A 473,863-nucleotide genomic window follows, 5' to 3' on the forward strand; every position below is an offset into this window, starting at 1 on the left:
CACCTTAGGGCAGTCACCGCTGGAGCCCCGATACCCTGGGTGCTCAGTACTGACGGAACTGCATCTTTGGCAGGCTCCCTACAAGCCGTCACAGGCTGATGTGCCCGACTACTGGATCAATCCTACCTACTTTATTGTTAGTTTCTAGCTGTGATACCACTACTGTGATTAGGTAAACCGGCAATCTTTAGTCCCATTTTTAGTAATCAGAGTTGAGTATTAAAGGCTCAGAGTTAAGTGTTCAACAGCTGTGAACTTTGCAGGAAAAAGCCACATCCCGGTGCTAAGGAGTGGAGCCTTTTGGTTCTCCACCACGGGCTGGAGTTACGCCCTGTGGGACCAGTACTGCTGAGCTGTATTTGAGCTGCTGGGTCTAGTTCCGAAGAAGAAAGTTCCAGATGCATTTAAACAAAGTACGCAAGTCACTGAATGCACTGATATGGGGATAAAAAGTAGATGAACTGACATGAAGACACTCCTAGGAATGGCTCACACCTTCCTCTCTTCAATCATCTCTGAACTAAGCTTTCTGAATTGCCTGGATATTTAAAAGACAAAACATAATTAAGGTGGTTATTGCACTGTTGAATGTTTAAATCTTGTTCTCTGGTTCTAGCGAAATGAGAGATCAGTAATTTCTTACTCTTACTGCAATCACGCAGTAGCAATGCGGTTATACTCTTCCAAGGTCCCGACAGTTCTGCAGAACTATTGCATAAACACAGCGGAACAGTGCAGGCTCTTGTTCTGCAAACGACTGAAGTACTCTGTGTCTTCAGTAGCTCAAACACTCTGCTCATGAAGAGACATTACACAACTAATATTCAAAAACTTTTCCTGAAAACCAGCAGATCTAGCTCTGTTGTTCAGTAGCCTCCTGGCACTCCACAGAACTGTTTTCATAAATAATTAAGGATGATCCACAGCCATCTCCCTAAGAGAAGTTAATGCTGACCTGTTTTGACTGCTTACAAATTCCTGCCAGGAAAATTCTTACACTTCTTGCTGCTTTTGTCTTAAGACGTATAAACCTTCCTTTAACTTCTTCAATGCTGTTAAGCAACAAGTCTAGAGAGATAAAGGGAGGAGAAGCAGGGCAAGCAAATCTTAAATGCTTTTCATTGCTGCACGTTTGACATCTGGAGAAGGCAAGAATTCAGGATGCAAATGAGCCTGAGAGCACATTCCCAAACTGAGTATTTCCACCGCAACAAACACTACTAAGGCATTTGCTCAAACTTCACACATCATCTCCAGAACTTTTTTTTCTTAGCGCTGGGTTGTTGAGATAACCCACCGCTACCCTGGCCCTCCAAAGCACCCTGAGGATGAAGATCAAAGATTCCTCCATTTTCCTCCTATATATACAGGAAGACAACATTCCGTCACGAAGCAGCAAAGACAAGTGTCCTTTTACCTCCTAATCTCATGTGCTGGCATGCAGGAAAGTCTCTCACTTCTCTTCAAACAGACTGGAATTCATACTGGGAAAAGAGTTCTGGAAAAGCAAATCTAGTTTTGAACAGTTTTGTGCAACACCTGTAATCTATACAATATAAAGCTCTATCGGTATCACATTGGTACAGGCTTATATAAAGCATTTCTGATTTTACATTCTGATCCAGCAAATGAAACCATAGGATACCTCAGTACAAGGAAGCAAGAGTCGTGTTTACTGCAGAAACTAGAACTGCAGCAGCCAAGTCTTGGCTGCATTCCCCATGTACTCCTGTGGCACAGGTACTGTCTTCTCTCCCCTGCTTTTATCTATCCTTTATTTGGTGCTTTAACCTCTCTTCAGCTCAGTGAGCAACAGGAAGCTTCTCCACTGTTATCTCTGAAGTTATGCCTATGTAAGAATTTTAAAACTGCCTTAAACTGAGCACAAAAATGCCTTGTCATTATGAAACTTGCACAAAACCAAGATTTCTTCCCTTAAAACAAAGAAAGGATAAGGTATTCAAGCATTTCTGAGTTCTGCGCATCTCAAAGATGCATTTACATCTATTTTTCATAATAAACTAATCAGATCTCTAGTCCAGAGAAAGGCACATGAAATGGATTAAACCAGGGGCACCGTAAGTATCCATTCTTCTAAATGTCAAATGCAATATACTGTGTATTTTAACATGAGAACTAGGAAAGCATCACCAAAAAAATCCTCCACCTGCAATACTCAAACGTACCAAAGTCCTGATTTTAGACAAAAACTGCTGCAGGAGCCTGTGAAAAAACAGACAGGTACTTGAAGTTTTAATTTCTGAATTACACTGACAATAGGTGATTAAGATAACTTTACATGACTTTATTTAACAAAACCATATATTTACAGTTGAAAAAAGTTCCAGTTGGATACACATATCTAAACAAAACAAACTTGGTAACTACATAAAACCAATTTAAACAATGTACAAGGGATGTAGCAAGTTCTCTACATGTCATTCTAGTTTTTAAAACATTAAAAAATAAGCTGTTACAATGTACCTTTTTATTTCAAAATGAAATTCTTAACTAAATGAAATAACATAAATGATAGATTGCTGATTGAAGTTGCAAAACGGCTTTATTATAAAGTGCAGGTCGTACAGAATTCCAAACCTGGTTAAGTTTTCTGGTTTCTCTAATCTGCCGCGTGTACAGTGGTAGTTGCAGGCTTCTGATGTATTGCAGCATTTTTATTTTTCCTTAAATCCATGAAGAAAAAACAAAGTTTGCTTAATGGGGACACGTGACCAATGAAAGAAAATCTCATGCATCTTGTTACAGATACTCTCGAGCACCTGAACAGTAAAATTGTCAAGATTTTTAATGCAATCCCTGAATTTGTTACAGAAATCTTCCTTAATAGCTAATTAAAAGATTTGGTATGCTGCAAGAAACTTAAAAAGCTCAGTGGCAAGTAATGCTATGCCCTTGCTACTCACCTCTGTTTTTATCAAAATTCAAGCGTTACCGTCAAATCAAGTTACTGAGAAGTTGAGACAATTGCATCTTTAGGCAGGTGATATTTTTTTTTTTCCAAATGTATCTTGTTTGAAAACGAACTGTGCAAAGCTCCTTATTGCATTGCTTTTCTTCATTAAAGAACACACCTTATATACACAAAGAAATTATTTAGAAAATATATACATCTTCTAAGAACAGAAAGATCAAATCACAGAACAAAATAGTTACATTTGCAAGTAACAAACAGTGCACAAGTCTTGCAGCAGGCCTTTTTCCCCACAACTATGCCCGTTTTCACTGTTACATTCAACATCTTACTGAGATGAGAAAAAGGAGGGCAGGCTGTCAATGGCTGCAGAAGTACCTAGCAGCTAAAGAACGCATTTTAACCAGACGGATGAGCCACACTCGTAGACTTGCTTTGAAAGGAAATACAAATCTAGTTGCAATGAAGACTTAAATCAAAGCCAGTTACAGTACCACCTAAAAATGTATACTGAGGAAAAAGTTGTCTCTGTGTTTAATAAACCCTTTAAAAGCATAGTGCAAATGTTTCAGATGGTAGGCCTCTCATATTCTTCATGGAAAGGCATATTTGTTGTAGTAATAGAAAAAGCAATATTAAAAAACACTTACTGACCTTCCAGCTTTCTATTGCACTTCAAAGCAATGTAGCATACAAGTACCGATCACTGAAGGACCAAAGCTGTACAAATTCTGGGAGAATTAACATGCGTTTCATATCAACATCTTGATGTCTATTCTCAGTAAGTGATGACCTAGAAGGAGTCTTACGGAGGAATTAAGATGGCCAACAAAGACCCACATCCATTACGCCAGGTACACAACGTGGACAGGAAAAGAGGCCAATAAGGTATCAGACTTGTGAGCTGCGTTTGCATTACACGCCTTCCAAAGTGATTACGAGTCCTCACTTACCAGAGAATCCTCCTCTCGCTCTTTTTAATATTACAATCAAACTATCCCTTGCAGAAACAATGCTTGTATGATAAAGGACAGTATTTTGATTATGTCCCAGTCCTTTACATTATATGTTGAGCAGTGTGCAACTATTATTCTCATTTTTTTATTCAGACAATGCCAGCATAAGACAGACTGAACAGCATTGGGAAACCACTGCCCATACAGCTAGAGGATTTAGTAATGCCTGTTTACAGTTAACACAAATATTGTTTCAGTTAGTTTCCCTTTTCAGTGATCGTCATTATTTATAAAATAGATTTGATACTACGCACTACGCAATAAACACTCTTGTAAATCAGAGGCACTCATGATTTACAGCTCAACATTCATCTGAATGCAAAGAGCATCTAAGCTGTGTAACAGAATTATGCACGCGCAGTTTGCTATCGCTGTAACTTGCTCCCATGTATTAGAGGCTGGATATAATGCTAGGAAATGACAGCTTGTACTTACCCTGACAGTATTCGTCTGGCACATTCCCCAGTAAACTTCTTTCACTTGTCACTATATACAGACCAGCTTTCCCACTGCAGCAGCAGCAGCTTCAGGAGATCCCACAGAAACTCCTCTTTTCAGCAGCAACACTGGCTTAATGTAACTTGTCCCCTAGACCCTTCCTCCTCACTTTTGCCAGTGAGCAGAGCTGGGTTTGAAGTAACTATAAAAATTGCTTTTAACCACTTCTCAATTTATCTGCTCAGCCCACAGTTTCATCAGTGTGACTGGAGGGGCAGCACAGGAGTAAGTAGCTGGTAGGCAGAACACCCCAGAAGGGCACTGCCCCACAAGAGGGAGACGTGCAAACACACACTGAGTAGTACGTGACCCTGTGGTGAAACAGAGGAAAGGGAGTATGACTGGGAAATGATGCCAGCTGAATACTAGAAACCTCCTGGGTGAGTCTGGAATCTAGTCTGATTAATGGAACTTCTTCCATCTGCATTCAGATGCGAAACATATTTCCAAGGCATCTTGAAGAATAACTGGGTTCGCGCTGCTAGCATGACTTCTCATCCAAGTTTACTTTCTACTTAACCTTTTCTTATTAAAGAACGGAATGTAGTTCTATGTCTACATGATTTCTTTGGTAAATGGGACCCACAGCCTACACAACAAGAAGCATTTCTAAAGAAATGGTCCTTACATCTTTTAACTATAAATTCCAGCACCAGTTATTTAAAATCCAGATCCAATTACTGTTACGGGTATGGAAAATACACCCCGCCTCAGAATGAAACTGGGGAATAGCTTTCAAAGCAACTGACATTGCTGAATGCCCAGTCTTTTAAAACATCAAAGGGAAAAAAAAATTCTTAAAAAAAAACCTTAATATTGTTTAGTTTCACTGCCCTCATCAGAAGCACAGAATGTGTAACGCTGTCCACAGCAAATGCTCGTTCCACTATAAGTGTAAGGCGAAGCCTAGGTTTCATTTATAAGGGTCTTAACCCCTATTTCCTTCCTTCCTTTTTTCCCGCCTCCCTCCTCTTTTTTCCTCTCCCCCTTTAAGACTATCCTACTACGAAACAAAACTTTGAAGTAACACTTTCATTTGCAGGTTCATACATGTCAAACAGCCCCAAATACTTTTGCCGCTTTAGCTCTTTCCCCATGAGTCACTGTAGGCAACCATCACTTTAACGTTTGAGTGAAGGACTTCCTTTTTCCATTTCCCGGTTATCCTTCTGCAGAGCAGCCAGTATCTAGACATTTCAAGGAATGAGAGAGAAAAAAGTATTAGATTAACAGTAACTCAATAAATCACTGTCTGAAGAGTTTCCAATTTAATTGTCTCTGAGTAATACTATTTTAACTATTAAATGTAATTAAATTTAGAGAACCTCTCCACTGATAGAGACCTCTCCCGTATGTTCGTTCTTGTACCGGGGTAGATACAAATGGATTTTAACAAAGGTTTAAACTCAGTCTCCTCCCAACACACACCTTCAAAGCCCGGACATAAGATTCTTATCCAGATTACACAAGTCTAGCACTATTAAAGGAGACTGCTAGAGGGGTAGTTATAATTCTCAAGATAAATCGACTGTCTCAAAACACAGCAAGTGAGCAGCCAGAGGAGTATGACATTATTTAGGAGTTCAGGCCAGAGTTACCTTGGTGCTGACTGGTGCTCGTTCAGAGCACGTCACTGTCTCCGGGTCTGCTTACATCTGTTTCTGAAGCAAGAAGTCCGCATTTGCATTCACACTGAAAATTTGTATTTCCTAATATCCGATACATAACTCTGGTTTGTTAGCCCTCGTGCAGGGGGCACAGTAACAGCCAGTTTCTCATGCTGCACAGCATGCTCCATGCCCTATAGTTACTCTCTGCTGAAGAAGTCCAGCAGCACCCCTAAGAATCACTGTGGAACTGAATGTACCGAGGGACACCTAACCTCAAAGCATTGCAGTCGCGAGTACGCGACCTTCTCTTCTCTCCCTGGCTGGCTTCAGACATACCCCTGCAGCATCAGAATTAACAGGAGGTGGGGCTCAACCACTCACAGGGCAATCACTCAACACCACCTATGCTTCAGTGCAAAAGCACCCATAGCTGCTGTGACAAAGGAGTTCAGCACGGGTCTGAACAGGGCCACAGCTGGCTGGCTGTTCAGCACTTTCTAGAACTGGAAAGATTTCAGTGAGGTCCTCTTCACAGAGAGTCAGGGTAAATCAACAGCTACTCAGTCAAACGGGCTTATGAGCATTTTAAGTGCCATAGTAACAATGTCCTTGGTGGAGAAAAATTAACCTTTTTAAGGAACCAGAGAATGACACCAAAATACTGACCCAGAAAAGCACAGACATTAAGCCAACTAACACAGCTCAGATTCTTTAGTTATTTGGAAAACTTTGTGGAGCTACGATTTGAAACGTACACATCACAGATAGGCTAAGCCAACAGTGTAGCCTGTTCTACCATCGCCATTTCTTCGCTGTTGATGAGGAAGCACTGGGTGTAATGACAGCCACTCACATTTCAGGCTACGGCTGTACTGGCACAGGGCTCTGGAGTTCTCTGTAGGTAATTCCAGAAGAAAAACAGAGCTCGCAGGTTTCCTACTGATCACCAGAGTCCTTGTTACCAGAAGTGCCGTGCCTGTGATTTACCAGGACTCCTTTCAGTCTTTAGTTTCCTGATCACATGGTCAGTGATCGAAGGAAAATGGAGCGAGATACAAAACACACACCAACACGTCTGATGAGGGAACCAGGACCATGGGATCCGGATTCATAAGCTGTCCATAAGATTTTAGATGAGATCCTACATACATCACTGCACCAGAAAGTGACCCACAGGATACCAGGACCATAACTACCATGGTACAAGCAAGATGAAAGGTTCCGTAAGTGGGTGTTTTTTCTGAGTGCCAAATACACCTCCTGCTGAGATATGCAGCTGAATTTGACCAAACATACTCCTACAAAGTAGTAGTACCTCAAGCTCCACTGCTTGCTTATGCAGTGCAGTTATTGTAACCAAACGAGATGATACTAGAGATGGGAACACAAAACCCACTTTTCTAAGCATCTTTTCTCTCCACATCTTCTGGGAACTAGCGCCCCTGGTCAGCCAGTCCACCTAGAGTTTATCTTAAAGGTAGCACATCCACCACAGCGGACATTCATTTTGCTATGTTGAAAAGGTATTTCCCTACAGCAAACCATCTAACTCCTACAAAAACAACAGTCAGAAATAATTACCCAGCTAGGGAGCATCCCGACTGCAGCCAGACTTCTCAAGCTGCCACAGCCCCAGCACTGCTGAGTCCACCTGTGCAACCAAGTCACACACTACCAAAAGCCTGTCTGCCCTAGAACTGCAAAGTTCAGGTTTCTGAGTCCAAACTCATCCTGGTGAACTTTAAAAACCTGAACAGAGGTAAGAGCTCATCACAGCTAGCATCTTAGTAACAGAAAACATAATCCCACACAATTTTTGTTGCTAATGTTTCTAGGCTGGTTGCAACAGTGGTACCACAGCAACTGAGGAGTACATGATGTGAGCAAACTCGTAGCCCCTACTCACTTCTGGCTTGGAAAAGGATGGCATGCTAGAGAGCGAAGAGGCTTTCCTGATGGAAACTTACTCAGCAATGGAATTACCTGGTGAAGAAAGTCAGTTGGTGCAGAAGTCAAGACAGGTAAGAGGTCAGCCAACACCAACCCTGCAGTGTGCTGTGTTTTGTCTGCACCACAGTTCAACAGCATTTTTTTCTTCAGTTTGCCACAAGTGAAAACAATTGGAAGTTCCAGCATGGTCAGAATGAAGCTGATGAAGAGACCGAGGAAGACTGCTTGGGCTAGGTTACTTTGAAGTCTTCCTCCTGTTGCAATAACCATCACTAAACCTTCATAGGTGTCAAAGACTGAAAACCACTGGCTAAGCAAGCCTCTTACTTGGGTTGCTTGGCAGAACAGGACCACTATCTCCTCTTCTCTGCAAAGGAAGCAGCAGTAGGCTGAGAACTGGTTTGGTACTTGATCCTCATCCACACAAGACATGTTCATAGAAAGTGAACCATCTGAACAAGGAACAAGACTGGGAGACTACTTGTAGAGACATCGTTGGCTGAAAAATGTTCGTAAGGGTAGAAACAAAGCTGGATCTGTACTAGCAACTCATGACCAAGACCAGAAGGTAAATGCAAAATAAGCAGCGATGCAAGCCGCGTCAGGGAGGAAATGCTGGCAGCGTGCTGCTCCCAGCCAGGCAGCACAGGTTGTGTTCCCCCCTATGCACAAGATCAGGCTCAGAAGGCTACAATCTAATCCTACTGCGCAGGTTAGAAATTCTCATCTCAAACAGCAAGCTGGCAGTGTCCCCCATCTACAGACCGACTGTTACTCCAGGAAAGAACCATAAACTCCCATAACCACTATGTTTAACTACATCTTTCAGTTTCACTGAAAAAAAGAATGGCTAAACAGGGCAGAGCTCTAATACGGCATATTTCATGAAGCAAGCTGTATTACTGCTTTGAAGGAAACAAAAAAATGGAGCTTACACTCCAAGTGCTATGGAGTACATTTGACCTAACTCTCCAGCATGATGGCTGTTACAGCCACTTAATTTCCACATTCAGATGACACTTCCATCTTTTTTCCTTAAGCTGGAATTTAGTTGGAATCAGTGATGAGACTACAATTTTTTAAGTAAAGGCTTCAGTGCTAAATTCCAATGAAGATGTCAAGAGATGTAGTCACTTCTTTACAGCCCCAAATTAGGCAAGCTAGGTCCTCAAGGATACTAAGATAATGACTGTATGATTCTGTGTCCTGACAAATTGTCTTCTCCTGAAGAGTGAACCTCTGCTTTTAAATATCAAGTTGGAATGCCACTAGCAGCCTTCGTAATTAATAAGTTTAAAAAGTCATATGATACTTTACTTCATCAACTCCACCCAACATTTCAATTTTGAATGTTGGCTGAGCTTGCCCATCCCAAAGGAGAAAAAGCTCAGGGAATGCACTCACCTCAATGTAAATCAGAAGCATGGAGTGAGCTACGTAGCCCTACCTACCTGTAAATCAAACACTAGTTCTGCTAAAACATTCTTCCAGACCTTGCCAAACCCCATTTTCATGAGTACAGTACAATCATCTGTTATGAAAGATCAACATCCTCTTTTACCTGAGCCCACTTTTTGTTTCTACTTTGCATCTGAATGGCAGCAATAGATGTGAAGAATTCTTCTGAAGGCAAGTCCTCTGGTAGCTTTGTTAAAAACTGGGCTATATGAATGAAGTCCATTTTGGTCAAAATATCTTCAAAAAGTTTTAATATTCCCAGGGCTGTACGGAATAAGAACTCTTCTCCATCACGGCAGAACACATCCCAGACACGACATGCCAAGTCTAGTGGCAAAGATTTGCTGTACAATGTGAATATCCTGAAAAACAGAATAAAATATTCAGAGTTACTGCACAAGAAAAATGTCATGGATACTTACAGAAGTATACAGACTGAATATTAAAGTTTGAGCTTCTCAAATATTTGCATCTGAATACGTTTTTATTTCGAAAGTACTTCTATTAGTTGCTGCACAGCAATATATGAAACAACATAAAACTGTACAACAGTTAAGGGATCTTGCTATCAGGCTGGGTCTCCAAGTTCTATTTTCTCAGATCACACCAAAAGAAACAATATACATGGTTTTATGATGGACATGCACTGGCCACAGGTACAATCACAGGCGTATTTAATCATTACTTCAGAGTTGAGGATTGATGCTGTTTTCGCTGTGAGAACACAAAAAGCTGAACCTTAAGACATACTGCAAAGGGAATTTTGTGGATCAGATGAAGGAGATGTGTAAAATTAACTCTGTGTTCCAGGCTTGATGGACTGGTACAGTAATAACAGCATGAGTTTTGGAGGGAAGATCAGTTTAAACTCTAGTGAGTTGAGAGAAACACACAAGATGTCCAAAAAGAATGCACAGATAGCTGTGATAAGATGGTGGCTCGGCATGCTTGAATGGATGTGATCCCCAAAGAGTAACAGCAACAGCAGAAGCAAGAACCTCTTCCCAGTTACTAAAACTGCATCTTTATTAACTGCCAAGAGAACATTTTTTCCTTCACCAAAATGCTGGCAGCCAGGAATGAGAAGATGCTCCCTACTCCCTCCTCTACCCAACACTTCGCTACAAAGCAGAGCAGTTCTCATTGCCACTAACAAGGTCATAACAGCAAGTGAAGAGAATTAAATTTCCTTGAATCACATTATAGTGTGTAAGCAAAGAGAGTTACAGCGATTTTTTCCTTCAGAATTTAGAGAGAGAACATTTCTCCACAGATGCACTGCATAAAACATTTCTGTAAAACTGCAAATAATTCTTTCTCCGGCAGAGGTCAGCAGAGCCTCAAATTTAAATAAAACCTGTCCACATCTTTTAACACAGTTTCTTTTCAAGTATGCTGAATCGAACAGTCATTCTCTTGTGTTTTAAGACTCCTCCCTATCCTCTCCACTTTTTTATCTAGGAAATTACGGTTTACATTAAAAATACAATGCAGCAGATACATATACACACATTTATATAGGTATAGAATATGAATGAATCTATTTTCACAGCATATTCTAATAATCAAAGGTTTTCTGCAGTATCTACTTTTTGCTATGCAAGATTATTTGAATGCTGTGTCATCAAGTATCCTGCTTCTCTATGAATCAGTGCACTTTAGGAAAATGGGAAGGTATATTCATTTTACAAGCATCAAGATGAGACTAAACCATTTGCACAAATTCAAGTGACAAGTAAACTGCAGGTTTAGGATCCTTAGGATTTCACTGTTCTTCTATTTTTACATCTCATTGTGATGGTTTCGTAACAAGTAGAGTTCATTTAAATTCTGTTCTCCAAAAAGCGAATTAGAAATATAAAAATAAGCATGTAAGAGGCACAGTCTAGGGTGACAAAACCCCACTACTGTTCATATATGTATTTACATACATACGTGAATGTGTACGCATAGCATGACACAAGCCCCCTCTCTGGGTTACTGGCTGATCATGCGTTGCGGATTTTTATGCTCTTTCAACATTCTTGTACAGTCACATGCCATATAACAATGTCTTGCTACAGAATACTTACACAGAAGAATTATGGCTTTTTGTCCATACACACATGCACAGGAAACAGTAACAGCTTTTCCATTTAAAAAGAGCGGTGTAATAGGAAGCAATTCAGCTGAGTCCTTTCCTGGTCACCAGCAGGCAAACACTCAGCCAGAAACTAGTCCTGGTTAAAGAGAAGTAACTGTCTATTCTTGTCATCTGTTTTTATTCACAAAAGCTGTTATTCTGTCATGATTCAGACTTAACCTGCATAACCCATGTGTATGAAATCTGCAACTATGAAGAAAATTAACTGTCAGAAGAAACAGTCAGAACTATTTATTATAATACTACTTCTTGCAGGAAAAGATTTACTTGCATCAAAAAAGCTGTCACATCAAATAAGGTATTTGACATTGATCTCTTCAGAATTTGTAAGAAAGAGCAATTTGCAGGAAATTTGCAAGGCAATTAACTTTCATTAATACTAGCATGGAATTAAAATGCTCCAAGAACAGAGACTGGGCCCTCTAGAATAAGCAATGAAACAACAGTAGGAATCATTACTGCTAAGAATGCAGACAGCATTTGCTCCCTTCAAACAGTTCCTACTGAAAGACATTTTTTATTAGACACCTGAGCTACTGGTCTGAAGCCAGCTGAAATTTATTATAGTAATAAAGCAGCTGCTACACTAAAGGGATTACAGCAGCAGCTCTCGGCAGCACTAGCACACTGCTTGCCCATGATCTGCTCTCGCTGTACCAGAGGACAATTGCTGCCTGCAGCTCTTCCAACTCACTGGAAGTCCCAGGTGCAGGCAACACAGCTGACTAGCACAGAGGTGGCCAGCATCAGAGTACCGTGAAAGCAGGCTGCCGGCTGCTATCTGTTTGGAAGCAGGACGAACTGAAGTACCAGATGCATCTTCTCCTCCCAGCCCCGCTTACGACAAAACCGTACTTCGAGGCAGACACATGAAATCCTGGCTGGTTTGCTACTCACAGGGAAAGCACACGACCATAACGTTATCAAGAAAGCAATGTAGTATTACCATGATAATCATAGGCTCTGTGTTTTCTTTCTTTCCTTCTTTTTTTTTTCCTCTTTTCTTTATTTTTTAATTACAAAGTCTTCATAAATATCATTAGCAACAGCACTGAAGACAGGTATGCCACATTTTGGATTGACAACTCATGCACAACAACACTGATGCAAATCAGATCTTCCATATTCTTGCACTACACGTTCTTTTCCCATGTCTAACAGCACAAAAACATTTCTGCAACTTCTGAGTTCAGCTGCAGAAACCCATGACCTAATTCAGCTTTTAAATTTGTTCTTGGATTCTCCCTCCTTCATCCTGGTACTAATGTTTAGTTGTTACATTTTGAATCAATTTCAACTACATGCGCTTTGAGACAAAGATTGCATCTTTCTAAGTGTTCATGCATTACTCTGTTGCACAGTGGTATCTCTGTTCTCATTAGCACCTTCAGAGTTATTGCAATAAGCTTGTTGGTAACAGTTTATTTAGTACAATTTACAAATCATGACATTTAAAAAAAAATTAGAAGCTTCTACTTAGTTTCTTATAAGGGAAAGAAAAAGTATTATGTATTACACAATACTGACTGCAAGCAAGCAACTTCTGATCACTCAGCAAATCTGACTGCATTCTGACGCGTACCAACGTAACACAAACACCATGCGAGTTCCTGAGCGATTTCCAACCAGTCAGAAGCACCCAAAAAGCCCTGCGCTCTCGCCTAGGAGTACAACAAGGCAATGCAGTGTTTCACCTGATTCCACCGTAACTTGCAGTGACATAAGGATGACCACACTGTAAATTGGGCTGAAGACTGTGATCTTATTGAGTCCAGTAACAACCCCAATTCAAAAAATCAGGATGTCACAAGAAACCTCTGGACAGAATTACAGCCTGTTTTTTCTTTGAAAAGGAAGCATGCATTTAAAGCGTGATCTTGAGCTTCATGTTTTAGGGCAGTGGAGAGTTACTGGCATGATATGGACTATGTTTTTCTTAATGTAATGGATAGCAAGCTTATAAATACTTGACTGGAAGTGCCCACTACAAACGTCCACACAAAGTAGCTTGGACCTTTATCATAACAGGCAAATGGCGTCAATATAAAGTCAGTGTTCAGAGAACAATCACCGTCAATGCACCACAGAACCACTGATCCACCCATCCGTACAAACAAAGCCCCTGGCTGTAATTATTGCCAAAATCATTTTTCCGAGTAGGGATACAGAGGTGTTTGTACAGCAGCAGCAGCCATAAACAGACGGCGTGTGTCCTTTGCAAATCCACATTCTGCTCTGCTCACAAGAGCCTGTGGTACATCAGCTGACAGCCGAGAGGCCAAAACTGGGCTATTCAGGCACACGATCTCCCACCTATTCTCTGTGAATTTGACTGTACGTTGCTCTTCACACCCCTCTCGCACTCGATTCCCTTTGTATTCCTCAAAAACAGTAAAAACCTGTCTAGCTTTTGAATTCTTACCATGAGATTTATCAGTTGAAGTTTGGGCTTGAAGCACATGGGTCCTTTTAAAAAGACATGCCTTACTTCTGGCAGATATCCACTCATAATCATGCCACCATACCTTTTAATTAAACTTTTAAGTCCTTGGCGCTTTGCCATCAGAGAAGGCAGTGGTGGAACTGAACTGTCAAGGGGGTTCCCCTCCCTAAATCCTCTACCAGCCCCAAGAAAACCCCAGGCGGCATCACACCACCTCCGTAGCAGGGCACATCTATATGCACAGCGTTTCTTTTTCTTGGAAGGTATCCCTTCAACAAATGATTTCAGCACACCGATTCTACTGCTGTTCCCTGCGGCACTGGTTACAGGAAGCAGCACAAAGGAGACTGGTTGATTCCACCGTAACTGTGGCAGGAGCAGGAGGGTTTCCCAGCAACTGGTCCACGCAGCGCTGGCTACTGAGCCGAGAGTTACGGCACAAATGCCTGCGCAGTCACCATGCCAGCCACCGGAACAGCAGCAGGCATCCCTCTGGAGCACAGAACAAACAAACATTTAAATAAAAGTAATGTTGTTAGAACAAGGCTGTTTCATAGAGATTTCTACCTACAGCCAAAAGGTCTGTCTATTCAGAGCCACGCCGTACCATATTCTTCCCTGACTTTAAACACACTGAAACCACATTCTTATCTTTCCGGAAACAGCTCTTTTTTAATGGAGCAGTTTTTGTACTACACCAAATGGACTGTCTGCCATCAGCCACAGGCAACTTTACAAATAACATTTTCCAAAGTCCTTAGTTAAATTGTTGCTCACTTGCGAGAACACAGGTCCGCCTGACTTTCCCTTACATCTTTTCTGTATTACTTCCAGGAAGTAATGGAAGGACAGCACATATAAAGTCCAATTTGCTAAGTTTCCAGTGGCCATTTAAAAAAACAAAACCAAAAAAGATTTTAAATCTGCTTCCTATCAAAGTATTTTAAAGTAGAAAGTATATATATATGTATGCACACACACATGTATACATATATTTATATACACATACACACACATTTAAGTATTATACCTAAATCTTACACAGTTAAATACCAGGTCCACTGTCTAAGAAAATTAAACACAGAGCGGGACAAGCTGTCTAGCTCAAGACAAGAGTGAAAGAAGTTTAATACAGGATTGGGCAGGATTGCCTCAACTAGTCCACATTCCTGTGCAAGATCATAGTGTTGTGGCTCTCTGCGGATGGGGAGGAACACAGTAAATCGCCCTTGGAATAAACTGCTTTAATATGGATGCAGGTAGCCAACAGGAAATACTAAGGGTTGTCAGTCCATTGTACAAAGGCCTTGAGAAGCACCAGCCATAAGCACTCCTGACAAAAGTTTCTTTCAAGTGCTCTTAACAATACCCACACAAGGAACAAAAGGGGTTTTCGATGTGCCCCACACACTCAGACTTCAACACTTCAGCTCTTTGCTCCTAAGTCAGTCATTTTTTTCTTTTTTTTATTTAACATATAAATGTGCTAAGAGAGAACAACTAATCACGTAAACGTTTACTCAAAAAAACACAATAAAGACTAGTCTATAAAAGCAAAATTGCTGAGGGGAATGTAAACCTTCAACCTTTTGTCAAAACCGTCTTTTTCTAAATCTCCAGTTTCTGGTGTTGTTCCTCAAGATTTCTCCTTTACAACGTAAAGCTCAAAGCTAGACAACAGAGTGATATTAACACACTTGTACCATGAAGACACTCGGTTTTAGTCTCTCCTACATAAAAAAAATCACCTTATTTATGACAGCATCATATTAAACTAGTAATACATTAAAAAGATGATAACCTGGTGATTTTAGTGTTGTCTATCCGTTTCTTCTCCAGCACATTTAGTCTTCCTATTCTGATTTTTTCCACAACATTGTCTGAGGCAATGTAATTTCAACACCTTTCCTCTTATCATTGAGCATACCAGTCCCTGCCCTCTTTCTTCCCTTCTATCCTATCCCACAATTTTTTCTCGCATCTTCCTGCTCTGTGCATAGATCTAGTTCAGCTTTAAATTCTCAGCCTTCAGACACAAAAATCCTTCCAAAGGTATTTCTCCCACCAAATGTTCGGAGAAATGAGCCTATCCATTACAGATCTCCTCATTCCTCTACTCCTGTTGCATTAAAATTTAATCCCAGTGTAAAAGCCAAGTCAAACAAAGCCCATGTTATGCTATCCTCTGTGCAAGAGGCATGTGAACATGAAGGAAACTCAAGCAAAGACAGCAGGAAGCCTGCATGGATGAACAAGAACCTCCTGACACAACTCCAATATAAAAAGGAAGCATACAAGAGGCTGAAGAAGGGGGAGATGGCCCTGGAGAAATAGAGAGACATTGTCTAAGTATGCAAGGGAGGGACTAGGAAAGTCAAAGCCCATCTGGAGCTGAATCTGGCAATGGATATTAAGTACAATGAGAAGGGCTTTCCACAGGCACATCAGCAGGAAGACAGACTCAAGAAAACACAAGCCTGTTGCTGAACAGGGCAGGGAACCTAGTGACAAAGTACATGCAGAATGCTGTAGTACTCACTACCTTCTTCATCTCGGCCTTTACTAAGAAGACCTGCCTTCAGGAATCCCAGATCCTCCAAACCAGCAGGAAAGCCTAATGCAAGGAAGCCCTACCCTAGGTGGAAGAAGATCACGCTAGGGAACACTTAAACAAATTGGGCATATACAAGTGTATGGGACCTGGTGAGATACACACGCGAGTGCTGAAAAAACTAACTGGTGTCTTTGTGACACCACTCTCAATTGTCTTTGAAAGGTCCCAGGGATCAGGGGAGGTTGCCGAGGGCTTGAAGAAAACAAATGTCACTCCTATCTTCAGGAAATAGGATCCAGGAACCACAGGCTGGTCAGCAGCCTCTATCCCTGGGAAAGTAAGGGAAGAAAAATTCCTAGAGATCATTTCAAAACATAGGATGGGCAAAAAGGTGATTGGGAGAAGTCAGAATGGATTTATGAAAGCAGAATCATGCCTGACCAACCTGATAGCCTTCCAACCTGACAGCCTTCCACGAGACGACTGGCTTGGTGGATGAGGGGAGAGCAATGGATGTTGTTTATCTTGATGTCAGCAAGGTTTTTTACACTGCAGCCCATCAAATCCTTGCTGATGAACTGATGAAGTATGGACTAGATAAATGGACAGCGAGGTGGACTGAAAACTGGGTGGAACTGTCAAGCTCAGAAGGTTGTCGTTACTGGCATGAAGCACACCTTCAAGGCAATCCACTGGCAAAGGAGTACTCCAGGGTTTGGAGTTTAAATCACACTTTTAAATGTCTTCATTAAGGACCTGGACGATGGGTCAAGACTGTACCATCAAGTCTGCAGGTGATACTGGGAGGAGTGGTCCATACACCACTCTGTAGGGACCTTGAGACGCTGGAGAAACGCACCGATATGAGTCTCATGAAGCGCAACAAAGGGAAATGCCAAGTCCTGCACCTGGTGAGGAAATAAGCCCAGGCACCAATACCTGTGGGAAGCCAACAGGCTGCAAAGCAGCTTTGCAGAAAAGGACACAGAGGTCCCGGTGAAGTTGAATGGAAGCCAGCAACATGCCTTTGCAGTGAAGAATGTCCACAAACTCCTGGGCTACATTAGGAACAGCACTGCCAGCAGGCCAAGGCAGGCCATCCCTCCTCTCTACTCGGCACTGCCAAGGCAGCTCTGGGCTTCCCAGTACAAGACAGACACAGATATACAGGAGCAAGTCCAGCTTGCCACAAATACAATTAAAAGCTTGGAGCATCTGATACACAGGGAGATGCTGAGCAAGCTGGAACTGCTTAGGCAGGAGAAGAGATGGCTCGGACCTACATGTGTAAAAATACTTGATAAAAGGGCACAAAGAAGACAGAGCCAGACTCTTCTCAGCTGTGTCCAGTGAAAGGACAAGACCCAATAGGCACAAATGGAAATACACGAAATTCCATTTAAACCTAAAGAAATAAAAAACTTTTTTGCTGTGCGTGTGGCTGAACACTGGAACACGTTGTCTGGAGAGGCTGTAGAGTCTCCATCCTCAGAGACATTCAAAACCTGATTGGACATGCTCCTGAGCAACCTGCTCTAGCTGACCCAGCTCTGAGCAGTGGGTTTTGACGAGATGATCTCCAGAGGTCCCTTCCAAAACCCCAGAGCAACTCTATGATCCCAAGAAAACTCAATACATTTTGAATACATTCAAACTTCTTGCATTAACAGTACAAATGTTCTCCAAAATAATAACTTCTTCACCTCAGAAAAAAATGCTCTTACAACTGGGAATTCCAACTTTCACTGAAGGTATCTAGTCAGATACCTGAGAACAGGAGTTGTTGTCAACAATTTGTGTGCAAATCAATTTTTCACAATAAAATATTTTGTATCATCTTGAAATGGACAAACAAAGTCTTGCTGAGAAGAGACATTTTAGCTGCCCGGAACCCAAGCATAACAGGCACAAATGCAAATACTCAGTCTGGAGTGTCTTATACCGCACTGACATTTGGCAGGAGTGCAAGTAAGATCCTCATCTTTTTCCGTCTCTAAGGAAAAAGGTTCTAATTACATTAGAACTAAAAAGGAAGGCAGTTTCCCCAAATAAAAAGACTGTAATTGCCTGTCTGCCAAGTAGAATAGCTGCAGTAATTAAAAACATGCTAATGCCCTTTAGCTATTCAATTGGACTGTGTCAAGATCAGTTTTTAAACAACCTGTCCTGGGATCCTCTGAACAGGACCTGGGACCACCTAACATATGAGTGACACACTGCCCCCGAGTCGTAATTCATCCTGCCAAAAGCCTAGGTGTTTGCTTTTCTGTAGCTTCTAGCTCCTTGTCATACGGACAGAAACACTACGTGTTAACTACTCTTCTCCTGTTCTGTGCAAGTGGAGAAACTATAATTTTCAAATGTAAGACTAGCAATACTGTTTGGATATGCACGCCGGTACACACCTACTCATAAAGTAAAAAAACTAACACATTTTCTCAGAAGATCAATCCAAATATGCACGAAGTCTGGATAAACACTACTACACAGCTGTATTTCAAAATAAGCTTCAAACTCAACAAAAGTACAATAATATGGGTTGGGAAAATGTTAAACATCACAGAGCTATGTGGGAGAGATTTGGACTGACAAACTCCAGTACTGAACAAAAGATAAAGTCTTTATCTTAACAGCATGTTAAACCAGGTAAGAGCACTCCAGCTTCTGTCACGAATACTGACATGGAGCTATACACTAGCATGCATATTAATTATACTTTCGATGTCTTACCAATCAATAAGATAGATGTCTGGAGTTAAGTTGTTTTTTTTGAAGTGAGCAAATAACTTCGGCAGATTTTCTTCAAAGAATACCTCAAACGCGGCAAAGTAAGTCAACATCTGGGAAAATACAATGGGGAGAAAAAAGCAGTTAGCTGTATTAATAGGCTTAAATGTATTATCTGTTGTTGGATTAATGCTCTTCAAAAACAGTATCATATGAATGCCATGGTACAATAAAGAGCTAAACATTTACGTAAAGGACAGCACCTGCAAGCACATATAGTTTAAGAACCATCCTATATACTGTTCTCATACTAAACAATCTAATTATTGTTTCAGGTCTTGGCCAGCTTCCTTTGGAAAGAAAAATACCAGCAGGAGAGAAGTTATTTGCTGATTTCTCAAAATAATTATGGTAACAGAATGGTGCTTTATGCTTGTGGCAGTAATTTAATATTACACTGCATAAAATCCAAGGCCCAACAGATTATAAAATGAAGTATGAAACAGAAATAATTCAATAGTCCACTGCAAGAGTGCAGTCCAGTTGGCTCCAATCATAAATCATATTCTAATACTAAAGCTTATTTTGTACCATACGTTTTAAAATTACATAATAGCATTTCTACTGCAAAGAGGAACAGACACACAGAAAAGCCAAAGATCAAGACAAGGCACCTATGCAAGAGAAACAGACTGTAACTCCCATGTGATACCGTAACTCCTGAACTGTACTCCTTTTAACACGAAGACTTTCATGTTATTTTACAATTTGAATATTCAGGTCAAATTTCATACCAGAGGGCATGGAAAAAGAAAATCTTCAGATCCACCCAAGAGTTAAAACCAAAAAGCTTTTCAGCTTCCCCTCTACCCCCTGCCCTATCCTCTTAATACTACAGGGAGAAAAGTTAAGCAAAGTCCTCGAATGTTTCAGTAATTTTAATATTCCCAAAAAAGCAATAAAGAACGACTGTGATTCCTTCAAAGTATGAGTTCTATCAGCATGCTTCTCCCCAAAACACCACGACAGTAAAGGGAAAAGAGAAGCCTTTTGGAGCCTTTTGTCTGAAATCCTTTTAAAGCATGACAGATTTGTTTCCCAGGTTTTTTTAATGTCCTTACAGAATTTTTTCCTGTTTCATGTGAATAAAGTGACAGATGGTGGACTGCCTTCATTAACAGTGGCAAATAAATAATTGAACCTGGTAGTCAATAAGAGTATAAGGCTTGAAAGCCAATCAGAGACGGGTGTACGCTACAGATATAGCCACATGAAGTCACATAAAAATCTCCGAACCATCGGTTACTGAGAAACAGTTTCATGGCAAACACGAAACCCCAAATCCAGAAATCCACTTTAGAGAACTGTACAACTGAAACAGCTGCCCCACGTGGATTTCTAAATGCATGAAATCCAAGCATCATGCAAGAGCTGTGAGTATAAAGAAGGAAGCAGGTAACGCAACACAGTTCTACTTCCAAAATGATCCATTTACGTGCTAGCACCTCAGTAACAGAGTTCTGCTGAAGCCTTTCAAAAGTACTGTAGAGGAGGGATCTTACACATAACTGCTACAATCACATCTACTGATAGCAATGCAGGCAGCTTTATTAGAAATGCAATAGCAGTTCAGATGTTTATCTTGATCAAACCAACACTCAAGACATTTACATAGCAGTACTTAATTCTAGTTTAATAAAACTGTAATGAACAAAAGAAGTCACGATAAATCAGTATAAATGACTATCGTTTCCACAACTAACTAAAGCTGTTTTTATTTTATTAATTTATTGCATGTTAAGACAAATCAGCATTTGGTTATTAAGCTGTAAAACTGACACAAAAATATGAGGTTACACAGCAGATCAGTATATTAACCACAGGAAGCCACAACTGTCTCACTTTATGTGTCACTATTCTGCTTGAAATATTAGGTACAAAGCTTTCCTTGTGGTGTTAATCATGGCTTTGTAATTTCACGGTATGTTAGTATTATTTCATGTATCACCATCTCTACTCTTGTGTAAGCATTCATTCATCACGTAGCCTCTATTTAGCAAGGCTAACAGAACTAAACTGCACTATCCAAGAGCATACCAAAAAACACTATTCCAGCTATAAAAAAAAAAAATCTTATTCTAGCAAATTTAATTCCAAATCATCTTCACAAGAACTGTATTTACAGCCTGAATGCATGAACACGTCCTCTTTTTCCGAGCAGAGTAATGCAGATGACCGATACTGCTTCCAGCAATGCTGTCTGCACTGTGGTGCATCTCCCCGTGGGCATTTAAAACTGAAGAGATTCAGGGGCCGCAGCAGGGAATTACATACTGCTTTTCCAGCAGGAAATACGGATAGGAACCCTGGTGTCCTGTTTAAGCAACTAAAGTGATTGTTGCTGATGTCATCCATATCCTTTACTTTATTTCTCCTGTTTGAACTCCTGAGAAACAGATCCTATTTTCATAGCGTTAAAATATAAATGAGAAAGAAAGAATACCATATGTTTTACAGAAAAAAAACCCCATCTTTTAAGTAAATTAAAAACACATTTCAGGAGATGTATCTTATTTTGCTATGGTACACAAGTAGCCCATTGTACATGCTAACAAGCAATTTTAGGGACTGCACAGAAAATCACGGAACCAGCTCCCACTGAGAACTGGAGGGGGTCTGCTCATCTGATCGCCCCAGGCTCCTTTTCAAACACAGCTGCTACAACAGGAGATGGGAGATCTGGTTCTCCCTGCAACAGTCTATTTTTAGCAACCTAATAGTCTGGGATACAAAGCACCTTCAAAACATTTCTTCTAATATTAAGGTGTTTGCAGCTTTCAACTACAGTGCTCAGTTTGAAAAACACCTACAGCAACATTCTCATAACTATTCTCTGAGCACCACAGAATAGCAGCCGAACAATTTCATTCACCTGCCTGTTCAAAAAGGTTAGTGGGGTGGGTTTCAGTTTAGTTTGGGTTTTTTTGAGGGGGGGAGTGTGTGTGTTGGGGTTTTTTTTGTTTATCAAGCGTGTTGCTTTAAAATAACTTCTGACTAATTTTCCAAACGTCTGAGCCCTTTTTTTTTTTAAAAAAAACCTTTCCCTACACATACCTACAACATGTTGATTACAGTTTTCTTGCATACTTACAAGGCCGTGGTCCACACGGAAAAATGCCATCTGACAGGGTTTATTTAAAAGGTTAGAAAAAGCAATGAAGGCATCTGCAGTATCCAAGTTCAAGATCAATACTGCTGCTATGAATGACATCCCCTGTACCTGAAGAAAGGAGAAGCGGTGAAGTTACCACTCAGCAATAACTGTATTCTTCCAAGAATACTGCCTCATTTTGTCCTCACAATCACTAGTGTTTGATGCACTTGCTGAGCTGCTGAACTTTGCAAAACGTTCAGGAAGGCATGATTTTTTAACCCACGTGACCCTTTGGTATTGAATGTTCAGAGCATTGAAGCTAATGACCCCCATGTTGCCTCCTTTCAAAGACTCTAAGTAAAACTCCTAAGACAGGCTAGGATGACAGTACTTTCAAATATGCAGAATACAGATTTTTTTGAAGAATAAGCTGCTTCTAAATAATCCCTCTTCTCCCAGGGATGGGTCATATATACCCTGATTTGTGGAAAGCTGGACTAGGACACTGGAGAGAAAGCCTGTTCTTTCCTTTTTCTATCAATTACCAGCAGTTACAGCCAACTGCAATGACTCAGTTGACAAGCAGTGAGTAGCATTCAGCTCTTAGCCGATTTACCATGAGCTCATGACTTGGTTGCACTATTCTACAAAGTATACTACGGAATCAATGCTGAACGTAGGCAAAGCTCGCTCCCTCAGAGGGTGTAACGCTACCATTGCGGAGTCACATGGACCAAGGTGTGACAGTCCCTCCCGCAAACCTGAGGAACAAGCTCCTTCCCAACACAACAACAGGTTCCATGCCAAATGAAGCACACCACCTCACCTGCCCCGTTTCTGGTTTCCCAGCAGCCATGTTCAGCAGTTTTTGCCACATATCACATGCTGCACAGAGAACAGGAACACTATCTTTTTACATTTGCCTTCTCTAAAACAACTGCTCCCGAATAAAGAATAAGCTCCTATATACATATATCACTGCTCTGGAAAAAAAGACTAAATCAAGTATCTGAAACCCACTGAGTCCTCTCATAATCACTACTACAGAAGAATCTCAGTAAGATTGCCATTAAGAACAGTATGTACTTCAAAGGACCAATTTAAGTACATCTTCTCTTTTGTCTCCAATTTTCAAGCACTACAAATAATTTACTTATGACTTTTCCAATTACTTCACCTCTTAAAAAGCTTAAATCCAGCAACAGAATCATTGCATACACTTCTCAAGCATGTATTAGAATAGAAGAAAGCACGCAGAAACCCCACAAGTATTCACAAAATCATTTAACAGTGGTCTGCGAGGGACTGATTAACACAATCCTCCCTCCTCACAGTTCTTCCTCCCCACCCCTGAAAAAAAGAAAAATTCTTCACTTACATAGCCTACATCAGGTCTGTAACAAGTATATGCTCCTAAAATACTGTGCAACGTGTCATGGTAAGGACCACCCTATAATTAAACAAAAACAAGACAATACACCTGAGTATATAACATGTTAAAAACCCTTCAGTGCTACAGACAGTATCGATTACTTCTGATGAAGAACAGATTATTTCCCTATGCAGCTTTGAACAGCCCCAAGTCTTTCAAAATAATTTTGTCTCTAAGAGCATGAAACAGCCCTCCACACCACATTTCTTACAAATGCATATCGTTCACCCAATACATCAACTACGAATTAAACACTTATACAAGAGGAACGTAAGCCTAAGCAATTCTTTACACCTTAGCAACACTTTGACAATAGTGCCAAGAAAGCAGAACACTAATGAGAAATACTTAATTGTCTACTAGACTAGAGGCAGAACTCAACCATGAAGAAAACAGCTAAAACAACAACAATACACCGTAACACACACAGAGCATATCCAGAATGACATGTATAGCTAAAACGGATTTTACATTGTTGACTAGTAACAGCTGCCATATCTTACACGAAGTACTGCAAATGGCTGAGAATTTCCAAAGGGAGAAGTTTTTCACCCCAAACCACTGATTTATCACAATATAAACTTTTTACAGGGCTGCTGATATTTGTGTACAGAAGGACAAAATACCTGATCAAAATGAGTCATTAAAGCACACCAAAAACATACCAGTTAAATTGGTCTTGCACGGAACCAAAAAAAAGGCCACCAAATCTTGCTTGCTTCAGCTGTGCTCACTCTCACTTACCGTGTATTTGCAACCCAGCAGTGCTGGTTCACTGACTTGGAAACACTCACCTGCATCACTTCATCAGACAAAAACCGGCATGAACTGGGCTAGATGAAACATGATAATTAGCCAACAGATTGTTTCTTTGCCTCTTCCAAATGCATAGTGCCTTGAGGTTACTCTTTTCCAGATTATTTATAGTTCTCAAAAATCTTTAGGAAGTTTTTCCTCTCAAGATGTCTACTCCTTCAGATTTGAACTCAATGGGCTGTTTCAACCAAGTGACAGGTGAGATTAAGTAAATTTAACTTCTCTCAGAAGTCAAGACAAAAGTTAACATTGCTTACTTGTTGGAATATACAGAGATTAGGAAACGTTCTTGAGATATCCAGTTTTATTAATTCCAAGCTTGCTTCTCTGTCAGCTGCAGAAAATCCAGCATCTACAAAAGCCAAAATTGCTGCATTCATTACATGGATCAGTGTACATGCTTGGTTTTTTTTTTTCCAGTAAGGGTTAGCTTTTGCACAGTCCATTTATTTCAGTGTGAATGCTAGGGAATAAGGGTACAGACAGAACAATTCCCTGAACTCAGCACACAGGCTAAGAAGCAAGTATGTCCAGACTCAAAGCAACCCTACAGTGCACATTGACCCCCAATATGTTTTGAAGCGATGCGGAGAAAAGTGCAGGGCAAGGCAGGCCAGGCACTGGACTGGCATCTGCTGACAAATCATCAGACAGGCACAAGCCTGTGAACCTGTGACCCCTCAGCGAGGTTGCCCAGTGAGTGGCTCCTGAAGTAGCTGCCCCTGTGAAAGGTTATGGTGGGAGGGAGAAGCCCTAAAGCAGAAGCATTTGATGGATGCCACCTATCTCTACTGCTGTCAGCTCTCCTTCCAAAATCACGTTTATTTACTCTCTGTACATGTTGTTCAACACCATGGACACCACAATACACTCTCCATAATGGAAATGGATCTCATACAAAGTAAATTTTGAAAGTATTAGTTTTCTTTCTGATATCAAAAAGTTTTATTTGTATTTTGTCTTTCGTCTGTTCTGGTAAGTATTGTTGGGAATTACCTATGGCTGCTCATTAACCAATCAAAAAATTAAGAGTTGTCACTAGCCAACCCTTACACCAACCCCATGAGCATCTGCGCTCCAGAAAATAAAGTGCAACAGGAAGCTGGAAACATACTAGCTGTCATCTTATTCAAGATGTCGAAGACAATCTTAAGAGAACAAAGTAGGGGATTTCCAATCAAAAATCTTTTGCTGTTAATAAACGCCAGTACGCACATTCTCCTTTTTCTGCCCAGCATAATTACTTACCAAGGGCAATTTCAAGCATCTGCATATACTTTTATACTAGCTCAAAAACAGACAACTCTTCCAATCAATTAGTAATTCTCAAACCACTTCATATGCAAAATAAATTGCTGCTCTCTAAAACACACCCAAGATATGGGCTCAAAGCTGCAATAAGGGACTAAAATGCAATTGTCTGCTGTAATTTGAGTTTCGGTTCCAGAACTACAGACACAGCAAAGGATTTTAGTGATGCAATTCAAATTATAATCCCTAAACTTCCCTAGTTGTCCTACAAACCGGCATCAAGTAAGAACTGTACCTAGAGATGGTTTACAAAGAAAAATGAACAAGTGTGTTTTGTAAGAGACCATAGTTTCACTGAGAAGAAAGAATACAGCTATTCATTCCTTCCACAAAAAATTTTCTTTCTACCAGATGCAACTTCATAGATTTTTGTTTGCTTGTTTAAAATCTGTGGTTTCATTTTAAGGAACAATTTTACAAAATCTCTTATTCTGTAACATAGCATAAATCACTCGCAGAAAACATACCTTCACATTCTACTTCAGCCCCTCCTGTGCTAAGTGATCGCCACTTCTCTTTGGCACGAGCCAAGCAAATATCATACAGTTCTGGAAAAACAGAGAAAACCCAAGTCCACTGTTTGCATCTGCTCATGTCCACTGTCAAGTACTACCTACCTACCATACGAACAAGGCTGCCCCGTTGTTAAAAGTAACAGTAACTCTAACAGCAGTTGAACTTCAAAGTAGGTTATGGTTCTGAAAGACTTGTTTCACTGACCTATAACTTAAAAGAAAAGGCAACCCAGGCACAAGTTGTATAATATGATGTTTAACCATTTACTTTTCTTACAGAGCACTGATGTTCAAAATTATAGTCTGAATGGATAACTGGGATACATCTAGCAAATTCCATGTAAGAACTACACCCAAGGTAACTTTAGTCAAGCACAGAAAAGTAGCACAATACAGCAGGAATACAAGCAGTCTACTGCATTTCCATGTTGGAATTAATTACATATGTTAAGTCTTTCAGGGCTGGGTTTTTCTACACTCTGAAGTCGCACACTATTTCTATTTTCACAAGCACACACACATAAACAAAAGTACAAATTTTTCCAGGGGTCTTTCCATGTCTCACAAACCTAGTGTCTTGCTCTAAATCAAATGAAACACACTATATGCATACTCATAGGCATTACAAAATTAACAACAATTCTAACTTTCAAAAAGAAAAAAAAAAGCTTGAGTCATTCATTCTGACCATCTCCACCTAACATCAAAGCAAGACACGGTGACAGCAATAGTAAGAAACAATTCACAGCAGCAGTCCTAGAGCAGCTACAAGATTAAAAGACACTGTATTTTTGAACAAAACACGTCAAAGCACCACAAGAAAAGCATAACGAGATAACATCTCCTCACACCCACACCTCTGGTTCTGATACATCATAATAAATACAAGACTGTCCCCTTACTATTTCTCTTTGTAAGACCATGTAGACAAAACAACAGTCTCACCATGGGTGATGTTTAACTCATTGCCAATCGCCAAGCTCCAGACTTTGCCTCTCACACTGGGTGGAATGCCGTGCCACCATAGCTCTCGAACTTTCCGGGAACAACACCTGTTAAAGTAAAACAGATTATTCTAAGAAATATTTAATTGCCAGCTGAATTGCAAATATGTTCTCCTACCACTGCTGAAGGGACTCAAACCAAAACGAACATCAGCAGGCCAAAAAGTCAAACGCAATTTGCATATACTCACTCTTCAGTACTATTTTGCCTTGAACCATCAAGGAAAGCTTACTTCCTTCCAAGTTAATGGCTTATTTTGACAGAAGCACTGCAACCACAGTATATGTAATCTGCAACCACTCCTGACCAGCAAGAATTGTAGGTACAGAAACAAACAAATGAAAAGGAAATCCGTATCTATGCCACTGCCTACGCTAAAGACTGGACATCTCCACATAAGATGAAGTGCAGAAACAAGTTCTGGAAGTCTACCCTCTCCCCTCCGTCATCACCCTGCTGTGCGAAGGAGACATGCAGTTTCCCACTCATCTTTGCAGCTCTAACTCTCCAGAGAAATGCACGAAGATGTTACAAGCAATAACTTTTAGGGGGAGCATGACAGATATTTCAACAGAACACAAGCTTTGAAACAGCTGCAGCTGCAGTTCATCAGTCCGAGAGCCCAGGAGGAGGAACAGAACAGCACCTAAGCACCAATGAAAGTTTGTGGTAGTGACAAAACCACAACAATCCATTTACCTAAAGCAGATTCTGAACTGAAATGTAAAATAGCGAATACGTTGGGGAACTTCTGGATTTATAAACCAATACTTTTTTTTTACAGCATCCATAACAGATGCATCTTCAAATACTAAAAACAGATATGTAAATCTACAATTTGCTTGTAATTAATTTATTACTTCAGTTCTCCAGAAATGCATTTTCCAACAAATTCTGTCCATTTTTTTAACACATATTCTCAGGACGACTGAATTCCATGATTAAGCAAACTGCAGTTGTGAGTGCTGTGGAGGCTGGTTTATATTGTTGTGGTGGTGGTTATATTCACAGGGTGGAGGGGCTGTTGTGGGGTTTTTTTTTTTTCTTAAGATGACTAGCACCATCCATGAAAAACTAGACAGCGAAGTCAGCTTGCCAATTGCTTGCGCCATGTCTTTGCAGGAAATGTTTTAGCACTTCATATTTTTTTAAGTAACTTTTTCCCTACTTCTTTGCCATCACTTGATTATCCCAGCAGGTATACCACTCTGTAATTAAAGAGGCTTCATAATACCATACACGTACTTCAATCTACATCTGATATTATAACATCAGCAGCTCAGTTAGTCAACGAAAGCTCATTCCCGATAAATGCATGGTGCTCACGCATTAGGTTTTCTGCTTTCACATTCTCTACCACAGATCACTTCTCAGTGTTTCAGTTTCTGAACATCCTGAACCTTCACTGAAGACAAATAATTAGAACTGTATCACTTCCAGCCACCTTTTAGAAATAATGAAATCTAAGTTGCTCATTTTCTTTGTAGCTGTCCAAAAGTGACTTTCAAAAAAAAAGATTCCAAGACCATTTAAAATCATACTTGATAACTTTGTAACTTTTCTTCAGGACACAGACTTGGCAAGTTAATTAAAGTCAGTACAACATACTGTCTTACATAGTTTCCCAGTTGGGCAAGATTTCATTGTTCCAAGTTAAAACAGCATTGCCGATGCTGTCTTCCAGTTTACAGCGTTCCTCCAGTTGTTTCTTTCTCTTCTGAGCTTCTTTAAGCTCTGTGGAAAAGCAATTTCATTTTTAAGTTAATAAAACCAGAAACGAAATATTCAGAGTTAGCTAGTCATGGCTACACAGCCATGTAAAAGCACACTACATTCACCTAAATGTACAGTGGGCTGTTCAAATTCTAAAAATTTACCAGACATACAGTAAGCTAAGCTGTGATGCCAAATGCGAATAAAGAAGAAAGTGAAACTATGCATCAGGCTCATTTTCAACAGATGGGACACAAAGGAAGCTGGACAATATACGGCTCCTTTGATCCTTCAAATCCAACCACTTTAGTAACTTTGAATTAGCACTTCTGATAGCAACAGCCTCACCTAGTAGGCCAGGTCGGACTGTTTCCTAATAAAGCCCCACCCCTTTTTTCTGGCAGACTCAAAAATACAGGCTAAAATAATACAAATTTTGTATTTCGTTTTCACTCTTGTGTGTTGTCTTTATAAATTATGATTTAGCTATATTGTCAGGATATCACAAGGGCCACATTTTTGACACCACTTAGTGCACGGTTAATCTAAATGTCACACATAACAAATACGTATATCCTGGAAACCTTCAGTTCATTAAAAAGAAAGCATTTTTCATGTTCAGTTTAAACATATTTTACATTTTTCATTATCACTCCATATTTCTTCTTGCATCACCAACTACTATTTTTTCCACCAGCAAATTTGTTAGTCATGCAACTTAACAAATGCGGGCAGACACTTTACAGCAGCACAGTGGGAATACAGGACACACGCATGCACACACACCCCATCAACAACACGGGAAGGTACTGACCTGGCAAGGAGAAGGAACTGAAGAACACCAGTATCACGAACCAGGTCTTTGGAATGAACACATACAACCCGATGGGTCCACTTCAAAGCCCAACAGAAGCTGCGCCTGAGCAGAACCATACCAACTGCCTCACAATGTTCTCAGCTTTGATACGAGCTCTTTGTAAGCCTGCCTAAAGTCAGGCTTTGAATTTTTCTCTCAACAAAAAAAGGATGTTTACACTCTCTGATTTCCTGACCTATATGCAATTCATCACTCTGCAAAGTTGTTCATCTGGAATGGCTTTAGGGAAAATGGATTTGTGAGGGTATTCATCTAGACAGAATGACATACTCCAGTTCAGTGCAGACAGTACAAGGACCTGGCCCATTGTCTAACCTGAGCATCACCCCATTTCTCCCAAACCATCCACCCTATGTGCAAAGAAACTCCTTTGGACTACTACACGTTAAGTGGATACACTTAACACGAGAGTCACAAGAAGTTAAAACTTCACTGGTAGGTGTATAACGCTCAAAACCGTACGTAGATATTTTTATTAATATGTCAACTGCAAAAAGCAAACAAGTCCTTCCTGTGTGTTCATATCACCTCCCCACTGTTTCAGATGGCTCAGGGGTCTGTCCAGCTGGACAAAAAAATGTTTCCAGTAGCTCTCACTGGACACAAAACTTCTGTGAGTCCAAATTTCCTATTATTGCAATGCTTGTTTTTGATTAGAAAACCCATTAAAGGGTAGAAGGAAGGAAAACCACGACTGTCAGCTCTACCTGATGTGCACGGTACAGTGTTACCGAGACACTCCTGTGAACAACGTCACACAAGAAATTATGAGCAAAACCTTGGGAAAGCTGTAAATTTCAAGTGAGAGAGAGAGTATCAAATGAACATAACTACATACATTTTGCTATGTGCAAAATTATATATTTACGTACTACAGCCTGAACAGGTTGTTCCCAGTATGAAACTAACAAATATCCTGTAGTTATCTAAATAAGTCCAATCTTTGCTAATTTGCCTGGTAATCTACTTCAGTATATCAGTTAAGTTTTTAAACCCACAAACAGATGCCACTCAGTTACTGAAGAGTTACAAATTAAAAAAATATTTCCTGCTGGATTCTAGGATTGTTTTCTTTTTCAGCTTGCGGTAGGGCTTTTCAATAAAACTACCTTTGTTCCTCTCTCTTCTCTGGATTGATTCTTCTTTGAGGGGAGGTACAGATCCCTCACGCTACAGAGCAACAGACTGACACACGTGCATTTCAGTTTTAGAAATACCCCTTAAATTCACTTCTCTCCTCTGAAGACAAGAAATTCCATCACCTCTTTTTTTCGCTTGAACCACCATTTCTTCGTACTGTTGTCTGTGTTTCTGAGCTTCTTCTGCTGGTTTTGCAGGAAGGTTCCTTAAGTTTTCGAAAAACAATAATCAGTATTTAAAGTTGGCACGCCTGTCTAAAGAAAATTCTAGACACTTCTAAAAGAAAAGCATATACTGCTGCTTGTCAAAATATTTGACCAAAGAGCAGAGCAACAGATCCTTGGAAAGAATTTTTTTTTGCCAGAGTCAGCAGAAGGGAAGAACACTGACCAGCTACGACTACTTTTATACACAAAATATGCTGAGTAATTTCCTTGTGTTTGGTAATTTCAGCGTTTTTCTTATTAAACCAACTGAACCCACATGCTGATCTTCATAAATGAAGGGAATATACAGGTATATACCAAGCTGGTAGTTTTGCTTTAAAGTGATCTCTACAGATCAGATACAAAACCATACTCTCTCCTACGGTGCTCCTTGTTTAAGAGTTACATTCACGACTGTCTTGACCTATGCAGTAACAACTCCCTACACCAACTTCCTTTTCCTCCCTGAGACCCCATCTCTATTTTAAAGGCTTAACTCCTCCCCTTCGCTTCTCCAGCAACGAGTTCCTCCAGTTATCAATACCAACACAGCCATTTTAATGTGCGATTAAAGCCTGGACTGGCAACATCTCTGCCATACAAACACACATGCTCATATGTCAGACCACATTAACTTTAAGCTAATCATATTTGTAAGTAACGTAACCACTATGTATCTCACACAACTACAGGATCACCAAAACACCAGAACAGGATATGACTAAGTATTTTGTTCTTCTCTATTGTATTCCTAGGATAGTTTATATCTTTGGTTAATAAAAATTATATGCAAAAATTCACTTTCACATTCCTGTAAGGTGTCACACACAAGGCAGCTGCTAGCCATCAACACAGTCACTGTTAATAGCAGTATGCCTTACTATTTTACATAATCGTATTACATGTAAAGTATGCATAGCCATATGACACATGCCTATGAATATTTTTTAAAATCAAGATCATTACAAGAACAAGAAAAGAAGATTTTCACATTAGTGTCTTTGTTAACCACAGAGAACAATCTACTCTTTTCCCAGTTTCATTTACGGAAATTGACCAGCACTTTTTTTTTAAATCCAAGTCTTTAGAAATGGTGTAAGTTAGGGAAAGTTTGGACAAGAAAACTAGATGAAAGAATGCAAGTTCTTCTACCACTTAAATTATTTGTCCTATCTCTTAACAACATCACCATACACGTGAGATGATGTTTAGTGCCTACTAAGATTCAGCTAACACTTTTTCCAGTTAAAGCTAGAGGGACTACGGAATATTTATTGATTTTTCCTAGAAAGCTTTATCTAAACCCTACAAGTGAGTGCAAAATCAAGAGCAGCCATTTTGGAAAAAAACTTCACCGCGTTCTTCTTCCGAAAGTCTTAAACCTTTCTGTCATAGGAAATCAAAAAGAAATTACTTAAAGTCTAATAGTTAAAAAAAAGTATGCAAACGGTAAGCAAACAATTAAAAAAAGATTCCTTAGAAAGAGTCATCAGAGGACAGCACTGCTGTCCAGAGCAGTTTTCCCTGCTACACAAATGAAATGATGATTGAATTGTGTAGAAACCTAAAAATATCCCTTCTGTTAGAAGTCCCTCAGTCTATCAACAGCAGGAAAGAAAGCAAAATCTGAATGTTCTCCTGTGACGTATCACAAATTCAATCTATCTGAACACTGTACATCTCAGACTATCTCACATGAAGAATGACTTTTAACAGGCAGGTCTTAAACACAACAAATAAGCTAGTATGTAGTTTCCAGCTGTACACAATAAAACCTGCTGTAACAAATAATCACTCTTACATTGTTCTAGACGTCCCAAGAAGTCTTGTCACACAGTCTACCAGGCAAGCCAAAAAGTGTCTTAAATAACCCTAGAAGTAGACTACTTTGATATAAGCATTCTTCATACAGATGTGTTGACGAAAACACAGACCTTTGTTACGCCAATTCTTTACACCAATGCACAGCTATATTAAAAATGCAGATGCCATGCCTGTAAAGCCGGATACCATTCATAAAATGACTAAACATGACTGAATTTGTGTAATTCAGGAGCCAGGCATGGCAAAGCAGCTGCCAGTAAATCGTTATGCAGTTAGTCTGCATATGCAAGAATCTTCTTGCAGTAATAGAAGCATGAAACAACTTACCAAGTACTTGACAACCTTTAAAAGGCGATGCTGAACCCACTGCAGAACAATCATTATATTGTTTCATTATTCATGGCAGTGTGGTCTTTCTCTGTGTAAACAGGACACTGTATCCTTGCTTCTCAATTTCTTTAGCATATACCGGCTTCATTTTTATGCTTATGATCTCTCAGGGAAAATAAAAATCCTTTATTCATGTTTAGAAGGTAGAATTACTCAAAACTAGAGCTCTGCGCTGCTAATTACCTCCTTTCACACAAAGCCATTGCTTTTATCATAAAATAAGGTTACTTTTGTTTGAATAATTTCTCTCATAATCATCCCACTTTCATATTCACTAGCCTGAAAAAAAACAACCCTATTTTAAATTTTAAATCATCCATTTAAGTTAGAGTCAAATACACACAGTAAGAAGAGCTTAGCTAGCCTAATTTTAAAGAGACCCTCACTGCGGTACTTCCCAAAACTTACGCTGGTCTGTCCTCTAAAATAAGTGCTGTAGTGGAGAGTGGTTCAAAATCAAGATTCTTCCTCACATTCTGTTTAGGAGAGAGTGGCCTGTGAGCTCGTCCAGTCTTTTCTTCATATTCCTAGAAAAGGAAAAGACAAGGCAAGTTATAGGAGTGGAGCACACCAAGACGATGCATACGAGAATTTAAAAAAGGTCTACATAAGTCTTCAAGATGATGCTTTCACATCCGTGCCCAACTGCAGTCCCTTTAAAGCTTTTCAACTAAAGGAACCTCAGAATTAAAAATAACGTTGAGATTTATGTTCAGGAGTGAGTTTTGATATTTTTTTTCCATTCCTTCTATTTGTAGAAACGTCTTAATTTCCTCTCACAGCCTGCTTTTACAAAGTACTGCAAGAATGAGCTTATAAACACCAGATACTAGCTGAGGTATAAAATAAGACCTATTTAAAATATTTTTGTTTTTATTTACATGGTTTTGAAATTGAAGCCAAGAACAACCACAAGCTCCTTGTCTTGAAATCTCATCACAAGATTTCTCTTACCCAAGCTATTTTCAGATGCAGTAGTTCAATGATGGCAAAAAAAAAAAAGGTTATAATAACGGCTAGAAACCCCACACTTGTTCTGATGCCTTGAAGTATGAAAATCCTAAATCATAACAGAGCAAAATGTATTACCTTGTGTTTTTAATATAGACACTGACACAGTGGAGCAAGACTAGCAAGGAGGCACCAAGACGACTGGGGTCTGGAGCGAGTGACACACGAAGACAGGCTGAGAGAGCGAGGCTTGTTCAGCCTTCAGAGAAGGCGTTGTAGGGATCTTCGGTAGAGAGCAATATGAGGATGTTGAAGGCTGAGCACAAGGCTCTGAGGTGCCTGCATAAAGAACATGCAGCCAACAGGCACAAACTGCTACAAGTGGAATTCTGGTCTTTGGGGGTGGGGGGCAGTCAAGCACTGGGACAAGTTTCTCGAGACATAGTAGAACGTGCAACCTTGAGGGCTTTCAAAGCTCAGATGGATGAGCCCTGGGGACCTGGTCCAAGCAGACTCTGCTCTGAGAGGGGAATTAGCCCCCCAGAGGACGTTCCACCCTTAATTACCATACTGCTATGATCTACATTAGAGCAGCTGGCATTGCATGTACCATGCAATTTTTATTTTTCCTACAAACATTGCTTTGGAAGAAAATGTACCAAAACCATGACCTAATCGGATAAAACAACCTTTACACAACTGCCGTCTGCTCCAATGCTTGAAGTACTATAGCAAACATTAAGTATTCAAAGTACCAGTAACACACAAACAACAAACGTGGTCAACCAGTCCTACAGAAAAAACAAATCTGTATTACAGATACTTCTACATTCAACTGCATAATGAATTTTGCCACTGCCAAAATGCACCTGCTTTCATGCGTAGCTTGTTCATACTATTTCTATTAAAATACAAAAGAGGAAACTACACTGTGAAAACTAATCATTATAAATGAGCACTATGAATAGCGCCCATGGTCTTTTTCCCATTAGCACGAACAGCTCCTCAAATGGTACTAATTTCTTTCTCTTCACCTAACCTGCCCATTAGGTCAAAACTTCCTTGGGCAATAGATCCAACCTTTCTAACACAATCAGGACAGCCTGGATCATTCAGAAACTAAAATGGAATCCCTACCCCTTCCAGTAAGGCCTTCTCCTCCAACGCCACCTTAAAAAAAAGGATGGATGAAAACCACACATGAATGCAGAGCAACACAGCTGTGGTCTTCTGATCTATGTTATACAACTCATTTCTAGGTCAAGCGAGTTCTGTGGGACTCATGGGTGCAGGTCTGTGAAGTGCTCGGAACACAGAAAACCCCTCTTTTTCCTTGTTTGGTAACTGGGCACTGTCCCAGCAATCAATCCTATGATGCCTGCATTGCTGTGACGGGAAACATCATCATGAATTTGGAATGTCTGGCTCATTAATACCAGTTAATACTGCTATGCATGACATCAGTTTAAAAACAAGGAAAAGAACGAAGAAAAATGTATTTAAACTACTGAATAGTACTTGGCTTTGTTTAGTAAAGGGATAGTGCTCATGCTGACAAAGTTCTTCACTAAAAAAAGTACCTTCAGAGAGAAAATAAGCAATTAAAAAGGTACTGTGATTGAGAGTGTCTTCAGAAAGCGAAGACGCTATTCTTGCATTAGTAACCCTTTACAAGCAGCTGATAGTGACCAGTGTATGAGTGCACCGTCCTAACATGCTTCAGCTGCACCATCAGCTACAGTGTATGTCCACTGTGCTGACAGGAACGAATCAAATCACTGTAATCTTGCTCCCAGTTTCTATCAGGAGACTGATTTTTTTATTAGCTATTTTTAACAAATTAACATAGTCAAATATTAACCTCTATTACTGCTTCCACAGACAAGGTGAGCCATGTCCCTAAATCTAACATTTTTACTCGAGACACTACTAGTGAAAGAAAAACCATCTGGGATCCACAAGGAACTGCTAATATGCAGAAATCATCACGTATTGATCTCCCTGAAGCATCACAGAACTTGACATTAAAACACATGCACCCAATGCTTATTACAGAAGTTCCAGAAAAGCTGCTTAATTTTGGCTTACAAAAATTACTGTCAGGGTCTTCTTTCACTGAAAGCCAACTGCCAAGCAAAATTGCTTTTGGAAGGTAAGGAAAACTATGCACTGGGCTGTAACAGGGATTTTATTCTGTACAGCACAACTAAACTGGAAACCTCATCCAGCTAAGCACAAAGATTTCCAGACCAGCACTATGCGTATCATTCTTTCAAGAATTTCTTTGTTAAGGAATGTTTTATTTTGGAATATGGGTGGCTAGTTACAGTGCTGGCATATTAGTACAGGTATTCAAACTTCTTAAAGAGCAAAAGCCCACCCTGCACTCCAGCAAGCATTCACTGATGTGTTGAACTCAGCACTACCCTACAGTAAAGAAGCCAGACCAGCACAATAACGGGAGTGGCACATTTTATCAGGTTACAAGTATGAGCCCTTTCAACCTTTTCAGTGGTAGTCAGAAAACAATAAAAATGTCTGTTGGTGACAGTCATTATCTATAAGACTGTTTTGTTATTAGGGAATATTAAAAAAAAAGAAAAAAATCCCACACTATCCCCCTAAAAAACCCAACAAAACGAGAAAACAAACCACCCAAAATGCACAGAATATAAAAACTCACGAAAATGATCCTTTATTCCAGTAAAAAGAGAATGCAATTTCAAACAGAGCACAACGTATGATACAGAACTGAAACAGACTGAAGCCTTCACAAACACGTATTATCTGCTGACTGAGCGAGTGGAAGTATTTGCACATACAGGCACACTGCAATAGGCTGAACCACACAATAGCTCATTTTTAGCTTTTTCTTTTTTTTTTAAAACCAGACTCAAATCTCTCACAAGTAGAAATAATTCAGCATCCATTTAAATCCTATACTGTAATTAGGGGTTACTAACCTGCTTTGGTTGCAAGCTAATTTTAGGATCAATTTAGGATGAGCTAATCGTTTACTGTTGAGAATACATCCTTATCACTGAGATCACTGAGCCTTTCTTCCAGGTTTTGTCTTAATCCGTTCAACATTCAGCCACAACAGCTGAACTAGGGTTTGAAGACGTTCTAAAAGAGCGTGCTGTAGATCAAAGCACCGATTTAAAAAAACCCACAGAAACACACCCCTCCGAATCCAAGTTTAATTCTGGGTGGAACCTGGCAGCTTTGCCGTTGGGATTCAAGAAGCTTAAGTTGTGATGATCCTCGGCAATTCTTCAGGAACGAGCAGCTAACCTGCAAAGGGATCCTCAACCACCTCTACGGAGAAACACGAATGACCCACCACCACACCGGGCAGTGCCGAAAGACCAGCTGGGCTAAGCGGGAGGGGGCTGTGCCCCGGCCCCCAGGCACCGAGCCCCGCCGGGGAGCAGCAGCACGGCACAGCCGACCGCACAGGCACACCGGCTGCTCCATCAAGGTCACCTCGTTCGGGCCCTGTCTGAAGGCAGCGGCTCTCCGAGGGAGCCGAGTACGAAACCCTCGAGCCGGTGACACCGCGGCGGACAACAGGCTGCCGGCCCCCCGCCCCACGGCGGCCGCGGCTGGGAGGCGGCCGGCCGCGAGCACGCCCGCCGCTCCCCGGCCGGCAGCCGCCCCGCCGAACCGGCCCAGAACCGTGACCGCTGCTCCAGGACAGGGTGGGGGCGCCCCACCCCCCCGCGGGGTCTCGCCGCGCCTCGCACAAAGGGGATCCGCTCACCGGGGAGGCGGCTCCCGCCAGACCCAGCCAGGCGACTGAAAACCAGGCAAGGCTGGTTTTACCGACGCGCGGTAAAGTCCGCGCCCCCCCACCCCATCTCCCCCTGAGACGGGCGCCCGGCAGCCGCCCGCCCCGCTCTGCCCCGCCCGCCCCCGCTCACCATGAAAGCTGCGGCCCTTCACAGGCAGCGGCGCCGGAGCCCCATGCCTGCGCCGCACCACGGGCCTGGCTCCCCGCCGCGGCGCCGCCCGGGCCCGCACGGCCTCGCGGGCCGCCCGCCCGCCCCAGCCCGGGCCCTGCCCGCGCCGCGCCTCCGCCAGCCCCGCTAATCACCCGCGGAGCCGCCGCGCCCCATCGGTGCTCTCCGTCTCGCCCAGCGCTGCCTGAGCACGCACGGCGCGCCCGGCGGCGGGAGGCGGCCCCAGCCCCACCGCAGCAGCACGTTACCGCACGCGTCGAAGGACGCGTATGTAAACCGCAGCCATTAACAGCAGCAAACCCCGCTTCGGGACGCGAGGAAGGGCAGCCCCGGGCGGACAACAGCATCCCGGAGGAAACCTCCGCGGCTCCTCCGGGGGCTGCGAACCGAGGGCCCGCCCAGCTGTCTCGCCCGCAGGCCCCGGCCGGAGGGAGCGAGGCCTGGCCATACGCCTGGCCGGCAAGCAAGGAGCCGCCGTGCCCAGCCCGGAGCCCGCCGCCCGCTACAGCGGGCGGCAGCCGCTGCCTAAGAGGACCCGAGGACACTCCAGCAGGCCGCGCACACGCTTTCATTGCGTGGTGTTTGTTCCACGGGACTCCCCACCTCGGCCAGCACACGAGAGAGGAGCTGGACCAGGACTGCACAAGCAAACAAAAAATTGTTTTCTCCTGGCTTTTGAGTCTGATCGCTACCTAAATATTGCTTCAGTGGTTGCTTCACAGCTTTCTGCCGCACGTCCCTCTGCAGCCTCTTGCCTTTCATTTGTACAGTGCTTCACCAGGCAAATTAAGCGGGTACACGCCCAGTGCTCCCCAGCCCTTCCGGCCCCTCACACCATTTTTTTGTGCTGTGTGACTGTACAACCCACTAGATTGGGGAAATGATACTGCTACACTAACCTTCTGTTTTGTTGGATGAGGCTGGTTACTCTGGTAATGCCTGCCACGGGACAATGCAAATGTGGAAGGAAAAGGGAGCAAGCAGCAGGACTGTTTCTTTCAGAAGCTTAATTGAAACCAGCAGATGATGAAACCTCTGATGATCTTCGGGTCAGGAAACTAAAATCTGATTCTTGACATAGCACCAGGCCATAAAAAAGTAATTTTCATGGAGGCTCTCACGTATACAGTACAACTACAGTAATCAAAGAGAAGTTAAAGAGACTGACACGCCAGGAAAAGATCAGATTATGAGAATATCCTTCAAAACTCAACAAAAAGAGAATACAAACTGCTGCGCTCAGATATTAAACTTTCAAACAACTCCTGAAGGGATATGTATGAGGGCTTTCCGTGTAACTCCAAAGCCAGTACAGAACTGTTCTGAAATGCAATTAGTTTATCAGTTACTGATCTGACAACCTGAGAAATCCAAGTTGCACACTCAACCTGCACACTTTGCCGAAGTCATCTGGCAACTCTACAATTAATTAATGGCTCAAGAACCAAGCCCTACCTGCTTTACCCATCTCTCTCTATACATATTTTATCCTCTTACGTTACAGAAAGGATATCAGACCAGAAGATAGCAATGTGATGACAGAACTTGACTGAAATAACATTATGCGCATGAAGTTTTATCTTCCACCAGGATATCCTTCTTGTCTTTAGTACCACAGTATTCTCCTGTTCCACACTCAGCAAATTAGGAATGCTTAAACAATGTACAGGCAAGAGACTACGGCCAGTTCACATGAAGAAAACCTCATGAAACCTATTTTAAGGCATCCTTTCAAGTGCTCTGAAATTTCCCCATTTTCCCCTGAAAGTATCTACTTCTCTCTTCTGATTCAAGGTGATACAAAACTTGGGCTTGCAACTCTGGTCCCACACAATCACACTGAAGTTCAATGAATAAAATAATGCATACATCTTTCAAAAGGTCAGCAGTGAAGAGAGAACCAGAAGCCACATACTCTGCTTTGCAGCCCTGTGCTCCAGCCACCAGCTTATTTTAACAACTTTTACATGTATGTATTTTTATAGCATCATATCTGGAGCAATGGAAGCATCAAATCAAGGAACATTTAAAACCTATGCCTAGATAAAGCCAAGTTAGATCTTCGAAGAAAGAATAACAGTTTGCTGTTTTGGAGTCTGTCACCGCTAATCATGCAACATGCTATGTATCAGATGGTTCTCACCCTCAGGGTTCACATTTCATTTGTGCTGTATGTGAATAATTGAAGTGCTTTTTGGTTCATACAGAGTGACACAATTTAAAAAAAAAATAAGGGAGGAACCTGTAACAGTTCCCTAGTTCGCTATATCTGAAGTACTGAGAGACAAAGCATACCTGTGAACCATGTGGCTTAAAGAACAGCTCTTCATTGTCAAATGTGGGATCTGTAATCAGATTGTGCAGCATATTCCTACAAGTGCCTCCAATATGAGTCACAGTAACAAAAAAAAGCCCCTACTACTTAGAACACTGAAGAGGATGTAATTTAATCTGCATATGCAAACATGTGCACAGTTGCCCTATATACTGATACTATCTGATACACTATGGTATCAAACAAGTGGAAACATCTACAAGAAAGGTTTCCAGCAGGGCAAGCATCTGGTAAGTGCTTGAGCAAGAGAATACAAGCTAAATGATTATTTTACTTCTTTTTTAATGAACATCTGCCAGAATGAAATACTATGAACACCCGCTTTCAGCGTATCCCTTAAATGTCACTTCCAGGGACAGGGATTGCATTGGATATGGGCTTCATGTAAAAACATAATTTTGCATACACTATATCTCAACTCACTGATCTCCACCCCAATTTTCTGCATAGCCTCAGCACCATACCCTTCCAAAGAATCTCTCAGCAACTACTTCTGACATTTCACATTAGTGCTGATGTTGCCGAAGAAAACTTATCTTCAAATAGCAAATAACGTATCTCAAATAACATGCTCTTCAGTCTGGCTGAAGAGCATGTCAGAACCATCCCTCTCATTCTAAGCGAGACTCAGAAATAAAAGGACTCTCCATGCCACGTCAGCTTCATGCCGACGCCATTCTGAAATGGCCAAAGCACCAGGGTAACTCTGGGATATAGGAAAAGAGTCAGGAATATCACATTTTATCTTACAAGTTCTCAAACCAGCTGCAAATACGATGTGAAATACTTGCAATCTTCAAGACAGCGTAAAAGCCACCCAGGAATGCCGTCTACTTCGTAACGCACAACAACTCATTCTGCTGTTCAGATACCCACCACAGCACACAGTTACTATTTTTGCTCGCCAACAGCTGTCTACCCAGGTAAGGACTTGCAGGCTTGTATTTAGCTACATGACTTGAGCACATACACCAAGCTATTATGAGAAAAGGTACTCTACTCGATACTGTTAACCATATTCCACTTCCCCCCTCTTTTCAAATCCCTCCACCAATTTCTGTTCTGCTTCATCATCAAAATTTGTGTATTTCTAAGGATCTCACACACTTTCAGTTTTGATACTTGACAGCCCTTATAAATTATAGAAAAGCAAGGTTGTACGTCTATTGCACTAAAGCTTCTGAGTGGTTTTCCACATCAATGTTTGCTTCTCTGATCCCTGAAACTACCCTTGAAGCAGTTACTGGTGCCAATTTCTTACACGTCTAATAAAAGCTTCTTTTGTACTCATACTGATGCTGTGCTTCATTATTATGTCTCATCATCTGTTCGGACTGGCGGACTCTTGCACATTCTGTGTTTAATTTTACAAAAAAACTCTATCAACATGTAAATTCTCCTGAATATAATCTTCTTTACAACTTAAGGTTCAGTCTTGAGAAGAGATTGTAGCTTTTTAAAGCTGCACAGATATAAATAAAATACATAAGGAAGGCAACACACCTTCATTGTCTAGCTTAAAGCAATGACTATTTCCAGGCTTTAATATTCATGAAACTGTTTCTACTGAACTTTGTCATGCTAAAGAGAGAACATCTCAACAGACAAAAAGAAAATTTTTATGTGGAAATTACTACCAGGCACAAAAATGTGTACTAAAATCACGTTGAAAAATGAGATCAAGTATCCTCAGAGAGGGAAAATAAGAACATAAAATTTGCAGAAATATTTTCCCAGTTTTTCTTCAGAAAGACACTCAAGGAAAAAGTACCAGTCTGGGTTTTTTGAAATGCTTGCATCCGGATCCTCAGGGTTTCCAGTAACACACATACAGTAACTCCATTCATTTTGCAGAGCCAAAGAACATCAGCTTTGTTTGTTGTTGCCAGTGACCATGGCAAGAGCCTTTCAAAACCTTCACCTCCTCCCCATTCTTTAATTTTAGATGAAGTTTGAGATGTATAAACTGGAAGACAGACAGAAAACCTTTGGGTCAGGTTTCTTGTGAGCTTGCTTCTGTTTAACACAAAAGCAACACACTGAAGTCTAGGAAAGCTTTCTCAAATAATTTTATATTTCATCAACGCAAGTTCTAGCCTCCTATTAGGATAGACAGTTCCACCACAATATTTCGAGGCTAACACACCTGCCTCTAAGGATTTATCTCCAGCTTTGCTTCACAGCAGTGTTTTGCCAAGTGTCTGTGTGATGCAACATTCAAAAGTATGTGCTGCTGTTTCCAGGCTCGCTCTCCACAGACTTCTATTTTCATTCCAAAACCCATTGGTGGTGAGGGGGGGAGAAATAACAAAAGCCTCCTGTGTGATGCCTATCAGCATGCATGGTGGAAGGTTATCACACTGAAAAAACTTGCTAGCTACACAAAGATGTAGGTGTTTAAGTATCTATCTATAAGCACTATCATACACACAAGTGCCAGCTGCATGCTGGATTCTCATTTGACAGCAAATAAGAATGAACTTCCACCAATGTATCAGGTCTTCCAAAAAGTCATCTTCGCCGGCCTTCAAATTTTCAGGGTAGGAAGACCTGTGTACTTCATCCTCAAAAGTCAAGCATTTTTCCATTAATTTATGGCTTCCTGCATTTAAAAATAATCTTGTGCCATGTCAACTTACATTCCATCTAATGCTAAGCATCAACTTGGGAGATAAAGTGACTGTTTCAATTAAGACAGACAAACTCTACAATCTCACTGGACAACTTTAAATTTACTGCATTTCCCCTAAAATACACCACTGGCATTGAAACAGACCCTTCAGTAGAGACTAGCAGCTGACATTTTTACTGCAATAACAACTAACAAAGCTTATACTTCTATCTATTTAGTATCTTTATTCCAGAAAGGAGATACCTACCCTTAAACAGCACCTGTTACACCTATTTAGGATCCCTCCAGCTTTCAGGGCTTTGGACCAAGACAATGTATGAGGAGTTTTAGAGCGCGATAAAACTAAAATAAAAGCTTTAAAACTGGAAAAAGAGGGGAAAACCTCTCTCCTTTGAAAAAACACTTTGTAGCTTGTCATGTCAAAACTGATACTCAAAGCCTATTTTTTTCTATTAGCCTAATGTTCGTAACATACTCTGTGCTTTCACATGTTTGTAACGTAAGCAAAGAAGTTCCAAGAGCATCAAAAGCAGCACTTTGCCAGCTAGACTGTTTACTAGATTATGACACCTGGGTGGCTTATATTACATTCTTTTATTATTAAAATGCTCAGGAACAATTCTTCTGCTATAGTATTAAATTACCCTTTCATTTACTGTGGATGGGAAGCTATTACTCTTGCTTTATCTGTTTAAATATAATAGTAGATTTGTTTGAGGCAGGTAATTTTCAAGTCAGGACAAGAGCAACACACTCTTTGTAAAGTAATACAGCCCACTGGAATTGCTGAGTAATCTATTTAGTATGTTCTTGCTGGGAAAAGAAAAAAAAATATTTTAGGATTTCATCGGTGACAAAACAGGTTTATTATTTACTTTCACAAAAAATAGATGCTGTTTACACATGACTACAATAAAATCAAATTATGTTTAACTGGATCGGAAGGAAAGATATTAAATAGTAGGGTTTTAAGGCAACTTGCAAGTTTTAGGTTATAATTCTTAAGTGTGAAAGTCAGAGTTAAACCTTTATTTCTAGAGCTTGCAACAAGAATAAGCATAGGTTAGTTTTAGACCAACCATAGTAACTATGCCTTCTTGCACTGCAACTGCTCTTCTGTGTCTTTGTTCTTAAAAAAAGGAACTCAGAGGCACTATGACAGATCTAAATCCTGCCTTTTTGAAGGCTGACAAGTAGAAATGAACCCAGTGGAGGAGAACACAGGAAGTGACTCATTTACACCCTCGGACTTCTACCGCAGAACAGAAAAAAACCACACTAGACAGTTTAGCACCTAGAACGCTTTAAAGTGCGCATGAAGTCTACATGCAAACACCTGCCCTGCCACTAACAGCTACAGCCACTAGTCACAATGATTCATCCAATGGCGTACGCAAAGACAAAACTCGGTATGAGCAGAAGACAATGCTGTATCCAAAACTGTAGATCTAGCTCCTGCCAGAATCAGCAGCCAGCCTGAACCAATCACTTCCTCTCCAAAAGGCCCCAAATTGTCCATTTGAGTACAGCGTAAAGCATGGTTAAGACAAACGCTTAGAAAAGCTTAGTATTCTTAGACAACTGCCACCCATCAGCAGAAGGCGTGGGGAAGCGGAACATATGGCAGCAGCAGCTAGCCATGCCACAGCTTCCATCTGGAGTGCTCTTGCATGTGGACCTGCACGAGAACCTCCACGCATCAGTGGTTGGGGGACTCTTCTGTGTTTTGGGGTTTTTTTCCTGGATAAAACACACTGCTCTCAACAGGAGCTCTTACCACTGTCTGCCTAAAGCACGGGTTGTACTAATTTCTTTCAGTATTTCTTGCTGGGTGCTGTTGCTCTGCAACTCTTTGCCACCTAACAGGTGCAAGCTAAAAAACAGGCTTTGAGTGAAGTGGTTCTATTAATCAACTAGCATTATAGCTTAAACAAAAAAAAGGTAAAATCAAGTGAAGATTGACTTGAATGATAACTGACCCAAATCAACTCACAAAGTACTGTTATAAGCTTAACTATTCATCCCATGAAAAAGAATCACCTATGAGCCAAGCAATGTATTTAGCCGTTTCAAGAGCTCATTTCCATTTTATCATATGCTATGGAGTACGTCTTTTAAGTAGAATTGATTTTAGTTGACTGGAATGTTGATCCTACATATAGTCATGATCTAATTACAGAAAAACATAACTGGTAAATCATGCTGATTTATTTCCTGTTAGTATATCACTCCTAAAATGAAGTCTGTTGTGTCTCCAGCTGAAGATGGCCCAGTTGGGAAATTTTATCATTGGTACCAAAAAAAGAATGACACTTCCATCTCATCCCACTTGAAAGAAACAAATACAGAAATGATTGGAGGAAGAAAAAAAAAAAAAAAAAAATCAAAAGTTTGGTAGGAAGGGGTGGGAACACACTGCTGGCAGCTTGTATAATAGAAACAATATTGTATTCATGTGATCATCAAGGCTAAGCAATCTGACTCAAATGACTTTGTTGCAGTGGTAAGGGCAGAAGCAGCAAGGAGTACCGAAAAGCCTGGCTATAAGCTCTTACGCTGCCACTCCACCCATGGCACGCCTGCAATCTGCTCCTGGGGCCTCGCACAGACAAACTTGTCAGCCACAGCTGGACACAAACCCCTGTAGTTTTCCACTGCATCTGAGGTGGGTAGACTATTTTCATCATTGCTCGCTTCACAGCAGGAAGGCAACTCCCCAGCAATTTGTTTATTTGAATCCTTATCCTCATGGAGGACAAAAAGTAAAAAAAAAAAGGCCCCCCACCTCCCCATGAGAGTGCACTATGGCTTTCAGAAGAAAAATCCTTGTAAGTTTGGAAAGATGTCAATCCCCAGGTTAAAAATCATAGCTACTTTTTATTATTAAGGAACGTCCATTAGAAATTTTAAATATTCTGATATGAAATGTCAGCAAATGAGATCATAAAATATTTAGACCTGAATTTATGAGTAAAGACCGTTATTGAAAGGCCTCAAGTGTTATTATATGTGCTGAATTTTACTGGTATTAAAACTAAAAGAAACTGAAGACATTCCACTGAGCTCTTACTGGCATTCATATAGTTAAATTGAACAGTCTTCATAGGGTCACAGCACATTTGTAAGGGAAAAAAATTACGTACTGATTAAAAATGGATTTTCATATTACAGAAAAAAAAGAAGAGACACACTACAGAAAAAAGTAATTTCATTGAAGCTTTTCCTTTGGGGAAGACAGCTGTAACGTGTCTCTAGGACATAGCTAAAATCTGACTTTCCTCTACACATGTTAGTCTCGTAATACGCTAGATCTTGACTGCCCAGCTGCGAACAAGTTCTGTGAAGACTGATCATGAGACGAGACAACCAAATGATCTTCCGAGAACAACATTACCTCTTCTTGAATTTTTAAAGGAGTTTCTTTTTCAAGAGCATTTACTAGCAAAACCACTGGGGGGGGAAGAAGTTGCAAACATACAGTATTTACATCTGCTGTTCTTGCCAATCCTGAAAAGAGCTCCTGAAAGAAACAGTGGCCACAAAGCCTAGCTCAGCTCTACAGTCTATTGAGAAGGGAAGAGAATTTAACTTCTGTTATTATTCTCAGTGAAGTACTGTCGTCTGACTTTTAGGGCATTTTCACACATCAGTTACAAAAGCAACTGGCATAACCAGTTCTGCTCAAACAGGATTCCTGAAGATAATTGATACAAAAAAATTAATCATGCAAACCTCCACTGTAAATGCACTTCCAGCTTCTCAGACAAGATTACTTATTCTGACAGCTTTTAAGCTTTAAAACATCTACCTGCATAAAATCTTTATAAAGCCTCTTGGTGACAAATACAAAACAATCCAACCATAGCCTATGCCAATACTGAGTTCTTTATCACAAGAGAAATACTCATGTATAACGCCAGCAGTAAAAGTAAGCCAAACACGAACTTAGCTGGAGTGACTTTAATTCCCACGGCGTTAAAATAGACTATGATGCTATGTCTTACATATACTAGCTGAACAAGCTAGTGCTGGTAAAAGTTTTTATAGGACTGGAGAAAAGGCCTATGTGCTCAAAAACATTCTTTTGGTCACAGGGAAAAAAATGCTACTGCTCCTTACAAATTGTGTCTGGCCTCAGTTGTACACGTACAGCCATCTACAGCTGTGGTATAACAACGTTCAACTTGTGAATGGCAACTGAAGTTTGAGGGTCTGGAGTTTTCATCATTGACTTATTAAGTAGAAGGCCAGAAGGAAATAAGAACTGGTATTCCCAAGAACAATCTTTAACCACTCCACAGTTTAATTACTTTTTTCGTTCCTCTCTTTTATTCTTTACATAAACACACACCTTACAATTGCATTCTTTCTCGCTAATTTCTTTCAATCCCAGACAAGATCATCAGAACAATGTACAATATGAATGTGTTTGAAGACTGTTCCCTTCATACAGGTTTTTAAAAAATGTGTACACAAATACATGATTCTTATCTTTCAGAAGACTTAAGTTTGCAGTTAACTTTGCTCATCTCATTCTGAAAAATAAAATAAAGGTATTAAAAGATGGAACCATGAACATACCAATGAACTCACTATCGGAGTCTACAGTCAAATTACTGGGATAGTCATAGGCTTTAATTAGTGACCTGGCACAAAAGATTTCTTTGATGTCTGTCCAGAAGCAAAAAGAACATGATCTGAGAATGGATTACTTGACAGCTCAAGTCACCTTAGTTCCTGTGCACAAGGAGCTTCATACCAAGCAGGTACAATCAGATGGATTTTCCTAGGTATGTGAAGCTTGAGGACAGATACAAACAAAAATTGATTAACTGTAGCTCTTACTATAGTCAGGCTATTTTGCGGCATCTTAGATAATCCAAAGGACTTTTGATAGTCTAAACAGCTTACAAGCCACTTGATTATGGTTTCCCATCTTGGGAGAAAAAAATTTCAAGTAAAAATCACGATGAAGAATTTATCACCTTTCCTCTAAGTTGCCTTTCAGAATTAACTTAGACCAAGGTTTTGCCAATAGAAACACTACTGAAGAGTCCCTGTAATCAAGCAGATTGAGTCTCCTACAATCTATGGGCTGATGAGTATTTCATCACATAGACAGTAACATCACTGTGAACAGACAATCTGCAGGAAGATCTAGACTCCATGGTACAAATATGTTTGTTTGGTTTTTTTCCTTGAAACAAATCAGTAAGTCAAGCCTCAGCAGCCAGAGAATGGAAAGGCTCTCGCTCAATAAATAACTCCTGTTTCAAGTACCAGCACCAACAGAGGCAGAAACTCGAACAATAGCGACAGGGTCAAGCTCAAGAACGCGGCACGTACTACACCTCCACCCTTTCCCAAACTTGCAGCATCTCAAGAAACAGCCTCTCAGAAGGCTCTCAGTTTTCTGCCACCAGCAAGTAGGCATGAAACCCTTTAACAGGGCCCTGAGTATCTCTTCAGTACAAATCCAGATGAATACCCACAAGGCAGAGTGATGAAAAGTTAGTTATATGGCATGCTAAGGCACAATTCTTTTGTTCATCATGTCAGCAGCACAAAACATTAGAAATAAGTCTGTCAGAGCACTGAATCCTATGACTGAAGTCAGATAATCCTGAACATATGGAACACAGAAGGAATAAGGATTACTATGGGAAGGAAGCAATACCCATGAGAACTGTGGCCAACACCACATGAGCAATGTCTTAACTACTTCTCATCAAGTCTGCACAAGCCCGGTTGTGTAATACAATCAGAAATTCATGGCATGAAGTGACAGGTGACTCCTGCTACAAATCACTATGTTAGCTCAGGAGATCAACAGACAGCAGGGTTCAAAACCCTGGTGATTTCCCATGATGTCAGAAAAAAATGACTCTCCCCTTCCTCCCTCCAGTTCAGTTTTCTTGAAGTATATAGGAAATTACACACAACACTATGTTAAAAGATTTTTAATTAGTCCCTTCTGCTTAGACTGTATGCTCTACACACTTCACGCGATACGTAGAGCTGACAGCATTCAATTAACAATTACGCTATCGTCATCACTGTTCAGGGCCTCGCAGCTCCCCGCACAGTCCTTAAGACCCAGCTCCCACACTGACAAGTTCATGTAAGAGTTTTCCACAATGTTTTCCACCTCTCTTTGCATAAGACAGTGTGGTAGTGAAGTCATGAAACACCAGTGATCAAGATGTGGAGTCTCAAGCTCCAAAACAGCCACCAGCTTTGCATCCCCACACGATCGGCTTCTCAGGGCACCTAGCATTTACAGTGGATTTCGTGTAACATAAGGGTAACTCCCATTGCACTGAGCTTTAAGGGAGGCCCTAGAACTTCTGAGAAGAAAAATAAATTACAAAAAACCAGAAACCCTCAAGCCCAATTTCAAGTAAAGTATACATAAAGTGCAGACAATTACCAGCCACCTATAAATGAAATAGTTTAGGCACCTTGTTTCACATCCCACAAGAAAAAGTGAAGGCCCTGAAGTCATTTACTAGGACACCAACCATTTGCCTTGATCACAGCTATCTTCTTCCCCAACTCCCACATTTCACTGCATACTTCCAAATTCTTCAATACATGACACAAGGCTCTTCCAAGCACCTGCTCTTCTGGCCTTGGAAACAGAATACATACCCTAAGGTAGAAATAGAGCCAGAGCATTTTTTCTTCTGGTCTAGTACCCTTTCTGCCAGAATGGAGGAGGAACTGGTGTTGGCCAACAGGCGTTACCCCAATAGCCAACATGCTGTCACCTCCTCCACTTTTGCATACGCAAGCTCTTTAGGCACAAGTCAAATGGCTAAAAGCATGGCGCCAAGTGGGGAAAAAAAATCCCTTCTGCAACACAAGGGCTACTCTGCCATTGTCAAAGCAACCTGTGAGAGGTAACCTTAATTGGAATGTGCCTGTGGGTGCTGGTGAGGCTGGGTTAGTTATTTACAGCATTACCCATGTTTCAGTATGTCTACATGTCAAAAATAACTTCAGGAAAGCATCAAATAAATTAGGAAGGATTAGTTACCGTTATCCAAGAGACACTGGAGACAACTGTTTCAGACTTGCAATCTTGCCGGACACTTACTAATGGCTGCATGCTCTATCACGTAATTCTTTAATAGTTACATTTTTCTAACAAATTTAATACAACCATTCAAAGCTGTAATGTTCTAGGAACACTGAATATTCACGATGTAAGACAGTTTCAATCCAAAGGAAAGATATTCACAGTACCAGCAACAACCACAAAACGTTAATAAGTTATTTACCCACTTATCAGCAAACAGATGACTACAATAAAATACACTGATAAGTGTCGGAGTACTGCGATTATTAAGTTTCTTGAACAGTGTCATCAGAAATCTTTGGTGAACACTTTGGAACTGTTAATAGTATCAAGACAAGCTGCAGACACAATCTGAACGGTTGATCATTATGACAACTTCAAAAAGCTGCTTGAGCTTCACTTCTCTTAACAGCCTAGCTACAGCTAAGAACAGTCCTGTGACACACCTGGATTTCCAGAGCACTTTACCCTAAACCAAGCAGCACAGTCCTTCAAATCAGCATTCTCATTTCACACACAGCAGCTGGTTTTGAAATTCTAACTACATGGTCTCTCTCCAGCCAAACCTTCCCAGTCCCACAGTGGTTTGCACAAGGAAGAGAGAACTGAATGAAATACAACAAAAGCCTCAAACACATAAAATGCCTATATGCAATTCAAAAACCCCAGATCATGTGAGACAGATTGAAAGAGGAAGTTTTCTTCTCACAGAAAGAGCAGCGCATAAGCCACTGACCACATAGCTGCATTTTCACAAGATTTTTTTCTGCCTTGGGAAGGCAGGTTAATTGATTCACTAGCAATGTGCTTTGGTTTATCTGCAGTGGAAGCAGTCCTCCGAAATTACGTGTTTTCAACAATGTCATAATGCTACAGCTTGAGAAGGGATATGCAAAGAAGGAGAAAAGGGGTTTTCACTGTGGTTTTTATTCTTGTATGACACACTAAGGCAGGCCTAAAAAGATTTTTATATAACCTCTTCACCTCCCTCCCTTACCCCCAAAAACAGCTGCTAAAATCTGACAAAGCGTGGCTCTAACTACTGGCAAACACAAGCAACAGACACACAAAAAAACCGACGTCAAAACTAGTTAAGCAGCAATGAAGACATGGAGAAACCTGAATTCATTGGTGTTTCTGATGCTTTTAAAGCTTTTCTCTATTCAGGGAACGACCTCAATAAACAATTTCACCACATACCCCCTTTTGAACTGTACTGTACCGGGGGAAAAAAAAAAAAAAAAATCAACTTTATTCCATTCACTTATCCTGAACGGCATTATACTGTTTCAACACGTTAAATCAGTAACCCAAATTTCACCAAGGCACACACATGGAAAATTTCAACTCCAAAAAGCAAATACTTCAGAAAACAAGGAATGGGTGAAACCAGCATTCCAACACAAATTTCTGGCACTCTACCACATTCACTCTCTCTTGAATTTATGTATTTTTAATTACTATTTAAGCACAAATAAGCGAAGCCCCAGCAGAACACAATTTCCCTTCAAACAGCACGTTCTAGATGGGTCTATGACACAAAGGCCACAAACCAATGAAAGCTAGAACACGATAAAGAAAATGGAAATATTTTCAAAACGTGTACTAAAGCTTGATTATAAAAAACAAACCCGCATTCATATACTTTGAATCTTCACATGAAATGCTTTATATCAAAGTGGTATGTGTTTTCATAGAGTACTCAATGTAATGACCATGTAGTACACATTCTTTCGAATGGCACTGTTATAATGGAAGTAAAAAGAAAAATTTCAATGAAGAACCTTCTCTTAATACTGTCCAGGAAACTGTATGCAACTCATCAAACAAACAGGCTTCACAGTCATATACACAGACCATAAACTTAACTGGCTTCTACGTTCACCGCTATTCCTAACAAGGAATTAAACAAATACCTTTTGTATATTCTTTGCATCTTTCTGTGAGCTTTCTCTCAGAGGTACTTTTCCAAACAACTTCCAACCCACATCATTTTGTTTTTCAAATCTTGCACTTTGCCTTCTGGTAAACAAATTCCTAGGGGGAAAAAAAAAAAAAGTTTTATTAAGAAGAGTTGATTAATTATACTAAACCGAAGGACAGACCATTTGCTAAGTTTATGTAACCCAGTCACATATTCCAGCTCCTCTTGTGGTTATGCTGGCAGGCACCCTTTCCGATTCTCAGGAGGTACATTATGCAGCATGATCACCATACTAGGCAATGGACTTGGTTAAGTAAGAATTTTTAGTAGATTAAAAAAGTTCATTTGTGACTTTCTAGAAGTAGCTTTCATTTTCAGTCTCCCTCTACATCATTCAGCCTCACTCTTTTAAAGACTAAATCTCTTGCTGCATAAACATTCTCCACCCACCTTTTAGAACAACTACCAAAAATCACAAAAAAGTTGCAGACACAGTAACCTTTTACTGTATTTGATCTGCTTCCATAAAAGATTATTTTTCCTGAATAACCTTAAAAGCAGCTATCAAAACACATTAATTCTGAAGTCTCTCTCCTATGTCTCAAATTAACCAGCTTAAACACTGTAGCAACAAAGCTAAACATAAAGCCATTGAAAATTAAATTATTTTTATTGGTGTTGCTAGTTTTTAGTCATAAAGCGATATGCCAGACTTCTGTCTTCTCATCACAACTATGTTTTTCCAAAACTGGACACAGAGTATAGACCAGTCTTCATCTTTTGGTAGCACTCAGCTCCTCTAAGAGCACAACACATATTCTACACCCACGGCATGTCTGGATTATTAAAATAACAGATTTTCTTTTGTCCTACTGTCTCGTTCAGCAAATATTCAAATATGTCTAGGTTGGTTCAATTATTTACATGCTTTCTGGTAGGTTTTTCTGGGAACCTGACTATAGATTTTTGCTCCCTCATTTAAAAGAAAAGAAAAAACAATTCCATTGAGACAAAAGCATTTTTGCTACTTTAGTCAGTAGGCAGCTGTAATGCCTTCACACCATGAATGCATCCAGTCCGGCATTACTGCTTTTCCTTACTTACAGCTACTACCTTAATGCCTAGCTGGTTAACCCAGCAAGTTCAGACTGCTTCTTATTCATGAAGTATGGAAGTTTAAGAAATAAAACTATATTGAGCTTGATGTTCTAAAAGTGCTGAATACACACCTGCGATAGGAACGACCTGGACACTAAAATGTTGTTTTTTCCTGGCCACTTTGGATCAGCTAACATGAACATGTCAAATATACCAACAGAGATAATATTGCTTAGAATACAGGAGAAATATTTAATACGAGGAAAACAATCAAGGCAAGTGTACTATAAGGTCAACAGAGTGCACTGCCACCTTACATATGCATATATTTACACAAATGATCACATGCTTCTGTATCACAAGGGTACAGTTACCTTGAAACCCAAACCAGCAACAGATTATCATATTGAAAGATAAGAACAAGGTGTTTAGGTACACCACAGAAGTCAGTAACAACTGATGTCAAAGCTAAGCAGTAACTATATTTCACAAACCCCTTTCAGCTTTTCCCTACCCCACCTCACACAACACAAAAAATAGTATAAGGACATAGGGGAAACAACTGTAGGGGAAACACTAAAGAACAGCGTGGAAAACGTAGAAACATACTGCCATGTTTTCCCTCTTTCCACTTTTTTCAAAGCTTGAAATCGTAATTCTGCATGTAAACTACTGGATCAAAACCAAAGATTTGCGTTGCCTCTACCACTAGCATACTCCATTTCAGTGTTACGAAGCTCTCCTGCAGCTCATCATTCCAACTGTAATACTACTTAGAGATTTATAAGCTAACTAGAGCATTAATCAACAAGTTTGACTACACTGCTACCACTGTAACTGCCAGTGCTGGGAAATAAAGCCCATCATGAAAACACCTTTTTGGAAGTCATCTCCATTGAAATTGCTTTCTTTTCACCAGCAATTCCTTCACCTTGGCAGTATAAAGAATCCATTCTGTCTCAGCCTTTAGTACCCTGAAGGGTTTCTGCATGTAATTATCTTCTTAGCCCTGCCTGAGTTCACAACATGTATGTAAGACAGCCTGAGATGACGAATTTATAGGATCATTTGAGACAGCTACCAGGGAAATAAAATGTAAAGAGAAACAGACATGAGATTATTTTATATATACATACGTTTAGTTAGTTTATAATGGAGAAATATCAAGAAAGTTGTAAAACATATCTGAGAATAAAAGGGAAAACATGACAGGAAACATCACCAAAACCACTGTAGGTAAACAGGACACACAATGCAAGACAGGCTGGCTGTTCTTGCAAAAGGTTTTGTATCAGGTTGTTACCACTTCAGAAGCAAGAAAACTAAATTGCAGACTGCATACTGTCTTCAGAGAAGACAGGAACTTCTAGCACTAGGGAGACCTGAAAGAGCCCCTCAAAGAGGTATACCCATGTGACAATTCTGTGCAGATTCAAATTCTCTTTTGCAAGTAAAAGTCTTTCACCACAGTTCATCAGCACTGCAGTAACATGAAAATTGAAGGACTAACAGGCAATTTTCTCTCCCTATCTGTGCATATTAGAGGTTGCTAGCACCGGTATGTACAAGCAACAATCCTCCCCATCTTCTCTAAGGCATTTTAGGAGCAGCAGTAGGTCTTTATCGTCAGAGCCAAACAAAGACAAATTGGAATGATAATACCCTCTGCTGCAAGTGCCTGTGTAAAATGAACTAAAGCTGAACAGTCAATCTCACATACTCGCTTCAATTCAATTTTGCAATCCTAACTCTGCATTTTCCTTTTAAAGGGAGCATCGTAATAAGTAATCTGTTCTGCAGCCTACCTAGCAGATGGCACGGCACTTGCTCAGCTCACTCCTCTCTGCCTGCATGATTCCCACTGTATGTTCTAGGGCACCAGGCATCTCTTCCTCTCTTTGCACAATGTCAGGGATTTCCAGTTCACCCTTTTTTTCTTTTCTTAAATTTCAAACATATATATATATATATTCAACCTGGAGCACCAGGCATAGTCAATACACAATTCCCATTCTGTACAGAGCAACTTACTCTGCCTTTTCTTTCACCCATTTTCCCCACTCTTTGTCTATGCCTAAGCCCTGGTGTTTTGCTGGTGTCCACACTCTTCATGCACCCCAAAAAGTCTCAAAACTCCCAAAAGGTGTAACATTATCAGAAGCCACAAATTGTCACAATCAGCTGTAGAACCACAAACTACAACCTGTTGTTGCTTTGACTGAGGACAGACAATGTTGTTAAACTGGAACTTCCCAGACCGGAACAAACCAATGGTAAACCACATGACAGTTGGGCTGGCATGGGAGGGGCAGAAGAGATGATGCTCCCTTTGCACCTAATTTTAGAAGATGTAAGGGAAAGAAACCCTAGGGAATGTTCTCTGGTCCGATTTCTGCAGAGCTTTGCAGTAAATCAGGACAACACCACAGTGCCCTGATAAGCCACTACTTCAGACTTCTGGACAGAAAACAGACTCTTAAAATATGCAACTCCCTTAGAAAGAATTAATGAGTTCTGCCATATATGTATCGGAGCAAATAATTCACGGCAAAAGCTTTCATTTTTTTGCTACCATAGCACAAAGAGGAATTCCTTTCCTCCCATGCTTACACACCTCACTAGGATTTTCGAAAAAAGTACTATGCAGTCTCACTTCTGAGAAAACAGAACACACCAAAAAAAAAATCCACTCTAAAGTTAACTTACAGAGATCTTACCCAACAGAAAATACATATTAACAAGGAGCAAAAATTCTCTATTTGAAAAAAACAGATTTTCACTTCAAAGACAAGCTCAGAAATCCTACGGTAAAAGATCTCGAAGTTTTAATTACAAGTGTTTTAAGATATAAAAATTAATTTGAGATCTTGAATGTAAAAAGGGTTCACATGCCCGGAAAGAACAGATCACATGCAGATCATTATCTTAGTCTCATTGTCCTCTGCACAACCATCAGAGTACATCATGCTGATTTACAACAGGGATATTAACAGGAATATCTGATGTGATACATCGTGTCTGCAGTATCATTAGTGTGGAGATATTAAAATGCCACGGGTTACATTTGCATTCCTATTGAACATGTTAACTATTTTACACCAAGTGTCTGCAGCTGCTTGTTTTAGGAAAAGCAAGCACAGCAGTTAAATTGAGATCACATTCCGAAAAGAAAATTACCTTTGTACAGTCCCCTAAAAAACAATATTTGGTGCTGAAAAGCTGTTTAACCTTGATATTTTAATTGAGCTGTGGAGAGGAATTACCTGCCTCAAGAGAATTCAATTCTACTCCAGAGTTAATGTTTACATACATACAAATGGCATCCTGTATTACAGGAGAGAGACTGAACAATCTTTTTCTTGCACACACAAATACTGCACCATTACTGTATACTGATCTGCCCAACTGCCTTTTTTGAGGGAGGAGGAGAAGTTAATACTAATAGATAACTTCAGCAGTGTCAGGAAAACCTTATTTTTTAATAAAATTTAAGAACCACTTAATTCTGGTTAGCACTCCTCAGATACAACTTACTGAATAGTTGCTATATATGCATACTACATATTCATACATTGCCAGCATTTATGTAGCCCTGTGTGCTGTCATGGTCAGACTGAAGCCTGAATCAAAAAAAAAAGGGGGGGGGGGGGGGGGGGGGGGAAGAAAAAACATTAGAAGCACAAGTCATCAAGCCAAACCTATCCATGTAACACCTATTACAGCTTTTTCAAGCTTATGTTTTTGAAGTCCTGCATCACCACCGAAGCGGAAAGTTTATCTAGTTCAGTCCAATTCTCTTTCTCAAAAGACAGAAAGTCTGCAACACAGCTGCCAGCAACTACTGCCGCGTGACAAGTTCACAGCACTGCTCCACAAGCATTCAAGTATTTGCTTTTTCCACATTTCAGCTGTGGCTTGTCCCAGGCAAGGTTAGCCACTTAGTGAAGTCACCTCTCCAAAGGTCATCCCTCCCCACCTCTCCCCCCAGTTCTGTATACAAACCTATCTACCAAAAGGAGCAGAGACGGTGCTGCCATGGCTTCTGTTGCCAATTTAGTCCAGACCTTCGTGTCAGCTGTAAACCTCCTTCCTGAGAAGTCTCAAAGTCTCCTCCAGCCGGGCAGGTTCAATACTGTGCCCCTCGAGGTATCTCTGCAGTTTGGTGCCACCGCAGTCAAGGAACTGTTCCTCTGGCACATGTCACTCCGACAAAAGGAGAAAGGGACAGGCTCCACCACAGTAGCTGTCAGAGGGTGGAGCCGAACGAGGCGGACAGACATACACCCACTGACGCCTGCGGTGCACACACACAGCCCCTACACCTGGATTTCCAGGCAATGCGCAGTATTTTTCCCCCCCCGAACTCCCAAGATACACCAGTTGTCTGAAATAAAAGTGTGCATGAGCTTAGCACTTCAGAGTTTTCCTCATTAGAGTATTTAGGTTCTTCAGAAAAACTGAAATTGATGATTTTTAACTATTTTGATGTTCCTGTTTTGACATGGCTCCTTAGATGAAGTTCCAAAGACCGCAGTATCAATGGAATGATAGGTGTGAAAAAAACAAAAGTGAGATGACATATGCTGCTCTGTGGTAGAATACTTTAACACTGACCTAGCATAGGGACTATATTTGCAAATAAATGGGTTGCTTACTCTTAGAAAGACAGTTGCTGTAAAGAAACATGCTTGAGAATTAACTAGAAACTGACCCAACTCATGCGTAGACAGATGCAACTTTTTACCTGCACTGACCCAAAACTGATTTGCAATTGCAAATATATTTTTATGAGTATTAAAAACACACACATTTCCTGCTCTCAAAATGCATGATCACATTCAAATTTTAATTAATCTTTCAATTAAGCAGTTCTTTTCAGAAGACAAAACAATTGCAAGTCATGTGAACTAACAACTGAAAGGACATACCAGTCTCATGAGCAGAGCAGATGAAAAACAAGGACAGTGGAGAAAGTTCACAAGGTTCAGATTTCGTAAAACAAAATTATCTCAAAAAACAATTTCAAATGACTATCAGACTCGCATGTATTCTTAAGAAGCAAGAAAAACAGAGGCATGTCAAAGTTCATTACAGCTGCTTCTGGACGAAGATCCTGAAATGTCCTGATAACTAAACCACATGTGGAGAGCACTCAGGTCATGAGCCCCTCAGACTATGCAAAGGCAGTCACAGCAGGGTGTGCAATGGCCTTTTAGATAAAGAGTTTGACAGTAAACAGATGTTAATCGTAAGAACTAGGTAAACCCACGTCAAGCACATAAGCGCACTATACGAGATGTCTCCACAGACATTATTTCTCCAGGCATCCAGAAACAGGACATTTCAAGTAACATACAGCACCCATTAAGCAAGAATATATTAAGACAAATTTTATTAAATATTTTCTGCATTGTGAGCAAAAGTGTCCTGCCACCTTACCTGGCATGGTACAATTTCAATTAAGACTATCTAGGAAACATTCTCACACTGGCATGGAATTTAGGCAAAAGGTATAACGCCCTGTTTTCTTTTCATCCTTCAATGACCTTTCCTATTCTGTACTAACCATAATCTTCACAACTTACCCTCAATAAACAGAAGATTCTCACCTCTAGATGTTCCAATTTGGCACTTAAACAATTTTCAGAGGCACAGAAAACAAATACTGGAAAATCAGCAACCTATTCTATCACAGCAATTTTGGTTACCTGATTAGTGGAGAAATAAGACACACAAATCATGATGACTAGGGAACTGATGGACTTGAGAAGAAATTCTTATCAGAAGCCTTACCAAAATCTCCTGAAGAGCCCTAAATCTACATTCTCCACAGGTGAAAGCCAACAGCTGGCACCCATGACCAGATAACACTGGTTTCTAGAAATAATTAACTAGATGCAGTGATCATCAGTTCTTGCATTCTCCCCTCCCAACCCAGATCACCTCTCAGCCTACACTTCTATTAAGAAAAAAAAAAACCAACACACAACAAAACCAAAAAACAACAGAACAAAAGATCGTCAAAAAAGCCCAAGTATTTTGGCTATGGTGAAGAACCTTCATCAACAATAAGATTCCAAAATCACATACAAAAGCAGAGTTTGCAGCATTTTATCTCCAAGAGATTGTCAAGGGTCAAGGTAAAGGAAGAACAATGCCTGGTTTATGGATAAACTAATCCAACAGAAGTAGAGCCAGACAACCTAGAAGTTCACCTACCTGTGAAAGAGGTAACTAATGACAAATCATGTTTCATACATCCTTATCACATTTTATAAACAAACTTTTTCAACTACGGACATTCCCATATGTTCAGTAAGAACAAAGAATGACGACACTGTACAATGTAACAGGTACCTGCAGGTCGGAGAAGAGATTTCCGCAGTTGAGGGAGACAGTAACGCACTACAAGTTAGCAGTACAGGATATCTGAAAGCTTGCAATAGGGTAACTTCAAAATCTCTCTTTAGATCTCTGGGGAAAAAAGCAGGGTTTGACAAACTACTTACCAAGACTACAAAGTTCTATATTCACCTTTTTTCTTAGAGGGTAGCCCTCACTTCAGAGGACAACAACGCACAGCTGCCTGCAGTGAAGTGTCAAAGACATGAAAAGACAAATCAGACAGTAATCCTGCATGTTTAGCAGTTAGGACTGGTTGTAGCAAACCAAGAACTATTTTCCATGTGGATGATGCACAGTGCTAGCCTACCACACTAATGCTGCAGAATTCTCAGAAACAGGAGTTTCAGCAAGTTAGGACTGTCATACAAAAGCAGCATTTGGGTCCAAGTTCAAACTATTAGAGTCAACCAGCTATACTTAATGGTTCTTCGCTAGCTGGCAAAATTTTCAGTTATCCCAATGTTATCAAAATAACCTAAAATGCTATTCCCAGAGCCTGAAAGCAGATTTCTTCATTAATCTGAAGTACTATTACCACACAAACCAAAAATTGAATGAATACATGAAATGGAATAACAGGCTAGAGAGTTGGGCACAGAGGAACCTGATGAAGTTCAACAAGGGCAAGTGCAGGGTCCTGCACCTGGGGAGGAACAACCCCATGCACCAGTACAGGCTTGGGGTGGACCTGCTGGAGAGCAGCTCTGTGGAAAGGAACCTGGGAGTGCTGGTGGATGACAGGCTGACCATGAGCCAGCAGCGTGCCCTGGCTGCCAAGAAGGCCAGTGGGATCCTGGGATGCATTAGGAAGAGTGGGGCCAGCAGGTCGAGGGAGGTTCTCCTCCCCCTCCACTCTGCCCTGGTGAGGCCCCATCTGGAGTACTGGGCTCCCCAGTTCAAGAAAGATGAGGAGCTACTGGAGAGAGTCCAATGGAGGGCTACAAAGATGATGAGGGCACTGGAACATCTCTCCTACGAGGAGAGGCTGAGGGAGCTGGGCTTGTTCAGCCTGAAGAACAGAAGGCTGAGAGGGGACCTCATAAATGCCTACAAATATCTCAAGGGTGGGTGTCAGGAGGATGGGGCCAGACTCTTTTCAGTGGCGCTCAGCGACAGGACAAGGGGCAATGGGCACAAACTGAAGCACAGGAAGTTCCGTCTGAACATGAGGAAGAACTTCTTCCCTCTGAGGGTGATGGGGCACTGGAACAGGCTGCCCAGGGAGGTTGTGGAGTCTCCTTCTCTGGAGATACTCAAAACCCGCCTGGATGAGGTCCTGCTGTAGGTGACCCTGCTTTGGCAGGGGGGTGGGACTAGATGATCCCCAGAGGTCCCTTCCAACCCCTACCATTCTGTGATTCTGTGAAATGTCATTAGCAAGATCAAGAGAAAAAAAATGACTAAAAGCTCTACCTGGTACCCATGAGACTGTATCTCTATCCAGTTTAAGGCCCCTGGACTAAAATAAAGAGAGATCAAAAACTGGAGGAAGTGCAGTGGATGACCACTATGATGGCTGGGTGCTGAAGCCTATGACATACAAGCGAGGACACCGAAAGAGGTGGTCTCTTTTAGCCTAGATGTCCACTCTCAGCGATGCAAACAGAAAAAACAAAAGGCAAAGCAGCAAGCTGCTGCAAGATAAATTCCAACTGGACAAAAAAGGAAAAAAAAAAAAAAAAGAAATCACAGTGGTAGTGGCTAAATCCTGGACCATGTAAGCCTGGAAAGGTTGTGGTAACCCTGTTCTTGGATATACTGACAATTGACGGGACAAGGTCCTGAGGAACATAATCTAGTGCTGGTCAGCCCTGCACTGAGCAGGATGTTACACCAGATGGCTCCAGAAGTCCCTTCTGACCTAAACTGTTTTGTGATTCTGTACTTGCAAAAGGTTGCAGCTCACAAAAAGGAGTCCAAGGACCAAGTAAATACCTTGTCTTACCTCATGACTGTTACCAAGCTCTTATGTTTATTCTGTCAGCTGTCAATGTAAGGTGTGAATGACTCCTTATTTATTGTAGGGTTTTTTCCTTCATTATTCTCAGGTATGGCTCGAAAATTTTTGAAGCACTTAATGACTAGGAAGAGAGGCTTAATATGGATAGTTCCTTAAAACAGCAATGTAACCAATGCCCAAATTGAGTTTAACAGTTCATAACGAAGAATTCATAGATTTTTTTTTCCTGCCAGCAAACTCAACATTTATTTAACAGAACTCTGAATATCCAGAGCAAGGCATAAAAACACATATAGCTGCTCCAGAAAACCCATGGTCTCCAGATACTATTTCTGTTAAACAAGTATGCATCTATACATAGAATTTTATTAACAGATCATTTCTTGTTTGAGCCTTTATAAATACGTTTAGTAACAAAAGTTAATGTTGACTAACTTCCCCACAGATTATGTAACATTGGGAAAGGAAGGGAAACAGTATTAAAAAAGCAATAATCAAGGAGCAAGAATAGATATTTATTCCATCTAATTTCACCCTGCTCACTGCATTTTTCAGAATCTCTAAGCGTACATAACATTCTCTCACCTTGTCAACCCTGAATTAAGTACTCTTGACAGGGTAATTTTTTTATCATTTCTGTACTTGCAATAACAGTTGATATTGCTGATAAGGAAAGGAAGGAACAAGAAGTCAGTTGAACATTAAACGGTATTTTGGTTAGACAGATAGAAAGACAGAGTGTCACATGGCAGTGATTGTATGGATATTCTGCCTCTTCCCCACTGCCCATCCACTTCTTCTCATAGCTCCTTTTGACGCTGGGAAACATCAGGAAAGTTCTTGTGAATTAACCAAAGATATGAAGTCCATCTAACCCACTAATTCACTAAACCTTCATATAGACAACAAATCAGAATTAAAACAGACCTTAATTTCATCCATCTGAATTAGTTCCTGAAGTCTTGTATACATCTATCAAAATGTATGTAATCCTTACTCTTTCTATTCAAAAGCAAGTATGTAGAATGCGTAGAACTGAACAACTGCAAGCTTTCCAAAAGGCAGCCTCACACAGAAGATGAAGAAGGAACAGGGGGAAAACCATTATAGCTGAATGCTGCAAACAACATAGAACACCCATCTATGCTACAAATCTCATTCACTAGCCGGTGTCAGACTTTTGTAATGCTTCCCACCAGCCCCTAGAAAAGAAACATTCACATTTGACTTTATTTTAAATAATAACTGGATCACATTAAGTCCTCACTTACTGCACAGTTTTGTATCATTGCTAAAAAAACCCCAAACTCAAAGTACTGACGAGCAGATTTTCATTTATCTTACTGTCCTAGTTTCAGCTGGGGTAGAGTTAATTTCCTTTCTGGTATCTGGTGTAGCGCTGTGTTTTGGTTTGGGGATGAAAACACTGTTGGTAACATACTGATGTTTCTAGTTGTTGCAAGGCAGTCAAGGACTTTTCAGCTTCTCACGCTGCCCAGTGCACAAGACGCTGGGAAGGGACAGAGCTAGGACAACTGACCCCACGGACCAAAGGGGATATTCCATACCATATGACGTCATGCTCAGCATATGAGCTGGGGGAGCTGGCAGGGGGCAGTGATCGCTGGTCAGGGACGGGCTGGGTATTGTTCATCGGGTGGGGAGCAACTGAATTGCGCATCACTTGTTTTGTACATATTCTTATTACTATTATTGTTATGATTATAATCTCTTCCTTTGCTTTCCTATCAAACTGTCTATCTCAACCCACAAGTTTTACTTTTTTTTCCCCCATTCTCCCCAGCCCACAGCAGGTGGATGGGGGTGGTGAGCAAGCGCCTGCATGGTGCTTAGTTGCCAGCTGGGGTTAAACCATGATGAACAAATAACTTCCAACAAGCCTCTTATAGTTTTGCTGTTGAGTAACTGAAAACAGTTTCACACAAATAGGTGTTTAAATACAGCAGGTTTTATCTGCAAAAGCAACTTCCCTTTAGAATAAAGGGCTGCACATCAAGTAAGATTTAGTGCAAAATTTAAGGAAGATCTAATAGAACAATAATTCTAAACAAAAGTTAGATTTATTTCACCTATCAAGGGAAAATAGGAATTAAAATTAACACAAATAGTTTCAGTTCAACATCCAGTGAAAAACAGGCCACAGGACAAAGTTCAAAACTCGACACAGGGAACTAGAGCATAGCAATTCTGAAAGCTGTATCATTCCATTTTCAACCTTTATCAAAAGAAAAGGCCGTTGTCATTGTAGAACCCAAAGTTTGTACCTATGGAAGATCTGCTTTGAGAGAGAATGTTTATTTCACAAAAAATCTGTTACTTTTCTTTTGCTCTACGCAGAGACGTGACAGTAAGTGATAGCAAGGAGAGGACCACTAGTCTTTTGTTTCAAGCAGACAGAAAGCCGACTTTCAAATAAGTAGTATTCAAAACCACATCACAAAGACTAAAGCACTGATCATCAGATGAGCATGCCTGAATGCCTCATGGGCTGCTGAAGTATTGTTTCCAGCATCATCTGCTAATACAGATTCTCAGTGCTTCCCACACCACTAAAACATAAGCTTGTTTGCCTTCCTCTCTCCCCAGCCTTTGTAAATGCCCGTTATTGACAACAATTAGCTCAAAATGCACCCAGATAAAGTAGTGGGGAGGGATGAAACTGCCATTGAACTCCTCTTTTCCCTCCAGGAGAGTGAATGCCAGGGGGTCAGGCAACCGCAGCCCCAGGAAGCCCGCGCTGGGTGCCTGTGCGGGTTCCCTCTGTCAGAGGCTGGGTTTCGGGAGTCCTCCCTCCCAGCTTCTGAACGACTCCACCTGCAGCTCAGCTAGGGTTTGTTCATTTGCGGTTAGAAGCAGAGTACTCATATCCTCCCCCACAACACACCCAGCTCTTTCTGTCCCTCCTCCTACACACTTCAGTCCTGTTCTCAGCCTACCTCCTCCTGAATAGCCTATACTCTAACAGGCTTCATTTCACATAAAACATGCACAGAAGAGGAGACAACATTACATGTAAAGTTTAATATCACCAATTACCGAATCAAAATTATTTTAATCCTTTCTCTTCCCTTCTGTGATCACTGAATTCCCTTTTTGGGGAAATCAACAGTACAATGCTCCTTGTTCCACCTTCCTTTCAACACCAAAATTAGACAAACCCAATAAGCTGGCCTGTCATTAAAAGCAACAAATGGCATTATGAAAAGGTCCTATTCATTAACACACATGACTTATCTATGGTATCAATGGACCTCATTCCTTAAACTCAGAACTCCCAATTAAATGTGACCAGTCACCCCAAAACATGTATGTGTGTGTGTATGTGATATAAATGTAAGACCTGCATGATTTCAAATTTAATGCTGAAACCAGTAGTTACCACTGTGACACTTAAGCCCTTTTTCTTCTCAGACTACAAGGCCACAGTCTGGACTAGGTTTGTGCTTCTATGTATGGTATAGGATGCCAATCCTGCTTCAGCAGCTTTCTATCAGAAATACAGAGATTCTTTGGAAACAGTAAAACATATTCTTCTTAAAGCCCTTTATTTCACATGTAGTCCCTATTCTCTGTAGAGGTTTCCTGAGATCCTGCTACTTAGAACATTCAAATAAAAAAAAAAAAAAGAAAGATGAACCAGATTCCTGGAAAAATAGACAATATCCACAGCAGTGGACTAAATAAAGACTTTGGATTCTTGTAGTCCATTCAAAAAGAAGGGAACTGCATCACTTATTATTTCGCTGAACATAGTCCTAGTCCTTTTTACGATCCTTTTGTGCATAACCATAAAAAGCCTCATCCTCGCTCTCCAAAATGATAAATGAAAAATACAACTTCTACAGTAAGATCACAACAGTTCTGATTCAGCAAAGCTGTTTAAAAATCCTAGCATTTAAAAACTCTGTGTTTCAGCAGCACTGCAGAGAAGCAAAGTCCAAAGGTAAAACTCATTAACCCACACCACTCCGGGTCACTAGGGCAAAGGGACAGACAAGCCACCGATTCTTCAGTCTACCAGTCAATTATTTGCTCACACTATTTCTCAAGCCAAGTTCCTGCATGCATATATTCAAACGAAGGAAATTAATTCAAACTCATGCTTTATATGAAAGACTTCCAGCCTTTCAGAGCTGATACAAGTACACGCGACACTTGAAAACCACCAAGGTGTCAGGCTTCTTTGTTAGCAGTCAGCATTACAGCTGCTTTCAGAAGCAATAATCGATTTTCATGTGCTAACCTGGAGCCTAATGAGAGCACTGGTACTCCACCTAGCACTGTGCCTGTGATGCCTTAAGCTCTTTCAAGAGAAAAGCAATGCATACACAAGCAAGAAAGCAGTCTCTCTTTCCCACTTTGGATGTTCCTGCCACACCCAAAGAAGCATATAACAACCTGAGGGAACAACCACACCTTTCAGAGTCTCAAATGGCTGAAGAGAGCCACTGAGCCAGAGGTGCAGTCCAGGAAACTTTCTTCACCACAGTGCCCAAGAAGGCAGGGCAGGACCACTCCATTCCCAAGTGCCCTTGAAAGTGCACGGATGGACAGGCAAGTGGGGTTCTCCTTTCTTCGATCTCCTCTGTAACTCAATGTTCTACCACAGCCCTCAGCCAACACCAACACTTCACATCACAGTCATTATTACCACAAGTGACATGGAACACACAGCCTCATGCACAGTGCACGTGCACACATGCATATGGTCTCACAAGGAAAAATAAATCTACAGAGATCCAAGAAATAATTTAACATTCCAAAGCAGGTGCTTCTCTAAGCATGTTCTTGATACCATAGAAGATTTACCCTTAAATGATACATAGCCAGCTTAGGTGCATGTTACCAAGAACCAGAGGCATCTGATTTTTGTCAGTGTTATATTTGCAGGCAGCTGCAAATCTTAACTGACATATCCAGAGCAAACTTTGTCTTGACAAGTTCAGAGAAACCAACACATTCTCTGATGACAGACAGGGTTCAATACAAGCACAGCTCCCATTCCAAGAAACAAGGTTTCTGCTTTTACCAAATGTCAACAACTTGAGCAAAATCTAAGCTGATTCATCTCTGCTGTCAGTGGTTCAAACCTGTACCCCATTACCCAGAGGAGCCCTCAAAGAGCTAAACCTGCAGATGAAGGCTGAAAGCCCTTGCACTGCAGCCTCACACCACAAACATCGGTCTGCTGGGAAGTAGAAAGGCTGTGTACAAACCACTCAACTGCTTGTTCTTCCACATTTGTGCACAAGTGTGCCGGCCACTGACCAAAGCCAAAGCAATTTGGCTTTCTCCTGCCATAGTTCATCACTGGTTTTAAAAAGAGAAGGTTTACACACTTAACCTGCAAGACTGAATCTCAAGTGAAACTCCTTTCAGCACAGAGCGACGTGCTGAGAACATGCTCCTCTCTGGGGCTTTGTTTATACCTACCACCGCAGGACTTTTTACAAACCACTTTAAGAAGCTCCCTTCCCAGCAAGCTGGTCTTCAAAGACACTATTCCAAATGCCTCCTCCTCGTCTAACACAGTACACAAACCCTGGCACACAGTGCAGGGTGAGCTAGGTAGGAAGGCCCCAGAAGGCAGTTACTTTCACACAAAACACTGCAGGGCCCAAGTTCATTTACTGAAGTACTCGGTTAAGCCCTGGGAATCCAAGCACCGTAATAAAGGCCACAGAACTCCAGGGAACAGGGACTGTATGGGATCATTAGAGGAAACAATTACACCCCATGGACAGCAGATTGCAAATATCAACAAAAACTAGCAACAGCATGTTTTGATCCTTAACAACGTTGACAGCATAAATATAGACAGTACTCCCCATGGCATGGAAGGACCTCAGAAGCTCCCTGCTTGTGCAATACCTGTGAAACTCACGGCTAGGTCGTACAACATAAGAGAATGGATGCACAAAATACAGGTGTGTGCTGTGCAAGTACAGGCAAAAAGTGAGCAACTCTTGTTTTCAAAACAGAGCAGAAAGTGGATGTTTAAGGGAAGGATATGAAAGGCCATGTTACAGACAGAGCACCTGGAATTTCAAAGCCGATCACCTAGTTTGAACTTAATCCTCATATTCCATGATATGAGGTGGTGACCAGGATTAGTAAGGTCAGCCTTTGTTCTCTGGAATTCCATGTGCCTGAAAAGATTCCGGTTAAAAAGCTCAGTCTAATGACTACCACCGTTTCTGTAACACTGCCAAAACTACCAAAGACTACACTAGCACAGAATTTGGACAGATGGATTTATTTTGTTGGATGAGAAAATCCGAGAAGCGGTTAAACATCCTACTTTGAGCAGGGTCTAAATAAGCCTGTTCCACTGTGCTCCCTCCAAGCTGAAGGACAGCATTTGTTTGAGGTAGCAGTTGTGCTACCAGAATGGGTAACAAAAGTTCATGCTTTGAAGTGCCGAGAAGCCTCTTGCTTCAGAATTAAGTCTGGTTCCATAGCAACAAACAGACACAGGTCCACAAAAGCTTCAGCACCTCAAACACGACTGATGACTGAAGTTCTGCTGCACAATAGTCTAACTTTAACCGAAGAATAAAAATCAATGAAGGCTTCAGCTAGTTTAGTAGATCTAAAGAAAGTGCTTTTCTTAAGCTTTGCAAATAAGGCAGCCTTTCAAAGAATGATGTTTGCCAATTCTCTAAATATTCTATCAGCCTATCCATCTCATGCAAAAAAAAAACAGTTTACATGAGGAAAAAAACATTAGCTGAAGCAATCACATGTTCAAAAAAGGTTAGATACAGCCAACTCTGCTTGTTGTCTAAGGTTTATTTCTAGAACTGCTTCTTCAAGATTTACCATGCTTCAGACATTATATCCTAAAGAGACATTAAATAAATAAATAAAAACAAAAAAAACACCAACAATAACCCAAACTCCAAGAAGCACACTAGTTCTTTTCCTCATTCACCACTTCACTAGGTATCTGTATTTAGAATACCTTATTGTTCATACAAGGGCCACATATAGTAACTGCTTTAGTGGCGAATGATTTCAACAACTGAGTGACAAAATGTCAGATGTTCTCATTCATACAAAAATGAAGACAAAAGGTATTAACAAAACTATAACTGAGATTTGAAAAATCGTAGTAGCCATGCAAGTGTTCGGCAAGTATTTGTATTTTAAGGTTCATACACTTACACTGATCAATAAAAAACTCCATCACTGCTAGACCACTTCTGAATCCTTAGATGTCAAAGCTCTTCAATGTAGGTATGGATCCTTCCTATACTTACCTATTATGGGACATGAGATTAAGGACCTTGGCCAAAATCACAAAAGATCTCACTGGAGCAGCCATCAAAAAACCTTGTTCAGAACTCATTTTACTGCAGTGTAGAGGGAATCCTTTAAGAAGATCTAAGATGCTTCCATATACCATAAAGATATTACAGAGTAGGATTCAGAGCCTTAGTCCCTAGGAATATTTGCTGACTTACTCGGAACAGAAAAAAATATGTTGTTAACACCTATTGAAATTAAAATAGCAAGCTATTACCTCTTTCAAAGTAGAATATCACACAAGACCTTTCTCCTATGAACTTACTTATCCAACTGCTAAAATACAAATATATTTTACAGAAACATTACCTGGCAAAGAAGTTTGTAAAAGGTCCCAATATTTTTCGTTTACTGTCCACGTCTGCCTCTTGACAACACTCCTGTTGGCTCTGATCGTTGGTCTCTTTAGTGGAATTCAGGGTAACATCCGAGAAGTGCGCCTCATCAGTCTCAAGATTCACAATTGCACTTGAACTGCTCGTGACCACAAAGTCCAAAATGTCTTCATTGCTAACTGATAAAGTTGTTGACAGTTCTGTGCTAAGACTAGAAACACTACAGACAGAGATATCATCACTTCGATTCAGAGTTTTTGAAGTTGGACTATAAAGTTTGACAGTGTCATACCCAGTTCTTGGGAAGGTAGAGGATTTTCGCACGGCATGGTCATGTTCAGAAGTCAGAGACTGTGGAGGCACATAAGACGGCAGTGTGCATGCGCTCTGAAAAGCCCTGTCAGACACAATTTCAGGTTCTGACTGCTTTCTCTTCACATTTAACACACTGCAATGAACAGGCTCTGGATTTCCTATTTCCAGAGTTGGAATACCAGAATCCACTGATTTAAGGCTATGACAATCTTCTACAGCACTGGACAGCTGGCCAGGCCCATACTCCGGCAATGAGAGAGATCTCGGGGTCCCAGAGTTCACGTGTTGAAGGCCCTGGACACTGCTGCCCACTCTTGCGTCCAGAATTCCCATGAAGCTGAAACCATTTAAGGAGTTGGATAAACTTACATCAGTTGTCTTGGCCCAACTGGTAACTGGTTAAACAGAAAGAAAAGACAATTTTATGAGTTTGCAGGAAGGTTGTGGTTTGTTCTTTGTTGTTTGTTGCTTTTTTTAAATACACTCAGTCCTGACATAATTTAGGCTTTCAATTAAAAGTTAGTCGTTTTCTCTTGCACATGATTACTGTCCCTTCTCCCTGCTTGAACAAGCAGGGCAATGGCAACTTAAATTAGGCTTCTAGAAAACATCAAGCATGAAAAGCTTTTCATAAGCAGTTTGTGTGCCAGTGTTTGCTTCGTATATATCTCCTGAGAGTGAAACTACATACCATAAAAACTGCAGTACTTTAATGTTCCATGTCAGTATTAAGACAAATATTTAAAATGTATTTTTATGTAGTCATAAACACATATTTACTACAATTGGGGCTACAAAACTTGTTTCCATACACTTAGACCAAAATTCTGAAGTGCTCATTTAAACAGAATTCCTTAGAATTCTTCTGGAGACCATAAAACTGATAATAAATTTGTCACTGAAATGGAATGCATAATATATCAGTTTTGCATTAAGCAAAGAGATGCAAAATCTAGCTATAAAGCTATCCACATACTCAACGTTTTCATCATACACATGATGCACTTCATCAGTGCACGTACAGTAAAACAGACACTTGCAAATATATTGTATTTACTGCACTCAAGGATCGCTGTCCTTCATATTTGCAATGTACATTCACAGTGTCTTCCCAGGGGCTGCCAGCAGGACAGTTAACCCAGTCAGTGCCCCACTTCCAGCCTAAATCTGAGCAACCCTCAAAGACAAGGCAGTCAGGTATGAGCTGCAGGTCAGATGTACTTTCCTCGTGGGCAAATGCAGCCTTTCATAAACCTGGAACGCCATCAGGACTGCTGCCCTGGCTCCCAAAACTCCTACCAACCCTTTAAAACATAGGATTATTATTGCGACATTACATACATCTTCTCTTTCTATATGAACCGTTAAAGTATCTACAGCTCTGCTGAATTTCACAATGTAATTACTCTGCAGCAATTGGCAGAACAAATATGCACATACTGCTTCGGTTTCTTCACTCTGAGGTACTCTGCGCTAAGTGTGAAGGAGTGAAGAGTACTCCTCCCATGTTGCAAACAGCTTGCTTTCTAGATGGATTTTTCTGCAGTTCCTGATGCCTGATCTCCTGCTCCTCGTCTCCTATTCTCTCTCACGTGTAGTACAATTTCAGGTGCCAGTTGTTCTCTAGGAGGTCCTCAACATATTCTACTTTTAAAAAACAAACACTCCCCCAAAAAAACCCAAACCCAAAACAAAACCCAGGAATCTCATTTGGGAAAACGGGATCCTCCCAGCAGTTCCAAACCACTGGCTAATGGCACCTGAGCCCTGCCAAACACTGCCCGTTCTTAGATCCAAGCCCATCCATACGCTCTGGCTTTGTGCTACTGACAGGCAGTAAGTGACAGAAAACACATTTCAAACATATTCCACTGGTCCAAACTGTAAGGATTTTTACCACAAGCTCTCAGTCACATGAATAGTTCATGAATCCAAACGTACTTCGTATGCTGTACCAACTCTTTAGCTTACTACACAAATGCCATTCACTAGCTGATCCGCCACTCCAGTTCAATCCACTCGTAAGTGTAGGGAAGTCAAGTAGAAACAACCCTGGATATTTAATCTTTTAGACCTTTCAGAACCTTTTAACAGCGAACTATGTACTACCCATCCAAATCAATCATTACATCAATTGCCTAATCCTCTGGATACACAAGGTTTCAAATTAATTGTTTTGACTAAAAAGCTTGTGAAGCTGTACACTTTTCTTATAGAGTTGCTATAGCAACTTTTCTTTTTTCACATTACCATGGTTTGAAAAGTTTCCATCCCCTGCAATTTAAAGAATTGATGTCTCAAGGTAGCTAGCAAACCCAGTACATTATGAATCTCCCTGTTCACTAAATTAAAATTGCAAGGGCCAGCGAAAAAAGCAAACAGAAAACCCTGAACAACAATCCTTGAATACAGGCAACAAACTATTCTACTTCATTAAGTCAACTGTGATGGTCGAAGTGTGCAAGTATGACATAACATGGACCATTATATATAATTACTGTTGCATATCCCTAGCTCTCCTGCTCTCCGATCTTCTGTTTGGATTCACTTATTTTTCTAACATAAGTCTGACTGTTCTCTCATCGCCATGCGCAACCACCCCTTCATACACATTATATTACTCTTTAAACCAAGAGCCCACCCAGCCCCAAGGTTACTCTACAGCATGCATACACACACACACACACACACACACACTGTGGAACTGTATAAGCAAGGGTGCAGGTGTTTGCTTTATCACAATTCATACTTCTTAATGCATCCAGACAATGTAGTCCAGAAAACAAAGTTCAGAAATGTCATCAGCCAGGAACAACTTCGATGTTGTTTGGGTAAATAACGTAAGAATGTTGCCATAACAAAGTCCTTCAGTGACTGCCTTCACTTCTGGTCAATGATTTTCCCAAGTAGCAGCCAGTACTCAGTTTAATTGCATGGCTCTTCTCGACTAAGCTTATAAATGGTCAGCATTCAGGCAGCCTTGGAAGAGCCAGTAAATACAGTAGCTCTAGAGGCCAAACAATTCTGTAAACAAGAGAGTTCAAAGAGAAGTGAAAATACATTTCCACGCAGGGTACTGAAACTATTTTAACTTAGCTTGGTAATTTTTTAAGCAAGAAATTTAACAGGAAGAGATCCTTTAAACAGGCAACCAGTAAATGCAGAAGTATGTAACCGCTACAGCTTGCTGGAGCAAATTATGAAATAACAAGCTACAAAGGTTTTACACAGTTCAGCGAAACTGTGGGAAGCTTTGCAGTACACCCATCAAGGGTTTTAAATGAAAACTTGAGATGTAATCCGTTGTCAAAAACATACATGAGAACTCCTTGATTCATTTTGCATTTGGTTGTTGTAGGATTGTTTTAAGGATGTAGTGAAGTGATATTTATACTCCTTATTTTAGCAGCCTCACTGGTAAGTGCACAATCTGACAACTAATGTCAAATATTCCAAGTGTCATGTGTTCCAATACTAACTTCTTTCCATAATTTATTAACGTAATATTATTGTAATATTATCATCACAGCAAACATAGCATTATTAAAGTAGTAGAATAATAAACTATTGAGAAAGAAGAAGCAATTTTGTCTGCACAACATCAATAATCCCCATGGTTTACTTAAATATATTATCATCTAAATAAAATTGGTATTTGAAATTCTTAATATCCTGTGTCTTACAGGAATCATGATCTCCTAAGTATGAATATCCCAGAAGCAGGTAACAAGGGAAAGGCAGATAGGAAAATACAGCAGAGGTCACAAGAGGCAATGTGAGAGTAGGTACATATTATTTACACATTAACTCTTCCAACATAAGCGCTAAGGGGCACCAGATGAAAACAGATTTGTAGCCAGGTTCAGAATTAACATCAGGACATAGCTATTCACGCAAAGCGTAGCTGAACTGCATAACTCTTGCCACAGTACTCTGTGAATGCTAGAAGTTTACGTGTAAGCTCACGGAAGAAAAATACCACTGAGGATTTCTAAACAATGAGAAACTCAGGAAGTCCCTGAACTGCTAATGTCAGAACTTCAGGGAAATATCAGTGCACAGGAGTCCTGCTTTTAGGCCCCGTCCCAGGTAAATTCTTCCGTCTGACAGGCGGAGTTCTGGTCCATCCCGGTACAACTGTCCATGCAGCCTGACATTCCCCAGATTCTGATCATGGCATGCAAGAAGGCATGTTCTGACAATAACCACAGCCTTTAAAACAGATTTTGACTTTACGTATCACCCAACCACACAGAGGGAACAAGCTGCTTATAATTTCTAAGGTCTGGAATAAAATGGCGTTTTAACCCATTTTAATGAAGAATTTAAAGAAAGTTAACAGCAGTGCCAGACCGTGAAGAGTAGAACAAAGATCAGAAAGATGCCAACTCAAGCCACGTTCTTCCTAGTTTGCTGTGACTTGCAATGCAACTTAAGCAATGAACGCGCTAAGAAGGAAGGGTAAGACAACTATGTACAAAACAGGCTTTCCATCTTCCTGCCTTACAGGAATGAGAAGAATGGTTTATGTATAGTGCTCAGTTCTCTAAGAGTTAACATCTTAAATGTTACCATCTAGTCTCTTCAATGCATACCTGTGCCAGGAACTTGTTTAAAAAAAGTTTTTAAGAGCAAGGAATTGACTCAATTACAAAGTTGCAACTGTATTTTTCTCTTCCTGAAGGAAAAACATATTAAATAAAAAGTGAAGGTTTAAACTCTCCATGCATTTGACAGCATTTTTATTGAACGTATCAAGAAACCCATTGCTTGCTCTCAAGTGCAAGTCCAGGTGACCTGACTGCACAAGAGCACCAAACCCGGTTTTGTTTATTAAACATTTCTTGGTTCAGGTTGTTCACGTTCTAACAGCCACAGCACTGCCGACACTGAAAAATTCCCGAGCCTACAAAACAGCCTGGCTTTCGACAAAGGATGAGAATCAGACACAGCGATCAAGGCTACACATGTAAGCACTGCCAAAACTTTAATGGCGAAAAGAAATGGGATTTTTTTTTTTTTTTAATTAAGAAGTCTTTTACCTAACTCCCAGCCGGCGTCCTTCGCAGAGCGTGAGCTTTACAAACCTGACTCTCGAGCGGAGCACTTGGCGAGCGATCATAAGCGAACCATTCACCGCTTTTCCACCTTTTTGCCACATCAGCCAGGCCATACAAATGAGTCACAGCGTGCCCGTAAAGCCTCTGTTCCAGAAGTAGTTCACAGGGCCTTTTTTTCCTCCCCACACCAGTATTACCGAAAAATCTGAGGCCACGTTAAAATCAGCAGCGGCGTCACGAGAACTTCAGCTCGTGTTTGCTGTAGTTCTGTTTGGTCTTTGGCAATCGCCTAGGAGACTTTGGTTTGGGAGAGAGGCAGGGAGAGCTGGAAGCTGCTTCCTTTCCACGGGCTTTCAGGCTGACCCGACACCGCAAAGGCTTCCTGGCTAGCAGCCTTCGTTTAAAAAAACAAAACCCCAAAAAACAGAACACCCAACCAATGCCTTTCCTCAAAGCCTTGAGGAAGCAACGCTCGCCCTCCTCCGCGGTCTTCAAACCGCCCGGCGAAGACTCCGGCCGCGCCGAGCTGCTCCTCGGTAACTTTCTCAGGCAGCCCCTCAGCGCCGGGCTCTGCTCCCGCCCGGCCCCAGGCAGCCCCTCGCTGCCGGGCTCTGCTCCCGCCCGCCCCGGAGCCGTCCGCTCGCCCCCCGGGCTCTGCTCCAGCCCACCCCGGAGCCGCCCGCTCGCCCCCCGGGCTCTGCTCCCGCCCGCCCCGGAGCCGTCCGCTCCCCCCCTCCGGGGCCCTGCCCCTCACCCCGACCGGTGCCGCCGCGCTCCCCCCGGCCCCGGCGGGGCTGCGAGCCGCCGCCCGAGGAGGAAGAGCCACGCAGAAACTTTGACGCCTCACCGGGGTAGCGCTGCCCTCCCTCGCTCTCCTCATGCTGGGCCATGCCCAGCCCGCCCCACAGCTCCTGCTGCGGCGGGACTAGGAGGCGGCCGGGCGGTCCATGTCGCTCTCCGGCCCCCGCAGAGGAGCGGCGGGTTCAGCGGGGGTGAGGCGCCGCAGCCCCCGCCCGCCGGGCGCCCTCTCCGCGCGGCGCAGGGCCTCCCATGGCGGCCGCCCCGGCGGCGGGCAGGGTGCGGCGCGGCGCACACCTGGCGGCGGGCTTTGCGGGCGGGACAGGTGCCGGGCTCCTCCCAGGACGCTCCGGTCCCCGCGGCTCGGCCTCCGCCGCTCCCGCTCCCCAGCGCGGCGGTGACAAGCGCCGCCCGCCGGGCGAGAAAACGCCTGCGCGGCAGGCGGCGGGGAGGCGGCCGCCGGGCGCCGGGGCTGAGCGCCGGCCGCCATTTTGAATCGCCTCAGCGCGCCCGAGGTGGGGGAGCGCGGCGGGGGCGGGTGGTGCCTGCCCGGCTCAGCCGCGGCGGAGGCGGTGGGGTGGCCCCGGGGCGCAGAGGGCGTTGAAGAGCGGTGGGCTCGGACCAAGGGTGCTCGGGCAGAGGCGTTCCGCGCCCGGCGGTTGCCCCTGCCCTGCGTTACCGGCAGCGCGGGGGGCCGGGCTGTGCCGGGGCGGCGGGAGGCCCCCGGGGCGGCAGGAGGCCCTCACGGTCCTGGCTGCGGTTGGGAGGAAAGCACAATTTGGTGAGTTTTGCAAGTTTGGACTGGTGGAGGTCTGGGGCCCCAAGTGGAGGTGTATCCATAGCTCTGGAACTGACCTGTAATGCCGAAAGTGGAGGCTCTACGGTGGAGATTGCTCTTCCAGCAGGCTTGATTTACCTTCACCTTCCACCTCAAAGCGCTCTCTTTTGGCGTTTGCATAGTCAACCCAGCGTGCACACCCCTTCTTCTCTCCACCTCCAGGCTGAACTCAAAGGAGCAATCGGTACCTTGCAGGAGCAGAACTCTCACGTTGCCTTACCATCTTGGAAACTCCTCATTCTTTCAAAAGTCCTACGCGTTTTTCACCTAGACTCAGTGATCAAGTCTCTAGAAGGGCAGTAAGATAAAGCTGTCCCCCATCTTAACTGCGGGTGTAAGTAACCAGCCTCTCATCGCCTCACACCTCTTAGGTCTGCCCTGAAGCGGGAAGTGTGAGTGCAGCAAATGCAGGAATATCTGAACTTGTGTTAATGTAATTAGTTCACTATCCAGAAGAGCAAAGTGGTAATTGTTCAAGCATTGATGTGGGCAAGTTTCACCTAAAGAAACTGTGAGAAACTGAGGTAAACTTGTACGGAAGTATTTGCCACCATGACCCTGTCGACACTGGTTCCATGCTGTCAAGATGTGAATTAGGTCATTATCAAGATGAGAAGTAGGCTCTGAAAACCTACCACCAACCAAAACTTACACCTCTACAGATACTTTCTGTGACTGGGTCAGATAAATTTCAGTGCTTGTTCTGCTGGATTTCTAAGATGGGTATCAACATAATTAAGATTGGCACTAATTTCTCCGTATCTTTCTTTGACAATGACTGCTGCCTCTGCAAGACAGCTTGCATATTACTATTAAAAGAAGGTAAATAAAAGCAAAACAGCTTTGAAGCACTATAAACTTGTTTATATGCAAGAGACATACTGTTTTGGAGCATATGCTGTCACTAACTCTTTTTCCAGTATTAACGCTTTCCTTCTGTTTTTGAGACTGCGAATCAATGCTTCTGTTGGAGCAACCAGAAGACTGTAGTGTCATCATAGTATCATCAAACCTGAGTCAATGCTGTTAGGTTCCATGGGTAAATAACAGAATGGAAGTATGGAGTCATGAATTCTGCAAGTCTGCAGAGTGTCTCCAAAGGAAATAATGATACTCCCATCTTTGTAATATTATTTAGGCTGAAGAAACTATTAGAAAAATCTGCTGCAGGAAATCTTTCAGCAGCAGCAGAGTGTAGAGTACAGCTAAAAGTTTCAAATCACACAAGGAGGTGGGTGCTTAAACGCTTTTTAAGTCAGTGCTTACTTAAGGATAGAATTTTGCCTAACAGTCATAATACCTGTGAGATCCCATTGCAAGTGATTTAGTGGATATTCTCCATTTCCAACCCACAAATGACTCTTCGTAGTCAGCTGGTAGGTTTTTTTGATACCCACTCACAACAAAATATTTACTGTTCTTTGCACTGAAGAAACACAGATCCCAACGTGCTAGGCAGTGTAAAAATACCAGGGTCACCCTCCAAATGTTTGTAGAAAACCACAGCCTAGTCAATATAAAAAAAAAATACTCTTTATTGCATGTGAATGATTGTGTAACTCGTGGAAAAGGGTAAATAGCTTTTCTGGTTGGTGTGAGCTATTAGCAAAAGCTGATGGTTTGCATTAGCAGTCAGCATCAGTTGTGTTAAAGCCACCTCCGTCCGAGATAACGTAGTTCCTGTCTGCAAGTACGATGTATTGTTATTCCCTTGTATTGGTAAAAGCTGAAGGGCTGACATTATGTGACTAAATACAGCATCACACCATTAGCTCTCGTGGAAGTGTGGCATATCCTAATTATTAAAAGGAAACAGAACAGGTACTACCAGGTGTGGGAAGTGTAAATGCATAATTAAGTGCAAAGAGGAGCTTTAGCACCTTTGTTTTTCAGCTGTGCAAAATTTAGAGTTCATGCAGATGGTCATGCGGATAAATTAAGTCTTCCTGTTTTAATAGATGGGTTCTAAGTAAATCCTCAAAAACATGGCAAGAAGTTAGTTGTGTCGCTTACTCAGCATGGTTACCATCAGTGCTGTGCCACTGGTTCAGAGTTGGGTAAACCTGTAAAATACTTAATTTTGTAAAAAATCTTGGGACAAAATCCTGATGTTTTGTTCAAGAGTGTCTTGCTTGTGGCTGTTGTGTAGAAATGAAGCACTACACAGAGCAGCCTCAAATTGGCAACTAATGTTCACCTGGTGGGCAAAAAACATCTGAGTGGTCTAATAATAGATCAGTCTAGAGAATTTAATTTTTTTAAAACATTCCATTCCAAAGCCCTGTCACACAAACTCATATTCATGCCAGCAGAATTTGATACGCCAGTTTTATGGTTACTCTGCCAAAAAGCTTGAAGGGTTTGTACTTCGTTCTATCTCACTGATTTCTCCAAAATAGACTACATGTGAAAAAAGTATGCAAAGTAATAGTCCTTCCTTTGTTCCTTTAGAACAAGGCAGAGTTAAGGAACAGAAACACAAACTTCCCTCATGCTTCTTATGCCTGCAGATGTGGGAAGTCATTCTCCGCTTAGGCTTTCAGTTCTGTTTTGAAGCCTCCGTGATTTTGCAATTGAGAGAACTTTATATTTTTTAAAGAACTAGATGGGAACATCTAGATTGTATTATTATTCCTCAGAAGCCAAGTATGATGTAAGCGCATTTCGGAGACAGCCAAACTGAGCTTTATTTGAATCGGCTGTGCAGCTCCCTGTTCACCTTGAGGTCAGTAATTCTATGTCAAAAACTGGAAGACATTTCAATATATTGAAATTATTTTTTCTCTAATTAACCAGAGATCTGTATATTGTGAAGACACATCAGTTGCACATCACTGAATACTAGCTGACCAACAGTTCCTGCCTCCATTTCCTGTCACTGTCATTTAAGGTGGTATTAGCTCACACAAGCAAGAATGCAAGTGTACCACGTGTAGCAAGTGATGAGTAATCTCTGTTACCGCCCATCATGCTAGAGAGAGAAAAGTTCTCTCTTGAGCGTGTTAGAACAGAGATGAGACAGTGGTCTTTTTCCTCCTTGCTTTACAGAATTGTTTGGATGGACGGTAAAGTAACTAATGCATGTTTTATGGCACAGGAAAGGTGAACAATGAATAAATTCATGTTTCTGCTGACTCATAGCAATAAGCAGGATGATTTGATCAAAAATATAAATACCTCACAAGAAAATGGTAGATTTTTTGACAAATGGAGAATACTATGCTCTTCTACTTCAAATTCATCACAAATTTTGTTCTCAGAAAACTAGTATTTGCCTTTTGCACATCTGTGTTTGAGAGCAGTCCATTTCCAGCACGGCCACCATCTGCACGGGCATTCCTACTGGCAGGGGAACGTCAGTGCACCAAACCATTTTAACAGGTTTGGGATGAGTCGGGAGCAGCTGGAGAACGTGCCATTCCATACTCCCAAAAGGCTGCCTCCTCCGCTAGGAACTTAAACCTGATAAAGGACAAGGAAAATGAAGCCAGGTCTGTAACTACCATTACAGTTAACCTTCCTGTTACCACGGGGTAAGAACAGACGTACATGGTTTAAAGTTCCTCTCCATGAGACAGCAAGAAAATGAAGAGCAGGAAAGGTAGGGGAAGATAGTGCAGGACTTTCCAGCACATTTGAATTGGAATTACTGGAACATGACGCATATGACTGGAATGTATCACTCTTTACAAGCTGCTTAGGAAAGACAAAATGAGTAGTAAGGTGTGAAGGAGTAAGACTATCACAGAATCACAGAATGGTGGGGGTTGGAAGGGACCTCTGGGGATTGTCTAGTCCAACTCCCCTGCCAAAGCAGGGTCACCTACAGCAGGCTGCACAGGACCTTGGCCAGGTGGGTCTTGAGTATCTCCAGAGAGGAAGAATCCACTACCTCCCTGGGCAGCCAGTTCCAGTGCTCCGTCACCCTTGGAGTAAATAAGTTCTTCCTCAAGTTCAGCTGGAACTTCCTGTGCTTCAGTTTGTGCCCAGTGCCCCTTGTCCTGTCGCTGGGCACCACTATACAAACTAAAATACTGCTTCCTGTATTAGTATCTCAGAATTGCAGTGCCCATAGATAACACTAACAAAGCCCCCATGGTACTTCTGTTGTGGATCTTAACTCACCACTAAATCATACCAGAGATGGGAACAACGTTTTTATTATGCACAGCTGCATAATGAAAAGTTGGGATGCTAGAACAGATTTATTCTCTTCAGCAAGCGCAGTTTAAATTACATTTCCAAAAGAAACAGACTGATTCTGTAATACAAAGGGCACTGCACCCAACATGTGGTAACTTTCTATTGGAACTCGCTAGGAAAAAAAGTACTGGACTACAAATCAGCTGTTGTCTAGAACTCGTAATGATGAATGAAACCAAGTAACATTCAACAGATCCAATTAATTTGTCTTTATGGGTCTGCAGTGCTTCAAAGAATTTAATATTTCTATATTGAATAAAACTATAGGAAAAAAGGAGGAAAAATATTTTGAAAGCATGAATGACAATTGAGACTTCTTGAAGAAGACTTTGTTGTCAAACAGATAAAGGGTTCCAGAGTCAAAAGATTATGGGCTGAAACCCCATCTCAGAGTGAAGACAATTAAAAGCCAAACATCAAAAGTCATGAAATATATATTAAAAAAATCCTAGTGAAAGGTTATTAGGAACAAAAAGCATGCTAACTGTCTTTAACATGCATTATTGCATGAATAAAATAAAACTGCAAAAAGGAAACTTTCCATTCTGATTTCCGTCCTGTATTTGCAATGGATCAGGGTGGCCCACCACAGCAGGGGGGATTAACGAGGCCAATCATCCTTTGGACAGTGGGCTTACACCACACACACGTTGGGCTTTTTTCAAATGCAAGCTCTTGGGATCAATAAAGGACAAACTGCACCAGTTCTAATGTCCTACAGACAGTCTAATGGTTCTTTTTTCTCTGTAAACTATGAATCAGCTGAAGAGCCCTTCTGCATATGGCTGCTCCTATACGGAAAACAGGGTTGAGAGAGAAATCTGGAGATCACTTAGTTCCTGTTTTTCCCCAAGGCAGGATGTATGTATACATACCTACATAATTTCCGACACATTTGTCTGATCTGCCTAATCTTTTCCTAAAAACCTCTAATCTCACTTTTTTAGGCAGTCTATTCTAGTGCTTATGTATTTGCTTTCAGTACTGCTACTGTACTGTAGTGCCATTTGCTCTGGCATTTCTGTGGCTACAAACAAGAAAAGCACTGAAAACAAAATGAAAACATACTCATCTGTACTAACAAGCTTGATTGTTTAGACTGATTTTAGAAGAAATTCAAGAATTTGAGATGGCTCAGTTCTGTGATAGGAAGAGAGCGCTGCATCTCACTGTGACTCCAATTCCTTGTAGTGAGTAAAGTAACGTCTGTACAGAAATGATGGGGAGTTAAAGCTTCTTCAGTAACAATTTCTAAAATCTTTATGTGAAAGGCAATTGTAGCAATATTATATAGCTGTTACTGCGGTTAATAAAAGTGACCGTGCCTTGTAGTGACAGGGAGATCACAGAATCACAGAATCACAGAATAGTAGGGGTTGGAAGGGACCTCTGTGGGTCATCTAGTCCAACCCTCCTGCCAAAGCAGGGTCACCTACAGCAGGCCGCACAGGACCCCGTCCAGGCGGGTCTTGAATATCTCCAGAGAAGGAGACTCCACAACCTCCCTGGGCAGCCTGTTCCAGTGCTCCGTCACCCTCAGAGGGAAGAAGTTCTTCCTCATGTTCAGACGGAACTTCTTGTGCTTCAGTTTGTGCCCATTGCCCCTTGTCCCGTACCTGGGCACCACTGAAAAGAGCTTGTCCCCATCCTCCTGACACCCACCCTTCAGATATTTGTAGGCATTTATAAGGTCCCCTCGCAGCCTTCTCTTCTTCAGGCTGAACAAGCCCAGTTCCCTCAACCTCTCCTCGTAGGGGAGATGCTCCAGTCCCCTCACCATCCTTGTAGCCCTCCGCTGGACTCTCTCAAGTAGCTCTTCATCTTTCTTGAACTGGGGAGCCCAGAACTGGACACAGTACTCCAGATGAGGCCTCACCAGGGCAGTGTAGAGGGGAAGGAGAACCTCCCTCCTCCTGCTAGCCACACTCTTCTTGATGCACCCCAGGATCCCATTGGCTTTCTTGGCAGCCAGGGCACACTGCTGGCTCATGGTTAACCTGTCGTCCACCAGGACACCCAGGTCCCTCTCCGCAGAGCTGCTCTCCAGCAGGTCCACCCCAAGCCTGTACTGGTGCATGAGGTTGTTCCTCCCCAGGTGCAGGACCCTGCACTTGCCTTTGTTGAACCTCATCAGGTTCCTCTCTGCCCAGCTTTCCAGCCTATCCAGGTCATGCTGAATGGCAGCACAGCCTTCCGGTGTATCTACCACACCTCCCAGTTTGGTGTCATCAGCAAACTTGCTGAGGGTACATTCTAACTCTTCATCCAGGTCGTTGATGAAGAAGTTAAACAAGACTGGGCCCAGTACTGACCCCTGGGGGACACCACTTGTCACCAGCCTCCAACTAGACTCAGCGCCGCTGATGACAACCCTCTGAGTTCTGCCATTCAGCCAGTTCTCTATCCACTTCACCGACCACTCATCCAGCCCACACTTCCTCAGCTTCCCTAGGAGGATATCATGGGAGACTGTGTCGAAAGCCTTGCTGAAGTCAAGGTAGACAACATACACGGCTCTCCCTTCGTCTACCCAGCCAGTCATGTCATCGTAGAAAGCTATCAGATTGGTCAGGCATGATTTCCCCTTGGTGAATCCATGCTGACTACTCCTGATAACCTTCTTTTCTTCCACTTGCAAGATAGAGGCTGACTACTGTTTTTGCACCTCCTCATGTTCTTGGGAGTCACCGGGTTCTACAGTTGCGAACACCTTACAGTAACGGAGCTCTTCCAGAAGCACTTGCCCTACAGGAAGGCTGTCGGGTAGGAGAAGGCAGCATATGTGGAAACCTCTCATCTCTGTCTCTGTCCTGGCTGCATGCTCTGTAGGTGAAGCTGTACACACACCGGTGACGTAGGGCAGGGAAACTAACATTCTGTCACCCGGTCACTTTTTCTGGGCAGCACGCTGACCCACTGCCAGCTCCATCAGCTTTGGTTTTCCTTTTAATCCCATTACCATCATATTGCAGCACCAGAGTAGCGCATACAATTTATAAGCGCTTGTAGAAGCAACTTGAACATTGGAAAAAGGATCTTGCAGTGGAAAGCTAAAATGTGTAAGTGAAGTTTCATTTGAGTCAAACCTCTGGAGTCTTGTTGCTACTAGTTTTGCAGGTCATAAAATAAATAATGTGAGATGCTGAATGTGAAAGATGACAAATTCATGGGGGAAAATGCTTAAATACGCTGGTCCTGGCAGGGGAAGAATGAGTTGCTGTCAAGGAGTCCTGGGAAGACTGGCTGTCCGTGATTTCCACTGCGGACAGCATCTTCGCTCCCATGAAGTCACAGTTTGACTCGCATTTAAAGCCTGCCCTACCACTGACAGGTGCAGTTGCTGCCATGGAGCATGCAGTGGGTTTGGCACGACAGAAGCATTGTTTACATTGGAAAATAATTCTTTAGGATATGTGGAGTTAATAATTCAGAAACAACAACTGAAAGGCCTGGCTGATTAAATTTAATTCTTTTATCAAGCATCTTCCGTAAAGACAATGAAACTACACTCCTGCTGTATTTAAGAAATAATTAAAAATAATTTATGCCTTTGAAAGTTTATCTACCGAGTTTAAAGCCTGCTAGCTACTAACGAACAAAAGCATTCACCCAAGGATCTTACAGAGCAACTATTTTCCATTATTTCTGAAGTGTGCACTGATGTGCTGTTTTCATTGCGCTTCTAATCCAGGGGAGTGGCAATCGCTCTACACAGAAGCCCAAGTCACTACAGCTGTGAACTCACTACAACATAACGCACGTCTCCACCAAGCTGCATGTGAGCTGCTCCAAACTCGGTCTGCCTTTTTTCCTTTTATAAACAGAGCTCCGGCCGTGGAGTTAGGAGTGTACATTTTCTAGTCACACATGCAGTTTTTCTAAAAGTAGAAGTGAGATACTGACCATTTGATGGCTGAGCACAAGTTGAAAGCAGAAATAAAGTCTGCTGTTTTAGATCCTGTACTATATAAAAGTTCTTCGATATGTGAGAGAGGGTCTGGGTTTGCTTGGGTTTGATTTTTTTTGAAAGAGGTATCATGTTCTCTAAACATGAAGCTGTCATTACAAATTAATTTTTGAATGATATTATGACACTTTCTACAGATGTAATTGAAGTGGGGACTAAGCTTATTGTTTGCTTGTCTTTTTTTTAAAAAACAACATACAGAGTGTATTTAATTTTCCTGCATTGTATCAAAAAAGAATAAAAAAGATTTAAAAAATATAGCAATGACAAGGACTCCCAAATTAGATACTTCATGCTCTCCGTCCAGAATGTTTAGTGCTTAACTGCCATGTTGTACCTAAGTTATATATGTTAGCCAAAGAAAATGAACACACGCACACGCCATCCAATTGTCCTTTTATATTTTTATTCGGTGTTAAGTAACTCCACAAGAAAACAAAATCAGTTACTCTGGTGTACGTGAAATCAGAACAATACAACCACTTGAAGCAAAAAGTAGAAACAAATTTCAGCCCAGGAATGGAAAACTGATACTTCAGTGCTATGGATATGCAATGCGCTTCATACCACAGTGCGGTTCAGCGTATGCCAACCTTTAATGCTTCTGTTGTTGTTGGTTTTGTTGTTGTGTGTTTCTATCCATACAGAAAAACTAAAAACCACACTTCAACTCTCACTGAAAGCTTTAGAGCTTTAGCCATTAAACTATGAAAACAAGTAAAGACAATTTGTTATTGCCCAAGCTCAATATACGATTTTCTTTTCCCCAAAGGTGCTGGAATTATTACATGCCACAATGTAACTACAAGCAACACCTTTGTTATTTTTTTGAGCCCTTTCTTACCAAATAAGCAGCTCTAGCCAAAATTAACTGAGCTGAAGTTTGTGTTTGAAATATGTCCATTTGGTCATTTCTTGTTCTCAAAGGAAGTTCTATTCCATTCTTCACTGTAGTGATTTGAAGAATTTGTGTGTAAAGTTCTTTTTTACTTTCATGTTACAGTTAACTAGTTCTCAGTGCAGGTGCTAAACAACCTCTCGAGGAAGCTCCAGAAGAAAGTAAAATATATAAAAATCTATCCAAAGTCTGCAAATAAATTAAGAAAAGAAACTGTAAAGTGTCAAAAGATTTGTTGCATGAATACAAACCCTAAAATACAGTCTAAGAGGAGGACCAAAAGCAAGTCCCCTGGTAAGGACAAACCAAGCCAGTTTTAATGAAGGATCTCCACATAAGCGTTGCGCAAAGAACGGCATGGTTTTCCAGCCACGTATTTCAATTCTTACGTTATCAGTTGAATAAAGGCAACAAAACCCAGTTACTCAGAAAACCTTTCTAGCACAGAACATATTTCAAAGGCAGTTCAGCTCGCATTTCACACAGCTATAGTTCTCATGAGGGTTATTGCCTGTCAAAATTAATGGTGAAGCTTTTCAAGTCAGTATTGGACTTTCTGCACTTCCTGATGTTATAGACATGCTGCTATTGTATAGACTAGTTAGTTGTTGTTGTTTTTTAGACTATGAGTTGGTAAAAACTTAGAATGTTTAGTTTTGCAAATATTGCTCCTCCTGGCTTATACATTTTGCATAATGTGTTAAAAGCACAAGGAGTTGATAGTCTTGTACAGATGCAACTTGACAATGTATTGACTTTCTAAGTTAACGAAATAAAATTTAAAAGCGAGTCACATAAAGCAACAATCACTACTGCAATCACACATGTATGTCATAAGTCACTGCATTCCCTACCCCCACCCACCACACACATAACTTGCCCCACACATTCTCTCAGAAACACAAAATGAACTATGAGATTTACTAAATTACAGCCACAACAGCAGCTAACTGCAGCAGCCACAGGATTTCTTTCAAGTGAAGCACTGACCCTTTGCATTTAACACATTGAACACACTGAGCATTTTAGATTTTAGTTTCAGTCACTCAGGCTCAAGTTCAGTATAGGATGCTTTTGCAGGTTACACGAATGCCATCATCTGCAACAAGACAACATTCTCATTACTCGTTACAAAATTCACAACAATCCACACATCACCCCAGTGGTTTATTCTTTTTGGTGTTACTTTTTAAACTTCCACCCCACATCGGCAAGTTGCCAAAAAGGACAAAAAAAAAAGAAAAAAAAAAAAAGGAAAAAAAACCCCACATTGCCTCCATACCTACAAAAAATCCTTGGCTTCTCCAGTTAGCAAAAATACAAACCATGGTATCCTCAGTGTTGGTTTGCGGGAGGGGGGAATCAGGATAGAAAACACAGTTTCTGTAAGTCTCTAAAGCACAACCCTGTTGTTCCTACTTCAAAGTTATGAGATTTACTGAATGAAGACTGGACAAGTCATTCATGCTTCTCTCCTGCGTTCATAAAGGCACTGATAGATTACAGTGTTAAGTATTTATCTCCCAGTTCTTAAAGAACAAAGCCTAATGTGCAGAAAGCTGAAGTCTCTGAATAGCAGAAGTAGTTGCAGACACTGCGATGCTAAGAAGATAGTAATAGTGGTAGGGCTACAGTTACGAATGAAAATAACTGCAATTAAGATGCAAAAAAGCAGTGGTACTACTAAGACAAGCACATGCACATCCATTCTTGATTTGACAACACAATCTAGTCTAGTTCAAATAGCCAAGAATTTAACAGTTTTTTTGGGGAAAAAAAAAATCTTCAACAGGACAGCTGTGTCCTCATCTATAAAATAAGCAAGAAGAGAAAGATAAATACACATCTGAATCCATTAACTGAAGAGGAAACTCAAGTTGTTGTTTTAGAGCTACAGACCCTCAGGAAGGATAGTTTTCCATCTCATGTTACTTTCAAATCATCTGTTCTACTCTGCAGTTTTTATAGTTGAGTTCGAGAAAAAAGCTCCTCCTCACACGGATCAGCCCATTCGCTTCCACCTTCTGAAGCTGTGTCTTCAGAGCTGGAGCTATCACTGGAGTAGATCTTCTTCCTGAAGCCATTTGGTTTTGCCTCAGCATTTATATCATCTGCGCATCTTGCTTCATAAACAGAAGAAACCTAAGGATTTAAACTGACAGTGTTCATGGGGAACAATAACAAACACGCTTGCTTTGTTCTGAGCTGGGAAGTTACATAGATTTGTAGTTGTTCAAGAGAGATGCCACAGCTACAGGGCAAGTCCTCCTTTCCTGACTTAGCCCACTATGTAGGAAGGACTGCAGAACAGCAGGGAGAAGCGATGGGGCCTTAATTATTATTTTTTCCTATTCCTTCATTTTAGGATTTGCACAAAATAGCAAGAGAATCAAAAGTGAACTCAGTTAGAATACATCATTATCACAGGTCATGTTAGAAAATTACTGTAAAAGTTATCTCCAAAATTTGGTAGTATTAAATATCAAGAAAACACAGCACAAATCTGACTAAACTTCAAGCAAAACCAATATATTTTCAGCTGAATCAGTAAAGCTATAGCAAGCATGCTGCCGTGTAAACTTTCAGTGCTATCACCACTATAAAGTTCAAAAGCATATGAGTAAGTGCACATGTACACGAAGACTTCCCCTACGGCAAAAAATCAGGTTTTTGTTCATAAGCAGGACAGAATTCAGCATGCATTCATTATGTCTACGCCTTGAGTTACTGGTCCATTCTGCCTTCATAGTGCGCATCAGCCCACTCTACGCTTACTGAAATCAGAAGCTGAAGGAAAAAGGACTCATGTTTAACACACGCAACAAGCAAAAGCCAAGTGTTCCCAAACGAACCTGAGTCTGCTCAACTCCTGGAAGTACAGCTCTTTGTACAAAGGGCTGCACTCCCCACAGTACAACACTGAGGAGCTGTCAGAAGAACGCTCAAGACACAGAAGAGATTAAAACACACAGTAAGGAAAGAAAAGCTTTTCACAGGAATTTCACTTGAGGCCAGACTGAAAATTGGGATGCAAGGAAAGACGTGGCGGCACACCCTTATAAAATAAAGAAAAAACTTCTCCCTCAAACCAGTGACACACTTACCATATTAAAATCTAAGAGATGTTCATCATCATTGGATATCTCCTTTACATCCGCAAATTCTCCTACACCATTCTCTCCCTTGGCATTTGTGTAACACTCTTACATTGTGTTTGTGGGGATGTTTCAGAGGAAAAAGGAAGAAAAAATAGAATTGAGGAACACCGTTATTTACATTCAGCCAAAATGAAAGCCTATAGAGAAGTATTCTTCAAATTCACACTCGAAGCCATGTAAACTCTGTGCTGGTGGGGGATTTTATAGTTTGACTTCCTTAAAGACATAAGCATAATACCTTATATGGAAGCTTCATCAAATCTTACCTGGATAATCAGGTAATAAAAAGAAAAGAAGCTACTTAGTTAATGAAAATATTTAAAATAGTAAGGTAAAAAGAGGAAGAATTACTTTTTTACTATAAGTGGTTCAGTACATTCTTCAATTCTGGTACAGCACGGTGCTTTAGGTCGTTCCTGTTTATATACCCATACAAAACATACTGCAACAGCAGCCTGATCTTGACCAAAGCTCAAAAAAACAACGTTGACATGAATGGCTGTGGTTTCTACTTACCAAAGTAAACCTCCATATATAATATCAACATATATCGACACATATGGATCACGTGTATCATATCCATATATAAAAAATACCAATACAGAAAACTGGATACAGCTAAAGATTTGTGAAAGAATAACATTAGCTCTGAGGATAAAGCTTAGTTGTGTTAAACATGGTCTAAAAGAGGAAATCCTGGAACTATTCTACTTCACAGAAATTCTGCCACTGTATCAAGCAGGCTCTGGACTCCAGTGTTTGATACTGTATATTCTGTCTTCCTCTGCTGAAATATGGTGGTGAAACCCCCAGACACCTATGGGGGATCACCAGCAGGTGTCTGCAAAACGATGACACGATTCGCTCACAGGAATGCAAGGATTACTCTGTGTAAGATACGTACTGAAGGGTGTGAGACACCGCATTTGCTAGTACACCAATAATACTTCTGCAGTTACCACCATGAGGACAAAAAAAACCTTTACAAAAGGACAGTAAATATATCTATTTTGTAAATCACAGAATCACAGAATTATAGGGGTTGGAAGGGACCTCTGTGGGTCATCTAGTCCAACCCTCCTGCCGAAGCAGGGTCACCTACAGCAGGCTGCACAGGACCTTGTCCAGGCGGGTCTTGAATATCTCCAGAGAAGGAGACTCCACAACCTCCCTGGGCAGCCTGTTCCAGTGCTCCGTCACCCTCAGAGGGAAGAAATTCTTCCTCATGTTCAGACGGAACTTCCTGTGCTTCAGTTTGTGCCCATTGCCCCTTGTCCCGTACCTGGGCACCACTGAAAAGAGTCTGGCCCCATCCTCCTGACACCCACCCTTCAGATATTTGTAGGCATTTATAAGGTCTCCTCGCAGCCTTCTCTTCTTCAGGCTGAACAAGCCCAGCTCCCTCAACCTCTCCTCGTAGGAGAGATGTTCCAGTCCCCTCACCATTCTTGTAGCCCTCCGCTGGACACTCTCCAGTAGCTCTTCATCTTTCTTGAACTGGGGAGCCCAGAACTGGACAGAGTACTCCAGATGAGTTTTTTTCTAATATGGGAGGTTCTGTGACCAGTCCAGGAGGCAAATCTAAGCCCTGTTAGCATCAATCTGTTCTCTTTCACTGTGCAAACATGTTTCTATAGTTGGGCATGAAGTAGGTTAAGATGTTCCTGAAAGTAATCCAAACTGTCCTAAACACCAAAGTAAGGGCATTTAGGCACTGAGAACACTGTTTAGTTGGTTGCGCTTCAAGGTGCACTCCAAAAATAGTTCAGTAATAATTGCTGACTAATCTACCTCCAGTTTATTAAGAAACCAAGTTTCTGATCAAACATTTCTTGCACTGAGCCTCTACCAACAGAAGGCATCAGATAGCCTGTCAATCTGGTATACCAGATGTTCTTACTTAGCTTCCTGCCTTCTCCCCAGAAAAGGTAAACTGGTATGCAGGCAAAAAAACACTGCCTGGATTCTGCCTGTCCACTGAAAACCCGGGCATGGGCCAGCTGGCAGATTCTACCAATTCTTGGGAGGCAACAAAGTGCTGGAAGCACACCTGCATCCGCTCGCGAGCTGCCTGCCTCCCACGGCTGGACTTACTCTCTGTGGGGGACAGAAAAACTCCCAGACTGTCACTGTGAAAGGAGCGGCCAAGAGGCAAATCTCCTTTCCAGCTGGAGAGAAATTCCACACGTTCACTAACAACTGGCAGATTATTATGCGAACCTATAGAAGGTGATTATCATATCCTCACGTTCTTATAAAATTAGCTACCTAATAAGTATGATTCAGGGTGAAACATGTTAAAAAATGTAATACAGTATTTTCAGAGATTAATATTCTATTTACTTAATGCCAGGCTCTGGAATTAAATAAATTTGCATAAATGTTAAGACTATTTTAAAAGAACTTTCATGTAAAAACTATTTAGAAGCATGATAAGAGATCTATTACAAATTAACTCAAGCATCCCAGTTCTCCCCCGGATAAGAGAATTTATTGTGGAGGTTTTCTGGGGTTTTTTTTCTAAAAACACAGATGGTAGTTTCAATTCATCTGCAACAACTCAAATCCGTAAGAATGAGCATTGTTCAAACAGGCGTAGCTTCTTACCTTCACACTGTGATGCAGAAAAAAGGGGAGAATAGAGCGCCTTTTCCCACCAGCACTGCTTTTCCTGGCTGCCACTCATTCTCTGCAGATTAGTATTCAATATAAGAAAGTGTTTAGACAGTAATCACACTTCATTATGCCATAAATCATATACTTACATGTAAGGGAGGAAACTCGTATTACAACCAATTTGCTAGGTCTTATCGGTCACACTGTTCAATTTCTAATGCTAACGGGAAGGGACTGTCAAACTACAGTAGAACATCCATTATCTGAACTCTTCTACTCAATACGAATTCCACGCAGGCGCTCATACTTTGCGGATACAGAGTTGTACAAATCCAGAACAGAAACATAAATTCCAGCCCTACGCTGTGTAATCTAAGTGCAAAACAAGAGAGCACAGAGCTACCCAAGAGATGAAAATACAATGAAACAACATTAGTCAACATGACAAATAGTTCAGCGTAAAACAAAACAGAAAAGAAAGCCAACAAAAAGCAGTAACATTTAGTGCTTAAAGTCTGGAAGGGTGAATTAGCAGTACCATTACCATCAATGGGGTAACGTAAATTAAACTAGAGAATTAATGTGTCAACATGAGGAAAAACTTATGATGATTAATAATTTGTCTTTATGCTAAAAATAACTTCAATCTACTGACTAAAAATGCCTAAACACTTCCTCTCCCCCATATTTTAATGCTAATTTAAATTTACCAGAGCCCTTTCCTTTTAAAATTAATGGCCATGGCTAAAATACCACAGGCTTGTCACAACAGACACGTCCCTAGTTTTATGACTGTATCTGTGGTAACCCCATTAACCGTCAAAAGATGATACCAGCTTTTAACATCCCTTATAGATATTAATAGAATGATTCAAAAGCAAACTATAGCGCAGCTAGCTACAAAAACATTAACAAATGAGCGTCAACACTGACTGAGTTTCTATCCAGCTTCCTCCTCTGCAAACCTGAGAATGTTTAAGCATGGAAAAATCAACGTTTTGTTCCTCTTCTGTAGAACTACAAACCTATAGAACCTAAACTTACAAATGCTTATTACTTGACAGAGAAGTCCCTCTCAAACCAAATGAGCAGCTCAAGAGTGCTGTAATCTCACAAAATCCCACGAAATTCTGCCATAATGAGTACTGAAATTATCCATGCTGGTTTGCTCTCTTAACACCCAGGAACAGTTGTTTTGGAGTGACCCTCCAAAAGCTGAAACCCCAACTCCAGAAAAGGGAGTTCTTAGAAAGCTAAACCATAGTTTAAAAAAAAAAAAAAAAAAAAAAAAAAAAAAGAGGCAAGAAAAAAAAAAAAAAGCTCAATGGTATTTGAAGCAGGACTCCATGAGAAATATGTGCATTTACAAATTAATTCAATCCTGGAAGCCTCGCTCTGCTGCTAACTACAGACAGAGGCACCACCGCTCCACAGACGCAACGCTGCATTAACATCACAGCGTCCCACCCGCGCTCGTACCTGCGCACGCGATACGCTGGGTGAACGCAGCGGGTTACAGGAAAGCCCAGCGTGGGCCAGGCAGGGCATCACAAGCTCCAGCGGCCTTGCCCCCTGGGCTCCGTCCCCAGCGCAGCCCAGGCACCGCACTGACCCTCGGGGAGCGACGTGTGCCGTTTCTAAACCGGCATTAAGGTCACACATGTAAAGCAAAAGGACGGACGTGCACACCTGCTATCCACACTAAAGCCATTCCGGGGTGTTGTTTGGGAGGTGATGGGGGACACGAGCTGACGTCTGTTTTATACATTCACTGAAGACAACCATTCTCTCCTACAGCTGCGTGAGGTTTACTACAATTGTACAGTCTGTCAGCATGGAAATTTCTGAAAATTAAGTAAGTACCCTTAATTAGCAAATAAGAAATACAGCTCCAGAACAGTCCCATGACTCTACCTTCCTTTTCTTTCCCTTTTAAAACTGTATTTTCAATTTATGTGCCACCTCCTCCTCTCACACATACTCACATGCACTTCCAGTACTTTATGAAAGTTTTAATAAATTTCCCACCCATCTAACAGCTATTATTCTCTATTGTACTAGCATTAGAAATTGCAAGTGGAAGTCTTTCCTCTCTGAAACTATTCATATTTATTTTACTTGAAGTACACCTCAAGGACAATCAGGCAAAACCAACCACGATGCTGTTGCCCTCCCAGTCTTGCTGCAGGTCTGACAGCAGACCGATGGGTTTCCTTTCTTGTTTTACAGCTAAACATACGGTTACTCAGGCTTCTCTTAGAGCTTCTGCTTGAGGATATGTAAACTCAGTTGAGGACTTCCACTTTCACCAGCACAAACACCATGGTAATGTTGTAGTTATGAAAGATTCTTCTCCTCCCAAATCCTGGTGTATTTCAGTCACAATTGTCTACGAATTTTGAGCAGATTTGGGTCAGAATTGTGCAGTTACACGCAAAATACTAAAACTTCACTTCTGCTTCTGTCCCCCTCTCATCTCTCCCCTACTGAGCGTTAAGCCAACAGCAGAATAAAAATCATTTTAATGTTTGCTATTGTTTGTATAAAGAGTTTGAAAGAGTAAAATAGTTTCAAAACTTTAAATAGCATTTGTGTGTTTTTCATTAGCATCTAGCTTACACCTGTTCCTTCCAACATCATTTTACGTCTTTTCTCAAATGACCTTCCTAAGCACTTCATACAACAGCAGGCTGTACACTTTGGTCTTTTATCCAAAATCTCAACTAAGACCTCTGGTATACAAAAGAACAACCGTTGCTTGCAAACATCAGTACAAATACTTTCTAAAGGAATAAAAGCAAGTATCAGGTTTTTTCAACTAAAAATTGTAGTGCTGCTTCAAAGATCAAATTACAGTGAAACAACTCCGTAACCTAGCTGGAGGAAAGTAGCTAACATGCAGGAGAGATTTTGTGAGCTTAAGCAGATAACGACCATTTCAAACAGCACACTTCATCTCCAGCATCACGAAGGAATAGCAATTTGGTGTTACGGATACAACTGAAAAAAAGGGAAACAAGCAGAGACGTGAAAGATTGTTTCCCACACCCTGAATGCCATTTCCTACAGCTGATGAGATTTTTCCTCACCTCTTCCACTCACACGCATATCTGAAGTAAAGCAGCCAAGGAAGGTTACTGTTCTGCACAGTTTTACTGCATTGCTGCTTTTGTCACAAGACTGCTATGGACAGCAATACAGAATTCATTTGCTGATGCAGCTGCACTGCGAGAATGCAGCAGAACATCGTCTTGTATTGACCTGGGGAAAAGGAGCAGCTGCTTCGGTGAACACACTTCAGTCTGCGGAGCTGGGCCGAACACAACAAATGCCTGGGACGAGCATTTTACTCTTCTGCTTGTTTTGCTTGTGTAAACTGTTCCATACTCACTATAGCAAGTGGTATCCAACACCATGGTTTTCAGCTGTGACCCGTAGGCAGCCTGATAAACAGCACATTTGAGGGGCACTGCTGGTTTGCTGATGTAAGATAAAATTTAACTGTAGTTTCTGTATGACAGGATACTAAGCCAACCTTTAGGCATACCTTTGACAGGGGCATTGAGGCAGGTGAAGCAAAAGTGACTACCGAAGTTGGGAAAAACCAAGTATGGAATTATGAAGTATGGAATTACTGTCACATCTGCAATATGAGGTTTTATTGCGCAGATGGAAAAGCCAAAGAAGGCTTTGAAGAACAAGGGAAGTTCATGTTGATAAATTAAAAAAAAAAACACCAAAAAAACCCCACAAGCCCCAAAGCATTTATTTATATTTTGTTATATATATATATATAAAAAAAAATTTCTCCTCAGGTAAGAGCTTGATTGCTCATACAAGTAATTCATTAATAAATTACTTTCCTCTTGGCAGCAAACAAGAGTTTTATTTTGCAACCTCAAATAAATTTCCAGAGAGCGTTTATGAATAAGCAACACATTGTTTTTTCTCCACCAAGAACTGGTATAGGATGTGCTTAACAACTGAAATCTTATTTTATCAACAAGCTGCACAGGGGAAAATATTGGTATGATTTTTTTTTTTGCTGTTCCTTAACTAACAATTTTGTATGAGCTAGCAATCATTTTGGTTGGTTTCCTTGCTTCCATCACAAGTTTCTCCCTACAGTTACAGACTAAAGTCCACAGCAAGTTCAAGATTAGTCATTTGCTAGTTCGAAAAGTTACATTGGTCAAAACTTTTATTCTTCAAGCAAAATTTATGCAAAGCATCTTCTCAGAGCTGAGGTCTACAGTTTTAAGGACCATCTGCCTAAAGTCTTGGAAAAAAGGGCATATCCAGTATTTTATAAAAATTTTTCCAGCTACCCAGCTAAATAGTTATTACTTTTCATCTAAACTGATATGCCTTTCAGGATAGACTATTTGGGCTTTAACTGAAAACACCAGCATTGAATATTTCTACTCTTTCAGAACGCATGCTGACAAGGATCAAGGCAGTGACAAGAGTTTTGCAGAATCTGAACAGAATAAGCACTAAAGCCTCATCATTATCTGAAGTGTTATGGCTGACAGTTTCATAACTAGAGGAAAAGTGATATTAAGTCATATTAATCCGCAAGTACAAGTTTCCTTGAACCTGCTCTGCAACTCCTTACAATCAGAATACAAGAAACATGTAAATTATTTAGAAGTCAAAGCAGCAATGTACCCATTGAGTCCCATTCCAAAAGATCAGATCTTAATTTCAGTTCACCAGCTCCCCAGGGAAGATACATCTGGCTCAAGAAGCTAGTCACAAATGAACAAAGGGAGCAGAGTCTAGACTTTACATTCTTAAAAGCTACCTGGCAGTCACCTAATTCTCAAATTTCACTGCAAATATCTGTGTAAGGGACCCTATGAGATCATCCAGACTCTACTCTTGCACAAAGCCTGAATCAACTACAATGCACTATTCCTACATTCTAAATCTCTTCCAAGACAGAATTTCTGCTGCTTCCCTAAAAGTAATTGAGCCCTACAGCAAGCTCATCTTCTGGTGAGAATTCTTTTTCTTCAATTTTCCTTGCTGTGATTTAAGGCCACTTCCTTTGTGTTTACCAGAGCCTACAGGACAAGCATAGCTTTTTCCTTACCTCCTGCAACTGTGAACATGGCTTCTGCAAACTGCTGGGTTCTTCTTCAAGTTTCTCTTTTTTTGAGCTAAAACAACCCCAGTTCCTTCATTCTGTTTTCAAAAGCAGCGATTTTGTGTTGCTCTCCTTCTAGATACAAAGTAATGGGAGCTGAGCCTAGTACTCCAGCAGAAGGCTTTCCAGGTCCAGCTCCAGAGGAGCAACTACCTCCCCTCTTACAGAAGGGCTTTCCTATTTACGTATCACAACGCTGTCGTTTGCAGTGTGCCACTGCTGATTTATGCTCAGCTTACAACCTATTTTCACACCACTGCCTCGCCTGTCACTCGTCACACTGTGTTTGTGAAAAGGATTACTATCTTCTTTAGAAGTTTGTATTTCTCCCTGCTGGACTGCATTTTATTTTTCAGACCATCTCTCCAATTTAACAACCTTTTGATTCTAATCTTGTCTTCCAGTGTAACTGCAGACTTTCCCAGTTTGATATCACCAGGGATTTTCGTAAGCATGTATGTTACCGCCCAGACCAGACAAACGAATCATCTCCCTCGTCCTCCAGTAAGCCACCGACTGTTGTTTTGAGTGTGCAGTCTTTTTGCCAGACTAATACTTAAGAAACTTTCTCACTGTCTCGTGCATCCATGCCATTTCCTAAATAAACATTTTAGCCAGCAAATTTGAGAGTCATTGGTCATTACCAGGCTCCATTTTCCTCTTTAAAAAGATGGAAACGTGTTTGCCTTTTATGTATTTTCTATCTTCTATGTGTTCTCAAGCAAGTATTCTACTAGGTTTTTTTTCAAATTAGCTGCAGCTTCTCATGATATTTAGCTTAATATTCCTATAACTAGCTGAAACAGTGCAATTTATCTGTCCTACTCCTTTGCTTAATTGTCTTGTGACCGGCAATTCAAACAACAAAAGAAACGCACTAAACAGTACCTTTTTGACATTATCTTTTCATAGCTTTCCAAGCTTGTTAGTTCGCTCTCCTTCAGTCATTTTTTCCATTTCTGATTTACTTCTAGAACTTTCAGGTGTACTAAATCTTTATTTTATTGGCTTACTTTATACCTTGTTTTTTTCCCTCATGATTTTTATACTGTCATGGTGAACTCCATCTTTTTAAGGTCCCCCTCCATACAAGATACTTTCATCCTTCAAAATCTCAGCAAATTCATGTCTTATTAATTATAAAGTTAGAGTTCAGCGTCTTTGTAGGTGTTTTCATCACCTGCCAATATCAGCTACTACCTGGACCAACCCTTTCTCAGATAGCCCCAAAGTTACTCTTTTACAGTGAAGTCCTTTGCTTTCCATGTGGACACCACTAGGTGCTCTTGAATGTTTTTTCCACTCAATTCTCCTGAATTTCAGGCATAAAGCAGACCCCTCTGAATTCTGTCTCCCTCTTATCACTACCTAGGTTTATGGGAGGTTCTCTCCTACACTATTCACCTCAGAACCAAGGTATGCAAGGCACACCCGTTCCTCTCTTTACAGCCCTTCCTAAAGGAGTTACACACTTACATTGCATTACTCCAACTAAAGTACCTCACAAAATCTAACAGGCCAATTAAGTCAAGAAATCCATAAACACTGACAGGTTTTGCCAGTAAAATTTCCTCATCCCCAAATGCACTCTCCTAGGCATGTTCAGACCTCGAAAGTTTGGTACCGAACCCAATAAAAGCCCCAAGTTCCTTTATCTATGTCAAGGACTCAATAGTATAAGCGTTCTTGGGGCACACCTACTAGACCAGACCCATATAAAACCTGGTGATTATGAGATTCAGCGTTGTTACATTCAGAGACCATTAATTGGACCAGATTGTGTACTTACCTGTGACTCCACAGCTAAATGGGAAGAGCATTTACTTGGAAGAAAAAGGACTCTACTTCAGTGGGTATTTTTGGTGTTTTTCTTTTTGTTTGGGGGGGTGAAGGGGTTTGGTGGGGTGTTGTTTTTGCAGCGTTTTTTTTATTCTTACGGTTAGGTATATAATTGACTCTCTAAAAACTTCTACAGCAGCTACTAGCAAATTCCTTCTGCAAAACATGCTATAAGTCTACCAGAAATGCTCTAATACAGAAAGTACGAGGGAGGACAACCAGATTCTCCTAAGGTCTTATAAACAGGAGGTATTCAAAGATGTGTCCTTGCACAGCACATATATAATTCAAGTCTATGTGATGCAAACCAGAATGTTTTACTGTTACACTGTGGTCTATATTAGTATTTTCACATGCATTATTTATGCAAAAATATCAGAGGTACCTCAGAACACAACTCAAACTTTATGTCAGGTAACAGTGAGTTAAACAAGAACTCTAATTTTTATTTTAAGTCAGTAAAAGGAAGCACAGAAGTTTCATTTAAAGAAAAAAAAATCCTTTACAAATATTCATCTATACTAATCAGTCAATTCCATAGCCTCTGTTCAAGTTAAAACTCTTTTTCCCATGCATGTATGTGTGGGGTGTCCAGGAAGAATGCTTCTCCTAAACCATCCTAATTCTAGGTATTTTATGTTGATTATGTTTAATGATCATGAAAAGAAATAATATCACTCTTAAGAAGAAGAAAGTTCACACACAAGACACATTTGCACGACATTTGCACCCTCCCTGCATGCAATATAGTCATCGCCTTTACTGATTCAAGTTTACTTCATAACCAACATACTAAAATTGTTTTAATGCTTAAAAGAAACCCCTTCTTGTACAGACAGACTTAACTACATTAATGAATTTAGATGAATGTTCTCAAAACAAAAAGCCTGTTATCTTCAGCTGCACGCTAACGGCTGTTAGAAAAGCCCAGAGTGCGCACACATCCTCCTGAGCCATGCTAGATGCAGGAGGGCGAGTTAACCCAGTCTTTCTGAGCTCGGGTTGTAATCAGGCTCCTCAAGCCCCTAGGAACAGCTTAACAGCGAACCCAATTGGAGTCTACACTGCCAAGACAGTTGTTCATCCTTTGCATTTCTTAGTGGTTTAGAATTTTGAAGCTATGAAAATACCTACAAAATCATGCCACCTGAGCGTGGGAAGCACTAAGGAACTTACAGAAAATACACCACCAGAGCTTTCTGAGTGCTATTCAGTACCAATTTTTTTTTCACACCCCATAACTACCATAAATTGTGGAACCACTGTAAACTTGTCTCATACCAGACGCTTACTACCTTCTTCAATGGGTGTTTGAAGCAAAGATGAGAATAAACATCCTCATGGAGCACTAAACATCCAGAAAGGAGTTCTGAAAAGGGCTGGAAGGAACTTTAGACTCTTGCTGTCATGAATAATTGTATTATACCATTCACTCATTCATTACTTCCTACTGCATCATGAAGTTAGATTTGCTTATTCCTGGTAAAAGGTAATTCCAGAATCTGTTCTCACTTACAGTCTAAGTTCATTAATTTTTTTGGTGACTCTTTTTGCAAAGCCTGGCACAAACCCAGAAACTTCCCAGACTCCAGGAAAGATTTCTGAGCCACTTCATCGCCATTAACTTAACAGAGCAGCAGGAACCAAGATGTCTAGAAAGGGCCTGGGAAAATCTCACAAATTTGATTCTCTTGTGCAAGCAGCAGACATCAACTTATTGACACTGGGAAAAGAAGCTGCAATAGCAATTAATTTAGAAAAGGATGAAAGGAGAAACAAATGGATAAGAAGGAAAATAAGGAATTCTGATTTTGCTCAACAAAAAGGTTAGCTTTCCCATGAATTAATGTTTCAAACTTGTAATTGAGGAGTATACAATTGCACAACACAAGCTGGGTGCAACTCAAGCTGAAAATGAAAAAAATTCCCTCATAATGTAGATACTACAACTGCTGAGTATGTGGAAGAGGAGGCTGAAGAGGACAAGAAAACGTAAGATGCAATTTACAACTATCCAGACAACATCTCCAGGCTGGCCGCACAACTAAATTATTTCAGAATAGAATAGACTATTTCAGCTGGACGGGATCTGCAACAATCATCTAACCTGACCACTTCAGGGCTGACCAAAAGTTGAAGCATGTTGTTAAGGGCATTGTCCAAATGCCTCTTAAAAACACTGACAGGCCTGGGACATCGACCCCCTCTCTAGCAAGCCTGTCCCAGGGTTTGACCACCCTCTCAATACAGAAATGCTTCCTGGTGTCCAGTCTGAACCTCCCCTGGCACAGCTCTGAACCATTCCCACACGTCCTGTCGCTGGATCCCAGGGAGGAAAGCTCAGCACCTCCCTCTCCACATCCCCTCCTCAGAAGCTGCAGAGAGCAATGAGGTCACCCCTCAGCCTCCTTCTCTCCAAACCAGGCAAGCCCAGAGTCCTTGGTCGCTCCTCACAGGACATCCCTCCAGCCCTTTCCCCAGCTCTGTTGGCCGCCTCTGGGTGCGTTCAAGGACCTTCATTTTGCTTGTCAAATATTTCTTCTCAAGAGCAGAGGGAGCTCACAAAAAGAACTTGGATTTTTTGGCTGGAAGGGATTTTTGCTCTTGATCATTACTTAACCTATAGGTACAGTGACCTGAAAGGAAACTCTCAGCTTAAACCATAATTATAGTTAGGCCTCCTTACAGTACTGTGGTCCATCGCTAGATGGACATTTTACATTCATGATTTTTTTTTTTTTTTTGTGTCTACGTTGACAAGAGAGTATTTTAATTTCCAGACAATTAAGCCTTTCTACAAACCATTCTTTCCTGAGGTTTACATCCAATAATTCAACTCCAAATTCTTCTACATGGAAGTAACTGTAAGTCATATTGCAAAGACTGACTTCAGATATTCCTCTTCAAAATTTTAAAATAGGTTTGAATCAAAATCAGTAATATCTAATTACTCAAACTTTATGCACATTTAACATATTATATGTAAATCAGTTAAGTTAAAAACCTAAGGTAAACAGATTTTCAAGTCACAGGAGTGCACACATGCATATATTTCTAGAGGTATGCAAGATGACACTGTAATGCCTGAAGATGGTTAATTTTTCACAGAATCACAGAATGATTGAGATTCAACGGGAACTCTGGAGGTCATCATGTCCAACTCCCCCTGCTCATGCTGGGCCACCTAGAGCAGGTTCCCAGGACCACATCCCGATGTCTTTTGAGCATCTCCAAGGATGGAGACTCTACAGACTTCCTGGGCAACCTGTGCCAGTGCTAGTCACCCTTACAGTAAAAGAGTTTTTCCCTTATGTTCGGATGGAACCTCCAGTGTTTCTACAAAACTGTGTTCTTCTAGAGAACTACACAATTACAAACATTTAAAATGAACTGTCACATGACAAATTGCTGGTTATCAGCTGCCAGCTGCAAATCCCGTAATTTTATGTATCCACATACCTCTTCAAGCTCTCCTGAAGAAACAGGATTATCCTCGTACGTGGGGAAATGGCACCCTGCTTTACAACTGCAAAACCTGCTAGTCTCCTCACGTGGCTCCACTATTCTGCAGTTTACTTTAGAAGTCTCCATCGCCCTCCCATCTAGAGATTCTTTCATGCTGCACTCTAAACAGGGATCTTGGTTTCCTACTGGCAACATTCCAGCCGACTCTTCCTGGGAATCCAATGATGTCTGTGCACTCTTCTCCATTCCAGACTTTTTTAATCTGGGAAGGAATTTTCCAGATTCAAGCTCTGATTTTCCATAATAATGCCCTTCTTTTTCTGCATCTTCTTCCAGAGGTTTGAGATCTGCTTGTGGATCCTCAAATACATCTACTTGAGAAGGGACAGCAATACCTCCCTCATCTTTTTCTGACTCAAATTCTGACTCACTTCCACCACCTGGAGAAAGTTCAGATGCAGAAATTGGGCGAAAGTGAGTCCTTGGAGAAATCCGTATAGCCCTGTACTGCGTTCGATCAACACCACATATCCTGGGGTGTAAAACCTCACTGTCTGAATCAGAGCACAGAATTGACTTAGGTTTAAAACTAGGGCTGAAAGATGCAATTCCTTCTGGCTCAAACGAACACTCTACGTGAAGAACTTGTGAAAATGGATTGTTCAGGTCAAAGGAAGAGAATGAGTATTCAAGCCCTGGTTCTTCAACTTGAAAGTTACCACAAGCTCCCAGTAAGTCTTCATGGAAGATAAAAGAAAAACCCTTATTTAATCCATTATCTCCACTCTTTGATTGCTCACTCTGTTCAAATGATACAAATGGCCTCCATAATTGCCTATGACCAGGGGCAAAGCTATTACCTGGAGTCATAAAAACATCTGTACCAGCTATCGTCACTACATCAGAAGCTGCACATTGTAATAAGCTCCCTTTCGAGTGACTAGGTGGCACCACTGCCCATTCTCCATCACTGTTAAACGTTTTGAGCTCCCCATACACACCACCAAGTATAAATGAGTTTTCTTTATCCTGGTTAACATCCCAAGGTTTTGATGGTGTAGTATAGTCACCACCATCTACTTTTGATAAATCATTTGAGACAAAGGCTCTCTTCTCTAAATTCTCCTTCTGACCTTCCCAAAGATGATACTCTGATCTCTGCACTGCTTTATTGGGCTCCTGGAGGGTTTCAACTTTTGCTTCTGTATCCAAACAGCAGCAATAGTTATCTACATCAGTTGAAAACAATTCGTCTTCTATTCCTTCTATTTCTACCATCGCTGCAGAATTTCTGTCTGCCATATTTGTCCAAATATCTTTAATAACCCCTGAGCTGTAGCCATCTCCATGTGGACTGCTTTCACTACACCCTTGTGTAGTTTCATAGTCTTTACTTTCTGCTTTTTGTTCTAGCTGAATACCACAGACAGATTCTAGCTTAGATTTTTTTTTGAAGATCAAAGTGGGCATTTCTCCTAAAGTTCTAGCTTGTTGCTGGCAGGTTTCTTCTGGCAAAAAATCTAGTATTTCTTCATCTACATAACTTGAAGACACTCTAGGAACTACATAATTAATATCCTCTGCATTAAACTGCGTCGATTCTTCATATGGAATATTTAAAGTCTCATTGTCTGAACGTGTTTCTTCAGAGTGTGACCATGGACTACAAGTTCTTGTTGAAAGATTGGAACAGTGTTCATTTTCATCAAAGGCACTATTTTTGGTCCATATTAGCAATCTAGACTGTGTTTTCCCAAGAATATTAGCAGTGCTACTAGAATCTGCATTTTCATTTCCCAAGTTGAGTGTTTCAAAAGAAAATGGTAAAACAGAGTTACTGCATTGCACTTCAAACACTGAAAAACAAGAGTTTATACCAGACCCTTCATTAATATCTGAAAAGAGCTCTTGATTGCCAGCAAGCATGTGTGAATTCAGCATTGTGCTGTCTAAGATGGGGGAGAATCTGATTGGAGAATCTCCTCCAAAACTTTCCCCATCTGCATCACCAGAACTAGAAGATGAACAGCACTCCCAAAATTGAGCTAAATTACTAAGGTCTTGCAAGAACCACCCTTCAGCACCAACAGAGCTGGTAGAATCTGTCCATATTGCACTTTCCCCTTGCAACTCCATTCCGTCTAACACTATGCAACATTCTGCCTCAAAATCAGTTTTTTCTTTACTCTTTTGTCGAATCATATTTAAAATCCGACTCTCCCCTTGCATCGTATCTGAGGCACCAGGATCCAACATGGATTGATCAATATCCACTTCATAGAAGTGTGTTAGTTCTGACAGATGAACATCATCTAAGTATTTGTCGTCCTCTGGTTGAGAACATATTGAGGTCCCAGCGAGGTCAATATCCTCATTTAGAACTGCAGGCATTTCTACAAAGTGACCATCGATGAAAGTACCTGCTGCGAGGTATGTTTTATGAATATTATTGTTGCTAATACAAAGACCATGCACTGATTCAGACAACTCTTCTACAGCCTCTGATGTTACACCACATATATCTTCTCTGTTGCGGTATGTAGTCTCCAGCTTGCTTTTTCTGCTAAGAGGAACAAAGTACTCTGTAATCGGCTCAGTATACCACAAGGGTTCTTCTTTATACTCCTTTTCATTTCTGCTATCTAAATACAAATCTTTTCCATCGCTACCGCCAGCTTCTTTTCTTCCAATTTCTTTTAATGGCCTTTTACCTCTTTTGCACAGCTGTTTGATGGACCCGCTGCTGCTGCTGCTGCTTCCGCTGTGGACTTTTCTATCCGCCTTTTCACCAGATTTCACTGAAAGCCTGCTTTGCCCATTACGCCCTTTTTTATTTCGAACCTCTCTTGTTTTGTGTCGTACTTTAATACATTTCATTGATGCCTTGTATTCACCTTGATTACCACTAGAACTTGAGCCAGCCTCACTGGATCCCGATGACCAGGAGCGAGGACGCATCTTTCCCTCAGACTTGTGTCGGACTTGCTTTTTGTACAAAACAGGCTTCTCTTCAACAGTGTTGTTACTAAACTTATTTTCTTTCTCATTTTTACTTTTCTTCTGCTGGGTTCTTTCCTGTACAGTGGCAGATACTTTATTACTTCTGTCTTTAGTTACTTCACTTTCACTATTGCAGTCCTTTGGAGAAGATGTATCTGTGCTAGTTGGTGGAGCAGTGGATGAAGATGAGGAGCTAGAGTAAGAGCATACTTTGGATTTATTCCATACAGTCATGATTTCCTGCAGGCAAACTGGCTTTTCAGAAAGAGGAGGAAATGCTTCATAGTACCTGAAAGCAAAACAAAAAGTTGACATTCTGATCGTAGAATTTCAGACAGGCATTAAGATTAGAGAGTATTACTAAAAAAAAATATCAAGACACTACCAATCTAACTGCCAAAAAATCTAGTTTGTTCTACATACACACATGCCACTCACTGCACTTTTTATTTGACTCATAAACAAAGGGGAGATTAAGATAAGCTTTAAAAGTGCTTATATTAATATATGCTTAAAAAATATACTGCCAAATAAAACAATTCCATTTTTAGGGAGTACTAAACTTCACTGTAGACAGAAATTGTGGATGCTTAAAACAACGAAGGCCTGACTCCAGATTTATTATCTAATGTAGCCATTTACTACAGTCTTCTAAGCATGTTTGATTTAGAGTGTAAATGAGGAAGTCCTGAATTTTAGTCAGTTCAGTCCTGAATTTCATTTTTTTCAAACTCTCCGTTGTGAAACGAGACACTATCTGCTAAGTTCTTTATAGCTTGATCGCCCAGTTATTAAGAAAAAGTTGCTGCAAAAAAAGATTAGTTTTGAGTAGTTTAAGACGCTTAACAGCTTTGTGTGACAGGGACAAAATTAAAATACGGTTTCTGCAACATTTAAAGTAGTATGTGTTTGACAGGGAAGAGATTTATACTGAAAAACATATATTTCAATGCAAACCTATTAAAAATATTCAGAAGTCATATAAGTTAAATGCACATTAGCACAATCGGTTCCTTGAATAAGTAACATCCATTCAGCAACAGTTCTACTAGACTGTTGCTACCAATGGTTATTCTTAGGAGCTACAGAAGCAGTCATATCTCCAAGAGAAGTCAATGATAAAACTCCTGGGTACTTCACTAACACTGGACTCATATACTTTGTAACTAGTAGAGCACTTTGGTTATAAGGAGTTTAAAGGTTATAAAAGAGTTTCAGCTTCCCAGTTCTGCAACAGAAGACAAATAGTTCTGAACAAGACAGGATAAGGTGAGGGGAGATTTAGACAGGAGGTAAGGAAGAAATTTTTTCCAATGAGGGTGGTGAAACACTGGCACAGGTTGCCCGGAGAGGTGGCAGATGCCCCATTCCTTGAAACATGCAAGGTCAGGTTGGACGGGGCTCTGAGCAACCTGATCCAGTTGAAGATGTTCCTGCTCACTGCAGGGTGGCTGGACTAGACGACCTTTAAAGGTCCCTTCCAACCCAAAACCTTCTATGATTCTATGAATCCAGGAAACCGACTCTCTCCCTGCAAGTTTAACACGTCAATTAATGCTGTTCTAAAGGCTTTTGATTTGTCTAGTTGACTTGGTTTTAAAGAAACTAAAATACAGTATGGTTTGAGTTCTGCGTATCGTCAAAAGAAAGCAGTCAGGACCTTGCCAGAAACTAAACTAGCCCACAGTACCAAATGCTCATATTTAAATATATGAGATTAACACGAGAAGACGGCAGGGGGAAAAAAAAAATTATTTCTTAATATCCACAAAACTCCAGGTTCCTCACTAAGTTAACTTCACTGTGTTAAAATATGGGAGTAAAAGGAGAAAAAAGAAAAGCATCTCAGATAATAATAATAAAAAAATGCATACATTTCTACTTGATCCTTTGCTGTGGGAGATAAATCAGTCTCAGGAGACAAAGAGCCTTCTAACTTTTTGTGAATCTTCTCCTCTGTTTTGGAAGAAAATTCCAAATGCTTAACAGAAAATTCAAGAAGTCAGTGTATTTTATAACAGTATTTAACAAAAAGCATCAGGATGTATACCTGTAATAGTAGTAAATTTCCATAAAACACTGTAAATAACAGAATAATTTATAGTCTGGATATTGTACATACCACCCAAGATTTAAGTTTTCCACAGTTGTCTTCTTAAGCCCTGCAAATTTCACCAAACATCACTGGCTAGCAGCTGCATGCACCTTCATGGTTAGCAATGCCCCTACCAGGAGACATCTCTTTGAATTTTTAGTTATTTCACATCTAAATCCTTATCTCCTTCTTGCATTGCTACACATAAAAAAACGCTTTTTAAAAAATTGACAATTTAACTAAATATTCTTATGAATGGCTGCATCTAACGTCTCATGTATTTCACTGCAAGGAAGCACCCCTGCAGTAGCTGCTGTGCTTTGGATGGATGTAAAAGAGTATTTCCTGTGTGAGAGGTGATTCTAAAGATTTCCAATTCTTTATATTAAAATCTGTAAAATACAAAAAAAATGCTGTGAGATATCACTAATTTTACTTTTTTTCAAAATAAATGGTCAACATCACCTTAGCTCAGTAAGAAAGTGTCACAGCATAGCACTATAAAATACTAAGAGCTGACTAGTAATTCCTGTTTACAAACAGAAAAAAAGGAATGAAAACAGCTAAAATCATGCTTTAAGGAGGTAAATATTTATCCTTTATTTATTGCTATTTATATTACTTGATAAGCACATTAATTTTACAGTAAGTATCAAAGGCTACTGCTATGTGCCTGAATAAACATTTATGTGAAATGAACTTTCATCGGAGACACCACAACTTTGTATTATGCTCCCTGCCCTAAGCTTGACACCACGAAATCCCCATTATCATCCCTCTAAAGCCCAGAAATTTTAAGCATACTTCTCTGTGCCAGCTGCTTGGATGTTTTTCACAGGAATAGCTAGTATATAACAATGTTGAGACCAATCGACTCTTTGCAAGTATCAATAGAAAAGTAACAGAATCAAGCCTACTTTATTTTGATTTCTTGTGTGGGGAGGGAGGATGCTGAATGTGGAACATTTACTACAAAAGCAGGCATAGCTAGATAGGAAAAGTTATAGCTTTTCATGAGAAAAACTCCATTTGTGAATGGCTATTAAAAAAAGCATACTAGTACAGAATTGCTTAAACTATTTGAATGAAATTATTCAAATGTATTTTAAAATTGCATGGCCTGTATTAAAACTACTGAATTAACAGCCTGCTCCCCCACCCACACACCTCAGAATGTTACACAGTCGATAAATACAATATATGGCCTCAGAAGTTCAAAGATTTATTCCTCACCTTGCTTACTCTGAAGGTCTTTCAGTCTGGAGCAAAGCTCCTCCACTAATGTTTCAATCCCAGAGCTCTGCACAACAACAAAAACGGGGGGGGGGGAAGAAAAAAAATAAAGAAAACATAACTTACTAAAAAGAATATTCATTTTATAGAAAGACATCAATACAGTAAACATACCTTAGCAGACTTGTATTTTTCTTTTTGTATGGGAATTACACATTAAAAAGCAACAAAAGTTATCACTAGGTATAAATCCATTCCTATAAATACATTAATTAGAGGTCAAAATGATTCCAGGAAACATGCAAATACGTTCACTTGGAGGTTTCAAACTACAAGTCACATTGTTGCAAGGTTTTGCAAACCCTGCACTGTATCACTTAGGATTTAGCCAAGAGTCAGGATAAAAGTTGAAGAACCAACTGATCACTAAGACATTTTAAAACGCTAAGCCCGACCCTTTTGGTTGCAGAATTTATACCTCTGAGGAAGAGACTGTCAAAAGGATACAGAAAATCAGCACTGAAGGTGAAAAGGAGAACAGCATGAAGACACATACGTATAGGTGGCAGAGAGGGAGAGGAAACCCTTCCACAGTATCTTCATGCAAAACTTCTCCCATAGCTTTGGCAGTTTACAATGCCCATTTTTAGTTCTTTCTAAACATTGTGTTGTTTGCTCAGGAGAGCAGAGGGAAAAATAAACACCTTATTCATCTTCCCTATAAGCCTCTGTTTTCCTCCTTTATTCCTCCACATAAACCTTCCACACACTCAAGCTTCCTTTTAAATCCCATTTCAGTGTTATTCTCGCATGCTTCTGCTTTCACAATCTGCCTAGACTTGCAAGCAGTTCTACATAAACCAACAGCACCAGAACAGCAAAATACTGAAAAATCAGCACACACACACAAAATGGTACAATATATTACCAACTGTCCCACAGGAGAAAACCCCGTGCTATTCTTATGGAATAGAAGTTGAATTCCAGTCAGTGAAATGCTAAATACCAACCCACAGCCTGAAATGACCACTCCAGTTGGAAGGAAAATTAGATGAGGTGGGTACTGTGTAGATATCCCTGTTCTCAGCATTTTGACGTTCAGGGATCACCTTTGGAGGTAACACTTTGCACGTCCCATAACTGCAAACAGCAGGCTGCAATCACGGCAGAACGCAGCAACCCAAAGCGAGCGAGGAGGATGCCAGAAGTCCCCTGCACAGCTCCATGCAGCTGGGAAGGGGAGCGAGGGAGAACTGCGCGGCTCCTTGTATCCTGGGCACAGTTCCCTCAATAACAACTCCAGCATCTTGCCCCCATCACACTCGAAGATTCTGAGACTTATACAAACCTCCTACAAAATTATCTCACCTTCTGAATTTGACATGATCTTGTGTGAATATAGTTATGGAATACACATTCTCTCCAAAGGTAACGCAGAAGAAATATCAAGTTACAGAAATGCATAAAAAAGCATTTGATTTGCTGTGTCACCATGGTGGTACACAGATTTCATATTTCCAAGGTCTAAGAGTTCCTCCTCTCTCCTGATTATTGGCTAGAAATTGCTGAGAAATGTGAATATCTGTTGCTAAAGCACAAGAAAATATTATGGAAAAAGGAGTACTAATTTATACCGTGAAACTAGCTTGATTAATTCTCTGTCAGAAACGCACACTTGAAAAATCATATACTGAAGCAATGACTTATATGCTAACTTCTAAATTTTAATTATTTGCAGTCAAGTGAGAAAGCAATTTTCTATCCCTAACTGCATTGCTGCACTGAGGAGCTAAATATAAACCTTTATGCCACATACTTAACTGAGGATGACTTAGCAATATTAAACTTTAGAAGGCATCTTCTATATCAGTAAAATCACCAATATAAATGAAATTGTTTAGCAAGAACCAAGCAGCACAGTAATATGGGCAAACCTATGTAGTTGTAACAATAATCACTTTATGCCTATACAACTCCTGACTCCCTCCCTCTGCCCCCCAAAAGGGCAACAGAGGAGGAGCTGGCCTTGTTTTTGCTTAGCTCTCCAAACTGTCTAATCGAACGGACACCTGTAGCAAATACTCAAAATGAATACAGATTCACTTCCTTAATTACAACAGCACATCAAAAAAAAAAAAAAAAAGAATCCCCCAAACCAGCAATAATATGCTCACCATTACACTGAAGAAGTGAAAACTTTTGGAATCAAAGGCTTCATTTCCTCCTGTACCATGAAACTAATCCTGGAGTCAGCTGACAGGCTGCAGGCTGTCCTGCATAGCACGCTGATGGAGCTAGCGCTAGCTTTAAAAAAATAAAAGGCGGGGGGTAGGAAGCCACTGTGCAGAATACCAAGCCTCTAGCGATCCCTTGCTCAACCTCTCACTGCAGTTTTTAACAACAAGCCACAGACTTAATGTAACAAACACCTCAGCAATTATTTCGTATGAGTGTTGTGCTCTGAATGGGAGATTTAGTTACTGTATTTTTTCATTTTTTAAGTTCATGCATTGTAGCTGCAGCAACCCCACTGCCAGAAAGTAAGATATTCCAGGCACTGGCTTGGTTCAGTAGGACACCATCAGTCAACAGAATTAGGTGATCTGCTTGAAGGGCTTTGCTTATGTTCAAATTTAAAGACAGTCCCCAAACAGTACAAATACTAGAGCACCTTAAAAACATTTTTCAACATGGAAGTCTCAGTGCCTAATTATGACTGCTTTTGTAATTCCAACATGTAAGGCTTAAATCTCATGATTACGTGTAAGATTATTTAAACTACTGACCCAGATTTCTACTAACCCTTTTCTCTCACTCAAACTATAAATAGCAGCACATCATATTTTTAATTCATATCTTTCATTTTGCATAACAAAATTTCCTCCACACTAAACACATTTTATTCTGTTCTGCTGTTCCCAGCATATTTATACTTCCTTCCCCTGCTTTAATTGAGTTCCAGTTCCACCAAAAGTTGTTCTTTTTGGCTTTTAATCAGCTGGCTGAAGCAAGGGAAGGATTACATAAAGGATAGGTGTTATGTTACTGGCATAGAAGTGACCGTGCTAACAGATAAATTAAGCTTCTGAACTCACCCAGCATGAACAAGAACAGCCAATCTGACTGCTGGAGTTACAGGACTCCAATAGCCAGTGTCCTGCTTACCAACCAACACGACTCTACTCAGAGCCAATTTAGTTCTGCATATCGAGGAACAAAAGCAATCAAAAAACCAGCAAAGCTCACACACACATAAAAAATGTTTGTTGGTTTTTTTTTTTGGAATGGTTTTGGGGTTTTTTTTGGTAAGTAGTTTGTTTTTTTGGGGTTTGTTTTTTTACTCTGGAAGTAGAACAGTCAGAGATGACAAGTGGTAATTTGTTAGCTTAAAGCAACCCAGCTGCTTTTGTACATACGTTCACAACCCCATATAGCTGCAGAAAATGTTCCCAGAAGATATTAAATCTATAAATTTAGTTACTTCTGAAATATTTTTCTAAATTTAAAATATCAGTTTAGTTAATTGTGAACCATGGAAACAAAACAATATTACGTACACCAAAATCAAATCCACTAAAACCTGTTGCCCATGCGAACAGTGGGCGCTGACAGCTATGTTCCAAGAGTTCTTAGTAAGAATCTGTGAAACATTAGCTCCTCTCAGATTCTTGACGAATTACTTTAATTCTTGTTGACATTCATCTCTACTAGTAGGTTGCTTCTGAATGCTGCAAACAAGCACTACGCAGTCACCATCCAGGAGATTTAAGGAGTTTTTCCTGAATTTGATCACAAATGTTCATGCACCACTATTATTTCACAGTTATTCTATGGAACTGAGGATAGCATTGGTCAGCAAAATTTTTCATTTTTGCTGAGCTTTCACCCCTTCCCATCACCCAGTAACGATGTCTAGTTACGGCTCTCATACTTCCATCCAAAAAATGCCATGCAAATACATACTCTGTTATGTAGATCTGCACATATGCAATAGCTAAAAATTCTGGGAAAAAAAGGACAACAAAGTTGTGATGGCCAGTACTTAGAACGAGATTTCCACAGTTGACGTACCATAAATACTTCTACAAAAACTGAAAAATTCCATCAGATTTTACCACTCAAAGGGAAAAGGGTTTTTTGTGTTTGGTTTGTTGGAGTTGTTTTTTTTGGGGGGGGAGGGGAGTAGGTGTTTTAGTTTGGATTTTTGGGGGTTTCTTTTTTTGCTTCTAGCCTAACATATCTTCCTCCAGAAGCTTTGAAATGTGTACTGTAAATATTTACTAAGCATGGCCTGTTTCCTCATACCTTACAGGCCTGAAGTAAGTTCCTCTTTAAGCTTTTTTTTTTTTTTTTTTTTTTTTTTTTTAAAGATGAGCATTACACTTTCTTTTCCTTTAGCAACTACAATAATCACTCATTTGCTTTTATGTTTCTGAGAGCTGTCTAGCTTACACTTTTAAAGCAAATCATCACTTTCTCAGATGCACAGAACTGTTGAGGTTGGGAAGGACCTCTGGAGATGATCTGCTCCAAACCCCTGCCAAAGCAGGATCAGGCAGAGCAGAATACAGATGCCCCTTCCACAGAAACAAGTTCAAACATTAATCTAGAAACTAAAGCAAATCAACATATTCATAGTTTCAAATCATTCTTTTAACAGGTCACAGGACTCTCCAGAGAGAGATGGTGCTCTGACTGTAGTGTAACAGGGCTGTTTTCTTGGCGTGCAGCCTGTCACCAAGCGAAGGATTAGGGGGTTGTCCTATATGAATCAGCTGTTAAGCCATGTGAACTGAGTAAGGCACAAAATGTGATTCATTGCAACCACACATCTATTTCTATATTTTATAGGATGATGAGGGCTAGGTAAAAGTCTAGGTTTTCATTTTCCAACATTCTGATACAGTATAATTCATGTGATTACAAGTACTCTCGAAAGAGGTTCTCAAGAGATAGAAAGACTAAAAAAAAAAGAAAAAAATCACTAACCCCAAGACCACACTACGTAAATAAATTAATAAACAAATCAGTCCACCAAAGCACCAGCCTCTCTGGGGTGTTCAACCCAGGTAGAGTTCAAAGGAATAAAACAAGATTCCAGTTTGCATTATGAGATTTTCCTCCCGCATAAGGTGGATGACATTAAGAAATATTTAAGAGTATGTATCCGTACAACACCTTCCTGACCCTTCAGTAGTAAGAACACAACTAAATCTGTATCTTTTCACTTGAATACATAATGATTTACAACAAAGACACTGGACCGGTCAGAAAAACAAATTCTATTTATTAACTTCTCTTTTGGGGCTCATGAATACTTGATCCATGTCATCTTGAATAGATGTGTGACCTTAGAATACTGATTTCCAAGCACACAAACTGACAGTATCACAAAAATCCAAGTGTTCTCAAGCAATATGAGATCAATAGCTCTCAAACAAGGAGATAAAAATACTTTCTTGCAACTCTTAGTCCTGTCTTCTGTACTAAAACAGCATTAGGAAAGGTAAATCACGTATCTAGGATCACGCTTAGATTTCAGAGCTGTAATTCACCACTTCACACTGCACATTCCAAAAGAGATAACAGCACATGTTATTTACTAATTCCAGACAGAAGAGTCAATTACCAGCTCAAATTAACTTAAAATGAACATGCCATCCCTAAATGTAGGTTACTAGAGCAGCTAATCTGACTTCTGTTATTTAAAACTAAATTCTTGTAGCTCTCTCCTGTATCAGCCTATATCAAGATAAAAGTTATCCCTGCAAGAAAGGATAATTCCCCTCTGGAAACTATTCTTGTTTATTATTCATCATTTATAAAAAACATGCTGACTTCAAAGTCAGAAAATACTTACTATCCTTGTAAGCAATGCTGCTGTGAGATTTCACTTAATCGCAGTACTTCACCTTGCAGATGCTGAAATGTTCTTATCTATTTTATCAATGAAACAGGAGAAATTTTTTAAAGTATGCTCCCACCAATTCCGCAAAAGTTATTTTCTGCATCAAGTGAAACGCAGAAAGGACACTTCAAATTTCCTCAGTACGTACTCTGCCGTATTCATTGACGTCTAGTTGTGTGTATGATTAGGAACTCATAACGGACCCCAATTCAAACTTCTGGTGAAAATGATTGTTCTACATTAATCAAAATTATAATCTAATAACATTGTTCTGTGATGAAACACAAGGCATTATTCAGGAGAGCTCTGTAACCAACTTGTCTTGTATTTTCATGGCCATGGTTGTGTATCTGAAAGATTGTGCCGCCTTCTCCCTCCAAGTCGTGCACACACAAACTTTACTCGTGTCCCAGGCTTATCAGAGGAGCTGCTGGTGGAGAATTGCCTTGCCCCGGTTTGCTCCCATTATCATTAGGAATACACACAAGGTGCAATAACTTTCAGTCACACCGAACACCTACTTTCAGCCTCCAAGGCAAAATTATGTATACTATGGAAGATACTTAAACACAAGAAAAACAAGACAAGCACTTTTGCTTGCTTGATGTAAACTGAGAACCAAATGCCAAAAAACTGTTATGAAGCAACTTTTGTGCAGACTAAGCTCCCACAAAGAACTTCTCCAGTTTGATATATACTTTTGCTATATCAAGAAAACTCGTACAAAATTGGAATAATGAAAACTTTTGCCAGCTTCCATTAAAGTTACTATTATACTAAGGGTGGCAGCCTCAGTAACCTCACAAATCAGATATGTGGTACTACAAATAGCTATTTAAATGCCAAAGTCATAAGGAAAAAGGAATCGATTTATTGTAATTACTTTATTCTGTAATGGTTACCTTGGCAAGACACATTCACTTTAATTTTCTATATCGCATCTGAAGTTATAAAACAGAGGCTAATGTAGTTTGCCAAATTCAATACCACATAGCTTATTTAGTATATGAATGGAGAAAGAAGGAAAACTTTCCAAACCAATAGATTTGATAATACAGAGCCAATACAAATTCTCCTAACCCAATACAGATTAAATGATCAGAGAAAACCAATGACTGGTTGGAAATAATAAAACCCCTATGGTGCCTTCTCACAGAAGAAGCTGAGTGACATCAGTCCTAGTTTGATTTTATTTTTCAAAACATACACCTCATCTACAATTCTTCTTAGCTCCTAAAAAATTTTTAAATTATTTCCGAAATCATGCTGTGTGCTCTAGGTGCAGCTAAGTACATCCTTTTCCAGAAGGCCAACTGGATGCTACCCAGAACAAAGGTAATATTCACTGGTTTTGTGACATGTTTTGGCATTTCCTGGAAAACAAATCTGAACAACCATCCTCAGACACACAGAAAAGCTTACTACTGAGCTAGTCAGGATGTATGCTTCAGGAAGCACTGTGGTTATTTTGCAGCCTTAACTTCATTTTTTTGCTTTAATAAACTTGGACCTTTCAAGAACAACTTACGCATTTCATCTTTCCAATTTGTTAAGATGGCTTTTATACAACTTGCTTCACTCCTGTGCTGTCCTTTATCTTTACCTTAACAGTGTTCGTTGCAGCACTTCATCACTCTCCCTACGGGACTTCTGGACTAACATTTTTTACTTATTTTTAAAAAGAAGTTAAAAGAATATTGGGCGCTTTCTTTACACATCTCTTTTTCATGTCACTTTTCGTTACATGAAGATGCAGAAGTTAAATCGCTTAAACCACGTCATATTTATTAGCTGATTCCCTGGTAGTCCAGCGTAGAGGTCAGAGTGTATTACCTAATTAATAGTGGCTTACATCAGAAAAGAAGAGAACAGCAAAAATTAACCAGTGATTAAAATTAATTTTAAATAATCTAGTTAATCTGTCATCCTACATAAGAAGAAAAGAAACCTAGTCCCTGTGCCACAGGCTCTACAAATCCTTTTGCCTCAATTCTTGCACATCATTACTGCAGAGAGCAAGACAGATAATGCAATAGTGCCTTGGTCTAACTGGCATGCAGGTGCCATCATCTCTGGAGACTACAATAGTTGGCCAGAGTAACCCATCAACAAAAACATGCTCAGACACGGAAACATAACCAATTGATTCAGGACAAGGGGCAACGGGCACAAACTGAAGCATAGGAAGTTCCAGCTGAACTCGATGAAGAACTTCCTTTACTCCGAGAGTGACGGAGCACTGGCTGCCCAGGGAGGTTGTGGAGTCTCCTTCTCTGGAGATATTCAAAACCCGCCTGGACAAGGTCCTGTGCAGCCTGCTGTAGGTGACCCTGCTTCGGCAGGGGGGTTGGACTAGATTATCCCCAGAGGTCCCTTCCAGATCCCCACCATTCTGTGATTCTGTGATTAATTAGCCTGATTAGGAGCTTATTTCTTCAAATAACGTTTATGTGCAGAACGGTAGTACCTGCATGGTAAGTTTACAGTTCTGCACTTTGAGTAAGAAAGATGACAAATGCTAAGAAATTTTCAACAGAATCTTATTTTAGACACATCTCAAGTTTGTGCTGAAAGCAAGGTACACTTGAGCATAAGATTACCATTTCAAATTTTTAACAACACTGTTGACTAGAGCCACGTGTGTTCCTCTTTGTGTTCCCATATGGTAACACAGGTATCAGAAGGGTTGTATTCCCCCCCCTCACAATTCAAAGTAAGCAAAGTCAATGCTCCAAGTAATAGCATGCCCGCACCTGACTACACTTCAAAGAAATTCCTGTTATGAAGTTTCACTACTTATGTTCCAGTGTTACCCTCAAGCAGTATCTTCTTAGAACAGTGGGATGGAAGGCACCGGATGCTTTTGTCAAACATATTAGAGCAGTGCTCTTTCAAAATTCATTACGGAATCTATCAACCAAGACTAATTCTTACTCTACCATGTGGTACACTGTTTCACCTGGCAGTTAGCAGATTCTGAGAGCCTGGTTGGTTCAGAAATGGACCCCATGAGGACACACCTGGAGAGATCAGCAGCATTAGACACTAACTAGCACAAGGTCTCAGCATGTGCTGTGGAACAGCTCATGTGAAATGGCCACCTATGGGCAGAGAAGGAAAGACTCTGGGAGATCTGGCTTCGTCAGTGCAGAAAGTAAGATACACCCGAAGTAGTCTCCCTTATTCATTTTTAAATGTCCTTGTACAGTTCAGCAAAGATACAGCAACTGCTTTAACTGAAGCTCCAGCTCCATCTTGGGGTGGAATTTCACACGCAATACTACAAGGGTGCAGTGAATGAACGGCGTTATATCGCAACAGCCATAATGCAGCTGAGAACCTGCCTACTCTGTTGAGCAATGCAACTTTTAGCAGAACACTAGTCAGCTGAAAGGTAATTAAGCTTGGATTTATGACCAACAGACAGGCAACGTGAGTAATTTCAATATTATTACCAGGACATACACCTACTGAAAAAAGTCTGACATGTATCAGTCTCAACAAGTAACCTCTAATTCAGTCTTGCTCAGACACTATCCACTTTGCAAAAATACAACACAGGTGAATTTCTTAACTCTTTTGCTAAACTTTTGAGTCTCAAAAATATTGCTTTCTGTCTTGTTACTGACAAGTTTCATTATTCAAATCCAAAACAATTTCAGAATTAGGTTTAAAAATTAGGAAAAAAAAAAAAGGCAACTCAGAAATGACACATGAACAAACTGACCTCAGTTTTAGATGTAGCAGACAGGAATTAAAAACTCAGCAACAAAAAAAACCCCTAACCAGAAAAAGTAATTTAATGCTGACAGAAACTGCTTTTTTTTTTACTTAAAATTTGAGGCAGTAATTTCAGGCAAAATTTCTTATTCTCCCAATCCTAAAGTTTTGATTTTTTTTTTACCCAACATTTCATTAGAATGGATACCCCTACTTTGCCAGTTAATTGCAAAACAAGATTTTAAAATTTCTTCTACAGTTCAGCAGGGTAAGAATTAAGATAAAATCTCTACTCAAGGTCAGCATTAATAAGCTTTTTAAAATTCAAACAATTCCTTGGCATGCCTTTAAACTGCTGCTTATACTCTATTCCAGTGTTTTGGAGAACACAAAACTTTAGAACTGTAGTAAGATCGCTACATTCAAGTACTTGTCTTAAAAGTTCCTGTCACCATCATTCTGTCTGTATTTTCTGCCTAGTTGCAACGTACTTACATTGTCTCTTCTTCTGACTGCATCAAGCGCACCTGCAGCCAAAGATTCATACGAGTACAGACAACTTGAGACACCAAAATGCTTGTCACACAAAAAACACTGTCCTCAGAACACTCATACATTAACAATTTGCATTCTTACATATACCAGATAGCATCTGACAAAATCAGGCCTCCTCTCACACAAGCACTTCATCCCCAACATGCTCTGCCACTGCAAGACAGTGATGCAGGGCAGTCAGAAGACTGCAGCTTCTCTGACTTGTCATACCGCGTAACTTAGAAAATGGTTCAGAAATAAACATCAAGCTGTAGGCTTTTTGAAGTCAAATTTTTTTTTCTGCACCATAAAATTATAACTAGAATCTTGGGTTTCTGTCTCAGACTAGTGTTTACAGCATTGCACTTTTTATTAAAAGACAAAAAAATGAATTCAAACAAAACGAAGCTACCAAATACAGTACTCTCTAAGAATGAATACTATGTAAATGAAAATCCACAAGAGACAAGATTTCAAAACACTTATTTCTATCATTAAGTGAAAGAGTGACAAAACAGTGTTTACTGCTATCAAGTGAATTTTAATCTAATCTATTTCATGACTTCCTCTCCCCATCAAGCATCTTCTTGAAGTGTTCACTCCATTTTAGGGCTTTTGATTACTGGCAAGAGGGAAGAGGCAGACTGACTGCAATTTCTGAACACACTACTGGTTTAAGTAATTAAATATAAACATCAGAATTATGGTACCTGGATGTCTGTTACTTCTTGTGAGAATTAGAAAGGTTATTATCAACCCTCAATGTATTTTCATCCTCTGCACATTTTTCCCCCTAAAATAGATCAGGCGGCAGAATCCTAAAGTCTTCATTTAATTTTCTGCCTGTTTTGGGGTTTTGTTTGTGTACACACACACACACACACACGTGTGTATATATACTATCTCTACAGACACACACAGGGTAAACATTCTAATCAGTTCATTTAAATACAATTTTAGTTAAATATACTGAAGTTTAAATACACTAAGACTTCTTTCGATTACTCCCAGTGATGGAGCTACCTCAATTTTGCTTGCTTTGCAGTGCTAAGGTTGAAAGAAGAGGTCAGGCTGGAAGAGCAAGCGTTCCATATCCACGTGAGGATACTGGTATTTCCGTATCCACCTACTTTAAAAAAAGGATCACAGAAGAGCAGCAAAACTGTAAGCAAGCTCCAGAACTACCCATGTGGACTACTGCGAGACCTCTTGCAAGAAGAAAAACCTATGAGGAAAAAAGCTGCTAGCTGACATATTTACGAAGATCCTAAAGAACATATCCAACTTCTACATATTTGACAAAAAAAGAAAAAAATAAAATCTTTACAGGTAAACATTTTCAGATGATTCAGAAAATAATTTTAAAAAATTTAAGTGTCATTGGAAAAAAATATTGTCTTGGTTTCGGCTGCCGCCGGCAACAAAAGCGCCACGCGGCCGCCCCTCCCCCCGCCGGCGTGCGGAGGAGAATGAAAAGAAAGAGGCAGAAACTGGTGGGTCGGGATAAGGGCAGTTTAACAGAACAGCAAACAGAGGGAACAGGAACAACAACGGTACAAATAAGGAGAAAAACACAACAACGAACCGCACGACCCAGGCAGCCGCTCTCCCGAACAGGACCGGCGCCGAGCCCCCCCAAGCTGAGAGTGAGTGCCCGCCGCTCCGCCCCCCACCACCACCGGAACCCAGCGTGACATCACAGGGTATGGAATACCGGGCTCTGTTTGGTCAGGTGGGGTCAGCCCCCACCCCCCGGCCTTCCTGGAGTCCGGTGAAAATTAACCCTGTCCTGGCCAAATCCAGGACAAATATTTATTTGTATCTCAACAGTTTTTATAAACACTCATCACACACACCACTAATCATCAATTTTGGCTACAGCTAACAGAGTATTTTTACCTTTTTGTACAGATGAAATCATGAACATCGCATGGGGCAGCTTGAATGCCTCAGCAGGAATAGTATTGTCACATTATGTTTCACAGTCCAAAACCTACTGATTATTCCTATCAGATCAGCACACTGTCCTGGTTTCAGCTGGGGTAATTTCCTTTCTGGTATCTGGTGTAGCATTGTGTTTTGGACTGGGGATGAAAACACTGTTGGTAACATACTGATGTTTCTAGTTGTTGTGAGGCAGTCAAGGACTTTACAGATTCTGATGCTGGGAGGGGAAGCTGCGAGCGGACACAGCCAGGACAGCCGACCCCAACTGACCAAAGGGATACTCCATATCATACGATGTCATGCTCAGCACATAAAGCCAGTGGAAGCAAGAGGAAGGGGGGGGACTCTTGGAGTGATGGCATTTGTCTTCCCAAGTAACTGTTACGCATGATGGAGCCCTGCTTTCCTGGAGATGGCTGAACACCTGCCTGCCAAAGGGAAGTAGTGAACAAATTCCTGGTTTTGCTTTGCTCATGTGGCAAGGCTTTTGAAGTACTTATTAAACTGTCCTTATCTCAACCCACGAATTTTCTCACTTTACTCTTCTGATTCTCTCCCCCATTCCAACAGCAAATGTAAGCGGAGTGAGCGAGCGGCTGTCTGGTGCTTAGCTGCCAGCTGGGGTTAAACCACAACACACGCAAATATAAGTACAGAAACCAGCCAACATAGGAAATGTGTTTGAAAAGCAGAAGGAAAAGACACCCTACAAGTTACTTTAAAATATCATTAGCATCAAAGCAGGATCACCCTTCCCCTCAGTTCAGGGGGGGGGAACACAAGACCTGTGTTTCTCTCTTATGCAATAGAAGTGTTACAGAATAGCTTTAAGTAACAACTTTTTTAAAAAAAAATAGTTCCACCTTGTGTTTGAAAATACATTTTAAAAAATTTAGTTTACAATTTTGTTAAAGACAACAAATGTGCCAGCTGAATTGTCTAGGCATGCAAGAGAAGTCAAAATAGCCATGAAACACCACAAGTTTACAGGTTGTAGATTACAGGTTTATGTTGAACATTCTTTTTGTTCTTTCAAAACTCTAGTTGAAGGCTTTCTTCCCTTCTTTTTCTGTTTTAGATTATGCAAACTTTCCAGTGTGGGCAGACTAGGAATTATTAATAAATTTACCTCCTTCCTTTTTCTTTTCAGTTGGATTTCTCTATATAATATAAATTTACTTCTACGTGATGCTCCTTGATTTTCAGCTATGTGAAGATGCATCCAGAGAGTAATTTCTAAAGCTAAAATCGATCACCTGTATTCCTGTGGTCTGCGTATAAGACTACTACTTTTTGTTGTTCATAAAATGAGTATATAAAGATAGTAATATCCTCAAGAAAGACTTCTGGCAATTATTTCTTCACATTTAAATTAACTTTTATGGTAGTCAGAATGCTGACCTCAATATACTGTAACTATGAGAGCAGAGCAAATTACCAACAAAATTATATTTTGCATTGCTTTGTTAGGATACTAAGTAATGGGAAAATGGGCATTCAGAAAACTCCCAATTAATCAATTAGCACTTTAGTAACTGAACAAATAAATGCTCAAGCAGCTTCACAAACAATAAGCCAGCATGTGATGGCAATGCTGCTGAAGGTGGTGGTGGGAATAACCACACAATTCAGCCCCACTTCCTTCATTATTCTTGGCCACATACGTTCCCCAGTCTTGCTGGCACAAGTGTCTGTGCTACAAATCTTACCAGGAAACCTCTCCAGGTTCACATTTCCTCCACCTCAACCAGGTTAATCTCAGGAAACCGATTCACTTTCCCAGTCCAGTTCTCCACACAACCACACAAATACTTGCGAAAGCAACAACTGTGACTAGGAAGCTGTATGCAGCAATAACGCAACCAGGCTGCATAGGCAGGGTAGAGTTTCTTACAGTAGTGACAGATCAGAGTATTCATAGTTCTGTAAACTAAAAGATAGACTATCTGCTGCCTCTGGTATCTTCCTTCAACCTGCTGCCTTCACCTCTGCTCACCTTCTCCAGTCAGTGTACTTCAACTCCACTTCCACCCAATGATGTAATCTGGAAAGTGAACATTTGCTACTACACATTGCATTTTATTTAGCAATTCTGGATTACACATACAGCATGCACAACACAAAATGGCTTTCTGCCTAAACATTCCATTCCTTGCTGCTCACACACAACACAAAGTAAATGTTGAATTTTAAGAAATATCTTTATGCAAAGCTTTGTGGTAATTTCAACACAAACTGGTGCATTGCAACTGTCCCTGACAAGAACAGGTGAGGACTTGCAGAAAGGAAAGCACGACACTATATAAGTACAGAATCTTTTGTGAAATCCTGCTGTCATACACAGATTTCATAATTTCCTAAAGAAAAATAAAGAACTGTCAGAGAACTCATGGGCAACTTGCATTTTAAGAAGCCACAAATTAAAAGATAAGCATCACAAGCTAAATATATCTAACACAAAGAAGGGCATAAAGTCTTAAGAATCTATTAAATAGTCCAAACTTACTTCATCAGAAGCAGAGCGAAGACACTGGACAGCAGCCTGTTTTTTCATTTCCTCTAGTGTTAGATCTGAGCACTTTTTCTTACTCTTTCCCCATTTCTTGTAAGCTCCCTTTTCCCAGCCCAGGAAGATGTCATTCTCCTAAAATCAAAATAAAGAAATTACACTATTTAGAATACATTAATAGCTCAGTACTATAGCAGAACAGGACTACAAATAACATACTGTTCAGAATAACAACCACCTCAACCTATCTACTAAAAACTACTTTTTGACTAATTCAAGATTAGTTTATTAACAGAAAACTTGCACTTAATATTCAGAAAAGCACATATATTCTTCACAGGACATGGAGGCTACTCACACTTCACTGCAATATTTTCCAATTGCAAAGCATATCCATAAAGATCATTTTATGGCCAATTTATGGTTGAATGTATTACTGTAACTTACACAAAATGTGTTAGAGTGTCACTGATCTCTGAAATAATAAGGATGTTCAGAGTTAGGATCAAACTTAAGAGAAAGCTAAACAAGCCAAAAGCAGAAAATGCAATGTTAGATCCCAAAGTCTTCAACTCAGCCTCACAATGAACATTATGACTAGAGGTAGCAGTGCTTATCTTAAAATGAACCTGAACTAATTTCAGAAGAAAATTAGACACTGGGGGTGTGTGTTGGGTTCCCATACATATAAGAATATTTAATTAAGAACAATGACACCAAAGAATGCTATTATATTATACGTAATCATCTGAACATACATAGCATCCATTTTATACCACTTTTCAGAACATACAAAATTTATTATCAGACTTGCTTATTCTTTGCTGTCCATTCATATATATACCCATGATTTCCCATGTTCATCTCATCAAAGAAATATTTTGGCTACCAGGAAAATAATCTTTAATGTCTTTTAATACATGCTGGTCTCAACCCTCCTCTTCAGAGAGATCCAAAAACACCTGATGCTTTTCAGTGTACCCGTCTCAACCTTTTCAACTTGTCTGTTACTGCTCCTAATGAAACCCAGGCTGAGGCCTACCCTCATTTAAAACAACTCCCCTTTCTCCATGGCTTCAAAATGAAGGAAAGACAAGCTGTCAGTGAAACTAGTTGTCTCTGTGCAATCAAAGAATAAGACGGCGAAAAAAGAGGGTGGAGAAGGGCCAGTCACCTTCAAAAGCAGCCACTGAAACGGCTGCCGTTCGTGACTTTACATGACCAAGTCCTTCAAGAGTAGAACTTATTTCTTAAAGTCTTATTTGATCACCAAAACTGGAGAAATGGATTTTGTTCTGAAAGACCAAAAAGCTAACAGACACTCTGTTCTTCTTATACTGTGCAAGACGCCAGTGGTTCGTTTAAAACAAGAAATTTGAACAGGCTACAGTTCTGTTCTTAGAAGGACTAACAGAAAGAAATAATAGGAAAAAAAGGTAAGAAAAGAAGAAATCTCAGAAAATAGGTTCAACAGAGTGTGAACATGTACACTCCATTTTTTTAAATGAATTCATAATTCTTTTCCAAAATTGTAGTTTATATATTTCTTTACACACAATGAGGCTGTAGAGCACTCTAACTCTTCCCAATAATCACGTGAAAGTATACAAACTGATGAGACCCACCCACCCTCACACCAGCTTCCAATGGCTGTCCTGCTCATCCACATGGGCAAAGTTATGAATGAAAAATACATACCTACTTGCAACACATTACCCAAAATGAAAATCCAGGCACAGCAGCAAATGTGCACTGGGTTAACTTCATTTATTCTGCTCTTAGGTGAAAAGTTGATTAACGCAACATCTACACTAGGAAAACATTACCAAAATGCTACGTATTCAAGTACTTTGTTGTATCTGCACCAGCAAAGTTTTGCTTTGTACTGGCACATTGAAGCTAACCTCTGCCAGAGCAGCTTTACTCACCATGTATGCTAGCACTCTGTCAGCAGAGCTGTAAGAACCTTCTTGCTCATGGAAATGTATAAAGCATTTCATTCAATCCTCCACACATTTAATCTGAAAGATCTGACACTTGTCTACAAACTTTGCCACTTCAATTTTTAAAAATTTAATCCTTGCAGTAAATACCCAAATTTTTAAATGGGGGAAGGGAGGCTGAGCGGCGTTCTCGTCAGGCACCCGCCTCGGAGCGGTGTTTAGCAGGGTCCCATCCCTCCCTCCGGAGTCAGCACACCGGTCCGGCACTGCGGGCACCGCGCGGCTCCTCTCGCAGGATCCAGCGACAGAGGCCAGAGCTCTGGTAGGATCCTCTCCTCCTCTCTACCGCTTTAGACAATCCACTGAAAACTCCTTTCTGAACATAGGATTTTCAGTCACACCTGGCTGCCAGTGCTTCACGCTGCCATTTTAAGTTTTATAGGAAAAAAACCCAAACTGTTGAAAAGTTCACATTTTGCATTTTATTTGCTGGACAAAATCGCTAATTTTTTAGCCTCAGATTTTACAGGATTAGGAAACACCATGGATTACAGCTCTTCCACATAAAATTTTGAAGTTTAAAATCCTCATGCAAACCACAATATTTATCAGCATATTTATAGATGTATTTGACATAGCCTAAATTTGTTGAGGATCTTGCACTTCCTGCACACAAATGAAACACCACACCTCTAAAACCCTACAGAACAGTGAAGGAAAAAAATCCTTATGTATAATTCTTATGTCATAATTCATCAGAACCTCTCTGAATCAATTACCAAAAAAAAAGAAGAAAAAAAAAAAAGCATTACAGTGGAACAGCTAAGAAAGAAGAAAATGTCGAATTTCCTAGAAAGAGAGTTTGCAGAACTTTGTGACAAACAAACCAAGTAGAATTCTGCTTTTATGACGAGTAAATTGATTAATGAAAGACAATCCGGTAGTTTCAAATAGTTTAAATTAATCTCTTCCTTTTTTCCCTTGTTTTTTTTTTTTCTTTGTCTCCATGACAAACAGGCAAGAAAGCCGTTCAACAAAATGTTCTGTGTGCATGAAGGCAAGCAAACTAGTTACTTCACATGGAAAGAATCACTAAGGGCTTCTGTTCTCTTCAGCTGCTAGATGCCTTCATTTACCTTTTTTTTCCTAACAGAACTAGAGATCATATGGTAATGTTTGTTTTAATGCTAGAGCTCTATCATAACTTCAAATTTCCACAGTTCTGCTCAGTGGTCACTGAAGTTTTCATAAAAGCAATGCCACCCCAAACTTAGAGATTTTAAAAGTGTGCATACACAGAGAAGAAAAATTGAAATTTGGCTCACAAAATTTTAATATTTAGAACAAACTAACACTACTTAAGTGTTCAAGGGATGACCACCCAATATTAAATAAATACCAACAGGAAGCCGAGGCCATCTGGATATTGGAAAAATTTAAGTTTGAATATCTAAACTGCTATTTCAACATCTATTCTTCAGAGTCCTACTATACCTACCTACCTACTACATAACTAGATAATTTCATATTAGAGATTTTTAATTGTAAAGACACTGAAAGTGCAAAGTTCCGTGACAAGAATAACTGAAACCATAGATATGGCTAAAGAAATGTTGGTAAAGTATCTATATTCTTTATGCTAAAGTTGCCTCAAGAAATCCAGTATTTGGAGGGATTAATTCAATCCTGAATTAAAATACAGGTACAAATTTTAGAAAGAGATTTCTAAAATGTTTCTCCTGCTCAACTACGCAGAGCAGCAATTCTACCACTTCCTTCCACCCTACCAAGAAATTGGAGAAGCAAAAGAAAAGCAAGTTTGGTAGTCACCCTCCTTACTTTCATTTGTTATAAAGATAATAGAGAAATATCTACTACCAATAAGAGAACAAACATGACACCTTGCGATTTGACTCAAAGAAAATTGTTTTGAAGCTCCTAGTCTACATAAATGGAAAATCGGTGTTAAAATACACTTCAAGAACTTTGCAGGACCCGTATTTCATAGAAGCTAGAGTTAAGTTCCCTGATGCAGAAACACTAGGTGACTCAAGGTCCCAGTTCCTATTCAGGTAAGCAAACAGGGTTAAATTTTGCCTTCTCAGCAAAACACACAGGAAAGGAAGAGATTTAACAACCTGATCAACAAACTCCCCAAATAAGGAAATGAAATCAGCAGAAAAACATGTTTAACAAAAAATTAAAAATCACCTTTTTTTTTTCTCAAGTAAGTTCAGGGAAACTGATTCCCTAAGATTCTCCCTGTATAAATGCACTACAGATTGAATCAGAGACACACTAAGATGAACAAATATAATGTATATCAAGTTTTCAGATAATGTATTGAACAGCCATAATTATCTATGTGGTCAACATTTCTATTTCAGATTACACCCAAAAGACTTCAGGCCAAGAATTTCCATTATCTTAGAGAAGAAAATACTGAATTACAAAAAATTCTGAATGAAGAATTTTGAAGAATTCCTCTTTTTTAAGCATTTTAATTTCAGCACAAACCACTTGCTATTCAAGCATATTACCAGTCTGGCATTTCTTGCTCTCGTAAAAGTTACTGCTGGCCAGCCAAAACATGCTGCTTCAACAAGCAAGTTCTAGTAACAAGTTCATACAAAAAGTAAGTACTCAATGTGGTAATATCTCAAATACAAAATAATCACACACACACAGTCTCTCCCTTCAAGACCCCAACTCAAAGAATACTATCAAAACAAGTAACCCAAACATCCAGACAAGATCACCTAATGTGAAAAAGAACTCCCAAAATTGTTAAGGTATGCAAGCAGAGTCCTGCAAGATTAACATATGTGAACAATTTTTTTCAGTTAATACATCAAGAGATTTCTCCAAGGAAGGGGAAAAAAATTATGCACAGTTGTTTTCTTTTTTTTAAAAAAAAAAAAAAAGGCAAACATTTGCCAGGCTCAGCAGAGCAACTGATAGGTATTTTTGCCACGAGCAGTTTGGAGCTGTATGCCTACTGAATGGCGGGCCAGCTCCTGCCCACTGCAGTACATAAAAATTAAGTTTTGTCTGCTTGTTCCAAACCGGGGCATTAGCCTGCAGGCTCCTCTCGCAAGCTCTAGGAGAAACCTTTCTTACCCAACTTTTTTAAAGATGCTTAAATGCCATTAAAATAGATCATCAAATTCCTGGACAGGCCAAAGGGAAAAATAGAATAAATGCTCATATGGACAAAGTAAACAGAACACATATGCCGTGGTTCCTTAGCAAGAAGCTCAAAACCAGGAAAAGACACATCACCCAAAACAACTGCTACATCGAGGTCATGGATTGTACAAGACACCACAAACCCCAAAATGTTTTGACAGAACTACAGAATTTGCAGATCTTTACTCTGTCTACAAGACAGAACAGTCTAAACTTAATCCAGCAGCGTTCTCCAAAGGCATGCACATTCTCTCTCTCCACAAACACACCCAAAATAATTCCTGAACATCAACACACAGCCCACAAAATTTCCCTGCTAAAGTCTATCACTAGTATATTTTAAGAAAGTGACTGCTATCAAGGTTTGTGGTGAATAAATGGAAAAAAAGACTATATAATCTGACATAATGAAAACCCAGGTAGTCCAGCAGTCCTGGTCTCTTCCAGCCCCAACAGTTTTTACAGCATTGATTTTTAATTAAATTGAATGCTCAAGTAGACAGGTATGAACCATTGTGCACTGCAAGAAAGCTTTTCCAAAAACTTACTCAAAGAACTCCAATAATCAACTCTTGAGATGTTTGGATAGGCAGGGAATGGAAGAAAATAATCATAAATTATATCCAAAATGGAACAGGCGCTCACTACCTCTAGCAGGATCCCATAATGAAGAATTTGGGGAAAACTGCAACAGATTACATGTGTATTTCACCTTTAAGATTATTCAAGAAGCAGACTGTATAAGTACCTTCAGTGATCTTCCCTGAAAAAATACTTCCCCTAAACTGAGATTCAGGAAAAACTCTCATGGATTGATTAGAGCCACAGGGATATATACCTTTTCATAATTGCTTCTGTGGAAATTTTAAGAGACATTGCATCTCATTATAACTAATGAGAAAGGTCTAATGGGCCAGGACCGGCTCAGACATTCCTCAGGCTGCCTCAGACTGAGAGAAAAATAATGAGTTAATACATACACAAGACAATTCAGAAGAAAACACGAGAACAGTGGCACAAGCTCAGCTTATGTTCTCCAAAAGACATGCAACAAGAGGTTCAGCAGACAAAGAGCAGGCAAGTACACTTTCAGAAAGCAGCACAAGTTTTCTCCATGTCAAAAGCCACGCTAGCACAGAATGGAGAGGACTCAAAACGACTCAAAAACATTCTCTAATGTTAGATAATTATTCCAAGTCCAGGTAATACCAGGGAAATAATTAATCTTGGACTTCTTGTAAAAAGCCAATGAACTCTCTAGCCACTACAGTCACCTCTTTCCCAGTTGCTGTAACTGGAACATTACAATCCTACGCAGCTGGGACTGTAACAGAACAGCTGATAACATATCAGACCACATCACGCACTGCTACGACCCCAAGGTCCTCAAGGCATTCAGGACTGATGATTCCACTACTTGCAAGCAGGGAAGAACCTTACCTATCAAAACCAATCAATCTGAGTGTAAAATCCTGTAAACTGAGTTTCTGTCAGTTATAAACTCTTGCTTATAATCCTACTAACTTGAAAGTGCAGTCTATGTGTTGCTCACTAATTAGAAGTTACTCTAGGCTGAAACCAAGCAGAAGAAATTTGATCACACCCACTCCCAAGAGCGAGAGAACATGCAAATGCTGCATCTGTTGAAATCCTATGTGTTGAGCAGGCTGCCTTTAGAGTTCTCCCATTAAAGTAAAAGCAGAAAAGAATAACATCTAGCAAGGCTATAGCTACAGCTATAAAGCCAAGAGAAACCAAGAGCCACTACAGATTCCAGATATCTGAAAGGGATGTCTTATGACTGGAGAAGTTATTTCACAGCATTTAAGGTTGCTCTCTTGGACTTAGGAATAAAGTTGTGTGGCAAGCATCACAGACCACTGTAATCATCTGATTTCACAGAATATAGGCAGTGCACACTTATGCTTGGAGACACGTGGCGAATGTAGCATCATGCAACGTCCTGCTGTACAAAGCACACTAAGGAGGTTATCTCAGCTAGCTCCAGAACCCGAAACAGTAAAATATTATCAGCACAGAGATGGCTGCAAATAAATCCTGACTCTTAGGAGAACAAACCAGCTTGGCACTCAAGCTTTTATCTCTGATTTGCATTATGTAAGCCTTTGTGAGAATACATTAATAGTCATAAGTAAACAATTAAAAAGTGATTCTGTTACTCTTCTTGCATGACTGAGATACACCATAACTAAGCATTAGATGCTATTTAGAAACTCACTAAAAGGTAATACAGTACTGTTTTAAAAGATACCTCTGATTACTCAAGAGCAGAAGCTAGAGATAACATTTTAACTGTATTACATAGATGTGCCTACTTCAATAGGATAGTACATAAGATAGGCACCACGGAGCCCATGTAAGTTTGATGTCCCGAAATGGACACTTCACATATTGGAACAGACATGTCTGCAAAGGAATCAGCATTTCAACATGCTCACTCACACCGGTACAAAGGCAGAAGACAGCCTGAAAGAAAAATTTCTCAGATAACCATAGTCTCTGAGAACAAATGTTTTTCTTCTGTACTGGCATATCAGCTGAAGCTGACTACCTTGAAATCTGTACAGTCTGCACAAATATGATGACTCTGAGAGCCTGCTGCTGAGCTCCAATCCCTGCCACCACAATTCCTATCCCTAAAATGGAATAAAGAATACAAATGCATTGTCTATGATGTTTCGTATCTCCCCCACATCTGACAGTCAGCAAGACAGAAATACAGAACAGAGCAGTTGTCTCATAATTAACAAATCAAACGCCAACTAAAAATGAATAAATTTTAAAAACAGAAATGAAAGAGAAAAAAATAAAAGAGTAAGTCCCACAGAGACACCGCACCAATATGAACTTCAGTTGCATTGGTCAGAACTGTTGCATGAGCTTTGGCTGGAAGCTCTCGTACTGACAGCACTTGCCAAGGAACCCAACTGAAACGGCTTTGGCACCTGCAAAACAACTGCAGGTGCAGCTGCTCTTCACAAATCCAACTACAGGAGCTTTCCAGGACAAAGCCCATTGCACTGGGGGAAATCACAAGTCTGCCCTAAGACCGAAACCAAGAGGCCCTACCCTGCGGCACAGGCAGCAGCTCACAGAGGGTGTCTGGGAGTCTGCTGAGGCACTGCCTTTACAGTAAAGTCATCTTCCACTGCTTCACCGAAGAGGAATCCACATTCCCCCCAGTTTTTATCACCAACTTAATGTTGTATTAAAAAGATTTATTTCCCAAAGGTTAACTATGATAGTGTGAGCAAGTTATATAGTCCTCAGCTAGCCACTCCTGAAAGGGGGGGGGGGGGGGGGGGGGGGGGGGAGGCAAGCACAGCTAAGCTTTCCTCTATAAACTTTTTAAGTTTCCTGAGCTTTTACAAAAGCTAAACTATTTTCTATTAATAAATAAGCTTCATGTGCATATTAACTTGAGAATATAGTACTGTCTCCTAAATATGATAAATCCGCTCTCTCTTCAGTTTACATGTTTATGTATGAGATAAAGAGGGATTTTATTGCCAATCCTGCAAACGTATATATTTAAATACTCCAAGGACTTCAAATTAATCATGTAAAAAAGTACAGACAGAAGTCTTGGTCTTGCAGTTCCCTTTCCTACCTAACTATCCTTTTCTTCGTACACAAATTTCCACATCTTGAGTTTTACATACTTAGTTTGGGTAATGATTAAAAAAACTAAGGTCAGAAATGTTTAAAAATTGTTCTTACAGGAATGTTGCACAGCCTAGTAAGAAGTACACAAATACAAACTAAACTAAAAATGTTTCACATTCAAGAAATTTACTTCTACATGTTGCTGGTGAACTCTGAAATTTAGTGACACTTGTGTGCAGCAGTCACACAGCATTACCCTACTGTAACTGAACTGTACTCTGCATACTCTAATGCATTTAAAAAAACTGTGTTTGAATGACCCACAGTTATTTCTTAGGGATGATAAAAGAGCAGTTGCAATTATACTACAACCTGCACAGTCATCTTTTGTTAAACAGGCATACTAGCCAAATTAACATTTAATACAGGTTTAGCGTAGTACAGAGGACCAAATCCTAATTTCTTCTCCTATCTTTAGGTTATGGATGAGATTTTCACTTCAAAACACAACACAACAAAACACACTCTCTTCCTTCTAAAATATACATATGAAAAAAAAAATACCTAGACATCAGGTCCCTCTACTGGGTTAATATGGGATGGCAGGGAAAACAAACGCCCTACATTCGACTGGATCTCGGAAGCTAGCAGGTGCATCTCCAGCGCTGTCACCAAAAGGTGACCCATGTCATCAGCACATGCTACCCAAACGCAGAAGAGTTGGCAATGATACCCCCATCCCAGTTCAGAGTGACAGGTCAAAAGCATTTACAGAGATAAAACCACAGAGTAAAGACCTACAATTTACGGGCTGAGGTCTCTTTTCCACTGTTCTGTTCTTCCCTTAATACAAAAAAGAATACATTTTGGACTTCAAATATGTAAGTGCTAATGATGAAAAAGCAAGAATAAAAAATATGATTAGAGAGTCAGCAGAAGTGTAGCTATCGTTCTGAAGACTTTTTCTATCCCTCCATGTAAAAGATTACCTGAATGGAACTATTCAAATCAGTTCACAAATAATCAGAATGAAACACTCCTTCCTATAAATTGAAAAATCAAAAGGAAAAATCTCATGCTGGTCACAGAAAAATACAGTTTGCGGTAAAACAGCTACTCAATTCTAAGAGTTAGGAAGATACTCTCTTTTAAAAAAACTTTTTTAGGACTTTTACTTTTGAGGGTCAGGAAAAAAAGTCAACTTCCAAAAAGGAGTTGAAAGAAATAGATGAAAAGCAACAGAAGACACTTGATATGGAAAGTATGCATAACAAAAGCATTGAGACCTTCATGCTGCATGACCAAAGGCTTACAAACAAAGCCTTTATCTCGCAGAGTGTCTAACTGTTGGGTTTGTTTTTTGTTTGGGTTTGTTTTTTCTTAAATATAGGCTCCATCCCTTAAAAAGGAAGAACAGTCTGCAGGCAAAAAAACATGAACTTGTTATATTCAGAAACAGTTATGCTTACAAATAGTATATAAGAGATACAACAAATAACATTAATTTTAATACTGTATAAAAAAAGATCAATGTAATAACATTTCACACAAAATATATTTTCAGGCAATGCTTTCTGCTTCACACAGATTATAGTATCTTGATGCAATATTTATTGTATCATAAACTGGTTTGAGAACACGTATATCTACAAATAAATTTTTAATTAGTACTTAAATAACAATCAGAAATCTTAAAAGCATCTAGTTGGTTTAACACCAGGAAAGTAAAAGCAAAGCATTCTGATCAAAAAATCAATGTGGTCTGAAGTCAAAAGGTTGTCTCACAATGTTCACATCTTCCCCAACAGCAACTCTGTGGGACCCCAAAGTCAAAAGCTTTGCCAGTAATTTCATGGGGTTTTCTCAATTTATTCTTTCTTCCAAAATAACAAAAAGCAGTAATAAAATGCAAACAATGAAAGCATATATACTTAACAGAAACATTCTGCACTTCATTTACCATCACCGTCTTTAAATCCATACCAATTTTACGAGATTTTCCTTAACCAACTGAAAGCATCTAAAAGGTCATCTACCTCAGAACGAAATACCAGCGGTTTCCAAATGTTTTGAGCAGAGACCATTGATAAGCTTCAAATCTTAAAACAAAGCAAAGAAACAAATCCCCCCCAACACAACTAAATAATGAATATAATGTTATATAACATGGTTCAACATATTCCTTTAGGTGTCCAGATGGTCAAAATTACTAATGTATGTGTAAATCAATTTGAGAATCATGCTCTCTAGAAAGTTTGTAAGCAAGAAACATCTTTGTTTCTAGAAAATAGAAAAAGGCAAATCTACTACTGAAGCCCTTACTTGTCTTCTGATACGATAGACCTAAACTAACTAGCCACAAAAAAAACCCCAAAACTATTTCTATGAACATCCTGCTATGTCACAGCAACCAAGGAAAATGTGCAAATCCAATTCATATTGTGTTTGTATTCTCTCCTCTACCAGTCAATGGTGGGGAAAAATCCCAAAAAGCCTCCTCTCCTCAGCCCTCCTAAACCCTCCCACCAGCAATATCATTGCTGGGAAAAAAAAAAGGGGGGGAAGGGGGATTAAAAAAAAAAAAAAAAGAAAACAGTGTGCACACTAAGAATGAAGGAGTGCTTACTGCTTAAGAACTTTTACATCTTAAGCTTTTAGACTAATTTCCAAAAGAAGAAAGTATGGCTTGAATAAGAATTGTGCTGTAAATGCCAACGATAATTAAGTTAGCTTCAGCACTTCAGTATTTTTTAAAAAACATTTTAAATGTGTAAATTTAGGAGGTGTTACAGTAATTCCTGACAGGTATGTATAACGTATAACCATCTGGAAGATCTTGGTAGCACACTGCAATTCACCACACAAAAGATCTCTTTCTTGAAAGCTGTCTAATACTTTGAAACACAGCTGAACAAAACATACCTGCTTATCAGTTTTCCCAGTATTTTAATAGATATTTCAGCTCAAGCTAATGAGTCAGAATAAAAATGGCGCACATTCCAGTAAAATTTGGTTGCAGTGTATTAGGGTTTTACTTTCACTTTTTTTTTTTCTGTACTGTGCCTCCTTCCACGGCCCCACACACAAGTACTTGCAAAAAGCTCCTACCAGCTCTCTGAAAACTTGTGACTCACTGATCTATCACTTCACAATATTGAGCCTGTGTCCATACAATGACACCCAACAGAGACCCACTCTAATTGGGCAAGGCATGGAATTAACAGTAATAATAAAAACAAAACAAAAAAATGCAAACAAAAAAAGGCAAACAAAAAAGACTCCCCAAAATACAGAATCAAGCAGAAAAAAAACAAAAAAGAAAAATAAAAACAACGCCACACACCACACTCTTAAACACATTTTATCTTCTATCCACATAGCAAACTACCTCACCATACAGATACAGATAATACTGGAGGAAGAGAGGTCAAGTGACCAAAGCCACAGAAGTCTGCAGCAGAATCAAGACCAGAAACCACATATTATCTAATACACCAGAAGAGAATATCCCAGTATTTTAAATAGCTAGGTATGCCCAGTAAAGTTAGGGATGTTTTTTCATCCATTTTTTATTTGGAATGTTTCTGTACTTACTGACAGAATCTCAGTACAGGGCATCAGAGTTCCGTTTCCCTGCTACAGCTGATGACACCAGAATGCCATAAAGAAAGCACAGAAGGAGGCTCCCTGAAGCGACTACAACAGTGCTGATGATGCCATGAACACTCTGAGGTGGAAAGATCTGAATGACCAACTTCAGTTTGCAACATTTCTAATGAAGTTGATTTATACAGCATCCATAAGATTAAGACTTCCTTAATTTGTCCTCTTCACCACCCCCACCTCAAAAAAAAAAAAAATCACATTGCAATGGATTGTTCATATGTGTAATCCCATTCTGGGTGTCTAAAGACCACACTTTCCTTTTAACCCGTTCAAAACAGAAGTCACTGCTGTATTTTTGGGAAGAAGTGATGGCTAATCACTCCCCACAGAAAGAGAATTCTAGAAGCAAAGAATCATGGAAACACAGAACAGCACAGGTTGCAAGGGACCTCAAAAGATCATCTGGTCCACCCTTTCAAGGGGAAGGGAGCCTAGGTAAGATTATATAGCCCCCTGTCCTACTGCACCACAAAAACCTCCAGCGATAGGGACTCTGTCACCTTCCTGAGGAGGTTGTTCCACTGATTGTTCTCAATACAAAAAAAAACCCACAAAATTTCTTTCTCATACCGAAATGAAACTTCACCCAGTGCAACTTGTACCCATTGTCCCTGTCTTCTCTACGTGGCTCCTTCTGAAGAGAGAGCCTCCATCCTCTTTGTAACTGTCCTCTAAGTTGGGGAGAAGCCATTGCAATAAACCCACTATTGAGAACAGTTGTTTCCCTGGAAATTCTGTCATCTTTCTCAAGAATCAAAGGAATAGCACGGGCGAAAAAATTCCTGAGATGCTAAGAACCAACTCTTCCACGGGAATTAATTTGAATTAAAGGACCTCAGCCAACTCTCAGTTTTTTACTCCTAAATTATTTCTCATTTAGATGTTTAATTGCTGAACTCTTCCCTGATTTCTAATTGTAAACAACACTAGTGTTTGTTTACCCCTTTGTCTAAATGTTGTACCCATCACCAAAATTGGATTGAAACTGCTCATATGCAAACATGTGCTTTAGAGTACAGATTTTATTGTTACTGAATGACTTAACTAAACCAAAATTAATTTTAAAATGCCAGGTCATACAAATAACTAGTAGGCAATAAGTAAAATAAAAATAAATTCAAAATAAAATAAATAAAATAATAAGCACATGTGTTTTAAGATTTCCTCCTTTAAGATTCTCCATATAAGAAATCTGTATTTGCAGTCTTTAAAGATTAAGCTGAGAAAGGAATTAGGTAGGTTTCACAACATACGCATCCAATCATTATTATAGAATATCATCCCAAAACTAAATTGATATTAGGTCTCAAAACCTAGAAAACAGTCATTAGAAGTAGAGGGAACAAATTCAATAAAGTATGTTATCAGCATGATCAAATTGGAGAGGGTAGAAAACAAACTTCCAGCTTCTTCAAATGCCCATGTTGTTCAGCCGACATCCTGTACATTTGTACTACGGCACCCAGCCGGCAACACAGGTCTTGGCTACCCTGTCAGCATGTGGTATTCCTCCCTCTCTGGCTCATTAGGCTCAGCTAATCAACTTGGAAAAAGAACAGACACATTCCTTAAAGATCCGCTATAAACCACAAAGTACCCAGTTAAGGTATCGAAACAACAAATCAACTGAATGAGGTTTTCATAATATAGTTACCCTGCTTCTTGCAAAGCCCGATAAACAGAAAACTAATTTTGGCACTTCAGTCATTTCAAATTATCACAGTAGTGACTTCACAGTTAATCACTATGCTCTAAAATGGACTGAAAAGAAATCAGTCTTCATTTTTCCCCAAGGTCACAGGGCTATCTATAAAGCTCCTAAAATTCTGGTGTGATTTCGCTTGATTTCTTTTTCCTGTCCTCGTCCCACACCCACCTTTCAAACAGGTTTTGGAACTTTATTCTGTCCCCTTCTAAAATACAGTTACTCATGTCTGACCAAGACCTAAATAAGTTCACTGTTAAGATACATTCTAAAGAGTGCTTACGCTGCATTTTTTATTATTATTATTATTAATCATGAGGTTTTTCCTGGTGACTTCCACTGCTGCCAGATACACTTCTGAACAAAAATTACTTTTGCACATAAAGTTTTGCACAATGGAAGTATGAAGCCTTTTATGCATAGTAAAGGTTGCTAAGAGTTCAGAAACTGGCAGCATCTGACATTATTTTTTTTCTGCTTCAGCTACATTTACATCTATTCCACAATACCGTGTCCTGCTCGTGATGGATTTTTAAAAAGGTAAACTAGAAAACAATGAAAGTTGTGAAGCAGTTAGGTACCAATGTGTGCAGTATAACCCAAACCACAGCAACAAAGAAGAACTAATAATTGAGCCAGAGGTATTTGCTTTCCTTCCTTCCCACTGTAATCACAGTCACCTTGTAAGATGAAGTCTATAACCAACAGCATCCTCACCCCTTCTTGAAAACACCAGAACTTTCCCTAGTCCTATATCCAGAAAACTACACTATTAAAAGTATTTTGGTACAGGGTGTTGATGCAGAGAAATTGAAATAAAAAAAGATTAAAAAGAAAAAAGAGGTGAAATCAGGACTGAAAAGTATGTCCTAGGCACATACAAAATCCGTAGTAATAAAGGCACACGGAAGCAGTAACAGAGTTGTGCCTATCTGATACGCAGCTTCACTTTTCTTCCCCTGCCCCTTCTGAATCACAGCCACGTATAGCGACTCACTGTTCCACCACTCTTTTGCATGCCTTTTATCAGGATTCAGCACTAACATTCTTTTAGAAGAAATGAATAATGTATGTGAAATAACGTATTTTAAATACTTTAATACTAAAAGAAAGTGGGTTTTTTTCTGTTCCTTACTGAAAATAGCACAAGATGAAACCCATGAGGAGAAGTGATGGGGAGTCTACAAACTACTGTGAAGCAGGCCAATTTGACACACAGTTTACAAGAATTACATTAGTTGACTAATGTCCCAATATTAAGTTAACCTTACAATCACGAGTACTGAAGGTCTGCATTTATGATACAGAACACTCCAGTGTTAATAATTCTTATATCAATTTTAGCAATGTGAAAATTTTGTTTAATGTAACTGCTCATACAGCAAATTAGCTACATTAATCTTGCTTCACCCACCAAATCCGATTCCCGTGTGGTTTATATCCCCCTCCCACCCACACAATGAAAGACAACCACCCCCCCATTCAAGCCATACCCATGTATAATACACAAAACATAACTGATACAAAAACTCACTTTCACTGGACAACATCTAAAATATGTAAATACCTGTTCCTGCAGGTCGTAGTCATAGCTATCATGCAGCAGAAGACTGAGGACATACCGAGTATAAATCATGGCATCAATGCCACACTTCTCTAGCTCTTGTCCCAGCCAGGTCTGCACTGGACCCAAAGCATGTAGCAGAGACATTTCAGAAACAGATACAGGGCCTGGATAAGAGCTTGAGGAGCTTTCAGATGGCAAACCATCCACAACAACTGTACAGATAGGGCGCATGAATCTAGGTGGTTGGCATCCTTATAACGTGAAGCATTTTCTGTAGTTGATATTCCGTCGATATCTGGAGGTGATTTTCACTCCAGTAAATAGGAGAGAGGCTTGACTTCTAGGACAATCATTTATATTTCCTGGCAGTTAGCCGTCTAGAGACGAACATCACTCTTCAGGCATGACCAGTGAATAAACTAAATCCTAATAGCAAACACATATGTAGATGTGTTTTTCTACCTTAATGTCACATTGAGGCCAGATGCAAGTCCCCAGCAGGACCTATAAAGAGGAAAAAATGATAAGTTGTGATAATATGTAACCATACATGAATAATATTAAACAGTGAAAAAAAAAATACCCAATGTAGAAAGCTGTCATTTACATACTGCTTAATCCACCTATCTAGTACATCTATTCAGTGTCATACAGGAATTATTACAAGTTTAAAGGTGACATTTAGAAAAGCTACTTTTTAATGCAGGAAGAGAGACTCTTTCATCAAAGACTTCACAACTAATCAGTTGATTGAAATGTCTGTTTGACCTAGCTTTACGGGAAAGCTGAGATTTTATTACTCTCACTATCAGCTGGAAAGAAACCACTTTGATTAAAAAAAATCCCAAACCAATCTGTTAGTTTGCATAAAGACAAGCTATGTATTTTGCATCACCAGAAGACAATATAATCCCACCATTTTGCAGTCATTTCTGTTTTTGGAATAGAAAAAAGTGTCTTGTTTATAAAGCACTGAATATATTAAATCCATCCGGCCACAAGTTTCATAAATCCTACCACTAAATAGCTGCTCTCTTCAGGCTTGGGTTTGAGGCTTTTTTTTTCCAGTTTCAGTACTTGCCTTGCCTCAGGACTGCAAAGCATTTTATCATCCAAAATCTGTCCTCATAAAAATATAAATCTCTGGAATAACTTAAAAACCTTGAGCAGAAAATAATTTATCGGTGCCAGAATTAACATTTAACCCTCTTTACAGAAAGCATACACCAGTCTTACCTGAGAGCTTACACTCTAAAACATACCCTAAAATAGATCAACCATCCTAAGACTCACACCACCCACAATCCCAAATTAACCTCGATAAATAAGGGGCAGAAGGTGCAAGCACCACACACATAGGCGTTCTGACCTCTAATCCAGAAGAAGCCAGTCCAAAAAAGGCATTTTTGGACTGGTCTGCCAATCAACCACATGCCAGTCTGGCATTTGTGTAGGCCTTCTCTCTCCTCTCCAGCATCTCAGCAAGAGAAAACAAAGCTCAAATCCCAGCAGGAAATACCCCTCCACTGAAAGGAAACAAAGACTGAAGGATCCAAGCAAAATCTACTGTTGAGTTTCAGTCCCACGGCAAGATGACCAACAGACTCAGAACAGACATCACCTACTGTAACTATCTAAACTATGTACTGTGTGCAGCATCTCACGTGGGCAGCACGTGTTTTGTGGCCAAACAAAACTGAAAGGTGACCTTGCAGTCAATACCTATGTCCACACAACAAAACACCGCAGTTTTTAGGAGCTTTCTTTGCATCACCACCCAGGTACAACTCTATATCCCCGATCTTTACTGAGTCAATTGAGACATCACCAGAAAGAAACCTATTACAATCAGTTACTACAGAGTTGACAAAGCCCTACCTGACGGTAACGTTCATTTTGAGAAAGTAGGTCACACAAGAATATTCAATCTTTGCATGTAACATGTTTGTATTAGTCTGAATCTCATAAGTAAGCACAAATAACAGTAGATAGAAACATCCTGCACAGGGCCTGGAGGCTACTCCTTCATCACACCTTTAGAGAACACAAAAGTATGAGAAAAGTCTAATATTGTGACCACGATACCCCAAATCAAGAGCCACAAGTCCAAACTCTTATGCAGTTCATATTCTCTCAATTGTTGAAGAACAACATTCCACTCAAACATCTATTTCTTCTTTCTCCTGTTGGCACTCCACATCACAGCATGTGATGAACACTCTCCCTAAGTGAATGCCACAATCCCAGCCAGCTCCTCAAACCCCATGTTTCAAAGATGTGGGAAAACCGACACTCTTCATTAATCTTTTTTGAGACATGGAGCAGAACTACCTGAACATTCAGGAAATCAACAACTTTTTGACAGAGTTGACAGAAAGTTCCACTGGAAAAGGCAATTATGAAAGGGTAGACAGGAAGGAAAATCGGGAGGGAAAATGTGAGAAAACAACTGAACAAGAAATTCATTTATTCTAATTCAGCAGGTCTCCCATCTATCCATAATCTTTTATTTTACAAAGTGTACAGAGAATGGAGAGGGATAGCAAAATTCCAACTCAAACCAAAACGCAAAGCAAAGGGTTTCTGGATACTGAGTGACTGCAATCAAAACTTACTTAGACACATGGTTTAGATCCTTAGAACCTAGTAAGGACTGAACTTACGCTTCAGCTTTTCCCTGAATGAGGTGATAATGTGGCCTCTCTTTTCTATCTTAACACTTCTTTTCATGAGGCATTTGCGAAACTCCATTCTTGAGAACTAGGCTGACAAAATCCGATTTACTTTGGCTGACCAGTTAAAGCATGTCTGGCTTTTTTTAGATGAGGAGGAGAGGGGGGACAGTGCGAGAGAGACAGGTTACCACAGGAATTAAGAAATGAGACAACAAAAATTTCTATGATGTTCCTATATTACCACATTTTAACATTATTTTAAGTTTCAAATATGTACATGATATAAAAACTGGCAATCTGAACAAAATTCTGAAATAATATTTGAGAGTTCTCATTTTACAACTCTCAAGTACTTTGTTTTACTGAAAATCTTCACCATATTTCCATTATCTTTTCGAATTAATAAAATTTCATGCAAACTGAGTATTTTCCCATCCCAGTACTACAAAGAGGCTTTCCATGTCAAATTAACAGAAGTCACTCAAAGAGCGAACATTTCTGCTAATAGATGTGAAGCTCAATTTTAGAGATAACATTTTCTGACAAATAACTTATCATCCCTTTTCAATCTTTTTCACACTGTCTTGTTAAAAATAACTTTCTCCATCCTCACAACGACCATGGCTAATCTGAACAGGGAGGCTACAATACAGCCTAAGCAACTAGTGCAAGGCTAGTTGCTACTTTAACTACCAAGTTGAAAAGAATTCTCCATTTCCAACTATAAAATATGATGGAGGGATATGTCTTGTAATGAAAATTACCAAATAAAAATCTACACGTCTCTACCAATTATTTGTGAACACTACTGATTACTTGCAAATCCTAAAGTAAAAAACAATGAAATTCTTTCAAAATAATTTCTACTTACTCCACTTCCTAGTCTGATTTTTCCTTTTAAGTAACCTTCAATCTTTGTAATACTAATCAATGACCTTAACAACGTCACTGTTAGATAAGCTGTCAACAGCTTCACAACTATAAGCACAAGAGCCAATTTATGAAAGGTACGAGAATACCTGTAAAGGAATGAGAATACAATATTGTGTGAACACTCAGATTATCTTAGAATAGATACTCTTTCTCAAAATTCAACTCAGTGTGACAGTCACTAAACATTCTTTTGACCTAAAATAGACTGCAGAAGACATTAACCAAGTTTTAGTCTTCTGAAATCTAGTGATGGAAAAGCAACAACTTCAAATAATCTATAGCAAGAAACACGAAGGAGGACCAATTGTACAGAAACTGAAGCTGGAACACTCCAGGTCTGTTCCCTACAACACGTTTGTTCTTGCATGGTAAATCACCTTTTCTGAAGGCCAAATAGTCCTAGGCTTCCCTGTAAGTGAAATGGAATATGGGTATTGTCATAAGAAATACATTAAATCATTTTTTAAAAAAATTTAAAGCATCTCGGTACTACAATAATGAGACTCACACAAACACCTTCTTGTGACAGCTGTGTCTAAAGCAATGACAGTGTAAAATTACACTAACATTACAAAAGAGTGCAGTAAAAGAAAGTGTAATTAAATCACTCTTCAATGAAGCTTGATACAAGCCCACCAAGAAACTGCTAGCATAGGTAACTCTTCCTATCAGACTATCAACAGAAAGAGTAGATTGACTAAAAGCTCATGCCAGGCAAGATATTTCCATGTCTTCAACAGCTTTTGTTCTCCGTAACTCCCTTTCATACAAAAAAAGAAGTTCTTTTAAGGACCTTAAAAATAAGGCCTTTCTTCCCCAATCATTTCTAATCTTGGAAAACAGTGACCAAAACCAAACCACAAAACCCACTGAATTAATCTAAGGTAACCTCATCTGTATTTTATCAGCACCAAGAGGCCTCTGAAAGTTACATATTCACACAGCTAGGTTCTTAACAAATATTTTTTGTCAATGAAAAAAATAAGTAAATTTAATGCTTTAACAAGCTTTCAAGCTTTCTTAAAGACATACCTACTACCAACTCTTAAAGTACCAGAAAATATTGGAATAGGAGAGTAAAAAACACACCCCTTACTATTCTCCTTTCAGACAAACTAAAGGTCCGCAGACTATTTTTTGAACATCACAAATAGGTAACATAAAAAGGAAGCAAATTGTCTACAGATTAAATTCACTACACTTACTCAGTGGAAAAAAAATTACAGGATCTACATATTGAAGGAAATTGAAAACTAATATGTTATTTATTTGTATAACCTGCAAATAAAGTCTCTCAAGCCTCAAAGTTACTCTTATACATTTTGATAAATCTACTACAGAAGTCGATCTCTTAAAGCTACAGATGCTACCTTTTTCCTTCTTTCCATTCCCAAAAGGGATTACACCTGCGTTTCCAGTGCTCCATTCTGCCTACTGCTATATGTTAACAACTAGACCAAACACATTCTCATATAATAGTTAAGTCATAACTGCTATTTTATACAATTTCCTCCTTTATTGTGTGAAATATGCCAGTACATTACAGCTCTCATTTTCAAGTTTTTTTTGCCCACTATAGTCTTTGACAATGTATGACAATTTTTCAATACACAGAGGAAAAAAAACTTTTATAGAATTCTTTTGGGTTTTTTTAATATGGATATGAGCGTCCACATTTTTTAACCAGGACCAAGTTTTTTAGAAGTAGCATTTTTTTTCCCAGAATGGTTGTGTTAAAAGCAAACAATCCTTCCTCTCCTCTACAACTACCTGCAGCAAAAATATGCAAATCCTAATTACTATAAACTAAAGGGAGAATTTTACCAAGTTTGGTTAAAAACATACTAAAATCACATCTTCATTTCAGTCCCCTGTAGAAGACTGATAATCAAAAGCACGGTCACATCATATGATTGTAACAGAAATCCAAAATTGTTCTTCTATTTTATGGAGGAATTAGCAATTTTACGACCATTTACTTTGTTTCTTTCAGTGAAAAATACACACAAATCCCTAACACACAAACCAAACAGCCACACACTGGGGAGGGCACTGTTAAAGCCTAGAAACAAAGCCTATTTAAAAACTAGCAAACAATGGAATCCGTGTCCTTAATAAATTTCACATGGCATGTAAAAGACGTGAGAATTCAGAAGTAAGAGAAGTTTGTGTTTTTTTAATATCATTCCTCGATAATCTAAGAAATTTGGCTGTATAGTCTTCAGAGCAAGGACAACTTTTTCATGTGTTGGTGGCGATGTTTGATGTTATTGCACAATTAACAGCAGAGCAAAGACTTGATTCATGACCAAGGCACTGAAACACTACCGTAAACCAAAAAAAATTTATCATGCCTATGCTATAAGCAAACCTCTCCCTCCATCCCAGTTCAGACAATTTCTGCCACAAAGCTTCAGAAGCATTGCCATGCCATGAGAAATGCAGATTAAAACACCTGGCTGGAATCAAAGCAAGGAGCACTAGAAGTGGTCAGAAGCATACAAGCAGCTCTGTGAATTAACTTTTAAATACATATATAATTTCCTTTTTTAAGTACCATTCTCAGGAAGTGCAAGAGTGACACAATCTCAGTTGTAATGGATACATGTTTTATGGTTGGATGATGCCTAACAAGGATGGGCTTATGCTATGGTTCTAGCGTAACTCAGTTAAGTCAGAGAACCCACAGAGTGGACAGAAACCAGTCTGTGGGCATTACTGCAAGATTTTTTTTTTTCTTCTAATCGGCAAGCTTATATCATAACACTTAACCAAATGAAAATCTGAAGCTGCTAATCCTGTATAAAAGCTTAATGGAATTACTCAAAGGATTCAAGTGCTACCATGTAAGCCTCATTTACTTAGGTTAGCAAAGAAAACAACCAGAGATATAACCAAGATGACACCACGGGAGTCACCAGCACAGTTCTGCAGGATTCTGCACTGGGACCTGCATTGCTTGACAAACTCATAAGTGACCTAGAAGATGGGATGGGCAACACAGTTAAGAAGCTACCAAACAACAGCAAGCTATCAGGGATAGGGAAAACAAAATAACTGAAAAAATGCAGAAGTACCTTATGAAACTGGACAAAAGGCAAACAATATTCAGCTTAGATGAAATGAGACAGAAGAGGAATAATAACCTCATCCTATTAATAAATCAAACATGATTTGTGAGCTATTAATCCCAGCATCTGTTTCGTAAGTAGTATGTTCAGACATTTCATGAAACTGTAAGCTCAAACCCAACAGTAGTCAAAAGAGCAAATCACAGAACAAAACTAAACTCATCTTTGTGTCACTGAATTAATGTTTTGCACACATATCATGCATAACATGCAACCTTGGTCCTGTAATATCAAAGAAGATGTGCCTCTCTCCATGCACAGAGAGTGACTGTTCAATGTATTTGTTTAATAGAAAGTACCAACAAGTTAATAAGAGCTATGTACAAAACTTCACACAACAGGTATTAGGAATTCCTTGCTAGATGATACTCAGGACTCAAAAAACCAATCAGAAGGGCTACAAAGGAAACTGAACAAGAGAGGTCCCTTGAGAGTATCCAACTAGACAAACCACACCAGGCTCAGGAAATCCCCTAGACTGAAATGAGTTTGAGGCGGAGGGAGTATTCAGAAGAGGTATCACATATACTTTCTCTGTTCTTTTTCGTCCCTAACAACGTGCTCACAGATGCTGTTGCAGACAAGTACTGGATTTGACAAAGCCTTTGTCTGAACCAGTACAGCTGTTCTTATAAAACATTCATGTTCACCATAATACAAGAACAATACTTCAAAAAAAAGTAGCTGGAGGAGTTCAATTAGCTGATCCACTCACAGGGCTGCACATTAACAACATATATGAACTTTGGTACGAGATGTCAGAATACCCATCCTGTCAGAGAGCAAAAACTGAGCTATGGGAAACAACTGTTAATGGGCTGCAGAACTGGCAGGTGAGGCATCTGCACCAGGGGTTTAGCTGCATATCCAAGATCCTAAATTCTCAGTAATCTGAATATTCTCCACTTCCTCAAAACAAACATGTAATACAAGCTGGAAAACGTATGTTAGGGAAAAAGGAGAAAGAAAAAAAAAAAAAAAAAGCAAGATGGAAAGATACAAAAGCATGACCTAGCAGCAAAACCTACAAACACTGTGGAGAAAAGTCACAGTGTACTATGTCCACCACATACCAAAACTTCATCACTTCACAGATTTGTAAGAAGGTCTGAAAGTGGATTCATAAGCAGACTCTTTTAAAAAGGTTCCCATTACATATAGCAGACTTGTAAAGAAGCATCTGTACATAGTGGAGACCTAGGGAAGCAGTTGTTCACTACACGTAATATGACTTAAAATTTTAAGCAATAAGCCCTAACAGTTGGTAAGTTTTGTAGATCATGGTTCAATAGCTGTCTTGATAATTTAGGCAGCAAATTTTACCTTCAAGACCGAAGTATTGCTATTTCATTGCATCACTTGGGAAACTGCTTCAGGAGGTCAAGACTCAATATTAAAGAGGCACAAAAAAAATAAAATCTAAAGCAAGCACTTCATTATGCAGCACATAGCCACTGCTTCCATTTCAATAAGCATAGGGGAGTCCAGAGCATTTCTGACAAAATAAAACCTCACAAATAAAATAATTTCTGCTACCACAGTTTGTTGTGCAGTTGGACCACATCAGTGTAAGTACAGCACACCTGTAACCTGCACCCCTCAAACCCAAAGCTTTCTGCCTCAAAATTTTCAGTATTAATTTTAAGCAGGGCTTGGAACTGTTAAAAGCACCTTCAAACATTGATCAGATTTAACAGTCTATAGATCTCTCTCAGTTTATCTGAGAGAAATACTGCTTCACTAATTTTGAATGCCCAGCTGCCATTATCAATGTCAACATTATTTTAGTAACAATTTGTCCAAACAAGGTTAACCAGCTACCAATACAGTCCTAATAATTCCATTCTATTCTTAAAAAACAATGAACATAAACTGCCACGAGAAAATTTGTTTCGTTTGTTACTGTCCAGACTGAATTTTGAACTAAATTTCAAGCTTGCTTAAAACTAAATTTTACTCCTTTGTTTAAACGAGACTACATTTTTTTAAAATCCTATCTGAAAAAAGAAAAATGTACACATATCACTTAAAAATCTGATAATTTCTGTAAGTTTCAAAATACAAATCAGCATCTAATGACAAGGCATTTAAGTAAGTATTTCTCATATTAAAATGAACTTAAAACAATGCTGTCTATGACAAAATCTGAAGTAATTGCTACTATTGCCAGCACAAGTACCAGTTTGTAGAAACCAGAAGTGATGGTTTTTATACCAGCAGTAACTAACTTTCAAGAGAATGACACCAGCAGCAGCACCTTGACAGAGAAACCTGTGTGGCTGACTCAAAGGATAGTTAGTGTAGCAAAAACTGCACTGCAGCTGCATGCTACCACCAAGACAGGATATTCTACTGTTCCTCCCATCACCCCTTCCCGGTGTCCTCAGACTTCTGTCCTTGTACTTAACCCATCCACTGTGTGGTTACAGGGACGAACTGGATCAGTTTGTTCTAAATGGAAACAAATCACTTTTGATGGGCCAATCTTCAAAAAATACAAGTAAGCAATTCACTCACGCCACTGCCACAAAATCTCTACATCTGGTCTAAGAGAGGAAGTGGGGTTGTCCACTTCAGCTGTGGCCCACTGTTAGGTCCATCTAAGTATAACAAGAAAACATTAGGAAGGCAGAGTTCAGAAACTACATCGTAGCTAATTCAGATACAAGTCTTTCAGACCGCCATTACTCTCTGGAACATGAGGTGTGGTAGCCAATCCAGGTACCTCAACAGACATGATATGTACTTCCAACATTTTTACAGAAATTCCCTACTGACCCATGCAACTGTACCGTGTACTTACGGCACTCAGCAGATTCAGCCTCAAAACAGAATCCCACCACAACAGTAGCCTGGAGACAACAAAGCAGTTACTGGTTGCTCCAAGTTTGGTAAGGGAGATGCAGGTAACTAGCCTAGAATACCCTGGATCACCAAAGTGTGGAGAACCCAAGAGAAAGCACGAGTGCTAATGCAGAAGGTGGCACGGATACTCCTCAAGAATGCAGACGTTGCCTCAGCTATACTTTACAGTATTCCCCAACCATCAGGGTGATTTCAGTCTCCCTGACTTCAGCTTTCAGACTGTTCTGTTAAATCACAGAATCACAGAATCACAGAATAGTAGGGGTTGGAAGGGACCTCTGTGGGTCATCTAGTCCAACCCTCCTGCCAAAGCAGGGTCACCTACAGCAGGCTGCACAGGACCTTGTCCAGGCGGGTCTTGAATATCTCCAGAGAAGGAGACTCCACAACCTCCCTGGGCAGCCTGTTCCAGGGCTCCGTCACCCTCAGAGGGAAGAAGTTCTTCCTCATGTTCAGACGGAACTTCCTGTGCCTCAGTTTGTGCCCATTGCCCCTTGTCCTGTCACTGGGCACCACTGAAAAGAGCTTGGCCCCATCCTCCTGACACCCACCCTTGATCATACCAATGTCTTGAATGGTAAAAAATGTTAGTTGCTCAGTTTAAAACTGCAGATCGAACAGCATACCAGAGCAAAGCCAGTGACAAACATCTCGCTCTCTTCTATTTATCTCAAGTCTATTACACACAGGGATTGCCTGGACGGACTGCTACAGGGCCTGGGAGGCCCTGGGGAGAAACACCTGTCTAGCTGTAACTCCAAGGAGGAGACAGTCTTTTTTGTTCAGTACCATGAGAACATTCGCAGGGACACTATTTCTCAAAAGCTTAGTCTTTTACTATGCACACAAGCAACAGACCACACATCATTGATTACCATCATCATACTTCAATAACTCTCTCAGATTTAAGGAAACAAACAGAGTTATTAAAACCAAAAGCAAATATAACTAAGATCACAAAGGATGCACACATTTTAAGCTCTGAGACATTTATCTGTAGGATTTTGGGCATGTAAAATCCGTAAGCTTTCTACTACTTGTGTCTCACTATATTCACTGGCCTTTCTATCACCTATAATATATGCCGGGCTTAACAACGCAACAGAGGGTGCAGTCAAGTAACAGAAAGATCAGATATATGCCCTCAACTATTCTGATCATTCTGCTTCCTGCCTTCCTGATGTCTTCAACTTACTCAACTTTTAGAGCAGTTCAAACTACCTGCTACTAACAGCTATCGCCTGTGTTTGAACTCCTTTCCCTAGCGGGATGGCAATGGCTCGGAGGCCTGAGCACCAAGCTACGTGTGCACCCATTAAAGCAGGCTCTCCAGTTCCGTAACCTCTCAGTGCGCAGACACAGACACCAGCGCGCCCCAGGACGCACTGCCGACCTCCTCCCAGGCACCTGCAGCCACCAGAAGGAATCGCCCCCAGGCCACTGTGGTAAAATCTTCCAGCTGTGTATAAACATCTAACTAGTTAATGACCGCACTATACATTACACTTTGTTTTACTAACTTCTTTAATTTGATGAAGATCTTCTCTGAATGTTTACTACTGAAGTTTTCTATACTTTCTATATTGTGATTCAAGGAGTTAATTACCACCTTTTTGAAAAGCTTAAAGTAGCTTCATGAAGGTTTTAAAAACAAATATAATTATTGCCTTACTATACAGTCTTTATAACAGTGTTCTTGACATGAGATGTTATCATCCATTCAGTTTGAAGTCACATATAGACAATGTTTGCATTAATAACTGTGTAAAAATGTACAACGTGTCCGCCACAAGAGGCTCAGCAATCGCAAAGAGCTCTGACAAGCTGAATTTGCAAGCTCTACAACTTAACCAGTAGAGAAGATACTGACTCTGCAGCAAAGAAAATATGGCAGACCTACAAAGGAAATGGTTTCAAATGTTTTTCTCCCACACTTCTACTACCTCTAATTTTTAAACCCAAAATGTTAGTAAATTAAATTCTATATATTTATGAAATTGAGATCAGAAGTAGGAGACTCTGCAATTCTGAAGAGTAACAATTCACATGAAAGAATATATATTTTAGTATTTGAGTACATTTGCATAGGCATTGTTTGTTCAATTTATGCTGTAAGACTGTGAGGAAAATACCTTTTTCTTCTTCTTTCTCCATAAAAACAGTGGTGATATTTGTTGCCATATCATATCTCCACTTCTACACTTCAGTATGTTGCTTTAAAATGCTATTGCTTATCTTAAAAAAAATAGTTTACAAACTGAACAGGCAGGACAAGCTAATATTGCTCTTAAAAATTTGCTACTTCAAATGACAGCTGGAAATCTTATTTTACTAAAATGCAAAATATTTAACTCTCACCACCAGAAAACCTCTTACAAAAACAGCAGGTCAGCATTACGTTACTTCTCTTCAAGGAAGTTACTGTACTGTCAACCATGGCATTTCTTTCATAACTCAAGAACAAAGTTACTAAAAACTGGAACTCTGAGGTTTCTCTCAAGCTGATGAAGTATCCTGTTCAGAGAAGCTGGTGAAAACATTGTCTGTGTATAAATACAAAAATAAAACTAGTATCTGGACTTACAAAAACACTTTAAAACTCATGTCACCCCACACAATTCAATATGACTTCCAGCAAAGTAGCTATAAAAACTGCCATAAACCAAAAATTCCTATAGGTAATTCAGTTTCACTGTTAAGTGCAGCAGTCAAAAAAGCAGCGGAGTGAACTTCTACCCCAGAAGACAGCACGAGAAGAACAGAAAGTCACTCAACAGCAACCTTTAGCTAATTAATAACAGTCACTAGCTCAAAATCTTCAGCCAGTAGAATTAAAATATCATGAAACAGTAGAAGTTTTTCCTGAAGTTTCACACGTAAAGTTGTCAGTCAAAGAAATCACTGGACGCTGGCTCCATTTCTTCCAAGACAGTCCACTGTCCTAAATTTAATGCAGTGTTTTAATGTTGCACTCCCACTCAGCCACGGAGTCTTCAAAACTGTTTTGAGTTTGTAACAACAGAATTATTACAGTGTCACAAGGATTCAGTGAGAATTAATTACTCATCCAATGGCAGAAATATGCATTACTGATTTCTTCATTAGTGATGCTTCAAGCAGTCTTTTTTCTTTAGGCTAACAAAACACTTTATTTTCTTAAAAAGCATGTATGACACGTGTTAAATGACCAAAATAATTTCCTTAATCACTCTGTGTATGCTTTAGCACTTTTTCCCACTTTACAGCTGAAGAGTATCTCAGCCCAAGTACTGACCAAATTAACAGTACCTGGAATAACCTTGCAGAGTGTATCTTGCAACTCAACTGTGCTGTTCTGATGTTAAAACTATACCATCTTACAAAAACTCACTTCATTTTTTCTGGTATTCAGCTACCCCTAGTCTCTTACCCTCTTATCTTTCTCTGTCCTTTCTTCCACAGTCTATATACGCAAAACCTCTTTCGCAATGCAACTACGGCTCCCTTAAGAATTTTTCTATAACCAAGCTAGTTCATCTAACCAAACCATAAAAACAACAAAAAACCCACACTCGTACAATTTAATAACATATAAAAGGCACAACAGCTCCTCTTTTCCACACAGCTTCTTATACATAGGCACATTAACACGAAACAATTTGTTTGAATTCACTCAGTGGCAGAGCTGAGAGAAAACCGCAGGTCTCTTCAAGCCTAGTCCAGCATTCTATCCAGCAGACCTTGATCCTCATATAAATTTAATAGTAACTAGGGGAGGAGCTTCAAAAGTTACAAGAAATCACAAAAATATTCACATTTCATGCCAGTTACAATTTATCTTTATTTATTTACAAGTTTTTTTGCACATACATTTTTACATGCAATCCTTTCTACAATGAGGCCTAGAAAGTTACAGCAAAAAAGTAAAATTAGCATGGACCACATATTTGAAACTTCCTCTTCAATACAGTAAAGAAGGGAAATTTAAACATTCCCCAAATTGTATTAAAAATGAAACTTGGTATAGCAAGCCTGAGCACAGACTGTGCACAAGCTTAGCAGGATATAATTAATCTACTATATATAATATCACCACAGTGAAAAATGAATTTAAATCCTTTATCATTGAAATTTCCACACTACTAAATAAACCTCTGGGAAAGACAGATACCAAAGTGGATGTACATAAGATAAGTTATGAACAGAATCTAGATGACACAGAAATAATCAATGAATAGTTTTACGCAGGTAAATCCAAACACTCGCCTGGGAAATTATAAAGGAAACAGCAGATTAAAAACTAAAAATATTCAGTAGCTTCCAATAAAGCCAGAGAAATAACTTCTAGAAAGAAGTCTGTAAAAGAATAATGTTTGTACTGAACTACTCAACCTCTCCCCGCACTCGCCCAGCCACCACCATGGCCCAATAAAATACACGTTCAGTCCCTCAGCACCCATTACAAATGCACCCAACCAACTTCTCCCAAAAGTAGAACAAGGTGCTTTTTAGTAAAAATACTGTAACTAGCTCATCTAGATCTCTTTCCCTACTAAAAAAACTCCGACACTCCTGCAGTTACCTGGTATTTTTGCTTAGAAAAATCTGATAAATTATTTCCAAATCATGAAAAAACATACTTTTCCCTCCTACCAGCAAATTTTCTTTTTGTCTGTATATTCAAATGCAGCTGAGCATTCAAATATTCATTTGAACGTTTTAATTTTGCATCATGAAATTGACTTTACTCGGAAAAAATTTTTGGGGCGGGGCTGAGGGGAACGGACAAAACACAACAACTCATTTCTATAATTACATTTACAAATAACCTAACTCGCCTGTCACTGTTTTTGGACTAAAATGAAGGATTACAATCACCGTTCCACAATACAGAAGAAACTATCCCAATAAACAGAGCGTATTAAATAGCTTCTAGAGGATCATTTGTATTCCAAGCTCCACTAGCAGTGCAAATGACTAGAATAGTTCCTGGTACCTCTCTTAACCTACAGGAATTCCAAGCCTTGCTGTTTTCATTACATTCAGCTTTACCAGACATTGTTACTCATCTTATTATAGTAATAAGTTACTGGTTTTAGTTATTAGCTATCGGCTGTTACTACCATTGTACAATTTTAGGGGCTTCGCATTACCAGTCCATGAAGCAGGTATGAAACCTATGCTATAAATGCATGTCTTAAGAAATTAAAGAAGAAAAAAAAGCTGCAAAGGAGTAACAAGAAATAAGGGTCTTTTACTCTCACAAACTACAGTAAATCCAAGATTTTAAAAAAAGGAAAAATAAAGATCAAACTTCTTATTTTGAACACATTAACACTTAGATTGCTTTAAAAGAAATATTTAACACATAGTACTTTCAACATCCATCATTATGAATTCTGTATGCTTCTTTACACAAAGCTTAAAGAAGCAGCTAGGATTCGAGCTAAGCAGACATCAAGTCTAGCCTGCCTCTACAGCACTATGCCTAAAAACCAACAAAATTCTAGAGAAAATTCAGCTCTCCTAAGTATAAAACCAATCTCTTGGCTTTCTTCATTCACCCTATTCACCCAGGAACAAGATGCTCCAGAAGGACAAATAATGAAGTTATGAGCAGTATCTAGATCTTCCTGTGTCCCTATTCCTGCTGGAATGCACAGCAAACGAGCAAAGGAAAATGCTGACATCATTTTACCGCTAGAGAACTTCTTTTACTTGGAAGAATAATGAACAGCAATAACAACAAAAGCAATGGGCAATGCATGCTATGAAATCAGCATATTAAGATAACAAGAGAAGTTCAAGGCCTCCAATTTTTCCTCTTGGGTCACATTCAAATCTGTTTCCCCCTTCCTTTCCTTCCGATTCCCCTGCTGATGAGCAGAAAAGCTAGAGGGTCACGTATCCCATCCAAATTTGCAGAATCTGTGGTCTCAAAGAATCATTACCCCCATGGTGTACAAAACAAATGAACTGATAAAAGTTCCATGACTGTACAAGTGGGAATATCTGCTAAGCAGAACACGACGGGGATATAAACTGCTCATACTTTCAAGAGAGCATACAAATCAGGATTTCGCCTATAATTCTTAGTCTTTGAAAATGAAGAACCTTATATAGTGTGCTACGCATTTTATTCAAGTTACTTGTATCCCCTTACATCTCAATGATCAAAACAAAAGATTTTGACACTTACACTATCTGCTTTATTGATTGTGAGGGGTTATACACTACCATTTTAGCATATCCATATTGACAAGAAACAGCAGATGGAGGATTAGTACAAAATAAAATCTGTACAGTTACATGTCAAGTAACAATCAAGTTCCATGTCATTTACTTTTATAAGGCATATTTTTGTCTTAAACAATAAAGAAAAATGTCAATTTCAGACTCCCATGGACTGTGAGAAGCCAGCAATACTTGGGTTTTAAGCACTGCAGTGAAGTAGTTTGTTCTACACAATTACCTACTGAATCATCACAAGCTCACTTGTGACAGCTAAGAAACCAAATTTGATCTGCAATGCCCGCCTCACCCCAGGAACACAGAAGCCATATGCGGCGTGCAACAGAAGGGTGAAAACCTAAACATTGAAAAGGGTTTGCACGAGGAGAATCAACTACCCGCACCGCAGTCTCCTCAGATCCCAGGCCTATAAACTACAACCCAAATTACTCATCTACAGAAAACAATGGAATATAGGAATGTCTTTTCTTTGAAAGGACAGAGATATCGTACTATCTTTCACCCTTCAGATCAGTATCAGGTACTGCAATGAGTAATTAACACAAAGAGAAAACAGAAAAAAAAAGGACCGCACTTTCGCTTTTCTCCAACTCTGGTAACACGGCTCAATAAATGTATACTTTTAATCGAGACGACGCGAGGAGAAGATGGAAACGAGCTCGCTGGAACGAAGTATCAGTTCGTGTCACTTCTGCATTCAGCTGTAACCTTCGCCAAACCTTGTCGCTCCCCCCGCCCCGCCCTCTGCCTGCGATAGGCCGCGGCCCCGCCGGCCCCGCCCAGGGGGCGCGCAGCTCCGAGCGGCCATAGGACGCGGCTCCCGTCAGTCCCCTATCAGCCCAGCTCCGCCTCCTGAGGCAGCAGCAGCCCGAGCCTTTCTATCCGCCTTTTGCCTTCCATAGGCCCCGACAGGACAATGCTGGGGGGCGGCGGGGGTCCCACCCGGCCGGCCCCGTGTCACCCCGCAGCTCCCTCGGCCCCGAGCCCGGCGTTCGGCGCTGTCTCCCCTCTCCTGCCGCCCAGTCAGCAGCCGCTGCCGGCGCTTTGTACCATTACGCACGGGATGAAAGGTCACGGCGTGAGCCAGACCCGCATCGCGGCCAGGCCCGGCGCGGCACGCGAAGCCCTGTCGCTCCCGCCGCACCCTCAGGTCGGGCCGGGCTGAGCAGGGCGGGGAGGAGACGGGGCTGCCCGGCTCGGGCTCTCGCTACCCTGACCCGAGGCGCGGCATCCTCCGGTTTCCCCGTCCGCTGCGCCGGGTGACATCGGCGCAGGCCGGCACCCGGGACGGGGCGGGGGGCGGCCGGGTGCCGCCTTCCTCTCCCTCCTCCTCTCCGCCCGGGTGTGACCCGGGTCCCGCTCCAGGCCGGCGCCTCCCTCCCGACCCCCGGCGCTCACCTGTCGCCGGGACCCGGGGGGCCGGGATGGAGGAGCGAGGGGGGGGAGGGGGCCGGGGAGGGCTCCGCTCCCAGGCAGGCGGTCGGACCGGGGCACCCCGGCCGGGCCCCCGGCCCCGCCCCCGAGCCCTGCCTCGCCGCCGGCCTGCAGCCAGCCCCCCTCCCCGGCCTCCCTCCTCCCGTCGCCGCGCTTCCTCCCCTCTTCTTCCCGCGGCCCTGCCCCCGGCCTCCCCGGCACGTTCCCGCCGCGCTGCGGCAGGCGCAGCCGAGAAGCGGGAGGCGCCGTCCCGGGAAACCGTCCCCAGGCCCAGCCCCGCAACTCCTCCTCTTCCCGGGCTGTTAGCGGAGAGGGGAGGGGAGAGCGGGTCGGCGCGGGCCTCCTCGGCCGGGCCCCGAGCCGCCGGCCCGGCGCTCCCCGGGGGCCGAGCCCGCCCGTCCCTCAGCGCAGCGGCGGGAACGGGGGAGGGGGGAAGGGCTCCCGCCACCGCCTCCCGGCTCCGTCCTCCCGTTGCCACGGGGAGGGAGGCTGCTGCCCTCCCCGCAGGCCTGCCCCTCCCTCTGCTCCCCGGGCCCGCGGCGGGCATTTACCTGCCGTGGCGGCGCAGAGCGGGGCCCTGGGGCCTCTGGCAGCCGGCGGAGGCGGTGGACTCCGTCCCGCTGCTGCCGTCCCCGAGTGAGGCGGGCGGGACGGAGCCGGGACCTGCCCTGGGAGGCGTTACGTAAACCGGCGGCGGCGGCGGCTCCCAGCGCCACGGGGAGCGGGGGGGGGCCGGCCGCTCCGTCACCCGGCAACAGGACTCAGCGCCCCGGCGGACCGCGCCGCAGGCTCCTCCCCGTATCCTTCCGCCCAGAGGGCGGCCCGGATCCCGCCTCCCAGCAGCGCGGGCCCGGCCGTGCGGCCGCGACGTGGGGGCGGCGAGGGGCGCGCCGAGCCCTCCGCCGGGCCGGGTGCGGCGGGGCCGGGCCCCTCGGTCCCGGTGCCGTAGCGTCCGGACGGCGGCGAGCCGGCTGCATGGCGGGCCGCCGCGCAGGAAGGGCGGGAGGAGGGGAAGTGTCCCTTTGCCCTGGTTGTACAGCCTCCACCCGGCGGGAGAGCGCGGCGCGGCGCTGCCCGGCGGGCGCCTGAGGGGAAAGGGGGCGGGCGAGGCGTCGGAAAGTCACCGGGCGGGGGGAGCCGGCGGGCGGTGGCGCCCGGCCCGGCGGGGCCTCCCTTGGCGAGCGGCCGGCGGGAGCCACCCTCGCCCCCTCGGGAGGGCAGCGGCGGAAACACCCAGGGCCGGGGCAGGAACGCGAAGGAGGAAATGGGGGATAATGATGGAGTGTGGCCGGGTTGGTTTGTCGTGGGAGGCGCTTTTGAAACGCCGAGCGGCTCTGAGGGCAAGGTTAGCAAATATAGTTTATTTTTTTGCTAAATGAGAGCCCGTCTGGAAGGAAGGTCGTCTGTTAGGAGATTGATGCCATTGAAAATCGGTTTTAGTAGGTGAACTCCTCAGGAGCCAGGGAAATTTTATTCCAATTGATTAAATGCCAGCTTAATGAGAACTGTTTACACAACCGTGGAGTAATGAAAGAGCAACATTTTTAGCATAGTAGATGGGTGAAAATGGGCCACTGTAAGACAGAAAATATGACAAAGATGACACACCAAAGTACTAATTAAGCTGCTTAATTGGGAAAATAGTAATGCCCTTTTCGGGTGTGCACTAGCACCTGACATTCCTCCAGTCCGTGAGCACTCGCGGGTCTGAGGACAGGCGGTGCTGGGTGAGATGTCCGAGCCGGGCGGCCGCCGGTGCGCAGTGCTGAGGGGCTGCTCCGGCTGTTCCCGGCTGAATGCCTGGCTCCTGGCGTTCCACCGAGCGGGACCTCGCCTGCCGGGGTTAGCACGGTTCCTTCTGTGCAGACATGATCTTCGGTTGCTGGAACCACGCTCATCTTTGAAAAGGTGATCCCCACCCCAACGTCATCCCATTTAGGCCTTTCGACAAGTTAAGCCCGTGTGTAAAAATACATCTCATAAGTAACATGAATGCAAGCCAAGATAGTAACCACTGCCTCCCAGCCTGTATACTAGCTTCCTGATACTCTTGTTTTTATTTTAGCTAGGCTTCGCCTTTTTTGAACATCCTTAGCACCTAATTAGTCGTAAATTTGATTTTGCCTAGTCAAAAAGCCTAAGTTTTGGAAGTTAAATATACAGGATTGTCTAGCCACATGAGCTACGGGTGTGCTCTTCAACGCCACCGAGACAGTAATTGATGTCATATGAACGTGGAGTTAATCAGCTTGGCTTCCTCCAAACCTTGAAGGAGTGTTACAGGAAAGCTCTAAAGAGAAAGTAATGCTTTAAACCTCTTGATAGAAGGACAGCGCCCTTCTCTGAACCAATTCCTGTTTAAGTTATTTCTTGTTATGAAAAGCGGAAACTGAAAAGCTTTAGGGGAAAAATCCTGCTGACTGTTTTCTGCTGAGTCATTCCGCTGGTTTATCAGAAGCGTTTCACCAACGCTGTAATACGACTCGCGCCAATCGCAATCAAATCTCCTTTTGTTTATGAGCTTAGAATCTGAATTCCCTTTTCAAGGTAGAAATGAAATATAGCAAAATGCAGGACACCTGGGAATTGTCTGTAATAGCGATTGGCACCAATTTAAATCAATCTCCATTCAGTCTTCTGAACGTATTCCCAATGTATTCGTGATGTATATCACTAATACGAATCCACTTACCTTATTTCACCCTTTCTATCATTTTTTTTCTCCGAAAGCTCTGTAGAAGGGACAGATGCTCAGAACATTGTTGTTCTCCAAACGGAGCAAGTCAGAGCGTGCAAGCCAGTGGCGGATGATTCTGAATATTCACATAGTTGCTGTGTGACATTTCAAATTGACAGTTCTGGTTGTGTGGTCAGATCTCAGGAATCCTGACAATGGAATTTTTTGTTCGCTTGTTGGATTTTGTTGGGTTTTATGTTCCTAACAGCCAAACCGATTCTGGTCTCCGTTTGGCAAGCATTTCAGAAACAGCTGGTACATGACCATATGCCGCGCTGGCACTGTTGTGAGCTTATTTCCCACTTGTCCTCCTGGTCAATCAGAGCTGCTGCATGTGCTGAGGGACAGCTGGTCCCTTGGCATGCGAAGCAGCTAATGAACTTTTCCTTCAAAAAGCCATAGGGATAGAGCACACTAACTCCAATCAGAGGCTGTTCCTTTCTGAACTGCTATGAGAGATGGAGGACGTTCTCTATGCGAACCCTGTTTGTTGCCCCTGTGTGACAGCCTGCGCACAGCGAGAACAACTAGGTGGGTGTGCGTTGTAGGTGACAGCACTTGTTTGGAAAATCAAGGCTAAATGATCTGTGTTGAAAAGAATGCCAAACCACATCTGAGTCACTGATGGATTTGTGCTTCTGTCAGCCTCAGCAAGTACCACTGTTTCCCTTTTTCATTCTGACCCCTGCTGGAAAGGGTCTCCAATAAATTTCTAGAAAATTTATCAATTTCACCATATAATATTTTTTCCTACTAAGGAACATACTGAAGAAAGAATTGCACAGCAGTTCAGTATTACAGAGCTACGGCTTGTAAGCATTTTACTGTCAGCCATCCATCTTATTTCCTTAAAATTGGTCAGTCTATAATATTCCCTAAAATTTCCTGCTAGGTGCAATAAAAAAACCCTGATTTTCCCTGAGCAGAGGTTGTGTATCAGTTGGCTTTGAAAGTCATGATAACCAATGATTAGACAGTCCTCTATTGTTCACACTTCATAAACTGTTCATGTGAAATGCTTGATAAACAATCTGTCCATTCAGCATTTTAGAAATGGAGAAAAAGCAATGTTCATGAGGGAATAAGTGTAGTTTAAGAACAAAAAAGATCATGTAAGCATGCAGAATTTAAATATATACATAAATTCATAGATATTTTTAAAATCCAAAAGATGGGTGGACCTTAATGTAAGGTGAAACAAGGAACATCCAACAGATACATGATGCTTTTTATTGCATATCTTGATGTACAGCTTCAGAAGTATATAATTATCTCTCTGAAACTGCTTTGCTTAATTGCATGAAGACTTGCATAACTTTTTTACTACTTTTCACAGTCCATTTCAGGTTTTGAGCAAAGACTCATGCAAAACATTCACACCTCCCAGAAGTAATAGCTAGGTTCAAATGACACATTCAAAAGGCATTCCTCAGTGCTAGGTATCAGGTTTCAGATTCCTTTTTACTGATCCCTCTTTCCTAATAATATCCATGCACAGTGAAAAAGCAAGTTGTAGATACCCACGGCATCAGAGGGCCACTTTGTTGTCAGCATCAAGGACCTCATCTACCAGTGAATGGGAAGTGTCATTAAATTTTAGTAGAATCTGCATTAGGCCACAGATCGACCATTTTCCTTTCAGACTTCTGTTGAACAGGTTTCGCTATCTTGAGTAGGAATGCGCTAGCATAGTGAGTTTGGAATATCTGAGTCACTTCGAAATCAATTACATAATTCAAAATAAAATTATTTTCTATTTAATACGACTATATCACTGTAACCTCAAAATATATTTTTGCTGTCTTTGAAGACAAACTGCACTTCAGAAACTGTCACAGAAATTGCAGGTCAGGCAGTGCTGTTCTGTGATAAGAGTGCCTGGGTTTGGTATTGGTATTTCTTTGGGACTCCTTTCTTTTTTTTTAACTTACTGTGCTTCAGTGTACTCTTGCCTTTTTTCATCCTGCAGCACTAACAATTGAGAAACCCTAATGATACCTTGAGAAACCTTTGGGAAGTCCAAAATAAGAAATGAACGAGCCTGTCTCAACATGCTGCTGTGTGCATATAACAGACCACCTAAAGTCTACGGTAAGAAATACTCAGAGAAGATGTGAAAGAACCACAGTAATTGCCTACACCTCTTTGGACAAACAGCCAGGCAGTACAAAAGATAAAGAAAATGAAAGTTTTCTACTACATAATGAATATGAAAGTCCAGGTGCCTCGATACAGCATTTGAAACAAACCAAGGAACAGCCTTCACTAGTGGTGTCAAGAAAAGACTACAGAAACTACAGTGTTATAAAAGTAAAATAATTTCCACAAGTGATGAAATACAAAGCAAGTATTACAAGCGATTGCATTTTAAGGTCAGTTAGTCACCATAAAATATACCAATGTCTCCAAATCTGATCTTTTTTTGGTAATGCATATGTAGAAGAATTTGATGTCATAATGAAGTACTAATTTAATTGCATTATATTTGTTGCTACATCAGCTATTGTCAAGCCATTAAGTTAATTACATGTTAAGTTTTAAACTAAATGACACACATTATGACATCTGTTTTTTCCTCTTTACTACAGCATTCCAGAATTACCATGTTGGAAATGTCTGAGGTTTTGGCAGCTTGCTGTCTTACAAATAGTTCATGAATACAATTAACCATCCTTGAGTAGCCTGCAGCATCAGCATCCAATCCTTGCCTTACTCGTCAGAAATACAATTATTGTTCCACACTAATTCCACCAAACATTTTTTTCAGATGTTGGCCATATTCTCAGTCAGTGAAAATACTGAAAACAGAGCAGATCACATTATATTAGCTGACAATTCAGCCACAGATTTTGGAAGGAATATAGTAAAGGAGTCATTCCATCTATTAATGATCTGTATGAAATGAAAAGTGAAAGAAACACATGAAAGTGTATCGGGTTCTTAAAGTAATTACATCGAAGGTATTCTTTTCATCCAATGCATCAGCGTTTTCTTAACATGATATTTCTGCTGCAGACCCTAGTAAAAGAAAAGTCCTTTGTGTATTAATGGCTTATTGTCCTGGCACTTTGTCATTATGTTTTGGCTGATCAAAAAAGCTCTCTTATCTGATCCCATGATAAAAACTGCAAAGCAAAAAGAGTGCATGTTTTCAGATGCCAAAAAAAAAGAAATACATGTTTTGAAAGCTGTGGCATGTAAGTGAATCTGTATGCATGACTCATAGGCTGTAATAAACTCATATTTATTCTGTATATTTTTGTGTGTGTGAACTAACTTTTATCTGTGTCAGAGCAGAAGGAAAAATGGCCATTGCTGCTTTCTGATAGAATTGATAACCTGGGAAGTGCTGCCATTGAAAAGAACTAATTCTGTAGATATTGAAGAACCATTAAGAGTGGCTGATTAATACCAGCAGCCATTACAAAGAGTTCACACAGAACAGGGAAAAAAGTAAAGTTTTACAAAAGCAGCATTTGATAAAGGGTATTGAATCCCAGCAAAAAAAAAAATACTACCTTGATCTTAGAGAAAAGTTGTTTTGAAATACACACTGAGATCCAACACCTGCATTTCCAAACCTGTAACTGCACTAAGGAGAGATTTCTAGCTTGCGTGATTGACTACAGGGCTGTCAGCCTGAAAGAGGAAAAATTAAGCAGCACAAGAGAAGGAAAGGATATATTTCTGTCAAGAAGTAGCCAATATTTCACTACCTTGCAACTACACTGATACACTCTCTGAAATATCTTTCATGTTACTTTGGCTTGTAATTCTAAATGAATGATATTTAAGTGCTCGTATGAAGAGTTACTCTCTGGGACTTGTTACTAGGAACACAAGTATCTGACTTTCCAAGGCCAATTTATGTATATATATTATAAAGGTGTTTTCTATCAAGACAGCTATCTCTGTTAACAGAGACAAAAACTACTTGTTTTCTAGTTTCATCAGGATTTTGTGTTGAACTTGGTGTGTCCTTAGAGTTTGATGTTATTTCAATGTCAGCTCCCAAGAGACAAAAAAGGAGGCATAGCTTTGACTGTCTGAATGAAAATTGCTGTCTTCTTGTTAAAAACCCTACACATTTCAGCAGCTGAAGAGGTCATGAAATAAAGGAATGGTTAAATGTCAAGAACCAGCCAGCTTTTCCAGGTGTAGGGAAGACTGAGGTCATTTCCCCTAAGAAAGCAGTATTTTTTTTCCTCTGAGGCGGATTGTAGGCCCAGACAGAGCTAAATCATGAACCTACTGTGATCAGATAACACAAGGAGGAGGCACTAAGCACCAAACTAATGCAGTGGTGGTGTATCAGGGGAGAGTATTAGGTGCCAGGTTTGGGCCTCAACTGCATGGGAGTATAGTCCTGTGGGATGGATCACTTGGACTTTATTTGTTGAAGGTGTAAACTGAATGCAGTATCATTACGTAAGAGAACAGTTGATTTCTCAGAAGAAATATTTTCTTCCTAAATGTCAATGTGAATATTCACAGTGGTAAACAAGAATTGGGAGCCAAGAGCTTTCTGGCTTGTTGCAATATCTTGATTTTACAGGCTTTTATTCCTAGGAGCTTACTTTCATAGATGTATGTGCTTCTGTACATTGAACAGTACTTCACTGCAAAGTTTTTCAGGTAGGAAATTATATCCTTAAGAAACAAGCTGAAAACTCCATGCTTCACTGTTGTGCATAAAAGTGATTTCCATATCTGGAATTGAGGAATTGTTGTGCCAAAAAATATTATGGCAATATTTCTTCCACAGTCAAGAAAAAACTATAAGCTCCTGTAAAAAGGGATTTGGGACACCTGCATGAGGCACCAGCTTGTCTGCCCTGACTGCCTAGGGCTGCCAACTGATTCAGGGCTCCTGTATGCTGAAATGGAGAAGTACTTAGAGCTCATCAGTAGAAAATTCTGTTGAACGTCATCTTAAAAATCAGCAGATTTGCCTTTGTGGGCAATATCTCCAGCTACCAAGATGTTTTTACGAGTAAGTAGGAGCCATAAGGGCCCCCCGCTTCACATCCTCATGACTACATTCTCTCCTCTCATCGCTCCTGACAACCAGCATGGCTGCACCCAGGTTTCCTATCAGGGGTGGTTCTTGGCATGTGCTATCTTCAGAAGGTGCTAGGCAGTTGTTATTGGCCGAGTCTGCGAACGGTTACGTACTATGTAATCCTGTGTTCAAGTCCATACCTTGGTCTTGTGTTATATGAAGCCGTAGACATAACTTCGGAGTTCAATGTAATGTTTAGTGTCTTCAGAGCAAGGCAACTACCAATGGAGGACATAGCAGTGCCAGCCTGGTCAACGTAATCTATGGATTTATGCATTTGTCTTGGAAGATGGAGATGCGTCTTGTAGGACCTTTTCAGTCTTGACTAAGCTGAGCCAACTGATTCTGATTTTCCAAAGGAATGAGCAAATGCCAGAATGCCCTAGGACACAGGCCACTCTCCATCCCTTTTGTTGCAACAGTTATTGTTTGGCAAGGAAAGGCAGTACCAAGAAGAATATGAAAACAGACCCAAACTCCCTATATCTTGTTGCTGAAGGTACTCCTTTGAAATGAAAAGTTTAGAAGTCTTGGATTCAAATTCTATTTCCATTTATATGTATGCAGTTTACCCAACTCTGTAATGTAAATGTGAATACTGTCTCTATCTCATGAGTGAGTTACTGATTAAGAGGAGGGAGAATATGGACCTTATCCTTAAGCTATTCTCTAGACTGCTGGTTAGGGCAGTCTTCTGGAAGAGCTCACTCCTCAGGCAGGATAAGAGTGCTAATGTCAGCTGGGAGTACTGTAATGGATTTTGAGCTAAATTCAGTGGTAGTCATGGATGCTAGATGTGGGAATAGGCTCTCTGGGGATGAGTTTAGGCAATTCTTTCTCAATTACAGCATTAAAAGTTCAGTCTGGGATACTTTTAAGAATGTATGGGGGTTTGTGTAGAAAATTTTGTAGCCCGACTTGGAAACTCTACTAAATTTTAAGTTTTTCCATGGATAATAGGTGACCTGAATAGCTCTCTTGGATTTTGGGCACCATGCAGACCAGAGCTATTACAAAGCTGATAGGAAGGCCAATGAGCAGAGATAGGCTCTTATAACTGAAACGTGTTATTTGCTCTCTCATCTTCGAGACATGCACATCTGGAAAAGTAAAAAGGCAGCTTCCCTGCTTACAGCCACCCAACTTCTGAATGAGAGTGTAAACACCCATAGTTTGGATTGAGCTCCATAAGATATTTGATACATTTTCTGTGCATCTGTGCAGTATTTCTTCTGTGAATAAGGTTAACCATATATACAGTACTAGTCTTCGTGTTCCCTGTTTCGTAGATTTACCACCAACTGTCTGGTAATGTATTGTGCAATGAAAGTGAGGCATTCAGCTGTGGTTTCTTTACAGCAAACTCATTAACTGACTTTTCTAGACAGTCACTGCTTGTCATTATTTGTGACAAGGGAATTTTGAAAACTGTTACACGAGCTAGTGGTAGAGAGAAGTACTTCCAATGTACATTAAAAGTACTGCCCCATTTGTTTTACAAATAGACCTTTAACACTGTTGAAATTTAATATCTGTCTGGCTTCACTGCTGTTAGTGGTCTCATCCAAACTCAATGACAAGTGCTTACATTTTTCTGCTATTCATCTCAAATTTTGAGCGTGTGATTGTTTGCGTCAACTGTTCTGCGTTCTATAATTACATGAGATGAGAACAAGCTTGGTTAATTTTTTTTTTTACCCATAGATGCAGAGAACAATTTAACTGCATACCCTTTTCTGTCTCACCATCCCATTTCGGGGGTTCACCTGAGGCATGTCTCATAGGAGGCAGCCAGGTTTTCAGTTTATGCTTTGGCAGGTTCAGTCAGCATACTTCTTTGCTTGTGATGTTGATTTGGGGGGGATTTTCTTTTAATTCCATAATGATTAGGTTCTCCAGTGCACTTCTCTTATTTTCCATGGTGGTAGGTTTTGTAATGTCAGCTGATATTATATTCCTTTGGCACACCTATCATTTGCATGCACATAAGGCACTGAAGGTGATCATTATTTTCAGCTAAGAAGTAATCTTGATCCCACTTAATTTGAAATACGTTGTTCTCTGTATTCTAATTTTGTCTTTTACAGTTACTTGCCTCATTGCATTTGGATTACACTGCTCCGTGTTTTAATACATCATGTTTAAAACTCACAAGATAAAACATGGCAATAAATAGATACATAGATATAATTGCAAAGAAACATCATGGCAGCTAGGGAGGTTGACATGATTTATCACCTGTCAAGAGTACGTCATCGTAGGCATAGCGGACAGTGTGGTGCTGCTCTGTTGGGTAGAAGCTGAATAGAGAGGTTGTACCAACACATTTCTGCACTCACACACAACAGCAGCAGAATGCTCTACATACAGGCTCTTCTGATAATGTTGTTGCAGCAGCAACCCATCCTCAGAAGGAGCTGAGAAGGTTCACGCACCTGCATTCTCCACTTTTTTAACCCCGGAGCTGGTGTTTGCTTGCCAAGCAATGGCAAACTACTCCTTCATGTGGAAGCAGCAACTTCTGCTGAGATTCACGCACCTCTTGACTTAGTCATTTCCTTTCATCTCCACCCCAAGATTGTACAAGATGGTAGTGATGGTACGAGAAGAATTGTCCTGTGGGCTGTATTTGGCTTGCAGAATACCTGTGGTAGTGTATCTTATTTGGAGACAATATCAGTTACTGTTTGCAGTGGCTAAAAGTCTCGGTTAGAGATTAACATAATGCCAATGAAGGAAATAAGCTTCATAATTTATCTCTTTGGGAAAGTTTTACTGCATGCAACCATGAATACTCCTTTCATCTTGCCTAAGGGTTGTTTCTTTCACTTTTGGTCCCTTTTCCATGTGACATCAGAGGGTCAAAGACACAATTTATACACTACAGTATAAGGGAGTCCACAAGAACTCACAGCGGAATATTTGTATTTATATTGTATTGGAAAACCTGCTTCTGAAGATAAAGCACTAGGCAAAAAATATGGGTTACTTTTAGTTTTCCAGTAGGGAACATGCCCTGTAAGACCCAATGCCTGGAAGGGCTCTGGGGAAGGACCATATGAGCTCTGCCACACTTTGACAGGGTATAGCATATCTGTAAGGTTCTAATAATTTCCCACCTTCAGCATGCCGACATTTCAGTTGTGGACTTGTAGAAAGCACAGAATAACAATGATGCAGCCAATTTTTCAGTTTACCAAAATGTCAGCGAAGACGCTGTACAGAGATGAATCTATGTTTACCTGGTTAGTATACACAAATCCCTTACTCCCCTGGGAAAAAGAAAGTGGTAGTGTTGCACAGTTTGTTGCACTGGTCCAGAAAAGTAGAAGCAGCAATCCATAAATGTACATGTATATGCTAATATATATTCAGGTCTATAAATTACACTGTTTTTTCAGACAGGAGTGCTGAAAGGTACGTCTCTGCATTTCTCAGTGTAAGCATACATCATTTCCATGCATGTTTCAAGAGATGGACTGAATTCTTGAAGGTGAATGATAAGGGAGCATGGGTTGTGGAGCACTGAGATAATGCCAAGAGTCACCTGCAGGGTATGGAAAGGGTGGAGCTACCAAGCCTACTACGTCAGAGCTCACAAAAGTTGAATATTTAAGTTGTCTCAGTGTTGTTTAATGAATTTTTAACCATCTTATGATCACTTAGATCTCTTTTGGTGGATTGCCTGGAGTCCATGTCCCAGTCCCAGGGAAATACTGGTTTACCATGATAAGTATTCCTTCAGGAATGCATATTGTTAAGCTGCTCTTTTAAACACTGAAGTGCAGGCTAAGCCTTAAATTTGTGCTGATCTCTCCTTGATTTCACTAAGATTTAATCACAGGTTAAAGTGGTTTCCTAAATTAGGGCCAGAAAGATATACAATTTACAACTAATTGAACAGCACGAACCCAGCCTGTTAAGATCCTAGTCTGCTCCTGTGATCCATATATACATGTTTACAATATCATTTTCATAGAAGTATGGGCAAAATTAGAGCTTTTTAAAAAGAGTTCATAATTTGCATAGTTTTTTTCAGATAACAGCATGGGACAAGACTAAGGGATGCAGGCAGGAAATCTGTAAGAGAAGAAGAGCCTAGCTCTGAACTTCCTTGAACTGAGAATTCAGTGATTTTAGAAAATTAATACAAAGCCATCTCTATAACAAACATGGTTTGGAATGGCCAGAAGATGCTGGGATGATATCCAAAAGACAATTAATAAAACAAAAGCTATTAACGTATTTCATGACGTGCATCTTGGCAAACATCTCAGTAAGATTGATATTGATGAAGCCAGTGAGGCCTGGGTTGCTGGTATTCAAGACTATACCTTTAAAGATTTTGCCAGGACTTGTGGAACAAACTATTTTCATACCTAGAAAGCTTCTACTTTACAGAAAATAATGTATTATTATAATTCAAAGATTTGGTACCATAGAAGGAGAATTTCTTATGTATGCTAAGAATATAGAAAATACAAAAAAAAGTAGAGGAGTGGTCCATTATGAAATAAAATAGTTTGACAAATAATGTTATTGAAAATTCTGCTATAGTTTATTTTCTGTGCTGTATCAACAAAAATAGCATAATAAAAATATTTAAAATATAAAACATGCAATTAATGTGCATGTATTTACAGAATCACAGAATCACAGAATCACAGAATGGTAGGGGTTGGAAGGGACCTCTGTGGGTTATCTAGTCCAACCCTCCTGCCGAAGCAGGGTCTCCTACAGCAGGCTGCACAGGACCTTGGCCAGGTGGGTCTTGAGTATCTCCAGAGAGGAAGAATCCACTACCTCCCTGGGCAGCCAGTTCCAGTGCTCCGTCACCCTCAGAGGGAAGAAGTTCTTCCTCATGTTCAGACGGAACTTCCTGTGCTTCAGTTTGTGCCCATTGCCCCTTGTCCTGTCACTGGGCACCACTGAAAAGAGTCTGGCCCCATCCTCCTGACACCCACCCTTCAGATATTTATAAGCATTTATGAGATCCCCTCGCAGCCTTCTCTTCTTCAGGCTGAACAAGCCCAGCTCCCTCAGCCTCTCCTTGTAGGAGAGATGTTCCAGTCCCCTCACCATCCTCGTAGCCCTCCGCTGGACTCTCTCCAGTAGCTCCTCATCTTTCTTGAAGTGGGGAGCCCAGAACTGGACAGAGTACTCCAGATGAGGCCTCACTAGGGCAGTGTAGAGGGGAAGGAGAACCTCCCTCGACCTACTGGCCACGCTCCTCCTAATGCACCCCAGGATGCCATTGGCCTTCTTGGCAGCCAGGGCACACTGCTGGCTCATGGTTAACCTGTCATTCACTAGGATACTCAGGTCCCTGTCCACAGAGCTGCTCTCCAGCAGGTCCGCCCCAAGCCTGTACTGATGCATGGGGTTGTTCCTCCCCAGGTGCAGGACCCTGCATTTGCCTTTGTTGAACCTCATCAGGTTCCTCTCTGCCCAACTTTCCAGCCTGTCCAGGTCACGCTGAATGGCAGCACAGCCTTCTGGTGTATCTACCACACCTCCCAGTTTGGTGTCATCAGCAAACTTGCTGAGGGTACATTCTAACTCTTCATCCAGGTCGTTGATGAAGAAGTTAAACAAGGCTGGGCCCAGTACTGACCCCTGGGGGACACCACTAGTTACCAGCCTCCAACTAGACTCAGTGCCGCTGATGACAACCCTCTGAGTTCTGCCATTCAGCCAGTTCTCTAGCATGTACAAAATAGAGATAACTATAAAACAGAAATAGAGGTAATTTGAATGAAGCAAGAGTGGCGATTGTCCCACATGTAGCATACAAACCGCTGGGACTGGCTTCTGTTTCGTTTGTTCCAGTTAAACCCTACTGATATTTGATCCTTTAGAGAACTAAAGCAGTAAAACTGAGACCAAACAAGATCTTGCAGCAACACACTGCCTGGAACTTACGTATGGGTACATCTGACAATACCATTTCTGATACTGAAAATGTTTTCACATGTGAATAGTTTTATTTCTATATTCAAGACTTTGCATAAAAGATACGCCACACGTCAAGTAATTATGCAAATCAAGACTGTTATTCTTGTTTTTTGAGGCTTAATTGTAGTAAATTGTCCTGGTTTTGGCTGGGAGAGAGTTAATTTTCCCCCTAGTAGCTGCTGTGTTTTGGATTTAGCGTGAAAAGAATGTTGATAACACTGATGTTTTCAGTTGTTACTAAGAAAATCAAGGACTTTTCCCAGTCTCCCGTGTTCAGCTGATGAGCAGGTGTGCAGGAGCTGGGAGGGAGCAGAGCCAGGCAGCCAGCCCAAGCTGGCCAGTGGAAATATTCTATACCATAGACATCATGCTCAGTTTATGAATGGGGATTGGCCGGGGGCAGGAAACCTTTTTTCCAGGTGTTCAACTCTCTTTTTCTGTGAGTTCAAACTTTTTCCATGAGTTCGGTCTTTTTCTGTGAATTTGGTGAGTTCTGCAAAATTCGCGAGTTTGGCAAAATCTGCAAAATTCCTGAGCTCTGGGAAACCCGTGGGTTCCGCGATGGCTGCTCGGGGACTGGCCACGCAATTGGTCATTGTGTGATGAGAAAAATTGTGTTGTGTATCTCTTGTTTTGCAGATTTATTAGTAGTAGTAGTAGCAATTTTTCCTTTGTTGTCTTATTAAACTGTCTCTATCTCAGCCCACGAATTTTCCCTTTTGTCCATTTCTCCTCTCCACCCCACTGGGGGGAAGGGGAGGGGTGAGCGAGCGGCTGTCTGGTCCTGATTGCCGGCTGCTGGGTTAAACCACAACATAAATTTACTAGTAGGGAGCAGCAACGAATAATGGTCTCCAAATTCTGGCTCAGTTTTTTAGATCCCACATCTGTGTACTGTTTTCTCATTTCCTAACTTTCAATATATCCTTCTCAGCAGCCACTCAGTGCACGATGCATTCATTTCATGACTTCAGGTGGTACATCTGGTTATAGTGTCAGAAACAGGGTTACTCAGTGATTCGGCCTAATGATATTACTGGTAGCAACTGGTAATAGAATTACCTGTAGCAGTTTCTCTATAAATACTTAATGAGAGGAATCTTCCAAAAGATGTAGCATTGCCGAGCAGATCGATTGTGTCTATTTGGATATTTGAGATAAGAAATAGGAACAAAATGTGTTTTACCGAAGTATTCCATAAGAAAATTTGCATTTTCTGTAACATGGGTTTTTAAGAAATTAGTATCTCAAACTGAAAAAATTCCATTCAAGAATTTGGAGCTTTGAACTTCATTTGAAATCTGAATTCACGTTTGGATCAAAAATTAGTAACTGATTAAATAAGTAATCAAAGCTGAAATTTCTGCCTTTAATAGTAGCTATTATACAAGAAAAAAAAAAGGTATAGAAGCTAATAACATTCCATCCAACGAATATATAGCATTGTTTGTCATCGTTATTTCTCAAAGTGCTTTGCAGATTGACCTTCTCTTGTTTTGTAGAGGAGGAAACTGAAACACAGAGAGAGAAGGTGATTTGCCAGAGGTTTTACATCAGCCCAGGGGCAGGATCCCACACAGAAGCCTGGTGTCTGCCGCCTTCCTGCTGTCTGTCCACCAGTGCCGGGGATCAATGGAAAACAAAACCCTTCTTCAGAGAGTATTAACCCGCTTCCACCATAATACAGTGCGTTTCTTTTTCATATATATGCACGTTCCCTTACTTTCTCTGACTGGAAAAACAAGGAAAAATCCCTTCAAGATGAGAAACTGGATCCTTGGAGTAAAATTAATGCTGGCAGAAACATTTATCCCTCTGTGACCTTTTACTATTTTCTTAAATAAGCAGCTTCTCTCCCTCCAGCCGCACTGATTCCCTCGTTGTTCTTATTCAAAGAATCAGTTCAGACTGATTCAAGTACTTTTACAGGCAGCCGCCAAATGAGTACATTTCATTTCACTGAATTGCAAATGCTGGCTAGGTCACAGGATGCTCCGGCGTAAAAGGATCTGTCCTAAACACTGAGAATTTTCACTTCTCTTTCTCATCCTCCTTCTCGCTTGTAAGAGGGGTGAGAGTCACTGATTCACATCTATGTGTGAAATAAAGAGTCTGGTCTTTTCATATGTCACGTGCCAATTTAACTATGTTATCTGAGCTGTATGAATTTTTACAACACATTTAATTGTACTATTTAAATTGATGCGCGCTTATACTGGTACAAAGGTGTTTTACACTGTCACTGGTTTTCCTTCTGCTAAGGAAAAACAAGCTATTCTGATACAAGTCCTCCTAAATGGGAGATGTACAGCTTTAACTGTAGTAATATAGCTAGGTCAGCACAATTTCCTATTGTAAACAAGGCCCGGCTATAGGCTAGATTACTCGGTTTTTCAGAAGGTCTGCCTACAGAATATGTGCAACCAGTGTAACTAGTTGTGGCTTAATAAATACTAATAATGTGTGTCTAATTACAACAGTTCGTCTCGGCATTTCCTGTGTGCAGCTCACGGAATGACTAAGCGCTTCTCATCTCACCACCGAGCCAATTACTAACTACAGGCTGTTATTAGGGGCAGTCCTGTATAATTTTCACAGTTACAATATATGTAATTTCATAGTTGTGGACTGTCGACGAGTGAGCACTGTCCATCTAGAAGAAAAATACTGCCTGCAATTGCTTTCAAGGGCTGAGAGAGACAAGTGTTTACTCACAGGCACAGCTTTTCTGACTGAACAGTCCCCCTGATTTCAAAGGGATTAAGCCTGGTAGTAAGTATTTGCGGAATCAATGCCTTAATCAGCATGCTGAAATGCTAAATTTTGCTCTCTCCAAACGTGTTTGCAGGATGCTAAGTAAGCTCATGCAGGTTAGTTCCTCTTTTGGAATTGCATTTCAATTTTAAAAAAGCTCAGGCAAGCAAAACCCACTGTTACGCTTACTCCAAGGCGTGCTTTATGATGGATGTAGCGATCAAGAACGTCACACAGACATTCAGTAGAAATGTGCAAATAATCAGATAGAAATGTGCAAATAATCAAATGACAAAGTTCCAAAATCTTGTTAAATAGTGGGATCTAGAAACTGTGGGTTAGATTTATTGCTAGAATGAACAGACACCATTCACTGACGTCAAAGGCTAAGGAAAAATGGAAGAAAATAGAGTAGAAAATAAAGCGTTTATGGAAAGAATATTGACATTAATATCTTTTCTGTCTTCTTTTCCCTCTCCTTCTCTTAACATGCAGGCAGGTCCTGCTCTCTGTGTTTGCCCTGTGGTCTTGTTGTCATCTCTTCCTGCCTACACCCTTTTCATACTTCTGTGCAGCACTAGATCCAGGAAACCAGTTTTGCCTGCTACTACCAAATCTATGGGGGTTTTTGAGTGCTCCTCTCTGCCAAAAATCAATTACAGAACTTTGGCTCTCTTGTTTCCCTGTAATGCTTAATCTTTCATAGATCACTAAGGAGTTTAGTCATGGAGGTCCTCACTTTCTCTCTTGCAAGAGGAAATGCCCTTGAAGGTGTCTTGAGCCCTTTCCAAGGAGCTCTGGGAAGATAAATAGCATGTCTGTGCGGTCCACATTGATCTGCTGCAAGTTTTGCACCTACTTCTTATCTTTGCTTGTCCACAAAGCCTGCCTGTCACTGTGCACTTGCAGATTCCGTCTCTCACCTGGTAGCTGGCTCTGCAGATGAGAAATCCAGATGTAGGTGATAGCTGCATCTGTACCTGAGCTCCACCACTTTGCAAGCACGGGCGATGCCCCTGCCATCCAAAAAGGTCCCGAGACCTCCACGCTGAAGATGTGTTTGGTGTACAGCGCCTGAATTATGAACGCAGTTTTGTATTTTGGCAGTGTGATTAAAAACAGAGTCACTTTGTAGAGAACTGCTTTTCCAGACAATGTTGCAAAGAGGGTAAAGTTGTCCGACAGCAGTTATATATTGCATGAACTTAATTATGCCTTTGTTTTATGAACTGTAATAATTAAAATCTAACCCACAGTGCAATCAATACATGTTGCCATTGCTTTCCCTAATGTATTCACATAAGGAAGTGTATAGGGAGAAGATGTAAGTATACGTGATGAGGTTAATGAAGCCTTTGATAATACTTCACTTGGTATTTTCATAGCTGAGGTACACTCAGATACTAATAAACATAATTTAATGTTAATAAATTAACATTAGTAATTAAAAATGGGAACTGCTTACTAGGAGCAGTTCAGCAGAAAAATATTTGAAGATTATAGAAGAAAAAAAGCACATAGGAGTCAACAGTGTCATACAAAAGTAAACATCCTATGAGGATGTCTTAGGAGGAGTGTTGCATGCAAATAAAACCAAGCAATCCTTCCACACTACTTAGCTTTTTGAAGGTTTGAACTTAAATATTACTCGTGTTCTTTTTTTTTGCAGATCAGTGAGAGCAAGAGTCCAAGGAAAAGCAGTGAGATTGATTGATTCCCTTCCCTGACTGTTCAGCACCAGAACCGCTAACCAAGATGCTGCAGAGAATCTCACTGTGCACATTTTTTTGATCTACATCATGTGCACGAGAGTTGCATGTTCATAAACAAAGCAGGAAGTGGGGCATTATTGACCTGCATGCCACTGAAAACATTTGCACTCGGTGAAAAATACAACGATCTCCCGGTTAACAATCAGCATATGATTTGCATAAACTCGGGCTGAAAATTTAAGGGTCTGCATAAGAGCAACTTAAAAACAGAGTATTTAGGGCAATATTGAAATAGTAAGGCATCTCTCTCCTGAGCAAGATTGTCAAAAGCAGCAGTGTACAACAGAAGATTAGACCAGGAGCCAACGGGCTGAGTTCAAATCCTTCTGTTCTTGATCCGCTCCACAGCTGTGGGAAGGTCGGTGTATCTCTGTTTCCCTTCCCACTGTACTTCTTGGTTGCTCCTTTTTGTGTTTTGACCTTTTTGCTACCTTTGACTTTTGTCTCTTTGTAGCCAGAGCATCTTTCCCAGCGTTTCCATAAAGTTTAGTACAATGCGTCTCTGGATCTTTATGCGAGACTTTAGTTGCTACCACAAGAGTAACGTAGCAGGGAGGAAATGAATTTCATTCTTAGGCGGAGAAATGATCCCAAATATACATTAACATCTGAGACTTGAATTTTAACAAATGGTGCTTTGGTTCTGTGGCATCCACTTCAGCATGCCATTGACTTCGTGGTAAGTATGCTGCGGACTGAAGCTGCGCATATGCTGCAGACAACTTTTCCTTTGGCTGCAGACGACAGAAAGCTAGATTGGCATTAGCAGCTGCCTGAAGCACAGGTTACAGTAAAGTATATCATGTTCATATCTTCATTACATACCTTGGATTCCACTGTAAGCCTGAAGTCTGGGGGTGAGGAGAGGCCTTCGGACCATAAATACATTAGCTTTGCATAATGAACTACACAGCTCTGTCCTTCAGCTAAAAGAAAAAAAAAACCTTTTATTCCACGGACATATTCTTGAGACTACTGAAGAGCAAGTCAAGACAGGATTTTCCTGCTTATTACAGAAAACTTGGAGACATTTCTGTCACAGATATTACTGATATTCTTAATGCACCTATATATCTGAGGCAAGGTTAAGTGTAAATCTTCATTCACAGTCAAACTTAGGTAATTCATGAGTCTGCTTACAGCTAAGTGTGCAATAAAATGCTTCATTATTATTCATTATGCAGTTTGTAGAGTGTTGGCAATTTTCTTACAGGGAACAGGAGAGAAACTGTAGAAACAAGTAAGAGATAATTATTAGAAACCTAGGGAAAAGACAATTGCAGCTTTTATGATCCTTGAAGACTGCGGAGAAGAAATGGACCAAAGGGACAGAGAATCAAGGACGAGGAAAAAGGAAGCATGCTGCTTTTACAAGGAGAGGACTTTGCAGGAAAAGAAATGTTTCACTTTCCTTAATACCGAATCCTTCATAAGGCCAAAAGGAACATAAGGAAAAAAAGAAACCTAGAGGCTGAAATTAATCTGACCGAGAACGGATCCAAGAGAATATTTTTTTCCTCAAAGTTCAATAAGTAGTTAGGAGATAAAGATTTATAAAAACAATACACATTTGAAACTAATTGTATCCACAGCTACCAGGGGTAAGTTCAGCATAAAGAGAAATGCTTTGTTGCCTTCCCTGATTTGGGAAAAAGGGCACGACATGATGTCTCTGATTGAAAATATGTTCTTTTTTTTCTTTTGTTTGCTATCAAAGTTTAACAAACTCATTTGCATTTACTTCTCCCAAATTTTCTGATAGCTTCATCACTTGCAGTTAAACCTTTGTGCCGTGAAACACAGCGTTGTCAGCTCATCTAAACAAGCTCTGAGTTACACCAGTTACTGTACAAAAATTGAGATGAAATAAACAAATTCTGAATTTAGGGCATTAAGGTGTTTGTTTCTACTTGGAAATCATCATAATTTTTGAATCTGACCAGAGAAATTGCCCGGCAAAGCGATTTCCGACCCTTGATTCAGCATGCTGCTTCTGCATCGTTCCCAATCCCTGTTAATCCTGGACATAAAAACCACCCGAGGCAACTTTGTGCTGCTGCAGAACTCTACACTCTGGGTCAAAGGGACAGACTTCTCACCTTTATATATTGCCCTCTATCAAACAAATAGCTTCTAGATGTTAAAAACATTCGGAGTTAATAGAAGAAACTCTCCTACTGCGTGCAAAGTGTTTTCCAGCAAGTGGCACGGGGCCGTGCAGATTTAACCTGTGTGTTACCTCCACAGTGTGCAGTTCCACCAGGGCTGAGGCCATGCGGCCCCTCTAGCAGGGCTTGTACCCGCTAATCCACAAAGAGTTCCTGCTAATTGCTTAATGGACTTGAACATGTGGAAATTAGAAAGTAGCTCAACTTTTTTCTCTCAGTGGTAGCTTCAGTGTTGTGTACTTCAACTGAAAGTAGCTGAGGGGACCATCTGCCTGAGCAATGAAGTTGTTGCACTGTTGTATGGGCTGAATAGGCAAGTTAAAACCAGGTGTTTATTTAGTGTATCTCTCCGATAGGGTATATTTAGTATATTTCTTTAATTGTCATTCTGTATTTGTCTTGTATATATCTATATATATATCTGTACATGTTTCAATAATGTTTTACTATGAGCATCTTGAGGATATTTTTAAACAAATGCAGGAGCATTCATATTCACAGATTTGAATGTTTGAAAATAGGAAATACTAATGGAATTTATTTCTGTATATACAAGTCATTTACAGAAAGATCCTCTATAAATGTTATCAGTTTCTGCTACTGTAACTGTTACTATCAAGTTAAGTATGTGCATTGCAGTAGCTCCTGAAGGCACTAGCTGTAAATCAGGTCTGGGCTGCAAGAATAGGAGTGGCTCTGGAAAAATGCGTTCTGCTGGGGGGACTGGGGAGGACGCCAGAGATAGCTGCTTGCTCTTTCTGGTTGATCAGACATCCAGACCCCAGCTAGTACAGCTGGCCTGGTCATCTGCAACATGCCAAAGCCAAAGATGGCTGAGCATGGAGAGCTGTTCTTAACTCATGAAGTGTGGTGCTAGCCCTGCAAGGGATCTGGGAGCACAAGCTTTCTGATCCGTACAAGAGTGTCTGAGTAATGCCTAAGTCATCCAGTAGAAGACACGGATCAGGGTTAAACGTTTAGGTGCCCACGTGCAATTTTTGTATCTGTTGACAAATATCTAAAATTTAAGCAGCAATTAAGGCACTAAAAATGGAAACCTTTTTATAAGCAAAAAAGAAGGCATTGACATAGTATGAAATAGAGCTTTAAAAGTGGATGTGCTGTATACCCAGAGCCCTGCCAGGGCAGCTGGAGGGGCTCAGGCTCAACGATTGGCCCAAGCACAGATGAAACTCCACAGTGAAGCCCCATGTGCTTTCATCGTGAATTGTCACTATGCTGCGGCGTTATAACAGCAGACAAAAATAGCCACCCTACAGTAAGTACAAGGTGAGTGAAGCAATGCAGTTATTGATGTAATGTTGGAAGTACCAGCAGTGCTTGAGGTTTTGCTTTTGGTTTCTCTGTGCAGAATCTGGGTCGGAGAGATCTGGACATTTAATTCTGAAACTCTCCCTGCGATATTCATGTCCTTCCCTAGAATGGAGATTTGCACAAATTGAAACAACTGTCTCTGTTCATTCTGTGGGATAACATGTTGGAGAAAAAAGTTACTGCCTTTTTTTTCCTCCTCAGTTCTTCCCTCTGTTTTTACCAGGTTTTGCAAAAGCAAAACCCCAAACAATATATTCCCTTGAAAGTACTTTTCCCCCCGCTCAGACCTTATATTTTTACTTATATACACTGTTTCCTGTTTAAATATGCTATGAGGAATTAAATATCTTAAAAGTCGAAGCTGAGAAAGTCAGATTCCGCAACACCGACAGTTTTCGCAGCTGTTTTTGCAGCGTGAGCCTGTGTCCTTTCCGTGTTTACGAAAAGGCACTTTGTCCTGTTGTATTGTGACTAAACTCCTGCAGATTGTCCGCTTCAGAGAAATATTGCCCCGTGACCTGGCAGGCGTCCCCGCCAGCGATAACCCCGTCCCTGCCGTGGGCCCGGCTAATCGCACCCCTCCACCCTGCCTTCCTCCCCTCGCCTTCCCCAAGCCTCCCACAGAGCCCGCCCTGCGCCGCCACGACAGCGGTATTTGCAATTGAACGGAGTTATTCTTAACAGCAGCTCATTTTCAATATCTCCTCAGAGTTTTGCTCCGGCACGGAGGCTTGCTGCAGCTCTCTGTGGTTACTTCGCGTTAGCTCAGAACTGTTTCTGTAAATACGTGGATGGAGAATACATGTTACAAACTCGCGTCGATGCAAAGCTATGACCGGATTTGCAAAAATGTGTGGGAAAAAGATGAAAATCTTCAAGGTTCCTTTACTGCTGCTCAGAATGAATCATCTATACAGAAAAATTATGAAAACTTAAAAAATGGCACATTAACATGAATGTACAGAACAAATGCATAACAATGATATAAAAACTAAGTCTCTACCAAGATCTAGAATGTAATTATAGGCTCAGTTTTCTGGCAGATGAAAGTGGCATTTTTTTTGGAAACTTGCTTCTGTCTATCCCTCAAAGATGCTGAATAAAACCATTTTGTTTTGGTCCTGCTATGTTGTTCCCACTAATCAGGAAAATTCCTTATTTTTCTTGATGTCTTTAGTAATACAATTGCTTCTCAGAGAATTATGGCAATAGCAAGATATTTCAACCTTGATGACTAGGGAATACTAAAATAGGGATATGGTACAGTAATTCAGATTATTGCAGGTATAATGGACTAAGTGTATTTTCTCCTGACTTTTGAAAATTTTAACTCTTTTTTGACTCAAATTGTGTCTTTACTGTAAATGCCTACTAAATTTTTTGCTACCACTGCCTTGGGTCTTGTGACTATGAGCCCAGGGTAAGGGAATTTAATTTGAAAGTAAATCTTAAGGCAGTCACCTTGTTTAGATTCTTTTCTTGAAGACTTTATGTACATCTTTTAAGTGTTCGTTTCCTCCCTCGAGAGCAATCTAGGGAGACAGACAAAATTTTATTCTTTAAGTAAGTGTTAGCAGTTCTCAGGGCTTTTCACTGAACTTACATTTCCCAGTGGCTTTTCAGTCTTCCAGGTGCCCATTCTAGCTGTCCTCTCATCATGTGTACTAGTAGTATGGTGATCAGTGGCATTTCCATATGATTCTTATATTTTATGATGCAGTTTCATTTACTTTTGCGACAGAGATATCAAACAATGCATCAGTCCAGGTTTTGCATGAAGCAGCAATCAGCCACTCTCAGGTTGGCATTAAATGGCTGTGTGGGCTGGATTCCTGAAACCACCTGAGAAGCGTGCTGGTGCCTAGATATTTGAAATGTATTTATGTATAGCTCTGCTGAGTGTGGCAAGGCTTATATGAACTAAATGACTAAGCGGCGTTTCAGAAGTGGCATAGATGCTGCCAGATCTTAAGATGTAATGTGACTACGTGCAAAGATACCCAAATTAGAGGCGAACAAGGTCACAACTAGAAAACAAGCCAGCTCTGGAGCTGAATTAACCCACCAGCCTACCCTGGCTAATTGGCCCTGCTGAGAGCGAGTGTGCTCATTAATCTGGGTGCAGCATCAACCTCATACCGACTTCAAGACTGAAGCTACTATTTTTGACAGGCAGATCACTGCAATATGTAGACGTAGTAATTTGCGGCGAGGCTCCTGATGCGGCATGGCATGGCTGGAGGGAACGGTGCTGTGGGTCCCTCTTGGTTTTGGGTGACACTGAGGCTCCTTCATGCCCGTGTTGCCTCGGAGAGCAGGGGCAGGTCTTGGTGGCAAGGTACGCTGGCCCTGGTGGGGACCAAGACCAGTTGCAGGCAGATTCTGAGCTGATAAACTCCACCAAGGCTGTTTGGCTTGGCTCCAGCCCTGACCGAGAGAGATCCAGGCAGGAGCAGGAGACGTGTGGGGCAAGGAGGTGGTGGCAGAGGTGAGGGAGAGGCTCAGGGCAAGGAGGCAGCAGGAAGGCGCAGGACAGGGAGTGAAGGCAGAGGTGGTAGCGATGGAGCCTGAGTTTAAAAAGTGAGATCCTGGAGGCCTTTCAGAGCAAAGAACACCTATCGGTTAACGTCCAGGAGTACATGGTGAACCCGTTGCACAGGCTAGCAGGCTTCGTCTTCTCCATTCATCAAAAGCCCCGTCAAAACCAAGATTAGGTTTCGAAAATCCATCCATGCTACACTGCGATGGGGTTTTCTGCCCAACACAAAAATATGCTTTGATATTTCATCTAATCAGATGGAGAAAGGCAGAAGGCAGTGAAAGCTGGGAGATGAAAGGGAAAGGCAAAGCTGCTCAGGGGTCAGGCTAATCCAACAGTCCATCAGTCCATCTTTAATCTGGGAGCAAAGGCTGTAATCTTAAGGCTATCCTGGTAGGGTGCCCAAAGAAAGTGTCACACGGTTGGGGGCTGATTGTCACCTTGCCTTGCAGCTCTGCCTCTCCATGGCATGCTTTTTAAAATAAATTATTCCTCCTAAACCACATCCTAATACATCAGTAAACAGTGTTGGAAACCTTTCAACATCGTTTTATCCTGTTGTGGAAGCACATAGTAACCATCCAACTACTATTAACACATATTAGTTTGGGGCTCCTCAGACTAAGGCAACTTTCTACTTCTTAATAGAGAACTTTTGAACTTAATATGCTTTTATTCATGGTATCAGGATAGATTTTGTGTTTTTTTTATATTAGCTATGTTCTTCGCTTGTCTGAAGTACATCTCTGAATTTCACTGTGATGGGTCTTGGGTCTCTCCTAGGCTCTCCTTTAAACCTGGATTACATCCATGACCAGGATGATCCTCTGATGGCTGAATTATACTGTTGCCTCTTTGTGCCACACAACTGTTACCATTATATGGGTTTGCTGACATTCCTGAAAAGCTTTGTGGTTTCTCTAAAATCATGCTAGACTATTCAAGTACAGTGAATATGCCACTGCTAGAGGTGCAGCCCTCAGACACTGAGCAATATCTGAGTGTAAATGAGATGTTTGTGCCTGAAAACATCTAGGACAACATGTTGCCCTGATTTATACATTTACATTGGATGTGATGTAAGGATTTTCCTCTGGACTTCAGGGGAAATCTGTTTTGGGCCTTACATTACTGGACTGGTCTTGGTGCAAAAGAGACTGCAGAAAGGATTTAAGAAATGTAAAAAACTATTCAATAATATTTCATTTCTCTTTAATGCTCACCTTTTATGACCTGTAAAAATCCTAAATGTTTGCTTGATAATTCATTCTCTCTGAGTAAGTGGTAAAACACATGTGTAACACATCCAATGCAGTTTAAATTTCTGACCATTCTATCTGTACCATTGGCCGTTTTCAAAGGAGCCCCAAAGGAGTGAAATGGCCATAGCACAGCCTGAGGCAGCCAGTACACCTCCGTGCTTTTGAAACTCTAAGCCTCTGTAAGTTCAGTGGGGTGAAAATAGGACTTTTGTGCTAAAGACACTGCTTTGACCAAACATCTATCCCACATAGAAATGGGAGCACAGGTAGAGGGTGTGTTTTGGAAAAGATTTGGGCGTGCAATGGGAAGTAGGGCAGTATAGCAGCATGACTTTCCACCTGCTAGAGTGGGTGGCCTGCCCTTTTCCAAATTTGCATAGGAGTGGGTATATGTTTTCTAAGCAGAGTCCTAAAAGAATAAAGTCCCTGGATTAATTTCTTTTTGTTCTGGTTTTGTAAGGATCCTTCTGTCTGCTTGTTCACCTCTCTGCCTGTCCCACCAGTGACTTCTAGAGCTTTTTATCAGTTTTGCGTAAAATTAGCCAGAACTGGGTTGTTAACTGTAAATTAGATTATTTCAATCTCACTGTATTCCTACAGTACCTGGGGTTTATGACATTTAGTTTGGCTTACTATTTCATCAGTTTCTTGCTTTGGAGTGTTTCTTGCTTTGGGTTGCATACACGTGCACATCACATGCAGGACCAGCAATGGCAGTGACTGTTCTGCAGAAAAGATGCTGGTATGTGTTGATGAGACAAATAATGAGATGTTTGTCAGAAGACAAATGGGGTGCATTAAGAAGAGTGTGGCCAGCAGGTCGAGGAAGGTTCTTCTCCCCTTTTACTCTGCCCTAGTGAGGCCCCATCTGGAGTACTCTGTCCAGTTCTGGGCTCCCCAGTTCAAGAAAGATGAGGAGCTACTGGAGAGAGTCCAGCGGAGGGCTACCAGGATGATAAGGGGACCGGAGCATCTCTTCTACAAGGAAAGGCTGAGGGAGCTGGGCTTGTTCAGTCTGAAGAAGAGAAGGCTGCGAGGGGATCTCATAAATGCTTATAAATATCTGAAGGGTGGGTGTCAGGAGGATGGGGCCAGACTCTTTTCAGTGGTGCCCAGCGACAGGACAAGGGGCAATGGGCACAAACTGAAGCACAGGAAGTTCCGTCTGAACATGAGGAAAAACTTCTTCCCTCTGAGGGTGATGGAGCACTGGAACAGGCTGCCCAGGGAGGTTGTGGAGTCTCCTTCTCTGGAGATATTCAAGACCCGCCTGGACGCAGTCCTGTGCAGCCTGCTGTAGGTGACCCTGCTTCGGCAGGAGGGTTGGACTAGATGACCCACAGAGGTCCCTTCCAACCCCTACCATTCTGTGATTCTGTGATTCTGTGAAGAAATGGAGTCAGTATGTGTCCACAGCTAAACCCACTTGAGCTGAAGTGCATGTATACAGTGTAAAGGCAACACTTTCCCTCTGACCTTTGTAGTCAAAGAATGGTCTGGACAGAAGGCACACAGCAAGAGTCAAACCACAGAGAAAACTTTGATGCTGGCCAGCTATCCTTGTTAGCTTCTTAGAGTACAGGTGTTTTTTTCAGCTTAAAATGGTGAGATTAATGTAGAGTCCTTGGCTTTGTATTTCAATCAGCAAAAAAGCAATATATTTACTTGAAAGAAGAGAAGATAATGGTTGTGAAAAATGCTGGAGAATCCTGGAAAAAGAAAACTCTGTTACTTCCTTTTCTGTTATTAAAAAATGGTAAAGCACAGGCTCCTTTCCCTGTCCTGTCACCAAAAATTGGTTTCAGTTCTGATTTGACTAGATTTATGCAGACTGTTCTCAGCTAAGAGGTCCAGGTACCAGCAAAGGAATTCAATGAGGCTTGAGTGCTATTCGGAGTTGAATAGGTAGTTTATATTGCATGTGCATGACATATTTGCATTTTTTTTAAACTCTGACATATTAAATAAACTTTTTTGGAAAGTATGATTAATTGAAGGGACATCAGACATCAGGCTTTTAAAAAGTCCTTCTGCAACGGAGCTACACCACAACCGTTTTCCCAAAATGGAAACCCAAACCTTTCAACCAAACGGAATCGAGTGCTAGATGTCTCAAAGATAGTCTGCTTTCACAGCTGTGCAAAACTTAGGCAGGAGGACAGACAAAAACAAGCACTCCTCACAGAAAGCCAGATTACACTGTGAAAGCAAATGTGTGAGTGAGTACCAGGGTTCTCACGTGAGGGAGGAGAGAGCTGCAGAAAACGCTTCAGTTGCTGCCTGCGCCTTATTACACATGGGATAGCCCAACGCAGCACACTGAGCCCTCTGAAATCAGTCTTCATGTGTTCTGTCATTCAAAAATGATTTATTTGTAAGACATGCCTTGATTCTTGCTCGCAGGCCGGTGAAGCTGAAGCGTCCTCTGGAGCACAGATGTGTAGCTCAGCCGTATTCCACACGCACACAGGGAGTACCTGCTCTGCGAGGCAGGCAGGAGTGATTGCAGGCTGCTCAGGGACTGGCAGCCTGCTGTGCAAACACAGCACGTCTCCTGCATTTTCAGCCCAGTCTCCCCCTTCCTCATCGTATTTTTCCCTGGGGTTGCAGCAGTGTTGGTTAAGCCCAAATATTTTCTAGCTACAGAAAAACTGTTTTAGAGCTCCAGGTGACACTGTAAGCAAACTGATGAGTTTCCTTCCAAAGCAGCTGGCCAGCAGTTTGCTGTTGAGAGAGAAAATGCCAGGCAGTGCCTCCTCTTTTTAATCTGCTGTGCAGTTTCAGGAAATGAAGACTCTTCGCTTTCTGTCCTCCGCTGAAGCATCTCCTCCACAGCTCCCCATCTCCCTCTTCCCTCCGGCAGCAGAAGCCATCGCTCTGCGCACTGGGGTCTCTGCCCCTTCCCTGCTGCCCTCAGCTCGATGGGCAGGCTTGGGTTTTGTCTCTGGCCCCCAGCTATGAGCAGGCAGGGGATGTGACATGCTTCCAGCCCTTTTCAGACAATGGTAAAAGATGGTGGCTGGACTGTGGTGAATTAACCTTAACCTGTGAGGAGTTAACAGTTCAGGTGCAGTTACCTGGGCAAGGGCCACAGACACCTTGAGTTCTAGATTATAATATTGTGCAAGCTTCTCCCAGATACTACTTTGCCAATATGAAGGATAATCTGTGTTTCTTCATCAGGGTGCCCTTCCACGCACACACAGTGCTGCTAATTCAGAATATCTCAATGACTGTGAGTAAAGCACCCTGGAGCTGCTTTAACAAGCTTCTCAGCCCTTGTGCAAGTTGTGGTCTTGCCCCTTTGATTTCTTTATTTCTACAGCCTGCTTCCAGGGAAATAAATATCAGTGAGAGCCACAGCAGGAGATATATCTTCCCTTCCCTTGAAGAGGAAGCTTCTTGGTTAAGAATATACAGCAGCAGTCCCATAGGAATGGGGACCTGGGAAGTCTTGCTTGCCCAAGGCCCCATTACCCATCGAATGTGATGGTCTCTCTAATCTGTACTCCTCTGTTTCTCCACTCCTGCAAAACCAGTCCTGAAAAAGTGAGTGTATGTGCAGGTTTCAGGTCAGAGAGATGGCAATATGAAAAACCCCAGAAGCTTTAGATGGGAAAAGAGGTGGGCAAATGAATTACTGGCCTGGAGGGGAAAGGGAAACCCAGAAGAGCAGCAGTTGATTCACACGTAAATCAGCTATCACTCAGCCAGAGTACTGAATTACCCATCCCGAACCTGGGCAGTTTCCAAATTCTACATTGCAGATTCATTAAATGTGTTTCGGAGGCCTTGCTTCTCTGCGTGCCTCCCCAGAGTTATTTTGCAAAAAGTGTAGGAAAAAGAGGCAGCTACCACTGATACCACAAATCCTGATTCTGCTGCACTTGGGAGTGCTGTATAATCACCGCCGATAATATGTCAATAGATGCCTTTAGTAAATAGAGTAGCCAAGATTATATTCAAGGCAATATAGTTGTCATCTGTGTTTGAGACTTGGCTGCAGATGTCATGTGAGGCTGGAGTTATTTCTGGTTACTTCTTTCAGGGAACAGCTCCGTGTCCTCTAAAACCAGACAGCAGCCCCCAAAGGCAGGGAAATTTTGTTCACTTCTTTCCCTTATACCCACCCCGCTACAGAAGATAATATCTGAATAACTCGAGTCAAAATGGCTTTAAGAACAGGTCACAACAGCCTGTACAGATTCTGTAGGGGCCTTTTAGCATGAATAAATGCTCTCACCTGCCTTGGGCTGTGCTCAGAGGCGTGTTGGAAATGGGAGCCTATGCACTATGGGGAATGCAGGAAATTTTTGATGTGACTGAGTGACAGCCCTTTTCCCAGGGCAGGGAGGGCTTTGGCAGACCTCTGTCCTGCATTAGTGAGCTGAATCTGAGAGCTATATAATGGCTTGCTCCTAGCAGTCTCTTCAGCAAAGCCCATGGACATCCCTTGAACAACTCCTGTGCCTCTGCCAGCAGCGACCTGCACAAAAGTCCTCTTTTGCGCTTCTGCATCACCCCTTCACAGGCCCTCAAGGAATCAGGCTGGTACAGTGTCTTCTGAGGAAAGAAATATTCCACAGTTAGGTCCTGCCAGAGGAAGAAGTATGGTCTTTAAATATAAAAGGTTTATTACATGAGAAAAATGCAGGGTGCATTTTGTCAGTATGTTTTTAATACTTTCTGATTTGGAGGGAAAATATTTTATTACAGCAGCAGTTGCCAAGTCAACTGTTGTGTCCCAGCCATCCGCGCAGAGAGGGCAGCGTGTCACTTGGATGTGGGCACAGAGGCTGAGGGGAATGATGGCTTTTTTTAATCACATATCACCAGTTTTAATATAGGCCAGGTTTTCAGCAGTTATTTACAGGCTGGTTTATGACCCCCGTGACATTACTGTGGATTTACTCCAGTTTTTAGTAGACAAGAGCTCACAGGTTTCACTATTTTGTTGTTCTCAGCCAAAAGGTCTGAAAAGGCCCTGAGGATGGACTTCCAAATGCCGCAGCATAGCCTGTCCATACCAGTGATGGGAGAAGTCTGGTCGCTCCCCCCCCCCCCCCCCCCCACTGCCTCGGAAAGAAGTCCTGGTCGTTTGGCCACTGTATCCACCGCCAGGTCTCAGGGTGTATTTGCCGGGATTTCTGATACCACTTTAACCAAGTGAAGTGCTTAAGGGCTTTTTACAGCCCATGCCATAGTGGAAAAGCTCAGCTAGTATACCTCTATTGGTTAATCTTTGAGAAGCAATTTATAGCAGTAGGCACAGGCATTTGCTGTTGTTTTACTGTCTGTCCTCTTATTTATGACCTTGTCCTCATACTCAGCACTAGAAATTGTATCTCCAGCTCTTCTGTATATCAGCCTGAAACAGTCTTTTAAAAATTTCTCTCTACTTTCTGTTACTACAACCTGGCTTTGCAAGAAAAAATCTCTTCCATTCCTGGACAACTAGAGGGTGTAAGTCCTGGGCCCTCCTTGGGAGCTCCCCAAGTATCCAGTCTTAGGAGTTTTCCCCCTTAGCACCCTGGCTTCATTATTGCTTAACACATGCATAGTAGGTGCATTGCTGCCTCACCACTGCTTCTGCGCTCATGTGTCTGCTGGCAGCAGCTCACCCAGAGCAGGTGAACTTGGCTCAGAGGAATGACACCCTTCAGGCCCTTTCCTCTGCGCTGGGACCATGGAGTGACAAGGACAGGTACATCCTACTAAGCACTTAGCAGCCACCATGGCCGTGCTACTCCTCTTCTTGTGTTGGACAGGATGTCGTCATCAGCCACAATGATGATTAAAAACATTTTGTGGGGTCTGTCACTTGTCCGTGGTGGAACTGAGGACAGGAATGCAGTGTGGTCAGTGTCGCTTATGGCTCCTATTAGGATACTACTGTCCTGCTACCAGCAAGCCATTCCCGCACCCTCATCAGCTTCAGTTTACTAAGACCACCATGTATAAGCACAAGTATATAATTCTTCCTCCTCTCATACAGAGGGGAAGAAATAAATTACTTCTCCTTTTGCTTTGAAAAAAAATAGAGCAGACTGTTTTCTTAAACTCCATAATAAAAGAATCACTAAAAATGTCTAAAAAAAACCCCTAGTCTGCTCAATTTCTCTGAAAATCTCCTATGCATGAAGCAGGAGAATAAACTAAGAATTTGTTTTTATCCAACTTCTTTTAGTGCTAAACTTTGCACAGTATGTGTATTGCTCCGTAGTGAATGTGCTTGCTTATTACTGGATATCTCCTTTATCCCCAAATATTATGGAAAGCAATACTACAAGCAGTCAAAACATAGCACAACCTAGTCCTATCTGCTACTGAAGAAAAAAAGTTATCCTTCCCCCTAGAGTCCAAGCTTTATCCTGGGGCTGGGATGAGTGGGCTTGAGAGAGCCCTGTGAGAGAAGAAAGCTCTTGGGCCATATCAATATCAGAACTGCTACTACCCAAGTTTGTTTAATATTCTGTGGGGTTTTTTTTGGTTTCTTTTTGCAAGCACAGATTTTTTTAACAATCACACAAACAGAGGGATTGTAGATAATGGGCTCCATTTGGGAACATAATCAGCTGTTGCTCAAAGTAGGCATGGTTATGCACTATTCCAGCAGGTACTGGTTTGGAAAAAACAAAAAAAAAGTGAGTGCAAGTGCAGATACCACAAAAGCAGGAGTGTAGAGCCTGGGAATTAGGACAATAAGAGAAGGAGATCATGGATGGTTGGCCTTTCCGGCTGTAACAGTCACTTTAAGTCCTAGTTTCTCATTAATTGACAAAAGGGAAGAGAGCTTGAGGAAGAAGTTGAAGTATCCCTTCGAGGTGTTGAGGGGCACAGTGTCCAAAGAAGTCCTCTCTTCTGTAGGGGTGGGGGCAGCTTCTGGTTTGGGCTGCGAAAGGAACAGTGGGGCTGGCCGGTGGGATGGCTGAGCAGAGAGAACGGCTGCTAAGCAGGGGAGAGACTCTTCCCCTTTCTGATTAATTTTAACATTCTGCTCTGAATATTAGAAAGTACATTTGCAACAGATGTTTCATGGAGAGAAACCTCTTTAATCCCTTCCTTCAGGCTAAATAGCTTTACAAAATCCTCCCCAGGGCTTTGATAACCCAGTAAAAATAACAGCTGAGCTGCAGATGATCACTAATCTTGCTGTATGTGTTCGATCACAAAATGGACGGCCAGTAATTTCGCACATGTAAAGGTGTTTTGCGCACATATGACATAAGTTACGCTTTAAAATCTCCTGATACAAATTAAGAAATTGCAAGATTGACTATGTGCTTGGGTCGTCAAACATCAACTACTTTGAATAACAGCAAGCTGAAGATAGGATCTACTGGGATAAATAATTTCAGGGCTGGCATAAGACTGAGTTAATATGATTTAACAAGCAAATTATTACTTCAGAAGAGTAGAAGAAAACAAAATTATGCCTGTGTCCAAAATTATATGTGCATATTGGGTTCTATTTTGAATGAATGCATCAATCACTGGAAGCAACAAGGTCAGAGTTAGACCAGCCCTGAGCAGTTTGGAAAATCCCAGCCCTGAAAATTGTTAAAAGACGTGGAAGCAACTTGAGACATATAATGAGAGATATTATTAACATTTTTTTTACTTATCTTGCCATACCGCCTGGAGGCCTAGGTCAGGAATTTGAACCTCCTTTGGTCTAGGCTGTATGCATAAATTGGAGCAGACTTCTTTAAATTAATACAAAATATAGTGCTTAGAGACTCTTACATATTAAGAAATATGGTTTCTTTGTGCCTCCATCTATGCCTCTGCCATTCAGAACTAAAAACTCCTTAAACAGAGATTTTTGATGCAAAATCATCAGCAGCACAAGGTCTGCCAAGAGCCAGGTACAGATTAAAGCACTGGCTTTAGGCTCCACAGCTTCTGGAGTCACACGGCTACACCAGCATCTAAATTGTTTCTAAACTTAGATTATTTTTAAAAAGGAAGTTCAGCTTTGCCATTTATTGCATTGAGCTTTGCTGCTCTATGTAGGTCAGTGGCCAGCCTGTTGCAGCAAACAGTCCTTGATCTTGCAGCAGCCGGTCTGGAAATAAAATACAGACTCAAAACTTTGTTGGAGAGATCTTGTTAAGTGGAGCCAAAACCCACTGGCACAGCTATTAATTATAATTTTAACTCCTGGTCTTTTGAGAGGCGAAAGTCAAAGATGTGTCTGTTAACACTGCCTGTCTTCTGCAGGATCTCTCACTTGTCTCGAGGCCCTGTCCCACTCTGTGTGTCCCGGATTGTTTGCTTTCGGGATTTTCCAGGGTGGACTAGGAAGACAGAGTCCACTCTAGCACGTCAGCCTAGAGCTGATTGCAGGACAACAAGGCCACCACCTTCAGTACTTCAGTTACTGGCTGTGCATAGCACCCGTTCACCTAGGGCCTGTGGGAATGAATACATTTGGCTTCAGCTGACCAGCAATGCAGGGGGTTGATCCTTCCTGCACAGGAAATATAACGGCTGACTTGGTTTAATGCCCACAAAAGTGATCCTCCCCATCCCTGTCTCATCCCCACGCTCTGTAGAAGAGTCTTGGGGTTTTTTCCCATCATCTTCTGATGTCTTCCTGGGTGCTGCGGTGATTCCTAGCCCAGCTGCAGACTGTTCCTGGGGCAGTGGTGGATAAGCCCTACCCGGCACATAGGAGAGCATGGAGGGGAGAAAAGGGGAACCAGTTCTCCTGGCAGAGGGTAGCTGCTGACAAGGGTGAGCCAGAATCTCTTTGGGGAAGGAGAGGAGGAAAGGGCATGCGTGATTCAGATATTTGAAGGACAAAACCAAAGCTAAAAGCATTTTGCTAAGTACTGTAATGCTCCTCAGAAGGTCAGGCACATCAGTGTGAGGTAGACGCACTCCGCAGATGATTTAAAACTTGCAGCATCCATTGCAATGGGGCGTATCACCAGCAAACGAGGACATCAGAAAGGGTCTAAAAGAAAAGTAGACATGGCCTCTGCGTCTTACCTTGAGGTGATGCAACAAAAAAAGTAGTTCCTTATCATTCACAATTTCAGCTCTAAGTATAGCCATAGAAAACTTTTTTCTTTCCTTCATGCTGCTTCTCCCACTATCTTGATCTTTTCTTTTCCTGTGCAAGCTCAATCTGTTGTTCTCACTTGAGATCTAGAGCTGATGGCTTGTTTGCTTTCATTGTCAAGTATTGCTTTCCGTTTCACTGCTGTTATCCTTCACTTGTACTTTGAAACAAAGGCACTATGTAAACAGAGAACAAATGATCTCCTGTAACAAAGCATCTAAGGCTCTTTTGTGTGTTCTCATGAATTGTCTTCTATCACCCCATATTGTTGACCAGTTGTGAAACTTTGTACTCCTTGCCATCAGCTGGAAATGGGGACCCAGCACTTTTTCCAAATCGCTTCGAGGGATTTTCCAAGCAAGAATCTTAAACCCCACATCTTTCTACCAAGGTCTACGCCTTGTTTGACGACCACATATCAGCATTCCTGTAGCCAGGCAGGAGGAGGGCCACCGCTTCTGGTCCCCAAGTATAGCTGACATTTGATGCCATTTGAAAAGATTGTGTGGTTATAAAGTGTGACACTTACAAGGTCTGTGCATTCTCTTTTTCTTCTTACATTCTTTTCTAGCTGTGCTGCAGTACTATCTACATTTTCAAAGATTAAAAAAGATTTTTCAAGGGGAGTTGGGTATTTATTGCAAAACAGCTGGACCTTTAGCAATCCCCAGCAGGCAGTACAAACCCCAAATCTCTGGTTTATTTTTACAATGTTATATGAAGCCCAAATCTTTAAAAAAAATTGTAACAGAAATAGAGTAATAGGTTCCACAGGACAGTAAATATACTAGTAATTGATTTATATTTATTTGAAGATGATTCTACCAAAGAATGTGTAGATTTAAAAAAGGCAGCGGTCACACCACCCCTTACAGAACCCAGCAGCAAATAGTCGCTGCTAAAACCTTTGGTTTCAAGATGACCTCCTTAAGTTACAGAGAAGTCTGTGGATGGGACAGCATGCAGCACTGCTGAGTCTCGGCTCAGGCGTGGGGCCAGTTTGTAACAGGCTCCAGGCATCATCTCTCAAGACAGCAGCCGTCCAGTGTGTTTCGTACTGCTCTGTATGAGAGGGCTCTGCCTGCACAGATTCATTCCACAGAAAGCACTTCCAAGCACATGTATTGGATGTTTTCATTTCCAAGAGGCAAAGTATTAAAGTGGCCAACATTACGCTTTACAACAGTAGAAACCTATGTAAAGCTACCTCCTCTTCCTATCGTCTTGTCCAGACTCTCAAGGCCTCGTCTGTGGGGTGGGCGATGGGGGTGACGCTCGTCTCCCCTTCCTTGTCAGGGCTTAGCAGCTTGCTCAGTGTTTTCTGAAGCACCCAGTTACCACTACCTGCACGCTGCTGTCAGCAACCGCATTGCTGATACCCCGGACAACTCATCCAGAGGTCCCCTGCATCTCTCCGAAAACCCTTCCCCCAGCTTCCCTGAGTACACGAAACGCTCCCGTGGAGGAGAACTTAATCCAAAAGTGAGGTTGCAGGAGGAGACCCAAATGGACCCTGGACTTGGTGGTGGAGGGAAGCACCACATTCATTATCCCAGAAGAATTATTAAACAGATATTTAAAGCTGTTGAACTGTCTCTTGAAGAGCCATCCTTTCCTAATCAAAGCTATCAGGAAAGTAAAATTATTTGTCCTTCTGCATTCATTAGCACTGAGCTCTGCAGAGGACAGGCTTCCCATAGAGAGATCTTTAACTCGTGCTTCTGCAGACAATATCCCACAGAAAGAAAGTTAACATTGCTTCGTTTTTATTGCTCTAAAACTGGGAGGGCTGCAAAACCAAGCCTAAAGCACAGCTTTGTTTTATCTGAACCCTGCTGCAAACCAGCCCATTAATAAAGTAATTGGGCATAGCCTGAGCAAACTGGAAGCAAACATTGCCTATATTCAGCTCCTAATGTGCTCATTCTCCGAGGGCTGAAAGATTGAGTTGCCATGCAGCGGGGCGAGACGCGCTAGAAAGGACTACGTTGTGCCGGCTGGACTGTGAGCCAAATAGCAGCCTCCCCTGTCAAGAGAACAGTCTTTTTGCTTGATTTTGGTGGACTTAGAGGGAGAGAAATGCTTTGGTTTGTTATTTACAAAATAAACCGCAGAGCGACTTTCCGCTGAAAGGCTCCTTCATGTATGGGCAGGAAGAAAACAGGAAGGAAAAGAAGGAGGAAAACGTGGAAAGCAGGGAAAAACAAGGATACAGCTCAAAATCAGCTGGGGAAAAGAGCCCTCTCCTGCAGGTCTGCCTCACCCCGCTGCGCTGCCTTGGCTTTACCCTGCCCTCTGTTTCTCCCCAGGGCAGGCTGTCAGCGAGGACCTGCTGCTGCCTCCTGACGCGAGGAAGCTGATGGAGCCTTCCTGTGGAGAGACCGGTGGGGCAGTAGCTGGGTTTGCAGGAATTACACTTGTTCTTGCCAAAACCGGACCAAAATCTTTCTGCCTCTGAGACGATGGCCGGGAATGATACCAGCCTCAGGTGCGTGGCTTTCAGTGAGGTGGCACGTGGCCGGGCACCCAGCTCCATGTTCAGACCACGTATTCTGCAGCAGTGAAATCAAGCTGCAGCCCTGAGTTAGCTCTGGAAGACGCTTCCCAGCACCCTAAAACTGCAGCTCTGGGCTTTCCCTTTCTGCCAGCCCTAGCCCCAGGCTGAGCCCCAGGCGAGGCAAGTGTCTTTGCCTCCGACTACAGAGCCCTCGGAGGACAAACCTGGCCTCATCCTTCATCTACTGGAGATTTATTATTTACTTTAGATCCTTTCCAGGCCCCTTACAGCTGCAGCTCTGGGCTTTCTCTTTCTCAAAGCAGTTTCATTTGGGAAGTCAGTGATAGGGAAGAAGAGGTTATTTTTGTCATGAGAGATTGAATATTCATTTCACACAGCCCTCAGTACCTGCAGAAGGAGCAGCAGAAGGCAGAGGGTCTTTGGCCTTTTACTTGTTCTGCAGGTTTTACTCTTCAGCCTTTTAAATCTATTAACTTACACTGACAGGTATGAAATCTCATGGACAGTATGGGGAGACTGAACTAGCTGAGGTCAGCACAGGTGAGGAAGTTAATTCAGAAACACAAAATTGACTTTTGTGATGTATCGGTGGTTTCCAGAACATCTTCATCCAAAAGTGCTTGGTCAAAGCATCACAGACTTAAATTACAGAGTAGGGTTTGGAAATGAGGAGGAAGAAAGGAGCTGTAATCGCTATAACAAGGATTTAGAGGCACTAAGGGAAAAGAAATATTTGAACATTAAATTGCTTCCAAAGCAAACCCACAGTCCTAGGATTTCAAGCCTTCATCAGATTGAAACCCTTTAGGTAGCAAGGCTAAAACGGTGGCAGTGACCCGCAGGCTGGTCCAGTCTCTGTGTGCTGGGACTTACAGCCTGGACAGGCAGCTCCTGACTCTGGCAGCACATCTCTGCTCAGCTTTCTTATCCACTCCTTTTCAGGAACCTTTTGTTCCTTCTGAATGCAGCAGTCAATAGCTACCTAATACTTTAGAGACCTACTTCTGCCTGTCATAAAACAAAAGAAAATGTTATTGGCAATTGCATCTAAACAGGAAGCTATAAAATCACGAGGGAAAAAAAGTCCAGTGCATTTATTTGGATATAATGGAAAGGTTTACTAGGCAGAGTCAAACCTATTTATAGAATGTTCTGGTGCCTCGTCCTGCAGCATAACGTGCCTATGCACCTATAGATCACCTGCTGGAGGGTAGCAGAACTGTGCCCTTAAAAAAATGAAGTTTTCTCTCTCTTCAGACAATGAGCAGCTTCCAGAATGGAGCTGTGACCCAGAGGTTTTCAGGCTGGTATAGGTGGTAAAAAAAAACCTAAAAAAAAAATTATTGACTAGCAAAAAAAAAGAGAGGAATGAGTCTGGGGAAGAAAACGGCCTGAAAGAGCTGCACAAAAGCATAGTCAATTAGCTGCTGGAATGACTAATTTCCAGGTGGGTGGATCTGAGCAGCCTGCAGAAACCTGTGTTAACCCCACCTGAACGTGGGAAAGTGGGAAAGGTGTCTCAGAAAGGAACCTGAAAGCCATCGCTGGGGAACTGCATGCACGTGGGCAGCAGCAGGTAATGTCCCAGAGGACACAGGGCAAGCCCCCAACCTCTCCTCCAAACGTTGCAGCTGTGAACCCTCTTTAGCAAAACTTCCAGGTATCTGAGCAGGAGTCAGCTTTTTTTTTTCATTTGAAAGCTTCCCTGGGCGCTGCTGAGTGGTTAGGGTGGGGGAGACGTGCCGGCAGGACTTTCACTCTGCCGGTGGCGGGCTGAGCATCACCCTCTCTTCTATACCATTTTACAGGGTTGACTGGCTGCTCGGAGCAGGAGGAGGATGAGGATGAGGATGAGGAAGGTATGGGTGATGAGGAGGAGATACTCCCTCGCATCCTCTGCTGCGACCTTTTCAGCCTGTTGCAGAGAACATGGCCCAAGAGAGAGGACCAGAGCAGTGCTTCTAGCTCTGCCATTTGGTAGCCTGGGAATTTACTTGGCAAATAGTGTCTTTGCAGCTATGCCGGCAGTGTATTTTGCATTAAGTAGTCACTGATCAAAATACAAAATTTGCCCTTACAGCGTATCTGGGGCACAGACACCTGTACTGCCATATACTATATATATACTATAAGGCTATATACTCCACCTGCCAGGCTGTGGAGAGGTGCTACTTCTCACATGCCACTTTCCAGGCCTCCTCAGCCTCCCCGGCCTCCGACGCGATGGAGGGAGCCGGTGACGGGTACCCCGGGCCACCCGCCACCCGGGCTTCTGCTGTGCAGCGTGCTCAGCTGGCGCGTGTGGGCTGCGGCCGAGGAAAGGTTTGAACGCAATTTCCCGGCTCCTGAAGGAGCGTTTCGCTGTGAGACCATTGCGTAAAAGATAGGTAACATCTCCTGCTCCTCCTCTACCCACCTGTTCTGAGGAAACCAGCTGCTAAAAGGTATTTTGTAAAGAGCTCGGTCTTGGCACCGTAGGTCAAGTGTTGAAGGTACGTGTTGCTAGAGTGGGATGCTCAGAGGGCTTGGGGAGAGAAATGTCCAGTTTCCAGCCCCGAACTGGGTTTGCTGGGGAGATAAACACTATGCTTGACTGGGTGAATATTTTTTTTCTGTGAGCCCCAGTGAACTTGAAGGTAAAATAATGAGGAGCCTTTCCAGGTAAAACCACAACGTGAGTCACCACAAGTGACTTCAGGATTAGGTAACATTATACCTGTTTTCTCCTGTATATACACTCAGAAATAAGATTTCAATATGTCATTTTAAAAACTGAAGAGCCTTGCCAGTACCCCATCAAATTTCAAAATGGCATCTATAGATACTGGAGTATCCTGATCTATAGAAGGTAGCTACTGTTAACACAAACTCATGCTTTTTCTGTCTAAGGTAGCAAAAATACCTACGGGCTGGTTTGCTGCTTAGCTGAATTTCTGACCTCTGACTTCAAACCTTCTCTGATTTGAAACTCATTACCGAGGATGTTTCCCGTACCTTATTTTCTGTTAACGTAAGTCAAACATGTCCTGCCCGCAACTGTTGCTCCTATTTTCTGAGCTGCCTTTTATGTTGTCTTTGCCTTTCGCTTACATCTGCCTTCTGCTGTTTCTTAAACTGTCTCATTCTACGTAATGCCCTTAGGCCTGGGAGCTGGGATTAAAGGGTAGGTATAAAACCGGGTCTAGCATCTCTGCAACTTGAAACCTTGAATGACAGAAGTTTACCTAGGGAAGGTTATACAGGGTATGTTCCGGGTAAACTGTGGGTACATGGAGAAAATTAATAATACTGGGGAAGAAAATTAGTGGATTGAAAGATATGAAAGTGACTCTGCTGAAGTGCTTTTAGGTTAAATAATATATTCTGAAAAGTTACTTTTGTTCTATGATAAGGTGGGAGCTATATGTTAATTTCTTTTATTCCTGGATCGTTCTCTCTCTGAGGTGTCATCAGTTGAATTTTCAGTGCTACGTTGAAATGAATATTCATCGCCGAGTTAGAGCTTTTGAAAGATCTGCAGGGAAAAAGGAAAAAAAAAAATCCAGACTCCTTTTCTTCCCCCTCTTTCTGCAGCTCTGAACACGCACATCTCCCTGGGGTTCGCGAAGCAGCGTGGGCCTGGGCTGCGAGCTCTCCCGATGTCCCCGCAGGTACTGGTGGGACCGGGGGGCCTGAGGAGGGTTAAACCCAAGTGAAAGAATTTGCAGGACTGGGGTCTGCAGGAACAAAGAGAAAAATAATATCCCACTCGTTTCACAGCATGCTTGAGCTGGTAGCGAGAGGGTAGCTCAGGCTGGGCTCATCACATTATTTTTTTTCACATTTTGGGAGGTGGATCAGTTAAAAAGCAGCTTTATGATGCTGCAGCAAAACTGCAAGCAAGCAGAGTAAACCAAGTCTTCAAATGCCCTACAAGAACAGGTAAAACCTGCACAAAATCAGGAAAATGGGCAAAACGGCACTCGAGAGTGAGTGAAATCACGTGGGTATTGGACATTGGGGGCAGGCAGTTTAGGAAACGAGAGTGAAGTGGGGGTTACATTACAGCTCTCACTGCTGAACGGCGCGGTTTTAAAAATCCAGTCGATAAAATGGAGTAATAAGGTGAATCTCCTGGCTGGCAAGACAGGAGCTTTTCACCAGTATGCTCTTGAAAAAAGAGTTTTTAAAAGAGACCTCGTCAGGGTGTGGAATGATACTGCGATAACTGCAGAAGGGATCTGCGGTTTGACAAGCAAGGGGAAACCCTTTTGCCAGGGTGAAGCTGGGATGCTGCAGCCAGACCTCACCGAAAGCCCAAGAGACGGAGGCTCTGCATGGCTCTCGGCTCCTGCTGCCTCCACCGCGACCGGTGAAGCGCTCCCAGTGGGACACACAGTGTTTGTTCTCAGAGAAAACTGCCGTGCTGTTAAGAACGCCTCGGGGATTTTGTAAATCTTAACACAAATTCTTTACCTTCTGTCTCAATAAGGATAAATGCAATTTTGGGCTCAGTGGGTAATAAAAAGCCTGCGGTGAGTGCCACACAGTGGTAAAAAAAATAATTTCTGTGAGGATGGCTATTGCAGGGCAACACGGGGGAGATCTTTTATGTGCTAATGCTAAACTTGGAAAAGGAAAAATACGTTGAATAAAAATCGGGACAAACCAATCAATTTGTGACAGGTATCACCTAAATTTCTTCACCTGAGGATGGTTCACAGCACTTGTTACCTGGCTATGCAATACTTGAAAATTGCCTCTGATTTCTAGTCACCCTCCTTTGCAGTAAGGGGAGTGCTTTGCTCATTTATGGCCTTGACCAAAGAGGGAGGGCTGTGAGATTGGGCCCTGCCAGCCCTTGCAGGAGACGAGCTGCACAGCAGTCATCGGGCATGGACATATGGGGTTAGAGCTGTAAAGGTGTCCCAAACAACGGAAACAATATGGAGTAGTCGCTGATAAAAACACTAATATGGGATCCCTGAATTGGGAAGAATTTTGCACATTTTCATGATCAGTAGTTTTCTTGCTCCGGTAGTGCAGAGAAATGTTGTTGCTGCCGATAAAGCAAGTAGTGTCACTTCTGCAAGTGTAATACATGTGATGCAATCTACCTCCAGCCCCCCGGGAACGCAGCAACCCTCTGGGTGCTGCTCAGCACGGCTGTGTGCCACACGGATCTGGGGACCAGAAGGCAGACCCCTGCGCGGAACGGCCGGCTGCCAGCAGCAGCACTGGAATGGGGACAAAGCCTGGCTGTCCCCTGCGGCGGGGGACAGGCGTGCTCACACGCGCAGGCAGACACACGTACGCACGCTTCCTCTTCCTCGAGCGATCTCCTGCAAGACTGAGGAATAACCGATCATTTGTTTGTTGTCGTATGTCTACACTAAGCTGGGAATCCCTTCTCAGCAAGGTGCCAGGGAGAAGGCAAGACCGTGGGGAACGCTCCCTAGTTTTTGGTTGCATATCAAGCATGATCTCTGTCTGACAGAACAGTGACCAGAGGCTAACAGCACCCACTGCAGCGCGGTCTGCAGCCGCACCAGCAAGCTGCTTCCACTCGCAGCAGTTGTGCACCTGGTGGTTTTTAGGTGGGGGGACCCCTTTGTGGGAGTCCGGGCCGGGTCCGCTGCTGGGGCCTGCGCCAGCCACACTTAGTGAGGGGGATGGGACACTCCGAGGTCCTGCTGGGGTGAGACAGCCCTGGTGGGGACAGGCCACAGTCACCGAGGAAGCCCAGCCCCTGGATCACGGCTGCTTGATCCCATGCAAGAGTGGTGGGGCAGAGAAGAGCAGAGCCTTGCCTGGAGCTGCCGGGCGTCGCGTCCACTGCAGGGTGTTGGGACACTGCGCCCTTGGTGTTAGGAACAACTTTTTAAGAGGTGTTGAGGCCATTTAGTTAGCACGGCCAAACCGAGGAACGAAATGCAGATAGATTAAAGGACAGCTGTAATGCTCAAAACAGGCTGAAATAATCAAATAGGCCCCAAAAGATGAAAATTCATCTTGAAAAACATGACTACATGTAAACATGCGTATGCTTGTACACAGTTATGAATGGGTCAAAGCTGTGGCTTAACTTCAAACTCCGGAAACACAGTGACACCAGGTTCTTGGTCCAGCCCCAGGTACGCAAATTGCCCAGTTAGCTCCTTGCGTCAGGCTTCAGGAGGAAGAGGAAAACGTTTTTGCAGTTAAAGCAGCGCTCTGCAGCTACAGAGCCCTTGTTCCTATGTTTGCTGTGCAGTGCGATCTCCAGCCGGAGCTGGAACACTGCGCAAAACCATTGTGCATCTGCACCGGGAGTTGCAGTGCCTCTGCCTGCACAGCACATTTGCACGTGTGGTAGGACAGGCAAGGGCTTAACTCCTGGCAGAAGACGGGACTAGCACCAAACAGGACCATTCTGAAGAACTTAAAGGAACCAAAACTGATTTTTTTTTTGCAGTTTGCACTGGGATGCTCACCTGCAAAGTGCTCCAAAATGCCACTTGGTACTGACGGCGGAGTCACAGCTGATGTCTGCTGCCTGCTCCGCTGAGAACGAACTCTTCCACTTCTCTGCACAGAGGTTTTTTCAGGTAGAGAAGCAAGAACTGCTGTCATTAGTCTTGCTTCATGCAGAAATATTATGGCGTGCTATTTGGGGGGTATTTAAATTTATTTAAAACAAAATGGTTGTAGTGTGCAACCCTACCTACATTGTCAATGGTGTGGTAATATTATACTGGTACAAAAGCCTTGTCACCTTGGAGGAAGTAAATCCATCTGAGCTGGGTGAGATTGTTCACCATCAGCACAGAAAATCGCACTGAATCCTCCACGCTGCAAAAAAACAAGGTGCCTGGGTTTGTTCTGGGTTTTTAACCCAGCAGGAGCCTACGTGGCAGCCCTGCACCAGCCACGCAGCTGCGGGTGCCGAACAGGCTCGAGGCAGCCCCGGTGCGAGCCGTCCTGTCCAGCCGTGGTGGCACTGGGCAGGCTGCAGCCCAGACACGCTCCTTCCAGCCGAATTCTGGCTCCAGCAGCATTTACCCTCTGCCTTGGGATGAATATGGAGCCTTCTGGCTAAGAACAGAATTTTTAAAAGCAAAGAAAGAGAGAAAATACTCTGTGAAGAGTAAGAGGAAACTGTTAAACCCAGGCTTTTCCACAAAGGAGCAGAAATTAACATCCAAGACAGGGAAGTAAGCACAGTAGGATTTATTTTTACAGCTCAGCATGCTTGTAAACTGCGTGGCGGCGCATGGGAGAAGCGAAGGGATCCATACCACTAGCATATGGAACACAGGCAAAGACAGCTTCTCGTGAGCAGCTTGACAATTACTTGGCTGCATTCTGCTCGAAATAGTTGTGACAGCAGCTAGTCAGAGCTGCCACAAAGATCACAAATTCTTTGAAGTCCACTTGGGAATCACCATTTTCATCCAGGTTCTTGAAGACTTTGTCAATGGCGTCCTTGTCCTTCCCCGACTGCGAAAGAAAAGGAGCAGGTTGAGGTGAGCGGCGGCACAAACCCCAACACGTCTCCTCCTCCGGCTGCCTGAGGAACTCAGCCTTCGCGTGGGGATTTGCACCGCTGCCGGGGTCAGGCGCAGGCGCGTGGGGAACAGGCAGAGCCCGGGGGCTCTGGGCCACGGCGGGGGCAAGTGCGAGTCCCAGCATCGGCACGGCACGGGAGCAGACCTGCGTCTTCCCACCCCCCCCGCCTGAAAGCGTACACTCCCAGGTTTGTTACCCCAAGAGCTGCAGTCACGCATCAGCATGGAGAAGCATGTTTTCTACGTTTGAAACAAGATTTAGGATGGTTAGAGCTGTGTGACACAGAGCCCTGAGGATGTGACCCAGCTGAACTAGGTGCCATGCGTCCTCCGTCCACTCCCGTGGAAAGGCTCAGTGGGAGCTCGGGCATGTTGCTGCGAAACGACGTGTTCCTGGGGCAAATGTCAGATTTAAGCTGCATTAAGCACAGGCACCCCAGCAAAGATGCAAATGGCCTCAAAAGTTCTTCAAGTGCTCCCTCGGGCCTCGGTGCCCGGCACAAGCTGCCAACAGGAGCTGGCGTGCGGGAAGGCACCTCCTGAAGCAAGCGTGGTGCTGAGCTTGAGGTGCAGCAGGGAAAAATACCAGAAAAATATTTTTCTTTCTAAGTTGTCATAATTCAAACGGGCTGACTCAACCAGTCTGTCTTGAGGCTGATGTTAAGTGAGGCACCATCCAAGGAAAAAGAGATTTATTTTTTCCCAAATGGAAAAAAAGAGGAGGTTTTGGTCTAAAAAATAAGTAGCTGCTCACAAGAGGGCTTTCTGGCTTAAGTCCCAGCACTGATTAACTTGTGATTTTTAGAAGATGCAGGATTAAAAATAAACAGGGGATGGCAGCAGAGACCTATCTAATATAGAAAACACCCACGGGGGTGTTGAAGCTAAGCAAAAACCAAATCTGGTATTATACTAGCAAGACACTACATGAACTTCTGGAAAATTTCCAGCAATTTAAAATAATGACCACTTTAATCGAAATCTGAAGGCACATCTTGATCCTGGTCTAATTAACTAAATTTCTCATTCTGCAGTTTTCTGTTTCACGTTGCATACACACACCTTTAAAATCACTAAAAATTGAACCAGTTCCCTAGATTTGACTGATGGATGTGCCTGGAAGCTTTGATTTCTTTCCACTTTGCAAATTACAATCAGTTTTAATTTTATAAGCAAATATTTTAAGTTATTTGGTGAAATATGTGAACCAGTTTTAGCCTCTGAATTTCTTCTGAAATGCACATGTGGGAACATGTGGGAATTATTTTTTTTTGTGAACTCTTTATAATGGAGTCCAGCCCTTCAGTCCTGTTGTATGGGTTTATTTCTGCCTCTGATTCAAGACCGTTCCAGGTAGTTGTGAGCTGTGTCAGGTATAACCACTTCTAAGACCAGAAGTATATGTGAATATTTAAAAGGCTCTGTTTCCCAGAGCATTCTTGCAAATTAAAAAAAAATTGATACGAATGTCAGTAAAATGCAGGTAAAACCTTTTTTCTGAAGTCGGACTTGTTTGTTTGTTACCTTTCTCGCAGTTACTTGTCTGCAAGACAAGACTGTTGGTTTACATTTATTTTAAGTACTGGCATAAAAAGTTACTTTGTGGTTTGGTTTTTTTTTTTTCCCCTACAATATGTAAAATGGGAAGAGAAATAGAGACTGGAACATACAAGGACATTCAGCTAATCATATCCCAGGAAAATTCCAGTTTTTCCATCAGCTTCGGGAAATAGGTAGAACCAGTAAGAGCAGCTGTGGGGAACTGGAAAAGGTGGTGCCTGGCCAGTAACCGTAGTCAGGAAGGACCTGTGAGCATCATCCCGTTTGGTAGCTGCCCAGTGCAGAGGCTCCCCAGCTTCATTTAGACCAACTGTCAAGTTCCTGGGGGATTTCCTTGCCCCCTTAGAATTATGGGTTTGTTGGTTTTGTGTTTCCTGACGTGGAAGGTAATGTACAGCTGCCTGACCAGGAACAGGAGGCTGCCCATGACCCTGTCGGGTCACAGCCACTGATCTGTTTTCTAGAACATTTTCAGAGACATTTTCATCTATCCCCCAGAGCCATCCAGGTTCTTTGCCTGAATCGTGCATTTCATTTGTGAGTCATAAATCCAGCAGGCATGGGTTTCAGACGGTGATTTCATACAGCTTGCATGGAAAGGTACGAAATTTTATCAAGTACCCTGGCTGCAGTGCCCTGAAATAGTTGTTAAAAAATGAATTATGCTGGACACAAAAAGTGGTAGCCACATTTGGAACATTTGGTTCCAGGCTTTTGCAATTAAAAATAATAACTGTATGGCTAGACAAACATTATTCCTGCGTGGAAAGAACAAGACATTTACGAGTGTTTTCTGGATTTTTAGTGAAGAGAAGCAAATAAAAAACAACTGAAAATGAAAAGCATTCTGTCTCACAGGCAGCTAAAGCTTTTACTATATAATATATAAGCATTTTAATATAACATATTAAGCATTTTGAATATTTACTAAGAGAAATTTTATATATATATAATCTACTGAAATGCGTATGATGATTACATACAAATCTATGTTGTAAAATACTTTTTCAGGTCTTTCTTTTGCTACTAAAGCCCAATGTAAAACAGTTGGCTCTGAGTTCATCTGTTGTTCTTGTTTATGCATCACTGAGGTGTGCATACTGTGAACATAGTATAAATACCTAGAGAAAGTAAGCGTATGGATATTTAGAGAAGTTCCCCATCTGCAATCAAGACCTTCGACTGCTGACAACCTGAGTACCTTCACAGCAGTTGTGACATGATGTAAGCTTACAAATCCAGGGATAAACAGAAGTAGGTGAATGCTGAGGATGAAACCCAATCTATTTCAAAGCCATCGTCCTGATAACTCGAGTGATAAATTTAGTAAACAGAGTATGGCCCTGAATATTAGAATCAGTCTTACACAAGATGTGCAAAGACTTTTTTTATTGAAAATTTTTCTACGAACCGTTGCGTATTTCTGGATGTAATTTCCCCCACAACGTGCTAAAATCTGTGTCTGCAGGCAGCCCTTGCACCTTCTCTACAGAAACGATGCTGCGCCCTTCTCTTACCGAGAGGAAGTTTGGGAGCTCTTGTTCCAGGAGCGTCTTTAGCTCTGCTTTGGTGAGGGTTTGCCTGTTGCCATCAGCCTTTGCATACTTGTCAAAAACAGCGATGGTCATTCCCATCGCGGTTTCCAGCTGAGACATGTTGCTGCTGGAGTCCGGCTTTCTTCTGAGCAGGAACAGCCTCAGGGCTCTCTCGGAGGATGGAGCCTGGTCTTCTTCTGAGGTGCTTTATGCAACCGTCCCGTCCAATCAATGGTGGCCCACCAGCAGGACAGTTATCCCTTGGCAAACATCCGTACCTGAGCACTGCTTGCACTACACGCCTCTGCCCTGACAGTTATTCAAAACCCAGGCTTTATCACCCTGGTGTGGCTGGTACAACCAGTTGCTCACCAGCAGAAACCAGCCTCGCCTTCAAAACACACAGTGTGACTAACAGATGGAAATCAGATTTTGATACTGGCTGTTTGCTCAGGAACCAGATTTGTCCCTTCAGATATCCCCACCTGAGCAGAGGGGTGACCTGCGCCGGCAGAGTATACGCTAGCTTGCACAGGAGGAAGAGGAGCATCTCGCTTCTCCTTCACTGCCACAGTGAGGGGCTCTGGGGGTGCTGAGCCGAGAGCAGACACAGACTGCCCTCGCTGCCACGCAAAGGACCTCACTGCAGGCCAGATGGCTCACTAGCAGTCACTGGGGGTGCGATTTGCTGGATCCAAGGTAGAGGTCTGCCGTGCAGACAGCTAATGTAACCCCCCTGGGCTTGCACTCAGGCCAGAGTGAGTGTCTGAAACCGCTTTGATGAGCCAACACCTCCCCAGGGCTGGTCAAGGCAGCCTTGCAGGGCCGCTCCACAAAGAACTTGCTCAGATGGGGATGGCGGAAGGATTAAGTCTGATACTTGAGCAAACAGCCAGTATCAAAATCCATCCTGATCTGCAGTGAAATAACTTGTTATTGACCCTATGCAGCATCAAACATTGCAATAAAATACACTACACTGAAAACAAAATGTCACTTTGAAGACCTGTGGTTCTCTGTGGCTTTGATGGACGTTATCATTCTCTCGAAAACCATGGTCCCCCGTCACTAAAACGCCAAACACACTGGACCCACATCTGCACTCAACAGGGCTGTTCGATGGTCTGCGCTGGAGCCCAAGCGGTACGGGTTAGCCCCGGTGATGGAAGCTGATCAGCTACAGCTACACTGAGTTTTGAACAGGTTAAAATTTCTGGCTAAGTAGCAGGGTAGCTGGGCTTCCATCGAACTCCACGTGGCTATGTGAGACCTGGGGGAGCTTGTTCAAGGCATCTTGCGTCTACACTAGAGTCTGCAGAGTGGGTACGCTCTGAGCAAGCGAATTGGGGGAACATATCAAAACTAGGGCATCATGCAGGAATAATGCTGATGGGCCTCAGGGTGCAGTGTTCTCTGTAGAAGACCTTGACTATGGATTCCCAAAATTAAACCTGAGTTTGGATGTCTTTGAACATACCTCTGCATGCTTGAAGGTAAGTTTCCACTCGTTATGCTATAGAGAAGTTAGCAAAACCCGGGTTTTAACGGAGAAAATTTTATAAAATAAAACTCCTTTCTCCCAGACATCTGTAGCCACCTGTTCCTCAGGCAAGATCTGTCCTGTAACATCTACAACACCTCAGAGCAAGACTACACATGGAAATCCGGTACCTTTCTGACACAGAACCCCCCCATGATTTTCCATCTCACATTCTGCAACATGGGATTTTGCATTTCCTAGAAAATCACGGCAGCATCTCAGGCTGTATGCTTTATTCTAACAGTTCATGAGAACTGTTTGTTCCTGTGACTTCAACCTCATGCCACAGCTGCAACTGACTTGCATTGAGTGGATAACGGTTTTCAGTAAGGTTTGAAGTCTTCACACTGAAGTGCACATTGAAACCTGGGAGGTTGCTTCAGAAGGAACAAGAAGAGAGCAAACAACTAGCCTTTGGTAGCTACGAGCATCATCTGGTGTTTGCATACACACACATCGGCAGCCACTGGTGTGTCTAGTGCCAGGAACTTTTCTTTGTCCTTTTCTGACATGTATCTGTAACACGATTATTGAACATGGCCATTAAAGAAAAATCAATTCCTCCCTCTAAAGGAAAACCTAACAAAACAAAACATCTACTTCATGCATTCTCATGACTTTCACTCATGGACATCAGTGTTAGTTATACAGAAGAAGGAAAAAAAGTGCTCCAAAAAGGCAGAGGGGGAGACCAGCAGCTTCAATCAACAGGATACACAGCACGTCCACACCTTGGCCACGTAGCCTGGCAGAAAAGGTGTCCTCATTCTTGATCCGTTTTCTTCTCCAAACAAACGTGTCACAGAATTTTTGAGAAGACGGCTCAAAATAAACCACAGGGCTTGAATTTCTACAGACTGAAAGGTCACCATGGTAGCACTGCCTGGTTGGCTTTTTTTTTTTAATATGTCATAGTTGTATTCATGCATGTGCACACACATCAGCACTGCTCAGGCTTTTCAATTCACACTTATTGTATTGTGTAAATATTTTCTTACCCTTTGTTTTTCATTGAAAATAGTAGTTCTGTGCACAAGGTGCAGACTACTACAACTGCTTGCAAAAGCAGGGTACAAATAGAAGGCACAGACAGGAGAGCAGTTTTGATGCCAACCCATCTGTCCAGTTCCCCAGTGAGATAAGCTACTTTTTGTGGGCTTGTTTAAATTTTATATTATTATTTTAATGTAAACAATATCCATTATTTGCTTCCTTCAGGTTTCTTTCTTCAAAGAATTGTATAGGCAACAGCTTGGATGAGAATTTACTCAGGATTTATACAGAATTAGGTCTTGCTGTTCCTCACTTGGGCCAAAAGTTCAAATTATTGATGTGATACAAATGCGGACTGTCACACACATAATTTTCAAAAACCATTCAGATATACTCAAATTTTATGGCATTTGGCCAGATGTTCAGGCTTACATGAGACTTGTGTGACCTTGTGCTGATTTTCTCTTAGAGAATAAATTTTATGCTATGCTCTTTGCAGCAGTGTCTGTTTTGGAAAAGTCTGATTAAATACATTTATCAGCTCTACTCTCAAGAGCCATTTGTGTCACAGCTGAATAGCTGAAGTGTTAAACTTCTATTAGAGCTTACTGTCCCTTAAAGCGTATTCCAAAAGGTGCAGGAAGTTACACGAGAAGGGCTTCTGTTATGTATCTGAAGGGAAGAAGCACAGGAGGAAGAAAACAAACCTGAAATGCTGAATTTGCTGTTTTTTGTAAGCTGTGTCTTGGCAGCAATACGAAAAGCACTTCATTTTTCTCTTAGCAAGAGGATAACATCTGACCCATAAACAAGTATTGCATGTTCCACACTGAGACAAAATTATTAAACCCCTCGAATTTTCCAGTGTTCCGGGTTGTTTGTTGAACTTAGAGTACCAACACACTTTATTTACTAAAGAGCAAGGTTTTCCTTTGCACTGCTTCTGAAAACTTGCTCTTGAGTCTGGTTGACTGTTTTAAAGGTCATTTCATTTCCACAATGCATGGTAAATTTATTTATATCTAGTGATTAAATGATGCAATTACTACATTGTTTTGCAAAACAGAAAGATTAGACGAAACAGGCACTGACGAGGCACGGACAGAAGAGGAGTTCGTACAAGCATAGGGAGGTGTTCAGTGACACTGTACAGGGTCTGTAAAATACATACTTACATGTTTTCATTATTTTATTATCTTTTACTTCTCAAAATATCCTTAAAATGTGTTTCACAAATGCAATCAATAAGCTCATATGCTGTTTAAGTGAAATTTAAAGGCAGGTAAAATGGAGCAGACAAAGGTCAATTAACTGGCTGTGCGACTTTGAGTTGAGACTTGGGTAATAACGCTGTCGTCTGGCAAAGCTGTACCACGGGAAACACACTTTCATCATTGTGTATCGACTGTACTCAAACTCATTTATTAGTGCACAAGACATAGCCATATTAGACTGTAAAATCAATGAATATATTACAGCCAATAAATTAATATTTAAAGTGTAAATACTTCCGTCTAGTTTTCCATCCATGACTGAATAATGTCCTGGATGCTAATCTTTACAGGGATTTTCATACTTGAGTTTTATGGTTCAGGATGTTAAGGCTTCCAAGACTACTTTTGATCTTTATTGTAATAACAGAAAGAGAGGTCACACCCTAAGGTAACTGAATATTGTCCACTCAAGTGCTTTAGTCATGATTTCTAAGTACCACAAATCCTCAGCCGGTCTCATCCAGGCAGTCCAGTCGTCATTGCTTTACCTTAATGTTTCTAAAATCCTACTCAGATACAGGGCCACCATGCTGAGCTGTGGTCACTATTGTAAAAAGTTGTTCTACGGCATGGTTAGAAGGAATAGGAAAAATAGACAAAGGAAAGGAACACAAAGAAGAACAAACAAAAGACAAAAAGAGAAAGAAATTTAAAAAAAGAAATTAAGAAATGAGCTGTGAGAGGGTATGGTTGTTTTGTAAACTTTAAAAGAGACTGAGTTAACCTTTGAAAGGAAGTTCCCATTTGTTAGAGACAGGTAAACACACAAATGAATGAGTCAGTTCCAATAAAGTTTTCAAAAGACTTCTGTATGCAAAGAGGAATGTTTTGGCTGTGTTAAGCTCTCACGAACTAAGCAATACTATTTTTCCTTTATTGTACAAAAACATTTTCTCAGAGGGAAGGAATCCCAGAGAGAAAGGGGCCTCCTGCTGAGTGTCTGTGCAAGCAACACACCAAGGAAAAACTTTGCATCCACCATAAAAAATGTGTTTTTTTTTGTATTTTAAAATATTAATTTGTACATACATTGAAGAAATGAGAAGGGCTGACCTGCTATCACAGAACGTGTGTGTGAAGTGAGGTGATACCCGTATACACTGTCAGGAGGATTTACCATGCAATTTGATCGAGTGGAAGTTCCCAGGCACACACATTTCACAGAGCTGGCTGCTTTCGCGTTCCAGAAAGTAAGCACGGGCTGTAGCACAACTGATAAGAAGATGTAGGGCTTTTCCAGAAGCCAAACAGTGACATTGTTCCATCATTGTTAACGGGGCAGCAAATGAGTGTGCCGGGCTCAGAAATACCAAAAGGTGGGGTGGGGAACGGGAACCAGAGCGTGCTTTTGTGATGGACAATTTAACTTCAGGTTTCACTTATCAGAAAAAGAGAAGGCCTTCAACAAACAGGGAAATAAGACCTGCGCTTGGAGGGGGGAACCCAACCACGAACAGACTCTCACCTAAAGCCAGAGGGTGCCTGTGTTGAGGAAATGTGGTCATGGATATAAATACAGAAATTGCATTATTTTGGCCAAAATTAATCTTTTAAATGTGTTTAACTCTATCTAGATGGAGTACCTCCAGGGTGTATTTAATAGAGTAGCCATTGGTGTGACAATCACTGGTTATGTTGTCTCTGAAAAGGCCTGTGCCTGTTAGAGGTCCTCATGCTCAGCACCCAGGCCCACCGCTCACATAACTTCGCTACCACGCTGCAGGTCTGAAGGCGAGGTGAGAAAGCGGTTGTTATTCTTTCTACCCAGAGGCTCTTGGCCCATTTTTCCACCTGCAGAGCTTGAATGAAGTGGTAGATATTCTTTCTATTTCCTTTCTTGCTTGATAGCAGTGTCTGTTTAGATTAGACCTACAGTCTTCAGGTTAAGGTTAATCTGTATTTGAAAAGAAACTTAAACGGACAAATCGTATTTAATATTGCACAGCTGCTAAACTGAGAAAGGAGAGTTACTCTGTGTGAGCAAACCCAGTCAGCCCACTGGTATTTTCGGAGTGTCTGTCACCTTAATACCTGAACTTTTTCTGTCTTCATTACAGGTGCTTATCTTGTTTCTCCTCTTTCCAGAATGAAAAGCTATAAAGTAAAAAAGAGAGCAATACCTATTACTCGCTTTCATGATCTATTTCCACAGCAGTTTCAGAAGCCCCAACCATGGACTGCAATCCTGTTATGGCAGACAGTGCACAGACACAGTGTTCCTGGCTCGTGGAGCCGATCATTCAGCCTTAGGACAAGACAAGCACATCAGCAGGTGACAGAACATTGAGCATTTTAGAGCAGAGGTACATGATAGACCCAATTCCTTGTTATTATTTTGAACCCTTATGTTGTTTAGCTATACCTCTAACCTCTGTCTTTAGTCTGCTAATATTGCTAAACACTTACTCCCTCTCTGTCTTACCCTTTTTATACTCCTCTACCTCTGTGGAGTTCAATACTTCCCCAGACAAAGTTATGAAGTAACTTTGATAAGAATACCTCTGGCTGTATGAGATATTGCTGACTCCTGTCAATTGGCTCTGTTCTGGAAAAAGGATAAAGAATTAATTGTTGTCACATCCTATCGGCCAACAAAATCCACCAGTGTCCAGCACCAGACCACAGCAACCTAGCCAAAGCCTTGTTACTAGAATGCAGTAGCTCATCAAGATCCTTCCTCCCATACAATTATTTCATATTATGCAGAAAATCAGAAGCATTTACAGATTATCATCTGTCCTTTCCCATGGTCAGAGAAATTGGTTAACACTCTTTTGATTTGCTTATTTGTTTGTCAGTTGTATTTGCGGTTTCCTGTTTACAAAATACGAAGACAGATTGCTTATTAAACAAAATAATCATAAAAAAACCCTTTACAACCACCCTTGTTGTAACTACCCAAAACAAGCATGATGGCAAAAATAAATTCTAGTCACCTTATAGATTTAATCTCTGGTTTATTTCTGTTCTTATTTATAGAGAATGTGGCAACACATCTTGATTTGGAATCTGATGGTGAAATAGATGCAGCACACAAAATTGCATTTGGGTTTGAAAGCTCAGTTCATCAAGGCACAAGAAAACCAGCACAGCATTCTCTTTAGGTTAGTGGAAACATGGACCCTGCAGACCCCATGACACTCTTCAGTTTCCCCTCAGGTGTGATTTTTTAAAAATTTGGGATCTACTTGAAGATTGCAGTATTTACAATAGAGAAGCAAGTTGTCGTGGTTTAGCCCCAGCTGGCAACAAAGAACCAGGCAGCTGCTCTCTCACTCCTCCCCTGCCCTGGTGGGATGGGGAGGAGAATCAGATGGGAAAGGCAAAACTTGTGGGTTGGGATAAAAAGAGTTTAACAGGATGGCAAAGGGAGAAGAAAATAACAACAATAACACTGATAAAAAGAATATACAGCATGCAATGTTGTCACTGCCTGATGCTCAGCTTGCTCCTGAGTCACAAATCACCCTGCCTAAGCCAGCTGCCCCACTTAAACACCGAGCATAACACAACATGATATAGAACATCCCATTTGATTGGCTGGTTTAGGTCAGCCCAACCAGCTTCTTCTGAAAATTAACCCTATCCCAGCTGAACCCTGGACACAGGTAAAAACATTTTAGCTCAGTCAAAGTATTGATTTCAATTTTTATTTCTCAAGCAATGCCTAGGAACTAGACAGGAATCACAATTCAAACAAAACTTTTCCTGTTTGCAAAGATCAGACTTTCTCAGTAGATTTAGCCTGTCTCCCGAGCTGCACCTGCCTAATGGAGGAGTGTTTTTAAACTGAGAGTGTTCTTAACTAGCTGGATGAAGACATCCTTCAGTCGATCTAAGCCCGGGCTGTAGCTGTTGAGTTTTTGAGAACTGTGGCGGTTTTGCAGTGGTTCTTGATGACAACGGTGCAGAGGAACCACTTTAGATAAAATCAAGTTTCAACCAAGTAAACGTCATCGCTGTTCTGACAGCGTTACCGTTACCAGGCACAAGAACATTAGTCATAGCATCACACACAAACATGACTATTTTGCCAATGCGTTGGTCAGGGCACCTCCTCATCCTGCCTGCTCCCATGGATCACTGGTGTAATGGAGCCAGGAATACCTGCTCCATACTCTTCTTCCACAGGTACTGTGAGAGGAAAGAACCCCAACCTAGGGCTTGGAAAAAAAGTGTGGCTCCAGTCAGGCTGAAATAATCCGTGCCCAGTTGCTAAGACTAGCTGCCTAAGTGCTAGGTAGATTAATTTAACTGCAACTCCTGGGATGATTGTGCAACGCAGCAGGAAGTGAGTTCCGGGCTGTAGTCTCACGGTGACTACACTAGCTCTCCAAACCAGGGTCACGAGTGCGACAGACACAGAGAGGGAGCCTCATTTGTAGGACTATGACTAAGCCAAGTGCACTGATGAGACATTACAAGCGTGGCAGAACGCATGCGAGGCTTTAGAACACATTGTGACGGTCGCGCTCACACGGTGAGCGTGTTTTATCCTATGCTTAACAAAGGACTTTGAACCTCAGATCAAACCAGAATGGAACCATCACTCTGCGGCAGCCTGTTGAAGAGGGAATAACCACCAAAACTGACTAAAAGCAAAGGCCCAGGATTCTCTGTGAGTTCTGCTATTAAGAGATGAATTTCATTATATGCTGAAAGTTAAAATTGAGATCATACTGAATGCTAGAATACATTCTGAGGTTAATTGCAGAGCTCTTTTTTGTTTTTCAAGCTATCAAAATAACCATGAAGAAGAAAAAGCAGAAGTCTGCCTGCCCTGGAAAATCTTTGTCAGGGTTTGTTGCTTCCCAGCTGGTACAGAAGCAGAGATGATATACATGACACATAGGTGTCAAACTCTTGTTGACTGGGTAGGACAACCAGCAGGAGCTCTGAGAAGACTCTGCTGGCTCATAGCCACTGTCAGCTGTAGATAAAATAGGTCATCGTAAATTGGATGTAGTCTGCAGCTGCCAGATGTTGGAAATGACCGTGTTAGCATACAAAATACAAGCAGCTGTTAATATGGCAGCATTCTTTGCTGGTAGGAACCACATTTAATCATCAATTTATTAATAGTGTTGTAATGAAAATATGATTTTGACACTATTAAAGTGTGGCTTGGTGGCAATCTCTTAATTTAATTGTTTTCCTTTAACAATTCCCTGAATACATCTCCTCATTGTGCTTAAACAGAGAAGTAACCAGTAATAAACGGAAAGACCAAAACTTACTGCACCCAGTTACAGTGCTTCCTTGCTCAGGGACCTGGCCTGAAGGTCACCACCCCTGTTACTGATTATGACTTTCCTGTGCAGGGGACAGAGTTACAGGGCTTGTGGAAATCTAGAGTGCTGTTTGTGAGCCTCAAAGGAATATGGCACGTGACAGTGTTTCACCATGCAGTAAAGGAAACAAATCTGTAATAATGCGTTTCAGGACAAAAAACATCAAGATTTTAAAATGACTGAACTTCAAAAGAAAGAAAATAAAATCCTCTTGCTTTATTCATTTGATACATAAATATAATGAGATGTGCTTTAACAAATAGTTTCTCTTGTACAGGGTATGTTCCCAGTGCAGTGATTACAGCATGTATCAGACAGCAGCATTTTCACTGCAGAAGGGCATTAAGGTCAGGTGACAGAACAGCCCAGGAAAGAGGATCCACACCAAACAGTGACCACGGCTGAGCTAATAATTTGAGAGGCAGCTTTGTGAACTATAATCGCTATAGGATAGACAGAGCCAGAGCATGAGCCATGCTGTATGGCCTCAAAGATTTCATTACGGAATATTGGGTAGCAAGGCAGTCACACATCCAAACTATGCAAACTGTTTTTAAGGGCTCTGGGAAATCTCGTCTGCATCTACTGCACTGCCCAGGTACAAGCTGTAACATTTCTTCAGCAGTGAAGTCACTTCTCTCTGCCTTGCTGGCAAGATGATATAACCTCCAGATAAGGTCTGAAAAAACTTTAACAGAAGACAAAATAATCCCGGTACATAAATGCACTCACAGTTCAGATATCTGCTCTTAGTATTCAGCAGCCCTTGGACACCTGCCATTAGCTTTGCTGTCAGTACTCTTCACCTCTGTTCAGACCTTGGAAGCCAGGTTTTACATTTTCAGTTTTGATTTTTCTTCAGCGATTTTTTTTAAAAGTTCTAGAGCTGGCAGAAGTGGAACAAGTGTTAAGACTCCCATCTCCTCCAAGCACCTCTCCTCCACCAAGTAGACAATAATTATACATATTAGTAATACATACAACTTCATTTAAACCTAGTATTTCATTATGCGTAGGAGACTACCTTCTCTGGAAGGCTTTTCCTAGCGTGTGAATGGATTAACACTACCAGTCCCTTTCTACAGGAATATAGTCCTTTCTGGCATACCACTCTGGCTAGGACACGGTCAGCACTGATGATAGTTTCAGAGATCAGACTCCATCCTATGTGTAGTACTGTCTATTTGGTCAAATGAGTAACACCATGTGCATTTTTTCTCTCCCTTCTGCTATTTATACATAGGCTGCCTGCAGAAATGTTTTTTGCTGGACAACGTTCAGCCCAGGAGATTTTTCAAAGTATAATACATCCTTTGTTATTTCTGGCCACGGGGAGAAGAGTTGAAGACAGTCTTCTAAAATGACATAACCTCCAAATTCAGACTCCTTACAGTGTTTTGTTAGTGACAAAACATTCATAGACTGCTTGGAACCAACCTTTTTTTGTATATTTTGCTCTGACATGCTTCTGACAGGAGCTCACGTAATCCATCCTTCAGCAGCAAATTATCATATTGTTTTCAGTTTCATAGTTATTTAACCATATTTTGTTTATGACGTCCTTTTAGTTCTGAATGTCAAAGTAGACAGCGGATCCTTGTCTCATTCTAGACGTTTCAGCTTCCCTAGTTTGTGGGGTTTGCTCATCTGCTGCATTGAATACAATAGTCGCAGTGGTTTGTCATCTTTTCCTCTCGATTCATTGCAAAAAAGAATCAAGTGATTCATAAAGTGTAGACACAGCCTTAAAAAGCAAAGAAAACTCCAGTCAAAACAACTTCTACCCATAAAGTCTATTTAAAATTAACTTTTACCCAAGACACAGCATCTACCACAGCCTGAGGGAACAGAGGGAAACACAGGCCATAGAGCTGTAATTACAGAGGGAAAGAGTATCTCAGTATTAACACTGAAAGGTAGTCTTCCTATGTTTGGATTCAATTCTCTTAGTTAATTAGGCACCAGCTACTTCTTTCAAATACCAAAGATGTCAAGTTCCAGCGTAAACCAAGTTCTATGAAATCTGAAATGGCAAAGCTTTTTTATCTCCTTAATAATGTAACTCCAGTATTTCCAAGAAGTTTTGTCCCACTGTTCCTTCTGTATGGATGCTCTTTTGATGCAGTAAACCAGCACACTGCTGCAGTATTCAGATGTTATTCCAGACTGTGCAAAACTCACCCTGTTTTCATTTCCTACTCACATGTAGGCTTTCGTATCTTCAGGTAAGTCCCTTAGCAAAACCTGAGAATTAAAGATCTCCCTGAAATGTGCACAAAGACCTGTGCTCACAGACATATCAAATCAAATTCTCAGCACAGGACAACAAAAAGGTGGAAGTCACGAAGTGGTAGCTTTTTGTCTTCACACTTGTACTTTACTATGGGGGGGTTACTATTTTTGTTTTAATGACTGATGCTCAGAACAGAGAGGTACCTGCTGGCTGAATGTCAAACAGGAGGCATGGCAGGTATGGCCACCTAATCTGGATCATGCTTCTATGCATTTTGCACAGCCAGAACCCGTCAGGAGTGTGGTGTTTGTGTGGTGCCATGAGCTGGAAGTTTGCATTGGTACTAAAGCAATGCTTAGATTTGGGCTGGAACATGCAGAATTTAGCAATGAAAAAAATCATCAACTGCTCCAAGAATTCCCTCAAGGGGCAAATTCCCCTGCAGCTGGCAGAAGTGTCTGGGAAGCACTGCCTGAGCATCGCAACTCAGGAAATACGGGATGCATCTCCAGAGACACAGGGATAAGTACTATATAGTAAAAGCATGACTAGAGCAGCCAGATTTACCATGGGTATACTCACTGTCAGGTTAAGTTAACTTAGATAGATGGAGCTATGTGTTGTCACCGGACCTCACTGCTCAACGTCGTTACGACATAAGATACGGGTGAGAATAAAATCCCTGCCTTGATTCAAGTTGTGATACAAGTTTGCCTTCGCGACCCCAAGAATTGGAAAAAAACATGACATAAATTGGAGATGGTAAATGGCCTTGCAGAGGCGTACAGAACCTTTGCGTTCGCTGTTCTAGATATAGTGCCCAAACCTACCCAGAATGTACAGCAAATTTCCAAGCTTAAAAAAAAAAACAAAGCGTAAGCAACATAAAAAACTAGCTTGAACATTTTAGAGACTTACTTTTGCACAAACAGAAAAAAAGAATAAAATTAAGCTGATCATGTTCTGCAACACAACTGAAAGGCAATGAGTGCAGCTCCAGAGACACCATATTTGCTCATCACTACTGGCTTAATTTGTTTGAGACACAGTGTCCATGCACTTCGTATGTACTAGCTTTACTAATCTACTCCCTCTCTTGAATGATTTATGAGATTCAGTTATGCTTTAATATTTAAAACGATACCACTATGAAATCACTCTTTCTGCTTTCATTAAAGTAGCAAAAAGGTTTGTTACATGAAAGAAAACACTGAACCTGTATCATGACACGGCGCTGTGGCTAACAGCTGCTAAATTATAAAGCAACAACAAAACACCTTCTATAATTGTATTCACACATCCTCTGGATGAGTCTTGTTGTCAAAACCTGAGCAGTTCATGGCTACTAATGAACTCTGCATCACCTCTGATGCTTGCTTTCTCATTCTCAACCTCGTTTTCTGATGTCTTCGTTAAATATTAACAAGTAGAAGAGTTATCCATTTATAGCCAGTAATCAGAGTATTTTATTACTATGACCAGACCATCTCATGCCTTGTATTTTAAAAATTTTCTACTATGATATCTCCTGTAAAAGCAAGTCTCAGCTTCAGTGGTAATTTACTTACTATGGGGAACAAATTTTCCCAGCTATACATTTTCTTTTTTCAGAATGATAACTATTGCACAATAAAAGAGAGGTGTTACTGTTTTACTACCTGCATCCTGATCTTCTCCCTCACCACGATTTCAGTACCAATATGACCAAATCAAGACGGAAGCCAGGTTCTCTGACAGGAGAATTCAGGAATCTGTAAGCTTGACAACTGCCGTTGCGACCATGGGCTTTAGCATTTTACATCCCCTCTGTGCGGCTTGTCCAAGCCTGTCCAGCTGATTGCAACGGAAGTTGCACCTGCCTATGCAAGAGTTAAATTAGGGCTTCTTTCCCTTGCTCACTTTATGTTTTAATGTAATTAAAAGATGAATAATTGCCTGGGAAAAGGAGCTTGCCTGAAATCTGCTACCTGCTCTCAGCAAGTGTTGCCAGCTCTAATGGCCCACTGAGCTGAAGCTGGCACAAGCCCCCAGAGCTTGGTATACAAGTATATGTAAAGGGACTTTATTGCCATTTTTTACTTCTACATTTCCTTCACTCAGTCTCTATATTGATATTCTCCACCTTTTGCTGCCGTCTTCTCCAGGCGATTTTAGTGTCATTAAATGTAACAACAGAATCCAATACTTTCCTACTACATAAATATCTTTTTTCTTATTTCTGAGTGTTGTCTCTTGCAAGAAAACATTGTCTTTTTTTTTTTTTTTCTTGTGTAGTAAGGTGCTGTCCTAGGAACAGCAGCTTGTTGAATGCTTTCTGTCCGGTGCACTCCCCAGTGCCTCATTTTGAAAGTCCTCTCATAGCGACAGTCTTTTTATAAAGCACTTACCCATTCAGCAGAATTACATGTTGAGTTTTCCTCAGCTTCTTCGTTGGTGGATTCATTTCCACGATGAAGTTCTGCAGCTTCGAGCATCTGCTCCTGCTGATGCCTTCCTGCTGGCACAGGAAGGTGTGCAGAACCTTAACAGAAACCAAGTTAGAGTCACTGCTTGATTATTGGCCATTCCCAGAGTCACACTGGTACTTTACCAGAGCTCTACAAAGCTCTGAAATGAAGAGTGCAGAGCTCTGGTACAGCTAGTCTTGATGACAGCCGCTAGACTGGTGTTCAGCTTGCAGGTGGAAACAGCTACCTTCAGGTTTCTGAACACCCCTTAGGTGACAGAGATCTGGCCGAGAGAGTTTGTGCCACGGAAACCGATCTAAGGAACTGATCAGATCACCCTTAAGTACACACCTACAACAGGGCAGTTCACACAGAGGCCTCAAGATCCATGCCTGGATCAACTCCAGTGACTGAAATAGGAGCTTTCACTTGCCTAAATCCCCTCCCCTTGCTTTTTTAATCTGCAATTGGAATTGCATCTCAAGTCATAGATATTCCACCTATATTCCCAATGGCTCAGAAGCTGAGTAAGCCTCACATTGCAAACATAATACTCGTGCTACTGTTACTTAGCAGGCTGCCTTAGATTGTATGTCACTGGTCTGTAGCCACCGCCCGCAGATGCCCTACATTTATACTCGTCCTGTGCCCTTGCCATTCACTCTTTTTTCTTGTGACTTCTCCCATCTTCCATGCCACGATTTTGAAAAAAACACCCAAATTAATATGTAGTTAAATTCACAGCTTAAAGAATATGGCTCAGAACGAAGTCCCCAAGGCTGAGTCTTTCAGATGTCACTTCTATGTGTCACTACCAGGAGTAAGACTATGAGGCAGAGCTAAGTTCTGGCTCTTCACTTTTTCAGTCTGCTAAGAAATTGTCAGAATTTATATCCTTCAATACCCTAGCCAGGCCAAGATCTTTAGTCTAAGTGATCGCCCTTCCTGGAAAGATAAATAATGGAGGCAAGTGGCCGCAAGAACACTCACTTGGAACTACAAGCTGTGCCTCTGATCCCTCCTCTCAGTTTGAGGTGTCCCTAGCAGAGCAGGACCAGGTAAGTAAAAGTTAAACACTGAAATTCCGCTTCATGATGACTCTTAGGTGCACCTGTCCAGCCATCTCAAAACAAACATCTAACGTAGAGAGTATGTGTTAATAGAAATATAGTCACTCACCAGAAAGTTTTGAGTGCTGTTTCTTTTTGTAGAAAAGATAGAAGCTTCCTGCCGCCACTAAGAAAGGAATGATGGCCCATATTGACGAATCTCGCTTTTTCAATGACAGAGCTTCTGCAATTATGTATTTTAAATAAAGTTATGTACTATTCAAAGATACAACAGAAGAACAACACCATAGGAAAAGAAAAAAAATGAAATTAAAAGTGACTTCAGAAGTGAATTGGTCCACCCCCCACCCAAGTGTAAGGTCATCTACACTTTACTATTCCTGAGGAATGCACGCCTGATGAACAGTAACATCAATCCTTCCTATAGCTCCTACAGTTTGACATTTTTTTCCCCTCAGCATCTAATGTGAGTCTTTTCTTCTTGTACTTCAAGGCTATTACTACTTGACCAAGTAAGAGATCAGATCAGCTAACTCATTTTAGGAGCTTAGATTATTTTAATTCTTTAAAGGCCTTTTACATTCATTTCCCACCATTTTGAACACTACTTCATTCATTCTCTGTAATTGATGTTTTCTAAATCTTTGACAATTTTTGTGCCTCCCTTTGGACTACCAGTTGGCCAACAGTATAAAATGGTTTCCAAAACTGGACTGTGCTGGATCAACGGAAAAGTTACTTCGCATACTTGACAAGTCGATATACGAATGATGTTTGATAATGTTAAAAGTCTAGTCAGAGCTAGGCCTCTAGTCTTTCTCTACAGCTGAACAGAAGAAAGAGAGGGGCAGAGATCAGCATCTTTGAGAACTGATGTGCATTGTCTCGAGGCAGTTATGTGACAGAAGTGAGGCAAACTGTTTTCTAGGTATGTCATATTCTTTCCATAATTTAAGGTGAATCATACCTCACTCCCAGTGCTGAAAAATTTAATTGTGTTTGAATGCTCATTGTATTAATGCTTTTCAATGCTTAATTCAGAATTGGGACTGTAAATTGCTCCCCTATAAAGCTTAGCATATGACTATAATAAAATAAGGAGACAGTCTATATAAAACATATTGTTACAACAATTTTATGGGCACAAATCCTTATAAATATAGAGCCTATACTGCTCTATCTTCCATAATGATTTATCTCCCATTTTTTATTAAGAACTTGCAATAAAAAGATAAAACGGTTAGCAAAGGGTACGTATTACTGAATAGAGTAACCACGTGGTTGTTTCAGCCACTCCTTACCACAGGGCAGATTCATTCACTGTCTCACATCTAGCCTATCCCATCTCTTCTGAGCAGGGATTGCATTTGGGTCTTTTGTGAAACACACAGCTGATGCACAGCTTTTTTGTAGACCCTAACTAATAATTCCTATTAGCAAACCCTTACAGAAGAAAACAAACACTACACTGGGGCTATTAAGGCAGAGAGCTTAAGCCAATTGTCATTAAGAGCCATTCAGGTCCTCACTGTATTTGTCTCATTCATCTCAAGATCCACAGTGTTAAGGGGGGGATGTAGGAGAGGGTGGAAATGTGTAAAATAGTTCAAACTGAAGAATCTTTATGATGATAAGTGGCACGCGTATGTTCTTGCTAGCTTACCTTTCTCTTCAACAACGACGGTTGTCCCATTTCCATAGACTTTCTTACAGAAAGGTATTTCAATAATTATCTCACAGTAGTAAAATCCAGTGTCATTTACACTGGCAGATTTTATCACTAGCATGTCCTTGTTTTCACGGGTGACATTGGATACATAGACAAGGTGTGATGATATAGTTTTGGTGATGTTCTCCTTATTAACAAGATACCAGCTTACTCTATACCTCACAACAGGTTTTTCCCAAATACAGGCAATTTCAGTGTAGCCTCCAGTTGATAGATGTATTTTTGTTGGCGTTTGGATGACTGTCAAATTACTGGGACCTGTAGCTAGTGGAGAAATACACATAAATTTACAAGTTAAAGGAGCAAAGAGATGACATTACAGCTGTAATTTCTACAATCACAGTATTTAAAATAATGCTAATACTGTAAAATCATTATGAGATTGATTTTGAAGATTAGTTACTATCCACTTCTCCCTTGAACAACGGCAGTTACTTCCTGGCTAAAGGAAACTTAATCTGGTGTGTTAAAGCCCTCCATCATTGTTTGTGTGCAATAAATTAAGATTTTCTGTTTACTCACTGATATACTTATTTATTTTCAGCAAAAAGCTTTTATAATAGAGGTTGAGCCTGAAGCATATTAAACACTTTATCTACCAGATAAAGAATGACCAGAAGGAGTAATTCAGAATGATTCATCAGTGAATATTGACTCATCAACATGAAAGAAAAATCCACTACAGTTTTTGTCACCATGTAGGAGTTCTTGTCCTGCACTGCTTCCAGTTAGTGACAGATGTACAGCATTTTTGAAGTGTGTTCTTTTAATTTTGTGTAAACTTCTTTCATTAAATTTTTGCTGACAAGTAGCTTGCAGCATCAAATTCACCTCCTTAGTGTAATAAGTATACAACATGCCATGCAGACCACAGCTGGTGCTCTACACTTTTTCTGTAACAACCTCTCTGTGAAAACGCTTTTTGATTCCCTGCACATTTTACTTTTGATTTCAGCATTATGAAAATATAGTTAACATCCTCCTTGTATCACACACAAGTCTATCTGAGGTGGACATACTGTGAGAAGTTTTTTTAAATCCAGTTTAAGAATTACAGGTGACTAACTATAAACAAAACAAAGAAAATAAACAGCACTTACCTAAGGAGCCAAAACACATTGTTAAAAGAAGTTTCAGTGAAACGATGATCATCACGCAGGATTATTAGCTCTCGCATCAGGGTATCTTTGTCGAAGATCAGCAAAACAACAAATGAAAGCGTGTCAGATTCGCAGCTTAACTTCCTCTTCCCTCATGTGGTAAGAACGAGAGAAACCGAAATGCAACCCAAATTTTTCCTACGCTCTTTGAAATTGCCATCATAGATGTGTCTGCTTTAGACCCCAGCCACCCTCTCTGAAATCAGAACATGCCTTCTTCAAAGTTGTGTCCCAAATGGTTACCTTTCAACACTAGATTAGCCTCTTCTGCCACGATATACAGAACTGCTTTTCCATGCTTACAGTGGTCTCCTGTGAACCTTTGCCATTGTAATTCTGTAATCCTTCATTTAAAGACATTTTATGACGATGAGACTTCTTTAGCTACTGTGTAAACGCTTGTCAGCAGCCTTTTCCAGCCAACCTGATGAATCTTCTCCAAAGCCCAAGAGACAACGATTGTACACAGGTTACACTGACACCAAGCACTACTGCTGTCTTTCCTTATCACACATTTCATTATCATCATGCTGAAATCTTGTTTAAATTCTCTCCTGTGAAAAGTACTTGCCTATTTTTGCCTTGCCGGTAGCATAGCTCTGTTGGCAGGAGCAATGGAGCAAGGCTGAGTTCAAAGACCGTGCTCACAGTGGCCCTGACATCCCGCAACATCAGTGGGAAGCAACCCAGGACACTATGCTGTGTACACAATGCATCTCACCAGTACCTCTGGGCGCAGATGCATTAATGCAGTACCAGTGCCATGTATGTTAACTAAGGCTTGTTTCAGGAAGGTTACAAGCATGGGTTAAATAAAATGATCTACAGTTACACCATCAAGTTAAGGGCCATGTTGAAACTTATTTGCCTTCTATTATTTAAAAAATTCTACAAATATAGATAACTGTATGCTACTTAATGTTCTCCAGTACCGGTTTTTGGCTCCAACCCAGAATCACTTATGTTGCCTGGCAAGAAAAGTGGAAGACAAAACACTGCTTCCATTTGCACAACTTATCCAGTCTTATTCCCTTGACAGAAGTTTCAAATGCAAAGGTACCAGGCCAGACAAAAATGTCCCACAAACGTGTCCAGTCGGATAACATCAGAATTGCAATGACAGGAAAAACAACAACAACAACAAAAAGAAACAGAACATGCTGAGAAGATGAATCAGTTAAATTAAGAACTTGATAAGAACCCATTTACCACAAAATTTTCTAGAACTAACATCAGGTTTTAGCAGCAGAACAGCTGAACTGCAATTCATGATGAAGGCACAGCCACATTCAAAGCCTAAAGCAGTGTTCCTTTCCACTCATCAGCAACAAAAGCACGATGCATCAGCTCACCCGCTTCTCAGTATCTACCTTACAGGAGTAGTTTCCAGTGCCGTTTAGACTGCCAGGTAAAATTAAAAACGAGACAATGGCAAAGATACATGTCACAAAGTGCTGTAATCTATCCCCATTTCTGATGGTACTCAGCTGACTTGGCTATCAGCTTTTAGAGGTAGCGAGAACACAACAAATACCTTTAAATTCAAGTGAATGAAAAGATACATTAAAGCAAATAATTAAAACTTAAAGATATTTTTAAATTATATTAAATAATTCTGTTAGCATTGACATTCGTGTTATCTTTGGTACTACTGATCAAAGATGTGGAATAAGTGAAGCAGCATGTGTAAATTCAAGGGAAAAAACTACTTTCTCTTGTATTTAAAAACCCACATTTGTGTATTTAGTGTTGAGTTATGCAGCTGGCAGCTCCAGCATGTAGCACATTTTGTCTAGGGACTAGGTGAAGCTTTTTCAATAGTGCTCACCACATCTTATATTTACTCTGAAAGATGCTTTGGTTCTAATCCAAAGCATCTCCTGTCAGAGATGAAATGAACTAGCACACAGAAAAAGGGGTTGGGAAAAAGGTTTATTTTTAGCCCAGGTTACTTCATTGTACCGTTTTACAACACAACCCCACAAACTCTCATCACAGTACTACTGAGTGGGTGGAAAAATAGGGTGACAGAATTTCTTAAGCCAGCTTTGCTGCCAGGTGAAGTGCATCACACAAAATGACTATGTGGGTCAGGAAAGCATCTGCAACAGAAAGATCCTTTTAAGTTTTCTTCTTTCAACTTAATCTTCATTAACCTTGGAAGCCGCATGGGTGAATTTGGATTCTGTAAATGTGTACCTTTACTCACCTGTGTGCTGGAAATGTTTGCAGAGCAGCTGCTGAGCGCAGAGGCACTCTGTTCTTGGAGAGGCAATGACAGTTATAGCCAGTCTCTTCTGGATACTTTGCACAAATCTGTCTTCCCAAACCTTTTCTCCATGGCATTCAAAGAATGTCAGTGGAGCCATACTGAAAAACACACTCGAAACTTTTAAACAAAGAGGACCTAAACCCCCTCCCTCCTCCTTACCCATATGTCAGACTTGCTTGAGAGCTTGTAACACAAGTACTAATGAGACAGCAGCATTTCTGAGGTGTTACTCTCAGCTGGGAAAGTTTATTAAGCTACAGCAGCACTGAGGAGAGTATGCGTGAAACTCAAGGTAGTCAAAATGAGTTTGTAATTCTGCTGCATTGGAATAAGAAGATGGAGCAAAAACCATTTACATTTTTTTTGTTATGAAAACAATCTGAAATTTTCATACTTGAAACAAAATTCTGAAGTACTAAGCCAAAGATATGTTATCCGGTTCTTTAAAAAAAAAAATTTTAGTTCACATTTGCCTTTTCAAGATCTTCTTCAAATCATAACAAACATTGCAGAAAGTTGCAGGTGTGCCAGAAGAATGTTCTGGTGAAAATGCAAATCTGACTTTTGTTGTGCGTAACTTCTCAGTCTTCCCCTCTTCCACCTCAAACACAAGGTGGAAAGCATGCTGTCACCTGGGCTTTTTATCCACTACCTAACTGCCATGTAACAGACCTCCTAACTTCTCGGGACAGTCAGCGGCGTTCTATGTGCTCTGTATGGTACATACACGTTATTAATTTTGTCCAGGTACAACCCAAACAAAACCACCAAAACCTTACTTTGATGTTGAGTCTAGGACTCTTCTTAGCACACTTCTTTATTCGCACAGAAAACACAGCCCTAATTTGTTTTCCAACTGTGAATAACAAATTATGTCTCAGTAGTAAAAACAGCTCCACAGCACAAATGGAATGACAAAACAAATATGCCAATTGTGGATACCACAATTAATTTTCAAATTAATTTTAGTATTACCAGTGATTCTTTTACCTGATATAGTGATTAAAGATGAGATCTGCAAAAATTTCCTTTCAAAAGAGCAGCTATGTAATTCTTACACAATATCAAAAAAACAGTCAGGGTGCTGGCTTCAAGACATTCATAGCAGAACTTTCTCAAAGATAAATGCTAGCATGAAAGAGGAGCTATTTTCTTTAGCTTTATTTTAGGTTTGTATCTGGCTTAATGTAAAATAAAGGTTATGAACGAACTTTTCCTAGAAAGCAAAAAAGCTAACAAAAATTTATTGCTCTTGGGAGTTCAAGTAACTACTACCTACATTGCAGCAAAGTGGATGTAACTAGAACTGTTTGAGATAGAACATGCTGATGGGAAGGAAAGTGGAATGTAACCAACTCGACCATGGGTTTGCCAAGCAGGGGCAAGACCTGGCATCTTCAGTAGCTGGAAGCAGTTTCCTTCTACCTTTGCAAGCGAGGCTCGTGTTTTTGCAGCCCAAGCCGCACCAGACACTGAGCAACGCCAGAGCCAGCAGAGCCTAGAGCCAGCAGAGAAAACATGAAAAAGTGGCCTTGGGCGCTGGAAAAGGAGATGGTGAAACACGGTTTTGCTGAGAGCCACTCTGTCCCTGGACACAAATAGGACTCCACCAGCTCTCGAGGACATTCAAGCTTCTGCTCCTCAAAATTACACAGAGTGATGGAACGAATATGATTTGGTTTTCCAGGCAAAATAAACTGATCTCCCACAAGACCCAAAACAGCAGCATCTTGAAGGGTCTGCAGTGAGGAGCTGTGGACAAAATCAGCTCTTATCTGAAGATTCTGCATTTCAGACTTCTCAGATCAGTTTCATTCTGACTGCTTGTTACACCCTCACCTTCCTCAACACCCAAGTGCTCTGCCGTCTCCTCCTAGCTCTTCCACTCCGTAACTGCTACTTCCATAACTCCAACAAAATTAAAAACAAAGCTTATTTACCATAGCACAAATATACTGCATGCATGCGTGACTTTTTCCTCTGCTTATAACATTACATCCACCCTCTTTTCTTTCATGTGTCCGATCTGATCCATGGTTTGAAGTAGTATTTAAGTACAGAGTGGCCTGATTTCTATGAAGTCTTGATGTAGCACTGCAATATTTCTCCTCACTATCTTGATACATGTGAGGGAAGAAAAATGATGATTACTAAACGGGTCACTCTACAGAGATGCCTGCAGGCTTCCATTCGCTTGGGCTAAGATTTCTCAGGAAAAATAACATATAAAATATGCAACGACATCATCTTCTAGCAGGAATGCCATGCTTTTTACAGACCACAGTCGCGGATGCCTCCGGTGCAATACAAGATTTGACTCTGGCAAATTATTCCCTGATGGCCAATTGCACTGAAATAACTCCAGATAAAATATTCGTGTTTTTTTTTTTTTTTAAGCAGGAGAAAACCCCAACAGATAAATCAGGTGGTAATGAGGTATTCCTGTTTACAGTATCTGGCACACCCATGGTTTTTGTAGGGTTTGTTCTAACACAGGCTACTAGAAACATCAGCCTGATGTCTGGGAAAGCAGCTGCAGGATCCTTTACTGCTTGGCTGGGATTGACCATGCAATTGCCCATTGAAGATACAGTTCAATTTTTATAATCTACCAGCAAGACTTGCCCGTTACCAGCACATGTATTAGTGAATACCGCTTCAGTCACAAAAATATGAATTGTAATCATACCACTGTGTAACCTACACAGTATACCCATTATACTGCATGGCATAACCAAGCAGGGAATGAGAAAAGATGTACAAGCAAGGAAAATTACTTAGCCACAAGCATTTCATTTCCCAAACACATACACAAAACAAAACGAAAAATAGCTGCCATCATGCTTTACTGCATTCTAGTTACAGTGCTATGTACTTCCCCTGTGGGCTTAATGTTGCAGGGAAATGGCTTTCACTGCAGCAGGGCAGGTTAGGTTGGCATATCACTGAATATTTATAGCCAAGTATGAAAAATAACCGATAGAAAATACGCACCAACCTTTCTTCATCCAGTAACTGAATGTGGCGGTTTCTGCAGTGATTTTAATGATATGCAACCAGTTAGTACACACAGGCTGTCTACATGGAAAAACTGACCACCAGTGCAGCTCTTCCACAGTATAACTACTTCACAATAGCTATTCTGGGAGAGCCCTTTTCACTCTGTTTCCTTTGTTCTTGAACACTGTCTCCACATGGAGGAAATTATTACCAAACAGCCAAAGTAAATTACCACAGTAAGATGTCATTTTTACATGGTTCTAAATCTGGAATTATTAATTGACTGAAAAGTAACCTATTTTCCTCTTTTAAATCTATGTATTTCCTCCTTCAGTTTTACATTTCACTCATCAAAAACACAGTTTTGTATAGTGTGGCACCAAGCATAACTCATCATTACCACTGCTGTGAAGCGACTGACTTGATTCTCCTCTCAGCTACATGCATTTTCACGGTGAATAAGTAAAATAAGTAGAGATGCCCAATGGCACATGGACAGAATCAGAGTCTACAGCTCTGCCTTGATGAGCGCTAAGATGACAAATAGAAGAATTAAACTCTTCTTTTGAACATAAATGTATACCAGCTATTAGGAAAGCTAACGACTGGCCAAGTTTCCTTCTGCTGCTGCTCAATCAGGTCTACTTAGAATTTTCACTTACTGCCAGTTTAACCCTAAGCACAGTCCTCCACAATTAACTTCAGCTCGACGCTAATGAAACGTTTCTTGCTACCACTGTGGATGTTCTTTGAGCCCGAGAAGTATCAGAGTTCACAGTGTCATAGGAACGATGTTCCTGCTTCAGGTTATGTGATGAGTTAGTTACTGGCCATGTGACAACACACCTTCTGTTGAGAGACTGGCTCCAGCTTACCCAGAACAAAAGACTGAACATCCAGGACTGGGATACTGTGAAGCAAATAAAATCTAAAGCTTAAGAAACACAATTTAAATGAGATTAGTGAAAAGGAATTCAAACAGTATATTCAATTTCAGTTTACATCAAACAAGAAACTTTGCAGTTGTTGCCCAAAAGAAACCGTAGCTGAAACACGACAGGCATACCTCCTTGCATGTAGAAACGGAACGTCCTATGGCAAATTGCTATTCTGTGATTTGGAAGTCACCTCTTCTAATAATAAAAACCCTAAGAGACTCTTGAGATCACCACTAATTAGAAAGTCAATTCAAGACTGTAGGACTAATATGAGTTTGCCAGTGCTCCACACTGAAGCATCACAGAAGCAATCACTTCAAAACTACTCACAGCAAGCATGAAAATGTTCAATACACTTGCACTGCAACACCAAGGTCATTTCTGTATTTTTGAATTGAACATGTTTCAGGAAAAAAAAAAGTTGTAAATAATTAACCAACAAAAATACCCACAACTCAGGCCAACAGTTTAACTAAATTTATTCCAAAATGACTATTCCTTTCATTAACAGCAGTAGAATGTTTTTCAAGATCATCACTCATGTCTTGAAACAAAAATTAGAAGCTATTACATATTCACTTCTGAAATACAATGTCAAACTTTATTGACTTTGAAAGTATACAAAGAAACTCCTTATTTCCTTTGGGTAAACAGTTACTATACAGTTCTCTGAGGTCTCTGTACTGTTGGTGAATGCTGTAAAACACAAAAAATGTTGGTAATTTATTCAAGAGGCTTTACTCAAATGTACATGTTATTCTATCTCAACAGTTTTAACTCATTCCTTCCTTGAAAGCTGGTGTTTGAGCAATTTCTAAGTAGTATGGAGCCTAAGATACACTCATTCATAATATTAAAATATACAACAATCCATCTACTTTTTACACACTGACTCACACAGAAAACATGAACGACTCCCCAGTCATGCACCTTTTCTTCACCATGAGTAAACAGCAAGCAAGTTCCTAGATGCAGGTCAAGCAGAGCTCTAAACTCCCACCTAGCGTAGCCGAAAACCTCTGCAAGCTTTTTACAAAGCACATACACGGATGTAAGTGACAGTAAGGACAATGTCCAAGCAACTAACTGGAATGAGAAATGAAATGAGGTCACCCACAGCATTTGACTTGAGTGTCAGCCGTAACTGGAAACATATCCACACAGTCTTTTAAGCTGATTACAGTGGGGATTTTTAACTGCAGCTGTCTGTTTTTCTGCAGCACAGGCTTAAGCTTACACAACTCATGAGCATCTAACAAAATTAATCTGTCACAAGTGTGAATTCATAAAGTTTCATTTCTATCTGCACAAAGACATGTCCAGAAAGTTTTCAAGCTTTCTAACACTTCTAGGCAAAACAAGCCATCAGAGAAATACAGCAGTCTAATATTTGCAGGGAATCTTTGCTAAATGTTACTGCTTGCAGGCTCTGCCAGATACTAGGTCTGTCGCACAGAAGAACAACACATTACAATCTTGCAAATATTTTTATCTTTTTAGTAGACCATTCATCGGGATTCAACAGTCAACAACAATATAGACACCAACCACCTTATTCCACCTACCTTTGCTTGGATATTGTGCAGTCTTCCATTTCCACCGTTTCAAAGTGTTTACATCCCAGGTGCCTGTGAGTGATCGCTCTTCTACTAGCTTCACTGATCCTAATCCCTGCAGCAAAGACTGTGAGTAAAGAAAACACAAGGAATCAAACCACAGCTTACTGAAAACAGCATCACACTCACCAGTCTAGTACACAGAGCAGAGTAGAACTTTCTTCTCTAGTACTGATCTGCTAAGCAGAGCAGTAAAGACTTTAAAAATCTGCTAGGTCATGCAACGTAATGGCAACTACAGATTCACCAGGCTTCAAAATAAGAAGTGAGGTGCCGAGAGCTTCTTCTGTGTTGCAGCAAAGTTCACAGCCTTCTAATCTCTTCATTCAAGAGCTGAAACTCACACCGCACTTTAAAAAACAAAACAGAGAATCCTAGACCTCGTGCCCCATGTTTCTGTCATCACAATCAAAATTTCATATTTTAAAATAAAAAAACCCTGCCATGCATTATGAAATAATCTACTTCTACATGAAAGATCAAATAAAAAAGAAACTGAAAATACACAGTACATGATGGAAGTGACCAAAGTTTCAACAACTTGCAGAAATAAACTATAGAGGAAAAAAAAAAAAAAGTTTGTTTCCTTTAATCCTGTCCACATTTCATTAACTATTGTTACAACTTGCAATACCTAAAGAAACAGCAAACCAGATTCCCACTCTCTACACTGGTTAAGGCACTGCAGGAAGTGTTATATAACCAAGAGCTCCAGAAAATCAGTCCTACGGATATTTATGCATATTCATGCTGTGCCTATGACAACCTCATCTGAACTAACAACCTCTGTGTTGCAAAGCAATAGAAATAAGACCTGCTTCCCTGTGAGGTTACAGTTATACTAGTATTTTTGCATCCATACTAGTATTTTTGTATCCATCTTTTGTGATGTCTGTAGCACACGGCATGTTTTATTCCAGAACCAGTTCTCTCTGGAAAAAAACTACCTCTGTCTCTGGTATTCTGTCTCGAAGGATTAAATTTACCTTCAGATTTACTATCACAGGTTGAGACAGCACAGGATCCTCTCCAACTTCATACAAGTGCCTAATTCTTAGCAGGACACGACTGAAGTTTGGATCACCTTGTTTCTGTTTACCTTTAAGAGGAAACAAAATGCAAACATTTTCTCACTTCAAAAACAAGGCCAAATTTTCAACTTTCTTTTTTTTTTTTTTTAGCTTTACACTCTAATAACTTGAATTTAATTCCCATCTTTTAAAATTAGCAAGAGGACTAACAGCCAGAAATACACAGCTCCCACTGTTGACAGGAATGAAACTAACAGGCATGATGAACTCATGCAGGAGAAAAATTTTACTCTTTGACTAGAGCAATCATACAGTATAATTAACTTTCTTGATAGAGGAATTTGACACTTTGAATTAAATAAAAGTACTAGCCATAGAAGACAGAAAGAAGAGAAAGACAGCTTCATTAAGTGTAACATCCAGTCACCCTTCTGAAAGCACTTACCCATGCGGACGCTGTGAACCTGCTCTGCATGATTAGAGCTGTATCTCCACCCTGGAATGCTCAGAGTCTGGAGATGAAGATTAGGTGGGACAGTTACAGGCAAACCATGGGCTGAATTCTGCTGAAGCTGTCCGGGTAGCTTTGGTTTATCTCCTCCATGCAAAGTGAAACAAAGCAAACATCAAACATCCATCACACACACAAGCCTGGCCAGGGTACTGTGGAAGGCTAAAGAGATTTTTGCTTTTTCTGCCAAGGCAGATGCAAAGCAGATGCTATGCTTTCTCCTCCAAGGCCTTCTGAGATACAAAGCAGAAAGCAATATGAGTGTAACTGCTGGAGAAGTATATTAGAGCTTTCCATAAAGCAAATTTCACTGCAGTTTGAAGTTGCTATTCCACGAAAAGGCTTCAGTTTTACTTAATAAGTCACATAAATATTTTTGAAAGAATGACTCAGAAATGGTCATTAAGGACTCAGCTTCCAGGAAGCTGATATACAGTGCACTAGCTACTTTGCACTAATTCCCTGTGTGGACATTTTGTTCTCATTAGATGCTTTAAAATTTATTCTCTTCTGAAAGTAGAGATAATTACATAACAAGAGAAACATTTCATACACTTGGACAACATCCATGTTTGAAATTAATGCAAAGTAATTAGCAGGCTTTAAATCTGCCTCCTAACTCACTGTATACTAACTTTGCCATTCAGGAGGCTTGAAGTCTCCATTTACAAACTTAATAGCATAAATTAGAGCAAAATAAATAAGCCATTCAGATGCTAAAGATAGCACAGGAGATGGAATGAGTTACCTGATAATGCTCCAAACATTACTACTGGCCTGTGTTCTAATGCCAGTCCACTTGTCCGATATAAAATATTGGTGACAGCCTTCGTTCCTAAAATAAGCCAAATCACAGGGCGAGCCACTGAAGAGTCATTCAAAGTGAGATTGTAATTCAGGTCCCACTGAAGGTTGTTCCACAGTCTCCTATGAAGCATCACCTATGTTGGGAAGGTAAATGTCACAACAGTAATCAGCCAGCATGCTTTATTTATATTATCAGCAGCCATGAAATTATGGTCTCCTAGAAAAAAGAAATTTTTATACGTTACCTCCACTTGTCCATTTCCTTGACTTGAGACACCATGAGCTCTTTCTGCAAACAGCATCAGCCTTGTGGTATCATCTTCAATGTAGGCAGTCTGGACCATAGGATAATAGTTCTGAAAACACACAGTAAATCATGCAGTGATAATATTAACTTAGGTAACAGTAATGGAGAATAAGACATAACTGATTTTGGATTACACCTTTGTGCCTACCCGAGCGACTGTGTTATTCACATATGCCTTGAATGGTCTTTTCTGAATCTGATATCCATTGCTATCAGTGTAGAGTAGCTGCCCAGTGTTCAAATTTGTGCTTGTTCTTAGAACCGCTTCACGATTTAATTCCAAAGGCCCAACACTGTATTCTTGCTCTATCCTATGGCAAAGCAACTTCCCATCGTAGCCTTCCGGTACTGTATACATCCTGGTATATACTGCATATATGTAATCCTCAGCAGTAACATTACTATAAAAACGAGAGGAAAGATATGCAGAGTTTATAAAGTGGAGCACTTGATCAGTTATGTCAAGACTTGCAAATCATTCATGATGTCATCCTACACATAGACAACTTTCTTGCCTGTTTTCTATGTATTTCATGTACATGTACAATTATTTTTATTTTTAAAGTAATTTTCAAAGGACAGATATTCAACTGGAGTAAATGATATCCTACAATTTTCTTTAGTGTTGCAAGGTAAAGAGGACTCTTCATTTGATTAGAGAGGCTCTGTTTTTCTCAAAATTAACAAAAAATTTTTAAATAATTATGATTCCCTAAGAAACATGTTTACATTCTGCAGAATACATGTATTTTTTCAATCTGGGCAGCATTAATTTTGAGGCAGGAACTCCACTGTTTTCCAAAAGTCCTTCTCAACTACAATCTTTATACAATGCCGTGTAAAGCAAAAGGCTTCAATCAAACAATCAGATTTAAAAGAGGGTGAAGGGGTTACAGACTAGTATAATTTTAACACAGAGAAGTAGCTAGTTCACCACGGGGCAGTGTGTCCTTGTGTGGGATTCATTTTTCCTTTCTCTAATTCACTTGTAATGAAGATACAGTTATAATAAAGAACCATTATGTCCAAATTCCACTCATGTAAGAAGATGTTAGCTGCAATTTTCATTGAATTGTATGGAACAGGGATCCCAACAGAAACTGCACTATAAAATGAACCACAGAAGAAAACTCTGAGGAATCTTCACCTCCCTCCCTGCAGCAATACACGCAATTTAAAGGAGGTGCCTCCTCAGCACTACATTTAGCAGATGCATGCTAGTTCTTTTGTCTAAATCCTAAACAGTAGACAGAGCTCACTGTTTAATAGTAAGCATACAGAGTTAATCATCTCATACGTATCTTCAGAGAATTCAGCATTCCAGTGAAGTGAAGCTGTCATGGTGGTGTACCTGTAGAAATACTGCCGTATCTCTGTCATCAAGTTTCCAGAAACCACTTCCAATCCCACCACTTTTGATACTGGAACAGCTGAAGCATTTGGGGCAAATAGGTAGTTATCTGAAATGGGTCCTTTCATCACGTCTCCGTTCACATGGTACTCAAGGAACTCCTGGGTCAACTGGACAGTCTGGTTAGTCTTCCTGTGAATCCGGAGAAGAGGAAAAATTATATTACTTACGAACACATTTTGTGCATAATAGATGCAAAGCTGAACTGCAACAGGAGTGAGGCTGGGAATGTAAGAAAAAAAAATCTGTTTCCTCAAAGTGGGTAACTGATTTTATAAGATTTAGGAAATGAGGACAGCAGAGAATTAAAGTGCCTCCCTTTAAGACACTGTTGACACTGTTCCCCACAGCATCATCCTGGAGAATCTAGCTGCCCATGGTTTGGATGGGTGTACTCTTCGCTGGATAAAGAACTGGCTGAATGGCCGAGCACAGAGAGTGGTGGTGAATGGAGTTAAATCCAGCTGGTGGTCGGTCATCAGTGGCGTCCCCCAGGGCTCAGTTTTGGGTCCGGTCTTGTTTAACATCTGTATCAATGATCTGGATGAGGAGATTGAGTGCTCCCTCAGTAAGTTTGCAGATGACACCAAGTTGGGTGTCGATCTGCTCGAGGGTAGGAAGGCTCTGCAGAGGGATCTGGACAGGCTGGATCGATGGGCTGAGGTCAACTGTATGAGTTTCAACAAGGCCAAATGCCGGGTCCTGCACCTGGGTCACAACAACCCCATGCAATGCCACAGGCTTGGGGAAGAGTGGCTGCAAAGGTGCCCGGCAAAAAAGGACCCGGGGGTGTTGGTTGACAGCCGGCTGAACATGAGCCAGCTGTGTGCCCAGGTGGTCAAGAAGGCCAGCGGCATCCTGGCTTGTATCAGGAATAGTGTGGCCAGCAGGAGCAGGGAGGTGATCGTGCCCCTGTACCTGGCACTGGTGAGGCTGCACCTGGAGTACCATGTTCGGTTTTGGGCCCCTCACTACAAGAAGGGCATTGAGGTGCTGGAGTGTGTCCAGAGAAGAGCGACGAGGCTGGTGAGGGGTCTATAGAACAAGTCTTAGGAGGAGTGGTTAAGGGAGCTGGGGCTGTTTAGTCTGGAGAAGAGGAGGCTGAGGGGGAACCTTATTGCTCTCTACAACTGCCAGAAAGGAGGTTGCAATGAGGCAGGTGTCGGTCTCTTCTCCTAAGTAACTAGCGATAGGACGACAGCAGATGGCCTCAAGCTGAGTCAGGGGAGGTTTAGACTGGGTATTAGGAAAAATTTCTTTACTGAAAGAGTGGTCAGGCATTGGAACAGGCTGTCCAGGGAAGTGGTGGAGTCACCATCCCTGGAGGTGTTCAAAAAATGTGTAGATATGGCACTTCGGGATACAGTTTAGTAAGCAAGGTGGTGTTCAGTTGACGGTTGGACTTGATGATCTCAGAGGTCTTTTCCAACCTATGATTCTATGATTCTAAGACATCTGTGAGTATGTAAATAAATGAGTTTCCATGTCATTTTGTACTTTCATAAAACAGAAGCATCTCAGGACAGAAACAGCATCTACATTAGCTCTTTGTTTTGATGTGAGAGTTGCTACAGGATCAACACCTACCTATTGCACAAAAATGAGGTACATCACACCATATTAATGAACAGTTAGGTTCATTTAACTGACTTTGTAGCTCGGTAAGTCAGCATGATGCCAGTTTCCATATTTAACACTTGTAATGAATATAATGGTAACAGGATAGCAAAATTTACACTTGCTCATATCTACTTTGTCTCCTCCTTTCTCCCCTGAAGCTTACAGTTTAGCTATTCATGACTCCATATCACACTTTTTGGAAAGTCATACAAAGGCCATTTGAGATGCTATTGCCCTCAGCTACCTGCTCTGCTCCTCTTTTGGAGACTTGCTGGCAAAAAAGGAAAAATCACTTTGGCAAATAACTGCCAACCATTTTAGCTAGTGTTAATACAGCAACCTATAGACTGTAGTGAGGAGCAAAACATATCCAACTCTTCTCTACTACTCCTGTTATGGGGTATTTCCAGTGCAGAGGCAGGACCTAGAAGTTCTAATGTTGCAACCAAACTTTATAAGGCTTCACAGTTGAAGATTCGAATTTATTTTAACCTTTCTTGCTATTCTGACCTGACACCTCGCTCTTTCCAATTACCCCAAAGCAAACTTGCTGAAACTCAAACATTCTGGGCTTGCCTGAAGGCTTGCGAAGAAAGTGAACATCCCATTTCTCCTACATGCTGAATTCCAGCTCTTGCTGCCTGCCAGAACAGGATAGAGAAAAATGGAATTTGAATATAGATGCTTGTTCTTCTTCATTATATTCCTTATTACACTCCTCAAAGAATCTGGAAACAGTTAGGATCTGGAGGCCCTCTCAGAAGTTACTTACTCCAGGGCTCTTAGTTACGGTTTATCTACACTTTTAAAGCTGATTTTAACTATATTGGGCAACAAGTTCTTGCTCTAGGAGGCAGAATTATGAACAAAACCACATAGGTGAAAGAGGTCTAGCAGTCACTAGCCCAGTGTCAAAGGGGTCAAATCTTCCATCAGTACATAGCTGACAATCTGAATCCTGAGCAGCCAAAAAGCAGTGCAGCTCCACTGAAGCTGAAGTAATTGGCCCAGTTCACATCAGACAAGAAAGACAGTCTGCAAACCCCAACTATCACCTTGATCTTCATTGTTTTTCCATTTTATCTGCATGATTAAATGGAATTTCCTTAGTTAAATGTTTCTTTTCGAAAATTTTGTAGTTTTCTACCACAGAAGGAGTGATAGAAGACTTGCAAAGCACTACTGATTAGTAAGAGAAAGCTCTTGCTTTATCACTTAAGGGTCATTGTGTAGCAATAGTGTAGGTGCTTACTTACTTATTTTTAATACAAACACAGATTCATAACCCTCTTTAGTTCTAAGGTACAATGAGATTCTGCTGATCTACCAGTGATCAGCACTGTGATATGTTATCTTACACCAACTGCATGGTTAAACAGGACAACAACATTACAGAAATAGCACGGAATCACACCCGTGCTAGTGTTAATGTTTCCTGTAGAAGGGAGGACATATGAACTGGAGACAAAAAAAGAATTTTAAAGAATGTAAAGAACATTTTGTTAGTTCAGTCTCAGAATTAAGGCACATGATACTTATTTTAGGACTTATTTTACAACGGGTTTTACAGAATCTGCAACACTGTTAAAAACAAGCAGGGAATCTCACCTCTCTGTAATGCTGTGCATTAGATTTGTGTTTTGGTCAAACAAGACCTGGTAGCAGTTGTTAACCACAGGAAGCAACCGTCGACCGTGTTGATCTGCACGAGTTATGCCTTTTTGCTTGTACTTGACTGATCTTCCAATAAATGCAGACTGCTTACCACTCACAAGTTTAACATTGTATTTTCTGTAGCTCAGACCACTTATTGCAACTAGAATATACAGATCATAGCTAGAATGGGACTCCGCCGAGCTTTGAACCTGTATGTTAACATACACAATAATGCTGCATTACAGAAAATTAATTAGCAAGGCAACTATCTTCATGTGTTGTAAGCCCTAAATCACAAAAATTAACTACTGCTTTAAAAATAAGTTTCTAAACATGCCATTTGTATAATTCTCAATTATAATGTAGATCTGTGTTGCTTTTAATTGGGAGTTTGGTGAACTTGGATTAAGCTTAGCCCTTCTTGTGAAGCAAAGAGGATCACTAACCAAATTACGAAGTTAGATCGTCTTTTAATGTGAACAAGGAATCGTAGATCTTGATTTAAGATTGCATTGCAAAATGTCTGTATGAGCAGAAACAATCACAAATTAAACTAATCATTCAAATGACAGAAAAGAGACTGAAACGTAAGGGATGTGACTAGCATAAGTATGAGAAAACTCGTGGCAAGAGGAGGAAGCACCCAGACGTGCCCTCACTTTAAGCAAGGCACATGGAGAGGGAGGTAAAAGCATGCGGCGTACTTTTAAACAGTAAACAGAACACCAGTGTTACCTCATATAAAAATACCTTGAACAACAGTTTTTAATCATTTTTCAATTACATATATCCTGCCCATTAATGTCATATAATTTAGTATTACTTTTGGATTGGGGCAAGAAAATGGGTCCAGAGAGATACTGTACTGATTACATGGACAAAGAGGTTAGTTATGACTAACCAGAAATTAAAGGAAGTTGCCTGGGGATTGGCATATGTCCAGTTACTCACACCACAGACCTCCTAACCTTAGTGGTATCATCATAGAATCATAGAACGATTTGGGTTGGAAGGGACCTTTAGAGGTCTCTAGCCCAGCCCCCCTGCAGTGAGCAGGGACATCTTCAACCAGATCAGGTTGCTCAGAGCCCTGTCCAACCTGGCCTTGAATGTTTCCAGGGATGGGGTCACTACCTCTCTGGGCAACTTGTGCCAGTGTTTCACCACCCTCACTGTAAAATATTTCTTCCTTATATCCAGTCAAAATCTACCCTCCCTTAGTTTAAAGCCATTATTCCTTGTCCTGTCACAACACGCCTTGCTAAAAAGCCTGCTCCCATCTTTCCTACAGGTCCGCTTTAAGTGCTAAAAGGCTGCAATAAGGTCTCCCTGCAGCCTTCTCTTCTCCAGGCTGAACAGCCCCAATTCTCTCAGCCTTTCCTTGTAGGAGGGCTGCTCCAGCCCTCGGATCATTTTTGTGGCCTCCTCTGGACCCGCTCCAACAGGTCCATGTCTCTCCTGTGCTGAGGGCTCCAGAGCTGGACACAGGACTCCAGGTGGGGTCTCACCAGAGCAAACCAGAGGGGCAGAATCCCCTCCCTCAACCTGCTGGCCACGCTGCTTTTGATGCAGCCCAGGATACAATTGGCCTTCTGGGCTGTGAGTGCACATTGGTGGCTCATGTCCAGCTTTTTATTCACCAGTACCCCCAAGTCCTTCTCGGCAGGACTGCTCTCAATCCCTTCATCCCCCAGTCTGTGTTGACAGCGGGGGTTGCCCCGACCCAGATGCAGGACCTTGCATTTGGCCTTGTTGAACCTCATGAGGTTCATAGAGACCCACTTCTCCAGCTTGCCCAGGTCCCTCTAGATGGCATCCCGTCCTTCTGGTGTGTCAACCGCACCACTCAGCTTGGTGTCATCTGAAAACTTGCTGAGGATGCACTCGATCTCACTGTCTATGTCATTGTTGAAGATATTAAACAGCACCAGTCCCAGTACGGATGCCTGAGGGACACCACTTGTCACCGGCATCCATTCGGACGTTGAGCTGTTGACCACTACCCTCTGGCTGTGACCTTCCAACCAATTCCTTAGCCACCGAACAGTCCACCCATCAAATCCATATCTCTCCAATTTAGAGAGAAGAATGTTGTGACGGGCTGTGTCAAAGGCTTTACAGAAATCCAGACAGATCACATCTGTAGCTCTTCCCTTATCCACTGATCTAGTCACACCATCATAGAAAGCCATTAGGTTGGTCAGGCAGGACTTGCCCTTGGTGAAGCCATGCTGGCTGTCTTGAATCGCCTCCCTGTCCTCCATGTGCCTTAGCATAGATTCTAGAAGGATCTGTTCCATGATCTTCCCAGCACAGAGGTAACGCTGACAGGTCAGTAGTTCCCAGGGTCCTCCTTTCTACCCTTTTTAAAAATGGGCACAATGTTTCCGTTCTTCCAGACACCAGGGACTTCACCTGTATCAAGAGGGCCTACTCCCATTCTCTCCCTTCACTATCCAACTCACACGTGGTACAGAAGAAGGCAGAGCACTTGCCAAGCCTCAGTAGTTCTCAGCGACATACATCACAGTTCTAAGCTAAAGATTTCTTTCTCTCAAAAGGCAGGAGCATGTGATACGAATGTACTTTTGAACAGTACATACTTGAAGAAAAAGATCCCAAACCAGCTTCTCATTACCGGTAAAGAGATTTCATTTCGCCTCAAGTGTCTATCCACGTGCATATACCGGTAACGTCTAGCAAAAGAGAGTACAGACCAACTCTGGAACAGAGAACTTTGTCTTTTTAAAATAAATAACAACAGTTTGAGGTCAGGGTGTCCTAAATCCTGAAATAAATGCTTTAAATACATGTCAGTCTCCTCCTTGTATCTTACAAGGCTAAAGTAATTCAGATGGCGGGACTTCTGGGAGGTAAGTGGCTGACAGGTAAGCATGACGATGTGCTAACCCAGGAGACTGATGGCTTCCAGATAAAGGCAGTATGGTCTTACATCATCATCATGCATATATGCAGGAACATGAGACAGCTGTTGTGTATGACTACCTGACTACAATGTGCCTTGATGCATGGTGATAGTCATAAGCCACAGTAACAGAAAGTCTGTCCAGCTGGCAGAACTTGCTGAGCTATCTGGCATCTCGGGGACAGAGGGGAGCATCTGCAATTGCATCACGCCCCTTCAGGCCTTACGTGCAGGAGGCATTCCTACAGGTTTATCAAGCCACTGATGATGATGCACTCTCTACAGCAGATGCTTCTGAGAAAGGCTAGTGCTAGCTTTCACTTGACGCCACTTTCTTCTCTCCCAGGGAACAGCTGGCCTTGTCTTGGCTATGACATAATGGTACGTCGTATGGCAGCTGGCTGTCCTCAGTTCCTTTTGGGCTTGTAAAGAAGACCTAGATTTCTTAAATCTCTTCTCCTCCCCAAGCCAGTCTGTCAGTTGCACAAACAGGACTGTCAATTGTAGGGCAGGGCTTCAACCAAAAAGGCTTTATGGTAAACAGCGCTTTTTATAGCAAGAAAAGCAAGATAAGAAGTGCCAGGTCACATACAGCAGGCATGCAAAGGACAAACCAAACACACTAGAAGAGTAGGAAGCCCTTTTGGACACAGACAGAAAAATTCTACTGGAGAGAACAGGCAAGTGGAAAAAAAAAAAAAAATCACTTGAAGGAGGACTGGGAAAATCGCAGTTTAAACTAATACCTGTTTTCCTGTTTTCACCATAATACTATATATTACCACGCTTTGACAGGATGTAGGACGAAGTCACTGAAAACTGACATGTGAAAGAAAAGCAACAGAAAGAAACAAAGTTGAAGTACCTGTGCTGGTACAGAATGTCCCAGTTCATCATATACACTTATTGCCAAGTGGCTGACAGAAACCTTGACGAAGGTAGTGATGTTCCATGCCAGTGGATTATAGACAACAACATATTGGTCAACATCAGTAGCACCTTTGTGCACACAAACAAAGCTATCAGTCATTAAAACTACATATTTTATAAATGTGACATTAAAAAGTATTTGAGAGATCTGTTTAGGTACAACCAACTTACAAAATTTTAACATAAAACCCTGCAGTAAAACTGCAGGAGTGAAAAAAAGGAAAACATTTTATAGCACTTCATAAAAGCCTCTTCTGCTTTATTCTTCTATTCTTCACCCAGTAAAAAGAAATTGTATTTAGAAAATGACACCTGAGTTGAATGTAAATGCATTTAGTCAAAGTAAGCAGCTTACCACAACTCACTGTCACACAGTATTAACTTTATCAGTTATACAGAAGATCAAATGAGAAGCCTAATCTAAAAACAACTCTGTTAAAAACCAAATCAGTCTGTTGCGCAGCCCACAGCACTACTTATACTTGACAGTTTAAAAAGTTTCCAAAGTAAAGATAAAAGGGAATGTACAGTCTTTAGAACAGACTCTTTAAAAACTCCTTTACGTTTTTTACACAAGCTGGCAGTACCCCATAGCAAGAACATTTCTTTACTGACCATGCTTCCTACCGTGTAAACTTACGTTGCATAGTAAGGCTAGTTTAGTAATTACCCCGATCAGCACCTCTTCCTCCTCTCTGTTACATAGCTGAGGTCTGAATCTGGGAGCCAGGTCTAAAATATGCACTTGGGACAGGGATCTGCCTAAAGGTCCTGGTTTCAGATGCTTGAAATCTGAGAGCTCATAAATTCGTCCGAGTTTGCCCAGGTCTAGCAGGTCTTGTAAAGCACAGAGGATTTTCCAGCCGTGGTTCACAGAACTTAAGTGGTACATAGTATGTTAATTGTTTTGGAGCAAAACATGATAGCTTTCATAAGGTGGCCTGAAAATTGGAAAAGCTGTGTTAAAAAGTACCTGGTATTCCCGAGCCTTTACTGTAAACAGAAGAATAGACCTCTCCGTTCTTCTTTGTATTGTGCATGTCAAAGATTACAGAAGCCATTAGCTTCTTTACATTGAACATTCCATACATCAAGTTCTTCATGTACATGTCCTTCACCTTGGGAGACTCTGTGCCTGTTATACCATCATGGTGCTGGACCTTACATTTAAGAGTAGTTTGAGTAGGATGACAACTTCAGGATCACATTTGTATTAACCTGGTCCACTAGTCTTCAGACACATAACTTCAAATAATAAGGTATTGCAACTATATTCACAGATTTCACAATTTGCCTATTGCAAATCGCTACATGTAGAATGAAATGGTCAAAGACAAGATGCACATAGCTTTCCCTCTACACACATTCCTCTTTTAATATTTATAAATTACCGAAGTTACATATTTCAGAGGAAAAAAAATACAAGTTACCAAAACCAAAAATGCAGCAAAAATACCACAACAAGACAGGTTTTTCATTTCCTACTAAGATCTTGTCAATAACTTCACTGGCAGGATATTTATTACCAGGAAAAGCACTGAGGCCTGTAAATGGTTAATGGTATAAGGCTGATCACTTAGCTGCTGAACTCTGAACAAACCAGTCCTTCCTATTCTAACTTGCAGAAGTAGATATTATCAGTAGTTTTCAGTTACTTCAGTTTTTGTTTTATTTTATTTTAAAAAACATTTTGTAAATAATAAAACTAACATTAAGAGAAGTAATTTCACGTGCAAAGCTTGAAACCACATACTCTTTTACTGGCTGAAGAAAACATTTGCCAGCAACCATGCCTTGAATGCATGGCTAAGGGGCTGAAGTCATGTTTCAAGACAGTTTTTTGAAAAATTGCTTTATTTTCACTTATGACTTCCTAAAGGGGAAAGTTGTTTCTGAAAACATAAAAGCAACCTCAAGACACACCAGCTGAAATGCTTAAGCAAAGCTTTGCCTTTGGGCAATAAATATTTTCCTTAAAATTAAAAAAAATAAATCTTTACCTCTGAAACTGCCCATCTAAGGCTCTGAAGTTGCTTTAAGGCTCCACATTTGCAAACTGAACTTGCTGGGTTCTTCCGGACATACTGTGTGAAAAAGGACTCTCCAGCATAAAGCAGTGAACTTGCTCTCCTTGCGATTCCTTTTAATGTGCTCCGAGAAGTATAAAACCCAGTCCATGCTTGAAATGGGTCTGTTAAGAATTGAACAGATCCAATACACGTCAAATACCATTTCAGTTATCACTTATTTGTTACAGCTTCTTACATGAAACCTGCTGTGGGTTGACGTACCAGTCATCAAACAGGACAGACATAAGTCCTACAAAGAAACAAAGCCATAAACATGCACTTTGGAAAACTACAATCTTTCCTACAGGCCTGGTAACATGAGTTTTGATACAAAGCTCTTATCAGCTAAGTCAACCTGGGTTTACAGAAATTTATTCTTTGTAGACCTGCACAGAACAACTTTAGAAGTTTCATTGAAGTGTATTTTGTTACTCATTAATAAAGTCGATTATAATCCTTAGCTACTGCTTGATACAAGCTCTCTATGTTCCCTTTTTAGTCAGTGATTTATCTTAAATTTCATTTCCTCAAAATGGAGTAGAAACAGTGATGTGATAACATGACTCCAAACTACTGCAGCACTTCAAACTACATCAAAAGATGCCCTCAAGCGGTTAGTGAAAAGTATTTCAGCAGTTAATTTGTGCTAATATGTTCCTGTATCCCATACAGTAAACTAGGAAAAGAAGTATTTGTTTTTAAAACTTCCAAATATCTACTTAGTGGGTGGGGTTTTTTTGTTTTGTGGGGATTTTTTTTTTCATTATAACACTGTTTTCCAGAGAGAAGTTGCAGAAAGTGCTTTAAAAAGTACATATATGCAACTGTAACAATCTGCTATCAGCCTAGGATCAAAGGCAACAGGTAGAAAGTGGAATCTTTTGCTCAGAAACTCCAGGAGAAATTCTTTTTGGCCTGAAAAATGCTAGAAGTTAAAACAGAATTAATTCCTTTTCAGTTTTCAAGGTTACAAGCACAAGAGTCACGTATGCGTACTGGCACAGGTACAATGAATGCAGAGTAGAAAAAGGAAATACTTATCTGGGTCTTAAAACCCGAGTTTCCAAGGCATATGTCAGAAGTGACACTGAGCCCAGTAAGTGACTCATAATAGAACAGCATAGAAAGAATGAGAGAGGATTAATCATCAAGAAGCAAAACAGCATGTGGGAGAAAGTGCACTCAAATCTATACTGCAATTGCAATGCAAAGTAAGTCGTTCAGGGAAGAAACTGCATCTATGTGTGGGCACCCACCTGGAACACTGAAGGTGCTGCTATTACGCAAGCTATTGGCAATCCACTACTGCCTGTAAATTATGCCAAAAGATACAGGTAAAAGCCTAGATGTTAAAGGTATTAGCACTTTAAACTGGCAGTACATTTATCAGCAAGTTGTTAGATATGACACGATCCCTAGAGGGAGGCAAGTAAGGGATCAGTCCATGCAATGATTCACAGGAAGCAATACTTGGTTTTATTAATTTAGAAGTTAACAGACATGGTACAGAATATTGGATGTATAAGCCAAAATGGGGTTGTAACAGTCGAGATATATGTCCACAGTGCCAAAAAATGTGATGAAGTAGTGGTAGCTACAATTACACAGAAAAGTATTTTAATGATACCAATGATATTTTAATGATAATCCAGGCAATGAAACTAATTAATGAGTTTAGCAACTGAGAAGTTAACTGTGTCTTCTCTCTGTATGCTTTGGTATGAGGCCTAAAATGGTAAATTTACTGGGGAAAGGGATTAAAAGGATGTTGGGTATGGCATGCTTCTTTCCTATCTTCCCAGTGCTTTTCAGCTCTGCTCCAAAAGCTAAGGTAGTGCAGCATGTAAGCAGCAAGCAAGCAACAAGCAGCTGCAATGAATCTGTGTCACATCATACTATGGAATTTCCAAAGTACAGGCTTTTTGAGACCAGTTATAAAACAATTTTCCCCAGAACTTAAAACTGTTTTCTTTAATGAAAAAGACAACACTTTCTCCTAGAGCTACAACAGACTTTAGGGGTTCATCTACATTAGTGTTTTGTTTGGAGCAGGAACATATTTTTGAAGTGAATCTACCAGTTGTCCTTACCTACTATGCTTTGCTTTATATTAAATACTGGTTTTGGAGCTCACAAACTGGATTCCTGACAGTATGTAACAAGCATTAATGGGCATTCAGGACATATGACCAGATTATATCCAGTTTTCCTGGAATTACGTAGAGTGTGGACATCAAATCCTAAGCACCAACCATTTCACTTTGACCACTCCTATTCCACTGTAGTAACAAAGAAGTACCCTAAGAGCTTTTGGATTGCCTTGGTTCTTTGGTTACCTGCTTCACTTCTCCTTCAGACATTCATAGATTACTCCATGTTGTGTTTCTCATCTCTGCTCTAACCTATGTGTAGTCTGGTTCTTTTAAACAGTAACAATGGGACATGGCTCTACTTGGCCATACATTCATCTGTTTCTAGGCATCTTTCAGTTTATCAGTTTACTTTCAGTTCTGTGCACCGTGGAACACTGTGTCCTTACTACAGCTCGTTTTTGGGGAAGAGGAGGAGAGGCATAACATGCACATCTAACACTGTGCAATACCTAGGAGACTACAGGTTATACGTGTGTGCTAACATGTGGGAGGCAGAGAGAAGAATGAATTCTAAGTTAAATGTCCAAACATGAAACAAATAGTTAAAATCTGTATTTGAAGCCAAATGAGTCCTAGGATCTCAGCTTTAGAGAGTTCACACAGGACCCCTCCTGTCATGTCATGAGAGACTTCTTGTATTGTGCTGCTACACCTCTGCGAAGCACCTCTGCTGTCACTGCTGCCTGCTAACCAGTTCACAGTGTGCTACATACTTTGCAGCCTTTTTTTCCCTTCATCCATCCACTGAAATATCTTACTGAATTTCAGCCAGGTAGACTAGGCTTACAGGTTTATCTTGTTGCTCACTGTTTTCACTCTAACAGAACCCAATTAGTGCAGTATCTATACATTTCTTCAGGTCATCAAAAAAATGTGGATATTGCACACATGAATATACCTTGTGCTAGGCTTTCCTTTGCACTCTACTGCTATTCAAAGACAGCAAACCAAAAAGCTCAAGTTAGATTTCTTGCCAAGTTTGCCTGTTTCTATACTCTCTCTTTCAGGGTCTCCTCCTCCACCCACTGCTTCCAACAGTTCCAAAGAAATATTCCAACCACTGCCCTACCATCTTTCCTCTACCGCTAAGGTGGGATCAAATAGTCTATTTGATGACATCTGGTGGTGTAAATAAACATTATAAGCAGATGGTGGTTTTCCTCTTATATTGTTTCTCATTTTCTCAATTCCTCTTTATTAAAATTTTCAATAAATACATTTGAGGTAGAGATTATGCAGTTGTGAACTTAATTACCTGTTGAATATGGAAGAAAGTCTTGAGAGTCCCGAATTTCCCATGTAAGATTTCTGCTATAAACTGCTTCGAAGTAGTCACCAACAGTGGCATACTGGACAGTCACTCCAAACTCAGCAGAATGCTCGTTAATATAATCCAACAACAGGTCCATGTTGGCATACTGAACAGATGCATTAAAAAACTGCTTGTCACAGCCCTGAAATTCCAAAAACAGAACAGCCACATGACTTTAGGTCATGTAATTTAGAAAGATCTTTTTTAACACTAGTCTATGTCAAAGTGTTATTTCTTTTGATCTTGACTGGCCGTATAAAAGCCATTTGCTACAAAACGTCAAGAATGGGTAGGGTTACTTGCACAGATCAGCTGATAACCAACCAGCATTACAGACAGGCAGAAGTGTGTTGACACACCATATTGTGCAAGAGCATGAAATTTCGTGGTAGCATTTGGAAAATGCATGCATACATGCCTGGAAAGATGACCTTTGTTTCTTTTCACACTGCATTTCTTTCACTTTGCAGAAAATAAGAAGGTTCTTATCTTCTGCTTTTAAGAATCCTTACAGCTTTATTAAGCGCTGTGGACATGATGTGAAACAAAAAAATCTGAACAGAGATCCCTGTAGTATAAAATGTCACATGATGCTGCTGATGCCCCATCATGACAGTAGACTATAGTACTTCTGATGCTCATCCAGATAGATGAAAGGTGATACACTGTGTATTAAAGCCTCTATTTTTTTTTAGCGTGCTTGCACAACTTCCGCCTTCTGTTGAAGGCGTCTCAATACAGACTATTTGCATGTACAGACATTTAAAAAATAGACACACCTAATCACGCCTTTGTTCAACTACAATAGCTGAACAGGAAAATGGGAGTCAGTCAGCCATGGCACCACGTTTTTTCTTACAGTATCAGTATTACAGTATAGGCATCGATCTGAAGCACAATAACATGCTAAGAACCTTTCTGCACATAAAAACACCCAACTGAAGCCTTCCAGCACTGACACCAGTTTAATGCATCCTCATCTTCATGTCTGTGATTCTCTCCGCTTGAGGTAAATAACATTGCATAAGTCAATCCTGATCTCATTTTCAAGATGAAGATGCCCTTGGCCATTTGTCTTCAAAGCTCAGCAGATGCTTGAGCTAATGGCCGAGGAGACTTTTTTCTTTGCAATTCAACCTTCCACCCCAACTATTATCTGATGAGCTCAATGAGTTTCACCTGATGGGCTGAACCCATTCAACTCATGAATGAGTTGAACCTGACGAGTTCAATTGAACTCAGAGAGGATTACCCTTACTCTCTTTCCCAGATATGAGTGCCACCCCACCCCTTCCCCATTTAGTAGGTGTTTCAAGTAAGATCACTGTCACTTCCGTTATGAATCCTAGTGCACATGCCTGTCCCTCAGACCTAACAGGTAAGTCACTGACCAGAAAAAGTGGAAATTCTACTTCCAAACCAGAAGAGTTCTTCTGAGTTACCCAGACATCTTCTGCATGCACATAGCAGAAACTGGAAAACAACTTCAAACTGGAATGAGCTACTAAAACGTTATCAAACCAAATACTGAAACGTCCAGCAGTCAGTGCAAACCAGACTTCCTAATGTTGACTCCAGTTAAATTTTTGGGGAAGAAGTAATATATTTACCAGCCAAAACTACTTCACATCTGTAAAGCACTACTTTCAACTCACGATCGAAGAAGACTTCCTCATAAAAAGCAGACACTTTGTACCACAGAAGGGGATGTGATGGGCCGGTAGACTCCACTCACACACAACATAGTAGCTGAGGAGCACTGTGGTTCAGCAGAAGCAGTATATCCAGGAGAACTTGCTGTAGTTAGTCATCACATCCACTCACTACCTAAACAAAACTTTCATTACTGTACAGTAATTTTCAGTACTGTACTGTAAAGTTACTTCAACCACACAGGCCAAAAAACATCTCAAGGATCAGTTCCAGCTCTTGAGACAATTCCATACCTCCTGCTACATCTGCTGCTACGGCCTCTAGAGGCAGGTTTGAACTTTTACACTGGCCCACAGCTCAGTGTCTCCTCCTGCACAACTAGGTGCTTCAGATCATGAATGAATTCTTGTTTGTCCACGTAACTCATCACAAAAGTGACAACAGTCTGGATGTGAGGTCTGGCCTTAAATAGGAAGGTGTGTATTTTCTGTGTTTTTAACCAAGGGGGGAAAAAAAAAAAATTCAAGTATTCCAAGCGAAAAAACAGCTAAGCTTAACTAAAGAGGTATCCGTATCTCTATTTCCCTCTACTTTACACAGCACTTCAGATGAGTAAAAAACTTCTATTACTTTGTTTAAAGCTCATTATCACAAGCACACAAATCAAGAAGTTGGAGACTGAAATTTTCTTACGTTACTGAGAAACCACAGGTCTGGATCTAGACATTCAGAATTTATTCATATTATTCAAAACTCCCTCCTCCCCATTTCAGCATAACTTTGACTATAACACTGCTACAGAGTCTTATATCCTACTTCTCTCCTCACCCTCTACAAAAAAATAAAATCAATATAAGCAACAGTGTCACAAACACGGGAGAAAAACAAATCACTGACTCAAAGCTGCATCAGTCAGAAAATGCAACAACAGCTATTGTGGTGAAAGAGCCACCTTACGGGCACACACCATCCTTTAATATTGTAATTATGAGACCTACAGCATCCATCAAAATTTAAAAACAGACTGTGCGTTCAGCTTAGGCAAAGTTATTATTTTCTAAGGATTTAAAAATAGCGAGAGCATATCAATGCTATGTGTACATGTAGGATGTAATTAACACAGCATATTTCTGAAAAAAAGTGTTTGGATGACCAAGCTGGGATATGCTTATGTTTCTAACTAAAATACAAAGATTGTATAAGAAATTTACTATACATCAGTTAGAAAAAAATGTTGTCTACCTAATCTGCAATATATTTTCTTGTAATGCTGTAGTTTTTGTTAACAGACTCATGTTGTGCAAAGCAGTTATGTAGAGACATCTTTCAAACAGACAAAACAAGGAGAGAAAAAAGGAAGCAATATTGCAATATACAGTTTTGCAAGAGGTTATCTTTATAATTTTGTCACATTTCTTTCTACATAAAGTAGGGTGGAAGACTTCGTAGACAGCTGGCAAACTGTACAAGGAGGTTCCAGTTTTCAAAAATCACTACTAATCAGACGTTTGGGCTCCACTTTTTAGAAAAACACTTTACCAACCTGTGGTCTGCACCTGCATTTTTGCAGTACATACTACAGCAAAGTAGCATCTACCTACTGTTCATACTGTAGGTGCCCTTGCCACTTCTAGAGCAAATGCTGATCATACACTTACCCACGGCCACAAAACATCACTTGTTCGGAACCAGGCTGCTCTCTCCTTAATGTTTGCCACCATGGTTTGCGCATACAGAAGGATGTTAGTATCTGTAACAGGGAGACTCATGTTTGGATAAACACCATCTTTTGGTGGATCTGGGAAAACTGCAATTCCATTCCAATAAAATCCTGATCTAAGCAGGAGGAGAAAGCAATAGTCTATAAACAGGATTTATTCAACTGAGAAAAACACATCAAAAGGTGCTGGGATAAAATGCAGATACACAGGGAATAAGAACAAAAAAAATTCAGTTTATATTCATTGCTAGTATTTTGGGTTTAGTGATTATTTAATGGTGGAGATAGGGGGAAGGTTGTCCGGTTTTCTTTTCACACTGTGCAACTTTGCAAGTCCCTGCTGCTTGCTGGCATAGAACAAAGAAATCACAGGACAAAACAGCAAGCTTTGTAACAACGAGGATGTTCCCCAAAACAGATTTTGTTTACAGACAGCATTTTACTGGATAAGCCAGTGAGCAAAATAAAGTTTTCAAAAGCTCTCGGATTTTCTCACAAAGTGAACGGAAAATTTTAGTTGCTTTAGTTTAGACACAGATAATACACACAATCTCAGCCCAATATAATGCTGAAAATCTCCCATAGAAAATCAGTTGGCAATAGCCAAGTCCATACTGAGCTTCCTGGAGTTTTTAAATCTTAACTTTTCAGGCAGAGAAACAAAAACCCAGTTCTGCTTTGGACATCGTCTGTTTATAGCAATTGATTTGTTTCACGTCTTTATTCCTTTTTTGATATGGACTGACATGATGTATATATGCAGATTAAAGCCGTACCTGTGTTCCAAGCCTCCCAGTGCTAGAAAACATTGTTTTTAAAGTCTGTCAGTATTTTGACGTATTTTTAGTGACTGTCAGCAGTAAGTGTCCCTCTTGAGCATTCAGTTGTTAGGTACTGTGCAAACGTCATCTATTACGGTGGGTAGCTGGGGGTGCTTAATAATCCTGACTCATCTACAGAGTCTAGACATCTCCTTGACCCACTGCAGGTCAGGAGAAGGCAGTAGAATATTGGTGAAAGAAAATGCTTAAATTCCAACACCATAAACTCTCAGAAGTGATCAATATTTCTGCCTATTTGGGAAATCTTCAGACCTGTTTGAAAAAGGTATTTGAGATGGGGTACAGTAGCTGTACTGATCCATAACATGGGTGAAGATCTCCTGTCTTTCAGATAAGGAAGGAGAGCCTTGCCATACAAACTGAAGCTTCTGGAAAACAAAAATATATGAAACAGTTACAAGCACAGAAATACCATCATTAACAACTTAAGACTTCAGAATGACCATCTTTCCTTCCATCACCTGTAGTACTTTAAGTGCTTTTACTTAAGACAATCCAATGGCACCCCAAGCAAGGTCACATACTGTATATAGGAGGCTGTAGCATTGCCTCTTTCTATTCGAATTGATGGAGAAGGAGGGGAGGCAGCATACTACTAAAATCCAGATGTATGCCTAGCTTATCACAGGAATCACACCTCACTTGTTTCAGTAGAAGCTGAACACCTACAAGCTAGGAAATATCCAGATGTAGTCTGGATTGTACTGTAGTCAGTGGGAATCAATGTTTAATAGACTGAAACAGAATTTTTACAGTTTTGGAAGCCTTCAGACTGTCAGGTGCCAGAAAAATGATTAGATGGAAAAAGACTGTCAAAAGCTCACAAAACATCTTAGCAGAAAGGAAGTATCGCAATTCACTACAAACATAAGGTGGTAGGTTCTGGCTTCACCAAATTCAACAGGAATTCTGTTATCTTCTTCAAAGACTCTTGAGTTTCACCCAAGATTGATAAGAACTGCCTAATGCCCAGCTCATACTAGTGAAAGTCCCTTATTTTCACATAATGTAGTGTGTAAAACTGATGACAGATCAGGGTCCAACACTGTGACATAAAAATATTTACTGCGTATGCGACACTATGCAAGAAAAGGTAAAACATGAAACAAAAAATGAATTCAGCAAAAAAATTAACTGCCACCCTAACTGACCTAGTACTATTACTTTAACAGGCACAAATAAATATTCCAAGCATGACAACCACTGCGCCCATACATACACGCTACACTTTAAAATAGACTATAAACAACCAACACATCTAAGATTTTCTCTTGGGAAGCAGAAACCCATTCTAGACATTTCCAGTTCCAACAGTCCTACTTCAATGTCCACTTATGCCTTGCCCAACTGCCTGCATTTTCTGTCTTCTCCAGGCTAGACCATATTTTATCCCTGACCAGAAGTCATGAAGACATTACTGACCATATTACATGGATTCAGTATATTTCACTATTACCACATACAATCAGCACGTCACTTTCAGAGAAGAAACACCTACATTTTCTTGCACAGGTCAGAGTGATGCTTATCTCAAGTCATGGTTTAGATTACTGTAAGCAGAGGCTGGCAATTATCCTAAGGGTAATTTTACCTTCTTTTTCTGCATGTCAGCCTTCAGATCATAGTCAATCCGAGAAATAAGATGAGCATTAAAACCAGCCAGAGCAAAAAGAGTTGGTGTTGTAGCTGATGCTCCAAAAGGATCAACATGCCAAGAAAACTGAGGCCTGATCCCAAAATTTTCATACAAAAATCCATGGCCTTCTGCAAAGCAAAATTTGATTATGTTAGGAATACTTTTACAAGTTCATTTTATAAATTTAATAAGTCTACAGTATTACAGATAAGCACTTCAAGGATAGCTCTTTATTGCTGTTTTCCAAAGCATATACAGTTTTAGGAATTTAATGATTCACAGCAGAAACTTTCACACTGACAATATTTATTTTTCTATGCCAAGTATAACTTATTAACATCATAAAAGATGAATAACAAAAAGGAATTATGATTAGAGACAGGCCTGGGAAAAAGAACTTAGATACAGACTAGGTTAAGGCTAATAGCCAGGTTGGAGTCTGCATGAAAACAAGCAGCTAGGTTTTAGTTTGTGTTTGCTCAAATCATAGCACCCATTCTTGCAAAATTCCAGTCTCATATCAATGACAAAGGGACAGGGAAGCCATTCAGTAAACAAAACTAATATGAATATGACCCTCGATTGTAAAAAAAATAAAAAAGGCGAAGGCTAATAGCAATCTTGATACAAGACGTTATTTATAACCAATGTTACTAATTTTGTATTGAAATGAGTTTCAAAAAAGAAACCCCCTAACCAGAAAGACCAGACAATGGAATAAACTCAGACAAACCATTTAAATGAAAGTAAAACAACCAGCTAAGCAGCAGATTTTATTCAGAACTCCAGTATATTGCACTAGAATCCTCACCATAACAAAAAAAAAAAAAGTGCCAGATCTTAATTTCATAGTTCTGGAATTATGCGCAGAACTATTTGAAAATACAACCATATCTTCCCCATTTTGGACTAACTCCATACCAAATTTTAGTATCACATTTGAATAACTGAGGTTGCAAGGCATTCTCTTTTCACTTCATCTTTCCCATGGTTAATGTCTTCTCTGGTGAAAATACTCACAAACGTTGCGTTTATTTTAACTCTTTTGACTGAAGCACACTTTAGGCAGACTTTGCTAGGATTTTCCAAAACACAGCTGGCTGGACAGACAGGAGCAGACATGAAATGTAGATTCCAAACGTCTGCACTGGCTTTGTCTTCTCAAAACTAACTCCACACACGATGCAATACATTTTTTTTGTTTGTATGTACTCATACCTAAACTGAGCAGAGTGCTTTCAGTAAAAATAAATGGGAATTTTAAAACATATGAATACTTTGTTCCTGCTGAATAAACTACCAAACTCAAATTTTCTTTTAAACAAAATGGTTATACATAGAATATTAAATTAGAAATAATGTTTTTTTGCAGCTGATGTCAATGAAAGAAAAAGCTGTATTTGCATTTAACATAAGGACTCTTCAGTCAATATTAGTGTTTTCTTTGGAGAAGTCCTGGGTTCAGTGCACTAAGCCCATATAACAACCCTTAAACACAGGAGTCAGACGAGAAGAAAAAATAATGTTCATTCCCTCTCCTCCTCTTGGCTAGAGTGTGATGTGGTAAGTCACCGAGACGCAAAAGAAGCTGCAATCCCCATGCTCCTGATAAACCCCAACAAGCAAGCAACAGCGGTGCTGCAGTCAGATTCAGAAGGTGTCTTCTGACCCTTTACTCTGCCATGTAGAAAGCTGCCCAGAGTGTAGCCCTGAAACAGGCAGAGTTTGTATCAGCCATGACAGACAACTGATGCCAATACGCTCTCTCCTGCCCCAAAGTCATGCTGCTCCCTCATGGTGTATTACAGGCATCTATAGCACAGCAGTGGCATGATTTATCCTGTTTGTATTTTCATTAACCAGATGGAGATAAATGTAAATACTAAAAGACTCTAAACCATCAGATGGAGAGGTGTAACATACAAATGGCTGCAAGCAGAAGCTAGAAGATTAAAATGGGAAATAGTGCACCTCTTGGAAATACACACTTGTTTCTAACAGAGGTTGCTGATAATGATTACAAATGGGAGTTTCTTCACCAAGCAAGTCTTTCAACTAAGTTCAGATGACCCCAGTGACATTCTATGGCCCATGTTCTGCAGAAGACTTTGCCTAAACGATGCAACCTCCCCACACTTTGAATTGCTACCGAGTATTTTCTTCCAGAGCATTTCATACCCTCAATTTCACCATAACTGTCTTCCTAGGAGCTTAAGCTCTCAAACACACATGCACACAAAAAAGGCCTCTGCTCCAAAGGAGTTTATAACTGACCTCGATTAAACTGCAAGCCAGCTTTCAGTAACCCTTCTGCTTACTGCAGAACTGCTGTGTGGCGGGTTTCTTAAAGCAAAGATTTTTATACAGATAACTCACAGGCAAGTGAAAAATAACAGATGCTTGAATCAGTTTTTAAAGAGTAAGAAAATAATAGCGAACTTGGAGTGAAGAAATGAAAAACAAACAACACCCTCCAAGGTCATAACAATGAAAAATAAATGTTAACTGCAAATATGCATACCCGTCAACTGTAAAATTTGATCATCAATTAGTGTCACAGCTTCATCATGCATCACTTGCCCTCCAATGACAAATTCCAATCGTCCCTCCTGAAGCAACTGATGGACCTACGATATTGAAATCAAGACACAGAACATCAACATCATTTCAGCCTTATCCAAAAAGGCTGCAAATTCACTTCAGATCACAGCACATTACCTAGACACAACACTTGTCAAGAAGGCACCCAGGACAAAAGTGGGATAAAAAGCTGTCTGTAGCGAGTGCTATCAAATGGAGAAGCAGGGGGAAAAAGCATACTAATGCACTGCACAGTGCATTGATTTACCCAGCTTACACTGAAACCAGGTAGCGGGCACAAAGGATGCACTGGCAGGTAGACCCTGATCTTCTGGTGTTTCTCAGTATGGCTGTTACTGTGCCTTTATACTATCTAAACTCCGGACTTGTCCCTATACACTGCATTGACAGCAGCCTAGCACCCAGCCTCAAGGCAGCTAGAGCTGGAGGGTTAAACCAGAAGATACTAGTGCTTCTCCCAAAGTCTTCCTCCTGCTGCATCTGTCTTGGCTTAGGAAAGGTGCTGGATGAGAGCACAATTCGCACATCCACACAAGCAGCAATGGCCAGGCCCCCAGGGTTTCCTTTATTCTGCTACTTCTGTAACAGTTTGGAGACTGAGATGTGTGGGATCCAGGAGGGAGAGACAGTGTGCCATCACACCATGGCCACAACACATCTTTTCTACCCTGTGTACATCTACTTTGCCTTCAGAGCACGGACAGGTTGCTCAACTTGTGAATGACAGAATGTTTTATCAAGAAACAGTTCTTCCACATGCAGCAGGTTTGCCTGCCTGATAAACACACTGCTAACCTTCATTTCTGGTCTCTTTTTCCTAGTTTAAAAACTGTCAACAAACTGTTCAAGTTTTTTTCTGGTTTTGTTTTTTTTTTTTTATTTCAGACACTAGAAACAAGTATGTTGACAAGTACAGCTTTCAGCAAATGTGCTGGAGGAAGAGGGGGGCTGTGTTTGGAGGGAGGCAGTAGTAGTCTGAGTCCCTTTCTAGAAGCATTAGGGAGTCTTCTGTTTTTGCTATAGTTATTTCACTACCTAGAACTTCAAAGATACCTCAAACTTCCAGCAAAGAAAGTTTGTATAACTATGTATTTTAATCTGCACTTTTTTTTTTTTTAAATTCTATCATATAGGATGCCAGTTCCAGAGCTATTATGTTTATTTCCCCAGGAACCTTCAGTGAATGCCCCTGTGTCTGCTCAGATACGATACCAGATTGTCAATTTTGATTATAATCATTTCTCTGGTTCACGATGTTGTGAAAATGCTTCAGGGCTCAGCATTCATAAATTAGTTCCAGCTGACTGTGGTGACTGATTAGCATGCTGGGAGACCAGATAACTGATATCTGGTGTCAGCACAGAACTGGTCCTGACCTACACAAAAAGCATCTGCGGCTATTATTCCCCATTTGGATGGATGTCCAAAAAAGATACCTCTGAGCCAAACTTTGGGCCATGGAAACGTTTTTTTAATATAAGTTTTATGCAATCACTGAGAGGCTGAAAAAACAAGAAAAACAATTAATGTAATTTAAATAATATCCAATCCTAGAAAAAAACCCCAGTATCTCTAATGACAAGCACTTATGCTGACCAGAACTGGGCAAAAGGAAGGAGGAACTTAGGAAACAGACACAGCAGTACTACAAGCAGCAGGCTTCTATGGTAGTAGAACATATCTGTGGTCCCTGGGACAACTACTACTATCCTCACATCAACTCACCCCTACAAACCAGACAGAAGTGGCTACACATCTTTTTTTCCCCTAGTTTCCCCTGGACATCAAGCCAGGGTGAGGCAATAGCAATGGTTCACATAAGAAAATACGGTGGAAATAACATGCACTGAGAACTAAGAGGTTCACATCTGGCTGAATGCTGCTGCAATACATTTCACTCCTATACATTCTCTTGTCTGAAGTGTAAAATCAGCTTCAGTACCCAGTCAGTACCTTTTACTAGTTTTTAATGCTACCGCTTTAATCCAAAGCAAACTAGAATTAAATCCTGTATTCTAAGTAAAATACTAAATTAAAAAAAAGGCAAAATTAAAATCAGAAAGCCTGTACTACAGAAAATCATTAATGCTAGAGTTCAAGTGGAAAAAGCAGGACAGTAACCAGAGTGACCTAATTTCAAGGCCCAATATTTGCAACTTGCTAATGTTAAAAACATGTTGCTTATCAGCAAGCATCATAGCTCTTAAATATTATTAGAGACTAAATGTTTGACACACAAGTTGAAGAGGAATTTGTTTTTAATCGTTTTAACTTTTGGAGAAGCAACTATAAAGTAACTAGAGAACTGACTAAAAATGCGTAAAAGCAACAATTACCAGTAATTAGGCTAGGAATCATGTGTACTAATGTACATGCATGACTACTGAGGTCAAATGCAATACATATTTACTCTTCTGGATTCCATGTAATAGAAAGAACAGATATTAGAAACATGAGCCTTTATGTTTGGGTTACAGCAGCATAATGTAAGATAATTGAAATAAGATTAACTTACCTTAGAAAGTTAAGAGTATGCTTCTGTCCCTGCACAAAGTAGCTCCTACAATATTTTAATTCCCCCACCCCAGACTTACAGTCCAGTTTTCTAACTAAAAACAGACTAGAAAATTGCTCTGCAATGAGCAAGTATGGGCAAAGTGCCCACACAAACTCAGTGAACTGTCTATACACAGCAAAACCTCTCATACGAAGGTCAGCTGCCCATAGGTTGAAGCTGTTATTTAAATACTAAACATTGCAGAAAATTCAGAATTTAGTGAAGGACTAGGTTAAAAAAACAGATAAACAGATGTCTTTTTTACATGACACTTTAAACACCTAGTACTTTAAACAAACTGACACGTAGAGCACTGCAAGAAATACGCTGCTGTTGGCTGGACCCTGGTAACAAAACAGACCAGGGAGTTCTGAATGAGTACCTATGCGAAGCTGCGCTTGTATATCCTCTGGTTTCAGGGTCCAAAACTTAAACACCTCGCACTGCAATGCAACACATGACCAGCTGCTAGGCTACCAGCCCAGTCTTTGATTTCAGCATGTTTGTTTCATGCCACAGGATAAAAGAAATGACAAATCAGATGTCTCAATGTCTTCACTAGGAAAAAAACAATTCTCAAATCAAAGCTCTAAAGACTGGAAGCGATCTCAGCTTATAAATAAACAAAAGCAAGAAACAGTTATTGCTGTTGAAGCTACAGTCACCTCTTTGCTGCATTATCCTTGTTTACAAATGCCAGTTTTTTGAGTGGTACTTAACTAGAAAGAAAAAAGTTCCTTCTTTTTCAGCAATGTTAGGCAGCAGTTTGTAAGCTTCAACTGTTGAACAGATATTGGTGCAGGCTCTTTCAGGATCACCCACATCTTATACTGGCATGCCCCCAAATAAGAAAGCCACTGATGAAACAAGAACTGTAAAGAGTCTTCAGTGCAAAGGTTACTACCTCCTACCGCTTTAATCTATAGCCGGGGTTTTAACCCCTTGCAACTGCCTTTAGAGTTAAGGTCCTTTCACAAGAAGTACCAGATCCAGAGACAGATTACACAAGACCTGGGTAAAAAGCAAATGGTGAAGTACTTTGCCCCTTCTTGCCCCCTGAAAAGGCTGTGGATTCTTTGTTAGCAGGAAGCACAGCTCTAGGACAACTTACCTGCCGCTTGTGTGTATCTGTGGCTATCGCATCCCACCAGAGTCGAAAGAATTCCTGCTCCACAGCAATAAATTTGCGTTGCTTTCCTTTCATTAGCTCTTCTACAACAGATGTGTACACATTTGCTGCATAAGCATGCATACTTTCCTGCAAAAAAAGAAAAGTAGAAAATAAACTCTATTTACTATTAATGGACTGCTTTGAACAGTTATTGGGCTTGAGAAGACAGAGATCAAAAACCTCACATTTGTTGCACACTTCTTTTGTACAGTCAGAAAGACCAACTTCTCTCTGATTATGTACAGCTTGTGGGCCCTTCTGCTCTAAAGCACATTCTCCGACTAGGGGCCTCATGTGTAGATCATGGTGTAGCTTCCCCCAAGATCTGCAGACACCAATACAAGCTTTCTTTCTGATGTACTGGGAACAGCTCGCCCTGTCCCTCATTGCTTACCTTAAATCAACAATGCCATAAATTATACAACTTTAGACCAACATAGTTTAAAACCCTACACTTTATTGTTCCGTTTCTGCTCTTCTTCTGATGGCATGAATTATCAGAATTGTTTCTTCAGAGCAAGTATAACTCTGCCCTGCAAGTGTGCGTTGCCGGTATAATACAGTGATATGTATAATGTAATGAGTCTGACTGTTGACATAGAATCATCCAGAGTCTGTGCATCTGTCCTAAAACAACTTGTACTGGATTTTATTGGAATGCAAACACGACAGCTGTATCCTTCAAATAACCCATCATATGGTTATATTCTATCCTAGCATATCAAATGGACAACATCACGTTAATTTTAAAGTTGTGCACATGAAGGTGTTTTGTGTACACTTATCCTTGCCAGAACAACTTCTGCTGACCACATCCAGTCTTCCATCTCCCACTTAATTTCAAAGTGATATGGAATGTCTAAAGGAGATAGCAGAGATCCCAGAATTTCCTGCAACGTCTGTGTTTTATTGTACCAAAGTTATCTGCATGCTATAGCACAGTTGTTTTAACACCAACCATAACACTTCTCTACCTTATTACTGGTGTTTGCTTCAGAACACACACCACAATACATACGCATACGTCTGAAAGTGATTGACATATACACCTCTCACCCACCTAAAAATTAATGAGCATGATACATAAAATATGAATCCAGTTTTAATTTAGCTAGGCTTCCTATAGGAAAATCGCATTTTGAAATAAGGGGAAGATGCGATCCAAATCAGAAATTAACTTTTCCTACCTCTTCCTTTCCACAAGTGAAATCCAGCTATCTTTGTAAAAATGCTAACGTGTCATTAGAAAAGGGAAAACATCTGAGTGTAGGAGGAATGGCTTAAAATACTGTAGTGCTTACCTAAATAATTACTTGTTCAATGATTGCTCAATCAGTCCTTAAGAGTTTTTGAAAATCAAGATTATGATTAGATGTTTAATACAATGCCAAACTTTAACTAAGGGAATAGCTTTTAAGTTCTACTAATACTGAACAGCACCACATTCAAATGATTGCTATGTAATTTTCATTTTTCACTGGCAACTGGCTACAAATAATACATCCTAAAATCCAAATATATGTATAATGATTACAACATCAGGCTCTATTTTAGTTCTCAAAAGTTAAGTGGAGTATACTAGACTTTAAGAGCTGAACAAGGACTTGTCAAATTTAATACAATACCAAAATATTCTGTGCTGTAACTTGTGAAAAATATTTTCTTGATGTATTTTGGAGATTAAGGCAAGCCAGTTTTTATTCTGACTACACTGAAACTAAGCAGCAAGATACTACCGAATCCTACAAAGTTTATAAACCCCAGTCATCTGGGTGGGAATTGAAAATAACTGTTCTCACAAACCAGGATACTTGCAAGCAATAAGAATTTTCTTTCTCATTCATATCCTCTACCAGCTAATTAGATATTCTGAAACAATAAGCAGTATAAATAATCAGGTACGATTTTACAAATTTAAATATAGATTTTAAACTTCTATCATGACATAAAAATTGTTTTGTACTGCATTTTAGACAATGGCGAGGCATCTTTCACACCTTTGGTAAGACACATTGGTGAGATGCTACATGTTACCACTGCTATTATCAGATTGCAACAGATCGCTTTCTTTGAGAGGAAAACCAAGAAGTTTTATTATACATCCAATGATGGAATTCTCCATTGATACTGTAATTTCCAGCACACAATGAAGATTGCTGTTCCGATATCATAAATAAAATGCTTACTTTTCATACTATAAATGGAGAAAAGAAACATTAAAAAAATAGTAATTTGTCATTCATGAGTGAAATCTAGTAACTAAGCAAACCAAAAATGTAAAATAGGTTGGGATCACATTAGCATCCCACAGAGTGTTACCTTCAGGTTTCACTTTACTATAGAAACATTTGAAAGGATCCACAGGTAGCCTCTGTGGTTTCTGACTAAAGGAATTGCCGATGCTTGTTATTTAATAGCAGAGGAACTGAGGCTTCAAGCAATTACTTCTTCTGAAAAAAAGAAGATAATTATGTGTTCCATTTCTCTCGGAGGAGATCTTCGACCACCAACCAACCAAAAATAAGAATTATTTTTGTGTTCTCTTATGCAATTTCGAGTGGGAGTTTGAAGCATTAGAAGAGAAATTCACTAATCTTTCCTAAGAAGGAAAGTCAAAGCACATGCACAGCAGAGATTCCTTGGTGAGCCACAAGCCCTTTTTTATCAGTTACTCTTAAACACCTGCTGCTGTATCACTCCACCAAGTGAAGCATCCACAGCATCTTTCACATGAACGAAAGAACTTCTTACTGACGAAATAGAATTCAGGATTTTGACTAACAAATACGAAAGGTATTAACGCCCCACCTGATTTATTTTGCTCTACATCTCGTTTACTTAGCAACAATGACTTTGCTGCTGCACTCCCGTGGCACCCCAGCCATCGAGGACTGGGACCCTGCCCTCCTCTCCAAGAAAAGACACAAAGTTTTCCTGGGGTTTTGGCTTAGTCACAAGATAAATGAAAAGACGGAGAAAATCTGCCACGCAATCACAACACACCACCAAACAAACTGAAGATTTTCCCTCAAAAATCACAAACCCGTCGGGAGCACACTGCAGCACACCGGTGCGTGCCAACCCACAGCCGCGGGCACAGCTCCCGCGCTGCCCAGGCCGGCTCCAAACCAGCGTCGGGCTCCCGAAGCACCAGGTGACGGAGCATGCCTGGGGCAGGCGGTCACAGAACCACAGGTCGGAAAAGCCCACCGAGATCATCGAGTCCAGCCATAACGGAGTCCTGCACCTCACACGACCTCGGGCGCTGCTCCGCGGGCGGCGGAGAGGCTCGGCCCCACCCGCCGCCAAGCCCACCCCGGCCCCGGCCCCGGCCCCGGCCCCGGCCCCGGCCCCGGCCCCGGCCCCGGCGGGGCGCCCACCTGCACCGTGTACACCCAGCCGACGTCCATGTGGCTGTGGGCCACCAGGAAGGCCCGCAGCTGCCCCTCGCCGCCGGCCGGCGGGAGGAGGAGGCCGAGGAGCAGGAGGGAAAGGAGCGCGCGGCCCATGGCGGCTCCGCGGGCTCCCCGCGCGCGCACTTCCGCGTGCCGGCCCCGGCACCGCCTCCCGGTCGCGGGGCGGGGAGCGGGGAGCTGCTGCGGCGGCTGCAGCGGGCCCGGGCGGCGGGCTGGCCCGTCAGCGGGAGCTGCGCTGCCGAGACCCGCACCGCAACGGCTCTGCTTTGCGTGAGAGGCTCCGGAGGCGCCACCCTGCCTCAGCCCCGGGCCGCGGTGCGGGTACCGCAGGGCCCCGGTAACCAGCGACAGGACGAGAGGACGCGGCCTCAGGGTGCGTCGGGGGAGCTCCAGGCTGCGTATCAGGAAAAGCGGTCAGGCGTTGGAACAGGCTGCCCAGGGAGGCGGGGGAGTCCCCATCCCTGGAGGCGTTCAAAAAACGCGTGGAGACGGCACTTCGGGACAGGGCTTAGCAGGCGAGGTGGTGATGGGGTGACGGCTGGGCTTGATGATCTTCGAGGTTTTTTCCAACCTTGATGATTCCTTGAAAACCACCCCCCCGGGAGGTCCCAGTGGCTCTTGGTAACTCTGGGGCTGGTTCTCTTATAAAACGAGATTTCTCAGAGAGATGTCAAGGTCTGCATCTCAGGCGACTATAAATCCTTACAGTATGCAAGTTCTTTATTTCAGGGTACAATAGTTCATTACGATTATCATCTGCATCTTTGAAGCTGTAGCAAGATTAAGTTTTATGTGGTTGACCTTCTGATCCCATTTAAATTGGTTTTATGACTTGTCTTACTGCTGCTAGTAAGAGCCTTCTGCTGAGAACCAAAAAGGTAAGACTCTTATGTCTGCAAAAAGTCCTAATGAAAAGGAAAAAAATCCAACCCATAATTAAAAAATGTTATAGGATAATGTAGCCGAAATAATCTCCTCAGAAGTTCTGTCTGCAGTTGCACCAGTTTCTGCCCAATCTATCATTGTGATATTAAAAGCCAAAATAGTTTGAACTATCTTTTCAAAAACTTTGACTCTTTAAAATACACAGTAGCATAATTTGACTATATTGCTTAGGTTCTAGTTTGAGTAAATTACATGCTTTTAACCACATTACAATCCTGAAATGACAAAAAAAATATCATCATACCAAACTCTTAGCTCGTTTCCAACAGTGCAAAAGTAAAAGACATCAGCTGAAGGTGGTACCTGCTCCCACCTTCAGGTCCGTTGACTTAGCATTACTTGTTTCCAAACCTGGTTAAACCAGTCGTCTCTGAAGGAAACAAGCATGAATAGCTTAAGAGTGTCCATCTACTGACTTAAAAGTGAAAGATGAAATCATACTGGACTAGCTGGCACTTGGGTGCAAATTAACCCATCTCAATAGTCAACGTACCTGTAGAAACATATCACACACTGTAAATGCGATTTGCATCTATCCCCTCATTTTAGAAAAAAAAAAAATGCGTGCTGCATTACATGCCAAACTGGGTGAATTTTTTAACATAGAAAGTTTGCAAATGTTTGAAGTCCAGAATGAAAAATGCTATGTAAGTCAGCAGTACTGAGTTGGACAGAATAAAACTGCTATGTTTTATAAAAACTAAATCTAATACGATGATACTCTCTTTCCCCAAATCATCAGCTTAAACCTTTTCAGTTCCAAGAAAGCTAGTGCACATCCAGCAAACATATGGTTTAGAGATATATATACACACACTGCCTAAATGAAATGGTGTTCTTTTACCTCAGAAGGTATTATGATCTTTGTAATTTAGGTGAAGTTCCCAGGAAAGCTTAAGTGTTGGCGTTTTGCTTTGTTTCTAAAAGTAGCTGAGAATGTTTGCAGAACATTACTCCCATTTTAAACCTATTTCTTTTAGAAAGTGTAATTGTCCTCTTTATTCTTTCACAAAAGCCACAGTGTGACAGTGGCTTTCTTGGATGCAGTAGAGAAGAATATAAATATTTGAACAGGATACCTTTATGAGGAAAAATCGAATCAAACTGCTCACAGTTTACACACCTAAAGGCACCAGGAGGGTCTTCACTTGCTGCAAAAAGGGATGAATGTGGGTATACCAAGTAGAATTTATGCCAAAAACAATGCTTTCCCACGATTTACATACCGTTTCACAACAGCAAAAAGCTAGACAGAGGAGCCAGTGTAATTGTGCCACGACAGCTGCCTACATTGTTGGCTCCTAATCTCTTAGTATGGCTTGACTATAGTCTTCCTGCATTATTTCTTAAGCTTTCTCATTTGCCCGTACAAAGTGTGCTTGCTGTCTTTGACACGAGCTGTGCTATACGTGGGCCTCTGACACCGTCACCTCAAAAAACAGAGGACGCAGGCAGGATGCTGCCAGCTGTAAGCTGAGGAGTCGCAATTGTGTTAAATATCAAGAAAGCCACCTGGTGAACAGAACAATTAACATACCTTTGCAGTCCCCTCCTGTGGCATTCTTGGGGTGGATGTCTGTAAGAATAAGCGCACTTACTAACATAAACTCCCTCTAGCCGATTGTTTCGGTGTTTTAGAATTTGCCGTTCCCTTAAATACTTTGTAGCGGAGGCAAAAGTCACTGCACAGAGCGCTTCAGCTCGCTTGGTAACAGGGTTGCGTCCTCACTCACCTCTCACGGACGCTGTGCGGACAGTTCGCAGATCCACAGGGGCCCCGGACCAGACGAAAGTCACTCTCTCGCCTTGCAGGGATTTCAGCCTATACAAAACCTGACAGTTTACGTGGTATTTGCCGATTTCTCCCTAAGACAGCCTACACGGCCTAGGGATGGTGAGAGAACCGAGGGAGTGCTGTGAGGAACACGCACGGCGCGGCGGTCTGGGAGAGGCCGCGGGGACGCCGGCCCGGGTGAGGCCGCGGCGGGAGACGCGCCCGCGGGCGCCAGGCTGGCCGGGGCACGGCGGGGGGACGCGGCACGGCCAGCAGCACCTCACGGGGAGTTCACGGCCGAAGCCGGGCCGGCAGCGGGAAGGAGCATCTCCCGCGGCCCGCCGACGGAGGGCGGGGGGAAGGCCGGCCAGGCTGCGGCGTCGCATCCCGCCGGGGCTCGCCTCAGGCAGAGCGCCCGCCCCGCCCCGCCGGCAGCCGCCGAGCCCCCGCCGCGGCGCTGGGGCCGCCCCGCGCCCGCTCGCACCTGTTGGGGATGCGGCAGCGCCGGCGGTGCCGGGCGCGGCGGGTCCTGGCGAGGCTGCGCCGGGAGCTCCGGGCGGAGCCTCCCCTCCTTCCCGTCCGCCCTCCCCCGGCTCCCGGAGCGCCCCGAGGCAGCGCCGGCTGCCTGCGCCGCCCGCTCCGCTGCGAGGAGGAGGAGGAGGAGGAGGAGGAGGAGGAGGAGGAGGAGGCGGCGGCGCCCCGAGCTGCCGGCGCTGGGAGCGAAGCGCATCGCAGCTGCGAGCACCGGGCGCCTTTCGGAGGGCAACGCACATGTCCCACAAGCAGGGTATCTGGAAACGCTCTCCCTTCCCCGGCCCTCTCTGGTCCCCCCTCGCCCCTCCGCACCTTCCTCTGCCCGCTCCACCTCTCCTCCCCGCTCCCCCGGCTCTGCCTTTCCTCTCCGCCGCCCTCGTTGCCTTCTCCGTCCCTCAGCCCTCGCCCACCCGGCTGACTGTGCCTTTCCTCCCTGCCCAGGCGACAGCGCGGCTGACTGGTGCCTCTACCAGCTCAATGGAGCGGCCGAGTTCGAGGTCTCCGAAGGTGAGTGCGGGGGTGCCGAGGCGGGGCGCGTCCCCTCGGCCACCGCCCCGGCTGGCAGCGGGTGGGGAAACGTCGCTCGGCGGTGGGCGAGCGGCCGTGGCACAGCATGGCGGCCACGTGGGGCCTGTGGGGTGGCCGAGATGGTGAGAGGCGAGGCGGGGCGGCGTCTGCGAGCGCTGGGCCTCGGGTAAGTGCCTCGGCTGGGTTTGGTTGGGTTTCGCAGCTAGCGGCCTAGGTGCCATCCATCCTCTTGGCATTGGTGGCTGCTGGTGCGAGGGAGGCTGCTGGAAAGTTTTCTGGCCTGTTGCTTTTTCCTCCTTAACTTTCAAGAGAGAGGTAACCTGGAAAGTTTTATTTTTTTATGTTCTGTGATCAGAAAAGGAACAGCCTTTGGGTGCTGGGGTGAGAAAGTCTCCCCTCAGTCTCCGAACAACGTATGGTTTTGGGCACGCAGAGTATTTAAACTTGGGTGTCAACCTGTATTTTCCAGTATGCCAGATGCGTAGCGTGCAGTGTCTATGAGCGTGTTTCACTGTCTGTTTGCAGTGAGTGGCGTGGAGCTGGGACCTCAACTCGACGTCTTGGTCTGTTGGTGTTGCGCGTTTCTGAGGGGAGTGCATTTACTGCACTGTAAGGGCTTAAAAGGCATCACAAGTTCAGCTGGACTGAAAAACTTTCCAGTGCTGAGGGAAGTGACGCACTGTAATAGGCTGACTTCAGGTTAGACGTTAGGGAAAGCTCTTCAGCAGTGAAGCACTGGGATAAATGGGGTCGGTAAACAATGAAATCTCGTGCACTGGAGATGTTTAAGGCCTGTTTCACAAACAGGGGTTGAAGTGATAAAGCCTTGGGGCAGGTAGACAGACTACCTGTTTGGGGCCTCTCTTAGCTTTGTTATCTGTGATTCTGTGGGATGTGAAGTTTTGTGTTATGTCTTGTGTTTTGCCATTTGGAGAAGTGATTTAAACTCCACTGTACTAATAATAAGCTACAGCTTGATCAAGGCTTTGGAGTAAGTTGGGTTTTTTTCCCCCTTCCCTCTAGCTATTCCATGGTGGTTTATATTTCAAGGTATACTTAATAGTGGGTGTAATTACACACACTTGCATACTAAAGCATTTCTCAAAATATGTTATGGTTTTGTGCCTAGATTGTTTTTTTTTTTTTTGTGAAACTGCATACCAAACCAGATGTGATGACGATAGGTGGGGGTGGAAATTACATCCGTGTGAGGGAGTGTAATGAGTGAGTGACAGCATTTCTTAGGCATCATAGAATGTTGAAAACAAGCTTTAGGTTGGCATTTACTTTCATTTAAAGATTTGAGTGAGCAGAATATGCTTCTTAACCTTATTTGTCTGGGTAAATACCAGTGTTTCAGCACTGCTTTGAGACTACAATGTCTTCTTCTCAACAGATGTTTTATTTGTTTGATTTTTTTTTGTGGGGGCTATCTTTTGTCATATGACATAGTTTTTCAATTAGTTAGCTAACCCTGACTTCAGTTTTCTTTAACACTGGCCATTTATGGATGTCCAATTTTACTCCACGACTTAAATATAAAGCTTACATGTTTTCTCTTCTTTACTCAGCATGGGAATATGTGAAATTCAGAGAACGGGAAACAGACTGAAGTAGTATAATTTGGTCATACGAGGTATAGAGTCAAAGTAACCTCCAGGTAGTAAACCCCATTTTTGTTAATAGGGTTATATGTAAATATGACATACATTTTCCAGAATACATGTTGTATCTTAAATACCACTGATATCTAGGAACGCGTACAGCAATATAAACGGTATGCTTTGCAGAAGTGAAGAACAACGTTTAAAAGAAAGGACCACTATGGCAGGTGGCTTGACTTCTTTTGCATGTCAGTGTTTTGGATAAAGTCCAGACCTTTTGCTGTGCTGAAGTTTGCCTGTAAAATAACTTGCAGAGAGTAATAACATTACACAGAGCCACACAGAATCCTTAGATTGTTCCTATGACAATGGATTGTTCCTATGACTTCCAATGCAGATTTTTTGTTTTCTGTCCTTATCCTAGGTCTTTTTACTTGTCAGAAAGGCTACAACTGTTGTGATTGCAGGTGTATTGGCTAGGACCACCTAACCAATGGACAGAAGGACTAATTCATCTATATTAAATATTATTGTATGTTTGTCTAGATATGTATCTGTATAGATAAGCATTTACATATTAATATTCTAAGTTCCATGAGTCCTCTGGGCACCTCTTGCTGCATTTGCTGTTGAATGCTTGCATTCCATGGATGGCTTTGTCAGTTAGACTTCAGAATTGTGTTCTGCAACATTTCTGTCTTAGACTAGGAAAGAAAATTATTCTTTTTTTTCCAAAAATAGATGTGTTAGATGAAAAACATCATTTACATAACAGAAAAGCAAAATTGCATATTTCAAATACAAGGAAAAATAGAGCATAGTAAGTAAAACATCACAATCAAAGCCAAGATAATCATGTTTGATTTAGTCTTTCTGCCTTGAAACAAAACCCTGTTTCAAATGTTGCTACTTCTATAATCAACATCTAAGTGCAAAATATATTTTATTCATGCTAAAAATCTCAAAGTACTTTGGTCACATTAAGCGCAGCCTCACATAAGTTGTATGAAGAACAGTATGAGAGTATCCATTTACAGCCTGGCAAAATGAAATATAGAAGTTAAGATGTGATTTTTTTTTTTTTTTAATAGAAGCTGAATGTCAGCTATTAAGCAGTTAGTACTTGGCACTTCTGAGAAGTCAAATACTGTATCGTTTGCCCAAACTACCTGGTGGACCATTAACAGGACAGCTTATTCCAGATCCTTTTCTTTAAGTTCCAAATCACATTAACTTCTTGCAAGTTTTGTATAAGTTGAAGCATGTTTGAAATATTTTGTGCTGTAAATTCTAAGCTGGCATTACATTATCCTAGATAGCATTACATTCAGTAATGACTATATGGTTAACGAATACATTGAGTCAAAAATCATGTTTTTAGTTTTCACTCTTAAAGTTAGCTTGTCAGAGACTTGAAATTGGTTTGCAGTGTAAACTTTCTTTTTGTCCATTTTGTGACTTTATGCTCTTGTGTGGCTGAAAGCCCTATTAGGATTAGTGCCTTCTGAATTGTGATCTGAACTTTCCTGTTACTTACACTGGTCTAACATTCTCTGTTATTTCTGAGTAATTTGAAGAGAGATTTACTGAGAAGATAAGGTGAATAACATACTTTTTTGCTGTAAAGGTATGTCTGAATAATGTACCATTTGAAGGAACTAGAAGACTTGCAAACTGATGAATTTGAATTTAATGACTATTGGGCTTACCTCCAATAGCTTTTTTCTTCCTGTGGTTTTCAAACACAGTAAGTCTGAATTTGGTTCAATACTGCTTTTTGCATTATTACATAAATTCCATGGAAAGCAATGTGATTGCACAAGCTTACAACTGAAGTAATGTCCTAGTGAGTCATGCCTTCGTTAGTAAGGCCTAATTAAATAGGAAGTCTCCATCTATAGATGCTTTCACATCTGTCCTTTTTTGGCTGAACCAAACAATGGATTTTTTCCTTGGTCTCTTATAAAAAGACATGGTAGCAGATCTTTTCTTAACATTTCTGAGTTCGCCAGCATTTATTTCAAAATACGATCACCATGAATGGCTGTTGTATTTCCATGAGGCCTTAGCTGAATGGGTATGCTCTACAGTTCTGGGCTCCCAGTTGTCCAGTTTGGAGATTTAGTGAAGTGAACCGTGACTTTTCTGCACCCCACAATTCTGGGTTACTTCAAAGGAAACCAAGCTGCATGGAAGGGACTGGTATACCCCTTGTCTCACCTCACTGTACAGTTAAGACACTAGTAGCTTGCATGCAGCACTGCAAGGTGCATCACAGGGTTCATGTGCACCCTAATATACAGACTGACGCCATGTGTGTGGATGATACTGTTATTCCAGTCCTACTTCGTAAATCCCTGTTTATGCATTCAGCAGCTCCCTGTATTTCATGCCTCTTTATTTTACAGTCACTTATGTTGGTGTTTGGTTGGTTAACTATCACTGATGTTTGGGAGCTGTTGCAGTGCAGGGAAAAGGCTCCTGTCTGAAAAGTGCTATCATCATACTTTGCTCCCATTTTATGACATTATATGTGCTTGTGTAAGACCAGACCCAGTAAATGACTCCTTGCAAGAGAATGTGGGTATTTGATTAGACTTCTGTTTGTTGCTGCACAATCTGACATTAAGTTTCAATATGAAAGGTTCAGCATGATAGACAAAGGGGAAGGATTAAGGTACACTGAAATTGTATTTATTCATATGACAGCTTTACTGCTAGTGATACTTATCTACAATAATAATCCATACTGTGATATTTTTCTGTATTGTTCATGGAGTCTGTGTTTATACGTGGCATGGGTTTTGTAAGACTCTTTCATTCAAATATTTCTGTAGATTATTATAAAAAAAGACTTCTTAAATGGCAATAAAATACCAGAAAGTATATGTACTTGTTATGAAAAGGAAGAGGCGAGTGGCTTATTTACATTTCTCATTTGTTGTTTCCTCATTTTGTGTTTTGATTAAAAGTTGATTTGATTTGTATGTAGTAAATTTATTGAATGAAGTATGTTACAATGATTCGGTTACGATGATTTGTAAAATCCTTGCTTTCATAAAATTTCTATTGGAACTTAATATGGGTGCTAGAGTGTGTTTTCTCCTGAGTCATGAAGTGTCATTTGACTGTAGAACAAACACTGTTAAAACTTTGTTAATTATTTTCTTTTGTAAATTCATGACTGAAGATGTTAGGTCCTTTTCAGTAACCTGAAAAGTGGTGTTATTGTTTAGATAAAGCTTGAAAAACAGACTAAGCTTTTTTTTTTTTAAAACCAGGTTTTCGGATTTTCCTGCCCGTTTCAAGGACTCCACTCACTCCCTCTAACATGTTGTACTTGTTCAGCTGATACTCTGACTCTTTGATGCCAAAAGTTGCAGCCTTCATCATCTCAGTTTCCAGGATATGGTTTTCAGTCAATTGCCTTTTTATTCTCTAATCTTGCATTGATTCTTTTTCTTTCCTTCCAGTCTGCCCCTTTTTAATATCTTTACTTACGTACTCAGTTGGGTTTTCTAGTTTCTGTTGGTTTCCTTTCCCGCTTTTCGTTTTACTTTCCCGTTGTCGTCTGTAACGCTTCTCTCTGCTATAAGAGGATTTCAGGGGGTCTCAGTCCATTGATTGTTGCAGGGTCTGGCAAAGGGGTCTCCTCTCTGTGGCACTGGAAGTCTGCCATTTGCAGCAGGTGCCTGCACAGCAAATTGAGCTCTTTTCCCACTCTCTCTCTCGCACTATTTCCAGGTCTACAAGGTTTATCATTTTATATGATCCTTTCTGTTCCATCCAAATAACTCCTGGCAATTTTGGTTTTATCCATGCTTGAATGATCAGCATTTCCTAGGGTGTTTCGGTTGGCCGCATCCTTTAAGATATGCTTGGTAGACATATCATGAAAGATGAAATCACACTGTTGTGTGCCTGATTATGCAGGTATTAGCAAGTCAAAAATCATGTTTTCAAATTATGTAGTCCAGAATTTAAAAGGGACATCTTTTATCCTCGATCTTTCTCATTAAATATGCAATAATTTGATTTATGTTATGATTTTGTTATAATAACACTGATGAAGTAAACAGTGATTTAATTTGTGCCACAAATTTGCCATTTAGAGTAATTTATGTATTATGTCAAACATTATCCTTCAGCTTGAATAGTGATGGACAATTTAAAGAGTATGGAATTGCATTTGGTTCCAGCTGAGGTGCAGAAAAATCACCAGGTCTTCAGAAAGCCTCCTGTTCCATTATAGGTCAAGTCAGAAAGCCAGGGTTCCTTTATGGAGCTGAGTTTTAAATAGGGGTAGAGAGTACCAATTTTCTGATCTTTCCAATTCCAGTTTGTAAATGTGTTCAGAAATTGCCCAAGCTCTCTTGGACAATGTCTGATTAGCTGATGTGCAGAGAAGTTTTTTTTCTGCTGTGCCGTTTTTTTCTGTATTAACCTGTCAAAGCTGAAAGAAATTCCAAGAAGATAAGATTCTTCTGTTTCAAGAATTACAACCCAGAAGTTAAACTTCTGCAAATATGAATTCAGAAGTCACGTTTCAGGCCGTACAGGTGGGAAAGTTATCTGAGTTTAATATTCTAATTTATCAGTTCTTTTCTGTAAAATGCAGTGAAATGTCCTTTTCAGTAAAATGCAGAGAGATTTTAAGCAGAAGTCAGTATCTTTTCTTTTGCGTGTTTGTTCTGTCTGATGAAAAAAATACCAAAATTATATCAAACTGTTCAGGGGTTTCAACTACCTTTCTCTCTTAGTATGCTACTCATCTGTAAACCCCTTAGTCAAAATAACGGTCAGTAGCTTGCATCTTTATAAGTCTCTGTGATTGCCTGATAGTGTCTGACAAAACCCCAAAACAGCAAAAGATGTTACTTACTAGCCAAATTCTGCATCTTGCCGTTTAAGTTGAATTGTCATTGTTTGGTGATCCAGAAGAGGGAGCTACCTCATAAATTTCTAGCAGTTTTAAACTTAAAGTCTCCTTTAAAACCTCTCATGGATTTTGGTTTTGGTGGTGTTTTTTTGCTTTTTGTTTTTTTTTTTTTTGAAGACTGAGTCCAGAGATTTCATGTGATGCCTTTTCGGTCACTCAGTTCATAGTTTGCTGGTTTCTAAGAACATCCTTAGAGACTTAGTTCTTTAATTTCCTCCAGTTTGCAGTATCAGTTCAGTGTTGTCTTTAAACATTGCGTTTGTATAATGCCCGGAAACTTTTGGCTGATATAATAATTGCAGTGCCTTTTATTTAATCTGCTGAGTCTTATAAACATAGGTGCTGCTGACTAGCATGCCATGAATGTTTATAGACATTTTCTGTAGTGTGCAGGAAGAACTTCGTGGTGGCTGGCCTTCCTCAGTGCAACTGCATCTGAGACGGAGGTACCTTCTGGGCCATTGTACTCTTTTTCTGTGTAAGAGGTGTTTCTTCTGTCCCAGTAAGTCGATACAGATAGTATTTTGAAAATAGCAATATATAAGTAAAATAGCAAAACTGATGTACACACTATGATGTGCTTTCTCTTTTTTTTAATTTTTAGAACTGCAGTGCATTTTATAGCGAGTTAATATGGGCTGTAAAAGTAAAGGGCCATGAGGTACTGGGAGAAGGCATTATAACATGTACTTATTAAAACTTGTGCTGATGGTCAGGAAGGAGACCAGACTTTTCTGGGCGTGTTTTAAAATGCATGATTTAGCTAGGTTCTGGTATTCGTTGGTTGGTGGAACTCCAGATTGCTATCTGCTGTAATGATAAATCTCATCAAAGCTATCATGCCTCCAGGTTCATCGTTGGTCATTTTGTGTTAAGAACTGATGCAGTGATGTGACTTTGTTTCCTAAGGTAACCAGAGTACAGGGAAACAGGTGAATCTTCTTTCAACTGAATAATACGTTCTCTGTTTTTTGTCATTAAGAGCTAAGGAGGAAACTCTTAGTGTTGTGAAGCTTGTCTGTGGTTTTCATCAAGAAGAGTGAATGCAGCACTGTGCTGCTTATTTCTTTGTGGGTCATCACCCTTATACATTTCATGCAAATTTTGAGATGTCAATGGAGCGTTCTTTTTCTGGCGATAAATACAGGATAGTGAAACTCCTTGCAGTGCCACCGAAGGGTGAGAATGAAGCATTTCATTTGTTATCAACATTCAATACTGCTTTATGTGGTAGTATTCTGCTGTTGACTTAGTTCAGATTTCCAATTAAGAAATCTCTAAATATGACTGCTTTCATGGAAAGTACCCCTGCGTTCCATTCATACCTATACATGATATTGTCATGTGGTCTTCAGGTTACATATGCAAACTGCTCTGTTAGAACATTTAAACATTACATTAAGAAGTCATGTAAAACATTCCAAAACTTAAATGTACCAACATGAGTAACTCTGGCTTATTTTGAGTTATTTTGTAAAATACTTTTTAAAATTCTTTGTGTAGTACGAAAGTACGTGTGCACACACACACATACTCTTTTTTCTTATATTCGTGCAAGTTTTGTAGAAGAATCAAAGAAAGTTAAATTAGATCAGTGTACATATTTGACTTTTGTTCAGGTGGCTTCAGAATATATAAATACGTAAATAAATACTGTTTGTTTTATGTACATAATACTTTTCACGTTTGTGATACAAGGCTATTATAGTTCAAATATATAATCTTTTAAAATATTTGTAAGGTCTTAAAACTGATGACCTGTTTGTTTGTTTGAAGTCTTCTGTCAAATACAATTTCTTTTCAGAACGCATACATTCCCCAGATGTTTTGGCTCTGTTTATTTGCAGGCACATTTTATAGAGCTCATGTCACAGCAAATAGTGTTGACAGTTGAGCTGATTACAGGAATATGCAAAATGTTAACCTCATAAATCTTTCTCCATCTATTGTATTATGTAATTTTTACAAAGTATTCAGAAGTATGATGCAAGTGACAGTTCCATTATTTTAGCTGGAACCATTTTGGTATTGCGGTTAAAGATGATATATTCAGTTCAGAGGCAATTATGTCTAGACACTAAGAAGGGCCATTGATTTGGTGTTGTGTTCGGAGAGTGGGCATGTGTTGTTCAAAAGGGAGTTGTAAAACTATGTAGCACAGTTGCATTGTTAGTGGTGTGCCTTTCCATTTCAAACTACTACCGTAACTAATTACCATGTTTAGTAGAGTCTTCTTGGAATCTTGAAATGAAAATAACCCGCAATTTCTTTAGGAGAAACAAATTGTATTAATATTCCTTCTTTTTGTACCCGAAATAAACTCCTGTGTTCTGATGAGACTCAAACATGCGAAGTAGAAGTGTTATTCTTGCAAGACTTAATGGCTTATTGTTGGATCTGTCTTACTGAGTAATCTTCATGATCTTTGAAGTTTTTAGTACAGACTGGTTTTTGTTGATACCTGTTTTTGTCCATCAGATAATTCTGATGGTTCTCTGATAAGCTCTTGTGTTAACATTATAGACTCTGCTTTGAATTTGAATGTTTATTTTGGAAATACCCCATGCTTCAGATTTTGTTTATTTGCAAGAAACCCTAACTTGGAGTCCTTCATAATGATATGCAAAATAGATATAATAAATTTTAAATAAGAATGAACTCATGTTGTAAGAATAATTCTTATTTTTCATGCATTACAATTTGAAAAATTCAAAATTTTTTTTGTCCCTTGAGCTTTTTCATGGGAACTTTTTTGTTTGTTTCTTAAAAACAAGCTTCTACTTGCGGTGTATGCTGTCTCCTCTGTCCTAAACCAGGAAAGCATAGCCATATTTCACTTTGACTGTTTTTTATGGGTTTCTTGGAGATTTTTCTCGGTAAGAACACTTGGCCAGTGAAACATCCACCTTTTCTAAGCGGAAGCAGAGACCTTGCAAGTCTGCCAAGTGCATTGAGAGTGCGACTGTGCATTGATGTTTCTTCAGAAAGGTGCCGCCATTCCTCAGGAACTTTGTGACTTTGTGTTGTTTTTTGATTTCCCCCTTCTCATGCTGCTCCACAGTAATTAAAAATGTTACTGAAAATGTAATGCCTGTGACTTTTCTGGAAGTCGCAACTGTGCAATGCAATTTATTTCGATTTAAAAATACTGCAATATTAACTTGATATTTCCAATATCTAACCTGGTGATTTTAAAGGCATAATTGTTCAGTGACAATCTCAAAAATACGCAGAGGTGTGTTAAAGGACTTGATTCCCTTTTTCCTGATGATGTCAAAACATAAAATGTACTAGCGGAGGAACAGTAAAAAGAATGTTTTGGGTCAAGGAAACTGACCTGAAAGTTTGAGCTTCGTGATTCTACCCTGAGACGAGTCACCTCTGTTCAAGAACATCTCTAGTAGCAGTAAGAGGCTGTCTGCCTCTGCTATGCTGAGGTGAGTCTCTGTAGCAGCTTATGACCTATATTACATGTCAAATGTCAGTCCTCAATACTCTCATGGTAGAAATAGCTTCCTTTTACTGCATGTTCATAAAGTACCAAGAGCAATGCCTGTGCTGACTGGGGCTGGGCAGCAATGACTTTGACAGCCCTGACACACCTGCAAAGCACGCTCACAAAGAAGCTGCAAAGCACATGACAAATGTGAACATACATCCTCTCATCAGATGCTTGAAAGAAAGCGTGTACTCAAACCCTGCAAGTACTCAAACCCTGTGGTTAGAAAGTTGAACAAATAAAAGAAGATTGCAAAGCCCAAACTTTCAATGACATTGTTGCATCCTACTATTTCTGTAGGTACCCTGCCGCATTTGACTCACAGGTTTTATGTGGCTCTGTTTTACTTCTGCACATGCAGTGTGAGAATAATGAGAGGTCTGTACTTCTCCAGACATGGAGCTGTGTGTTGTTTCTTTGGTATGAGTAGTTAGATATGTAACCATCCATGTAGGCTCCTTTTTCCTTTTCATGGAAAAAAACAACAAATGCTTACCTATGTTAATGTAACATTTGAGTTCAGATGATAGTATAAGTCAAGAAATTCAAAGATATAGTTCCCACAGCAACCATAATTCAACCACTTTGCTGTGAAAGCACAAAAGCCCACACCAAATACCATGCAGAATACTGCATATATGCAAGTGTGCGAGATACAGTTGCTAGGAAAGCCGTAAATTTTAATTTCCAGAGGTATTTAGATTCACATTTTATGTCTATTATTCTTTGTATTTTATTGAAACAGAGCAATAATGAAAAACTGAGGAAAAGAGGCCAGTTGGATGAGTGTTTCTTTTTGCTTTCTTGTAATGTACAAACAATAGATTATATTACTATCTCTGCCTTTTTGTCAGGTTTTCCTTTATTTTTAAGTGAGTAATATTGAATGTGAAGTATAATCTGGCCTGCTTCCTTATCAGATTCTATTTTTTCTCTGTTTACCCCTATTCCTGGTCTGCAGCTAATGAGGCCTATTCATTTGCCTACCAAGGATAAATCAGTTATTTATCTGCATGTAGTCATGCGTCTTGTTATTCAACCACTTCTATAGCTTAAGGTTTCATTACAATATATCTGAAAGCATATGGAATATATTTATTTTGAATATCTATTAGGATTCTTTTGGTTTCTTTGTTTGCCAACTAAGTCTGCCAATTCCTTGATTTGGTCATGTTAGACATGTTTCATTATTATCACAGTTAGCGAAGAGGTGGTGTTGTTCTTGTTTTGAAATTAGAAATATGTAAATATTTCAAATATGGCACTTACTTGGCAAAAAAAAATGTTTTATCAATAATATTTACAGGATTTCCAGAAGTTGATTGGCTGAAATTTCTATATGATAGATTTTACTTAACCTTTCAGATCTGGCCAGTGGAGAGAGAGACCATAATGTTTGAAGACTGAAATATTAAGTCCCATTCACATGGGTGATTATTACATCTGTAAGATGGATTGAGCATTCATGATTATTTAAAAAAAAAATCCCTTTGACTGAGGCATATGCTAATACCTCATAATTTATTTGGAAAAAAATCACAGTGTAACTGTATCTCACCAGTCATTTAAAGAAAAAAAACAGGGGTGGGGGAGTGACGCTGGGTAAGGAAGGTTAATGATAAGATTTTCTCTTCAGTAAACTACAAAAAAATTAATTTGGACTTCATCTAGTTTGCACTGGGCTGATTTTTCTCAGCTCTCTGTCACATCTTAGCCAGCAATATGAACCCTTTCATGGACAGTCTGGGCAGAGCTGAAAGACTGATTGGATGTGAAAATGCTTTCCTTGGGAAATCTTTGGATCCTGCCCTTCCCAGATAGTTAGGCAATCTGCTCTAGGAAACCTGGTTTGACAGGGCCTGTTATCTCTGCTAGACAGAGTCCTATAGGGACTGTTACAGCCTACCTCAAAGCCAGGGTTAGGGGAATTCACTCCGCAGCCCACTGCCTTCCCAAAGCTTTTATCGCTCTGTTTAATTTTATTCAAAAGCTAGTTGTGAACTACACACGCATTATTGTACATGTGTTTAAAATAAAGTTGTTAGTTTGTATGAAATGTGGGTTTACTTGTATAAGAATTTATGAACTGAAGTTGGAACTCCATCTGAAAATCAACACAAAACATTCCCAGTGGCTCAACAATTTGTTAATAGATAAACGCAGAAAGATTAGTTAAATTATGGCTGCCATCTGATCAAGAGTTGGCCTAGTCTTTCCACAGGGACTTTATGGTTTCTGAATTCTGTGAAATGAGGAAGGGGACTGGGAATTGTGAATCATGGGAATTCTTCAAGGCGCAGGCAGAGTGCTGGAATTTGAGTGGAGTCCTGGCTAAAAAAACTTGATTCATAAGGCTGTATGTACTGCTAAAACTTTCAACAAAGTGAATACCTAGGATAGAAGTTTTGCGTAAGAACTGCGTTGTGGTCATAAGCTTCTATCAACATCTTGACGCCATTTATTGCTCCCGTGTATCTAGCTAATATTTTAGGGCTTTTCTAAAGTGTGAATAGTTACAAGGGGTTTTTATTTTCTTCTGTTTATCCTCTTACACGGAGTAGTTTTGCTGTTAGTATTTCAAATGAATTAAATAAGAGCAAATTTCAGTGGAAACAAAGAGCTGTATTGGGATGTTTAGAGGTAACTGGAAAACAGCAAAACATTCCACTTGAAATTGAGTTATTGCTGGTAAATTGTAATACATAAATAAACATAGGGTCTAGAAAATGCGAAGTATACATTAGTGTTTCATTACAAATTGATTAATAACAGCATTGCTCAATGATTTGGTGCAGTGATACACTGTTGTTTTACACAATTAATTGCTCTGTTTTTAGGCCCGGGGAAGTACAATTCGTAGCCACTACTGCCAAAGATTGCTGGTGATCTTGGCGACCTCCTTTTGTTTCAAGGCGATGGGGATCCTGTGGGAGAGAATGGCTGAGCAGGGAACTGCTGTCTGTGCAGTGGCAAAAGTTCCTGGTATTGTGGGGGGGTCATAGTTTCAGCAGTTACTGTCAGAGGAGAAGGTTGGTGTAGCTCTGCTAATGCATGTTGCCTTTGTTGGCGTGGCGACCTGGTTCAGGAACGGCACGGCGACCTACCCCCGGGCCGCTCGGGCCATCAGCTCGCAGACACCAATGTGGTGGACGGCAAATGGCGTTTATTGACGGGTAGCACAGTATTATATAGCTTAGGTTTACAGCGTCACTTCCGTCTGCTTACACCTATGGGCTAAACGCTACTGGTTATCAGGAGAGGAGGGGGGGCCTACCTTTCCGTACAGCACAATATCTTCCGACCGCCAGGCCCTAACTATCCACAAATGCATGTATTTTTCCTCAAGCCTGTATCTTCCTCTGTGGTCATATGGCCCCAGAGACATGGATTTCCTAATGGAACATCGGACTTTGATGAAAGTGGATGGCCATGTCACCTCACAGTTCTCAGTAGAGAAGAAAATATTCCTTGGTGGGATTAAACCCATCTGCTTGCATCATGGGCTGTTAGGTGTGAGAGACGATTTGACTTTAATTTGTTAGTTGCCATTAGTAGATGGAGGGTTGGTATGTAGAACGCGATGTCCAATCTGTTGGGATTTTGGTCATTTCTCTTCATTTGAAAATACGTATTTTTATCAATTACAATTAGCTGGAAAGAATGAATGAAAAGTTTTTGCCATTTTTCAGTTTAATTATTCAGAATTTAGAGTATTTTACTTCTATCTGTAATAATTTATTCTGTCACCCAGTCAAAATTATCACAAAGATGTTTGAATTATATTTGTTGACTCTGATAGAGGTTTTGTAACGGAGTTGGTAGTGCTCTGTTATTGAAGCTGGCAGTACAGTTCCTTTTGCAGGATCGTATTTCCAGTTTCCAACTTTGACCAGCTCCTAAACATTGAGGCTAAAGATAATAATAGTAATAATAATTCTTTTGCTGGGTTTGCCTCAGGCTGATTTTTCACAGAAAATTCTAGTCTGAACTATATACTTGGCTTTGAGCGAAAGCCTCACACGAAAATGTCTGGTATGCTTTTGTGCATTAAAAAAAGAATTCTATCAACCTTTCCCTCCTTTTTTTTTTTCCTTCTAGTACTTGCATGCTTTGAAGCAGGAACATCAATTTGACAAGGTGAATATAGTCAATTTGACTATATTCAGTGGTGTCTTTCACCATCCCTGTGAGTACTTACTCTGCTTTGACCAACTTAGAAACCTCTGAAAAATCACAGTTCAAATAATCTCATTTGAATGGGTCGTCGTCCCCCCCCCCCCCCCCCCCCGCCCGGTTCCCCAGCAGATTTGTATACAGTGGATGTTCCCCAGTGCAGAACTGAATTCACCTTTCTCGAATTGCAGTTATGGTCTGATTTGGATCAGAAAGTTTTTTGGTATTAAAGACCTACAACTTTCTGTTCTCTATTTTGGATGGCGTTGGAGGGAGGCAGAGTAAAGGAAGAATCTCTGCCTGTTTTGACACCAGGCAGGAACTGGCTGTAAAGAGTACTTAGGAACAGGAAACTGGGGAGAAGCAATGGACTGGCGCTGCAGAGCTCAGGTGGAAAGGAAATCAAAACTCATCAAAACAAATGTGGAGGAGACTTGTAGTGCCTGGTAGTCACGGCTATGTGCTGGAGCTGCCTGAGCAGAGACTGGGAATGGGGTGAAAGCAAAGGATCGGGGAAGGGGCAGTACTAGAAGGGAGATCAGTCTGCTGCAGAGGCTAGAGTGCAACACAGCTTATTTGAGTACTGCCTTACTTTTGATACTAGAAATATCCGTGGCATCATTGCTAGCATCAGAAGTGAAGCAGTAGTAGTCAAGCAAGTTCCCTCTCTGGAAGGAAACAGGAGACCTGGTTACTGGGGAGATGGAGAAGGCTGAGGTACTCGGTGACTTTTTTGCCTCAGTCTTCAGTGGCAAGTGCTCCAGCCACACCACCCAAGTCACAGATAGCAAAGGCAGGGACTGGGAGAATGAAGAACTGCCCACTGTAGGAGAAAATCAGGTCTGAGACCATCTAAGGAACCTGAAGGTGCACAAGTCTATGGGACCTGATGAGATGCATCCAGAGGTCCTGAGGGAACTGGCGGATATAGTTGCTAAGCCACTATCCATCATATTTGAGAAAACAGGGCAGTCTGGTGAAGTTCCCACTGGCTGGAAAAGGGGAAACATAACCCCCATTTTTAAAAAGGGTAAAAAGGAAGACCTGGGCAACTACAGGCCAGTCAGCCTCACATCTGTGCCCAGCAAGATCATGGAGCAGATCCTCCTGGAAAGTGTGCTAAGGCACATGGAAAATAAGGAGGTGATTGGTGACAGCTGACATGGCTTCACTAAGGGCAAATGGTGCCTGACAAATTTGGTGGCCTTCTACTACAGTCTTACTGCGTTGGTGGGTAAGGATAGAGCAACTGACATCATCTGCCTAGACTTGTGCAAAGCATTTGACACTGTACCACATGACATCCTTGTCTCTAAATTGGAGAGACATGGATTTGACAGACGGACCACTCAGTGGATAAGGAATTGGCTGGATGGTTGCGGTCAACGGCTCGATGTCCAAGTGGAGACCAGTGACAAGTGGAGTTCCTCAGGGGTCAGTATTGCAGCCAGTGCTGTTTAACATCTTTGTTGGCAACATGGACAGTGGGATCGAGTACACCCTCAGCAAGTTTGCTGATGACACCAAGCTATGTGGTGTGGTTGACACATTGGAGGGAAGGGATGCCATTCAGAGCGACCTGGACAGGCTTGAGAGGTGGAGTTCAACAAGGCCAAGTGCAAGGTCCTGCACGTGGGTCAGGTGAATCTCCAGTATCAGTACAGGCTGGGTGGAGAATGGATTGAGAGCAGCCCTCAGGAGAAGGACTTGGGGGTACTGGTAGATGAGAAGCTCAACATGACCTGGCAACGTATGCTCACAGCCCAGCAGGCCAACCATATCCTGAGCTGCATCGAAAGTGTGGCCAGCAGGTTGAAGGAGGGGATTCTGCCCCTCTGCTCTGCTCTGGTGAGACCTCACCTGGAGTCCTGTGTCCGGCTCTGGAGCCCTCAGCACAGGAGAGACATGGACCTGTTGGAGCGGGTCCAGAGGAGGCCACAAAAATGATCAGAGGGTCCAGAGGAGGCCACAAAAATGATCAGAGGGCTGGAGCACCTCTGCTATGAGGAAAGGCTGAGAGAGTTGGGGCTGTTCAGCCTGGAGAAGAGAAGGCTCTGGGGAGGCCTTATTGCAGCCTTCCAGTACCTGAAGGGGCCTGCAAGATTGTTGGAGAGGGGCTTTTTACAAGGGAATGTAGGGATAGGGAGGGGTAATCGCTTTAGACTGAAAGTGGATAGGTTTAGATTAGATATAAGGAAGAAATTCTTTGCTCTGAGGGTGGTGAGGCCCTGGCACAGGTTGCCTAGAGAAGCTGTGGCTGCCCCCTCCCTGGCAGTGTTCAAGGCCAGGTTGGACGGGGCTTTGAGCAAGCTGGTCTGGTGGAAGGTGTCCCTGCCCATAGCAGGGGGGTTGGAACTCGATGATCTATAAGGTCCCTTCCAAGTCAAACCGTTCTATGATTCTAAGTATGTACTTCGGTAAAGTGCTTGTGCACCAGCTCTTCATTAAAAACACTGACTGAGGAGTTCCTGTAGCTAATAGTTACCTCCTTGGTTCAAGAGACAGGGAATTTTCCAGTAGACTTTACGATTTCTAACTTGCAGGTGATCTGTGAAGGTATTAAGTTTCCCGTCATGTAATGGAATGTGTTTGCTTGTTTTAAGAACTTGGAAATTTTATACATTTGAATACCTTTTAAAGAATATGTCAGAATTGTCATACCAAGCATGCAATTGTCTGTGCAGCCTGATTTAAATGCCCTATATGTACGCATTGTAGTATAATAATGATATGATGAGTGCTGCTTTAATTTTCACCCTGTTGAGCAGATGAGTTTGAGTAGTGAAATGAAGAAAGCTGTTCTGTAAAGGCCCTGTCTGATCTATTGCAAAAATTAGAAGACATGTCAGCAAAGTAACTGATCAGCATTTTGGAGGACTGGAATCTGTCATTGTCCTTGTAGTGAGGTTTCTGTGTAAGATGAGAATCAGCACACGTTTAAATGTGTTGTCCCTGATCATGATTTTTTTTCTTTTTAGATATCTGGGTTGGGATGCTGGATTGCTGGGTAGGCACTCTTAGAACAAAAGTCAGTGGAAATCTGTCTGTACGGAAGGGTATAAATGGTATAAAACGTGTAAGGATTTGGTCCACATACTGAGTAGTATGGAGAAAACAAGACAACTGGAGGTATGACATTATGTGAGCTATTGTGTGTGTTGAATAAAGTAAAAGTTTCAAAGGATCCCAGCATGTACCAGTCATGGAGCTGTGTACCTTCTGGCATTTCGTAGTTTCTGGTTGTTTGCATTTGCACTGCTGGCAAATGACTTCTCAAGAATTGTGTGTATGAGGGAGAAAGAGGGATCCTTCACATAATAAATAGAAAGTCAGGGTTTGTTTTGATGAAAATGGTTTAGCTTTACAGAAACATTTAGCATGAAAAGGAGTATATTAAAGAAATAAGTTGAAATAGTTATAGTATCTTCCCATGTAGTCTCTTGCTAATTAAAAAAAAATATTGGTTTGTGTCCTGGGTTCAGCTGGGATAGGGCTAATTTTCAGAAGAAGCTGGTTGGGCTGACCCAAACAGCCAGTCAAATGGGATGTTCTTTACCATGTGACATCATGCTCAGGATTTAGGTGAGGAGCTGGGTGAAGGAAGGGCATTTTGCTACTCGGGAGCAAGCTGAGGATTGGGTGGTGAGAACTTTGCATGCTGTATATTCTTTTTATCTGAACTCTTGTTGTTATTTTCTTCTCCCTTTGCTATCCTGTTAAATTGTTTTCATCACAACTCATAAGGTTTTTTTCCTTCTGATTCTCCTCCCCTTGGGAGGAGTGAGAGAGCAACTGTGTGGTTCTTTGCTGCCAACTGGGGTTCAACCATGACAGTTTATCTTAACTTTTTTGCCAGTTGCCTTTAGCTACTTGAAAGGTCCATACAAACACAGAAAAACAGGTGTGTGAACGTAGAAAATAAAAAGCAAAGGTACTAGATGTTTTGAATAAATACTCACAATTTGCTATAAAAGACAGAAGTAAATGAAAGGGATATAATTTGCACAGGTCTTAAACTTACATTAGGTATATAATACCTTATAAAGGTATTAAACTTATAGCAATAATTGTGAAAAATGCAGCCAAATTCAGGCATCATACTTCACAGTAGGCTACTAATAAAATTTAGAAATTCTGAACTCAGTCTCCATTCGTGAAAGTTTAGGTTCTGTTCCAGTCTTGAGGCTTTGGACTCATTTCCAATTGAATGCAAAATGAAACTGAAGTGAGAGAGGAATCTATGGATTTAGATGAGAAACGAGAACCTTATTATAGGGTTGAGGAGGTTGGCGTAGCTTTTTTTACAACAGAGTCTCTCCATTCTGCAATGATGAATACTTAATATGTATAGAAATATGAGTGAAGGATCTGAAATCTAAGATGCAACATATATATTATGAAGTGGTATAAACAATTTATACTAAACTTATTAAACTAGTGTTGCTTTCCTATTGTGTTTTTTCACTTGATTGCCAGTTTGGAAAATTCAGTAAATCTCCATGGGTATCTCTGCTGTCATTTCGAAGTCACAAGGTTCTACTGTAATTGTCTGTGGCTGATAACAATATTTAAAAAATGTGCTCTTCTGAAAAAAGGAGAAAATCTTTAAAAAATTAATTCTGTCCTAATGGGAGTAAATTTAGAACCTACTGAACGCTGCAGTAGACTTCAGTAGGAACAGAAATCTGGCTTTTCACATCGATTGTTGCTGATGAGCCTATAGCTGTTTTTCTGTAGGGAACAGTTGTAAAATATCGTATGAAACTGTGAAGGCAGTAGCTGCTGTCCCCTCTTTGGGGTGGGATTTGGGGATATAGAACATAGATACTTTTCATTTCTGGAAGTACTGAAATGTCTGTTAAGTCACAGCTTTTCAAATCCTCCCAGAGGAGATTTGCTTAGGATTTTTTTTTTTAATACGTGTAGTAGATGACAAGTAATAAAATCAGAAGGGTTATTTGTTGTATTTTTATGGTTGAGTCTGTCATATCTTATATTCAGACTTGTCAGTGGACAGTCAGCACTGCCTGAAGTCTGAGAGGTCAAGATCTGAGCACTGCGGAATGGCTGTTTGTGCTGCTGATTGTAGAGAGGGGACTTAGGTTGCATTATGATGATTTACGTTATTCTAATGGGAATTCTGATTGCTACAGCTGAGATGACTTATAACATGACAGGCATGTCATGTATTTAATTATTAGATGTGCTGACAGGGAAAGAGCTGGGTTGACAGAAGTGCAATACAGCACAACCAGTTCTGCAGCGCGGGATGTGCTTGCCTTTACCAAACTGCGTTGTGCTGGCTGGCTGGGTCCCCTTGCCAGCCCATTCCGATGTAGCTGATCAGTAATGGGATATTTTCTCTGTTTGATTTTCCCAGATCAGGTGCAGTGATTTGGCTTTTAGCAAGCTAAAAATATGCCATATATAGAAGGAATATCTAACTGGTAGGAGGCGAGTATGTGGTGAGGTTTAAGCTCTGTGTCCTTCAAATACTTGGAAAATACAGCAACAGATGTGCAGGATCTAAACTGGTTATTATTCTAGTGCTGTGGATATACACAGAGAATTAAAATGTCATTTTTACAATGTCTTGAGTAGCAAACAGTTTGATCTACAAATATCTTTTGATACTGCATTTGGTTTTTGTTCTTACGTGTAGTTAGATGTTTGTATTCCTCAAGGCATGTTTTTTTCTGGATTACATAAATATTTGTTTAGAATCTTATGCTTTATTTTTATCTTATTCTTCATTTTTTTTCATTCTTTATTTACTATGGTTAGAACAGTGCCTGTAGCCACTTCTTTTTTCCATGTTGACATGTAGAGGATGTTATCTTTTCTTGAGTCCATCATGGTAACACTTCTACTCAACAGTCAACAGGATTTATTTATTCCAAGTCCTGTGAAAGTACAGTTCCAATGTTATGGGCTATCGCAGGTCTTGTGGTATGTACAGAAAATGGAAACTGCTGACCTAAGGCTGCAATTACTATACGTTTTAACTGACTATAAAAATACTTAAACTTTTCTTGAAGATACAATTGCTTTGCAGGCAGATAGGATGATTAAAACCATATATAGTCAATGCAGGTAGCACCCATAGAAAATTTCATCCAGCTCTATGAAATCCTGTCAGTCTTTGGATCCAGCTGAGATCTGTTGTCAGACAATGATGGCTGTGCCCAGACGAGATGGGCTTTGTGCATGTAGACCTCCAGAGCTGAAAAGCAGATGTGTCAACCCACCACCATGATCACCTCCAGCTGCTCAGTATGATTCAAATTCCTGATGGCATCACGTGCAGAGAAATCTAGTCTTAATTGTAACTTTAATGAGCACCACTCTGACATTAGTTAGAACTTCCCTCTCGGCATGATACTGTGTAAATATACATACTAGATTTTGTGCAAAGATTCAGGGCTTAAGTCTCCAAACATTTCTGAGTACACTGGATTTCAAGGGCAATTGTCTGCTTTTGCTATCATGGTGTTTTAAATATCGGGACAACCTTTAATAAATTTTTTTAACATCAGTTATTTTTTTAAAAGAAATAGCACAACCCTTATTTTACAACTTTTTTTCTGTATATACTGTATTCCTGTGCACTTGTACTTTTTTTGTTCATTTAAAGAAATGGGGTGCACCTTAAACTTTTCTTGGTTTTGCACAGAATAAAAGAAAATGTTTGCCATTTATGCTGGTAGGAGGAAGAATCTGCACTCTTTGTTCTTTAGGGAAAACTCCAGCTATGTCTAGCTTGAAGAGTCCTTTAGGCCTGCTTATTTGGTACACTCAGTGTGCCTTGCCTTGGTACTGAAATGTCTGACAGAGTCATCAGAGGTCAGGCAGGTGAAGATGTCAACAAGAAAAAGCAGCCCTTTATGGATCTGTACATTTGTTTTCATATGAAAAAAAAAAGTAGTTCCACTCAGGGCTAACAGTTTTTATAGCAATACTTACAATGCTATCTGTAGGCTTTATCAAAGGCTTACATTAATTTGGAAAATGCATTTTTATTCCTTTTTTTCAGTCCTTTTATATAGTGTAGTAATCTTCTGTGGATAAGCATGCCATAGAATACATATTTAATTGTACTGTCTTATTTTTTTCTTAGTTCTATCATTTGATGATACTGACATACAGTATTTTTGTGCATTGATTGCATTTTTTCCATAGGCATATTTATGGGTAAAATTTAGAAAAAACTCTGTAGTTGTAGATCAAATATAGAGTATGGGTGGAATAGATACAGATTTTGCAGTTTTGTTTTTGAGTGATTTAGATTTCATATCTACAAATTAGGAAAATTGTTATACTACCTAGGGGAGAAACGTGTAAAATTAAAGTGTTGGAAACATTATACTTAGTGTAATCACAAATTGTCACTGCTTGAAAATTAATGTTTTTATTAGACAAGTTCAAAAACCAGCATGAAATTGATAGTAACTCACAATCGAAGGGAGGTGTTCAGTAATTTTCAGGAAAATTAAAAAAAACCCCACACGCTTTGTCGTTGCTGTTCCGTGCTAGAGAAAGTACATAGTTAGGGCATACCAGTTACTTGGATCGTTATGTGCAAAGTGTTGCTGACATTGTTAGGGTATGTGCAGTGAGTGACCTTTGATAATTTAGAAGCTATAGCTGGACCATTTTGATGACAGTATGCATTTGATCTACTCGATCACTAATACTAAGACACTACTAAGATAATTTAAAAGTAGTTAATATTTGAAATATTTATTCTGCTTTTTGTTTCATGTTTTCATACATGAAAGCTTCTGTTGGTAAAAGTTGTCACTTGTTGCTTTGATGTCACAGAACCAAGCTTTCCGAGAGACACTGAAGACCAGAAAAGGGAGGTGACTTCAACAATTTAGCCTGGCCCGTTTCATCACACAAACTGTGGATTTCTACCTAGTGGCTGCAGCATTAAATGAATCCTGTTTGATGGAGCTAGGCAATAATTATCCTTCTATGAAGAAAAATTTTAGGCCCGAAACTACATTATGCATCCTACTTTCAGTAAGAAATAGAGATCTTAATTTTATGGGGAGGCCGGTGTGGGGAACAGCAGTCCTCCTGTAAGTTTTCAGTTTTATAACTAGGGACCTTAACGAGCAAACTGTTGTGAGCTTTATTGAGAATTTGCTGGAGTGAAAATGGAAAGGGTTTGGCTCATTTACTTTCAAAAACCTAGGTGTATAGACATCATTTTTGGTATATTAAGGTGGTTTATGCTATTTCTCTTTGCTTTTATCCTTTTTTTTATTCCGCATACATCTGTTCACTATAATTATACATCCTGGATGCTTAACTGAGCCTGATTCAACAACTGCTGCTCATGTTGAGTGGTCTTTTACTTGAACAGTTTTCACCCATAAAAGGAGAAATCCAGTTCTGTGCTTCCTCATCAATTAAGGATACCACAGGATTTTAAAATCCATTCTTAAAAATTTCTTCTGCTGTAATGCCAGCTGATAGAGAGTGTAACTAGTGATGGACAGTCCCCATACAGAATCGTAGAAAGTTTTGGGTCGGAAGGGACCCCTCTGTTTCTGCATATTGAGCACCACGTCTTTGTGGACACAGTCTAGCTTACATTATGATTACCTACTCTTCTTTGTCTCATTGCTCTCTTGTTATATGCTTGAAAAGTTACATATGTGACTCAAACAACTGTGTTGTGACCATGAAGTTTATATGAAACGTTGTCCTAGTAAAACCTAAAAAAGAAATGTTTACTTCCATAGGGATAGCTTTGAAATTTGGAACATATGTACTATATGGCTTTGTTTTCTGTGGCAAAATGTCATGTAATTTTAGAATATGTTCGAGGCCGATTTGTAAAATAACCTAGTCTGTAGATAATACATGTTTATTTGGAGATTCTGTCTAATCTCACGCAATAGAACATGGAGCTGCAAATCATCTAGGAAGGTCATCTTTGCCAGGAACGTCACAAAACTTTGTTTTGTCAGGCTTTTGCCCGCAGCCTGACAACAAAGTGCTTCGGAGCTCTCCCAGAAATGACTACTGATTTATTTATATTTTCCTTAACAAATGAACTTCAGAAATTAAATGAGAGATCTAATTGCTGTGCACTGAAGCCCTTTGCGCTTTCATTAGTGCAACTTACTGAGGTATGGAGGGGTTCTTATTTAATGGAAAATGCCTTTTCCAGTCTCACAGAAGCCTATCACCTCTGGTTCCAATTCTATGCATTAGTATAAAAATTTGAGAAATGCCACATGGATGTAACATCTGTCAGCATTTGTCAAAGTCTTTCTAGTCTAGCTGATATTAAAGCCACGTTATAGTTTCAGACCTGCCCATATTGTGCCAACAGGGCATTAAGGAAGAGCTGTGCTAGTTTCCTCATAGTAACCACTTCAGTGCATAAGGTATTAATCATCAGACTCCTAAATGATTTTTTTTTTAATTAACAGCTTAAATGATGTGAGCTTAGAGAAGCCCAAAGATTCCTGTCCTGTTTGTATAACGGTTTGTCAGTTTGTATTTAGAGCTTACAGTTCTGTATTTGAATTTTAGAAGCTGAGAATCGAGATGTTCTTAAAATGGTGTTGACTGTATTTTCTTGGCCTAATCTATCAGTGGTGTGGTAACTGAATCACGTGCATAAATTCGCTGTTCTAAAATGAGAAAAAAAGCCTTTTACAAGCTGAGGGGTTCATACCGCTATTTCTCAAGTGTGTTCAAAGAAGAAATTACACTAACCTGTTTTTTATAGTTCAGTCTAGCTACTTTTATGTTTCTACTCAGAAACCAATGAATAAATCATAAGTGTTACATATGTGTTAATCTAACCAGATCTTCAAGTAGGAATAAGTAGAGCAGCTGTTATTTTTACAGCTGTAGCTCATAATTTGAGTGCTTGCCATTTAGCTAAGTATTCAAATGCTGTCTATTTAAATATAGTGCGGGATTTAGACTTGTGGTAAGTGTATTGATGCAATGCATCAAGCCTCTTTGCTTTTTTTCTGAAGCTCTAATTTTATATCTGAAACTAGCTTTTAAACTAGTTTAAAATTAACTTGTACCATGATCCCTTTGGAGAAATCTTACGTCTTCAGATGTCTCTGCAATGCCTAGTTCAATTGTCAAGTTGAAGCTGTGAGTTACTCCCTCAGAATAAGTATTACATAAAAATGTTAAGCTCTGGTTTACATGCAGATCTCCAATCCAAGGGCATGGCTTCACTGAATTCTCAAGACCTTTGTTCACTGAGTTGAATCTGTACATGTTAAAGAATTGACCTCACAGATACTAAGGGAAATCTAAGTTATTCTCCCTAAGTCATGGGTAAGATTAGAAAAATAGCGTGCTTGCTATTTTGCATTAGGAAATGGTTGTATTGTCTTTCACATAGAGCAAAGGTTTTGGTGTCTTGGGTAGGCTTTTTTGTTTCAGGACTTCGATGTTGACCCTGAAAATTGATTTCCCTAAAAGCTATTTGTGAAGGAAAATGAGATAATCTATATGCGCCACATACGGTAAGTAATTATTGGTTTATTCAAATGATTTATGTATAAAATATTGTTATTAATTTTTTGGTTTTATATTTAATTTGTCTCAAATGAAATTTGTTGTAAATGTCATATGAAAACTCACTTCCTAGCTGTGTCCTCCTCTCTCACAGATGCTGCATTTTTTGGTAGTACATTCAAGTTTTCGGAGGAACTATCAGTAACTCTTTGTGGTAGAGATAAAATCATAGAATCATCAAGGTTAGAAGAGACCTCTATGATCATCAAGTCCAACCACCAACCCAACACCACCGTGGCTACTAAACCATGTCCTGAAGTGCCACAGCTAAATGTTTTTTGAACACCTCCAGGGATGGTGACTCCACCACTTGCCTGGACAGCCTGTGCCGATGCCCGACCACTCTTTCAGTAAAAAAATTTTTCCTAATGTCCAGCCTAAACTTCCCCTGATGCAACTTGAGGCCATTTCCTCTTGTCCTTTCGCTAGTTGCTTGGGAGCCTCACTACAACCTCCTTTCAGGTAGTTGTAGAGAGCGATAATGCTTGTGTGTGTTTAAATAAAAAAAGAGCAGGCTTAGAAACAATTATGGCAAACTACAATTTTTTTTCCTAAAGTCAAAGGAAAGAAACAATTCATTATCCTAAAGATGCAGTGGTGTGGCCTGGCATATTGTGACACTAGAGAGGTTTCTGTTTTGGTTTGGTAGGTGGTGGCATTAGGGTTAGAATTCTGTTAATAGTCAAAGAAAGGCTGGGAGCTATAAATAAAATTAATTTGCTAACAAACATGCTATTGAAGTACAAATATTCTTTTTAATTTGATTATTTGGTGGTACTCAACTGTATATGTCATTTAAATATAATCAGTAATTTTTCAGTCTGTGGGAACTCTGTGTAATCAAAATGAAATATTGTCATGATTGCTTTTGAGGATTTAGAGCTAGGAAGGAGGGAGAAGGCCCTAACATTTCCCGGGGCTTCTAGTAATCAAGCAGGTAGGATGAGCAATTTGTTGATGAGTGATGCCCTATATAAGTACACTTTATGCCCAATTAGGCATAAAGTGCCTAAACTGTGTATCACTTTACCAGTGAAGGGAGGAACTGTGATTTATTTCAGAGGGTTGGTACTGCACTCCGAATACTTTTAGAAGGTATTTTTATGCTGGGCCCGTGAGTCGGTAGCCCCAGGAAGAACTTCACTGCTGATAAAATTCTGTCTGGGATTCTCATGCAGTATAACACTAAAATCAGCTTTGGTGGCTGCAAATGCTGTGTTCTTCCCGTTTCACTGGGCTGGGGGAAGCTGGCACCATCAGCTGCCCTGTCGATGAGTGGAATGATCTAGCTGTGATCTTCCCTGTGCTTTTCTGTCCCACTCTGTGCACACAACAAAGTCCCTTCACATCCTGGCCATTTGTGAGCATTTTTTAAGGACACACATGCACATTGCTAGAAGTGCTAGATGTTTTCTAAATAGCTGCGGAAAAAAATCCTGTTTGTTCACATAGCTTTGCGTAGCTGTGCTTCAGTTCTTTGGAACGATGGCTGTTTCTGTTCCTGTCAGTGACTGTGGAGACCTTGGTTGCTTCTTGGCTGTTCACTTTGATCGACCCTTCTGTTTGACTGCACTGAAAGCCCTATGGCTTTTAAGCATCAATAGATGTGAAGGATAATTCAATGGATGAGAAAAATGAAGCTTGTTGAAAATATGCCTCAGTTGTTTCTCACTGGGTCTGAATTGTGTCCCCGATCAGGTCTTTGGGGTTATGAAGCCTTCTTCCACTTAGGGACTCTAAACTGAGGTACAACATTTCAAGGTTGCTGCATCAGCTTTTTCTGCTGTGTCATATGAATCAAACTTGTAGTTGTTACTTAGGTACTCTAAAGCTGGGTTGCCATAGTAGGGAACTGGATTAGGATGGAGTCTGAGAGGAAGAGACTTCTGTGTCCTCATTTTGGCTCTGATCTATGACTGTGCTTTGATCAGAACTATATTTTGCTGCAGCCATGGTTTGTGTTCTTACAAGCTACGTTTTTGGTGACTTTTGCACTTCTGTGATTTCATTGGGAATTAAAGCATAGTGAGATTTAATTTTTTTTTTTTACTAGAGCGCCCAAAACACCTGTTTCAGTCTTTTGGGCACCAAAGCTAAAAATAAGTCCAAAAGCTGTTAAAAATGTTATGCCTTAGTACTAAAACATCAGAAGTTCCGGTTATTTCGGTGTGACTGTAGGATGTGATTTTCATTATTCTGCAGTATGCCTTGACAGTTGACAGTATTGTAAAGTCCAGAGGAACCTGGGACCTTAAGGGTCTGTGTGGCGGAGGAATGCTGAGGTTCACTGGCACGAGATTTTGCAACAAAGACTTGGTTTGTGGGTCACAGAGGGTAGAGGGTCAATTCCTTTTTGTTTTGCTCTGAGGGGGAAAAGGTCCAGTTTTAACCAGATTTGGATGTGGGCTTCTGTGGGAGTGTTATTGACAGCTGCCTCAGAGTTTATGTAATGTTCATAGAGGCAGAAATCTCATCTGTATTCTGCGTATTGAGTTAGTTTGACTATTTGGACACAGATGTTTTCACGATTGTCCAGGTTTGGTTGATTTTCTCACAGAAATTGTGATCTGTGTTTGTTTGCTTTTATTAATTTAAGCCAATGTGACATTTTAAATATGAATGTTCCTTGAAGAAACTGAAAATGTAGTAATAACTGTTACAGTGTTAAAAACTTTATTCAGCTTAGTAACTTAGAAAAATACAAAGTAGTTTCTAAGTGGGAAATATCAAATCAATCTCTAAATCCAAATGGAAAATAAGTTTCATTTCCAGAATAGTTCCTTCTTTATAGACTTTCATTCTGAGCTATAGCAGATCTATATCTTGCCTTGAAGGTAAAAAAAAGAGTATTATAGAATCATAGAATCATTTAGGTTGGAAAAGACCCTTAAGATCATTGAGTCCAACCTTTAACCTAACACTGCCAAGTCTACCACTAAACCATGTCCCTAAGTGCCACCTCTACCCATCTCTCAAATACGTCTGGGGATGGTGACTCCGCTGCTTCGCTGGGCAGCCTGTTCCAGTGCTTGATAACTGTTTCAGTGAAGGAATTTTTCCTACTATAACCCAGTATTACTTATTTTCTCATTCCTATGTTCTCCAGTTCATAGAAGAGGTATAGGATTTTCTGCAGGATTTTGTCTGTGTAATTGAGAATTTTAATTGTCTTTATATAGATTTAATTGATAATCAGGAGAATACCAGGTCAATACTGTGCTCAATAGACAAGACTTATTAGTTCATTAATATTTACAAGTTAATACTGTGCTCAATAAGAAATGCTTTCATAATTGGACTGTAGGAAGATTAAGTAGCTAAATATGAAAGGTTAATTTTAGAAAGTAACTGTCAAGTTAAAGGAACAGTACTATTAGCTGTGGTCCTTGCCATTCTGTTCAGGAGGGTGTGAAACAACTGTTGCAGGACTGTTCTGGGGAAAGCGATGAGGCCTCTTCCAGGGTTCAGGTTAGGTGAGAACAGAGACAAGTAAGTATATTGTAGATAAGTTCCTATACTTGTGATATTTTTGAATTACATTGTCTTAAAAGTAACAAGTTCAATAATATAAGTAGATCTTGGCAACTGTGGGAAGTTGAGAAGATTACCCGAAATGATCTTTTTATGTTCTTTGTTTTCTGTAGTATGAGAACGTTTTATGATTTCTCAGTTAAAAAAAAAAAAAAAGCAAAATTATTCCCTCTAACCACAATAAAAGCACTTTTTCTTCTTAAAATGTTTTTGCTCATCTTGCATAAAGAATGAAACACATTCTTGTGAAACATTGCATGCCCAGGGGAGAGAGCAAGAGACTTTACTTGACATGACAGAGGACCTAGAAACACACTGCAGGGAGGTGTATCAGATGCTTGTAGTGGTGAGGATAGAAGACGACCTCTATAGATTAGAGGAACAGTTCTTTCCCCCTCATTTCCCCCGTTCTTTTTGGTGGTGGCTATAGCTTGCTTGCTTGTCTTTTACAGCAGTGCTACAGGGCACCCAGAAATTCAACAGGATAAAATTGTCAGCCCTTATGAGCACTTAAAATCTGCTGGCAACATATTTCTTCAGTCTTGCCTTGATTGATGAGACAGTCTGTGTATCTCTGATTGTAATTTGCAGAGAATAACAAACTCAAAACTGTGTTTCAAAATTGCTCATACTGACACATAACTGTAATTGGAGTAAATAAATTACATGTTTCAAATCCCCCAAGAATATTTCTTTAAAGGGTGTATCTGGCTTCCAGTATGGAGAGGCAGTATAAAAAAGACTAGGTAGTGCACTGTGCTTATAAGATAAATCCTTTATTGTACTTCAGTTCTGTGATATCCGGTTATTTGAGTTGCTGGCTTGGTCACAGAAATGGTAGTTTGAAGGGATATACTCATTATGTAGTCCAGCCTCCCACATGAAGCATGCTGGTAGGTGCAAAAGCTCTTTCTGTAAAGATCAGGACAAAAAAGACATTAGTTCTTTCTCTTGTCGCCTGTCACTGGGTTCTCTCCCCTGTCTGTCACCCACGTATTTTCTGAACTTCTTTTTACAGCTGTCATGCCCATGGATTCCCTACTTGTTACCCGAAATGTCCCTCCCTAGGTTTGTCTTCAGGTGAGCTCTGGCCTCCCTGATTTTGTCCCCAAGTTCCTGAACAGTGCTTTATACTCTTCGTTTTTTGCATGTCCTTGTATTATATTAATTTCTCTTTTTTCTTTTTTTTTTTTTCCTTTTTTTTAATTTTAGCTCATCAAAAAACTTCTTCCTAAGCCAAGTAAGCCTTCTGCCAAAACTCCCAGCCTTCCTACACAAGGGCCTTCTTCCTTCCTGAAGTCTCAATAAATGTCAGGGAACTCTTCCCCTTTGCGCCTGTTTCCCTGGGATTTTATGCTGCTGTTCCCTGGAATAAGCCTAAACCAGCATGTATAAAATCCGTCCCCACTCTGCTGCTTACCTTTCCAGCCTTTCTGTGTGTCCTCAACTCGGTCATCTTGAGATCACTGCAACCCAGGCTGCTGGATGAGGTTCACCTACCAGTTCCTCTCTATTTGTGAGCAGCGGCTTAAGCAGCATTACTGCTAGTGAGCCCCTTTAGCAATTGTTAGGAAATTGTACCAATGCAGTGCAAGAACTTGGATTACCAGTGTAGTTCTGTGTTATCCCTTGAGCAGGAGTCCAGGTGATTGAAACTCACTTACTTGCTCGGAAAGTCCGTAACACACCCCTACCCACAGCACTGAAAGCTTTTCCTCTCTTGCCTCAGAGCCTTAATCTCCATTCCCTGAAAAAATCAGTTTAAAGCCACCTCACTGGGTTTAGCAAGCATGTTCTTCCTGGCCCAGATTAGGTGGGTTCTGTCTCTCTGCAGCGGTGGTTCCTCACTACAGACAAGATGCTGTGACTGAGGAAACCAAATCCTTGCTGGTGACACCAGCTCTGCACTCTGGTGATGGTGCGTGGCTGTATTTGCTGCTGCCTGGGCCTCTGCTCTGGTAAGGATTCATAACATGCAAGGCAGCGTGGGGACGTCAAGGATCTGGCTACGTGGTGCGGAACTGTGACCTGCAGGGAGATCTCAGCTGTAGTGCTGTAAAAGGAGAGAATCGCTTTAGCCTGCTTTGGGTTTGCTTTCCTTTTCCTTAGTTGTGCTGTTTCAAGCAGGATGAGCACTGCTCTGTACTGCTTGTAGTATCTGAACTAGTTTGTCTCTGCAGAGCGTTGTGTTGTAAGTAGAATATGTCTCTAATCTGATCTTCTGCATAGTGGAGACCAATTTTATTATCTGTATACATCTTCTGTCTGATTTCCTTTTCTGCGTGTGGCCTGTGGAACTGATCTCAAGGTCTTACTGTCTGTTCTACAGTTAAGATTATCATCTGGCTATGTTTTCTGTGAAATTCCTAGTTTTCTTTTAGGGCTGCTGGCAGGTTGGAGCTGCCAGGCTGCAGTGTGCAGAAACTGCATGTTTCTCTGTCAGAAGTGGAAAGCCCTACTTACATTTTAAGCTTTACTCAGCAGTAGTGGCTTGACTGGAATATCATTCTAATGAGTTTAGAGGATAAATTTCTGGAGGATTTACAGTGCTGCTGTGTGGTGCCTAGACATAAGGCTCTGGTCTGTCAGAGGAATCTCTAGGCACTAGTAAAGCACAAATGCTAAAAGTCACCACTGCACAGCACAGATTTCAGGTGTTCCAGCTTTTACGGTGGAGTGCTCGGCAGTGTCCTAGAGGCCTCTTATAGCCTTTCAGAACCACCTTTGTGTAAGACGGTGCCGATTTTAGAATTCAAGGATGGCAATTCAGTTGAGATCTAAAGGTATTTTTCTGTTTATAAATTGGAAGTTCAGTCTGGCTGCTTCTTTAAATATTTTATAACAACACACAATCCAGTAACCTTACGTGACTGCTTGGCAACATGTAGATTCAGCCTGCACTGTTATGAAGACTAGAAAAATTGTACCAATAAGAAGATGTTCAAGTTATCCTTATCTGCTTGAAGCCTTTTCACTCACAGATGGGAAAATATAAATTCTTCACTTCTGTTGAAGATTGCTTGCGTAATCTGTTATTGTCTGTATGAAAAGCTTTTTGAAACTACTCATAATACTTACAGGACTGCCAACTAATACCTTCATGACCTTGAGAATGAAGATAGCAAAATGATATTTTTCAGTAACTGATTTTTTTTTTGTTTGTTTATATAAATGTAAACACAAATTCTGGGCAATAGAAGTCGACATAGGATCTGAAATAATTAAAAATGTGAGGACATATTTTAGCAGACATAGATTTGGCTTCAAGAAATAGCATGACTAAATATGATAGGATCAGCCACAGTTCCTTAAAAAGACAAAGAAAAAAAGACAGAAAAAAAAATTTTAAGTTTCAGTTTTGGAAAATGGGGCTAAATGTGATCATAGGGCATAAAATTAGAAAAATGAGAGAATCCTTATTAAGTAGCTCTAGTAGGACTGGGTGACCTGTCATGGCCTCGAGTTGCATCAGGGGAGGTTTAGACTGGGTATTAGGAAAAATCTCTTTACTGAAAGAGTGGTCAGGCATTGGAACAAGCTGCCCAGGGAAGTGGTGGAGTCCCCATCCCTGGAGGTGTTCAAAAAATGTATAGATGTGGCACTTTGGGATATAGTTTAGCAGACATGGTGTTGGATTGGTGGTTGGGCTTGATGATCTTAGAGGTCTTTTCCAGCCTTAATGATTCTACGATTCTAGGACTAAGCTGCCACAGAGATCATAGAAATGGGTCAAAACATAGCTAATCTATGACAGTTTAAATGGCAAAACAATGACAAAAGGTATTTTGTAAGTGGGAAGTGGATGATGGATGGTTCGTCTCTTCAGGTAACTGGCCGATGGATAATCAAGTTGTTAGCAAGAATAAATGTAAGGGTGTATCTAGCCAGGGCAGTGTAGAGGCACTGGAAGCTGCAGGAACGTGTTAGCCTGCTGCCCTGCCCAGCCTAGTTTACTCGGCTGGAAATTGCATGCTGCGTTCAGGAGGTCAGGCTAAGTCGCCCGGGGGCTTGCTTAGGAATCTCGGAATCGCTGAAACTCATCAGTCTGTATCTTTCTGCCATTGATCTTTATACAATCAAAAGGATAACTGTGCCAAGTAGAAACAGCCCTAAATGGATATGAAATAGCCACAATTTCCAGTGTCTTGCGGCCTTTTTGGAGACTCCCGAAATGGATGCCTTCCACATGTGTGTACTGGTTACAGATATTAGATTTGTCTAGTCCAGCTAGTTTTCAGAATTCTTTTGTCCAAGATTTTTAAAGCTGTAATTACTTTTTTTTTTTTTGTCTGAGAGGATAGTTTTGAATCTCTGAGAAGAAAATAAGATATGAGCATTGCTGTGAATGAGCTGCAGTGGCTGGCTGAAAACACTGAATTCAGTGCTTGGAGGAATGCTGACTGGCTACTGTATTGCATATGAGAAATCTTGGTGTTTTCAGAAGCTTGAAAACACAAAAGATGAGCAGGGCAGTATTGCATAGAAAGCTTCCATTAAAATGAATTCACAAGGAATTGTTCATAGATCTCTTGTGCATGAGAAGAGGCCATGCAAGGTGTGTTTTCTGGGGGCATAATAGACCACTCTGTCTTTCAGCAGTAAAGTTTTTGCCAATTACCCTATCTTTAACCTTCCTTTTATTATGGAAAATTAATTAGAAGATTCTGGAGAGGAAATGGGGACTAACTGGGGTCTTTATTTTTTTATGGCCTATTTAGCTTTGAAAGCCCGAATTAAAGTATTTTCCTAATATTTATAATGAAATCTGTCCTCTCGTTCTCCTGTCTTGGTGATTACAGAACAAAAACCCAGACTGCAAGGCTTCAGCCTGTATAATGTGACAAACAGCAGCTATGTCTTTACTGTGCCAGCTGAAACAGAGGCATGAAGAATTTAACGAAGGCAACATGAGATGTACCGAGTCACAGAAGTCTTTTTAAAACAAAAATGTTAGTATTCACCATGTTTGGAAACTGGGAGCAATATAAAACAGTGAGACCTAACATGACAGGATCTGGCTTCAGTTATAGTGTTGAGTGGAGATTTCATCAGAAAAATGAAATAGTCTAATGTAATTTACGTTAAAATTACAAGGAATACAGCTCCTACTTAAAGATTCTGAGGTTTTTTTAGGTAACTGAAATTGCATAGTAGTTTTGATCCTCTTATTTAAAATGTGGTTGCCCCTGTTTGAAGAAGTTTACAAAACCATTAGCAACACCGTTCCCAGTCTTCATACCCTGCACAGATAGGAAGTCTGTCTTTCTGCTTTCATCTGACATGGCACCTCCCTCACAGCTTGAGTCCTTGCTACGAGATGGGTATCACAGATTGATAACCATGGAGCAGATGGAGAGCAGAATGCCTGGACAGTTATTTTATGAGAAGATCGGGAATTATGACTTTATAATCTTCCTTCTTGCTGTTTTGGAGAGCAGCCACGTTTACTGCTTTTACAAATTATGATAGCAAATTATGCTATCAGCCATAGCGAGTAGTGCTAGTGGGAGAGGAGGTAAAAAGTGAGATTGTGAAAGATAAGCCTGAACCTGAAGAGATGAGAATCCTGATTGGAAATAAATGTTGATTACGCAGCCTGTGCACCGAAACATCTGTGTCTGATGGTGAGTCAAGCCTGAAGAGAACTGAAACAATTTCTTACTCTGTATTTCTTTTACTGGTACCTGCAGACAAACTGAAACAGGAGGCACCTGTGTTTGGCATGTTCCTGTTCTTTGCAGAGGACATGGACAGGAAGCGTTAAAGGAAACTAAGGGTTTTCTGCAGAAATATTTTTTAATATAAAATCCATTTGTTGTTGTTGTTAATTTTTAAGTAAACATACTCAACTTTCAGCTTCAGCCTCCTGGAGTCAATTTAAGAAATTATTTATTTCATTCCAATTGTGACATTTTTATACTTCTAGAACCAAGCTGCAGTGTTTGCTTTGGGTCAAATGCATATTAATTTTTCTTTATCTGTATGAGCTTTTATATTTTTTGATAATTTGTAATTGAGATCCTTTGCACCCCCATCATATTTCTTCTCTGTGAATCTATTTTTCTTTTTCCCTTCTTCCTCTTGCAAATCCCCACAGCTTTTCCTGTTCAAGAGATCAGTACCATAACTGTTTAAAAAATTAGAGTGGATAGTAAGTGTCTCCACAGTACCTAGTACAGAAAGAGAAAAAATTTCAGGTAAGTATTTGTTGATGAACTCCACTTTTGCTAAATGGTTAAAATCAAAACATTTCCAGAAGTTTTATCTGTATATGAAACAACTGCAGTGAAATGCTGTTAGTTTTGCAGTTATCATAAAAAAAGAATTTAAGGCAAAGGTAGTAAGTAGTCTGTTGTCTCACATACACTGCAGAGCGAAGTAGAGCTGTGGGAACTTCTTGTATACATATTGATTTTGTTCCATTTCTGTACTAGCAGAGGGGTTTTCATCTTGCTAAATAAGTGGCACATACATTCCCATCTTGTCCACTGCCATTTTGAGCAAGATTTTTCTATATTGAGTAGGAGTTCATGTCAGATAACACACTTCAATTAAGGCTTTCTGCAGGAGATAGTGACTGTCTGTTGCCATTCTACCTACCTCAACTTATGAGGTACAGTGTGGGAGATAATTCTGGAAATTGTCTTGTCCCCACTGTAACCTGAGAACAGGTTACATTTAACAGGTTGCCCATAGAAGCTGTGGCTGCCCCCTCCCTGGCAGTGTTTAAGTCCAGGTTGGATGGGGCTTTGAGCAACCGGTCTAGTGGAAGGTGTCCCTGTCTATGGCAGGGGGGTTGGAACTAGGTGACCTGTAAAGGTCTCTTCCAACCCAAACCATTCTATGAATCAGAAGAGGTAATAAGGGCAATCCAAAGCTTTTTGTGGACACTGTGACCTGCCCCTGATTGTTTTGTAAATTACAGCAAATTTCTGCAAAGAGGTCTGTGAAACTACAGAGCCAGCTCCAAAGTGGCTCGGAGGATTTATCATCACATTTGCACTAATAGCTCGTATGATCGTGATCTTCAACAGTGGGTCTCGAGTTGTCTGGTAGTAATTCGAGAATTTTGTTCTTAGGATTGATGACAAGGTTTAACAAGCATGTTGTTTGATCATCAGTTCCAGAGCCTCCACTTGATGGTGCAAGAGAAGAAAACAAGCATAAAATTGAGCACTAGAACACTGCATTGGAAGACAAGTTATTGTAATGTGAAGAAATGCAGAGTAATGAACAAAAGTATCTGAACTGGGAGAACAGAGTTGGTTGAATGCATCTTCAGCATGATCCCATTAAATCTTTTCAACTAGAGCCATTGAATTAAAACAGTATTGCATCCTGCAGTCAGTATGAATGAATATATGTGTATGTCTCTGGAGGTCTGTACAGTTTACATGCCTACGCAGGCTGCTTACCCTTTCAGTCTTTGTCTTTTCAGCTGTTGATGGGTTAAGAGATGCCCACTCTTCAGATGGCTTCTGTGTGATATGCAAACTGGTTTGGTCAACAGCTGAACTGAGTTTGTGAGTTCATGTTACGCTGTTTACAGAATGGTTGTCTGCTCTCAAATACTGTTGATTTGCAACAGTCAGGTCAACATCTAGAGGTGAAATTCTCCATATTCCTCTATGAATACCTTGTGCTACTTACAGACCTCTAAGAAGTGATTCTTTAAAGCAGATAGGATATTTTCTATTAACTTCAAGTAGTGTTGAATTGGTCCTTTACTACTGCTTTAGTCACTGGGGAAACAAACCTGTTTTCTATTAAGTACAGCATTTTCCTTAATGGGCTGCTGCCAAAAAAATCCTTGCAACTATTGACAACTTCTTCTGCCATCTATATATAAGGAATGGTATTAGCTATTGGTATTAACTTCTTGCTTTTTACTTGTCTATTGTATGTACAATAAAATGTGTTCTGAGTTTGAGACATGTCTTGGAGCATCAGGAGTTTAGAGCCGGGAAAACAGAATTTTATGGTGCTTTTTGAGCTGGAGCATAGTGTTTGTTTTCCTCACATAATTTATTAATTTGGTGTAGATAATAGTGCTTATGTATTTCCTTAATTAAACGGTTATCATTGTGTGGGTATGCTTTGACCTTGCTTCTGTAAAGGGAAGGAACGTATAGGAAGGGGTATGATCTTGCCTTGAGCTCCTAGCACATGCTGGGCTAAGAACGCAGCTGGAGCTGTGGTTAAGAGACAGTGCTAGTAAATAAAAAGGACCAGGACTTCTGCATTGGCTATAAAGCCAAGAAATGTAGAGATTTGCATCCATGTGGCTGAGCTCTTCTATTCTACAGAGCAAAGCTGTATGATGCATCTGAACTACCTACCTATTGGTATGGTCCCTGGCCCGTGCTATCCCCAAAACATTTCAAGGCACTGTGTAGGAGAGCAGTAGCTCGTGAAGACAAAAAAGGTTCTGGGAGCTGTAGTAATAGCTTAGCAGTGCAGAAGTTGGATGCCAGCACCCAGACCCGTACTCTGACTCTTCAGCTTAGCAGTGTAGGCAAAGCACAGTGTCTCCATAGTGCCAGTTTGGCCTGACCCCACACTCTGCTCACTTGTGATAATTTAGCTCCTGTGCTTCCTTTTGAAGTAGTTCCCTTCAAGAGAAAACGCTGGCAGAGCAAGCGGGACTGTGTTCAAGGTCTGCTCTAGGCAGTACGGATGCGAACCGTGCCAGGTCTGGCTGTGCTTCAGCCCTGTCCCAGCAGTACTTGCGTCTTCGTCTGCCCCAGCCTGACCTATTTCTGTGTGCCTGCCTTTGGCATCATACTCTAATTCTGGTGTGGTGCAACACAGCTTTCTCAGCATTTCAAGTGCTTTGAACTGAAAAAAAACCCAACAAAACAACAGTCATTGTGCCTCAAGGGCACCATATGCAGCCCAGAGGAGTTACAAGCCAAGTGCTATGCAATGTGAACGTGAATCTAGCTGATCTGCAAGGTGCTAGTCCGCAGCAGTGGGGATGTGAAATGGCCCGCTTGAGCTGGAGTAGGACACAAGACTGATAGAGATATACTGCTGATCCTGCCCTGTCTCTGTATCAGGCAAGCTGCTCTTGTTGAGAGCCGGCAGGTGTTCCAAATGTTGCCATCTTAGGGAAAGTTGCAATATGCTAATATTCAGACTTAAAAGCCCTAACTGATGTTGCATTTAAAGAGCACTACCTCTCCTACGAGGACAGGCAAAGAGAGTTGGGGCTGTTCAGTCTGGAGAAGAGAAGGCTCTGGGGTGACCTTAGAGCAGCCTTCCAGTACCTGAAGGGGGCCTACAGGAAGGATGGAGAGGGACTTTTCACAAGGGTGTGTAGTGATAGGACAAGGAGGAATGGCTCTAAACTAAAAGAGAACAAATTTAGATTAGATATTAGGAAGAAATTCTTCACCATGAGCATGGTGAGGCCCTGGTACAGGTTGCCCAGAGAAGCTGTGGCTGTCCCCTACTTGGAAGTGTTGAAAGCCAGGTTGGATGGGGCTTTGAGCAACCTGGTCTAGTGGAAGGTGTCCCTGCTCATGTCAGGGGGGTTGGAACCAGATGATCTTTAAGGTCCCTTCCAGCCCTTACCATTCTGTGATTCTGTACATTAAGCTCTGAGACACTCTAACTGAAAAGCATTTAATTTCAAAAAATGCAACTCCCCCAATGTTCTATTTTCTGATTGAAATGTATATAATTGTAAGTTGGGCTAAAATTGGTTATGCGTGAGTATCCCTATACACGATTAAAAATACCCTGACAGAGAACACTTTGTGAACTTTCTTGCCACAGGACAGTAGTAGTTTTCATATGCTCAAGAACAATTGGATGCATTCATGGAAGAAAGATCCAGGAGAGACTGAAATCCAAAAGCTGTCTTCTGAGGTAGTCCCTGACCTACAGATGGCTGGAGCCCAGGAGAAGACTCTCTGTGCTGCCCCTGTTCTTTACATCCCTCCTGATGCTGCTGTTCCCAACAGGATGCTGAGATGTAGCGGTCTTTGAGCACATATGGCTGATTTGATGTTCTTGTTTGCAGATCCCAATAATGCCTGCAAGTGTTCGGTTTTCACTCTTCATGCTCAAACATATTCAGTCTTCTTTTAGTGAAGAGAATAAGAGCAGTTTAAAAAAGCTGCTGCAAATGAAGAGTAAATTCTCAATGTGGATCTTAACATTGTCCTTTACAGAGCTGGAAACTTAGTGATACCACAGCAGTATTATGTAAGAGAATGGTGGTGCATGTTGTTGCAAAGCATACGAATATTGTATCCTCATCCCTTAGGCCTGATGTTCTGAAAGACACAAACAGAAGATGGCTGTGGAATGAGAATGTAATGTACAGGAAAAGAAGCATATTAAAGATTTGGCACAGTTTAGTTATATGCAGGTAGTGGTGTAGATTTTTTCTTCTTTTTGTGTGTTTTTCAAATGAAACTAGAGGTAAGGAATTTTTATAATTTTAATTTATACATGTGTATATTTGCAATTAAAACAGAGGGGGTGTGTGCAGAACTGAGTAAGCTGGGAAGAAAGTGGAAGGGTGAAGGGCCCAGCACAAGAAGCCAGAGGAATCCTTTGTTTCTATCAAGAACAGAAAGAACATCCCATGGCTATCGCCATCCACATGCTAGCTTTCTACATGATACCAAGAATAGGGACATTAATTTTGACTTATAATTGCAGTTGATAATCAGTTTCACAATATTTTTGTGTTCTATTTGGCCATAAGTTGTGATTACAGGAAAATTGAGAACCATGGCTGAACTTTGTTCTTTAACTTGTGCGGCATCATATATATGATGAAAAGCACTTCATGCCTTACTAAGCACAAAGCAATTGTAGAAGCAAATGGCATTTGAGTTACTTTTGGGGGGCTTAAGTATAAACTACTTTGGCTTACAGATTTAAATTGATCCTGGCAGCTTCTTACCTTTCTGTTACTGAAGTTTTGTGACTATAAGTTATTGATTTTCTGCTTAAATGATTTTCTGCTTAAAAGTCAGAGGCTTGCTAGTATATCACCTTGTGCTTTAGTAATGCTATGGTGATGTGGATTACTGATTTTGTATTTTTTAACATGTTTGCTGAACACCTTTTCCAGTCCTTGTATAGTGGTTATTTGCTTAATGCACAATAGTTTTTGCTGTTGCTAAACTTATCCTTTCAGAATGACTATTGATTTTGAAGTGACACTTCTGCTTTTTTTTCTCGTTTTTGTGACCTGAATGTCTCTCTTGAGATTACTATGGTAATAACTTCTATTTTCTTTATCTGCTGTGTGTATTAATTTTAGTCTGTACTGATTTTAGCTATAACAAAAAGAACTAGAACAGAAGCACTGACCTATTTGTATTGTGTTAGATAATATACGTCTCTGGTATAAAGTCAGGTGCATCTTCAAAATGGGTCATGTCCTGAAATCCCGACTAAAGTTTACTTGACGTTCAGCATATTTTTAAAAATGAGACATGAAAGCATCACTAATATGATATGAAAGTGAGAAATTCACCTACAAGTCCAATGTCAGTTCGCAAATTGCATAAAAATATTTAAAAATTCATATCAGTTAATTGAGGGTTGATTCTTTCTGATTTGTCGCTAAGAATTCTGCATTTTCAAGTCATTTTAACAGCTAATATTTAGTTGATGAGACTTAAAAGCCAACACCCAAATCTGTGCATATAGTAAAGATCTCAGATTTTTCTACATTAGACAATACTCAGTTATGTAATATGTGCAACTTTATAGACATACCTTAAATGTGACTTTAAAATAAAATTACATATAGCATTTGATATTGATGGTGCTGTTCAAATGACTTGTTCATAACTTTCCAGAAGTGTATCTGGTTTTGAACAAGAGTCAATACCTTTCTAGGTATAATTTTGTATTCTAAATGTACTAAGTTTATTAAAGATGCTGTATAAATAGTATTTGTAGCGTCACTGTCCTGTCTATCCTTTCAGTAGTCATTTATGTTTTATCTTCATTTATTATTAGTCTGCGTCTTTTGGCCTTTAAAATTTCTTCATGCAAAGGGTATTCCTGGGGTTAATAACTGTATAGCCTGGCCCCTAGGCTATAAATCCTTAGACTTGCTTTGAAACCTAGAGGCAGCTGCTTCGTTAAACTGTGGTGCCTGAATTAAGAAGGGAAAATAACTTGAGTTCTTCTGTTTAGCTGTTAACATTTTATAGCTATGTAGGCATGTCATGAAAAAGCTGTGTCATGGTTTGCTCTGGCTTCTTTTTCATGCTTGAAGTTCCCAGTGGGAGCTGTAAATCCACGTTCAAATGTGTCATTGAGTTGGTTATAAAAACTAAATATATGTTGTGTTCTTCACCTTTGCAATGAACACTGGAATACCTAAGTACTCTTATTAAGAAAGAGTCAGGTTTCCATTGCTCAATTATAAATCTCATTTCAAAAATATTAGATGCATTCAACTGTTCTTCTGCAACTTTTCACAAAACTTTAAAAATCTATTTTATTTTTGTTATTTTTTCTTTGTGTACCTTTTCTATTATTATATATTTCTATTAATATATTGTATTAATAATTATTATTAAAAATTAATATATATTGTTATCTGTTTTCCTTGATATAGATTTTTCTCTTATCACTAATATCTACAAAAAAATTTGATAGTTGGAAAGGCTAGAGCTTAGAGGATCTGTTTGTATAGTAAAGATCAGCTGCTTCTTTAGATGGCCTAATGTCTTAATGGCACACATATAAGAATACTTATGACACCTTTTATTGCATGTTTGTGTGGTCTGTTTTTAGCATCATTCCTCAAACTTGTCATTAGTTTCTGTAGAAATACAGTGCAACTCAACTAGAATTTTTCTGTCTTTTATCACAAATTATGGTTTGGTGCTTAAAAGATCTTGGTACAAGTTATTTTGTTATGTGCTGGATAATCTCCTTTAACATGTGTAGTGCAGCTGAATTGTGCGTAGTTTGTGTTTCAGAGTTGGTTATAGTTTGTGTTTTTAGGGGGAGTAAAAGTACAATTTTTACATCTTATGATGTGTAAGAATTTTCAAAATGATACTGTCAAAATATGAAACTGTGCCACTCTTGCGGTTTTCTTCCATCTTTGATTCTCTTGAAGGCTTGGGGATGTGCCCAGAAAAACACTTGAATTTTAGAAACATGGGGTTACTGCCAAGTGTGCCACAGGAAATGCCCTTTTGCAAAAGAACAAAGCAAGAACAGCCCGTCTTGAGTAATCCAGTCCATGCAAAAGTTCCTATGAAATCAGCCTGCTTGAAGGTCCTTCTGAAATAAGGATGGGGTCCGTCCATGATGTGGAGCCTTGATTTGTTTGCATAGTGCTGCTTTGTATTGATAGAAAAAGGATAAAAACCTGGGTACAGAATGCTGCAAAAATCTGGTGTAAAAAGTGGGACAAAGCGCTTATCAGCTGTGTGCAATTAGGATCGCTCTGCTGTGGAACAGTTTTAAAATACATTTATATTTAGAATATTTTATTCTTACTGAAAATTAAAATTGAGTAATGTGATTCACCTTTTGTTGACAAACCAAATACTTAGGGCTATTTCCCATATGCCAGAGTGTTTAGAGCAAGGTCAGTTTTCATTGTAATTAATTAGGTGTTTGATCACAGTTCACAACACCGATAGCAGAAATTTTTGACAGTCTAGTTAGATAAGGTATATGCCTCTTGGAACATTACTTCAGAATTTAAACTTGAAACTTTTAAACTCTTTGATCTGGAGACCTTTAATAGTTTTATGAAGAGTGCAGAATTTGACAGAAGCCTATTGGGCAACACGGAGATCAATGACAGCACTTTAGGTGAAGAAATGACCAAATCAATCTGCTTATCCTGGGGACCTGTGGCTTTTGGTGAAGTTGTCTTACAACTGTTTTTTCGATGGGCTTCACTACAGTGGTGGACTTTGTGCTGCTTTTCCTTATCAGCTGTAATGTGGTTAAATTGTCTGCCCTGAATGAAAAATCCAATTTGCACATGTTTTTCTTGGGCAGTATTTCCCCTTTCTGTTCTGTGGATGGGCTCTTGGAAGCCATTTCCTTTGATAAGGCTCCTCCTACCTCAACAAAAGAAAATCCTACTAAGAAGAAGATTGATTGGCCTGGCCCTGATGCTTGCTTTGGCAGGTGTCAGTGAGAAGCTGCTGGATATGGAGAGGAGCAGACGAAAGACAAGATCTTATGAGAAATAAGATAATATGAGATTAAGATAAATAGCTTATGAAAATAAGCTAGTAGAAATTTCAGAATGTCTTTGATAAGTAGTAATATAAAACTTCAGACACCTACGTGTTGTACTATGTAGAAGTGACGAAAATATACTGGATATTCTGTGTGACAGTCATTACCTTCAGAATGCACTGCCTAAAGATAACAGGCCGAGTGTGCAGTGTTGGATCCCTGTGCATAGCTTTCAATGATGTAAAAAAAGCCCTGGAAATAATTGCAAATGCAATTTGCCATTCAAAGGCAGATCAATTGCATTCATTTTCTATATGATAAGAAAGAGTAGCAGTAGCAGTTGGTTGCTGATTATGGATAAAGACATAGCATTTTTTAACCTTGAAATCTTCAGGTTTGAGTGCTTATTTTAGGGATTAAGCTAGAAAAGGTTTGGAAGCAGGCCAAGTGTCAGTGGTCTTACTGGTTTAGACTTTATCACAGCATCTAGTGCAAAGGATGGATCTGAGTCTTCCTGCACTTCTAAAGCAAATCCAAGTGGTTTCTTAGGTTTTGCCAATCTACCTATTCCCTTGTTGTAGTCCTTCTTTTCATTACACAGCCTATTTTTAATGGAAAACTCCCCACCTCCCTGTTGACTGTACTATCAGAAGGAAGAGATGTCAGAATCCTGTTAGCTTTAGTTTTGTGATTTTTAACAGCATATGGTTTTAGCAGCATATGGTTTACTTGTCTTGTAAATTGTATTTGTGAGAAGACATTGTCCCCTCATCCTGCAAAGCTGAGAATAATAATCTGAAGTGTGAGGCCTGTGAAAGATACAATTCAGTATGAAGAGTGAATAGAAATCTTATGATGCTTATAATGACATGCACTAATCCATATTGTCTAGGTATTGTTGGAGAATAAAAATAAAGAAGCAAAGCCAAAGCAAAATTCAATAACCATGTGTTTAAATTCTGAATAATATTAATATTTTAAAATAACAATATATATTAGTGTTTTACATAATGGTCATTGAGTTTGGGTTTTTTTTAATATAATTCTTAATTAGCTACACATGCCATTTGATACTGTAGAATTGGTCTCTTATTTTGGTACAAAGTAATTAATGATTCATCTGTTCTTATAGCTAGCCAATTTATATTTTATGTTGCCAGCTGGTTTATGGTATGTCAAATACACGGGGAAGGGTATCATGGGTGTACTACATTAAAAATACAGTTTTTATCTATTGGTACATAGATACAAACTAATCAGAAAATGGAATTATGACCTTGCATTACTGAAGATATGAAAACTGCATGATTTTAAAATTATAACAAACAGATTAGCATGTAAGCAAGAAAAGACAAAAACACTTGATGGTTGCATTTGCACAAATGAGTGGGGCTTTCTGTAGCTGGAAATGCAGCATGAAGTTACTTGCCAATGAGATTTTTACCAGCTCCCTTAACTGGATCATCAATGTCCTACGTTGGAGGTACTTATATTACTGGGTGTTCTCTTTAATTTTATCATTTTTACTGTGTCAGCTTTTATTATCATTAACAACTAGGCTCACAGACTCAATTGTGTCCCAGCAGGATTTCAGATTATTCCTCAAATTACAGCAATTTGTCATGATGTCAATGTTTTTTAACCTATAACCCTAGGTTACCTGCAGAGTCTGCAGAGTCCTCATTTCACATGCCACAGATTCAATTTATATTGTATGTAAACAATTACAGTGCTTCACAAACAAAAAAAAAGACAGGCAGAGTCAAAACGATGGGTCGAAGTCTAGCTTGTCTTGAATCCATTCTAATTTGGTGCCCCCCCCCCCCCCTCCCCCGTGGGATATAGGCAATGCCAATGGTATTGGCTCTTTATCATAAAATGAAGTAGGAGGGAGTGAGATTCTTGTTAATAGCAGAAACTTTACCGTTGGTGGCAGCAACAGAATTGAGAAGAATCAGTGTTATGACTAGTATTTCTCCTGGTATGTGACTTTGTGACTTTAAAAGTTTTCAAGAGTTTTACTGGTATAATAAGAGAGAAAGAAGCAAAATGATCTTGAAGCTGAAAGAGTGTTCTAGTTCAGGGACACCCGAAGCTGGGGAAGCGAAGAGAGGAGAGCGGCTGTTCATCCACTGGTAGCTCGTGTGACGTCCTGGTGTCCTCAGTGCTGGGGGTGGGGACGGGTGGTCTGAAAGCCCTGAACCAGCCCTGTTGCCTGGGATGGCCAGAGCTGTCTTACAGGACACAACTGCGCTGGCACATGTCTGCACAGAGAAGCTTTAGGACAGCTCAGCTGCCCAGTGGAGGCTGGGACAAATGTAACGTAGAATTGCATTTCTTTTGTTCTCTTTTTATTCCTTTGTTACCATTTCAAATACCCCAACCACATGTTTACCTGCTCTTTTATTGCTGAACTTTGCCTGTAACAAGGCGATCTTGCAGAATCACAGAATGGTTGAGATTGGAAGGGATGTTTGGATGTCATCTGCTCACCCCTGCTCAAGCAGGGCTACCTAGAGCCACTCAACCAGGACTGAGTCCAGATGGTTCTTGAGTATCTCCAAGGATGGAGACTCCGCAACCTGTGCTGGTGCTTGGTCATCCTCACAGTAAAAAAAGTGTTGCCTGATGTTCAGAGGGAACCTGCTGTGTACCAATTATTGCCCATTGCCTCTGGTCCTGTCACTGGGCACCACTGGAAAGAGCCTGGCTCCATCCTCTTTGCACCCTCCCTTCAGGTATTGATATGCATTGATAAGATCCCCCTGAGCCTTCTTTTCTCCAGGCTGACCAGTCCCAGCTTTCTCATCCTCTCCTTGTATGTGGGGTTCTCCAGTCCCATCATCATCTTTGTGGGCCTTTGTTGTACTCCCTCCAGTATCTCCATGTGTCTCTTGTACTGGGGAGCCCAGAACTGGACGCAGCGCTCCAGGTATGGCCTCACCAGTGCTGAGTAGAGGGGAAGGAGCACTTCCCTCCACCTGCTGACAGTGCTTTCTCTAATGCAGCCCAGGTCACCATTATCCTTCTTTGCAACAAGGGCACATTGCTGGCTCATGTTCAGCCTGGTGTTCACCAGCACCCCAAGGTCCTTTCCTGCCAAGCTGCTTTCCAGTGTGGTGGCCCCCAGCATATGCTGGTGCCTGGGGTTGTTCCTCCCCAGGTGCAGGACTTTGCACTTCCCCTTGTTGAATTTCATGATCTTAGAGTTGTTAAGCAATTTTGAGCTATTCCAGTGCACAACAAGGAGCTTTCCAGTTCACCCTCTTTAATTTGACAGAAACACAGTTTTTGTTAAAGGGCTGGGTCATGTATCCTCCCCCACCACTGCGAAGTGCCAACTTTGAGGACTGGTGATGTGGAAGTGTAAGGTGAGTTTCTCGGAGTAGAAGGAATCATAATCATCCCATAACTTGAAAATACCACATTTTCACAGGTGTGCTCTCCATTATGTTTCAAGCACAAACACTGCTTCCCAAAACATTTTTCCTGTTGGGTGTTACATAGTCTTTCCTTCATTTGATTTTGGTTACAACTGAATGCCATCATTATTTCATGAGTTCACATTGCTATTTGAGTGATGTCATCATAAAGTCTTAATGACCTCATAGACTTACAGTAATACAAGCAGCAGCAATTGCTGCTATGGCCAGAACTCAAAAATCAGACTTCCAAATGTAAATATGAAATCTTAATGAATTATCCATAAAATGTAAGGTATGATACATACCAGTTCTGACTGCATGTTTTCTGACAACTGGCTGGAAGTCTGGCAGTGCTGCAGAAATGGCACGCTGTTAAATACAGTATTGAAGTTTCTCCTAGCTTTAAGTAACAAATCTGCCACTAGCCACATTGTTTCTACAGTCCTGTGTCTCTGTTATTTCTTTTTGATATATTTACAATAGTGATAGCAGCAATAGTTTCCAAGGGCTGGGGTGATTTTGCCTCTTTAATCAGCTTCATTGCTCCCAAACTGCGTTTTCTAGTTGTATGTGATTCCTCATTCCTGGTGATGGCAGCTGTGAAGGGGCTTATCCACAGTTCTGTTTGCCAGTGACAGATACGGGACTCTTAGCTGGCCGCTGCTTCTTTCTGATTACTGTCACCTCAAAGGTGCAAGGGTTGATACTTAGTGGCCGTCTTAAATGAATTTCCGTACTCTCTGAAGCACCATTAACATTTTCACCCCCATTAAACATGGCTTTCCATTTAATTCTGGATTATTTGCATTTTGGAAAATTTGTGTAATGTGGCAAAATACGGAAATCCAAAATTACTACTTGTGTGCTTCAGTCTGAAAACTGATCTGCATTTTAGCAAAATGCTGAATTTCAAAATGATAAAATGTAATTTTTTTTTCTCAGAATACAGAATCATTGTTTCATGCAAAAAGGCTATTTCTCGAAACAAATATTGGTAGTCTTTCAGAAGTCTGAGATTCAGGAGACCTGACTACAGGAAATCAATTGCAGTAAAGTGAAATCTTAGTAAATCCCTGTTAAGGTGGTCAAGGGTCGTGTTGCCAAAGTGAGGGTGAAGGAGTCGAGCTCAGAGGACACCCAGTAAATAGAAATGATAGAAGGAAAAAATAGCTTTCTGGGGAGGCCTTGACTAGAACAGAATAAACTGAAAATGGTTTTATTATCAAAAATCTCCACAGTTAAAAGTAGGTGTTTTACTGAAATACAGAGGCTGAATGTGGCTGCTGTGCAAAACAGGGGGTGTGGATCAGTGAAAATCTGGTGCATCGGCTTCCAGACCCCCGGTTCTGGGAGCTGTAGCTATTGCTGAGAAATGAGAGACCCTGCCTCCCTGGGATTGCAAGAGCCCTTCTCCCCACAGCCTGCAGGCTTAAACCCCTCTTCAGCCTAGCTAAGAGAGACCAACAAGACTGCAGTTCTTAAGTGTTACTTATAAATGTGAAGTAGAGATCAAACCTCTGTGTTCTCTGCCTTTCCATCACTGTAAGCTAGTGACATGCCTTTAGAAAGGGATTTGGTTAGCCACAGTGTTATTAAAGAACTTCAGTTAAGCTTTCAGGTTAAATAGCTTTAGTGTTTTCTATTTTACTTAGCAATACATATAGATAGATAGTTTACAGTGCTTTCTCTGAAATGATATTGTATTAAATTACTGGTTTATTCATGTGTTTTCTGGTGAGCTTGAAATGCTCACATCTACCAGTTACATTGGCACAAATGAAAGATAAATCTTCCTCGTTTGTTATATATAAATTGGATAATTAAGAACCCACTCTTAATTACTGTCCAAGAAGTCATGGAAGTTACAGTTCTAAGGGTGTACCAAGTAAGTCTTTAGATTAAATTTCTTTAAATAAAACTGTGCAAAATGCCGACTGCCAGAGGTTTCTGCCACATCTTCATTTGAAAGAATATTTTATAATCTAAGTGCATCTGGTTAAAATTTTTAAAAGTGCTTAAATGATGGGAGGATGAGATTTATGGTTAGATCCCAAACAGGGCTTAGGTATATGCTTAAATACAAATGTGATAAATACAAATATATGTAATCAAGCTCATTGGCTGCCTGTTTGTGGGAACGGCTAAACTTACCAGGCTGTTCCCATCGCTCCGCTGAGTTTCTGAAACTAAGTAGGGAATTAACCCGGAAGCTCAAGCCCATCTTAGAGTATTTCTTGCATGCATACATTTAGCCCAACAGAGAATGCAACTGTATTGCTTTTTTGTTATGTTTTTGAAACTGTGTTAATGTGGGTTAGCTTCTATGGAGGGGGTGTGCGATAGTATTACCTGGCAAGGAAGAAGACTAGTTATGCAAGGAGGTAGATAGGATTTTTAACAGCTCATACAGGTTGGCAGTATTTATGGACAAAGCAGAGCAAGGACAGCTAAGAATCAGTGGTGCTTAGCTATGGGATAATCAGAACAAGTAAGGATCACAGGCAGTCTCGACAATCAGACTGTGAGGTAGGTAATGAGAGAAGAATGGCAATGGGTGTGTTGACAGAGGAATTCTGTAACTAAAGAGATTACATAAATGACAGTGGATATGAGGAAGAGCCTACAGTCGTTAGCATATGTAGGTTTGTGGTTATGGTAGACACTTTTACTTCCAGATACTTAAGCTCTCCCAAACCCTAAGGTACACAAGGTCCCTCTCTTGGCCCTTACAGCCCACACCCATGGCATGGGAGATCAGAGTACATCCCTCCTGCTGCCTCAAGGTTGTTCAGAGAAGTACTCGCCACTACAACAGTCATTTTTCTGCTGCTGGGGTGTGCAGTATTGATGATCTTCTGCTGCACCCACCTTGCTGACTTTTGAATTTTCCTTTATTCCCTCAAAACCGCCATGACCCATGACTGCTTCTGTGATTTGCCAGACTGCTCACTGCTTGTTTTACTGCTTCCGTTCCAGTCCTCAGGTCACTGGTCACTGTGCCCTTAGGCATGGTGCCTTCTAGATGGTCTTCCTTGCCCCTCCCCAGTGAGTTGTTCCTTGAAGCTTAGATACATCGTTCTCTTTTCTTTGATTTATAATTGTCTTAAGCATACTATTATTGCATTACTTTTCCCATGCTCTGGTCTTTTCATTGCGCTGGCTCAGCAGTTCATTAGTTGAAATTAGTTCATTCTGTTACAGACTATAGATATTTTAAGGCCTAGCATTTATGCTTGTTCAGCAACTGCGTTAGTCCCTGTCTAGCTGTAAGTAAGGTTAAATATAGTTCTGCAGAGTTTAGCAAAAATTGTACCATTAAGCGGCCACCCCTCCCCTTCCTTTTCATTAAAGTGGTTGGTGACATGCTAGGGCTTCGTTTTGCTTAGCAGATGTTTCTTTTCCAACAGCAGGTTATGCTGGGGCCTTTTGGCCTGTGTTAGGGGAGGGCTCCTGTTCCCTCCTTTGCCAGGCTGAATTTCCCCTTACACACAGTTGCATGTAGTTTTGGTTCCAGATGCTATTTGGATGACTGTTTCTCTTACATGCATAAAGTAACTGCAAGTGGAAAAACTTGAACTGACCTCAAGCTGGGCTCAAAAAGTCCAAAATTTTGTTGCTGTGGTGAGCGTCTCAATCACTAAGACACAGGTTTGTGTTCTTTTTAGTTGGGATGGTTTCTGGTTCCACAAATACTGCATTGTTTTGTTGACACCTGGTGGCACTTCAGCAGGAGGTGTGGTAAGTGTCCATACCCAGATTTTTTTTCTCTTGAACTAAAATGAAATGATGTTGGATTTCCTATGTGAGTTATCAGCATGCTATTCTGTAATAAGGTAAGACTGTCTCCCAGTTTTTTCAGGGAATATTTAGTGGCACCAATAGGAGTACATTCGTATGCAAGCTCTAGATCTTACATCAGCAAGCATGTCTCCTTTGTGATCTTGTTTGGGACCTCTAAACTATAGAAAGGAACATATGTGCCTTCGTGTTTAGCGTTTCAGAGTGCTGGTTCTAGGGAGTTCCCCCCCGAGTTGGCAGTTTCCACGCTGCATAGGCTGAGCACTTCACATTTCCAGGTTCTGCTTGGGGCCAGGCGCCTCTGCTGTTTTCATTGCAACACTTAATTTGTAGGTGCTTTATTAGGTTGCAAAATCAATTAATAACTTTCCACTTATACTCTCCCTTGTAAGTATAGTTCAAAATAAGCAATGTGTTTTCCTTTCTTTAATTTGCACTTACTCTGTCTTGAGCCACAATAAAAATAATTCCTTTTGATGTTTGTGCTTCCATTCCTTTCAACTTATTCCTATGAGGAATCGTTGTAGTTATTGTTTACCTTGTAATTCTTGGTTTCCAATGCCAAATCACCTCTGTGATTTGTCCTTTTTTCTGGATTTTGATTCCTGTTGTTGGTATGAGGGTAGCCAGAAGTGGAACACAATGTGTAGTGCATTTGCTGTTTACTGCAATGTAGTATGGCATTTCATACTTCTCAAAATTTGGGTTTTAGCATGTGTTGCAAACTTTTATTTTCATTCAGTGCTAGCTTTCTGCATTTCTGCTTACAAATTACTTTTTCTCTCACACCATTCAATGCTTATGTGTTGATTTTCTGTTAGATGTGGGTTTTGTTTTTTAATAGCTTGAATTTATTTTTAACTATTGTTTTACCAAGTAAGTATTATTTCAGAGATTGCAGCTCTTAGAGCAGGTGCAGAATTTTTTACTGTACTTCAGATACTACAGTAATTTAAATATTTGGATGATCTGGAGGAAAGGCTAACAGCAAAATCATTGTTTATATTGCTGCAATTTGTTTTTTGAGAGATTTCCTCTCTCTTGAGGCCGTACCAACAGTATCGCAGTGAATTTTATGTAGAAGATAGAATTTAGCACTGTATCATTTTCTGGAACAGCTTTTTTGTTCTGCTGTTCCTTCTCACTTGCCCAGGATGGCTGGGGTCTGCAGGCACTCCTGAATCACCAGGTTTGGATGTCTCCTGACTTATTGCAGAGCAGAGCAAAGTGTAACTACTCTTCGTGGTGTAAGGTGATGCTGGAGAAAAAGCTGTTTGCACTATGCCTATCTGAATTAATTAAGCATGTTGGTGGAAGGAAGGAGTCAGGATGAACACCCTGTCATATGTCATGTCATTTCTCTGCGGTCTTGTGAAAAGCCTAGTCTTTTGGGCTAAGTTCCCTTCAAAGCTGTCATCTTTGTATGAATGTGTGTAGAATGCAGAGACGGTAATAAATGATCCTGTATGTTGATTTTGTTTAATAGACTTGCCATGTGCAGGAAGTCTTCTTGAATTATTATTTCTTGAAATATTTTGAGTTCCAAATTAGCAAAATCTTAGGAAGAGTGGCTGTGGTTTGCTTTTTAATATGAAAGTGAATGCAATCTTCTAATTTGGTTTGATATTTAATTATATGCTTCAGTCTCAAAAATGTTTTAGAGGTGTTACAAATTCTCAGGCAGCTTCTGATATTTTGTGACAGGTCAGAGTATTTAAAAGAATTTCCTCTGGTTCCTCTCTTGATCTTGTGCAGAGAGTTTGTCCCTTTGTACCTGCTTTGATGTCTTTTCTCTTGATTTTATCTGTTGAAATTGCTCATCTCTCCAGAATTTCTATATTGTATCAGTTTAATCCTTTCAGCATGCTGATTTTTGGAAGCTGTTTTAGATACTGCCTTCCTTTCCCAGTGTTTTGACTGAGTAGTAGCCTCACCACACAGATGCTGCATCAGGATGCTGCTTAAATGTGTGTTTTGGTCCATTGCTATTCAGGGAGGATGAATGTGACCCTTAGCATGGGTTTGAATACTGTTCTCACTTGCTTCTCTCCCTCTCTTCCCAACTGCTTTCTTGCACAAATATGCACACAAGCATGTCTTCAAAGTCTAAGGGAGATCTGTCAGTGCTTGTATCCCCACTCTAATTTCCTTTTTCAGGACTTTCTGGTCTATGTTTTATAGCATCATTTCTTTGGATTTTGCAGTACCTCAAAGTGACAATTTTGTATTTGCTTCACACCATGTGCATATTGGCAGGTTCTTTCTTACTCTCTTTTCAGGCTTTCCTTTCTTGTCTAGCTTCACATCATACTCCAGGGCCTGACATCTACAAAGTTATTTGGGATGTGGGTCATCTCGTCTTAGGGTGTGAAGTTAGTTTTGTAATTGCTGCCTTGCCTGGCTATGGAGTGATAGGTCTTGTCTGGAAACCATTTCTGACAGTGTGCTGGGTGAAGTGCCGGGAAGAAAGCACACGGATCAGCTCCTGAGGCTCCACTGTTGTGACAGTGCCCATCAGCAACCTCTAGTGCTGCGAGCTCTGGTGCCTGTGATCCGCTCATCATGAACAGCCGCTGAAACATCTTCACTTCATGATTTTCAGCCCTTCCCAGAAGGATTTTAGCTGTCTTCCATAGGACCTATTGCTGCTTTGCAGGTTCATAATTTTTTAGTAGTGTGGATAGATTTCCTGGTTTTTCTGTGCGTAAAAGGATGCAATAACATTAGGTTGAATAAATGCATGCATCATGATATTATAGGCTTGCATGCAGAGGCATACATTTCAAAAGTTTTTCTCCCCTGCACGATAGTAGCACTAGGTAGTGAGTTGCTGATGCTGTAGGGTAATTCAGAGAGAGGATGCTGTCGTGGGTGTCACTTTAGAGAGAGTGTCCCATACACACCAGACAGTGCTAACAAGGTACATGCTGCCTCATTTACTAGGTATAAGGCAGCATGCAAGTGATGCTATAAGTATTTCAGTTAATTAACATAAGTATAAAATATTTATAAAACTAAACCAAATTTGCAAAGTGAATAGTATGTTTTCTGCAGCATGTAATGCAGTGATACTAACTCTAGCATATTACTTTTTGTTTGCACTATAGATACCTGTATGTATTTATATTTTTATTTCAATTTGAGAAACTGTTGGGATCAGAGTAACCTTTGTTGTAAGTAAAGGCTAAGCTGGAAGCATTTGTTTTGGCGGTTGTTCCCCAGCTCCACCTTCCTCCTCAGGCTCCAGTTTTGTTTGTCCATCAGCACACCTGGCTTGCCTGGCAGTGACAGGCCCTGGCAGTGACAGGGTTTCCATTTAGGACTCACCTTGAAACCTTCTTCTAGGAAACTGTAGTTTCTACATTGTCTTCTTCTGTGATGCTGTTTTCTGTGGCGTAAATAATCTGCCTCGTGTTTCTGAGGACACAGGAGCTTGTTTTAGGAACAGATGAGCTTTATTCGCTTGGGAACAGCATCTCATAAGCATCAGCATTGCTCAAGGATCCTGCGTCAGTCTCCATTTGATGACTGTAGTAGGGAAGATAGTGTTTATGCCCATGTAATTTTTCATTTAAATAGACAAGACAGTGGAAGAGTGAAAAAGAAGCACAAGGAAGGAAGATGCTTCACAGCCGGAATGAGTGCTTGATCTTTGATTCCCCGTACTGTGCTCTTTCCCTTGCACCACTCTTCCGATTCCTGATGCAATCACTGTATAGGCTTAACCTCCAGATTAGTAAGTTCTGGCTAAACTTCCAGTTTCTCCTTTTGGCATTTTGCCTGTTCTTTTTACTTTTCCTTCCCTTATCATTTCGCAACCTTGCTTTCCATCTGTCTAGCTAAGCCTAGATCTGCTGGAGCCTGTTACAGTATTCTGAAATTCGCCAAATGAAAACTTGCCCCCTGAATGTGCAGAATCTCTCCATTCATGCCAAATGGAATTTCTTCATGCTCTTGTTAACTGGTTCCTTGCACTCATTGGCTGATAGATTGTAGGATTTGGTTTAGATGTGATTTTAAACCACTAAAGGTCGAGGCAAAGATGTAGTCGCTGTCTCTAATACAGTGTTTCAGTGCCATCCAAGATTGTGAGCTCACGGGGTTTTCATGGGGGCCTTCTGCACTTTCGCCTGTTGCCAGATGCTGCTACAACCTCTGTCTGGTAGCTCCAGCTCTTTGGCCTCAGACTTGCTCTGACCGGACTCAAACCACTAGATAGGAAACTGCTTATCTTTCCATTTTCTTCTTTTCTCTGAGGGGAACACCTGAAAGCAGTGCCCAGTATAGGGTTGCCAGACTGCAGATTAACGTGCCAGTATGGAGCTAGGAGAGGGCTGTGGCATATGCGGCTGCTGTGGTAGGATGGGGAAGCCTACTGCTTCCCAGCCAAAGTGATACAGTGGCCCTAGAGAGGAGCTCATATCACAGGGGGGCACACTGGGGGCACGGGAATGCCATGGCTCAGGGCATCTGTTCTGCCTCAGGGGGAGTTCTCGCAGGGAAGCATTATGTCCAAATACCCTGGCTGCATTCTCTCAGTTTTGGAAAAGATCATTAAATTAGGCCCAGAGCTCTCTCTGTAGGGTAGCTCCACCACTATCACCAGCATACCACAAAAAAGAAGATCAAAATTGCTGGTTCCGGTGTGAAAAACTGAACGTGGTGTGGATTCAGTTCATCCCACGCTCTGGCTTTTTGCAAACCTTACAGTGGCACTGGCTCTGCTAAGGATCCTTATCTAGTATTCACCGGAACAGATAGAGTGAAAGATGTTGAAGGAAGTCAGCTTCTGTAATTTAAATTACTTGATGATAGTTTTTAATTGCTTGCTTTCTAAAATTGCCAGGTGCTGGGAGGCATTTGTTTTATTCTGTGTCTAGAGTATGCAGGCTAAAAATAAATTATTTTTTCTGAGGAGGTGTTATTTTTAGGCTTAAAGCAGCAAAAGGTAGCATGTTGAAGAAACTTCCCCTTTGTGAATAATAGAATATTTTCCCATTGTGATAGCCATTAGGTTTTTAAAAACTGCTGGGCTACATCATGATTTTTAATACTAAATATTCAATTTAATATACAGTAACTGAACAGTGTGTATTGAAATATAAATTAAATGCTATAAATGTAAAGTTTCTAAACAATTACTGTGGAAGTGTTAGAATAAGACAAAATTATTTACTTTTTACTTGAGAGCTATGATTGATGTAATTTTTCTTATTACTTTCTGTGTTAACTTTTGGCAGTATCTGTTTTTGTTTAGCTGTCAAAGAATCAAAAATGGAATTGCGTGGTAGTGCTGTGTATTTGTATATGTTTGGCTATTAGGCAAATATAAATGGGACTATTCAGAAATGTTTGGAAAGACAGAATTTTGTTTTTTAGGCAAACTCTGGTAGGACTCATTTGTGATACGCTCATTACTGTCGCAAAGCTATTAGATTAATTCCTTTGCAAGTAGGCATCAGGTAATGAGATGTACTTGGATGTCTTCAAAATAAACAGTGGTGGAAAGATGATTGTACCCATGCTACTTTAATCACATAAGGGGTAACTTCCCTCCAAGGCATACAACTCATGCTGAGGTCTGTGCCGTCAGGGCTGGACCGTTTCTAAGATCTAACTTGCTTAAAATTAGCTTTGGGTGTTTCTGTGGCAATTTGCAATGTAGATCTAGTCTCAAATATAGGGGAGGGTATGATCCAGACTGCAAGTTAATTCTGGATATAAGTACTAAGAGCAAAGAAAAACACTATTTTAAAGTTAGCATTCTTAAATAAAAGTAAAACTACTAGTCAACCCAAGGGAGTGGATTTGCTATCTTACCCCTGGCTCAGAGCTCTGAGTCCCTTCTCTGTCATGCTGAGTAGGGCTGGAGGAAGACTAACGGAGTAGCTTTTTATCACATTATAATTCCTTGTTGCTTTATGCTTTTAAATGAAAGGCAGCCAATGAGCTCCAGTATTTCTGAACAGGAGTATGACTGTACTATGTAATATCATTTTCCTGGACATTATGAATAAATAAATAAACAGCAAAGCTAATTTGCTGATGGCCTAGCTGGAGAAATCAGCAGCTAAGCTTTTTACATGTCTGTATGTAAACTAGATATGCATAAATGGAGAGAGCATCTGGCTCATAAATACTCTCTTTTGGTGAGAAAATTCAATTGCAATGAAATATAACTGTAAAGGGTTACCTAAATATTTTCTTGTGTTTTTCTGTAGCTGACTAATGGTATGTGTTATCTTATTCCATTTGAAGATGAGAAGAGAAGGTTCACCCAGTTTCACATGGCTTGCAGATGTTAGGATAGGGTTAGAAGCAAATTCTGTCAAAGCACTGAAAAAGCTCCAATGACTACACAAACATAAAATTAAGGTAATATTTAAGATAATCTGCTTTTGGTGCAATTTGTGTAACTTCTAAGGAGTTTTAACATCACAGTGCTTTAAATATCTTGTTCTTCAAAAATAATTAATTCAAAATTCTGTGCCAGTTCAAAATGCAGTTCCATTTAATTTATAGCCATTGTGTTTTACTAAATGAAGTACGGAATGATCTGTATATGAAAAGTTTTGTGAGACAAAGAAAACATTTAAGAATTCAACTGCGATTTCTTTCAGTTGCAGTTCAAGCTTAATTGTTCTAATTCCGACTGAGTGATGAATTTAGGAGTAGTAAAATGGGGACTTGGAGTACATGACAGTGCTTTATTTCAGATGTTGAGAGTTTTAATTATTAAAGCCTCTGCTCTGATAAAAGTGTCTAACAAAGCTAGATAGAAGCTGTTTGTGAGAATGCGTTTAAGAGGAGAACAAAAATGTTCTGCAGGAACAAAACAGGACAGCCATGCATTCAACAGGTATTTATAAATAGGATCACACAGGAACCCTCAGGACCAGTTGCCTTCCAACGCCGAATTCTTCCCTCTCTCATGCTGCAGAGCTTCTTGATGGAAATGCCATGAGCAAACGTGATCAACAGTCATTCAGCCAAAGATTTGTTCGCATCTTCAATTCCTTACCACTGTTAGGCTACACTGCTACCAAGTTGTACATTCTCAGTCCTGTTTGTCTCTTTGCTGGTTTTGATTCTTTCCTCAGGGTACTGGCTGCCTCCTGCTTCAGTTTCTGGCTCCTTCTTTTTTCTTTCTCTACCTTCCCCTTTCTGCAATCATTCTCCCCAAAACTCTGACAAAGTGACATACAGGTTTCTTCCTCTCCTCAAATTATTTCCTTTCCCTGTCCTATCAGATTTCTCTCCTCCTGGCACAGATGCAGTTTTCATTTACTGTGGTCCATAACTCTGCTATTTTCCTGCTGACACCCACAGTCTGTATTGGCATCTGTCATGCCTGCCCTTGACTTTTACTTTCCTCCTTATCTCTCCACTGACACTTTCACTAAACGTCTTACTTTTTAATTTGCATCTTAATACCCTTAGTCTCTTTCATCTTTGGGGAGGAGAAAAAAAAAAGCTCTTGACCTGCTAGCCAGTATTCCTGCTTTTACCTCTAAACTCACCCTGTTCTTGTTATGCAGTTATTTTTCAACCTCTTGAATCCAGTTTTTGTTTATTGCTGCTCTCCACAAAGTCTCTAAGGACTTTCTTTTGAAGAAAGCTCAAAACCAGGGCTCCATCCTCATTACTAACTCAGTTTACTTCAGTGTATCTGCTGATCTGTACATAGTGCTTCCACTTTATAGTTTGCTTGTAAATTCTTTCGGATAGGGCAGTCTTTTGTGTGTGTTTGTACAGTATTCAGGTCAATTAGTGGGTTGTTTTATGAGTACGACTGTGAACCTCTGTGGAAGTACAAATAACTAATATGTTTTTGATCAAAGGTTCCTTTCCCCCCGCCCTCTCCCTGGATATTTGATCAGATCAAGATATGTATGTTGTCAGTGGGATTGATAATAAGTAGCATTTTAAAATGGCACAGATAGTTATCTAAAAACATTTTCTCACAAATTTGTGTTGAGCTACGAAGTCAGAGCAGAATTTTGCTAATCTTTCTCATGTGAACTGACCTACTTAAGTCCGTGGACTACTAATATTTGCCATACGGTAAGGATTTGGCTCAGAATCTTGGGAAAGCATTTGCATGCACATAGGGAATATTGTATAGTGTTTTTGTTAAAGGCTTCCTCCTCATTCCATTCTTCCTTATGAGACTTTTTTAACTTAAAAGTGGGAAGGAAAGGATAAACATGATCTGACCAGATGTGATGCCTAAGGAAGTTGTCTATGAACCTCTCTAATTCAAATGGTGAGAGGAGAAAATTGTCTCTGGATGGGAGTTATAATTTTGATTTCACAAAAAAATGAAAACACTCTTTAACTGCGTAAATTACACCTAACAAATAAGGGGAGAAGACTGAAAATGATAGACCATAAAAATCATAACGTTTGAATTGGTTGAGGACAGATAAGAGGAAACAATTGCTGAGCTTATGTGGAAGGGCAGGAACATTCTCCCAGGCACTGCAGAAATTGCAGACAAAATGGTCAGAGAAATTTAGAGGTAGTTACAAAGAAAATGATATGCTGTGCTTTTTCATAGACTTTCAGTGTGGCTTTTTTGAGACTTTACACATATCTATTTATTTTCGATAATAAATTTTCGGTATAATTCTTTTTTTTGGAAAGGAGAGAACACATGTTCATTTTTCGTATGTTTGTAGATATAAATTATTCCCATGCACTTTTACTCAACTGTGTTGCTTGATTTTTTGGGATTAAATGCCCTGCAGGGTGACACTTCTTCTGGTTTCAGCAGTCGTCATAGCAATGGGGGAAAGCTGCCCACTGTTACCTCTGCAGAGGAGTCCACACTCGCTAGTGCTGCATATCTGACTTGGGTGCCGGACTGAGGAACTGAGGCATCCGATATACAAAATGGAGAAAGAGAGGTTTCCAATTCAGATGCTCATAATTGCCCTCCAAAAGCTGCACTAAGTACTTGAGGAGCTCAGGTTCCTAACAAAAGCATCTAGGTTATTTTTCTAAGACCAGACAGTTTGACTGGCCCCTGCACAGCTGCTAAAGGGAAGCACCTGCTTGATCCAGGCTGGTCTAACTGTGGCATCAAATAGTTGAGTGTAAACTTGCTGTTTGTTGTATTCTCTGCCACTGGCTTCAGCAGAGTCAGGATTACAAGTGCAATGTATATTGATCACAGACCCTTTTGTCTTTAGAAGAACAAATCCAAGATGATAAAATAATGTGGCAGGGAAGGGTAAAATAAACCATCTCCATCACATAGGTTAGGGTAATTTTACACTTCCTCATTTCAATCAAGTTCTAGGTATATTTTCCCATTCATTGCATTGACAGGTTCTCACAGTTACTTTCTGAACTGTAGCTACTGTTGTCATCAATATTTATGCTGTACTTATTTCCAAAAAACAGGTAGCAAATTCAGAATAATAAAATACACTGTTGTCACCCAAAGCTGCTGGCAGGACTGGATGCTTGTTTTGGGCTACTGCCTTGTGCCGAAGGCTTCAGCTATGTACCAGGCCATGCAGATCAGTCAGGAAAACGTTGCTGATCGTGAGGCAGCAGGTCCTGGTTTGTTTGGTGTTGCTGTTGGCATGCTTACCCTCTCACCTGAAAAGAGAGTTGGTATTGTGCACAGCCGTGAAAAGTGGATGGTACCAGTGTGTAAGCAGACAGGATATCCTGAAGTTGAAAGGATGTGGCACATGAACAGGCGTGGGCAAAGGCAGCAAATGGCAGAAGAGGATGGGGCAGGCACTGAAGAGCTGCCAGTACCACCACAGTATTGACTGATGCTCTCAATGCAGAAATAACAGTTCAAGTATTGTCACCTACAAAAACTGCATCTAAGTAAAATGTGTTCTGCACAGGTGCTAATACTGAATAGCTGCTTCTACTTTCCCACCTTCTCAAATCTGAAGATTTCATAGATTTACGTGTCAGGTTGAAGATGGTTCTGTTTTATTTTGCTTTATCGATGATGAAGGGAAGAAGGTCATTCCATTGCTATTCTTCTTTCTCTCCCATCCTTACTTCATCTATTGAACTGGCAAAAAAAATCCCCAAAGCAGTTATTTTATCTTACTTTTTCTGACTGGTTGCCTTGCCTCTACTGCTTCCATTTGCATAGGTAGCTATTTGGCAATTTCAGCAGTATTTGTACAGGCTGACACGGATTGACGTTGCTTTTGCTGCGTGTGACGGTATCGACTAGCACAACGCTGTGGTTGTGTGTTAGTGAGCAGTATGTGTCAGTGCAAACCCCTTTAAGCAGCTTGAAGTTTTTTCTCCCGCATCCCCTCCCTTAATTTTTTCGTTGCCCGTCTTAACCATCGGAAGAGCTAAAATCATTACCTGCAGTCTCATTTTTCACTTCGCTGCGTGCAGCCCCTGTGCGGTTGGGCAGCGAGCGGCTGGCGGGGAGGGGCCTGCTCTGGTGCAGCACGGGCAGATGACAGCAGCAGGCAGAGCCGCTCTCCGGGCGGGTTTTGCTGCAGTACGCGGATTGCCGCTGTGCAGCAGGCAGCGAGAGCCCCAGCAGCAGGCGCCGGGAGGAGGCTCTGCGGGGCGCTGCGTTAGGGAGTACCTGCCTGAACAACTGGGTTATTCTCGAACTGCGGGAGAAGTGCCTCTGTTCCCTGCACGCAAGCTCCCTGCTGGCTTTCTGCATTCCTGATCTGTCGGAGACGTTTCTCCCTCCGTCCTTCTCCCGCTACTTCTTTCTTTTCCTTTTTTTTTCCTTTTTTTTTTTTCGTTTTCCACCCCGGATCGTGGCGCGGCCCCCCGCCCCGGCGCGGTGCCGCATCGCTAGCGCTCATGATGCTGCGCGCGGCGGCCCGGCGCGCGCCCCGCCGCTGCTAGGCAGTGGCAGCATGGATGGTGCTCTTGTGACGACCTCTGCCGATGCTCCCAGTCCACTGCGGATAGGCATGCTGAGTAATCCTGCTGTAAATGGGCGAGGACACGGACACGCGGAAAATTAACCACAGCTTTCTTCGGGACCACAACTATGTGACTGAAGGTAACGTGAATACTGTCGTTACGCTCTTCTTGCCTTGCGTGTTCTATGCCAGGAATGCACTGTCATGGTTGGAGATGTAGGCTGTTCCTTTTTTTTTTTTTTTCCCCCCCCTTTTTTAAACAGGGAGACTTTCAAGGCATTTTTCTGTGTGGTGTAGCAACAGAATCTGTTTGAATTTGCTAAATCCCAAAGGCATTCTGTCATGCTACGGCAGTATATGAAACTCTATGGGCTGAAGAAGGTCTTGCATTGTGCTGAGTTTGTGCTAGTGAGGTGTGCAGCACCTGGCATTGAATGCACTGTAGCTGCAGTGTGGAAGGTTGGAAGCAGTTGATTACTTGAAAAACGATGAAAGATTTGAGAGTACTAAAGTAAGAGAAATAATCTGCGAAGTTAACTGTTTGCTGGTGTAATAGAGGTTATATATCTCATTTTGGTAATTATAGCCTGAGCATCACAGACATTGCCGAGTTGATTGTTCCCTAGAGAACCGTATACATTTAGAAACGGTATGTAAGCATAATCTTTTGAAATACTGCTGCCTTCTTTCCATCCTCTCTGTATGTGCAAGGTACATGAGAAAAGAAAAGATACCTTCATTTTAAATCATCCAGTGGCTGGTAGCTTATTACATAAAAAGGAATTTTCCTGCAGGTGACACACATTAAATGCCGAGAGAATTTACCTTGAGACTAGTGAAATGGTTGGGTCAGGTACAGATCCATATTTCCTTGCCAGAAAGTTGGATTAAAAGCAGGCCATTTTAAGATTGATTGATGGAACAGGAGAAATTGTAGGTGCTTGACTTTGCAAATATATTTGTGTGTGCAGAGTTTTAACAGCACTTTCCAGCAGCAGAAACAGTACTTCAGTGCAGGCTTATATAATATGAACATACTTAACACCGGGGTCAACCAGTACTACTTGAGACTCAGTCTCCAGATTCTGCCGTCATTTGATCAATGCTTGGTTGCTTAATACTCCCATGCTGCACCCTGAAATGTGATCAGCTGATGCTCTCTTGATTATCGATGATTTGCATTTTTTTAGAATGTAGAAAACAGCAGGATGATTTTGCTGTACTGTGAACATAAAGCAGATTTTTCAGAAGAAAAACTAAAAATGCTGCGTGCTGTATCTGTTACCACTGGCTGGTGCAATTGTTTGCTAATCTTGCCTCTAGGACATTCTTTGCATTCTGGTTCATGTTTCGGTGCATTTTTTAATTTGTTTTGAATTTTTGGTTAATTCTTTTTGTCTGAATGATTATTTATATTTTGAGATGTAGTCATCCGTAATAATATTTGAAGAAACTTTGTCTTAAATTTATGATTTTATGCCTTAGATTCTGCAAAATGCACAGTATAATTACTGCAGCGTACTTGCTACATGTTGAGATTCAGATGTATATTTAATAGGCATGTGCAGCTATGTTAACATTTGGACTTTCAAGCCTGTCGGTTTTGTAATCTGAGGAAAATAATCCCTTGTGGATTTTGCAAATCGGTGTTCTTCTTTTCTGTATGTTATGAGTGTTTTAAAAGTTAGATGGAGATTTTTAGTATTTTTGGGGACATTGCTGACGCAAGTTTTAGATTTTCTCAAGTTTTATCTTCACTTGCTATTTGGATCAGAAGGGACTGAATGTTCTTCCATGATTGCATGTGAAGTGGCTTGTCTGAAATGAGTCAAAATGTACCTTAGATATCAATGTTGGCCTGTGTTGTACTTTTCCTGTGATCAGAAGTCATCATGCAGTAGGTTGGCATCTGATTTTGAGGTAGATGAAATATGGGAAACCTTCAGTGGCAAAGTGTTAGTTCTTTAGCTCTGACTGTGTAGTGTTTCTTGGGATTGCTCAAGTGGTCAGCTGTAATAGAATTCTTCACATCTGTTATATCTGACGTTGCCAAATCTTTTAAAAGATCATGAAAAGCATGAGGGAATGGATTTATCTGTCAAATTTTTCCAGGGACACCTTCAGCTCGAAGAGGACCATCACGAATTTTAATTTCTCATTGATTTACTTAGTTTAAAATGCATAATGAATATGTAAGTTAAACTGGTGCTTAAAATGTGCTTTGCTTCTTCTGTTTTGTTCTATTTAATTTTTAATTTTGTTTAAAGGTTTGGCTCCATGAAAGAACCTTTAACACTTTTCACGTGTAAAGGCCTGAAGTCCTTTCACAGTCCTTGCATTTGGTCCTGTGATACGTTAGTGCTGCGTGTATGATAATAACAGACCTATAGGGACGCAGTTACAGGCAGTAATGTGTTGCTTTGTTATACTGGAAAATAATTCTATTGGGGCCAAACCCGATTCTTTCTTTTGGGGTCTTTGGCTTTTGTAATCCACTATTTAAAACAAATATACTGTATCCAGTGTGTTAGGGAATTTACTGATTCATTGTTGTCTGCGAATAACTACACCTTCTCCTTCTGTTTTCAGAGTTTTAAAATCTTTGTAAGGGATGTCCTCTGTCCTTGCTGCTCCATGCAGCAGACTAAATTCATTTACAAAAAGAGGTATTCTGACCTTTATATGCACTTTCTTCCCCTCTATTCTCTGAGGAAAGCAAAGCCAACAGTAATCAAGAAGATGTGGGTTAACTATAGTGTTGCTTTAGTTCTTTTCTACTTCTTTAGTGATTTAAAAAAATGAAATTGGGCGACATGGATTCATAGGGTATAGGAAAACTGTGAGTCAAATCTGCTTTGCTCTGCTTTCTCGCTAGTGAGCGGAGCGTGTTGCTAATGAAACTGCTTGCTTGAGTAAAGTCAAATTTCATCTCTCTGATAGGTCATTATTTTGTTACATTGGGATTATATGTATCAAATGTGACTTTACCTTGACTATGGAAAATGGAATTGGTTTTTAAATCTCAAAAATTCCTTGATTTGATAGTTCATGTTTTACTGTTGATGTTATACTGTTTCTGGTAATAGGCATTATAGACACACGTAAGACAACAGTGACTGCCTGGACTTGTTTCTCCTGTTACATATGCATATCTGCAATAAAACCAGTGGAGTTGAAACAAACAGGACTTGAATAATTTTGTCATTGTAAGCCTTAAAAATGTATTACAGTTGCACAATGGATAAAGGCAATTTAATTCCAGCAGCAATATACAGTAAGTTTTTCAATGATCACTTTCAGAAGTGGTTTTTGAAGGAAACTGCTTTAATTGGAGTTGTCTGTGTGGGGAAAACAGAAAAGACCTGATGAGATTTGTAAAGAAAGAGAGGAGAAAGATCTGAGGCCTAGAAAATGTGACCTGTGAGGAAAGATTAAACTTTTTTATGTGAAGGTGGTGAAACACTAGGCTGGATTGCCTAGGGAGCTTGAGTAGTTTCTGTCACTGAAGTTTTTAAAAGCAAGTGACATAGATGTCTGTAAGAAATGACATGTGGATAGCTGAGCCTCCCGTGGGGCAGAGGGATGGACTAGATGACCTCTGAGATCTGTTCTGGCTTGTGATTCATTGCCGAGCTGTGTTTTATCTTTATTGCCTTTTGCACCCCAGCTGTGGGAACCAGCTGCCCAGGAGATGCTGTGTCAGTAAAATGTATTATTTCTACAACACCTTTAGAAGAACAGAGAAGAGAGGAGAGGCACAGTGTAACATGGGGAAGAAGATGGGCTGGATGAGAGAAGCATGAGCTTTCTTTACTTCAGGCAAAGTCTGTTAGGGGAGATGGCAAGAAGATTGTGGACAGTGAGTTGGGGGAGAAAGGGGTAAAGGAAGGAAAAGGCTTGTGTGCTTTTGGGGGCGGAGAATGGCCTGCAGTCTGAGAGTTCCTTTAGTGTTACCTGTGCTTAAGATTAATGGTAAAACTTACAGGGCTGCTTCTGTGCTTTGCTGTCTGAGGACCTTGGGAATAGCCACACAGGATCTGATTCAGAACAGTGAATTGCGTGGTAAGGTCTTTGTGTTCCTGGCAGGGGCAAAAAAAGTTGTGGGAAATGATGGTGCTGCTCCTTTGAGCAACTGCACTGTTAATTCAGCTACCCTGTATTTTACAGATCTAGTGATTGACAGAGAAATAATGAACAAAATTCACTATCCTTACCAAACTGTGTTAAAGGATGTGATTCATATCCATCAACCCAAATTTGTCTGGAGAAATGTTTCTCTGGTGGCAAAGGTTGTCTGCAGGGTGTCTGCAGACGTGTCTAGCATACCAAGGCATCCTTTTTATGTGGGTTATCACTGTTTTGGGAAGAAATAAAAAGTTGCTTATACTCTCAGTTTCCCGAGAGAGACAGGTTCCTCCCTTAGTCTGGCCCTGCAAATTCAAGTGAAGCCAGTGAAGTTGCACAGGTGCAGTGGGGCAGAAGTTGACCTGCACTATCTAGTCATTTATATGGCTGAATGGTGCAGATTGGTTCCATATGGCTTAACTTCTATTAAAAAGTTAGTCATGTTAATGGTATGTTAACCTCCTCAAATGTGATATTTGAAGAATAATGAGAATTGCCAGTGTAGTGTAAAACATATTGAATTGTAACTATGTGAAACGTTTATTATAGAGGATGAAAAAAGACATTTTTTTCTTAATGATTTTCAAGGAAAATCCTCTGCAGATAATGAAAACAGATTCTGGGGGCTTTTTTTCACTTAACTAAAAAAATTAGTGTCTCTGTTCTTCATTAATAAAGTTAAGGGAAATTACCTATTTTCATCTGCCAAGAACAAATTTATTTATGAACTTGTCTTTCCTAAACATCTTAAATATAATTTGAATAAGAGCTGACTGCCTGGGAGTATTGGATGAATATAGCAAACAGGTACTGCTCTACTAGCTCAGGCTCACCATCCATTTCATCTCTAGTTCACTTATTTCTGAGAATGCCTGGTGACAAGCTTATTAAGAAAAATGCAAGAGAGAACTCTTCCTCTCTTAACCTCCAGCAATTCAGGATTTATGTTGTGAATATTGATGGGTTTTATCTTTTTACAAAAATCATGTAGAAACAATTTTAGAATGACCCTGGAAATGATTGGTCATTCTTTCATTCTAGTCACTGGCGTTATTTATTTTTTCCTCAAGTGCGAACAGAGCTAAACCTTGTTAAAGCATAACTTTGCCCCTTCTTAAAGAAGATATAGTTATGTCTTTCTGTGCATGGATTTGGTTTGTCTTTCATTCACAGTGCTGTTCAGATGAATGTTGTGGGTAGCCTGGAAGATTTGGATTAATACAGTTAGCTCCATCCAAGTGACGTTGCTGATTTTGTAATCTTTATTCATGCAGCTTAGTTGGGAGAAGCCATGGAGGCAGGGCTAGCACACAGCTGTCACGCTGGCTTGTGCTGAAGCCTGAGCCGTTTGCTCATCCGCTCCAGTCTGCAGCTGGATTTGTGGTTCAGGAAGATCCAGCATTGGTACTACCCGAAGCCTGGATCTGCGTAGCACAGACATGTAAGGTAACATCCAGCATGTGCAACATGGGGCAGTAATTTGTTCAGGCAAGCCTGGAAAAAGCAATATAGATTTAGCCAAGGTGAATTACGCTGTCAGCAACGCTTGTCACTTACTGTACCAGCTGCACATTCGAAGTACTCCACAGATACAATTTTCATACTCCTTCCGTTAGGCACTCATCTTATCATCATTTGTATTTTACTCGCCAAATCTGCTTTCTGAAGAAATCGTAATCATGAGTGGCATTAGGACAGTTCTGACCCTAGACTAGGACTTCAGAGTTCCTTAATTTGCTGTTCCGAGCGTTCCTAGAGAACAGGGACATGTTAGTGTTGACTCATTACTGACTCCTTAAAAGATGTGCCGCTTCAAGGAAGGGGTAGGTTTAACCACTGGCTGTTAGATCCTTCGAAGAGAGCACTTCAAGCTGCTCTGAGCTGCAGGACATGCCTAAAAGGCATAGAGTTAACTTGGTTTGGATCTCCAATTAATGTCATGCCTCCACAGGATGATTATTCACATGTACCCTGTAAAATGTTACCAAGTGTGACTAAACTGGGTTGCAATCTGCCCCGTTTGCAAAGGCATAAATCTCGAATGCTGGAGCGCTGATTTTGGTGCATTGCCCTCGGGGACTGATGGCAACTTTGGCTCTCTTTTCATGCATATATAATCAAAAGATGATCTCCCGCTCAGTAGCTATATAAAAACTATATATAGTTGCTGTGTAGTGTTAGAGGTCTTGAAGAAGTGGATAAGATGTATTCACAAAAGAGAAGAAACGTCTAGAATATTAGCTACATGAGAAACAAGCCAGGCTGCTTCCATGACAGTGAGTATGCAGACCTGGGAAAGAAGCTGGTTCTATCAACCTGGGGCTTTTCTCAGGTGCTAGCAGTGTCCGAGTGGCACAAAAGACCAGTTAGTTTTGGCAGTTTAGCCTATATGCAGTTTATTCATACATATATTACGATATATAGGCAAATACGGACTAGAAACATTATAAATGGAAGTTTTTATAGTATATTTAACTACATAACTACTATATGTAATAGATTTAACTACGTTTAAAACTTAAAAATGGAAGTTCAGGAGGTCGACGGTACGGTGTATGCGTAAGATTAAATGCAGGCATAAAATGTGGTCTATGCAAGCTTGCCTTCTGTGCCAGATTTCTTTCTAATTGAAACTGACAATTCAAAAGCATTGAATAATGTAAAACTAAACAACACCGTGCAGGTAGAGTCAGTGTCATCGTTCACTGCAGGAGCAGTGTATTTACCATATGCATCATTATGGAAAGAAAATTGTACTTTGCAATGTATTTTGTTTTCTATGTAGACCTCAAACATTTCAGTAATGTTTTATATATTGAAATGATGAGTTTAGAGAATAATAGATGTGGTTTTTACACCAGTTTAAAATGTGAAACACAACACAATAACACTGAATATTTTATAATAGAAAAAGAATGGAGTATCTTTTATTAGAGCCATAAAAAGGTAATCAATCGTTACTGCTTACATGGTGTTACTACATCGTTACTAGTTTCTGGATCTTTGAGACTTTCCTTCCACAGCTGATTTCACCCACTGTAGTAAGGCTTTGCGTAGAGGAGTGTATGCTAAGAGAAGGTATTTGCTGGCTAATATCTCTGTAGTTGTTTTGGCCAGGTGAAGGCTGGCAGAGTAAGTAATTATCTCAGAAACAGAGGGGAAATTATTATGGGGATTTTTGTGTTTAAACAAGAAAGGGGTTTAAATGTACTTCTAGCCATATTGAGGCACTTTATTAACCTATTTCTATAGTTCTTAGATTAATCGTGTTTGCCTAGCAACTCACCTAGCAAAGCAGCCTTGTACATAGTGAGAGTTCCTTTTCTCAAGAATGTTTCCTTGCTGAAAAACTATTGAACCTGTTATTTTTATTGCTTAAATGCAGATGAGAGCAGACTGTATTTTGCCTGTGCAAACACAAGTAATAAAAGTGTACATTAAGATACTCAATTCCTAACAAAATCTTTCAGCGCAACACATCATGCAGTTCAGAGACTTTGGTGAATTATGACAGGGGTTTGGGATCTGTATTGTTAAATATAGCAGTGCTTTTCCTTTCATATTTACTGATTCCTCTGTTTAGGAAAAAAAAGATGATGGACTATAATGATTTTTGTGTGTGTTTTACTGAAGGACAGAGTACAGAAGAAAGTAAAGGACTCAGAGTTGGTTTATTACCCTCTAGTTCCAGTTCAACTCAAGTCTCAAGAGGACTTAATTAATTGTCACCTTAATTCTTCCCATTTGTAGTGCTTTTGTTGTTCATGTGACCCAGGTGTTGCAAGTTGTGGATGACTGTGCAAAACAACACGATTTGCATAAATTCTGAGGTTAATGCTGTCCTGTGATAGTACTGATTGCATCAAAGACAGCCGGAGTTGGGCCAGTTTCTAGTGAAAAATAAAGATCATCAGTGTTCAGTTAAAAAGAAATGATCACGTGTTTACTTCTCTTTATTTTTAATGGATCCATATTATTTCTCCATAATCTAAGACTTTAAATGAGTATTTCAAATAGATTAAAAATAGTTCTCAAACAGTGAGCTGGTCACCAATTTTCAGTAATTTATTTCTAAACTTTTATCCAGTCAATGCAAGCTCACATTCTGTTAGCTTTGAGAGGTTTCAATTTATGATAGAATTTGGCACAAGGTCTTTAAAATATCTTTCCAGGGTTTTCAAATTTGTGGCTGTAAATCAGGCTCTATCTCTCATCATTTCATAAATAATTTCTGATAGAATGTCTTTATTTCTACATTGTGATATAAGAAGAAAAATTCAACTAATAAATTGTTATGAGAATTAATTAGTAAAATTCAAGAAATAGGCCCAGAATGCAGGACAAAACTGACTGCCAAGGTAGCACAAGACTCTTGTTATGCTACATGTTAATTTTTACACCCTGCTGGATTTGATATCTTTCATTTCTGCATGCAGATCCGTGATAACAGGAATAACCAGTACAAGATGAAGTCAGGTGTGTATTCTGTAGTCTTCTTTTGAATGGAAGGTTTAGGTCAAGTGTATTCTCTTTAATCAGCAGTGAAGCTCAAAGCAGAATCCATGTTTGCAGTGTCTGTGAAATAGGTAGCTGTGAATTATTACATGTCTTAAGAAATTCCTGGAACATTTGATGCTAAGAGTCAAGTAATGGGCATATGGATGGTAGTGCTTCTCATTGCTTGGGAACAATGGGAATATGTTTTTGTGTGTGTTGTGTGCGCTTGTGCTTGTATATACATGTTACCCTCACAGCAGTCTTGTGGATGGCTGCTAGTATGTGTTTTCTGGTGTGTCTGTATTCCTTACAGTTGCTGTGCTTGAAATGTGAGTCTAGAAGTGGTGGAATGGCTATGTAGAGGTTTCAGCACTGGGAGGTGGGGCAGGAAGAGCTTTTATGGAGGGCACTGTATGTGTCTCAAGTCCGGTATAATTCACAGACTATTTTGGCCTATGAATGCTGATCAGAGAAGTGAGACTTGGTTTGTGGCTGGAGCAAAGCTTTCTTTATACCGTGCGCATGAGAAGAAGTGTCCTTGCATTTCTGATCTTCCCCAGTAATGGTGATGAGCTGCAGCTTTCTGAAAAATGGATTACTTGGACATGGATTTTGTTTTCCAGGGTTAGGTATGTACCTAACTGTTAGATTCAGCGTTTCTGTGCTTCTGCTTGCAGTTCAGGGAAACAGGTCATACAGAGGCCTTTCGTGACACTGTGTAAATGTTACAAAGATGCTACATTAAAAACAAATAAGTTGCATGTTAGCAGTAACGATACCGTAGATCAACCAATGATATTAAAATTTTAAGATTGACTACCTGCAAGAATTTAGGCTATGTCCAAGCGAAGGTTTTTAGTTGCTTAAACTTTGAACTGTCTTGCTGAAATTACTGCAGAGTATGATTTGTAGGGAATATAAACAAGCAGCTGTTGTGTTGATCTTTCCCAATTTTTTGGTTAGGCAGAAATCCTGAGACTGTTTCTTTTACTTTTTCATACCTTCAAATTAATTTTGAGGTATTTTAAATTTGGAGTTTGGTTTGAGACTGCTTGGGGATGCAGTTATTGGCAGCAAACAGTCCCTTCTCCAGAGGAAGCTGTAGCGCGGGGTGCCCACGCTTCCTTCTCTGCTGCTGTGGGACCCTCTCCCATCGCAGGGTGAGTACCACAGAGAGGAGACCAGAGTGAAAGGCACCGGTGAGCCCACCAGCCTGAGAGTCTCAGCGCTGCTCATTGCAAACTGTTAAATGTGCACCAGAAGAAGCGGTAATGTTTCGGTCAGTGCTGTAAAAACGCGCATAGTAGTGATGCTTACTGTAACGCTTCCAAATGACCTTCTGATAGGGCTTGTGTAATATTTATGCACAGTAGAAGGAAAGCAGGAAATACGAGTTATAATTATATTGGAAAAATGTTTGACTATTATCCTGGATGTACCTGGGAAATGGTAGTAACAGTAGTAACGTTAAATCTCAAAGCGGAAGTCTTTGATGTTTCTGCACTATAAATAATTACTCATGAAGATGATTGCCAGTGTGGAGAGTTGTTTGCAGAGGGATTCGTTTCTGATTGTTAAGTGTAAGTATATTTAGACAGAAAGCGATTTTTGTTCCTGAAAACCAAGAAGTTGGTGTAAATTGGAGGAATTAGCAATTTGGACTCCACAGAGCAAACATCAGCCTGTTTGTTACACATGAGACTTGATAGATGTAGTTATACTGAGGTTAGCACAGGAAGCTATTCCTTTATTTTACATTTTAATGACTGAATTCAGTCATTATCGCTGGCATATTATTGTTAGCAATTGAATTTACACAGTTTTCTTTAAAAAAATATCCAGTTTGACAGAGTTTCATTTCCTGAAATGTTGCAAGTATTTCTAAGCTCTTAATGTCCCTCTTGCTAAGTCACCTTTGACCCAGAAATCTCCATGCATAAATTTGTGCATAATATGAGCATGTACATTCATGGATCTCCATTGTCCAAGACAGTAATGCATCCAGTAACTCCAAACATTTTTGAAATTTTAAGACTCAATAGAAAAACTTACCTGAATTTTGCCAAGGTTTAAAATGTAAATTTCTATGTTAAAAACCTTTTAACTTTAGAGCTACCACTAACCGTTTTGACTGACTTTAAATCTGATTTTTCTAATACACTCATCTGTCGGCTACCATTTCTAAAACTTTGTTTCATTCTGCAGCTTAACAGATTTAGAATAACTTAAGAGAGCATACTAGTTCTGCACGTTTACATTCTTTGAAAGATCTGTATCGTAAGTTAATGGGGTCAGTATTTGAATTAAAAAGTTGTTAACTGAGGATGACTGGAATATATGTTCTATCACAAGAATAGAATCCAAGTATTTGAGCTTGAGGAGGAATAACGGAACTTTTCAGTCTGCTTTCAAACCTGAACAATGGAAGTGCTTCTGTTCTTTGCCTTTTGCAATGCAGTCCAGAAATTGTGACTCCAATTTCAAGGGTTTATCGTATAAGTGAAGCTCTGTAGGAGTCTGCAAGGCTAGATCTATTAGTTACATAGTGCTAATATCTCCATCTAAAATAAATAAAAGGTAGCCAGATAAGATCTGACTACATGTGACAACAAGAGATAGCTAAACATTTTAACAGATACCTAAATATTTTAACAAGGACCTGCCATTGTGGGTGGAACCTTCTGCTATAAGAGGTGCAACACAGTTCTAGCAAACTGAGCACAGTTGTTTCACCTCAAAATACTAACTCCACCAGTTTGCTCATCCTGGACAAGGAATTTGAGGAAATCTTGTGCTTTAGCCTGTAAGTGGTGGTTCTCATGCTTTTATGGAGAGAGTCATTGTTTTTTCTGTTCCTTGTTCTGTGAAAAAACCTTCTGCTGGAGCACAGAAAGATTTTTTTTTTTTGGTAAGTGTTTTCATTTTATTTTTCAAATATTGCTTTCACTGATGGAAGGATGAACAGAGTTCATTGACAGACAGCGATAGTAGCACGTGGGGCAGAAACAGAGATAAGGCAAAGCACCTGTTCATCCTAATAACTCTTAAAAGCAATAACCCGACAGTTCCCTGAGGCTTTTATCCAATTCAGAATCCCCAGAGCTCCTCTTTTCAACTCTGGAGCTACCCAGATCGTATCCATGGATGATCCATTTCTTCTTTTGAAGCTCGCTGCTTTAGAAACTCTCCGCTTTTGATGCTGTGTTTCTGTAAAATAGCTGATTGTTCTGAGGCCAGCTTGTTCCTGCAATTCCGTGAGAGTCTCAGTGAAGTCTCTGTGCTGGTCTCCCCCTCTGTATGTTCTTCCTCTGTATAAAAAGAGAGGAGAAGAAAGTGATTTCAGAAGTTTTGTTAGTGTGTGTTTGAGAGGAGAGGCTTTGCAGACAAACTAAGCACAGAAGTTAGTATTAAAACAGAAATGCTTTGGAAGTCCAGTCAATACGTAGATACACGTGTGGATTCTGTGCTGCGTTTGCTGCTCCTTTTCACACTTGCAATGTGTCATGGTGGTGGTGAGTACGCCAGCCTCCCAATGCACCCCTGATCTGCTGCTGCTGCCAGCCCTTTGTGTGACAACTTTGGAAGCATAAGTCACTTTTTTTTACCCTAAATACTGCTTCTGAAGATTAAGTCTTTAATGAAGTTACCAAAAAGCAAGGTTAAATGATGAGCTCGGTGCTGCCATGGTTAGTCTGTTAGCAGCAACAAAGCCTACCAGGGTCTTCAGCTAATTTAAAGCTATCTAGGTCTGCCTGTACCCTGTGTAATCTTCCCAAATGTCCTTCTTCTGTCACTATTTCTAGTTAAGGTGAATTTCATAATACTGATGTTTTTAGAAAGTCTCAGTTTACCATCAGAATTACTCATGTCTGTATCATATATTTACCACAATAAATGTGGTATAAGACATGGGCTATAGTTTCTCTGTGTTTAACATTTTAACTCACTTTTAGCTGGCATTTTCCGGAATCTGAATCTCAGATGCTGTAACATACCACACTTGAAGAAGAGGAGGAAGGATATCCTGATCAGTTCTTATCAGTTCAAAATTTGGGCTGATTCTCAAGTATGCCTGTTCGTCTAGATGTCTGACATGTCAATACTGGATATTATACAAGAAAGTATGGGTATTTTGGGACTAAATATTTCACAAGAATAATTTACATTTTCCCCTGGTTCACACAGCCTTCTACCCAGGCAACAGATACTTTCTTAAACCTAATGGTCTGCCTTGAAGTCCCCTTTCGTGTGCTTCTGGTATGTGTCTTCATACTGCTAAAGATCCTTTGATATCCTTTTGGCCACTTTCCAGACCATCTTTTAATTCCGTTTGTGAAATTTCCATACTAGCTTTAATTCCTGCCAGAAGGCAACTGTTCAGTCTCTGTTCAAGCAGGGCCCCAAAGCCTTAAATTCTCAACATGTGTCTCTGGAAGGAGTAGTCCCTGCTCAGTCTTTGGAGAAGTCAGGAATATGTAGATCCAAGCAGTGCTGGGGAGAGAAATAAGGAGGCAGAAATACAGTCATTCCTTCCTTGACGACAATTTTTCTCTTTTCATTTGCTGTTTGATTGTAGTGATATTTGGCTTTTATCCGCAGTACTTGCTGTGCTTCAAGCTCCAGAAATTTTTATCAAAAAAAAGGAAGTCCAGCCAAAACCATAACTCATTTGGTACTCTTTGCCAAGTTCTTACTGCTCTCTGTACTTGCATCCGTTGAATCTTGTGAGTATAAGACCTGGGATTGCCACACAGTGTCATTCTTTTACTGTCATTAAAGGACACAGCTGTGACTCAAAATCATCTTGGACTTGGCGTGATTGATTAATCTGTATATGACCCTTAGGTGCAAGGAGAGGGTAGTTTTGAAATTTCAAGAGTCTCTGCTTCTACACCGTTCCTCTGAAAAGGGATTTCTGACTGGGGAAGGAGGCCTGGCAGGCTTCCTGGGTAAGGTCCTAGTTAGTAGATTAGTATCAACAGACTTGTCTGAAGGATGGGGTCAGGATTTTACCTTATTATCATAAGGGAAAAGCTAGTGGTGTTCCCTTTTTTAAGTTTATCACTCTACTATAGAACTGGAAGTGACTGCAAATAATGGAAGTTGTATGAAGCTTTTTTTTTATTTTAATTTCAGCTTTATTTTTTCTACTCTGGAAGGTTTTTAAAAAAACGAAATGCACTACTTATTCTTGCTAGGATACTAAGATCCACGTTTCCATGGAAGAGCAACAGTTTCTTCTTTAAACTCCTGACAGGTTGTTGCAACCTTTGTGTAACTATGTTTTAATATCCAATGAAGTCTATTAAGAACCTGTCAATGGCTCCAGTGGGATTGGATCAGGGTGCATGGCTTTGCATAGCTGTATTCTATGTACATATTGTAAGTCCATAAAAATATATGTCTGTATATACAAACCACATATATTATTTGTGCTTTGAGAGTCCTGATTTTAATCTCGACACCTATTTTTTCTAATTATTTGTACAGTAACCTTAGTTACTTTTTTTCTTCAGTACTACATTATATATGTTGTGGAGATGTTTTACATAACCCATGATACTGGGAGAGTTTTTCTGAAGACTTTATCTGACTCAGTGCAAGAATGGATAAAGTAATAGCTTACCAAAAAACTTTCTGGGAATCTCAGTATGCTGAATCTTCAGAGATCCAATACCGTTACTGGTTTTGTTCTTTAGGACAAAAATAGGTAAAGGTAGAAATCTGGCATGACTTCACTGTGTTCAGGAATCTTAGATTCTACAAAGCTTAGATTTTTCTACAAACTGTCAGGATACTAAAGTACATTTCGCAGTTTCACAAGAAAAAAATCCTGGAGTATGAAGTTATGTGTTTTTTTTGAAAGTGTTGGTTAATTTTTCTCAGGGTTTACTTCATTCCTTTTCACCAGCAAACTGTATGTTTAACCTATCAAGAATTAATCTTTAGCTGAAAGAACAGATTTTCCATAGTTACTATAACCATTAAGAATTGTAATTTTGTTTTTTTGCATAATGGGTGAGGAAATCTACTTGGAAATTCTCATGCATAATAGTATTTGTTAAATTTAGGGTACTATTATAATTGTCCTGTTGAATACTGTGGCCTTAATACTGTCTTTGCAAGTTTCCTTAGGAGATTAATGTATTCAGATTTATAACAACAGATGGATGCAAACCCATTTCTTTTTCTTTGACCTTTTTGCCTGTTCCTTCTATATGATTTACCATTGCTGAATACTGTTTTCTTTTAAATACTCTTATGTCTTTGCTTGAAGTAAAGCTACTGTCCAGATTTTCTCTTTGAGGTAATGTTGCATCAGGCTGTTTTTTAACTTTTTGAAATGCAAAGTAATTGTAGTTCAGGTTTTAATTGTATGTCTTTTTCTTCTTTTCAAGAAGATAGTGCCTGGACAATTATCAGTTTGTTATTTAAAAGGCTGATAAATGTGTATAAAATGTATTAATTTATATGGCAATAGAATTCAAATTTATGCTAACCAGAAGATCTTTCAATGGATGAGTAGCAGGAAAGGTATAATTAAATCTCTGAAAAAAATTACAGGATATTTCATGAATGTCACTAACATAGTTTCAGCCCTTAAATAAATTTCTTTGTTACAGATATTTTTCAGGGTTATCTCTACCAAGCCTATAAAAAAATGTACATGTCTTAACAAAATATGTAATTCTTCCCCTTGATCTGCCCATTTGTGTACTTTTGGGTTTGTGCTTATTTTTTAAGTTCATATTGTACCCTGAAATTATGCTTTTACAGCTTCCAAAAAGTTCATATTGTAGCAGTATTGTAATGACACAGTATTTTTTTTCAGCTGTGTGTTTATTTAGGTAAATACTTAATCTTAAACCGATGAAGAATCTCCCTCTAGTTGGTGATTACTGTTAAGAGCATTCCGGAGTGTTTTGGTTGAGGTATTGCCTCAAAGATTAACCCACTATCAAGGAACAGACTAAGATGCAGAATTAGCACAGTTGCATTGTTGGGATGAAAAATTGTGTGTCAAATGCAGGATTAGTGACTTAGAATCATAGAATTATAGAGTCATTTGGGTTGGAAAAGACCTTTAAGATCATCGAATCCAACCGTAAACCTTATGCTGCCAAGTCCACCACTAAACCGTGTCCCTAAGTGCCACCTCTACATGTCTTTTAAACACGTCCAGGGGTGGTGACTCTACCACTTCCCTGGGCAGCCTGTGCCAGTGCTTGATAACCCTATCGGTGAAGGCATTTTTCCCAATATCCAATCTAAACCTCCCTTGGCACAACTTGAGGCCGTTTCCTCTGGTCCTGACACTTGCTACCTGGGAGAAGAGACCAACACCCACCTCACTACAACCTCCTTTCAGGTAGTTATAGAGAGCAATAAGGTCTCCCCTCAGCCTCCCTTTCTCCAGACTGAACAACCCCAGTTCCCTCAGCTGCTCTTCATAAGATTTATTCTCTAGACCCTTCACCAGCTTCTTGCTCCTCTTCAATTAATCAATCTTGAAAATCATGGTTAACTTTACCATAACCTGGTTCAGTCACTTAGGGGAGTGTATCAACGTCTTGTGTTCAAATCCAGTAAGCTGTATTGAAAAGATGAGTCACCTTTTGTAGCTCTGGGTCTCTGAGGCACACTTCTTGGTGCAAATGCTGTGTCAGTGCTTTGGGTTGGTAGTGACAAAGAATGGGGCACGGTGATCCAGCCCTTTGGAACAGGTGTTTGTTTGCTTAACTGTCTTGCTGTAGAATCTCACATTGCGTTGGACTCTCAAAGTGTGTTAGTTCATCTCTCTAAAAATATCATGGCAGAGAAGCAAGGAGTGGAGGCTTAGCGAAGGGATTTTGTTCTACAGAACACCAGTTTCATGCCTTGTAAACTGGCATTTTGTAGAAGTATAGAAACAGTGTGTGAGGGACAGGGCCTCTGCAAGTCTGTAGTCCCACTGGAAGCATGATTTTGCCAAAACTATAGATCAGGTCAGCTGTGGATTTGTATATCTGAGTCTTGAAAACATCCAAGGATGAAGATGCCACAGCCTCTTTGGATAACCTTTCCAGTTCTGCACTGCGCTCCTGAAGAAAAAGCCTAAGTAGCCAGTCTGAACCTCCCAAGCTGCCACTCAGTTGCTTTTGACCTAACAAGGTGCACAGCTACCAAGAAGTGTTTGGCTCCATTGTCTTGGTAATCCCTGTCAAGTTGTTGTCAACTGCTATGAAATTACCCTTAGCCTTTTCTTCATCAGGTTAAACAAGCCCACCTCCCTCAGCCTCTGCAAATGTCCTAAGCACCTGACCAACATGGTAAGCGCATAGAACTTGGCTGGATTTTGTCCAGTTTCTCTACTTCAGCTGGAGGGAATTAGAAACTGGACACAGGGTTTGAAGTGTGTCACCTCATCAGTGATAAGCAGAAGGTGATTTCATCTTTCTGCTGGCCACATTCATCCTAGTGTTAGCCCATCATGTGGGTTGCTGATGTGAGCCCGCTGTTGGCTCATATTCAGCGTAGCATCCAGGATGACCCCAGAGGCTTTCCAGTCAGGCTGCTACATTGCCAGTTGCTTTTCAGCTACTTTTGTGGAGCTCTTCTGCTCGAAGTGCAGAATTTTGCACTTCTCCTTGTTGAACCTCCTGAAGTTTCTCAGGGTCCATCTAGATTCTCACAGATGGCATTTTTTTGTTGCTTTACAGCCATTTCTTGTCTTCCCTTCTGGGAGGTGAAGCACTGAGTTTGTATTGTTAGTTGTATCACTATGGATATTTTTAGACTGGCAATGCCTTGCAGTCCACAGTGCACTGGAATATGTACTAAGCTTGGGTGCCACCAAAATGAATTTTCTGTATGTTTTTTTTATTAATCAATACAAGTTTTTGGCTACTTCCAGCCGACAAAGTTGTTTGAAATATATCAAAGAGCCTTAGACATTTCTGCTTCATGAAAGACTAGTTGATTCTTTTCTTAGTGAGAAAGATGGCATTTTTATCTAATACCTCAAATAGCAACTGTGGGAATTGCATTTAGTGTGCAGTGGCCTTGAAAGAAATCGATATTCTTTTTAGCTTGTATAAAAAAATCGTAGGTTCTTAGTAAAGTTATAGCATATAGTATACTGAAACTGTCGTTATTCCTTTTTCTGTGGAGAGTACCCATTAAAGTTCAGGCACTAGCAACATAATTTCTGGATGCTGGAACTTAAATATGGGCTCCCTAGCAGTGATGAGTACTGTGATTCAGCTGTAGGTTGGCTGGGGAGACCCAGGTGGCACTACAATCCACAGTGGTACTGTCCTCGCACCCGTGCAGGAAACAGGAAAGGTTATGTTCAAGCACCACCTGAATGTTGTCACTGAGTGGAGAATGGAGATGAGGAATCCACTGCTGCAGCCATAAATGAGTGGATTCATTCATCTAAAGTCCACACAATGGACTTCTTGCTATTTCTTTTTCTGGTCATGGAGACTGAAAGGTAGGTTTTCTTCGTTTCTCAAAGGGAAAATGGACTGTAGAAGAAACCAGTGATTTCCACAGGAGTCACAGGAGAATTTCTGGTGGATGTGAGAACGAAGTCCAGGAGCTGTATTACAGTCCTTATGTACACAATAGATTCTACCCAGTAATTAAACAAGGAAGATGAGGGGATGTTCTAGCTTGGATATGGTGGCAGGAAGTGAGTTCATCCTGAAAACAGCATGTACGTTCTGTCATGGAAGAGCTTTCTGTTTGAATTGGACTAATCTCTGGAACACACATCTTTCTGTTGTGGTAAAATAATTTTCTTTTTTATTCCATGAACTACTCTCCCAGACAGTGAAAGAGATCCTACCTTTGAGAAATATCCCGTATGGTTAAAGTGCCTCTTGAGGTGCTTGGGATAGATAGGTCAACATAGACTGTAGGGGACGTTTAAGAACAATAGTTAACTTGTGGGGAGAAAATCAAGAGGATGTAAGCAACAGAAAGACTCTTTGAAGCATTTAATGCATGAGGTGCATGTTTTTAAACACTTAAGGCTAGTTTTTGAAACAAATGTAGGTTACCCTCAACATCTGAAATGCGTGGCATTTGATGTTTTTGTAGGTTACCAAGGCAAACAAATAAAAATCCACACTGTGACTGTTTCACCTCTTGCTTTCAGTTGTAGCTCCCCCCCCCTCCAGTTTTAGCTTTTGCCAGTTTGCATTTGAGGGTGGCTAAACAGATGAACAGTCATGGTTTGGGGTGAAACCTGTTTCCTCTACTGCCAGTCCTTTCAAGGTTTGTGAGAAACTATCCCTAAACATTTCAAAGTGTTGGAGTTCTTTTCTCTGGAGAGAAAAGTACCAGTGATATCTGTTCATTGTTACTGAAATATCTAGGTTATCTGTGTATCGTGGTCTTCTGGTGACTCTGAGAGGGGTTTGGATAGCATGTAGAACCTAAGGTCATCAGGGTTTCATGATGATTTTGGTTCTTTCTGATACTCTAGTATTTGTCATGTAATGAAAAGGAGCAGGCTTGCTAAAATTCCTGTTAGTGCTTAGAATGATCACTGTCTTGGAAAGTGAACAGAACATCTATCTGTAGTGCTCAGGACAGAATTAATCATTGTCCTATTTCTGAGAGCCAACCTGCTGTATCATATTTTATATTTAAATACTGTGTTTATTAAATATGGTATTATATAGGTGACCAGTTGTTCTTATTTCTTTTGGTGATACCTCATCCGAATATCTTGGCCAAAGACTGTTTCTAATCATAGCCCATGGACAGCCATAATCATAGTCCAAGGTAGTAGGTATTTAGAGAGACAAACTGTTTTGTCGCTTTGAAGCAGTTACTATTTTGGGAACTTTGTGAAGAGAAAAGCAATACACAGTGGCAAATAAAAGTATAAAAGTAAATTTAAGAAAATGCCCTGTCTGGCATCATTTTTCAGTGAGTGAGTGATGCATAAGTCTGTCTTGTCCAAATAAGAAGTGAACAGTTCTGTTTACCCCTACATTTACTGTTTAGCATACACCTAGCTGAAAGATTGAGCTTAAGTAATTGATGCAATAAAAGTTGGGTTTGTTTTGGAAGTTTTCCCTAATAGAATTCCTCTGCCATATTTTTATAATCATCATTTTCTTGGCTTGCTTTCAATGCTCTTCAGCAGTTCTGAATTATATGTAATCCTCACATGTATAGACTTTGTCTTGTCTCTCAATTCACTTGCAAGGTTAACATTGCTGTTGACAAAAGTTAAGCAAATGCAATGAAGGCTGATATGTTTCCAATTAATTATTGGAAATTGTTTCTGCCTGTGAACATCAGTATTCAGTGTGCACTCCTACCAGAACAAAATGATTGGTTATTAGCTTCCAAGTCTGTCTAAACTTGACATTTCCTCCAACAAAAAACATCATGGTACTCCTGAAAGATGCACAGAGATCACTCCTGGAAGCAAACACGCTTGTTTTAGTAAGGCTTCAGAGAATTGGTTTTGAAATTGTAAAACATTGCATTCATTGCCACACTCAAAAGAATGATTTATTCACGTAGTTCAGGTACAGGTTTTTTTGTCTCTTTCTCTCTCTGATGGACTGGACTTTGGTATATACAAATCATTTGTAAGCGTCACACTAAAAACTGGTGGCTGAAAACCTTCGTCGTAGCTGGAAACCATGAGGATAGTGGAAAGTTTCCTTTTTTTACTTTAGAAGTTGCCTTTGTTAGGATTGATTCTTGTGGTAACCCTATTTAGACAACTTCATGTGGAAGTGAAATAAAATGCCTCTATGGAATGGGTGGGACAGGAGAAGCAAAAGAACTGTGTTCATGTGGTAATAGTTTCTGTAAAGGAAATGTGTAAAGAGCAGACTAAAAAATGTGCCATTTTGGAAGGGAGGTAGAAGGAAGGGAGTTACCCAATGGCAAGTACTTGTTCATATCAGAGTTGAGAGATTAATTTAAACATAATTTCCCGTATTTTATTTAGGCTGCCTAGTTAAGTTGATTCTCAATGGCCATATCCCGGCTTGCTATATTGGTAACAGGCAAGAGCATCATCAACTCATGAACCAAAGAATCCAGCTTGCTGGCGGGGCAGACAAATGGAGCTCCACAGAAGAAGTGAAAGTTACCCAAATACTTCAGCAGAAAATGGGGGTTCTTCACTTCACCCCAAAATGTACTCGCTTGAAGCAGGCATTGTCAAATTCGTTTCTTTTTCCTTCACTTGTAATGTGGAAGGTGCTGACTGACAGCCCTGGAAATTAAGTCCTCTATTTCTCCACAGGACAGGTATAGCAAGGGCAGCAGCAATGCAAGCTTCCCCACATTGTCCTGCCAATGTTCCTCAGCCCAGTTCTGAAGAGGTCACTTCTGGAGGTGAGTGGGTGGAAGAGTCTCCGTCCACGCAGTTACTGCTGCCAGGCAGTCGTTCTTGCGGGACAGACTGTTGGATGGAGGCTGCCCCCTTGTCTTGAATGAACCACCAGTCTTTAACAGATAATCACTTTATGTATCGTAAAGCGGCGTGGGCTGGATTCGTTGAGGTTGCATTGTTCTGCTTGACTGCTGTCACACTTTGGTATTTCTTTGTGGCTGGATGGCACCTTTGCATTTTTTTCTTTTTGCACTATTTTGTTTTAAGAGACTTTGTCAATGCTTTGTGTACACGTCTACAAAGTAGCATGCAAATAACTGAATGCTGTCTGGTTGTAAATGTGATACAGAGAAGCAGTTACTGGTGGCAGCCTTGTGTGCCGGCGGAGCTTCAGAGCACTAGACCAGGAGGCATGCTTTGAAATGCACCAAAATTTGATAAGAAAGTGAATGTTGGTTTCCAGTATCTAAATGAACTATTAGGTTTCTGTTGTAAAACCGTATCTTAACACTTTCTCTTTTCATAATTACTATGTAATTTAGATATTAACACCAATTAAGCTGGTAAACTAATGTTCTGTTTTAGATTATTTTACAATTAATGAAATCTGCCTATCTAAAGTTAGACATGCAACATTCAACACTATATGAAAGGAATGGGTATGTATTGCGGTTACAATAGATAGTTGTCATCTAAACCTGAAAATATGTGATAAATTATGTGAGAAGAATTAATATAACTGATCCGAGTTTTCGGAACAAAAATAGTGAGTGCTCACAAGTTTGGCAAATGAGTTCTCATATACATTCCTGGGTTTACTTAAGTACTACATACTTGAAATACAGTGAGCAGTATTCTGTTTTCAGCCAAATATACATCTCTTAAATATAGAAATACAACTGAGAAAATGGAAACAAAGGCTTAGCGAGGCTGTTAGGTCATGGTGAATTACCTCTGTAGCTTCAGATGTTGTGTGAAGGATTTGCAATGACTTGATTGTCATTTGTAGTTGAGGCTTATAGATCTGTTTAACTCGGCTTCTACGACTGTTTGTAAACAGGTATAACAAGAGAATGTAGTACAATTCAATAATTGTATGAATTTAGCGTTATTTCTCACTGTTTCCACAATATCTAGAATAAGAAAAGTTAATTTTGCTAACCAGAATAGATTTCCTGAAGGGATTTCTTGCATTTTTTACTTTTAAGGATGTGAATCAGAATAGTATTCATTCCATATACAGCTAAAACTGTTCCTGGCTTCTTTTTTTGTCAGGGTATCAAGGGATACAGGATTTGGTTCATAATTAAAATGAGTGATAGAGTCCTGTTAGGACATAATTTGGGACCGGTCCGTAAATTCACTTGAAGAACAGTTTGAGGACCCTTGTGATGACAATACGTGGCACTAGGTAGTGTAATTTTAGGCGTATTTGCTAAGAAGTCACCTTACTTAATGTTTGTGTGGTGCCAATAAATCACATGGATTTGATTTCTCAGCACTTTGAAGTGCAGTGCAGATTGCTAACCTCTTCCTGTCGCTGACAAAGCTGTAGAGAGGTCCAGAGTTGGCCTCCCACACACCTGTGTGAACTGAGTCCAAAACTTCAGCTCAGACCTACCTCTGTGCCACATAAACCTTTGAAGATAATTATATACCTTATCAGAATTAAACCTTTTTTATAATAGACTATTTTAAATTCAAGTACAAAAATACAGTTAAATCATTGTCAGTGCAAACACAAATGAATGGTCGAAGAGACCATTTTCTTCACACTGTATTGTATACATACAGCATTCATCTGTCTGTCTCTGCATATACTTTCTGTGAATTCTAATTAATAAACTGAAGTCTGATTTTTCTGCATATTTACATTGAATAATGTTGATCTAAAAGAGCATACTTGTAAAACAACGTAGTACCCCGAGCATCCCAGAGCAGGATAATCCTCATAACCTTGATCCTGGTATCCTAACTTGTGTAAGTAATTCTGTTGATTCCACTGAGTGGTCACAGGAGAGAAGGCTTCAGCATTACTTTCATGGTTATAGAACCCTGTCTTAAGAGCTTCAGTTTTGTCACCTTTTCTTTACCTTTAGTTGTATCCTGGTGATTGGATAGCCTTGTTGGTTATGTCCAAGAACTGGGAGTAGAGGAAAGTTAAACTAGTCCTCAGAGAGGGTATAAAAATATCTTTCCTGAATTACAGTGAGTTGGTTTGAGGCTCAATTTGCAAACTAATTTTTCTCGCTGACCACTAGATAACAGCAGAGTTTAAGGGACATAACCAGAATTTTGGGTCAAGTATTGGAGGCAGAGGTTGCAAACAAGGAATAAGCAACTCTTTAGACTCACATTCAATAATGCGTGGACCCCGTGCATGGTCGCATTTGGGAAACCCCCATGCTAAAATGTTATTTGTTTCTTTTTTGTCTTTCTGTCTGTGAAGAAAATATCTGTTTTTTTTTTTTATGTAGGTGATCCAGAAGGGACTTTGCTTGATCCCAATATGCTGGAGGTATCTCTCAAAAAGGGTTTCCCTAGAAGGTTTGGAGCTAGGGTGGAGTACATCAGGCCGCGTGTGATGATCTGGAAGGAACAGTGTAATGTTAGATTGTTCAAAAGGAAGTGTTTATTTGATGCACTTAGAAATGTTTCATGTGTCAGCACAGGACTTCTAAAAATAAATGACTGAAATGCAGCAGAAGGAAATTCCTTCTAATCAAAGCTGTAAGTAAAAGGGAGACTAAAGTACCAAAGCTATTGGAAATGAAAAATCATTCCTCAGATATTAGGCCACACAACTGATTTCATAGATTTATCAGGTAGTTATCGTAAGCTCCTAACATGTTACCGTTTTAGTACTGTCACCGTAGGAAGGAATTTGTCGTCCGTCTCTCCAGGTTTCATGAAGGACTGAGCTTTTACCCTCCATTCGTCTCTAGGTTGGCAGTTTTAGTCCAACCAAGTTCATTAGTGACCAGGATATCATTATCAATCAACAGCTGTATAACAGTGTATATAAAAAATATTTGTTTATGTATTTATTTGGTTCCTAGTAGTTTGCAGCGTTACTATGGCATCTGTAAAGGTTCAAGTGTTGGCACACGTGGAACTCACTGCAGGATCGTTGCCTATGCTGTGAACTCTTACAGGGCAGGAAAGGCATTTTTCTGTTTACGCACAGAAACCCAACCCTGCCTGATACTTGGGATACTCCTGTAATGCAGATAATAAGGAAATATGTATTTACAGCACTCTCTGTGCAAGGACCGAAGAAGCAAATAGTCCACCAAATCCCACAATAACAATTTAATCCATTTAATTCTTTGCTTTTGAGTGACTAGGAAATTGAGGCCCATTGAAATTGCTTTTGAGTGTCGCCTTTAATCTTGTAGCAAAGTATTTGAACTCAGATATTGAAAACAGTTTAACAGACAAAATACTGCAAACACAGGATGAGGTATGCAGACAAAAATGAAAAGGTGTTAGTGAACGTAAGTCGTCGTTCAGGGGCCTGAAGAGAATGCCACCTGATTATCATCATCACAAATACAATACAGGTAGCAGTCATACTCTGCTTTCCGTAAAAGCCTAACTCACAAATGAGATGAGTTTTCATGAAAGTCGAACTATCAGATCAGCCACGAAAGACCTTGCACAGTGTTCTTGTTTTTATCATTCTTCTATTCCTAGGAGGACTAGTGAGTGTGTTTTTTTGGAAGGCTTTGGGGTTGGTTTTTTTTGTCTGTTTGTTATAAATTGAGGCTTGGCTGCCCAGTTCTGAATGGTTGGGAATAGTTTGGAGGTCTGTTTGGAAGAAATTGATTCAAGGTCGTCTCCTGCCCAGTAGCTTGCACTGTCCCTGATGGGGCAGAGGACACTGGCAGATCTTTGGGGGCCCTATGGGGAGGCTGCTGTTAGATTAATGCTGATGCTGCTTCTTTCCACCTCCCCATAAAATGTCCTCTCAGCTAAATGCTTGTGCAGAAGAAAATTCATGTTATGGCCTGTGTACTTCGCCTGTCCTAGTTATGCAGCTGACAGTGCAGTGACGCTGCCAAGTGTATTATGAACTTGGTACCTCTACCTTTAAACCTCATAATAAATGTATAGGGATTTCTTGTTTGGAATAATCTCAGTTGCTGTGGGTGGTGCAAGTGCATGTTTTCTTGTAGCTCGCAGAGGAATCTGACACAAATTCAAAGCAGATCTCATGCTGGCTTTGGGCTGAACACTTCTGAAGAACAAAAGGTAAAAGAAGCTGCAAGAAAAATTGAGTTGTGCCCTGCCTGCAAGTAATAAAATTTTTCAGTCCACTGTGGTGCTGGTTTTACACTGATAGGGATGATTGTTTTCTAATGTTTCCCTCATGATGGTATTTTTCTTCCTTAATATTTATACTATTTTGCTTGTGTTAACTGTTGGTTAGCTTGGTTATATAGAGTCTATGTGCTTATAGATGAGGCTGTGTTGTAGAGATCTGTTCTACGCATGGACCCCAGCCACTGACTTCCTTTCACAGGAACAGGACGTGAAAGAATAAAAGTGTTACTATTTTAATGTTAGATACTGTTCACAGGATCAGTTTTGTAGTATCATTGTGCAAAAGGAACAGCTGACCTGCTGCTTTGGGCAGCTAGCTGTAGAACTGCACAGAAATGGGAGTAAAGGAGTGATTGGTATCAACAAAAACCCAAGCTGCTGCAAAACAAAACCAGCATCTCTCCCATCCTGGAAAGATGTATAAACAATGCCAGTGAGCAGATCGATTTCTCACCTGACTGGGGCTTACAGTTTAGGTTAGAATTTTTATTGTAGAACAGGAGATCTTGTTTTGCATCGTTTACACAGAGCGTGTGACCAGTTATGCTGTGCTTCATCTGAACAGCCAAGTATGTCTTTTTCTTTCTTTCCATGAGCCAAGTAAACCTAAAATCTAAATGGAACATTTGGTAATACGGAAAAAACACTATTGTTGCACACTTTTTTTACAGGGTCCAGTGCTGTGCTAGAAGGCAGAGCGCGCTGTGGTATGAAACCAAACATTTCGCTGTAGTCAATATTACTAATTTCAGCTAAGTGAAGATTTCATTGGGCTGTGTCTAAGACTGGGTATAATTGAACTGTTAGATGTCACTTAAAAATATGTGATGAATAGTGGGATAGAGACAGAGGTGAAGGGGAAGGAAGATGAGACTGTAACAGTAAAACTGTAGAGTGCACCTGTTTAGGATCACCTTGCTGCTTGGCCAGTACCATAGAGGCAGAAAATCCTAATCGTGCCAGGAGCATGCACAGCCATGCTTTCAGTAGAAATAGCAAAGGAAGAAGAGGAAAAAAAAAAGCTTTATGAGTATTCTTCAGGAAGTGTCATGTACAGACAACTCTGGTGTTATGCACTACATCTGCTCTGACCCAGAAAAGAACAGCTGTTGCCCTTCTATACAAGCTGATGCCTTCAAGGGTGTGTTTCACAGAAAAAGAAGACTGTGAGGGTGGGAATGGGTGCACATAACAAGACACCCTAAGTCAATGAAGCTCTAACTTTGCAATATATATATGTATATATTTGTAAAAGGTATATACCTATATATTTGCAATATATGTATTTTTTTGCTTTCCTCAAATTGGAATGAGGTTTTGCATTTATTTTAAAATGTTTTCCCTTTGATCTGCCTTTTTCAAACCTGATTGAAGGAAACAGCATGTTCTGTTATTGAAACATACACTGCTCTGCTGTGCGTCTCCTACTTTGAATGCTTTAGGATTGTTATAGGCTTCTGTAGTAATCAGTTAAATAAATAAACCTGTAGCAGCAATTTTGAAGATGTGAGATTAGTGTGCACGCATCTGATGTGTTTGACACTTCTGCCCCCGCCTTCCCAATATGCCTTTCATAGACATATCTTCTCAGTGTAATTCACCTGCAGTGCTTGGTAATGTTGACCATGATTCTGTGACCATAACCATAATATTCTGAATATAAAAGATAAATTCTTTTATCTGTTCAGTTTTGTCCTCCTCCTCTTTTTATGGAGACTCTCTCTGTCTCTTCTGGTGAAGTGCTTCTATATTGAGGACTCCACAGCAGGTAAGGTTGGCGTACTAAGGTCTTAAATCTTGCTTGTGATAACTTCTAGTATTTGAAGCTTTTGAGAACTGGGAAGGACTTGCCAGCACCTGAGTGTGCACATTAATGATTCTCCCCCCACCCTTTCACTGTTCTTGCTGGCAGATGGTCCTTTAGGGACTTTTGCGAGCAAGTGCAAGTCAGAATAGCCTCTAGGAGTGACTGCAGCAGTGAAGCTATTGGGCAGCCTTTCTTCCTTGCTGAGCTCAGCAGAATCAGGCTGCCAATGAACCTGATCTATCATTTTCAAAATTATTTCATATTTTTCTCACCGTAATCACAGTCATTGCAGAGGATAGTGTTTAGCTCCTCTTGAGAGTTGTCAAACATAACAAAATATGAAATTAAATGATTGTTAAAAAATAAATGCTTGGAAGAGTGAGCTTCCAGTTTTGAGGCTTCTCTGAAACAACAGAGGTATCTTTTAAAATACAAGAGTTAACATAAAATTTCTATTCAAAACAAATATTCCTTCTGAAACATAAACCAAATTAAAAGAGTTTCACAGATTGGAATAATTTTCATGCCAGTAAATGCTGCTCTGTAACGCTGTTCTCACTGCCATAATAGTTCTGTATATAACCCAGATTTAACCAATGGGTATCTATTTAATAGTTAATGGTTTATTTTTGTGTAAAATAGTGGAATTTCATTCTGTGGATGAGAAATCCTCTTTTTATGTCAGATTCTGTTTTAATTTATATTTCTCATTCTTTGTTAGTTTGTTCCAAATCCTCCTGTGAACACTTGCCTCTGTATGACCTTTAATACTGTGGATTAAAAAAATAGCAGAAGTCCAGATGGTTCGCTTCACAGAATGAGGGCACCTTTATCTGAAAGGCATTTAAGTATGAAACCAGTCATGTGAGTTAAGAATACAATGAAGAAAATAAACTCTTTTTGTCAGGAGTCCTTAAAAATTCTGTAGGCAGTTTCAGACATCCATGAGTGGTAGTATGACATCAGATTTCAAAGACTTTTTAAGGATCTCCTGAATTTCTCTCAGGCTATCAGAGAGCTCTGTGAGTTATCTGTGCCTGATTAAATGTCTTAGAAGACTGTGTTATGTTGGTAGGTATCCCATACTTTCAGATCTCTTTTCTGATTACTGTAATAGCCGGCTGTTTTTTTGCAGCTGCGCAAAAGTGGGGTTTGGTGTCAGGTCACCAGTGAGTAGTTATAGAATATAGCAGAGGTCAGTCCCACTGTGCCCCTCATGGACCAAAGCAGATGTCTTTTAGTAACCTTTTGATGGATATCTTCCAAACTGCAGTAATCTGAATTCTGGGACTTTCTCTGTGTGCCACTGGGCTTTGAAGAAATGCTTAATAGAAAGAGGTTATTTGACAAAAGTGCCAGGGAGAATACTACTCTCACTCCCATTTTATGTCATTGTGGTAATAACGGCAAGGTATCAGAATTGATGGGTGACTAAAAAAAATTTTTTTTATGTGAAAGAAGGTTTGTACCAAGAAGAAAGATACCAACCATGATGATACAATAGGAAAAACCCTAGGCTTAAGAATAAATATTTCTATTGACTTTAATTGCAGAGATTTGAGTATGTTGTTCAGCCTTCTGTCAGAAATCATGTTCAGGTTTATATCTTTCTTGTTATTTATACACTAAGAATCACTAGGCACAGCTGGTTCTGTAAACACACAAGAAGGGGGTGGTTTCTGCCCGGAGGAATGTTAGTGTTAAGTAGGAGACAAGAGACAATGTGAGGATGTATTAAAACGGGGGGAACATGAGGTCATGGTGACTGTGCTGGTCAGCACAAGAAGCAGCTGTAATATGAACCTGGCTGCCAAGTGTCTTTATTTGATGATAATCTGTTTGTTGCAGTGCCCTGATGAATATGGTTTGTTTTAGCTGAGCTCAGAGTTGAAGTTTGATCAAGCAGATCTTCCAGTCTCTGAAAGCATTCTTCACATTGAGAGTATTCTCACATTGCCCTTAATCACTATTTTCTGCAAATATCGATGCAATAATAATAATTAACCTTACAATAACTGACTGAACAACTGTACTCGTACTCACACAGTTGTGTGACAGTCAGCTTGGACAACCTGGTGCTCCAGCGGTTACCCCAAAAACTTAAGATACACTAGAGAACTTCGCTGGTTACCAGTGAACTATGAAAAATGTTTCTTCTGATCTCTGAAATGCTGGCTCTCCCTTCACCTGTGCAGCAAAGTGTATTGAAACGCACCTGAGGGTTCCTCAAAGATCTGCAACATAAATATGCAGAAAGAGGGAATCCACGGCAGTCATTTTGTTTGGACAAACTTAGAGGACTTCAAGTGGATAAGAAAGTTCTACGCAATTTAATCTTAGTGTAAGTAGATTAGACATGGATTTTTTTTGTGTGTTTATTTAAAGGATATGTACCGTAAAAATTCGTAACTGTATTGTGCAGTTTGAATGTAGTGCAAGAAATCTGTAAGCCTTGTCATGGGGACCTGACATGCCTCAAGTGCTCTATCTGTCCGTAAATGGCCCCTAGGTGAGGTAAAGGACTGGCGGTACAGGGATCAGGAGAGAGCAAAGGGCTTTCCAAAGTGGCTTTGCAGCAAAGATGCTAAGGTACTTGCTTGTCCACTACCAGGCTCCAAGCAGATTCAGCCTCTGTCTCTCTCTGATGGGATCCAATGCCATAATTGACTGATAATCTATCTTCAGTGATTTTTTTTGTGACACTCTCAGTTATTTCTAGCTAAACCAGATCTGAATTGTGTTCAGCTGGTCTCAGCAACAGATGTCAGATACCACTAAATAACGAACAGTCGCCTATGAGAAAGGCAAGAATACTCTTTCTGTAATCTTGGCCGAATTAATCTTTTACTCTCTGCATGTTTTTTAAAACAGTTTAGTAACTTTACTATCAGTGAAATATTAGGATGTAGATAATGTATGAGTATTGCTGTGTAATTGAATACAATTATATTGGGAACATGTCTTGCTCTGGTTTACTTTTAATTCATTTTTCACATATTATTAAATGTTAAAATAAAAAAAAAAGAGAATTACAAGTAGTGCCATAAATCAATGTGTCCTGAACTGCAGAGCAAGTCATTTTTATAAGATGGCAAGCCTCTTATTTATTTATAATACATCAAGTTCATTATCTTTTGAGCTTTCTGATTAAAGTAATTAGTCATCTATGCTGATACAAAGTCATCAGTGAATACATCTCTTTGTTTCACAAATATTGAATCTTAAATTGTTTTGTAAGGGTCATTGGTTATAATCAGCTGCACATTGTAATGTAAATTTGTTGTTTTGTTGGTGGGGAAGTAGTTTCCTCTAACCCAAATTAATCATAGAATCATAGGTTGGAAAAGACCTCTAAGATCATCGAGTCCAACCATCCACCCAACACCACCACGCCTGCTAAACCATATCCCGAAGTGCCACATCTACACGTTTTTTGAACACCTCCAGGGATGGTGACCCCACCACCTCCCCGGGCAGCCTGTTCCAATGCCTGACCGCTCTTTCACTAAAGAAATTCTTCCTGGTATCCAACCTAAACCTCCCCTGATGCAATCTGAGGCCTTTTCCTCTCGTCCTATCGCTAGTTACTCAGGAAAAGAGACCAATGCCTGCCTCACTACAACCTCCTTTCAGGTAGTTGTAGAGAGCAAAAAGGTTCCCCCTCAGCCTCCTCTTCTCCAGACTAAACAGCCCCAGTTCCTTCAGCCACTCCTCCTAAGACTTGTTCTCTAGACCCCTCATCAGCCTCGCTGCCTTTCTCTGGACACACTCCAGCAGCTCAATGTCCTTCTTGTAGTGAGGGGCCCAAAACTGAACACAGTACTCCAGGTGCGGCCCCCCAGGTGCAACTCTTCTGCAGTTGGAACAAACTGCCTTTAAGACTATAACATGAAGATGAATTTAAAATGCCAGACAGGGTGGAGGACATAGCAGGTGGAGTTTGGTAGGGAATCAGTACTAACTGATGCTTAGGGCTGAGGAGAGGGTCTCGAAGTTAGCGAGGGCTGCTGCAGACTCTGCATATGACTGCCTCTCAGAAGGCTTGCTGGGTGGGCTTCCCCACTCCTGCAGCTGCCATGCTGATACCTGCCTGTTACCACAAACCGCTGCGGAGAGCTCTGCTTAGTGCCATTCACAAAACCTTTGGAAACTTGGGAACTGCATGCGCTTTATAGCTGTAAAATGCTGCTGTTACCCAAGGGGCTTTGGTTTGGAACGGGAGTTGTTCTCTCCAGCTAGGCGTAAAATACAGGTCATCGCCAAGCTAAAATTGCTGCTCTTGAGCTATGGAAAAGCATACATGAAACTGGACTTCTTCCTGTTCTGCTTTATCTGTTGGTAAGATTAGTCTGTTCTGGGGTAGGCTCGAGTACAGCTTATTTTTCAGGATGAAAACATTGTGTGCATCTGGAATGTGATAGTTTATCCTCTATTTCCAGACCTCAGTTCTGACCAAGAAGTACTTGATATCATTTCCACAAAAGTTGCCCTAAGTCTGAAATAAAGCCATACATTGAGGACAAAAGGTGATGCTTCCCTGGAGAAGAGACGTTCAGAAGTCCTCTGAGTTTTTTTTTGGACATTAGTTGGGTATGCCTGTGCTCATAGGTAGCACTAAGTAGGATGAGTCAGTAAATTTCAGTGTAAGTCTAGCTTTTCCTCTGATGGCGTTTTTGGTTTTAGCAGTACTGCTGTCCCAGACTGGGTGCTCCTAAGAAGCATAATGCTTATGAGCAATGTCATTCATTGCAGTTAATCTTCCTTCCCGAAATGAGGTGACAATTCTGGTTCCAAAATAAGTGACTTGTTACTTATTTAAAGGCTTCCAGTAAAGAAGTAGTTGAAAGTAGTTGAAAATAGATGAGATGAACTGTGACCTATCACTGCCACCTTCAACCTCATTCTTTTGCCATACTTTCCCCTGTTCCAAAGGCTGTATATCCCAAATGTTTCCCCCGTCTTTCAGTAGCTGATTTGCAGTCACTGTGGACACTATAAAGAAAACAAAAATGGATTAAACTGCTCTTCTGATCAGTGTCCTTTCAGTGAAAAGCATCACCTAATACAAAAAAAAAAAAAAAAAATCATATTACAATAAGAGAAGTATATATTGTCTTTTCAAATTGTGTGCACATAGTTAGCCATTATACTGACTGCTTGGTCAGGTATTCTGAGAATTGTTCCAAGTTCTGTCCCGTACCAGGAGGTACAGCGTCTTTCTCCATCCTATACAGGAGTGTTGGCACCTGACATTAATGCCTGGAAGCCACGAGAACATGAATGTGTTCGTTTGAGTGCTGCAACTGTGATATTTATTAAGAACTGAAAAGGGCATTTCAATTTGGTTCTTGATCTTTTCTGTTTATATTAATGGCAAAACTTTGAGAACTGATCACAATGTGTTACAGGATCTTGTGAAAATGTTACAGTAGAAAGGACCTAATGATCTACTTTGACTAAAAATTTCATTGTATTTGAAGAAAGCAAGTTGTCTTCTGATTTGGTTTCCATGTAAAATTCTAATTCAAGGGTAATTATGAATCTCCAAATTCTTTCATTTCATATTAGATTACATCCTTTATTTAGGGTTAAAATAAGGGAAACTTTCCCATCAGTTACTTTGGTCACCTGCTGTGCAAACTAATAATGGCATGCCAATCTAAAAAGGAGTGTCAGTCACAGTCACATCTGAATTCCAGTGTAACAGGAAGGAGACAATTAAGAGAGGGAAATTAGCTGAATTAGTGCTTTGTTTTTTTAATATCTACAGTCAATCAAATACATCAAGAATGAAAGGTGTGTGTTTAAAGAGATACAGGTTTGTTTACAGGAATGTTCTGTGAATTATGATTGTAAAATATTAATAACGAAACATTACTTCAGGTGCTCTTTTCTTTGAGATTATAGTCCCATGAGACATAAACAATAACCTAAAGAGTGAGGATTTGAGAGATTTGTCTTAGAAAGAAGGGTAGTTGTGACTAAGTGCAGTCTAACATGAACTCCAGCATTTTTTTCCTGTTGTTAGTAATGAAACACTGAGCAGTTTCACAAGGAAGCTTAAATGTGCATTAGAGAAAGACTTTGCATATGCTAGGACAAAGAAAATAGATTTTTTGTTTTTTTTCAGTAATTGTGTATTTCTAAGCATTGTAACATTGTCCATGCAAAAAGAACAGGCAGGCTGCAAGAAATCCTCTAAAAGGATCAACATTGTCATTTGAAAAGAAAATAGGTACTCGTGACTGTTCACCACCTGGGCATTAATGCAGCCAATTACTGTGTCCTGCCTTTCAAACATTATTATGTTAGAGCAAGAAAAGAGCCAATATTGTATTTTATATGGCCTTTCTAATGCTATATATACACATATAGATTTGTGTTATTTGTCTCTTTGATTCACCAAATGTTTCTTATTTGTGGCTCAAGGCATTTATTTATTGCAAGGCTTCAAGCTGCGGTAAGCAAGGTCATAGATTAAGAATTGATTTCCACAGTTACTCTAGCATACAAACTAAATTTCTCTTGGTTGGTTATAAAAACTACAGCTGGGCATAAATTCAGCTTTTCAACATTGTCTTGAAAATTAATGCTAAAGCAAATGAGAAAATATTCTGTGTTGGGTGCTGAATTTAGGCCTTCAGCTAAAACCTAAGGAAAGCAAATTGTTTTTACACTGCAAGCTTCTAAGTAAAACCGTGCTAGTACTGCAGTTTCTGTTTTTATTTCACTTGTTCTTTTTTTTTTTTTTTTTTGTTATTACTTTGTCTCCCTTATTTTTTTAATCAGATTTTCTGTACAGGTTTTGGCAAATCATATTTTGGTCAATATGTTGATTAGTTCCTTGATTTTGCTATGTTCTCCTGGAGTTATTGCTAATTAGAATAAGAATATGGGTTTCAAAATGGAATATACTTTCTCTCCTTTGGAAGTAGACAGTCCTGCTAGAACTAGAAAAATCTGCTATTTTGTTAGCTTTGTCTCTAATGTGAAACACAACATCTTTTTAAACTGAAGGAATATTTAGACTGGAAACTGAAAATTCGCAAAAATCAAGGAGGTATGTTTTGGGGGTGTTTTTAAGGTGTTCTTTGTGGGTCGTGGGCTTTGTTTGATTGGTTTCTTTTAAGGTGTGCTTTGCGTTGGTAATGATAGTAGAAGTACACTGTGTGCAGCAATCAGTTTGTGTAAATGTCAAAGATGTATAACTCTCTGATGAATCTTTGCTGCAATACACAGATTCCAGATAACTATATAATAAATTTTGAGTTACAGAAATTGGTGGCCTAGACACATCTTTAAAGAAAATATTTCTAATATAATACCGTGCCGTGTGTTTTTGAACTAGTACACCTAGAGCAGGAGCTGTAACACGTAGTGTATGTTTTCAGATGATAATCAACATCATCAGGTGGCTTTACAAATATTAGCTTGGCCTCTACTATTCCTGCACACGTCAGAGTTACTGTTTCTGCCATTAGCAGAGGAACCAAATTGCAAAATCATTTTTCTAAGGTAACGGTGAGCATTGTGTTTGCTTGCTGGGAGTTCTGGGTTTGCAGTGCATGGTTCACACTGTACCTTATAGCAGTGGCCCACAAGGAAGAGGCTAGTGTGTCAAATGTTTGGTGTTACTCTGTCATGCTAAAACAGAGGCTGAATTGCCAACCCTGTTGCACACTAGTGCATGAAATAGCTTTCTGCACAGTGGTCACAATATGTCTGTAAAGAAAAACAATTGGAAAGCAAAGTGCTGTGTGTGATGAGAACGGTAAAAAAGTTTGACAGGTAAAACAGGTATGGAGTTATTTGAAGATTTAAATTGTCTTAAGAAAAAAAAATACGTGCAGAAATGAAGTACCTCAGACATAAAATCACTCCTCTCTCCAATTCAGATGGATGTTCTGGAGGCATGAAGTTGTGAGATTCATCTGTTGGTACTGATTTGTATCCCATCCCTGGGCTGTATTTTTCAGGTTTAGAATGCATGGATCTCCTTTCATGGTTGTTCCCAGAAAGCCATTTTGTCAGCATTTGATCTTATTTTGCAAAATCTTGAGTTGGAGCTTATTTTGAGGTATTGATAACTGATGATTTTGTCAGTGTTTAAAATGCCTATGTCCATAGCACACTTCCTTGAGATTTCCATATGGAGCCATCTCAAAAAAATGCAGCCTTTTGGGTGAAGTGAGATGAATCTATTCAACTCAGACTCTCTCTGAATAATAAAACAGTCTCATTGAAAGCTGTGTTAGGAAGGAAATGTGATTATCAAGTCTGGTAGTCAGGAAGGCTTCTTGTTAAGGTATTACTGCAGGACTAACTCAAGCATGGTTATGCCTGACTGTATACAAGATGTCCACCCATTTCCAAAATGTAGATTTCTTTCTCGAAAAGCACTTAAATATGTATGAAGAATCTTGGAATGATTCAGTAACTTTGAATAAATTTCTGTGACAAGTGAGGGAAATGAAGAGAAAGCAAAAATAACTAGTTGAGCAGGAATTCTTGTGTGAGGTTGGCTGCCTGCAGAGGCACAGGACTAGTACAGCCGTATCACTGATAATTCATTGTAGATCCACCTGATGGTAAACTTTGAGGAATGGAACCTTTTCAGAAGTAGATCTGGCACAGGCCTCCTCTGTATTGATGTAGTAGTACAGATTTTCAGATTTTTTCTTTTCTCCCCACCCTGCCCCAAGACAGGGGAACTAGATAGAAGAAGTACTGATCAGTTTTATTCTGCTCCGGTGATGAGGTTGGTGTGAGAACACATTAGTGCTAGAAATCTGGTACTCTTCTATTTTTGGATCCTCTTTGACATCAAATGTGTTCCTAAAAGCTGCAAGTCAGTCACCTAATTCTCATGCCCAGTATGTTCTTGCATAAAACCATTTTCCAATGACACTGAGTGCAGAACATTAGAAAATGGTGTTTCCAACAAACAGAACAGAAAAGGCTGGCGAGCAGGGGGAGGAAGCAGTCCTGCCATTGGTGTCCTCTGCAATATGCTGCAAAGAGAGAAGAGAATGGAGGGAGGTGAAGGGAGATGAACAATCTGTTCTGTAAACTACCTGAGAAGACCCTCTGAGGTTTACGGACAGGAGTCTGCAGTGTACGTCTGGGGAACGTCTGTCTAGCTGCAGCCTAGAAGTTTGGGCTTGTGTAAGAATCTGTTGTGAAGAATGCTGCTTGGAAAAGTGCACCCACAAGGTTTGTTTGGGACTGCTGGGGTCTTTGATTTAGCAGGGAAGTGTGGTACCACAGTGACTTCGGTCTTTCCGTTGCATTTTAATTCTGGCATGTTTGTTAGCACTTGGTGTGAAAGCTACCAAACTCTATGATCTTTCTGACTTAAATTGGAAAATTAAGCTTGGAACATTCCCTGAAGGTGTAAAGTGTGTAAATATAAATACTCTTACCATACTTTGATTTTTGTGACACAATTTGTCCTTTTTTAAAATGTTGTCATAATGAACGTATACTCCAGTGATAGTATTCTGTTACTTCAGTGGGGATTAATTCCCCAAAATCCAATATCTGCAGCTGGAGGGCTAACAAGATCTTTTCAGAAAGATCAAGAGACCACCGTCATTTATGTTTGATTGGGCTTTCTCGGATTCAGGCAGGTCAAAAAGATCAGACGTCACTGCTGTATCAGTGGCTGGGGATTCTTCCAGTTTCTGAGATTGCACGGCAGGTCCAGGGAGCAGCTTCTGTGCACCCCACTGTGGAGTGCTGGGCGTCAGGCACCGGTCTGAAGAAGGCAACTAATAACAGGAATTCATCTGTCGTTCTCCCGTCTGCACATCTCCTTGGGAGTGTAACTCCTTGACACGTGTCAAACCAGCAGTGGGGTTTCTTTAAGTGCTCGGGGGGGGGGGGGGGGGGGGGGGTTGGGATGGATATTAAACAGTGCAAGTAGCATCTAGTTATGCATTCTTGACTTCATCTTCCTGCCACGTGCTGCCTTGCTCTGACATGGATGCTTCTGTAAACAACACTCAGGCAGAAGCTGTGAACAACCGGTCTTGCTGAGACTCTTCCCAAGCCTCCCTCCATGTGCTGTTCCCTCAGCACCAGAAACAGCTTCCCCAATAACTGACGGAGACTTCAGATTACAAAATTTAAGCAAACATGTTCACTACTTTTTTTTCTCACGATAGCATTTCTGTCAAGGACCAGATGCCAGCACCAAATGATGGTTTGGTCCCAGCTGGCTTTACTCTCTGGTGTGATGGTGAAAAATGGGACCTGCTGTATGGTGTTAGCAAGGGAAAGGATTTGGATGAGAAGCAGCAGAGGCTGCCAAAAAATGAAACTATGTGACCGAAGGAGTCCTGGTACTGTAGGTTTCAAATGCTCTCTAATTTAAAAAATATCAAACTCATTAGTGCATCCTCTCTGTTTTAAAACAGCTTTAGTCGCGCCTCATTCTTCACTGCTGCTCTGCTGTGGAATTTTTCCTTTGTGATAAGGCTAACTTCAAACGTTTCAGGTTTTTTTCTCCGTAGTGGAAGGGGTAAACTCACAGCCAGCGCAGCCAAGCATGTGTCAGCTCTGCACTAAACATTCCACCTCTGTGCTTACCCCATTGCTGTGACTACACTTGAACAGCTCTAGACTTCAGTACTGCTGCATCATTTTGCTTTCAATTTTTAATTAAAAAGTTTTCATAGCCAGGGAACAGAACAGCAGGGAATTTTGTATCCACCAACAGCCCTTCCCAAAAAAAGAAAAGGTTCAACTGTGAGTGAAATGCTATTAAAAGCAACATTTGTACAGACGCCAAGTGGGAAGAGACAGCAAGCATGTACTAAAGAATAATCAGTTTGTTTCAGAAGGAATATGTGTAAAATAAGAAATGATTTAAAAACAGGTTTTCTTCTGCTTCTCTTCTTTTAATCTCAGTTTTCCATAAGAATAATGGTAGTAATTTTCTAACTAGACAACGAAGATTTTGGTTCCACTTAATGTCTTAGTAACCTTGCACTGAAATGCTAGTATTTGACAACACTGATATCTAATTTTAGTAATCAACCCTTATGCATGGAACGTCTTGCAGTTTACTACTTTCTACGCTTAAAGATTTTGATAAAGGCACACATACTTCATGCAGTTCATTAAAGCAAAATGAGACACTATGGATTTTTCATAAGGACACACATTTTTGTTTACAGATGGATGAATACATTAAGTTGTGTAACACCCGTGTCTAAGTAGACGTGAAAGTAGGTATTTATGCTGGGCACAGGTTATTTCTTTTTCTCCATATATGTAGACATAAAGCCTGGATCAAAATGCAGTATTTAGTTATTAGACATTGCACAATGCCTTTTGGTCAGCAGTTACGTTACACAAACATGGTTTCTGTATTACCGTGCAGGAGGACCATAGCAATTCTCATAAAATCCAGGGTTGGCAATGAGAATCTGAGCAGAATAGGAAGACCTTTCCAAAAGGAAACTTGAAAGAAAAGTTTTCATTTGAAAGGCTGTGGTTGACTTTCTCAAATTGTGGTTATTTGCTCATCTGACCTATATGTCCAGTAAAAATAGTACTAAATCCTTTGGCATCTACAGTAGAGCTTTTCTGAGCATGGGAATGCAATATTCATTGCTTGATGGCATTTGATTTTATAAACAAGAACTACAATTGTTAATGTTCTTATGAGTATCCTAAATCAGCATTTGGAACATACGTATTTCAGGTGTGAATATGCAGCCAGAACTTGATACTATAACTGCTGTGTTGCACTTATTTATTTGGTAAGTATTTTCGTATTTTTAAAATAAACTGGCAGGATTTTCTTTTTGCTAATTTGAAATTTTTGCAATGGATACGTCATCAGTAAAAATCAGCGTTATTATGGATCCTTTCTCAGTCTTGAGACTTCTGGAAATTGCAATAGCATACCTTCTGAAAAACATGAATGCTGATTTAGAAGAACACCTTGAGTCACTGATGCGAGTTTCAGAAGAGGCATCAGCAGTGTAAAATGGCTCTCCTACAGTTTTCACGCCATGGAAAGTCTGCTCAGTGTTTTGTGGTGCCATGCATGCTCTGTTACATGGCATACACCTACACTGGCTCAACCAGCGGAAAATCGACAAAAACATGCAGATGCTGAGAGAGATGCTTGAAGAAGAGATCATCTGGTGTGAAGCTTCTAGGTATGCCCTTCTTTTTATCAACAAAATGACACAGTACTTGAACTATTGATTTTCTTTTACTTGATGTCTGAATACAGATGATACAGTTGATAGGAAGTTGAAGAAGGGGGTTGAACAAAACTTACAGGGCAGTTCACAGTAATACAGAAACGTTTTTCCCTTTTCCACCCTCTCAATAAAATGCAGTGGCATGGGATGATTTGGGTACAGTCCTAATGACATGGAAAAGCGAAGGCCGCAGACTTGCAAGTAAAATTTAATTGGTATTTGCTCATAAGAAACTGGCAAGAAGACAGACAATACATTGCTCCATGATTAGCTCTAAGTTACTAATGGTACCTGAACTACATTTTATATATCACATTATTCATGTACTTGATCATCATTCTCTCATTGTGTTTTATGTTCTTGCCTGTCCAAGTTCAGTTGTGGCAGGGAGAAGCCTCTGTGCTCGTTTCGGGTGGGTTTTGGTTTGTTTTCCTTTGTTTTAAAAATAACCAGATTGCAAATCTTACATGGGGGAGTGAGTGGTGGAGCTTGTCCTCGCTTTGCTGTCTGGATCATGAGCATCTGATACATGACAGCTCTCTGCTTGCTGCAAAATTACTCTAGTAACTCCATGCTGTTCTGATTGCTTTTTGTCTCTTTTTTGCCTCTCAGAGGATGTTTCCTGATGCATTAGTAATTTTTTTTTTTTAATTAATTGAGAGCTATTTCTCTTTTGGTCAAAATGAGAAGGAGGTAGTAAAAACTAACTACACTGGAGCAGAGTAATAGAAAAATAGCTATTCAGGCTCAGTTTAGGGAAAAGAGATTTTGCTCCCTTATTGTCTTTTTCTTAAATAAACCAAGAGGTGGGTTTGTTCTGTTGTCCCCACCTATCTTTACACTCCTCTGCAAATCAAATCAGTTACTAAACTGAGATGCTCTCTGCCTAAATGTGAAGTGACCCGAAGAGTAGACCTAGGAAAGCAGACCCACATGATCTGTGTGCTTTCAGTCTGTGTTGCTGTTTGCAATCTGAATGTAATTTGATTTCACAGTACTAACAACGTACTAGAGAGGAGCTAATGCTGTAGATGGGTAGTATGTTGCTCCATGTTGGCCATTCCTAGTCCTGTCAGGCTGTATGAATAAGCATGGGTCCATGCTGAGGCTTCCCCCCTCAATATAGTCCTGGAATTTGGGCTGATGCAACCTCTTTATATGGGGTGGAGGGTTTGTACTGTGAATAGCAGTTGAATTTACGAGTAAAAAGGAGCTCAGATACCCATTGAAAAGACTGTTGGTGTAAGCATCTGAGGTACTGGATGTAGAACTGACTGACACACTTTGGAAAAGTTGGGGGCTTAAGGGAGACGTGAAATGACCTCTCTGCTGTGTAGCAGGAGTGGATCAATGGTGCTTTTTTATGTTTTTGTTTGAAAGATATCACCTGCTGGCTGCAGAGTGGGTGGATTTGGCTTCCTTCTGGAGCCTGAGCAAATCACTTGAGGAAGATCTTGCTTTCTGCTGCATCCTAAAGACAGCATGGAAGGGGAGAGCGTCTATGAGGTTGATTCTGGAGATGGACTTGGAGGTAAGGATGCCTGTGACTTGTTTTTGTTTTCATCCCAGGTGGCTGGTTACAGGGAGCCCTTATGACAATGGACCTCGGAAGCCACAAAAAGCAAATGTGACAAAGATGTCCACAGTTCATTGATTGTATTATGTCAAGCAGTGAATAAAAATTTTTGAAAACAACTGTTTCCTAGAGGAAGTGGCACAGCTGGACACCGCATGTTCTAAATGTTGTTATTTAGAGTCTGAGATGTCCCGAAGATGATGCTAACCCTAGATACTTACAATAAAAGTAAAGACATGTAGCCTTTTCTCTCTTTCTTTGTTTCTCCTTTTTCTGCCTCTCACGTACTGAGTAACTGTGTTGCACACACTATCTGTTTTATTTATGTTTTTTAAGTGGACTGCAGAAAACAGCATGAAATGATACTGCCTTTGTCTTCTATCCTAGCAACCCATGTGTAGATGGAGGCTTTTCATTGACCTAAAATAAAGGGTTCTTGTTCTTTCTATGCTACTAATTCTGCAGGTGTCCTTGGGCAAATTAGCTAACTTCATTGCTGCAGTTTATCATTTTCATGATGGGGTGAACAGCTTCTTAGAGAAGGTAGTATTACATACTTCGACAGGGATGCTCTTCTTTGTGGATAATGCAGGGGACCTTTGACAAAGTTTTTAGATAGATACATCTGTTCTAAATTTCTGGTTTAACAGAATCTCTTCTTCTGAGATTAACTAATCAAACACCTTTATCTGGTTTGCAGAACACCTTAAACTGCCTAGGTCAACTCAGTTTTGAACTCAGAAGTCTAAATATTATGGGAAAGAATGAGATTCTACCTTAGAGCATTGTAATAACATAAGACTTGGTGTGCTGCACATCTGTTTTATGGTCTACATCTTTTGCTGTGACTGGATTGTAACCAGGCAGATTGTTTTTTGTCTGAGTGTACTGTACTTGTGCTAACATGCCCTCTTTTGTGTTTAATACTGCTGTAATATTTTTTCCTGGGCCCTAGCTGTGTCGGCAGTACTGTGTACTAGGAGGAACAGTTTCTACAGTCTTACCACTCAGTTTCCTTCTCATTAATGAGTTGCTTCCAGACACTCATCAGTTGGGCTGAGAAGCAAATATGTATCCTTGAACGGTTTACTTTCTTTTTTGAAAGGCAAAAAAACCTGGTGGTTCAAGTTACTGATAATACTGTCTATGAAATAATTGTTTTGTCATACTAAATTTTGTGATGAGAACAATGTATTTCTGCTCAAATGATGCCATTCTGCTGGGTGAATGAAGGTTAATAGAGAAGCAGCATTCTCTTTGACATTTTGAGCATTTGTGTTGTCCTCTCCCAAAGTTTTTTAAACACCTGGAGCCATCATTGTAACTGTTACTGAGTAGATTACGTATTCATTTTGCGTCCTGTCTCATGCACTAGTTTTGGCCTTACCATTGTGTCCTGCAGTCCCTGAATCTCTGCTGCAGTACTGCATCTTTGTCATTTCTTTCATGCCACCTTTAGCATGGAAAATTCTTTCAGAGTTGAGATCAAAGACAATTTTATATCCCAGCCCTCCTTGAGTCTGACCTTTTGTTGTTAATAATAAGTTACTGTCCTTGATCTACATTTTTCTAATTTATATAGGCAAGAGTGAGCGTATGTAAGTACACAGAGTGGGTAACTATTTATGGCTTGTTCTGCTCTCTTTCTTCTCATTGGATTCTGATTAAGATTGTAAGCTCTTCAGAGAAAATTTACTATTTTGGGGAAACAGAATAGAATGTCATTGACACAAGTTGAGTAGAATTACTGGTATGAGAACCAAATCTGATTTGTATGTGGTAGGGCCATACTTACAGGAGCATGTTGGCATCTCCTACGTACATACATGTATGGTGCTTTTTTGGACAAAGTGTGCTTGCATGAGTAATACTAACCACAGAGTACCATTTCACATTTTTCAGAAAACAGTTGATGTTCTCTCTGTGTGAATTGCTGGATAGTAGCTCAAGTTAAAAAAAAATTACTTCGTCCCTTATAAACAAAAAAAAAGGTATATCGAAGCAAACTCACCAAAAGTTCCCTTTCTGAAAGTATGAGGAATGGGCAAGAGCTAGCACTCTGTTATGGTCAGCCCATCAAGAATACTTACCTGATAAGTAAGGGAAGTGTTGGAAACTCCCGTGTTTTAAAATCAAGGGCAGCTAAAACTTTGAATGTAGCTTTGCTAGGTTTCCTGGATTCTCTTTGTCCTGCTTTTCCTACTTCTACCTGAGATACCAAAATGACAAGCATATCCTGTTTATGGAGCCAAACTTGGGAATTTTGCACTGTTTTATACAATGTGAACTAAATAAAAATGTGACTTTCAAAGAAAGTAAAAGATCTTTTGGAAGATAAAGGACATGCATAGTTTCTGAGATAGGTACCTAGTTCTCAGTAGTGTATAACAAAGTTTGTATACTCCCTATATATTATAAATACAGACATGCCATGAGATATGTACATATCAAGCACAAATGTATGGTTACAATTAGGCTGATCTGATGTCTGAATTATGATATATCAGAGATCTGAGACAAAATAGAAACATGCCTGTTTTCAGCATCAGGAGTAAAAGTCAACCAATTTACCAGTACGATGAAATCACATCGAAAAAAAAACACCCAACTTTCTTAATTCAAGGTCTGTGATCTGTGATGGAAGAGTTGTCTGAGACCATGAACTCCCTGTAAGACTGCATGAGTTAGAGGGTCAAAAGACCTTAAGAATTTTGTGACCATTTCTTGTCAGATCAAAAAAAATAATATTAACAAAATATTACCCCGTAGTTCATTGTTTCATTAACGGAAATCAGGTGACTATTTTCAGGAACCGAAAGTAAGGCTGTTCCCCTGATTTTAATTGCAAAAAAGTGTTTGGATTTTCATAGGTGTGGGTGGCTTATAGCACTCCTTAGTGCAAGTAAAAGCTCAGGAATGATGCTTACAGAGATCAAGTAAATTAATTTGATGCTGTGGGGTTATGTACTTAACTCAGACTGGCTTAAAAATTAGCCCTAGTATTAAAAGCAGTTTAGGTAGCTGTGCTGTGGTCATCATACCTGGTCTTCTTGACTTGATGTTACTTCATAGCAGATTTTGAATGCCTCTTCAATGGTGCACAAAGAACAGAGCTGACTTTTCTCCTGGTCTGTAAAGCCAAGCTCACTGAGGGTCCTTGTTATGCAGTTGAGTCTCCAGAGTACAAGCCACCCCAAACATCATGAAGAGACAGGACTGTAATTCTTCACTGTGTAATGGGCTGAAGACCTATTATAGCTGACCTAGAACAGAAGGGCACGTCTACTTCAAACCAAAGTCTTCAGAGCTTCAGTTGCCTGGGCAAGACTGATGCTCTCCTCAAATACAAGAACTGTGTGGTGGGGTGACCTTGACTGGCTGCCAGGTGCCTGGCAAGCTGCTGTCTCGCTCCCTCTCCTCAGTGCAACAGGGGAAGAAAATAAGATGAAAGGATACAGAGAGGGAAATCACTCAGCAATTACTGTCACAGGCAAAACAGACTTGACTTGAGAAAGATGAATTTATTGCTAATTAGGAGTAGGTTAGTGACAAAATATCCCAAATTTAAACCCACCTTCACATCACCCCCTTTCTTCCCAGACTCAACTTCACTCCTTCCTTCCTAACTTTTCTGCCACCTCCTGCCACCCCTGAGCAGCGCCGGGGAATGAGGGTTATGATCAGTCCATAATACTTCATCTCTGCTGTTCCTTCTCCTGCTCTTCCCCTGCTCCAGCATGGGGTCCCACTTGGGATACAGTCCTTCACAAACTTCTACAACGTGGGTCCTTCTCATGGGCTGCAGTTCTTCAAGAACTGCTCCATTATGGCTCCTTTCCACAGGGTGCAGTCCATCAGGAACGTACTGCTCCAGTGCAGGTCATCCACAGGCCACAGTTCTTGCCAGAAAACCTGATCCTGTGTGTGCTCCTCTCCATGGGCCACAGCTGCCAGGAGACTGCTCTAGCATGGGCTTTCCATGGGCGGCAGTTCCCTTCAGGGCATCTCTACCTGCTCTGGTGGGGTCCTCCATGGGCTGCAGGAACATAGCTTACATGGCCGTGGTCTTCTCCATGGGCTGCAAGGGAATTTCTGCTCCGGTGCCTGGAGTGCCTCCTCCCCCTCCTTCACTGACTGGTGTCTGCAGGGCTGTTTCTCTCATGTTTTCTCACTCCTTTCTCACAGCTGCTGTTGTGCAGCCATTTTACCCTTTCTTAAATACATTACCACAGAGGTGCCACCAGTGTTGCTCACGGGCTCAGCTTTGGCCAGCGGCGGGTCTGCCTTGGAGCTGGCTGGAACTGGCTCTGTCTGATATGGGGGCAGCTCCTGGTCTCTCCTCACAGAGGCCACCCCTGCAGCCCCCCCCGCAAACCTTGCCACATGAATTCCACACAGACTCTTACCGTTATTCCAGAGCAATATTCTTCTTCAAATCTATTCCTTATAGACCTGATGCAATTCATACAGGGTATTGTCATGAAGTGATTGTCTTTATATCAATATCTTGGCTCTTTTGATGTGTTCCTAAAAGTAGTCACTAACTTGGACAATGTAGGGTTAATTATATTTGGAGATGTTTCTTTAGAAACTTTTAATCCTTTTAATTATTGAGTGATATGATTATTAATTAAAATGGAAGATCAAGCTCTATTATTGTTCCACTTCCATGACTTGATTTTTCAAAATTTAATCCTGTTTGTTTTGGCAAAGAGTCTGCAGTGTCTAGATATATGTACAGAATCAGTACCGTAGCGCACTTTTTCCTTGTTCCCTGTACTGTATTTTAATAAGAGCCCGACGATTTGCTGCTGCCCAAAAGGTATTACGGGGGAGAGATGGGGGGGGGATGGTTGAGCAATTTCTGCGGTTCTGTTGTGTTGTTGATATCACGCCAGATCTCCTTTTGGCCTGGTATTTTCACTTGTAGCTCTTGTTCAAGTAAAAAAATCCTCCCTGCACGTTAGCAGGAGCCAGTTGCTATGGCATTCAGCTTTTTTTTGTTTTTAACCAATCGGCTTGCTGTCGTGATGATTCAGTCCAGAATAAGAAATCGGTCACACAGGCTAGAGCTGTAGTCAAAAGAGCAGCTATTGTTGGCTTGAAAATCTATAAAGGTTGGGAGAACAGCAGAGTATGAGTGTCAAGGAAATATTTATCGCAGTCTGTGTTTATGGTATATATTCTGATGTGTAGCTAAATGCTAGTAATGGTGGTAATGGTGGTAGTCCTTTTTCAGGATGGTGATAAAAATTGAATCACTGGACTAATTTCTCTATGTTGTTTTATCACCCCAAAGGCATCAGTAATTTCCAGCTAAAAAATTATCAGGTATTTTTATTCTGTGGCCACTTTTGATTGTTTTTCGTTGTGTTACTAAATGGTAGTGTGTTTCTGACAGGATATTATTTGCTAGTGGAAGATTACCAGGCTCTGCTGCTTGTCTTCTCAATTTCAGTGTTGCTGTTTGGCTAATCAGAAAATTCTGGAAGACTGCTAGGTAATGCAGAAGGATTTTAAAGTCATAATGGTGCTGATATGAAGCTGCAGTGATCCAAGGATAAAAGAAAGGCAAAGTATTTAGAGAGAGGAATATTCTGATAGATGAACTATCCAAAAAGGGAGGATGGACTTTTGCGGGTCTTCTGCAGGTGTTCAGAAGCTCTTGTCTGATTGAAGGCAAGGTTATTCTCCTACCCACCCTGTCTGCAACTGTATCAGCAGGACAAACAAAAGATACTGCTTCTTTTGTAGAAAATAACTTCTTTCCGAAGTCATGGCTATACCGCAAATAAAACTTTTACATTTCAATTTAGAAATCACTAGAAATCACACTTGTAAAAGACAGTGCTACACACTAGAAGGCCATCAAAATCTAGACAGTGCAATGGATAACAGTAAGTATGTGCAAACACATATTTGAATCTGGAAGTAACTAGACAAAAAAAGTAAAGATTTACTCTAGCAAAGCTTATTGTCTGTGTGCTCTGTACAATGCAGCGGCGCAATCCGTTCTGAGTGGATAGCAGGATCTACTGAAGAAGCTTTTGCTTCTTACTCTCAGAAGTGTCATGAGAGCTTTTGTTTTCTTTCCCTGAGCCTTATGTAGTACCCCTTCTTTTTCCTTATGCAGGTAATAATGTCCCACTGTGGACTAAAATGCTGGCAGTGAATAATGGTATCTCTGCTCTCACTGAGTATGAACAAAACCACCTCCTAGTTATCCAGAGTTTGACTACGAATAGTAACTGAATGATGAAGTCAAATCTTGGAGAGGCTTTAAATGATGCTGGTAGAGAGCATGAACTTTTCCACCTCTGTAATAGCTCCATTTCAGTGTTTGAATTCCTCATTGTCATTGGACATCCAGGCAAACCTCAGCATGTTGCGTGTATGCCACCAGAATAGTAAAGCAGTCAGCCGTGATGTTCAGGTAATACAGGTTTCTAAGCACGTGGTACATGACTTTGCAAGAGATCAAGAGGAAGATGTGCATCAGTTCATCAAACAGAGTGAAAAATAGTAACAACAAAAAATGAGCAGCAGAAAGCAAACTAAAAGGAAGAGTAAAACTCTTCCTTGTTTATAGTGAGTAGTAAGTCTTAATTTATTGCACTGGGGTTCCTGCATCCTCTGAAGTGGAACATGGAGTGCTCCCCATTGACTATTTAACTAAGCAGGCTAAAGTCTTTTTAGGTCAATTATTAATTTTTATTTTATCAAATCTATATTTTAAACACATACTCATAGGACAAACTCCCACATTTTTCAGTGAAATGAAAACCCTAGAAAAAATCTGGATGATCAAGAGATTTTTTTTAGAGTTTCTGGTTTGGAATGACCAAATCGCTGTGGTATTTCACGTTTGTAGTTGCCACTGGATGTCTGAGTACATAAAAATCATACACCCAGGAGAGAGTTTTTCAGCATGTCTTCTTTTTGCAAACACAATTTTAATTGCACAGTTCGCCAATGTTTTATCTTCTGATGTTTTCAGATGAGCTTTTTATTGTTTATTAGTGTTCTTTAGTTTTAAGAGCTATATACTAAGTTACAAGACGTGTATGAATGACCATCAGTCACTGTGGGATTACAGTCATTAGAGTATGGCAGATAGTTTTGGACTATAATAAACATGCAGTGTTTTATATTAGTTCTTATCTTCACCTAGAAATAAATTTGTAAATACAGGAGGGAGAACAAAGAATGAGAGTTGTTCTTCTTGGACGTAACTGTTTGGTGGCTTGCGTTCAAAATGTATAGAGGGCACTTGTGAAAAGCAATACCAATTTGTAACCATTGTGCATGTTAAAAATACTGTGGAAATCATCCTGAAGGTGATTATAAAATTGAAACGATCATAAGCACATTGTCAGTATTTAAGTGCCAATTAATGTCTTTGGTCCAGGTTTTCATCTGGTGACGGGGATATAGTGAGTTTATTAAGGGATGATGGTTTGAAATGTACAACTGGTAAACCTCAACAAATGACTTCCAGTGAAATGACAGAAATACAACTTACCAGAGTTCTTGTATAGTTGTCTGCTGCAAATAAATGCTTAGATGAGGTCTTCCACTGGTGGCATAGATAATCTAAAGATAAATTAATTTATTCTTTATTCAAGCACCAGTCATTGATCATATCATTTTAGAAGTGTTGAGCGTCTAAAATTCTTAAGCCAGAAAGTGGAAAAGAATATTCAAGCTCTTGAAAATATTTTCTGCAGTGCCCCTTGCATTTTAATACTTCTGCAAGCACATCTATACAAGATAGTAATTTTAGTAGTTTTGGGGGTCACATCTGAAGGACGTGTATATTCCTATATGACTTCATTTAGAAATTGCCCTTGACTAATAATTGCATATGTCTACTTGCCACCCAGCTTGTAAGGCAAGTCATAAGGGACAGGATTTCATTTAGCAGAGCTCTGCCTTTTTAAAGAAAGCACAACTTAAGAGATGGGAAGTGTATTTAAATTTGGTTACATTAAGAATACTCTGTGCACTGATCTGTTCTTCAAAGACGTGGCTTGCTACCTGTCACTTTATTTAGCTTTCACATGTTGTATACATATAGTGATGGTTCTTCACTCCTTATACTGAATCTTTGCAAGTAGAGATGTACACCAGTCCCTTGCTGGTCTAAGTATCGCAGCTCCACTGCGTTTGGAAATTGTAATAGAGATCTGATAGTCTACATACCCAGAGGACTTGCCTCATTTCCACCAAAAGAATACCGTGGGCTTGATTCAGATTCATCATTTATTAAAAGTAGTGATTTTAATAGTGCAAGTATAAGTAGAAAGAAAACTCTGATGAGTAGTGTGCATGCAGATACACACCTGAGTAACTAACTAAAATGAATTGCTGCTCTCGGGACTACATTCACATAATGACAAATGCTTTCATAAAGGACTGCTTTGATACAGCACTTCATCTTTCTGAATTTCAAAGCTCTGCATATTCAAATGTAAGCATATGTAAATAAGCATTGAAATCATCCTGGCATGTATAATGATTTTTTTCCTATTCAGTACTTGTATGTATTTGCTTTCCAATGTATCTTCTAGAAAAGAAAGGCTTTTGAAGAAAAGTGAAAGATACAAATTAAAATGGAAAATATTATTCCACACAGATCCATGAGGTTTCTCTCTTTGATGCTATACAGACCTGGGATGAGGGTTGATAGTTTGGGCTGCTCTGCTTTGAATACCAATATTAATATAAATTGGGTTCCTTAACTTCCTCTCTTTAAGTTCTGATGATAGAAGTACCATTTATTTCTCTGAAATAGAGCATTTTATTTGTATGCTTGTGTGATACTTTTTGCCTTATCACTTTTTCATTTCTCATTAGGAAGATCCTACCTTGAAAAGGGAAAGAGCACCTGTTCTCTAGATCCTGTAGACTGATTTTCTGGGGTCGATTTTGAATTTTATTGAATGAAGCAGTTAATGCTTCTCAAAACCCTGCTTCAACAAGCATTCGGTTAAAGTGTTGTTGATGGAGTGTAAACTGATTAATCTGAGTTGAATCGCTTCAACAGTGGTACAATGTGTTTCACACTAAGGAATTTTCAAGGTATTTAATTATATCAATGACTTAGATCTGGACTGAACTATCAGCACCTCCCTAGTAATTCTAAAAATAGTACCTGCTACTTTGGGGTTTGAAGTATGAGAATGGAAACTCTCTTGAGTCTCAGTTAATTACACTGATGGAAGTGAATATAGGAGCTAGAAAGATCTGGGCTGCAGTTTGTGACTTACACTCTCGTAAGTCTGGGAATGTCCACTGAAGAAGTATTTTGCTGCTATTGAAAGTGATTGGGAGAACAAGGTGCTTGCTTGCTTACAGTGTGAACAGTTTTGTTCCTGCTTGAAAAATTATCCTTAGATGAGGAAAGTTTTCACCATTTTCTTTGTCTTGAATTTCTTTGTTTTTTAGGGAAAGCTATAAGGAAGCTTGTGCGCAAGGCGACTCTGGTGGCATCTAGAATCCTCAGATTTCCTTGACTGAATCCATCTGGGTTTAGCCCTAAGTATAGTAGACAAGCTGCACTGCTTGCACTGATAAATTATATCTTCCAAATGATAGACCAAGGTACAGTCATGTATACTAACCATTTTTGATCTCATTTGACTCTTCATTCTGTTGCTTTTTGGGTAGTTGTGATAGCATGGTTTGTCCCCATTGTTGTGGACTATTTTTTCGTCAGTAGTCAAAAAATAATTAATTGAAAGAGACTTCTGGCCTGGCTCTGGCATTTGATGTTGCCAGCTCCTTACAAGTCTGCAGTTTGGTGGGAACCTTAGCCTCTCCTGAGATTCACAAACTTGCCTTCAGTGGCAGGTAGACAGTGGGACTGTTGACAACACAACTTTATTTGGTTTTACTACCCATGGAAAAGAAAAAAGTGAAAACCTAAAAAAAAAACCTCCACTCCCTTTTTGACATGTATTTTCCATTTACTTTGTATGCTCAGTGATAATAAAATGAATACAGAGTGTGTTCTAACAAAGCATAGATTTTGACTGTAAAAGAACATCTGTAGCATCAAAAGAAACAATAGATCAATAAAGTACTATTCTGAATGACAGTTAATAATTAGGTTCCTTTATATCTGCTTTGGTATCTCAGCTAGCTGTTGGAATGAGAAAGCAATCTCAGTGCCAACTGGCCTGCTTTCTGAGGTCAGAACTTCTCTTTGCTTCTGTTTGATGTGGGAAAATCTTCTGTCTCCTACCTGTGTTTCTCCTGACGTATAGTGGAGATTAGTAACACAGAATGTTACCAGTGTCAAGACGTTTTTGGAGTGATGGTGTTGGTTGACATTTTAAAAGACTCTGGTACTCAGTAGAATATGTTGTTCTGCTTGGATCGTCCCTGACATCCAAAATTTAAGACTGATAAAGCATTTTTTTAAATTGTCTTATTTGAGCATGATATTGGTTGAATATTAATCCAATTGCACAGAGGCTATTAAAAATTTGATTCTTACGTGGTTTGGATATTAAGTGGGAAGACTTCAGAGCTGTCTTTCTTCTTTTGACCAAAGATGGGGGGGATGGCTTGCTGCATGTGTCGTCTTGGTTCCTTCATGCTGCATGTTGAGCTGTGGCTGTTCGCAGCCTCCACCTTCAAATGTTGAGCTTTATTCTTATTTTGGTGTTTGGCCCGGATACAAAGTCTTCTGGTGGTTTCTCCTTAGTGCACAGTGTACTTGGGAGAGCATCTGGGGTCTGCAATGGGTGGTTGCAAGCTCAGATTGGCTGGCATGTTTGGCCTCTTGTGAATGTGCAAGTCTTGCTAAGGGAGAAACAACCGTAGCCTAAATCATCAGCTGACCGCAATAAAGAAGTCTATCAGTGACTCGCAATTTGTGAGTTGCATATGACTTTGAAGTTGCTACTTAAAATCTGCTTTCTGTTGTCTGTCAAAAGAATATTAAAGAATGAATGCCACTGGTGTTCAGCCTTGCAGAGCTGGTCTACAGATGGTTCTCCTTTTGAATATAATTCTTTTAAAATATATGTACTTGCTGAGGGGTTAATGAAAGATTCCCGTAATTCTCTTGTTTAATTACTACAACATAGCAAATAATTGAAGAACATGTCTGTCTTTTCAGTTGACAGCAACAGGTCACACCTTTGACACACAGATAATTGGTAATTTCATTAGTGGAACAGGAAGATGAGTGCATCTTTGTTTGCTGGGTTGTGATAGTGTCTATGATGACATTCAGCTGGCCTGTAGTGGTCTATGTCAAATGCTTCCCTTGGCCACCGCCAGTGTTCCATGATAAGTCTTTGTATCTATTGTATATCTGTCTATTCAGCATCTGGCTGGTCAGAGCACTTGGGTGAGGTAAATTCATTTGCTTTGTTCTAGGAAATTTAGTTCATTTAATGATGTTTTTAGGTTATGAAGTATCATGCTCCTCTCTTTATTTACAATCCTCGGGAAAATTCTGACTGCCAGCAAAAGAATTTCTGAACAGGAAAGGCCTTGAGGGAGGTTCCTTCTACTACAAGAGCAGCAGTGGATACCACATTGGAAATATCTAGGAGCTGGCAAAGGAAGCTGAAGCTAACCATAGGCTTTGGCATAAGGCTCTGGAGTTTAATGCCTGCTGTGGAAGTGTGGAAGTGCTGGATGTGCACAGGCTCTCCTCCAGCCCCTGATAAAGGAGAGAAGAAAGGATGGCTTGGGTTTCCCTTAACCACACACTGCAGCAAGACCAGGGCTGTTGTGGGGTGACGGATTTCTGTTAGTATAGATAGTACTAGAACAGTAGTAAGATGCTGAAGATAGTTTTAAAATTCAGCTAATAAATGAAAGGGATTTAATAGTCACTAATTACAGAATTTAGAAATATCTGAGACCCAGGGACATTTTTAATATTAAACAAAAAACATATTTAATGAAGTACCCAGAGTTAGGAAAAGTTGGGAATTTGCTCATGTTGTTTTTTGTCAGCTGCTTTTATATTGAGCTGTGTAATCACAGGCTAATTTTACTTTAGCTTAGTAGTCACTCAATGAATTAATTAAATGTATAGAAAGGTATCTTGCAAAATAATCATGGCAAATGAGTTTCTGCTGTCATTGTTTTTGAGAGCCTGACCCAAAAGTTTTCCGTTTATTTGAAATGTCGTCGTATATAACTAAATATTTTTAATAAAACTCAAGGTGCTCCAGCTAGATACTAGCCTGAGTTAGAGCATGATTATATCCATCTTGTACATCATCTTATTAACTCCAGCTGTTCAGAACAAAGCACTGAGGATGAATATCATTGGAAGCAAGCAGGAAAGGATGAAGATTTGAAGTGTTCAGTGGAAGAAATCTCCAAGTTGGTTTTGGAGAGGAATAAGCATACACTAAGACAGAGACCTTACAACATAAAGAGAGAAAAGATAATTTGGATTTTCCACTCTTAAAAGGGATTCTATGGAGATAAAGCAGTATATTAATAGAGTCATGGTTTCAATACAGAAGGTAAATCCAATCCATTTTGAAAGAGCAGTCCATATAGTCAGACATCTCCGCAATCAGTGGGCCTAATGGTTTGCTGCATTGATGAAATGGTGCAGAGTGGGAAACATGGTGGGAGATAAGGCAGAAAAACAGGAATAAGCAGATCTTTAGATCTCATTGAAATTCATGGGAAGGGCATGAATTTGGCACAACAGAGGGTTTCCAAATGAGGCTTCAGTTCCTCACACCAATGGGCAGGCGACAGGACTGTTGTTATTCTGCCCTGTTCTACACAAGGAATGAATATAACACAGTGTTGCATGGCATTTGCTTTTGTAGTGGTTTATTTTACCTCGCTTCATTCCCATCTAAAAACACAACAAACATGGTTAGCAGTTAAAGTGATGGTTCTTCAGCAGCAACATGCTGATAGGAACTTTTATGTATGCTCAGCACTGTAACATCACTGAACGCTTGCTCGCTGCGCTGCTATTTAATGCTGCTCCAGCCGCTTCTGACAAGTTGATGTGCTGGCACATCAGGATTCTGTACTGGTACATCGCTGGGAGACAGGATGATCAGTAACCGTGTTCCCTCACAGGGCAGTGGTTATAAATACAGTTCAGGAGGAGATCACTTCTTAGCGTTCTTGCTCTTTCAAAATGATATTTTCTCTTTTTTGTAGTATGGAGACAGTGCTAATGCATGCAGTCTCATGCTATATAAACAGATAGCAAAAACCTGATGTGCTGTCACATAGCAGCTGATGCTATTTTATTTAGTAGTTATTTTTAAGCCCTCTTTACAACTACACTTTGCAACTTCTTGTTATCTGCTTTTTGCCAGTATAATTAAGATAGCTTACTTTAATAATCTTAGTAGTTAATATATAGTTGCTTGATTGCTCTGCTATGGGGACATATTTCTTTTCTGATTAATACAATGATTCAGACTAAAGCACATGGTTAAAAACATGTAATACAGTACATACAATGAAATGAACAAACAGCAAAAGTGAAAACAGAACCAAAAAAACCCCAGAAGCCCTCCCCCAACCTAATAATGAGCAAACCTCAGATTGACTCCTCTCCATTTCCTAAATAAAATCAATGCCCACACACAAAGTAGTGTATCATTTTAAAGCCTAGAAAAGGTCTCGTTCTGGAAATGGATGCTCAGCTGTCACTGAGCAGTACTTCCTGATGCTATCAGAATATTCTGCTAAGGGGGAAAACAAAACACTAAATAGCCTTAAGGGTTATTGAAAGAGATCTGCATTCTTTCTGTTAAATTTAATTAGGAATTTAGCATATGTTTATCCAGGTTTTATCCATTAAACATTATGACTGATAAATTTGAAAACAAGCATTCTGTCTATAAGGTAACTATTTTTTATACCAGATTGCTAAAAAGCAAGGCAGTTATGTTTAAGTCATTAGGATGTGTGTGTATATGTTCTCCCTTGTTCTTTCCTAACATTTTCACTGAACCTACAACATAAATAAATGACTGTGTAAGCTTACAGTATCTAGTTACGGTTTATGTTTAACGTGTGTTTTAAATAATTTTCATGCTGCTTCTGCTGTGGTAAAAGTAAAATTAGGATGTTGTCATGCTACTTAGTAAAAACTAGGGGCCCTGGGAGCACTGGATTACAAATTGGTGGAGTTTATTAATGTTGTTTCACATAGCAATTAATTACAATTTAAGCATAAAACCTGTTAACAAAAACTTGCCTGTTAATTACAGAGTAACAGAAGGTCCAGGTTAAATAGTGGGTCATTGTTTGCTAAGACTTTGAGCCATGGGATAGTCTATGGTGTTGGTGGGTTTTGTTGTTTTGGGGATGGGGGGTTGTTCACAAGGACCCTTATTTTTCTGTTGGAGTTAGCGTGGTCCCATGGCAGTAGTGGCGCCTGTGGAGGGCCAGCTGGGGCTCCTCGCAGCATCCCCTACCAGCTCAGTTAGGATACAGCTTTGGCACCAGTATGTGCTGAAACCATACTGCTCTTAAGACACTCTCATTGAAGTCAAGCTGTTATAACACCTGGTGTCAGCATGTGGAAGAGAAAAAGAAAACAAAAAGTGTGGGTGTGGAGAAATTAGAAGGCTGTCATTGCACTGAGCATTGTGTCTGCTCACTGCTTTGTTGCTGCCACAGTTGCAGCAGAAGGGAAGCTCAATGGGGTTATTGATGTCTTTCCAGTACTACAAATCCTTATCTTTCTTTCTGATCTGTTATTTATTTCTTAATCATTTGTAATAAAATACTCAGCTGTCTAGTCCACAGAATAATATTCAGCTGATCTGGTTTTCCTACAACAAAAAAACTAAACCAACCCCAAACCTCCTCATATACAGATATTACAGTGGCAATGCACACTGAAATTTTTAGCAGATTGTTCCATTTGTTTCCTGTTGACACAACCAATAATATATTGGATTTTAGTCTAGCTTGTAGAAAACTCTTTGAAACACAAATGTGTTATCTAGGAAAATGAGCATCATTTTTTACAGCTTGGCAAACTGCTATGTTGTGAAACGCTTTTATCAGAAGTTCAGTAGGGACTGACCTCTGAAGGAAACAGATATAAGGCAGGGAAAGAAAAGACTGCTGTGGAGACTTAGTTTGATTAAAATGTTTTGGTAAAGAATCCTTAATTATCTTAAAGCAAGCCGCGGTGGGGTCTTTTTCTGCTATGCTGATAAGAAACTGGGAAGTTTTCATACTGCATTCAGATGTGTGCTATGAAATGAGTTAGTTGTTAGCTATAGCTCCTTGGGGCATAGGCACTATAAATAGCTTTTACAAGTCTATCACTTTATTCTGCTCTGCACTGTATTGTCAAATTGCAGACCAGAGTAAAAATGTCTCCAGTCAGTTGCACTCTGAATCCATGCATATGGTACAGATCTGGCTTTTGCAGACCAAGGGGTTTTTTTATTGTACACAAGCAAATGGAGGACTCCATGGTTCACTGACCCCTGATTTTTCAGAGTCCTAGGAAAAACAAAAGACCTGTTGTTTCTGTCACCTGTGATTGTTGTCAACAACAGCAAGAAGTGGGAATCTAGGTTTTATTATTGAATAAGATCTATAATACTACCAGTAAGGGTGGAAAAGGGCTTTTTAGTTAGGGCTGTGAAAAGCCCGTACTGCGATGCCAGGTACCAGCTGTGTTGGCTTTATGTTTTGCCATAATAGCAAATACAAGTGAACTGGGGCCGTAAATTAGTTTACAGCTTGGGACTAGGGAAAGGGTTCTGATTATAAACCCAGAAGATCATGGTGTTTTCTGTGGTACATGAACTGTGGCATGTTGCTCATCTAGAGTTTTGTGTTGTAAGAAACAAGAGAGGCCTCTGTCCTCGCTGTTAACACTTACCCTGCCTTTACACTAATGAACCTGATGTGCTGCCCAGGATAGCTCCAGAGAGATTTCCTTCATTTGCACGTACCAGAATCTGAGGGTGTTAAAATTGCCATAAGCTCAGTTCTCTTCTGCTCAGTTCAAAATTCTTGTAAATCCAGGATTATACCCTGTGTATGACTCTTTCGCCATTCACGATAAGACATGAACTTCAGACTCTTGAGGAAGCGGTCACCCTGAGGAATCTACATCTCCGTGTTGATGTTTATAAAAGCTGTAGCTACTGTCTCAAGCAGTCTTGTCCAAACTGTTACTTTTAACATTATCAACATGTTTTGACCATTTCCTTCATTTTTTAAGTCTTCTAGGACTATTCATAGTTGTGATAGATAGTGTGTGGACTAGAGCAGTGAAGGATACTGTGGCAAGCTCTGCCAGCCAGCCACGTCCCTTCCATGGCAGCCTGGCTGCTCGTACTGCCCTTCAAGAGTTGTAAACATCTGGTGAAGGCTCTGAGTGTGTAAGGTGGTAGCAGCAGCCTTGCCTTCTCAGTTGGGTAGCCGCAACCTTCACACAATATGAAGTACAATGAGGGGAGTTTGTGAGTCAGTTGTGCAGGTAGGATGTGAAAGCGCAAGGAGACATCCCCAGAAGATCAGCTTCTGCTCTGTGGCTTCCAGGATTGCAAAGTCCTGGTGAATATATTGCTTTTCAGTCCCCTTTGGTGTAGGCACAGTGAAACAGGTCTATAATAGTCTTCTCAATCTTGGAGAATGGGAATGCCTGTTTTTAAGTACCACATGGACTGTAGAGGTTTCCCAAAAAAATTGGTGCTGCTTCTGTTTTGAAACACAGGATCCCCGAGTGCTAAAGTATGCAAGTCAGACGTGCGTTGGCTTAAAGTCACCCAATTCTGACTTAATTCTGGTTGAGGTAGACTCAAACTCTGACTGAATTTGTGGAGGGTCCTGAGCTGTAGATGTGTTCAGGTTCTCGGATGGGAGGAAATGGCAGGAGGACAGGGGGCCTTTTTATGTGTGCTGCCTGTGTTGAGGTTTGGTTTCAGACTTAGCCCAGGGGAGTTTGAAGGTACTGGTTTCAATTTTGCTTTCTACCAGGTGACAGGCAAAGCTGGATTGGGACCTTCAGCGTCCCTGGTGTCAGCTGAACCACGACCCTGGGTAGTGATGGACAATCTGCCGATAGGATCTGGGATGCCACCGCAGCAGGCTCTAAGCGTATCACTCCCCCAACCCTTCAGCACCAATTGCACTGACATTTGACCTGCTCAGTGTCCCTCATTTCACTGGAGCCTCTGTGGCACCACAATATTTCTTTCTGTGTTAGTATCTTGAGGTTCAAATTACTACCAGGCAGGTGGGAGCCAAGAGTTGAGAGTCGGAGAGGGAATAACAAAGGTGAAGGCTGGCTCTTGAGAGATTAGCAACAGTGTGGGGAGGTCAGCAAGTGTGCTTAGCTGCTCCTCTCATTACGTTAATGAGGAACACACTTGTTCATTTGGTTGCATTCATAAAATGACATAAGACAAAACACTATTGCTTTACAGTGGCTGCAAATCTTCTACTGGAGTGAAAAGTAGTAAGTACAGGTTTAAAATATATTAAATATTTTCGTATATTCTGGTGTGTTTAACTTGCTCGAGTGATCTTGCATGCTGCCTTGGAGGGATATATCATAAATACAATTATTATTATCCTTTATGCCAAAATGACATTGGCATTGGTCGAGATTCTCATGCGAACCGAATAGCATAGCTCTAGTGGAGGAGGAGGACAGATCTGGTACCTTCTGTTTAAGTTGTCAAGGTTGGCTGAATTCTCAGTTAATTTAAAATCCTGCTTTATGGCCTCTATTACACAGGTTTCTGCCCGCTCCTTGGAGTCTCTCTTCTGGAGTGACAGAATGTAACCATAAATGTTGCTGCTTTTTGTTATTTTTTTTCTGCTTTATTGCAGGTGGTTTTGGTTTTGTTCTTTTTAAAGTAACAATTTGTGTTGCCTCATAGGCTTGTAGGGAGGTCTTTCTACTTCTTTTTGCTTGTAATGTAAGACTTTAGCGCTGGATGAGAAATCAGACGATTCAATTTTAAAATGCAAACACAGTCCTCATTTTCTGTGGTTGGCAAACTTTCCCTTTTATCCCTCAGCCAACTTCTATCCAGTCCACTGGTTCTTCTCCTCTGTGTCATGCTTGCTAACTTTTGCAGATTAATTTTTTATGAGAGATACTTTTAAAATGACTTTGGAGATTCACATAAATTATCTCTGCGGCTTTCACTTGCTCTTTGTTGTTGTGAAGAATTTACTAGTATTTCTCCAGTGCAGCCTGTATTCTCTAAATCAGTACTGAGTACTTTTCTAATTCATGCATTAAGTAATTTCAACTTGATTTTTTAATGAAGTAAAATATTAAGTGTGTCACGTAAACTTTAATCGTGGGGGAAAACACACAGAAAGTGTGTCAATTTTGCTTTGTCTTTTACGCAGCTGCTGAATCTTCATGATGTAAATTCAGCGGAGCCCTGCCTGCCGGGAGCAGCCCAGGTAGCTCCTGTGCCATTGAGGTGCCTTCCTGGGATCTGATTCTTTTCCTTTGTTCCCTCGACGTACAGGGGCAGCAGTTTCTGCTGTCCTTCATTAGCAGCAAACTGTGAAATGAGGCTTCGCTGTTTCCCTGCCTCTTCGGTTTGTTCCCACCAGAAGAGTAGGGTAGAAAGAGCCTCCCCCTGCACTTCTGGATACCTGTCCTTCAGTGCTAGAGTCTGAGCAGGGATCTGTGCTCATACGGGAGGAAATGATGAAATGAGTCGTGTTTGGTGCATGTTTTGCTCTTTGAAGTCAGCAGGAAAACACCATTTGTTTGCAGTGCCCCAGTGTTTTGCCTTAGAGTAGAGCAGAGAATTCATGTAATCCAGGCTCTAAAGTTGATCAAAACTGCGAGACTGGGAAGTGCAGCCCCGGTGGTACTGGAAAACAGGAAGATGCCGGCTCACGGGAGGCCTGCAGGCTGTGTGCAAACAGCCTGCTTGGTCCAAAATGCGTAAAAGATTAACTGCTGGGATCTCCAAAGTAATGATTTTTGCATTTGAGACCGTAATGATGAGTGTCGTTTCCATTTCTAAGAGTTGGTGAAAACGGTATAGTTTTATGTATTTATATATTTGTGATGTGCAAAGCCATACCTGCAAACCTAGGGTATGAGTTAGCCCTCTATTTTGTTCTGCAGAACAGAACATATTTTAATATCTAAAAGTCTTCTATAAGGTAGAGCGTCCTAGATTATTTCAATGTTTATTTCTCCTCTAGTAAAATCTTAGACAATTTTTACTGTTGTGGATTAATTGATTCTGCTTTGTTGCGATTTCATTTTAAGGGACTAGGTCTTATGTTTGGGAGAGATGATTTAGGGCCAAATTTGCCATGTGAGTTTTTATCATCTAAGAACCTTACAATTTGCTTGCAGTTCACTTTTGAGCTGCCAAACTGAACATAAACTGAACCTCTGTTACTTTTCTAATGTAGCTCGAAAGCACTGTAGTTTATTTAAGGGTTTTTCGACATTTATGATTGGTAGGTAGTGCATGTATAGGTATGAAGGTTAATTAAATCAAGAGGTGAAGTTTGTAGAACAGGGAATGCTTCATTAAGCCCTGTGTGAATTAACATGTACAATCTGTTCACAATACCCCAAGTGCCATTCACTGAGACAGTGTAATTACAGCTTACAGTTTCATTAGTTTGTGTTTCTTGTACTGTGGTTGACATGTATGTTGTCTTCGCTGAAACCCTGGAGTAGAGGAGGGACTGCTCGCTGGTGGGCATCTGAGCATACTGACATTCAGCAAATCATTTTTCCTTTGGGTTCTAAAATGCCTTATCCCAGATGTAATTAAGCTTGTAATTCATCAACTGACACTTTTTTTTTTCCTTCTCGAATTCCAGATCTAGCTGAAGACTTGTGAAATGGCACTTCTTGTACATTTTTTTTTTCTTTTAAACAGATGGGAAAGAGTAATTACCTTTCCCCACTGCTAGCAGTTTATTTTTTGTTGGGGTTGTTTTTTATTTAAAGTTCATTCATTTTTATTTCAGGGCAGGATACTGTGACAACCTGAAGATGCAGTCTTTAAGACACATCTCTCTTTAATGTTTGTGGTGTTTAGGCAACTATGAAAACTAGGTGGCTGTGAAGATATGGGAGCTTCACTGAAAATTTAACTCTATAGATTCCCAAGAATTTCTTGTAATAACTTCTGCAACTGAGAGCTGTGAATGCATTTAAATAGACTGAAGTTTTATCGCCAGTCAGGCAAGTCTGTGTCTCTTCCGGTATGCATTTAGTTGATTCCCAGAGAAGGACTGCTAAAGCTCCAGTTGTTATCTCTGCAAGTCAGAGACTAGATGCATACATAAAAATCCTGGAAAGTCATGTGAGCATGTTTAATATTTCTCTTGTGATAAGTCCCATGGGCCTATTCAGGTGAGAGAATTAAAGATGAGGAAGCACTTGAAGGCACAGGTCTGTAGACAGAAAAGCAATATTAATGAGGGTTATAAAGAGACTAGTGAGGAGGAATGAATGATGAGCTTTATTACAAATCTTATCTGTACGTTATTTCTTTATATTAAGAAAACCCTACATGAATGTTCTTGTGTGAAGCTGATGGACTGATATAAGAAGAGAATATAGCTGGGGTGTAACAGAGGTAGCAGTAAAACCAACCTTCTGTTGTCCTCTTGTTGTCCTATTAATATCTTCAAATATCTTTAAAAGGTTTATGTTTAGAACTGCTATAGTAAGAGAATAATTGTTACATCCATGCCATGTGGTATCCCAGCTCTGCCGAACCATGCCAGGTGCTGGAGTGGTAGTGATCTTCCGCCATCAGTCCTCTGGCTGCACTCTGAAAACGCTGAAAAGCTTAGGGCCCTCTCCAGGACTGTTTTATCCTTTGTTATGTATTGTATTTTTTGGTACCTAATAAAGTAATATTAAAATATTTCACAGAAATGGCCTGCCTAAATTTTCTCATGCCAGGAATTACCGTGTGTTGTTTTGAGATGATGTCCTAAGTTAGTATCTGTGTTCTTTGGGTTTTCAATAGATGATGTGTATCTCCTGATTTTAGAGAGTTGTGCTATTATAGAATATATTTCATGTAAGACCATTCCACAAGAAAAGTTAGCAATCAAAGATGTATGAAATTATACGTCAACTTAAGCTAGATCCTACCAGTACATAAATGATTTAACAGCCTGCTCAGGGAAGTGGTGGAGTCATCATCCTGTGAGGTGTTCCAAAAACGTGTAGATATGGCACTTCAGGACACGGTTTAGCAGGCATGGCAGTGATGGGTTGATGATTGGACTTGATGATCTTAGAGGTCTTTTCCAAGCTTTATGATGCTGTGGTTGCACAGACCTAGGCTGATGTAACTTCAGAAACCATTGTCTGCCAAAACCATCCTAAATCATCCAAAGGTGTTTCAGGAGTAACATGTTTTGGGGCTGGCTTTCCAACCTTTGCACATATTATGAAGAATTATAGGAAAGCAGATGAGGGAATAAGGGAACTAAAATGCCATCCATTTGCACCATCTAAGTCCAGAAATAGGTCTCAGTGCTGCTGGAAAGCACAGACTGCGTGGCAGGCAGACTGTGAGGAGGAAAAACCAGCATGACAGCTCTGGCTTTAGGGACTGTGTTTTGTGAATTTATGCTTTGGGAGACTACTGACTGTTAGCTTCTGGATGCGTACAGGAGCTTTTAAAAAATATATGTATTTTAATATGTGGCCTTTGACGTGAAGGACTACATTGAACGGAGGCTGTCTTTTATCTGGGTCAGTACAACATAGATCATGGCTATAAGTAGTTAGTTGTGTCTTCTCAAAATAAAAGACCGTGTGTTATTTGTTCACTTCAGTGCCACGAGAGTGTATGATGCCTTATAGGTGATTAAAATGAACATGCCACCGGATTCTTATAACTTAGACAGTGCACAGCAAGAGGTGACGAAAAAAGGTAGATGAGTATGGGAAGCATGAGAGTTACAGTGGCAAAAGCTCATGAAAATGCTTTCATATACCAATAAAAGCTTTCACTTACGCCTCACATAGGTTTCCTCACTGCATGTTGCCTGTGTGTCTTGCTGGTTATTTGATTTTTGGTTTCGTTAACGTATTCTACTCATAGACTTTGGTCCTGATATTGTTTCCCTCGAAGTCCCTGGAAGGAACTCCTAGTGATTTAAACAGTGTTGGATCAATCTCAGTAAGCAAAGACCGTTGGGAGGTGGTAATGAAGAAGCTGGCACTTTAAGCTTCTTTTGAAAGGAAGTGTTTTGCTAGAATGAATAATGAAGCACCCTGTAATTCTTGTTGTTCATGTAGTAGGTGTAATATTATGTACAAAAATAATGCATTCTTCATCATAACTACCCAAATACAAAGTGGAAAGGTTTGCTGCTCTTCCCTGTTAGCATCTCACTTACCTCTAAGTGTGTATCATTTGTCCAGAAAAATATTTTATTTTCCACAATGTTGAGATGATTGTTGTGAGGTTATAGAATTGTTTTGGGTTTTTCTTGTTTTTGTTTTCTAAATATATTTTTCTGTCCTGGTTAGTAAACTTTTGTCATAATTAGTGCTAACTGTGGGTGAGTGCGTAACTGCATACATCTTGCTTGAATCCTATTGATCTCCTGGTCTCAGTGATATTTTGCAGTATGTTCCTAAATAGTTAGTGTAGAACATTGTTATTATTGGGTTTTTCATATAATGAGGTTTTCCTTCCCCTTGTATCGTAAGAAAATTTCAAATGATTATGTTTGCACAAACCCTTGCTTTATCATGTCTTTTAATGTTATGCTTCCAGTGCTATGCTTCTTGCTTGTGTCCCATCTATTCACTTTTATCCTTCCTCTGATTCTGCCATATCCTTTTCAGCAGTATTATAGTTTCTTCTGAGTTTATGTATAATTTTTCTTTGTTCTAAAGGGATCCCATCAGCTTGATGTGAATTTAGATTTTTTTTTTAAGTTGCAGATCTTTTAATGTGCTCTGTCTTGACAGAACACATTCTCAAATACACAGGGCAAACAGGATCCATGTATGTTACATGCTGTAAAATGTAGAGAGAGGAGCAGACACTGACATTTGTGTCCCAAGCAGCAAATGGCAGAGTCAGCCTTGTAACACGTATGTTTGTGTTTTAAAATTTACGTGAAGGAGAACCACAGAAGTGGAAGAAAACTATTTCTCTTTCTATGGAGATCCCATTACTTTCTGTTAAGTGAATTTGAGGGAGATTCAGACATGTAAATATCCAGGTAGCTCACGACAGCTGCAGGAATATCTGACTCTCTTTAAAATATTTTTAAACCCCATTTGTTTGTGTCTTTTTTACCCCATGTAGAGATCCTTCAAAAAATATATCACTGCCTGTCTTGTTGATGGTATATATCTAAGAAGCACCAAATAATACAAAACCATTCAGTGTATCAAATGGAAACAGATGTTTAATAAAATGTAATGAAATTTATTCACCTGTTTATGTGAGTGCTGCACGTGTTTGATGGGTATAACTATTTATTAAACAGCTTGCCCATGTGTTGCCAAATAGTGGATTAAATTTTAGTAAGTCTGCGTAAGTAGCTCTGTGCTCATGAATGTGACATTTAATCTATTTACACCTTTCCAACTGGGTTAAAATGTCAAAAAGATGTATTTTTGTAATATAAGTACGTCAATTCTTTTTGACATTATTTTCTGTAGCTCATTTTATATGCATATCTTTCTTTTATATTATCATCATGATGGTATTAATTTGGATGTGCAAATTAGCTCTTCATGATGTTGTCATGTCAGCATCTGGATTCAAGATGTGCTGTTTCATAAGCATCACATCCTATTGCGTTTCATCACAGAGTCCCCCTTTCCTAATCTAATTATTCATAAGGAACCTTGGGGATTGTGCTAATGGGCATCTGAAGCTATAAAGAGTAATGAAAGTGGTTGTGTTACTGCTATGCAATTAAGTGTATATAGAATACAATTCATATAATTAAATTCAGAATTTTTACCACTCTCTTTCTCCTTTATAGTACATTAATTATTTCTCTGAAGTTAAAAATAATACTAATGGAGTTTAAGAGCTTTTTACAAGAGTAGTAGCATTTATGGTCACACGTCGATTTTGGCTTTTATTTTTAAAGGCCTTCAGCAAAAAAGTAGCCAGTTGTATGCAGTTATTTTTATGGATCTTTCATGTTTTATGTGAAAAGGTGGAGGATGTTTCTGACTGAGGCAGAATTTCAACTGCTGGGAAACTGAGGGGGGGGGGGGGACGACGGTGTCCGTGTAACATTATGTCCATTGGTTTGGTTGGGTGCAGCACAGATTATGCTGCTGGCTGCTGGTAATGTGCATCAGCAGTCATTGCAATTTGTAAGTTCAGCATGACCTTTGTTCTGGGTTCAGTTTTCCGTCTGTGTTCATTTGGACTAAGTGTTTTGATGAATGAAGATAAAGTATTTAGATCAACTAGTCAATATGTTTTCCACTGATAATTCCATATTAATAAGTGCTGATGGTTAGTATCTTTAAGGTCTACTGACAATCTGATTGAAATCAATGGCAGTTTTGCCTCATTTAGTTCAGTGGGAGCAAGAATGGGTCTTTAACCAGCAGAAAATTATAAACGCCAGTCTCTGTTCATGTGTCATTCAGTATGAACAAGGGGTTTTATGATCCTGTCAGGCTGAAAAAATTCCTTTTCTTCTTTAATAACAAAGCTGCATTTAGCTGAAGTAATCCCTAGGTAGCCTGTTAGAGGTGTTCCAGCTTTGTTATTCCCAACAATACAGAATGTGGCCACTTGCTGATTCTACTTAAGTAAGTAGTTGCTGCTGCTCAAAATAGCTTCGGAGACTGCTGTGCTGCTGAAATTCTACTGCAGACATCCTGCATTAACCTAGTTACCTTGAATTTTCATGTGGAATTCAGATTTTATTTTAATGCTGTGGAGTACCTGATATTAAATGCGTTGTGCAGTTCCTTTTTCCAGAACCAGTGACAGCCGTGACGTTCCATGGCAATGAAGAGGCCAGGGATTGTGAAAGCATCCTCCATCTTTGATTATACATAGCTCATTGGGATCTCATCCTGTGTTCTGGACTGCCTGCCTTTTCTTAACTGTAAAAATCACACTGTCGTTTTGAGATTTGCTCTTCTGCGTAGTAGCCTACTAGAAAATGGAATGGTAGCTTGATAAGAGAACTCTTCCAGGATATCCTCTTAGTTTTGTCCCCAGGTACCCACCAGGAGAAATGAGCTGTGAAGTTTGAACAGGAGTTGAATAGGTCCAGGTCCTGTCTGACCAAATGACAGAATGTCGAAAGGGGACTGACAGCTTCTCTATAATCGTTGGTATAAAAGCAAAAGGAGAGAAGAAAGAGAAGGAAAGTCCACAGAAAGCCTGGTCTCTCAGCTAGATTTCCAAATTGCGTAGGGCTTTAAAGGTCAAACCCAACACCTTAGGTTAGTACCTCCTTAATTACTAGGAGACAACCTTTAGAGCACAGGAGTAGCATGCTCTTGGCATTACTCAGCAAGTGTCTGCATTCTACATCACTTCATGCTTTCAAATATTCCTGAAGTACAGCAGGATATTGGTAGGTCATTAATCTACCCTTACAAAGGTAAATAAGTTTTGCCTCCAAGAGAAACATTCTTACCATCTGTACAAAATACTCGTGGTGCTGGGTCATGTCAGTGATCTGCAAAGTCAGGTTAACACTGCCAGGTTTCGTACCATGATTAAGGACTCTGGTGCAATGACTGGCAGATTTTCTAGTCATTTTCAGCTGTTGACCATTACTCTTCCCATTTGCTCTTGAATGAAACTCCGCATTGCTTTCACATACCTTCTAAGCGTGTTCTCTGAGATAACAGACATGTCTGAAAATCGGTAAAGGAGAAAAGAAAACCTTCAATCCATTCGAACAACCTTTTTTGGTTGCTTGGGTTTTTTTTCATTTTACAATGGTAAATTATATATTTTTATATTTATATTTTTCCCTGGTAATTTATGTTTTTCCACCTTCTTTTGGTTTCCTTTGATTACAGGGTAAAATCATTAATTCTCTGCACCAATGTATTAAAGAGTGACCAGTTGCAATAACATTCTCGTTGGCTATTGGTTGCTTCCTACTTGTCCTATTACTTTTGCATATTTGTTTTTTTCTATGTAAATATGAAAATAATTGTTCAGAACAATTTAGAACATTAAAAGATCTGATTTTGTATTCCTGCCTAGTGTGTGCATATCTTTACTCATGCAAGTAAGCCTGGTCAATGGACAGTATTTCTGCATATTCACCTAGAAACTTAAATAAAAAAAACCTCTGCTTGAACCTCGCTTGTGGTTAGTTATTGCTTTGTTAGGCTTGATTTCCAATAATATTTTGTTCTTGCACTTTATATACAAATTATTATTTTAATGATCCTTAAGTTTAATTTTGTGCAAATCAGATATGGGGGTGTTTGCTGCCTGGTTTTCATTGTCAAATCAGTTTATGTGTCTCCTTTTAAAGCTGATTTCAACAAACAGGTTCAAAACACTTAGATCAAGAATATGCTCATTTACAAAGATTATAATTGATTTTTTGGCCCTGTTTTTAATACTTTGCACTGTAAATGACGTCCCAGTGGAGAATAATCACCATACAGATGTTTGAAAGCTCCTTCCTGCCGAGTGTGGTAATTGAAGTCTATAAAGTGTCACCAGACTGCACGTTGTTTCTAATTAGTACAAGGCAGTTTCTCTTAGCTTTGTATAGTTTTACTGGCCTCTTTCCGTCATTATTCTACCAGCTGGCTAGTAAATCTTGTCAGTTACTGAAAAAACAGATGAAAAGCATGAGATTTTTCTGGACGGTTCGTAGTGTCTTGCTTTCCTTTACCAGTAATCCCAATTTTTGTATGGTTTGACGCTGAGTTTCTGAAGCGTGCTTTTAGCTCCAGCTGGGCTGATACTATGACATCGTTTGAAAGGCTCTTGATCTCACGTCACCAGGAGAAACATTAGTGCAACAATAAATTTCTTTCCTCATAACAGGGCCTTTATGATTGTGAATCTAATTTGTCTATTTTCTGAAAAAGGAACTTTTTTAGTCACTGCTCGATGGCTGGATGTTTGTGGCAGACTGTTTCCCAGGGTATACTTGAAACAATCAACAGTGGGACGGAAGTGGGTAGATACAAGAATTTTTTTCTGTTGAAAGGAGCTCAAAAATCTGTGCAAAATCATCGGGAAAAGAAGCTTTACTGCCTCTTTCAGCTTCCCTGTGTGAGTGTACTCGGGTACAGGTCAAATCCTGAGGTCCTTACGGAGGGTTGGATTGTGCCACCAAAACTGTACCTCCCTCTAGTAGGTTAGTTTAGCCTAGAGTAGTGTCCCTGTATTTCCTCATGTCATGCTGCAAGCTCTTTTTTTTGCCTTAAATAACCTGGGACGATATAGGACTTTAAAAGAGAGAGACAGAGGTAGAGACTTTGCAGGTGCTGGCTGCTTTCTCCAGGCACCCATTCTAGGCAGTTGGAAGACTGAAAGAAGAATTAGGTTGCTTTGTGATAAGACTCTGAGGCAGGACTCCTGGTGATGGGTGTTTTTTTTAAAGTGAAATTTGAATTTCTCCCTTACATGTGGTGAATGCCGCCTCTGAATTTTCAGGTAGCACATCCAAAATTTGTCATGATGCATTACTTACAAAATTTTTTGTTGATTCCAATTGAATGACACTCCAGAAATGTAGAAGTCCGCATTTTGCTTGGAAATTGAGGAGGTTCAAGAACACCTATGTGAACAGCAGACAGACAATAACTTGTTGAGCTAACATATATATATTCTAAGGCACCAGACTAAGATTTAGGAGGCTGATTTGATCCTCTCCAAATGATGGCATCCAGAGACAATAATTTTGTTTCTGCAAAAGTTCTGTGTTTGGGAAGAAAACAATACGTAATGGCTATGGTCTGGAGAAGGCCTGTAGTGTAAATAATTACAGAACTCCTCCTTACTGGTTTCAGTGGAAAGTATGCTTAATACTGACAATGTATTTAATACAACATTGCTTCACGCTGGACCCTCCAGTTAGTGCAAACTGCGTAGAAGCAAACCGCTTTCTCCCATGACTTAGCTGCTAATTGTGCAAGCTCGTTTGAGGCTGTTAAACTAAACCCAGCTGTATTTGGTCTGGGGTGATGTTTGTAGCAAAGTCCAGTAAAGCGTAGCTTTGTGCAATAAAAAGAGTTTATTTGGTATTTATGGAAACAATGCGAAATAAAAATACTGTTGTAGCGAGCCTGTTTCTTTCAGGGTTAAGAAATGGTGCCTGGGTCTGCATCTGTCCCCTTCCCTGCAGTGCAAGGTCTAGTGGTGACAGCAAGCTGGTGCCAACCCAGGGAATGTGATGGCTCTCCCCACTCAACCAGCCTTTGGCAAATTTTCCAGCATCTACTCTGCGGTTCCGACTTGGGAAAAACTTTCCCCTTGTCATGGTCCTTTGAACAACTAACCAATGTGTTTCTCTGCTGCTTTGCCTGGGAGAAACCTGTCAACACCTTTTCTTTTCATTCTGTATTTAATGGATATGTCAACATTGCTTAATGGAGGATGGTGAAAAGGTGTGGTTTGTAGTTAGCTCTGAACGTGGTGGCGTGTCCCGACAGCCACGTCGTGCCCGCTAAGGTTGTTATGTTGGCTCCGATGTCAGTTCAGTCAGTGCTAGCTCAGACACTCCTCTGCAGTGCTCTTCTGCAATGCATAAATACACCCTCATGTAAATATCGACTACGTATCCATCATTTATAATTACAGTGGGATTAAAATAGACTTGAGGCTTCAGTTGGCCTCATGCCTCCAAGCTGCTGTATTGCAGCAAAGGCTGCTCTGCTTCAAGAGCACAGCAATAATTACTGTGGGCTGCGTTTTAACAACCTGCGATGATTGTAAGGCACTGCTTCAAGGGTATTGGGAGGGGGTTGGAAGCCTTGCACTTCTTTCAAGGGCTTAGATGTCTAAATGTTATCTGTGTGAGCTGCAAATTAGCAGCTCTCAAACTATAGGGCTCCAGGAGGCATGGCCTTGGGGAAGTTGCCTGCAGATTTGTGAGCCATCACCATATGCTTTGAGGGCCCCCTGATCTGGGGAGGCTCCCAAGAAGATTCCTGTAGGTCTGTCTTTGTAGAGGAGACAGAAATCTGACCTACTGATGTTTGTTTTTTCAGACTATTTTATTTTTACCTTTTCCGCTTTAGTGATATGCTGCAGAAGCTGTATTCTGCATTCAACCTTTTGGTGAAGAAGGAATGATTGCGTTTATAGTTAAAACATCATGTTCTCCAGTTCTGAACACAGGGGAAACGGTTCGAGTTCCTACTTGCAATGTTGTATTATTAGGCTGGAAAAAGCTTTTAGGGCTGTTTTACATAATTACCGGGTTACCTGCATGCCTGCTACATTCCTGAGTAGGGAAAAAATTTGAAACTGCCTGACCAGCAAGCAGTTACTATTTTAGACACTGTCCGTAGCATTTGTAATATATGCTGCTCTAGTCCTGTTATGTAATTGATGTCCTTTGGGAATATTCCAAAATAGAGATGTTTATTTCCTGAGGCTGTTAACAGTGTTTGAAGTTTATCAGACACAGACTGGGGAAAGGTGCATTGATTTTTAATGTTAACTAATTTTTTTTAAATGAGTAATTATAGAAATATGATGCATTTAAACTTGAGAACAAATTTATCATTGGGTTTTGCATGCTCCAGCTATCTAGAATTCAGTCTTTCAGGGCCAGGAATTCCTCTAGTTCCTGATATAATAGGGTGATTTAACATGCTCTTCATTTTAAGCACAAGTAATACCATCTTTCCTCACATTTATTTAGTTGGATACACGCACGTGTGTGTGCATATATGTAAGAATAAAGACTTTGGCCTTTCATGAAGCGGATCTTATGAGATGAGCTTTCAGATCAATGTGAAGTTGTGTAAGCCACTACTAAATTTTTATATTATGTTATTATTTCCACACTCATATCAAACCTAAAAGCAGTGGGGTTGATAGTGAAGCTGATACACAACAGCTGTCCTGTTCATTTTTACACCAGCTGAGGAGCAGCTTTTGGTGTTCTATCAGTAGTAGCAACCCATGTTAACGCCAAAAAAATCTGACTTTTCTGGTCTTCGGATTGTTACATAAACTTGCTGAAGAGATCTTGATGCAAGCAAGAGCAACTAATTGCATGATCTTTGAGCTTGGCTTTAGTTTACACACTTAAACCAGCCACGCTACCTTGATAATTCTGAGAGGTCACAAACACTCATTTGCAAGGCTATGCAGAATGGATCTAATATATTATTATGTGTGTGATCTTCATCAAAGAAGTATTAGGCACTCCCGGAAGTCCCACCGTTATATGATCTTGTGACAGACCCAGAGGCAAATTCGGAGCTGTCAGCTGAACTGCCTTTGGAGCCTGCCAAGCACACAGATGCGAATGTTAGCTGAGTATCTACGCGGCTTGGCATCGAGCTCCCATGACAGCCAACAAGCCCTGTATGTGACCTTAGCTTGCCGATCTGCGGCTGGGAGTCACAGAGGAGATGTCCAGTGATGTATGAGTTAGAGCTGTATGTTGCTCACGGTATTTGGATGTGGTTGATTTGGATCCTGTAGTCAGTGCCCGATCAGTAGATTTAAACACTGCCATCTATTCTCGTGCATTAAGACTGAGAGAAGCAGATGCAGTTTGTTTTCCCTCTGCTAGCTGTACAGGCTCCGGAGCCCCTTGTACTCTGGGAAACCCCCAACTCTGCCAGCTGTAGCAGAAAACCGTAATGTAATTTGACATAGCAGAGTGTGAGCATAGTTGCTCTGTGTGCTACACCGATTCCTATGAGTTGCAGTGACTAAGTACATCTGCCTGAGTAAACTGAGCGTTTGGGAGCACCGCGACCAGCTGGCACAGAGAGGCTTGTGCCTGTGAGGGTGACATTGCAACGTTTCCAAAAAATCGTGGCTGCATGCATGCTACTTGTTGAGAAATGTCCCCAGCTCGTGATAACCCCTGAACCACGCCGAAGTGGTGTTCGGGGCAGAGCAATTTATCACAGCCAAAAGCCTGTCAAGGTCCACTCTTAGCCATTTAACAGCATGAATCATAGCACTGCAAAGCCTAAGAACATCCTGGCGCTCTCCTTCATTTACTAGCGCCGATATGGCTGCTGTGTCTCTGCCTTCCTTGTCATCACTCTGTGCTTAAAGACGCTGGCTCTAGTCCAGCTCCCAGCTCCAGCCCTTCACGATTTTTAAGACTATATCCCTTCCCCCCCGCCCCGCTTCACCCAAAAGCCTTACTCACTGGGCTTTGTCTTCCTTGGAGCACGCTATTGTGAGGCCTTGTTTGTTAGGGCCCCATCAGTATATTCATTTAACAACATGCATACTCATTTGAACTGAATACAGGAACATTTAAGTCTCTAGATGAGTGATTAAGGCCTTTATTAAATAGAAATGTTTTGCTGAGCCACCGCCTGGATTATCTGTCCCTTAGTATGTGTACAATCAAAACTGCTTCTCTGATTTTGGATAAAAACTCTGGAGGATCTGGTTTGTTTTTTCCTTTGTGTAAAATGGGAATGCTAACATCTCCTTGCTGACTTCCGTGGGTTGCTGGGGGGTTTAATGCCTGGAAAGCGCTTTGAACATGAGAACTGCTGTGCAAGAATTACTGAGAGCTTTGCTTCTGGAATTTAATTGCTCAGTTAAGGGGGAACAAAAAAAAAATTAATTCAGAACCAGCTGGCAGTGAAATTCTATTGAAGTTTGTATGTCATCCATGGAAAACAGCATTCATATTGAATCTGGTTATTCAGGATTGTGTTTTAAATTTTGGATGGCTTTTCATTACTCTTTGATATATTTTAAATTAATGATTTTCCTTTAAAATTCTAATTGAGTGGGATTTTGTCCTTGTTTTATAATAGCGTTTTAGCAAAACTTGATGTTTGCTTATTGCAGATCACTGCAGTTTTTATGCACAAGCATAATCACTTCTGACAGTGAAAGGAAAATTAGTATATTTTAATAATTTGTGCACTTTCCATTTTTGGCATTTATTTGCTCCAAAATGAGGGGTGAGGTTCAAGGTCTTTTTATGCTCTCAATAAAACCCGGTTGCCTAGCATTTTTAACACTTGGCAGCACCATTTCTAATCTGTCTATTGCTGGCAGCCAGGCTGTGGAGCTCCTCGGTGGGAAGGAACATGGAGCTGAGCAGGAGCTCCCAGCTCAGACAGGCTTCCGTCTGTGAGTACCAGTTTAAACCCTGCCCTGGAAATTGTAAATATGTAATGTGATGCCCGTGGCGGTTTTTTCCTTTTTGCCCTTCAGTGCTGGTTGGTAAGAGGAGTGGACTGGCACATTTCTTAATTGCACTAATGTTAATGAAGTGGAGTGTTTAAAGCCTGTTGCTGAATCCTTAGCTTAGATGACTCTCTTATCTGACAGCAAACACAGAAAGAAAGGAGGAAAGAAGGAAGGAAAGAGAAAGAAAGGTCTTGCTGCATTTTTTCCTTCCCCCCTCCCTGAAATCTCAACAGAGTAAATTACTAGCATGTGTTACACAGTGTAAACTGTGCTGAAGCTTTTAGGAGATGTGAAGTTTAGAAGCTACTGTGCACATCTTTATGCTAAAATAGAGATCTACAGTGTTTTCTTAGTGTTGCTTGTAAGACTAGCTATGAGCAGTGTTACCGAGCGGCTTTGATTTGCCGAAGGTGGAAGGCTTTCTAGTGAGTTTTCCCCGCTTGCTCAGGTTGGTCAGGACAGAGGGGTCAGTGCTTGCCAGGCTGAGCAGCTCCGGCGATGCCCGGGGACTGAGGTGCCCGCTGGCAGCGGGGCTGGGGTCAGCGTACAGGACTACACCAAGAGGCTGCTCCATCACTGCAGGTCATGCGGCACCACTATCCGGCAGCCCCTAAATAGGTATTAAAAGGAGTTGTGGAAAGCTTTTTATCTGTCCACTGAGTATTTCAGATTGTGAAGGCACAAAGCAGTGCACTTCATCACTTCAGCGAGGAGAACCGTAACGTTAATTAGGCATTCTGCAGGACTAAGGACTGAAGCTTTGCAATGTGTCACTGATCTAAGCAGGTCACCTTGAACAGGAAGAAACTGAAGTACGTGTAAACTGTAGCCAAAACTTTGAGAAATGTGTCCTAATTTTCAGCTACACCACATCTGACAAATGTTCCTTGACCTTATTTACTACTGAAGCAGTGGGAAACCTTCCATTTACCTGGGTGGGCAGAAGGTCAAGTCTCTTTGGCCTCCTTTCCTGGAGGCCTTGTACTCTGCAGGGGGTAGATGGGTGCCAGAACCTCTGAAATAAGGACTCTGAGCTTTTAAATTAGGGATAAAAATGGGGGGATCGCTTTATGAAAAACTGAGTTTCAGTGGCTTGTATTCAGTATGAAGTGGTTTTTTAGCACAGGGCACAGAACCTAGTTAATCTATTTTACATATTTGTCCTGTAGGCAAAATTTTTTTTTTCACATTGACTGTGCTCTAATAGTTGGGTGCCATTTCCTGATGTTCTAATTCGAGAAATTCAGCTAGAAATTAGCATGTGATTAAAAAGCTGTTGCAAACATTTTCTAAGCTCTTAAAATAAATACATACAAAAATACTGGAGAGAAAAAAACCAAACTCTATTAAAGCTCGAGGCTAGAAACAGTAAATCACAGTGGTCATAGGTGCTCATAGAGGGGTGCAAATTTTGGATTTGGTTTTTAGATTCTGTTTCAAGTAAATTCTCTCTTTGAGTGGGTGCTGAACCTACATTCCAGTATTCTGAGTGGGAAGGTGCTTTCCTTGGTCCCTGAGGACACAGGGATGCATGGACCTGTGAAACCTAGCAGTATCGTGATGGTCTCATGATCGGCCAGGGCTGATGCAGGCCACTGAGGTGAGTACGTGTAGCATTTTGAAAATCCGTAAATTGGAGATTAAAGATGGAAAAAAGGGAAAGATTTGCTCAGTGCTTGCCAGGATTTACGGTTAGGAAATTTGTTGCTTCTTTTTTTTTTTATTTTGTTTTTTCAAAACTATTGTTTGCTGCCATCCCCAGTGAAGTGTTCTTGTTTCAAGTAGCCTTTCAAGAGCTGTTCAGTATTCGACCCTGTGGTTTTGGATTTCACATCAGGAAGAGATTGTTATCCTCAGGAGGAAAGGTGATATTTAGCCCGATAAACTTCCGTGTTCTTGCTTGACAGGATTGAATGGAGCTGTTTGGATTTTGCCCTCAGTATATTTGTCCTTGCTAGCAATGAAGCCAGGCAAGGTGTCAGTTAGGAAAACAGCTACATAAAGCACAGTGAACACACATCTCTGGATTTCATTCTCTTATTGACTGATCACCCTGTTTCATGGATCCCTGAAGCATTTAAACTGTTAGCATCTATGTTCAAAGTTTGCTTTGGCCAAGATCAGCTTCCTGTTGTGTTTTGTATTGCCCAGACATCTAACATGGAGCAGACGCCATTTTGCAGCGCAAACTCCATCAGGCTTTAAAGCCATAATAAAACAAGAAAGAAAGCAAAGTGAAAGATTTGCCAGGGTGACAGATAATCCCAGGGCAAAGGGGCAGATAGATCCTTCATTTCCAACTACTGCCTTACCTTCTGCTGTGGCATTTCCTTGTGCTCTTTCATGCTTTAAGCTCTCGTGTGTGCATATGCTCTCTCACGTATGCTCTTTTGCGCCCTTTCTCATGCTTTTGCTCTTTTAAATGTGTTTGCACACTCTCTGTCTCTTTCTCTCTCCATCTCATGCATCCTTGCTCTCTCTTTTTCTCTCGTATGGCCTTCTCATATGGCCTCCCAACTGTGTACTGACTCGAGCCCTGTGTTGCTGTGGTGACTTGGAGAGGTGATCAGGTAGTCTGTGTGTAGGTCCACAAAATGTCTTGTCTACCCAGTAGAGTGGGGTTGGCTTTCTGGTGTGTTGGCTTTTCGCATTGAGTTCCTGACCCAGCCGCCGTGGACAGTGTGCTGTGTGAGATTCTGCATTGTGTTTACTTGAATTTGGAGGGGTGGTGTCCAATGTTGTTCAATCCCTGGGTCCAAGATGTGAATAACACTTCTGTGAACCAGAATGGATGTGTGTTATGGAGACTGCTGCTTCAAGCAGGAATTTTTTCTGTTGTCAAGGATCTCTCTGCCAGCTATTTCAGAAAAGTACTCGTCTGACCCTGATACCTTTGAGGGTTTTGCATACCTTGTTTTCTAGCTGCTTGAGGAAACCTTTGAAACTTCAGCTAAAAAAAAAGGTAGCAGGCTTTTTCTTTCCATCCATTTTTTTCTTTCCCTTTTTTTTTTCCCAAGTCTAAACTAAATTCTGACAACACAGCTCACTGTAACAGCCTTCCCTTCACAAGAGATACTGTAATACTGCTCCTCTTTTATCTGCCATTTGTCCTTTTGTTTTATGGCTCTCTTTGTTGCAAGCTTCTTTGTTGTTTCTTCTAGATTATGCTCCTCAGGGACTTTTGCGTCAGTATGACTGAACATTGCTTGCAGCCATGCCAGATTGTGCTGTGATCTTATTGGATTTCTCAAACCAAGGTTAGGCCAGGTCAGAACTTGGTTGAAATAACGTAGACGACAAGATTGCCTGCTAGCCACTGGGAACACGCACAGCAAAAACCTGACCTAGATGCTGATTCACTCAGCTCAGGCCAACGGTGTTGCCATGCTGGTTGTGGTGGATGTGATGTAAAGGAGAAGTTCTGACCTGTTCTGCCTGTAGGATTTCACAGCTTTTTTTTTTCTCTTTAGAGTTGCTTGCAGTTTCTGACCAAAATACTGTACGAAGAGGAGTATAAGAGTGTTCAGACTTTGCTTCACTGAATGCGCACGAGGTGGAAAATGACATGCAATTATGCTAGATTGCCTCAAAATGATACAGATAAGGCTTTTCTAATTATTGTAAAGATATTTGGACCTGTTTGTGTTATATAGGAATAAGCTGTTAACAACCCTTAAAATAAACCTGTAAGAGACTAGAAAGTGAATGCTGAAAAAGTGTGTGATGGTGTGAAATAAAGGCCAGAATTAATCTGGGCCAACCTTTGTTTCATCCCACCCCACGCTGAGCCTGAGGGAGGGCTGCCAGAGGGTTCGTCTGCCTGCATCCGTCCTGGAACAATACTCATGAAGTTGAAGGAAGAGCAGTACAATCAGCTAGACATATCTTGATGTGCACAGATGTACATTGATAGACTTAGATCTATTAGAAAAGCTGAATACATCTAGCTAAGCAGCAGCTGCTGGGTACAACATAGCCATTAAGCACATTTAAAAAGTGTAAATTGTGAAGCTGCAGAGGAATTAGTTAATGAGGTACAAAAGGGCAGAGGTGACTGGAAGTCAGGGAATTAAATACTTCAGATTGGATCAGGAAAAACTTCCTGTCAGTTTAAGCTGTAGAGTGATGTGATGTCTTTCTGTGAATATGTAAAATCAGTCTAGGTAATGAAGTCTGTAATGTGTCGTACCTGCTGGAACAATTTTGTGTGGCAGGATGTGGAACAGATGGCCAGGTGTATAACCCCCGGAGTATTTTCATTTTTTGAAGGTTTTGGGTTTACTTTTCTCAGTCAGCATCTATGTTCAGTGTCCAAAGTGTGCTTTTTAGCTGAGTGAAAATGTTGCGCATTGTGACTTTTAAATGCAAATTTATATACATTTCTGCATAGACAAAATGAGGAATCTAAAAATGGAGTAGGAAGATCAATATTGGATAATTTAGGGTTTGCAGTCTGATTGGAAACATTGGTCCACTGGCACTTAGGTTACCCAGAACTGTTCTTAAAAGGTAAATTATCTCTGTCTCTGATAATCCTAATCCTTAGTGCAAAGCTTGGCACTGCCAGCAGAGATACGGAAGGAGTATGGCGGAAGGAGTCTTTCATCTCTGCCATCCCTTACCAGGGGCTTACTGTACATACAAATTCATCAGCTCTTCCATTGTGGGGCTTTTGTACATCCTGGAGGCGGTGAAATCTGGTAGTTCACTGCTCTGTACGCTCAGGGGGCCGTTCTCCAGGGGAAGAATCGGCAGGCCGGGACCGTAATGGCTGATGTTGCTGCAGCACTGAGAAGTATGTAGGGGAATGTTCTGCAGAAGGGTATGGAGAGCCTTGTTGATTGATTCTGTTCTTACCTCTGTCTTAGGAAGAGCCAGCCTGGCAAATCTTTTTTATGAAAACAGTATGACTAATGTGTGCCTGCTGAACAGATATGCTGGATAAGATTTTTTTTTTGGCTGTTGTTTTCAGCTGTTATTTACAGGATCGATAAAAGTGATTTTCCAATTCAAGGATAATTTTTTACCAACAAGCTGCATAGCCTCTAAGGTCAGAATATCGGATCTCTTCTTTCTCAAAACAAGTTAATTTAAAAGTGATAGGTAGTTTCCAGTTCAGAAATAGTTTTTTCTAATGGAAAGGAGGGATGCATCTGGAAGAAACACCTTGAGAGGAAGAGAATTTTGCCTCAGAACAACATCATTACACACTGCCCACAGATACTTAATGTTTTAGCTGATATTCTTTAAACAATAATCACTTAACTGCACACAATGTTTTAATGACAAATGCAATATAATAACAAAATGCAGAGCTGTTTTATTATAACCAGGGTTCATTTAGTATTGACGTCTGTGCAAATACTCCTGTGGGCTTTACTGGGCGTTGGCTGATGCCCTCTCTAAAGTGCAATATAATATTTTGTGAGCATAGAGAAGAATATTTCATGCCATTGTGGAAGGATTCCAGGCCAGTAGCAAGTGTATTCACACATAGAAGTTCAAATGCCATTCATTCCCTTTGCACAGTTATTTTATCTGATTCTTTTGTGACCTGCTGGGAAAATCATGTATATATTACACATGCACATGCATACACACACAAATACACACATATTTTAATAGACAGTACATTCCTCCCCTCTACTTTTACCCTTCTACCCATTTGCACACTTAAGGTAAAAGTCTCCATTCTAAAAGAACTCTTAGTATGAGACTTCTGCAGTTCTGCCAGTATGGTTGGGGTAGGATACAGGTTTAAAGGCGTAAATTCGTGCAGGTATCATTTTGAAAGCAGGAGCCCACACCTAGTATCAATATGAATTTTGCAGGATAAGAACAAAATAGCCAAGAAATACTCTTCAACTGGAAGCACTACAAATGAACTTTAGATGCCAGAAAATCTGATTTGATTTTTAGATTTTTTTTAAAAATGCAATTTTTTTAGGTCAACCTCAACCAATCCCCAGCCCCAGAGCATCACCAACCATAAGCAGAGTCTCTCTACTCTTCCTGTACTCTAATAAGAGTAGGGCTTTTGGGATAATTACCTATAAAATACATAGACTGTGGAAGTCCACATAAAATCAAATGTTATTAGCTTTGAGAAGCTTTGGGTTCAGGCCCAAAATCTTGTAAGTTGTCATGTTCCATTTTTCTCAAAGGCTACACATCCATACATTTTATTCAGCCAAAAAGAAAATGACATAAACACTTTATGATTCCCCCTTCCTCCTTCATATATGTAGTACATGGAGAAAATAAGGAGGAAGGTTGGTTTGTTTATTTGGTTTTGTTGTTGTTGTTTTTACAACAGGTTGGAAAAGACTTCTAAGATCATCAAGTCCAACTGACAACCCAACACCACCTTGCTTACTAAACCATATCCTGAAGCGCCGTATCTACATGTTTTTTGAACACCTCCAGGGATGGTGACTCCACCACCTCCCTCAGCAGCCTGTTCCAATGCCTGACCACTCTTTCAGTAAAAAAGTTTTTCCTAATGTCCAATCTGAACCTCCCCCTGACGCAACTGGAGGTCATTGCCTCTCATCCTGTCACTAGTTACTTGGAAGAAGAGACCAGCACCTGCCTCACTACAACCTCCTTTCAGGTAGTTGTAGAGAGCGATAAGGTCTCCCCTCAGCCTCCTTTTCTCCAGACTAAACAGCTCCAGCTCCCTCAGCTGCTCCTCATAAGACTTGTTCTCTAGACCCCTCACCAGCCTTGTTGCTCTTCTCTGGACACGCTCCAGCACCTCGATGTCTTTCTCGTAGTGAGGGGCCCAAAACCGAACACAGTACTCAAGGTGCAGCCTCACCAGTGCTGAGTACAGTAGGATGATCAGCTCCCTACTCCTGCTGGCCACACTGTTCCTGATCCAAGCCAGGATGCTGTTGGCCTTCTTGGCCACCTGGGCACACAGCTGACTCACGTTCAGCCGGCTGTCGAGCAACACCCCCGGGTCCTTTTTTGCTGGGCACCTTTGCAGCCACTCTTCCCCAAGCCTGTGGCATTGCATGGGGTTGTTGTGACCCAGGTGCGGGACCCAGCCTTTGGCCTTGTTGAAACTCATACAGTTGGCCTCAGCCCATCGATCCAGCCTGTCCAGATCCCTCTGCAGAGCCTTCCTACCCTCAAGCAGATTGACACCAGCTTGGTGTCATCTGCAAACTTACTGAGGGAACACTCAATCCCCCTGTCCAGATCATTCATAAAGATATTAAACAAGACCGGACCCAAAACTGAGCCCTGGGGAACACCACTTGTGACCGGCCACCAGCTGGATTTAACTCCATTCACCACCACTCTCTGTGCTCGGCCATTCAGCCAGTTCTTTATCCAGCGAAGTTTGTTTGGTTTCTTTTTTCTTTTTATAGCCAGGACAACAATACGATGGTGAAGATTTCCTAAAAAAATTTAAAAATTCAATTTTTTTTGTTTACCACAATTAGGGTAAAGTTTTTTTCTTTTTTTAGATGGTGAATTGTTTATAACTTTCCAGTGGAAAGGCATTTGGATGGGTGTGTTGCTGATGAGAGCTACTGGCAATAGAAGCTTTCTAACACTCAACTGCTAGTTTATTAACAGAATATGCTAGTTTATTAAAAGAATAATAGGAACAGATGTTTTCAATTCATGAAATGTATCAAGTAAATGGTACATCCACTTGTTATTTCAGTTCCTTTGAATTTTAGTGAACTTATACGGGGCTAGGTTTTCAAAAGAGCTAGCCCACTACCGCCTCATTGTTCTCACTATAAACTGATGGATGATGAACGTGTTTGAAACCCACAGCTTTTTATGCCTAAAGGGGAGCTGTTAACTACTGATGCTTCTAAAAATCTGGCCCATGTTTCTGCTGAGTGAATACTGATCATTATAGAGGATTCATACGTGCAGTCTCTGAGTAATACCCTGCATTTGTCTGTGAATGTATACATGATGGCTTCTTAATTTACTATTGCACTAGGCATTTTAATTTAAATTATGCTAATAGTGTAGGATTAACTGTGGATTATGATTCTAGCATTTACTGTCATAGCAGCAGAAGAACCGTTTTTTTTTTTGCTCCTACTGTCTTTCTCCCTTCTCATCCTGATGTGTAGCAATTTGTACTGAAGAACGGCCTCAGGTTTTGATGAGGTTTCTTGTTTAAGCTGATGCTGTTGTTTAGGGAAAGGGAAGTGTTGAAAATTAGAAAAAGAAGAAACTGGAATATTTTTATTTTCTGATGATACATTTTTATGGTGCTGAAATGATTTACTGAAAATGATGATTTGAATGGGCTCTTGCTAGCATTGCACAGTAAGCAGTTCTAGTTTTGCCTTCATTCCTCTGTGGTAGGACAGGCTACCTGTGCTTCGCTTTTGCACTCTTGGTTCAAACACATATATGAGAAAACTAGTGCTAGGTGGTTATATTAAAAACCCTCATAAAGGGTGAAGAATAAATAACACACGCAACAGGACAGAGAGGTAATATTGGTCCTTGCTAGAGGAAATAGCAGGAGGCCAATGTTGTTGCTATCTCCAGTATGGAAAAAAGCTTTGTAGCAGCCTGAGATTGCTCTTCTTGAAGCATAACCTCTCCAGAGATCTCCTCCACTCCCAAACTGCAGATGTGCTGGAAACACAAATTTGCCTTGTTATGTTTGCACTCGTTGCATTGTGTAGCAACCTCAGATTGTAATGGCATGCAGCCTGTTTGCATCAGTGACTTGCTGTTGAATTCATCTGTATTCCTTCAGATCCCTCATTTGTTGCATTTTTTGTGGAGTGCTTTGTATTTATAATGCCTTTGTGTTGAAGTAGCAGTCTAAAATCTACCTTTTTTCTCTTTTTCCCTCCAGCTGATATTATTTCTACAGTTGAGTTCAACCACACTGGAGAACTGCTGGCTACTGGTGACAAGGGGGGTCGGGTTGTTATATTCCAAAGGGAACCTGAGGTATGTGAGTTACCAGCGTAGTCCTTAACAGCTTGCTAAAACCCGGCTTTATTGTTAATACTTTAATTGGATCTAACTAACAAACTTGTTTGTAATCTCAAGACTCAATAAAACAGAATGTCACCTCTTTGGAGAGTTAGTGAAATGGGGTAAGGATCTTTTACTTGGAAGTTTGCTGTCCCAAACAAAAAAACTACTTCAAAGCTCCAAAATTCTAACCTAAGAAAAAAGAAGTTTGTTTTTTGGTTTACTTCTACATTACTTTAATAGCTTTTGCCTGTTTGATGGAACTATTCCATTTAAAACAATGCATTTGCTGTGATACCTTTATGTTTCACTTTTAAACTCAGTCCATCTGCAGTATCTTTTGTAGAAAGTTTCCCTGAATAATTGACAGTTCTTCAAAAATTCTGCATTTTAATTAAATGTTGCTTCAGTACTTACTGGAAATTTAATTCCTGTAGAAACAAATCTGTCAATATCATGCTTTAAATGAGAAATTAAATTACACTTTCAATATTTTTATATTTATAAGGCTGCTTATACACCTTTCCTATGAGATGGAGATACACTTCTGTCATAAACCACATTTTTTTTGCTGTTCTTATTCTCTGTAGAGTAAAAATGAGCCTTACAATCAGGGGGAGTACAATGTTTACAGCACTTTCCAGAGCCATGAACCTGAATTTGATTATTTGAAGAGTTTGGAGATAGAAGAAAAAATAAACAAGATCAAGTGGTTACCACAGCAAAATGCAGCTCACTCACTTTTATCAACAAATGGTAAGATAGTTGAGAGCGTAGAGGACATACCAGCATTCTGCTTTTGTGCATTTTACTGCTGACTGTATGTATTAGTTCATTTGAATCTACTGTTTTAGTGATTTCCTCTTTCAGAGTTTAACAAGACTGTCATGCTGGCTCTGATACCTGTTATTTATGTATTTTATTCATAGTCATAGGGTTTTTGCTATTGACTATTCATAGACATTTAGAGAGCTGTCCATTTTTCCTATTAACGTGCAGTGCCAGCCTGAAATAAATTTTGTGACAAAGGCATCACCTTACTCGGCAGCTGTGTTTCGCTGGGGAGTTAGAATTTAGTCTGCTGTATTTGTCATAACTTTTATTCGTTGTAGATGTGTAAATGAATGTAGGTGAGAGAGAAGAATGTCTTTTCATTCATTATCATCAGAATGGTTTATTTAAGTTCTAGAGAGTTACACAAATCTTTGGAAGGCAGTAGGAATAATAATAGGATATTGACACTGGCTCATCTTTCTAACATGCTTAAGGCCTATTGATTAAAAAAATGAAGGATTATTGCTAAGAGGGGATATGCAGATGTGACATAGGGGGAAGAAACTGAATGAAGCCTAAGACACACAGGTGTCATTTAGGAAACATTTGGACACCCACAACCTTTATGACTGTTGGTGATGCACGAGACAAAAATAGCTGATTTTAAACCTTAGATCTTGTTGTAATTAGAAAATAATCTTTCTTGTAGAAGTTTGAGTGTAATTGGGAATTGCTGATAGAAAAACAGTGTAATCTCACCAGAAAAACAGTGTAATCTCACCTTTGGGAATTAACGCTTTAGAGCAAAGTGATTGCTTCTAGTTAAAATTTATAGCTATACATAATATTTACATTAATTCACAGTAGATAGCAAATTATTTTATGTCTCAGTCTGTTTTCCTTAAAGTTGTCTTCTGACTTTTTGGGGGCACTGTTGCAATATTTGAAATGAAACATATCTGTTATAGCTAGGTGATCTGTGCTGATTTAACGATCCATCAGCTAGTTAGGAAGTTTGAGAGTTTACTTCTGCACTTCTCCCTTGGTCAACATATCCCCTCTACTTCAGATAACTTTAACCAAGAATGACTGCTAAGTGTATGATACAAATACACATTAGTAAAAATAAATCTCTCCCTTGTCATTGTAAAATTTGTTTTTTGGAAACTGAGGAATACAGACCAGTCCTCAGATGCGCTGCTTTTACGGTTGGCCTAATAGACCTTTATGTCAGTTTTCTTGTTAATATATAATATGGGAGAGGAGAAAGGAAGAAATAATCAGTCTTAGTGTTGCTATGGGTGAATTCAGTTGCAGCCAACACTGAGCCAGCCTAGGACCTGGCAAAATACTCTGGCCTCTGTTTTTCCCCCTGCTTAATTCTGGAGCATCCTGGGAGACCTGTTTCTGATGAGGAGAGCAGAAGTGGTGCCACTGGTGTAGCCTTTGGATTTGGGCTTTGAATTACAAAACATTTTTGTGTGTCAAGGAGGATTCCTAGCTTCCTGGCACAGCAGATTTGAAATCTGAAGACTGACCTCTTGGCATACTCTTAAAGGTATTTTTAACTTTAGGATACAGAAGACCCATGTTGAATTCATCGCTGTCTCACAGATTACCTGTGAGAAGTCATTGACACTGTATATCAATTCCATGCCTATGAAAGGGGATAATAGTCTTTTTCCCTAACCTGTAGAGAATTAAGGCATTACCTGTCACACATGCTCATTTTGGGCAGGTTGTAGAAACATCTTGAGTACTGGTTTATATTTGCTCGTTTCTGAGCCTGATATTTTAATGCAAGCTTTGCTGATAGTTCAGGACCTAAAGCACATTTTTGATGAGAAGAACGAGAACTGTGAAACAGCCTCCTTTCTTTCCGCAGGCACGGGTGGACAGTGCCCAATGAATTTGCTGGTGGCAGGAGCATCCCTCTGATAGGGAACATGAGGGGAGACTCAGTCTAAGTCTCACCTCATATATGAGACTTGACAGGTCTGCACCTGCCCAAATCTGTTTCTGTCCTTCTAAGGAGGACTTTTGTCTGAGGCTGTTCCTGCACTGGTCACGTCTCTTAGAGGGGATCTTGGTTCCTTTCCAGTTTACACGTTACCAACAAGTCATCAGCTAAGCTTTGATTACAGCACCTTAATTAATGGAGACAGAAGGATACCACCAAGGTGTTCAAATCCCACTGGATATGCAGTGCTTGCAGTTAGCAAATTTCTGGTTTGTGTTGTAAACTGAACTGATTTTGTAGTATAATAATAAATTATTAGGATTCAGCGGTATCTTTTGTACCAGAATATATTGGGGCAACTTCCGATGTGAGTTACATTGGGTAGATCAGAATTTGGCCCACACAGATCCTTTCATCTGAAGATTTCAGACTACTTACCAGACATTAATTAATTTAAACTTCACAACACCCTTGAGACTGAATGAATACTGAACCTCACGGAGGTGTTTCTATATTTTGTGAAGTATAAGCATGCTTAGGATTTCTAGGGAGTATTTAAAGTCCAGAGGCAAGTGAAGGAGAAGAAAACCGACACCAACCAGTACCCTCAACCGCTAATAAAATGATTTTCGCTCAGGAAAGGGTTAGGTATATAGCCTATAGGCAATAGCAGTCAAGTCCAGCAATGGAAAATACACTTTGTGTTTTTTCTTACCATTCATTTTGCAGTTGTTGCATTTATAAATTTTAGAATAGATAAGCAGGAATGCACTATTTACATGTAATAACAATCCCAAGTACATGACATGGTCTATATGTATTTTTAGTAATTAATTAACGTGAGCAATACAAATGAAATGTTTTGAATATTTAAATGGAGATTTTCAGTTGCAGATTGAACTAACCTCTTATTCTATAGATGGATCAATTGTAGTGTTTTTGTTGCTTGAAAATTAGCATACCTGTATTGTTAGGAGATACATAATAGTAAAAACACTCAAAGTAGTGGAGATACTGAATTTAAAACACAGTATGTCAAAGTTAAAGTTGCTATTGAAATGCAAAGCAATTCATGTATACATATATCCTGCATTAAAAATGATTTGTACCAGCATTTGAAAGAAGTATTTGGATCACTGACACTGGAGAAATAATTATGCTCTGCTATGTACTTGGCAAAAGAGGTGTAAAGGAAGAAAGTGGGATGAAATCAGAAATGATGCAGGACCGGAGGTTAATGGAAGCTGTGGTGGCAGCTGAAGTGCAGAAGCTGTGGGAAGGCTTTGGCTGCTCTATGAACAGATGAGTGAAACAGCTGTTAGAAGCTCGAGGGCAGATTTTTTTGCAGGAGAGAGCTGGCATTGATTTTTCAGCTTAGGGAGTGTTGGGATTGGCAGGTCGGGAGGATGGCCGGAGTTGGGAGTGGATGATCCACATTAGGGAAATCTGCAGCTTCAACTACTGCAAAAATGAGGACAAACTCCTCTGAAATGATTAAAACTTCTAATTGTTGGCTTCAGAGGCTGTTTACTAAATGAGAGGCGTCTTTACCCCCTGGTTCTCATGGGGGACTTCAACCACCCTGACATCAGCTGGGAAGACCATACAGCTAGGCAGACACAATCCAGGAGGTTCCTACAGAGCATAGATGATAACTTTCTGATGCAAGTGGTGGAGGAACCAACAAGGAAAGGCGCGCTGCTGGACCTCGTGTTAACAAACAAGGAGGGACTGGTGGAGGATGTGAAGATCGGAGGTAGACTCGGCTGCAGTGACCATGAAATGGTCGAGTTCAGGATCCTGCGTGGAGGAAGCAGGGCGATAAGCAGGATCAAAACCTTGGACCTCAGGAGGGCTGACTTTGGCCTCTTCAAGCTGCTACTGGGAGGAATCCCATGGGCCAGGGCTCTCGAAGGCAGGGGGGTCCAAGAGTGCTGGTTGCCCTTTAAACGTCACTTCCTCCATGCTCAGGAGCGGTGCATCCCCCTGAGAAAGAAATCGAGCAAAGGAGGCAGGAGACCTGCATGGTTAAACAAGGAGCTTCTAGCAGAGATCAGGTGGAAGAGAAAGGTCCATGGAATGTGGAAAGAGGGGCAGGCCACTTGCGAAGAGTACAGGAATGTGGTCAGAGGGTGCAGGGATGCGACGAGGAAGGCCAAGGCTCACCTGGAATTGAAGCTGGCAAGGGATGTCAAAAACAACAGGAAGGGCTTTTTCAACTACATCAGCAGCAAAAGGAAGGCTAGAGACAGTGTGGGGCCGCTGCTGAATGAGGCGGGTGTCCTGGTGACGGAGGATGCGGAGAAGGCAGAGCTACTGAATGCCTTCTTTGCTTCAGTCTTCAGTGCCAAGGCAGGCCCTCAGGAATCCCAGGCCCTGGAGGTAAGAGAAGAAGCCTACAGAGAGGACGACTTTCCCTTGGTCGACGACTGTGTGAGGGATCGCTTAAGTGATCTGGATGTCCACAAATCCATGGGCCCCGATGGAATGCACCCACGAGTGCTGAGGGAGCTGGTGGATGTCATTGCTGAGCCACTCTCCATCATCTTTGAGAGGTCCTGGAGGACAGGAGAGGTGCCCGAGGACTGGAGAAAGGCCAATGTCACTCCAATCTTCAAAAAGGGCAAGAAGGAGGACCCAGGGAACTACAGGCCAGTCAGCCTCACCTCCATCCTGGGAAAGGTGATGGAGCAGCTTATCCGGGAGGTCATCAACAAGCAAGTGGAGGAAAAGAAGGTTATCAGGAGTAGTCAGCATGGATTCACCAAGGGGAAATCATGCCTGACCAATCTGATAGCTGTTTACGATGGCATTACTGGCTGGCTAGATGAAGGGAGAGCCATGGATGTTGTCTACCTAGACTTCAGCAAGGCTTTCAACATGGTTTCCCATAACATCCTCCTAGGGAAGCTGAGGAAGTGTGGGCTGGATGAGTGGACAGTGAGGTGGATTGAGAACTGGCTGAATGGCAGAACTCAGAGGGTTGTCATCAGCGGCACTGAGTGTAGTTGGAGGCCGGTAACTAGTGGTGTCCCCCAGGGGTCAGTACTGGGCCCAGCCTTGTTTAACTTCTTCATCAATGACCTGGATGAAGAGTTAGAATGTACCCTCAGCGAGTTTGCTGATGACACCAAACTGGGAGGTGTGGTAGATACACCAGAAGGCTGTGCTGCCATTCAGCATGACCTGGACAGGCTGGAAAGCTGGGCAGAGAGGAACCTGATGAGGTTCAACAAAGGCAAATGCAGGGTCCTGCACCTGGGGAGGAACAACCCCATGCAGCAGTACAGGCTTGGGGTGGACCTGCTGGAGAGCAGCTCTGCAGAGAGGGACCTGGGTGTCCTGGTGGATGACAGGTTAACCATGAGCCAGCAGTGTGCCCTGGCTGCCAAGATGGCCAATGGCATTCTGGGGTGCATTAGGAGGAGTGTGTCCAGCAGGTCGAGGGAGGTTCTCCTTCCCCTCTACACTGCCCTAGTGAGGCCTCATCTGGAGTACTCTGTCCAGTTCTGGGCTCCCCAGTTCAAGAAAGATGAGGAGCTGCTGGAGAGAGTCCAGCGGAGGGCTACAAGGATGGTGAGGGGACTGGAGCATCTCTCCTACAAGGAGAGGCTGAGGGAGCTGGGCTTGTTCAGCCTGAAGAAGAGAAGGCTGTGAGGGGACCTAATATATGCTTGTAAATATCTGAAGGGTGGGTGTCAGGAGGATGGGGCCAAACTCTTTTCAGTAGTGCCCAGGTACAGGACAAGGGGCAATGGGCACAAACTGAAGCACAGGACGTTCCGTCTGAACATGAGGAAGAACTTCTTCCCTCTGAGGGTGACGGAGCCCTGGAACAGGCTGCCCAGGGAGGTTGTGGAGTCTCCTTCTCTGGAGATATTCAAGACCCGCCTGGACAAGATCCTGTGCAGCCTGCTGTAGGTGACCCTGCTTTGGCAGGAGGGTTGGACTAGATGACCCACAGAGGTCCCTTCCAACCCCTGCCATTCTGTGATTCTGTGATTTATTATATCGTCATATTCTTCACCCATCATGAAAAAGGGAGAGTTTGGATTTAATTCCATTCCCTGTAAGATTAATGTATTTTTCTCCCCACTTCTCTCTCTTACCCTTACAACACAATTCCTCATTTTTTTTGTCAGTTATTTCTCAGCTGCTTTCCCTTAGGAGGGCAAAATGTCTCATTTTTCACACAGCCTTTCATTTGCTGGAGCTTGCGATGTTACACCAGTACACCACTGCCCATTCCCGCAATGGGCCAGGCAGTTGTCGTTGCTCTGCCTGTCTACTCCATGGTCTTCTTGTGCTGTTTGTAAGTAACCTGGAAAACTGGCTTTTACAGCAAGATTATTTCCTTGCAAAGTGAAATTGTCAAACTGAGCTTCAGCAGTGAGCATTGAGTAGTTTTGGTCTGTTCCACCTGTGAACTGCCAAGGTGGATACAAGAGCAGCATGGGCTCTACATGGTCTGTCAGCTGTCAGGAAGCTCTGACTCACTTTGAAGGTATGGGATGCGCTTTATGAGCATTTTTCTCTGTTGGCAACGTTTTCTGAATGTGCAAACTTAAGCCACCCAGACTGTTTCAGCACGGGACTTGTCTAAACCAAGGTGTAGAAACTTATTTAAGGAATATATTGTGAAAAGTGAGTAACCACATACAGAATTCCTATACTGAACAGCTGTTTGTCATTTTTTTAAAGATAAAACAATCAAGTTATGGAAAATTACTGAAAGAGATAAGAGACCAGAGGGGTACAACTTAAAAGATGAAGAAGGAAAACTTAAAGATCTTTCTACAGTAACATCACTGCAGGTAAACTGCCATCTTGGTCCAAAATCCAGTTGTTTCTGTACAAAGAAGGTAGTCATGGGTGCTAACTCAGTATAAGATTTAAAAATAAATGTATGTGCTAAGCATATATATGATTATTCTTATTGAAGTTTTAGCTTGAATCTGTCACAAATTTTTCAAGTCACAAATACTTTATGATATAGTGACTAACAGAAATCTGTTTAGAGAGTTGATGTCAGTATTTTTTCTTCCTGATAAAATTCATGACTTAATGTGCTTTCACACAGGATTCTTTAGCCTAGTGTGCTGGAAGCATTCTACTTGTAATTAATAGTAAACATTGTTCTGGCCTCATTAAGAGCAACTGAGTTAAAGACAGTACACCAAATTTCAGTCTCATCTTTATTTCAGTAGTATAAAAGAATCATCTCCTATCTGAAGAGTGGGATTCGCGGTAGTCTGTGCTCCAGTGAACATGAGGCTCTGCACTGCTGAACAGATGCAGTCATGGAACTTGTATAAGTGTGTATGATATCGTAATAGATTTTTGCTCTCAGACTTTAATGGCTGAATTCACTCCAGGTGTTTTGGCAAAAGAAGTGGCTAAAGGTTGGAACTAGAAGGCTGTGGTGTATTGTATAAACACTAGGATCTCTTTATTGTTAAAACCAACCAACCAACCCCCACCTCTGAAACAAGCCAATATTATCTGTTGTGAAAAAACCCTCCACTCTGCAAAGATGACAACGTTAATGGGATACTTATCTATTCTGTATGATTAGGCAAACAAAAACATTATGGATTGCTTATAGTCTGAGAATTCAAAGGCTGAGCAAACCAATGTTTTTTTGCCTTAGTGGCAAGGAAAACTCAGGATTTAACTTCTTTGTGTTCCTTTTTAAACTGTTTTATGGATTGATGTGTGATAGATTGTTTCTCATGCATGTTCAACAACATCGAAGAGTCCAAATCATGGACTGTAGCCTTACTGTGTTTAATGCTTTAGCAATAGGGAATAAATTGACAGTGTCTATGTATTGAAGCATGACATTGAGGTGACGCACAGGGGAGTAATGAGGGTGCAATGATCAGTGACTGTGGTCTTGGCTTTTCAGGAGTATGTGTATATGCATAGTATGTCAGTACACATGTTGGCTTTGTTTTCTAAGACTTCATTTATTATGTTCTGTGGAGATTATAACCTTTTCACCACCTGACTTTTTTTTTGAGAGAGAGAGAGATCAAGTAGCAAAAGAAATTTTATGAAAAGCAAAATACTAGGAACCCACTGCTTGTCAGAGCCAGAGCTTCCTGCGTATGTGGGACAATAGCTCGTGCTGTGGGGCTGGCCTGTTCTGTGGCAGCCCCCAGTGCCTCCCTTCACACAGTCCAGGCTTGCCATTGCTCTGCCTGGCCCTCCATGGATCTCCTGTGTGTTGCTTCCACCTTGACAGGAATGGCCTTGCCCAGCGAGAATCTGTGGAGAAATTCAGTTTGCATACACTGCAGGGAGGTTTTATAATGTTTCAATCTTTGAATGCTTACGCTCTATCCAGACTCTTACCATCCTAGCAGAAAATTGTTTAAAATCTTACTCTTTCTGGTTTCTGTTTTGTTATTTTTGCAGGTGCCTGTATTGAAACCTATGGATTTGATGGTAGAAGTCACTCCCCGGAGAATCTTTGCTAATGGTCACACCTATCATGTCAACTCAATATCCGTCAACAGTGACTGTGAGACATACATGTCAGCGGATGATCTCAGGATTAATCTCTGGCATTTAGCAATCACAGATAGGAGCTTCAGTATCCTTTATTGTGGTTCCTTGCTCAGTGTTGATAGTATTAGTGGGGCTTAAGAGAGCTGTTTTAGAATATTTTTCTGCAGATTTTAAAATATACTTTAACTTATCAAAATATCTGCGGTATTTGTAACAGAAAATGCTTAGATATCATAAGAGGTTGCAAAAATCTGGGAATTTTATGTGAAAAATAACAGTCTTGGAGTTGGTTAATGACAGATAAACAAGAAACTGATTCCAACTGAATGGTAACTATCCACCTGACTAGAATACTCTATACTGTTATTTCCTGGAGACACTTCACACTGATGTACTCCACCTTGTTTTGCTGAAAGGTCAGTGCTTACCCTGACCATGCCCCCTGTTCTCCATCATCCTGCTTCCCAGAACCCTAATGTCTGAGATGTGCGCAGTCTGGGGGTAAGGCTCAGCTACTTCGTGTGAATTGTTGTGTCTGTGATTAATGCAGCCATTGCTGTATCAAGTGCTGGCATCGTCCTGAAAGCTGTGTTGTGGGATCACTCCAGTCATCTGTGAGGGTGCCCCTTGCACTGCAACAGGGTATCTTGGAGGAGGAGCAAAACAAAATGTAGCCAAGAAAAGTGATTCTCTGTGCTTTGCAGAACATAAGGGAACAAGTAAGAAGAGAAATGGGTTATGGGGCCCGCGCAGCATATTGTGTTCCTCTGGTGATTTCTTTTTAAGTATTTCAGAAGGAATTAGAAGCGTATTTCTCTGACGGGGTGTTCTCCATGTCTCTGGTGATCGTTTGTGTATAGGCCAGATTGTCTACGGAGCTTAACCCATGCTTTGTTAATGTCACAGGAAACATTTTCGTTACATCAAGCAACCCTTAATGTTTTTAAAAAACTGCCCTGGGAGGATCAAGTGACAGGTGCCTTTACCCTGCGGACTGTAGGAAGTATCTCCTCAGTTTGTTGCCGAAGTCATATTTTCTTTCACCTGTCTAGATTAAGCAAGCTAAATGGTGCCCTCTTTAATAAGACTGCATATACAGGACCAATTTATATGTGACTCTTCAAAGCGCAGCTATGTATACCTTTAATATCTAAGCAACTGTTCCATCCTTTAGTAAGAGAAACAGAGTGGGAAAACTGTTTGCCATCACGCCTGTATGAAGTAGCAGGGTAGCTCCTCGCATATCCTCCTCACTGTAGCTTAACCCTCCAGTCTTGTCTCTCGCCTGGACACGTCTTCTCGTGGCTACTGTGCGTTCTCCTCTACTGCGTATCCTCGCACTCGAAAGCAGAGCAGTGAGTCAGACCAGGCACAGCAGTCTTTGTACATCTGCATATGATAACCAGATCACATTCCAGAATACATATGCAAGAAAAGTCTTTGCTTTTGGCAATCCCTTTTATTGTGTTAAAAGCTGTTTTATAAACTATGGTTTGCCAAGAGAAATGTTCCTGACAAGTTTTGAAAAAACAGATAAATCATTATTATAGTTCATGAGGACAATAGGAGTTTTTATTAAGTCATTTGCGATGCCTAGAGCTTACTGACAGAAATATCAGCCACAAATTAATTTTTAAAGCCCAAATGTGTGTAAATCCTTGAAAAGAAAAGGCTTACTATGGGAATATTGATACAGTCAGGACACAAGTATTGTGAATATGGTAGTGTAAAATAATTCTTAGCATTTAGGCAGAGCTTTTTATCTTTACATCCTTTATATATACATTGATCAATTAGTCGTTACAAAAGATTGTGAGGCTGAGAGATAGATGAATTTGTCTGCTATTTTGTGGATGAGAAAATTGAGGCAGAAAATTTAAGGAAATTGCTTATGAAAACTATAAATTTCATAGCCCCAATTAACAACATTTCATTTGCCCTTTGTATGAAAACACTTGTATGCAAGCTTCAGAAGCACTTGGCCTCCAGTGATGTTTCAAATTCTAGCAATACACTAGGAAGGAGCTAAAAAACAGTCTTACTCTTACAGTTGTAACTACTACTACTATAAGTCTTGATGGAACAGCATGGATAGCAAAATTATTTGAGATTGAATGACTGGTTAGGTTGTTATTCCTTCTACTTCTGTATGTTCAACTGCTATATTAGGTGACAGTTGCGTGGACTCTGTTTCAAGCGTGAGCACACTACTGTTGTTGAATATTTCACTGATAAAAAGTGTTTTAGAGTTTGTGATTGAGTCGTTGATTTAACTCTTAAAACATGATACCATTTATAGTAGCATACTCAATTTCTGAGTATGTTCTAAGAGTGTGTTTCTGAGTTTTACAGTACTTTTCCTGTATCTGAGACAGTGGCTTTGGAATACTTAGGTGGATGACTTTGGGATAACTGGATTTCTGTCCTGGACCGAGATACAGGTATTGCTGCTTGTTTTAGATACACATGAATGAACATCTGGGAGGGTTGTGATGAGAGAGTTTAGGCAGCGACAGGAGAAAACGTTAGGGAAAGGGATGATCAACGCTAGGGTCGAACCGTTCTTGCTACGCTGGCCATGGTGGCAGCTGATTGACTTTTGTGGCTGGATACCAGTATGTATACATGAGAGCAGACAGAGTTAAACAGGCTGCATCCACTTCTGTTTCAGATAATACAAGCTGTATCTGTACTTAGTTGTCCAAACCAGATCATCAGGCAGATGAAGGTGAGATAGTTACAGAATATTGTTCACGTTGGGGAATTAACTAGGAGACCACGATAACTGGAAGAAGGGGATGAGTAAGCTAAACTTGCATCAGTGTTTCCACAGGTATCTTTTTGTCCATATAGAGCCCTATAAGTCCTTGTAAAATTGCAGGGGCACGTTTTCCACTAGATTTCAACATCTGTCCTGTAAAGAAACTCCTACAGAAAACCCAGGTACATAAAACTGTCCTGGAACTAGATGAGCTTCAGGTAAAAACATTGGGTGTACTGGCTGCAATTAGGACTAGACATATTAAGATGAAAAAATTCTTCCAAACACACAGCTTAAATTATAAATGAATGTTGCTGGTCTTAGTGCCTTCTGCAGCACACTTAGGGGGACAGGCAGGAGGAGGCTTACGCAGTTTTAAAAATACTTGCTTCACATCTTTTTACTAGATGCAAAACGGAAATGAAGCATCTTGCTGTTTTTCATGCAAGGCTTGATTCCTTGAAATACATGTTTAAAACAATAAATAGAAAACTTTTTGGTTTGAAGCAGCAATTTTTAACCAGGGAACTGACAGTGATGTGTACTTGTCTTTCTCATTTCCCTCAGAGGCAGTGCTGCTACATAAATGAAGTACAATCTGTTTATCCAAGCGGCTCATTGTGACAATGACACAAGCAACTAATACAGTGGTAGAGTTTCTGGACATTCAGCTCGTGTTTGAACATCTTTACAAATTGCATGGGAAACACTGGAGAAAGAATGGATTAGCAGCAGTATGCTAAGGTGTTATTGAAGTAAAGTACTTTGTCTTGTAGAATTTTTGAGTTTGAGGGCAGTTGGGTTATAACCGTTATTTTAGCATTTTTACAAATCACTTTCAATTCTTTGAAAATGAAAAGACAAAGCAATGCAGATCTTAAGTTAATACTCTTTCTCTCTCCTTTGGAAAATATTTTAAATCAGCTTTGCATAATTTGACCAGAATATTTGCCTTAGGTAAAGCCTTAGGCAAATAAAATATGGTTAGTGGTTTTCTGGTTTGCTTTTCTATTAGCATAAACGTTAACTGGGGTAAAAAGCAGACAAGTGACTTCTGTGCTCTGGCTGTGTAAATTTTCATGAGGAATACACAAGGATTCCATATATTGCTTCCCACTTGCAAGCAATCATTTGGGCAGGAGGAAGCAAGGGAGAGGAGGAGGTGAAAGAGAAGGAAGCGGGAAGGTCAGCTGGTAAATAATTGCACACATGAGGCTTTTCTTCGCTAAAAGGTTTAATGTGTTTGGTTGTGTTATGGAGAACAGGAGTTAGTGTCCTTAATTGTAGAAGGTATTCTTCACCGGAAAAGAAGTCAGGTGAAGGCTGCTGTATTGGTTAATCTTCAGTGTGAAATGGCTTAGCAGTGTTGCCCTTAGCTTAAGCCTTTAGATAAGTCGTCTTGGGTGCAGTGAATGAGAAAACAGGACTGCTGGAAGCATACTGATAAGGCCTACTTCCCATCAGCAGCAATCTTTGGACTATCTAGCTGTACTAAATATTTTTTATGAGGATGTATTTGGATTGCTCACAGAACTACGTAGCTCATAGCACTTGAACTCCCTTCATTTCCTGGTAGCACACTATTTCACTCTAGAGGCTGTCATGGCATTGCTATGGAAACAACATCAGCGTTTCCAGCATGTACTCATCTTGAGACTCATCTTGACTAAAATACTCATTTCTCAGTCAGATCAATATAGTCCAGGGTTATCCTGTTTTAATAAAAAATTCCTTCTTCCGTGTCCCAAAAGGGTTAAGCTAATTAGTGAATCACTATAGGGCCTTCTTATAGTCTAATGTATTCCAGTATTTGAAGCATATCATGGATAGTCAGATCGCTAGGCACTGTATCTTGAGGAAATTAATTTACTTAAGGAGTAAAGAACAACAACAAAGAAATAGAAAAAAACAAAATAACGTAGGACATTGCTGGAGACCAAGTCTGTGGCAGCCCTTTGTGCACCTGAGTAACACAGGGCATATGTAGCGCTCTGGGAGCAGCCCCAAGGCTGGGGAAGACAGCTAGCCTGACAAAATTCCTGTTACCTGCCTCAGTGCTAAGCTTTTGAATGCTAAACTGAAAGCAAATCTTCAGTATTCTCTTGGCATTTGTGGAGCTGTAAGCTGGCAAGTTTATGCCCTAGAGTGAGGTAAGGTTGTTTCTATCAAACCGCCTCAGCCCGGGTGACCATGCACAAGGATGCATTTTCTGTGCTCTTGAAAAAAATGCCTTTACTGTGTGAGAACCTGCTGCCACCCCCGCCCGCAGCGCTGTCTGCCTCAAGCATACACTTTGTGTTTGGGGAGTTGGCAGACATGATTTCTTTTCTTTTGAGAGCTCTGTGTAATAAATTTCAGCACTCCTATCAAGAAAGATTCTGCCAATCTGTATCATGTGTTTAAAAGGTGTGTATTATATCATTGACTCATATTCTAGCTGAGTTGCTACTAGCAACATTTGAGTAGCTTTTCCTCAAATTTATGTTCTTCTTTTATTCTTTACTTCCCAGAGTCTCTCCTTCTCCCACATGCATTGTCTCTGTCTCTCTCTCCTTTAAAGGAGAAATCAGGTCTGTAGGTTAGAAATAGAGGATTGCGGAGTTACTATATACCCTGTTGTTATGGTTTGGTGAGCTCTTTAAAGTGTAACTATTGAGAAATGGTTGCTTTACTTTTCTAACTAAAACACTCCTACGTGAACAACTGAGGGGGAAAAAAAAAAGCCATTTTCAACAAGCTGAATAGATTCTGGGTGGAAGTAATGCACTTTTCAGTCTCCGATTTTTTCAGCAGGGGAATACTGGCCTTCTAGTAAAAATAAGAGTTGACAGTAGTAAAAATAAAGATTTTGATACCTAACTCACGTTGGAGTACTGTCAGCTGGAGGTTTTCTGTGCATTTTGATAAATGTTGAATTGTGCTCTAGTTGAGGTAGACTACTAGAGATGCTGACTAAGGGCTCCAAGGCCCGATCTTGCAAAGCCATGGGAAAGAACAGTAAATAGAGCAAAAACGATAAAAAATTTTTAAAAAGGAAATTAAATTGCATGAAACTTGTGAATACACAAAGTTCACACCAAGTATCAAAACTTAACTGTTAGGTTCTTTGCTGCAATGCCATTTCTTATCTGCTGATAATTACATTGTGAACTGGTCACCATGGAGATATTTCCTCCTCTGTATTACTGAAGTGCTTGACATACTTTAACACAGTTAAATACTTTGCAGTAAAAATATTTTTAAATAATTGTGCTAAAATTTTGAGGTTAGTCAGTCTTAGCCCCACTTTATACTCAATTAAACAAAGACTGTTAGAGCCAAATAGGTTTGCTGGAATTTCAACCCAGAATCTGGAAGCTGCCCAGTGAGATCCCACTTTCCATTACTTCCTTCCGTACTCTATTTCTGCATTGGATAAATTGGCAAACTGTTCAGGTGAGAGAAATACTGTAAAAAAGGTAACGGAGATGAAGAAATGGTGGGAAAATGGTTTCATTTTGGGAAAATAGAAGTCAGTATCTTTGCTGCAGAGGTCTGTTAACTGCCAGAATGCAGTGGGATGGAATTTCACTGAGCATCAACAGAGGTTTTTTGCTAGGGGTCATTTGTTTTAATGGACAAAGAAAAATAATTTAATGTTTTTAAAACATATATGACATTTTTAACCTTGCAAAAGGTAATCAGAAGCAAAAACTTTGTTATTGACTGAAATTAATCTTAACATTGCCAATGCTTAGCATTTAGTCATTTGATGATGAATTTAGGAAAAGGGTTGAAGTACCTAAGCCTGCTTATCTCTCCCAAAAATTTTTCATTTGAAAAATTACTATAGTAGATGGAAATTTATGGTTATCCATTTAGCAATCTGTAGCAATTAATTCCAGGTTGTTTTTGAGTGATCTGATTTTCGAAGGTCTGCAAAATGGCAGTTTCTGTGGACTTTGCCTGTTAACCTTTCGGTTTGAGATCTTTCAGCTTAGAGTATTTGTGCATTGAAAAGAAACTATTTTGAAATTACCTGTGCAACTGTAGATATCAAATTACATGGTAATTTGAGGATCATTTACACTGGTGTAGTTCAGTATTTAGTTTTGCTAAGATGTAATTAATAGATTAGCAGCAGGTACTGTAGTTCTTGTATAGTTCTTATTCCTAACACTGAATATTTCTGTGTCAGCAAAGTGCCATACATGTAAGTGGCAACAGATCATAGGTCATATACAAAGACTCAGAAATAGGAACAAGCTCTAGCATTAAGCTTATAAAGTGCGCCTGATGAGACCACAAGAAAGTGCTGTCCTGTATACATATGATGGTGCTTAAGGGTGCTCAAGAGAATTCTTGAAATTATGAAAAATAATCCTTCCTTTCTGGAAAGTTTCTTTTCGTCAAGTAGTATAAGCAATTCGTATCATCTTTTTCAGATGCCCCAGAAAACTAGAGGATAAAGTTCTGTTTTGTAGTGAGGCCTGAGATGTCTTTCATATCTGACTAGAGTTTTCAAGCTTTTTCCATACTGACGTAAAGCTTAACAAATACATCAAGTTTATAAATGATTGCCTGAGTTGGGCTCTTCCATACAGTATTTTGGGGCTTTTTGAAGTTATTGAAGAGGAACGAAGGAGGTTTTGCTACTGTCAAGGTGAAGTACATATATGGTATTTCTTGACTAAAGTGCTGACTCACCCGAATTCTGATATTCTTCTTTTGTTTTCCTCTTCCTGGGCTTATTTGGAAATAAATCCTTGATTACATGAAGGTAAAAATCACTGTATTTTCTTTAGTTGTCCGGAGGACTTCCTCATTGTGCTGAGAAGTTCACAAGTAGTGATATCTGAAATAAACCCCACTGGAAATTGTGACACAGATTTGTAGTCAGATGGGTTTAGAATAGCTTGAATTTTCAAATATCAGAAGTTTATGTATCATCCTAGGAGATCCAAGAGCTAGGAAGGTGTCTGAATCTTTGATGGCCAACATAAGAGTTAAAGTAATTTTAATCAGTATTTTTGGAGACAAAAATGTATAGTGAAATGCATTTTGGCTTCTGTTATTTTTTTTCGTGCATCAATTTGCTCTTACTTTATATGATGTTGGTAACATTAAGGCGCAAACTGTGATGGTTCCAACAAAGTACAATAACCAATTTATTTATGTTAAAATATTAACTACATACCACACCTTACCTATGTGTACAAGCAAAGTTAGGCAGATTCCCAATATAAAATTGTGTATACACTATAAAAAGAATATTTTAATGTAAATTCAACTGGAGAAAGACAAGTCTGAACAGAATAAAACCCAATCATCATTTTAATGGAGCTGTTAAGCTGTATTACTAGACATCAATGATCAAATAAAGCCTGATTTTTCTCTAAACTGTTTTAGGTTCTGTAGGAGTCCACACTAATTGGATATGTAATAGTAGATAAATAATAATTAAGAAGAATCTAAAAGGAGGAAAGAATTCTGTGACTGCTAGACTGGGACCACGCTGGCTCCGTGGGTGTGTAATTAAACAACGCGTCAGGCACCTGTTCTTTATAACTACTGTAGCCAAACATGGCATAAAAATTTTTAGGCTTTGAAGAAAATATCTCATGTGACCACCAGAATAAGGGTTTTAGAAATGTGGTAGCTGGGAAAGTCCTTGACATATGTTTTTGCTGCCTCTTAGGAATAATGCAGTAGGGATTCTTTTATTAAAATCACACAAGAAATGTTTCTAATGCCAGTTGAGGAATAAAATACTAAATAGGTAAGTATGTGTAAATGTAAGTTGTTGTCATATTCTCTGAACTGTATAGAATCCCAACAGTAAATGGAGCCTTTCATGAACCCTCAACAGACTCATTTGTGAGACGAATTCTCTGTGACCCTAGTGCAAAGTGCCAAGAGGGAACTGCATTTCTAGCGTCACCTAAATGGCTTTGTCTTGTGGATGCTAGCATAGATAGAGCTTCTACAACAGGCATTGGCTTGGTTCATCTGCTTCTGATGAGGTAGAACTATGTCCAGTTTGGACACAGCATTATTTCTGATGTGGTCATCATCTGTCATAGCTTTTCAGAGCAGGAACTGTTGTGTGTTTATATGTTATCTTGTGCAAATTGGAGTCTTTATAACTAACTGCTGTAATTCAAGTAACAGATAATAATTATAGCCAGTAAGGCTGTGTGAGTAGGGACTATAAAGACCTTAAGAATGATTTGTTTTCAAGAAATACAGATAGTGTTAAATAAATAGTCTCAGCATCTTTTAGGAGACTTTAAGTCCAGATTTAGGGAGCTCTGAAAACCATGAAGAAGTTTGCAAAAGTGGTCTTTCAAGACTTTTGTATGGGTTTGTTTTTTGCCAGAGGATACTTTATGATCCTTATCAGAAACAATTGCTTTTTAACTATTCTCATCACCTTAAATTGACTCCTATCTCAGGAATTTGACTATCAGCCAGTCAGAATTGGATGGCAGAGCACGTCTGATAGCCAAAGGAGCGATATCAGAGCTAGTTAAACAGTATTTTAGCATTGAATCACGGTCTGAGACCCTCCTGCCAGACAGCTGAAATGTACATTGCAGCAAAAGCAAACAGCGCATGGCTGGAGTGTCAGATATCAGTGTCTTCAGGGCATGGGATAGTGCTATGGAAATATTCCCTATCTAGCTGTCCTCCAAAAATAAATAAATTGGAAGAGTTGAGCCTGGCTGTGAAAAGCTAATTATAGCTGAGGCCTTTGCATTCTTGGCAAAGACCAGTCTCTTCCTTTTTCTGGCGCTGTGTTTAGGGAAGTGAATTTAAGGTGATTTGAGCATAGCTATAGCCTTGGGATAATTACTGCACTGCAGATTTATTGTTTAGTAAAAATATTAATTTCTTAATCAGAATACATAATTTTCTTACTTATCATTCCTGTCCATACACAACTTGAATGAATAAGTATGTGATTATGTTATCCTTTTAATGGGTTTCTTTATCTAACCTTCTGTCTTCTTTAATGCAGTTGTCCCCAAATAGAGACCGATATGTATTATTTTATGGCTGTAAGGAAAATCATAGCCAGAGGCATTAAAATACTCCCGTTTTTTAAAACCGCATAGTGAATTGCAAAAAGTAAAAAGAAAACTGACTGGAGTTGCATCAAGAGGTGAAGAATAGTGTGAAATCCTGAGCCTGTAAAAGCTGTATCAGAACTCTTTAATAGTACATTAAAGAAAAAAACTGGGATTTCACTGTATTCATGTGTTTGTAGAGTGATCTAGACAACACAACTATAAAAGACACTTAGAATTTTACAGTAAATGCAAAGATGTCTTTTCACAGACAGCTATAGAGCCAATAGCTTTCCAATTTAAGTGGAACCATAGCAAACAAGTTACTATTTTGTACCAGGAATGCCCTTTAAAATATTATCTCAAGCTTTCTCAAGTTTATAGCTATCTAAGAGAAAGAACATTTAGTAGAGCTGAAATGAATGTTAGTGTCACCAGCCAGATATCCTTTTTCACCCTGGTGGTTTATTCCATTAGAATTTTCAGGTTTTACCCAGAATCTGAGATCCTTAGCAAAGAGAGACTTGGGAACTATAGAAAGGAATATTAAATTACAGATAAAGGGTCACACCATGGAGCGGATACTCAGCTAAGCAGCACTCGTAGTGTAATGTGGCTGCAGTCAATGAAGTTGTTCCCGTGGAAATGGGTAACAGGATTCAGTCCAAGATTTATTGTCTTACTAATTTTATTTCTTCAGTTGATGAGTTTTAATCAGTATGGTGTCATTGTGGAAGCTTTTAAATTGCATGCTTCTGTTTCCCTCTGGATTAATTTCTCGCTGAAACATTTTAAAAATGAGCCATTCTCTCTTGTCACAGGTGCAGGTGGTGTATCCAACTTGAGAAACATGTATTATGAATTTATTGAAAGTTAGACAAAAAAAAAACGTTTACACAGTTCTAGGTACAATTATATGAAAAGATAATGTATAAATAATTTAATCATCTCTGCCAGAGGGGAGAATTCTCTTAAATGAGTCTAATTATTCTTGTTCCCTTGTGAGTTTGGACTTGAAATTAACCTTGCAAAGCACAATCTTTTGTAGGGTATTAACATAAAGAAGAAGAAAATATAACTTGCTTTGCTCATTGTCTAATATCTCTTAGCTGGAAGAGTATTCCATGCAAAAACAGAGAAGTCATAAAAATGCTTACATGGTTATCTTGGGTATTGTGAAGTTTGCAGTCTGTAACGCTGCGCTCTGTTTGAGTATTTGAAACCTGAGGCCATGGAAGCTTTTCTCACTATTGAAGTAGCCGGGGTAGTCTCCTTAATGTAGACATTCTCTCTTTTCTGTTGTCATAATACATGCTGGCAAGGACGGCACTTTAGTAGTGCCATTGCATGTGAAATTGCGATAGTTAAGTGAGGTCATAGAATCATAGAATGGTTTGAGTTGGAAGGGACTTCAGTGATAATCTCATTCCAACCCCCCTGCTATGGTCCGGGACACCTTCCACTAGACCAGGTTGCTCAAAGCCCCATCCAGCCTGACCCTGAACACTTCCAGGGAGGGGGCAGCCACAGCTTCTCTGGGCAACTTGTGCCAGGGCCTCACCACCCTTAAAGTGAAGAATTTCTTCCCTACTTCCCTTTCAGTTTAAAGCCATTACCTCTTGTCCTATTGCTACATGCCCTTGTCAAAATTTCCCCTCCAGCTTTTTTGTAGGCCCCTTCAGGTACTGGAAGGCCACAATAAGGTCTCCCTGGAGCCTTTTCTTCTCCAGGATGAACAACACCAGCTCTTAACAGCCTTTCCTCGCAGGAGGACTGCTTGGGATTGCTCTGATCCATGTGCAGGACCTTGCACTTGGCCTTGTTGAACTCCGTGAGGTTCACATGGGCCCACCTCTCAAGGCTGTCCAGGTCCCTCTGGATGGCATCACTTCCCTCCAGCACATCAGCTGCACCACACAGCTTGGTATCATCAACAAGCTTGCTGAGGGTGCACTTGATTCCACTGTTCATGTTGCTGACAAAGATGTTAAACAGCGCTGGTTGCAATACCGACCCCAGAGGAATACCACTTGTCATTGGTCTCCACTTGGCCATCGAGCCATTGACCACAACTCTTTGAGTGCAACCATCCAGCCAATTCCTTATCCACTGAGTGGTCCATCCATCAATTCTATGTCTCCAAATTACAGACAAGAATGTCATGTGGGACAGTATCAAATGCTTTGCACAAGTCCAGGTAGATGATGTCAGTTGCTTTTCTGTATCCACCAACGCAGCAGCCCTGTAGCAGAAGACCACTAAATTTGTCAGGGACCATTTGCCCTTAGTGAAGCCATGTCAGCTGTCACCAATCACCTCCTTATTTTCCATGTGCCTTCACAGAGTTTCCAGGAGGATCTGCTCCATGATCTTGCTGAGCACAGAGGTAAAACTGACTGCCTGTAGTTCCCCAGGTCTTCCTTTTTAAAAGTAGGGGTTATGTTTCCTCTTTTCCAGTCAGTGGGAACTTCACCAGACTTCTCAAATATGATGGATAGTTGCTTAGCAACTTCATCCGCCAGTTCCCTCAGGACCTGTGGCTGTATCTCATCAGGTCCCATAGACTTGTGCACCTTCAGGTTCCTTAGATGGTCTCAGACCTGATCTTCTCCTACAGTGGGCTGTGCTTCATTCTCCCAGTCCCTGCCTTTGCTATCTGTGACTTGGGTGGTGTGGCTGGAGTACTTGCTGGTGAAGACTGATGCAAAAAAGTCATTGAGTACTTCAGCCTTCTCCATCTCCCCAGTAACCAGGTCTCCCGTTTGCTTCCAGAGAGGGCCCATATTTTCCCTAGCCTTCCTTTTGTCACTGATGTACCTATAGAAGCTTTTCTTGTTCCGCTCAATGTCCCTGGCCAGATTTAGTTCTTTCAGGGCTTTATCTTTCCTAACCTGATCACTGTCTGCTCAGACAATTTCTCTTTATTCCTCCCAGGCTACATGTCCTTGCTTCCACCCTCTGTAGGCTTCCTTTTTGTGATTGAGTTTGTCCAGAAGCTCCTTGTTCATCCATGCAGGCCACCTGACTTTTTTGCCCGACTTCTCTTTGTTGGGATGCATTGCTCCTGAGCTTGGAGGAGGTGATCCTTCATATTAACCAGCTTTCTTGGCCCACTCTCCCCTCCAGGGCTTTACCTCGTGGCACTCTACCCAGCAGATCCCTGAAGAGGCCAAAGTCTGCTCTCCTGAAGGCCAGGGTGGTGAGCTTGTTGTGTGCCCTCCTCACTGCCCTAAGGATCCTGAACTCCACCATTTCATGGTCACTGCAGCCAAGGCTGCCCTTGAGCTTCCCATTCCCCACAAGCCCCTCCGTGTTGATGAGAACAAGGTCCAGCATAGCACCTCTCCTTGTCACTTCTAAGGCCTTCAGAATAAAAATGCTCTGTAAATAAAGGCAATATTAAATTTAACAAAGTTACAACACCAGAGTTAAGAACAGGTCTATTTTCCACTGTTTTCATACTGACTACAAGCTGTGTGACTTGTCCGGAATCAGTGTTCTAAAACCACATTGAACAAACAAGCAGGCCTACAGCTGTGGAGATTGAACCCCTTTGCCTTGAAGAATAATCTTGGTGTTTCAGAGTCCTGGAATCCATATTTCTCTGCAGTGCCTAGAGACCAAGCTGATGGGCGTTTTTGTAATCCTTTCAAGTAAATTAAGCAACTGGGTAATAAGTCCTGCCAAAAGATTTTAATCAGGTGTCTTCTATAATTTAATATAGATAATTTGGAAAACTTTCACTATGGAGTTTCTCATAATAACTGAATCCGTTCCTTATTTTCACATTGCTCATGTTCTAGGAGTTCTTGGCAGTGCAAAGTTAGTTACAGTCAGAAATATCAGTATAAATCTGAATGTAAGCCTTTATTAGTATTTTTAAAGTACCTGTTTTTCAGAAGTATCTGCGTATTTTTGAAGATAGTTTTATTTGACTGCTTCCATAACTGACATGCAGGGAAGGGGAGAGCATTATGCTCTAGAAGACAGTTCTGTCTAGGTGAACTTCACAAAACTGAGTCCTTTGTGACTTGAATTGTTACTTCAGTTAAAATATGGAATTATTCTACGCTACTGGGGTACAAATACTGCTGTATTGGCGATTTCAGAAAGGTATATGGAAGAATAAATTGCATATAGGGAAAGAAAAAGCCCCACCAAGATGCCCTAGAGAGTCTATAGCCTCCAGCCGGAAGTTCTGTGTCTGCCTTTTAATAGGCAGATCTTCCTCAGCTGCATGGGATTTTAATAATTATTAAGAAGAAATTTCTTGATGGTATTACCTCTTAGTGCATAGGATACTCCTCAAAAAAGTAAAAGACGTTTTATCTATTCTTTCCAATTTATGTGGGAAACAATACCTGGCTACTTTTAAGATGGAATTTAGGAAGTTATGTATGTTGTATTTCTGTGTACTGCCAGGAACTGGATTCAGCAAACCAAGCAGATCCCTGTCAGTTCTCTTGTAAACATCTCACTGATTTCAGGAAAGAAGGTTTGTGAATAATGAGATGATATTGCTTTAGCTTATAATTTGTCCTTGCCTTGTTATGGGAGGTTGGACTAGATGAGCTTAAAAGGTCCCTTCCAACCCAAACTATTCTATGAATCTGTTATGTGGAAGTTGCACTTTTTTCTTGGAACCCTTGCTAGTATGTGATACGTGGTGCTTACCGGACTATATGGAATAGTACTGCCTAAGAGAAGCTGAGCTAGTGACTTGATAGGTTTCTGCTATTAATAATTTGTATGTACCTGAGGCTCTTCAGGTATTTATGTTCCCAATGTAATGTTAAGCATCCTGCAATAGTTTCAGACCAATCATAATTAATTAATATGCAAATATATTAGCGAAATATGACTTTACAGCCTTTCAGTGATTTAAGTGCTGTACACAGAAAAATGCAGATGTGCATTTACAAAGGCAGGCCTTCCTCTGTTGACTCATCCACTTAATTTTGTTCTCAGCTGTGTATATGCAGATAGTGATTTTATTGCTCTTGAAAATTTAAACGTGCATATGGTTGTCGCTAAAGCAGGCATGTGACTGTGTCTACAGATAAAAATGCGGGCGTTCTGTTCTAAAAAACAAGCCAAAAATTCAGTTCTTAAATAAATTTAAATTTTCCAGTATCTACATCTAAATTCATTATTGTATGAGTAAAGTAATGGTTGCAATGTATATGAACAGGCCTATCTATGAGAAAGTTTGGACGTGACTTGCACCATTTAAAATACTCTCATAGCAGTGCTGTTCTACAATTCTCTGCTTTCGACACTTATTCAAATGTTGCAGCTACTCCATATGCAGTTTCTTTTACGTACTAGATTTGTTTTTCTTCAACTCGTATATAGCAAAGTCTGTGACATTTACTGAATGTACAGCAGTAAAAGCAATTTCCTAAAATTTGACTAAGTACACTTAATATGTTGATTCTCTTTCTCAAGTAATATTTGCATTATGGAGACTTGGGGCTTTCTTGCTGCTTTCTGGTTTTATTCTGCCAAGATAATAGGAATGCAAAGTAGTCCTCATGTTACAAAGGTCAGAATATCTCATATTCTGAAGGAGTCTTTAGACTGGTCTGCATTCTGGGGAAAAATTCCAAAAGTTAAATGTAATAATAATAAAAGAACCTCTCAAAACCTACTAACCGAGAAAAGAAGAGTTAATACTCACATGCCTGGAGTACTGTGGGTAGGGAGGGGAGAGACTACTAAATCAGAATCCAGAACTATTGCTCTTGCTGGCCCTTAAGCTGACCTTTGCCACTTCATGCCTCAGTTTCATTATCTGTAAAACTTTGACGCTGATACTGACTCTCCTTTCCTTTGAACTTAATGAAAGGAAAACTTGTCCTAATACTACTTTTAATTTATTGCCAGGTGTCTCCAGTTCTGAATGAAACTTGAGATGGAGAGTCCAGGAGTTGCAGTTTTGGTTCAGAAGTTTGGTATTTAGGTTCTGTCCCTGGCTTCCTGTTCAGCCTTGGACAACTCTTAGTTAGTCGCATAGTCCTGAGGGACTCTGGTTCCGATCAGCTGCCGGTTCAAGCAGTGACATCTTGGTTCCTAAACGCATCTAAAGGGTCTTGAATGTTCACCTCTGTGCTCCTTGTGTTTTGTAAGTTTTATGGTGTTGGAAGACAGAACTAGAGACTAAATTAGGCACAAATCTGGCTGAAGCTTGTAGATAGTAAATTGTGAGGAAGCACGGGCCATCTTGTACTGACAGTGGCACGCTGAGCATAACTGTGAGGCCATTGCACCACTCCAGCATACAGACCTCCGTATTATCCGCACTGTGTAAATGTGTGTTACCAGTAAGACAGGAGGATGTACTGAATGTATCATCCTGTGTCGGGATGAGCTAGATCTCAACGGTAGCTTAGTTTTTGTACCTCTTGTTTACCTAACACGGCCAGATTTTCTTTTGTGGCTAGTTCCAGCTGAGTAGCTGGAAAGTTTGTTGCTACTGCAGCCTCTTAGCTATGACCACGTCTTTTCTTCTTCCACTAACATCTCTTTTTCATCTAATTTAGGCTGTAATCCTTGAGTTAAAAAACCTCAGAAGTCCACAGAACTGTGTTAGCGTTACTTAATCTCTTCTTTGTATGCACTTTGTGCTTGTTCTTTATATTATGAGCAATCCCCTGACTTTGTGTTTGCAACTGTCCATGACTTGGCCTTCCACATAGACCTAACAGGCCCCACACTCTTTCTGTATCTCATAATCCTGATATGAGGAAAAATATAGGAAAAAAGCTGTCAGAAACCTTTTTACTATCATAATGGCACCATCTAAACACCTTTGATGGAGATGTTTTATTGCCGATCAAAATCAAGCTGTTTAAATTGGTATTTTTAGCAAATCGCCACCAGTGTGAGACTGTTGACAGAGTTCTCCACTATGATGTCTGAAGAATCATTGCTATAAAGACCATGGAATTAAAATTGGAATTGGGCTGACATTATGCTACTAAGTGATTTTCAAGTGTGGATCAATGCCTTGCATTAACAGGTTTTAGGTCCAAGACAGCTTGAAGGAGCACACACTTATGCAGCAGTGTCTGCTTTTGTCGTTCAGAAGAGTCAAATGGTACAGACAATGTAATTGCAGCTCTTTGGGCTTTTAATAAAACCCACACAGTACATGCTTTTAGTGGAGCAGTGGGCAAATGCTGCGTGATAAAAAGCATTGACACTGTGGCTATTAGGAGTTCTTAGACTATAAGTACTGGGTTGTCTTTCTGCCTAAGGTAAAACACTGGAATTGGAAGGAAAGGCCAAATCCATTAACCTATTGACAATCCATTCCAGAAACGCTTGACTCTTGGACAACAAGTCTGCAAGGCAGAGATTCAGAAGCTGGACGCTGTCCACTGGTGTCCTTTCTGTCATGACATGCTTACTGTAGAACTGTCATTCAGCAGTGAAAACATGCATTGTATCTTTAAGAAATGGTAAGAAAGGAGTAAGTGGATCATTATTTAAAAGTTAGGGCTTGCTTCTTTCTTTCATAGTAAGATTGACACAATCACATCATGATGTTATCAAGCATACTGAGGCCTGATTCTGTCCCTTTTTCCTTACATACACAAACTGGAAGAAAACTGTAGCCGTTTGGAATTAATTCCCTCAGCTGGTGCATGGTATAGGAATGATATAACCACCATGTAGGAAGTGTAAAACTAGTAGAGCTTGATTTGTAAGCATCACAGTTTCCTCCCTCCTTGTAATGAAAAGTGTGCACTAAATGACTAACAGAGGAAACCACTCAAAGAAATGCTTACACTGAAAGTGTAGAGCCTCAGCAGGACCACAGTAATCAATTACCCTAAACTGAAGCCCTGGCAGCTTCTATGAATTGCTATTGATTTCAACTACTAGTCAGTGAATCTTTCTAGGACTAGCTGGAATGTAGGTGTGAGATGCAGACAAAATTAGGAGCTGGAACAAACCTCTGTGGAAAACACAGGGAACAGCCTGGTTTGGGAAGATATGTTATGCTGGAGTTTATTTTTTGAAAGTGCTTAAAAATTGCAAAAAGCCATGTCCCACGCAGGAGTAAAAATGAGGTGTTACATCAACATATATTAAAATAAGAAAGATGCGAATTTTTGTTTTCTTGTGAAGTTGTTATGGAAAATTCTGTCTGGCTTTCAAAAGAAAGCCTCTCTTCTCCATTGCAGTTGAATACAGGGCAAGGAATTAATTTTGTTTTTCTGTAGCCTTCCTCTGACTATACAAATTACTGCCTTTTTGCAGTGAACCCACAAGTCATGTAAAAATGATTCCAAAATAATGATACAAGATTCGGTCCTTTATATGCCATAGCAAGTTGGTTTTCTACAAAATTTCTTGTAGAATTCCTTGATAGTTTCAGAAAGACGAAGCAGCTACTTCTTTATGCATACTGTTTGCCTCAAAGGAAATTTAATCTGTTTTGAGGAGACTGCTGTGTTTCTATTATCATGCAAGGAAACTTATTCTGGAACCTTTTTTGCTCAGCAGGAGCCCTATGTGTTTTCCACATTCTCGTTATACATGTTTTGGCATGAGCATAAAGCAGACATACTCGTTCATATTCCAGCTGATCAAGAGGAGAAGTCTGATTAATGTGAATTTTGGATCAAGGCGAGGGCCATCTTTGTAACCTGCACTGAAAGGAACTTTATGGAGTGACTTCTCCCAGAGGGGGATATTTCTCTTAGATCAGCGGCCCAGAGGCAGTGGAACAAATCTTCTTACTCCTGTCATCCTCATTTTGCTATCAGCTGCACAACAGCAGCACAAAATACTGGATTAGAACTAGACATACCATATAACTGAATCGTGTACTCAGATCGCATCCCTCACGCTGTGTATCATTGCAGGTTGCTAATCATGCCTTTCCTTACCTTCTTTCCTTCTTCCTCTCCCACTGTTTTGCTCCCCTCCCTCCGATCTTTCCCTAAAGCCTTTCTCCTCTCAGTCAGGTCCTGTCTGGCCTGCTCGCTCTCTTGTCTTATACTTCTGTTTTTGAATAATTTTAGGAAAGCAACATAGACACTCTTAGACAAAGGTTACATTGCCTCAGAATACCTTTGTTGCCTTTCCCAAAATTAGCTCCTGATCTTGTAGCTCTGCTAACCCAGCTGTAAGAACATAGTCTCTTGCCATGGTGGTCTCCAAGCATACTAGACTTTTCATTTCCATTTTGCTGTGGAGAGCGTCCGAAAAATCTGTTGGCCTCTTCATAGCTTTGATCGTTTCACTGAGCCAAGCAAGGAGTGGAGACCTGATATATGAGAGCAAACAGCTGGGTTAGGAGGGACAGACCTGTTCTATTTTTCGTGAGCAAGAAGATATTGTCTGTTCCTTGTTTTAATGTTAATGAATTAAAAGACTGCCAAAGCATTGCAGCCTGTCACTGGCAAGGCACCAGTTGAGCCTTCCCTTAGTGCTAATATCTACCAGGGATCTAAATGCCTGGTTCTTGGCAAGCATGTGTGGGAGTCAAAGCAGTGTGAAGATCTTTTTTATTTTCTTAAGGGAAATTCCTACCCTGGTCAGGCACCGGAACACCAGCTTTTTTAGGACAAAAGAGTTGTATCCTAGTGCACTGCCAGTGGTGAACTCTCTGGTCTTTCTCTCTTGGATAGCTTTGGTCCTGGTTGTTTTGTCCACACTCTGAAAATGAACCGCATTACATGTGGTACAACAGGAGTCAGATGTGACTGGTATTTCAGATGTGAGTGAACTGGGAGAGAGGGACGGTACCTCACTCAAGACATCCCTGCATGAGATACGATTGCAAAGGAAGGCTATAGCATAGGAGACAACTCTACAGATTTGTGCCATTAGAATACTTTTCCCTGTAGCAATGGAGTTTTTGTTTAATCAGTTTCTGCCAGATTCCCTCTTTAAGCTCGTCAAGTTCACCAGAGGGCCTGTTTCTGAAGTATGCTGTCTGGTCCAATTTTTTGTATATTTTCCTGCCATGCGATGTTGTGCTTAAAAGGAAGAAAAAGACACAAAGAGAAGACAGAAAAATAAAAATGCGAAATTTCTCATGGGAAATGCTTGCCCTTACCATGTCATGCTAGTTTAAATACAGTTCCCACACATCACATGTCAAGCTGTACTTGATTGTTTTCAAATAGATGGCAAAAATCATGAGAGGAGGAAAATGTTCTTTTGTGTGACATATTCTTCTTTTGATACATTGGCTTCTGTAGCTGTCAAAGAAAAGGCTGTTTTTCCATCTATTATTACAAATGCATTTGGTGTAAATCTGTTCTACAACTGTATTCCCTTGATTGTTTACTTCAATACAAGTGTTACCGTTTTATTTTTTCTACATCTAGTGAAGAGATGACTTTTTAGTGGTGCATTTTCTCTATGATGCTCAGTAGGCAATGAGGTTCTTTCTCAGTGGAGATTTAGATCACATCTGGAAATGCAGTCTCTTTCACGTATTTTCTGCTTTTCTGGCAGTAGAGTGGAATATTTAATTTCATTATTCAGCACAGGTTTATTCGTTTCATGCAGTGAAGGGAAATTCATCAATATTGTCTTCAGCATCCAGAAAAATGATACTTACCATGACTGTTTCACATACTCTATTTATATTTTATATCTTTCTCATCACTCAGCAATTATTCATCTCTCTGCTGAGAGGTAAAATTCTTGTATTGAGTTACTATAATTATTCTGAACTGCTGAATGCAATTCAGTCACTGAAAGCAATGGCTTTTACTTAAAGATATTTCTTGAGACAGATTCACCAAATACAAATAAATTAATAAAAGTTATTTGTTCCTGCTGATTTTCAAGAATATTTAATGATGCTTTGTAAACAGGGTAAATCAATGTTGCTACATCTTAACATTCATTGCAGTAATATTAATCATGATGGATTCTTAGAGATGGATGTAAATGTAAATGTGGTGGTGCAAGTAAGTGGGAATGCAGTTGAAATGCAACACTAATTCATTCCCAGTTGTTATTAAATGTCACAAGATATTCGTAGTTTTGCTGATATTTTCCTTTTTAAACACTTGGTGTAAAAAAAATTAAAAATTAGTGTGGTATATTTGTCTATGCGAAGTCATCAAAATAATTATCTCTGAATCTTTTGTATTATGTTTAATTTCAGTGTAGTGTCCCAGATGTGCATTTTTGCACAAGATCAAAGTATAGAGTATAAAGGTGGTGATAGACTGTACCTCAGTCCCACAGAAAGCAATTAAAGGTCTTCCTTTTGGGAAGTGGGCACAATGGGAACAGAAACAGGCTTAGTATCATGATACATGATTTCTCTTGCCATCAGTAAAACAGATTTTCTCATTTATCTTATCCTCTGAGATGTTTAAATTTTGAACGTCAGCTGATTCAAATTTTATGTTCAGGGAATCCCGGCACTGAGATGATTTGTGTTTAGGGCACTGAACTGGGACTCAGTAGATCTGGGTTTGTTCTGTCAAGCATTTCCCTTGTGATCTTATGCAAATCCTTTATTGCCTCTCACACAGCCTCATCAGTAAAACAGGGTAATGTTGCTCTTCTTGTTCGAAGGTTTTGTTAACATTTGGATGGCTTATCTACAGCAGATTGCTGAGGGCCATATGAAAATGTACAATCTTATTTAAATGTACTGCTTTACATATATATCCTTCTTTCATTTTATGCTTCTGCATCTACTGCCATCTTACAGACCCCTCATGGGACTCTTTCTTTCATTCTCTTCTTTATAAGCAATCTTCCACAGGCTGGCCTTCTCCTCCAAATACATGCTAATTGGGTCCTGGTTTTTAACCTCACCAAGGCAGGTAATGAGTGGATCTGTAAGTGTTGGAGAAGCACTATGTGAGCTATACATCATGTGGATAATCTTTGGTGATCCAACTGACAGGTTTGTGCTTGGGAAACTAGATCTCTGATGTGTTTCTGTTCCATATGTGTTCACTTAAATGGTTCGGATATACAATTCTCAGTCACAGAAATTCATACTGATTTCAGTAGTGAGCATCATTTACAAAAAACCCCAAGAATGCCATTTCAGATACTTCTTTTGCAAGTATTCAAGTAGCAAAACCAAATCTGTGCACAATTTGTTTTAGAAACAGTATTATATTAGTATCTATTCATACAAAACTATTTGCGTAAATGCTTCTGTGTTAGCCACATTTGCCTTTGCAAAAAAAGTACATTTATTGTTTGAGGCTTTTAACTTAAGCTACGTGTATTTTTTAGCTTAAGTTGCATGACCGTAAAATCCAGTGAGCCTTTACTGCATTCAGCAGATCTGAGCTGTACGTTGTTCCCTATCAGTCAGTATTAGTCTGGGATAGAGCAGTGATTTCAATAGCAACTACAGGAGATAGAACTACCTGCTCTCTATTAGTTTTAATGAAAGTGAGAATTGTGAATCCCCTGGAATGCTGGTTTTTTTATGTCTTTGTTGGCACAGCATGGACAAATGTTGACCTACTGATGGGATCTGCTGTAAAACCATTGTTGCCTAGTGGCTCTTTGAGTTTGGTGTAGGGTGGAGTAAGTGTGGAAATTCTAAAAAAACCCTACTGCCAAACAAATTAGTATATTTTTATCTAAAAGCATTAAATGTATGGACATTTAGATAATCATGCTTCCTTCAGGAAGGCAGTAGGAGTCATGGTTTGCCTGCAAACAACTGCATTTTCCTTAATGAAACTTCCATTCAGACATTGTAGATATAAAGCCAGCCAATATGGAGGACCTGACGGAAGTGATTACAGCCTCTGAGTTTCATCCCCATCACTGCAATCTCTTTGTCTACAGCAGCAGCAAAGGATCCCTGAGACTCTGTGACATGAGGGCATCAGCTCTCTGTGACAAACATTCCAAGCGTAAGTCCTTGCTTTCTTCAGCCCCAGGTGTCATTTAAAGTCTGACTGTTCATGGGCAACATGTAGATGTGTGCATACCCCACTGTATTAGCCCCTCAGTTGCAGGCACATTTGGAAAGAAAACAGCAAAAGGAAGAACATTTTCTCATCTGTACAGATATTACCCATGAACTTGATAACAGTCATGCCTGTGACTGTTTGCCCTTGTGGTTCTTATTGCAGGGATCAGTGAAGAATCCACAACTCTCTAGCAAAAGAGAGATGATTCCTAACAAATTAAATATGGGGGAGGGGCGGGGCGGTGGGTGTATTTCAGTAGATGAGCATACTGTTCTGAATACTGCAGCAAGTAAATTTTGCCATTCAAACTGCCTTCAAAATTTTGAATCCATTTTCTGGATTAAAAATCTTGGGGTCCTTCCTAAAAATTTAGCCCAGCATTGCTTATATGGACTTTTTCAATAATGCGATAAGTAATACTGAAGGGGGAGGGAGGTATTGTGTTGGTATAGAAGGTGTCATCTGTCCTAAACTGATTTTATGTAGCCTGTGAGACTTTCAGACAGAGCCACCAAGTCGTGACAGTTCATATCTGAACTACATAAGAACAAGGACGCAAAATGTTAAAATGGGGGGCTGTCTGTGTTCTCGAAGTAAAGGATTAAGGAAAATACATGTTCATAATGTCTTGCTGTCAGCTCTTTACAATCTAGACAAGATAGAATATGATTCTTACCAACAGTAATCTGGCAAGCCGGGGCACTTTGCCTTGTGCAAACAACGTGTTTATTCCTGATCTTTTGTGACTGAAAACCACTGGACAAAGGCATTGTGTCGTGTGGCTGTTCCTGTGAGGAGCTGAGGAATGAACTGTGGCGGCTCTGCTTTAGCCACCTTCAGGACAGGGGCTTCCAGGACACTTCCATCTCACAGAATTGGGCCTTCTTTTGCAATGTTGAAACACAGGGAAGGAAATTCAGGATAAATTCTCTTCATGCCAGGAGCATGTAAGAGGTTTTATGTCATTCAGTTCCTACTTGAACCTTTTGAGTTGGCAGATCTTAGTAGTGGGGTGGGGGAAGGGGCGAAGGAAGAAAACATTCGAAGATTTAAGTGAGACATAAATGGTGCATAGATTTAGCACACAAGCTATTTTTTTAACTGAAGTAAATGTAGTATAGAGCCTATGACTAGGCCTTTTGGCTGCAAGGAGAAGTGCACATGCTCGCAACCTCTTAGGATGTGGTCTCCAGTTATGGAAAATGGCATTTCAGGACAATTTCCTAAGCAGAGAAGTGTTTTACCTTTGTTAGCTGTATCCGCTTGTACTTGTGGGGGGAATTCAATACCATGAAGTGAAGAGCGAGCATGATACAATCTGACACATTGTTGTGAGTTATCGTCTCCTGCTTAATTGTTTTGTTCCATAATACTTTAATTTCTTCCTGCTAATAAGTCCTCCATGCCCCTGTAACTCAGTGCTAAATGCCAATCATAACTTATTAAAACAACAATACAGTAACCCTGGATGAAAGAAGGCATTTTATGCCAGAAGGGAGCACAAGGTCTAGTGGTTATTGATTAAACCCCATTTTCCAGATCTATGAGTTAGAAAATAGCCATTGAATGTAGCATTGCTGCACTGAACTCAAGTCAAACTGATTGAGAAGCTGGGTGTGTCTCTACACACACATACAATACAAAATTGATACAGCAATGGCAGAACTTCCAAAGCGTTAAAAGGAACAGGCCCACGTACTGCTGATTGGAGCTGTTTGAGTATAGCTCTTGGAAGCAAGCAAAACTAATTATGTGAAGCCCATAGCAACCTAAAAGGATATATCACAAAAAAACAGTTTGGGAAATCAAATATTTGCACTATTGTTTCTCTAGTACCTTCACTGTGCATCTGATTCCTCTTTACAGTCGCTTTACACGTGGTGCATATGCATGGTCAGGACACTACTCTCCTAGCTCAGCTCGCCTTTCCACCTTTCCCATAACTGACCTCACTTCTCAACCAAAGGAGCTATGACTATAGTCGCTGTAAACCCTCATGTTCTGCCATGCAACACTACTTTCTTAATTCAGTCTAATATCACTATGTGCTGTATTTCAGATGCTGTTCTGAGATTGTAATGGATGTGCGTATTTTTAGGGATAAAAGATCCAATGTAAAACTTATAAAAAAATACCTAGATGCTGAGCATATGTTGTGAACTTTTAGTTTTGCTCCTTTTTCAGACCCTTTGTTGTCCAAATCTCTATAGCTGGGCTAAAGTCAGTTGCAGCTTTTGGGGGAAGGGCCCTTCCATATGTAGAAGTGTAGAGAGTGCTGTGAATACTTACTGTGCCATACTGTATAAATAAATTACATACTAATATCTGTAGTGTAAGTCACTGACACAGGATGTTAATAAATCATAGTGTTCTTGAAGATTTCTGGTTTGCTAAACTCGGTGGCAAAATCTCTCTGTTCAGGAGTAGTGACAGCAAGACTACAAGGTTTCCCTTATAAATCTTTCATGGCTCTGACATGGAAGAGACAAGAGACTGCTTCCATATCTACTCATCCTTGGTGCCTATGCTGAGATTTATTAGCAAGCTGCCACATTGTGTGATGACTCGTAATGGGGACCTCTGTCCCTTAGAAAAATGGTCTCAGACTGCCAAATTCATCCATAAGGCATTGAAAGAACATCAGATCAGTAGCTGAGTTTTAAATGGTCATTGAGATACCGATAAGGTGTTGTTTTTTCAATAGACTACCTGAAACTGCTTCTTATAACACCTCTTTAATAGATCATGCAATGCTGGGCGAGCAATCAGAAGCAAAACCTTTACAAATGGATATCCAGGAAAGCCCAGTCTGTAACCATAGGGGAGATACATACATAATACTGTGCCGTGTTATTATCAGACTTCACAAATAGTGGGAGAGAATTCCATCAAAATATTCTGGAGAAAAGGTGAAAAAAGAGATCCGTGTCTCTGCTTATTTAGTGTTGGAGGGATGGGAATAAGGAAGAAGGTGTTCCTGGAGTCCACGGGGTTATAGGTAAAGATTTAAAACAGATAGAAAAATCACATTCGAGCAGCAAGAAATAGAGAATTAATTTAAATAATATGGAAGCTTTCATCCAAATAGTGTACGTGGCAGAACACCGTCGTGTTTGAGGTGTTCTTCTTTCAACATGCACAGCAATGCAGTATAGAAGGAAGGCAGTATAAGGGAAATCTGACAGCAGCAAAATCAGGAAAGCTAACAGCCACAGAACTGTCATTGTTAGAGCAGTTAGCTGGGAGCATCCAAGAAATAGAAGAGCTAACCCCCCACCCCAAATTCCGTAAATTCTCATGCAAGGGATTCAGGTAACAAGGACGACAAGCATAAGGATACTGTTGCAGCAAGATCCTTCTGACTAAAGAACACTTATAGCTGTATAATATGTAACTGTTCCATTAACAAATCGTTGCTAATTTGGTTTTGATCTTTTCTTGCTAATGTTATGTTCAGAGCTCCTCATAAATGTGCATGGAGATAATATTCTTCCAAACAGCTTGTAGACTAGATAGGTACATATGGCTGTTTCAACAAATCATCCAATAAAGCAGTCAGCTAAAGAAAACTGAGCTGGAGGATGTGAAGTCAGAAAAAATGAAGAGCTTTTTCAGTACTTCATCAGAATTTCTAAATTCAGAATTATGTGGTAAATAGAAATTGTATAGTTATGCAACATGGAAATTTAAGTCACTGAAAATAACTCCTATTTATATTCCATGTAGTAGCCTTAATATCTTAAAGTCATTGCATACTTCAGAAGTTGTAATCTGTTTTAATGTTGTATGTTACTTTAAGGGTTTTCTTAGTGTTCATTTCTTAATATGTGTTTGTAGACTAAAAACCTATTTCTAATTATCCATGGTCAAAATTTACAACAAAATACTTCAAGGGAGGAGGAGCTGCAGGTTCAAGTTTATTGCTCCATGTGCTGTGGTGCTCTTTAAAATACAAACTTTGGGGTTGCACAATGCGGTTAGCATCTGTCACCATGAGCTCATGCTTTCCATCCTCCATACAGACTTCACAAGCTTCTGACATCTGGTCTGTAACAGGAGCCAGTTAGGGCCCCTCTTCCTTTGACCAAAGAAGCGTTTGTAGATGGCAGGCAATCTTAAGAGCCGTCTTCTCTGGACTTGCCCTGAAAGGGGCAAAGCATCTCCGCTGGTGCCTTCCCAGTTCCATGGCACAGATAACCAATAACTTAAAAGTATAAAACAGTCTTCAGAACAATGCCAAGTGAATTTGGGGTTTGGTTTGTGACCCAGAGATGCAGTGGTATCATCTTTTTTCCTTGAGAGCCCTTTACCACATTTTTATTTGAAATCCAGGCATGAAAGAAATGGCAGCCCTTCCCCAAGGATAAATGCCCCTGTCCTGTCAGTCTGGCATGTAACTCAATTTGGTTATTTGCTGGGGTTTTTGAGATTACCTTCGATTTTAAACACTAAGAATTCAGCACTGTGGAAGGAGCCAAAACAGAAATCAAGGATAATCTACTTGAACGTGTTCAATTTTTAAAATTAAATTAATTATGTTTACCAGTCATTTAAAGGAGGTTGGAATTTCAGAGACGAGACAGCTTTCAGACCTGTAACTGAATATAGATTATCTTTCACTTGCAACAGAGAACAACCAGATGCACAAAAAAGCCTGTGACAGAGTATCCCTGCTGGATTCGCTAATTAATATTGACCTTTACAAATGAATGATGCCTATTGTATGACTGAAAAAGAGACAACTTGTTTTTCTTTTATGTGAGCTTTACATTTAAAATATGCTTTTTATTTCTGTATCTGGTCTCATGTTAGGTTATCGTCTGAGAGACAGCCAGCCAGCATTCTCCCTTTGTGCACTGAGAAACCACTGTCAAAATAATGTCCACTTTAGGCAAAATCTGCAAGGTTTCATGTGACAGGAGTGAAGCTTACCTGAGCTTCCACGATGGTTTGACCCCGTGCTTGAATAGAGACTTGTTCACCTTATCCTAATTCTGGATTTATTTTATAAGCATGCACTGCAAAGGCATATATTCATTGATGGTTTTATATCCCCAATGAAAAAATGTGCCTGTATCCTGATAATTTTGTAATTATTACTGTCACTAGAGATCTGTTACTACAATTTCACGCATGCTAAACTAGATCCTGGGAGGGATCCTTCCTTGTGCAGGAATCCCACTGAAATTTGGTAGATGATTTCCTTTAGCATGGGCTCCAAAGCTTCCATTCTGCTCAGTTTGGATGAATGTATAATAAAGACATATAAAACACGGCTAATGAAAATTCAAAATTGTTTCTACAGAAATGCAATTATGTCTATATAGTATTTCCTCCAGTTCTGCAAGATATGTTAAAATTAAATCAGAGGAAGAAAAAAACCTGATCTATGTACTTCTAACTATCAAATAGTAAGAAGAAAGAGAAAAGCCTGAAGCAATGGTAAATGATTTATGACTGAAGAGGTGTTTCATTTACCGCTCTCCCCCAGCCACACACAGATAAAGCAAATAATTGCTGTAAGATTGCTTTAATTATTCAGTCTATTAAAAATCCTGTCTTGTTTGCTTAGCTTTTTAACAGCAACAAATACTGCTTTTCAATGTCTCATGAAACCAACATTATTCTGCCAAGACCCTGTTTCAGTGGGGGAAAAAAACCCACTTATCACTACCCTTATATGTCAAGATCGGAAAGACTTATGCATGAATTTGCCTGTAGAGGAGTAGTAGTTTTATGTCCCATTAACTCCATGGGATTGCTTGCAACACGTGGCATTAAACACACACAATAAGTCTTTGTGAGCCTGAGGTTTAGAGAGGCTTGATCTTCCAGATTAGCTTTGTGTTTTTTCACTTCCTTGCTCTCTTTAGCACCGTTCCTCTTTATTAACAAACTCACTGGCAAAGCTACATTAATATAAGCAGCTCTGTAGTGAAGCTGCCACCCCTGATCTTTAGCTATTGATCTGGCTTTGCCTTTCAGCACTAATGCACTATCCCTTGTGGTTTGCGACAAGCTGCGGCAACTCCCTGCAGACGGTAAAACAGATTCTTCTAAAAGCCATACTCTCTAGATGTATTGATGGGAACCCTGGTTTTAATATTGGGTCATTGGATAAAGGAATGCTTTACAGTAAGTGGAATTTCAGTCCTGTGGTGTCGAGGTAGCTTCGGAAACTTGCTTTTACTCAAAGAAGGAAAATGATGTGTAAGTGACCAGGGCATGAAGAAGAGCCCTCCAAATTATTTAAAATAAAAATAGAAAATTGAAATATAAAAAGATACTACTTTTTCAGTTTAAAACATGATAAGCAACTACAGGCTATGGTAATATAGAGTGTTAAATAATTTCAGTTAGTTGTTTATACTTCATGTCTTATAAAGTAATTGTATTTTAGATTGCTCATGAAGGTGCACTCAAAAATCCCGCACTGTATTAACCATATTATTCAGTGTAGAACATGAAGGCAAGATTGTCACGTTAGCAAGACATCCTGATCTTGAAAGAGAATTTCTGAAGGAAGGGAATGCATGAGTGGATTGGCTTAATACTAAACAATAAAACATTCAGAGGTAGTGAAAGATAGTGTAAATAATAATGGTAGTCAAACTGTTATCATAAACAATGAAGCTAAAAGACGTAGAGAGACCATGAATTTCAAAGGGAGCTTTGCAGTTGGTTTTGATTCACTTAGAGTGAACTCAGGAACTCTTTAGTATGAAATCCTAAAGTAGATTTTAAACAGTGTGTAATAATGACTATACCTAGGCAGACCAGAAGGCTGTCTAGCCCACCATTCTGGCTCTGGTAGCGGGCAATAGCAACATCAACAGAAAATATAAGCACAGAGCAAGCGTATAATCTTTAGCCTCTGCAACTTGCAGTTGGAAGCTTGGGGTTCAGGGGCTTCAGTGAGAGTGAACTTACTGTATTTAACAATACTCAGAGGGGTGTTGGTTTTGTTTTTTTTTTCCTTGAATTTGTGCAGTTATTTTTGAGCCTGTGTGTAATTTTTACCATTCACAGTATCTTCTGTAGCGTCATTAGGCATAGTGTGAAGAACATCTGGTCTGTACTTACCCTTTCCCAGTTTCACTTGGTGACCCCTACTTGTTGATTGGAAGAGACAGTGTACAAAGTGAACTGTCATTCCCTATTCATCCTTTCCATGCCACTCCTAATTACAAACCCCTCAGTCTTTCCTAGGCTGAGGAGTCCCAGTCTATTTAGTCATTCCCTGCACAGCAGTAATTTGATACTTCTGGTCATTGTTATTGCCCATTTTTGTGTCTTCTTGAGACCTCTACCACGTTAGAGATAAGACCAGAACCACACATCTTGAATTAAATGCCACAAAAGAAATAATGCTTTCTGCGTTGAAGGATGATGATGACACTGAGAAGTGTCATGGACTTAAAAAGATTAACATGATTAGTGTTTTTGTATAAATTCAGTGAAATTTAGCTTAGGGTTTTTTATACTCAACTTTATGAAATATATGCGGTGGACCAAATCACAGCTGTCTTGGGGAATCATAGTAATTTGCCATCTAAACATATTATATTTAAATAATTTGTAAGATTTTTTGCTTAGGATCATGTTTTGTAAGAAACATTTACTTAATATAACCATGTATTACATAAAAAAATGTTTAAAAATGTTTGTTTATCAGCTGTCAGGAGGGCTTATTGGTTCTTCTTCCTTTGCAAGTTGCTGTGGCTAGTCTGTCCAGATGGGTGAAATTCCATATTTTTCAAAGTACAATTTTCCAGTACATTTTAATCAGGTATTGCAGCCATTTTCATTTCGGACCTGAAATGAAAGAGAGGCTTAATTTAAGTGGTAAATTGTTTGGCCTGCATTTGATGTCTGTGTTTATGAAACTTAAAGCCCACTGAGATTACCTGATCTACCACCAGTATTTCCAGGTCCAGCTGAAATACACTTGTGTGTGTACATGTGTAACGCAGAGGTTATCTGTAATAAGTCCTTAATTCAGCCTTACTGCAGGCTGTTTACATGCTTGGATAATAAAAAAGAAAATTATTTTCCCTCTCTTGTTCCAGCATCTTTGCTGGCTCTGGCCTCTGCAGTCCTCTCCCTCCTCATAAACCCCGCTGCTTCTTTCTCCAGTGTTGCCGAAACTGCCTTCACCCGTTTGTAGCTGTGACCCTTGAACAGGAACGGGACAGTTTTCTACATCCATTAGCTCCCCTCAGAGAGCATCACAGAGTCACAGAATCACAGAATGGTAGGGGTTGGAAGGGACCTCTGTGGGTCATCTAGTCCAACCCTCCTGCCGAAGCAGGGTCACCTACAGTAGGCTGTAGAGGACCTTGTCCAGGCGGGTCTTGAATATCTCCAGAGAAGGAGACTCCACAGCCTCCCTGGGCAGCCTGTTCCAGTGCTCCGTCACCCTCAGAGGGAAGAAGTTCTTCCTCATGTTCAGACGGAACTTCCTGTGCTTCAGTTTGTGCCCATCGCCCCTTGTCCTGTCACTGGGCACCACTGAAAAGAGCTTGGCCCCATCCTCCTGACACCCACCCTTAAGATATTTGTAAGTGTATATTAGGTCCCCTTGCAGCCTTCTCTTCTTCAGGCTGAACAAGCCCAGCTCCCTCAGCCTCTCCTCGTAGGAGAGATGTTCCAGTCCCCTCATCATCCTCGTAGCCCTCCGCTGGACTCTCTCCAGTAGCTCTTCATCTTTCTTGAACTAGGGAGCCCAGAACTGGACAGAGTACTCCAGATGAGGCCTCACTAGGGCAGTGTAGAGGGGAAGGAGAACCTCCCTCGACCTGCTGGACACACTCCTCTTGATGCATCCCAGAATGCCATTGGCCATCTTGGCAGCCAGGGCACACTGCTGGCTCATGGTTAACCTGTCATCCACTAACACACCCAGGTCCCTCTCTGCAGAGCTGCTCTCCAGCAGGTCCGCCCCAAGCCTGTACTGATGCATGAGGTTGTTCCTCCCCAGGTGCAGGACCCTGCATTTGCCTTTGTTGAACCTCATCAGGTTCCTCTCTGCCCAGCTTTCCAGCCTGTCCAGGTCATGCTGACTGGCAGCACAGCCTTCCGGTGTATCTACCACACCTCCCAGTTTGGTGTCATCAGCAAACTTGCTGAGGGTACATTCTAACTTTTCATCCAGGTCGTTGATGAAGAAGTTAAACAAGGCTGGGCCCAGTACTGACCCCTGAGGGACACCACTAGTTACCAGCCTCCAACTAGACAGCGCCGCTGATGAGGGCCCTCTGAGTTCTGCCATTCAGCCAGTTCTCAATCCACCTCACTGTCCACTCATCCAGCCCACACTTCCTGAGCTTCCCTAGGAGGATGTTATGGGAGACTGTCGAAAGCCTTGCTGAAGTCTAGGTAGACATCATCCAGAAAGAGAGAGTTATTTCATGGAGCAGGATTTCCAAGGACTTAAATCCAAATAACTGCATTTAAGTGCTGTAAAAACAGAAGATTTCAGGACAGGACATAAACTATTAACAGTATCCTCTAGAAAAAAAGCTTTAATAAATTCTAATTTGTTTACAAGTAGAAAGAAAATAGCTTCGGAAGAAGCTTTGTTTTTCTGCTATAGGGAATGACTTTTTAAGGCTGTTTATAATTTTATCCTCTGAATGATGGAATTTCTTACCAATGCTGTGGAGCTGGTAAGATTTCATCTTCAAGTTTTCCCTGGTTTTGTTTTTACGTTCCACCCCTCCCCCCACCCCTCCCCCCAGATAATCGCATGTTCTGCAATACATGTAAGCATGATTCATCTTTGCTTTTCTTTGTAGATACCTTTGGCTTTGTGATAGCAGGAAGTTGGTTTGCTCTGTGGTTCTACTTTTGGTTGGCAGTAACAGAGATTTTCATCTTTATGCCTTAAGGAGTACACAGCATCATCAAGGGTCTTCTCCCTTGCTAGTTCTTGGTTTCTCTGTGTTTTGTTTCCTGATATTTCACAGTAAACCCTTGCAGTTATCATCAAGCTCTCAGGCCACGATAACAAAATTTTGTCAAACCTTATGCTCTGTGTTTCTCTCTTTTAAAAGTAATGAAAGATTTGTTTAACTGAATACAGTTGACATTCCTTTTATCCCATCAATCAATTATGCACTTATAAATTCAGGTTGAAAATAAAAAGTAGCTCCAGATAAGCCTTCATTATATTAGGTAGAGAGCTTTTCTAACCCCTGCCCCATATTATCTCAGATAGCGTTATTGCTTTCCATTTAAGTAGATCATACTTTTTTGTGTTTTTAAAAACATTATTCTTATTTGTATTCTAGAACCATCTGCCTTGCAGCAGTGCTGTGAGTGCTTGTGTTTTTATTTCATCCAGGCAAAAGAGTGAAGGTAAGAGGAGAAGAAGTGGGAGAATGGGGGGTTGGAACCAGATGATCTTTAAGGTCCCTTCCAACCCTTACCATTCTGTGATTCTAAAATGCAACTGAGGCATTACCCAAGGTCCTGTAGCATAACAGACGTGGTCCTGTGCAGCCTGCTCTGAGTGACCCTGCTTCGGCAGGGGGGTTGGACTGGATGATCCACAGAGGTCCCTTCCAACCCCCACCACTCTATGATTCTGTGATAATGCAGAGAATCACGCATACTCCTTCTTGCGATGATTTTGGGAGGAACACAAAATTTTGGATGCTATATTGGATTCTGACACTGCACCCACCATATGAACCATTTTTAGCATTATTAGTATTTTCTAAAGTTCACATATGCCAGAATTTACACCCTGCAATGATTAAAACTGTGCCCAGCAAACAGAGTCTTAATTTTCAGTTGTGCTGGAGTCTGGAGAATACCAATGACTCCATCAAAACTGTGCGTCTTTGGAAATGGGACAAACAAGGAGAAAAACTTTTTATGAGAACATGGGGTTTTATGTTTTCTGATACTGTGATTTTGGGCTATTGTTGGGATAAGGGTTGATTGAGTCCTAGAATATATTTTAGTTACAGTCTACTCACTACTTTTCAGTGGGGTGCACCCGGTAGTGCTGTTTGATTTGTCACTTTCCTGTGTTCCTAGCTGTGTGATATCCCTCTTCCACAATTACATATTTGGGAAACCGGAATATCACACGGCAGCGAAAGGTGGCTGGCAAAGCTGAAGAGGAAGGCAGTATCAGTGACTACCAGGTCCCTCTCCAGACCATTATACCAGGATTTCAAAGCATGCACTCACACCTCGTGGCCCTTGCAGTTTGTATGGGGTGTGTTGAGTGGAGCGAGACGTTCCAGTTTACACAGTCAGGCGTTTTTGGCAATTAATGTAAGACTAAGAAACAAGATGTGTAAGGAAGGTTACATAGCCCTAATTTTTGTCAGCCATTAGTTCTTGTTTAGAATTGAATATTAGTTTAGTCTGTTTTTTTCTTTATTGGGTGTGTCCTGTCCAAAATGTATCGCTTTCACGTGTGTGGGATCAGGCCCATATTAATATAAATGGGAAATTGCAGTGGCAGCACCTACGACACGTTGAGTGCAGCTCGATGGCTTGCTGAGAGCCACGGGGTGTTAGTGGGACGTGCCTGAGGCATCTGCTTTCTTTTGGCCAGTGGCTGGAAGGGAAGCTGAGCGAGACGACCTACCCACCCCCTCTAGCTGTTCCTGTTTTTTTGTGTTGTTTTTTTTTTTTTACTTTAGATATCTGCATATATTTCTGCATGTTGAATGCACAACTTAGAGCTGCCTTTTCTGTCCACTGATTCTAAGGAAAGTCTCCATGTCTACATTAAATTAGAGAAATTCAAGGAAAACTGAGAATTTTTTTTGCAAGAGATGAGAGTTTGTTTTTCAGCAGATGGCAGTTCCTTTTGAGAAAGAAGCAGCATATTTTTATGCTGCAGATTTTCTTCATGATCCAGGAAAACAGTGCTCTGGCAAGTATCCCACACCCAACCCATTTTTCTCTCCCAAGTCTGGACTTACTTCCGTGAAAAGATACTCTGGTTTTTAACTTGTGAGCAGGAGGCCGTGCAGAAAGGGATTGAGCATTTTGGATACCCTAAGCCAACTTCCCAGCTTCCCAATGTAGCTGCCAGTGAAGTAAGGGGCAGGAATGGTGTCTTCCCTGGAGGCTCCTCCCCAGCACTGGCTGCACCAGGAGATATGCTCAGCATCCCTCTGTAATCCCGCGGTATCTCTCTATTCCACAGTCTGGTCAACAAGGTCGTATTTCAGTCTGAGCAGTGTTACGTGAAAGCTCAGCACACTACACCATTTGTGATTGCTGTGTTCGTTGGTTTGCACCTAGACAGGTAGCTTTGTGTCTTTCATATAATTAGCACTCTGAAGGTTATCAAGAACAATATTAATGAAAGTTAAATACCCTTTTTTTGTGGCAAAAGTTAGTTGTTAAGAAGTGAATTGATAAATTAATTGAGGAGTATAATAGAATTTGTAATAGAATCTCAGTGAAGTTCTGATTCCAAGTCCTGGTCTAGAAAAGTAAGCTAGATTTGAAGTCTCGTGTTTTGGGTGCTGATTGCCCCCCCCGCATACGAGCAGCCTCCAAAAGATAAGTCTAAACTGTAACAAACAGAAAATGTGTTTCCAGTGCAGGGTGGCAAACCTGATTTTGCAGACGGGGGGCTGGCACCATGTTTTCTCCTAATCAGCTTGGGGAGGCCAGGGTTGAATCTGAATAGCTTGCCTGAACTTAAGTCGAAGTGACATGGCTGTCACTGCTGTCCCTTCTCCAAGTACTCAAAATGTATCAGCCAAATTGAATGAAGACTATGCTTTTTCTGGAGCGTATGCATAACCTTATGTTGGTGCTAAACCAGAAATAGCTAAGACCCAAGGACACTATGTCTCACCTTCATTTCCTGAGGCCGATGCCTTTTTCTGGTTGCTCAGGCATATGCTGCTAGTTGCTAAGCTTGCTCTGTAGCACTGGGAGCTGCTGCTTAATTTCCAATTAATTTTTCTGGGTTGGTTATGCTGACTATAGGAACTATCTGCAAAGAATTGCTGCTACTAAAATTTCAGCCACTATCTTTCTTTCTGTAGTGATATGAGGCTTTCATGCTTGCATTAGTTTCTGCAGTTAATTAATCTAAGTCTTTCTAATACTTACTGTGGTAAGGATAGAAAAGCAATAAACAGTGCAGATAAGGGATGAAATGGTTTAATCTCATTAATTAACAAAATACATAGTATCCAGGTACAAATAGGACTCCTCTTCTAATCATTGGGAATTGGACGAGACACATAGAGCGAAGAAAATATATCTCAGCTACAAATGAAGGTATAGTTCAGTTAGTGTAGGGCTTTCTTTTTCTCTTTCCTGGTTTTAATAGCAGTTTCACATAATAATTAGGAGGATGAAATTCCTGCCAGCCAAGTACATAGTTTGGACAGATTAAAGGGAAAAGGTATGAGAAATGATAATTGCTTTGTGCTCGTCAAACTTCTATTGAAAATCTGACAGGATAATTACAAAATACCTGCTTTGCAGAATGTCTAGGCAAATTTTTAGAAAGCTATTTAAAGTTGTTCATTTACAGTCTGTCTGAAAAGTTTTTTTCCCCCGTTTTGAAGTAGTTCATTACCATTTAGATGTGTGATACATGTTCAAATATAGACCTTATTCTCATGTGCACGCCTGGCTGCATTCCACTGCCCACCCCCAAAGAAAATTGCCCATAATTTTTTGCATTACCCCACATACTTCGCCCACGTACTCACCCTTAACTTTCAGCAGAACGTTATTTCACCTGAGGGAAGCTGTAACCTTGTTGCTTTCAACAGTCTGAATCACAGTCATAGATAAACTAATTGAGAGATAAATGTTCCAGTGGACTACACAAAAAACTCTGTTTTGACTGACAGTAAAGCGTTGTTCTACTTTTCATACGTTTTCATGTCTCATCACATGGCTTTTCTTCACCTGCTTTTGAAACTTGAAAATGACACTCACCAAATTGCCAACTTTCAAAGAATATTCTAGATGTAGGTGCCAAAATCCTACTTGTTTTGCTGAGAACTGATAAACCCTGAAAGCCTGACTTACTACTGAAGTTCATGGTATGAGGTCATTTGGATCACAGGGCCACAGATACCTGCAGGAAGGCAACCGAGTTGCTCTGGGCACCTGATAGGCAGGGCTGGAGGTAGTGCAGGCTTTCTGGGGAAGGATGAAGAGATGTTGGTGGACTTGTAACACATGAAACAGAGCCTGCTAATACCAGTTGTTTCAAGTTCCTGCAATGCGATGGGAGTCATCCGGTATCATTATTATGTACAGTTGACTAGGGGTGACCAATGTCCTAGCTACAAGAGCTAGATTTCCCTGTATGGAGGTACTGTACACAACAAGTTCATGATCTCCTGCCTTGTTGGATCACGCAGTGCACAGAACAGCTAACCAGCATGTGCAGTGAGTTTAGCGCTTCCCAGAACTGTCAGCAATTGCACATCAACTAAGTAGTTTATGTATCCACATAGTAAATCCCTGTCTATTTTCTGCTCACCTCTCAGGAAGACGTAATTGCAATTTGCAGTTCCTTTTCAAAATTCTTCTCTGTGGTCTCAGATGCCTTCAGGCATGACCGGTGAGTAGCCTGCAGACTGCCCAGCTGGTTCTAGCAGCCGGGGCAGGCTTTGAGTAACCACCCTTCCCGGGGATGCCAAGACTGTTGTGAGATCACATGTACACCTTGCATGTGACAGGGACACCTGAATTCTGATTACGTGTCAGGAGACAAGACGTGGGGACCCCATAAAGATGACCGCAGATGAACTGCCTTGCTGTAGGTAGCTGTAGCCAACGAACTGGTGCATTTAAATAATTTCCCAAAGTGATGCTTTGGGCCCACAGCTATATTGTTAATGATTGTAATGTTTAAAGTTCACAGTTTGTATTTTTATATAAAGATAAAAGAAGAAACGAAGTGCTGGGCAAGTAATTAATTCTATTGCATGCTCATTGGTACGCTGAACTGCATTGTTTCACAAGAAATGCACCATACAGATTGTGCAACAATATTTTTTCTTAGAATTCTAATTTCTGTCTTGCTTCTTTTTCTTTGAACAGTTTATGAAGAACCAGAAGACCCCAGTAACAGATCATTTTTTTCAGAAATTATCTCTTCAGTGTCAGATGTCAAATTCAGTCACAGTGGTAGATACATGCTAACGAGAGATTACCTCACAGTCAAGGTCTGGGATCTGAACATGGAAACAAAGCCCGTAGAAACGTACCAGGTAGGTATCTCCTGTGTCATGAAATGCAGCAATATAAAAGCATCTCACTGTTCAAGAACTGAACGTTTTTGCTAAACTTCCCACTGCTTGTTCTGAGAAGCAGCAAGCTAAGAGAGCTGCTAATCAAGGTGGTTAAAATCCTCACAGTGGCATCCTTGTAGTTGGAAAAGGGCAATTTCAGCATTAGTAAGGAAGTGTCAGACCTGGGGACTCAGGGTAGCACTCACTGTGGATTGAGGTCTTGGAAGAAACAGTGCTTCTAACAAGGGAAATCATCTCTTCACGCTGGCATCTGTTTTCAAATGATGTATTCTGCTATTAACATTTAAAAGTAACTGAGGAAAGGATTTGGTGAATTGCTTAGCATTCTGCTCCCGCTGGGACTGCTGAGAGTTTACACCTTTGTCATTTCGAAACTTCTAAGCGATCAGTGTTAAACCCTAACATCACCGCGGAGTGACACAGCAGTTTGCAAACGCCAGACAGACGCATCTGGTTGCCGGAATTCACTGTGATGTTCTCCAGACAAAATGCCAGTGGCTCCAGCCAGCACTGAGTTTGTGCTCTGACATCTGTTCTGTTTGGCAGCAGAGGCCTAAGCTCACATTTTTTGACTCTGCCTTGGAGAAGGGAAATATGTCTGTGACACAGAAACTGCTTGTTATGTAAATGCAATGAGAAAAAGCTGTTAATCTACCTGCAGAAGAGTATGCAAAGTAGGAAAAATGTCATTCATCTGGCTCGTTCTGCTTACGTGGAGACAGTCCTGCGACACTGCTGAAATAATCTCTTGGTTTCTGTGTCTGTATAATGGCAGGTGGGGTACACAAAATCACAGTAACTATCATCAAGATTGGTTTTAAAATGACATATAAGGAGAGTTTGATAGTGTGACTTGTCAAAACAACCAAAACTGGACATCAATAACATTGTACATGTTTATTAGCTAGTGTTTAGTAGACAAAGTGAGCCCCAGTGTTTTCCAGTGCACCCAGTACATTTCAGTGGATACTCTTCAGAGCGTCTCTGGCTAGTATGGGGAAGTCTGAGTCTATATACCTTTAAAATTACAGAATTGGTTTTGCTCTGGAAATGGCAGTACTTGTAATGCTAAATGTGTTAGAAATGTTGATATGCTGTGAAAATAAAGTGGGAGGGTAAGGGCAAGACTGTGTTTTATGTAACAGAAGCATATCTCGGATTTTAGGAACTTAGGTAACGTATTATTTGATATTTATGCCAATGGAGTAGGCAACCTTGTCCCTGGAGAGGAATAGCTGGTCAAGCCAACCTGTTTGTCTTGACTTTGACATCTGCTTTTATTTCCTCATGTAGGTAACTGTGAAACAAAGCTGGTCACCTTTAAATCAGTCTGACACCCAACAGTGGGGCCAATTAAAAAGTTGTATTTCTCCATGTTAAGATGTGAAAATTGTGTATAATGTAAATTTTTCAGCACTGATTATTGCAATCAGAAGCTTATTAAGAAAAAAAAAGACCCACAACAATAAACCACCTGAAAATATAACAGTGTTCTTGCTGCCTTAATTTAAACATATGGATTGCATTTCATTTTCAAATACTTATGGAGTGCCTTGTAAAGGGCATACAGATATTCAGGAGCCTTAGGAAGCCAATAGCACAGGATTGCATAGGATTCACATAGTCCAGCGGCTCTGCGCAGTTTATATATAAACCTTTCACATTTGTCAGCTGCAGAGAGTAGAAAATTCTGTTCTTAAGAAAAAGCAGCTTAAATTACTCTTTTAAATAAGTTGTCGTAGAGGTATCTCTCTCTCAAATACATAAATCTCATATATAAACTTGGAAATCTCAAAAATTTTTCCTGTGGTGGATCACCCGGAGGCAACAAATAAACTTCACATTTTCAGTTATGCATCCACATAATGATGATGACATGTATATCATTAAAAGATTAAAAGATTGAATTTCTCATTTCATCCACTGCATGGTAGCCACTTAGATATTGTCTGGCTGAGAGACCCATGAATGTCTATGAAGAGTCTGTAACTGTAATGCTTCATTACCGGGTTACAATTTTAGTGTCACAAAAAAAAGCACGCTAATTCCTCATGCAAGTTCTTTTCCTTATCAGTGCTGTGGCTAAAAGAATGCTATTGCATAGAGCAGCCTTGCTGAAACACACTTTATCTGCTGACGGTGATTCAATGTGATTTTCTGCTGTTTATGCTTCACATAAAAGAAAGAAGGGCAGAGGGTGCTATGCTGGGCAGCACTAAAAGAGCAGTGCAGTGCTTGGAAGTTGCAAGGCAGCCCTGCCTAACGGGACACTCTGTGGATGCTGCCCAGCGGAATTACCCCAGCAGAAGCACAGCAGCAGCAACCAGAGGCGAACACGTTCAGAGCTGGTAACAGCTGGGTCCGCTTTAGGCAGGGTCGGTTGCGCAGGGGTTTGGACTCGTGTCCCTTCCCAACTGGGACTGTTCAGTCCCACTGAAATCGCTCCCCGGGTAGCCACGGTGCTGTGTTAGTCTGGAGCACAGAATGTCTAGATAGTTCCTATCTAGGAACTAAACTAAGGTCTGACCTAAAACAATGCAATGAAGAAAAGGAGAATGCCTATGGTAATTAGTTAGGAATGAATTTGGTTGGGATCCAAGTCCTATTCACATGTAGTAAGAGCAAGATGTACCAAACAAGGGAAATCTGATTTTACCCTCAATTGGTAGTGGCAGATGAACATGCAAACAAGGTAAAAAGTAACTGTTTCTTCCAGTTAGTTTTTCATCGTCATTCTGAGGGTCTGAGTGTGGCTGAATGTGGTAAAAGGGTCCACATGAAGAGCAAGCTAGTTGTTCAAGGCAGTAGTGCAAGTTCATAGGCAGAGTCAGTCAAGAAAAAGGAGCTGACACCTTGAAGAGATCAGTAAGAAAGCGAAGAAACTTCACCATGCTTTTTGACAGAGATGATGGAAAGGCACAGCTCCAAGCTGTGGAGTTGGACACGCTTCGCAGAGGGTGTATACATGGCAGTGGTCATGACAGATGGCTGCTGCAAACGGTAACAAGAGGAAGACCTAGAAATGACAGTCAGTGAGGCAAATGTCATCTCCTTCCTGCTCCTGCCTCACCCCACTTCGCTGTTTCTTCCAAGTGCTGGGAGCTCACAGAGATGGTAAAGGAAAGAACTCCAGTTCTGTAACAGATTACACTGTTAACATAAAAAGGCTTTAAGTAAAGAGAAAATGAAATGATTTAATTACAGAGGGTGCAAGAAGCTGCATCAGTACTACGAGTGTTCTGACCTATTACTCACCATGAGGATAAATGCATTTAATTGTGAGATGTTTTATCTGCCTGTACCATTTGCCTGCATTTGCTGTGTAAGTCATTATGTGTTGATGCACAGCTCAGGGTTCACTCGTATGTTAATGAAAATTGATCCGTGACTAAAATTTGTAGTCCTTAATAACCTTATGTTACAAATATTCTTCGGATACTGTTCAATTTGGCTATTGAAAATGGGCTAGGTTAAAGAAAATGTAAGTGAAAGGTCATTGTCCCTTGTCTGGTCATGACAGAAGTTATCTCGCTAGAAGAAATCTTTATGCCCTCAGGCCCGAGGAGGATGCTGCGCGTCCATGAGCAGGAACAGTCTCTCTGGACTTGCAAGAAGCAGTACCTCTGTGTGCCAGCACTAAATTACGCCCCTTGGCTACTGGACTGGTGCGTGTGCTCCGAGAGGTCATCTACACAGCTTTGTTGTACAGTTTCTACAACAACTAGAAGAAAACATCAGGAGTGAAAGTGCATTAGTAAATTCTTCTAGGCAGGGATTTTCTAGCTCACTATTTCCTTGTGGAATGAAACCAATCATCCAGAAGGAAAGCTGATCAAATTCAGCAAAGGACTGAAACAGTTCGCATGAGATCTGTCTCTTTATGATAACCCTTGTTGAGCAGAGATGGCTCAGAGGAGAGGTCTTCTGCTGGTTAGTCCCACTGTTCAAGGAAGTAAGTGACAATTTACAATGTTGTTTCTAAGTGTCAGCCAAACAGGAGGTATCCTGGGGCTAAATTAGTGTTCTAATTTGCAGCTGGTGCAACTGCAACCTTGTACTGTATTTAGCTTCTGAAATACCTGACCCAAACATATGTAATACCACACACTACAGGTTCTTTTAATAGAGCCAAGTTCTTTCTGCCACAAGCGAGAGTCCACTTATCTTGGAACACGATATTTTTGTTACTATTTAAATTAGTTTTCTTGCACATTAATTATCACATTTATGGTATCAGCTGGTGAAATGTCTTTGGGAATTAGGCTAGCACTGAGAAAATCACCCAAGCAGGAAACAAATGTGTTGAAGAGAGGTGGTCTGCAGCCTGCTGAGGGAGGTGTGCTTCATGCCTTCCTGCAGCAATAATTCTGTAGCACCTGGTTAATTGGGCTGTGGAAAAGTACAGATAGCTTGTTTAAGCACAGTATCTTCTGCAAAGCCACCAATCTGTGCAGCATATTTTGAAAGTGAACGTGGGAGATAAAGCAGAGAGTGGGGGGCTGGCTGTGGAGTTTTATATTTTGCTTTATTTCAAGAATAACAACAATTACTTTCTTTGAAACAGGTCCATGATTACCTTAGGAGCAAGTTGTGTTCCCTCTATGAAAATGACTGCATCTTTGACAAGTTTGAATGTGCGTGGAATGGATCAGACAGGTAATCCATCCGTATGTCCATCACTGTCTTCATTTAGCAGAAGAGCTCCCATATGATGGGGATCAGAACATAAAATGTTTTGCATGGTTATTTTCCACATCAGTTTGCATCTTCACACATCAGCGTTCAGGTTGGTAAAAGGTGTTTGGGTGTTGGTGCAGTTGTCTCGCTGAGCTGGGCAGACATGACGTGTGCCTTGTTAATCTTGGCTCACGCCTTAGGGGGAAAAAAACCTGCAAATTCTGTCCATTTTCACCAAACTCTTAAGTAGGCTGCAGAAGCTAAAATGAATGCTGCCAACTTGCACAGCCCCACCAACACACTACGGAAGCTTGCGTGATCCTGTCTTTACGCATGAGCTGCCTCAGAAATCCAGTTCATTTACCGCAAACAGGGAACAAGGAAAGGCAGTCGCAGGCACCCACTGGTTCTCTGCTAATCGCTGCCAGCTGACGGTTTCTGCTGATACCTACCTCCACCAGAGCAGTCCCTTTCCCTGTGCGCTGAAGGAGAGGGCCTGGTTTTTATCTTGGACATGATATCTTGTTGAGTATTTTCATAAGAGTTAATTGGCACAACAAGTCAGAGAGTGTGCGAGGATGCTGTGTGCTAATGCCGCAGTGTTAGTAGGTGGTGGTGGTACTTTGGGGAGTGGGAGCATTAGGAAGGACTGAGCAGCCGAGAGGACTAGGATAATAAAAATAGATGCAATCCAAGAGTATAGTGCAAGGTGAGGATTTTAGTTAAAAGAAAACACAAACCTTCATCTTATCAGTTGGAAACAACTCACAGGGACATTTACATGCTAGGTGACTATGGAAAGGATTAGCAGTCCACAAAATGCATGTCAAAGAGAGCACAGGAGCCAGGTTTGAATGGCACACAGTGACTTCTGGCTCAGCAGAGCTAGGAGCCAAGAGGAAAAAGTTTGGCACTCGCTGAGAGGCTGGAACGGTGCCTTCAGCTCACTTAGCCGCTCACTTGGAAAGAGAAAACCACTCTGCCTCATTGTATTTGAAGCAGGCCTGCCCTCCTGGCCTGGGCAAGGGCTGTGAAACAGAGTGTGGGGCAGCTGTGAAAAAGGCAAACGTGATCCTTGAATGGGCAAGGCTGGGATATCCAGCAGAGAGAGGAGTAGTGCTGACATTATGTTAGGATCTTATTCAAAGACCTTTGGACTGCAGTCACACATTTCTTGTCCCTCATCTCCAAGGTAGATGAACTAATCGGGCAAATGGACAGCTGCTCTAAAGAGAGGAGGGGGCAGGAGTTTGGTTTTGATCAGCTGAGCAAAAGAGGAGCCAAGATTGTACTTGCTGCTAGTAAGTATACCAAGGAGGTAGACATAGGGAGGAAGAGGATCTACCTAAAATAAATGGGAATGATAATGACACAACAACAAATAGGTGTTGAGTGACAACAGGTCAGTTATAGCCTGGGTGGAAATTGGAGGTCGTTCATAGCTGGTCAGACCGTGACACTGTGGAGCAGTGTTCTCTTCCCGAGTGGTGGAGATGTAAGAAGCCCAGCTGTTTTGATGATGGTGCTCAGGAAATCTGTGAAAGTGGTTATATGAGATATTGGTTAAAATGACCAGTGTCTGAACTTGGAAGTGCAGAATAAGGTCTCTTCCAGTCCTGCATTCCACAAACGTAGATAAAGTGTAATGCTGTGCGCTGCAAGGGGCGTCTCCTCTTTGGACTGCTTTCCTTTGCTCAGTTCCTGTCCCTGCCCAACGGAGAGATTCTGTCTTTACTAAGAAATAAAACTTTTACCCGGTATTGTTTATTATGCAAATAAAATTACGTACTTCCATTATCGCTGTTGTCTGCGTGCCAGGGTAATGTGTGTTCTGACAAGGATTAACTCAGCATTGAGTGTCCCCTGTGATACCACCCGCTGGCTGTTTAAAGTGACATAGGTGGACCACACTGGGCAAAATCCTTCCCAGGTTGCTATGACTGCAGCTTGGGCACCAGCTGCTGCGGAGACGGCTTTGATACGGTCAGAAATGGGAATGACCCATGGAAGGTTTAGGGGAAGATCCAGGTTTTGGAGCTTTTCTCTGAACCTCCCACACCCATGCATGATGGGATCAATCAAATTAGAATCGTAGAATGGTTTGGGTTGGAAGGTACCTGAAAGATCATCTGGTTCCAACCCCCCTGCCATGGGCAGGGACATCTTCCACTAGACCAGGTTGCTCAAAGCCCCATCCAACCTGGCCTTCAACACTGCCAGGGAGGGGGCAGCCACAGCTTCTCTGGGCAACCTGTTCCAGTGTTTCACCACCCTCATGGTGAAGAATTTCTTCCTAATACCTAATCTGAATCTGCCCTCTTTTAGTTTAGAGCCATTCCCCCTCGTCCTATCACTACACACCCTTGTGAAAAGCCCCTCTCCATCCTTCCTGTAGGCCCCCTTCAGGTACTGGAAGGCTGCTCTAAGGTCACCCCGGAGCCTTCTCTTCTCCAGGCTGAACAGCCCCAACAGAGGGTTGTCTCAGTAGACTGGTTGCTGCTTGAGTTTGCTCCCACTGGAAATGCCAGACTAAAGCCTTTCTTGGAAATACGGACAGTGCTGATCCCTGCCTGGCACAGAAGAACAGCACAAGCAAAGCATGTAGGTATGGTGAGACTTCGACAGAGATTCAGGGCTTTTCAAGTCCTTTCAAACCATTTTGCTTGTCCTTGGTGGGAATTCCCGGAGTGTTGTACAGGTCGGACAGCCGCGCGTTCCCAGGCCCAGAGTCTTTCTCCTGTAGTTGAATGAAACGCTGCCATCCTCAGTAGTGCGGGAAGACCACTCACTGGATAGTTGCCTGGTAATAATAGAAACATTATTCAATATCAGGATTTAAAGTGAGCGTAATATTTTCATTCCTACTTGACAGGTCAGAAAGATCAATGCAGTGAGTAATTATTAAGTGGGAAAATTAGATTCTGGGGGCTTCGTTTCTTGTACTGCTCAGACCGTGGGGCGTTGTTAGTCGAGCACAATTACCAAATTTGCCACTGAACGCAATACACTGCTCTTGATTGTGAGGAACTGTTGAGCAGAGTAGCTGGCAACATTTGACAAAAGAGAAGGTTCTCCTTAATCTAGTTGTTTCTTCTTGAGTCAGATGTATCAGCACTGGTGTCTTTTTTTGATGAATATTTGTTCATCTGAGCTTCTTGCTTCTGTGTGTGACAAGTATTGTATTGTTTTGCTACATACTCCAAGGATTACTTTTTTTTGGTGGATCATAATTTAAATTATACTTGGTTACCAGTCACTCTTAAAGAACAGTTCATTTGAATAGTAAGGTCACTTAATTTGATCCTTTTGGTGTGTATTTTTTAGAAAGGACTACTGCTAAAGGTAAGCAAGGCCTATTAACAATGTTACTCTTAAGAGGTGCAGCAGTACAGTATATATATTATTAATATGTATGCATAACAGTAATAACTGCAGTTCTGAACATGTTATTTTTGCCTGTTGCAGACTTTAAAGCTACAAAAACAAAAGTGACAGCATGTTTATTATTTAGGTGAAAATACTTTTTATTAACTTTTGTCATTAGTAAGGAGCTAATCCAGGCTATGATAGAACCTGATGATGAGGCTGTTTACAAAAAAAAAAATCAATGTACGTGAGCTCTGATTAGAACGTGATTGATGCTCAGTTACTCCAATGAACAGGAACTAACGCGATCAGACAGAGCCGATCTCATTTGCTGAAGGGCACATTAATCACGATGTGCTTTGGCAACAGCAGTGGTCAGGGAGGGAGTCAGGCAGGAGCCTTGCACTAATTCAACCAGATGAGCACATATTATCTGTAGATGAGTATATTACACTAAAATCATGCCATCTTTATTGTATATACATCATTACAAGACTGTAGAATATGTGAGCTCTATTTATACGGCAATTTAATTTAGCTCTTCCATTCACTTCTGAAGTCAAGTCTTTTAGTAATGACCCGCAAGACATTGTTTTCTTCCCACTGCCAGCTGAATTCATTTTCTTCTTTCAGTTTTACCTCAAAAATCAGCACTTTTGCAGCTGTTTATGAGTTAAAGAAACCAGTAAAAGAAAAAATAGCATAGTAATTGTACATGGTAGTAAGTGAATACCTTAATTACTATTTTTTTGTTTAAGATTTCAAATGAATGGGTGTATGGGAACCCTTCCAGGGAGACTTCTAAATACCATCATGAGAAGTGATACGCTGCAAGCAGATGAGTGAAGTCACATGCAACTGTTCAGTCAGTCCTTTTGTACTGAACTGTCATTCATCCCACTGAATATCCATCAGGCTTCACTCTAATCAGGCGGAATTGGCAGGTCCCAGTGGATGCGATGTGAACAGTCGATTCCTGTCTGGCAGCACGCTCCATGCTGGAGAGCTGGAAGACATCATTTTGTTCTTAAGGCTCCGCATGTCAAATGTTAGCTTGGAAGGACTTGGAGATCCCCTCTTCTTATTCCCAGTCTCATCCCAGCCAGCTGTACTGGAGTGCCACAGCCCTGAATCCCGTGTCTCAAGCTTCCCCGTCGGCATACTCCCCAGGAGGTTTAAAGAAGTTCCTTCTTTGTCATGGGGAGTCAGTTGCTTCACACAGCGCAGAATAAAGGAAAATTCCCCAGTATGCAAACAGGTCCCCACTATTTGTAACGCTTCCTCCTTTCCCTTTCTCATAATAAATCTCATTTTTCATTCCCATGAAAAATGTTTTTGAAGAGTTTTCCTGGAACCAATCCTTTCTTCTCAGAAGGTTAGCTTGTCACAAAGCCAGATCTGGTGGGCCTTGCTTGCCAGTCCTAGGAGATTGAAGAGGTGCTGTTCTGCAGTGGTACACATGCTAGTGAAATCTTGCAAATTTAGAGGCTCAAAATGTAACTAGGGAGATGGTTTCAGGTCGAAGAAACGGTCCTTTTCATGCTAGGTGCCTTGAGAGACTCCTTTGCAGAGATTTACAAGTCTGGAGGCAGGCTCTGGTGGAAGCTACTCTGAGTCTCCTCCCCTCACACTTGCTTGGATTCGATGTCCTGCCTCTCTTGCCACAGGGGATGAGGTTCTGCTGCCACATTTGCAATGAGGGGTAGGTTAACGAGGCTGGTTTCGTTTTTCTGTCATCCCTAAGCCTGGCATGCACTGGTCCTTGAAGCATGCCCAGCCTTAGTGCTGTCACACCGTCTCATGCTTCCATGGGCTCTTGAGCAGTAGTGGAGGGGGGAAACTATGCCATAAGCTGGATTTTGCCGGACAATAGCAATCTGTAGGTGAAGAAAAAATTCTGTGCATCCAGGAAGACTAATCTGGGCCAGAGTTAGCCCAAAAATTATTATGAAAGAGCCTTTAAAAAAACCAGCAAAACTAACACAAAATAAAGTGAAGCAAGTATGGTTTGTTTTTTAAGCAAGTCTTCATTGCAGCTCATGTCCCCAGAATTTCAGGGCAAACCATGATAGCCAGGAAGGCAGCTGAACAGAGCAATTTTGATTAAAACTGTTGTGTGCAAGGATGGATGCAACAGGGATGACACTTAAGAGCTTGTCTTGCAATAAAGAAATCTGAACTAAGTATGGAAATAACAGATCTGAGAAAGACAGAGATACTCCATTTCTTAATGACTGACATGTTTGATGAAATCTCAATGCCTAAAAAATTTTGTGGAAGGTCTCATTGGAGTTTAGTACAAATGGTGAAATCCTGTTCAGATGCCCTTGAGGCTGGTGAAGCAGGGAATTTGTTGACCTTCCAACAGAAGCAGAACTTTAGAGAGGGAAGCCACATACTGAAGCATTTCATTTAACAAAGAGTCATTACCAAAGCAAAAGTATTGCGAGCCAGATATTTTTAAGGTATTAACATGCTTGGGGATGCTGAAGCCATCAGCAGTTGTTAGAGTGGTGCTGTAGACCCTAAAACTCTGGCCCTAAATTAAACATCAGTGGTACAACTACTCGTCATGTTCGGCCTAAAGCCCTCAAGGGCTGAACAAGCTGTCTCTGAGAGCAGGCAAGAGTGGGAGGTAAGTGGGAGATGGCAAAGAAAGGGTGAGCAGTGAGACCTTCAAGAGCAAAACGAAGAGATGAGGGGAAAAGATAAGGAACAGAGAGAGGGAAATAACAGAGTGAAGCAGAAGAGACAAGGCAAAGCAGGGAACAGAGGGTGAAGCTGGAGAGGACACTTCATTGGCAGGAGAGAGAAGCAGATACAGTGTTTTTTAAAATTTGGAGAGCAGGGTAGAGGAAGATGGAAAAAGAGGAGGAAGATACGTAGGGAAAGGAAAACCTAGCTGGAAAGTGTGGTAAAGACCAGACTCAAGATTGTAGGGGAAGAAAGAGAAAAAGAGAACAGAATGGCAACCAGGGAGGGACTAAGAAGAACGCTCAATATAATAAAAGTAGGATTGGACTGTACTAGGGATTTCTCCTTCCTTTTTTACCTTCTGTAAAAATACATTTGTCCTGCTTGTAAAGAAAGAAAAAAAAAAGTGATGGATAAGACTTTGGGCCGTAGCGACTCCGTGTGAGGACTGAAGTTTGGCAGTGAGATGCCTCCGATTGTGTCGTTAATAAGCAAGAATGCCCCAGTGTCAGCGCAGGGTGGATGAGTTAGCAGCACTTTGTGCTGTCCCTCAAAACATGCGTAGCTGAAGAGTTGTCGGAAGCGCTCCGACCTTGCAGCTCTGGAGCAGCTCTGGAAGAGGGAGCACGGAGCGCTCTGTGTGCTGGCAGAGCAGCACCCTGCGGAGCGGAGAACGCGTTCCCCTGTGGGGCCGCGCGGGAGGGCGAGCGTGGAGCTCTGCGCCGGCGCTGGGGCCCTGCCGGTACCAGCTGCCGGGTACCAGAGCACCCGCTCGGCTGCCGACGCATGGAGTGCCGGCAGCGGTAGCCGTGTCGCTGCCATTGGGGTTTTCTTCCTGCTTTTTTGTTTTTTTGCCTTTTTAAAATTCCTTTTTGTTTTTCGATCCCGGTGCCTGTAGCTGCAGTGGTGTGAGCTGGGTGCAGTCTGTCAGCAGCTTTGCTATCGGTGCGCTGCTCCTCAGGGTGCACTGGCGTGTGTGCTGCGCCCTAAATACCCCGGCGCCGCTGAGACGGCCGTACCTCTGACCATGCGCCGCACGACTCGGAAACCTGCTTTCTGAGGAAAACGAAAGGTGGTTAGGCAGCGCTTTTCCAGGCTGGCCCCTTACACACCTGTGAATTAGTGTGGGGTGTCTGGGGTGAGTGGCTCCGTTTGGTTTCTTGAACCAGCCTCAACTGTAAGGTTTTTGTGCAAACACTCCTCGTAACACTGCTGTGCAGAGCAGTGAGTCTAGAAATACAGAACAGACTTTTCCTACACTCAGCTACAATTTTTATTCTAATACATATATATAGAAAAAATTCTCCTTATTGCATACATTCCATTACTGCACATTATATTTTCCTGAAGGGGAATAAATTGGGCACAAACTGAGGCACAGGAAGTTCCGTCTGAACATGAGGAAGAACTTCTTCCCTCTGAGGGTGACGGAGCACTGGAACAGGCTGCCCAGGGAGGTTGTGGAGTCTCCTTCTCTGGAGATATTCAAGACCCACCTGGACAAGGTCCTGTGCAGCCTGCTGTAGGTGACCCTGCTTCGACAGCGGGGTTGGACTGGATGACCCACAGAGGTCCCTTCCAACCCCTACTATTCTGTGATTCTGTGAAATTGCAGACTTCCATCTAGTTCTCACTCTCTTTTATTGTTATTTTAAGCAGCAGGTAAGGTTATAATCCATCTGTGTTTGTGACCTTGAACAAGAATGGACACTTTCTCATTTACATAATGCTATTTTTTACTGAGCCATTAAACTGCAGAAAAACAGGGCCAGCATGAAAAGTAGTCATCTACATATGTTAAAAAAAATAACTGCAGTAAATCCAACCGAAGAAAGCAGACTTTTAAAAATAGATGAGAGTTCAAGAAATTAAAAAGCAAATGGACTGTAAAGGCAGTTTTACTGCAAGCAAAACCTCCTAAAATAAGATTCTTGACACATATCTCTCTGCGTTTGGTGCACTGGTGCCCTGCCTGCGTGAAAACCGCTCCTGCGACGGTCCCTGCCTTCACCGGGAGGGATGCTCCCCACTCCCCTGGAACCACGCTCGGCAGCCCGTGGCACGGGGTGCCCCCAGCATTATGAACCTTTATGTTTCAGAATTTTGCCTGGGGGGAAGCAAAACCACAGTAGTGTGCTGGGCTGTTTGCATCACAAATTGTGTATGTTAGCGCTGAGATGTGAAATAACCTCGACTTTTTCATGTTGTGAATAACCATTACAGCAGGAGCTGTAACGACAAGACATGGTGATTTGGAAGGAGTGAAACATTAGATTTACTACTGTTGATTCAATTTCTGAAATGGGCACTAATCTTGATCAGTAGGCTTTCTGCAGCTCCTGGGACACGGTTTATCAAGCTGTCACACTGACTGTTTTTTGGGGGTTTTTTCCTTAGCTTGTGAAATTGTTAACTTTTGCCTTGCTGAACAGGATTGTGCCAGGGCTTTGCAGGAGGGGAAGGTGAGGGAGACCTCCCTGCAGAGAACCCTAAGGGCAGGCGCTGCTCCTGCCTTCTCCCCAGCGGTGAGGCAGCTCCCTGCCAGGGCTGGCAGCAGCTGGTGTGGACAAGTGCCTCTGCTGCCCATCCCTGAACTGGGCAGCAGAGCCGCAGGGCAGCTGGGCTGTGTGGGAAAGCAGCCTCTCGATGGGGCGAAGGCCGTTGGTGAGCTGTTGCTGAGGGCAGGGCACGCTGTATCTCTGCGCTACGCCTGTCTGATTGGCAGCAGTTCCCTGCAGCGCTCCAGGAGCTGGAGAAAGCTCAGTGTGGAATCGTCAAAGTCCAGTCTGCCATCAGCAGGCGTGGAAGCAGGATGGAGCTGGCAGTCCTGCTGGTGATTCGCAGTGTATAAATCTGGCTCACCCGCTCCAGGTACCCTGCGGTGGCTCTGAAGCGAGCGGAGCTGCCATCAGTCAGCAGCTGTGGTGCAGAAGCGGGGAACTGCACAGCTCCCGTTATTTGTGCGTTTCTCAGTGTCTGATGCGTTTGCCTTACAGTAGCTCCTAATGGCCCCAAATGAGATCAAGGCAACACTGGCTGGAGGCTGTGCGTACGGTGTAAGACAGCTCCTGAATCCAGGAGCATCTAATCTGATCAGCTAGTGAGTGTCTGTACAACAGCGAGTAGAGTTTATGCCTTATTCTCCCCCGGCTGCATGTGCCGTGGTCTCCTGGCCAGTATGCTGCAGGGCACAGATTCACCCCAGCTGGGACACAGCAGCAAAGTGCTAAAGCGACGTAACAGTCATTTCAGATGGAGGTGAGTTTCTTCTGTGCAGAGGACGGGAAGTAGGCTCTGTGGGACTGTACTACAAAGGCAAACTGTTCCTGATTGCCTAAGCCTTAGAACCGTACGGCTTCTCCTGTGGAGAGTTGACCGCTCGGGCTGCATTCCCCTTCCAGACTGGAGATTCAGAAAACCAGTCTGTGTGGGGCTGAGACGGGAGCGTAGAGCGTGGCCCTGGCTTCGGATGTAGAAAAAGTTCACAGCGTTCAAAAAAGGCTCTGAAATCCGTGATTATGCTAATCCAATAACCCGAGGGCCATGGATAAAATCCTGAATTCATTAAAGTTAGTGACAAAATATCCTCCCCTAGGGACTGGGGGAATGAAGCAACTGGCAATCCATTATTTCAAACTGCAAGCTGATTAATGGGGTAATTTTTAAACGGATTGAGGTATGTTTTCTGTCCCTTTCTCCCAGACCCAGAAGCACATCCTGACTTAAAGCTTCATTTGGACTTCATATGAGAGATGACAGAATCCTGTTTATCAATGTCTGTATTTTTAAGAAGCATTGTAGATACAAATTTGTGACATTTTCTAGACTTGCAAGGTCTAGGGCTTCAGAAGGGGGAAAGGTTTAAGCTGGAAAGAATTTACTTGTGCAAACTCAGTGTGATTTTTTTCAGAACCTTCGAAAACACCTTTCTTCAAAATACTCATTAAAACACATAATTATGGACTAAATCTTACTATTGTATCAGAAGGTTTGAAATACTTGGAAATTTTTTTAAAAGCCTGTTTCTGTAATTGTGGTAAATCTCACCTGTCAGAAAAGGTAAGGCTCTGGAGAAAGAAAAAAGCCTGAAATATATGATCCTTAAAAGCTCATAAAAAGCTGGAGGGTGATTAAAAATAACTTATTAAACATATTACCTTTATTGTCTTGTGAAGTCAGTCTCATGATGTCAGGGCCCTGACATTTGTGCATGCTTCGGCATGCGAGTTTTGGGGTAACTGTGTCACTGAATATGCCAATAGGGAAGGGGCAGACATCGGTAGAGGAAAACCGTTCACTCTGGGCAGCACTGGGAAAAATCCTGTTTTACATTCTGAAACCAGCAGACATCTTATCCTAAGGTGAAAGCTCAGCTGTCCTGATCCAGTCGTGTCAGTAGACTTCCCACAAGCTGCTGTTCAATTGTCTTTGTTTTCTCTCCTCTCCCTTTCTCTCCGCAGTGTGATAATGACAGGTGCGTATAACAACTTTTTCCGAATGTTTGACCGAAATACCAAGCGGGATGTTACCCTGGAGGCATCCCGAGAGAGCAGTAAACCACGAGCTATTCTTAAGCCGCGGAGAGTCTGCGTCGGAGGCAAACGGAGGAAAGATGACATCAGTGTCGACAGTTTGGACTTTACTAAGAAGATCTTGCACACAGCGTGGCACCCGACTGAGAACATCATTGCTATAGCAGCGACAAACAATCTGTACATATTTCAGGATAAAGTGAACTCAGAAATGCACTAGATTTATCAATATCCCTCCATATTTACAAACCAGCCTCTTGAGAGTTGTAGAAGGATGTGATCTTCACTAAAATGGTGGCGTCTGTGGTGGGGTGTGTAGGTTGCATCCTTTCATCCCTCAGCCTGTATCATTACTGGTGGCAAGCCAACTACTTTCCATCACTGCAGCTGTACGAGTAAAAGGCACGACTGCAAATCCAGTAGTGTGGTCTGTGTCGGTTCCTTTAAACAAGCCAGGGTATTTATTCCTTGGGGGAGTGTTCCCGAGGAGGGCTGACCCTCCCTGACTCCCGGCAGTCCTTTCCAGGGTCTCGGTGGTTCACAGGACCGTGCTGTTCTGGTGCACTGCCTGCTTTTGCAGTCCACAGCATTTACCACATGGTTAGAGCTTTTTGCCTCAATTTCTTGATTAATTTTTTTTTCAGTAACTTTTTGCTGTCTTTCAACTAAGCCAAGCCTGTCTGAGTGAATGAGGAGCCACGTCCCTGTGGAGCCGGGGGCACGCTGGAGGCCCCTGGTGACAGTTGGAGCTGGAAGCAGAATCCCTCCCTGCTGGGGAAAAGCTGCCCTGTCCCATTCCCTTCCTTACAGCACCTTCTTACCTATTTATTTATTCACATTACTAACTTTGTGCTTCAGCTTCCCGAGTGGGTAAGTGACAGACCGGTATAGTTACTCAGCCAGCTTATTTTAAGAAGTTCATTCTCCATAGATCTCTTTGCTCTGTTTAAAACAATAACTAGTGTCTCCGTCGCGTGGAGGACTATTAAAAAACTGGGTATTGCCACTGCAGAGGGAGTGGCTGGTCAGACACAGCCTGGCAGTTCGCACACAAACCCGTCCCTGCTGTTTGGGGGTTGGAGTTCGGGAACCTTGGCTGGAAGCGCTGTCCTTGAAGGCAATGATCGGCTGCGGTGGGAACAAAGCTGCATCACTGCTAGACACTGCAGAAAGTCCCTCGTTTGTTCACTGCAGCAGTTATTTTAATCCTGGCCTTTGGGGAATACAGGCAATGCCGTGCTATCTGTAACGGAATGGTACGGGGAGCTGTAGCACTGCTCAGTGAATTTTAATGTTTTAAAAGGAGTCCGCTGCTGGGGGAAGAAATTATTGCTGGAGAATATGAAAAATCAAAAACTCCAAACCAAACAAAAGCTTCTTCCACATAATACCTTTGGATCTAGCTCTGTTTCCAAATGAATAGCGATGTAAATGGAAAATGAAAGTACACGCAATCGGTGTACCACGTGCAGAAATGACACAGGAACGGTGCAGTGGGCAGGGAGTCCTCTTAATTCAGGAAAAGAAAGTTCTGCTGCATCCCTAATAGTGCTGGCAGAAAAATAAATATCCCACAGGATTTCTCCTCAAACCATGAATGAAACAGCACAACCCAGGTGACCTGTTAATCTGCCCACATTAGAACTCCTCAGAAAAAAACGTCTCTAAGCCATGATGCACTGATTTCTTGGTGAGTGGAGAATGTACTGATGAAGGGATCTGCATGCTCTTGTATTTTGGTTAGGGGGAAAGGGTGGGTGCAAATCTGCTTACAAGAACTAAAAGAACAAAGTCTACAGCTTTTCTAGGACATCTTAACACAACAGACGAAATCTCTCTCTGTTTGAAGTTTTCCAGATCGCTGCTGTATATTCTGTGTGTAGAAGCACAAACGCATGTGCATCAGTTTCCAGCCACACTAAACCCAAACGGTATGAAATGTGTGGGCTCATTTTAAAGGGAATGAGGAATGTTGGTTTATAAAATGCTGTATGCTGTAGCAGGCATGGACAGTACATGTACATAGTTATTCCAATGAAATTTATCAAAATTGCTTTTCTTTTTTTTTTTCCTTGTAAAAAGGTTTAAGAATGTGGTAAATTGTATAGAAAACTTGTTAATGCCAAACTACTGCTTCAAGGGTGTCATATAGTTTCTTTGACTTTTGGCCTCCTCCATTAACCTTTGCAGCTGAAAAAAAAGAAAAAAAAATTGCTATCGGCTCATATTGGCATTTGCAGCTAGAAGTACTGTAAAACATATATTTAGCTTTTAACATTCTCAAGTAAGATTCTATAGGTAACTTACTATAAAGCAGATCTTAATACAACAATTTTTTGTTTTAATTTGAAGTACCTTACTCTGTTACAGCTCTGGGTACCAAAAAGAACATGTTAAAATTAAATAAAGAAATATATCTTCGGAGCTTTATAAAACTAATGAAATTCCCAACCAAAATACCATGAAGTGATTATAGAGGAAATAAATAGAAGCCTTTCAAAGACCAGTATTCCACTCCTGTCTTTGACATCACTACTACAGTTCGGTTTCCGGATTTCTTGAATGTATGGAAAGCTGACATCGTCATTGTGAACGTTTCCAATTTTCTTTCTCTTTTTAGTTTGAGCTTTCGGTGGTGTAGAGTAAGTGATGGTAAAGTTGGTAAATCTGATTGTTTTGAAAGCTGTTGTTCATGGCTGCATTCTTTGTGTTGCACAAGTTAGCTAACTGTTGTTGAATAAAAATATAAATATGTTAATACCAGCTTTTTCAATAAAACTACAACCAAAAAGGCATAAATAGATGACTTCAAGGCACAGCTTATTTTTAAGCTAGACATGAGAGAGATGTTTACCTCTTTTTACAGAGGAGGAAGAGTCACAGGGATCGGGGCGCACAGGGCAAGCTAAAGTGTTGTGGTAGGCAGGGAAGGAAACCCAGTGCCGGGGGTTCAGCGTGACGAAGAGCGTGCACACAGACGCCTTCAGCAGAGCTGGGGATGCACTTCTGCTTCGTGCCTCAGACCAGCTTTCTCCTCTGCTCACAGCCCAAGACAGGCTTTGGGAGATCTGAGTATCAGTCTCTTACAAATGGAGTAGGAGACACGCGCAGTGTGAAGGGACACACAAAAAC

General features: G+C 40.8%; 5 protein-coding genes across 18 annotated transcripts; 1 reads left to right on the forward strand and 4 right to left on the reverse strand.

The window, feature by feature from the left end:
• Positions 1-2,232: 2,232 nt before the first annotated feature.
• TBC1D14 (TBC1 domain family member 14) lies at positions 2,233-76,163 on the reverse strand. Of its 2 annotated transcripts, none has more exons than XM_075420464.1 (14): positions 75,949-76,163; positions 69,701-70,436; positions 52,592-52,712; positions 34,123-34,241; positions 31,417-31,499; positions 29,181-29,298; positions 27,505-27,611; positions 26,512-26,592; positions 24,991-25,085; positions 23,864-23,935; positions 22,483-22,611; positions 19,335-19,444; positions 9,568-9,826; positions 2,233-5,633 (listed from the first exon to the last, which is right to left on the reverse strand). In XM_075420464.1, exons 1-14 carry the CDS (start codon positions 75,989-75,991, stop codon positions 5,568-5,570), a joined length of 2,139 nt encoding a protein of 712 aa, XP_075276579.1. In that variant the 5' UTR covers positions 75,992-76,163; the 3' UTR covers positions 2,233-5,567. The 2 variants fall into 2 exon arrangements, with proteins under 2 accessions (XP_075276579.1, XP_075276578.1); XM_075420463.1 differs by having other exon boundaries at positions 31,372-31,499; positions 75,949-76,157.
• A 9,128-nt stretch (positions 76,164-85,291) lies between these two features.
• KIAA0232 (KIAA0232 ortholog) lies at positions 85,292-156,713 on the reverse strand. Of its 2 annotated transcripts, none has more exons than XM_075420467.1 (9): positions 156,499-156,713; positions 139,141-139,182; positions 122,979-123,116; positions 108,364-108,430; positions 106,910-106,991; positions 102,030-105,324; positions 91,571-91,652; positions 88,910-89,007; positions 85,292-87,947 (listed from the first exon to the last, which is right to left on the reverse strand). In XM_075420467.1, the coding sequence occupies exons 3-9, from the start codon at positions 123,024-123,026 to the stop codon at positions 87,768-87,770; spliced, it is 3,852 nt and encodes a 1,283-aa protein (XP_075276582.1). In that variant the 5' UTR covers positions 123,027-123,116; positions 139,141-139,182; positions 156,499-156,713; the 3' UTR covers positions 85,292-87,767. The 2 variants fall into 2 exon arrangements, with proteins under 2 accessions (XP_075276582.1, XP_075276580.1); XM_075420465.1 differs by having other exon boundaries at positions 138,679-139,182.
• A 43,714-nt stretch (positions 156,714-200,427) lies between these two features.
• S100P (S100 calcium binding protein P) lies at positions 200,428-203,860 on the reverse strand. The gene is made up of 2 exons (XM_009936353.1): positions 203,723-203,860; positions 200,428-200,577 (listed from the first exon to the last, which is right to left on the reverse strand). Exons 1-2 carry the CDS (start codon positions 203,858-203,860, stop codon positions 200,428-200,430), a joined length of 288 nt encoding a protein of 95 aa, XP_009934655.1.
• An 8,487-nt stretch (positions 203,861-212,347) lies between these two features.
• Positions 212,348-264,334, reverse strand: MAN2B2 (mannosidase alpha class 2B member 2). 4 transcript variants are annotated; one of them, XM_075420469.1, is made up of 24 exons: positions 261,597-261,758; positions 258,157-258,303; positions 254,409-254,514; positions 251,843-252,015; positions 250,504-250,619; positions 249,348-249,525; positions 245,980-246,178; positions 242,503-242,693; positions 241,476-241,662; positions 240,438-240,571; positions 236,599-236,855; positions 233,311-233,502; positions 232,108-232,360; positions 231,898-232,008; positions 231,594-231,786; positions 230,780-230,932; positions 230,290-230,402; positions 229,253-229,370; positions 223,687-228,383; positions 221,418-221,502; positions 220,252-220,581; positions 218,698-218,811; positions 217,459-217,592; positions 212,534-214,582 (listed from the first exon to the last, which is right to left on the reverse strand). In XM_075420469.1, the coding sequence occupies exons 1-19, from the start codon at positions 261,723-261,725 to the stop codon at positions 228,289-228,291; spliced, it is 3,045 nt and encodes a 1,014-aa protein (XP_075276584.1). In that variant the 5' UTR covers positions 261,726-261,758; the 3' UTR covers positions 212,534-214,582; positions 217,459-217,592; positions 218,698-218,811; positions 220,252-220,581; positions 221,418-221,502; positions 223,687-228,288. The 4 variants fall into 4 exon arrangements, with proteins under 4 accessions (XP_075276586.1, XP_075276585.1, XP_075276583.1 ...); XM_075420471.1 differs by lacking the exon at positions 261,597-261,758 and adding an exon at positions 264,311-264,334 and having other exon boundaries at positions 212,348-214,582; positions 221,418-228,383; XM_075420470.1 differs by having other exon boundaries at positions 212,348-214,582; positions 221,418-228,383; positions 230,780-230,929.
• A 620-nt stretch (positions 264,335-264,954) lies between these two features.
• Positions 264,955-473,530, forward strand: PPP2R2C (protein phosphatase 2 regulatory subunit Bgamma). Of its 9 annotated transcripts, none has more exons than XM_075420479.1 (10): positions 264,955-265,138; positions 265,327-265,392; positions 408,080-408,177; positions 408,795-408,960; positions 415,640-415,752; positions 417,359-417,536; positions 439,969-440,133; positions 455,251-455,420; positions 460,027-460,118; positions 470,660-473,530. In XM_075420479.1, the coding sequence occupies exons 1-10, from the start codon at positions 265,123-265,125 to the stop codon at positions 470,949-470,951; spliced, it is 1,356 nt and encodes a 451-aa protein (XP_075276594.1). In that variant the 5' UTR covers positions 264,955-265,122; the 3' UTR covers positions 470,952-473,530. The 9 variants fall into 9 exon arrangements, with proteins under 9 accessions (XP_075276594.1, XP_075276588.1, XP_075276595.1 ...); XM_075420473.1 differs by lacking the exon at positions 264,955-265,138 and adding an exon at positions 346,909-347,000 and having other exon boundaries at positions 265,378-265,392; XM_075420480.1 differs by lacking the exons at positions 264,955-265,138; positions 265,327-265,392 and adding exons at positions 325,471-326,161; positions 346,914-347,000.
• Positions 473,531-473,863: the final 333 nt, after the last annotated feature.

Source organism: Opisthocomus hoazin, chromosome 5 (genome assembly GCF_030867145.1).
Source record: "Opisthocomus hoazin isolate bOpiHoa1 chromosome 5, bOpiHoa1.hap1, whole genome shotgun sequence".
Classification (NCBI taxonomy): domain Eukaryota; kingdom Metazoa; phylum Chordata; class Aves; order Opisthocomiformes; family Opisthocomidae; genus Opisthocomus; species Opisthocomus hoazin.

Excerpts from the sequence above, each read along its gene's own strand:
- TBC1D14 (XM_075420463.1), bottom strand. The coding sequence starts at position 75,991 with ATGGCCCAGCATGAGGAGAGCGAGGGAGGGCAGCGCTACCCCG. Across the intron at positions 29,299-31,371 it reads GAGAGAAGTGAATTTAAGGG|AGCTTAAAGAAGCTCAGAAG; the intron begins GTATTTCTAAAA and ends GCTTTTCCACAG. Across the intron at positions 22,612-23,863 it reads ACAGACCTGATGTAGGCTAT|GTACAGGGGATGTCATTCAT; the intron begins GTAAGTGAAGAA and ends TCCTTTCTTCAG.
- KIAA0232 (XM_075420465.1), bottom strand. The coding sequence starts at position 138,909 with ATGCGCCCTATCTGTACAGTTGTTGTGGATGGTTTGCCATCTGAAAGC. Across the intron at positions 105,325-106,909 it reads GCAAAGGATCAAGTAGAAAT|GTACTATGAAGCATTTCCTC; the intron begins GTATGCATTTTT and ends TTTTGCTTTCAG. Across the intron at positions 91,653-102,029 it reads CTTCAGGAGAGCTTGAAGAG|AGAATGAGTGGCAGCCAGGA; the intron begins GTATGTGGATAC and ends ACTAATCTGCAG.
- S100P (XM_009936353.1), bottom strand. The coding sequence starts at position 203,860 with ATGTCTCAGCTGGAAACCGCGATGGGAATGACCATCGCTGTTTTTGAC. Across the intron at positions 200,578-203,722 it reads AGCTCCCAAACTTCCTCTCG|TCGGGGAAGGACAAGGACGC; the intron begins GTAAGAGAAGGG and ends TTTCTTTCGCAG.
- MAN2B2 (XM_075420468.1), bottom strand. The coding sequence starts at position 261,725 with ATGGGCCGCGCGCTCCTTTCCCTCCTGCTCCTCGGCCTCCTCCTCCCG. Across the intron at positions 231,787-231,897 it reads AAGGAAATGGACAAGTGGAG|GTGATGCTTCATAGGAGACT; the intron begins GTAACGTATAAA and ends TTCCCAACATAG. Across the intron at positions 228,384-229,252 it reads TGCACAATATCCAAGCAAAG|CATTCACCAACAGTACAGAG; the intron begins GTAGGTGGAATA and ends TGTGTTTTACAG.
- PPP2R2C (XM_075420480.1), top strand. The coding sequence starts at position 326,092 with ATGGGCGAGGACACGGACACGCGGAAAATTAACCACAGCTTTCTTCGG. Across the intron at positions 347,001-408,079 it reads TGAAGAGGTCACTTCTGGAG|CTGATATTATTTCTACAGTT; the intron begins GTGAGTGGGTGG and ends TTTTCCCTCCAG. Across the intron at positions 408,178-408,794 it reads TATTCCAAAGGGAACCTGAG|AGTAAAAATGAGCCTTACAA; the intron begins GTATGTGAGTTA and ends TATTCTCTGTAG.